Source organism: Astatotilapia calliptera, chromosome 10, assembly GCF_900246225.1.
Source record: "Astatotilapia calliptera chromosome 10, fAstCal1.2, whole genome shotgun sequence".
In the NCBI taxonomy this organism is placed as follows: domain Eukaryota; kingdom Metazoa; phylum Chordata; class Actinopteri; order Cichliformes; family Cichlidae; genus Astatotilapia; species Astatotilapia calliptera.
In genome coordinates, this window is record NC_039311.1 from 21981715 (window position 1) to 22558430 (window position 576716).

The 576716-nt window shown below is 38.8% G+C and overlaps 12 protein-coding genes across 31 annotated transcripts; 5 read left to right on the top strand and 7 right to left on the bottom strand.

The window, feature by feature from the left end:
* Positions 1 to 134305: 134305 nt before the first annotated feature.
* LOC113029981 (leukocyte cell-derived chemotaxin-2) lies at positions 134306 to 144094 on the top strand. Of its 2 annotated transcripts, XM_026180957.1 has the most exons (6): positions 134306 to 134527; positions 134778 to 134849; positions 140487 to 140792; positions 141229 to 141316; positions 141646 to 141791; positions 143779 to 144094. In XM_026180957.1, exons 1-6 carry the CDS (start codon positions 134521 to 134523, stop codon positions 143943 to 143945), a joined length of 786 nt encoding a protein of 261 aa, XP_026036742.1. In that variant the 5' UTR covers positions 134306 to 134520; the 3' UTR covers positions 143946 to 144094. The 2 variants fall into 2 exon arrangements, with proteins under 2 accessions (XP_026036742.1, XP_026036743.1); XM_026180958.1 differs by lacking the exons at positions 134306 to 134527; positions 134778 to 134849 and adding an exon at positions 139393 to 139423.
* A 1929-nt stretch (positions 144095 to 146023) lies between these two features.
* sh3pxd2b (SH3 and PX domains 2B) lies at positions 146024 to 179484 on the top strand. 4 transcript variants are annotated; one of them, XM_026183153.1, is made up of 15 exons: positions 146024 to 146473; positions 149187 to 149267; positions 156452 to 156527; positions 162610 to 162686; positions 166453 to 166544; positions 169268 to 169293; positions 169663 to 169698; positions 171635 to 171766; positions 172698 to 172799; positions 173558 to 173641; positions 175052 to 175169; positions 175370 to 175578; positions 175870 to 175916; positions 176032 to 176157; positions 176251 to 179484. In XM_026183153.1, exons 1-15 carry the CDS (start codon positions 146402 to 146404, stop codon positions 177772 to 177774), a joined length of 2802 nt encoding a protein of 933 aa, XP_026038938.1. In that variant the 5' UTR covers positions 146024 to 146401; the 3' UTR covers positions 177775 to 179484. The 4 variants fall into 4 exon arrangements, with proteins under 4 accessions (XP_026038938.1, XP_026038939.1, XP_026038940.1 ...); XM_026183154.1 differs by lacking the exon at positions 169663 to 169698; XM_026183155.1 differs by lacking the exon at positions 173558 to 173641 and having other exon boundaries at positions 146025 to 146473.
* Positions 179485 to 181547: 2063 nt separating this feature from the next.
* On the bottom strand, positions 181548 to 218910 carry stk10 (serine/threonine kinase 10). The gene is made up of 20 exons (XM_026183152.1): positions 218352 to 218910; positions 207242 to 207406; positions 202826 to 202874; positions 202078 to 202227; positions 199273 to 199345; positions 198267 to 198461; positions 197553 to 197634; positions 193238 to 193372; positions 190482 to 190835; positions 190011 to 190391; positions 186949 to 187073; positions 186065 to 186188; positions 184722 to 184901; positions 184403 to 184495; positions 183785 to 183914; positions 183529 to 183653; positions 183220 to 183408; positions 183013 to 183138; positions 182762 to 182875; positions 181548 to 182228 (listed from the first exon to the last, which is right to left on the bottom strand). The coding sequence occupies exons 1-20, from the start codon at positions 218508 to 218510 to the stop codon at positions 182088 to 182090; spliced, it is 3090 nt and encodes a 1029-aa protein (XP_026038937.1). The 5' UTR covers positions 218511 to 218910; the 3' UTR covers positions 181548 to 182087.
* Positions 218911 to 221008: 2098 nt separating this feature from the next.
* On the bottom strand, positions 221009 to 223340 carry cytl1 (cytokine like 1). Its single transcript, XM_026182706.1, has 4 exons — positions 223077 to 223340; positions 222800 to 222844; positions 222421 to 222567; positions 221009 to 221764 (listed from the first exon to the last, which is right to left on the bottom strand). The coding sequence occupies exons 1-4, from the start codon at positions 223227 to 223229 to the stop codon at positions 221720 to 221722; spliced, it is 390 nt and encodes a 129-aa protein (XP_026038491.1). The 5' UTR covers positions 223230 to 223340; the 3' UTR covers positions 221009 to 221719.
* Positions 223341 to 225632: 2292 nt separating this feature from the next.
* stk32a (serine/threonine kinase 32A) lies at positions 225633 to 293518 on the top strand. Of its 2 annotated transcripts, none has more exons than XM_026181893.1 (13): positions 225633 to 226266; positions 227223 to 227730; positions 232596 to 232651; positions 234526 to 234677; positions 247494 to 247667; positions 265710 to 265747; positions 272195 to 272284; positions 274977 to 275080; positions 277346 to 277462; positions 278528 to 278653; positions 280013 to 280141; positions 288197 to 288261; positions 290942 to 293518. In XM_026181893.1, the coding sequence occupies exons 2-13, from the start codon at positions 227679 to 227681 to the stop codon at positions 291057 to 291059; spliced, it is 1221 nt and encodes a 406-aa protein (XP_026037678.1). In that variant the 5' UTR covers positions 225633 to 226266; positions 227223 to 227678; the 3' UTR covers positions 291060 to 293518. The 2 variants fall into 2 exon arrangements, with proteins under 2 accessions (XP_026037678.1, XP_026037679.1); XM_026181894.1 differs by lacking the exon at positions 225633 to 226266 and adding an exon at positions 226998 to 227011.
* Positions 293519 to 296924: 3406 nt separating this feature from the next.
* dpysl3 (dihydropyrimidinase like 3) lies at positions 296925 to 340555 on the bottom strand. 3 transcript variants are annotated; one of them, XM_026181654.1, is made up of 14 exons: positions 340172 to 340555; positions 316208 to 316296; positions 314846 to 315030; positions 313320 to 313484; positions 313106 to 313167; positions 312064 to 312144; positions 309860 to 309928; positions 308642 to 308762; positions 307716 to 307872; positions 307160 to 307301; positions 306184 to 306354; positions 303038 to 303217; positions 301269 to 301422; positions 296925 to 297938 (listed from the first exon to the last, which is right to left on the bottom strand). In XM_026181654.1, the coding sequence occupies exons 1-14, from the start codon at positions 340535 to 340537 to the stop codon at positions 297844 to 297846; spliced, it is 2037 nt and encodes a 678-aa protein (XP_026037439.1). In that variant the 5' UTR covers positions 340538 to 340555; the 3' UTR covers positions 296925 to 297843. The 3 variants fall into 3 exon arrangements, with proteins under 3 accessions (XP_026037439.1, XP_026037437.1, XP_026037440.1); XM_026181652.1 differs by having other exon boundaries at positions 301251 to 301422; XM_026181655.1 differs by lacking the exon at positions 340172 to 340555 and adding an exon at positions 331230 to 331461 and having other exon boundaries at positions 301251 to 301422.
* Positions 340556 to 345646: 5091 nt separating this feature from the next.
* jakmip2 (janus kinase and microtubule interacting protein 2) lies at positions 345647 to 373746 on the bottom strand. 4 transcript variants are annotated; one of them, XM_026181553.1, is made up of 24 exons: positions 373228 to 373745; positions 361849 to 362096; positions 359907 to 360161; positions 359517 to 359759; positions 358063 to 358272; positions 357551 to 357649; positions 357253 to 357399; positions 357005 to 357145; positions 355375 to 355431; positions 354953 to 355075; positions 354589 to 354717; positions 353861 to 353944; positions 353677 to 353739; positions 353487 to 353585; positions 352353 to 352454; positions 352170 to 352223; positions 352021 to 352086; positions 351864 to 351932; positions 351264 to 351341; positions 351004 to 351054; positions 350428 to 350580; positions 350236 to 350301; positions 349844 to 349920; positions 348040 to 348101 (listed from the first exon to the last, which is right to left on the bottom strand). In XM_026181553.1, exons 2-23 carry the CDS (start codon positions 361975 to 361977, stop codon positions 349870 to 349872), a joined length of 2469 nt encoding a protein of 822 aa, XP_026037338.1. In that variant the 5' UTR covers positions 361978 to 362096; positions 373228 to 373745; the 3' UTR covers positions 348040 to 348101; positions 349844 to 349869. The 4 variants fall into 4 exon arrangements, with proteins under 4 accessions (XP_026037336.1, XP_026037337.1, XP_026037338.1 ...); XM_026181554.1 differs by lacking the exon at positions 348040 to 348101 and adding an exon at positions 348108 to 349702; XM_026181551.1 differs by lacking the exon at positions 349844 to 349920 and having other exon boundaries at positions 345647 to 348101; positions 373228 to 373746.
* Positions 373747 to 376377: 2631 nt separating this feature from the next.
* Positions 376378 to 396188, top strand: LOC113030279 (sodium- and chloride-dependent GABA transporter 2-like). 3 transcript variants are annotated; one of them, XM_026181557.1, is made up of 15 exons: positions 376378 to 376722; positions 376820 to 376954; positions 377550 to 377690; positions 378459 to 378540; positions 378842 to 378974; positions 384748 to 384882; positions 384983 to 385086; positions 385202 to 385326; positions 386242 to 386354; positions 386446 to 386580; positions 393335 to 393437; positions 393608 to 393708; positions 393833 to 394003; positions 394994 to 395069; positions 396101 to 396188. In XM_026181557.1, the coding sequence occupies exons 1-15, from the start codon at positions 376521 to 376523 to the stop codon at positions 396106 to 396108; spliced, it is 1764 nt and encodes a 587-aa protein (XP_026037342.1). In that variant the 5' UTR covers positions 376378 to 376520; the 3' UTR covers positions 396109 to 396188. The 3 variants fall into 3 exon arrangements, with proteins under 3 accessions (XP_026037342.1, XP_026037341.1, XP_026037343.1); XM_026181556.1 differs by lacking the exon at positions 396101 to 396188 and having other exon boundaries at positions 394994 to 395708; XM_026181558.1 differs by lacking the exon at positions 396101 to 396188 and having other exon boundaries at positions 376627 to 376722; positions 377639 to 377690; positions 394994 to 395708.
* A 1503-nt stretch (positions 396189 to 397691) lies between these two features.
* p4ha2 (procollagen-proline, 2-oxoglutarate 4-dioxygenase (proline 4-hydroxylase), alpha polypeptide 2) lies at positions 397692 to 423607 on the bottom strand. 3 transcript variants are annotated; one of them, XM_026183285.1, is made up of 15 exons: positions 423437 to 423607; positions 413049 to 413148; positions 411188 to 411284; positions 410881 to 411032; positions 409701 to 409838; positions 409233 to 409472; positions 407597 to 407793; positions 406665 to 406841; positions 406199 to 406269; positions 405702 to 405801; positions 403969 to 404022; positions 402352 to 402417; positions 399306 to 399374; positions 398833 to 398929; positions 397692 to 398229 (listed from the first exon to the last, which is right to left on the bottom strand). In XM_026183285.1, the coding sequence occupies exons 1-15, from the start codon at positions 423440 to 423442 to the stop codon at positions 398159 to 398161; spliced, it is 1635 nt and encodes a 544-aa protein (XP_026039070.1). In that variant the 5' UTR covers positions 423443 to 423607; the 3' UTR covers positions 397692 to 398158. The 3 variants fall into 3 exon arrangements, with proteins under 3 accessions (XP_026039070.1, XP_026039069.1, XP_026039068.1); XM_026183284.1 differs by lacking the exons at positions 402352 to 402417; positions 423437 to 423607 and adding exons at positions 402479 to 402538; positions 422866 to 423279; XM_026183283.1 differs by lacking the exon at positions 423437 to 423607 and adding an exon at positions 422866 to 423276.
* A 23931-nt stretch (positions 423608 to 447538) lies between these two features.
* Positions 447539 to 494246, top strand: pdlim4 (PDZ and LIM domain 4). Of its 2 annotated transcripts, none has more exons than XM_026183286.1 (7): positions 447539 to 447796; positions 458618 to 458769; positions 468578 to 468659; positions 481552 to 481817; positions 483728 to 483885; positions 490373 to 490511; positions 492004 to 494246. In XM_026183286.1, exons 1-7 carry the CDS (start codon positions 447704 to 447706, stop codon positions 492206 to 492208), a joined length of 1095 nt encoding a protein of 364 aa, XP_026039071.1. In that variant the 5' UTR covers positions 447539 to 447703; the 3' UTR covers positions 492209 to 494246. The 2 variants fall into 2 exon arrangements, with proteins under 2 accessions (XP_026039071.1, XP_026039072.1); XM_026183287.1 differs by lacking the exon at positions 447539 to 447796 and adding an exon at positions 458388 to 458437.
* Positions 494247 to 505128: 10882 nt separating this feature from the next.
* LOC113030833 (leucine-rich repeat extensin-like protein 3) lies at positions 505129 to 507178 on the bottom strand. 4 transcript variants are annotated; one of them, XM_026182567.1, is made up of 6 exons: positions 507042 to 507176; positions 506773 to 506832; positions 506618 to 506676; positions 506154 to 506509; positions 505494 to 505829; positions 505129 to 505409 (listed from the first exon to the last, which is right to left on the bottom strand). In XM_026182567.1, exons 2-6 carry the CDS (start codon positions 506785 to 506787, stop codon positions 505168 to 505170), a joined length of 1008 nt encoding a protein of 335 aa, XP_026038352.1. In that variant the 5' UTR covers positions 506788 to 506832; positions 507042 to 507176; the 3' UTR covers positions 505129 to 505167. The 4 variants fall into 4 exon arrangements, with proteins under 4 accessions (XP_026038352.1, XP_026038353.1, XP_026038351.1 ...); XM_026182568.1 differs by having other exon boundaries at positions 505129 to 505577; positions 507042 to 507178; XM_026182566.1 differs by having other exon boundaries at positions 505129 to 505845; positions 506170 to 506509.
* A 9946-nt stretch (positions 507179 to 517124) lies between these two features.
* On the bottom strand, positions 517125 to 525965 carry LOC113030660 (uncharacterized). Of its 2 annotated transcripts, XM_026182299.1 has the most exons (10): positions 525936 to 525965; positions 524709 to 524748; positions 524463 to 524523; positions 522841 to 522925; positions 522609 to 522666; positions 521952 to 522272; positions 521349 to 521615; positions 520732 to 520998; positions 520042 to 520173; positions 517125 to 517983 (listed from the first exon to the last, which is right to left on the bottom strand). In XM_026182299.1, exons 1-10 carry the CDS (start codon positions 525957 to 525959, stop codon positions 517883 to 517885), a joined length of 1356 nt encoding a protein of 451 aa, XP_026038084.1. In that variant the 5' UTR covers positions 525960 to 525965; the 3' UTR covers positions 517125 to 517882. The 2 variants fall into 2 exon arrangements, with proteins under 2 accessions (XP_026038084.1, XP_026038085.1); XM_026182300.1 differs by lacking the exon at positions 521349 to 521615.
* Between the last annotated feature and the right edge of the window lie 50751 nt (positions 525966 to 576716).

A 576716-nucleotide genomic window follows, 5' to 3' on the forward strand; every position in this document is an offset into this window, starting at 1 on the left:
ACAGAATCTGTTCCAGTTCTTTTTCTGCTTAGCCCAGGTAAGATTATTCTGACATTGGTTTAGGAATTGCTTGATATTAGGAATGCAATAGTTGTAGCCCATTTCCTGTACAAATCTGTGCATAGCGGCACTTGATGCACCTACCCATGAAATGATGATTCTTGACAATCTTCTGAAGCCTGTGGTCATCTGTGTTCCTCGTACCCCTGTTCCTAACACATCTTTCTCTTCCACTCAGCTTTCCTTTTATATACTTTATGTATTAAATCTGTGTTTATTCAGTTGTTGTCTGATACTAACCTGTGAGATAACTGACCAATTACTTTCACATTCCTTTTCCTTATCTAGAGTAAAGTAATGGTTAAATGTGTTTGTTGACTTTGCTTGAAAAGCTCTTTTCCCACCGTATCTATTGAGATAACCTTTTCCCATGAGAAAGGCAGAATAAGGTTGGTGGATTCAAGCTTTACTTTTGTTATTCTACTTTGTTAATTTATTTTCTCATATTATGTAACTTCATGAAACATCTTTAATTTCTCTGCCTCTGCTTCTCTTCTTCTGCATGTGTGTGTCCCTAGTTAATTAGGAGGAATATATGTTAATGGGACGCTGCTAGCAGACTAATTAAGATTCTGATTAGACTTAAGATACTGTCAGCCAGTCCCACTGTGTGTGCCCTTATGATTATGTGTGCTTATATGTGTGTCTTGCCTCTGGTTTACTTGTTGAGGAAATCACCCAAACTCTAACATGCATTTTGTCTATGGTTAGAAAATGAAACTAATTCTTAGCTCTTATGGTGACTCATACTTCATGAAAATATCCCATTTGATTATTTCTCTCAGACATAACATTAGCAGTAGATTTTTAAATAAGAGGGTACAAACTTCTAGTTTGGATTGCAGAATAGGCAGAATTTAAATCAGGAAGATACTGGACTTATTGTCAAGTCTGTGCGAAACATATTGATAAGAGACCAAAAAGTAATATGAAATATTAAATAAACCTGTATTTAAAAGTACTTATTTCAGGGGTTTTTTCCCCACTTTCACTTTATTGTCTACAAGTCATCAGTATCAGTTATGATATCGGTTTGGATATGTGGTGAGAGGGAAACATGAAGATGCAACCAGGAGATGTCCTTACTGAGTCATCAGAGCTGAACAGGTGATAGAGAAACAGGTTTACCTTTTAGGTGACATAAATGAGTTGAACCGAAAGTTATGAACTGTTTCTGAGAGGCAAATAACACCAGGATCCTTTGTAGCTGACGGCTGCTAACTGTGCAGGGGCGGGTCTCATTAACAGGGAAAGGGGGGCACAAAGAAATACTTTTCTTTCTTATTCTCATTTAAAATGTCCAGCTTTTAATAAATAGTTATCTGAATCTTACAACCAAAGTTTTTATCTGATATAAAATGTATATAAATCATACATATACCAACAAGTTGTATCAAACCAGAAATTTAATGAGCTGGATTTGTCTCGCATTAACTGGCTGGACACAGAGGACATCGAAATTCAGCTGATTGAACTGAAAAGCTCCACTCTGTGGGGGTCAAGGTTTGCAGAACTACAAACGCAGCTGGAATCCATAGCTGTGTGTGTTCATGGGGCTTGCATTTTCACCTGCTGGACATCACTACCTGACAAGTTTAACTGTCTTCAGAACATTGCAGAGGCCTTATTGACAGTATTTGGCTCTACATATCAGTGTGAGCAGATTTTCTCTCACACGAAGAGTGTGCTCAGGTAGCTTTCTGAATGCAGGACACTCAGAGACCTGTGTCTCTGAGTGGGAAACCAGAGATCACATTAACATGAGTATCCCTGTATTTAACAAACATGCCATATTGGTCCAGTTTTTTGTTTTTTTTATCATTGTTGTGAGGAGACCATAAATAGCACTTGCATTTTCTGTTGTACAGTGCATTTGCAGTTATGGAGTTCATGTTATGGATAAAATGTGTCCTTTTTTTTTGTTTCAAAATAGTGGAAAACTATTCGCTGATAGCTGCCAACATCTGCGAACAAATATAATTCTATAAAGTTGTTCTATATAGTGTGTAACTGTTGATATAAAGCATTATTAAATGTATTGCTAGTGCAATTCTATGGCACATTGACTTCTGAGGAAATTTTAGATGGCACTCATCATCAGAAAGGTTGCCGACCCCTGGTCTAAATAATCTAGAAAAATATTAGCAATACCTTAAGGGACAGCAGTGACCCAAAAATGTCTGATCTTAATCCTTTATTGATACAGTACATGCATTAGTGGACTTCGATGTGTACTAATGTGAGAAACACATTGGTTGAATTAAAAGAATTACACATCAGATAATAAGGTGGTGTCATTAGGTATCATCATGAAAGCACACTCTTTTCTCCTTATGTACAAACAGGTTGTTGGATGAAGAAAAACAAACGTACAGATCTGCTACAACCACTGATGTCCATTTGTGGGACATTTAGAACTGCAATAATTTGTCTACTTTGGGAGTAGAAAACACATTTTCTTAATGCATTGCTTTGGTCTTAGAATGAGCGTAATCTATTGTAAGAAACTGTTTTAAAATTCTGGGCTAAAAGCCAGATTTTCCCACAAATTGAAAAAAATGTTCTAGCTATAGTTATCATTCCATTCAACAGTGATTTAAAAAAAATGTACTGGCAGCTAATCAACAAAATGCATATGTTCCAACTTTGTGTAGTAATGTCTTTTGTTTTCTTAGATGAATACATTAAGCTCTTTAATTAATTATTCTCTTTTGTGCAGTCTATTCAGAAATATGTTTAATATAGGTTGGATAAACACATATATAGTAAAAGCAATTTTGCTATGCATCTACATCAGGAATCTGTAGATAATTAAAGAAATTTTGATAAAGCATTCATTAAGTGAGCAAAACACAAAGTGAGTGTAGATAAAAATGTCACGTTGCTGTCACAAAGCCCAAGATTCAAAAAGCAAATCTGCTGAATACGAGTGTGCACAGTTTTTCTAGATTTTCAACAATAAAACAATTTTCAGACATTCCCAGTGTAAATTCTGTAATCATTTTAAATCTTCTAACGAGGCCATGTGTTCACATAGCATAGACACAAACAACTGCAGTTCGGTTTCTTTTTAACACTACTCAGGATATGGAGTTAAGGTCATACTGACTGTCACTAGGTGGCTACCGTCTTGTGCTTTTTAACAGCGTCACTTCTCACTTCACGCTCACAGAAAAATCACCAGTGAGGAAAACTGCTTTTTCTACACCTTAATATCAATAGCAGTTCTCATCGGGTATATTTTCCTGATTCAAATGTCATATAAAGCCAACTGATGAATGTAGGCATTTAGTATATTCTATTATGAATGAATATCACATACCAGCAAAGACCCAGAAGGATTAGATAGATACAGTACATAGAAATATGCATCCACATACAAACACATTTACAAACCAAATACATGACTCTTTATTGTCTTGGTCATCCATATTTGGTTATGAATATTATTTATGTTCTCACTTTTGTTTGATGTTAGACATTTTTAATGCTTTTAAAAAACAGAATGTCTCATTTAGTCTCTTTTGACAGTGACTTGGTTGATCAGCATACATCAAGATATAGCAAAGGTTCTTACAAATGTGTTGCTACATGTGCAATGTTGGGTGCTTGAAAAAGACGACGACTGGACTTCTTTAAACATTGTCCTTAATGTTGTTATAAACTCCCTGAGATAAAAGTCAATTTTGGGGCTGCTTAAGTTTAAAGAAGTCTACTCGCCTTCTTTTTCAAGCTCCAAAGACTACAATTAGCTGCATGCCTGAAAAACTACAGATGAAATTTACCTATGGAGTATATGGATGGCAGATTGAAATGTGCATTGAATAAGGCTGCAAGAAAAGAAAACAGCAAGAAAATCATGAGGAAGATGGAGCTCCCTAGAGGGAGAGAAAATGGACCAAAAGAGCAGGCTTTATACCCTTGGCTACTTCTACCTCGCTGCTATTTTTCTGACAATACCAGCTGCCCTCAGAGGTATAGCAAAGGGGGTAGCAGGAAGTAAGAAGGGTACACGCAATATGTAGGACAAATGGGATAGTGTAGTAACACAAATACTGTAAATATTTTTACGTGTTTCACAATTTCCTTTTTGTGTATGTATTTTACGTTTCCGTGCCCAGACATTTACAGGTGTATTCAACGCATCATGTATGGTCTATATGACAACGTAAATTAGACAATGATGGCCCCCAGGAAATGTTTCTTGGTAAAGATCCAAAGGTGACCAAAAATAGACCAGATGGAAAATGATATATCAACCAGACTCTCCTCCCTCCACTCCTGTCCTGCCATTTTCTAAAGTCAAGATTAGTGATGTCATAACTTGTGTACAGTATAAAAGCCCACTGAACACTTAGAAAATGACTTATTTCTTTTAACATGGCCTCTACTTCCTGGGAGTAGCATGAGAAGAGGAAGAGAGGCTCTTTGAATACCACACCATGAGATGCTTACACCAGGTGGAACCCACAGGGTGCCCTAGCTGTGCAGAAATGTTGTACAATTATGTGTTAATTTGCCCATGTGGATAGGAAAGACGAGTGAAGGAAGACTGGACTGTCTGTCAGTGCCAAGAAAATGGTACATTAGCTACATTAGCCCTAAATTACATGGCTGAATATATCTGAAATAGCTCCACTTCCACTTAAAAGCACTAACATCCTTTCTGTTACACAACATTAGTAGCATTAAATAAGGCCAGTTTAGCAACATTATTTAAATTTTAAAAGAAATTCAGACAGAAGTTTCTCTGTGCCACCCTTGAACAAAAATGTTTTTGATTCCTTGTGGTTAGCGAGTTTAATGAACAAATCCACTTGAATAGGATAATCTGTAAATGAAGACACAATGCATGAATCCTTGTTTGTCCCTAATCTTCCAAAGCACTTGATGCTATTAAAAGGACCGGCAATTGTATTTATAAAATCACTTTTCTCTGCCAGGAATATTATTTCAATACGTTATTCCGTGTGTCTTTAATTAATTTCACTGTGGAAAGATCCAGAGGAATAAAAAAAGCTATGGAACAGAAATGGTTGCATGGGAGAACAGACCCGCAATCTCTTTACATTAGCAGGGATTAAGAACGTGAAAGCATAATACATAAAGTATATTGCTTTCATGGGCAAATTATTTTCAATATAATTTCCAGTTTCATGTGTTGCATTCATTTTTATTGGCTATGTCTATGAAAAATTTCTGAAGCCAAAAAAATCTATTCCAATAAACGAAGTACTGAATAAGCTCAGAATTTATACTAATATGATGGTGAGAAATTGAAAAAATAGTACTCATGTTTTCTTAAGAACTGAAAAATGTCCAAGTGTATTTCCATAAGGATTTTGGCACCATTCTACTAATCCATATGCAAATACATAGAGATTACCCATTTTATCTTTAACAATAAAGAAATTCTAAATGGCAAAACAGATTAATTGCATAACACTGAATAAACAATTTGTCCACCCAACCTGTGTTACAAGATAAATCCCAGTATCAGTTGCATTAGGATGGGCTGCATATAATCCATGTTTGCATCAATGACCTTAATTTATATAATGGGAGAAAAGGGATAAATATAGAATAAAAGTCAGAAAAAGTGAAGGACAAAAATGTAACTGAAAACAACAAATAAGAACTAGAGTAGGACATATAGAGAAATTAAAACTGACTGATGTGTCATTTTAATTTGCAATGAACTACATTACCCTGCTTCACTCTCTCTTCCATCATAGTTTTATTGTAATAAAAAGTAGGAGCTGACGTCAAAACAACAAACAAAAGGAGCCAATCTCGAGGATTTAACAAATTTACCTTCTCAAAAGAAACAGACCAAATGACAGCAACGTGCCTCCCTAACTAAGAAAAAACATGAGAAAACTACAATCAACAAAAAGGCAGTCCACCCCTACTTAAGTGAACAGCGCTGGGCAAGTAACAAAAGGCCTGCTGGTTGGAATGAGCCGAGGATAAATGACTGGCCGTCCATGGCGGTGTCATCATATAAGCTGTCTACAGGTAGCTAGCCAATCCGTATGAGCCGCCCTCTGGAGCCACCAATCACGGAAAGGCACCTACACACTGAGATTTGCATATAACACAACATTACAACAGCAGTCGCAACACAAAGTTTAAACATTTTAACACTTAAATTAAAGAATTTAGCTCTCAGTTTTCTTAGTGAAAAAAACCTAGACAAATAAACAAAGACCTGAACAAGGTGGCTAACATTAGGAATTTAAGGGATTATATAGGTTTTGGTTTCAAAAACATGTTACCCTGCTACCATAGGGTTACTTGTACTATATGTCCTTGCACAAGGGATTAAATATCTTCTTAGCATTAAAATGCACTGGACTGTTTTAGTTATTCTCAACAGACCCATTCAGTGCCTACATTGAGCAGTTGAGTGCATTTTGATTTTTGAACTTCATGCAGAATATTATTTGGAAGCTATGCTACTTGTTAGCATAATTGTGGACCCATGAATAAGTAATAAAAATATAAGACCACAGTTTTTCTTTTATTTGAAGAATAATGTGTACTCAATAGACCACCAACATTAATGTGCTCTCTGCCACACTGGCTTGCAAAGAAGGGGAATTGAATTACCTGTCCAGAGTGTACCCTGCCTCTCACCCTATAGTAGCTGGGAAGAGAATGGCTGGATGGATTTCTAACAGCTGATATAACATACCCCTTATTAATTCTAAAAATGTCCCATTTTGTTGCTAAATAGAAGTTTAAAAGTAATTAATTGAAGTGTTGCATATAAATCATAGATATTAGAGGTAGGAAAATTGAACAATTTCAAAATAAAGCATAACCTTTACTGATGACCCCAAACTGTAAAATTATGTTGCCAATTCTTACACCATAGTTTTCATACAGTTACCAAGCTTCAGTATTGTTAAGTTGTATCTGTTCTAGGAGTCTGGATGCATGTGATATTGTATGTGAATTCTAATGTGCTTCATCTAAAGCATCTAGCCTTATTTTTGTGTGTTGTTTTACTGAAACCATGTGGCTGTGCACGATGAGTCATTCACTTGCTCAGTTAGCCAGCCCCTCTTGGCTCCTCCTGAAGGCCATTTGGTTAGTAGATGTGTGGCCATTTAAACTGGCCAGTGCTGAAATGGCACCACAGCACAGACGGTGCCTGGTGAGTACCTGCTCTTAGCTCATTATTGGCAGCAGTCTCATGTTGGCATTGCTTCTTTGCTGATTCTCAGCATGTCTGCAAGCAATAACCAAGCATTATTGGTTATTGCACATCTATATGGAGAAAAGGGCCTCAGCTGGAGAGGTTGCAAAGTTCACATAGGTTTGTACCTGTATCGAAGTCAAATAAATTAGTTTATTAATTAAACTATGGTAATATTATGTTTCTCAAGAGCTTATAACGAATAACACACAACTAGTTTTGTTTATTGTTTACAAGCTAACAAGGAGTGTGTTAATGAATTTTGCTGGGAGTTTTTTTTTCCCCTGTAGCTTCAATCAAGCTTTCTGCTCCTGTGTCAATATTACAATCCCCAAATCAATTTTGAACAGTAGATGTAGGGTGCTGACACTGGCCTGTTGTGTTAATTGATGTGCTAACAAATGGCAACACACCAGAGTTGATTTAATAAGGCTATCTCTATTTGCAGCGTTATAGAAAAACACAGGGGGAGAAATTAGGGCTGCAAAAGAACAGAGACCAAAGATATGATTATAACTCATATTTTTTTGCAAATAGAAAACAGTCCTTTTTCCCTGGTTATGAAGCCACAGATTCCATAAAACATAATTTTCTTTGCATATTTACGTTATTATTTTGTTTGTTTTATAAAAAAGAAAGTCTATATGAGATATATGTCTACATACATCTCAGGTTTTCCACCATGAAATAGGTGCTGTGAAGAGAAATTAACTAAATGTAAACTGTGATGAGGCCCATTTGGTCCCAATGTACACAAAAGGTTTTAAAACTAAAACCTCAAAAATGTCTACTTCACAAAAGACATTTGAGGTAAACTAAAGAGTTGGAGACTAAAGGGCACAACAAGGGGTAAGTTGCAACACAATACAAAAAGCATGCAAAATAAGAGGCTGTTTTAAGAACTGTAAATTCTAGAGCTTCTTGGTAAACACTTAAGCGTCATTGTCCACAAACACCTACATTCATCACTCCATCAGTTCATGCAGAGATTGGAATAAGGCATTCTCCTTTTCTGCCCCATCTTCATGGAACATGTTGCAAAAGGATTTGAAGCTTTCTCAATTGATTTCACTTGCAGACTTCAAAATACATACAAATGTTTTTGTGAAATCGTCTCTGGGAAGTTGTTTTTGTTTTTAATATGACTATGTACATTAGTTTTTGTTTTGTTTTGTTTTTTTGTTTTTAAATTAATAATTATTTAATTTTAATATGACATTTTAATATTTTTGTCTGGAACAGGTTTCTCTTGCAAATGAGACATTGGGTCTCAATGGGACTACCTGTATAAATAAGGGGTAAATTAAAAAAAAAAACACCAGTTTTTACTTTGGAAGTGTCAATTTTCAATAATTTTCAGTTTCGGTTTCAAACGATCTCTGGTCCTCATTCAGTGCTCTTCAGACAATATTGTTTCAGTTTCTTCAGTTGGACTTTCTCCTGCTTTTTTGCCTCAGCAATGCAGGATCCTCTCTTACAACACAAATGCTTTCTCAGCTTCACCTTACATAGAGATATGGGGGTCTGGCAGTATGCAGATAGTATACAGATTGTACAGGTCTGTTGGGTTAGATTGATTCTGACTGACACATGCACAATAGTAAGAATAAAATACGGTAATTCATGAACCCAGTGGTATTTTCATGCACATGTATTTTCTAGTTAATGGGTGAATACAAATGAATGAAGCCCGTTCTCATAAAAGCAAATTTAGCCACTAGCATATTTCCATCTGAATTCATTGGATAGGTACACACAGTGAATAAGCTATAAAATGCAAACACTCCAATAAGCAAAATGCAAAGAGGAAGACAATGAAAAGGTACCATCTGAAATTGAACAATGTTGACAAGTTTTTCTTTTTGCAAAAGGAAAAAACATTAAAATATACTGATGATTTCAACTTGGTAGGGAGCTAATTTCATACGTTAATACCTCAAAGGCCCTGCAAGAAATATGTTAAACAGTAAACACTAAAACACAAAGTTGTCAGTGAAGCTCTGTTCAGAGGAAACAAAAGGGCAAAATCAGGCTCTCACAGCAATGATTCCAGCAATGGTTTCGTAGTACTTTGCAAGTAAGTAAAGTAAATGAAATCAAATCTGTCTATATTCTAATATTTAAAGATCAGTGTATTGTTTTTTGTGTATTCTCTGTTTAAATGTTATGAAACAGTACAGCAGCAGGAGCTGTAAACTATCAATACTCAAAGCTTTGATTTCTGTAACAGGACTGCTGTTACTTTATTCACAATAACAGCTTAACATTTTCAAGAGAAGCTTATAAAGCATGTGCTGTGACAAATGCAGATGGAAAAACAATAAACGAAATTGAAGAACTACCGTGAATTATTTCATGTGTCCCAAAACATAAGGAATAATGAAAAAACAACAACAACAACAACAAAAAACCAATCCCTCTCTCCTTGACTCATTCTCCAATTTTAGCGTCTTGCTTGAATTGTAACACTGTGTTGGCAATATTCTATTTGTTCCTTGGGGTGTCATGGGAATCTGAAACGAGATGTCGGGAAAAAGTCTTTCAACAAGGAGTCTTACATGGAGTAAACCCCTTGTGTGGATTGTCAGAAAATTGAATCAGAGCCCACATTGATGTGTTAGCATTACTGAAAAATTTCTAAAGCGCTGTGCATTTCTAGTAGGATTTAAAATGCAAAAGGGACATTGCTGCAGTTCTCAGAGGGCCGAGGTAGAGAACTACTTAAGGGATTTTTGGTTTTTAATGGAATCTGTCAACATACATCCCAGATTGGCTAGTATGTAAGCAATATCAGCCTTATTCACTTCTGTGCTTCCTGTAAGTATCTGTTGTTTATTGTACCATATCAGTTTTACTCCAAAGCTGTAAAATGTCGATGGGGTATTGTCGTTACCCCATTGGCCGGGCGGGAAGCGTGGACAATTGAGTTGTGTAAGTGAATACAATAAATGAGTCGACATAAGACTTTCAAGTTAATACAATAGATGCATCTACTAAAACTCTGGGTTGAGTTCAAATCCTGGTGACCTGAACGAATATCATAGGTGCATCTACTAGGAGCCTGACGGGTAGCACTGCCAGCTTCCAATATTTTTATACAAAAGAATGATGCTTTGATGTTGATGTTTTAGCAATGAAAATAGGCTTTTTTATTTTAAAAAAATAACTATTAATAAGAGCTTATTAACTCCAGTTAATAGCAGATAATAAAATAACGTGCTTGACATCACACCTTTATATTGTATCAATCCATTTCATTCATATAACGTTCATTTAATGCTTTTTCAGAGTTACATGATGCTATTATTCTCACCCTCTCAAGAACTGACTTTGAAAGAAAAGCACAAGATGTCATAACGTTTGTGAAGTAATTGACAAATTCCTGCTTTTGGCTCTTTGGTTCCTCAGCATGAAACAAATCTCTTTACTGTTGAGACTTTTACAACAGTTAGATGTAATGTTATTCCCAGTAGATGAGCAAAAACCTCTAAAAAAAATAACATTGAAATGAATTATTTATAATGTGAAGAAACCACTTACCTCATGGGACTTTGTGTGACTCTTTCTCAACATAAATGAGAAGGAAATGGCTTTAGATTTAAATAACCTCAGGCCTTTTTTTTTTTTGGTGTAATTGCCAGAAGCCTTGATGAAACAAAAAGGAGATGTAGCACCCCACAGTTTAATTGTGTAAACTTCTCCAACTGATCATTGGATGGCCACGGAGCATCAATTCCAAAAAACCGACGTAGTCCTTTCAGTCAAATAAAAGACTGAAAATAAGATACATAGCAACCTTAATTATTTGTAGAGTCACAGAGGTCACCAAAGTAATCTGAAACAAATTAAAGTCACTGTTGTTGTCCTTGCATCTCAAAAGAAGGTGAATTTAAAATATTCTAGCCCTAATGAGACTTGCCCTGCAGTCCTTCCTCTTCATTGGCATGTCTTATAGGATTTCTTGTAGTTGAGAAATCCAATTTGAGATGAAATTTTACAACTGTTCTCTTGAGAGATAATCACATTGTTGATAAACAATTGTACTGCTGTTAAAGCCATGTTTTTATGGACTATATTTAAAGACGGAATGTCTTGGTGTGACTTTGTAGCCCTTTTGTTTTTTTAATTTTGATTTAACCATCTTGCTGAAGAGAGGGTGATGATAAATTACTAGTTAGTACAGCAAAATAAAAAAAATAAAAAACATTCATCTATTTTCTTTGGCGCTTATACAGCAAAAACGTGAAGTGTTTACATTGTTCCATAACATAAATCTACTTATTTTTATGTATGCATATTTCAAAGGACCATGGACTGGCAAGGCTTGAATTCATCATCGGGGGACAAATTAGCCAATAAGTAAAAAGCTAGTCTGGAAAGTAATTATAACATGTAACCCACTATTTTATGCTGAGTGTTGAAAGAGTATCCAATAGACAATGCAACCTCAAGGAAAAAAAGAGGGTGGGAAACATGTCCTAGGCACGGTTTAATTAAGGTACATGTGATGGGAAATTCATCAATCTCTTACAGAAACCCAAACATGTTACTATGATTAATTAGTGAGGTTTTGCCTTTTAGTAATTGGATTGTTAGCCTTTTCCAATAGGGAAATGTTTGCTACATTACTTAGAAGTAGGCACACTCTAACAAACTGCTGTGGTGCATTGGGATGTTTTCAATAATATAAACCACCATAATAATATGCTATACTGTGGAATCTTGGGCATTCTAAAAATAGTAAACAGTCTCTAAAATTTCATCTTTTATTTCCACCAGACTGAGTATAGTGATTGAAGTGAAACAAGGATCAATGCTGTATTTATTAACACCAATTTAAAAAAACAAAACTGATCTAACGCATCCACTGAGAATACTGATACTGAGAATACTGATACTGAGAATACTGATATATGACATTAGGCAAGTGTACGCAAACATATATTTGTGTACAGTAAGTTATATTTTGTAATTATTAAATACATACATACAAAAAAATGTGTTATTTTAACAATGTGCTTTATTTTGAAAAAACAGAACAAAACAAAACATTAGGACACATTTAAACTGCTCGTCTGTGGTCCCTAAATATCATTTAATTACTTCTTTCCCAGTTGTCATGACACTAGTTCATTTTACCAAGAGGCTGTAATCAATAACACTCCCTAGCCAAACAATAAATTTGCTTTCAGATGGTGAATGCCAATAACAACTCACTATCAGTCCCATGAAAATGTAACCCCCTTTCCTGATTTGCATATTTGTCACATTTAAATGCTTCAAATCATCACAAGTATAATATTAGACAAAGATAACCTGAGTAAACAGAAAATACTTTTTTTTCTTGATGATTTCATCCATTAAGGGGGGAAGCTTTCCAAACCTACCTTGCCTTATGTGAAAAATTGATTCCATCACTTGATAGAGCCTGTCTTACAAAGTGAATTAGGCTGAAATACCTCAAAAACCAGTACATAATTCTCTAATCTAAAGAGAAACATGAAACATGATCTAAGGAAACAGGTGAGAAACAAGACATCTATCAGTCTGGAAAGGGCCATAATACAATTTCTAAGGCTTTTGGATGAGATGAGCGCCATTATCCACAGTTGGAAAAAAGATACCTGGAAGTATGGTGAACCTGGTGAACCAAGAGTGATTGAGAGCTTATTCAGAAGGCCATAAAAAACCTAGATCATCTAAAAAACTGCAAGGCTTACTTGTCTCCATTAAGGTTTGTGTTCATGATTCAGCAATAATCTTTATTTATTCCAGACTTAAAGTCCACAATTTAAAACAAAAATTAAACAAATCACATAACTAACAAAAAAAACACAACAAAAAAATCAAATAAAAGCTACACCAAAATCACCTTCCCACAAAGACATAACAACACCAGTGTTTCCACAATGAACCGATAACTTGTGGTCCTAAACCTTTTATCTGTCTCGTTCTCAAAGTGCTCAGCCTGAAAACTAATTTATATAAGAGGATACTCAGTTGTAAATATGTTATCCTACACTGGCTATAAATGTCACCATTGTCTTACATTTGATCTGCAATACGATATCCATGGTATTTGACCTTGTTACAGGCAGTAAGATTGTTTAACAATTTCAACTTTGATCTGAAACACACAGGCAAGTCATTGTCTGAATTGTTCAAGAAAAACAAAATGACAATTGTAGAGTTGCCTAGTCAAAGTCTGTGTCCAAAATGCTTTGGTATAACCTTAAACAAATAAGTAAATAACATTCCTCCACAATAAAGCATAAATTATTCATTACAGTTATAACAAAAGTTTGATGGCAGTACATGATGGCAAGGGTGGTAAAGCCAAAAAGGTTGTGGATAGCTCTTTTCCCTTAATAAATGAGATAATGATATAAAACTGAATTTTGTATTTAAGCAGGCTATCTAAAATTTAAATTTGTTTGCTGATCTTAAAAAAAAGCTGAGAAATCAGAAAAAAGTTAAAACTTTTTCGTGGCGCTGTACGTTGCTGCTCTGAACCTGTCAGGGTGCTGGATTGTTGATGCAGCATTTTGAATGTCTTTCGTATTTTTGACTCCTTTTTGCTGTTTGGGGAAATGTTTAAGTTCTATTGTTTACAGTTGGTATGGAGTTTAGTCTTGGTTAGGTTCTAAGTTTAGTTAGTCTTATGATCTGTGTTTTCTTGTCAATGTGTCATTCCCTGTTTCCTGCGTGAGTCTGTCATGTCCTCTGTGTTTGTCTCTTAAATTACAGCCGTGTTTCCCTCTGTCTTGTCTCCCTTTCTGGTTTACATATTCCCCTCATGATATCATTCCGTGTCTCCCCTGTCTGCATCTTAGTGTTTCCTGTTTTACTTTGACAGTGTCGCGTCCTGTGTTTAGTGTGTTTAGTTTTGCTTCCTCTGTGTCGTTAGGTCAACTCCTTCCAGTTGTTCCCTGTGTGTTTCCAGTTTCCCTAATTCCCCTCTTCTGATTATATTGTGACTGTTTTCCTCTGTCCTTTGATTGGCTCTCTGTGTTTCTTGCATCATGGTCCAGTTCCCTCGTTCATGTCTTATGTTCTGGTTTCCTTGTGTTTTAGCTTAGCTTCAGTTTGCCCGGTTTAGTTAGTCAAGTCTCAGTCTCTCATTTTGCCTTTTATTTGTAGTTATTTGTTCCAGCCTTCGATAAACAGCTTGCTTCCTGTTCAACTTCACTCGCTTGTAAATGTCTGCATTTGGGACCTCCTCCTCTCTTCACATTCTCTGCCATTGCACTTCATTGTCAACCTTTCATTTACTGAGTTACTGGTACTTGAGGAGGTATTAGTGGTTTAGTGTGCACTTGCATCACTACATTCCTTTACACTTACATACTTAATGCAAATAAGCAACTGTACGGGAGTTGTTGTTGACTGTTCTGACCTAACCTAAACAGCATACTGTATGTAAGTGAGTTTGAGACACATGCACTGCTCTTTCATGCCACCACAGCTACACTTGAAAGAAACACTTAAGCAGAGTTTAGTGCTGAGTTAAGTACCCTTGGAGCAAAATTAGTATTTCCATCACAACGCTACCTAGAAAATAAAAGCATAAAAAAGACAGGGAAATGTATCTAGCAAGTGAAGAAGTCATGGATTATTAAAGAGGTTAGACATGAGAGGGAATGCTTTAAAGGAAAATGTTAGAAGAAGGAAGTGGTGGAGATGCAAGCTGTGAGGACATTTGTTTATGGAATGGGTGAGTATGTTTGGAGGACCAGCTGGAAGTAGAGATGGGACTTGCTTCTCTCAAGCTTTGCCAGCTGGTGCACCTGTTTCAACTCAGGACTGGTGGAGACTCATTCACTTACTGACATGTATTAATGTCAAGTGAACTTGTCTTCTGGCAGGAAAATTGACACACACGTGGAATAGTAGTTAAGATAGTCAAAACCAGTGTGTGTGTTTGTGTGTGTGCAAAAAAAAAATGTCACTCATCGCTTACTCATCACTCATTTGTTTGAGAGTGAATCATTAGCCTGGACTACAAGGCAATCACAGCATAATTCTGTTTTCCTAGCATGTTCTCTGAAGAAGAAAAGAAATCGGAAAAGTGATTTTAATGATTTGACAGTTATAATTACATGCCATGCTTGGCTCCGGTAATAGCAGGTTGTTGTAAATATTTTGTTGCCATATTGGTTTTCATTGTGTATAATGTTGATTTTATAAGATTACAGACTTAACAAAGATGCCAAGTTTATTACTGTTTTTGCCTTTAATTATTATATGCATGAATTAGTTAAACCATAAAGGAGTATAATGCTGCATAGGCATGCATTCATTTGTGCCTTTGTGCCCAGCTTTACAGATTTTAAATGCATAACTAGTGTGTAGGGGTTTTTCATGTATGTCCTAGTGGTGAAGATAGTTATTATGTTGCTTAACACATGAAATCACACTGTACTGTATGATATTACTTTTACCTATTATTATTATTACCATTATTATTGAATATAACCCTATCATCATTCTGGAGTCAAACAGGATAGCATATGAGCTATCCTGTTTATTTCGAAAAAAAAAACCCCCAGACATAATCCTTTTAGACCTTGTTTCATTACCCATGATATCAAGAAAGTTCTATCTAAATTACTTTAATAAGCCACATCTAGGTAATATCTTAATGGAGAGAAGGAGAAAGTGATAGTCTGATGATGGTGAGACTGTTCCCTGTCCATTCAATTTATCATTCCTGGCAATCTGTGATGTAAGTCTAGCCTATGCAAATTGTTGTGTAGAGACAAATGTTCTTCACTGTCTCTGTGTCTGTCTCTCTCACTTTATCTCTGTCACTCACTCACTAACGTACACGTACACACACACACACACACAGGGACGTATAATTTAACTTGACCAAACACCGTCACCCTTTTTATCCAATAAAGGGCTATGACAGCAACTTTATCTCGGCCTGCTGGTTCCTCACTGATGGTTTTCTTTTTTTGACAGCTTTAATGAGATTAGAAAGAAGCCAGAACCACAGAGACATGTAACGCCTTTAATGAGATGGAATGAAACTCAGCTAAACTATTCATCAACTGGGATTGTGTTAGGTGTACCCATGCAACCAGCCATGCGCGCACACACACACACACACATACACGTGCAAACATGTACAAAATCTAAGAGTGCTTCCTAGCCTCCTTTGACTCAACACGACAGCCCTCCAAATTAAAGCAGTCGCGACTTGGTGTTGTACGCATTACCGGAAAACACTAGATTCCACTGCTTTGACTTCCTGAGATGAGTCATACCCTAGGGGGATTTATCTTACTGGCTAGATAGAAGACAGAAGGTATAATCTATTTAGATATCTCAGCATTTATCTTCCCTTCCCCATTGCTTCCATTTTATCATTATGGTATGTACGGTAGATTTTCCATCAAAAAACAAAACAAAACATAAAAAAGACGCTGTCAAAATTGCGTTAAATGAGCCCTGCAATAGCAATTGTTTTGGATAAGAATGAATTCTCTTGCTGACTAAATGATCTATTTAGGTGTAGTCATTTCCATCTTTCACATCTGAAAGAGACTTACGAATTGTGATTATCATTAGTATCATCACTATTATTATCTTAAAGTTTGTCTGGCATGAAGATTGTATTATAACTGTAGTATGCAGTAGCTATCATAAATGAGTTCGAGGAAGCGATATATTTAAATCCTTACTGTGACTATTCCTACTTGTAGTGCTACTTATCCTTACAGACCAGGCAAGTACACTTAACTGGCATTTCAGTGTATCTTAAGCAAAATATTTAACGAACCAAATCAATCCTGCTATGATATCTTTGACTATATGTCCTCCTGAAAGTTTTCCTTGTAATACGAATCATGATTTCTTTACACTCACTTTCCGTCAAATTAATTTCACAATAGAGTTGTTAAAATAAAATGTGTGGGTTAGCAGCCCTGACTGCCATGTATGTCATCTCTATGATAGGCCCCTGGGCAGGCATTTTTTTAGATTCTTGCCGCCACATTGTACCTGAGCAAACACACTATCTCACATTCTCTCACTCTCTGTCGGTCTCTTTCTCTCACACATACTGAAAGTGCAAAAATAAAATCATATGGCAATAATCATATCAATAACATCCTTCTAGTTTGTGATCAGTACCATAGAAAGCAAATGCAGCATTTGGGAATGGACACTGTTATTTCAGCTTATGCTATAAGCCAGTGTTTCCCAACCACTATGTGCTGCGAGAAATGATCAGGTGTGCCGTGGAAGATTATCTGGTTCCACCTGATTGGTGCTCTAAGCGACCGGCGTAATGGGCAGAACAATTATATTCTCTTCTACTAGAGGGCAGTACAACTACCTGCTCTAATTAAATGGGTTACCAACTGCCAGTAAAACAGAAGAAGACAGAAGAAATTACATAATAGTCATGCTGTGAGAAGAGGCAGCACTTAATAGCAATAGATAAATATTTGAAAAGAAAAAGCATTCAATCTGACGTGGTCCTGGAGAAATTTCCGACCCAGATGAAGGCCCTAGCATGAGTAGTGGTCAGAAGAAAGCAAAAAAAGTATACTGGGGACCAGAGATGGGCAGTAACGCGTTACTGTAATCCGATTACTTTTTTCAAGTAACGAGTAAAGTAAGTGATTACTATTACAAAAAAGATAATTACATTACCGTTACTTTTCCGTAAGCATGCTGCGTTACTGCGTTACTAAAACTGTGATTCTTTTGTGAGTGTCTCATGACAATGATGTAAACGAGTGCGACATTTGTGGCAATAGCTGTGTCCAGATCAAGAACTGATAATATATCGAGTGTGGGAGAGAGTATGAGCGTGCAGCATTTAAAGCGTGGAAGTACTGACCTTACTTTGAGTTTGATTCTGTAAAAAGTGACAAAAACATTAGCGTCCGCTGTTCACTGCGTGGGAAGAAAACTTCTTTTTACAGCAAAAAAAACCCTTAACTTCCAAGCAAGCACCGAGTGCGCTACCACAGAATGTGAAATTCACGGAGACACTCGCGTATTTTTCCACTGACTGCTGCGGCACACCTGCACCAGGGCAAACCTCCACCTACCCCACTCCCGCTATACAGGTGAAAATAGAGCAACAGGACCGCTAGTCTTTGATTTTATTTATTTTCTGCTGTGTTTCACTTGTATTTATTTGAAAGACTGAGTGTAAACACAAAAAAATATTTTATTTTATGTGCAGGAATGTGCAGAAAATAGGTTTAAATGTTAAACAAATTTCTTCCGGTGAGTGAATGTTGCATATAATTTAATGTTTGTTTGATGCATAATAAGTGATGCATAATAAGTAGTAAGTAAAATAAGTAATCAGTAAAGTAACAGGATTACTTTTTGGGGGAAGTAATCAGTAATTAGTTACTGATTACTTTTTTCAAGTAACTTGGCCAACACTGCTGGGGACAAACCGAGACAATTCCGCTATACCTGGTGCTTTTTGTGACATTTTTGTTTGGTGGTGTGCCGTGTGATTCTTCTAATGTGAAATATGTGCCATGGCTCGAAAAGGCTGGGAAACACTGCTATAAACCTACTCCATCTTCTTCAACTAGGTTACCACAAGACTAAAGTAAATTTAACCTAGCTAAAGTAACCGAAATATAATAATGTTTGTAACCATGGTCGGACAGAAGTCATCACAGGTTCACTAAAGAAGTGGACATCGCTAAACATCAGCACTCTGAGAAGATGCAGCAGCAGATCTCAGAGAATGACTCGGCCTCTGTGTGGAAAGGTTTTAGGAATATCACAAACTACAAGCCTAAAACCCCCCACTCCACTGATGACTTGCTCTTAGCCAACACCCTTAACGACTTCTACTGCCGTTTTGACGAGCCATCAGGCAGCCTTCACACCTCCAACGGCCCCAACAATAGAGACACTTTGGACACTAATTCCCCCACCTCTCCCCCCTCCATAGAGCCATCACCACCTTCAAACCGTTCACCTACAACACCCCCCTCCTCACCCCACACAAAAGAGGATTTCACACCACCTCCTCCCACCACAACTCTTCATATTCATGAAGCAGATGTGAGGAAGCAGTTTAAGAGTCTGAATGCTCGGAAAGCTCCCGGCCCAGACGGTGTGTCTCCTGCCACCCTCAGACACTGTGCAAACGAGCTGGCCCCAGTGTTTTCTGGCATTTTCAACTCCTCACTGCAGGCATGTCATGTGCCTGCCTGCTTCAAGTCCTGCACCATAATCCCTGTCCCCAAGAAACCTAGGATCACTGGACTAAATGACTACAGACCCGTGGCTCTGACATCTGTGGTCATGAAGTCTTTTGAGCGCCTAGTTCTCTCCCATCTCAGGACCCTCACGGCCCCCCTCCTGGACCCCCTGCAGTTTGCATATAGAGCCAACAGGTCTGTAGACGACGCCATCAACATGGCCCTACACTTCATCCTGCAGCATCTGGACTCCCCAGGAACCTACGCCAGGATCCTGTTTGTGGACTTCAGCTCTGCCTTCAACACCATCCTTCCAGACCATCTCCGAGACAAGCTTTCCCAGATGAATGTGCCTGATCCCATCTGCCGGTGGATCACTGACTTCCTGACGGACAGGAAGCAGCATGTGAGGCTGGGAAAGAATGTCTCGGACTCCCGGACCATCAGCACCGGCTCCCCTCAGGGCTGTGTTCTTTCTCCTCTGCTCTTCTCCCTGTACACCAACTGCTGCACCTCCACCCACCAGTCTGTCAAGCTAATCAAGTTTGCAGATGACACCACCGTTATTGGACTCATCTCGGACGGGGACGAGTCTGCCTACAGGAGGGAGGTTGAACGTCTGGTGTCCTGGTGCAGCCACAACAACCTGGTGCTGAATGCCCAGAAGACAGTGGAGATTATTGTGGACTTCAGGAAGCACACAGCCCCACTCCCCCCCATCATCCTGACTGACACCCCCATCACCTCTGTGGACTCATTCCGCTTCCTGGGTACCACCATCACCCAGGACCTGAAGTGGGAGCCCACCATCACCTCCGTCATCAAGAAAGCCCAGCAGAGGATGTACTTCCTGAGGCAGCTGAAGAAATTCAACCTGCCAACACGGACGATGATGCAGTTCTACACTGCAATCATCGAGTCCATCCTCACCTCCTCCATCACCGTGTGGTACGCTGGAGCCACTATCAGGGACAAACAGAGACTGCAGCGTGTTGTGCACTCTGCTGAGAAGGTGATTGGCTGCAGACTCCCATCTTTGCAGGACCTGTACACCTCCAGGACATTGCGGCGTGCAGCTCGGATCTCAGCTGACCCTTCTCACCCTGGACACAGTCTGTTTGACCTGCTCCCCTCAGGCAGGAGGCTCCGGTCCATTCGCACCAGAACCTCTCGCCATAAGAACAGTTTCTTCCCCTCTGCTGTTGGACACATGAACAATAACCATATGACTGTACCCATCACTAACACATGACCCTACGCTGTGTCACTGCATCATTCCATGTTTGGCACTGATCACCACACCTGCACTCATGTATATATCTTTCAACGTAGCACTCTTAATTCTTATTCTCATGTATATATCTCATGTATATCTCATGCACATATCTTTCCACGTAGCACTTTTAATTCTTATCCCTACTTTTATTTTTTTCCATGTCTATTTAAGTGCTATTTATGACACTATGTTTGCACTGAAGCACCGCAGCAATTTCCTAATGTTGTAAACCTGCTCAACATTTGGCAATAAACCCCATTCTGATTCTGATTCTGATCCTGTTCACTTCTCTCCACCCTGTGTTAAGCACCACTTTTTTTTGCTTTGGCATGTTAAGCTTTATTTAAGGTCACTGTGCTAATGAACTGCTCTATAAGACACTTGTTTGCATAGATGAGGTCAACGGGTTGGTGGACAAATTTTAATATATTTTTTGTATTATTTATATATTTATAGGCTTTGGTTTAAAACCATGGCTTAAATATATGAAATATATAGCTGAGTCCCTCCTTCCTTCTAAGCCCTGTTTCAGTGATCCAGCTGCCCTCTCAAAAGATACATATTTCTGTATATGTTATGTTTATATACAACTCTGCAAAGCAGCCAAAGCGCTTTTGTTGCAGACCCATTTAAGACACAGTGTGATGAATTTCATTGAAACATTTCTTTTACCATTTAGCACATGATATATAGAGTCAAATGCTTTAAATGTAGAATCTGTGTACACAGTTTTCATTGTTTCTCTTTATATATTTGAATCCGTTTTCTCCAGCTGCAAATAAGCAATTTTCTGAAGCTGTAAGCACTGGCATTCTCCACGTGTGGGCAACTGTGAGTAAGAAGCTAATGAGCAAAATGGTCAATGAGACTTGAAAGGGACAGATGGAGTGACTGAGTGAGAGAATGGCAGATGGAATGACTGAGAGTGGGAGAATGATGACAATGAAGCCAAGGATTTGTGAGAGGAGTTGAATGATTTGTATGGGTGCATACATAGACATGTGGGTTTGATGTGTCAGAGGTGGGGGTGGGTTGTCCTATCAATGTCTAATTGTCTTTGTCTTAAATTGCAATTCCTCTGGTCTGCCAGTGGCCCCATTAAGATGACCTTCAGTTGCTAATGGAAGGGGAATGGGAAAAATGTTGCCCATGATGAGGGCACAGAGGAGCTAAAGAGTGTGTGTGTGTGTGTGTGTGTGTGTGTGTGTGTGTGTGTGTGTGTGTGTGTGTGTGTGTGTGTGTGTGTGTGTGTGTGTGTGTGCGTGTGAGAGAGATCAAGGTAATTTTGTTTATTTTGAGAGAAGATAAAATGAATAATAGCAAAATTGGTAAGTAAAGTCAAGAGAAAGGATAAAACGCCTCCAACCGTCCATAGTTTGATATTTGAAGCTGTTGGTAACTGAGGAAAATGAAAAGGCTTTTCATTGATGGGATAGATGGGGCTGGTGGTGGTGGGTGGGTGGGGGGGTATAAGAGTAAGGCACCTGAGGCCTGAGATAATATGATGATAAACAGTCCCGAAGGAAAAACCCTTTCCGCCCAGTCATTTCTGGATGTAAAAAAATACAATTAAACCTACATTGAAATGAAAAAGCATACATAACGCACTCTGTATCCTGCCTAACCTCTCTAGATAGCGGTCACATGTTTGCTTGTTTTCTCAACAAGTACACAAAGAACAAGGTGTGACTCCCTCGTGCGTCAGTACCATTCATTGAACACGCGCACTATTCTCTGCATCCCTTTGAAACACAAATCCATTTCTGATTACATGTCCACCAATTTAATGAGTCATGTTTCTGAAGGGCACGTAAAGTTGACTAATTTTCATCCTCCAATCAGAGGAGATGGGCTTTGCTTTTGATTGTTTTTGAGTATGGCTGATACACGAGAATTACGGACCTGAGCAAACTAGGACAAAATCAAATCTAGATAACTGCAGCACAGGCAAAAGTGCACACACACATATACACAAACACACACACCTTTTCTCAGAGATACAAACGTGGCTTTATTTTTACAGTCAATTGGCTGGCATTGTCCTTAGTAAAGAGTTATATTTCTTAAACAGAATCAATCATGTTACGAGACAATTAGAAGCCCAGACAAAAACGCACTTTTCTTGTTTGTTACTCTGTCCCTCTTTGTCACTGTGCTTCTCTGCCATTGCCTTTCTATTCAGGGAACATTTTAGAGGCAAAACACCCTGCAAGTCACACTCCAAAGTCAAAGATCTATAAACAGAGAACAGTGTCACCTGGTGGTTTATTCTCAATTTATTAAAAACAGTGCGTGGTGAATAATTGATACACGACAATACCCATTGCTGGACTGACTCACTTTGGTTATTTTAGCTGTTAAATTAGATATATCTTTAAAGCCTTTACAGCCAGATTTATGACCCGGGATCATGATCCGGAAATAGTGGAAGTGTCACATTAAAGCCTTGACATTTCTATTTTGTCACGAACAAATTCTGATTATTTAGATAGGTGTTAATATAATGGTCATTTGGATAGTTTGTGTATTTTCATAACAGTATTTCTAAAAAGGTTGTATAAAACACTTAAGTGTTTTTTTCTACAACATTCACAGAAAATCCCATCATGCATTAATCCTTACTTGGATTCACAAGGTTGTAAATGCAGAACACATTTGAATGTTTGAACCAATCAACTCAGGAACAATTTCAAGAATTGAGACTTGGACAATCTTTTCTTCTTTTGTGTTATCATGTGGTTGCCATGGTGTTTGTCTTTTGGAGCAGACCAACAGATTCATTTTAGTATCTCAGTCACATCCTCATTTTTTTTTTTAAAGTTTTCCTCCTCCCTTTCCTTATCGCTCACCTCTTCAGAAGCACATGCAGTATGAACACCAACTGCTGTTTGCATGACAAGGCTGATAAGGAAAGATACTGTTCAGAGTTTCAGACCATGATATTAAATTGCCCTTTTCAGTGGTTTGCCGTTTTTCACAGTTGTGTGACTCTGTGAGACAGTGTACGTGATTTCTGAAGTTAAGCCCACCATGGACCTGATAATTACATAAATTTGTGTTTTTATTTATTTTTTCAGCATGTCTCAAGTACATGGATGCACACTTAAACCCACACACGTGTACGCCTGTGGTGTCAAGGTTTTATGAAGCATCAAGTGCCTTGCTTCATTGGGCAGATTGTCCCCAGAAAACTGTAAGACTGAAATCCCAAAGGTCAACTGCACTATGCATAAACAGACATGAACCACTGGCCCGGATGTTTTCAGCGCACGCGAGGCAGCTCACAGATAAACATAAATCAGAAACGGTGCCAGTCAGAACTTTTAAGCCTTTGAGCACCATCTGGTTCTGAGCCTATCCAAGAGGAGCAAATCCCACCAGGTTAGGAAGGACAGGAGGATGAACAAGAAAGGGAGAGATGTATGAGCACGCATGGATGGATGTGTGTGGATGGCGAGTAAAAATTACAGCAGGAATGAAATGTGAAACGTACTCAAAGTAAGAAAGTAAAACATAGTCATTTTTATACTGAGCCATTATTACAACCATTTTCAGGCTGAAGCAAAGTGGATAAATGAATGGATGAACAATTAAAGTCAGAACTTCCCCAAATGACGCATTACTGGGGGAAACACATTATTATGTTGTTTAAATACTTCAATGTGAAGGCTTCAGTCTCTAAAATGAAATAAAAAAAAACAATAAAAAGCCTCAATACACTGCCCAAGACACTGGAAAAGACTCAAGGAAAATAAATATTATGCTTTTTGCAAGTGTAAATACAGTCAGCAGCATAAAGACTAACCAGCCAGAAGGAAATATACTGGAAGGGACAATAAAAATTTCAATACCAGCAACAAGCAGCTGAGCCATGATGCCGCAGTGACTTTTATCTTGGACTGCTATTATAGCACAAAGAGAACTCATGGCAAGCTACAAATTCATTGATTACTTCAAAGATCTGAATAAGTGCATCACCCACCAACAACAACACCTGGAGGAACAGTCAGTAATGCAACTGTTTACTACACTTGCATGACCTACATTTTTGTGAGTGCAACAACAAATAAATGAAATTTATTTATTGACCTCTTTTTCTGATACAACTTTATGTTGAAGTGATTTACTTTAGCAGTAAAGCATGATAGAACTTAATTGTATGTTGCTATATGATTTATGAACTATACTTACAGGATGCATAACTACAAATTACGTTTAAAAGGGGGAAAAAATTCCAGATTCGAAACATAAAGCCTCAGTGGCTACAGTAGTTGCTTCATCCATGAATATATAGAGGGAAATAGTGAAGCAAAAAATAAATAAAATGTGTGGCTTCATAGTGGAGGAAAACTCATGTGATTGAAATTCATGATCCTACGCCATTAAGCCACTAAATCTCACTCTCTCTGGAGAATTTCTTGCTCTTGATATGGCTTTATCTCCACGGCCTGAATCAAATATGTCATCAACTGTTTTCTAAATCATGAAATCAAAGTTAAAAGGAGGCGCAAGTCTAGTTTTCTCCCAGGATACTTGAATTATAGTAGCTGAAAGGTTGCTATGGATTTTTTGCCAAATCATGATAAATATATAAACTTACTACTGCTTCCTAATGCAGAACAGCCTTGTTAAAAGGACCCATTATACCATGTTAATCATCAATGTAAACTTACCTATTGATGCAAAAGAACAAAAGTCATTTTCTGTACTTCAGAAAACATTACCTAGATAGGTTGGGAACAACAGCAAAAGAAAGCCAATAGCTGTACGCTAATTAGTGACTATTGTACTGTTGAAACCTATCCACAATTTCATTATATCAAGTCCCACAACCACTGCAGTTCACTTCCTGTTCTACTACTGCTGATTTTCACTGGCAAAATCAGCAGTATGTAAACCATAAGAAAAAAAGGAAGCTACTCCTTTAACACTTTGTCAGACCTTTTCAGCAATTATACCCAGATCTTTATGCATTTAGATCCATCTCAGGCAAATAAATACATGCTTAATTGGTTTGAAATTAAATGTTTGAGTTAGATGTTTGAGAAATTAGATGTTTGAGAATTTTCCACTTTTTACTTGAAACAGACCTAGGTTTTTTTTCATTGTTCATACAGAACATCAAGATCCCCTCAGTCAACATTGCTGTACTGAGTTTAGTTTGATCAGTAGGTATAATTCGGCCTATTAGTCCATTTCCATACTTGCATACATGTATAAATATGATATACAATTAATTATAACAGTTGGTTTATTTTGCTTTGTTTTTCCAAAATAAAAGACTTACTTCCAGTGCAACATCATCTACTTCAAACTCCACCACTCATTTTTGTGCTATGTGAGAATTCTCTGAATCATATGCTATGTGGCTTTCAGGAGTTTCTTTAGCAATGGTATAAATAGTAATACACAGTAGATGATTACTTTGATAAAACTGCCTGTGCAGGCTAACAATTTTTATGAGTCTCCTGAGACCTATTATCTTGCTGTAATTACTATTGAAAAGACTAAGGGAACTATTTGTCCCTTTGGTAAGTATTAATCATACTTCTTCATGCCTGTGGGCTGCACAGCTCTGCTGCTTGATAAATTGTATCACTGAAAAAGTGGGACTTTACCACTGAATAGAGATAATACATTACTGTTTGCACTCAGGTTCATCCATGAGCTCATCCCCATCTTGAATCATTGTGTCAGGGCTCTGTGTGCAGGCGGATGGTGAGGAGGATCCAAATGTGAGACTCTGAGACTCTGGAATTGAATTGAGACTGAATTGAAACTCAAAAACCTCAGCTTTATTGCTGGTACGAAAACAAAACATGAAGTGAACATGGAATATGGCGAACCGAAACACACAGGCATAATCTGATGGTACAACGCGACACTGACACAGAGAAACACAGGGCTTAAATACACAGACAGCAGTAATCAAGGGATGAGAGACAGGAGGGGAACACACCTGGGAGAAATCACAGCTGACGAGACAGGGGAAACGTAAACTGAGCACACTCACATACGACACAGACCTTCACAATAAAACAGGAAACTCAGACACATGGAACCAGACAAGACATTGAACTAAACAGACAGATTCACAAACAGACGGGGTGACACCATAGACAGACAGATACAGACGCAGACCGAATATAACACGTAGAACTCAAACAATAATAATAATCATGATAATAAATTGGAAAATGATAATAATAAACTTAAAGCGCTGGGTCACCGACCCAGGACCATGACACATTGTTATTGTTACTCATTGATTAAAAATTGCGATGTGTGGGCCATGAACTTTTCAGCTTCCGAAGTGGGTTGAGACAGAAAAACTTTGAACTACTGCCACAGACAAATTTTTAAAAAATTGTTCTTGAAAACCAACTTGTGAGTTACACAACTAAGAGACACCAACAGTGAAGCTCAGTCACCAGTTTAGGATTAGAAATCATTAAGTTCTGGTTATAGTTATAGATACTGAATATTTAGAGAGACACTAAGCTATTCAAGGCTTTAAAGACGATGTAGGTGGATGTAGCCGTTTTCTGTAATTGCCTCTTTATGTGGCAGAATCATTTTCATAGTCTTGAATTGAGCAAGCACTCATTATTAGGCCACATGTTGTATTAAATATTGGTGTTTGCATATGTATATTTGTCAAGGACAAAGAAAGGAGACCTTTTGATGTTTGTCTTGTTATTGCTCTGTGTGTGATTGTGTGGTGTTTGTGTTGTTCTATAACTGAGTAACACATGAAACTGGCAAAAGAGAGCGGCAGAAAAAGAAAAAAAGGATTTTGCACATTTTAACATTCGGCAGCAGCCCTCGGTTGGCACCTTCAAATATTTGCACGAACAGGGCTGTTGGTGCACTCTTCTCTGTGTGCATTTATCTGTGACTCCAATCGTCTTCCTGTGTGTTTGTCTAACAGTGTGCGCTCACCCACACTTGTAGTGATCTGCACTGGAGCCAACAAGCAGGCATTCTCACTGCACCCAGCATTTGTCTATTGAGGTCAGCTGTCCTCGTAACCTACCAACGCTGCAAATGCAGCAAATAGAACCTGACGCTGGTAAGTAGTCCTCCCCACACTTTGTGCAGGTGGCCCTGTAATCAGCTGTCCTGGCTTTTAAATGGGGCTGACTGTTCAAGCACTTTAAAATACACAGGGCAACAGAATTCCAATTGCTTTTTTGATCTATGTGTGGCTGGCAATAACAATCCAGTTTCATTGATTATCATCCTCTTTTTGTGGTTTTGTTCCTTCAGTACATGCACATAAGGTTGGCAGGTTATTAATATGAACGACTCAAGAAACCCTTCAATGTACTAAAAGAGATCCGTTTTCATCACAGCTACATAAAAAAAGACCGGAAATTCAAAACCTATTTTCTCAGCTGCCAAGGCATAAGTAAAAGACATCTGTTTGTGTCAAACAGGTGGCAGTGATCCTTTGAGCCACTCACCATCGTCTTTAGAAAAAGCTTACTGTATGCTCTATGGCACAGTCTCACGCTTGAATCAGATTGATTGTGTCATAGTCAATGTCATGCCCAGTTTCCCTTTCTAGACACAGGAGTTTTCACTTTGAGGCTAGCTGAAAGGAAATGCCCACACATTTTAGCCCTTTTTGAATGGTTGTCAGTTGTACTGCATCAGGGGTGAAATTGTCTAACATGACATCAAAACAACATGACAAAAAGGGCCAAAGACTAAACATGTCCTGCTCTGTCATATAGACGTAATACTTTACCATCACTGCTCTCCTGCTTCTCTTGTTTTTAGTTAAATTCTCTTCTGGGTCTTTGTATTAATGTCCTAAAGGATGTACCCGTTTATGCTAAATCATTGTATATGAGTTAAATCACATCCACATTTCATCCACTGAGAATGGATAAAACTGTTTTTTATCATCTCCCTAAATGAGAGCTTACAAGATTCATATTTACTCAAAATATTTAGTCAATAGTATTGTTTTCACACTATGAAAAGAATTAAGAAAAAAAAGCCTTTATGAAATGCTGAGACAGTTGTACCCACCAACCCCCCCCCCCCCTTTTTTTTTTAAATAAAAAAGTGTGGTGGTCCCTTATTAAATTGTAATCCCATGACCTACTGACCTGAACTGTATGTTTTGTGCTGACTTCCTTCTATGTACAGTATGTAGTAAAGTAGCAGAGTGAAACATGTTTAAGATACACAAAGATACAATTAATTACTTTCCTTTCAAATTGCAAAACTGACTTAACAAAGTAGTGCTTTTTTTTCACTTTTCTGTCCGCTTTAGGCAGTGCGTGAATAATGCAGTGGATAATAATTTCCATAGTTTATACTTAATTTTTATCATTATAATTGTGATGAACTGTGTGATCCAAATGATCACTTAAATTGTCCTTGCGTAATTGTTATTTGTGTGAGTGTTGATATGGATCAGAAAGTCTTTAATGCTTTTTAATGCTAAGAATCATCTTTGGAAGCTGCAGAATACAAATAAGGTCATTTTAAATCATTTGGATGCATAATTTCACTTAATCTTACCATTATTGCAAGGCAGCTATTTTGCTTACTAGTAATTTTGTTGTTTTGTGTTACTGCACTTATAATTTTGAGCCCCGAGAGCAAAGAACGGTGCACATCAACAGACATCTTCAAAAAGATGCCGAAAATTCTGGGAGTCATTTTTAAGTTATTGCAAAACAAATTTTCTTTAGCTCATTTTCACTGCAGTCTACCTCTGTATATCACTGTCAGCTGCACTGACACTCTACAAGCAGGTTGCTCAAAGTGGCACCATTGGAACATTTATGTAGCCCTTAAACATAAGAAGTAAGCTGTACAGTTAATGCACATGTCATACTATAGCATTGGAGAATGACTGAGCACAAGGTTAAACATTCCTAACATCGACAAGTACACCTGGTGTCATAAAGGTTCAGAGCCACCCAACTGAAACACCCAAACTGTTTGATGTGTGGATTTTACATATGCATCCATATCCATACATATGCAATAATACTAAGTGCAATAATCCTTTCTGTCATCGTTGTATTTTTACTCAGTTGTATATAGTATTTGTATTTGTATTCTATTTTTATCTTATTGTATATTTATTTTATTTTATTCTACTGTATATAGTATTTTATTTTATTCTATTCTGTACAGTTGTGTACTGTATTTATTCTTATTGTATTCTAATTTTTGCCTCATAACTTTTGCACTGTCCACTTCCTGCTGTGACAAAACAAATTTCCCACGTGTGGGACTAATAAAGGTTATCTTATCTTATCTTATCTTTACACGTGGAGGAAAACAAGTTTTGGGAAGCTTTGATTATTCCTTACCTGCACGTTTGTGAGTGACCAAATTATATAAGAATAAATAGAAGAATAAAAAGAACTTGTGCATACATTCATACAACGCATGTGGTTGATGATGTGCATCATACATTGCCTTTTTACATTTCTATTTCTCATCCATAAGAATTGCTGATATGAGGAATCACATCCCTGCAGCCAGCAATGGTGCTTCTGTGAGCAGCTGGTCTCTTTCAAGAAAACAGATATGGGCTCAAAATGTGGTCATAAATATTTTGTACTTGTAAAAAAGATTTGTATGTGTAAAAAGAATTTGTGTGTTCACATCGGACGCAGGATGTGCTGCTAATGCTAACTGCTAACTAAAAGCAAAGGATCCAGAATTTGTTGTGCTGGCTGCTGGGCTCTGTGGGTTTTTGCAGCAGCTCTACCTGTACTAGATGCACCTGCTCCTTGTCTTTTCTATCTCTGACTTTATGTCCTCTACAAGAGTTTGTTTTTTTTGCTGGTTCTTCAAATGTTCAATAAAAACATGTATGCTAATTCATAACGAAGAAAGCTTTGTAATGAAGACTGTCATTTCCAAAACACTGCCCGCCCCCGCCCCGCGGTCCGCAGCGCTGTTGAAAAGGCTGTGGAAGTCCCTGTATTAAACACGTAGTCCTGTGACACAAAAATCACCAAACTCGGACGACCACAGACTGTTTTCCTTCGTGGTGATGAAGGAAAACGCTGGGTTGGCATGTAAAAGGGCATTTATTCCCTTCAAAGACCTGCAGTTCAAAAAAAGCGCCCCTCCAACAGCCAAACCCATCTGTTCTCTGATTGGATTGTTACACATTACATCACCAATCAGATGAAAGGAAGAAAAATAGGGTCAAAATTCGTAGTTGTAACTTGCAGGGGTTTTTTGGCTAAGTCCACACACAAATCTTTTTTACACACACACAAATCTTTTTTACACATACAAATCTTTTTTACGCAAACACAAATCTTTTTTACGCACACACAAATCTTTTTTACACACACAAATCTTTTTTACGCACACACAAATTATTTTTACACATACAAATCTTTTTTACGCACACACAAATCTTTTTTACACATACAAATCTTTTTTTACGCACACACAAATCTTTTTTACACATACAAATCTTTTTTACAAGTACAAAATATTTATGACCACATTTTGAGCCCATAAACAGACACACATACACACTTACAAGCACACAGATACATGTGCATGTTTACAGATGCACACACCCACCCACACACACCATGACAGTAGTATTTTATTAAGTGCCATACTCTTGTCGATCCTACGTGCTGCACAATAATATTCAACATTTAGTATTTACTGTTATATTCACATAGATCAACGCGATGATGTTGTTCATATCTATGATCTTTCAACTGACAGACATGCAAAACACTTATTTACTCTCAGTACAGTCAAAGTGCATGACTAACCCATCATATCATATGAGGTGTACTCTGTAATAAAAGACTGTTGTATTTTTTTAACACTTTGGCCAGGTCTCAGTTCATTCTATCATGGTCCTCGGTCTTCAATCCAGTGTTTAGAGTTTTGTTGTGGACTCCTGATTTTTTTTCTTTTGCTTTAAGAAATTATTTAAGTTCAAGCTTTGTACTGATTAGCAGTGTTGGGCAAGTTACTTTGAAAAAGTAATTAATTATAGTTACTGGTTACTTCTTCAAAAAAAGTAACTGAGTTAGTAACTGAGTTACAATATTCTAAAAGTAATTAATTACTTGAAAAGTAACTATTGCGTTATAAAAAAAATGTTTAACCCTCTGGGGTCCAGGGTATAATTGGCCTTTATTAACTACTTTTGATTTTCCCTCTACATTTCACCTTTAAAACTATTTCCTTTGCCTTGTTTGGTATCATCCTTTTCAGCACAACCTCACGTGTCTGAATTTACAGTTATGTTTTCATTTTGACATACTGTATTAACACAATTGATCTAACATCAGACAAAAAACATAAAATCCGAGTAAAAAAGGTTATATTTTTTGCTGTAACAACCACAAACATGTTTATTGAATCATATTTCATAACTTTAAATGCAAATATAAATTGTCAATTTTAAAATCCTATGTACAAGTTTTGCAAACAACAAAGTTATTTGCAGCCATTTACCTTTTACCTTTTTTTAAAATAACCATTTCAAACTATTTATATAACAATCAGCTGTTCTGCATTCAGTAAGATGCCACATAAATTATTTGTGCCACTCCAAAAAAATAATTTCTGTCCACTATAAAGGAGAACATCACAGCCTGATACCTGCAGGTCTGACAGCAGCAGGTGTATCACTGCTCCTGTTTTCATTCAGCAGTCGCCTCATTGTTTTGACACTAGAGATGGACCGATCCGATATTACGTATCGGTATCGGTCCGATACTGACCTAAATTACTGGATCGGATATCGGAGAAAAATAAAAAATGTAATCCGATCCATTAAATATCACGAAAGCACCTCGCAAAACTTGCAACACGCCGTAACTCACCTCAGAACGTATGCATCACGTGATAGAGCAGCTGTGGCATGCAGGACCTGTCAGTGGTCTGGATAGCATGTGGAGCTTCGCTAGCAACCTGGCGTTTCATCTCCGACAAAGTTATCCCCGAGAGAAGTAAAGCAAGTGTGTAAGTCCATCGCTGAATGTTTGTAAAGCATTCCGTTAAGCTTAACAAGCGACTGCCTCTCGCTCTCCGGCTGCTACTTCAATCATGAAACTGCTTAAATCAGCTGATCGGCTTTTCTGTCGCGAGTCGTTTGTTTTTGGTCCACTTTGCGCCAGAAAGAGCAAACCAGCGGCTGAACAACAGCAGCACGTTTAAGCTTGATAAGCTGTTGTTAGAATTTATTTAATATTACTTTCTACTCGAGGATCTTTTTCTACGTAGCTGACGCTGGTAACTGTGCAGGGGCGGATCTAGCAAAGTTTAGCCAGGGGGGCCGATAGGGCATTAACTGGGAAAAGGGGGCACAAAGACATACTTTTCTTTCTTATTCTCATTTAAAATGTCTAGCTTTTAATAAATAATTATCTGACACCCAAAGTTTTAATTTGATGTAAAATGAATAGAAGTCAATTACTGTACATAGTGACTATTAAGTCTAATATATATACCCTAGTAAGCTATAGTACTTTTTACTTTGGGAAGGTACCATCTGTGCAGTCTGCAATTTTGTTGAAGAAAGATGTTGAATCTATTTAATATTTCTTGAAAAATAATTGATTTCTGTGCATTTTTTTCACACTGCATCAAATTAAGGTTGATTACGTCGATTAAGCATCATGAGGTGGAGCGTGAGGGGTGGTTCCCTATTTTTTATTTATTTATTTTTGTTGTTGCTGGGAGTTGGAACCCTATTAGTTAGGTTGCTTAATATTTACGCTAAGTACTCTTTAAAATACCAGAATAGGGAGGATGGTGTAAGTCTAAGTTTATTAGATTGATCAGTATTGCTGAACTATGAAATATTTTTTTTGTATACAGGTATAACAGAATAGCTTTAGTGTAGTTGTTTTAAACTTGAGTATGAACTTGCAGACTTGCAAAATGCATTTGACACACAACACAAAACTATCCACAACACTACACACAAACTACACAAGACAACACATTAACTGCACACTCCAAACACGCTAAACTTCACAAATCTCTCACATCTCAAAACTCGCTCTCTCTCTTTTTCTGCTGTCTTCCTGTCTCTCACTCTCTCTCCGTCACGCCTAAAACTTCCCTGTCTTCCTAAACAACCAAATGTCATGTTACCACATCATTTTTTTTGATTGGTCGACATGGTGCATTTTTCCACCAACACGAAAGGGCTGCTTTTGTTTTGTTTTTTTTTGTTTTTTTGGTCATAAGCAGAGAGTGCTTGCTAGCACTGTCCTTGGACGTTAAATGTGACGAAACTATTGAGGAAAAAACGCCGCGTATATATTGTCTATCATGACTCTGGTTTTACATGGCCTATCAACACAATTTGAAAAACTGGTATATATCAGCTTATTGCTTTGTAATCTTGAAGTAGTCATGTGATTGGCTTACCACGACTACTTTGTTCTTCCTCAGTCAAACAGCAGCACACATGCGATTGTTTTGCTCCAGGTGTTGTGCCAAAAAGTGATCGTCTGCCAGCAAATGATTGCCGTCCGCGGGAGCGCTTAAAGCTGTAGCACCCAGATTACTTATGTAGACAGCTACTTCCATGCAACTGATATAAGAAGCGGTAAGGTGAAGACAGCTTCAACCGTCTGTTTGTTAAAAAATAGTAACGCGACCGCACCGCATTTTCTTGTTAGTAACGGCGTTGTAACGATGGGAATAGTAATTAGTTAGATTACTCGTTACTGAAAAAAGTAATGCTGTTACTTGTAATGCTGTTATTCCCATCACTGCTCATTAGTCCTGAATTTAGTTCTTCCTCTACACTTCTAGAGTGGCTTCTCCTGTCTATCCTTCTCTATGCTAGTCCACTAAAGTTGTCCCATTTCATGACAATTACGGTGACTGGAAACAAAGTTCCACGGTGCCACAGGCTCAGAGATGTAAAAAGACAAATCTATTAATGGGTTTTACAGCTTAATAGGCATGAAAACAACACGTACAAACCTTTAACTGCTTGTAAATGAATGTAAAGTAATATAATCCAACTGTAAGCAGTGATACAATATAACCCTGAATTCCCTTTACTTCATTTAATACATCTGGAGGCCCACAAACGTTGGAAAAAATGATAACAAATACTATGGATGACAACATGGAAAAGAATTTACAACAGCACTATGCTAAAACAACATTTTTTGCATCTGGTATTCTTCTGTCAAGTTCCGCAAGTGATTTATAGATTTTTACTTCATGGTTTATGCACAAGCATACACAGCAGTTCATGGCAATGTTATGCTTCTCTAGCGACCTCATTGCCGTTTGTCACTATGGCTCTCTACAATGATTTTAAGAGACAGCTTTATGCTCCTTGTATCAGTATAGGATTGTAATACACTTGAATCTGAGATTGCAATCTTCAGTGCTCCGCAATACATAAACAATTTAATTCATGAACTGTGTTTGGGGTTTTTTAAGTCTAAAATTATTCTGTACTCTGGAAATCTACAGGCTGTTCATGTGTACTATAAATCTTCTATTAAATGTATCATAAACTGAAATCCAAAGTGTCTCTGAATGCTGACAGGGGGAAAGCTCCCAATTCTTTTCTCCCACCTCCTGACCTCTTTCTCTTTCTCAACCAAACACACAGACATACAGAAGCACAGTCATGCTATGTTCACATCTTACTACATCTAAGGATAATTCAATTTTAAACCTTGCACATCACTGAACTGAACTTTTATTACAACAGACAGGACACTGCTGGAATTAACTGCTCCAGCCAGTCATGTTGCAAGAACATAGCAGCCAGAGTAAGATGACATAAAGAATGGAAGGAGAAAAATTAAAAAGACTGCTAAACAGGACTATGGTCTCATATGTTACCCACTTCCAACATCAGCATGAAACACAAAGCTGTGAGTAAAACTACATATACAGACGTCAACTATTATACAAAAGTGCCTGGTATAATAATGCTAGATGAGGATTAGTCTATTATAGTTTACTTGGGAGTTGGGGGCTTTGATAACTGGAGATGCTCAGCTCTACTAAATTTAGTTTCTGCCTACGGTCATATTTTTTAAATAAGCTGAAATCCACAAACTACAGATAACAATGACAATACCTTATGATAAGTGAATAAATAATTTAGGAGAAATAAACTTTTAACCTGCTAATCACATGAACTAAGAAGAACACATCATTAAAACATTTTTGATAAAACATGCTTGGTAACTAACTAAAAAATCTTGCTTGACACCACCAAGTATTCAGAACTCTGACTTGCCCTTCACACAAATAACTGAGGAAAGACTTATAAAGAAAAGGCTAATGCTGAGTTTTTAGCAAGTACTTCAGTAGTTTTTTTGCTGACAGAAGATGTCTTCAAAACAAAAATAAATGATGAGTGATCATTTTATTTTAGGTACATTTCAAAACACTCAAGGTCACATTACACAGAATGTTAAAAGCAATAAGAATTAAAAAAAAAAAACAAAAAAAAAACTATCAAGTCAGCAGCCAGGTTAAAAAGAAAGTGAAGAGAGAGTGTCAGTGTCACAGATGTCTGGTGGGAGGGAATTGCAGAGGCAAGTAGTGGAGCTCTAGACCAGATGCCTTCCCTCTCCACAGATGACTACCACAGCCTCCTGCAGAAGATTGCAGTACTGGAGACAAAAAATTCATCGCTTAGAAGTAAACGTGGAGGTAAATGGACTGTGTGGAAATGAAACAACCTTGCCTTTGATTCAAAACAATGGCGATGAGCAAGCTAGTACACAGCTAAGGAGCACAGATAACATGACCAAGAAAGTAGACTCTGTGCATTATTATAAATCCTCAAGTGATAATCCCCCCTTAGACTGTCTTGGTGCAAAACCAAGACATAAATCATGTCTCCTGGAAGGGGGAGGACGTATCACGGGCAGAGCACAGCGAGCTGAAATCTCTGAAACCGACTGGCCTTCACTTCCTACGAGACAGAGAAGCTCTTCTACCCCTGTATACGGGAGGAAACAGGACTGGACAACCGTGAATAGGAAGGATAACAACAAACCTCCAAAACAACTGAATGTGAAACTGCAGAACAGATTTGCTCCACTATCAAAGGACCCTGGATCTATATCGGACAACCATCCATCTAAAAGCAGCGAAATAAGGTCTGAAAATCTGTTGAAAAGTGAAAGGCCACAGGGAAAGCTAAAGGCTAGGCCTGAAACTCTGATTGTGGGTGACTCTGCCGTAAAGGATGTACAAAGGATGTGCGGTAAGAACACTAAAGTCCTCTGCTTTCCTAACGATATGGTCAACAACCTGAAGGAGAGAATTCTTCAAATTGCAGATGAATATCCAACTGTGACAAACATTGTTCTGCATACAGGGTCAAACCATGTGTCCAAACAACAGTCGGAGGTTCTGAAACGGGACTTTACTGGATTATTAAATACTGTAAACTCTCTGAATGCAGCTGTATTCATCAGTGGACCTGTACCGCCGGTCAGAGGAGGAGACGAGAGATTCAGCAGGTTGTTTACACTGAATAAATGGCTTATATCAGCATGTGCTGACCACTCAGTGCACTTTATCGACAACTTTAATATTTTTTGGGAACGCAGACATCTGTTCAAAGCAAATGGATTTAATTTTAACAAGTCAGGGGTGAAACTGTTCACCTCCAACTTGTTTTATTCCATACGTCATCCATCCGTGCTTGGTGCCAAGGCTGAGATAAACGAGGAGTTATCTCATAAAGAGGAACAAACAGTACTCCAAGAACAGACAAAGCCCAGCAGAAACCTTGAGGAGGAGCTCCATTTGCCCCCACCCGGGAAGAGCCTCAGAAAGGAGAGACATCCATGGCATCTGAGGAAGAGCCTCAGAAAGGAGAGACATCTAAGGCAAGAAGAGGGGTCCCTATTTGCCTCCAACTCTCTCAACAACACCAACGACCAGGACAAGGGACCACGACCTTCCCCAGTCCCCCAAACCCCTGACAGGCCATCACCCTCCTCCCCCTCCCTTTCTCCCTCCTCCCCACACCTGAAATTCACTGAGGAGATGATGGAGCGGGTCAATGCTGGGCTCAGATCTACCCCCCGTCCCAATCCCTTTTTGTCCCCCATAAACCCCCCACCAGAGCGGCCAAAGGTTCGCCATCGAGCCCCACCCTCAACAGAGCAATCGAAGTCACATTGCCCAGCCTCGCCCCCCTTAGTTCCTCTTCATGCCCTGTCTCCGCAGTCTGATGCGTGATGTGTGAAGGGTCCGGGCTGTGAGGATTATGGCAGTGATGACTTTTCCCAGGAGAAGCTGGGACCCTGTTTACTAGAAGGTTTTAAAATTTCTGTACTTTTAGGTGACAGGAGACATGTGGCCTGGTCAAAACACAGAGAGCTGCACTCTAAAAGATCTTTAAACATAGTAAACATACCTTGTGTGCCACAGACTGCTCCCAAACACGAGGGGACAAGTAATACCTCTAAAACACTTAAGTTGGCTTTATTAAACATTAGATCTCTAGCTGGGAAAACATTTTTAATTAATGATTTAATCACTGAGCACAGCCTTGATTTTATGTTTTTAACTGAAACTTGGTTGGACCAAAGTAACAGTGGAGCTGTTCTCATCGAGACGACCCCTCCTAACTACAGTTTTATCAGTGAGGTCAGGGCGAGCAGGAGAGGAGGAGGGGTTGCTGTCTTATTTAATGAATCATTTCAATGTAAGCAGCTATCTCCTGGAAGTTTTCAGTCTTTTGAATATGTGGCTTTACAGCTGAAGGCCCCATCCAAAGTTGTGTTTCTTAATGTTTACAGGCCTCCCAAATACTGCACAGACTTTTTTAGTGACCTCAGTGAACTGCTGTCTGTGATCTGTGTTGATTTTGACTGTGTAATTATTGCTGGGGATTTTAACATTCATGTGGACAACCCTCAGGACAAAGGGACTAAAGACCTGAGTAACACTCTGGGCAACTTTGGGCTGACTCAGCATGTAACAGAGGCCACACATAATAGAGGACACACTCTTGACCTACTGATCTCCAAAGGCCTGAGCATTTCAAAGGTTACTGTGTCTGATGTGGGACTGTCTGATCATTACTGTGTTTTCTTTGAAAGTAAAATCTCAGCCCACACAAATATATCAACAACAGTGATCACAAAACGGTGTATAACTGAACACAGTAGTGCAATTTTTAACCAGGTCTTCCCATTAACACCTGACCTGCCCAGAGGGTCAGTCAATGAGCTCGTCAATAGCTTCAATGCTAACATGTTAAATGTAATGGACACTATTGCTCCCATTAAGGTGAAGGTTATCTCTGGAAGGAAAAGTCTCCATGGAGAAACTCCACACTGGTGAAAAATGAAAAAAGAGAGTGTAGGAAAGCTGAGCGCAGATGGAGAAAAACAAACCTCCAGGTTCATTATGACATTTATAAAGAGAAACTTCACAATTATAATTTACAACTGAGGAATGCAAGGAGGTCCTACTTCTCTGACATCATCACTAAAAACAGCCATAATGCTCGGGTCTTATTTTCTACAGTTGACAGGCTAACAAACCCTCCTGTGTCAGTGGCAGCTGAACTTCATTCGACCATGGCCTGCAATGACTTTGCCAAATTCTTCACTGAAAAAATCCAAAAAATTAGACAAGCAATTGGTACATCAACAGCAGATCCAGGATATGTACTGTGTCCACCAAAAAACTGTTTAAACACCATGAAACAGTTTCAACCTATTAACAGCAAAGACCTGGAGGACATCTTAGGTCAACTGAACTCCTCCTCCTGCTGTTTAGATGTCCTGCCAACAAGTTTTTTCAAAAAGGTCTCAAAGACTTTAGAGTCAGACCTGTTACAGATCGTCAACTTTTCTTTATTATCAGGTGTGTTTCCAGAATCACTAAAAACTGCTGTAATCAAACCTATACTGAAAAAGGACAATCTTGACAAGACACAAATGAACAACTACAGGCCGATCTCAAATCTCCCGTTTTTAAGTAAGATCATTGAAAAAGCAGTTTCTCAACAGCTCAGTTACTTCTTAAAACAGAATAATTGCTACGATGCCTTCCAGTCAGGTTTTAGACAGAACCACAGCACTGAAACCGCTCTGACCAAAGTGTTTAATGACATATGTCTGAATACAGACAGTGGAAAAATGTCAGTCCTAGTTTTACTGGATCTCAGTGCAGCATTTGATACAGTTGACCACAACATATTACTCAAACGACTGGAGAACTGGACAGGTCTTTCAGGAACTGTACTAAACTGGTTCAAAACATACGTAGAAAACAGGAAATACTTTGTATCAATAGGTAACTTCACATCTGAGCAGACAAGTATCACATGTGGAGTTCCCCAAGGTTCCATCTTGGGACCCCCTCTGTTTAACATTTACATGCTCCCACTGGCACAGATTATAAACAACAACAAAATAAACTATCACAGCTATGCAGATGACACACAAATATATATCACAATGTCACCAGGAGACCGAGGCCCTGTACAGGCTCTTGGTAAATGCATTGAGGAAATCAATGACTGGTTGTGCCACAATTTTCTCCAGCTAAACAAAAACAAAACTGAGGTAATAGTCTTTGGCACCAAAGAAAAACGATTACAGGTCACCAGAGAACTTCAATCTATACATCTAAAAACCACAAACCAGGCGAGAAATTTGGGTGTAGTGATGGATGCAGACCTAAACTTAGAAAAACACATTAAGACAATAACAAAGTCAGCTTACTATCACCTCAAGAATATATCAAGGATAAAAGATCTGATGTCTCAACAGGACCTGGAAAAACTAGTCCATGCATTCATCTTTAGTAGGCTTGATTACTGTAACAGCATCTTTACAGGTCTACCTAAAAAATCAGTCAGACAACTACAGCTCATTCAGAACTCTGCTGCTCGAGTCCTCACTAAGACCAAAAAAGTGGACCACATCAGTCCAGCTCTGAGGTCCTTACACTGGCTGCCTGTCCGTCAGAGGATAGACTTTAAAGTTCTGATGCTGGCCTATAAAGCTCTGAATGGTTTAGGACCAAAATACATCAATGACCTCCTGACCCAGTATGAACCATCCAGATCCCTCAGGTCATCTGGATCCGGTCTTTTATCAGTTCCCAGAGTCAGAACCAGACACGGAGAAGCTGCATTCAGCTTTTATGCTCCTTATATCTGGAACAAACTCCCAGAAAGCCTCAGATCAGCTGAAACACTCAGTTTATTTAAATCCAGGTTGAAGACTCACCTGTTCTCAGCTGCATTTGAATAAAGCACCAAATCCACACTTTAAGCTTAAATTTCAAAACTTACATTTAACTACTGATTTTATCTACTGTTCTGATTTTATCTGTTTTGATTTTATATACTGTTGTTTGTTTGTTTGTTTGTTAATTAGTTAGTTAGTTTATTTGCTTGTTTTATTCAATTTTAAATCATGCTTTTTATTTGTTCTTGTTTCTAATGTCTCTGTAAAGCACTTTGAATCACCTTGTTGTTGAATTGTGCTATACAAATAAACTTGCCTTGCCTTGCCCAGGAGTGTCAAACATAAGGCCGGGGGGGGGGGGGGGGGGGGGTCAGAATCAGCCGGACAAAGACTCCAATGGAATTATACAAAGGAGGGCATAGATTTTGGTCTTTTAACTGTATTTTCACAGGTTTTACAGCCTTTAGCAGTAGTAACTGTCTAGGAATCAAACTTAAACATGGGCGACCGTGGCTCAGGGGGTTGGGAATCGCATCTGTAACCGGAAGGTCGCCGGTTCAATCCCTGGGCCCTCTGTCCTGGTCGTTGTGTCCTTGGGCAAGACACTTTACCCTACTTGCCTACTGGTGTTGGCCAGAGGGGCCGATGGCGCGATATGGCAGCCTCGCTTCTGTCAGTCTGCCCCAGGGCAGCTGTGGCTACAACCGTAGCTTGCCTCCACCAGTGTATGAATGTGAGAGTGAATGAATAGTGGTATTGTAAAGCGCTTTGGGTGCCTAGAAAAGCGCTATATAAATCCAATCCATTATTATTAAATAAAAGACTTGTGCTACTACCACTTGCCTCTGGCACCTCACATGGCATTGTTTTGCTCTTCACATGAATTTAACTTAATTTAATCTAATTAATTTCAAAATTAATCTATTTTTTTAATATAGACACTGTTCTCTTCTATTCTTGTAGATTTCTACAGCTCTATCTTTAATGTAGTTCACTTGCTAATGCAAACCAAAAGGAACAATGCATGAAAGATGTGATGTGAAATGTTATAAACACTGATAACTGCCTGCAAATTTATATGTTCTAGTTAAAATAAATATCATTGCAAAATTCAAAACCATGGTTTGCTAGCTGTTAGGACATTTGTGTCATTAAACATATGGACTTGTTATGGTTAAAAGAAACTCCTTATCCAGACTCTGTGGGTATGTGACTATCAGCTGTGTGTGCTTCAGCTCTCATTGGGACTGTTTGAGCTACAGAAACGCGGTGTCAGAATTAAATGTACAGTAGCTATAGACAAGGTGCAACTATCCTTGTCTTTTGTAAGTAGAGGTCATTCACTTGTTGTCCGCTGTTATTAGCTAAACCTTATGTTTAGTATTATTCCAAAAGTGAGCTGAAATCAACTAGCAAGCAGGTTCTTTGGCATACTAACACTGAGTAGGCTCACAGATCATATGTATTTGAGGGTTCTTTTTCTACACATTACATTTAAGATTCATTTCCCTTTTCAGGTCAATTAAAATGCACTCAGAGGGACAGAATTGCATTATACACATGTACATATATATGCATGACAATACACCTTTAGTGAATTAAGTTTTTTTGCTTGCAGTTTCCATTTCCATCTAATGCCATATAATTATTCAGAGGCTTTCCTGCATGCCCCATGTGCTCTTGTGCATTTGAGCGATTCAGAGAATAAATGATGGTATCAAATCACTTTGCAACAAGTAATACATTTAAATCAATCCTAACCTATTTGTAGGCCTGTGCATTATTCATAGCTGCAACCATTTTCAGTCTCTTTTGGAGGTACCACTTGGTTTTGCAGTAGATGTGCAATTGGTTTTGACATTTGTTTGCAGGTGTACGTGTGGAGTGTCTGAGTCTGTAGAGGGAGTTTAAATGGTTGTTCGTGTTTGAGCAGCTTTACAAAAACCTCACATGATAGAGAAAAAAAACACATTGTTGTTCCTGAATAGAGCATTACTGCATGGTTTCCACTTGGATTCAAAATTACTTTGCAGCAGAGCCATTGAACACTTCATAATGAAATAAAGCTTGTCGGCTAAATGAGAACAGCTTTCCAGATTTCCCTGCATCTTCCCATACCAAGAAACACAGTCACCACCTAATATTAATTAATTTATTCACTTGGTTTTTGAAAAGAGAATTTGTATTAACATAACAACGAGAACTTTCATTTACAAAGCAGATACTAAGAATACCAGAATAAACCCAAAGTCATTACTCTGTAATCAGAGGCTCTCTCAATCTGAGTTGCAGCTAATTTCACCATCATCAAGAGGAAATCAGTGAATCCCTGCTGCTAGCTCACTCATTGCTTTGGACAAATGTCAGCTAATTGCTAAATGCCATGTATATCAGTAAGTCTATTTCAGTCTTCATTTGAAAAATATTGTCTCAGTTTTACTAACTCGAGAATTCACAAGACTATGCAGACTGACAACAGAGCTTTAAGTGGCTCATATAAAACGAATAACTACAGCTAATAAAACTAAATGCCCTTTGTGTCATGTTGAGAGCAATTTTAAAATGATTCAGAATGTATATTCTGTGCATAGGGTCTTTACAATAATTACTGTGACAGAATAAAACTATAAAACTTCACTTTGAGTGCTAAGTTTTAAACCGCTTACATTTTCAGTGTGGGAAGACGTAAAGTTCTAACTCACAGAAGTTTTCACTACATTCCAAATGATTTCAGTTTCATTTATTGATCATCAAAAGTCCTTACAAGTTCAAAGAGAATTCATTTGTTGGGTTAAAAGGAAAACAAAATATAGAAAAGAAGACAAAAAGAAAGATGGTATAAAAACAGTGTACCTTCAGAAAGGTTTAGAAATGTGCTTTAAATATCACCACAGAAAATAAGTCCTATTAATAGCGCACTCAGTGTGCTTTGACCTTCTTTCCCATTTATGTTCTTGTGGGTTTTAAACGTTTACGCTATCCAGCCTCCCAAATGTAAAGGCAGTAAAAGCTTCCCTTAGATGAAATAAAATGTCATAGACTATAAACCTGTATAAACTAAGAGCCACTAAGTCACAATGGTATGGCATACCATTCCAAAAGGAAGCTGTGGGAAATTTCACATTACAGATGATTAATCCATCTTAGTCTCAACAATAAAATTGAGAATACAATGCAAAAACAAATAACATTTAAAAAAAAGTTATTCAGGACTTCAGAAACATTTTCTGTCTATAGGGACATACATAGTCCAAACATAAAAAACACACACAGATCTTGATCATTAGCCAATACTGTGTGAGCTGTACCCATGAAGGCTGGGAGCCTGTATGCCAGAGCAGTTTATTACCACTTTAGCTACTGAATGTGCTGACACTGACATGGAGGCTCCAAAGAGGGTTTCATTATCCCAACACTTCAGGGCAGCCTCCCTGAGCCAAATTTGCATTACTGCTATAGAACCTAGTGGATGACTGCAAAAATGTCCTTAGCAAAGTTATGCATAGCTATAGATATAATGTACGTAACAGCCCACTCCATTTTATAATTGCTAGTTCTGCTGCCTCCACTTGTTTCTGTTTTTCAGACACAGGCCTGCCATACCTGTTTCCCAACAGCAAATCATTCACTCAGCACAGATAGTGAATGTTTCCCTTTATTTACTGTCAGATTATCTCAGCAGTTTGTTGCGCTTTCTAGTATTTTCTTGTCTCTCATTTGGACCCCTGACATTTTTAGAGCACTCCGTCAGATTTGCTTGTTGAAATCTTTGGGCTGTTTTCAGATTGTGTCCCTTTAGTTAACTGTTTGCTTCCTGAACCATGTACCTGTGTTTGCCCCAAGCTTTGACCATTGGACATTGATTGCATCTGAATGTACTGTTTGATTCAGCCATTACAATATATCTTGCCAGCTATAGCAAATCCTGAACATACACTCTGCAGCCACTTTATTAGCTAAACCTTGCTGATGGTGGGCTGGACCTCCATTTTGCCTTCAGGACTGCTGTAATTCTTGTTCACATAGTTTAAACAAGGTGCTGGAAACGTTTGGAGATTTTTATTCATATTGATATGATAGCATTGCATAGATTCTGCAGATTTCAAGATTGCAAAATAATGACGCAAATTGCAATTCCGACACATCCTACGGTGCTCTATTGGAATGAAATATGGTGACCATGGAGGCCACTGAATATAATGAACTCATTTTCATGTTCGTTTGCATGTTATGCTCTTTGAAGCAACCGTCAGAAGATGGGTTCAGTGGGATCAACATGATCAGCAACAATATTTGGGTAGGCTATGGAATTTAAATAATTCTCTATTAGTACTAAGTGCCCCAAAGTGTGTCAAGAAAATGTTCCACCACCATCACCAGCAGCCTGAACCACTGATACAAGGCAGGATGGATGCTTTGATGTTGTTTATGCAAAACCTGACCCCGTACCACTCAAATCCTGCAGGAGAAATCAAGACTCGTCTGAACAGGAAAAGTTTTTTCCAGTCTTCTATTGCCCAATTTTGGTGCAGTCTGGCCAGTCTCGCCAGTTGACCTCTGGTATCAACAAGAAAGTCCCAGTATATCACCAGTTTGTCAAATGTTTAGGTGTAGATGAAAATAAAGTTATTACTGTTGCAGTTACTGAAGTTAAAAAGAAGCACATACAATAAGTACACTATATTTTCTTAATTGACATCAGTGTTTGGAATATTGCTTAAGATCCAGGTAACACTATTATTGCTAGGGGTTAATAAACAAACATTGATCTTTCTTATTACTAAATCACTCCACACATCAAGGGAAAACAGAGGACAGAAGCATGTCACAAATAAAAGGATGCTGTGGCAAAGTAAAATCTGTCTTCTGTTTCCATCACTGAAGGGATGCTGTAAGGCAGGTTAAGCCTTTGTGGGCTTTGTGTATATTGCTTCAATGTATTCCCATAAATAACTGAGTCAAGCAGTGAAAAAATTTATAGAGCCAGCGGGTAAAAGCTGGACTGTCACTAAAATTTTATAACCACCATTTTCATTTACTTTACTTACTTTGCCAATGTCTTGAAAGGCCGATTAGTGGCATACAGGTTTGTTGTTGTTGTTTTGTTTGTTTGTTTGTTTGTTTATTTCTTTTCCCAAAACTCAGAAAGGTTTACATACCTGAGCATGCAACCTAACTACTGATTTCACCAGTAATATGAGAGCTCAAGGGAACCATCAAACTATGTGCTATTAGCTAAAGAATCTCTGCCTGAGCTGTAGCAGTCTGCCCTCAAACCATTCAGCCATTCTGCAATTGACCTTCATTTCATGTGCCCATAGGTACTGTCTATAATCGCATGTTAATGGAGTGTTTCAGTGTCTGGGTCAGACATAAAGCTCACCTCCTATAGGTATTTGCATTGCCTCTATCCTAATCTCTCATAGTTACCTGAGTCATTATTAGATCAAGAGTTATTTATAGGATTACCTTGAGCCCATAAAAATCCATCAGCCACAACATTAAAACTAACAGGTCTTGTACTTTGGGGCTTGGACACAGGACCTCTGGGTGAATTGTGCTGTGTCTGTTACCAAGACACTCAAAGTGACACTGCCTTTAGGTCCATGGGATTATGGATTACAAAGTGAGGTCCGGGTAGATTAGAACTGTCCCAGTACATTGACAGTCAATCAATTTGTCAAAGTGATAAATTGATTACTGGTATTACTGACTTTTATATTTTGGTTGATTGGTGTTTTCTTCAATATATCTAACATACTTTCTTTTCAATTAAGCAAAAAGGTTTGGGGGTTTGTTGAAATTTGCTGACAATAGGGCTCAAGAGAAAAAAAATGTCTATAAAATAATACTTGTAGTCCCAGCATCAACCTTACATTGTAATATCAGTTAGTTATCTTTGTCAGAAATGGTCAGTGGAAGGGTAGCTGTTAAGAAGCCATTTTTAAGGGAGGCAAACAGTGGCAACAGGTCTTATTGGGTGATGAATCCAAGTTTAAAATTTTGGGTTCAAATCACCATGAGTGTTTTTGGAGGACTTCAGAACAGAGCAACAATGGTCTACAATTTGTAAAACATGGTGGAGACTCTGTCATGCATTGAAGCTGCATTTCAACCAGTGGTTTTAGGGATCAAAATCTATGGAATTATGAACACAGAAAAGTACAGTCAGATTCTGATCCACTACAGCAAAGTGTTTGATTGGCAATGGTCCCAAACACAGTGCCAGTATAGTAAAAGCATACCTGGATAGAAAAACACCCAATGGGACACTATCACTCATGAATTGCCCTCTCCAGAGCCCAGACCTCCGCATTATTGAAGCATTGGGGAACAGTGGGATCATCTTGACAGAGAACAGAACAAAAGGCAGCCACAGAGGAGCTTTGAATTTACTTCAAGAAGCCTGGAGAACAATTCCTGAAGAAAGACACGAAAGCTTGGTTAAAAATGTTGGGTGTCTCAAAACTTTTGCATAGTATTTTATGTGTCCAAGTACCTGTCTTGAATATAAGTGTGTCATAATCCTAGTATGGTATGGCAATTGTCTCACTTGTGTGACTCTTACCAGGTGTTCCCCTTTCTAACGCCTGTGAGGAAAAAGAGTTTTCACTACATCCCCAGGAACTATGATGATGCTGTGCTGCATGAGACAGGCTGCAGAAGCCCACTTAACACTTACAGCATGACATTACACTTAAGCTTAAATTCTCTCTAAAACCCATATTACCATGAACTAAGGAACACTTCAGACTACCATATTTTAGAGGGGTTTATCCCCTGACCCTGGCCTCTATTCAATCCCTTCAAGCTCTGTGTGTGCTATATTTAAACCAGCATGATGACTTTTGCCCTGAACTGTCCCATCAGGTTTCCAGACAGGGCAGCATCAGTGCGGGGGGGTGGGGGGGGGGTGTAAATGAGGCTGCAGAGCTCACTTTTAAGGACCAGATGGAGATGATCCTAAAGCAAGGCATTGGGGAACAGTACTGTCACAGTAAAGTCAGGCCAGACACCAGCTCTTATCTCTAATGTTGTTTTCACAGCTGGCTTAGCATATCTTAGCTTCTTGGCTAACGGAGCATACAACTTTTTAATTCGTAGCATATTCATCTTTCTCCAGATATACTAGTTTCCAATCAAGTGTTCATAAATTAATGCAATTTTTTCCCTTTTTATTTTATTTTGAAAGCAGAATATTTACTATAAGAGGAAGTAGGCTCTCTTTAATTAATGCATTTATTACTTTCACAGTTAGAATCACATTAACCTAAACCATACTAAATTCTTTTCACTTTTGAGCATTTCAACATTTCTTAATATTCACAAATTAAATGTCATTTTGTTTTCCTTTATATTACTTATCTCCAGTGTCTTCTGATTATATATCTCAACACTACTTCCCCATCTATCTTCACAGATTAAATCATCACTCACCTGCCACACCTATTAAAACACTGCAGTATATTCATCTAGTACCTTGGCTGTGTGCAGGCAGGCAGAGAGAAAGGACCCAAAATGCAGGACTCACAGAGGCAAAGGTGAACTTTAAATAAACAGCTTTATTGCAGGTTGCAGACTGAACAGCAGACTAGCAAAACTGGGGAGAAATAAACTAACGGACAGGTAAACAGACCACACACAATAATTCGAGAGTACAACATGACAGAAAGTAAAGGAAAACACAGGGCTTATATACACAGGGGAGTAGTCAGGGACTGGGAAACGGGGGAGAGACAGCTGGGAGAAATTAGGCTAACGGGACAGGGGAAGTAAAACTGAATACACTGACATAAGATGTGAACCTTCAAAGTAAAATAGGACACAAGAAACAAAACAGAAAGACGTAAACTTGACACTGAACTAAACCTAGAATAATAATGTCCATTTATACTACTCTGATCTTTTATGATGGCAAACCCAACCACTGCAGCTACCAATTGATTTTCAGCTCTGTTACAGCTCTTTCAGATCTGCCAGCCTTATTCTAGCCAACAATCTGTCACACCTTCAGTGGACTTTCACCTCTGCCAATCAAATCCAGCTTTCTGAGAGCCTTCTCTGCCTCTTTCTTGCATTAAAATAAACTTCCCACATTAGCTCTGCTTATTTGACTTTAGAGACGTAACCCTCTGGGGTCACGCTGGCATGTCCAAATACAATGACTGATTTAAGATGACATAGCGACAAGATCTAGTCACATTGAAAGTGTGGACTTCAAACTATATACAAGCTTTTAAATTGTGTTTATAGGCCACACAAAATCAGAGTCATGATAAAAAATATACCCAATTTTTTTTTCTGAATACTATCACCACATTTAGTGCTGGAAGAAATGGTAAAAACATAGTTTTCTAAGGCAGCGCTAGCAAGCACTCTCTGCTTGTGAGCAACCCCCCAAAAAAGACACAGCAAACATACCTGCTACACAGCATATAATTGTTGTCACCCAACAATTATATGGCAACCACAGTTGGCAAAATTCCAGACATTCTGTACTTAATTAGAAGTACAAATACTACTGTTAAAAATTATCCAATAAAAGTTAAAGAACTTATTCAACTTCTTTACTCACATACCAGTTAAACAGTACAGGTTCTTAAATGTACTGAAAATAAGAAAGTAAAAAGTAGCTCTTTGGAGGCTGTTCCTATTTTTGTGCAAAGCTAACTGAACCTTGTGCTATACTAACATAATGCCAAAATAATATCAGTTGAAGGGAATACAAACTGTAGTCTAAGTTTTTTAAAATTGTATCTATACTCAGCTTGAATCTGAAGAAAAAGACGCAAAATAAAAAAAACATATATCTATCTCTAAACAGGAAAATGTGTACAGTCAGGGGTTAAAGTAGATTCAGCGAGTGGGGGAAACCCTAAAATTGGGTTCGCTGTGGGAAAAAGAATCATAACTCACAACAATTTCTATTGAGAGCTCCTGTGATCAGCAGCTCTTTGGGGATTTACACAGCTGAATTCAGCAAGATGTGAGCAGATGTTTCAGGAGTTGTCCTGGCTGATTTCCATCCTCTACACCAACAGTACACTGTTTATGCCGTTTTTATACTAGACAGTATAGTTAGTTGTAAGTTGCAGTAAGTTGGTGTGAAGGTGGAATTTTGTGAATGGATCTCTACTGGCTTCATATTAATCTCTGCTACACTTGATGTAACCTAAATCTGATTATGAAACCACAGCCACCGTGCACCAGTCACACACACTGTTCTTTACTTTAAATCTGTCACAGTACAGCAAACTAACCTGTTTATCCTGCACTAACCTGCTTCTCTTCTGTCCTGTCTTTCTTATCTTTCTCCACCTTTAGTTAGCAACCACTGTGCGACAAACTGCACACAAAAGGTTTGCGTGTTTACTGATGTTCATTGACCCGATAGAAACAATGCATTTGAAATTACATGACACTTAAAAAAAGTCACTCCCTTTATGCTCGCTCATCTTCAGTAGGGCTAGCTAGATGCTGAAGCACCACAACCACAACTTATAAACACCTGCAGTCATTTTGGTATTGTGGCAAAAAACCCCAACAAAAACAGAAAACACAACCCATTTTTAACCGCTGACTTTAGCACATATCATCTCTTTTATGCGACATTCTCTGGTAACTGATAAACGAACAGGACTGCATGTCATACTGTGTTACTGTTTAGGTTTGATGTTTGGAGGCTGGCAGTGATGGAATAATAACTCCCTCCAAAAGCGTTAAAGCCAAAGTAACGAGCCTGATTTGAAAATGTAAGAAGTAGAAAGTACAGATATTTGTTTAAAAAATGTAGAAAGTAAAAAGTAGTCAGAAAAAAGCTACTTAAGTAAAGTAACAAAGTATTGTACTTACTTACTACTCTGATTTTGTGTGTGTGATTTTAGGTCAATTGTATTAAAAAGGCATGTCAAAATAGAGTAAATAAAATAACTGTAAATTCAGACATATGAGGTTGACCTGACTAGACAGACATGGAGAAATATAACGGAGAAGCAAAAGGAGAAATATAAAGGTACATTTTTTAATTATGCCCTAGACCCCAGAGGGTTAACTTAACTGTGATTGCTGTTTTTGAAAAAAAAAATGTTTAAATTAAGTTTTCATATTGTATTTTCTTGTTGTGTAGTTACTATCACAGCTGTGGAGGACACACTAACTTAAAACTGTTTCCAACGTAGAACCTGGGCAAAGTCAAGCTCTGTTCATTTTACTCTGCAGTGCCACTTACATTCTGAATTTAAAGAACTGGTTATCGCCTGTGTCATAGTCACTTGCAGATAGCACTTGGACAACAGTCAAGTCCAAACAGTCACACTGAATATCAATACAAAAAATATCTGCACATAGCCTTGCACCAAATCAAAATTTGCATCACTCAGACCCAAGTAAATCCACACATTCTCATGGAAGCAGAAACTCCATCTGTAATGGACCGTTGGCTTTTTATTGGGTTTCATTGAGTTTCTGGTTGTTAATGAGAGTTTCTAGTTTGCTTTTCGTTATTCTAGAGCTTTAGTTTCAATTACTTTTGTAGATTGAGCTTTGTCGTTGTTTCTGTGATTATTCTTGTAATATTATTTTTCCTTAGCATTGTTATTCTGTTTTCAGTTCATACAAATTCTGGTATTTATTAGTCCAGCCTTCTTAGTGTTTTCTTGTTGTCAAGTCTCTGTCTCTGTATTGCATATTTCCAAGTTCAGTTACTTCCTGTTTTATTTTATGTGTGTGTGTGTGTGTGTGTGTGTGTACAGGTAAGTCCTGTCTCTCTTGTCCCTATAGTCCGATTGTCACTTTGTCTTCTTCGTGAGGCCTTTAGAATTTTGAAACTTTTGAAAACAGCCTTAATAAAAGGCCATAAAAAGCCTTCTTTTGTCTCCTTTTACCTGAAACTCTTGCATTTGAGTCATTTTTCCTGGACCCCTCCAAGCAGTTGTATAACTTTCAAGAGAGGGTTAGTGTTCCACATGTCTGTGAAGGTTCTCAGTCATCCTGGTCATCGTAGTCAAAGGAGCTTGCAAAGAAAAGAGTCTGGACTTCTTTAGGTTACTTGAAGACGTTTCACCTCTCATCCGAGAAGATTCTTCAGTTCTAAGGTCAAATGGTGGAGAGCCCCAGCTATAAACCTAGTGGGAGTATCCCCCCACAGAGGGACAAAAGGACCCCCTGATGATCCTCTAATCGCCTGAGCCAAGGTGTGAAACTGGGTGTGGGTCCCAATCAGCCAGAGTTTCGGGTGAGTTCATTGTGAAACCTGGCCCCACCTTATCACGCGAATTCCTGAGATCAGATGGCCCAGGATGTGAGTGGGCGTTAAGGCGTCTGGGAAGGGATCTCAAAACTGGATTATAGATGGCAGAGAGTTGGTGTCGTAAACCACCGCCTCTGTTCAAAGATGGTCGCTCACAGTGGACATAGATGGCTTCTGTGTCCACTGTGTTCCACATGTTGCTATTACTTTTTATAACACAAATACAAATATATTCTGGTTTAAATTACACTCACAACCATATTCAAAGTTTCATATGCGATTTTGCCAAGCTTTAAGAGTTTCAGCTCTATAATGCACCCACTCAAATAACAAGAACGAGCTCAATATTACACCTTATATTTGGAAAATACTATTAACACACACAGTTTTCTGCAAAACTGAGTTGGTCTGTGCAGGATACCTTCAGGCACAGTATTAAGATGTAGGTCACCGTCATATTCTAATGCATTCAGAACCCAATATACAATCACGTTGGTACATGCAATAAAATGCTTGAAAATGAACTGCATTCTTCAATAAGCAGAACACAGTCTGTTGCAGCACCAGTGTATTTTGTGTGTGTGTGTGTCTGTGGGAGAATGCGGCACAGCATTGGTGTATTGTTATAGTTAGTAATTTTTCATTAGGTGGTGTTCCTATCTGCACCATGCTGCATACCCTGTGGAATGTTTACCTGTGGTCCCTAATTTACTGCACGTGATTCTACTGTAAGTGCACGTGCAGATTTCAATTTTGCCGCTTTGAAGAAAAAAAAAGTTTAGTCAGCAGTTTGATGATATTGTGTCAGTAACTTCTCTTTAAGTGTAGGTTGATGGTTCATTTTAAAACATTAAGCTCTGTCTTAGGTGGGAGGTGAAATGGTCAAGAAATATTTATCATAAAGTTAAAGGATTGCACTGTTTCATATGGTTGTAAACAGCCTTTCTAAGATTGATCTGTGGGTCAAATCTGTGGTTTTTATATGTGCGTGTTTTCTGTCCCTTTTAGTAGAGATCAGCACTCCCCCCTGCTGGATACTTGGCAGATCTGCTGAAACTTAAATGTGTCCTTTGAAGCCTCTCAAAGGATTGCAGGAGCAGAAGGAAATATATGCAGAAAAAAATATATATGTGAACACCCTCTATCTGGATGAGATGTTTTCTTGAGTAGTTTAAAAATTACAATTGGAAAAAATCTTGTAAACAGTAAAACATTTCTGAAAAATGCTCCACTTGTCCTGGTGAAAACATACTGCTGGCTTGGTGCAGTGTAAGGCAGAAATTGAGGCTTCATAACTAGGGCAATTACAAACATTTAAAGGGCTATTACCAAGCTGACCTCTGTGGTAATAATCATCAAGAAAATGCATTAAAAGATTTCAATGACATACTGTCCTCTGCTGAAGGCTTATGGAAACAGAAAGAGTCTCTTAGTATTCCACTTGAGACACTTTACCACCATATTGCAATTTCCTGTTTGAGTCTTATCTGGAGCAACCTGAAACTGCACTCCAGCGAAGCCTCACATAGCTCCCTCTGCTCACCTACTGCTATTCCATCTCTGGCTCTATTTCTCACTATTTTTTCCTTCCATTTTTGCTCTTTTATGCCTTCACTCTCACTTTCACCCTCTCGCCCTGCCTGCCTGTACAATGTCATGATTAGTATGCTACGAATCAGTAAAGCTTTACGTGGATATCAGTCACTCAGGCAACCAGTCAGCAGTTTCACTGTCAGTCAGGAGGTTGATCAGTTTAGTCCCTCACCTCACACTGTTGTTGAATTACTCATTCAATTTCTGGGTTGATCGCTCAACCACTTAGTCATCTTTTTTTTTTCTTCCTATTCCTGTTCTTTCATTATTGTTGTGTTTCTATATTTTTGTTGTTGCTGCTCCTGCTGTTGTTGTCTTTGCTCACCTGTTGTTTATGCGTGATCTATATAGAAATAGATGTATTAGAAGGAACATGTAGTTCTCTCTTTTTTTTTCTTTTTGGTCTTTTGTTGTTCTCCTCCCAGCATTATAGGGCTGGCTTAGATTCAGAACAGCCAAAACTGGATGTGTGAACAATTGCTCAGTTCTCTGTGAGATAGAAACAACCGCAATATTTCAGTGGGAGGCATTTTTTTGTCTGGCAGAAACAATTATGGCTTGTGCATTTTACATCTGGAAAGATTTAGAACACGATGCTCACAGCCAGCTGTTGCAAGATAAATTTATACTGTGAAGTGTTGACCTAGAGAACAGCATGACTTTTTTTCTTATTTGTTCTTATTCCACATTTGAGCAGATGTTTGACAGTTGATTTGAGGTTATAAGATTCATAAACGCAAAGCTTGTCACCACAGCAACGACCATAGTCCACTCAGTTCATGTTTTTACACTTTTATGAGCTTTGACGATGACTTTTTGCATATTAAACACTAACATTTGCTTTGTTGTTTTTTGAGAACATTGGAAATAAATACAGAGTGGCAGGTGCAGCAAAAGACTGATGCCCTGTTTCTACCATGATTACATTCTGTTCAGGCATTGTTGCAGGGAGAAGGAGGAAGATCAAGCTTCGGCCACAGAATATGAATTTTATATCTGCAATGCAGCCAAGAGGTACACTCTTGTGTAACAGCACGCCTTGCCAATGGACAATAAAGATCATTGGTTTTTGTAATGAAATGTACATTATGAATTGGACCTCTCTGGTTTGATATTCACTGATCCTGTGGTAAAGCATTGCTTCTGTTTCTGCATTTAAATATTATAGAATAAAAGCTTCTACTTCTAACATAATCATTATTTTGAAAGGGTGTATGAATATTACTTATATAAAGATCAATGTAACAAAAAATTGGGTGAAATGGGGGAAACCGTGAATTTATATGGTTACATTGTAAATGATAAAGTTCAACCTTGTTGTAATGAAATATTCATGGACTATTGCCAGTGGGCTATAATAGATGAAAGGTCATTAAAGTCCACCCAACAGCAGGGTGATGGATGAGTGGACAGTTCTTGATAGGTGCTTTCTTTTGGCAAGTCATCAAAAAGGTTTTACAAAGTCAAAAAAAATCAAGGGGTTAATTAAAGTGGTGAACTCTTAATTGAAGTAAAGTTCATTACACCGGAGAGAAATTTGCAGAAATTGTGAACGTACAATATGCATTATTTAACAATTAACGGAAGACAAGATTTATTGTCTTCCAAAAAATATTTCATGTTGAGAAATTAATGGGTCAACTTTCCTTAATGTTTCTTTACGGCACAGCTCTGTACAAACACTTACTGAAATTTCTCAAAACAAAAAAAATTAATTGGATCTTAATGGTAAGTGCCAACAAAACAAAAACAAACAGATTTGTGTGTTCTAAAAAAAAAGTGCGTTCTAAATTAACCCTACGGTGACAAGCCCTTACCAAACCTTTGGGACTTTTTCTGGCTCAGAATTCAAGTTCTGTCTCCTTATAATAACACTTCACTTCAGCACTTTAGCCTCAAGGCATGTAAACAGCCCATCACATTATAGTGTTTTTTCTTTATTTTTTGTTGCATTTGTCACAACGCTTTGTCTTCTACTACAGTTGGAAAAGTTTGTTTCAGCAATGTTTATCTTGGTGGTTAGTGCATCTTTAAGAAATTTAGTGTGTTTTAAGTATAAAATAAATGACAAAAGCAATTTTATTTATATAGCACTTTGCAATACATGCAAACTCAATGTGCTTAACAAAGAAGACAAAAATATACTCATCAGGATTGGTAAAAAACATTTTCTGACTTGCCTTTTTGCGGTAATAAGCGTTGCATACCATATGAAAAGCACATCTACTATCTTTGCTTAAAGTTGAAAACCGGAGATCTTCATGTGAGCTATCTTTGGAACTTTAATTATTATTAAAGAAATTAACATCCTTATCAAATACATTGTGTGAATTGGCGTTGATGTGAAACTTAGGAATTACAATATATTTATCTAAGTAGAATTGGTACCAAACGTAAAGTTGCATTTTAATGTGTTTTTAGGCAGACAATTGAATGTAATGATTGATTTTGGATATTGGATTGACCTCCTCAGGTGGATTCTTTCGATAAAGAAGAGAACAGTGGCTATACTTTGATTCATTACTTGCAGTAACTACTCACAGCTTGCGACTGAAGGTGAGGGTAGGTTTATCAATCAACAAGTAAACTGACTTCTTCACTTTTATGCTCTGGTCTTTCTGCACCACAATCACGAGTACAGTATGTGCACCACTGCAGAGGCTGCACCAATCTGCCGGTCAATTTCTAGCTTCACTACCTCCCTCAATCATGAACAAGATCCTCAAGATACTTGAACTTTAACTCTTAAGGTAGGAACTCCTCCTCAACATGAAGTAGTCTATCCTCACTTTTTCAACTCAGAACACTGGCCTCAGTCTTGGAGGTGCTGATTCTCATTCCAGCTGCTTCACACTCAGTTGCAAACCAGCCCAGTGTGAGCTGGGGTCTCATCTCTCTGAATGACCACCCGATATGACACCCTTTGCCCCATAGCGCATAAAAATTCTGTCTATGAAAGTTATGAACAGAATTGGTGACAAGAGGCAATCCCGGGGTGTGACACCCATCGGGAGTGAGTCAGACACTGAGCAGTTTCACTTAAGTTCACATTTCCAATCTTCACCTGGACAATAAAGCACCAAAGGTGTCAAAGAATAGGTAATGACTTAAGGCCAGTATAACATTTTGTTGCCTGAAGCAATATAGCAATAAAACAGCTTAAGGATTATTGTATGAGAAAAAAACTCAGACAAGGTTACACAATAGAAACAAAAATGGATGAACAAAATGAAAACATTCACAAACTCAGTGTCAAAATAAATCCTTCAGTTATACAGGATGTACATCCGAACCTTAAACATTTATAGTGGCCCACTCATTAACAGCGCTGACCTTCCTGATGCAAAACATTAGGTTTCATTATTGGGTAAACCAAATCAGGCTGGTGTCAAATGTGAAAATACATTTTCAGTACTGATAAGCCTCAGGGAAATGTAAACTGGAGGTGCTTTGCAATAGAACACAATCACTGGGGGGGGGGGGTTCATTATGCTGTATTTGTACGTTTTGAATGCTCACCCATTCGTGTCCAACATGAGCAAAAACAAGCAAAAACTGTATGTTGTGATAATTATCCTCAGGCTTCAAAATATCAAACCATAAATGGTTCTCTTGTTCTCTTGTTTCCTGTCAAGCCAGTGGGAGTGAGAAAAGAGGAAAAAAGAGTCCGGAGGGGGAAGTGGAGGGGCTGATTCAACATGCACCTACACACTCAGACCATCCACCTCAGACAATATCCGTAATCTGCATAACAATGTAATTATAATCTGCCTGAGTCTCTCCTCTGCAGTTCCTTGAGTTTCTTGCTGCAGCACCAAATCTGCCTGCAACTCCTTTGGCAAAGGACTGGCTAGCTAATCAGGTGAAGTGAATGATGACCACATTTTGTAGTCCAGTCTGCCTTTAAAGAATTAATCATAAAATAATTGGATTGAAAATTAGGGAGACGTTGTTTTTATATTCCATTACCCTGGAGTGGATTTCTCATCACTGTGTGTGCGTGCCTCTTTATTTACATACTTTGTGCTTTTTCTTTCTGCCCCAAGGCTTTTAGAGAATATGTTGAGTGAGGAAAAACGGATAACAAAAAAGCAGAAGAGAGAGAGAGAAAAGAGTAAAGAGGAGGAGTTTGGTAAATCAGATTGACTTAATCTTGTATAAAGGGGGCCGGTGTCCTCAAAGGGTAAATTGATCCAGTCACTGTGATGAATAGATTCAATTAATTCACCCAGTGTGGGACAGGGGTGAATACATGTATTAGGGGACACCCCCTCCGTTGGCTAATTTCTCAAACATCATCTTTCACCTCTTCATGTCAAGAAATCATTTACTGTCACTTTCTCCTTCCTCTGACTTTGTTTCTTTCCAAATATCCCACATTAACACTGAAAGAGATAAAGACACAATTAATTTGGGAAGCCACATTTCAGATTAGTTCTTCTATTATTCAATTGTAAAAGAGTCCTTGCTGATGGTAAAATGGGACAATAGGAAGCATGTATGGAAAAAATGTAGTAATAAAATTGCAGTTTTTGTTCAGTTTTGTTAAGACTTATTGTGCACTTTGCGACTTTTGCAGAGTACAATATAAAACTACACATATGCCCCAAAAAGATGATGAAATTCCATGCACAACTTACTGGAAAACTGGAACAGATTAGATTCTCCAAAGTTAAGCTGAACTTCTCCAACTTTTACAGAACTTTTAGCTGCATCATATGGTCCTCCTTAGCAGATGGAGTGAGCTCAGACGTCATAGATCTCTTGACACATTTCCGTTCCAGCATAGTCAAGCCATATGTTTAGTAAGTTCCCCAAAAATTATGACTTCACAAATTAAATTTCTAAAGACGCTAGCTACGCCATAGTGGTGGAACTATGGACTCGGAATCCGCTCCTTTTGGGAGTTGTCATTAGGCTGGTGCTTGTGTGTATATTTCCTGATGACTGAGATATATAATACAAACAATGTGCTTATAGCTGTTCATAAATCTGGCGTAGACTGTACATTTTTGCTTTTGTGCATACACAGGCTTTTACTGAATCTATAAAGTTTTATGCTTCTGCTCCCAGGAGTCCAGCCAAAGCTTTCAATACTCTGAGCACTTAGTGAATTGCACTAGAGTAATTTACACTGGACTAATATGATATTCTGCACATCTCTACATTCTAAGAAACCCCTTTATATCTCTTTCTTCCTATTTCTCATTGTACTCAGCTTCACTGTATTACTTTTTCATCACTTTAAATTGGATGTCCCAGAATAATAGTGACCCTGTCCATTATTAATACACTGAATCCATCATGGCAGGAAGAAGCAGGGTTTGGTTTCTCTGGACAGGCACCATCTGCAACTATGTGAGAGTGTTCCTCTTTAGTGATTGCTAATAAGAACAATCTACTGTACTTCACAAACAACACAGTTCACACAGAAGAGACGGACACATACAGACACAGTACATAATCCATCATTCACGCTACCTCCCCCCCATTGCTTGGTAGTCATAGGGAAAGTAAATCCACCAACCTCACTTGCTACTGATACAAAGTATTTAGGAAACTAAATCCTTTGATCCCAACATATTTATGTCTTTTTATATTTGTGTGTTTAAACTGTAGCTGCATCAAAATTCAACTAGGAATCAATTACCATGGTGCTCATTGGCTAATCATTAGTCCTCTTTCTGTGTTAACAGGACAAGTTGCTTTTTCAAAATCCAATGTTTCATGTCACCACGTGTGTGTGTGTGTGAGAGAGAGAGAGAGTGTAAGAAAGAGAAAGAGAGAGGGTGAAAGTATGTGTGCTTTTGTCACGAAATGTATCTGAAAATGAGGGCGGGAAGCTGCAGTAACCCATTCATAGCTCCCGGTCTCCAGGCGCACAAGAACCGCACAGTACTCGGCACAGTACTCCCTGCTGAACCCTAGAACCCTGCTGGACAAGAACACTGCTGGACAAGGGTGCAGGACCACATTGCATATATATAGTTCTGCAGCAGAGTTGTCTTTTCAATAGGTGCATAGGTTTGAGGCCATTTGGATCAACCTTTGTCCTGTATATTGTGTTCTATAGAGAATTTTAAGGGTACAGATATTTAAAAATTTTGTTACCGAAGTAGGTATTTCTAGATTCAATTGACTGGAACGAATTTTTCCTAGATAATAGATTTCCATTGCTGATATTAAAGAAATTTATTGTTGCTGATTCTCTATTTTGACACAAGGCATTTAAATGAAATAAACCTTCCACTATATAACATGTACTAGATTTTTTCTTCCCTTTCTCATGCCACAATGAAAAATGATGATTTTCTTTTTCTGGCAAATATCTGGATTGTTCCAAATGGTACAGTGACCCTGAGAGGCCAAATAGACTGCAACTTAAGAAAACACCATAAGAAAAACAAAAATAAATAAATAATTAAATTAATACCAATTAATTGGTTCTTTAGGTTTTTTCATAATAGAAACTCATATTTCATGTAAAAGCATTTTGCATTACCTTAAAAAAAACCTTACAATGATAATGTGTATGTTTGGAGGATTTTGAAATTCCTTTCAAAGCTTCCTTCTTATATTTTTAGATCAAAGTAGTTCTCTGGTTGAGTTTTATGGTGTTTGTCTTCATTAGCTTTACTTTGACACTTTCTGGTACTTTCCAGCCACCCATCTTACCAAATACCTTGTTAACTGTTGTTTGGAAATCGAATAACAGTGGAGCGTGGGTTTAATATTTCTTTCCTAAGTAGCCTGAGGTTATGTTCATTTTTACAGGAAAAAGTGAGTGCTGCAGTTTTGCAATAAGCAAATCAAGCTTTAAAACTTATGGGATCATGGGTAATGCACAATGACCCTACCACACAGGCTGAAGAGTAGGCATCCATACCACTAATACATTTGAGTTTCATGTATTTAAGATATTTACGTTTTCATGACAATAAAGAAACCAAATTAAAAGTTTAGTAGCACAAAAACTTTAAACTTTAATTTATTTAAACTTTAATTTATTAAACAATCTTAAAAACCTTACAAAAACAACCAAATTTCAGTAAAAACAGAGTCAAATACATTTGTGCTAAAGCTGGGATTTTAAAGAATTGTCAATGCAGTCATTTGGAAAAATGTGTTAAAGAAGGTTTGCTCACACGAGCATTGGCTTCAGCACCTCACATGTCTCTATCAGGATTTAGTGTCAGTGTTAGTCAAATTTTCTACAACTAACCAGGGGATTTCACAGGACTCTCTTCAGCCCCGTGAGAATGAAGTACACCCCATGATGTATTAGCTTTTAGAACCACCTTAACATCAATAACGTATCATAAATGGGTTCAGTATGACTTTATCAGTCAGTCAAAATGTGTAGGAATTTTGGCCCATCTTTCTTTAAGTCATTTATCCTTAGTTCTTTTTTTTAATCATTCTGTTACAGATTTTGCCATTTTTTGATGTGCTTTGTATACCCCATTTTGCCACACTTGTGATCACTGGCAATTTCACCATTTGGTATTTGGTATATAGAGAGGTTCATGGTCAACTAAGTGGAAACATCTCTGCTTTGGTCTTATCATTCCAAAGGGCCATGTTCTAGAAGTCGTATGGTTTGTTCAGATGTAACTTTGCAAATTTAAGCCATGCTTGACAGAAGGCAACCCTTGGCGTTTTTACACTTTCTCTAACCATTGCACAGTCTAATCTTGGGGTGAATTTACTGGAAAAGTGTACTTCTGAGCATACTGACAATTATTGTGAATTTTCACTGTCGAATAATGGGCTTCAAATTATTTGGAAAAGACTCCAGATAGATCATCGATGATGTCTTTGCCCCTTGGCATTGTGTTAACACACAAATTAATGCCACAGATCATCAAACTGCTGAAATTACTGCTTTTATAGCAGTGATCACACTAGCTGCCACATAATCAGATGCTGCATTTGATTAGCAGTATGCGACTGGTACTTAGCCTCTTAATTCCTTGCAGCAGTAAGGGTTTATTTAGTGTATCACAAGACTGTATGCAGTCATGTGAAAACTTTACTTTTCACATGACTGTATATACCTGACAGCTAATATACACCTCTGGGCTATGTGGCTTTCCACACACCTAGCTAAAAACAGCCATTGATATGTCTTAGGGTACACAGTGCAGAGTAACGCTTGATCAGTAGTGTTTACTGTACACAAAGACCTTTGTTTCCTGATGGTAATCTTTAAAGCAGTGCCTCCTGTTACCTCTTGGAAAAAATGTTCTCTTAAGGAATTTTGTTCTCCTTCCAGTGGCCTTAAATTACAATGTAAAAAGGATACACATTTCTACATTTTTTTACATTTTGTTCTGATAATTGGTTATCTGAATTATTCCAACAAAGTAGAGGGGGTAGAATCTGCAGTTAGAGCACAAGCAGGTTGATAAGTTGTGAGCTGAGGATTTTATTCAGATTCATAAGGTACAGTAGTAATACTACAAGATTAAAATTATAGTCTTGTATGGCCAAGTGTTCTCTCATGCAAGCACATCAGTCAAGAGACTCCACTGTCTATTGCAAGTTGGTACCTACATATTATCCTATAGAATTTGTTCTCTAATACGCAATATATCTACTTTTCTGAGTGTGCTGACCTCCCATTAAGATGAACACAGGTCTTTGGCCTTTAGCCTTAAAGGGAAAATCACATTCCTGTCTTACTAAGTCAAATAGGATTCACTAGCCTTCACAGACACCAATGAGAGACGCTTGAGTAGAAGCCAAAGGTCAGCTACAGAATCAGGTCATCATGTTGTGAAATGACTTCAAGAGCATGACTGCAGATATCTAAACCAAGTGCAAAGATTAAATTTATCACAATTTCGCTATTCTAGTGTAACTCATTCACTACATATACAACATGAGTCACTGAAAGCCAGGGATTTCGTGAAAGCAGCTTGGGGAGTTGTAGCACTGCATTTTAAGGTACTTCTGTATTGGCATAAGCCTTAGTGTAATATTTGAGGTGTACATTAGTTAGTTAAGAATTTTCATGGCATCAAACTTTTATTTTAAGTTGACCTGAACGTTTGCTGACTTGTTTCCTAACAAAGTATATAAGCTAACTGTTGTAAGAGACAACCTGCAACACAGTGTTGTTGGAAATATGAACAAATTCTGTAGATAGAGGATGTTTGCAACCAGTCATTGTACTTGTATTAAACCCAAAACTAAATCCAGGATTTAGAAAAACAATAAAGCTGTAATCATGAATGACATTCAGCATTTTGTCCTGTCTATATCTTCTCATCTGCATCATTTGTTGCTGTAACAATGATGGGGGGGGGGGGGGGGGGGGGGGTTGTTTGTTTGTTGGGTTTTTTTTATGTTCTTACACCAGTTACAGAGGGTCCTTTGGGGAATTGGTGACCTAGAAATTGAGATTCTGTCAAATGGCTGCAAAGCAATTTTCAGCTGGGTTTAGTGATGTCAGTTTAGTCTCTAGTGTGTTACAGTCCACGTGCAAGTGTAACAGAATGTCATTGTACATTATTGTGTATTTTTTCAATGAAGATTTACTTCTCATCTGAGCACAATAATAAGGGCACCACTAAGGTATCAATTTACTTAATAATAAACATATATTTGTTTAAAACTAAGAAATAAGTTCAGAAGAAAGGAAAATGACTGCTGTGTGAGGCAAAAGGATGTCTGTCTTTTCATGTACCAAATAGCTATGCTTTATATAAGCTATGAACAAAAGACAAGTAAAATAAAGACAACACAATATATACTACAAAATACTTGATCATTTATGAAGCTCATAATTATGTAATTCCTTTTTAATATACCATTGTTATGACTGAACTTGGCTTCATTAAAAATCTGCAAATATCAGAGCTAGCTATCGCATAAGGTTTCAGGAAATTATTATGACAAAGATGGTTTCACAAAAAGAGAACGTCTTCTCTTGTGTGGCTCATTGGAGAAAATGTCATAAATAACTGCAAGAAAAATTAGACCAGTGTCTTTATTCTCTGTATATTTCTTACATTTTACCCACTGGTTCTTCTTTCTGTCTTAAAATTTCCACAAAATACTGATATAAAACACAAAATGCAAAAAACAGAAAAGCATAAGCATAAGAAAAAGGATAATAATAAGTCCAGGTTATAAAAAAGGGGTCGAACTGTTTTCCCTGGTGTATAATACACAATGTGCATCCTCTTTAATGAAGGACACCCTAGATACGCCACTAAATAAATATAATTCTTTCCCTGACCAGACTCCATGACATGTTGGTCAGTCACAGGAGCTCGTTCAGTGAGAGACTGAGATTACCGAAAAGCACCACTGAACGACACAGGAAATCATTCCTGCCTGTGGCCATCTCCCTGTACAACGCATCCACTTAACACACTGTTTGCTGCTACAACTACACATGTTTCTTTTCCAAATATTTATTTATGAGTGACTTATGTATGTATGTATGTATATATATGTATATATTGTACTATTCTTAGTTAGTGTATTGTCTGTCTTGTCTTAATGTTGGTTTAAAATGGAGCACTGTAACAAAAAATAATTTCCCCCAGGGATCAATAAAGTATTCTGATTCTGATTCTGATTATCCTGGTCAAATTATATAAAATCATACCCAAGATAAAGGTAGCCAATACATGTTCATATCAGGAGTTCTGTTCATATCATCTGCATTTGTCACACAGAGCGCTTAATTAAGCTCAGGTGGGCTTCTGCTTCGCTTTGTCAGTCAAGATAAACTCTTGTACATACTTCACTACCCTACACTGCACTCAAACCAAACAGTAGCTAGTACACCTTAAAGACCAATACCATGTAGATATCCATCTGTCTTAAAGGATTGTCAAATTAAATCAGCCAATTATAGAGTCTTGAAGTCAAAATAACACTTTTTCCAGGTCTTACTTGACATCACTGGACAGAAGTTGATGGCTCACAGAGGACAGTATAGACATGGTCCCTACAATAAGATAAGAAATACTTTTTTCTCCCATATTTGGGCATTTCCTTTGCCACAGTAGTTGGAATGATAATAATAATTATTACTGTATTATTATTAGGACAAGTGATACTAATAATAATACTTTTTGTCTAGGCTGGCAATAGTAAGCAGAGTAATAGCACATTAGGAATATTAAAAGCAGAAATAAGTTATTTTTCTAGATTATTTGGTCTTGCTTTTGGGTTATTTATTCATTTGACTGTTTTATATTGTATATCTGTATTTGTAACATGTAGCAGTGTAGCAACTTATGTTAAACTTCAAAGTGTTTCATTGACACTTTGACTGCGGAAAATTGGCCTGTATCTTTCTCCCTTTGTCTTTTTTTTACAAGCTATAGCAAATATGATACAAATATATGCAAATATATTAGTTTGCATATTAATTAATTTATTATTTAGTTGTCACAAAGTTTATGAAAAACTCTTTAAATTTAAAACAGTTATTTCATGGTTCAGGATTTAAAGGGTTAACACCTGTCTGAAAAGCCTTTGAATATAATAGCAAAAATGAACAGGTGAATAGAAGTGCATTGTAGAACAAAGGCATTAAGATGTGATAGCTTTGCATCTGCAGGACAGATAGTGTCTGACACTTAAAAGGCAGTTGTGAAAGCTGTCAAATACATTCACGGTCTGGTGTCATTTCTGACATTGTATCTCCAGAGAAGCCTTTTGCTTCAGGATACGATGCTGTTTGTGTTACTTAATTTAGATTTAGAGAGAGAAGTAAGACTAGCAAAATACAAGTAAAAGGTATAAAGAATTGCTGTTGTTTTATTAAGGTCACACAGTTTTAGAATAGAAAATGGTAAAAGGGAAAGGTGTTTTCAAAGTGTGCCCATTATAATGTATGGCTGTTGCAGTAGTAAAGGTTCGTAATACCTTAACCCACCCGACATGTCACCAACCCACAATAGCATGAATAATTTAACCACTTGAACACAACTTAAACCTTCTCCTGTTGTAAGACTTAACCAGCGTCACATTTCTTTTTTTTTTTTTTTTGTTTCAACAACTTCATGAAATATATACAGTTATGTGTTCTGTGCCAGCTCTGTTCTAGGATGCCCTCTGGACCCAGTGGAAGTGGTGAGTGACAGGAGAATGGTGGCTAAGCTGTCATCCCTGTTGGACAACATCTCCCACCCCATGCAGGAGATTCTGACAGCACTGAGCAGCTCCTTCAGTGGCAGGTTGTGGCACCCACGGTGTGGGACGGAGAGATTTCGCAGGTCATTCCTCCCCACTGCTGTCAGACTCCACAGCAAAAACTTCAACTGATCAAACTCACACATGTGCAATAAGACTAAGTGCAATACTCTTTTCTGACAAAGTTGTATTTTTACTCAGTTGTATATAGAATTTTTATTCTATTTTAATCCTATTGTATATTTTATTCTATTTTATTCTACTGTATATAGTATTTTATTTTATTCTATTCTGTGAAGTTGTGTATTGTATTTATTATTATTATTATATTCTAATTTTTGCTATATAACTTTTGCACTGTCCACTTCCTGCTGTGACAAAAAAAATTTCCCACGTGTGGGACTAATAAAGGTTATCTTATCTTTTCTTATCTTTCTTTTCTACCTACACTGTCTTTTTACAGTATAATAAAGTACTGAGTTCACAGGAAGCCAAAATCAGAGCTGCAATAACATTGCATCAGTTCAAGGAATGATTAATAACAGAAAGGTTATTACTTACACAAACTGAACATTAATAGAGGAAATGGAAGCAGGATCAAAAACCACATTGGATTCAGGCTTTCACTCCTAAACTAATAAAATTAACCAATGCAACCAGCACTTTAAGTTGCACGTTGGATGCCCTTGCCAACCAACGTACCAAATTCATTCATTCATTGTATTAAGTAATTCAATTCAGTTCAGTTTAATTTATAAAATAAAATGTTGTCTGTGTGTGTGTGTGTGTGTGTGTGTGTGTGTGTGTGTGTGTGTGTGTGTGTGTGTGTGTGTGTGTGTGTGTACTTGTATGACACATTATTATGCCACAACTTTGAGGCTACCAGTCCCATAACAGTCAACGTACAATTAGCATTACAGAATTATACTTCAATTACGTGATTCCATTCTGCAGATGTATAAGTAGCTAATCACTTGATTTTTATTGCCTATAAACACTTGGTTCATTCTGTGATTAGAACTGATTTGATGAGGTTCAGATGAATAAACCATATCCACCTATGTCGCAGTGTGAGCCAGTAATCAGCAGCACCATAAAGCAGAGCAAGATGTGTACAGAATAAACTTTATACCCTTAGGCGTGCCTTCAAAACATGTCTGTGTTTATTCTATATATGGCAGCAACACTAAGGCCTTTAGCAAAATTGTGCTTGAACGTGTCATATTTCCTGACAAGCTTGCCAACATCTTTTGCATGCAATGACTGCCATTGTTACACATCGCCTACTCTGCAATGTCATCTGTTCCCAAAGTGACATTCATGTCACATATATGGCTATTTCACATGCACCTTACATGTACTTTTTAAGTGTATCTTTCTGTGAATATAAGGTTACCAAAACCTAGCTTGTCCAAGTGTTAACAGGTGTGAAAAATATCACTCCTCCATACCTCATGCCCAGTGTTGGGACTAACGCGTTATTAAGTAACGCGTTACAGTAACTACGTTATTATTGTGGTACGGAGCCCCGCAGGGGACATGGGAGAAAAAAAAATTAAGACGGACTTTTGCGAGATCTCGCAAAACTATCTCGGGATCTCGCAAAACTTTTGCGAGATCTCGCAAAACAAACTCGGGATCTCGCAAAAGTTTTAGCCGCATTCTTCTCGTTAGCTCGAAGCTAACGGGAGGTCGAGACCCACTACAGCCGGAAGGAACACCGCTTTCCCGGCACATCGTGCCTCGACCTCCCGGTCAGCTTCGAGCCGGCGTCCGAAGAATGCGGCTAAAAGTTTTGCGAGATCCCGAGTTTGTTTTGCGAGATCTCGCAAAACTTTTGCGAGATCCCGAGTTTGTTTTGCGAGATCTTGCAAAACATTTGCGAGATCCCGAGTTCGTTTGCGAGATCTCGCAAAAGTCCGTCTTAATTTTTTTTTCTCCCATGTCCCCTGCGGGGCTCCGTATTGTGGTAACGAGCACGGTAACTAGTTATTATGCCAAAACCGGGAACGCGTTACTCGTTACTGGGATTTAGATAGGCTCGTTATTCGTTACTTTATGTGGTGGCTATCACGGAGCTTCCACAGATTCAATAACATTAGCAAGTGGTGGAAGCCAGCAGGTGGATGAAGGAAAAGGGAGGCAGGAGGAGAGACCCGAAGCGGCCGCTGGTCCGAGTGTCAGGTGAACTGAACTTCAGGTAAGAAGTTATAACCTGCAGTCCATCTGGGTCAGATATGAACCAAGTTTAGGTGGAGTTTATTTTCGTTATGCTGACTTTTTCGTACTGCATGCTAGCTAGCATGACGGAGTTTCTATACAGCTGGGTGGGTGCTATGATACTGATGTTGAACTTTATTTTGTTCATAAGGTTAATTATTAGAGTTGCCAACCGTCCAGTAAAAAACAGAATCGTCTCGTATTCAGAGAAAATATTACGCGTTTCGTATTGAGGTGAAAAGGAACGGTTTGTCCCGGATTTCAGCTACAATGAAAAAGACACAAAGCTGGAGTTATTCTGTGTTTCCGCTGCACAGCTCAGCTGCCTCTTCTTCTCTCATTCTCTGCCCCTTCCTCTCCTGTTTCTACTTCAATCATGAAACTGATCAATGATCAGCTGATCGGCTTTTCTCTCTTGTTTATTTATCGCCCACTTCGCGCCAGAAAGAGGAAACCAGCGGATGTCGCGGTAAACAACAGCAGCACTTTTAAGCTTGTAACAACCCTTTTGGGTTATAGCACCCCTAGGGGGGGTTGCCCTACTATTGTAGTAGCTATGGGAGTCTCCTAGGGGGTGTGTGAGTTGTTAGCGGCAGCCATTACATGCTGCTCGTGTTCTGTTCTCAGGATAGACCTCACCGTTGTAACGGCCTGGCACCGGCGACTACCGATCCCCGCACATGTATGTACGGACAGTGTAGAGCCGTGGAGACCTGGCTTGTATGGTCTTATGTTGCTGACAAGGAATAAAGGTCTGTTGTTTAATTTAACTGACTGGCTCCGTGTTATCCGGCTAACCTCCACACCACATGCCCGCTGGACCGGCTAGCCGCTCCTTCCTCGCCAGACTGCTGTTACAAAGTGGCGCCCGAACATTGTTCTCTGGATCTTCATCGTCATCCGGACCGACAGACGGTGGGCTCGGATGTTTTTCCCGTGTTTTTCGACGATCGACACGTCGGCTGAGATGGCGTGTTTTTTTTTCTCTTCGTCTGGCTGTATTTGCCGGGCCAATAGAACCCCGTGAAGGAGCCGACTCCCCACGATTTCAGCGATATTTGCAGGCACGGAAGAGCGCCGACCCATCGCTTGAGACGCTCGCCTGCCGAGGGAGAGTACTCCGTGAGTAACTGTACGGTCCGTCGGACCGCCAACTCAGTGCTGTTGGACCGTTACGACATCGGCGGCGCTAAAGCTAAGGCTAATGCTGCAGTGACTTTGACTCAGTGTTTATTCAGAAGGACGTGTTGTTTTGTGTCAAGCATTGAAGCATCAGAGTGTGCATGGACGCTCTCGGTCTGACTGATATATGCGCTTAGGTACTGTGTGTGAACGCTCTTTTCACTTCGCCATAACTTTTGTGGGAGCGAGTTGTTTCCACACTTTTAAAATGGCATCCCACGCAGACACGAGGAGTGAGGAAGATGGCTGCGACCCGGATGCTGAGGCGCCTGGCCTGACAAAGTACATCATCCCTCACTCTACACCTCTTTACCTCAACCTTGAAGTGGTAAACTTGAAAGGGGAGGTCAAGAAGCCACGAGTTTGCTTACAGGCTTCGCTGGAGCTGCAGAAGAGCCTGCTGAAGTGTTTGGATCAGGGAGCTACGGGAGAGCCGGGAGAGCGGCCATCTCCCCAACGAACCCCGCCGGTGCCCCGTAATGACCGCTGGTTGGACGGGTACCAGGTGGACTAACTGTTATCATACGGACAATCTTGAGGTTGACTAAGGGTTGGTTTCATGCAAGATGTATGTGATGTAATTATTCTGTTCGCAAGGGATGATTACTTGTTCTGTTCCACTGAACCCTCGTCGCCACAGCCCGTGAGAGGCTTTTGGTTTGGTTTTCTGTTGTACTGATTTAAGCAGCGGGATGTGTTGTACTTTTGACTGTTTTTCCCTTGTCTAGGACCATCTCCAGAGGATGACTAGCCAGTAACACTGCATGTTCTGTATTGTTTGCTTCAATCACTGATTGTGTTTATTGACTGTACCAATGCCGTAAGGGTGTACCTCCACAACCTGCTTACTACCTAAAGTAGCTTTGTATAGTGAAAGGGGTAGTGGGAGGAGGGTCACCTGGGGTCCGGCTGAGGACAGCCTCCTAATTGCCGGGGGGGTGATGTAACAACCCTTTTGGGTTATAGCACCCCTAGGGGGGGTTGCCCTACTATTGTAGTAGCTATGGGAGTCTCCTAGGGGGTGTGTGAGTTGTTAGCGGCAGCCATTACATGCTGCTCGTGTTCTGTTCTCAGGATAGACCTCACCGTTGTAACGGCCTGGCACTGGCGACTACCGATCCCCGCACATGTATGTACGGACAGTGTAGAGCCGTGGAGACCTGGCTTGTATGGTCTTATGTTGCTGACAAGGAATAAAGGTCTGTTGTTTAATAAGAAATCAGGGAGGTCAACCCAAAATGGTAATGACCACTCAACAAAGAAAGCAACAATAAGGTTTCAACAGAAAGAGACAGCAACGCTGCTAACAAACAATATCCAGGCAGGCCACACAAACTAATGAAGGCCGCCATCACTCATGGGCAATCACTGCTCAGTTAAGCACTACTCACACACCAGAGCCACACACCAGAAGGCTGGTCACACGCAGCAGGCTGTTCCACACCTAAGTCAGTAGCCCACTCTGACCAGCACAGAGGGAAAACCACCAGAAACCTCTCCTTCCTCCTCCACACTGCTCTTCTCCAGCTTATATCACCCCTGAGGGTAATTGGTTGTAACGAGAGCAGATGAGCAGCAGGTGTGACCTAAAGGAGAGGGCAGGGGCAGAGAGAGACAAGGGGAGGGGCCAGAACGAAGGAGGAGGAGAGAGAGAAGACAACACCACGCCCACACACTCCCACAGCCTCCCAGGATGTAACAATTTCTTTATTTCTGTTTCAAATAATTAGATCCCCAAATAAAGTTGTTATTTTGTTGGTGAAGGAAGCTAACACACAAACTATAACAATTACACAATGAAGCCGGGTTTGAGCTATATTTGAAAAAAGACCCCAAAATGTTTAAATTTAAACTCTTATTGTAATTTACCTTATTTTCTGTAGTCTACCCATCTCTTACTTTCACATATCTAAATACACACCTGTCTATTTTCAATTCTCTGTGCCCACATGTTGTTGACTCGCTTAAGATATTCCAAAATACTAAGACACTGAGGAGAAATTGGAGTCTAAATTAAACATTCTGTAATGGGTGCAAGGGCGTGATTTCTCAAGACACTCGTCTCTATGTTTTACAACAACAATCTGAAAATACTTTTAAATTAAATTTAGATGCAGATCTGGTAAACTTATCTGGATTTGAGGCATGAGCAGTGTTGGGTAAGTTACTTTAAATTAGTAACTTAGTTACATTACTAGTTACTTCTATCAAAAGCAACTCAGTAACTTCAAGTTACTCGTTACTTTCAGAGTAACTAGTTACTAGGGAAAGTAATTTTGCTTTTACTCAGAATTCACTTGTTAATGTGTTGCTTCCGTAACTGGATACCCAGCAAGATTGCCAGTCTTCTAGCTTGCTTACTTGCCACAAGTGCACTGTGCCACCTACCAATAGAAAGGAAAAAATAATGTGCACATTTCCATGAGAGAAATCCCACACCTGATTCAATCTTAGCCTGCTTTTTACATCCAACACAAAAACTGCAGTCGTGGTGCTTTCGATTGTATTCAGAACTCGGAAATTCTGCCTTATGAATAGGAAGATGTAGGTAACACCAGACTGCAGATGAGCTGCATACAGAGCTGGACTGGGACAAAAAAATCGTCCCGGGCATTTTGACTAGAGACCGGCCCACCATTATAGGAAAAATCATAAAGCCTTTGAATGAAAATAAACACTGTTGTGACAGTGATGTGCACTGTTTTGATGGTATATATGCATCAATCTATCAATCGTTTGTTATAAGATTCAGATAATTGTTTTTTAAAAGCTAGACATTTTAAATGAGAATAAGAAAGTATTTCCTTGTGCCCCCCTTTCCCTTTTAATGCCCTACATGGACCCCTGGCAACACTTTGCTAGACCCGCTCCTGCACAGTTACCAGCTGTCAGCTACTTAGAAAAGGATCCTGGTGTTATTTATCTCTCAGAAACAGTTCATAACTTCCCTTCAACTCATTCATGTCACCTAAAAGGTAAACCTGTTTCTCCATCACAGCTCTGATGATTCAGTAAGGACATCTCCTGGTTTCATCTTCATGTTTCCCTCTCATCACATAACCAAACCGACATCCTGACCAGCAGGTTTACAGCTGTCGCTCCAGCAAACATCAGCTGATACTAGAAAGTAATATTAAATAAATTCTAACAACAGCTGATCAAGCTTGTAACAGCAGTCTGGCGAGGAAGGAGCGGCTAGCCGGTCCAGCGGGCATGTGGTGTGGAGGTTAGCCGGATAACAAGGAGCCAGTCAGTTAAATTAAAGCAGCGGTGCTGTCTCCTTTTGTTGTTGCCATTTATATGATTATTGAGGTGTTTGCCTACAATAAAGATCTATTTTATGTTAAATACCTCTGCCTGGCGTTCTTTTCATTCCACCTGGATCTCCTAGACTTTTATGTGGGGACGTAACAGAAATACAGACAGACAGACAGACAGAGTATTCTGTTAGATCATTCTCTTTTATGGTTAAAGATGCAAAATCTAATAAATAAATACATTCTTAAAAAGAATTGTAACATTTACCTCAAAAAGCACCAGCTTATTCACAGCTCAGCAGGGTGCCAAAGTGCTGAATATTACATTTTAATTGGTATTTGGAAATGTTAGTGAATGCTGTCTTTTCTGTAACTACAGTTCATAAGCTGCATGACACCTTTGAAATTTTCCCTGAAAGATACCCAGTCCTCTAAAATCAATTTTATTGATACTAATTTCCAAAAGTTAAAGCTCAAGGAGTTATCAGCATTATTATTCCTGTTTACAGGAACAGCTTTACAGAAGCTATGATTGTTTTTTTTTTTCCTTGATTGTGATGCATTCCTCTTTATGCTCTTAGTTTTTACATTTACATTTAGAGGCCAACCCCTTGCACATGTGATTAAAGAGTTAGGTAAAACAAAATTGCAACATACACAATTGGTTTTGGCTTTATTATTTATATGCATAGATCTGTAGCTGATTGCATTTCACAGCATGGCCAATGTTGCTGCATTGTTTCATATTGTTGCCTTGGATAAGCTTAAGCATTGTCTCTGCATATGAGATGATACGGGAAAGTCTCTGACCGCATGCTTTGAGAAAATCTGACAACTGTTTGTTTCCCTAGCCCAGACTCCCATGGACTAGTACTCACTCCTGAATCTCCTGCCATGCAGCCATTTCATGCTCTTCCAGTATCTGAAAGCAAACCTAGAAACTTGGAAAGCTGAGTTGATATGTAATGTCTTTATTCCAAAAAAAGAAAAATCATGTCATTTTAATCTATTTTACAACAGAAGTTGCAGTATAGAAGTTTCAGATTAAAGAGTTCAATGCTACATATTATGATTCCCCACTTTCCTGTAATTTTTATTGAGAAATCTATAACCCACAGAGGGAAGAGATGGACAAGTCAGCAAAACATTAGCCTGAAACCACTGCCATTTTAAGTAGCTTAGAAACGTAACAATTTTATATCACGTTGTAATGTATCCCAAAAATATAAAAAAAGTTTTGCTTTTACAAAACCTTTCCTAAAACCTAAGTAATTTTTGTGTCTTGTGTTTTGACAAGTTGTGCCGCTGGGTATGAGTGTTCTGGAAAAAAATGTGAGTGGACCACAATGCAACATGTAGAGGCTCTAATGATTAAAGTGATGGTCAGTAATGTTCTTTATTGAATGATACAATAATGAAAATGAACAACTGCTGATTTAAGCCGTCAAATTCATGTTGACACTGATATAAGTTGACAATTGAAATTAAAATAAAAAAGAGGCACACAATGTTTTTTTTTTATCTGTTTTCAAGTTGTGAATGTAGTAATTTTTCCCAAACAATTATTAAGTGCACATACTTCATGACATTCGTAACAAAACACGCCATTTGAAAAACATTCAGGGTGTTATGATGCTTCTAATGGTGGATAGGTCTCCTTTTAACTTTGTACAACTGCATGAGAACTCAAGGAGATGCCACATCGAAGTATGGTGGAGGTCAGATCTTTCTGTTTATAACTCATGTAAATTAAATACTGAATAGGATGTTTAGGTTTGTAGGGAAATGCATATTGGCGTTTTCCAGTTTAAAGACATAGAGATAACTGGATATATTTAGAGTGAGCATAGTGTATATAGAAACTGCAGGTAAAGATGTGTAAGGAAGGGATAGGGAGGGAGACAGTCGATCAGGCTACTTTATATTTTAGTTCATTTTCTATTTACAGAGATGGATTATCAGTAGGTCAAACCTCAATTTTTTAGATGGTTGTAGTGAGTCCCAATCAATCCACTAAAATGTTGCGAGCAGTTTCATTTTGGGAACAATGGATTGTGGGAGGAGAAGAAAGATAGTGGGAGTGCTGTGATGGAGATTAATGTTAAAGCAGACTAATGGACCGTCTGTCTAAGCACTTAGAATGGACAAACTATGTTTTCAGCCCATAGAAGCTGCTTGAGTTTGCAGAGAGGCAGCAGGCTGCAATGAGGTTGTACATAGAATTTATTAGAGTGTGTCTTGGCAAAACGCCTCATTTCCCAAAGCCTCCCCAGCTTGTGATCTGCATTTTAATTGTTTCTGCATTTACATTAAGATCTGCAGCTTAGCTCCCTGATTGTGCAACATTGTGACCTTGATGATGTCCATCAGGTTTCGTTTCTCCTCTTACTTCATTTTCTACACCATCACTTCTTACATGACTCACTATGTGAGTGACAGACAGGGTCTGTAATTTGTATTTGCTAATACCAATACTGTGGTGACACAGACAGTATGTGAAATCTAACTTATACCACAAACATTTATTAGTCTCCAGAAACTCAACAGAGTTAGTACGTACAGTAATGTGCAAGTCTTTACTCAGTTCTCATTTTATATATATATATATATATGGGGTCTATCACACCAGGCAAGACCCCAGGTGCAGGCTGTGTAAAGATGCCCCTGAGACAATCCAGCACATAACAGCAGATAACAGCAGGGTGCAAGATGCTAGCAGGCAAGGCATACATGGAACGCCATAACCAAGTGGCCGGCATAGTGTACAGGAACATCTGTGCCGAGTATAACCTGGAAGTCCCGAGGTCAAAATGGGAGATGCCCCCAAGGGTGGTGGAGAATGACCGAGCTAAGATCCTGTGGGACTTCCAGATACAGACGGACAAAATGGTGGTGGCTAACCAACCGGACATAGTGGTGGTAGACAAACAGAAGAAGACGGCCGTAGTGATCGATGTAGCGGTTCCGAATGACAGCAATATCAGGAAGAAGGAACACGAGAAGCTGGAGAAATACCAAGGGCTCAGAGAAGAGCTTGAGAGGATGTGGAGGGTGAAGGTAACGGTGGTCCCCGTGGTAATCGGAGCACTAGGTGCGGTGACTCCCAAGCTAGGCGAGTGGCTCCAGCAGATCCCGGGAATAACATCGGAGATCTCTGTCCAGAAAAGCGCAGTCCTGGGAACAGCTAAGATACTGCGCAGGACCCTCAAGCTCCCAGGCCTCTGGTAGAGGACAACGAGCTTGAAGGATAAACCGCCCGCAGGGGCGTACTGGGTGTGTGTATATATTTATTAGGGGTGCAACAATACACAAATGTTTCAATAATACTTTTATGCTGTCTCTGAAGGGCAGTGGCACAGAGATTATGTGATATATATATATATATATATATATATATATATATATATATATATATATATATATATATTTATTAAGTCGCAACGATACACAAAATTCAAGGCTCGGTTCGATACTTTGGTGTCACGGTTCGATATTTTTTCGATACAAAAAAGTGTTCATGCCTTTTTAATTTGTCATTTATTAAAATTATAAATATATATTTTAACTCAAAAGTACAGTTTTTAAATTTAATGTTGCTGAAACAACAAAGTAATAAAAAAATAAATCTGATTGAGAAATCACTCATCTTTGGAAAAGAGAGTTTATTACAGAGAAATGGCTCTTTCCAAAATAAAAGCTATACTATACCCTTCTTCTGGGCTATATTCTCAGCAGCATATTAAACATATCAGGTCCCCATAAGGAGAATCATGTGCTAACGGCTGTTTAAATGACTCGGGTAAAGTTTGTAGCATGCGTGCTTGTTGTTTTTGTCTGCTTCCACTTGTCTTTGCACTAGGATGATGTCAGCATAAATGTGCAGTCATATTTGTTGTGTTCCCACTAGTGCTGTCAGCGTTAATCTCGTTAAAATGACATTAACGCCATAACGCGGCAAATCTCCACGTTAACAAGCTAACTGCGCTAACGCACTAGTTCCCACCAATTGAGCATTGCATGGCACATCCGACATACTGTTTTACTTTTGTCCATGACGCGCTTACCATCAGGGTCATACTTCACATGTAGGGTTGCCAACTCCCTGAAAAATAAATAAGGGACACCTCGTGGCCAGGGCCGGGCGGCCCAGTTGTCTTCACCCTTCCCAGTGTGGTGAATTTTCTAGCTCTTTTTTTGTGTGTGAAATTATTTTTTTAACCATTTGACTTGAAGTTGATTTAAGTAGATGCATATTCTATTCTTTGTGATATGAACACATGTGAAACAAATGATCATTTAGCCATTTATTTTTTAGCTCAAAATGACAACATTAACACAATAAAACAGGTCTCCTTCTTAAACAGAAGCCTGTCATGCTTAACTTTTGAGAATATAAGTAAATCTTTCTTTAAAAGAACTCTGTCCTGCTTAACTTAAAATAATAGAAAGAAAAACATTCTTGTAACAGTGCACATTTAGTGCATTTAGTACAATTGGCTTAATGCTAATCAGCTGCTCCTGTTTGTAAACCCGCTTGTTCCCATGATTACGCATCTTAACTCATCATCATTATTCATCTATGTATTACTTTTATGTATTAGTCATCAATTTGTTGTAATCATCTATCCTTACAGTTGTTTATTACACAAAATAAGTTATATTATCACACTTCTGGCCACATAGCGCTGATATTCACTGCACATGCCCATATTAACTTTTTCCAGCCAGGTGTTTTCCTTTTCCCATTTTTCCCTTTCTCTGAACAAACATTGCTGCTCTAACGCTGGGCTTACACTGTGCGGTTTTAGGCCCATTTTGAGCCGATTTTTGAGTGATCGGACCGATTTTGGCCTTCATCGTGCGTCGTGTAGTATACGTGGGGTAACGAGAAGCGATTAACACCTCACGACCAGCTCCCGATCATCAATCGCTCGTGAGGGTCTCACCACAGCCGCTCACACTGCTCGCGCGCAAACACGTAAACGTTGGTGTAAAAGACGGAGCAGCACGGCTGTGCAGCGTGTGATCTGGACACAAGCAATGGAGGCACACAACCGTGAAAATAGTTGGATTTACATTGCTGCTCAATCACAGCTGCCCGATCAATGTTTTTCATTAGCAATTTAGCAAAGTTGATGGTGGTGGTGTGTCTGTGTGAGTGAAAGACGGAGAGAGAGAGCGCGACAGATTTTCTGTTATAACCTTCATTTTATGGAGGCACAGTGTGAGCACTCAGGTCGCATCAGAGCATCGGGCGGTATAGTGTGAGACCCTGCATCGTGACCTACCAACTTCTAACCCCTGCGAGTCAATCGTGCAGTTTGAGCAGGAGCTGAATAACGTGACTGAAAAAATCGCACAGTGTTTGCCCAGCTTTAGGTGTACTGTCGTCCGAGACTTGCACCGCAGTGTCGGCGTTTGTTTCCCTGTTGGCCATGCTTCTTGTTGTGGTCATCTGTTGTCTTCCGGTATTTTCTCCGTAAGCGACCTTTCCTTGACCAATGAGATGAGCGGTAATCTGAATTGTCATACTCGTAAGTGTGCTGTCAGCTCATTGGTCACAAAGCAGGAGAGGGGCTGGGAATTATGTTTTCAAACAAACCGTTAATTCCATTAAAAGTTATAGACTACTTTTGATTCTCACTGTATTACGGGACAAAGTGCGTCCCTTATTAGCTCAATACGAGACGTGTACTTTTGTTTCGAAATACGGGACGATTCCGTATTTTAAGGGACGGTTGGCAACCCTATTCACATGAGAACTAAGATAGTTCCGAACGCCACATCTGAATGAGGGTGGGGGAGGTTCAATTTCGGGTAGCGTTGAGGCAGTTGCCATGTTGCAACGACCTCAGCTTCTGTCTTGCTGGCTTGCGCTGCGCTCAGTGGATCTGCACTCGACAGTGCAGCCTAGGCGGAGTAGTCGAACGCAGGCCCACTAAGCTCTCAACACAAACAGCATCCTCAGAAGAAAAGGTGATAAAAGTTGATAAAATAAATAAAAAATGTTGTATTGTTTGATATATATGCTTACCGAAACAAAAGCACTGTATTTTTAATTGCATTTTTAATTTGTCATTTATTAAAATTATAAATACATATTTTAACTCAAAAGTACAGTTTTTAAATTTAACCCTAACCCTTGTGCGTGTTTTTTATTTTGACAGCGAATGCGCACCTGCGGACCACTTATGTTAGATTTGTATTGTTGATTGTCATTTATGCTTAGAAACATTTACCCACATATGCTTAGAAGTGTATAACCATTTGTAGATTGAAAGAATGTCTCATCCTAGGAGGTCTGTAACAGCTCTGTGTAGCATGAAGGGGGAGTACGTTCACTCCCTCTACAGAGTGTTCCGGCGTAGATCACACCTCCTAGGAGAGGTCGTATCTTTTCTTATTGATTTATGGTATAGCAAGCACACGTATATCTGTTTAAGTATAAGAGCCTTTTGTTCAGATGGACCGCTAGACTCCTGGCACCAGCTTTGGGGAGTCTTCACAGGGTCACATCTGGACACCACACACACACACACACACACACACACAGTATTCTTTGTTCACATGTATGCCTATGTAAGATGTCATATGTTAATGACCCTATGCATATTCATGTAACCACAATAAAAGGAGTGCTATGGGGAGCCTGGCTGAGAGTCTGACGGAGGTCAAGTGGTGGAACGACACTCGGCTCCAGCCAGCTTTCCCTCATGCATGAGTAAAACCAGCCTGCTTGTGTCTTGCTTTGCAGTGTAACTATATTGTCTTCAACGTTCCAGCGGATAGGTACAAGCTACAAACCTATCAACTTATGTGCAGCCCTGGTTATTTAGCTCATCATATTGCAGCCACAGAAATTCTTTTGTCCATGAAACCATAAAGCTGCACTTTCTTTTTGCCTTATAGTCTGATTTGTCATAACTTCTCCGTTTTGTGGTAAGCTTTTCTTTGGCTGTCACTTCTTCACCCTGACCTGTCTTATTTGGCTCAGCAGAACTGAAATGCTTTTACACACTCACTCACATAAGCTCAGCGATTCTCTGCGCGATCAACCTCTCACATGTTTAAGCTTGCTGCGGGAGATTTCACTTCTCATGTTTGCATAGTAAGCTAACGATTAATAAGACGATGTCAGAGGAATTGGTGCACAAATTATCATCACTCACAGATCAGTGCTGTCGCTCTCTATACATAGTTCGCACGATTGCAAAGTGAAAGCAAAAAAACAAGCGCAAATTCAAACGCGACTTCAATATGTCACATATTGACAGTGGCTCACCGATGCCAATGACATAATTACCCAGCTACATTTCTGAAAGAATGCAAAAGCATTGACATATATTTTTCCTACAATAGCCCGACGGGCAGGGCAGAGATAGATTTTGGTAGCCCGACTGAAAAAATCGCTAGCTCCGGGACGTTGGGCTAGCGATATTGCGAGCCCTGTATCTGATTGAGGAATCACTCATCTTTGGAAAAGAGAGTTTATTACAGAGAAATGGCTCTTTCCAAAATAAAAGCTATACTATCCGCTTCTTCTGGGCTATATTCTCAGCAGCATAAGGAGAATCATGTGCTAACAGCTGTCTAAATGACTCGGCTAAAGTTAGTAGCATGCTTGCTTTTTTTTGTCTGCTTCCACTTGTCTTTGCACTAGGATGATGTCGGCGTAAATGTGCAGTCATATTCGTTGTGTTCCCACTAGTGCTTTCAGGTTAATCTCGTTGAAATGACCTTAACGCCACAACACGGCAAATCTCCGTTAACGAGCTACCGCCGATCGCTCCATGCATGGGGCTAGACGGCCAACACGTTAACGAGCTAACTGCGCTAACACACTAGTTCACACCAATGTAATTGAGCATTGCATGGCACATCCAACTTTAGTCCATGACTCGCTTACCTTCAGGGTCATACGTCACATGAAAACCAAAATAATTCCAAACGCCAGATCTGAATGAGGTTCAATTTGCCTGTTGCAAGGAGAGCTTAACTTCTGTCTTGCTAGCTTGCCCTGCGCTCTTCCTTCTGACTATGCTGTCTGTGTTGAGGGCTCAGTGGATCTGCGCAGGACAGTGCAGCCGAGGCGGAGTAGTCGAACGCAGATTCACTGAGCGCTCAACACAGACAGCATCGTCAGAAGGAAAATTGATAAATTAAATTACAAATGTTGTATTGTTCGATACATATGCGTACCGAACCGAAAGCACTGTATATATATATATGTGTGTATATATATATATATACATATATATATATACACACGTGTGTGTGTATATATATATATATATATATATATATATATATATATACATATACACATATATATATACATATATATATATATGTATATATGAAACCAACAGAAAATCAGCGGGAGTAATGAATCCAAATTTGAAAATGTTGGTTTAGATTGTTTTTAGTATGTGTGGAGGAGGTCAGGAGAGAGGTACAACATTGAGTGCCTGCAGCAGTCTGTAAGTCACAGTAGAGGCTCTGTCATAATCTGCATTTCAGCCAGTGGGATTGGTGATCAAAAATTATGATTGCAGAAAACTATTTCTGAAGAAACAAGATGTTTTGATAACTCATTTTCCTGATTGCTAAGCTAAAAGCTATTTCTCAGATAGCATTGAAAGTTCAGGCTGAAGAAGAATAAAGGTGGTCATACCAAACACTGACTTCCAAGCTTGTTAGAATTGTACAAACTCTGTTTTGTATTTACATGTAGGTTTGGACGTTTCAGTAAATCACTGCACTTTCCTATTTTCCGAGCAACATATAAAGAAACGAAGGGTGACTCAAGATTTTTGCACTGTACTGTAAATAAACAAACCAGTTGCTTTTGAAATTTTCCTTTGCACTTTGTCTTTTCTCTATATTTTTCCCATGTTTCAGTCAGCATCCACAATATCTAAAATGGATATGATTTTTACAGACCTCCAAAGACCCTGCAGTTAATACAATTACAGCAATATGTACACTACAAAGAGTAGGTAATATACAGCGGGGAAAATAAGTATTTGACACATCAGCATTTTTATCAGTAAGGGGATTTCCAAGTGGACTATTGACACAACATTTCCACCAGATGTTGCCATCAAGCCAAATATTGAAGTCATACAATCAAATCAGAACATATAAGTATACAAGTTAAACCATAATAAATAAAGTGAAATGACACAGGGAATAAGTATTGAACACACTTTATTCAATACTTTGTAGAAAAGCCTTTGTTGGTGATTACAGCTTCTAGACGCCTCTTGTATGGATAGACCAGTCGTCTGCATTGCTCAGGAGTGATTCTGGCCCATTCTTCCACACAAACGGTCTTTAAATCTTGAAGGTTCCTTGGGCCTCTTTTATGAACTTTAATCTTCAGTTCTCTCCATAGATTTTCTATGGGATTTAGGTCAGGTGATTGACTGGGCCATTCAAGCAACTTGATTTTCTTTCTTTGAAACCACTTCATTGTTTCCTTGGCCTTGTGTTTGGGATCATTGTCTTGCTGAAATGTCCACCCTCTTTTCATTTTTAGCTTCCTGGTAGATGGCAGCAGATTTTTATCCAGAATGTCCCGGTACATCTCTCCATTCATCCTGCCTTCAATAATATGAAGTCTGCCAGTACCCCTTGCTGAAAAGCAGCCCCAAACCATGATGCTTCCACCCCCAAACTTGACTGTTGGTATGGTGTTCTTGGGGTGGTGAGCAGTGCCATTTCTTCTCCAAACATGGTGTGTAGAATGACTGCCAAAAAGTTCAATTTTGCTTTCATCTGACCATACTATAGTCGTCCAATAATCCACAGGCTTCTCCAAATGCTGTTGCGCAAATTTTAACCGAGCCTTGACATGCTTTTTGTTCAGCAATGGAGTCTTGCGTGGTGAGCGTGCATGGATGCCATGGCGGTTCAGTGCATTGCTTATAGTTTTCTTTGAAACAACAGTACCTGCTGATGCAAGGTCTTCCTGAAGTTCTGTCCGAGTGGTTCTTGGCTCTTGGAGAACCCTCCTGATTATTCTTTGGACTCCTCGGACAGGGATCTTGCGTGGAGCACCTGATCGTGGCAGGTTTATGGTGAACTGATGCACTTTCCATTTCCGGATAATGGCCCCCACAGTGCTCACAGGAACATTCAGCATTCTGGAAATGCACCTATAACCATTCCCATCAAAATGCTTTTCAACGATAAGATTACGAAGATCTTGAGCGAGTTCTTTGCTTTTACTCATCATGAAGTCTTTCCTGTGTGCCTTCTGGGTAATGAGGAGCCTTTATAGGCCATCAATTAGGACTGAAGCAGCTGATATCAATTAGTACTGATAGGGGACAGGATTTCTCTATCAATACTGACAGATTTCAGGTGATCTCCTGGCTTTCTATGTCATTTTGCCCCTTGTTATCTCCATGTATTCAATACTTATTCCCTGTGTCATTTCACTTTATTTATTGTGGTTTAACTTGTATACTTATATGTTCTGATTTGTTTGTATGACGTCAATATTTGGCTTGATGGCAACATCTGGTGGAAATGTTGTGTCAATGGTCCACTTGGAAATCCCCTTACTGATAAAAATGCTGATGTGTCAAATACTTATTTTCCCCGCTGTATAGCATTTATGAGGGCTAAAAGCACATCTCTCTATTGACAAGTGAACTACACGAGTCCAGCACTGGAGAACTGAATGTATCTGAAGTCTCTTAGAAGGTGGTCTTTTTTGGCTTTCTTTTCTTTAAAGTAGAAATATGTCAATATGGTCTGCTGTTCAAAGACTAGTACGGTTTACTTTAAACATTAAACATGAACATGCAAAGGTAATATTTGAAAATACTTGCAGAGATACCACAGACAAATAAGAATGCTCTATGTCCTATTATCCTCCTATCTGGTCTAATCTCTGTGTGTCACGTTGCCATGGGGATCATAGCCAAGCTCTCTTGATCCCCTGTCAGGTAATGGAAATGTCTTTGGCATAAACACAGTCTAAGTGTGTTCTGAATGCAAAACCACCCATCTCACTCTCCAGCCATCAAACCTAGGGACAGGCAGTAACAGTGGTTGGCAAGCATCCATAAACTGACAGAGCAAATCAGAGCAGACCTCCTGATGTTATGGAGACAGCAGGAAAGTGACATTTAAATTCAGCTTATCGCTGACAATGAAACTCATTCAGATGTGTGCGAACGGTCTCACATGACGGGATGAAAAATCTAAAATGGCAGGAGGGCCATCGATGTTGCAACGTAATTAGGATTATCTTAGTGAAAAGGCACATCATCAGATTAGCATGTATTGTGTACATGATTTTCTTTTTTAAAGGCAGGCAAGATACAAAAATAGGTATTTTCTGTTCATAATTTCTTTGTTTTGTCATTAATCCTTAGTCAGATCTTACTAATAAAATGAATGAAACTGGCTGAAGATTAGAGGACTTGGAATACTATTTATGATTTACCCTGAGCACACACTTATTGGAAACAATTCTATTTATTATTTAATTAAAGTGGCAAACTCTACCTTACACATTTTTATTATCCTTTTTTTGTCTAAAAGTATGCAGGTGTCATTAATGAGTGGTGTCGATAGAAACAGTGAATATCATATCGACAGAATGAGAAAACTGGATGTCTGTCACGCATTTCATGCGGTCCTAACCTGATGGATCACTCATGACTTTATACTCACCAGTCACTTCATCAGTTACACCTTGTTAGGGGGTGGATTGGACCCGATCAGAACTCTGTTGAATTCTTCAACAAGGAGAGCACGAGAGATTTGTCAGCTGCAAATTCATAAAGCAAACCTCCTGTTCTACTGCGTCCTAATGGTGCTATATTACACTGAGATTAATTATTAAGGTCATTAGAGTATAGTGAACTCATTATCATGTTCAAGAAACCAGTCTGACACAATATGAGCTTTGTGATATTGTGCATTATCCTGCTGAAAGCAGCCATTAGAACATGTGATCACAAAGGCATGAACATAGCCAGCAATGGTACTCAAGGAAGCTGTAGCACTTAAACAATGCTCAGTTGGTACCAATAGGCTCAAAGTGGGCCAGAGAATATCCCCCACACAACTACATTGCCACCATCAGCCTGAACCATTCATACAAGGCTGGAATTAATCAAGCTTTCATATTTTTTACACCAAATTCTGACCCTGCTGTGTTGCAACACTGTGTTCCAATCTTTTGTTGTCCATTATTTTGGTGAGGCCAAAACACCTCATGTGTTTTAACTTGCAGATTAAGCTGGTGAGTGTATATTCTATGTATATACCTACTGAGTCACTGGGAATATTTTTTTGTGGCTGGCATTAATTTTATTTCTTCTTGTTTGTTAAGATGAAGAGGCCAGAACATCTTTCCTGAGAATCACCTGGATTAGCATTACAATGGCAAATGAACTAAGATGACTAATATTTTTCACAATCCAATCAAATGCTGCCATATTATGTAGCCTTTGCAGGCTGGATAGTAAAGTTTTTTGTTGTCTGTCAGTAGGATTAATCTGTTACTGACAGATATTAATCTCTTATCCATGAACTGAACTAAATATATTGATGTTTGTTTTCTACTTCTTACAGAAGAGAATTAGGTTGGTAAATAACAAGTCATACACCATTCAAGGGCAAAAACATTCTTTAGATATTGCTGTAAGATCTGTCATGCATTAAAAACTACTGTTTATTTTTATCTTTGGGTAATTTAAGTTCCTGTTGCTCACATCAAACTGTAGAGTCAATATGCAGCATTTCAGCTGACTACACAAGTTGCTGATTTTCTTCTTTCTTCTTTTCAGGAACTGATGACATGGTGCCATTGGATCAGAAGTTAAAAAGTATGCCATGCACTTGTTCACACTGGGCTGATTCACACTCGCGTAACTGTCATGCAGGTGTCACTGATGGCTCAGCACTCACACAATCATACACCATCAATCCAGGACCACTTTTAGTTGCCTGGGTCTGCAGTTGTCTGTGCGTAGGTCTTAATCACTCTCTTCTGCGGTGGAGATAGCACTGATATTAAAGTGACCTAAGTCACGCTGACCTTTCATATCTCTCATGCAGACCTCCACATGACCTTTTATGAGGAATACAGGATATGTCTCCCTCTTGGCAGCCAACTCTGGCAAGTAGAAGCAAGAGGAGGTCACACCAGGAGTACAACATGATGGAATTTGACCTTCAGATGCTTGTGAGTAAAGAAACAACAATAACAGAAGTTCCACATGTCCCTGTCTTCCTGTACTGCAATCTTTCCCCCACCATAATTCTAAAATAAAGATTAAAGAAAAGTTCTCCTGATATGCCTAAAATTGCTTTGGGGCATCTTTCTACCATAGCAATTATTTTTCCTATTAATTGGCATTATTATTAGTGCATTCTGTCAAATGTCAGAAATTACAGGAAAAAATTGCCCATCACAAGGCCCCAGGGTCTAAAACAACAAATTGCTAATGTTATCCCACAAACAGCCTAAAACCCAAAGGTATTCTATTCACAATTCACCAAGCATATTCACACCTTTCCGAAGGTTGCACATTACCTCAAGACAAACATAGCAAAACATTAACTGATTGTGAAAACTGTCAGGTACACTCACTTCCACTGTGGTTTGCCTCTTTAAATAGCTGTTAAATACGGACTGTCAGATATTTCTTTTTCACCTGGCCCTGGCACTTTGATAAGCTCTGTGCACGTTTCAATAAAGATTACAGCAAACCTTGACTACCTCAACCGTTACAAATTTTCATTGATTTTAATCTCCGCACATAACTATTAGGCATACACACTCAAGCGTGTGGGGAGGACTCAGGAGTGCCGTAACTTATTACCTTGAACAAGGCATGCATATGGATGAAAGAGTCTCATGTAAAAAGGCAATACAAAACTGCAAGAGCCTTGCAAACACTAAGATGAGGGGATCTGACAATGACAAGCAGCTAGAAAGAGGCGAGAGAAGCTTTAGAAAAAATTATTTTCACAAATCTCCTTGTTCCTGAGACACTTGTCTCATTCATGACCAGTGATAGTGTTTACCTTTTTTTTTCCAGTGGGATGAACAATGCAGCATTTTTGGGCTGGCATTGATTGACTCTGACAAGGAACTCTTATGGTGGTGAGCACTGATAAGGAGGTAAACACAGCAGGAGAAGACAGAGAAGAGAAAGATTAAGTCTGACACCCCTCCACACAATCCTTGCAATTTTTCATTAAATGTAATTGCGGTGTCTTTTCTGCAGCACACAAACACAAATTATTAATGAGCCAAAGTGTTGTGAGAAAAATGAACTAAAAATGTAGCAAAAGACAAAGCAATATACGGATGAAGGAATTTTACCATCCAGGCACAGTGACTGAATGGCAAATAGATGGCTCCGGGAATCAGAAACAGAGAAAGTGCAGGGACAGTGACGCTCATAGGTTGCCAACAGAATATGCAGAAAACTGCCAGTCAGTCTCATGGCTGCATGTCTCCTTTACCCTAAGGAAAGGTATTATTTATGAATGTCAGAGTTGTTTATGCACTGCAAAATAACACCCTGAGTGGGTCAAATGGAAACCTGTGGCATGGGAACCATCGCAATCTGTTTAAACTTCTGCCAAAGTCTGAGCTGACAAGTAATGTGAAGTGAGACGAACACTGTAAGCGAATCATATTAAGATACTTCAACATGGTGTTCTGCTCCTCTGGCTATATTAGATTTTTTTTTTACTCCAGATTGGTTGCTATGGAGCTGTGGTTCTTACATAAACGCCAATAAAATTGTAATACCATATTGATTTCTGGAAGACCATTCTATCCTGGTTTACTCATCTTTTCAAGGGGGCCAGGCCAGGGTCAGTAGCAGATTCATCAACACTTCCATCTTAAATGATCCATGTCTGCAGAAGTTCTTGTCAGAAAATTTATGATAATGAGATGCTGCTGAGCCGAAGGCACTATACTTACAGGCTGTGAATTTGAAATGGGATTTTTGCAATTGCCCCTGGAAATGGCAGCTCTGGTTGTTTTATTTTCCAAGATACATAATGCTCTTACAACAAAAAACACGAGAAGATTGTATTAACTTGCATTTACATATTCACAATAGCTTTAATTGTATTTTATCTGCATGTTTTGGCATTTGCCAGTTGGTCTTAAAATCCTTGACTTTTTTCAGCAGGTTTAAATTAATGCATTTGGACTCTCTACTTCCTGTTTTTGTTGTTTTACTTAGTGTTTCTACATATTATATTGATTATGTAAGATATAAAATAAGTGGTATGTCAGTCTGTGAAAAGAGTGAATGGAAACTGCTTCATGACATTAATGATTGTCTATCTCAGAATTATTAAATTGTTGTGTCCTTAGTTGTCAAGTTGAAATATGAAATATGTTAACACAACCTAGAAATGTAGGCTTTTACTAAAATAAGAGGTTCAAATGGTACCCCAGTATTGTATATGCAATCCTATGCTTTCAGTTACATACATGTATACAGAGACACAGAGGAGCATCTCATTTAGTGGACTGTTTTGCAGGTGCAGGCAAAGCAAAGCTTCAATTACTGTCAAAGCGGGCATCTTGATTATTCTATTACTGCAACACAGCATGAAACCTTTCACCAGTGTTCCTAATGGGCCACTTATTATCATGCAGTATGCTACCACCAGTTCAACTGGCCTGACTCTCAGTGCAGAGATGATTGCTGTGCTTTGTTGCACAGAATGACAATAAAATCTGTCCTTTCTGTTGTTTTTCCTTTTGGATAAACTGGTATTTATGATACAAGACACAGTGCAGAGGTTTGCTTATGTCCTCTTTTTGGTAAAATATTCTGTTAAATGAGATAACTTAGCTTTATATTTACTAAAGTCAGGTGTCTGTCAGATTTCTAAGTATGATTCAGATAAAACTAAAGGGATAGTTGACAATTTATACTACTAGATTTCCCATTTATGTGTTTGGATTTTGTTAGGAAAAAGCCTTGATTTTTTCCAAAAGAAGGCTGAACCTGGAAGCTTAAGAACGCTGCATTCTTAACAGCTACAGCCTTTTTGCTTTTGAATGTAGCTTCATCCTGCAATCCAAATGAATGCACTTTAGGTTAAATGGTGATTCTAAAATGGCTATGGGTGAGGTGTAAGGCAAAAAAGTGCTTAAGCACATAGAATAAAGTGCTGAATTAATATGTGTGAAAAGATGAATGCAATGCAGCACAATAAAAGCTATCTTTGACAGGCAGTCTGAAATTATGAGCCAATATGCCTATATTTAAATGCTTTCAAGACCTCGATATCACCTCAGGTCACCTTCAGCGTTATATCACAAGTTTAATGGTGTGATAAGCATTAGTACATACACGGTCATTAAACTTCTCTCCAGCTAAGTAAATAAAATGGGTGTGTTTTACTTGGCATACACAGTACAAGGTTAACGACACAAGATGTTGGCTTTAAAATATTCTCAACCGATCTGTTTTTGGTACCACATAACATCCACCATCTCTAGAAGCCGTGGCATTCCAATTGTTATTATTTTTTTCCCCAACAAGAGACTTTAACAGGAATTTATCAGTTCTCGTTAACATGCCACTGAACCATGCAATGGAGTCCAGAGAATACTTCAAAACATACAGATTATTCATCTCCATATGGTCTGCCAGTTTGGCCCTAGCAGTTGACCACAGGACAAGGGCTCTGTGGGTTAGCTCCCCTCAGTCCAGACATATGGCCTCACTGCCTCCACTGGCGCAGATGATACAAGAGCCGCTACCACCATCGAGCTCACCGCCATGTAACACCCACCCACAGTTGCACTGTCAGTGAGGTTTCTGACAGCATGGAAACGTCAGTTGTTTTTGAGCATTTTTGGCTCACGCCGTTTCTGTCATGTTTTCGTTTACTTGCCACAGGCATCAGCCCTGCAGCAGGTTGTGCAATTGGTGTGAAACACTGTATAATGGAGACACACTGAGGCACTGTATGGCTTCAACGTGAGCATCAGCATTCTGTTCAGGCCAGGAATTAAACTTTTGAGGAAGTTAAAAGTATTTTACTCATGCAATGTTCATTTTTTTCTCTTATTTTTTGTTGCCTACAAGTAGAATAAGACATGCACATTACATGACTTACTATAAATTGAAAACTTTGTAAATGCAGAGCTATTTTTCCTGCTTCTTCTAATTAATATTTAAAATATTTTCACTTAAGGTTCCTGCTAGTTGCTTTCAAAGAAAACCTGATATAAAATTCTTTAAAAAACACCACAGACATACAAAACAACACAACAGGTGTGTTTTTCATCTTATTGCAATTCATGAACATATGCTGACATTGACAGAAATTCAAAGGGAACCGCAAAGTTCTCTTTCTATTTTAAATATTGAAAACACAGCCAGATCATTGTCTGACAGGTCAATACAGCCACTCACATGCGCTCCATTATGCCCAAGTTGTTGTGCTGTAGCACACACTGTTCATAGAGAGGAAGCACTAAGGTAAAACAGCTATCTATCAGTAAACGCAAACATGCTGTGAGATGAGGCCTCAAGCTGTTCTCCTCATGTCAGTCATTGCTTCTAATTAGTGCGCATTTAGAGAATGTCCTGACATACTTTGGCTGAGCTCATGCTGTGTCTTTTGATAACAAACAGCCAGCGTTGATTGTGATGATAAAAAGAAACTTGACCCACAAGTGCCCTTCCCTCTGCTGAGCTAGCTCACACCTCAGCAGACTTCTGTTTGTGGAGGTAATGAGGAGGCTTCTCCAAAGACAATTAGTAAGTCTACAATAACAAGCTCAGTTTGTGCCACTGCTTAAATTCTAATTTATTTAATTAGTGTAAACTTTAATGAGTAATACCCAATTAACTCTTGAGCAGGATCAATAGAGTCGGTGAGTTATCAATATGATTAGCTTTTAACCTTTCTGTTTAGCGGTTAGGAAAACGTGAAGAAGGATCAATCACTATCACAATCAGGGTTATGTGAGCAATCAAATACAGTGGATTTCTCCAGTATGTTAATCCCTTCGCAAGTTTGCCAACAAAATGTGTTTGCCTGGGTCCATACCTTTCAGCCTGTCCCCTTCACTGAGTAAATTGATTGGTCTGTATTATGGCATTTCTTAATTAAAGAACAAATGGTCCAGTGGGTAGTATAAGTATAATGATTAGTACCATGAGCAAAATTGGAAAATGCTATAAAGCCCAGCCATGGGCCCTAAAAGACAAATTGGGAAACTGGTGAATAATGAATTGTTTTACTTTGGTCTGCTTTTAAAAAGAAATCCTGGACAAAAGCCAATACGCTGCCATGGATACGTTGCTCTCCAGAGACTGATTAGGTCAAAACAAAATTTTCTCCAACAGACAAATCTGATATCACAAAGTGGATTTTTGGCCAAAACCTTGAGAAAATCTGAGTAAAAATATTAAACAGCGAGTCAGAATTAAGTCTACGTCCAAAAGTAGTTCTGCCAGGTGAAAGTCATCAGATTTTATGGAAATACCTCAACACCATGTTTATATGGACATCTGCTGAGCTTATTAGTTGGTGGAGTAGGCTGCCTACTGTTGATACGGGTGCAAGTAATAACAAGTGATCATAGTGGAAACAGGTGTTCAGCCACAAGCATTAGTTTAAGCCATTTATTGCTATCACTTTTGCCATGATACACAAGAGATAAAAGTGGAGGGTTTTGCTAAACATGCGTACCATGCGTACATTAAAATATAGAGAATATAAATTTCTGTTGACTGGAAAACATTTTGGAATTAGTCCAAAAGTTTGTTTGTCTAGGAGGTTGAAAGCATTTGCAACCAAGAGTTGTTCGCAGACTTACAAACGGCAAATCGATTTTCTGATATATCTTAACAGCCTCCAATTAAGTTTAGAAATAAAACTTCACTTTAAAGTATCTGAATGAAGAAAAAAACCACCATTGATCTCCAGCAAAGCTGAAAAATCTCAAAAGTTGCATTCCTTTTTCCAAGAATGATTAAATAATTACAAGAGTTTATGAAGTTTAGTTATCATTTTTGTTAAATTTGCCAACCTTTAAGTCATTTAATTTGTTGAGGTTTTTGTCTGCAAGAGGTTCAAATTTCAGAGGTATTAAATGATGAAATCATTTTAAAAATTTAAGTCATTGTAGTTTCAGTTTGTTGCTGTTTATTTCATGTGCTCTCCATCTAATCATATGTATTCAATAAGAGAAAATACAAAGGACTGCATTTACACATATGCAAACCTATATAGAGAACCAAATAAGCTGGTTTCCATGGTTCCTCATTAAGTTGTTTACTCTCTACTCTTCATATATAACAGAAATTAGACCAGCATGCGATGATAGAAGCAAGAATGAGGTTTAAAACAACATAAGTCTTAAATAGGTTAACATGTGCCCTTCACTTTTTTATAGTTATTATGTTTCATTATTTTGATCTGTGTGAAATATTTTGTGTATTTTGGCAGCATCAAAACAGCCATCAGCCTATCACAAAGCAGCAGCTTAATGATTTTAGACATGTAGATATGGAGAACAGAACCTTGTGAAGTATAAATTGACCATCAGAAAAGAGGAGGAAGGTGAATCTGAACCCAGTGTGCTTGTTGGCGCCGAATGTCACTGGTTTGAGTTTTTCAGATACTTCTCATCTACTGGGATTTTCCCACACAACCATCTCTAGAGTTTACAGAGAGTGGAAACACTGAAAACACCCAGTGAGCAACAGTTCCCAGGCGAAAGTTGGATTGGTGATGCCGGAGGCCAGATGAGAATGGCCAGACTGCTTTGAACTGACTGAAAGGCAACAGTAACTCAAATAACTCGTTACAACTAAGTTATGCAGAAGAACATCTCTGAATGCAAAACCTTGAAGCAGATAGACTACAGCAGCAGAAGACCACACCGAGAGAAACTCAGTTATTATTGAGACTCTAGAGGCTCAATAAAATTGGACTATAGAAGATTGGACAAACGTTGCCTGAAAGCATTGATCTATTCTGCCTTGTATCAACAGTTCACACTGCTGGTGGTGCTTGTGTAGTGCTGTGGACGATATTTTTTTAGCACATTTTGGCCCATTAGCAACAGTTGAGCTTTGTTTAAACAGCATACCTGAGTATGGTTCCCCACCATGTACATGAGTTTACGACAACAGTGTACCCATCTTCTTATGGCTGCTTGTTCCAACAGCATAACGCGCCATGTCACAAAGTTCAAATCATCAGGTGACTTCAGTTTTTGTGATGGGGGAAGGAAAATGGTACGGTGGCCTGCAGCTTTTTGAGGAGCGGAGATATTTGCATATATTGTGAAAGGACAAGAGTATGATGGTAAGTGCATCTAGGGGAAACACAACTACATTATACTGTTAACAAGACTTCAGCTCTTTGCAAGCATCTGCACAGGCATGCTAAAACAAAGCTAGTGAAGACCCCAAAATAATATTAAAGCAGTGCGTGTACTGACCCCAGCTCAGCAGTCAGATCCTGTTCCTCAACAGGTGACAAAGGTAGTGATCACTGTAGCCTCCATTTCTATTGGTTCATGGTCCTTAAGAAAAATCACTGTGATGATCGCTTTGAAGTCTCTTTGGGCTGATTATCAACTTTCCTTCATGATTTTCATAAGTAAAGATCATATCTCATGTCCTCATCAGAACAGCAATTTGTGTTGGTGTGAGGAACTGTTTTTACAGAGTAACATGAAAACAATGCAGTAATTAAGTAACATACTACAATACTTTTAAGAAAAGTACTGTGTAAGACATTACACATACATAAAAAAACTGAAAGGTCAGCTTTGTAGGGTTGATGTAAACAACTCTATTACAGTGGTCTACACTATACCTCAACATACCAACGGACACATTAGTTCTCATGTAGCTGATTGACCAGAATTAAACTGAGATGAGGTCCATTCACATCCTGAACAGACCTCATCTCTTGAACTGAAGTGGCTGCAGTTCAAAAAAACATAACTAGCTTTCCTTGTTGTGCATGTATCACTTTGTCCTCCACCTGTTCCTATGCCCTAACACCAGACTACACTGGCACAGGTTCGGCATATACAAAAACACAATGTCATGTGCATGAACAAATACCTACATATTGTCAAACGCTCATTTAGACACATGCACACCTGCACACCCACACACACACTTTCCCCTTCCCAACCTCCAACAGCTGCGACAACAGGAGGTCAGAGGAGTAAAATAAATTAACAACATCTGCAGACTGCAGATTAATGGGAGAAATCAAGTGTAAATTAGGCATGGAGCTTATTCATCTGCTCATTCATGCACTGAAGAGTGAGTGTGTGCGAGAGAAAGTGTGAGATGCAAAGTCATGTCATGTAAGGACACATCCAATTCATTGCCTGGAATGTTTTCATCTGTTTACTTTGCAGACTTTAAAATGTGTTAAAGTCTTCTGATAATTTATTTCTTTTCTTAAACTGGATATTTTCCACTAATAGCTATTTAAATTGGATAAACTGAGAGTGTCCAGGGGTATAAAATTATGTGGTTTTGATCCAGTAAAGTGAGTACACGCTAAAATGGACAACTCTGGACAACTTTGATTTCTCACCACACTCTTAACTAAGCTGTCAGCTTACTCCAAAATGAGCTGTATTTTTTGTGAACACTGATGTCATCACCAATTACCACCGTCTGTTCATGCCATAAATGTAATCTTATGATCCCATCAGATTGTTTTATGATCATTACTTATGCAATTATTTATACAGACATAATAATAGCAGTAGAAAAAGTGATGTATCATCCTGGATCAACCTAGACTACATTCTGTTTACAATGACTACAGAATCTTCTGCTCTCCTTTCCCTCTGTGTGATAACAAGCCAAGCTTTTTGGCTTGACTGGCTGGCCTCTGGTTCACCTTTCTGTCTGGTGAGGCCTCAGTCAGGAAGGAAATTAAAGGGTTTGTAGATCTGGGAATACTGCTTTGAAGTTAGGGGAGGATGTGTGCTCCAAACCTTACTAAATGTGGGTCATGCTCAAAATACACTGTCCGTATTATGTAAGAACACAGAATAACAAGTAAACTATTTAGTCATACTAAAACTGTCAAAGTGCTTTACAAATCACTGATTAATTAAAAAATGTTTTTAAAAAAAAACAAAACAAAACAATCTGAAGCCAAATATTATGAGGAGTTGAGAAAATGTTAAAATTTGAATAAAATGAATAAAATAGGAAGTGCAAAACAAAAAACAACAACAACAACTCGGCTTACTTGAAAAGAACTGAAGACAAATTTTCTCAATTGTAATGGAATGCTAACTGTTAAATTCAACTGTTAAATGAATGTTCTTCCTTGTTGTGAAAGGCTCACCAAAACTGACTCGTGCCTGTCGTTCTTTTAATTCTTAATTCATTCTTCAATTACTTCTCATTAAGCTAGATGTAATGTAGATGTTTTGTTTGTAGATGAAGAAATAGACTGGACCCAAGAACACAATTCACTGCTATTAGACTCTGTGTAGTTAAACTAGAATCTGAAAATAAAACCAACAAACAAGGAAAGTTTCCCACTGGACAATTTAAAAACTAATTTAACAGTTATCTAGTAACACCAGGAAACACAAGATTATTTTAATGTCTGTTATTAAGCACTCCTTTAGAATTACAACTGAAAAGTATTTTTGTAAAATTATGTTATTATTATATGTAAAAAGAACTTAATACCAACATCTTAGGTCAAGTGTGCATATAAACATCATTAAAAAAAAACACATCAAGCTGTTACTGAGTGGCCAAGTGAAAGGGTAAATTAGTAGATATAATCATTAGTAAATACTAACACAAGAACACTGTGGAGTAACCAGTCACCAGCTGTCTGGGATACATATATATCTTGAAAGGTGCCAAATAAATAAGATTGTGCTTGCTTTTACTTGCAGTTGTAAGTTGTGTGTTTTTTTTTTTATCACGACTGACTGGTTTCAATAGATCATTTCTAAATATAGCATGACTGGACCAGTGGGGCTCTTTACCTTTTCCCTCTTGTTAGTAAATATTGATAATATTATCTTGATAACAAGTAGAGGTGAGAATAGATAAGAATTTGGGAATTCCATTATCAATATCACTTATCAGTTCAATTCCTTATCGATTCTCTTATCAATTCTTCTTGGGTTCTCATTGGCTAGGCTTTGAGAGTCACCATCATTATTGCTAAGCAGCATATCAAAGACATTACATTTGTGCAAATTAATTGCATGTTGCGTGATTAAGCATTTGTGCATATTGGAGGCATTTCCCCTTTTTGCTGTGATCTGTGTCGGGACGTTCCAACAGACTAACAATTCTCTACCAGAACCGATTCTCAATTCTCATTCCTAAATATGTTATTTATATACGTATGTTAAAAATAGCAATTTTTGTCTGTCAGTGTGTCTTGATAATGTATCCTACAAAAAAAACTGATTAAAACATTAAACTAAATTGGTGCCACAGTGCTATGAAATAAAACTGCAACTCATCTAATAAAATTAAACTGAAATTATAATTTCTGCCTTTCAAGCACCCACTTACATTTCTACGATCTCAAAAGACTTGGCAACTGCAACAGTGCAGTGACTCAGCCTCCATATTAAACCTTCACCATAAAGAATTTAAATCTGCTTCTCAAATCAGAAGTATTAACATACTGAAAAGACACAACTGTTATGCTCATATCAGGAAATTTAGCATCATATGTATGCAAATCCATCAGTACACTTGTAAAACTTGATTGAGTGTGCTCTGTCCCAGAGTATTGCATATCCAAATGCAGTCATTTGTCCAGTTTTATTGATTCTGCTGCGGCACCTAGAGTCTTTATTAGTTGGCATATAATTTTCCCCCTGGCTTGGCCTGTGAAAATGAGCTACAAGCTTAGCAATGGCCCATGGCCAGGCACCGCCTTCATGAAGAATAGGCAAGTAGCAAAGGGCCAAGCCATTACCATATCACAAATTGACTGTGTTTGACAAGATCATTTTAAACTGAACAATACCTTTTTTTCATCCCCCCAAAAAACATGGTAAAAATTTAGATCGGATGGCTGAATAGAAGGATTAATGACCAAACAAATGCTTTTTATTGTTTGCTTACTTATAATGTAGGAATGTGTAAGAAGCTTTAAATAGCAAAACTGTATATGCCTGCATTCAACTCAGCAGGTCAACCACCATGCTGGGCCAATTTGCGGCTTCCTTTATGACAGCTGTGATACGAGCATGGACACAAATCAGGCTGGAATCCTGTGGTGGAATCCAGCCTCTCTTCATCCACCCATGTCAGCATGATTCTGCACTTTAATACAATGTTTAGCAGACACTATACTATCATCATTAAATTGACTGGTGACAGGATATAAGCCAATATCCATTTCAATGATGTCCTAAAGCATGAAATGACTGGTAATAATTACTGCAGTAGGTCCTTAGAATGAAACAGGTAAAGGCCAAGCTAATTATATGGAGCCTGAACATATTGATCCAGTGGGACAAGCTTTTTAATCACTGGCCTCATGCTGATAAAGCGTACATGGCCACTGAAGTCGATCTGTCAATTACATTTCAGACCATATGCTCTACTTGGACTGGTTTCCTCCTGCAGCAGAAGTCTGCTTTTCAATGGATGTGGGTTCCATACATTGCACAGACTTGGGCTGAATGTCATCTTGATTTAAATCTCCTCTTTTTCATTGTAATGAAGAGTAGTTTTACAGCTTCCTCCTGTTTCATCCGCTAATGTGAATACTAGGGGGGAGTAGTGGGAAACTTTTGTCCTTCAAGCAGCAAGCTGAGAAGATTTAAATAATTTCACATGAAAATGCATGCAGAAGTGTTCCGCCTTCTTACTCAGTGCCTTGCTGACCTTTACTAAATTTGGTCTGCTATTGCTCTCTTTCTGACAGTTCTGCTCATTATTTGTCTTGCCTAACTTTGCCCTCATTTTTCAGTGCCATGCACTTTCAAATCAAGTTTCCTTTGAATGAATTGTTTGATGCTAATAAGCCATCAGAAGACTTTGATGAAAAGGAGGAACCTGAGTAACTTTGTATTCCCTCTGAGCACAAAACTAATTTCCTTTTAATTGATAGCTCTCAGCCTGAATGTCGCTCATTTAATAGTTTGATATATCTCTGTTATTTAAAAAAAGACTCATTTAAGATTTTATGTTGTGTCTGAGATATTATATAGCACACACAGACTTTAGATGATTATTTGCATAATACAAATTGGCTTATGTTTCATGATTTGATTTTCATTTTTCACCTATATTCAAATTCAAATTCAAATTTTATTTGTCACGTACACAGTCATACACAGTGCAATATGTAGTGAAATGCTTGGACAACTGCTCGTGACCTAAAGAAAACAAAAAAAGGAAAAGGCTATGAATAAGATAGGAAATAAATATGAAAAATTAAAAAGGGTAAATTTAACTAGGAAGGAATAAAATATAAATTAAGGTTAAAAATGAAATAACTGTACAACACAAATTAGAATGAAGGGTAAATTTAACTGGGAAAGAATAAGATAAAATATATAAATTAAAGTTGAAAATGTACAACAAAATACACAATATAGAACTATATAGGAATGTATATAGTATGTATGAAGAAATATAAATATAAATAAATATATACACAATAACAGCAGCTGTACAAGTATTAACCGGAAATGAAGAATATAGTGACCAGTGTTGTGCAATCCACATTATGTCTTGTGCAGTGCAAATATGCTTAAAGTGATTTAAGTGATGAAGTGAAAACAATGTCCAGAATGTCCAGTGTGTGTGTAAGAACTGTATGTGTGGGTCAGTACTGTGTGGTGGTGTGATTGAGAGACCGTATCGCCTGCGGGAAGAAGCTCCTCCTCAGTCTCTCTGTGTTGGTCTTCAGGGAGCGGAATCGCTTTCCTGACCTCAACAGAGAGAACAGTCTGTTGTTGGGATGGCTGAGGTCCTTCACGATCTTCCTGGCCTTGGTCCAGCACCGCCTGCTGTAGATTGAGTGCAGGTCAGGGAGCTCGGAGCGGATGGTGCGCTCAGCTGACCGCACAACCCTCTGTAGAGCTCGTCTGTCCTGCATGGTGCTGTTCCCGAACCAGGTTAGGATGTTTCCCGCCAGGATGCTCTCTATGGTGCACAAGTAAAAGTTCCTGAGCATATATGCATGTCTGAATGTTTCAGCTTTGTCATGTAAGACATGACCTTTTCAACAAACAATGTTTTCCTTGTTTCTTTTGGGGATGCTTTTACATTTAGTTTAATTAATGTGTTTACCATACATGACTATTTTAAGTGTCTTATGCAATCTCATTCTTCAGGCTGATGAAAGAGGTGATGATCAATAAGCAGCATTATACATTCATGCTAAAAAAAAAAAAAGAGCACTACAGATGTGCTGTTTGCTTTGAGTGTTGATGGAGAAGAATAGAGAAGGTCAGACTGACCTTCACAGTGTTTTTGTGGATTTAGAGAAAGTATATCACACGGTGCAAACAGACTAACTGTGATATTGCATAAGAAAAACAGTAGCGGAAGAGAAGTGTGTGAGGGTGGTACAGGACATGTATGAGGACAGCGGTGAGATGTACAGTAGGAGTAACAGATAGGTTCAAGGTCTGGATGGGATTAAATCAGGGATCTGCTCTGAGCCCCTTCTTGTTTGAGGTGGTGATGGACAGACTGTCAGATGAGGTCAGGTATGCAATCGTAATGAACTGTGATGTTAACAAACAACACTCTGATCTATAATGGGGGTAGAGAGCAGGTGGAAGACAACATGGAGAGGTGGAGGCATGCTCTGGAGAGAGGAGGAATGAAAGTCGGAATGAGAGGGGCGCAGGTGTAACGAGGAAGCCACCAGGAGCAGAAGTTTCAGTAAATCTAGAGGTGACCGGCCGTTTGCCCTGGCTGCACCAGAGTTGTGGAATAATCTTCCGATTGTGATCCGGGCATCCGATTCTATCCAATCTTTTAAATCACGGTTAAAAGCCTATTTGTTTAATCTCGCTTTTCCGGCTTGTTAATGCTCATACCTGATTCTTAGACTTACTCTACTTTTCTTTATACATATTTTTTATGGCTTGTGCTTTTACTATGTTTTTACTCGATATGCATTTTATACTACCCCTGTGTATTAGTGGCAATGACCTGTGAGTATATTTGATACTTTGCTGAGGCCTTATAATACTCATGTTACTTTTCTGTCTTTTATGTTAAGCACTTTGGTATACCGCTGATTTTTAAATGTGCTCTATAAATAAAGTTTGTTGTTGTCGTTGTTGTTGTTTTGAGGACAGAAGAATATGAAAACCTGGGGTTAACGATCCAAAGTGACACACAGTGACGAAGAGAGAGCAGGCAGTGTGAAGATGAGTACTGGGGTGATTTGTTACATAAGAGAGCAGCAAGAGCAAAAGGGATGGTTTACAAGATGGTAGTGAGATTTGCAATAATGGTTTGGAGATGGTGACACTGACAAAAAAAAAAAAAAAAAAGGAGGCAGAGCTGGAGGTGGCAGAATTGAAGGCATTAAAGCCCCTTTTCCATTAGTACCTACTCAGATTGACTCGGTACATTTCGCTATGGTTTTCAGGTTTTTTGGGGGGTTTTTTAACCATTAGGTCATAGTACCTGGTACTAGGTACTTTTTTTTTTAATTACAAGCGATATTAATTTCATACAATATGCTGCTGGTACTTTCTCCTATTAGATTAGTGGTGCCTCCTTTGTAAATGCAACGATCTGTGTCATGTGTTTTATCTGTTTGACTGAGTGCATATCAAACATGTCTGAGCATGCTGTAGAGTACCATATGTGAGTTTATTCAAGTGAAAGGGAAATTATATGCATATGTGCATGTCTAGGTGGACCCTGTGTCTCAGCAAGCCACTGGTACACTGGCTCCAGTCTCTGGCAGCTGTCTCTCTGTGTCCCTGTTTCCAGTGACAAGGTGGTTCCTTGTGTCATATCATCGTAATGCCTCAGTGCTCTGACACCAGTCTTCTGGCTCAGCTCTGCACACTGAGACTGGGTAGATCTCCCCAAAGAAGGAAAGCGTTCCAGAGATTTAAAAAAAAAAAAAAAAAAAAAGAGGAATGCCTATTTTCGCACCAGACCTGGGAGATGTTGAATGTGCATCTCCAGCTCTGCATGTGTGAATTTGCATGGTTGAATGTATGTGCTCTCTCCTGTATCATCCCTCCAGTATTTTGGCATAGCTGTCTCAGAAGCTCACTGCTCACAGTGGGATAAGCCAGAAAAGAAAGGAATTCACTTCTATTTCTATACTATCTTTCCCAAGGGCATACTGATATAATGAATACATCATTCTGTTATCTGGAGTGAGCAGTATACTTGCCAAATGATTTCAGGGAAGTTTCACATTAAAAAACATGTGCAGTCCTCCTTTTGTACACTTAAGTAGTTTATCTGTGGTCCTCTGAATTTCGGCTAAAGAGCAGCACTATGTCAAGGTCATCCTTACTGGTTGTGCGCATGTGCGCGTGATGAGACAAAAAGTCTTTCTGAAAGTGAAGTCATATCAAGGCTCATTTACTGATAAAACAACTGAGGGATTAGCTTATTCTTTGCTCAGACAAAGGTGTGACTTACACTTTCTCCCTCAACTTCCTATTAAAGTGTATCCAGGGAAGAAGGCATTATAGATTTACTGAATTTGCATGTGCATGTAATGTTCACTCCACTCCACATTCAAGGTTGTACGTCCCCTCAGAAAAAAAAGCAAAAGAAGAAAAATCATGATCCCAGCCCATACATTTTTTGGCTTTTTATTTGATATTCAATTTGAACACTTTAATTTTGCTCAGTGCCTCACACGATCAGAATACTGCAGCCTCTTCTTTACATGGTCAGTTTACTATGAAATTGTTTCTTTTTCTACCTCTCTAAACTTTTCTGCAAAATACAGAACTTATCTTGTGACACAGAATTTCTATTTACATACAAATTAAATTTTGATGAAAGCTTTTAAAAGTAAAATAGTCATCTGGTAGGGAGAAGGCAGTGGATGATGGGGTAAACCTCAGAGAAACTGGCCCTCTGGGAGGGAGAAGACTAGAGACTGGGACATCATGCAATTCATCAGTGACTGAGAATGCTGTGATCCGTAGCAGCCACCAGCATGCTAATGTTCTTCCCTTGACTGGATATGTCACTCTTTTTCCTGATGTTAGTGCATGAGGTGCTACCTTAATCTCATATAACAGATGTTTAGAGGACAGCTATAGAATTTAACTTTCTTTGTGGCATTGATAAACAAAGTTGTCACTTGAATCATCAAGGTTGCACGAGAGCTTATTCAAAAAAACAATTCTCACTATTTGGCTAATCACAACCTTTAGCTAGCTGAGATATAAAACACAGTAGTCTTAGAAATGGCAGTGTTTCACTCCACTAAGCTTAAATGCTAAGATTGTCATCGTCTGGGTTCAGTGTCTGCTTTGCTATCATGGCAAATTGGCCTTCGTGTTTTGGTCTCATCTATCTGCTCCTTGGCTCACCAGTCGTTCTTCTGGTTTCTCTCCCACCACGCAAGTGCTAAATACTCACCTGCCTTTTTTTTCTGCTCAGTACCCTGGAATTAGCAAAGCTCGGACATCTCACCTGCCTGCCCTCCTGCTAACACTTACCTCCAGATCACTGCAAAAGAGAGAAAAGGTCAGAAAACTTGGTTCACTCACTTCACCTCCCACCTTGACACACCTGGTTTCCCTCCACCCCGGAGTTTCCTGCTCTCTGCTTTCCAGGTAAGCATTATCTCAAGAAAAGACTTACCTTCCTTTCAGTATTCAATGCCTGACAATAACCCTCCTCTCCCTCTGCTGTAGCACCTGAAACGCTTATTTCCTGCGATGCCTTAATGATTAAGATTTGTGAGTTTAGTAAAGCCTTTTTGGCCTTCTAACAAAGATCCAAATGTTTCCTTGTAGAAGAAACACTAAAACCACTGATTTTTCAATTCAGAGACCTGACATGCACCAGCCTTTTCTCCCCGTTTCCCTTCCTTGAGAATGAACAGCCACTCTTCCACTGAGACCTTTTCTTATGAGGCTTTGGGGAATAGTAGATTGATGAAGAGCCAGGTGCATCTCTCAGGTCCTGTGTTCTTAAGGCTTGCTACTTCTACTTTTGCCCTCCACTTGTCCTGTTTCCTCAAATATTTAAGGACAGACTGCACATTATGCTGAGCAATATGTATTTGGTTAATAGCTCTTTAGAAATCACCTTGTTGGTTAAAAAATAAAATAAAATCATCAAACTGCAAATTTAGCTCAACAAATAGGGACAAATTATCTGTGCGCCTAAAGATGCCATTTAAAATTCTTATAGGGAGACACAACACTGGGTCATCCTTTGAGTTGGTTGCTTTCTCTATGCTAGAATTATTCATGGGTCAGTGTTAGGTGGCATAATAAACAAAGAAATGGTCAGGTACAAGGATTGCACTGGAAATTAGTGAAAAAGGAGGCAATGTCCAAAGAACACCTTCAATAGATCTTTAGAAAGTCTGAAGATCAACTGCTTTAAAAAGTCTGGTTTGAAAACTCACATTAATTAAACAGCTGAAACAAAGTAACCTTTTCTGGATTTTCTTTTCTTTACCGTGGAAGTATACTGTAGAGGAATTTTCACCAGATTGCTTATTTCCAGCTCTAGTCAAGTTCAGCCGAGGCTGACAAACTCAAATGTTACACAAGACATTACATGCTGAACACTGTGATTATAAACTGCTTGAAGAGCACTTGAAACTGTCCACACTTGACATCTGCCACTCTCCTATTTTGGTGTGATCCCGTTTCCCCCATGAGTACAAAAAGTAATCTTGTAATACATGCAAGTCTACATACACACCCATTTACACCCTTGTTTTCAGTGTAGTCATGCCTTGTGAGTGCTCAAGAAAAACAATGAAACATTTTCAATGTGTTTCTTGTCACCTGATCCAGTTCCACTGCTACTTGAAGCTTTTCCTTAAACCAAGCTGAATCTGCTCTTCTTACCTACTTACACGACTTAAGATCTCTTGAGATGCCAGTTAGATAAAGCTGAAGTCTCTAAATGCATTTCCATGTCAAATGAGTCCCTGCACAGTCTTTCCTCTCAAGACCCTCTTGAATTAAAGAACTTATTCAAATCAAACTATACACAACATTGAGTAACATTCACAGACGCTAGTGCTAGTTTATTGCAATTACTGTCATGTTTCGGCTGTGTGCAGGCAGGAGAAGGACACAAACGCAAAAATCACCACACAGGAATTAAACCCAAAAACCTGCTTTATTGCAGAATGGCAAAATATAACAAAGCTAAACTGGGACATGGATAACTAACACACAGGGAAACACAGCCATGAGGGAGAGCGCAAGACTGACAAAAAGAAACACAGGGCTGAAATATACTGAGGGATAACGAGGGAATGAGACACAGAAGGAGAGCACAGCTGGGAGTAATCAGGCTGGACGAGACAAGGGAAGCAAAACTAGAAACACTGACATGAGACACGGACCTTCAAAGTAAAACAGGAAACACACTGACTGAACTCTAGACATGTAAACTTAACAGCAACTGGGGAGACAGAACATAGGAGCCTGAAACATGGTACAGAAAGGCACAGTAGACACAACATGGAACACAGGGAAGCCATATTACAAAACCTAAGAAATAAACCTATGATAACCATAACTGAAACCTAGGGAAATAACAAACACAGTACAACAAAGGACTCAAAACATAAACCATAATATAAAAACACAAGAACTCAAAAAGCTGGGTCAGAAAGACCCAGAACCGTGACAATTACACTTGTTGGGTTAAAGAGCCGGTGTGGGCTGGGTCATGGGCCAGTGGTTAACCCAGGGGTGGGCAATCTCAGTCCACGAGGACCGGTGTCCCTGCAGGTTTTAGATGTGTCCTCGAACCAACACAGCTGATTTAAATGGTTAAATTAGCTCCTCAACATGTCCTGAAGTTCTCCAGAGGCCTGGTAACGAACTAATCATGTGATTCAGGTGTGTTGGCCCAAGGGGAGATCTAAAACCTGCAGGGACACCGGCCCTCGTGGACTGAGATTGCCCACTCCTGGGTTAACCCCACAGCAAGCTACTTCCTGGTTTGATTCTCCAGGTTGGCTTGGGCATATCTGTTTGGAGATTAAAAAGTCTCACTGTGCATGTATGTTTTTTTCTCTTTTTACTCTGGTTTACTCCCACAATTAAAACACATGCATGTTAGGCTAATTCTAAATTGGCCATGTATTTGAGGTAAAATGTGTATAAATGTATGTGTGTGGTTAAATGTGACTTGTAATCTAAAGAATAAGTGTTTTTAAGACTAGAGAATTGCTGTATAAATGCAAGTGTGTTTTACTTTGATTTCGATTAGAATTTTTTGTGACTGCATGTTCCAAATTGGTATTCTATTCAAGTCTAGGTAAGACATTCAAAATGCAGAGGGCGAACACAGGGCAGGATTTATGAGAATTTGCCACATTTTGCATCACTCGTTTACTCAAATGCTTGGCAATTATGTGACTAGTAGGAGCGTTATAAAACAGTGCAAGTGTTTTTGCCTAGAGCAACAAATCCTACACATTTCATTGAGATTCTGCACAGATGATGGTATTATTGCTTTTTTGCGTATGACTAATCAGCGTAAACAAAGCAACACAACACAGAATGCACCATGCTGAGAACTTTGTGCAGAAAATAAATATGCAAACATGAGAATTAATAACAGTTTACCAATTTTTAGACTAATCAAACAAAATATCAGCTTCATTTTTTTTAATTTCTGCAAAAGGAATCAACTTTATTTGCTAAGGACCACAATGTTCAGTACAAACATTTATTGGCTTGGATACATTTTTTACTTAATTTGACGTAAATCATTGATTGAGTGAATACAGGAATAGATCCCCTTAATTACCGTAGGGTAAATGTATGAACTCTTACTTTTTGGCCAACTTATCGTGACTGTATGAAACATATGGCATGTAACTTTTTACCAAAAGATTTTAATAAATAGTAGCCTTGAAATTGATAGGTTTCTCATCTAATAAGGTCATACATAAGCTACAGCATGACCTTATCCATGTGTTATTCGTGCCCACACCTTAACAAACCCAGATGTCTACCTTATTCAGTTGTATGGATCTAGAGTAAATAAGAAGGGAGGGGGGTAATCAGATTGTTCAGCTTTTCCTATTAAGTGATAAGAAGGCCATCTACTGACAGGTCTGCATTTTCAGAGACTTCCCATTGACAAATAAAACATGGTAAATCCAATTTCTCTTGACTGAATTGTTCTTCATCAAAGGCAGCCCAGAGGTGAGGGCTATATAGTAGAATGTCTAATGACGTGTGGACCCAATCAGTCCATTTCTGCATCTGCTTTTCTCAACAAACTAAATAGAGTGGGGCTTTCATTTCCCATCTGCACTCAACGTATTGTGTTAACATCTCAAGAAAATAAAGGAATTACAAGTAAACTCACTGTGAAACTGCATGCGCTATATGTATATGCGCCGAAAAGTGCTATATAAATGCAATCCATTATTATTATTATGTACAGGAAATACAAAAACTGAATTACTTACATGGCACAAACTGGGACTCGGTCAGTTAGAGGGGAAATAAATATCCAAGGTAGAGCCACCATTCCTCTTGCACTTCCTTTGGACAAGACATTTTCTGAAGACATCAACAAATACTCTCCATACAGAGTTAAAAAATATTCTGGCCCTGAGTGAAGTTCAGTGGATAGAGGGCGTCGTCTCTTGTTTTGGGATTTTATTAGCATTTTAGCTTGAGTTGGACAGTATACATGTCGTTTCTCCAGTTCTGCTGCACTTTCCAACCATTCATTCGTCCATCCATCCAGTTTCTTCCACTTATCCATCTCCAGATTGTGTGGGGCCTGAATGACCCAGAATCACAACAAAGCATGTCATAGGCATGCCGGCCCACTGTGTACATTTTACACTTTGCCTCTCCAAAGCGTGAAATGTATGGATGCAGAAGTTACATTAAGCTGGAGTACCAGCAGTGGGGGATTTCAAGCCAACATGCAAATAATCATTGTATTCTGACACCAGATTGCTCTATGAAAAACTGTCAACGTTGGGCATGTGTACAGTTTTATCAGTTTACTGAACTGGGTATTACGCAGTGTTCAGCAATACCAAGCATGAACAAAATATGCCGTGCATTTGGAATATGCAATAACAAAAGAAATCATTAACAATTTAGTAGTGAAAGCCAATACCTCGGAAGTACACTGTTTGTTTCTATTCAGAGGATTTATTCATAAAATGATTTTAGCAATCTGTCAAAACAAAGTTTATGAGTGAGTACATAACAGTGAGCATACAAGTATGTTACAAGATTAGTAACACTGAACATCATTCCACATGCCCTAACTTTCCTGTTGCTCTTGAATACCACAATGTTATGCTCCAAACTCCTCATACACATGTCTAGACACCAGACATGTGTACAGATATTCTGGCATATGGCCTGGGTTGGAATTGGTCCCCATACATGTGATCAGTGTAGCAGTTGACAATCTGACGGGGATCTTGACCATGCCAGGACATTTTTCCAATTAAATGCTTAAATGCTGGATACTTTGCTTTTCTTAACTGGACTGAAAGTATAGCTTTATTTGTAATCTACAAACAGCAGATTAAAGACGTACAAGAATAAATCATAGGAATTAACCAAATGGGCCTTGTATTTTATTGGGCATTAGCTAGCACCATGCAAAAATACATACAAAGGTTTTCTATAGTTTTTTCTTCTATGCTTTTTTACTGATTTTTATGTTTGTTGTCCTTTAGTGGACATACTGAATTTAAGGTGTGCAGCATTGACAGTGTTCAAAATTATTAATGATAAATAGGATGCTAAGAATACAGCTGTGGCTTTGCAGGCAGCAGATGTGACTTGACTTTGGGCTGAAGGACTCATCCTTGAATTTAAGGTCACTAGCCCCTGTTGGTCTGTCGGCCTTAATCGCCTTCCACATTAGCATGTTGGCACTGCTGGAGCTCGATCGCCAGCCCACGCTCCTTATGCGTTCTGGCCCTTGTTCAATCACACATGTCAGATTCAAACCAACTTTAAATTAGTTGTCTTACAAGTGGAGGAGAAGCACACCAACCCTGCTTAATCAGTGTTATAAGTGAGAACATTGGTAATTGATCGATTCCTTATTCTCTCATTACAGGCTTTTCTATGGGGGAGAAAGTAGAGCTACATCAGCTAGAGATAGGTATATCCATTACAGCCACACTTTGCACAATTTTCACTTAATTTTCTTCAGAACTTAATTTAGTCTTTCTGGTGTAATTGTCTGTCTTTAAATTGCATCCATATGGGTGGTCTCAATTTAAAAGGTGTGACTTTGTGCAACCAACAGAAATTAAGCTAGAAAGTGATATGTGTATAATGGAATTAAGTCTCCCTAGGGTCTTGGGCTATGCATTTTGTGACATGTAACTTATTTTGAGAGTTTCTTGAGAATTCATTTGCAAATGCTGTTTTATACCTCCACACATTACTTGGCATTGATTTTGACAGTCTCAATGTATTTTAGCCCCCATATGGCTGTCTCACCATCTGCTGCATTCCAGCTCTCTAATTCAGCCTACATACATCCACCTGTCAAACGTGCACAGGCTTAGACAGGCTTCCTAATTCATTCACATATGGTTTAATTCCTTCTAAATTATTTTTAAGATAGTGTGGAGAAATTAAGCCATTGCACTAATGCAATGGCTACATTAAATACTACATGTTACATGTATGTTGTTATGTTTTGCTTTAATTTGGGGTCTTAGAAAGAAATTCTCCACACTATGCTCACGTCTGTGCACACGCTGAACGGTATGCAATTGCATGTTTCAGCGTGTAATATAGGGCACACTTTGTGTGTTTTAATGAATGTTTTACATGATTACGTATCCTTGTGTTGTATTAAAATTTTCACTAATAAGCTATAGTTCCTGTCATACCAATAATGATCCAAAAACAATGTCTCAGTTTCTTTTCTATAAGCATGACTGAGTTTGTGTTTGCAAAGTGCCACCAACAAAATACACACAAAACATATTTATGCAATGCACATTCTTATACGTGAAAATTAATCTGAATAATTTGGTTCAAATACTTTTTGAACATTTAACATTCAGCATACTTTAACCACATGGTTGAGATGAACGTCAAGCATTGCATCTCCTCTTTGACCTCTCAGACAAGAGTAGAGTTTAGTCAACTTCAAATAAAATAATGTATAATTATTATTTTAGATTTGCAGAGTTCGAGGAGTTTTAAAACCAGCTGTTTTTTTTTAAATAAGTTCAGAGTATAAATTTAGATCTGTGTGGAATAGATTAGAAATGTGTGCAGACTGCACAGAAGGTATTGTTAAATCCTACTGTCAAAAGATTACCAATTTAAAAAAAACAGACTGCAGATGAAGTGTATACAGAGGGGTAAGCAGCCAGTTATGAATGCAGTACTGACAGATATTTAAAGGTATTAAAAGTTTTATGTGCTTCAGTAAAACTTTGGATTGTACATATGTACAGACAAAAGGCAGAAATTCAGCTCTTATATTATTATTTTTTTATTTAGGAAAAGTAAGATTCAACAAGAACTAATTCTTGCAACCTGGCAATAATGGATAAAATCTGTATGTGTTAATGTGGTTTTCTTACCACTTATTTCTGTCTAGAGCAGGGGTGTCAAACATAAGGCTTGGGGGCCATAATCAGCCTGGCAAAGCCTGTCTGCCCCAGTGGATAGCTTTGGAAAACATGAAGGACGGCATAAATCTCTGGGCCTAACTGCACCAAAGTAGCTAAGTAATAGATGTTAAATGACTGAAAGGTCTGTGTTTTTCACTGTCTACTATACAAATAGTGGTTTAAAAAAAAGTAAATTTTCATAAATACGAGAGACTGGGCAGTGAGCTACCAGAACTTCTTTTGTAATTTTACATATTCATCATGTAGAAAAACAGAGAAGTGCTGTTGAAATTGCACTTTTATTTCTTATATTAAGATAACCCAGGAATTAAATGTGCAGTTAAACATCTTTACCCTGACACAAAGTGGACTTTCACTAATCCTGCCCACTCAAAATTAAAGTGTATGTGGCCCTCAATGTAAAATGAGTTCGACATCCCTGATCTAGTGTACTTGTTTACTCCGTAATCGCAAAGATTTTATCACTGTGTTCATAGCAGAGATTCATTTAAATGTCAATGAGGACATCCTGTGACAGTAAAACATAAATGGCCAATAATAATGTTCAATGGCGTGCACTTTTCCTTGAATGCTTACAACATGCAGGGTGTGCTAAAGTCTAGAGCTCAGTGTGTGTGATTAAAGTTAACTGTCAGGCTCTGATATAATAAGCAATGTCAATATGGGATGCATGGAAGCATCAATGTTCCCTGTAGAGAACCAATTAGATGGAAGCCTTGGGAATGCTCGGAGCCATACGTTGGCTTGCCAGCATGTAACAGGCCAAACTTGGGAGGCGGGGCTTTTACTTTCAACACACACACACAAGAACACACACAGTCACAATGCACAAACACTTGGAGAGAAAATGCCCATGTACGCAATGCACACACAGATATATATAAAAATAATAATTTGCATACACAAATTGCCATTTTTAATCCAGCTGCTTTCAAATAGCAATTTGAAATGAATCACATCTGCGCGATGTTCTTCTCATCTCTATATATTTTTGATGTTTGGAAGGTGCTTCTAAGGTCAAGAGCACTCAAGAAACAAAGTATTCAGTCTACAGTTGTGTTAGAAGCTGGAATCTAAATGAAGGCTGGAGAAAAAGGAAATTAATCAAACTAAGCTTGCTTTATTTTCCTCAGTACTCGGTATTTCCTCTTGAAAAGCTCAAAGTTCAATGTTACAGGAATACTTTGTATGCACTATGCCTTACAACAAAACAAACATTAACTGTTCAGTATGGCAAACATTTGTTGGGGGTACTTGTGTTTCATCATACTGTTTGATTAAATATGTGGCCATCAGCACTGGCTTCAATCACACACAGGTCCACAAAGCCACATAAGTTACCACCAATCTGTGCTTCAAACAATCCATTCAAAGGATCGATCACAGGTTTCTCTGTTTTTCTCTTAAGTTCCCCACGATTTAACACCACTTAGCTCAGTTTTGTAGATGTACACACATGTTAAAAGACATTACACAGCATTGTCTTTCATGCAGTTGATTTGTCGTGGGCTGGTAATTAGTCAAGCAGGTGGGAAGTCGTTAAGGAACAGACGCTCTGTTCTCACCAGAGGGAAAAAAGCAGGAGCAAAAGAAGATGCTGATGTATGATAGATAGATAGATAGATAGATAGATAGATAGATAGATAGATGTTTTGGAAACTGCATTTATTGAGAAACTATCAAGACAGTGGTAAGTGCTTTTTTGTAATCTAAAAATAAACATAGCTGTTCAGGACAAAATGAATGTGAAGAGCATAATCATCTCGTGCAACAGAATTCAGCCCGGGGACCAGTCATATTTTTTTCATGATTACCTAATCTGGGATGGCCTTTCAAGGAAACCCATGCTACACTTGTCCAAGGTTTACTTACTAAATATAACACATCTTACTTACCCATGGATTTAAATATTCATAGATTTTGAGGGCAACATGGAGACATCAGAACAAGTTGTAAATAACATCTTTTGTATTTTTTATGGAAAACACAGAACAGAATGAGTATTTTCTTTTTGCATTGGAAAACTGCTGTGATGGGGTTATTAAGAGCAGTGGCAATGAACTAAATGATAAAAAACAAAACGGCTACAATAAAGCACACAAAGTTAGAAACACAGATTTTCTACCTCAGGGTAGATTTATAGCCCTCTGTAGAGGGCATGGGGCTGTGTGCTGCCAGGATATGGAGACTGGCTTGCTTAGCCTGACATAAGCAACATAGATGGCTGGTTGAACCTTCACAGGACCAGCAGTGAATCCTTCTTAGAGCTGCACGCCCTATAGAGCCTGCAGCTGATAGCCATGAGCCAGCACTGAATGTGAATCAGTTTACCTCACTGACATTTCCTTCCTGTGCAACATGCTGCAGGCACTAAGGGAGATAACGCTAACTCACATTGATCCTCCATTTCAGCTCTTTTGTTCGCTGATTACTGGTGAGGCTTGTGGCCACAGGCTGTTCCAATGCAGAGGCCCAATGTCAGGTCTGACTTAGAGCAAGGCAACAAAAACATATTATGCACAGGGTTTCTCATATATGCCTGAGCATAGTTAATATCTAATGTTGCTCTAGACATGAAGGAGGCTGAAGGCAATTTGCCACTGAGGTTCCATGAATCACCATTATACACAGAACTTTGCATGAGCATTGTCAGATGCCATTGTCATATGTCTCCCAAAATGGCCAGCAGTGAATAAGATCTTGCACTGGGATACAGCTGAATAGAAAGGTCATACAGAGAAACGCAAAAAGCTCATAGATGTTATAGTCTTTCACTTACACCGAAAAGAAAATACTTCTGTTGGCTGGACTATATTATTATTTATGAAGAGTATATTTAGATTTTGCTGTTAAAAGGAGATTGCACAGGTGTGCTATGAAGAAGGGTGCTGTTCACGTTAATGATGTTGATTTATTTGAGGGAGCAATGTGAGATCCGTCTTTGCTCTCTTTGTATTTAATTGCAGTACTTTCTCAGACTGAACAATAACCATTTCAAATGTTAATGACCTCTGAAATGGTCCAACCACAGCCATTCTTACATTTTGAAGACAGTGAGGAATAAGAGGTTGATGTATTAGGGTGATTTAGTTCAGCTTTGTGTCTCTTTTAGGTCTTCCTACAGTTACCAAAATGGGAACATTTTAAAGCATTTTTAACCATGAAAAACAAGAAATGACCAACATATTAAGAGTCTTAACTGATAAAACTCAAGTCAAAGCATTTTTGACTTGAGTCCAATATCACAAATTTGCCTGTTTGACAGTTTCTAAAGCCTTTAGCTTCATATCGTGTCACAGCAGGCTGTTTTAAACAACCAAATAAACCTTTTTATCTGCCCAGCAACAGTAGCAGAGGCAGAAACCAGCTGATGGGCAAATGGGCAAATGTGCTAATGTGTGGCCGTAGAGTTGTTCACTTCAGTTTGATGTTTTTTGAAATCGAAACAGATTTTACACGAAGATAAATAATGGCAGATTAATACCAATATTGCTCAAGCCTGTTGGATGTGTAAGACAAGCTAACTAACTAATATTTTCACAGTAATCAATCAATTAAATGATTGCCTGTATTCATTTCTTTGTGTAGCCTCTACGTGACCAACAAACTTTATGAGCTCATCAAATTTGTTAAAAAAGATATTAGGAACAAAATATGTCAATAAAATTAGGTTTCTCTTAGCATTACTACATTTCAAGTTCCCCTAAACCAAGAACAGAGCAAAATATTTGAGAAGGTGATTATGTCTCTCTCTTTTCTGCCTTGGGAATCAAATAGGACACAAGGAGATTTAGCTAGAGGGGAATTTAATCTTCCAGAGAATGCTCTCAAACTATCGCTTAACTCGCTTTAGGGTCAGACGAGGAGATGGGACCTGTGAATTGAATTTTGCCATTGCTTGTTTTTCTAGGCAGGACAGTTGAATGTCATGTTGCTCAGAGCTGTGTTTTCACTTCATCGTCCCCGAGCTTTCAGAAAAACACTTTGCTGATGAAGCAGGTGATACTCTCTGATACCTCAAAACAAATCCAACATCAGTTTTCCATTACACTGAATAGAATTCATGAATAAATGTTTTTCAATCTGCAAACTATTTTTGTAATACCCGTCTCCAGCCTATGTCCGTGACACACCAAGAGAAAATAATTATAATGGCTCAAAAGAAAGTGAGAAAAATCTTTAATTGAGCAAAAGTGCTCTTACATTAGTGCAATTAAACTTCTGGTATAAAAAATAAAAATACTTTAGTAAAGTACAGGGTACTTTTGGTGACTTTCTCAGCACTGCTAATAGCAGGCATTCTTGCCGTACCAATACCCAGAAAAATATCAGTACATATTATGATACCACAGGGAAGCATTTGACCTGCGAGAACAGACATAATGGTGAAGAATGAAAGTTCAAATTTGTTCATTTTTAACAATTTTGTTAAAATTGTTCATTTTCAATCAATATTCCCAATTATAAATTAAATTCAGCAAAATAAATATTTAATATTAAGTTTGGAGGTTTTACATATTTTGGAAATTAAAGTTGCGTAAAACATGAAAGGCAGAATTTAATGTAAGTCATTTCATTTCAGATTATTAAGGTAAAATATATTTTAGGACATACTTAATGAACAAGGGGTACAACAAGTGATGCTAACATCCAGGCATCCATGAAAACGGAATTTATGACATTTAACGGAGTTAGAAGTTAGCAGGAAGTTAGCTCGCTAGCTTCTATCTAAATATAATATAGCGTGTCCTGACTGCGGGGTTTTGGAAACAAATTAAAACGTACAGCTCTGTTATCACTTCCAGCATAAATGAAGACAGAAAACTAAACAGCAGCGACATTTGTAGGGTTACTGAAGTTGGGCTAGCTGGTATATAATGATGTGCTACGTGACCGCTAGCGACACAGCTATGTTAGCATAATATAAACAAGCTAACTTTTTTTCCACTCGATAAAAGTTATCGTGAGTGTTCTCGGTGGTCAGGAACAAATGTAATCGCATGGCAGGATGCTGTAAAAGGACCAAACTTCAGCCAGGAGAACAACTGAGATAATCCATCCACAATACGAGGTTAGTCATTCATATACTGCTGCATGGGCTGTGCTGTAGTTACTTCCTAAGGTTTTAAAAACTGAGCTTCAATTACCTACCAAAATAATGTAATTATTGTAAAAGAAGAACATTATGGAAAAGTTAAAAATAAACTTTGGATAAAGTGTTGTATTAATTATGCTAAAATTTAGAAGATGTAAAAAACAGCACTCACTGTGATAGATTGAACTGATCACTGCCTGCATTTTAAAACTGACCTCACAGCTGGCTGCAGTACAACAAAATAAGAAACACATCTGCCTGCACCATTGCTCTCGCCCACCAATCGCGCTGCTCTGCCTCGATCTGCAGCTCTTTACATCCTCAGCTGTGCTCTTTAGACCTGAAACCATCTGATTCAATTGCTTGGCTCCAGATTTCACTTCACCACACTATGGACACATAGTAGAAACTTCACCTATCGTTCCGTCACTGCTCTGCACAGCAAGCAACCCACCAGGACCCTCACGTGTCCGTTATCCTAGCTGGATCGTAGCTGCTAGCCGCTATGCTAATGATAGCAGATGGCTAAATTGCTAAATCTGGTAATTGTAAATAGTAAACAGTAAGGTTAATATTTATGATAATCGTTTAAAACTTCAGTGTTATTGAAACAATTTTACAAATTTTGCCTAAATTGTTTTGACTTCAGCTGTTAGTGAGGGGAGGAGCTGGGTCTGTGTGCAGTGATGCAGCAAAGCTGTGTGTCAGATGTAGTCGCTAATGCTACAAATGAGCATCTTAAAACCCTCATAAAAGTTTTGGAAAGTGTAAACGAAGAACCTTAGTACTGAACTGTGATTTTAAAAGTGAAAGGAACTCCACAGACGAATGTACAAATAATTAAATAAAACTTAAAGTGCCTACTAAATGTTTCAGAGGTGTGCTATAATAGCAGAAAACGAATAACTGAATAATTTCTACAGAAAAGCATCAGCAACTGTTTTGGTAATCACTTAATTGCCAGCTTACATCTGATATTTAAACCTTTTCCTCTGTGATCTTTCACAGCTTTTATCTGTTTTCTGTCTGTCTAGGCACAGCAGATTGAAGAGCAAATGATTAATCAAGAAAGTAAAGAACGGGCCTGTTAATATTCAGAATAACATTTAGCTGTATCTCTGATCAGCTAATCTCTGAGCTCAGTGAACTCTGGCAAATCTCACTGCTAAATTGTGATAAACTGAATAGACTGCGTACAGAGGTCAGACCAAGGTGAAAATCAGGTGCTTTATACATGCAGATAAATGCCAGCTATACATATGTATTAAGGCATAATGGGATCAATGTGGTAGTGGTGACAGTGCAAGTTTGATGACTGCTTGCTGTTTGAGAGATTTCACAGCAGCTGTATCCATAGCAACTGAGTGGTAAAGACTGCCTATCTTTCTGGTCCTTTTATGCAGCCTCACGGTGCTCTACCCTTTTAAATTCACATTGCCATGCCGGGCAGTCAACTTCAGCATAGTCTAAAATCATAGTCTGTCAACATTTAGGTTTAGGAAGTCATTCTCTATCATGCAGCCTTTTTTGTTTGTCTGGTTTCTCTTTTATGTTTACTTTGATGTCCATTCAAATCTTTTTGCCCATCATTTGTTCATTTGATATGCAGCCCACATCATTTAGAACCAAGCTCTGAGCACTTCATTGCGTGCCTCATTGCATACTGCAACACACAGTCCCATTGCTTGATCCCAATGCTTGTCAGCTACAAAACCTCAAGAGACTCTCCTGGGCCTTTGTTATATCCACCTTCTATGTCAGACGCAGCTCTCATCGCAATCTGTCTCTTAAGATGCGTCATGACAGCATCTTCTGTCTGCTCTGGACAATGTTCCCTGTGATGTGAGAGTGAAGGATGTGGAGAGGTGCCAGAATAAAGAAGTAGAGAGGAAGATGATGTGAGACAGCAGATACAGACAGACAGAGATGATGCTTTTGTGTGAGATCTCAGCCCTCTATCCATTAAAAAACGTGAAGTGGAAAAGTGGTGAACATCACAAAGGCTGTATGTGAGACCCGTACATGTCCATGCAGAAAGAAGTTTTTTGGGGAAAAAAGACATTTTTCATTCTCTTTGGGAGAGAAACCTTATGTTCTTTTTATTCCACCGAGGTTTCATTTGATGAAATTGGTGAGTTATTGGACTTACCATCACGTTATCAATCTTACTTTGCTGGTTAAAGCTTTTGGGCCCTACTCTCTCACAAGTGACAAGAATACATAAACACAACTTTGCCATAAAGACGGAAAGACTATAGCTTTCCAACGATAGTTACATAAATTGATTTATATTTTTTGTTACTACAACTTTGTAACTACTATAACTAAATTGCAGACAGAAACAGTAAATGTGAAGAAAGAAAATCCTGGATTGCTGTCTTATTTTACTATTTACTGGATCACACTACAATACCAAATAAAAGCAAAACATAAGTGTACAGATTTGTAGACCCAGCCACAGTGATCAGTTTGGTGATTAAAACTTTGAATAAATACACAATAATTACAATAAGTGGTTCTTATTTCACTTATACTGAGGCAGCAGCACAAATAATGGCCCGTAATTAAAGGGATAAGCCTGGGTCACAAAACTCTGAGATAGCCTGATCTGACACACTGTGCTGACTGACTACTGATTGACAATTAGTGTAATGCCAAATCCACATGTACATGGATATTTTTAAATGTGGATTTTCTCCTTTTTTTTAAAAAATTATTTTCCATGTGAACATACAGAGGTAAAAATTAATACTGACTTCAACTGAATTCAGCTAGCCAGGCAAAAGGCTACAATAACAAGATTCAATATGATATCAAAAAAAGAGATTAAGGCAGTCACCTCTCACATTGCTAAATGGGTGAAACTTTATAATAATCATAATCTAATAATCATAATCATCATTAATAAATAGCAAACTGTAAGTTAATGAACCTTTAGTTTTACTTTTGTCTGTTCTTAACAAACATTAAAATTATTAAACAATAAATATTAAAAAAAATATTACCATAAATGGTAAATATTGGCTTGAAATTAAGTCACGATGATCATCCATATAGTGTTCTTTGAAAACATGTTTCACTTTTTAGGGTGCTATATTTTTATTTTATTAGTTGTTAGTATTAATATTTATTTTCTTGAGTATTGAAATAGTAAAAATTGTTTGGGTTAAAATAGAATGGAGAGACCCTACTAGATGGCACTGCCCCTGGGATCACTGAGACACAAAAAACCCTCCACCACGGTAAGGATGCAATTGACTGAGGGGAGTAACTTTTCATTTAATAAAATTTATAAATGAAAAATTATACTAATTATCAGTAAAAAGTGTATACTGTTTTAGATCACTGATTAAAAACAAACAAACAAAAAAAAAAGATATATTCCAAATAAGTTGAGAAGTGTTTTTCTTCTTGCATATTATGTATGTCCATTCAGGGGCATTTCTCCTCACAGGTACAGAGAGCAGTACAGAGTAAACCTCTCTACAGAAAGCACTGTTACAAACATTGTGGATGATAAATACAGGATTACAGGATACATAAGATGAAATAGGAGCTATAGGGCAGATTTATAAACGCAGGATTATTGGGGGGAAAGGAGAAGGGTGACAGAAAGAGAAGAGATGTAAGACTTGGGGGGAGTGAAAAGAAGTGGATTCTTGTCAGAAAAGTAAGTAAAATAGTAAGAAAGAGAAAGTAAACAAATGGTAAGAGAAAAAAAGGGTCTAAAGATAAGTGATTAAGTTTAAACAAAAAAGAAAGGAAGGCAAAGATATTAGGAGACTGACATAACAAGATGTCGTAGTTACTGAAAGAAAGATCATGAGATTCATTTACACGTAAGCACACAATTGTGCATTGGTGCAAGCACTGATCGATTTGACACTGGACACTGGCTGACATGTCATCAGGGCTGTAAAGCTAAAATGACTTTCATCACTTGCTTGAGGACACTAAGCAAAGGTAACCGATTAACCTTGGACGTTTCTATGCACATAGAATTTGTGACCATTATTCTGCCCTTAAATACGTGTCTTTGTCATCTACATTGTCATGCGTGTAAATACTCATAAAAGAAAGAGGTGCTCTTACAAAATCTGAAAATTCCAATGAGACAAGTTTAAGGTGAGAAATTGGGTTTAGGCAGTAATGTTATACATATTTTTCAGTCTGAAAATTTTCCTTCAGGGTTCTTTCATGGTTACAACAAGCTCAACATGTCAACAGCTGAAAACCAGGTCAGAACAAAGTTCAGTCGATATCATAAAGGGAAAGTATGGTTAGCATGTTCCCTACAGTCCCAATGGAAGATAAGCCCCAGTGTTAGAGCTCACAAAATACATGCAGTCGATAAAAGTTAAATGTCAGTTTTAAAAGCCTGTGTCTAACCTTAGACTATGTGTCTTTCTGTGTCTATATCTGCTCATCTACCAGCGTATTCCTTTGTGTATGTGGGTGTGTGTGTGTCTTTTTTCCCTAGGATGTGTGAATGGACTTGTCATGTTCTAGGTAGCCTCAAGTGAGCAAGCCAAGACACGGGTCTTAGTTTTTCCTTTTTTATTTTTTATTTTTCTCTGTGATTCGCCCCAGTGGCTGGTGAAAAGGGTGACATGAGCTGTCACGATCCTTTCCATCACTGCACACACACCTCCAGAATATCTCAAACACAATCTAAGGAATATAAAGTCACAGACAGGGTCATCCTCACAACACAAGGATGTGTGTCTCAACATACAGACGTAACGTTCACACATTGGCAGGAGCTATGTGTTACGGTGTGTGAAGACATCAGCAGACAAATGCAGATACCGTACAGCCACATACAAGCCATTTGGGGCCACAGGTGACTGAGGGAGATAAAATTAGAACACAAGTAAAACGTAGACAGTGAGGCTGCTGACTGACAGTTGGTCGTCATTCTCAAGGTATTGAAAACTGTCATTTTGTCAAACCACTGGTGTCTCATTTCTATACAGATGATGTGTTATTTGGCACTTTGATTCACAGCAGTGGTGACACCAATTACGACCACTTCACTGCATATGGGTGGTTGGTCAGCACCTCTAGTGTCCCATTTGAATACACTGGGTAATCTTAAGCGTAATTTAACTAACACCCACCCCACTGTTGGGACCCAAGTCAGTTTGCTGAACTCTGATCTCAGCCTTCCTCACCAAGCATCAATCTATTAGCGAGGGCACCCATTAAATCCTTTAACTTTTTTATAGTATCTACCATGTCTTGATAGTTGTTGTTTTTTCTTCTTTATTAGACAAGCCACATCCTAGTGAACCCAGGAATCAGATCTGAATGGAACATCACCAGTTTTGTAAGCAACCCTTGAATGTAAAGCCCACTTTCATTTAATTCTACTGGTCTGACTAAACATAAGTCCATCTTGTTTCGACATTAATGAGTTCAGCAAGGCTCTCAGAAAGCCTGATGGCCTTACCTGATGTTTCTTAGCATTGCATTACCATTCAGAATGATGTATTTATAAATGCACGCATTGAGGGTAAACCTTTTTCACTTAAATTACTATGCCAAGTTGAACATTTACTATATTTGTTTATTGCAAGCAGTAAATGTACTGCTTGTTAGAAATAGTACAGATGTGTACTCTCTGTGGAGTCATTTTACTACATAGTTCAGAAAACGTGACATTCATTGACACAGCTTGATTGTGTTTTCAAATGTATAAAGGCCTCCTAAAGAACAGGCAGAAACAGTGTCTCAGAGAAAGAGGCTGGCTTATGCTGTTGTTGTGTATAATTAACTAGTTTGTGATTATTTTTCATTATTTATTGTGTGTGTGTGTGTGTGTGTGTGTGTGTGTGTGTGTGTGTGTGTGTGTGTGTGTGTGTGTGTGTGTTAGAGGCAGGTGTTTAAATTTAAAGTGAGAACAAATTAATCAAGAGTAAAAAAATAAATGGTCGTCCAGGAACTTCATTTGTGGTGTTTTCTTCCAAAGCCTTCACACTTCTCTTACATGCACAAATTATTTGCTCATCTGCTATTTTGACTTGCATGTTATCTTTTTTTCCTCCCATCCTCCTTCAGTGGCAGCAGCAGATGGCCGCCCCTCCCTGAGCCTGGTTCTGCTGGAGCTTTCTTCCTGTTAAAAGGGAGGTCTTCATTCCCAGTGTCGCCAAGTGCTTGCTCAAAGGGGGTTGTTTTATTGTGATTTGGTGTTACATGAGTAAAATTTAATGGAAATTAAGCATATCTATAATCTCCTAGCTTTTAAAGAGCAACAGACATGTGTAGAGATTAGTTATGACCAGTGATGGGAATAACAGCATTACAAGTAACGGCATTACTTTTTTCAGTAACGAGTAATCTAATTACTTTTTCTATCGTTACAATGCCGTTACTGTTACTAACAAGAAAACGCGGCATTTTTTGAAGAAGTAACTAGTAACTATAATTAATTACTTTTTCAAAGTAACTTGCCCAACACTGAGTAATCTCTACAGATTAGTTATGAATACCGCTAAGAGGTATTAAATCATTAACAGTTGCATCCATTTTCTGTGCTTTATGTGTACACTGTATGTATTTTACAGAGTTGGCATTAAAATATTTCAGTTATTTTTAAAGGAAATTGTCCTTTTAGTGCATGGAACTTGATTTGACCCCCTTTATACACCCAATATCACAGCAAAACATGTAATAGACACGTTGGTCCACCATGGCCATTTCACACTCTGCCTCTCCAAAACATGAAATGGACACGCATGCAGAAGTTGCATTTACCAGTTGGGGGAGATAATATATTTAAAACCACGATTGTCCTCACACAGTGTGCAAAAAACATATCTAGTACATTCCAGTGTCCTTGATTACTGGAAAGGATTACGTTAGGTGGCTATTTACGTGTAAATGTGTTAATAATGTCTGTTTAAACACTTTCCCGTGATTATTTTTATGTTGTCTTGAAATAAAATATCGCCCTCTGCTCTTACTGTAGATTACTGCAAATTTTGCATGCGTGTCTATATCCCACTTTGACTGTGTGTCTATTACATGTTTTGCCACGACACTAGGTTGTTTTATATATGATGATGAGGATTTTAAACCATCAGATTGATTCCATCTAGCATCTCTGATTAGTGAGTTTACAGGATAAAAAGTCTTATAAACTTGCTTTAATGAGATATTTGTTTCAAGTAAGAAATATTTGCATACACCTAACATTTGATGCAGCAAAGTGAATAGAAATTAAATAGCTTAAACAATACAAAATGATAACCGAAAACATTGAACTCAAATCCCCTTTCATGCACCGACACGTTTCCTCAGTGTCCTCTACTTTTCCTGCTTTTTACCTTTTTCAAACTTTTTTTTGTACCCTGAAATACATCCGAGGCACTCAGCTGTCATGCAGCTTGTTCTTTTGTGACTTTCAGGGTTTACTGCAAAGTTGCCAAGTCAGAAGGTACACACACTGTCAAACTTTACAACTTTAAATAGCACTTGTCCTTCTCAGCCTCCAAGTTTATTTACTTTAATGGAACAAAATTAAGAAATGCAGATAACATCCAACCTTTTGCAAAAAAAAAGGAGAAGCTGTGAACATTTTGTGTAAAGTATCTATATGTTATGATTACTCAAACAAAACAGTATACTAGAAACATAGAGCTTATGAAGATGTGGGTGTGTTGTGCTCAGAATCTTTTGTTTCATGCAGGTTGACAGACCCTTAGGGAGACTGAGCTCAAAAGTACTCCTCACAACCACAAAGGTACCAAAAATAGACACAGAACTGTTCCACCACTTTGGACAAAAGTTAAAAGTAACGGGCCCACCCCAAGATTGTGTTACAATTAAAACAGTCAAGTATCAGTCCAGTTTTGCCAGTTTTCTTTCATTTTTTCTTCTTCCAGGACCTCCCAGCAAATTACTTCACCCATGACAGAATGCATGTGAAATCTTTGCCAGTTTTTACCAATTAAAAAATGATATCATTTTTGCATGCATTTCAATTAACTTTCTGGGCATAGTGATACAAAGTGCAGGACTCCAACACAGAACATCTGTCCTGCTTTCCCCCACTGATGTCAGTATTGAATGCACTTGTAAGGGACCTCAGTGCCACAAAGACTCAGTAATGCCCTACTGAGGACAGTCCCTCTGCGGTCACATGGAAAAAGCAAGAACCCATTGTCAGTGCAAAGGAACTTTATAGCCCCAGATAAAGACGGAACATTGGCAGAATTCCAGCAACAAAAAAGCAGGAGATAGGGAAGCTGTAGAGGGAGTGTTTCATTTAGAAAGTAAGAAAGAAGGAAGGAAAGAAAGAAAGAGGGGGGAAAGGAAGCAAAATCTTACATGTCTTCTATCTTGAAGTAGGTCGCATACACAGTGCAACATTTGTCATAAGTGACAGCCCTATTAATCGTGGGAGGGGCAATATAAATGCCCAGTAGCTTTACTCTCCAGGTAGGTTGTCCCACTGGATGTCAGGGCTCCAACCTCTACCTGTGTTCTCTCCACCTTACTTCTCTTCTTGTCCTTGTTTGTTAAGCCAGTTGACACTAACTCGCCTAACCAGTGATAAAACAGTGTTGTGCCTACACATAACAGACAGCTTAGCAAAGAACCAGTTTTATTTTTAGGCACTTTGTCACTAGCAGCTATCACAAAAACACATAATTCGTTCCATGTCTTTAGATGACTGTGCAAAAAATGCCAAAGGGATATGGAACGTAAAGTTTAACAGGCAGGAAATAGTATTTTTGCATCAACAAGGTGATACCAACACACATGGATAGGCCTTTCCAGAGCCTTAACCTCAACTTTGTTGAAGCAGTGGGGGATCATTTTGACACCGAATGCATCAAAGAGAAGCCAACATCCAAGCAAGAGCTTTGGAATGTCTATTAAGAAGCCTGGAGACCTATTCCTGAAGATTACGTAAAGAAATTGCAAAAAGACTTGACTTACAGAGTTTACTTTCAATCTTGGTAGAATTGTAAATACCCTGTCTTTCCCTTAGATACTGTATTTCCACTGCACCTATTTCCCATTCTCCTAAATATAAAGAAATGAGGAGTGACTCAAGACTGTTATACACAGTACTGTATATGCAATTTATCTGTCAGCATTTTGCAATGTTAAAAGCTTGTATTTAAAAGTAATTCTGTCAAGGTAGCTTTTTGTTACTTTGACAGTTTACAAGATCGGCTTGAACGTGTGGAGGTTTTTCTGAAGTTTGCTCTTTGACTCAAGTCTGTCTCTGTTTAGTGGAGAAACTGATGCATCACATGTTAGCTTGGAGCAAGGACCAAAGGGCAAAGTAAATAGCATCCAGTAGAAGGACAGACGAAGAACTGTTGTGCCAGCTATAAATCACAAGTTATTGTGCTGAAAGTATATGTTGAGTGATACCCACAGAAGGTTATCCAATGGCCCTGTTCAAAACTGGAGGGGGATGTAACCCGCTTAGTTTCACAGTTTCTGCAACAGCATTTTACACTGTTACTATAAAGATCCAAACCACAACAATGCAATTTATTCTGTGATATAACACTTTTCACAACTCTCCCACTGCACACGTGCGTATGTAGGTGAACGTGCGAAGGGTTTGCCCATCAGTGCTGTTGATAGTGTTACATATTTCAGTCATATTCCTCTGTCATATATCTGGGTGTCTTTGAGACCCAAGATAAGGAGGGATTTATGAAGGGAGCCCTCTGCTAAGTCAAGGTGAACACTGAAGATATGAGCTTTCTCCATGTGAATATATGAGAGTGTGTGTTTGATTCAGTGTTTGCAGGAGGAGCTCAAATTTATGACAGAATCTGAATATGTGTGCACCATATGCATACATGTCTAGATGATGATGATGTCTGTGTTTGATTTGTTATTGTGTAGTTTATGGTGACATAGTATTCTAAACCATCTTTACTCTGTAAAATCCCATTGAAGGATTTGATACCTTAAGGTACCTGAAATCCATCTTTTCAGAATATCTCCATAATTATATTCTTACTTTTTTTTCCTTACCAACTTAATCCTTTTCACGGTCACCTCACGTAAAGCTTTTCCCTAAAAGCATTTGGCAGAAGGCAGAAAGATTCAAGTGTTTCCATGCTAATGGACCAAATTTTTGCATAACTTATCAGACGGAAGAGCACTCGTAATTTGCTCATTTAATTTATGGACATCGTTCCTATTGCTTATATTCTACTCATCCTTGAGGTTAAGGATGAGTAGAATATAAGTAACAGAGCTTTAGGTGCATGTGGTTTAAAACACATGCACAAAATAACCGAACATGATTGTTGTTTCCAAGCATGAAAAAGGAATCAGATTTTTAGTTATGTAATGGAGCAATGTCTATACCAGAGGAGAATCATTTCAATTAATAATACTCTCTGTCTGATGAATGATTATATTAATGAGGTATGGCCTTTTTTATTTTTAATTTCTTAGTAGTATGTAAAGGATCATTAAAGAGTTTGAGACTCACTAACTTTGTCATTTTATATAAATTAGTTTATAATTTGTTTGCCTTCAGACAACCTCAACTTCACCAGCTCACTGTAACATAAACATAAATAGATTCTTATAACTGACCCTGGATCAAAAAGCTCCAGAGAAAGATATAATACTCCAGGTCATCGCAGGTTCTACTCACACTGGTAGTAAGCTTTGATCATTTTGTTAGGGCTACTGGTTATCTGTGAATCTGTGAATGACATAATACCAAACGTGTTTTTCGTTTGTCCATTAGATGCGTGTCTTTCATGTTGAAAAAAATCCATAAAAATAGGATGAATTAAGTATTTATCATCTTATTTGTTTTCTTATTTTAAATACAGATCAAATGGGCTTTTAGAATCTTTTAGGTAGTCATTTTGTATTCAAAGCAATCAATGTTTCCCCAGTCTGGTAGCTCTTTTCATCAGCAAACCTTAATAAATCTGCTGCACACCACCTGGATATGAAACAAAGTTTGTCAAAAATTGTTGTACTTAATTGATGAATTATCCGTCCATCCATTTTCTTCAGCTTATCCAGGGCCAAGGAGCAGGGCCAGCACCCTAAGCAGAGAAGCCCAGACCTCCCTCTCTCTAGCAACCTCCTCCAGATTATCCATGGAAACACCAAGGTGTTTGAAGGCTAGCTGAGAGATATAATCTCTCCAGCGTGTCCTGGGTCTCCCTCAGGGCCTCCACCCAGTGGGATATGCCTGGAACACCTCACCCAGGAGGTGCTCAGGAAGCATCCTTGTCAGATTCCTGAGCCACCTCAACTGGCTCTTTTTGATGTGGAGGAGTAGCGGCTCTTCTCTGAGCTCCTCTCGGATGGGCAAAGTCTTCACTCTATATCTAAGGGAGAGGCTAGCCACCCTTCAGAGAACGCTCATTTCCACTGCTTGTATCTGCGATATTGCTCTCGGTCATTACCCAAAGATAGTGCCCATAGTTGAGGCTAGGGCCGTAGATTGACTGGTAAATCTCTCTTCACCATGACAGACACTGGTCGCATCACTGCAGCCGTGACAACAATCCCTATGTCGATCTCTTGCTCCCTTCTTCAAGACCCCCAGATACCTCAGTAAATCGCCTCCTTATCGTGGTAGAGTGGGTTGTCTGTCCCAGTGATCCCAGGGGTTATGTTGTTGGGAGTCTCCTGGCAAATTGGTCAGGGTGAGGGACCAGACAAAAAGTGATTCAAAAGATGCAGAAGAATCGAAAAATCTAGGGAGCAGTTCCCCATGCCAATGATAGGATTACCAGGGCTGGAGCCAGGCCTGTGGAGGGTGTCTGAGGGTGGTCGGGCCTCAGCCCGTGGGGCCTAGCTGCGCACAGCACAAAAAAGGCACACAGGCTCATCTTCCCGTAGAGATTTGGGGTTTTGTAGAGTTATGGTACACTTACAGGGTCATGTAGATGTTTCAAGTATTTTAATGATCGTATGTATTTACAATGTTTCAGTTTTGCCAGTTTTAGCAAAAGTCATATATTATGTGTTAGCAGTGAGGTAACTTTTGAAGGATAGCAGTGGAGACAATGGTGCAGGGGAAAGCAGTGTCTATGATGTATGTCACTCCTTACTGGGCGGCCCTCTAGCACAGCTACCCACTCACTGGCATCCTGCTGTCTGAAGAGGATCAGCCTGCACAGCACACAATGACTCCTGTCCCCTTTCATTTTGTTATTTCATTGAAAATTCTTTTTTTAAGTTTTGCTCAGAACTCTCAGAGCCCTTGTTTTTTTGTCACATAACTTTCTTGTCTTGTCATTTTGTTGTTGCTGTTGTTGCTTTTTACTGCCTCCTTTCTCTCAGACAGAAATTTACCTTTTACTTACATTCTTCAACACTCAGTCCCAGTCACAAGAGCCTCTCTGCATAGATATAAGATTATAGGATGTTTTGTGACATGCTTAGTCTGACATTAAAGCTAACCCTCCCCAAATAAGTATTTTTAGTAATAGTTTTTAACCACAGCAGTGGTTTGATTATTGTGCAGTGGGTGCACTGGGATGTTCCGACACCATGAGGGTAGAGGGTGTCGATGACCATCTACACATGAGTAAAGTTGGGTGTGTTCACCACTGTGTTCCCCTATTCTCCACATTCCTGTCTCTCTTAATTTCACAGTGTAACTATGGCAAAATAATAAAAATAAAATACAGATACAAATAAAGCTGTCTGGCTAAACTATATTAAGAGTGAGTCACTACTACAAAAATATCTTAATTATATAATCAAAATTATTTCCAAGATCAACACAGTAGCTTCTGGGCATTGGTGCTCCTATGATTTGCAATTACGAATGAACACGAATGACTGTTACCTTATTGTTGGGGTCAAATTTTACCCATTTTGACACTTGAAAATTATAAAAATGTTATTATTTCACCATGAAATTAAATAACCTTTCCTAAACTAATCCAAAACAGGATTAGTTTGATCAGGTTCTGTTGATCATGTATTAAATTGATTGATAAACAGATCTGGCCTGTATTTTTTTAGATTAGTTTTCAGTGTGACAGATGTGAAACTTTACCTGCCACGTTTATGTTTATTTTCATGGATCATTATGGTTATGTTTCCATGTCTTAGGTAAAACAGGACATGTTATTGTGCAATAGTCGATGGTTTTCTCTAGAAACATTAATTAAAGATTAATCATCTATTTGTTTCATATGTACTAAATAGATCTGTAGTTGAAAACTCAGATTCTTATTATGGTCTGGGTCACCACTTACCTAGACCATACTGCAAATGCATTGAATTGACTGATAATAACAGAAATCTGAATCTCTGAATCTTAAGATATGACATATGAATAGTTAATCAATCTGTAAATATAGCTAAACTTTGCATGTTTTAGCTGTTTAGTTGCACTTTACTCAAAATGTGAGGCAGCATATATCCCCAAAACTAAATCGCTATACCACTTTTATTAGAAGATTCTGTAGGGGTTTTTTCCCCAGTGTCCGTTTGTGAAAAATATTCAAACCATTTTTATTCGAGTGGCAAAATGCAATTTTCATCAGGAAATGGGGATAAGAAAAGAACACTGCCACCGTGGGAGTATAGTATAAATGGGTCTCCCACACATACTGAGCTTCTTCAACAATTTGGTCAATGCTTTCTGTGCTAAAAGGTACCCCTGTGCATTCCTGCATTCTTTAAACTATCTGGCTGTGGGGACACTACTTGTGTTAATAATGGTCATGCTTCCAGCCAATGATTATAGTTTTTAGGTCCTTTTTAAGCAATTGTAGCCTTGCTCTCTCCAATAGCTATCATCCTCACTTTTCCTTATTGCTTCTGTTTAATTATGAGCAGCCATACAGCCATGTAGCATAATTAAACAGAAAGATGCCTGCAAACAAGTGCAAAGTGCACATTGCATATGCCAACCACCAACAAAAACCTTCCCCACCACCACAAGAGCATATGGCGGCGTAATAACTGAATCTACACCATTTAATTCTCATGAGTGATGGAAATATGTTTTGCAAAAGTATCACATTTGCAGGAATTCAATTCATCTTTATGTATAGTCCCTCATGAAACTCAAAAGTAATTGAACATTCTCCAAAGAGATGACGACGTATGTGAAGAAAGCCATCATTAGGTTGAAAAATTAAATAAACGCGTTTGAAAAATAGCAGAAAAAAATAACTTCGGGAGAAGCAATTTCAGTTGAAGTACTGGTAGGCAAATTCAAGATCTCGGTCTTTTCTTTTTATATCTTTTTGAGTTAATGTGTGACTTCGGTTGTTTAAATTTGTGTTATCAGCCTGCTACTGTTAAGCATGGAAATTCCCTGAAAGCCTTAAAGTGATTATGGAAATCTTATTTTTACCACAGTCTATTGATTTGTCTGCTGACTCTCAATGGACTTTTCAATATATTTAAAACAATGACCAATCTAGAGCTGTGATGCAGCAGGTGGAAGTTTGACATTAGAATAAACTGTTAGATGTTCCTTTGAATGTTTTCTTGGATATTCTTCAGGCTTACAACATTAAACATTTACTCCTTCATTTACTTTATTCATTTATTTATAGCATGACGCTCTCTGTTCTCATGAAGTGCTACACAATCCCGTCACGTGGCGACTCTGATTAGATACAACTCCGTGCTGTGTTTATGTGTGTAAACGTGATTGTGAACATTTCATCTGACTTACTACTTAACCTCCTTCAAGATAAGTCAGTACGTTTGTCTAAATTGACCCACCAGCTTTCCCAGTCCTTGTTTGTAATTATGTGGACAGTGACAAGAGGAAAAAGAGGCACTGAAAACTGTAACAACAAATCAAGCCAAGGTGATTATTAGCAAGCAACACAAAAGTTTTCTTTTTTTTCTCTGTTTAGGTTCTCTCTCTCTTGCACACATTTTCTGTTTATCTCTCTCTCCCGATCTCTTTCTGTGCTTCTATCAAGTTAGATACTGTTTGAATGATCACGTTCCCTGGCATGAGAGTGCTATGTAATTAACCTATGAGATTCTTGCTTTTGCAACGTGCTTCCTGCCTGCCTCAGTGGCCTAGTCTGGTGGATTATTACTGCCATCTTCTGGGGGGGAAAGTATTTAATATGAATATCCCTGCAGCAAACAGAAAAATGTGACAGAGGAAGGAGCTGACAAGTTTTTTTCTGAGATCATGGATAGCCGAGTCAAAAGAGACCAACAGGTAACTATGCAAAATGCAGTTTCTGTCCCTCTCTGTCCTATATCGCTACAGAAGCAACTACAGCCTGAGAAAATTTGATGGGGCCACCATGAAAAAAAGAAAGAAATTCACCAGTTCTTGAATGTAACCACGAGCCCCTAAAATCAAACATTTATACACACATCTATTACAAATAAAATAAAAGGCATCAGCTGGTTTCAGTTATTTACTTATTCAGCAAAAAGACAAAACCAATAATGAACCAATCCCGCTAACACATACTGTAAGCCACTGCTCTTCTATAGACTTTAGCAGCTGGATAAAAATAGCACATCAGTTAGCTTTACTCAGTTGTAGCTATAGATTCATAATAATCACTCTTCTTTCTCGTGGTTCTTGAAGCTGCTTAAAATACATCTCCTCACCTTGCTCATCAAGATGAGATATTCTATTTCAGCTGCAAACTGAACATCATGGGCAGGTAGACCCAAATAAAACAAAGCCTTTTGCAGGTTTATGTCACTCCACCTGCATCTCTTTAAGCATTTACTGCATGAGCCCAACAACACATTTTTCCATAGATTTTTTGTTTTTCACTGATACATGATGGGACGGCTTTCTTAATATCACATCTCTCTTTTAAAACAGAGTATTATCCCAACAGGGTTTCAGTGTATAATATTCACAGACACACATTGTCTTGCAACCATCATATCTGTGAAATGGTTTATGTTGCAACTTGGGGATACAATAGTACTTTTTTTCCCTTTGCCCTGTTACACAGGTGTATTAGTATCAATTTCTCTCTAATTATGTGTGCAGTAGGAGCCTACTAATGCTAATTATACACTGAAGCTACATTAAAGGAGTTTTATCTTGGAAGCGTGATGTAAAAATACTGTAATTATAGATAATGTGGGCGTAATTAGGTACCTCTTAATGAACAGACTTCAAGTGAGATGTTGTTTAGATGAGAGCAGGCATTAGATAGGAACTTACTTGAAATGTATTGTCCTCACTTACACAAATCAATTTCACCTATGCAAGTTTGGAACAACAATATTGGACGTGAAAATAAGGGTTATCTGGGCTGTCTGCTCATCAATGCAACCTCACAGAGCAGGCTAATCGACCCAGTGGCTTCTCTGTCTGTGTCTGCCACATTTAACACCTGGGATCTGCTTTCTCATAAACACAATATGTTTCTCAATTTCTTTTTGAAATAGAATTTCTAAGTACTGCTAAGTGCCGAACACGAAATTTGTGAGGGTTGTGTGATTGCTCTTCCTGCATGGCTGTTTTCAGCCGGTGCAAGTCTTGGAAAGTTTTATATAAAAGGAGAGACCCTGAATCAAACTCTCTCTAAGAAATCTCTCCTTTTTTTAGTCCCCAGCTGGGATCAGATAATGAGAGACTGACTTCCAGGTTTTTTTTGCTCTCTCTTCATTCATTTTTTTCCTACTCGGCCCCATCTTGTGCTGCCTACCTTTGCCTTCTTCCCGATCAAAGCAAAGGGATGTGATTCAGACATCTTTCTTGCTGTGCCTGATATTCTCTCCCTCCTCCGCAATGATCTATCAATCACAGAACCGTGTCTTGATGCATACGTCGCTGGACGTGGCCTGTGAGACGTCCATCCTCTTGGCCTATCACATTCTGTTGTTGTGTCCACTCATGCACAGTTCAAAGGCTCCAGTCTGAGCCTTTGAGCTTTCCCTTCCTCGCCAGTGAGCTAGTTTTACTTTGTCATCTGTGACTTCAACTTTTCTGTCCTTCACATCTTTTATTTGCTGTGTCACGGGCTGTGTTAGTTCTCTGAGAATGAAGGTTTTGAAGCAACATGAAGTAAATTTAGGTGTCAACTGACTATTTGTTTCAGCACAAGTGCTACTACATGGCTACCTTTTGGTAAATTTTTACTTCACCAGACAGCTTCATTAGAAAATAAAGAGACAGACAGACGCTGGTGAGTTTTTAAAGAGTCTATGGCTCCTTCCACTGTACTTTGATAAGATTTTTGCAACCATATGGTGTAGTGTAGTGTCCCACAGGCTCTGTGCATACACCGCATTATATGATTACATTTGTAGAATAACACTGCAACCATATGATGTAAGGACGCACCTTTGAGGTAGCCGAGGCTTAAGATTTCAGTCACATTCAGTCTCTTGCTCCATTGTCTCACTGCTTGTTACGGCTTGTGAAAATTCACAAGACAGATGAAAAACATAGATGGACATCTGTATATGCTGAAATGTCCTGTCTGGCTAAATGCTGTTGGTTTGTTCCCTACAGATATGGGCAGACTTCAGTTCAATGCCCTTTCAAACATAGGAAATGCTTTTAATAGAACAAATTATTAAGACTTTGGTGCCCCCTGTCTGCTGCCACCAGCACCATCAAGTTTATCCCACACCCTACAGCGCTCTGTTTGTCTGCTCAGGCTGGCTAAATACCCGCTCCCCAAGTCCCATGAATATGTTTACAAATCGACAGAGCCAAGTTGGTGTGACTGGGCCGCTGTGTTGCGAAAGCTGATTTAGACCCTCAAAGCTGTTCCAGGCCATAAACAGACCACAGAGTCTTTTCACAAGCCTGCTTTTGTGAGATGTTCTTTCTACCTAAGCAGCAAAGAGGTGCTAAAGAAATCAAATGAAAGAGTAAGAGTCAGGCTCATGCACATTAACCGCTCACCGTGTAAAAGGTAAAATATTGCTGCATTCTTTTAGTACTTTGTCTGCCAACACTTCTCAGTTGCAGTGCCTTCAACCTTCACAGGGAATAGCCTGGCTGTATGCTTTTTCTTTACAGATGACAGCGGCCTGAATGTCATTTGATGCAGGCCTGGCAGCGTGCTGAAGGGAACTGGAGGGAGAGGGAGGGAGGGTCAGGAGAATTAGAATGTATTTCAGGTCTAAAGCAAGTGCTGCATTGCTGCAACTCGTATCTCAGGGATGGAGGGAGTTCTAGGGGGAGGCGAGCGGAGGAGAGAACGTGGGGAGGAGGGGGAGGAGAAGGGTTTTGCAGCGAACTGTTGCTAGGAAACACTTGTGGCATCTCTTCTCTGTCTCCTTGAAATGCCAGAACTAACTGACAGAGAAGCAGGAGTGAAATGTCAGTTCTGTCCTCCCAGGAGTTTGAAGAATGTGATACATGTTTTTATTTAAGCAGCCATGTTTATCAAAGGGTTTTCACTGAGTCAACACCAGCCTTTCTTTCATGTTTGAGATGCAGATAGGCTAGCTGGAATTTCTGCTGCTTCATTCTCATTTTCTATTTGCCCAGTCGACTGTCTTTGCTATTTCTCTCACTTCCCTGTGTTTTTTTTCACTTGTTCCCTCCCTCACTCGCTCAGTCTTGAGCACTACCACTTCAGCTCTAATTATTCTCTCCTTTTCTGTTCCCTTGTCTTTTATTAGTCTCCCTAATTCCCTCTCTTCTTTTTCAAATTCCAAGCCATATGGTCTATCAGTGTAATCCTCTGCCCAGATATTTGATTATCAAAGCTGTCTGGCTGCAAAAGGCTCAACTCTTTACCGGCTGCTATTGAATCCATTCCTCTGCTCTCAGTAAATTGTAAATTCAGAGAGAGCAACCAGCTGACCACAATACATCAGTAGAGAAAAATACACTTGGACGTACATACAGAGATATAGCCCTTCATTTTTGAAATTAATTTTGATTGGTTGCTGCAACGAAAGAACCACACATTTATCTCTGTGACTCATTTAAACAGATGTTTGAGTTGTACATCTGTTAACTCAATTACTAATTATTTATTATGAATCAACTCTAAATTCATCACAGCAAGGCCTATTCTGAGGGCTTTTATTAGTTTTTGTAAGTGCAGTAACCACATTTTGGGCATTCCCAGTTACTCAAGACAGAACACTTAGCTCCTTTCTTTGGCTAGAATACAATGTGTGTAACCTCAATTAAACCCTTTTTTCTCATCTCTGGCTTTCCCATTCTCTATTCTGCACAAAGCAATGTCTAAAATAGCCTACATTCACGTGTTTATCCATCCATCATTCATCCATGTACGTCTTTTTCACTCTCCCGGAGGGAGAGGAAGAAATTCATCATTGATATACTTCCATTGCCTCGCGGAGGCAAATTATGCAATGAAAGATGCCAGTCTCACGGTATGAATATAATAATTTTTCTTTCTCCTTTTTTTCTTTTTTCTTCGTTGTTGTTGTCTCATTAAGCTTGACACAACAGTCAAGCACCTGCTGACTGCACCACATATACTAATGAGTTTATTGGAGGGGAGTAATTGGAGCCATGCTAGGAGTCAGAGTTCAGTGCAACTATGCATAACCTAATAGTGCCAGCGGTTGTTCCCACTACTGTGAAATTGGCAAAACAGTATAAACTTTATTTCTTGGAGACAATAAAAAGAACTTTAAAACAACATTTTTTAAATATTATAAGCATTTCATTGTTATATCACCTGTTGTATATTTAGATTAGCCATAACAGCTGGTGCTTTTCCCAAGTTACTATTTACTGTCTAATACATAAAATGAGTTTTTAACTGAAAGTTCTCAAGTAGATTTAATGTTTACTGAAGCCAAGCTGTGTGTGTGTGTGTGTGTGTGTGTGTGTGTGTGTGTGTGTGTGTGTGTGTGTGTGTGTGTGTGTGTGTGTGTGTGTCCTAATCTTTAGCTTTTAGTGTAGCAGTAGAAAGTAAGTAAACTTGAGCTTTTTGAGCCAGTAAAAGGGTATGCTTTCTAGCAGCCAATGTCAATATTGACAGTTGGGGGATGTCCTGTGGCTCAGGCGTGTAGCTTCCACAGCAGGCTGGTTTTCCAACAGTCCCTTCTTTGTGTTCCTTCCCACTGAGCTGGGAGCCACTCTTCAGCATCTGCACATGACTGGTAAGTCTAGTTCAATTTTCTATCTCTAAAAAGTCTCAGTATTATTCCATCATTTCCGTGTGTTCCTTTGAGATTTGAGACAGATTTCCTAGTATTATATTTTTAAAAAACCAAAACCCAAGCTATATTTTTAACTTTTTTTATTGAAGGATTTAGCCAGATAGTTGATATTGATACAAAGATTACATTTATCGGACACTTGTTTGATTAGATTAAAAACATTTTCTGTTGTTCATTCATCATTCTACAGAGTTTTTTTTTTCTGACCTGATGATGGGAAGACTGTTTAGGATCTGTGTCATATCTGCGCTCTTATTATGCTGTACGTAAGTCACTTTTGTATAAAATTGCCACCTGCAAAATGCACATTATTCTAGCGTGCATCATAGTGTATGGAATATGTCTGGGATATATTAGTAATTGTATTAAGTAGATCATACAGAAATGGACACGTGCATTCCCACAAAATACTTGAATCCACATGCTAAAAGTATGCATTAGGGTACATAGGACACAAATTTTCATTCAGCAGTGTAATAAGATTCCCATTATGGAAACAATAAATGGTGCATAAACATCTGCTTGGCCCTGCAAATTACCATGAACTGAGCCCTATTAGGAGACTGTAAACTCCTGTAAACATGAACCTTGGGGGGTTCGAGCCTATTGCCAGAGAGACTATGAGTTGGCGCAAGTGGATGACACATTTAAAGCATGACTGAGTGCTTAATGCAACATTACATCATTGCATCTAACTAAAAAGCTTAAGGCACAGTAACTCTGGGGGATTGCTGAGCGACATGAAAATGAGACAGCCATCTTTCTACTGAGATGAAAATGATTCGTGCACCACAGTGGACACAACCCTGCAGTTCCATGAGAGGTATCCAGTCAAGTGGAGTTAATGGAAATGTGCTTGCCAATCAGTGCTGTGTCTGTCTTTGCATGTGTTCATCTCTTCAGGTTAACTGTTAGTACCTTAACTGTTAACAGCCTAACACTGCAGCTGCTTTAAAATGTAGTAGAAGCCTGGCAATACATAAACAAACATTTAGTAAAACTGCAGCAAACCTTTAATGCTATCTAATTTTGCTGAGGCAAAAGGCGCACTTGCACATGTCAAAAAAATTTGGTCTTTTCTAATTTAGTTCACATGCTGAGGAAAATTGCTTTTCCATGCCACAGCCACAACCATTCTGCCCACTCATTAAGGCCTTCTAGTGATAAGCATCTTCTTTCAATCACTGAGCCCAATGTGTGTTCTTGTGCCAGGGCAGTGTGATTGAAATATTTTATGTGCTTCTGAGGTTAATGAAGAACAAAGACTCATGCCTGGGCAGGATAATTAGTATGCTGTCAGAATTAAACATACTATGAATAACTGAACTATGACTCTGTCTGTCTATATAGACAAGTAACACCATTCAACCCTGAAAAAAGGCGTCCTACAGTGTGTTAAGACTTACTTGGTGACTTTATTAACTAATCAAGAAAATGCAAGAAAAGTTTTTCCCTTAATACCTAAAAACTGCAATTTTGAAGGTGATCCTTTTAAAATAGTGTTTTTTTGTGGGGTCATTTTGAAGCAAACATCTATGTGAAGTATGACAGAATGTAACTGGTATCCCTAATATCTAAATCTAGTTGTAATATAAATAAACAGTCCAGTGAAAAAGTATTTATCCCCCTTCATGATTTCTTCTTTTTTTGCCATAGTTGTCACTCTTATGTGTTTCGTATCATCAAGCAAATTTTAATATTAGACAAAGGTACAAAACAGTGGATTGGACCGAACAGGTTTGAGCTGTGAAGTGATGTGAAAGACATTGTGGATTTAATCTGGGCAGTAGTCAGATGGGACTACAGGTGGGACCGAGGGTGAATGGGAGTCTGAAGAAGAGGGGAAGGTGGGGAGCTGGAGGACTTATTTCCCGCTAAGCATTCCCTAAGAGAGACTTTATTTCCCAAGCCAAGGAACTGATGATGCAAATAAGTGGAAGGATGGTTTTATTCTCTGAGGTGGAATCAGAGGTGGAGAATTAATGGGACATTGTGTCAGGCTTTAAATTATGGGAGCCAGGTCTGTAAGTGATGGTTAGGCTGAATCTGGTAAAAAGCAAAAGTTTAGATGTTTGGTGGTCTGAAGGTAATGGGGGTTGTCATGGTCGGTAAATACAACAAAGAGATGCTCAGCTTGCTCCATCCAGTGTCTCCGTTCTTTGAGGACTAACTTGATGGCCAGCAGTTCATGGGCGCCAACAATGCACTGAGTGAATTTTGCCATTTTTCTGTTGAAATAAGACAACTCCTACCTCAGAATCTGACGCGTCCACTTCCACAATGAACTGCTGAGATGGGTCTGGTTGAATAAGAACAAGGCCATGGCAAAGAGTTTCACTGGAAGGCAAACTTTGGAGAAGTCAGTAATAGACAAGGAGGTTTTCCTTAGGTCATGGATAGAGTGGCAACATTCAAAAAGCATTAGAGCTCTTCTCTCCATTAACATACAGCTTCTCCAGAAGGCATTGGAGGAGCTGCTGGACTTACAGTGTTCTGAGATGGACTTTAAAAATCAAATTGTCATCCAGGTAAACAAGAATAAAACAAAGAAAATCACATTTCAGAAAGTCACAGAGAATGTCATTGACAAGCATTTGGAAAACAGTAGGACCATTGGTAAGACCAAAGGGCATTACCAGGTATAAGAAGTGTCACAGGTGAGTACTGAAGGCTGTTTTCCTTAATGCACAACAGACAGTGTTGGGAAGGTTACTTTTAAAATGTATTCCGTTACAGAATACATGCCCCAAAATGTATTCTGTAACGTATTCCGTTACGTTACTCAATGAGAGTAACGTATTCTGAATACTTTGGATTACTTAATATATTATCGTGCTTTTTACAACAACGTGAATGTACTATTGCTGTGTGATTTATTACTATTACTGAAGGTCCGCGACTCCGAACTGTAGTAAAGGGACCTCTGACTAATACGGCGGGGTCCCTGTCGGCTCATAGCCGAAAAATAGCTTTACTTTGTTGTGTGGGTCAATTTTTCTTGCGAGAGACAGAGAGAGGCGTTGAAAGACTGCTCCAACGGAACTTATTGTTTTCGGAGGAAAACACGAACACGGTGTACAGTCGAGTCTTAATAGCTTACTTACAACTGGGCTCGTCAGGCACTCTTCTTGGCTGCAGTGGTTATTATTATATTTACATGCTTCCAGCTCCCGTTTTTCCTCGACGACAACTCGTACCTTTCCACTCGCCTTTTTCTCCCTCCTCGCGCTCACAGACACATAACGTGTATGGCAGTCCATTCTCCCTGCAACACGGACTATACTGCCCATGATGCTACATTCTTTAGAGCTATGCTTGTAGCATTCTGCCTGTTAGCTTAGCACAACAACAACAACGAAAAGGCGCTCTCTCACCCAGGAAACACACAGTCGCAGAAAGAGAGAGAGAGCGTCGCCCTGTAACCATGGCAACCGTAACGCTGCCGCCTGGAACGAAAGAACGTAGCTGTCAAACAAAACCCAAACAGTCCTGACCCGCGACAAAATGAAACAGGAAAGTACCGCAGTGTAATCCATTTATTTCAACAAAGTAACTGTATTCTGAATACCACCTTTTTAAACGGTAACTGTAACGGAATACAGTTACTCATATTTTGTATTCTAAATACGTAACGGCGGTACATGTATTCCGTTACTCCCCAACACTGACAACAGATGTTATGCATTATGGAGATCCAGCTTGGAAAAAAAAACTGTAGCCCACTGCAGGAGTTCAAAGGCAGATAAAAGGAGCAGTAATGGTACTTATTTTGTGCAAATCTCTGAAATCAATGCAAGAATGGAGAGTTTTCTCTTTCTTCTCGACAAAGAGGAAGCATGCGCCAAAAGGAGAAGAAGACGGATGAATACTTCCATCTACAAGAGAGTCCATGATGTACTTTTCCATTGCTTCACATTCTAGTTTAGTTAAACTGTAGAGTCAACTAGTGGGCAGTGAGGCTTCTGGAAGTAAATCTGTAAAACAATCAAAAGGATGGTGAGGAGGGAGAAAGAAAGCTGGATCGATCCCCACCGCAGGGAAAAGGGTAACACCACCTGGGTCTGGGTGCAATTCCCCCCTCCAGGGGCAAGGGTACCTAGACCCGGTTTGTAGAGTACGCTTGGGGAGTGTGATCGTGTGTACAGCGTCTCTTTATGTCTGTCTCCACGTTGGTTGAGTGTGGAGTGAGTGCATATGAGAGCATGAGGGTGGGAATGGATGTTTGTGTCTGTGTGTGCCTGTATGTCTGTGTCTATATGTCAGGTTGGGTATCAGACGCCACCTCTCTGGGGACACCTCAGGCCCTCCAAGGTTTGGAGGCCTATCTCCACCCACCACCACTTCCCCTGCCGGTGGCGGACTCCCTCAGGTGTCGGTGTGTTGGTGGTTCTTTGTGTCTGGGGGTGGGCGTCCGGGTACACACCGGCTCACTCCTTGGCGGCCGCTTGTCGGGGCCTGGGGCCTGGGGCTCGGTCGGGCCCCCTTTGGAGGTGGGGTGCCCCCGGCCTCTCGGCCTGGGGCTCGGTCACTCAGGCACAGCTGGGGGCCGGCGGAGCTCACGGGCGCGTCACTGCAACTCCCCCTGACTTCTGCTCCGCGGCTGCTGGGCGAGCCCTCATCTGGGACTCTCCTCAGCTCTTACTGGAACAGTGGCACGGCTGCCCCTCTGTTGGTCTTCCATGGTCTCTTGTGTTCTGGGGGCCTCTGGATGTCTGGAGTTTTGATCTCCTCCATACCCGCTTCACACCCTGGAGGACGGGGCTGTGGCCCCCCACACTCCCTAGCAGATCATTACATGGAGAAACCTTTGGAATGCAAGCATGCTGATCCACACAGGTATGCACACATGGGTATTCACAGACGCGGACTAAAGCTTTCTTGGCTGTAAGACATGCATGCGCTCAAAGCACACTGTGCGCTGTCTATCTTGCGTGCTGCACAATATCGTTTATTATTTAGTAAATATTGATATCTATGACTAGCTAGTTTATTGTGATGGTGCTTTGTTTTCTCTATTATTATGTTGCTCTTTGTTGTTTGCTGTCTCCTCTGTTTGTTTTTTTTGTTGTTTGTTTTTTTTTTTTCTCCATACAGGTGACCCAGGAGTTCTTTTTTTTTTTCTCTCTCTTCCCCCCCCTTCTCACCGTCTCTTCTCCCCTTTGGTTTTCTTTCTTTCTCTCCCCCTCTTTCTCTCATTCATTCCCCCTGTCCTATTTATTAAAAAAAAAAAAAAAAAAAAGGCAAAGGATGAACTGAAGCTCTGCCATCACGTAATGTCGCATACTGCTGTTTCTGATGTCATTTAGAAAAAAAAACAAAAAAAACAAAAAAAACTGTAGAGTCAACTAGTGGGCAGTGAGGCTTCTGGAAGTAAATCTGTAAAACAATCAAAAGGATGGTGAGGAGGGAGAAAGAAAGCTGGATCGTTTCCGAACACTTCTGCTAAATCATGGTACACTTCAGGAACAGATTATAGGTTAGGTGGTTCAGACTGAGGAGAGAGATTTGGAGGTGAGGCATACTTTAGGCAGTTTTGGTGACACCGTGGACTCCAGCTTGAGATACTTTGCAGCCCCGGTCTATATTGCAATTATGAGTTTTGAGCGACTCTGAATTGGATAAGCAGATGCAAATGGATGTAGCAAAAATGCAAAAAAAAAAAAAAGTAGAAATCAGGAAGGGAGCATATACTTTTTCACAGACTGTAAGTGGTATTAACTGAACAGAAAGAAAATCTGCTGCTTCATATTCCAAATACTGCATAACTCATTCCAAATATCAGTCTCAGAAAAGTTTGATTTAATCCTTCAACCTGGAAATTTTCTAGCCATTCTCTTTTTTAATCCTTTCTCCATTACACTCTTAACTCTAACTCTCATTTCATTTCATCTCTCCCAAGATGTGGTGTTAAGTGGCGCTTTAGAACATGGAGAGAGAAAAAAGGAACAAATTCAAAGCCCTGACAAGAACAGCAGCAGACTCAAGGTGAAGGGAAATTTCACAAGTTCTAATGACAGGAGGCCAAAGGCTGTGACTCCAGGAAAGAAAGTCAAATCAGGAAGCAAGAGAGTGTTCATGGGACCTAGAAGTGACATCAGCTGCACTAGATTGGGAGGCATCTGCCAGCCAGTCCGTTACATCTGCCAAGACCGATACCTCAAAGACAAGTGTTCAGGGGCCAAGACGCGCCAGTGCTGCATGCCAGGTATGATAGAAATATGCATCTGCCCATATCGAAATGTTACAATAACACAAACCTCCTGCAAATTTCTTCAGATGGTCACAAACACACAGCTCATTCTTTTTTTCTGCCAAGAAGGAATTAAAATGGATTTGCAGAGTTTTTTTCAAGTCTGACTCATGAAAACGTTATTGTGGGAGTGAGGCTGTATGTGTGGGTAACACAAAACTGATGGAGAAGACATCAGTAAATGACATTTGAATAGTGCCTTTCTGCTGTAATTGGCCTTATTTCCACATGAATAGAGCATGAGTCACAGTCAGTGGATGTTAAAACATATTTTTAAAAATATCGTCTTTATGCTTGGCCTTTTGGCGTGCAGTGCTGCAGCTTTTAATATGGTGCCTATTTTGGAAGGAGAAGTATTATCTAACCTATTTCATTTTACCTCTCTCTGTAGTCCAAGCCTGGAGCATGCTTTGTGCCGGTCACCACAACAGAGTGAGGGCTTGTGATGCGTACGGCTGTGGAGCTTTTAACTCCCAAAGGTGACTAATCCTGATCAGATCTTTATCTCAGAGCCCACAGAGGATTACTCATACTGCAACATGCAGACGCTGACACTGCCCCATGTCTAGTTTTGTATAGTATCCAAGCCTGATCCCTACAATGACAAAGCACATTTTTACCAAACCACTTGGAATTAATGATGAGTGAAGCTTTGTCTGGGTAGAAGGCTGACTTTCTGTAGACAAAGATGATGTCCAAATAACTAATCAGACATTTTTGTTCTGGCCAGATTAAGATGACTAATTGAATCTAGCCTTTTCTGATGGCAAACTAATGCCAGTCTCCTCTGTCACATGTCTTTTTACAGAGGTAATGGCCTTTATAAAGCAGTGGACCTTGTATGTGATGACTATTCGATCATCAACACAATATTTTCAGGCTCTCTGGCCGGTCCAGTGAGTCGGAAAGACCCAGCTGGTTATCAGTTTGATGGAGTCAAACTCCTCAGTGATGGTAAGAGGGACAAGATGCTAGCACAATACCTGAAAGTTAGCAAAGCAAGGAAAATTACAGTGTTTTTAAAACTGTAGATGTGAGTCTCAATCAAAATAAACAGGACAAAGACTTTGCAGGTCTTTACCGATTCCTGTACCAGATAAAGACCTATTTCAGTAGATATTTAGCACATCATTAGGATGAATCAGTGACTGCATGAATAGCTGTACCCAAACATACGTCAAATCATCCAGTACTTGTCTAAATATTTCAGTTGGAACCAAAGTGGCAGACCAGTCAAATGGCCTACCAGAATATCATTCAAAGACCCATGTTGTTAGTATGGCCATAAGTCGGTGTGCAAGTCTGTTTCAATTTCTAAAAAATTCAATTTAGAAGTCCATTGAGATATTTTTATAACTGAAAATAAGCATAAACCAGGTTTAATTAAATCCTTGTAACCTTGTAGTGTTGCCTGTGAATTCCTTTAATCTACTGTATAGTTCCATGGCTAGGGCAAAGGCGAGGCCATGCTATTATGGTAGAGGCATTGCATGAGAATGAAAAGGAATGATTTAAAGGGATTAGTTAAGGTGCTGAAACGCGAGCGGAGACTGCATTGACCTCCTGATAGCCCCTAAGATCGGGGTCTATGTGAAACCCCACTAAAGGCTGTTCATGAGTAATGACCCCCCATAAGGGCCATCATTAGAGAAAAAAGGGAATGCATCTGTGTATGTGCCTAAAATACCCATGTATTCCTTTGCGGTGTATACCTATTTGTATGTGTATATGTGCTCATGCGTGGTAATGTGTTTTGAGACCATCCTGAGCTGATAAGGTGCTGGAATGATGAGTAAACATCATTAGTCCTCATTCTGCCTCTCACCTTATAATTGAAGTGTATTATCAGAAGAACACATGTACTGTCAGCTCCTTTCATCTCCGGGTAAAGCACAGACATGATTAGACATCACAGAGACACATTACCTCACCGTGATGCCCACATTAATGCTGAGACACTGATCATTAAGTGCTTTTAAGATTTAATGATGTTGGTGAGTTTGCTGTAGAACTACTTTTAGGTTGTTTGTTTCTAGGTTGGCAGCCGGCTTGTTTAGGTGGATGGTAAAGGCGAGATCTAAGGTTTTTTTTAGGGTCTTGAGCCTGCATTTGTAACATTTGTAAACGCTGGAAGAGGATTTTAGCTGCACAAGTGAACTATTCATATGCCAACGATAAAGTGAATGCTAAACCCACCTTACCACAGCTATATCCTTCAGCCAAACTAGGGAAATAAGCTAACAGGGTAAAACCACAAGTTGAAAGTCTTGGAGTTTCAGGCACGAGCTTATTACCAAGCCAACCTTCTTCCATCTTGGGAATATTGCCAAAATCCACCCTTTGCTCAGTCCGAAAAACTTGTTCATGCACTCATCTCTTTTAGTTCGGATTACTACAATGCACTTTTTTTCTGGTCTGCAACTTAATCAGAATTCTGTTGCAAGCTTAGTAACTAAAATGCATAACAGAGGGCACTAGTTTTATTAGAGCTACACTGGCTTCCCAATTCTACAGACTTGATTTAAAAATGCTCTCACTTATATAAAATCAAAAAGCCAGACTCACACTCTTATCCCCCACACCCATCTGTCAGATATCCAATACTCCTCACAGAGAAAAACTGGAAATACAGCCATTTTGCTCTCAATTTCTGGATCAGACTGCTGGAAAACATTAAGGAAGCAAACTCTACAAATAACTAGAGTTAACAAGCTCAAAATGAGGCCGTCACATTCATACAGAGCATTTTCCTCATCAGTTTCATATGATTTACATGTGATTGATAGCAAGTTATAAAACAGTAAACTCAAACTCTTTGGTGTGTAGTCAATAAGCTGAGTTAGCTTAAGTCATTGATTTGTCTGAGCATTTTTTTAAGGGTGATATTAAGGAATTAATGCCCACAAAATAATTGATTTATATTTGTTTTGGTCCCATTTAGTACACTGCGTGAAGATCTTCAACATCCGTCCTTATCGTTACTCCGGCCCGGTAACTCAAGGAGAGGCCTTGGGCTATTTACTGCCACTGCAAGAACAGTTCCCTGGCATCACATCACACCTGGAGCTGCAAATGTGTGATGGTACTGATCCTTCACCCTTCATATAAACCTTTATTTCCATGTGTTATACAACTGAGGCACCATGCGTCCTTGTCTTTTTTACGTGGTGCATGCCCCTGCACATAAAATCCCTAATGCTAATAAGAATTTATATAGACTTATTTGCTTTCCGATTTCTTACTATGAGCAACTTTTACTTGGCTACTCTGACACTTTTTGTAAGTGTTAATTCTTCTTATTCTCTATTATAGCCATAAAAAAATGTTGGTCTGTATTTTTACAATAACTTAACAAAGATGCATTGTATTGTTTTTCTTACAATAACACTTATTTAAAACACATTTCTACAAACTTGTGATGACCAGCGTTACTATACTTGATAACTGTCTGTCTCCATTTCTCAGTTTTTACAACCATTTAAATTTTTTGTAATACTTTATATCGAATACAAACAAAAGGATGTTTTCTAAAAAGTTACGAGTCATATGTTTAACATTTTCCTTCTCCTTTTCTGTGAAAAATGTCCCATCTCACATCCCATCACTCATAACCGTGACTTTATTTTTCAACAATGGAATAAATATAAAGTTTCATTTCTTCTTTTGTCTGAAGTGCTTTCTATTTCAAAGTTAAAAATGAGGCTGTCAAATATTTTCCCCATCTTAAAAATAGCAAGTTTATTCAACACAAACTTTATTCAATTTTTTTAAATTATATTACCAATATCTTCCATCATATTCATCTGATATCTACAGATGGGGAGATTTCCACATGTACAGTACTAATGTAATGAGTATGGCACGCCAAAAGATGGAGCTATTTTAAAACAAACCTGACACTGGCCCTCAGCAGTCATCCTGGTGACATATCAGCAAAGAAATGTTGACCGTAACTGCAAGTATTCTGAGTTTGTACAAATCTAAATACTAAACAATAAACCATAGAGTGATAGTGTTGTGTTACCAGGATGGAAAAATAAATATTAACACATTTCCAGTTTACTAATCACATCATCTTATGACTAATAATCACATCGAGACACAGGATATCACTTCATGTTTTAAAGTCTGATGTGTGCGTGTTAAGGCATTTCCCACTAACATATGACTCATTCAAGCATTTAAGAGTTTCTACCTTTGCATTAACAACTTGTTGGTGATTTCCAAAGAGCAGTTAAAACATGGCCTCCCCATGTTTTACACCTTCTCTGTACCTGCTGACAAGGATTTCATACAAAAGTGTTCAGTTTAGGTTCATAATGCCATAAGGCCTGCTACCACTGGTTTTCAGAGTAATTCTTGTGTTATTTGGCATCCCTCAGCCTTTTCTCCCCCGGTGCTCTTTCTCACCCTTCCACTGAGATCATTTCTTGTGAGACCTCTGCAGACAGTAGATGTATCAAGTGAGGGCCGGATGGATTTCCCACGACCTGTGTCAGGTCTTTTATGGATTTCTTTCTTTTTCCCCCCCTGTTTCCTAAAGACATAACTTTCAGACACTCAAGTCTAGATATTTCTAGGCCTAACACTTCAATTTTGTGTTATCTTTGGCAATTTTCAGAGATTTAACTAAAGAAATGGAAGAAAATTATGTTTTGCTAGTAACTAAGTGTCTTAAAAATACAATTTAAAACTGCTTTTTTTTTTTTGGGGGGGGGGGGGGTTGCTAAGTTTAGTGTTATATATAGACAGCACTGGTTCATCCCAAGAGTGCCTATCTCTTTGATGATTGACTCAAGACTTTTGCACAGCACTGTATATCTGAACGATGTCCTCTGTAGTTTGTAGTTAGCATATGAGTTGAAAAGTAAGCTCAGACTCAAGCCATCTGATTCAGACATCTGCAGCTCAGCTGTACGCACAGTGAGACAACATCCACTCTTAACTGTCATTTAAATTGCATCAGTGTTATTATATTGCTAATGGAGAGCGGTTGGTCGCAAAGAAGGCGAACATTCAAAGTTGCGACAGAGAATTGAAATAAATAGAATTCCAATTTAGTGAGAAATGGGCAAAGTTCGCTCTCCTTAAGTGCTCTTGAGCACGCAGTTTTTGAGTGCTCTCATATTGATTAAAGCCTAACATCTAGCTCTAAGTGTGCAGACTGAAGCCCGAGTGTTCCTGCAGACTGTGGTTTTGCTCTGAAGCTGGAGGGTTGGTCCACGAAGCGTCCCAGTTGCTCAAATGGGAGTAGGCGAGCTGGGATAGGCTGGGAGTTTGGTCGGGGCAGTCAGCGGGTCGGGACAAGGCATGAGAAAGGGGGGGAAAGGAAGAACCGATTATTAACTTCTGGCTTGCGAGAGTCTGAATGTTGGACAGGAAATTTTGACGTGGGCAGCTTTACGGGGAGAAAAAAAGGCGTTTGTTCAGATCGATCCCAGCCATTCGGATGACAAAGAAGCGTCGCAGTGTAAACTTTTTCAGCCGGGTGTGATCGCTCGAAAAAAAACCCGACAGGGATATCTGCTTTTTTTTCAACGGATCCGTAAAAAGAAGGGGACATCATGCCACGGCGCACCGTGCAAGAAGTAACTGTTCAAGATGTCCAGAAGCGGAGGAATCCGAACAAACACTACGTAAGCCTTTTGTGTAATTACCACAACCGTGTGATTTGTTGCGTGAAATGTGCAACAGATCGCGGATATTCCGCAGTCTCCCCCTTTGTCCTGTTGGGAAAAGTAAAAAACAAAGAGAGTGTCAAATTACAGCTGACCAAATCAGCCGAAACGGTCAAGCAGACTTTATTAGAATATGATTTCTGAAAACTTCAGGTCATGCTCAGACTATTTAAATCTGTTGGGATCTTTATTCTTAAGACCAGTAACGACCGACATCAAGATTTACGCTGTTATATTTCAGCAACCTGTACAGTGACCCAAAGTCAAAAGCTCTTGTGTTGTTATCGTTTTTCAGATTGTTTTTGACCTAATAAAATGCTCATTTAAAAAAGACGTGAGGATATCATTAAGAAGCATTCGAGTGGCCGACTCACGTGACCTATGACCCCTTTTCTCAGTGTGCATTTTTTTTAAGTGACTCCCAGAATCACATGCATGTGACCGTAGCCATTGCAGCACCTTACCACTGAAGCCTGCAATGGTGGAAGAGCCCAAGAAACATAATATACAGTCAGCCCAGTCCCCTAACTATCCACACTGGCTAGTTGCCACTGGTAACCAGGAAGTAGGCTATGACTAACATTGTAGGCTATGACAAGTAGGCTATGACTGTGTCAGATATTGTCATTTTTTTTTATTACTATTTTTAAAAATATATATATTTTTAGTTTAGAGAGTTGTGTGTTTCTTTTCCAGTCAACAGTTGGCGAAAGGGAGGGAAAGAAGACGAAGAACTTGGGAATAATTTTCTTTTCTTAATAACCAGACCTTGTGTGGGAGACGAGAATGTCATCAGGACAAAGCCTCTTTTTTTCATAGACAGTAGAGCTTTTATTAGTGACTAGTGAGAGCTAAATGTGGGTGTATTTGCCTGCAATCCTGCACTTAGTATAAAGTCACACATATGACATCACTTGGTGTAGTTGGCCAGAGAAAGAGAGAGAGTCGCAGCCAAGGCCTTAGCAGGTGTTTGTGTTAGTTCCGTGTACATGTTGTGTCACTGTGTGTGTGTGTGTACTTGTATGCATCCATATGGGTGTGCAAATTTAAACCGGGGGCTGAAGGACCAGCAGACCTTGTACCGCTGTGAGTGTTAGTGGTCAAGGGCGCAGAGTTCTTGTGGTCCTGTGTCTTCTCCATCTGTTCGTTCAGTCTCTGGTGTACTGTTATTTTATGCCTTTTCTCTCTTACACAGATCTCAAGGTTCCGGGAAATTTAAAGTCTCAGGTCTGAACATGTAGCTTGAATAGCAAAAAGCTGCGTAAGGCTTGTCTGCTCACCAGAGTTCAGTATATCCTATAGAATTTCTAACACAAAGCTCTAATTCTTAAGAGATATCTGCAAATATCTAATGGCTGAAGTTTTTTTTTTGAACTTGGAACTTTAATTAGGAGGGTTAGTTATGTTTTTTTGTATCAGCTCCTGTTTCCTATGAGTTGTTGCAAATTAGTTTGGATAACAAATATTTCTTAATTAGTTTTATCTGCAGCAAGGACACAACAGGATATCTTTGCACTGATTAGTTTTTCTTCTCATTGATGAGTAATTTAATTCTAGTAGTTGGTCAGACAGAACCTGAACTAGTCTTTTTGGGGAATCTTCTTTTGTTTAATGAAGATGGCCTTGCTGCTTGTCTGTATAGCTCCCGTAGTTGATCAGTCCATCGTAATATCGGATTCGAGTCCACCGAAAAAAGAGAATGAGGCCTGAAAGGGTCTGGGATTGGGGCCAGCAGCATTTAGCCAAACACAGCAAGCCGCAAGGGTGTTTCCAATCACCTCCCTGCGTCTCCCCTTTCATTCTTTAAAGAACCAAATCAAAATCTGCTGCTGTCCCCAAACTCTTGACATTATTTAAAGTGCATTATGATTTACTGTTTTAGATATATGTCTGATTGAAGTTGCAGCTGCACCTACACAGTCAACCTCTTTTTATCTAACCTAGTGCTGCCCATGTTAGAAAGGTAGCACAAACATTGTGGGTTTTTTATGATTATTATTATTATTATTTCACTCTTCTGCATGTATACAATTATGACAAACAATTATGTTTTCTACAGCAGGAAGTGATGTAACTGCACTAGGAAGTGAAATCATCTGATATCCTTGTTCTTTTCATGTGAACGGATGATGACATTGGGGGCTTTTCATTAGCATGACTCCTGACTTCCCGCACTCAAGTCTGTCTTAGCTCCTCCCAGCTATGGCATGTGGTAGATGTGATGGAGGAAAGGAGAAGTTGGTGGTTTCAGGGTGTTTTAAGTGGAGCAATTTGCTCATAATGGATGGAAGTGTGGCATTTAAATGTCACGACACAAGACTGGAGACTTCTGTGTAGGATGCACCTGTGTTTCCTTTTGCAAGGTTTCTCTGAAAGCCTCCTCTTTCTTTATCTCCTTGAGGTGCATTTAAGGGACCGGAGAGCAATTCTTGGGTCGCTGGAGGCAGTGGGATGTGGGGAAGCATATGTTACAGTAATGAAAACCACTCAGTGACAGCTGCGTGATGCTGCCAGAGAAATGGGATGTCTGCTATATGCAGCCCTCTCTAGGATTCATAACACTCCCAAATAATGGTAGTGACTGAAGAGTGATGCCCCAAGGGCTTTAGTTTTTCACAATAATAGCTGTGCATTAGTTTCAATGTTATTTTCCTTTATTTTGCTTTGCCAGGTTTACATCATCAAAGTGTCCTGGAGCGATGGCAGTACAGAAGCCATTTACAGACGCTACAGCAAGTTCTTTGACCTGCAGGTGAGTGAGCCACTAACTGTGTGCGTGTGTGTCGTCATTTTTGAGTTTCTTTTAATAGTTTTAAATGTGTTCTTTCACTTTTGTCGTTTTGGGGGACTTTTTTTTTTGTTTTGTGCTAGCGGACAAGTGCACAGGGCAGGAAAGGCATGGAAGCACTGTCTCAGTCATACAAGACTAGTACTTGTAGCCAGCCTCTCCCTGCTCCACCCTTATAACCCTGGTAATTATATTGTGCGAGACGAGTCGGAAAATTCCAGTGAAGTTAATAGAGGACAGTGATGAATGCGACTGTGGCACTGATGACCACAGAAATGTCTGAATCATTCTCAGACGTCATGGTGATGGTGCACGCTGCACAATGAGGGAGTCTTATTAGTATCCTAGTTTCCTTTTGTCTTTTTGAAGGTAATGGATCTGAGGGAGGTGGTGGTGGTGGTGGTGGGGGGGTGGCGGCCCTGGCTGCATCAGACACCAGAACATGGACTCCAGGAAATTCAGAAAGGCAATTACTTTTAATGAGCATGTAGTCAATTTCGAAAAGGCGTACTGTCGGCCCTAATTGGATTAAATTCCTTTTAATTGATTAAGATGGTCAATGCATGGGTAATGAAGTACAGAACTATAGTGCCTCACTGAGTTTTCTGAGGCTGCGTGTGTAGCATTTAACATATGGATGTGAAGTATTCATTTCATTCATTTGACTTGACCCCTAGTAAAGCTGCTAATAGAACCATTATCCATTAATTTTGTTTAATCCATACCACCTTTCTGTTGTTGACACAGTATAAAAGCATGGATAAATATGAGCATAATATTACAGATAATGTCGAAAGGCTGCTCTTTAAACATCATCTGTATTGTATAAATGACTGTATATATGTTAGTTGCATTACAGTTGTGTAATTGGTCAACTACTACACACAACAGGCAACACTTTATTTATAACTCAGACTGTATCAGATCAGTGTTTTAGAATAAGAGCGTATAAGATGTGTTATACATAACAGATAATGGCTCATCTTTTGTATCTCTGTATGGTTTGGTACTAATATATAAAAGCCACATTAAAGTTTTGGCATTTCTTGGAGACAAGTAGAAAATTGTAATACTCTGAATATCATCAGTGTCACTATAAGTTTTATATGCAAATAAAGAGTCACCAAGTGCAACTGCAATGGGTGATTCCAGCTTTTTAAAGTCACCATGCAGCATTTATTCCAAGTTTTCTTTGACCAAGTTTAAACTGTACATTTTGTCCACAGCTGCATCAGGTTACATGACCTGCTGTCATGCTCCATTTTATTGGGCTGACAGTTTTTTTTATACAAATAAAATAAAAAGAAAAAAAGAAAAATGAGCTGCAGAATATTTCAATTTCTCTACCATCTGTTATAATTGCATTACTCTTTAATTACACCCCCAAAACACTAGTTGGTAGTGGTATTATTGGGATGCTGTGTGGAGTATCTTAGTGTAATTCTCAGTGTTACAATGCTGACTAAGCTAACCTTGTTGAAGTCGAATAGCTGAAATTACTATAACACAAAAAGAGAGCAGATTTGGAACAAGCTGGGTTTATACATGGTGGCAGTGCTATGAAAACAGCAGATGGTTGCCCCAGCAGATTACTCACTGCTGTGCAAGTGTCAGCATTAGCAACATTAGGAAGCCAATCAGTCCCAGCCCATCACATATTAACATGCATTGTGTTTTAAGGAAGAAAGGTCTCTGTGGGTATTAGTATGCTTTATATTGATTTCCATGATCACACGGTGTCGGTGTATTTGTATCAACTAAAGCAATCACACTAGCTGTTGTCTGCATTGCAGCGTCATGTTGCATAGCTGGAGAGGTGCATGTCAAGCTGCAGGACATGTTAATTAGATTTCCTTGAAATTGAATATATCCAGTGACCAGTTGTGGCTAATCAGCTGGCTTATTCCGATCACTAGCACACTGATACATCCCCCATGTGTCTGATATATTTTTATATTATGTTATCATTTTTCTGTAATCTGTCTAACAGGTTCCTTCATAATGTCTTTCATTATGTGGCTTTGGCTTGTCTTGTAATGCAGATATTAATACATCTCTGGTCATTCCACAGCCTTAGTGTTATGCAGGAAGTGCTAGTCACCACATCCTGTCAACATAACTGCCCTAAGCAGCTGATTCTCTTTCTGCAAACACAGCAGCATGTGCTTTTTGTGTGGCTGGCACAGACTTTGTTGATTTTGCTTCACTAAGGGCTGAAACAAGATATAAAAGCAGTTTTCTCTATTATAAATGTAAGTCTTTTGATGCATGCGCAAAATCAACAATAGCAAGGCTGTTATTTACATATTGAAAATAAAGAACAAATCTTAGGATTAACCATGCAGCAGTAACAAAATAGCAAGTATTTCTTGTTCCTGGCATTCTATCTTTGATCTGACAGATCAATAGCTCATTTCTCTAAGGAAGAGAATAGCTGAGCAAGAGCCAGATGTTCTTGTCACTGAGGATATTTCTGCTACTTTTTTTTTTTGCACCATCTAGAAATGGAGAATTTTTCTGTTTAATTAACAGCTTTTTTTAATAGATTTTTAACCGTGTTCTCATCAGACAGATTCATCATACTCACAGTTTAAAAACATCAGCTGGGCTGTGACTTAAGCTATATTTACATTGAAAATTGTTACTCAGAGAAAATTAGAAGCCACAGAAAGCCTTTTTTTTTTTTTCACATACAGTAAACATCCTCTGTCTGGGTAACAAACACTGAGCATGTGCAAACAGCTACTCACTGAACAGACAGAGGTGTGCCTCCGACAGGAGAGAAAGGCACTTGTGCTGTTTTTGAGATTTTTTTTCCTCAGAAAAACAAGAGGGTAAAGTTGTTCCAAAAGTTAGTAGTTGGCAGTTGTTCCAGAAGTGAGAGGAAGGCCAGAAACGTCAAAAACATGTTTAAAACTAAAAATTCTGTTTATTCTCTTTAAAATCATGAATTGACCTAAATTCAGTCCAATTATAAGAAGCTTAACATTCAACCACGAAACTTAATGTTTGTGTTCGGGAATGCAAGTAAAGAACTTATAACGCATCTTAATCATAAATAACAATGTGCTTTACGCTTGTTTCTCCGCTTTTTGTAAAACATTACATTTGAAAATGTACAGATAATAACAGTTATTATGTTTTAGCATTAAACAAAACATTAAGCAAAACATCACTTAGAGTGTACTGTCTTGATCTTTGTCAGTTATTGTGTCTGTGTGTGTCTTTGTGGAAAATATCATCCTGGATACACAATACAGTTTAGGGGCTTTTTTGTCTGTCTGTGGATACGTTTTTGTCAACATGATAGTGTCACAGCCATACAAGACACAATCTTGAAACATGACACATCTGCAGCTGAGCTCATGATCAGAGGGGGTGGGGGCACTGGGCCTGGTGTGAGCCCATCCCATGGTGGCTTCTAGTTTCTCTCTTTCTTTTTTTTTTCAGTGCATTCATCCTAGCAGCTTTTCAGTTTGCTTCCATGTCACAAAGAACAGTTTCCATTCTGCACACGTGTCCATCGAGCTCTACAGGCTTCCTGCATTCCCGCTCGCCTTGGATAGTGGATATATTTCTACTTTAAAGCTTAAGGGGGGAAGAAAAAGAAAACATTATTTGCTTATTCAGAGTTGCACAGCTGTCACATATTTTCCATCTGCAGTAATAAACTCAGCTTCTTGAAACGGGGGTTGGGGGGGGGGGCAGATTATTTGACTTTGTAATATGAAGTTGCCTCTTGCATTCATTTCACAAAGCAGCAACAATGTGATCATTTCTGTGTACTGTAACTATGGCGATATTTTTAATGTCCTCAACAGTTCATTTGAAAGAAGTAAACTGATGACCTGAGAGAATGAGATGGCTAAAACGAAAGAAGAAAAGTTTCATAAAAATGCTGAACTGAGTGTATCAGGATTATCTTGGGTAGATGAAAATAGACAGTTTTCATGTATATAGTCTATATAATCTTCCGGGATTCAGCTAAATGAATGCTAACAAAGCTATACCAAATGTTATCATATTTGTTAGCTTCATTATGTTCTTGTGCAGATTCATCATTCTTGAGAATGGGAGAGGTTTCTTTAGCAGCATGGCACAGATCTCCAGAAAGTGAAGCTTTGAAATGGGAGCTCTACTCTGAACTTTCACCCCCTGGCTTCTTGTCCACGTTGTTGTCTGCGAAATCACTATCTTTGTTCAGGATTACTCATTTTTGAAAAATGGCCTATTGTTAACTGCTGAAGAGATGACGAGCACAATTGAAACCATTTATTTTTCCCATGTCGTGCATGTTTTCACTTTATGCATTCGAGAAACTGAGGGATCAGAAACCAACAGATCCTCTGAAAATTGGTATTGCTGTAAATTATGAATGTTTATAAGGCATTATCTGAAATTTGTTACAATTTTTTTTTAAATGAGACACATCATGGTGAACATTGCATTGATACTGCACATACCTTCTATTTTGCCCATTGCCATCTTGATGTTTTTGACAAGCAAGACGAGGATCTGAATGTGAAGCTGCATGTTCATTGAGTCAGTCACAAGTGATAGGAAGCAGAAGTTACAATCCTTTATATTGCTTATGGCTGAGAGTGCTAACAGTAGCCAGAGCAGGTCTGCTGGGTAAACTAAGCCATCACACATAGTTACTGCATAGTCATTACCCCAAGCATCTTTTTCTGCATTAGAGAACAAGTGTTTATCCGTTGGGATTCTTCATTCTTCATTTGCCAAGTTACTGTGTTAATATGCTTTCATCTAATTACTTAGTATTAATTAGTCAGTGTTAGAGCTAATTACTATCGCATAATACCGTGGTTAACTTAAATACTTAAAAAAAACACCAACAGGTTAAAGAACTCCACAAATGTGAATGGTAACAGTATGTTGCCATGAGAACAGTTTCCCCACAAAGGGTTAAAAAATGGTTTCAGGCTTAATTATGCAGTGAACTGAGTCAGAGAATGTCAGGACTATTGAGACAGGCAAAGAGAGCAACAATTGTTCATGGACCTTTTTCATGCTCAACAGTCTGGAGCTTCTTAGGTCTTTATTTGGTTTTTGATTAAATACTGGTGATGTGGTTTAAAGGGACATAGACAAGACAAATTACAGTCCCTTGAAACATTATGTGACTGTAAATCTGCAAGCAAATGCTGGATGAAATAACAGTGTTTAAAAGATTGCAGGATCATAATAGCCTGGGAATGTAGCATGTAGACAATGTAGAGTTCTGTTCAACTGAGACCTCAGAGCACTTGTGATGCTTGCAGCCGTTACTGGTGTGTTAGTTTACTATTAATATTATTATTATTATTAACAGGGAGTCTGATTTAATAGCTTAAGAGGAAGCCTGTTACACAGTGGTCTGGATCTTGCAAGATATATTGGCATGATTGTCTGATCTGAGGGGTTCGGGTGCAGAATAAGCCATTAAGACTTTGGAGCTACAAAGTGGGGCCATTTCATCTAATGATTTACAAGTAATCAATGAAAACTTAAATGCGTCTGTGTTGTGAATGGGACGGCAGTGTAATTCTGCTAGGACTGGAGTAATGCGTTATCTGTCTTGCTGGCTGCATTTAACTGAAATCCGTTAAATACATCAGTTAGGCACGTATGCAGTGAGTGGCAATAATCAGCAAACAGGAGAAAATGGTGCGGGGTTATGGATAGGATGTTCAAGTATGTCATTGAAGAGTATTGGTCTGACCTTGGAAATATTTCTAATCTGTACCAAAATGAACGTAAGATATGTTGTTTGGAGTCAAAGTGTAGACCAAGAGAGTCAAACTGTATTCAGTGTTTCCATTAAAGAGTTTCTTTACAGAATGTTTGCAGGATTTTTCCTTAAATTGTGGAGAATCATAATATTTTCTAAACACCTTTTATCAGGTGAAGAAGCACATAGATTTGGTTGGGGGTATTTTAGATTTTGAAATGAACTTTTAAGTAAATAAATGAATATATTCATTGTATTCCGAGTGCAGTGGAACAGGCACAGAAATAAAGTGCCTAATGTAGAATTTTGGACTTGCATATGTTTATCTATACAATACTAACACATGACTGAGATAAACTCCATAGCACATAACTGAAAAAACCACATTTTAGAAAGTTAAAACCATATGCAGCTTTCCTCTCCTCTGCCTGAGCCTGTCATCCTCACCCCTGTCGAGGATGGATATTTGATGTTGAGTGCATGATGTAAATGGTGTGTTGAAGAGATGACTTGACTCGCTCCATATGCCTTTTCTTGTTTGACTGCCTCTGATTACAGAGCAGATACAAGTCTTAGAGTAGACACAGGGACTGGGGCGTGTCTGCACTCGCAGTCAGACACATGGGAACAATTACAGTGTGTGGGGTACTGGCTCCTCTCTGTTTCTCTGTCTCCTTCCCTCACTCTGTCTCTTTTGTCTATGTCAGGCCATCTTTTTGTTTATACAATCCTACTCAAGGTGGTACTGATTCACCGACTAAGCATCTGACTATTTGTCTTGTGATGCATTTCAAGAAAGTACGGAACTCCAGTAACTTGCTTGACTCATGTTCTCTTACTATTCCTGCTTTTGTAGATGAAAGGGATCATTTTTCGGTTCCTTTTATTCGTTTTCATCATATAAAATACAGATTTAGCTTTATTGAGTAAATTAGTTAAATTGCTGTAGCACAGTATTTTGATTTGTAATTAAGCTTGTATTTTATGAACCAGTTTTTGGATTGACCTTCTTGTGATTTCAGGTTTTAACTTAAGGAGAAAAAAAAGCTATAAGAATAGGCTGAGTTTCAGTAAGGTAAATATAAGACTGTTGAACTTCTTCGCTGCCACTGCTTTCTAGCCTTTTAAAAATCATGGCAAAGGAAATGTTCCACTATGTCAGCGGTGGTGCTCCTTAGCTACAGCTACAGCAACATGTGAAGTAGAGGGGGGAAAACCATACCATCTGCTCAGTACATTTATAATTATTGGCAGATCTGCATTTATTGGCCAAATTCCTTGTTGGAACTGCTGATTTGTTAAAAAAAAATCATCAGTTTCTCTTAACCACCCTCAGCTGTCCTGTGTATGTATCCTGCGTGTGTGAGAATGTAAAAACCTTACATGCTAATAACTTTGATTAATCATCGCGTTTCAGATGGAATTGCTGGACAAATTCCCAGTGGAGGGAGGCCAGAAAGACCCTAAGCGCCGGATCATTCCATTCCTGCCAGGTAAGAGTTGAACACACAGTCCCTCAATGACCAATCACAGAAAAAAAAGAAATGGCACATAACTGGGCATTATTAGGAATAAATGGAGAATACACCATTTTTACAGGCCATCCCAATTAAACTTACCTGATTTAAATTTGTCTAATCTTCCCTTCAAGGCTGTCTTCTGAAGGCCTTGTGATCCACTTCTAGTGCTATTTTTAGAGTCCTTCCTGAAAATCCCATCATGACCACTTATTTTGGGTGCTCTGTGACTTCGTCATGGACCTCAAATGTGTGCAGACAGCAAAAATTTACTTTCATTCAGCAGTTTTCAGTTGAAAGGCCCACGTTTCCCAAACCACAGTGTATCAGGAAACCAGGGTCATGCTCATCATTTTGTTTGACATTCACTGGTTGTGCAGCGTGAATTTGTCCCTTTGTGTAAAGCTGAAGGTGTCGAGCTCTACTTCAATGTCCCGAGGCGTCCTTAGTCCATTAGTTTTCCATTTATGTCCTGACGAGTCTGGTCACGCAAACCTGTGTCAGTTCCTACCGGCCCTACTCAACCAGATTTGCTTCCCTGTCACTTTCTCCATAAAATCAAAATCACATTTAAGGATCGCTGTCTTGACATACTGACAGAGATTCAGCATGCAACACAGAGGTAAAGTGCAAAGGCACAGAATGAGATGTCCATAAAGTGATTGAGGGAAAAATCGGCCAGAATTAAATCAACAAAGTTTAGATTTTTAAGGGCTGATTCACACAGAGCGATTTAACCACAGCTCATGTGCTTATAATACGGAAAGGTTTTTGAACTCCTGTGTCGTGTCCTTGCTGCAGTGTCACGTCCTTGTATTATGTGTGCTCCCTTTGATCCTTCAACCAAACACACTGGGCAGCAATGACTTACTGATGATGACCTTTAAATGAACTGGAGGAAAGCCGAGTTAATCTTTTACACGTGCGCTTAGAAACCAACTAGAACAACCTGAAGCAAAGGTGTTGGGCATAAGCATATTGTTTCTGCCACTAAGCAAGAATATTTTAATGCATGTACTTTTTAAGCATTGGACTAAACCACATTATCTCAGCAAATGGCCTAAAGACACATTATACCATCTATGTGAATCAGTGCTGGAGCCTTTTAGAGAAACAGACTATTTGCCAGTGTTGCATGTATTTTTAACAGAAATCTGAATGTTATACTCCATATTCATTATGATAATCCCAACTCAGCTCCATCATTCTCCTGGCTGAATCATCATTGAGAGAACTGGCTAAAATATCTTCTTTTTAGTTTTCACTATTTTTTTTTCTCAAATACAAATGGCAACAAAGTTTGTTTTGAAAAGGGGGCTTTGGGTGTACTTGACCAACTTTTGAGATCCTGCTGAAAGTAATCCTTTATGAAAGGAAGAAAATCCTTAATGTCAACCCCACCCACATCTCCCCCACCAGGCTTGGGATGTGTGGGGGTTAGGGTTTTTTTTTTTTTTTCTTTAAATGCCCATGCAAGTCTGGAACTCATTGAGAGAATGCTCATACAAAAACACACACGCATTCACCCCATTTGATGAAATCTAAGTAGGAAAGGAAGGAGAGGGAGATTTTTTTTTTTTTTTAAAGATTGCTTTTCATACCATCCTTTTTACATCTAAGCACTGCATACTGATGCATTAAACATCTACATTGAACTCTGAGCGTGTGCTTCCTGTTTTTATTGCCTGAATAAATTTAGTGCCGCTGAGGATGGCACTAAAGTGCTGCTGCTTTGGTGCTGCTAAGGCACCACAAGTAAAGGTCTGATTGGACTCATGGACATTTGCATGGGACGTCCTCTAGGAATGCTGCTGTGAAGCTGTTTGCATGCTATATGAAGGTTTTTATCCTGAGTGGCTGAATACATGGAGATTCAAATGAAGGCCCATTACTAGCATCAGATCGGACCTCTGTCTGAGAGGGATCCCAAGCAAACAGTCTTCTGAACTGCACAGTATTCATTGACAGCCAAGGGGAAATAAACCCTAAAACATTCACTTACAAAGCAAAAGTCTGGAAAAAAGACGGGGGCCAATCTCACAAGGTACGGAAGTGGTTTTCCCTTTCTGGTTTGGTTTGTTCAAGGCCCCAAGTTGTTTTTACTCCTTGGTATCTCTGCATCAGCAAAGTGGTTTGTCAGTAAGAGTACACACTGTAGAACTTGTGCTTTCTTCTCTTTGACAAGCATTGACAGCATTTTTACTCTGAGGTCAGATTTTGGCCTTTGGAAGGAATATGTTAGAAGTCCAATAAATACATAACTTTATGTATTTTTCATTTACGAAGTCAACTCTTTATCTTTAGATAGATGGTGCCATCTTGGTTTTGTAGATTGATTAATAAATGACATAAAGATAAAATGATACATTTGATGTGTTAATCCCACCATTCAGAGTCAGGTTGAAAAATAGTGAAAATAGTGAAAACCTGTGGAGGAATGTGCACCTGTGTAGTAATTACAACATAGGCGCAAATCAGTATTTCTTCTTATACTCCGTACACGCCTAGACGTTGTGTTATTTAAAACCTTAGTGGCCAAGTCATTTTGTACAAGCCCGATTTAATTACAAAACAAAAATAAGTCACAGAAATATCCTCAGTTTTCTTAGCAACTAAAGTGATATAAGCCATGTCCAAGCAAAGTCCAGAAAATTTCCATGTAGTATGAAAACACGTGGATTTAGAACATTTTCTTTCACGCCGTTGGTGTGCATAGGTAGAGAATAGTATTTATTTTTTAAAAATTAAAAATATATGCCTTTTTGCTGCTTACTTAATTTATTTTTTCCTCAAGACCGACCCTATTTTTACTAAGTCCCGACTGAATACCGGTATATGCACGTGTCAAGTAAAATCCGAATACGGTCTCGAGTACACAGTTTTGTCACAAGATCCCAAGTCCTTTTGTGTTTTGTGAAAGTATAAGCAGCTCAAAATCTCCCCAAAAAGGCTAATTGGGTTGGTGAATGTAGTCATTAAGATGTGAGGGATTCTGAGAACAGCTTTCTTTGGGTGAGGTAACAATAACCTCTCTATGTATGGCCATCTTAGCCTGCCTTTTTTCTCCATCTAGTTTGCTCAGTTTTCCCAGGAAACAAAAGCTGTTTGATACTTTTGGTCACTACTGACTCTGAGATTTGCCAAAATGTCCACCGTGCCTCAGCCATGGCTCCAGGGTAGCAGCATTCCACCCTGCCCAAATAAGCCCTTTTCATCGGCTGCATCCATGAGCTGCCGTGCATACAAAGTAGGCAGTGTTGAGTCAGTGCTTCTCTCCTGACCCCAGAGAGCTTTGGAAAACCTTCAAGAACACTTTCTTCTTGAGGAGTGATGAGGGGAGGAGAAGAAGAAAGAGACAGAAATAGAGAAGGAGAAGTGTGTCTGAGGGTTGACTTTCAAATCTCTTTAGTTTTTCAGTGCTGTCCCGACAGCGTCCCCTCGACTGCTCTGGCAAGAGCTTGCCAATGCCATAGAGATTTGGAATGTCTTCTCTAATTCTTCTTCTAGTTAATCTCACTTGTAACAGTCTCCCTTATGTAGTATGATCTTGTTGTCCTTTGCAGTGTGGTAAAATATTAAAGTCTACTGTTAATCAGACCACGCTCGTTGACACTAGATTTCATGTCTTTATTTATTGTTGCAATGCATTTATCTGCAGTATGGGAAACAGTAGTAGCATAATAGTTAACAGCCTTGGTAAACAAACATTATGGATGCATTGCTTATTGTACACATTTTTAAACTCTGCCCAAACACTTGAACCTGTGGGATTCACCGAGAGAGATGAACACACCATTTTTAATGTAGACTAAAACTTACAACTGACCGTTGGCATTACAGCAAAAAAAATTGCCAAAGTTACTATGCTGTGGCTATCTATTAATTATGTACAGCTTCCATACTGTCCTCATGGGCATGAATGTCGTGACAAATTTAGGATTTTTAATGAATTCTCTGAACTGTTCTTTCTTCAGAGTGGAATGATTTTACAACAAAAATTGGGTGGACAAGCTTGTGTTTATTTTGGACTTTCTCTAATCCACACAGGGTCAGAAAGAAACGTATATGCTCAAATATATACATACATTCACTTAAATCTTTTTAAAAAGTGGTACTATTCTACAATGTCTTTTAACTTGACTAGACCAACTAATTGTTAGTGATCTTGACTGACTATAGCTTGTAGCTTGTCTATGCCAACATAAAAAGGATTTCTTTGGCAGCACTCATTGGATTGACCAATGCTCACTACAATGGGGAAAGTCCAAGGAACTCTGTGAAGATCTAAGAAGAAATTGGAAAGTTCTAAACAACTGCGGATTCCAAGATCATCAGTCAAATCATTCAAACAATTATACATAAATACAAGGTATTTGGATATACAGTATTACCACTTTGCCAGGGTTGGGAAGGAGACCCAGGCTGTCTCTGATGAGAGGAAATTGGTTGGGATGTTTCAGAACAACTGAGGAACCACCAAGACTCAAGCCTGTTATGAACAAGAAACTGTTGGACAACCAATTTTCAATGAAATTCAAATTCACTGACAGAGGCGAGGCTGCCGGACACTGGCGCCACCGGGCCCTCTGACCACCACCAGTAGGCAACAGGTGAAGTGTCTTGCCCAAGGACACATCTGGTAATCATACCAAATCACAACAACAGTCGCCTAAAGACGCTTTAAATTGTAAGGTAAAGTTAAAGTAAAGAGCCTACAATCATACAGAGAAAACCCCAACAATCAGACGAACCCCCCTTTACTTATTATTCCCTGATGGTTAAATTAATATCCACACAAATCAATTTTCCTTTTAACTGACATCATCCGCAGGTTGTTTTTTTTGTTTTTTTTTATATTATAGTAAGCTTCACTGTCTTACTTTTGAGCTTCCTTTTATTGTGTTATTTATACAATATCCTGGGGGGGTTTCCCATTTGTTTTGTCTACCACCTGAGTCAGCTTGTAGGTTGTAGTGAGAGCAGGGATAGTTTGGTAGGGTGTGGAGGTTGTTTCTTTGAACGTTGGGTGTTGGTAGTTTTCTGTAAAATGTGCAAGATCTACTTTTTGTTTGGTGTGAAGTCACCACAAATATCTACTCCAGTCAGCAGTATACACTTGTACAACCTTTTATACTTCTGTCTCACCTTGGCCCTTCCTTTCATTATTACTTCTTTTCTTGAATGCTTCAGATTCACAGAACAAAGAGAAAAGTATTAGCATAAACAGTTTTAAGCTGTGTGGGTTAAAGAAGCAGCCACTTTTTTTTGTAACAATAGAGCTTTTATATATGGATGGATGGATGATGTGTCAGCAAGTCTGTTTCAAAAGCAAACACCAGGACTCCTTGATGGCGGTAATATTGTAATCTGTCACCTGCATTTAGGATCTCATTACATACACAACCTTTTGCCCTGCTATACTGTATTTTTTAATTAATATGTCTCAGTGTGTCTATTGTCAAATGAGAACGAAGAAAATATTCACTCTTAAGTTTTTCACATGCCTTTGAATAGAAAAGAGGGCTATTTGTAGCCCTTTCTTGTTATTGTTATGGTGAACTAGCTTGCCCGTGCCTGTGGTAATGCGTGCCTAGCGATAAGAATAAGGGAGCAGTGTTTAAACTGTCAAACGGGCACTCTTTGCCTGTCCTAAATCATTTATTAACTTGGAAAGGCCAGCTATTCACCCACCTCCTTAGCCTCCTCATTGTGCTGTCACTGTTATTGATGATGCGACTGTGTTGTGTCTGCATGCTAATTCACTAACTACATTTTGGGAAAAGCCACGGTTTTCACTGTCCTTCAGTCTACCTGCAAGTTTTTCTTTTAAGTCACTACTTAAAGAAATCAATCAAGGTTTTGTTTGGGTGGGGGTTTTTTTTGTTTTTGTTTGTTTCGTTTTTCAATATAGCTTTTGTGTATTTTATATGAACACTTGCTGTGGAAAAGATTAGAATTATTATTTTTTTCTAAGGTATATGCACATGTTAACTTGACGTATGTAAAGGTAGGTTGCAGTATTTAAGTTCCTAAATCTGATTTTCCTTGTTTGTTCCAGGAAAGATTCTGTTTAGGAGGAGCCACATCAGGGATGTGGCAATGAAAAGGCTAAGACCTATTAATGAATACTGCAGGGTGAGTATTCATTATGCAATTCTCTACTTATGCTAAGCATCAACATATATACGTTATAAAATGCATTTGTCAAGAGAAAAGAAACCACAATCTGTGTACATTACATCACAGCTAGCTGGGTTCCCCCCCCGTTTTTTTTTCCCCATCACATTCAGGCCCATTTTTAGTCGTCCAAACACATGCTTATATTAAGTAAAGTCAAGCTTGTAGTCAAACTACAGCATTTGCATAACAGAAAGATTTATACGTTCACTTTGTTGCAGCTTTATGAATAATGCTGCTGCCCTTGCGATCTAAATTGGCACTGTGCGGTGTGTGGCATGCTAAACATCCCGGAGCAAGTCTTTGTGACCGCAGGCATCCACTCTGCCGATGTGTTCTAAAAGGTCCCCAGGTGCTCTGTTGTAGACTCTGACCTTCCTGCAAAAAGAAACACGCCAAAGGAGAATTTTTCTCAAGGGATAGATGTGTATAAGGGGGGAAAAAAGTTTCTATGTAGCTAAATGAGAAGAGAATGTTGTTACACCACACAAAATGTAGGCCTTATGACCCCCTAGAGCAAGACCAGGGTGCAAGCATGCTGTAATGTATGTATGTGTGTGTGTGTGTGTGTGTGTGTGTGTGTGTGTGTGTGGTGTCTGTTTTGTCATTTTGAAATACCGCAGCTCATTCCATAAGTGAAAAAAAGGATGATGCAAAACTTGTGCCTTGTCCAACCCATTACATTGCTTTTTACCAGAGAGATTATTATTCACTTAACCTCAAGAAAAGGAAAATCATGCAACTCTACATTCTCAAGCTCCACTGCAGATGAGGTTAAACCGTATAACTGCCAACAGCTAGCAAGTAATTGCTTCATTTCAACAGGAACGCAACCACCACAGCCTATATAAAATAATCATGATTGATGCTCATCTTTTTAGCCTCTGAAGTAAAGTCGAATAGCAGTTTAAAGATTTTCATCTTTCTCAGTGAGGTGCTTTTTTATGGATACATATCTACAAGGCAGATATCTTCTGGAGTTGTGGTGGTTGCCACAGGCAAAGCATTTTCCCGTTGCTGAGCTAGCTCCAGTCAGCATATCCACACAACCACGGGCTATGTTTTTGTTAAATTTTACAGGCGTGACTTGGGGCTTTAAAACATGCACAAACATTTCCTTATGTCTCTCTCTACGAAGGAAACTTTGCTTCTGACTTAGCCTGTACTCGCGCTTTTACGATTTTCAGCTGCCTTATATTTTAATTGCTTTACTTCTCTTACTCCATCAAGACCCTTGTGAAACCATTACGGAAAAAAAATTGCTTCCTAAGGTGGAACTGACTGGTCACTTCTTCACCAGTAAAAACGGCAATTCTTCAGGCCTGAGAGTAAAGCTTTTATGTATGATGAACAATGCAGAGGACCGAAGGGGCTCTGTGTCATCAGGGGTTAAAGGAATGTGCAGCTGGTAGGCAACATCTTTAACCACTTATGTGAACAATAAAGGTAGGGGAGGAAAGGGTAGAGTTGCTGGTTCATGTCTGAGGGTGTGGGTGTTTTATGGGAACGGCTGAGACAATTTCAGTGGAATTGCCACAGTCAAATTTGAAGTTGTGCAAATGTATGAAAAGCCATAAAATATACCTGCTTAGCATTATTGGTTTAAGGATGCCTGCCTTTAAAATGTTTCAGTGCATATAAGCTTTGCTAAAGTTATGTTTAAAGACAGAAGGGAAGCAGAGTGAGACTTAATGTGGTCCAGGAGTGACTGTGGCTCAGGAGGTAGAGAAGGGCATCTACTAACTGGAAGGTTGATGGTCCAATCCCCAGCTGCTCCAGTCTGCATGCCCAAAGGGTCCTTGGGTAATTGCTCTTGATGCGTTCATCAGAGTGTGAATGTTAGCAACACTGACTTGCAGTGAAAAGCACTAAATAAGAGTCAGTCCCTTTACCATATTGCTTTTAAATTCAAGCAATATGGTATCTGTGTCCAACACATTTGTTAGTGATTTAAAACATCCATCAGTCCTTTGGCAGTATCATACATGTCAGAGCTAAGCACTGCCAGCGAAGAAGTTATCGCAGTAGCGGTAAAAACAAGTCAAAACTTTACTGGAGGATCAAAAATGGCATTTCATCCACCCCCACATGTAGTCAGATTGACAAGGTACAACTTTGTTGTTCTTACAGAAGAGCTGAGTCATCTCTTCTGTTGTACAGCTGAGGCTTTGTACTGACTCATTTCAAATTTCCCTGGTTATGAAACCTTGTTTTTCATATTGGGAAGCAAAGTTGGATGAAAGGTTGGATTAAAAAAATAGAAAAAAAGAGATCACTGGGAAGGTCAAATAGCTGATAAAAAACAATCACATAAAACGTCTCTTTAGAGATTTATTTAGACCTCGCTTATACTGTGGAACAGTACAAAAATCACTTATGCAGATAACATGAGCATCAAGATTTTTTTTTAACATATGGCTAAGATGCCCTTTATTCTAATTAAACATTCACTATATGTATGTACATGTGAGAGCATACTATACACTGACCCACACTGCCACAGTGTATTGTACCTTCTGAGAGGTTGGTCTTGCATTTCCATTATATATTTTTCCTTGGAGAATACACACAAACACGCACAGACAGACACACACACGCGTGCAATTACGTTAATGCTGCCTTCTATAAAGAACACCCATAAAGTCCATTTGCCGTAATGTACCCTGAGCCTCCCTCTTGTCTCCTCCCTGGGGAGAATTGTAATGAGCGGTCAAGCCACATGCTCACACGTGGATGGAAATAAATCTAAGGATTGCATCCTCTGCAGCAGGCAGAGATTTTGCACTCTGACCTCAGTTACGGCTCAACATCCTGGGCTGCATGACTAAACGTTGTGTGGGTCCTCTGAAAGTCTTAACAACACAAGATTTTTTTTGAAGCCTAATAGTTTCGAAGCCTAATATTTACCATGAATCAGCAAACAGGAATGAGGACACAAATCTCATCTTTTCTTTAACACAAACATATGACAAGGAAAACATAGTGCATGGGACAAGGACACTCTGGTTACGTCTTTGGCTTCCATTCCACATCCGTCAGTCCTGACGTTACATCAGCACGTGTCAGAGAGTCCAGGAGCTAGGCTGTGCTTCCTGGAAGGACAAAGCTGAAACACTTAGGAGTATTAAAATTAGAGGTAGAGACCAGAAGAGGAATCTTGATGGGTAGCACTGAGCTGATCTTGCCAGCAAATGGAGGAGTTGCATATTTTTTTCATAGCTAAGAGGGATAGTCTCCACAAGGTCATTGATGGGAGTTGTTTTTTTTCTTCTGGTTTGCCACATCAAGCTGGTGAGGTGATTATTCGTTCTCCTGCTCCCCCTTTAGAGGGTTGATTGAGAGCAAGTGGAAAACAGCCAGATAAAAAAATTAATAGCTGCGCATGAGTAATGACTAATAAAGAAAACTGAATGTGGATGTTTGTCTTTTATCTGTTGTCAGGACTCATCTCTCTGCTGCCGGTGATCCTAAAAAGAGGAATAAAGATTTTACCAAAAAATAAAGAATGGAAGATTGTGATTTTGGGATTTTTTTAATACAGCTTTTGTTCTTTCTATTGGAAACCAAGCGTTGCATGGTAAAATAAGTATGAGAACAGACATAAAAACTTGAGGCCAGGTCAAATGAACACCGTTTTTATCCTCTGGTTGACCTCCCTGTGCACTGAAGTGATTATGCGTGTCAGTTTGTGTGTTTAAGTTTCCTGAAATCTTTGTGCACGCAGGCCCTCATTCAGCTGCCAGTCTACATCTCCCAGTGCGAGGAGGTCAGAGTGTTTTTTGAGACCAGACCTGAAGACCTCAACCCACCCAAGGAGTGAGAAGCACACATGTACCCAAACACACCCTCACATATCTCCTTAACTATTAAAAACCCTTCCTCTTGTATACAATGGTAAATCATTGTTCCACTGGCTCATGGTATGCCATGTCCTGCGAGATCTGCTGGTAATGAACATTCATTATACTCTCTAATGAATATGATTTCATACTCCCGCTCAGCCTTCTGTTGGGGTTTTCTAGCAGAAACACACTTAATAGGTCCTGTTTTTAAAGCTGAGCTTGCATTTTTGCTGGAGCGGAGTGCGGACACCAGCCTCTACACAGCTGAGTCCACATAGTTTCTTGATAATCTCACTCTCAACACATTAGCGCAATATCCAGCACTAAAAGTAACGCAACTGTGTCGTTATTAAGCTTACATTTAGGACTGTAGGGGTTATGGATGGCTGCCTTCAGCCAAACCGTAGACCCTAGAGATGTTTTATTTAATTAATAAATTTTGCTAACAGCTGCAGAAAGGCAGCGTAGTCATGTCCTCTCCGTCGAAACATCTTGACGTGTGTTGTCAGCTGTTAGGAAATCCACTAGATAAGGCCTGTGACTATATTTATGTATAAACCTATCACATCCTGATGTTTTATAAATGCCATAATGCCATTCAGGAGTGGCATGCACTGAGTGAGCAGCTGGGGGTTCACGCCCAAGGACAATTAACAGGACAAGAAGCTGTTATGAAGATTGAATGTGAAATGAGCTCCTGCAACAGCCTGCCATGTTGTCATATATAATGCGGACAGATTTAATCTTCCTTTGAAGTCTGCTGTGTGCTGCCGTCAAGTACTTTACTGGGGCCAGGCTTTAGGAAGACTGCTTGATTATATTTACTTCACTCTTTTGACAAGATGAGCCACTTTCAGTATAAAATGTGATGAACGTTAGCTAAATAACTGGAATTTAAAACAGCCCTAACTTGTGTGTACGTACTCTTACTTTAAATAGTGAATTCAAGTAAATTTGTGGGGGGAAAAGATCTCTCCCAAAACTGGAATTATCACAAGGATTTGGGTGTTATTTTCCACATGCAGCCCCTCTGTATGAAGAGTTTGCATTTGTGTTCTCTGATATTGGAAAACTTTTCACTCTATTGGTGGTATCAGGATAGCAGATCATGGCAACTGTAAGCTGATACCAAACAAAAAGTGTGTCTAAAAGTTTCCGAAGCCTGTCGGTGGAATATGAATCTATATTTATAAGTTATGACACCCAGTCCGCACTCTTGTTTGTTCTCACACATCTCCACATCTTTTTTTCCCCCTTTCTTACCTCGGGGAAGGTTGCCAAGGACCCATACTTCCCTACTCCTCATACAAAGCCCCAAGCATGTATCAGTAGAGACGGGGGAGAGAGAGGGAGATGTGATTCCTTGAGGCAGATGAATATAGGAAGGACCTTGGTTTGTCTTTATTGAAATTGGATTACTGCTTTCTGCTAGTGCAGCCTGTTGCTTGGCTGACTGACAACAAGGCTGCTGTACAGCAACTGTAGGAGAAGATTTATCATGGCCTATAAATCTACTGCAACGAGTAAGACATGTTATACTTTCTTCTTAAGAGCAGCAGAGAGGAGAGGAAAGGAGAGGAGAGGACAGGAGAACTCAATTGTAAAGAGGAAGTAGATGGTCAGTGAGTAAAAAGGAAGAAAGAAGTACAGAAGAGGAAGTGTTGCAAGAAGAAGGCAAGGAAAAGGAAAGAAAATGCAAGGAAGATCGTTATAGAAAAAAAGGACGTCATATAACCTAATCCAGAGAGAAGATTAGGCACAGGGAGGGATGGAGCGATTTTCTGTGAGCAGTTGTTTACTGTAAAGTTTAGTTTGAGGTTTCAAAACTTCTTCACCTTTATTCTCTGTATGAAAACAAAGTATACACATGCAGTGCACGCGCAGATTCATGTGTTGTAGTCCATTTAGTCGGTCGCCCTGAGTATTTCTTATTATAATACCCTAATTGGCAAGCTTGGAGGTAAACATTCACAGAGATGAGGTCTCTGCAATTAACAGTTCTATCAATCCAATAATCCTTTATGTGGCTGAGAGCATTGATGTTGATGCAGAGAAATGGACACAGAGTGGCTGCCAAGGAAAACAATCAAGGGAGATAAAGCAGTAGGTTGAGCAGACGTGGAAGATGTGAGATGGAAAAAAGGAAGGCACTGGTAGGCTATAAAGTAAGGGTGCGACGTTTAGATAACGAGGGACAAACAGAGCAAATGCTGAGCATTAGCCACCAGTGACTTTTTGAGGCATCTGGCCATTGAATCAGTTCCTGACTCTTGCTGTGGAGTGATGGTCTATTTATCTGGATAATGTCTAAACCAGACACAGCAGATGCTGTATTGAATTTAACATCAGCCCGGATTTTCGGGATCAGCTATCTCAAAGCTTTTTATTCACATTAGCCTGCGTTGCAGACATGGATCTGTTTTCTCCTGCGTGACAGTTTGTAGATCTGATGGGTAAAGAGCCTTTCTTTTTCTCTTGTATTTAATTCCTCCAGCAGTACACGTGTTAAATGATAGTGAGATTAAGTAGAAATGAATAATTGGGGATGCTGTTCTATTGCTGTTGATGTTTGTTTTTAAGTTATTTAAGTGGGACCTTCATGAGTTTGTGAATTATGTTAAATATTATTAGTATGCTGGTTCCATTCCATTTTGGTATGTATGGTGTGGTCATGTAATGTTTTCTTTTCTTTAACAGGGAACCCATTGGGAAGAAGAAATCAGGTGAGATAGCTTTGATTGTGTATTTGAAATGAAAGGTAGGTTAGTTAATCATGAGAATCTTGGCTTTTCTCTGATAAACTATGTATTGAAAGGAATAAAAGCAAGTCTTCAGTAATTACCTCTGTGTCATATGATAGGACGTTATCTCCATCTAGTGGTCACAGGTTGAACAAACCAAAACAATGACTTTATTAGAAGACATTCCTTCTATACTGATGTTACAGTACTGTTGAACCAAGAAACAAACATTGTCCTTCTCTGTTCCTCTTTATATATACTCTGTATCCCCTCAGTTCATCTTTTATTCTTAATTTTGCATCCATGTTATCTTTTTCAGTTTTCTTCTCCATTCATTTTCCTTTCCCTCAGGGTTTGTGGAGAGAGCAACTACTTTCCTAAAGCGAGGTAGTAAACACACTGTCATGCTTGGTCGTGCTGTGTGTGTAACCCCAGTGGGTCGTTAGTGGCCCGTCCCCCCTCTCCTTCCCTGGCCTGGGCAGGTGGGATGTGGCTCTGTTGAGGCTTGGGGCTTGCATTGGTTCTGTTAATGATAAATTGTTGGTGATTGACTTTTGGAACTGGTGTGGGTCATATCTCAGCTCTATTTATATATGTTGTGTTGGTACAGGGTAGTAAAGTTATGCTCTACTATGAATGCATGACCCTGTATAGTAAGCTTGGTTATGCTAACAGCAATACATTGAATCAGGGAGTTAGAAATAGAAAAATTATATTTTAATCACTAGATTTAAAGATGCACTGAAATGTAAAGGATCGAAGAAGTTGATATTATAAAGGAATCCTTTAAAATTTATACCAGTATGTTTCAGGATGCCATTGTCATTAATTAAGAAATTACAATTAATAAATTTGTCATTTACATTTTTAAATATGGCTCTGTTTCAAATATATCAAATATTATGTTTAAGGTGAGCTAATTACGCTAACCGACTTAAATTGGTTTAGCTAGTGGCGCCATAGTGTAGTGATTTACAAATTTGCCAGAGATCTTTGGTTTGATCCTGGGAGGAAAAAAAAAGGTTTGAGGTTTTGTTTGGAAAGGCATCTGGAGTAAAAAATGTGGAACTCAAACACACAATGACTAAGGGAATAGTTGAAAATAGCTTGTGTTAAAAATGACTAGTGTTCCTCCAGTTCTGCTTTAGAGAAATTTGCATTACTAATATTCAAATCTTTAACTAGCATAATGGAGAAATTGCAGATTAAGCAGTACTAAATTTGGCTTTAATCAGATTATTTTCTTAGCTAGCTGCTGCTCACTGAAGGAGGCTAATGTTAACGTATTTTTAAGCTGCCCGATCAAGAAAATCTATTTTGTAATTACTGTACATACTTAATGTTATTATTATTTTGTTATTTTAAATCTGAACTTTTTGTGTGCCATAAACGCATTACTTTAGAATGTGTTTGATAGCACCTTCAGTGATTAGCATGCTGCAATTTATGCTAATGTCCCTTCATCGTGCATTTTATCAGTCAGCCAAGTTTTAGTGTGTGCATTTTTACACAACAAACGTCAATAGAAAAAGCAGAGTTGTTAGAGTTTTTATTTATACATTTTTTTAACAGTGATTATATTGTGAGCCCTCGTTTGTTACTTTATTTTTTTAGTGATGTAGCGCTAACATTGGTGGTGGGTCTTAATGATGCTGGTTTGTTTCTATAGACATGTCACAGTCATGGTGAGAAATAAATTAACCATCTACGCTTTTCAATCCATCCCCTTCACTCCCATTCTCCAAATCTTCCTTTATTTCTCTCTCAGCTCGTTGTTTCTCCTCACGCTCCTTTCCAATCACGTACACTGCCTCCTCCGTCTGGACTCTGAGGGAATCTCAGTAATGTACATAAGCCCCCTCTAACAAAAAAACTTTTTACTTAATAGCTTTTGCACAAATTGCGACCTTGGAATTATTCTTGGCATTTCATCAAAAGGCAGTTTTTTTTCCTCCCACTTAGCCTAAAATTGAATTCTGGCTGTTTTGTAAAGGCCTGCTTAAATTGGGTTTTAGTGAAGTTATTCAAAGCCCATATAAAGTCTGACATTTTAAAAGGTCATATTACATTTGGTCAATGAAATGCAAAACCTTTAAAGGTCAATACCTTAAACCCACACTGATGCAATCTTATAATTCCAAGTTCATGGACAGTCCTTTGATATTATGCACATATGAACAGAGCTCTTCAGCGAAGAACAAAAGATATTGAGTGGAGGCTTTTCTCGCATTATTGAGATTTCATTCGTGACTCCCCTAAGAAAGATCAAAGAAGATGTGCTAAACTTCTGTTATGATTTTTTTTTTTATTCTTCCCTTAATAGGAGACTCCTCCTCAGCAGACCCTCTTGTACTCGACCAGTATGTGGCAGTAACAGACTATGAGAAGCAGGAGAGCTCTGAGATAAGCCTGCATGTGGGGCAGGTGGTGGAGGTCATTGAGAAAAATGAGTCTGGCAAGTTTCATACAGAATTAGAACATATATTCTGTACATTTCTCTGATGTTTTCATTGTGGCAGATTGCTGCTTTCACTGTTCAGCTAACCTGTTACGTTAAGTGTTGATGTGGAACTATGCAATTACTTGAAACATTATGGGGGTTTGTGGGATTGTTGCTACTGCTGGACTTGGTCTGTTGCCAGCTATTAAGGTTGAGTTAAATAGGTTTGCTAAAAATACTCAAGAGAAATAGCAGTTGATATATTAATAAAAATATATATTTTAAAAACCTCAGAGTATGCCAGTAATGTCATCTTGTTTTGTAAATCATAGCTATTTATTAACTTTTTAAATTAATTAATCAAATTACTAAAACAAATAGTCATTCAAATATCGGAATATCCGCAATGGTAACATGTACACCCAAGAACAGCGGTCCCCAACCTTTTTTGCGCCACGGACCGGTTTATGTCCGACAATATTTTTACGGACTGGCTTTTAAGATATCACGGATAAATACAACAAAATAAAACCAGTACTGGTACCAAAAAAAGATTTATTCATAACATACAGGAAAAGAACCAGGGAAGCCAAGTTAAGGATAAAAACATTTAAAAAATAACGATAAAAACCCCGAAAACCATAAATTTCACACCCGAGCCTCAACTCTCTCGTACCAAACAACGCCTGGGGGTTGGGGACCGCTGCCCAAGAAGATTAATAGTAATGCATAATAAAAGAATAATTGTAATACATCACATAAACTATAGGTTACGCATGCTTAAAAAAAAAAAGCAACATATGGTGGTGCTTTGCAACAATCCCAGCAACAAGTCAAATATCAGTCGTGCGTTTTACTGACGCATATAATCCCTTAACTGAATAAGCATTGCATGAGGTGCAGTATCTTGTATATCAGTTTTGTTTTGTTTTTCCTGCCTGTTTAGGGTGGTGGTTTGTGAGTTCAGAAGATGCTCAGGGCTGGGTCCCTGCCACCTGCCTTGAGGCCCAGGATGACCCTGATGACTTCAGTCTTCCAGGAGAAGAAGGTACATCAAGCTTTACATTTGGGTGCTACTGTTTAGATTCAATGTTACCACAAGGAAAGGTTTAGGGTGCAGTGCAGAAGTGCAGAATACACCACGTCAGAGGCACATCTTTTGTTACACACCGTTTAACTCCTGTAACTCACTCAGTACTCTGTTGATGGTTAATAAGCAAACCTATTTTGTCAGACTGACTTTTGAGTTGAAGACTGTTGCTGCTAAGACTCTGTGTGTGTTTTGCATTCTAGAGAATTGGCAAAAGAAAATCCAAAAGGATCAGTAGAAAAACATTACAATTTCATTGCCAAAGCCCTGGTAAGGATATGCTAAAGAAAGGAATATTGTACAGTAAATGACAGGATCTCAAAATAGGGTGCTCTGCCAATATGCAAATTATAGATCTTAAAAGCCTGAGATGTATGAGGTGGCTGGCTGCCCTATCAAAGTCTGGAGAGTTTGTTTGATTCAAACATTCACAGATTTTATTCCGTAAGAGAACAATACAAAATCAACAAACAGCATTATGCTAATCAGCATTCAATTTAAAATGCCACATTAATAAGAAAAATTTTAAAACACCCCAGAGATCCCTATTAACCATTAGATGAAGGAACTATTTGTCAGTTCAAGTAAATAAAAATACCAATTATTTCCCCATAGATCCATCAATACCGAAAGTGTTTTAGGATGAAAATATCCTCCAGATTGCATTTGTAATGTTCACTTCCTATTTTGCCCCAATTACTGTGCTGGGATGTCAGTGCCACGGAGATTCTGGTCACTGCCAAGGCATATGGGTCGTCGCAGAACTTTAGGGGATCTATTCAGCACAGGCTTTGGGCAAGGTGGAGCGCACGCCTTTCTTTTCCCCCTATAATGAATGTGTGTGTGTGTGTGTGTGTGTGTGTGTGTGTGTGTGTGTGTGTGTGTGTGTGTGTGTGTGTGTGTGTGTGTGTACACACACGCATATAAAACTGTGTGCATGTTTGTCCATGTGTGCGCATGAAGAAATGTTGCATGAGTGACCTCAGCATGTAAATAAATCCTCGCATGCAAAGTGAACTGCATATTTGTGTATAAATGTATTTGTTATAAATAATATATATGATAAAAATATATATTTATTTATATATCAAATAAATGACTAGAACAATTTAACCAGCATTAATAAACGCGTGATTGTTCACTGTGTGTAGTATGTAATAGTAGTAGAAATGGTGTTGACAATAGACAAGGCTGTGTTTGATGTTGTAACAAGTTTGTCCTGTGTGTGCGTTTTTGTGTCTTACATTTTCACTCCACAAGATGTTGCTCAAGCCTTGCCTCACTAGATAAGTTATAACAGGTAAAACTAATGTGTGCCTATAGCAACCACAGTATCTCATCTGAAATCTCAATATTAAATTGCTGAGCAGTTTCTGTTAATCAGAAAGAAGTTCCTGTCGTTTTTGCCCTAACAAGAATCTTTGCCAACTTTGTGGGGAAAAAAAGGATGATAGTCTGTGTCTGGTGTTTTTGAAGTTTTGGTCAGAAGCAAAATTCCTCATTTCCTTCTGTGTTCAGTCTTAAAAAGAGAAGGTTTAATTTAAAGTCTGTTGAGGAAAAAGTTGGTCTCAAAAGGCAGCTCAACATCCAACCACCCAGTGCTTGCTTCTGCGTAAATATGTGAAGTTAGAGCTTGTTGTGCCAGTCGTTAGCAGTGGCACAACAAGCTCCACTTTCAGCTTTGTTGGCAGTGTGTCACTGGCAACACACTTTTACTTGGAGATCACACCCATTAACCTATGTCAACTGCCAGTACTGCCATTAGAGGCGAGTGGGAATAACAAAGATGGCATTCACTCCTATTAAATCCTTTTGAACGCTTTATTTTATTTTAGACTGGTTGCATTATTACTTGAATTAATTTTTTTAAAATGCTGTAACTTTTACTGTCATCTTTGATTCAGTTTCACATTGAGAAAAGTTTAAAAAAAAACAAAAAAAAAACAGATCCAGGTAATGGAAATCCCAGACAGTCGACTCTTTTCCAGTCACTTGGTTAAGTGACAAAATGTTTCATCCACTGAAAACGCTGCATCCAGATGACCAGAATCAGCTCTCTGGGGATAAATACTTTAGGCCATAGTAGTTTAAGTGTGTCATTATGTGCTATACGTACCCAGCCTACATTATGCGTTTATTTGTGGCACCCTAACTGTGAACTGATAACGTGTTCTGATACACGTAACAATATTTCCTTTTTCCACGTTCAGAAGAGAAGTATTCAGTGATTTACCCGTACTCGGCCAGAGACCAGGATGAGATCGACCTGGAGAAAGGCATGATTGTTGAGGTTATTCAGAAGAACTTGGAAGGCTGGTGGAAGATCAGGTAGCAACAGCCACATTTTTGTAATACAGTGCAATATGTTCAAATACTTCTTAGTACATTGTTGATAATGGTGGTAATAGGAATGAAAATGCTAATGCATGTTACTGTACAGACTGCAGGAAGGTCCAATTTTTTTGTTTTCGTCCAGCTTTATGTTCATTATATATCAGCCACTAACTGTCCATCTCTCCTCCATTTAGGTACCAAGGCCGTGAGGGCTGGGCCCCAGCGTCCTACCTGAAGAAGGCTGACATGCAGAAGCAGTCAGCAGGCGCTCCTCCTCATGCCAGTACAAATGACCTAGATGGGCTTTCTAAACAAATCCAGCAAAACAACGCCGCTAGAGAAAACCGAGAGAATAGCCAGAAGGAAAACAGGCTCTCAGTTTTCTCTGAGAACAACAAAATCAGTAAGTGAATTTAACAAAACAGTGCCTCTGAGATTTAGTTTTAAAATATTAAAGCAACCAAAGCATGCAAAAGCTTTGCAAAGATAAGCTTGCACACAAGTGACTAAAACCTTTTTTCTGGCAAAGCAACAATGTGCCAAATAATACAGTTTTAGCTAATGACAGTCAAAATATTTATTGTGCCAGTGGAGAAAACCTGAATGGAGACGTGTAACAATTTCCCAGAACACATATTGCTAGTTTTCAGTTGGGCTGCGAGCTACTAGTGTGATTTTGTTTTGTTTTTTGCAGAAGTGGGATCAAGACACAGACCTCCTCCACGCAGAGATCTCACCATTGTAAGAATATACCCAGTGGTGATTCTGTATATCTGAAGATAGCTTTCAGTGGCTTAATAAATAAATAAGGTTTTCACCAGTGCAACCTTTATGTGTGCCCTCTCACATCCCACAGCCACGTGGTACAAACTTACCCAAGCCACCCGTCGCTCCCCAAGTTGAGGAAGAGTTCTACACCATAGCAGACTTTCAGACCACCATCCCTGATGGAATCAGCTTCCAAGCTGGAGTCAAAGTTGAGGTGGGTTAGACACGGCCTAAAGTTTTGCTCCTCTGAATTAAGGAAAATGGTTTTTCACTAACATTTGGTTTAAACTACATTGATACATTCTAGGTGATTGAAAAGAATGCAAGTGGTTGGTGGTACATCCAGATCGATGACAAAGAAGGCTGGGCACCTGCCACTTTTATTGACAAGTACAAGAAGACCAGCAATGCCTTGCGACCCAATTTCCTCGCCCCGTTGCCCAATGAGATGGAGAAGCTGAGGCTGGAGGATGGTGGTTGTTCGAATGTTTCAGGTACAGATGACAACTGGTCCAAGCCTTTACCAGATGAGCCAAATGCAGCCTCTGAGTCCTCTACGCGCCCTAAGCTCAGAGATTGGAAGTCCAATGCCAGCAAGGGGCCCTCTTTCTCTGGGCCTTTGCCCCCAGCCCCAACTGCACCTCCCGCTGAGGAGAAACCTGCTCTGCCGCCTCGAAGAGAGTCTATTAATAAGAGCTTTGAATTGGAGGTAGCAGAGAAATCGAGGTCAGATAACTCCAAACCTTTGCCTCCAAAACCCCCAGCTCCTGGGGTCATCGTGCCACTGGTTACACCTAAACCTCCCCCCTTCAAATCAGACAAACCCCCAGAGACCAAGAAAGATGAAAAGAGCAAAGCTCTTCACCTTCGAAATGAGATGGGTCTTGAATGTGGCCACAAGATCTCTGCCAAAGAGGTGAAGAAGTTTAATCTGAAACCTGTGCCTAAACAGCCACCAAAACCCAAGCCAGAATCACAGGAGGAGAAAACCGAGGCACCGGGCCCAGCTGTGTTTATGAAGGCAAAGCCAGTGGTCCGACCTAAACCCGTTACAGCTGCCAAGCCAGATCCCCCAGGGGAGAACAAAGTAGACATCACCAACTTGAGAAGCAAGTTGAGACCATCTAAGCCGGCAGATGCTAGCTCAACAGAGGTGAACCATCAGAATGACGCCTCGCCAGCAGTAAATAGTTCCCACACAAGTTCACCCCCTAGCTCTCCTCCAGTGAGCATCCCACCTCTGAATAACGGTAAGTATTCTAATGAGCCAAAACTTCCACCAAAACACATCAGTGGTCATGGCCAGGAGAGCTCATCGCCTCTTGCAAAACCAGCAGTGCCTCCCCACAAGGAACCCCCTCAGAGACCGCCGGCCACGGTTCCAAAAAGACCACCCCCTCCAAAGAAAACTGATCCATCAAGTCCAACTGAACTTAAATCTCCACCAACTCTTAAAGAAACCCAGGACGTTCCCAAGGCTGGACCACCACAGCTCAGCAGACCACCTCCCCCAAAACCCAAAGGGTTTCAGGCACCAGCAAGCAAAGAGAAGGAAGAGCCCAAGGTGAATAAAGTCCCAATTCCTCCAAAGCCCCAGCTGAAGCCTGGGCCACCCAAGGATAGGCTTCCACCTTTACTCAAGGAGCCCAGCAAGGATGAGCTGTATCTTGCTGTGGCAGACTTTGAAGGGGATGAGCAAACATCCAGCTTCAAGGTGGGCACAGTGTTTGAGGTTCTGGAAAAAAACAGCAGTGGCTGGTGGTTCTGTAAAAACGTAGGAGAAGAAGTCGAGAGCTGGATCCCCTCGAATTACCTGAGCAAGAAACCTTAGGAAGTAAATGTGCTTGCACACATCGCCATATGAACATATAAGTAACTTAATGATCTAAATGAACAAGATCTCACTAATTTCTTGCTACTTAGCCTGTTTTTTTTTGGTTTTTTTAATTTATAGGTACATTTTTTTTATTGACACATTTTGTTTTGTTTCATTTTTATACAAATATTTTACCTACCAACTGAACCAGCAATAACACATGACCTTGTTGGGTTTTGTAATGTTTACTTTTTTTGTTTTATGTCAACTATATATGAAATCTTAGGTTAAAAAAAAAAAAAAGTATCTTGCCTTTGCTGCCGTATGTTAGTCACCGTGTCAGTCTCGCCATTTCTCGGGCTAGAAACTAGAAGAGCAGTAAATGTATCTACACCCTTGCCTTTTAATATATGGTGCCTCAATATTATATGCGAAGTGCTTCAGCGCTTATTAAATGGTATGCAATGGTAGACATAGTCCTTGTTGGAGTCTTGGAGTCATTTTACTATAAAATCAAGAATCGCATTATACATTGCAAGAGTACAGAGTAGACGTTTAAATTAACTCACTGGGGGAGTTCATTGACTACATCTGAACTTTCAAGCGCTAATAGTTGGTTATCTCTTTGCCCAGTGCTGTTTGTTACCTTGGAGACGTGCATATTAGCGTTTCCGTGTTGTATTGCTTTTATTCTGACTGCATAATTAATGTTGCAACGAATTGTAACAGATGTGCACTTTCAGTCATTTCAGCTGAAGTTTAAGGTTTGCACACACTGAAAGAAAGGGGAGAATGCCACGGTGCATTTAGTTTTATAAGCCATTTTCAGACTGCTTTCTTTATTTGTGTTATCCTCACTGTAGCAAAGAGGCTATATTATCCAAACTGAGAAGGCAAGAAGGGTCTATATATCAAAGTATTTTAACATAACTGTTCTCAGAGCCATCAGTGGGATTTGCAAAATGTGAACGGCAGAGCACATCTGCCTATCTGACATAGCAATTGAATACCTACAGTCATTTGTGCAATGATTTACAGTATTGTAAATGTACAATCTGTTCGTAACCGAAGTGTGGTGCTCCGATAACAAAGTATGACCGTTGTATAAGAATAATGTTTTACATTGACGCTTGACTGGTCTCAAGTATGGTCGGTGAAACAAATTATTTTTTATTGTACAGAAATGAGTCATATCTTAACTATTGTCACTTTTTTTTGATGTTCCATCTATTTTATCCCCCTCTGTGCTGATCAAAGGGTTAGAAGAAGAAAGTTTCAAGAAGGTATTTGGTTGTTGATTTGGTTGATGATAGGATTTAAGTAATTAAGGAAAGGTTTGGGGAAACAACTGGCTGGTAATCTAACAATTGGTCCATATCTCAAGTGTTTACAAAGTACCAATTGTCTGACACTAAAAAAATAAATCTGTTCATAGTTATGAAGATAATTAGACAAGGCTGCGAGCTTTATAACACTAATTCTGTTCTGCTTGTAGTTGCTATAATGTTATACCATCTTCCAATCATACCAAAGTATGTTACCAACTTTAAAAAAAAAAAAATCCTAAAGTGAAATCCTAAAGGGAAAGGACAGAAGTACAATGCAAGGCAAGTGTATAGGGGTTATTTCAGTATTGTAAACTGTTTACCTTTTTGCTATGTGTTTTCATTACAGTGTATCTGCTTTTGCTTTAAGTCAATAAAAGTTTTGTGATTTTTCACTTCAGATGCCCCACTGCTTCCACTCAGTGTTTAGCGTTTGATTTATTTGGGTTGTAGTTCCTTCAGAACTGCTTAAATTCTTCATTGCACAAATTCTCAGAGATTTTGATCTGTGTCGACATGGTAACATCAGTCATACTTCAGATTTGTCAGCTTCACATCTGTGATGTGAATCTCCCATCGCAAAATGCCATCTACTGATTTGAGATCTGGTGATTGTCGAGGGATTTTCCTGTTCAAGAAACCCTCACCACTGTCAGACAGTATGGATCCATGATTTTGTGGTGTTTAGACCAAGTTTTGTAGCATAATTGAGACTCCTTACAGCAGACAATGTTCCTTCAATCTTCTAAATCTGTGTGAATTGTAGCCTCAGTTTTCTGTTTTCAGCTGGTGTGCTCTTCTGCTGCAGTAACCTATTTGTTTCAAGGTTACATGTCTGAGCTACTGTTGCTCTATCAGCTCAAAGGAGTCTGGCCATTCTCTCACCTCTGGCATCAGCTGGGCATTTTCTCCCAGAGTACTGCCGCTCACTGGATATTGTCCTCTGTCCACTCTGTAAATGCTAGAGATGGTTGCATGGGAGATTATATGCTACCATGTGATTGGCTAATTAAACATTTGGATTTACAAGCAATTGAACATTTGTATCCAATGAAGTGCGTGGTGAGTGTAACAAACTGGAATGTTCTCGCTTCAGTTCCTCCAGCTTTAGCACTGCTGCAATGAATGACTGAATTTGCTATACTATCTAACATAAGTTACATGAAAAACATCCTGTATATAGTCACACTCCTGCGTTCTCCACAATACTTTTTTAATAACCTTTCCTTGTGTGTGTTTATATATAGAGGAGTTGACACTGGATTTTTAATCCCACAAATCTTTTTTTAACCAACTGTTTAAAAAAAAAAAAAAATTATATCATCTGACAGTCTTGATGCGTTTTCCAGTAGAACAGGTGGTATCATGTTACAAAGAATCTCCACAACAATCCAGCAATTATAAAATCTGCATTTATTTACAACAGTGGTTCCTTCTGAAAAAAAATTTATTCATACAGTCCCTCCACACAAATAATGTTATGTAAACTAAGGCAGAGAGTCAGAGATACAGAGCCAGTAAACGGTAAGAAAAGAATTGTAAATGTAAATACTTCTGATATAAGAGAGATTAAGCTGTACCTGATTGTGGACCTGATTCAGTGTAAATCTGCAGGCCAACTGCAGTTAGCTGATGCAAACTGCTCCAATAAAACCGCTCCTCACTCAAGAAATGATGATTTTGAGCTGCAAACTTTAAGTAGAAAATTAAACAGCTAGAGGCATCTTACAGCAGACTGAATTGTTGCATCCCCTTAAAATGATGTGAAGAACTATTGTGTAAAAACCTAAATTATTGCTATTGAATACCTAAAAATTATAAAATGGTTAAATCACTCTTAACCAAAGGCTTTTATTCACCTCCCAAAAAAAGTTAACATATATATTTTTGGGTTTAAGCTCTTCATGTTATTCTTGCTCTCAGTGCAAAGGAAGGCAAAGTTTAAGAAAAATAAACCTCTGTAAGCTTAGCAAAAACATATAATATTGCACATTGGTTAGCATTTACTGCATGTTGCATAACAATTCAAATTTAACTCCCCTCTATAACATCCTGAAAGAAAAACAAAACAAAAAAAAAAACCAAACAGCTCTGGCTTTGTCAGTTCCCATCCAGTGTGACTGATTTCTACAGTAATGATACAACAGAAAAAATAACTGAGCAATACTGAAAAAAAAACAACAAAACTTGAGTTCCCTTATTAGTTAACAACGAAATCTTAAAAGAAACCATTAAATTCAAAGATACATTGCATTCAGCCTTATCCCTCATTTAAAACAAAAAAGACACAAAATCATCACATCCTTCATTCCATGATTAAAAGACAAAGTAAATCAAAACTATATAGGGGTAAGCTGTATAATGTTCTTTGAGTAAAAATAAATAAAGGCAAACTTTGGCAGCAAAGGCAAAGTAAGGCACAGAGAACAGGAAATTAAAAAAAAAAAAAAAAAAAAGATTCAGTAAATCAAAACATTTCTAGAGGAGTTTTTGGTCTTATTTGAAAGATAACCTTGAAAAATTAAGGTAAGCAAGTACTCATTTACTAGGTCGTTAATATTTATAGCATTCCTTGTTATCGTGGAAAAAATGATCTCTGGCTGGGTGCTTTGGAAAAAAACAAAAAACCTGTTGCCTAATCATAAGGTGGTTTTTCTGAATATTTAATCATTAAAACAGATAATTTGGTATCTTCAGCTCACCCCAATAAATGGCCTTTGTATCACATTATTGAGAAATCTGAAGCATGCTTGAAAAGAAAAAGAAAGCAAACACTGTATGGGAGTAGATATTATGTCAGGGTGTCTAATGACGCACATCAGAACATGAATAAAAACATAAATATTTACTAAAACAATAAAGAAACCTAATGGAAGGATCAGTATTCTGCCATTACTGGTAAAGCAAGAGAAAAAAAAAGAAGGCCAGCAGGCAATGGTACCAGTGGGTGTGTATACATTAGTGGGCAGAAGATAATATTGTGTAATGTCACAGCATCTGTTCTCATGTGGTAGTCTCATCTTGATACGGCATAAATTTGGAGACTCTGTTGGGAGAACTGGGGTTTGGACAGTCGGAACTCTCACTCATCCTGAAGAAAGCCTCCTGCTCCCTTTTCCTGGCATTCAGTTCATCTTCAAGGGCCTGGGAATGTAAAATGCACAAGTTTACCTCACAAAGATGTAAACTTTTGCAATGTGAACAAAGTAGAAAACAGAGCACTAAAATCATGAATTATTTGATATATCAACGTTCCTGTTATATGATTGGGAAAGCAGTTATTACATTGTGTCTTGTACATTTAAGTACTTAACTACTACTTTGCTTATTGAATTGCATGGCTACAGCAAAATATGTTATAAGAATGAGCCTGGAACCAGAAAAGTGGAGCTCAGAATGAAAACACTCTCAAAACACCCGAGCAAAAATACCGTAACCATAAATGTTTTACAATTGTTTGCATTTATTACAACTTTAGTAAGAAAAAGGGCATTTTTTTATCTTTATCTCAATTCACACCGAGCACATTTCAGTGTGTTTTTGATGAAAATTCCCAGTAAGCCTGCTCTTAAAAATATAGAAATTACTATGATGATAGTATTTTGGGAGTATCTGAGCCACAAAATAGACTCCAATACATTTTTGTTTGTAAGAAATTGTGAGTGGAGACAACATACCTTCTTTTTGGGCTTCAGTTGTTCCCTCCAGTCCTTCATCATATAATTGTGTTGCTCATCCAACATTTTGAGCCTCTGAGTCTCATTCTCAATCAACAGGTGACATTTTTCATTCTGCAGCAGAAAATGTGCTTGTTAAGCAATGTGGGCTAGTTATTATGTTCATTAAGTGTCCTCTATATTCTTTGGAAAAAAAAAAACTACAAATAGATTTGTAATAAAAATGTTTTATTAAATTTGCCCTCACTCACCTGTAGCTGCAGCAGCTCTCTGATATTGCTTTCACACTGACCAGTCATCTCCCTCATCTGGTTCTCGTGCTTCTGCTGCTGATGCAGCCTCTCCGCCTTCTGCCGCTTCTCCTCCTGCTGAGAAAACTGGAGAGCCACGCATGGAGAAAGTTAATAAATAGTTAACTGAATGTGTGAATATGGAGTAAGAAAGCCCCTCTGTCTCACCAGTTTGATCTTCTCCTTGTCCTCTGCAGCACTGCCCGATGAGGTAATGCGAAGGCTCTTTTTGAACATGGTCATTCGAGTCTTTGACTCACTGCGCTGAATCTTAGGCAGTCGGCTCTTCTCCAGCTGCTGGTTAGTTTTCAGGATCTCAACCATTCGCTGATTGTAACTCTGCATCTGTTCCTTTTCCTGCAGGAAAAAACAACAACACAGAATTGGTTAACTTGATTTTGTCATGTAATCATGATTTAGGTGTTACCAAGTTGTGTGTGCAAACTTATTGTGGCAAGATGATATCCACTAGTGTACCTTCTCATGCTTTTTGAGAAGCTGATGCCTCTGGAGGAAGTACTGATCTTTCATCTGCTGCTTCACCAACTGATGTTTCTCATAAAGGTTCTTCTGCTCCATGTCCCACATCGTATTTTCACGCTCTAATCAAATTTAAAAAGTTGACACTGAATGAAATCAAATGGTAACTACAGCAAGGATGGGATAAACACAAAATGAAGAAAACAAAGCTGAAATTGTTACTGTGATTCTGTTTGCTTTACGGATGTTGTACCTCTGATTAGGCTTTGCTTCTTGTTAAGACAATCCCTCTCCAGGTCTGCAATCTCTCTCTTGTTGTTGGAAATGATATTCCTCAGTGTGATGTGCAGATAGTTTTTCTGAGCTACAAGGAATTTCTCTTCCTAAACAAAGGAGAAGGAGGAGAAATTGAGGAGTGGGTGAATAATCAGACAAAAATCAGCAGTTTCATGCAGGTGCCGTTTCCCTTCAAACAATCTACACATGCCAATTACCAGAAGCCTGCAACCAACATAACTCAACTGAGAAGCATGCCATCAGTGTTTACATCTAGTCTATTTCCTGGTAGATGTATACTTCTATTTGCAGTGATAAAGTTGGTTAGTAGTTTGATAGCAAAAGAATAGTTCTTAGATATAGCAGCCATTTAACCAGGTTCATTGTTTCTGAAAAAGGAGCTTTCTCCAGTGCATTCAACATATTTTTTATGATCACGTCACAATTGTAAATATTTCCAAAACTGAGCAACTTGCACCACCAAAGCAATATAGACTGAAAAATAATACTAAATTTAAGAGTTTAAAAAAAATAAATTTGTTTTAACTGAGCTGTAATTATGCATCAAAATGGCACAAATGACCTAGCATCATACCTCTGACATCTTCATTTCTTGGAAGGAATTCATCTTCTGTTTTAAGGTTTCTTTACGCTGACTTCTGGGCAGCTTATCAACAGATTGTTTTACCTAAAAAGAAAATACACTTCAGTAATTAAACCTCAGACATCAGAACTTCAGAAAGGTATACAAAAATCAACACAGCTGTGCAGTCGCCGAGGTTGAGCACTGAAAGCTTCCTTTGACTTGCACCCTTTCTTTATGTCCTATTGAGATCAAGTGGGCTTAAATAAAGGCAAGAATATGTGAAATAATTACTGGTTATTTTGCTTAGGTGCACACACACACACTTTACCTCCTTTTTCTTTAGTTTTATTTGGTCCAGGAATTTGTGATAGTCTCGTTCCTGTTCTGCTTTGATACGCCTGGTTTCTTCTTTCAGTTTAACTTTGTGTTCTTCCTCCATTTTCTCAATTGCCTGCTTCTGGTTCCTCTCCAGATTCTCCAGCTCTGTATCAAAGTGCTTCTTCTTGGTCTAGGACACACCAACAGGCGATATGCACATTATAATTTTAGCTGATGGCAAACAAGGAAAATGTTCCTAGTTCAAAAGTTTATTGCAACTGAAACCATCCCGATTTCAGAGTGTTTTGCATATTTGTCACACTTACATGTTTCAGATCGTCAAACAAATTTTAATATTAGATAAAGATAAGCCAAGTAAATACAAAATGCAGGTTTTAAAGGATTTCATTCATTTATTAAGGGAGAAAAGTTATCCAAACCTGCCTGGTCCTGTGTGAAAAAGTAAAAAAGTAATTGCCCTTTGACCTTCTTAAATCATGATTAACTGTGATTAACCACATTTTTTGGAAAATACTCTGGAGTGACGAGACAAAAGGTTTGAGTTCCATTACATCTGGCATAAAACCAACAAAGCATTTTACATCCTACCAACAGTAATATATGATTATAGTGTGACGGTCTGGGGCCGTTTTGCTGCCTCAGGACTTGGAAGACTTGCTGTGGTAAACAGAACCAGAATGAATTCTGCCGTCTACCAAAACATCCTGAAGGAGCATGTGTGGCCATCTGTTTGTGACCTCAAACTGAAGCACACTTGGGTTCTGCAGCAGAACAATGATCCAAAACACACCAGCAAGTCCACTTCTGAATGGCTTAGGAAAAACAAAAAGCTTGTTTTTCTTGAAGACTTTGTTGTGGTCTTGTCAAATTTCTGGTCTGAATCCGATTGAGATGCTGTGGCACGACCTTTAAAAGGAGGTTCATGCTCAAAAACCGCAATGTGGCAAAATTACAACAATTCTGCAAAGGTGATTACTCCACAGTACTGTAAAAGACTCACTGCTAGTTATTGGAAATGCTTGATTTTTGTTGTTGATGCTAAGGGTGGCTCAACAGTTATTAGGTTTAGTAAACAATCACTTCCCCCCCCCCACACAGGGCCATGTAGGTTTGCATTTTTCCCCCTTAATAATAAAACACCTTCATTTAGAAACTTCATTTTGTGCTTTCATATGGTATATTTGTCTACTATTTAAATTTGTTTGATGACCTGAAACATTTAAGTGTGACAAAAATACATACGACCATAGAATTAATGCAACAACTGTCTGACTAAGTTTTAGCTAAAGACGAAAATGCTGTTGTTAAAGCTGTTAGAGTAATGTGACTCACATTCATCTCCTGGTCAAAACGTCTTTGTATTTGTTCCCTTTGTGTTTCGAGTTTGGCATTCAGAGCAGCCAGGGCTCGCTGCTCTTCCTTCTGCAACAGACGGAGCTCGCGCAGCTCCTGCCGCCTACAAAAAAAAACAAAACAAATGTATGTATGTATGTAGCTAAGGACACCTAAAATAAATGAAACTATGTCAGGTAAGATCTACTATAACTGGTAGCAAAATAACACAAGTGCTTAAATTACAGGTTAGAACTTTATCACAGGTTAGATCAGGCCACGGCAGCAGAAAAGTAATGAATAAGAGAGTAGAATAAATTGAGCTTACTTTATAATAAAAACAATGTTTATGCTGGCAGACCACTAACAACACTCTGAATGGTGCAAACCCAATGGAAGCAAAAGAAGATGCAATTTTTGTTCAGCACCGAGTTTCTGAAGATTATTTTCACCAAATTTAAACTAAGAATGATATCGAAATATTACTGCAGCTATAGGTGCAATATCATAGTCCCACCACTAGATGGCAGGAGTAAAACACAAGAACTCACTATGCTTCAGAGGAAGTACAGAAATCAGTTGTTTCAAATGCCAAATACAGATCACCTGAACTTTGACTTAACGAATAAGTAATTTCAGAAATTAAATTTTCCTCTCAGACCAGAGACCAAATTACACTTTTTCCAATAACAGTTCTAATCTCAAGGGACTAAATTCCCAAAGAGCAGGATGACTTAAATAGTAAGAACTAAAACATAAAACAAAAATAAATAAGTCCCAATCCAGTGTTCACTGTGTCCTGAGAACACAAGAGTCCATGCCTCTCATTTAGAGTGAATGAAAAACGGCTTAGCTACCAGGGAATAATAAGATCACCCACATACCTGAGGAATCTCATCTCCTCATCTTTCTTCTCATCGTCACTGATGATCTTGGAGGTGGTCACACTCACCTCCACACCGTCAACAACAAACTTTCTGGTCCGCCTCAGAGTCTTATCTGAAAAGTTCTGATAGGTAGACAAAAACACAGAAAAGCCTGGTTTTAAACTCAGAATTGAACCTTTTTTCATGTACTTTGAGTTTAAATGCTGTTTTTTTAGTAGTTAAAAGGTCAGTACTACCAGATTCTTTCACTTCCATAGCATAATTAGACTCTCGCAATAGACAGGTTTTCTTTTTGTGTGTGAAAAACAATTTGCAACTTTACTTGTAAAATCTCTGTGCTTATATCAGCCGCAATATAATTTAGTCACAGAGTTGTTTTGTGACTCTTGTGTACTGTGACTGTAAGGAACTACAAACACCCCAATATCGCCCCCCCCCCAAAAAAAATCTTCAGATCACTCACAGAAACTATTTTCATGCAAATTCCTACGAATTAACTTCAAATATTTCAAATGTGTCAAGGTTCATCTGTAGTGTAGTCTTTATCTGTTAAAGGAGAGGCTGAGTAAGTATGTATGACAGTGTGTATGTTTACATGGCACTAATATCCTGTATGGCAGGTTCTACTGTAACAAGAAGCAAGATGCTGATCCATTAGCATAATGGAGAGCGCCATGGAGGTAGTAACAACATCGTATACCAAATATGGCACCATGTGACTTGACTTCTCAACCTTCTTCAACAAGAATACTGGTTAAAGGCCTTCTTTATCCAGACTTGTGGATCTTCACATTGTCCGAAAGGACATTTCTAGACATTCACCCACAGAGCAGATGACCTTTTTCTTAGCCAACGAAGGTTTGTTCAAGTTTGCTCTAGCTCAAAAAGCACAAATCAGGCAGTTCAACCAAACAATGTGCGATGATGTAAACACACATTTCCTTTCAGTCAGTGCATGAGCCATAGCGTATTGTAATTGCAATGCAAAACTGTCACGGTTAACTGGAGCATGTGTAACTGAGAAGTTACGCCTTCTTTGTCCCCTGTCCAAGTCATCCTCCAGGGACAATATTTGCAAAATGATATGAAAGGGTTTACTCAGCAAACACTGGGAAGTTCTGAATGTCGTCACTTCCTGGTGTATAAATAGTTCATATATAATGAAGAGGAGATGAGACCAGAGAACTAAAGAGAGCGTGAACGCAAGACAGAAGGTATGAAGACAGTAAGAGAAAATCCCAATACTCTCAAAGTTATTTGTGCTTCAATTAAAATAAAAATGAATACAAAACTAAAACAAAAAGCTAATGACAGTTTTGCTTTCACTGTTACATAGTGAATAAGAAGTTATCGCAACTCTTCCTCTTGAGAGAATGATACAGATCTGCCTTGAAATTAAAAAAAAAAAAAGAATGATTTTATTACAAAAAGTAAATCAGAATTATTTTATGTAAACAATTAAGTTTGTTTTATCTTTTAATGTAACAGGGACTTTCTTGTTTGAAGTACTTGTCTTAGATGTAGGCGAGCAGTTTTTTTTTTGTTTGCTTTTTGTATTGTCGGCTTATTTCTGGTCTTTTCTCCATTTTGTTCGAAGAAAACAAAACAATTGGCTGAAGAGTTTAAAAAAGAAAAAAAAGAGTAAATATATTAGCACAAAAGGACCCTAGGAAGGTGTTCCCCACTCAGAGGGAATTATTTTGGTTTGCACAAACTGCTGTTCGCCATAACAAAGCTTCCCCATGAAGCCAACACAGCTGAGCAAACACGCTCCATATGAATCTGTGTGAGGCTCCTGTCATAGCTGGCAGCTACCGGATGCTAATGTTGCACTGCTCAGTACTGTTGAATCATTTTCTGCGTAACTGACACACTAACGATGACAATAAGTCTATGTGCTTGTGTGTTCTGGTGTGTTATTAATCGCACATTTACACCAAGATGAAAGGATATATATTCATCACTCTGCATTTCAGCTGTGGCGTTTATGTTTGAGTTCATCTGTGACTGTGCTGACTCCCTGTCACTCTTCATTCACACAAAAACAAAAAGAGTAAACAAACAAAAGAAAAAACACATGTAGCTCTCACACACACCCCATGGATTTATAAGTGCATGTGCACACTGATGTTTGCACTCATTCTCTCATGCAGAAACATAGAAATCATATTAAAAAAAACAACAAAAAAACCCCAAGAAAATAATAAAAAGAAAAAAGCTTATAGGCAGACTCGTCTGGTAAATAATCTATTATTTAAAAAAAAAAAAAAAACCCTGACATGTCGAACAGCCATGACTCCACACCCAGTTAATAGGATTTTAATCATGGTCAGTCCATAAGCCTCCAGAAGCAACTCACTGACAATGGGCTGCATAGAAATTTCCACTCACAATAGTGAATGCTGAACTGTGCCCACACAAAGGCCACCACTGGTCTAGATGAACTGAAAGTGTTGCATATTTGGCTTCTCTTTCCCAACGTCTAGCCTCCCAATCGTCTCACTTACAAGGACTGTCAGACATGGATTTGGTGATTCTTAAGCAGAGACAACCTAATATCCTTTTTCAAGCTGGTAAATCAAATAAATAGTCATTTTGGAGATGCCCCAATATGCTTTGTCACCAATTCAGTCCAAACTTGAGAAATAAATCCCAGCAAACCTCACAGTCAATAAAAAAAGTTACTTAAGTCCTCATGAATGTAAAACTTTGAGTTTCCCTAAGTGCAATGTGCGTGCAAACCTAATGGGAGACAGGCAATATTCTGTGTCAAACTCCCACACCCTAAAACGACACAATGCTGTTTCAGTTCCGCTATGAGTGCAAAGAAACACTTCTTTTTTTCCCCCCAGGAGGGGTTTTCCTACAGAGCTGCCCTCTGTACATCTTTAACACTTGAGCACTGGTTTTGCCATAAAGATATGTTCTGCAAAAACACTTTAGAGAATGAGGGATCTATCTTCTCTGACCATTCCTTTCTGGCATTTTAAAAAGTTTGAGTAAATGAATCATATGAAAATTCCTTTAAGTACAGAAAGCTTTGATCTGTGTTGGCTCACCCGTGCACTAATGGATGTGTTCTCCCTGTGGACAGACAAATCCATGCTCTCAGATGCCATGCTGCCTGAATAGGACAACTGCTCAATAATCCCTCCATTGAGATAAGATGAACCAGGATCAGCGTTTGGTCCCATTGGTTTCTTCTCAGGGGAATCCTCTATTAGGCTGCCGTTTGCTACCTGGGTGGGAGCAGAGGAAGATGCAGGCGAAGGTACAGGAATCGAAACACCACTTGAAGTTGGCAATTCTCCATTAGCTGGGATCTTGGGGACCTCTGGTTCTGTTGAACCTATAAAGTTTATCGTACATTCCTCAGATCTCTCAGATTCCATATCAAAGAGAGATGGTGGCTGTTCTGTCTCTGGGGTGTCTCCGGCAACCTAGAACAATGATTTTAGTATTAATACTAAAAATAAATAAATAATCCCACTTCATAAATATACACGAGCAGAACAACTTTCAAAAAATACCTTTTCCTCCTCAAGTGTGGGTGTACTCTTCCCATCCTCAATACCAGAGTCTGAGAAGGTAGTCTTGGTTGAGGACTCACTCTCAGATTTCTCAGACTCTGATTTCTCAAGGATTTCACCCATTTTGTCTCCCACCTCATCTGGATCTTTCTTATGGACATTCTGCCGTGGCAGGGGTACAGGGACTGCCATGGTGGAGCCTGGTTCTTCCTCTGTTGATGTATCTGGCTGGTTCAGCTTCCTGGGGAATGGTACTGGTGCAGGTGAAGAAGGTGTGGTAGGGCTTGGGGTGTCCGGGGGCTGGTCACCTTCCAAACTGGTCTGACTAGTCTGGCATGGCTCCTTGGCTGAGGACTAAAGGAACAGAGAAGTGCTGTTAGGCACTGGTGTGACAAAACATTTCATGTTCGTAAGACATTAAGTCATGGGTGGTCTCCAAAATGTTAATGTTTTCAACCTTTGCTTCTGGTCCAAACACTAATGGGGAAAAAAAACATTCAGGCCGTCCACCTTTTTGCTAAGTAACTTCAATCTTTGCTTTAGTATGAATGCAGTCATTCCTGTTTTATACTTGCACATTGCTACTTTTAAGTGTGGCTTAGATAGCCATCTAATCTGCAATGGCGAGGTAATAATTACAGAGGTGAAAAACCTGCGTAAGTCAGGACAGACTGCCAGGACCTGAGAGTTAATGGCATTATCATTATCATTGCTATTATGAAAATCTTGATGCGAAATAATTCAGTGTGCACTCTTTCATTTTTGCATACAGCAGTGCGTTAAATGTATTTTATTATGCAGACAAAGCTGCACTTTACGGTGTCAAAAGTATGTGAAACACCTGCAAATATGCTGCAAAACCAAAACCCAAGACTAACAATCTTAGATAAATTATATTACTGCAGTTAGCATGTACACAGGTAAGGGAATTACATCTCAGAAGCACCCTATCAAATCAGACTAGGAAAGAATTAACTGATTATGCAGCTCAAAGAAAGCAAAAAACAAAAACGCCAATCATTTAAATGATATAAATTAATTTTTTAAAAAAGAAAATTGCCATGCAACACTCATCAACATTAACCAGAAATAACGTAATGTTTATGTGCAAAAAGAAGATATTGCACAACTATGTATAACTGCACAGTCATATCTCAGACATGTGAGACAAGAATTCTACATATGTGCACATCTCTAATCAGCAGCTCTGTATCAGGAACAGTCTCTTCTCCCTCAGGTCAAAACAAAACAAAAACCTGTCTTGATGACTCACAGCTTCACTAATGTCTAAGCAAACATCACTTTCTCACTTTGTGAGATATATATAGAAAAAGAGAAACTGTCTGGTTACTGCTTGTTTCGAAGTCAGCAATTTGTTACTGTATGTGTGAAAATGTTCCTGCCTGCAAATGAGAGGGAGCTTTATTTGTGCTTTCTTAAAAGAGATAATAAAGTAACTAATGATTTTATCAAAAAAAACCAAACAAAAAAAACCAGCTGGCGTCATACACAGAGAAATAATAACACAAAGTAAGATTTTAAGCAAACCATCTCGTTCAAGTACCATGAAATGTGGACCAGTGTACTTTGGCAGCATTTTAAAGGGTGGTCACACAGATCATTGATTTGATTTAGTTACTTTATATAAAGATAGCTGATTCATCACACCTGCTTTTAAATAACTTTCCTTTCAATGATTAATGTACAACAAGGTGCATAAAGAAGACCTCCTACAGAAAGCTATTTCAAATACCTGTCCAGGTAAGACACTGTTCAATTGTCTAGATGAGAGTGTTTACTGTTCCACCATTTTCCACCAATTTGCACCATCAGTATACTAGAGTCACCCAAATAAAATAAAATAAAATAAAATAAAAAGACCCTTGAATGCCACAACATGTACAATAAGGAAGTACAATGTAAAAGGCCATTTGTCTTCATAGAGAAAGGACAAAAATGTATGAAAACATTTGTCTGATTACAGCATTTGTAAGAGTATTTCAAGGATCCTATAAAGACCTGCTATTGCTATGTAGAAATCCCCATGTTTTTGATTAAGGGCCAGAGTATCTTGGCTGAACAATAAGCAACCTAAAATAATTTACTCCTTTAGGGATTATGAGGCAATAGCTGTTTCTACAGGCCAAAAGCAGCACCTATATTTAACCATGTGCGGGTGTGGGTGAATGCCTGTTTTCCGTCTTCTGTTCCTTTGTTTGTGCTCAGGGTAGGCAGCAAACTGCACTTTCATCCTATGTTTCTGTCTAATCTCCAGTTCTCTGTGAATTCATGAATGACTTCAGTGGAATAAACCATCAATCCTTCTGCAGAAAGGCTATATTTAGCAAAATATGCTTTAAGAGGAGGTCAACGAGTCAGGACTACAAACGTGAGGCTCGGTGGTTAAGAAGGAACCTACGTGCTGGGGAACACATGCAGGTAAATGCATGCCTTTTTGTCATTATGTGTGCAAGTTGCAACTTAATTACACAGTCTGGACACTGAAATTAAGGGTAATTTCCATCTCACTGTGTGGTCTGACAGGAAAATGAGGAACGTCACAGAAATGCATTTACTTGTAAAGTCAATACCACTTCTACGTCAAAAGGCATCCATTTTCTGTGCCATTATTATGTTTTTAATTTAAATCACAACATTAATAAATTAAACCAATTGAATGGAAGAGCATGGACTGCCCACTCTTGTTTTCGAAACACCAAAATAAAAAGGACAATGATAATGAACAGGTTTGGTACCACAGTAAGGTCCATGCCCTCGTCTTCCTCTCCTTCCTCTCTATTGTCTTCAATTTCCTCCATGACTTCAGCCTTGACCTCAGCCACCAGCTCTCTCAGCGGACGGTTGGTCGTCACCGATTTCACAAAAGGGTGCTGTAGATAGGAGAAGAGACAGTTATTAAGGCTGATCAGAAATTTATTTTAGGGATAAATACTATAAACACTACGCATTTAGTTATTGCCTAAGAGTGAGGCTGACTAAAAGGCTTACAACCATGAAGCAATATTTGCACAAAACACAAGAACAGTATTTTCCACAGGTTTAAATAATTAGCAGATGACACCATTCTGCAACATCTCAACTTTCAATGATATCAATTTCTTTTCAAATAATCTGTAAAACTTTAAAATACAAAATGATGGATCAAGTGAAATAAAATTCTGGTGCTTAAAAACGATACACTAAATGGAACCGGAGTAGAAGACAAGACAACATACTTTCACTGCTGGGAAACTCTATCTGACACCTGCCAGTTCCTGCGCAGCATTAACAATGGGAACATCACAATACAACTCTCCACTTGAGGCAACAGTTTATTCTAACAGAATGCACCTAAAATAGCAACCAGTCTTCAACTCTACTATGTCTAAAAAGAAAATGCATGTTTCCCCGTGCTTCAAGTAAGGCAATAAGAACGCTGTAACAGGAATATAAAAAAGGCAAATTAAAAGTTGAGTGCTGCAAGGATAAAAAGCTGATCATCTATTATTTAGATGCTTTGCACTCCTGTGTAATTTAACTGGAACAGCTGACAAAGGGGAAAAGTCTGCAAGGGGTGCTGGACCATGAAGTGTGTAGAAGTCAGTGTGTGTTGTGAGCCTCCACAGTTGTAGGTTCAGGAGCTTGCTTGTCCTTGAGGACAGCATTACGCTTGAGTTTTAAGCTTCTCCAATGACAAATAACAGTCAGCTATTGCCTAATGAGATGTACACAAATGAGTGCCATTTGACTATTTGTGAGGCAAAATATGAATGCATGGATAAGTTGTATGCTTAAATGCATAGTGTCTACATTTGGATGTCATGATTCTTTCTATGTCAGCCCATTTTATGGCATCAATTGACAACATGAGCAACATAAGATAGAGTTTTTAAATCTCAAACTATTGCTGCACAGCCAGCCCTTTTTGATTTAGTGATTTTTGTAAGAAGAACATCAACATGACTGATGCAGCAACGCTGGTTAATTAAAGACAAACTTCAACTGAAATGGCTCCGATTTCAGCAACCACACGGCCACATCCTCTGTAATCAGCCAACAGATTTATCTTAAAGCCATGTAAACCTGTGGCGTAAACAAGGTCACATGAACATATGGTGATGGCAGTGAATGCTTCAATAATAATTCAGTTTGTCATGTTTGGTAGAGGCAGTGCTGCAATAAATGCATGTTTAAAAGTGAAAGGAGCTAAAATAAACTCAACTTCTGTTTCCACTATCTCAATTCGAAAATTGCAGAGAGAGGCTTTTTGGAAGTAAAATTTCAGACATGTTTTAGATTTACATTAAGCCTAAGCAAGGTGAAACATTTGAGAAAAGAGTTTTAATGTGAGAAGCACTACAATAGAATTACTCCAATTCTGAGAGAAAATAAGGCATCTTATTCTTTTGACATGTTACACATCCAACAAGGTATTTAAGGCTGGGAACTGGCAACTAATTTCATAATCAACTCATGGTTGTTGCTTTCTAATTAAATTAGAGAACTATGAGAAATGTCCAGTTACAAATTCATGAAACCCACAGAAATATCAAAACATCTTTATATCAACTGCTTTAACTAAGAATCCAAAATTTCTGATTTAAAAATGTTTCTCAAATGTTAACAAAATCAAAACTAACTTATAAAGCCATAAAAATGACTTGAAATAAATTCCATTATGTCAATTATCTAATCATTGTTGCTTTAGTAAAGCTCTTTATTTCATTTGAATGCCTACTGAAGATTATAAAAGATATTTTTCTCCCATTGCCATAGAACTTATATGAGGAATGAGTATGAGTAGCTAGTAACTAAAAAAGTAGGAGTAACTGTAGCGTCAAGCACCTACAGCAGTAAACCTCTGAGAAATCTGCTTTAAGCTGTATAATCCAATAAATTATACCAGACCTCCCATACTCCAGGTAAACACATCCTCACTGAGGCAAAACACAGGGCAAAAAGACTAAGTGTTAGCACTGGTGCCTTGTTACACAGATATAGATGTGTATCAGTGGATATATGCACCATTTTATAGGTTTCGCATTGCTTTAGACAGAGAGGGGGGAGATTTGGTGCGCATGGCTTTGTATAAAGATTAAATGTGCACAATATGGACCATTAGGTGACTAGAAGAGAAACCTGCAAAAAGGTCAGGTGTACATGCACAGGAATAAAAATAAAGTGTATGCTTTTGTCCCTCCATCTTTATGGACAGTTTTAGATCTTGAATGATGTAAATTTAACTAGTTATAAAATTTTCATTTTTGAAGGAGGGTTTGGCAGTTAAGACGGTTTTTAGGGTTAGGACTTTAATAAGTTAAGTTAGGGGTAAGAATTTTACTGGGCAAGGTGCAATTGTGGTACTCAACTGACTTGACTTTTATTAACCCAAATTTAGTACTTTAGGACAGATTTCTGTCTCAAAGAAGTTGTTTGCAGAATTAGAAGATTACACTTTTGCTTAAGATATACTCTATGAAGTTTAGACAACCAAGATTAACTCAAAGTTCAAAATGTGCTACATTGTTCTACTTCAGAAATGTTTATATGCTTTCCAGGGCAGCTCTGCCAAAAACACCATAAAAACCCTGCACATGAGAAACTATGGGAGGAGACGCTGGATTCAATATAATACTAGTCATCCAGACGGTCTCCCGGCCAGCCACACACCCACAGTGACTGATACTGTGTCATGTTTTTTTGTATACATTCCTTACAGCCGCATATGTGGGACAGACGCAGAGTAATTATGGCAAAAAAAGGGAAGAGGTTAAAAAGATGTTTATAACCAATTCTTGTTTCCTGTGAAAAGCTTAGTGACAAAGACTTTGCAAAGCTTTATTTTTATATCCCTTATTTAGTCTATCCAGCACCAGGGATATTTTTTCTGACTTTTTTATTCACCTGTATTTTTCCACATCTGCTCACTTCACCCTAAAGCCTGTAACATATCTGACGGTAACTGCCGGCAAAGTGACATGATGCAACATCCATCACAAAGCCTCAATCTGACCACGCCCACAAGTGCCTACAGCTGTTAGGAGGCAGTGGACATGATAAACATCTAAAACTTGCAGCACAGCACCAAAAACTGGGCCGCGCCTGTCTCTTTCCCTCCCCACTAGAGAACACATGGAGAATTCCCTGCAGGCCTGACTAGGGTTTTCATCTTTGCCTCGCTCTAATTGGCCAAAGGTGGCAAACTCAAGTTAATCCTGGCACACCATTGGCTGAGAGCAGGAATGTAAATAGCTGGCAGCTCCTCAGCTATGGGATGCAGACAGGAAACTGTGGCTCTGAATTTTAATAGACATTGCTCTTGTTCTGTAATCCACACCCTGCTCATGGCTTTGCTCATTCTACTGGCTCTGAAATCTAGAGTCTGATTGAAGCTCGTCTTTAGATATTTGCATTTCATTGCCACAACTTAGAATTACCATATGATGATGCCTTTAATAATCAAACAGCTGCTTAGAACCATGTCTGCCCAGGATCATATGTATAGTGAAGTCTATAAAAGGCATCAAATAAGCTTGCTGACGAATACAAAATATGGTCAGAATCTGAATTCTGTTTCTGAGATGAATAATGTCGAAAACATTTTTGTAGGGTAATATTTTTTTTTGAGGGTAGGGTGGGGGCATTCGCGAAGAGGCCAAAGCTTCTTATTTCTTTTGTCCTTCCCATCTAAACCTTCAAGGATATTTTATGATAGTGTCTTTATTCAGGATCCTTTACCATTACATTTTGGCTACTGCACATTTTCTACCTAATAATTTTTCACTTTTACACTATCAATTTCTTATAAAGCGTTTCATTTTCACCTGCATGCCTGTGCCCGCCATGGAACACCAACCTGGCACAGATCACTGTATTCAGGTCTTAAAATAGAAGATTAAACTGATCTGTGTGTGTGTGTGTGTGTGTGTGTGTGTGTGTGTGTGTGTGTGTGTGTGTGTGTGTGTGTGTGTGTGTACAAGACAAAGACAGAGTATGATGTTCCATTGTATGTCAAAGTGCAGCACTGTATAATATTCACTACTATTCAGTTACACACAGCATCAAGCCTACCTCCAACATTTGAGCTGCAGTTGGGCGAGTCTCTGGGTTTTTATCCAAACATTTCCGCAGGAAGTCATTAAATGCCTGTGACCTTGAGTAAATAAAAGAGAAAAGAAGTAGTGAAGTGAAGAAACAGTTAAAACAAAAAAATAATTTTAAGTAACATTTCCAACCATTTTAGACCATCTTTGTACGCAGCTTTGTTGTGCAAAAAAAAAAAAAAAAAAAAGAAAAGAAAGAAAAAAAAAAAAAGGTCTCAGCAGGAACAATGAATCAGCGGCCCTTTCTAAATCTCCCTCTACCTGATAACTTCACTTTCACAGTAATAAATTCACTGCTACAGCGCATTTAATCTCATTAAAGAAAAGGTAGAAAAAAAATTACAGTTTGGCACTCATTTAAGTGCAGCCTCTGCTGGAAAATGGTTGGCATGTGGAAAAAGGGAAGGACAATTTGATGCATGACTGTCTAGAGCAGATTACAGTATACCAAGTGTGCAAAGTACTTGGAAGTGATTGAAATTAAATGACTTGTTGAAATCTAGACAGGGAAATAAAAGTCCCCGTTGACTCCACTTGCCATTTTCTATCGTGTAGCTTATGAATCATGGAGGTAGGTTTCAAACTCCCCACTTTCTGGTTAACAAATTCCTCTTCGCAGCCTGTACATATTATGCTAGACAGTTGCAGGCCAAATGTGCAACAGCTGAATTCAGATTCTCACCATTTCTTTGGCTGCTCCAGGCTAGGAGGCTCAGACTTTGCGATCTTTAATAGCACCCTCATGGGATTGAGCTCGTGGTGTGGGGGTTCAATCTGCGCAAGCTCGATCAGAGTGATTCCCAAAGACCAGATGTCGGCCTTGTAGTCATATGGTGCATCCTTCATTGTCTCACACATGACCACCTCTGGAGCCATCCTGAGACAGATAAATAAGGTTAAACATTAAAGATTGTGGCATGCAAACTCCTCCACAAACGCATCACATGGTTCAGCACATAAATACTCTGTTGACTAAAAACATGCAGCTCCCCATGGGTTAAAAAAATAAATAAATAAAAAAATAAATAAAATAACAAGTAAAGAATCTAAAATAACCATCAAGATGTAATTAAGTAATAACACATACATAAATGTAATATAAATAAGATACAAATTTTGACTAAGTGTAGTCAAAAAAGTAGCATTTTAGATTAAGTTTTTTTTCCCTGATCCGATCAGGACTGTACACAGTTATGATTTAATTGAGCTGGGATGGTGGGGATGAATGATAACCTGTTCTAGTAAATGTTTAACTGTCATATTGGTATAAAGGAAGGCTCAATGGAACAAGGTTCGCTGGGAATCATTTCTAATTTGGAGGAGCACTATTTGACAAGAATGAAGGATTGCAATGAATACTGACTGTATGCACAGTATCATTTTCTCTCAGGTATTAAGTGCTGTGAGCAGTCAAAAAGGGTTGACCCACTAATTTTAAAGTTCATAGATGATATCTTCACAAGTGCTATGTATATGAATTATATTAAAGTAAACATTTAATATAGTTGTTTTGCATAACAGTAATAGATTTACAGATAATGTTGCAAATCAGGGAGCAGGATTGTTATATGATAATATGGGATTTAGAAAAAGTAGAGTGTAATTTATATAGTCATTGAAGGCATTGAATGTAGCGTACTAAGCCAACCCCCCGCCCCCAGTGTTGCTGACTGAAACTGTAAACTTACCAGTATGGTGTTCCAATGAAAGAATCTCTTCTTTGCAACGTTTTGGTATTTTTTGCAGACACACCAAAGTCAGCTGCATGAAAAAAAGAAAAACGAAAAGAAAAGTCACGTGATGGAGGAAAGACGTTCACTAGCATTTCACAGAAGGAAGGAATGAAACCAATTCAAAAACTTCCGGCTTTTTTTTTTTTTTTTTCCACAACCACGCCCATGAGGTAGACAAATACTTTTTAGCTTGTAAAGCCATCCTGACTGTGTGATCTTTGGAGTTACAAATCCAGAAACAGTAAATTTATAGCAGTCCTATTTCCTTAAAAAAGTTGCCAGATTTCCAGATTACAGGGGTCTTGTTTTCACTTTAGTTTTTTCCTCCCGCCTGTCAGAAGGAATATCATGTGTACCATGCCGGGGTTAGAGAAGTGCTTGGCAGTAGCGCTTAGATTTTGCACACAAGGCAGCAGGGTCACATCTTCAATTACAAACTGGCATGTTCTATTATGGGTTCTTAAATGACTTTTGGTTTTGTAGACTACAATTCAAAATCTTTGGCTTCACTGTCAAATGCATCACTTGAAACAGTCTGAGCTTTTGCAGCAAGGATTTCTACATCTCAGAGACATTGAAATTAAGCAGTCCTTTTATTTTACATTGAATAAGAGTTAACACTATGTTTTTGGTAAAAACAACACAAAACAGATTAAATAGTTGTTCATTACCTACAACAGGGCTCTCATTATGTTCTACACTTCCAGGAACTAGTGCACAATAGCAGGTTTTAGCAGGAGTCCCAAAAGAACAGAAGTAATGTTAGTGGCAACCTCTATGCTTTTATCTTTTACCACTTCAATTATGCCCATTAGTCAGAGTTTATACTCATCAAATTCGAGGGTCTAAGTGTCAGATGCTGCTTGCTGCCTCTTGAAGCCAATTTCTGAGTTTTTCCTTTGTTCCCGCTGCCGCATGTCTACTACATTAGGGTCCAAGATTAACATCACTAATTCAGTATTCGACAAAATATGTAATATGCTCATCTTCCATTACAGTGCTGAACAATGTTTTCTTTGCATAACATTTTGATAGCAAAATGAAGTAGACCATTGACTTTAGAATTTATTATGACCCAAATAATTATTACATGAGATCACATTGACCTTTAAACGTCAAATTCTAATCAGTTGATCCCTGGGTCTAAGCCTATTTTAAAGACACGTCTCAAGGATTTCCTGATGAGAATAAAATTACAAAATTGTGATGGGAGACAGATGTAATCACTGACTCACAAGCCCTCACTGTTCACAGGTTATCATCATCATCAAAAACTGAATTGAAATCCACTGAGAACGACAAATGTGACGTTGTGTTTGAGAAAAATCTGTGTGAAGGTCATCACTGTAGCAAGTCACTTTAAATTCTGACCAGTACTGTAGGGAGTTGTAGCGATTCTTGTGAATTGACGGACAAACGATGGATACAACAACATGGCATAACCGGATTGGCAAATCGTATAGGCTAAAAATAATGTTTCCTTCATGACGATAGCAGGAAGGCATGATACCTCTGATCCAATATTCATTTGCTTTTGTTTTTATCGTTACCTGGATACAGCAACAGGAATTATGAGCAATTTTTTTTTGCCATCATCAACAATTCTTGGCACTGGTCACAACTGCTGTAAATAAGTTCGTAAAAATCATTAAAGACTTTTTTTAATCCAAAAAAGAACTGCATGAATGCTTCATGAAGATCAGACATTTTAGCTGACCTCAAAGATAGTTTAATTGCTGTCTTGTTTGAATTAACATGTATTTAGATAAGTTTGAAGACCGTAAATGAGTCCATGTCATGACATAATGGGTTTACAGAGGCAACTCCCAGTGATTATAGGCAACTGTGGTGGAGCTGGAGAAGAATGTAAGCAGGAAAGATTCTTGGCATGCAGCTTAATGAGCACACTTTTTGACAAAAATGTGTCATATGAATTTCTTTTTTTTTGGTCTTAGCTCAGTAAAAATGATCAGAGAGTCAATCAGAGTAAAGAAGGTAAAACATCACGCCACAAACAGTTATCTAAAGTTTCATATCTGAGGATCCTAAATGTTATGCAATCATTTAGACAATTCAGCACTTGCTTACCTGGCACTTAGACAAAGCACTGCACTAGAACACAACACTTCAATCTAAAACAAACTAGAGTGTGGATCCAACTTTTGTCGTCCAGCCATAAAATTTGAAGAATGTGAGGAACGCTTCAAAAAGCCAATAAATGAATAAAAATATGCAATGTTCTCAGATCACAGTTTTCCCACACAGTGCTTGCGATTCGCTGACAGCAGCAAAGGAGGAGTGCAGGACCTCTTACTGTGCATGTTATGTGTGGCATGCATTTATGTCAAAGAAACAATGAACCTAAAGATTAGCCAAGACCCCAGAAATAACCTTCAATAATCAATGTGAATGATACATTAATCTGGGAATTAGTCCCACAATAATTAATTTAGCAGTAAAATGCAACAGTTGAAATTCACAAATGTTTTTTAAGAGGTTAAAAAACCGCTCGAGTCAAATAAGAAAAGCAACCAATACTTTGTATTAGTCTGTACTATATTTTCTGCCTGAATATCAAATAAAATCTCAGTTTTCAAAACAGTACTGCAGTTTTCTGACTGTTCATACAAATGTGGTTGCAAAAACAAAACATCATTTTGTCCACCTTGATGCCTCTATAATAAAAAAAATGATCAATGCATTACACTCTGCTAGAAATGAAAAACCTGAACATCACAACATCTAAAACTAAACACTTACCCAGTTTGATGTCACCATCCAGCATTAGGAGGATGTTACCAGCCTTCAGGTCTCTGTGGATGATCTTCAATCCATGGAGGTAGTCTAGCGCCTCCAACATCTGGCGACAAACTACCTGAATCTGGGGCTCTGTCAGCCCCCGATCCAACTCTGATATGGGCAGGAGAGGAGGAGAGGTTAGAGCAACAGAGACGGAACACTGCATCCTTGTAATTCATACAATCATGGCAAAATAAAGAGTACAGAGCTACCGTGTGAGCTCCATGAGAAAAAAAAAAACAACACTAAACCCACCATAGCAGATCAGGTAGTATTACCCGATAAGTAATCCCAGATTAGAAAAACCTTCACACATCCAAGATAATCCTGCCCTGTAGACTTCGTTTCATCTCTGTCTGTGTTTGGTTAGCTGCAGATGGGGTGCAGGCAGTTACGAGGATGTGGATTACCCAGTGAAAACACCAGGGGGATTTCCCACACAGGAGGACTCCACTATGTCTGACTGTTTCAAGGCTTCAAGGTCAAATTAATAAAGCTGTAGTATGATGCTGTTTTTCAGGATTTTCTGCCTGATAAATTTGAGATTTTTAAATACATATACGGTCATGAAAGCTAAGAACTAATTTTGACTTAAAAAAAAAATTTAAAAAGACAAAAAAATAAAAAACACTCTCTGAGGTTTGGAAACCAACTGTTGTTGTAAAGGAAAAAGATTTTTAAATGAAAATACAGAGACAGAATGGCCTACCTAGCATGGCGGCATCCACAGCGCCTCCAGGGCAGAACTCAATCATGATCTGGGGGGGGGAAGAGAAACTGGTGTTAAACTTAACCCAGGAATTATAAGTAATAAAACTGAAAGCTGAAAAACAGTCAGTGAAAGTCTGTGTTTCATGAGTTTGAACTTAGCTGTTGATGAAGCTTTTAATGTGTCTGTGATAGCAGAGACATCAATATACTTTAAGATGAAGGATTTTCAGTGGGACATAAAAGCAGAAAATCTAAATTTATATCAGAAGTGTGTCCTTCCTGTTAAATTATGTCATCACTACCTGTAGAGGAAAAACTGCCAAACACACATCAGTTCAGCAGTAAAGTAAAAGAAAAGGCAGATGGAGGAGGTAAAAACTGAAGAGGTTTCCTAAATGGAGTCTTATTAGCCATGTCCTCAAACACACCTATTAGAAAACCATAGTAAGATTGAACTTCTTTCACAGCACATACTTCATTTATAATTATGTTTTGATTCCAAAATTGAACTCTTGGTACTACGAAGCATACCTGCTGTGTGATCTCATTTTATTTTTTACAATCATCAGTCTTTCTTGCTATGACAACACTGCCAAAGCATCAGCCAGGCGCTGGACAAGGCGTGGAGTTTCAGCCCAGACAAACCCGCACAATGAACGACAAATACCAAAAGGTGAAACCACACCATTGCACGTCTGACGGTATGAAACTATGCATACCTCTGTGTACACGCGGTCACGTGAAGGCGCACATACTTTGCAAAGAATCAGAATATGAGGGCTGCCATTCTTGGCATTGAACACCAGGTGGAACAATGCTCTTCTGTCACGCTGACAAACTTCATTAGTTTGGGCTCTGCCATGTGTCATCAGCGATCTTCCATTTTGCTTAGTCTGTTTAAAAGTTAGTCTCATATCAGATTTTTAGTTTTTTTAAATAAACAGCTGAAAGACTGTCTGGCCTGTGTATGACGCATGTTTCCAGCTTTTATATCTTTGAACTAGATCGAAGTTTTACCACGTGTTTAAGTTGTTTTACAGTAGCTAAAAACCTGTTTTAAGATTCCACTGTTTGATCAACAAAGAAGAAACAGAAATCTAACATAGGTCAGGTTTAGCATTTTATTCTTCAAGTAAGAAGATTATTAAGGAAAAAGAGTTTCGCACACACTTCAAAAATTAACATTTCCTGTTGATATGCATCCTTCCACCATTATGATCTGTAAAAGTTAAATAAGAACAGAATGTATTATTTTAAAATGTGTACCAACTGATGTGCAGTTTCTTCCCATCAATATTATCAGTATATATACACTCTGAAAATATTTTGTTTATTCTACATATTCTCAACACTACAGAGGGTGGTTAATCACACCTTTTATTACAAACCACATCCCTGTTCCTGCTCACCACTGCCCATTTTTTTCACTTCTGTTTAAAAACCACTCTCCAAGTTAAACGAACTGCACTTTAGTGGTAGCACAAAGCGCTGGCCAAACTAAACAGCTGTACATTACTCGGCTGTGACAGAGGCAACTGGTTTGTGTAGTCATCAGTGTGTCTGCAGCAAAGATTTGTTCTCGCTGCGTGAAAGAATCTTGGATGATGTGTGATGCTGTGGGTAAAGAATGCGCTCCAACTGGTCAAGCTGCATGATATTCATAACCACTGTGGGCTGAACACACACATACACTCAGTGTCCCTGTGTATTTGAGTCAGAGTGAGACTTTAAAAAAAAAAACAAAAAAAAAACAAAAACAATAACCCAGTGTACTTCATCCCCTGTTTAAAGATATATCTCACATTTTACTCTAAAGGGGTGATTTTTTATCTTCAAGTGTCTTAAAAAGCATTAGGACAATTTATGAGTGTCTTTTTCTTCCGAGTACAGCTGGACACAACTTGATAAAGTCTACAAACCCCTAAAAGCTTTAAAATAAATGGAGCAGGCTTAGCTGACACCGCAGTGTTCCTCCAGTTCGCCACTCTGTACCTTCACAGTGATTTCTTACCTCAATTTAACAGACGGCAAAGGAAAGTAAAAGGCTATTTGCCAGCAAAAAAAATGTTATACAATCGAGGATAACTAAACCTTCAAAAACGCAGGCAAGGTGGTGTAAAAAAAACAAAACAAAAAAAAAAACCCAAAAACCCTTAGAAAGTCTTCTTTCTTTGTCAAACTGTACAGCGCTTGACTAGAGTAATGCACTTACAATTTCTCACTGTATCTAGGACTAGGTACTGTTCAATGACCTATTTAAGATTATATATAATATTATGAATTCAATATAATCCAGGCCTACAGACTGTGGGTGATCTTGATTTCCTCAACTTAGCCATAAGCCTGTCTTAATGGGCAAAACTTGAAGAGTGTAGTGGCATTTAGGCTGCACCCGGTCCACACACACAAAAAAAAAAAAAAAAAAGACTTGACCCATTACCCACTTTAAGCCTACCTCATGAGTTTCTGACCACTGACACATTTGACAGCGCCAAGTTGCACATGCCTAAAGTAACACAGATTTTTGTAGTATTAGACCGTTTAGACATAGAGCACTCATTAGGGGGAAAAAAAAAGAAAAAAAGAAAATTTGCATAGCTAACTATGAGTAATACTAAGGGATAATGTACTTTTACATGCTAAATGATATGAAATATTCTCTTAGCTGTTTAAATCCTCTCTTCTCCTGCGTCTTTCTTTGCCTCTCCCTGTTTGTTCTTCTCGGTGCTGACATCAGCAATCCCATCTCCACGTTAAAGGCCCTGTTTTTCTCACGCTGTGGGCCAGACTGCCTTGCTAACCTCCAGACCAGATTGGAACAAACAGCCTCTCACTGTCTTCTCTCTTTGTGGTAGAAAGCAGAGCGGGTGGGTCGTCACTGGAATGCACTGACTTACACTGCCCAGTCCACCCAATTGGAGGTAACCAGGGCCTGACCACCAGTAACTACTGGGCTAATTGTTGTGCTTACAGCAATGAGGTGTAGAAACTTTTCCAGATTGTGCTCTTGTAAAGACTAATTACAGACAACCAGTTGTCACTTCAGTGACAATCTTTAACACAGATACTTTACATACATTTTAAAAACATTTCCAATACTTTTAAGACACTGAGTGTAATTATGTGTTAGACAGAGAAACACATTAGTTACTGGAGACAGCTCAGAATTCACATGACAAACAAGGCCTGTTACTCTGAAGCCACAAAACACAGGAAACATGTGGTCTGAAAGCAACGGGCAGAGAGGTATGTACATTTAACTTATCAAGCTAACCTAACAGTTGCACAGGGTCCAGCTTTGACTCATGGGCAATGTTCAACCCCCTCCACATTTTATTTAGGTCAACTACTAAATTCATTGTTGGTTTAATGCATGTATGCAATAAAGCATAATTACATTGTGTTTAGCAATTTTTAGTACATTAATTCTTTATTAAAACATGAGTTTGGCTTTGTTGCGTTACACCTCTGGTAAAGTTTTGACTGATCAGCAGTTCATTAAGTGTTAACTTGAATTTTAATAGCTTACGAGTTCTGTCATGCTTGATTTAAGGCTTACAATTCTAATGCTTAATAATTAACTGAAAACTAACAGAAGAGTCACAAACATGCCAAACTAAACATCTACATTTTGCACTTCTAGTAACCGCAATAATCTTTATCTTTAGCTTTAACACTGCCTTGTAATTCCTCAAATATTTAAAATCATGCCCCGACGTGAGGTCACCATTTGTCTTGGCCAGATAGAGTGGGAGATTACAGAGGGAGTTGAAAAGTTTACACTTGACCCAGTGTATGTGTGAGAAGAAGGAATGATTCAAGAGCAGGGGAAACATAGCTGAGATTAATCCTCATTCTTGTAGTATCATCAGGGTCATTTCTGATGCATTATGTCAGCCAGGGGTTCTTCTGTCATTCCTATTTAGGCAATAGACTCTTCTTATCACTATTTTTACAACAAATCTTGCATACGGAGGAGAAATATACTCAAGATAAAACTGTTGCAATAAAAACAGTTGTCACAGAGTGAAACGGAACATCCCACCAGCCGTTCAACATGCACAGTGAAAATATTTGTTTTGACCCTCTTCACTGACTGTTGAGGTTTGTGTGTCATGGCTTTTTTGGGTCCTGGTTATGAGTGGTTTTGAGAGGAAGACGACTGAAGTTCCTTTAGTGCATTATGCACCAATCTAATTTCAGCCTAAAATCATTGAAAAAGGTCGAATTTATTTAATTGCTTTGTTTTGTTTTTCTCCATCCAGATCATGTTAAAATGTGTAAAGATAGTGTGTCAGTGTTTGTGGTTAACCTCTTTGACAATGTTCAGCCAAAGAAAAATAAAACAAAGAGCCAGAGGGCAGCAAGTCTGTGGTTTGTCTGATTTGCTCATTCAGATTTCAGCATTACCTACCCAGAGTTTATTCTCATAATAGAAAGCATCAAGCAGCTTGACAATGTAGCGGTGGTCACATTTAGCCAAGATGTCAATCTCGACTATGTAATCTTCCAACTCTTCCTCAGATTTGGTCTCGATCACTTTGGCAGCAGCCAGAACTCCTGTCTCCTTGTTTCTGGCCTGTGAAAGGAAAACAGATCAATGTTAAATGAAACATGCATGAGTAATGGCAGACCTTTTTTTTTAACTCAGTTTCCTCCCGTTTTTGTGCTCAAAGACTTTCAAAGCAAAAGTAACCAACCCTGTGAATTTAAGTGTTTCAGGTCTCCAGAGAGACCAATTTTTATCATTTAGTTATACAGAAAACATCAACAGTGCGGGAGGTTATTGCCAACATTTAATTTTTCATGGCCCATATAACAGGGAAAAATAAATAAATACACAGTATGACCAATGTTAAGATTAAGGGCCACATTTACAGTTCAAAGGCCCCCTTTTTGTTTGAAAATCTACAGTTGGTGATTAACTAAAGAGGTGCAGTGTCATGGCGTAGTCAGAGGTATTTTTCCAGCTAGCCATAATTAATACAAAATGTGTTGGTAGATGATTCTGTACATTTTCCACAGTACTTAAAATCATACAAATGTGAATTTTGCAACGTGCAATTTACAGTAAAATGTGCTAGGGGCGCATCTCATTTTGAGCCTCATGTGACTGTGATAGTTTCCCGTAAGAGTGGTAATTTATTTGGAATGTCAGGCGGTGAAATTATCAAAATGAGCTCATAATTGACAAAGATGGATGGCTCAAAGCTCGGAGCTCGGTGCTAAAGCATTAGCTCCGTCCTTAAATGAGTCTCTCAATGAGTTCTCACTCTGAGTTTCTAGAGACAGAACAATGCCTGAGATTAGGCACACAGCACAGGAACATCTAATGATAAATGAGGTTTGGCTTGGACGGTCTCAGTCGTTGTGTCCTTGGGCAAGACACTTCACCCGTTGCCTACTGGTGGTGGTCAGAGGGCCCGGTGGCGCCAGTGTCCGGCAGCCTCGCCTCTGTCAGTGGGGCCCAGGGTGGCTGTGGCTACAATGTAGCTTGCTATCACCAGTGTGTGAATGTGTGTGTGAATGGGTGGATGACTGGATGTGTAAAGCGCTTTGGGGTCCTTAGGGACTAGAAAAGCGCTATACAAATACAGGCCATTTACCATTTTTATAACCCTCCTTTGGATAAATGCTGGACTCCACCTGAGTTGTCAGTTTTATGCAGAGATAAGATGAGATGCTCCACAGCGAATTCTAACAGTAGAGTTTCTTATATCAAAAACATATTGATTCTCCTTCTCCAGTTGCCTCTCTTTTATTTGAATTACATTTTCCAGAGAGAAACACATGTGTAAAACCTGAGCATACACTATATTATCTTACTCACTACCTTGTCAAGTCTGCTCATTTTTGGCAAAACTAATTTGCTCTGCTCTTGGTAGACTGCATTAATAATCTTTTTAAATGAACTAGCTGCATTTATAAATTAGTACGTAACTTTCCACTCCCATCAATGCACTGGGGAATCATGGTAACATGCCCTGCATAGTTTATCTGGCACCAAGAGTCTCAAGTCTTAGTTTGTTCAAAAGAGATAACTTTGATCACAATCTGTGCTGGACTTTATTGTCCATGCTGTAGCCAAACGGAAGAAGACACTCCAAGATCCACACGACAGCAATTAAAATGCTGACTAACATTTACAGGCAAAACTGGAAAGGAAGCTCCACACCCTCCCCTGAGCAACTGAAGAGTCAGAGGAACTGAAAAGAAGAAAATGCCACTTTAGCCAAACCCATCACACGCATAGACAAAGAATTCCTCATCGCTCTGAGTGGTAAAGAGAAGAAAATAAAGCAACAAAACATTCAAACGGTAGAGTGACTCAAACAGCATCAAACACATGACGCTCTCTCGTGTATGAGGCAGGCTTTTTTCAATGTGTTTCTACAGTCAGAAGTAAATATTCACTCCAATCATTGTTAGTGTTCAACTGGAGACAAATGAAGACTTAAAGTGAAGTCAACAACAAATAGCTAAAGGCGGGGTCATCTGCTACACCTCATTTAAACCTGCCCTAAAAAAATATCAATTCAATTTCTTTGCTGTAAAAATCTAATATCTAGGAAGTGATGGTTTCATCACGATCATGAATGTTGTCTGATTAATATGGTCAATGCATGTGCATATAATGAGCACAAGTGTTTGATTTTATGACTAAATAAGGAAAAAACAAAGAAAAAGAAACAACTGCCTATCCTGGTGAAATCTGGACCCTGTTGTGGTCTACATCCACCCAGTGGCCTGCAGAAACAGACTATATTAAGTCTGGTATCTGAATCCTTCATGGTTTACAGAGGCTGTGGGAAAACATCTGAACAAACACATGAGGTTCACAGCGACACATCCTCATCGCAGTACTCCTTGGACTATGCGCGTTTACCTAACAGAGCTCCGGAGAAGTTAAACTTTCACCAGCAGATTAACCTAAAGTGTGACTCAACAGGATGCGATCTCTTGCCATCAAACAATCAGTCTGTTAACAAGTCTCAACAGTAAACACAGACACCAAACTCTTGCAACTGCTTTGCTAACATTACAGCTCTCTGCAATAGCGCTGTATCAGCTTCAACAAAGTCACCATCTGGGGTCAGATTTCCAAAGAAATGCATGTTTTGACAAGCTAACAATTCCAACTACATGTCTGTGGAAAGCACATCTGACACACACAGTCAACACTGTGTGGGTAACCTTATTTTTAGTACAACAGATTTATTTTTTTTAAGTTCTTAACTTCCTTGTACAAAATGAAACTCTCCAGACACTTAAGAAATTCGAAACAAGATATTTTATTCTCATTTAGTACAATTCTTCCTTGTCAGACCTGCCTTCCTTGTTAAGTAAAAGGTAACTTGAATTCCAGAAGGTTTATTGGAGTTCTAGTTACTAGTAGAGTGTAAAGTAAAATGATTCAGAGAAAGGTTAAACTTACACACTCCTTAAGCATTTTTTTAATCCATCTAGTCCAACTATTACCCATGTTGGGATATTTAAAATTCCAATATTTCCTTTTTTCAGATATTTGCAACTTCCCTGTTGGTAACACAAATGGAATATGTGTTTGGAATATCCCAACACACAACAATATCGCAAACACGACAACAGGGTAGACAAGAACAGTCGGGCAAAGCATAACCGAGTGAGCAAATAGCTAAACATGACAAATGTTAGGGGAGTCGGTGGAGTTTTTATGTGTTTGAAAGAAAAAGAATACAAATATTGACGAATACATTGAAACATTTAATGTTTAAGTCGAATATCTATATCAATCGTTTAATTAAAAAATAAAATCATACATCAGACAGACTCTGCTCAGAAAGGCCCGTCTCTCATGCACACATGCGGGCATGCACGCACGCACATACACACCCCTTTACATCTCAGTGGGAGCAAGGCAGAGGAATGTGCCTCTGGGCTTCAGCTGGTTGGGGGTAGACTCAATGGGCAGACTGAGAGAAGTGAGTGTCCTGCAGTTATGTGGTCCTTTTTGTGTGGAGTGAGGAATGCATTACGTCAATGAGGATCCTCAAGCATGGTATATAAACACAAACGTGTTTATATATGCACCTTACCATCTGTATACATTCCACTAAAAGGAACAAACATCAAATCTCAAAGGACAAGCTGAATTTCTGGAAACTAGCACCACATCAGTGCACAAGTGTACGCAGTCATATGTGCACGTTTTGGTGTATAAATGGTAATGTGCTTATTGCACCCAACTAAAAAATTGAAAATGTTTTCCACCACATCATCCCATATAAGAAGGATTGTACCTTTTTTTTCACTTTATGCAAGAAATATGACAACATTTTCTAACTAGTAACAGTTTTCCAACTTGCAACTCCTACACAACTCATCTGTTATAGAGCAGATGACACACACACTGATATCAGCTGGCCCAGGGGCCACCTACAGCATTCTTAACATGTTCACTCATGACATAACTAAAGTTCCTCCACTTTTTAAAAAGCATACTCGGGCACCAGATGTTAAAGTTGAATAGGGAAAAATATCACGCTTTATTGAAAACATAAATATCTAATTTATTACATAACGACGGCACACCCACAACCCCTTAAGGAGAAGAAATATAGTCAACTTGATACTGTAGCCGTTGCCATCCCACGAGACAACACTGTTTCAAACCCGATGACTCTTTACTTCCTCTGACTCTACTCCAGAGGAGAACAAATGTCTTAGGCTTTGTTTTGGTCTGGTTTCCATGGTTTCTACCTAAAGAACTTGTTTCTTGTCTGTCCTCATGGTTCAAAGCTCTCTGTCCGTTTTACCATTTGCTCTTGTGGCATTTCAACAGACGGCCTAAGCATTTGTTCACTTTGAATTTTGTAAATTCTGAAAATATCTGATTAAACCACACATCAACTAACAGACTACAGAATGCTGAGTTATTAACCTGGACCACAGACTTATAATTTGGGCTGTTGGGCAATTAAATACTGCCATTATTTAATCTGCAGATTAATTTGGTCTATTAAAAACCAAAGAGTTGCCAAAAAATATTTCATTTACTCCAACATTGCATAACTCCAAAGATTGCAACAGAGTTACCATTTGTGAGCCTGTTGCTATCAAATTCTTAGCATTCAGATTAGAAAAATTATTATTTCCCTATCAAAATAGTTTCTGGCAACCTTTAGATCAATAATATCTCAGAGACTGTGAAAAGAAAACATTTCTTCTGCATCTTTTCATTTTCTTTATGTTTTTTTAATCAATCATCCACCAGCCTACTATCAGAGTGCCTCTGTACCCATCTTTCTGAAGGTGATTTAAGTCTCTCATATGGTTTTCAGTCTACTTAATGTAACACATGTGCAATAAACCCAGTCCATCCTCCTCACTTTGTACGCGAAGCTGTAAATATGAAATGTGTCTGCCAAACCTGCCTGACTTAGTTTTCCCATACTACTTTCTGAAGCTCCTGCTAGACAAAAGAATTAGAAAGGGGCAAGGACAGATGTTACTGTCCTGTGTGTCCACCTCCACACATACTGTAGGTACTGATAGACTAAGTAAACATAAACATACAAAAGCACACACTTCCAGTCTCCTGTGTTTGTGTGGCAGTCTTTTCAAAGTTAATCAGGACTGGAAGCAATAATGTTAAATATCCTGTGTTGACTAAAGTATTAATGATTAATGTGGATGTTTTGATTCAAAAGCACATGCCTGGATAATACAGCAGCTAAAACCCTAATCTCAACCTTAAAAATAAACTTAGATTAACGTTTTCATCATTTTTAAAATGTATCTTTGTTATTGTTAAGAATATTTAAAAAAAAACCTAATTAAGTGACATGTCAAGGGACGAGGTGACCTTATGTGACTGATTACACAGAGAACTTTCTCTGGGGTCACTCACCTACAGGCTGAACAGGCATTAAACACATACAGCTCCCTTCAGGAGAATGTGTGCACGGTAGACCTTTGTCCCTTTATAAACCTGTGAACCGCCTCGCCCCTACAGGCCCTTCCCACATGTCTGCGAGCAAGAATGTGGTTCTTAGCTCACATATATAACTCACACCTCTTATTGAGATGCAAAGTATGGCACAAGCAGCACATGTTAAACAGCTACATGTAGGATGTTGACTTATTTATCTCTTGTTCTGTGATGGCCGTCTCAAGTGCCAAGTGGAACATTTGAGTATTTCTGGTTAGTCAGGCAACAGTGTCAAAATCAAAGGTGTCATTACTGCTGGGGATACCTTTGACTCACTTTTTGTAGTCCTAATTTCCTTTTTATTGCCTCTGCCACCTTCACATTTCCAGTATGAATCAGTAAGAAAATGCTTCTAAAGTGGGCTTGACACTCGCTTAAAGGTGGGAAAGAAATGAGCTGATCAAAATAATTAAAGCTCGCCTGAGTCACCTTTTGCTATTGTTTGCGTACAGCAATTAGACCTTATAGGAAGTAGAAGTGACTGAATAGTGCATTTGCCTGGATTCATCCACCCAGTCAAGTCACCAGCTCTCCTATCTTCTTGGTAAAGGTTGTTGTTCGCAGCTTTTGAGAAGGGCCCAAGCCACTATCTTGGAGCCCCCCATCCCCAAGCTCCCTACACTTTAGGCCAAACTGACAAACCACTACAGAGTAATGGATTGTGTTTTTTGTGATAAAAAAAATAGAAAATACTGATTGGGTGTAAAGGTCAACAGTATAAATGGTTTATGTGGAAGTATGTTACCCAGTAAAGTATGAAAACTAATGTAGTCATCATCTTTTATTTACTGGATATGATGCATTCATGTGACATAGTAAAAATGTTCTTCCAAAAAAAAAAAAAAAAAAAAAAAAAAAAAGGCACAAGGAAGCATACCTATAACTCTCACATGACATATTTTTAACAGGAAAGGAAATTACTAATTTGCCACTGCTACTGTTTATTAGGTTTTTTAAGTTCCAAGACAGTAAAGGTGAATGATAAAAAGCCTTCAGTGTGGTTGTCACTGCTCCTAAGAGCAGAGCTTCTCTGGGTCTAATCTCAAGAAGAAAGTAAAGTAAGAGAAGAAGAAAAGTGACTAAAATGTTTCAAGGCTGCGTAGCCAGTGCTTACCTTTCACCTAGACATGTGAATGGCTCTGCAAACCCAATCATTATGGCTAACCCCTACCTTAAAAAAATAGATTAAAGACATGAATGTAGCTATGGCTCTATTGTGAAATACCAGAAGCTCTTACAGCGAAACGCATCAGTGAAGAACAAAGATTGTTTGACATATTTTCTTCTTTCAACGCCAGAGCATGACTCTTCCTCCTCTATCAAAACCACTGACTGTAAAGACAGCACAAATGTATGAATTTAGACTACTACTGGGACTACTGGGCAAAGGATACCTGACTGGAACAAATTTGTACAAAAACTGCCTAACAATGAAGCAATGAGCCTTTTCAGGATGTGAAAGTTGTGATCAACATTGCAACATGCCCCAAATTCAACCCCAAAGTCACAAAAACAAAGCAGGTCAGGGAGGCAGGAAGTTATAACATACAATACCACAGACAGCCTTGGAAGAAAACCTGTAACACTTAATTCTTTAATCAGTGATACACCGGCCTTCAAACCTTGACTTTCATGACAAAGGAGTCAAACTTCCTGAGTGCAGACTAGAAGAATTTAAAGCACACCACAAAACCAAGCTCGGGCAAGTACTGCATGATTACCAGATTAATCAGAAAAAGTGTACAAGTGACACAAATGTAGAAAATCTGATATAACTGAAAATTCTAAATCTTTCATTTTCTCGATTGCTAATGCTGTCCGAGTATGAACTCACACATATCAGAAATTATCATGTAGATCATTAACCTCAGACCTACAACTAGAAACACAGATCACGGCTTTTGTAAATGCCGATGACAATGTCATCACGAGGATAACAGGGACTCCAACCATTCTGAGCCCACACCCATCCAGCTGGGCTCTTATCAGTCACCGTGGGCCCAGCTGCTCCCTGAGATTAGACCCAGGGAAACCCTGCTCTCGGGAGCAGTGACGACAATGCCACTGAAGTCTTTTTAAACATTCGTCTTGGAGCCACTCTTGATAACTGTGAGCATTTCATATGAACCTTGCGGCTTTCCTTCACAAAAAGGAAGTTGCAACCTTTGCCCCCTCCTACTCACCATGTGAGTTTCTCTTTGACTTCACAGTAGATGGTAATCATATTTTAAGTGATTTTCTGCAAGTCTTACAAAAAAACTACATAGAAGAGAAATGTCTTGTTTTATGCCTTTAACCAGTCCAGGATTTCCCACAACATTTTGGCCCGGTGTATGACCACATTTCTCCAACCTAATGTGCATAAATAGAGTTTTTTAAAAGTTTCAAAGATGATCAGATCCGTTACATTAAGTACTGTGGCCTAAACACTTGGCCGACTACCGTACTCGTTTCGTTTTTGCAATAGTTGAGGCCACCTACACACTTTCTACTACACAACATCCAGGCTGAAGACACTGTCAGACCAACAGGGACAAGATTCACTGCGCTTTTCATCCCACAAAGGGAATTTGACAGCGCGTAACCTTAAAGCCTGTGTGTGTCTATGGAAACATTTCACTAGCAGCAGCAGGCTAGTGTGCTCAGTGGCACGTGGCTCATTAATTAGTGAGAAGGGCTATACAACTCAATTGTTTCATGCCTCACTTGCAGCCACAACACCTTCATACACAAGCGCAAGACTCCTTCCAACAAGTGCAAACACGCACAGAGCAAAGACATCATCCTATGACGTACTGAATCTGCAGGAAGTGGAATATGAAACTTGATTAGCCAGTGATGGTTTATAAAAAAAAAAAAAAAAAAAGCCTACAGGGAGACAGAAGTGTCACAGTGTTGTGGGTGTGTGCATTACATTGCGAAACAAACCAGCAAGTAAAAGACTGATAACAAGCATCAAAATCCAATTTAGCATTTAACTAGTGCTAATAAAATTTAACTGCAATTTGAATCTAAACGTAGCACTGATTGCACACAGATTTTTTTTTTGTGGTCAAAACTAACTTACTGACAAGTAAAATGTGCTCTAAGGTTAAAGATATGTTTGGCCCTCGAGTGATAAATGCAGTGTTAGAAACATCGGCTTTCCATTTAGCTGCTCTATAATCCCATTTAACTGCTGCTGGACAGTGATACTTTAACCTCATTAACAGAGCACCAGAAGGTGTAAACAACAGCATGTTTGAGTACATGTTTGTATCTGTAGCGTCCTGTGATACTCAGACTCATTAACAAAATGAATATTCTGCATTCAGGTAATTTATGCATCAAAGTATCAACCAACACAAGTGCACGCTTGTACTTATAGCACTTGGATGACAGATATTTGCACAATATTTTGACCCTCAATCTCCAGCAATAAAAAGTTAGAAACACAGGCTTAAGTTTTATAGACAGTCATATTTTTTTTCCTAGCAGCCTTTCAATAATGGAAAAGTACAGTTTCACCTACAGGGAAGAATATATTCGATAACTGGAGGAGTATATTGCATTTTATGAGATCCTTCTTTCACACTGTTCCTGGGTTACAGCCATGCACACACATAGATTGATTTGTCCTTAGCACTACCCTTAAGCCTGGGAGTTGTTATTCTCCTGCTGGTGACATTAACCTTTGGAGAATCAGCCTGTGTGGAGCACTTGGTACTCTCTAGCAAAACTGCACAATTACACAAATCTGTCCTCAATCTCAAAGACCGAAACAAAAACAAAAAAAGCTCTACAAGCAGCGGTGTCCGACAAATGAAATTTATACTTTCTTCTCCTGCTGCCCATTGCACATCAACAGCCATCTTTTTTGTGACTCCTGCCCTCCCCCAAACAGTTTGACAAGTAGATGATCTCACAAGTGACAGGACACAGAGCCTCCTTCCCTCACGCCTGCTCTATCAAATACTTCTAACATCTGAAAGCATGTACAATTCACCACACAAGGCCTTTCCCTCCCACAGATAGGCCAATTATTCTGAGGTTTGGGAGCAGCGAGAGGAAGCCGTCTCCTGATGCAGTCCCACAGTTTCCTCTCTTGGCCATCGTCTGCTCTTGCTCTGCCTCCCTCCACTCCATCTGACAGCTGCAGGTGTGGAGCTGTCCTCCTCCAACCAACTGAAGGAGGAGAAACAGGAACCCAGGCAAATATAGTGTGGAAGGGACATTACATTTTGTAAGCTTGCCAGTTGTCTAAGTAGCACTTAATCACACTAGATGTACCAGCCACTTTCATTTGGCTTTAGCTTTAAACACTTTGGAGCTGAAGTGGACTGTGTGTACTTCTGCACTTAGAAACCTGAGTAATCCTTAAAACCTGAGTAATAAACAGCAGCTTATTAAAGGTTTCTTCAGATTTAAAGAACCTTGTACCAGGTCCCTGCCTTAGCATCTCAGGAAGAAAACTCAAAGCACTGTGCGTTTTCATAGTATGCTTCACTGTTAAGATAAATTATGCAACTTCACTTCTAGCTATAACTTGATCGCCATGTTACTATTTTCTTTTCATTAAATTGCATCCGTGGCAATAGCTTTGCTGGAATAGTGAGCATTATGGTGCTCTTCACACCCATTTCCCCACATGTATGTAAACTTTCCAGTAAAAAAAAAGAAAAAAGAAAAGTCTAAACAAGGTGGGGTCCTCTGAAAAGACTGCGCTCTCTGTTCAGTGCAGAATTCTGCTTAAAGCATCACTTCTTCCACTGAGGCCCCTGATGTGTCAAAGACCTTCACTGTGCTCCACTGGGCTGTGTAGACACAGAAGGCCTGTGCCCCGCATTGCAGAGGGCAGTGAATGTCTTACAGAGCCAGATTAAATATCTCCACTGAGTCAAAGTGCTGATGGTGGTGGTGCTGCTGGTGGTGGTGCTAAGGTGCTTTCACTGTCCCTGCAGGCTGACTCAACAGTGGAGTCACATCATGGCATTTTTCTAAATCCTCCACATGGCATACATAATTTCAACTGCATTCACACAAGTTCTGAGAGGTCAGACCTGAGAGAGAAAAGAAGAGAGGTGCATCGAGGAGCCACACAGAAGTAGTAGTCACCCATGCTGATTCTAAATATTTAGCAAAACTTTCACATGACAGCCAAAGTTAATGTAATGACTGCATGGGTCTGTTTAACATAAGAACTCTTGACCAGCAACATAGTTCAGATATCTGTCATATTACAGCAATGCTGGGATGGTTCAGCACCCACAGGTGAATGGAACTAGTCCACACCCAAAGGATGCAAGGCTTTAAAGTGTGTGACAGGTGGGGGAAAAATACACAGAAACACCCATTTGAAATGAAACTGGTATAAAGTATATATTAGGACGTTTACTACATTTTGTCAGAGTAAACTTAAGTAACTTTTTGATATTCAAGGAAGTTTTCATAAGCACAAACAGGCAACTTATCAACATTTCGAGAGGACTACTTCATTTGAGGACAAATGGGGTTCTTGGGGTTCTACAGCATTGTCAGACAACAGGTGCCTCGTGTCTTTTGAGAACACACTTACCTTGTAGACCTTTCCAAAAGCACCGTCGCCCAGCTCGCCAATAATTTCCCAAATGTCGTTGGGATTGACGTCCCGATTGACGTGCTCGTACTGTTTGGCTTTCTTTTTCATATCCATGGTGGGTAGACGAAATAGTTTACTGAATCTACCGAACGCCATTATTAACAATGTACTAACTTCAACTTTAAAAAGAAAAAAATATATTTAAAAAAAAAAAAAACTGTCAACAGTCTTGAGCACGAGAGCACTAGGCACGCAGAAACGTGCAGTCCGCTAAAAAGAAAGTCTTATCTACCAATTTACAGCGTCACTTTCAGCGTCCTTGAGAGAAGAAAAAGAGAACTGGGCTGGTTCACAAAAAAAGAAGAAAAAGTTAATCTATTCCGTCCATTTCAGCCCGTGGGCTCTGTCGTGGAAACTTGGCGTAATCCAATTAACAGGCTGTGGTTAAGTGCTGGGCGCGCGGTGACCACCTGCTGCTACGAAGACACGATGGAATTGCTGCTCGCCTGTCTGGCTGGGCAACTTGTTGATTCAAAATAGCCCCACCTCGTTTCTGAACAGCGCTCGCGCTGCCGACATGGAAATGTAGTTCCTTGGGTAGAACGAGTCGGTTGATATACAGCGTCGAGGCGGTAAAACAGGACTTCATGTCCGGGTTGATGCTCGGCGTGCTCTCTGACAGCGGCGGCGTCTCCTTCAACTTCAACAGCTGTGCTGTATACCAAAGTATAACCCCTGTAAGAACATTTAGACTGCATGCATGAAGTTAGGACACCATTATATACAGATTTTGTCTTCTCGTTCTCCTGTTTAGGTGTTCTGTTTGCTTTTTAAAAATATATCATTAAAGGGCAAAAAAGAAAACAAATTTGGGTGATTTTTTATTACAGCTCGTTTACAGTTTTTAAAGCTCATTAATCAATATCAAAAAGAAAATGCACTGGTTTCTTCTTACTTTCGTTTGTATTTCCTTTTAAGCTACATGCTGGTTAAACTTCACTCAACTGAAAAAGCAAGGCCACACCGCCCTCTAGTGGGAAAGTCATTGTTTTTCTGCGTAGTATGTGGGAAATTTGACGTCGGGAGAATGAAGAAAATGATGGTAATGGTAATGGTAAATGGCCTGCATTTGTATAGCGCTTTTCTAGTCCATAGGACCCCAAAGCGCTTTACACTACATTCAGTCATTCACCCATTCACACATGATGGACATATTATCAAGGAGACTTGTCGTCAATCCTGATATTTGTATAAATGCGTAATTATATAAGTGGTGTCCGTGGGGCCCTTTCCCAAAAGAAAAATAATGTAATTTATTATTATTTCAACCTCTAATTCACTAATTCACTGCCATTATCTCATTTTCTCTGAAGATCCTATCACCTGACACATTTTCCATGACTTCACATTATCGTGTGAAAGACAATGTTTACAACATGGTAGTGTGAACTGTTATAATGTAAGCTTGGAGACGGTGGCACTGATAAAAAGAGAAGAGGTGGACTTGGAGGTGGCAATCTGACACACAGCCAGCCGTCCACATCAAACAGAATATCAGGGAGGTTATCTATGTTTCTGAAAATGACCTTCCATGACAACTGAGTAAGATTGTTTTAAAGATTATTGTATGAGTATTGTAAAATTTCTTTGAGTGTTGAAATATCGGTGAGAAATAAAACAAGCAATATATATAAAAACGTGTAAACATGCATGGAAATGCAATATTTAAGGCAAAAACAGAGTGTGTATAATTCTAACAAGCTTAAAAGTCAGTATTTTATTCATGAACTCTCTTAGCCAGACTTTCTACTAATTTCTTTAAATGGTCTTCAGGATTAGTTCTCCATGCTTCTCGCAGGACATTCAAAGCTCTTCCTTGGATATTGGCTCTCTTCTGCTCTGTTCTCTGTCCCACACAGCTTCAATAATGTTCAGGCTTGGGCTTTGGGGAGACCAATCCATGACTGATGTGTGTACCATTGTGTGTTTTCCCATCCATGTATGCTTTTACTGCAATGGCAGTGCATTTGGAATCATGTTGAAAAATTAAACCTCTCTTGAAACCTAGTCATCTTCTTTTTTATTTGCATGGCTAGAGACATAAGGAGAATACATTTTTGGACAACTCAACTGATTTAACTTCTATTCTTAGGAAGCCAGCTTGCATCTTCTTCTTTCAGCGGCTCCCTTTAGGGGTTGCCACAGCAGATCATCTGCCTCTATCTCGCCCTGTCCCATCCTCTTCTGTCACACCAACCCTCTGAATGTCCTAGAATACCAGCTTGTATATTAGGTACAAGAAAATGTGTCTTATACTTAAAAGTATAAGAACTAAATCACCAGTTCTGAATAAATCAGCTTGTTTCACACAGTAGATAAAACAGAGGGATGTTTGTTTCAAAAATGTAATGACTTATGAAGTGAAAAAGACCGGTGCACTGTCTTACTGGGGCACAAATGATATTTTCCTGCTATGGCAAATGAAAATGACGGTTGCAGATACCTCACAATCCTTACTGTTGCGTGTCATGTGTTCCAGTTTTGACTGTATTTAAAACATGTAAGGCACAAAAGAATTACTGTGATATTTCCATCGTAAGATGCAATAAAGCTTACTGCTGGATCATGCTGGAGCTTACTTTTAATACCAAACCTTATATTGTGTTGCAAAGTCCATTTTACACATTGGGAACATATAAAAGCAGAACAGTCACACCTCAGCGTCAATTTAGTAGCTTGTTTGTGGCTATTACAGATGTTTTTAAAGACGACAAAAGCAAGATAGAAGTGTCTTGGCTGACAGATCTTTTACTTGTCTGTTACTGTTACTTAAGCGCTGCCCTAATACAGTCAGTATGACCTCCACTATGCACTATGCAATATGCTTATCTGGCACCCTGTGTGTGAAAAAACCCCTGCAAGAAATATAATGAATGCTGTCTTTTATCACATTTGGCAGATCAAAGGTACTCAGAAGGCTCAGTTTTAATTTGCTTCCATAGGGGTTTAACTCATTAGTCAGCATTAAAAGTTTTTGCATACTTATTCAAACAACTGTCTATCAACCAAACATGTGACTCTATTCATTCTATAAGAAGCCTGTGTAATATTAAAAAAAATAATGCATCTTATTCTGTAAAATATTTTGCTTTATCATCTAGTTGGTAATAAATGTCATTACAAAGAGAATGCATGCTTATAACATCAGAATCACAATATGGTTTACTGAGGTGATCTCATACTCATGTCTTCCAGGTTTTTTTTTTTTCTGTCATTACTTGAAGAAATAAAGAATGTCCACTGAGACTCTCGCTGTCTATCAACGTTCTCGGTGAGCAGCTTGAAATATTTCAGCATCCAGGATGTCAGCGCTCCAGGGCAGAGCAGTCAAAGGCTGTGAACACCAAGTCCTATGAAAACAAAACACACCATGGGACACCGGTGAGGGAGGTGTGAACATTTTAGCAGTGACTTGTTTTTCACTTGATAAATAATGTTTGTATATGCTTTATGTAAGCCACAGCAGAAGGTTACCTTTCTCTCTAATGTAAGTGAATTTACTCTGACCCTTCTCTGAGGCATTGTGGCCTCGGCTAGACGGGCAGATCAGTCATGTCAGGACACCAGTAGCAGACCCAGATGGGTCTGACATCACAGATCAGGTGAGTGGGATCAAATGCTCACAGAGCACAGAAGGTTATTCATAATCTGCATCATAAACCCTGCTTAATCCTGCGAAATCACCAAGTGAGTGACCCAGTAAACAGCAGTTAGTTTGAATGCATCTCATCACTGTTAGCCTGTTTTCAGTTTATGAAACTATATCAGGTGCATGGGTGAGTTAAAACGCAGCTCAGTGACTACATATTCAATAAAAATCTGGTTTAATCAGAGCTATACGTTTGATCTTAACTATGAATTGTAATTTACTTTATGACGTTTCTAGAGTTTCCAGGCGAAAATGCACTACACCACACTTAAGTCCCACAAGATGGGATGTTAATATCTGATATATGATTGAGTATGGCACAGTTTACACTTATTTAGACAGCTTGTCTTGTCTTACCCCGTGGCATCTCTCTGACATGATGATGAAGAGCTGTCGCATAGTGACACCCAGCTTCCTTACGTCTCTGGTGTAAGCACAGCGGCGTTGTCGCAGGCCCTCCACCATTTGGAGGTAGGTGCTCATTTTGTACATCACACAACCATTCTGTCATGAGTAACAATTAGTGTCCCTGCGCATGATTTACTGCAGCTAAAGTTTGGAGTCAAAATACCACATAAGTGAGCGTCAAAAATGCAGGGACGGCCAGATTACTCAAAACAATGTGTGTAGATCATCGACAGAACGGAGAGCGCAGAAAACATTTTCTTTTCGGAATGTTATATGGCAAAAATCATGCCATTTTATTATTCTTTTTTAATAATAAAGACATACTTACATGAACATCAATGTAGAGATTTGGCATGTGTGCCATGCAGTAACTCTGGATGAAAAGAATGACAGCTATCAAGTCTCACAGATTTTACAACCTTTCCTGACTTTCCATGATTTCTTTGAAATTATGTTTCTCGTGTCACTAAAGCCAGCTGAAATAATATACAATTATGTATGTAAAGTACAGAATCTTTATTATTTACAAGTTTTTAAACAGTTAGAATAGTTATAAAATACCACTTAAGTGTAAAGTAAAATAAAAAATTACCAAGCTGACTTACAGTCTCTGGGTCCCTTTTCAAATCTGCTGCCCACTGGGTGAGGTCCCGGGCCATGCTCAGCACCTTAGTATAGCATGTTGGAGGGTAGAAAGGGTAGCTCAATATCAGCGGCATCAAAGATGAGATAAACAACACGTGTTTAAAGATCGCCATGACTCACTGACACCTTGTGTACCAGCAGAGCTTTGGTTTGGTTGTGTGACCAACGCTCACATGGAGCCACGTATGCATCTGGATGGATTTTAACACACCCTTTGTTTACTCCAAAATAACTGTGAAGGAATGACAGGGGAAGATCCTTTGTGATGCAATAACGCAGATTTGCATGCATTGTGTGCATTTGAGTTCAGCATCGATTCTCCTCTTCTAATGGATACAAATTTAAAATAAAGTAAAAGATACAACTTTGAAGTTGTATCTGCATTACTGCTCAGTAGCTAGAAAATATTTTTTTTTATTGTTATATATGAATCTTTAGAAACAGTGTTTTTTTTCACTGACAGTGATAACTGTTGGGAAATGAACTACAGATTCTGATTATGTGTAGCATTTGGTAAGTGTTCTCTCCACCACAGATGATACATTTTCATACACTTTTTTATGTCAACAATTTTTATTTGTATAATACATACAAACTGTGAAGCTAACTGCACACTATGAATTTTCCAACTCAGCATAGAGTACTTTTCGCATTAAATTGGCGCATGTCTTAGTCTGTATATATGTTTTTAATATCTTCTATGCAGGAGGAGAGGAGTCCAGATAGTTTAGATGTTGAATATCCCAATGAAGGCATTGAATTAGTTTTCCATTAATGGCTGGAGCATCAGCTTCACAATGATTTTTACTAATTGCCTGATCAGAACTAAACTAAAATACCAAATAAACAAATGAATAAGTAAAGAAGAAACATAGCAAACTCTTCTTTAACAAGCTAATGTAAGAGCTAGTGATGGACTTAAAAAAATCACTATATATTACTGGTTACTTTAGAAAAAAAAGCATTTGTTTATGAATATGGGAACAAGTGGTTGTTAATGTCATGTGTGGTCATACCAAATAGCTTCACTGCAACAACTATCAATTTTCAGAATGTAAAGCAGATGAGTTGTACACTTTTTTTAAAGCTGGCATTTTCTCCCCCCCTTTCTCACTGTCCCTCTCCCCTTCTGTTTTTCCTTTCCTTCCTCTTTCTTTCTCCCTTTCCTATCTCTCACTCATGTCTGTCCCGTCTGTAACATCTGAAAATAAAATATAATAAATAATAAAAACAAAGATCGACCAAATGGACCAATACGGCAATGCCACGATGATCCATTTGGCAAAGTAAATCCATTGGGTATCCTTGTTGGTCTTCAGACAACAATTCTGATGGCTAAAGAACCAAATGGGACAGGCGGAAAAAAAAAAAAAAAAAAAAAAAAGCTGGCATATAACAGTTACTTAGCCTAGCCTTGCCAACTACCCTTGCTGTATAAAGTTTGACTGCAGTTAGGCAACAATCTCATTTTTATCCATTAGATGGGGCTAATTTCACAGACTTGTAGGCTCTATAGTTTCTGCATAAAAGTTCTGCAAAAAAAAAAAAAAAAAATCACCACTCCTCTATTCAAATCTGTATCCAGTATAAATGGGCATAACAATGACAGCTTCCCTTTTCCAAATAAAAATCTCCCATTTTCACTTACAAAACTGGGAAAACAGGGACGCATTTTATGACCTCAGGCATGTTATGTAGCTTGACTTCATCTCTGCCCCTGTGTGATCTGAGCCTGCCGTTATTCATCACATCTAAAAAACATGTAAACTTCCCAATGCTGTCAAATGCCCAATAAGGGACTGGCCTGGTTTTGAATGATATCTGCTCCCACTTCATAGCGTGGGGCGATCTTGTCAGTAAGATGGATGACCAACTCTGAGCATCTTAGCATGACGGGCATAAAGAGGAAGTGCAATGTAAGCATGTCTTGCATGCCCCAGTCCCACTACTCAGCCATTCTCCTCTCGACCTTGGCTTGCTCAATTAGCAGGGGGAGGCAGGAAATAGTGCAGTCCTGACTATGGATGGATGTGTTTTACAGTTAGTAGTTAATGGCTGCAAATGTTAATATATAATCAGTGGCTGCACTAAAGAACTATGGCCAAAAGGAAATCCAACTGCATTGCAGTAAGCAACATACTTCACATATTTAATGAAGATCATCATCTACATCATCATGTATAGGTAAAGATGTAGGTCTCTGCATAATTATATATTATAAAATGTGGAAAGACTGTCACTACCTATGTGTCTGTTCTCACAGGTAGGCAATAAGAAAACTTATAACGCTTTTGACTATTCAAGAATATGAACTCTGTATTGATAGCTGGCATGAAACAATACAATAAAGTACACTAAGATCTGCACAGACTCAGAATGGAACACTAGAGGGACATTATACATGGAGAATTATGGACGCTAATTACTATTTCCATATAATTTTAAAAGCTATTATGGTGCAGCAGGCTCAGCTGGACTATAAAGAGACTTTCACCTGGGGCACCTGGTGGAAACAGTTCTGGTGCCAAGAAGTGGTTACAACTTCTTGTCAACACAGTATGAACACTGACTCCATGGTGGCAACTATAGGGAAATGAGCAATATGAGGCAATTTCAAAGTGATGGTCTATACAGTAAGAGAAGATCAGCATTGGGTGAGTTTTAATAGCTGAGCGGGGGGGGGACTGAATGGGAAATCTGATTTTTCTCAATGTGGAATTTCACTAGAGAAGTATTAATGACTAAGGATTCGTGGAAAAAAACCGAGGGAAACCTCAGCCCCCACTACAGCAGCCCACGAAACGTGCCTCTCCCAAGGCGCACGCGGGTGGCCAGCTCTTGAACAGGAGGTCAGCCGCTCATCAGTGTAAGCAGCCCAGTAGCAGCAACCCCCCCCCGCCGCCAAAATATCTGTGTTTCGTCGGCTCTGTCGTCTGTCCTGTTGTCCTCCAGAAGCACAGCGCAGGATTTCGCATTGTCGGCACATCCCGCAAGTCACGTCTTCCCGTGTGGTACCATTTGTTTCCCGTGGCAGATGTCCCGGTGCGTCGTCGTCCGAACACGGGACTACAAGTGATGCTTTGAGCAGCACTGTTGCTCTTCACCTCTCTGCAGCAAAGCGGACTAGAAATGGTCCTATGCTCAACTAAGGTAGGTAGGTGCCCACGGCTGTCCTGCATGGAAGCGTGGGGATACTTTATATTCAGCGCATGCTTTCCTATTTGATCAGATAAGGGCTCCCGGCACAATGTCCTCTGCGGGGTGCTCAGCACTGCGGCTTCCCGCACTACTTTTTTGAATATTTCATATTTACCCAAGAGGGACATTCACCTTCGCGGTGGTGACCTTATCACGCAGTCTCAGGATGACATTCATTAACGGGCTTCCCCAAAGGACTGCATGCAGGCAGTTTACCTACATATCACATTTTAGACCCTCGTTCTTCCTGAAGATACTGACAGGCACTAAAGCGTGACATTAAAGGATTTAATGGAAAACCACTGAAATATGATACGATGTGTTAGGAAATTATCATGCCATTTAATCACTTCAAGTCACTTCTTTGCAACTCATAATTGCATTGTGCATAACTGTTCTGTAAAAACTGAATTTTTCTTTTCTTTTCTTTCTGGAAAAAAAAAATAGAGAAACTTTTGAAATCTCCTGTCCTAAAAAGGCATCTGAATGGCTTCCATTCACAGTACATAACACCACCCTAAATCAAGCCTGCAGCTTTTTTGCTCTTAATGGAAAAAACCTTACCATTCATCACACTTGCACTGTTCTGTGGGATGTGCTTATGATTAAAATATATAAATTCAATTATTGATAAATGATGGGAAAAGTAAAGGAGGAAGGAATGAAGGGGTAGGAAGTGGAAAAGAGATCTGGATATGTAAGAAATGCAAATAGCAGTTATTTTTTTTACCTCTTTCACTAACTAAGTAAATTTCCTAATCAAGCCTCAGTGAGTTGTTTATGTACTGCTGCTATTAAAGTTTGTTTATTGGTATCTTTAAAGTCTGCTGCCTCTTCCCCCTCTTCCTCTCTGTCCCGCCTTCTCTCACTCCGATGGCGGTGTCATGTTTGCCTGCCTTCCTGCACAGGTTAGACTCTCAGTCATCAGAGGGTCAGAGGCAGAGGCACATCACCCACCCGCCTCCTGGCTTGGACGAGCTGCCCGTCTGCCTGCAGTCGCCTGAACAGCAGCGAAGACAGACAGGGAACGTACGCTGTAGTTGTGCTGCCTGTGTGTGTGTGTCTGTGTGTTTATGTGTGCGTGTCAGCACTTCAGTGCCTTTAGTGTTTTCCCCAAGTCTTTCACTCTCTGTGGGCGCGTGTATGGATCCAGTGATGTGTGGTTGTGTCGAGGTGGGCAGTTAAGAGGAAGACGGGACCTATTCAAGTCAGCAAAACGCAATCGAGCACGTGAGGCTGTCTGTGTGTATGTGTGTGTGTTTGGGGCCAGTTGTTGACCAGGCTATGAGTGAGTCTCAGAGGGAGAGCTGTTCGGTGCTGAGTTGAGTTGAGCACAACAGGAAAAATCCACAAGAGAAGCAACCATGGGGCTTGGCCAGTCCAGCAAGGCTCCAGTCACAGAAGACACAGATGAGGGTGAGTATTAAACCTTTAAAATAGTTCTTGTTTCACTTCTTTTCTACTTTTAGTGTCTTTACTTTGAGATTAACATCTAAACGAAACCAAAGACAGCAAAGGATGGGAGCAGGATTCACCACCACTGAGTGATTGGCTTAACCCGTCTTTTCTTCAGCTTTTTTTGATGTGCAAAGATGTTTCCATCCTCTTTCCAAGATTAAGAGCACTTACAGTTAATGCATAGAAGTGTAACATGCTGATTAGGTCTGCAGCCACTCCTCATCAGTAAGGAAAAAGAGGAATACCTCTTGATATACAACTGTTTAGCTTTAATATGACCACAACAGTGTATATATTTTTTGCAAATATTCTTATAGTTAGGCGTACAGGAGAGAAAAACAAAAGCTGTTTACTGAATGCCAAAGACATTCATCAAAACTCATCTGTTTTTTTCTTTAATTCTTTATTCTTTACATCTATCATTATTGATCACCCAAGTCTTGCATGGTTAGGAATTGTTTTTCTTTTTCAGGCTGATTGCAGTCAAGGGAGCCTTTGATAGGACTAGTACTTTAACTCGGAAGCTCCTGGTTTGAATAAATTTTCTTTTTCTTTGTGTCCTGAGTAGATAATAGTCTGTGATGTTATTGATCTGAGTCAGTCTCGGAAATTAATTCCACTCTGGCGGAACCCCAAGGCCTTCAAAAAAGTCTGTGTTACATGAGTCAGTAATTTAGTCAGAAGTGGAGTGGTTTTTCCAGGTTTTCTTACCTTCTTCTCTATATCCAGTATATCAGGTGATGTGATATATTTGTGTCTTTTTATAAAGTTGCAGACTAAGGCTGCATTTAGCCAAAGGTTTAAGCCAGGGCAGGATGCTACTCTACTCTCCTAATTATCATTAGAATTTTAGAAACATAGCTATTATGCGACCAACCAGAGTCCGATTTTTCACTCTGGCCCACACTCTCTAATGAAATCTGTTGTTTTCTCTTTTTCAATCGAGGCAACCTTTATCAAAGATCAAGTAATTATTCATGGTTAACCCTGATGCTTAGTCATCTCGTGTGCTATTCTGGAAATGTCATTCATATCGGAGCTCCTCTGAACTCTCGAGTTAATGCCATAGTGTACCTTCTTTGACACTTCTCTTTCTCACAAATAAAGCGTGGGTTATGAAGCGCCTTGAGGCGACTTTTGTTGTGATTTGGCGCTATATAAATAAAATTGAATTGAATTGAATTGATTTCACTGAGAGAGGGTGAATATAAAACACATTGTTGAGAAACATTGTTTTGATTTTTTTTAATAGCCCTGCATCCTCGAAAAAAAGTCATCCCGTCACTGATGAAAGTCCCGTGAGCGACAGGAAGAGATAGGTGTCCCTTACTTTACTTTTGTATCCCCTCATTGCTCTATACTGTCTAGATTACCTAAGATACCTGAAACCCAGTGTAATTAGGGGAACAAGGGGGATACTAAAGAAGGCGAGGAAAGATTATTGGAGAGACAGAAAAGTGAGAGACTGCTCCACATACAATGGTACAAGTTGGGTTTTTTTGGGGGTTTTTTTTGCATGGCTTAAAGGTAGGGCAAGCACGACTTCCAAAATTATTCAACCTCCTAACCTGCCAAGAATCTCCACTTCTAATCTTTTCTTTTGACAATTGTTGGTGGTCCGCATGTTAATAATGTGCTCGCTGCTTTGAGTAGCAATAAAGATGCAAATTGAAGTATCGCTTCATGCTTCAGAAGCGTCAAAGGTCACTGTGAGGTGATACCAGTCGCAAACCAGTTTGTTTGTAAAGTCAACATTTATAAATGGTCATATTTCAAAATCTTAGACTATCATTGTGTGTCAGATAAAAAAATAATGTGTTGATTCTCTATACATTACACCTGTATATAAAGAGATAAATGATTTCTCGTTTATTCTGTTGTTAGCCATAAGGGAGCTAACAGTAGTTTGGAGCTTCTAACACTGCCAACAAATATCAGGCCCAAGGCTTCCTGTTGTGTCTGTTGCCACTGTTTGCACATGCAGCTAATTTACATTTAAAAACCTATTAAAAAACTAAATAGTTGCTAGATAACAGCCGATCGTTTCAAAAGTGCACTTAAATAGATGCAATCTGTTGTTTGCTCTCAGTTCATGCAGCTGAAGCCTGGTCAAACATGATTGGTCAGTGCAGCCCAGACTGCAAACGGAAACCAGAAACCTTCTACTTATCTACAGGTTATTTATACTCACATGCAGAGATTTATGGAGATTAGTAACTGACACAAATGAATGTGAGATTGCGCGCTTAAGCTAAATACGCAGCTATGCAAATATAGATATATTTCAGTTTGTGCCATTTTCATGTGCATCCCCTTTCTTTTTCCACACTCAACCGCAAATGCATTTAAAGCAATAGTAAGAAAACGTAGAAAAAAATAGACATAAACTAAACACAAACATTTTTTAAATGTATTTGTTGCTCATTGATAAATCCGACCCTGTAATCAATTTATCTGTGGAATAATCTGTTTTCTGGGCTGGCGTCAGTGCATATTTTCTAGCTTACACTCAACCCATATTAGGTGATTTACACAGAGGTGTGTGCATGAAGGTGAACTCTGTCAAGACACGTTTATCTCCCCTGGGGAATGATGGGTGTGCTTCATGTGTCCCTTATGACACGTGCACGTGCTACCTTGTGCAATAGTATATTGATGAGTCCTGTTTACACCTTCCCGTACTTTAGTGAGATTAGAGCAGACTGACCAGCTGATTCTGTTTCAGTTGTCAGAGCAACTGTTCTAGAAAAGGATGATATTTGAAATGTTCCCAGCCTGGGCAAACTCGGACCGAGTAAGAAAGAGTACGTACCAGTCATGCTGAGAGTGTGAGAGACTGTGCGAGGCTCAAACTGACCAAGCGTGATTATTTCAATCCAAACTGATAAGCACATGTCAGTCAGATTCAAATTGACTAGCAGATGAGTGCCAGAGTCAGTCACATGACTTCCTCAGCTAGTTTAAGTCATGGAAACACTGTCAATTTGCCAATTCCACTCATATGCAGACTTGAATCATTACATGCTCTGTTACTCATGTGTCCATCACATTAAACCATTCAAAGCACTGCTAGTAAATTATGAGTCTCCACCTTGCTCTCACAGCCTCTCTTTCTGTGTCTGCCTTTGTCTCTATCGCTCAATCTCTTGCTCTCTCTGTAGTCTGTCTGCTTCCAACCACGATCACAGCTGTCTTTATAAAAAACTAAATAAAAAAATAAACAAAAAGCATAAGCTCAGCAGAAAAAAATGACTATGTTTACTAAAAGTGTGGCTCTATATGATGAGTTCATGCAAGTGCATCAGTATATTGGCTGCTACAAGCATGCATGTGCATCACAAAGCAGACCTCATATGGAATAGGTTGTGTAAACACTCCAGTGCCGATAGTATGAGACGAGGATGTGCCAGATATACGTGACTAACAGAGCATAACATTAACTGTCACATCCAATACATCTAGTGACTGCAGGCTGAGTGAGTGCGTGTACGCACGGTACACTGCTGCAAAAGAGGCAGGTAATGTTTTAGGTCAGCGCTATATGTCAAAAAGCAAGCGTGTTTTTGATAATGATTGTGAATGCAGCCGATAATTCACGTGCGCGTGCCTCTTCCCTCTGTCTGTGTGTGAGTGTGTGACCACGCTCGCGCACAGACAGATGAGTGGAAAGAGTGGGCAGCAGCTGTTCCATCCTCGGGGAAACAGCGGAGAGGGAAAACCTTCTGTCCTGGTTGTCATGACAGCAAGAAACAAACATCCCCATCCGGTTCCAATTGGCGATAAATGTTGCTGATAAATGGATACTGAGATATGGAGTTAAGCTGCGGTTCAGGTTGCGTCTGTCTTTGTGTGTGGGTGAGACACAGGGAGCGAGGGAAGGACGCAAAAGCTGGCAGCAAAGAAGCAGAGCTACTGAAATGCTTAGGTTGTCTGAAATGGGTGTTTAGGAACAGACATCATATCAGACATCTTTGTGGCTGAAGGTTATTTCATTTCTCTGTCACATTAGAAACCTGCGACTTCTGGTTGCCCGGGAGACCTCCATCTGTTTCAGCATGACTGGTGCATTGTTCTAAAATGAGCTTAAAGCAAACCTCACAGTGAACCTACTGTAACTGGTGTGACACATGCAGGTTTTTGCATTTATAATACATCAGTGACCTAGTTTTAAAGGATGCACACTTGTAATTTCACTTCCTAAAGGTTTGTATCTGCCCCTAAGTTATTTGCAAGTAGTTCACTTTTAGTCCTCTAGGAGCAAATTCATGAAGCTTTCTCAAGCACAGTTCTTATCATGTTTACTAGCCCACCTATCATGAAAACAACAAAACAGAAATGCTTTAGAAATCTGCCAAAAACAAGCTTTGAATTTTTTTTTATAAAACAACAAATTTGGAAAATTCTGGATAACTACAAATATATTTTAGTATTAAAAATAACATTTTAATTTAAGAGTGTTCGCATACTTGTGGCTTAACCTTATAAATAAAAAAAGTTATTTTGGTAATTGTCAATACTGTAAATTTAGGGTATAAACCTTACAGGTTGTGATCCAATGACTTTCATGAACACAGCTCTGTAACCGAGGATACAATGTCATGCCACGGACTCACTTTGATAGTGAATGAGTAAAAACAACACAGGTGTCTAACTCAGGTGTCTTAGCTGAAGAATTACTGGGGTGATTTAAAGAAATCCCCTGTCACAAATCTATAACACCATCTTGTTACAGTTACATACATAATATTTTAGGTCTTAATTTCTGTTTTAGTTTTGTGTTGATTCTAAGAAACTGTTTTTTTTCTCCTTGTTTATGCCAACAGTTAATTTCGACCATTTCCAGATCTTAAGGGCAATAGGAAAAGGGAGCTTCGGAAAGGTAAGTTTCTTTTCATAAGAAATTAGATGGAATATAAACCCAGATTAGCTGGAAACAACAGTAAAACACACACACACACACACACACACACACACACACACACACACACACACACACACACACACACACACACACACACACACACCTTGTTCTGGAGTTGCACTATCTGTCTTTGTTTTGTTTTCTAGCAATTTTTGCACACTTGCACTTTATGTTGTCCTGTGTTGATTGTCTGTTATATGTACCGCCATGGTCTTGGAGGAGCGTCTCGCTTCACTGTGCACTGTACCACTGCACATGGTTGAAATGACAATAAAGCCACTTGACTTGACTTGACTCAACTTGACAATGCACACTTCCAGAAGACTGGTGTTGCTTAAGATGTCGCCCAGCCAATAATTTGAGAGAAAACTGCAACAACAAATATATAATGGAACTATAAAACTATCAATTTTATGGTTGGATTATTGAAATGTAAAAAATCAGTCACAAAATGAAAAAAAAAAATAGTTATTACATATAAAACTAAGTCTGTGTTTGTTGTGACAGCATGTAGGCAAACCTCTCAGGTTGTTCCTAAGTTCCATGTAATCCTAGAGCTGCAGCCACTGATTAATGTCATGGCTTATTAATTTGCTAATTTTCTACATTATTCACTGTGAAATTAATGGCCATTTTAATTCCCTAAAGCCAAAGTAGATGGATGTTTTTTGACCAATAGTCCATCCAGTTTACCGTCAGATTATCTGATAGAATCTGCACAATGTAGAGGCTGAAATGAGGAAAATTTGATGTTTTGCTTACAAACTGATAATAAAACTAATAATGAATTCTCAGTATGGTCCCCATTTTTCTTTCAGCAAATCAACCACTTGTTTGAGTTCTGCACAGAGCACAGCATGTTGTCGTAAATAAAACCACACCCCGAGACGTGGTAAAAGTTTTAACAGCAGCACCATGTTAAGCCAAGTGCTGCATAGTAATTCACATCAGCACCTACAGTACATGTAAGCACATATAGAGATGCAGGCACTCCCATGCACATGCAATAACCTTCACACACAACAGAGACCCGCACAATATCGACACTGTGTCCAGTGACAGATAAGCAGTCTAATCACAGTAGATGGCAAGCTGTTCAATGGGAGGAGTGATGTGATCAGGGTTTGGCTGATTAACTGTGCCAGCTGGTCCGCAGATCACTCTCTTAGCAGCAATCACTGGCTTATTGACGCTTGTAGCTCAGACAAACATGACAACAAAAAAGTGTAGTGTTATTACAACTTTACATGTTAATAAAAATGCATGTGTTTCCCTGTTTGAGTCGTCATATACCGTCTGTATGCATTTGATACACAACAGCAGCTTTTCACATCGTAATGGGTTGTTATATTCCGCTGTTTCTTTTTGCTGGATCATATAATTAATGCTATTTATTTGAGAAAACTGACTGCATTCCCCACTGACACACACTAGCAATTCTAATGAGTGCTAACCTGATGTTTCCCATCTCTAAAATGCTAAATATGCTGGTGTGAAAAGTTAAACATCTTAAGAGGGGATTAAATTCTTGATCACTGCCTTAAAGACAAATCTTTTCCTCCCCAACTTTCCATCCAACCTTTTTTGGTAGACTGTGTTTCTGGTTATTGCAGAAGTGTTTCAAATGGTCCACCTCTTCCTTTGTTGGTGGAAAAAAAGTTTTTAGATAAGTATGGATGAATGATGGAAACATAAGTCATACTGTAAATTTGTTAGTCTGAGTATTTTTAAAAACAGAATGCTGTTTTTTGATTCATATCACAAATAATGAATTAATAATCAACAGGAATTTACCTTACGCCATGTTGTCACATGTGATCTTGTCACTTAAGGTCTGCATTGTGCAGAAGAAAGATACCAAGAAGATGTATGCCATGAAGTACATGAACAAGTTAAAATGCGTGGAGCGGAACGAAGTGAGGAACGTCCTCAAAGAACTCCAGATCATGCAGAACCTTGAACATCCTTTCCTGGTCAACTTTTGGTAAGTCATCATGCTGTAATAAGTGCAGTTGTGGTCAGAAGTTTGCATGCACTCATTATGGGCAATGTCATTGTAATAAGCATGCATCAGCATACATCCTTAATGACTTTGAACAATAAGAATTGGGCGCACAAGTTTAAATTCATTTTGGATTTTCTCTAAGTCACATCGATACACTTTACTTTTATTACGTGATGCTTAAGGTTCTGCAGTGTCTTTTAACTTGTCAGGGCCGATTACAACTGGTAGTTGCTCTTTGCTAGCATAAAAAGGATTTGTTTGACAGCACTCATTGGATTGACCAATGCACAGAACAATGACAATGTCCAAGGAACTCAGTGAAGATTTATCTATATTTTATATTTAATCAAGTTGGGAAGGTATTTTAACTGGAGCTTTTTCCAAATGAGTGCCGATTCCAAGACTGAGCGCAGATGGGTGTTTCAACAGGACAATGATCTCAAATACACAAGTGGATAAAGCATTCTTATATTAAGCTTACAGACTTTTTCCAAAGCTCCGACCTGAACCCTGTTGAAAATTTGGGAATTATACTTAAAGCTGAGTCCATGCCAGGAACCTGAGCAGTTTAAATGCTGAAAGAATAGTGGTCAAATATCCAGGCAGAGTTCTGCCAGACACTTGTTGAAGGCTACCAAAACATCTAGTCAGGATGCAACATTCTAAAGGTGTTCTAACCAAATAAGAGTGGAGGTGCATGTATATATTTTGAGCCTGTATACATACTTTTGATCCAATGTGGATAAGAAAAATGATTTCAAACTCGTGCATCCAATTCGTCCTGCTTAAAGTCGGTAAAGATGCATGCTGTACAATCATTCCACCCTGGTAGAAGAACATTTCAAAGGCATCATTAAAAACCCCAAATTACCATGACATTCATGCCCATGATTAGTGGATATAAACTTCTGTAAACAACTGTATTTAGATGTTTGGTTGGGTCTTTCTTTCATTCTGTATGTGTGTCTGATAGATTCATGAATGCATGAATGAATCTTCCCAGGGTCATTTCTGTCAGAGATTTTGGGGACTCTGACAGAAATGTGTTGTTTTTTTTTTAAATTCTGGCTCAGAGTGTATTGAATTTAGCACTAAGTGACTTTAGCAGAATACTGCTGAATTCATTAAATATGTACACAAAAGGCTGCTGTGAAATTATGAATGCTTTCCATTTCAGCAGCTGATCTCAAAGGCTTGTGTTTCACACTGGTTATTGCCATCAACTATAAATGCCCCGTCGTTGGTTTAGTAATGCATTCCTTCTCACTTATTTATTTTATATGGTGACTGGATCCTATCAAATCAGTAAATGCGCAGACCCAATGAAAGAGTGTGATCAATTAAACAAAACAACAAAAACAAACCCTTTTTACACAGTCTTGGAGTGAGCCTGCAGATTCATCCAGAAAGCTGTTGACCACTGAAGAACAGCAAATGTATCTCCTCTCTTGGCAGCTTCCCACTTGCCTCACCGCATCTCGGTTTGAGGAAATCTTTTACTCGACAACTGTACAAGCTCATTCAAACTGGGAATGCTAATCTAGGATGACTCATCAGGTACCTTTAACCAGCCATTCGTCATAATATTGAGCACCAAGAATCGTACTGAAGATGCCTGATAAGTATAGCTTGTTAAGTTTTCTTCTGAAAGGCGTCATTAATTCTTGATAAGCACTCCCACACTGCAACGTTTGAAAGGAAGCCACCCTGGTCTTCTGTCAAGCTGAGAGGCAGAAAGATGTCTTTCCAAAGACGAAGAAAAACAGCAACAACACACACAGTCTGTTTTTTAAAGATTGAAAGATAGTTGTTTGTTCAGTTCTGTTACAATGATAGTGATGATTATTATTATTATCATTTCCTCTTACATATTTTTTTGATTTTAAGGTATGTCCTTCTGAACACTTGTGAGGTATCAGGTATTTTGTTTTCTACTCTTTATCCATTGTGTCACTTTTATATAATTGATTGCTAGTTTGACAAAATTAATGCTTAATTTTTAATTACCTATATGATGGAAATAAAACCTACTTTGGTGAGAATGAATAACAAGTCATTTAAGCACATTTTTTCAAAAAAGGAGAGGAGGAGAGGATAGATGGACACATGAAAACAGAAAAAGAAAAGAAGACACAGGCAGAGTGCAGTGCAGTCTGTGCAGTGTACGGACTCATCAGACAAACAATACCAGTGCTTGCTTTCTTGCTTGATTGCATGCTGTGTTGGATGAAAAAAAAAAAAGGAAGTTAATGCTGTTGGCAGTGTAAGCCCCTCAGGGTGGGGGTGATATCCTCTAGAGATGTGCTTGGGTCAGCGCTATGCCCACTCTCTTTCTCTCCCTCTCTCCCTCCCTCTCTCTCTCTCTCTTTCATGTTGAGTTGGCATAAGTTATGATTGTCCTGAGGTAAGTGCTCAAGGTCAGAGAGAGGGAGAGATTACCTGCAAGCGTATGAACTGCACTGAGCCAGTTAGATGCAGAAAGCTGCCTCCTGGCTGTCCTCTCCTCTTCCTCTTTTCAGTCACCTCTTACGTGTCTTCTCTCACCTCTCCTATTTCACTCCCTCACCACCTGCTATACTTCCTTTTTGCTCCTCTTGCTGCCACTGCACTTGCGACTGGGCATTGCCTCAGAATGTCTGGAAACTGGGCAGCCAAACAGCAATGCATTTGAGAGACAGGAGTGAAAACAAAGCTATTTATGCCATGTTATGCATTTAAAATGTAAAAAGTATTGGTTTTGATCGCACCACAAACAGTAAAGCAGCCAGTTGGGCATGAAAGTCATACATTGTGGTGTCAACCACTCGTTGGCATTACAATCCTTTGACTAAAAGGGAAGGGATACTGTACAGTCATGCTGCGAGGAACACAGAGAGGCTGCAAGTTTCAGCTTTTAGGCTTGCTGCCTGTTTAACTGTGGATTTAGCATTCGATTTGTTTGTTGACGAGGGTATAACACAGAGGAAGAACTTTTTTCAAAGAGCTTGTTTGTTGCTTAGTGTATTGGAAATGTTGAGCACTGGTTGCGCACTCGTTTTGTTTGTGAGCAACACTAGCCTCAAGCAGAGAAAGTCAGTCATGCAGTAATTTTGACTGTTGTGGGCTTACTTTAGTACTTCAGAAGTCTCCATAATGACATCTAGGGCTGATCCAATATCCCCGCAATAATACTGGTATCATTTTATCAAAACGTCATATCGCTGTATCATTGCTATAGCAATGCTAATTCGCACAACAATGAGACCAGCCCAGGCATGTCTGAGAGCCAGAGCGGCCTCTGATGGCAGTTTAGTTGCTAAGAAGGGAGCTACTTCAATAACCTCCAGCAAACCACATTATGCTGCAAAATATGCAAGAAAATTGTTCCAGCTACAGGTGCAAACAACAAACTTGTTTCACCACTTGAGGCAAGAACACACACTAATGAGTACAGTCAGCCTACGAAGGAGGAGATACTAGCACTAGTTATACTCCATATGACAGAAAGGGCAAACAGTAGGTGGAAAATACTGCTGTGGTTACGTGGTGGAAAAACAAGGCTTCAGGCAGCTGGTTAAAAAGCTCAAACTAAAATGTAACATCCCAGGCATAGATAATATTTTTCAGTTTTATTAAATGACAATATCGTGCAGACTCCTGAAGAGTTACAAGGTTAGGCTACTGTACTTTAGATATTGAAGTGTTTGTCGGTGATGTTACAATTCCTTAAAATTTCCAGGGAAACAGGCTAGGCCTTAGGCTGTGTCACTGGAGATAATGTTGTTGTTTCTCCTGCTGGCACCTCGTTTCAATTACGAACTGTGTCATCAGTGACAGAAGCTCATGGGAAAGAAGAAAGGAAAATGCTCTTCATTTACTTACACTTACACCTGTAAGTTGCCTGCATCAATAAAATGTTATTACAAATTTAATACCTTGATATAAAGTTTGACCTCTAATTGACATTGCTAAATTCTGGAACCAATACCTTCATGATATAACATGCCAATTATAAAAAAAATAGTTGTATAACAGTCAAAGGCAGAAAGAAAGAAGCACATTAGCAAAAGTCTGAGACATTGTGAAGTAAAAGCTTCATTTGCTTTAGGGAGTCCCTCTTTTGCATTATGTAATCTTACTAATGCACTAGATTTCTATGCAGAAAAAGGCATCATTCATCATTTCTCATTCATGTGCATCTTTGTTCTCAGAAGCCACGATGTCCTCCCACACACACACAGAAAAAGGCAAAAAAGAGGACTATTCATCTAAGAATCCTTATATAAAAGGTTCCGCAAACCAGACACATTGTATTCTGCAGAACTACAGTCTGCTTAGAAACAGGATGCATTTTAGAAGATTGGCACAACCAAAGAAAAGCCCAGCTCCAGACTCGAATATCACGATTACTGTAACGAGGCCTTCTTGAACGTCAGGTACAAACAGTATCCTTGTGTATCTGCGAAATTTGTGTGTGAAATCCTCAATTTACTTTTAACACTGCAGCCATCGCTGAATGCTTGAAGGCAACATGTCAGCACGTCAATTATTTGGTCTTCAGTCAAGGTGACCTGAATCAGAAAATATGATAATCAAACACGGTTGCTGATTCCCTGAAGACTCAAGCACACAAGTAGGAAAACCTGCTGATAAAAAAATGCAAAAAAAGTTAGTTGATTAATATTTTTATCATTTGCTAAATTATTGAAGTAGTATTTCTTATTGCTTGTTTAAGTGTAATAGTTTATATATTTGAGGGCAAGAATTTAGCAATGCACTTCTTTTTTTAGACGCAGACTGATGGAAGCTGTCAGTCACAGGGAGGTGTTGGAAGATTGGGTGGGAGGAAGGTCGGAGGGCTGTCGGCATCGATCCGGCATGTCTCAGTCTGAGCGGTTGACTCTCTCTGCCCATTTCAAACAAGGTGTGGTGGTCAGATTAGGCGTGTGTGCATCTGTATAGTATTTATGTCTGATCACTATAATTGCATTACTCTGTGGTGAACAACAAAGTCCTGATTAGGCATTTTATCACTGAGATTCACTGGTGTGGTTGTTATGCTGCGGGCATTCAATAGATAAATGTTAATGAGCAAAAATCACTCAGCAGTTTAGAGGGAGTTTTAGTTCATTAACTTCACAAAAGGTGTATGGAAGATGGATTACTGCAAAGACCAAAAGTCTGTCGTAAGTGCTTCAATATTAAATTTAGTGTTAGAAATACAAGTGAGGCAGTGGCTATATTATTTTCCTTTTATTATTTAAGTATGTACTAGATGAGAGTTTCATTCAATACCGTATAGAAATTCAACTCAGTTTTATTTATATGGCTCTGATTCAACACAAAGTCATCTCAGGGCGCTTTATATTGTGATGAAAATATAAGGCCTTTGGAAACTGCAGCATATTCAGTATTATTTCATTAACTGTGTAGCCTTACATGTCATAACTGTTACCTTTGACAGAGGGAAAAGGGAGTCTTTTTGTAAGGACACGTTACCATTAGGTTGTGAGCCCCTGTGGTTTCTTCCATTACTAAAATGGCCCGGGGTGTCTTTGCTTCTAAAAGCTCCATGGCGGATGCTCTCCCATCGGACCGGCTGCCTGAAAGCCACCAAAGGGTCACATTGAAATGCATGTGTGGCACAGTAGAGCTAGGTACAGAAAGAAAGAATATTATGGAGGTGGGAGCGGTTAAAAGACAAGCTGAGGAAACAGAGAGAGCTAGCGCGCCACAGAGACACCAGGCTCGATGCCAGGAAAGCGAATGAAAAGTTTTTCACAGTTTCAACGTAATGCACAGGTGCTAATCTGCAGCCTGATGACTCTTGGCTTCTGTCAGCCCACAACTGTGGTTGAAGCATCAACAGCGTTATTTGCTTGTGGATGTCTGTTCTTTCTGCAGGTGCAACGGCAAATGGAGACGGGACTCCCATTACTGGCTGATTATTTTCCATTTCATTCTTGTACAGCTTTTCATCTTCATGCCATTATGTTGTTTATGTCATCCATTATTAACAAGTTTTGTGAAACTTTATCTGTCTAGCTGCTATTAATCTAGGATACAACAAAAAATGTGTTCAGAAAAGAAAAAGCAAACAACTACAGCTGTGATTGGAATACCACTTTTAAAAACAAGGTTATTTAGAAAGGGGGGTTCTCTAAGTTGCTAGGGTTGTTTTCGTTTACATACAGTGATCAGCGCAATGCACAGTTTTAATATGAGACAGCGTCAGTGGTAACTCAGGTAGCTTCTGTGACCCAGACTCTACCTGTGGCAAACAACATAATCAGTGCCATTTCTAATTCATTTTGACAGCAGTGGCAGCAGGTCACTAAAGACTTCATTCATATTCAACTGCCTTCCAAGTACCAGCTCCCCATGGTCAGAGAGCGACTGAGAGGGAGAGCACATTCACAAGCACCGTTTCTTTCTTTCTTTTTTGAAGAGAGTGCTGAAATAGCTGAATTATAGAGCTGTATTAATACTAAGTCAGTCGTCTCCAGATCAATGTTGATTATTATCAACTATCATTAAAAAACAAAATACTTAATGCACTCTAATCGCAGCGCAAAAACCACAACCATAAAAACAGATAGGTCTGTGTGAGTGTACGATGGTTTGTCTCTTTTATGTGGAAGTCTTTGGCAAGTCAGTCACTCCTCCATTTCCACCCCCCCCCCCCATCCCCACCCCCCCATTTATGGCTAAGCCCTTTCAGTTTTTACCACCTTGTCTCTTTGACGGAAATCCTAGTGGGACAGGAAAACATGGAAACCTCAGCCAAGCGTGAGAGTTGGTTTTCTACTCGATTAAACTGGTTTCACGGACGGCTCTAGAGTGATATCGATTAACTTGATGGCCTCGCTGCCCTGAAGCCAACACAAAGTTGTGAACTCATCAAGTAGTTGAACAAGTAATACATTGAACTTTCATATTAACGTATGTGTTATTACAATACATCGTTATACTGACCATTGATAATCTACCAACCAACTGAACCCATCCCTCAAAAAACTCTTGTATTTCTTTTTTCCTTTAACAAATGACAGGAACATTTAAATCCTGTAATGCAGGTAAAGTGAGAGCGCCATCCACAGTTTGATTTTGAAACATTTAAAAAAAAATTATGCTCACACACTGCTTTATTAGCTACACCTTAGTCCTTCTGTTACCTGCTTTAATTCTTCATGGCCTCGATTCTGGAAGGTGCCGGTAACATTGCTGCAGATTTTTAGCTGCACATCCATGATGCAAATCTCCTGCTCTACCACATCCCAAAGGTTCTCTGCTGGGTTGAGATCTGGTGACTGATGCCGTATGAGTACAGTGAACTCATTGTAATGTTCAATATCCAGTTTGAGATGATTTGAGCTTTGAAACATGGTGCATTGTACTGCTAGACGCAACAGAAGATTAGCACACTGTGGTCATAAATGGAGGCACATGTTCACCAACAATATTCAGGTAGGCTGTGGTGTTTAAATGATGCTCAGTTGGTAGTAAGGGGGCTAAGCATTTATCCCCCACACCATAACCCCAATGCCAACATCCTGAATACAAGATACAAGGCAGCATGGATCAATGCTCTCATTTTGTTTTTATGCCAAATTCTGACACTGCTGTTCAAATGTTGAAGCAGAAACTAAGAATGACCAGAATATGCAACAATCTAATTTTCAGTTGTCCAGTTTTCCTTTGACGAGTAGTTATTTGAGTTATTGTTGCCTTCCTATCACCTCACTGCAATCTCATCCAGAGATCTATGCTCATTGGATATTTTCTCTTTTTTGGACCATTCTCTGTAAAACCCACAGATGGTTTTTCATGAAAATTCCAGTAGATCAGCAATTTCTGAAATACTCAGACTGGCCCATCTGGCACCAGCAGCCATGCCACATTCAAAGTTGCTTAAGTCACCTTTCTTCCCCATTCGCATGTTTGCTTTGAACTTTTGCAGGTGATCTTGACCATATCTGCATGCCTAAATGCATATGGTATCTGGCATGTAATTGGTAATTAATGAACTATTTGGATGTATAATGAATTAAATGCAAAGAATAGGAATGTCCAATATTTGTGACCCTTTTTTCTCATATTTGTATTTTAGCCTATTAAAATATACCTAAATCGACACAAACAGAAATCCATAAGATTGGCTCATGATATCTCTAGTATACATGACATAAAATAAATAATTATTAAATAGTTAGTAGTAATGAATAAATTAGCAAGAAGCACATTTAATTCAGATGTAAAGATCAATTCCCCTGTCTTAAAAAAAGTTGCTGAACTCAGCACATTAGAAGAAATCATCTCTTTGTATACATATTAAACAAGTAACTCCTTTTCTTGCTTTGTGGCCAAGAAAAATGAGCAATTAATGTCCCGTTTGTGTCTCCTAAATACTTGTGACAGAGTCCTGTTGTATTCTTTACCTCCTTAAATTGGCTCAGTTAGAGGTATTTACACTCCATGTGTGTGTGACAGAAAGAGAAAAACACTAAGGTAGAATAAGAGAGAAGGGATGAGAGAAACAGGAGACCGCAAGAGAGCAAATGAGAAGCAAAGACAGTCAATCAAACGATTAGTAGATGGAGTAAAAATAGAGTCCATCCGACAATCACTAAAAGTTATCTGGCGCACACTTTAAACAAAAAAAGGCCTATTTTTCCTATCTTGGTTTGGAGTCTTTGGCAAGATTTTCAGATTTTCAGTCATCAGTATTTCACACATTTTCAGCATCGCATTTAAAAATTTGCATACTTGTTCCTGCTATTTAACTCCTTACAGTTTATTTTTCTATAATTCTTCTGTAATTGAAGTACGCAGTAACAGGATAGCACCTAGACTGGCATATCCAAATGTGTGGTTCATTAGTTCTTCACATATCTTTGTAAACAGAACTAGAGCAATATAATTAGCTAGAACATTTTTACTCTCCCTGAACACAGTTGGAGTTGTGTCATCCGAAAAAACTACAAATCCTGCATCAAAGTCAAGCAATGCAGAGAGTGTGGTGTTAATATGATGCGGGTTTGATGTGTGTCTCTTCCTTCTGTGCCAGACTTAAGCGTCATATCGTTTTCCAACTCACTCTTCCTTTCTTTCATCTTTATGCACACACACAAGCATACATGCCAAACCACTCTGTCACTCTAGTTATAGCTGCTGAAACTTTTCTTTTCCAGAATAAAATCTTGGTAGACTCCTGTTAAAGGTCCTCTTTTCTGAATACATTTTTATTCTCATTGTCCCAGCACAGCTTTTGTACAATGCGTCATTATTCATTATGACCAGTTTTATTCTTCATCGCAACCTGAACTCTGTTAGACAAGCTTCTCTGTAATTTCTTTAAGACATCGTTCTTTAGAGTTTTTGAAGGACTTTCAAAGTACTTCTTTGACGTTTGGGTGCCTTTTGTTCTATTCTGTGCCGAGATGACCCCCCACATTATTGAAGTCCAGGCTCTAGGGAGACCAATCCATGACTGATTGCGTTCCATTGTGTGTTTTTCCATCCAGCTATGCTTTTACTACATTGGCAATTTGTTTGACATCGTTGTTATGCTGAAAAATGAAGCTGTTAACAAAGAGATACTTTCCAGATGACATTATTGTTGGATTAAAATCTGATGCGTTTCTGCCTTCGTAGTTCCATCAGTCTTAAAACTATGACAGAGCATCCACTGTGTTTTACAGATGGCTTTAAACACTTGCTGTTGTACCTCTTGCCAATTTCAAATATGGGTTTTTCACTCCATAAGAACTGTTGCACTGATTTTCACTAAAATTCTTCTGTAATATGATGTGTGTCAGCCTTTCCTACATCTACACACACTGAGACTTTCTGATGAGGCTTTTATTTTCTTATTCATAAGGACATGACTTCCAGATTCTGTTAATCTGCTGTAGATTTGTTTTGGCTTGACACATTTTTAAGGATATCTTGCACACCATACTGAGATATGACAGGTTTTTGGCATAGATCTCTTTTGGAATCACCTCGTTGGTGCAAAAATAACATATTTTGCCTGATTCAATGTAGTTGACTTTTGGGTAAATAGGATATCCTAAAGAGAGTCAGAAATAGGATTATCTTTAGGATAAATATTTATTGTTGCATATAAATATATGCATCTCCAGGATGTCCATGCCACAGATAGTATTTCCAAACTCGGAGGCTGCGGCAATCAGATGTTGAGTGGTCTCAGCATTATCTGAGCCGTAGTAGACAGTTTGGAGTCAGCTTAATCAATCTCCATCCATCCAGTTTAGAAAAGCTTCACCTTCAGGGTGTTCACCAATACAGCCAAAAAAAGACATCCTTGGTCATTACACTTTGACTTTTAGCCAAGATGATCCTTTTCTGCCGGCAATAACAGAAATGCTCTTTTCAAAGATGCAACAATTTCAGCTGTAGGCTGTTTGCATCCGATTAAATCCACATTTCAATCGAGTGTAGCAGCAGATCTGATATTTTATGCAAGATATGAACGTGGAAATGTAGGACACTGTGTTGCCAACTGTATGCAGAACAAAACCCTAGGCGAGCTTTGGAAAAAAAAGCAGGCATCTGCGATTTTTTTATACAATTTTTGCATAAATTAGTCGTGGGTGAGAAACTAATTAAGTCATTGTTTAAATGGAGTGAACAAAAAGTGCATCCCCGGTGAGAAGCTCAGCATGTAAAATCAATTATTTGTGCAACAGCTACTCAAAGTGCAACGCAGCGGACTTCTCGCTGAGACAGGCTGGCTGTGCATGCTGGAGCTTCAGGGATGAGCAGACTGATGACCGCAGTCACACTCAGCGCATTCTTCACAGATTAACACCAATACAGGACTATATATAGGCAAATATTAACTACCGTGTACTGTAAAAACTGTAAAAACTATGCAAAATTGAGCCCACGGAAAATTTAAGAGGAAACAAGAATAGTTAGCAAGCTATTCATGATACAATGTCATGTGGAGACAACTAAAAAGGAACATTTTTTATCCTTGCCATACAAGTGTAAGGATGATAGTGGCTCACATTATATTTTTAAATCGAGTGATGATGTACTTAAGTATATCTCAGGTGTATTTATATGTAATTTGAAGGCTTTGTGCAGCACTTTGGTCTTTATAAACGGAAGAAGATGGATGGATGGAATGATAGTTATTAAGACTGACTGACAGGTTATTATGATTAATAATTATGACCCAAACAAATAAGGTTGTAAAAGTAGACATTGTCCAATGTCTATTTTCTGTAAACTGTCATCTTAGAGGAGAATTTTGCATTTCAGCCTGGATTTTCCCATTGTTATTGTCATGGTTGGCTGTGTGGCAGGCAGGCAAGCAGGAGTGGTGGATCCAAAATGCAGGACTCAGACACAGAAGTTCAACTTAAAGCGCAGCTTTATTGCTGGGAAAACCTCTTACTAAACTAAACTCACCAAAGGACAAACAAAAACGCTGGTGGACAAAACACTGAAGCAGAAATACTGAACTGGAAACAAAACACTGGTAACACGGAGGCAAAACACACACAGCTTGTTGAGGGTACGACGCAACACTGACTCAGAGAAACACAGGGACTAAATACACTGGGAAGTAACGAGGAGAATGAGACACAGAAGGAGGGCACAGCTGGGGGAAATTAGAACTGACGAGACAAGCAAAGCAGGACACATTCACATAAGACACGGACCAAAGTAAAACAGGAAGGATCACACAGAGACGCGAACTTGACACAGTGGAGACAGCAACTAAGAAACACAGAGACATAAACCATAAGGCAGAGGACTCTAAGAACCGAGAGGCACAGAGGGGAACTCAAACATGCAGACACAGACTTACACAGAACAGAGGGGACATAGAGAAACATGAAGGGCAAGGGATCGAAACTAGAAACCATAGAAACTCACACCAAGTACAATAATACAAAAATCACAATGAACTAAAACGCTGGGTCAGGAGACCCAGGACCCTGACAGTTATGGCTTTTCAGTCAATCCAATAAACCCCATTCATGTAACATTTGTGCAACATAACATTTTCCTAAACATACCTGTACCCATGGAGCCACATGGATGGGGGAAACACCTGGAATTCTTCTTTAAGCTGTACAAAAGTGCTCAACCAAGAGTGTTGTTTTAGCTGTCTCACATGCCTCCTGTGTAGCCACTTCTGTGGGATTTTCTCATTTCTCTGAGCCTTAAAAGTGTCATAACGACCTAGACCAAAGCATTCAGTTTACAGTAAGATTAGGGAACTGATCAGGGAACCATCCCAAACATCACCTGAGAGCAGTGAAAAGGGGAAAAGGCAAGAGAGAGGAAGGGAGAGAACAAAAACCCCCAACCCTGACAGAAGGTTAATGAACTTTGCCACAGGCGTCACGTAGACAGCATTTTCTGCAATGTGAAAGACTGTGATGAGTGTTTTTCTTTAGGCCTGGACTTAGAGGAGCACCTGTCCTCTGAGAGTATGCAAGGCTTCCGAGGTTGTTTTTAATAGAGATCATGTTGTTAAAACCCCGAAAGGTTTTGCTGAACTCTTTGTTCTTGTCAAACTTTTTATACTAAGGTGTTACACACTATCTTAAAAAGGTTGATTTGCCTGAGGTGCACAAACCTGGCATGAGTTCAATTTGCGCTTGTTATCTTATTTTTTTGCTGATGGGTTTATCACCCCTTGATTCCCTAGTTCTTTTCCCTCCTCCTCTTACATGTCTCCTCAGTTTTTATTTCTTTCTCCAGTTTTCTTTGCCATTTCCCTGACTCTTTGTTACCATGTCACTCTTCTTTGTGACTTATCTTTCTTTATAGGTATTCCTTCCAAGATGAGGAGGACATGTTTATGGTGGTGGATCTGCTTCTGGGCGGAGACCTGCGCTACCACCTCCAGCAGAATGTGCACTTCTCAGAGAGCACTGTCAAACTCTACATCTGTGAATTGGCTCTGGCTCTGGGATATCTCCGCGCCAAGCGCATCATACACAGGTAAGAGGTGTTTCTATAAACTGACATTTTTATAACTCAATATATAGTTTTTTGTAATTACCTTTAATGATACAGTTAAGGGTTTGTTGCCCTCTGTCTCTTTAAAAATAACAGGACGGAAATAGTCTTCAGCACGCGTCCTCCTTATGCTTCCTGCCTCATTTTTCACCAGAGCTTGGGCATTGCGTACTCCTCTTTTCTCCTTGGCTGTTTTCATCCACATAGTTTTCTAATACTGCTCCACCACAGGGCAAGGTCAAGATGTCTTGACATTAAGGTCATCCCTGACACAACAGTTTACCCTCTGCCAGAGACTACGGCCATTATCAAATGCGCCAGTTCCATCTACAGTGGGGCAAAAAAGTATTTAGTCAGCCACCGATTGTGCAAGTTCCCCCACCTAAAATGATGACAGAGGTCAGTAATTTGCACCAGAGGTACACTTCAACTGTGAGAGACAGAATGTGAAAAAAAAATCCATGAATCCACATGGTAGGATTTGTAAAGAATTTATTCGTAAATCAGGGTGGAAAATAAGTATTTGGTCAATAACAAAAATACAACTCAATACTTACATAACCTTTGTTGGCAATAACAGAGGTCAAACGTTTACTATAGGTCTTTACCAGGTTTGCACACACAGTAGCTGGTATTTTGGCCCATTCCTCCATGCAGATCTTCTCGAGAGCAGTGATGTTTTGGGGCTGTCGCCGAGCAACACGGACTTTCAACTCCCGCCACAGATTTTCTATGGGGTTGAGGTCTGGAGACTGGCTAGGCCACTCCAGGACTTTCAAATGCTTCTTACGGAGCCACTCCTTTGTTGCCCGGGCGGTGTGTTTTGGATCATTGTCACGTTGGAAGACCCAGCCTCGTTTCATCTTCAAAGTTCTCACTGATGGAAGGAGGTTTTGGCTCAAAATCTCACGATACATGGCCCCATTCATTCTGTCCTTAACACGGATCAGTCGTCCTGTCCCCTTGGCAGAAAAACAGCCCCATAGCATGATGTTTCCACCCCCATGCTTCACAGTAGGTATGGTGTTCTTGGGATGCAACTCAGTATTCTTCTTCCTCCAAACACGACGAGTTGAGTTTATACCAAAAAGTTCTACTTTGGTTTCATCTGACCACATGACATTCTCCCAATCCTCTGCTGTATCATCCATGTGCTCTCTGGCAAACTTCAGACGGGCCTGGACATGCACTGGCTTCAGCAGCGGAACACGTCTGGCACTGCGGGATTTGATTCCCTGCCGTTGTAGTGTGTTACTGATGGTGACCTTTGTTACTTTGGTCCCAGCTCTCTGCAGGTCATTCACCAGGTCCCCCCGTGTGGTTCTGGGCTCTTTGCTCACCGTTCTCATGATCATTTTGACCCCACGGGATGAGATCTTGCGTGGAGCCCCAGATCGAGGGAGATTATCAGTGGTCTTGTATGTCTTCTATTTTCTGATGATTGCTCCCACAGTTGATTTTTTTCACACCAAGCTGCTTGCCTATTGTAGATTCACTCTTCCCAGTCTGGTGCAGGTCTACAATACTTTTCCTGGTGTCCTTCGAAAGCTCTTTGGTCTTGGCCATGGCGGAGTTTGGAGTCTGACTGTTTGAGGCTGTGGACAGGTGTCTTTTATACAGATGATGAGTTCAAACAGGTGCCATTCATACAGGTAACGAGTGGGGGACAGAAAAGCTTCTTACAGAAGACGTTACAGGTCTGTGAGAGCCAGAGATTTTCCTTGTTTGAGGTGACCAAATACTTATTTTCCACCCTGATTTACGAATAAATTCTTTACAAATCCTACCATGTGGATTCATGGATTTTTTTTTCACATTCTGTCTCTCACAGTTGAAGTGTACCTCTGGTGCAAATTACTGACCTCTGTCATCATTTTAAGTGGGGGAACTTGCACAATCGGTGGCTGACTAAATACTTTTTTGCCCCACTGTATGTTGCTGTGTTGATGCCTTACTTAATTTTCAAAATGCAAGTCAAGTGCTTTTCAGGCAGAAATATCTGCTGTTATGGCAAAACCACAACTCAGAGAGCCAATAAAAGTGTGCCTACTGCCAAATGTTATTATTTTAAGTTGCTGAATAACTCAAAGTGCATGAGATGTTCCATTATTGGCTAACGTTTGCTGCCAAAATACATTAAGTACATTGAGTGTGCAAAATGTTAAAAAAAAACTGCCTTACTCGTGACATAGTAACAGACAACAATACAGCAACCCTGTATCATACAAAGAACTCTCTTCATTTACCCGGTTTATGCTTTACAGGATAGTTTTTGTACATTTTATGAATTAGCAGTCCATGAAAATTAGCTATTAATAATGATGTTCACTGAAGCAATGTAATGTCTGTATTCAGAACACCACTTACTGGGAATCCACATTACCTGAGTTAATTCCCACTGACTCAGGCCTCTGTTTAGTGTTTCTGTCCTGAGAACAAGCTGTCTTCCAAAGCGGACCTTAAGGAAGGCAGCCAGACCCACTGTCTACACCAGATTGATGGAAAAATTTCCCATATAAAAACGGTTTTGATGATGGCTCAGCAGAATAAATCATCTTTTACCATTTTTCATTCATTGATTTTAGAGGGCACGACAGGTTTTAGATTGCGTGTCGATGGGCACACTTGATGAAATCCAGACACTACTGACTGACAGCAAAAACAGTTGATAAAATGCTTTCTGTGTATATTGGTCTTTAAAATTACTCCTCCACTCTGATGTCTGAGCAAAGACACAAACATAGGAAAAAGACCTTCTCAGATCATGACTAATAGGAAACATCACTGTAACAGAGAACACTAATTTATCAACACCCCCAGATAACAAATTACACCATTTAACGTTAAGCAGGCTACTTGCTCTTGTCCACGCTCTTAAACCTCCACAGGAAAGAGAGGAGGAGAAATAAGTGGGACGGATTAATAATTTGCTTATTCATTCAGCCCATTGAGGGTATGAATATTTAAATTATGTTTTCTATTTCAGTCCTGGAGAGGACAGACTTGCCAGTTGATGCGCAGGTGTTGGGGGCGTTTGTTTAGATGGAATCAACATCTTTTCAATCTGCATTCATTAGCTTCAAATAGGAAGAGGAGCTGAAAGTAACTCTCGGCTCATCTGTATGGAAATTGAATATATAATTTCCTCACTCAGACGTGGACGCGCTGACTTGGGTTCGCCGAGCGAATGCGTTTCAGTGGACGTTTGTGTGTGTATGCACCTGTCTATATGGGTATAAATACGAGACATACAGATTCTCTTTCCGTTGGTCTTTAATGATTTTGATGATAATTAGGGGAGCAGTGATGATAATGGCATTAATCACATGCAACACGATCACATGTTAATTATGTCATTTACAAGTTTGATCATGCCAGAGGTAAAATACGCATGGCATTAGCTTCTTCCATATGATGGCTGGATATCAGCATACGGTACTGATGCTTCTACACACACGTGTGTATTTATATCGTTGTGGGGACATCTCATTAACATAATGCTTTCCCTGGCCGCTTACCCTAACCCTAACCATCAAAAATGAATGCCTAACCCTGATCCTTACCCTAAACCTAACCATAACCTAATTGTAACCCTGACACTAAAACCACATTTTGAGTCTCAAAAATGCCTTCAAACTCGTGGGGTCCCCACGAGGGCTGTTTGTCCCCACAGGTATAGTAAACTACCAATTTTTGGTCCCCAGGAAGATGTTAATACCCGTGCACACACACACACATACATACACAAACCCCTTTACTATTACATATATTATTTAAGTTATTAGTTGGTAGAACATTAAAATTTCTCGGATTGTGTCTAGTTTGAGTTTGTGTTGCAGCTCGTATGAGCAAATATATTGTATGTTGTTATAATGTTGCTGGAACGACACAATTCTACTACAACAGCAAAAAGCACTGGACACCAAGCAGAGCTCTTTGTTTGATCTCGTGCACGAGGGAGAGAACTGTGACGAGCGCCGTTCCTTCCGCTCGAACCCCAGTCACTCTCGTCTGTTCCCTCGTAACACTGCTGTAAACAAAGAGTACCTTGTCTGTGTGTATGTATAGATGTGTGTGTGTGTGTGGTCAAGATGTGACCCTGTGAAGACTCCCCAAAGCTGGTGCTAGGAGTCCAGCGGTCCACCTAAACAAAGGGCTCTTATACTTAAATAGATACAGAGTAGGTGTCCTCCTATACCATAAATCAGTAAGAGAAGGTACGACCTCTCTCATGACCTTAAGATATGTCTGTATGCCAGAGTGCTCTGGGAGGCACACAGAGTCTTTGCAGACTGCTAAGGATCAGACCTCTATCTTTATGCAATCAATTATAAAAATCTAAGCATATATGAGAATATATTTCTAAGCATAAATGACAATCCAACAATATAAACCTAACATATTTATGTTTGTTTTTTGAATCCGCAGCCAGTCAGATGCTTTCCAGATTGTAATGCATGGTGGATGAAAATCTGACAGTACTTTTATGTATTCATAATTCCATCCATTTTGAAAAGATCTCCAACACTACATGCTGAAAGACAGAGCCAACACCGTTTTACTGTTCCACTCGCTGTTAGATTTCTCTCCTGACCTCCTCTGTTATTATTACACTAATAATAATCACTAGTGAACGAAAATTTTCTAATTTGGATTCATGACTCCATATGATCTTCAGTCCAGTTCCTGTGCAATTTGGCATACCTCAGTCTTTACTTCCTCTTTCCCTTCCTCAAAAATGGCTTCTTGACAGCCGCCCTTCCACTGACAGCATTTCTGATGAACCTTTGATGAACCGTACATGGATAAAGAGCCAATGCATCTCTCAGGTCCCGTGTCAGATCTCTGCTGTGATATTTTACTGCTTTTTTCTTAAGATCTACCATAAATAGGCCTGGCAATTTGCCTTCCACTTGTTTTCTTACATTTTTTGAGGACAAACCGCACACACTGTTTATGATGCTAGCTCCTCGGGGATCACTTTGTTACAAAAATACAATGTGATCCCTGTAAAACGATGTTATCTTGGGCATTTTTCAAACTCAACTAAAGAAATGAGAAGAAATTATATGGGTTTTTTTTTTTACATCAGGCTACTAGAAATGAAGATACCATTTAAAATGAATTATTTGCTAAGATGTCCGCTATGTGTAAACACAACACTGGTTCATCCATTGAGTTTGGACCTTTTTTTATGCTTGAATGATTCATAGGTCAGTGTTAAGTGGCTTAACAAGCAACAAAAAAAAATCCCCTCGCTTTGAAAGACCTTCATAACTAGAGAACTATTGATCAAGAATTACAAGAAATTACAAGAAAGTCTGATTCCTTAGAAGCTGAATAATGACATTATATTGATAACTAGATAATGGGAGGTGGCTCGAGGCTTTTGCATAGTGTATGTAGGTTTTGGTGTGGTTTGAGATCAGGGTAAATGTCTTTTATGCAGTTATGTCCCAGTTATATTCTGGGTACCATAATAACGAGACAACAATGGCAACATCAGCAGACATATCTATGTAATTTTCAATAATGAGTCCTTGCACGGTATAGTTTGCTGCTATATGGAAACAGGAACGGTCCCATGGGAACATTCAATCTTAGCAACAGTCTTTCAGCTCATCCTGTAAGGAGGGAAATTAGTTCAGTGTCATCAAGGGACAATAGAGCAACCTCTGAGCATGAAACACAAAGTGGAAATATGTTTAATGGAAAATAATATTACCTTAAAATAGACTTTGTAAGTTTGGTATTGCATATGCTATTACAGTACAGAGGTACAGGTGTTGAACAGGTTTTTAGACATGGAGCCATAAAACAGATTTGTACAATAAAATGAAGATGACACAGCTTATTCAAGTATGAGTGCTTTAAATTTCATTTGTCAGATATACCAATTCTACATTCTAGATGGTCAGATCTTGCACTACTACATCACATCCTTTAGACATTAAACTGAAGCGGGAACTGTACCCAACTACCTGATACCTTTTACTTCTACCTTTTACTCCTTTATTTTGTTTTTAGTTCAGTATCACATAAAGCAGTTAAGGGTATTTTTGCAGTTAAACAACAAAAACTCTCTACACACCTAGGCTTGTTGGAATATGTGTGTATCCATACTATGACTAGTTCAAAAGCACATATATAGTATATACATAGTGCTTAATGTGTTTATTAAGTCACCTGTCATAAAAACAAGCAAGCAAAAATATTTTTGAAATATGTCCAAAAAATTATTTAAAGCAAAAGCTTATTCAATTTAAATTTTTATGCCATACTTTTTGCATTTTAATTAAAAAACTAAATAATGGGATTTACTAGTCTATAGGCTTTATGGGCCATTAATATTTCTCATTTTCTGGTTCTCCTATATCTTGTAAACCTAATTCTGCATTGCTTACTGTTTAACATAAATCTCTGTGGGAAGTCTGAATTATTTACATTAGACTGAGTCTCAATTATATGACATCTTCAGAGACTTGACAAATCCTTCCAAACAAGTGGAAAGATAAATGGCAAGAATGCGGTGGGGGACGTGTGTGTATTTGTTTGTCCGTGTGTGTGTGTGTTCTGTGGTTGTTTACCTCATCCCATCCTCTTTGACGTCAACAACAATTATCTGTGCATCCTCGGGTGCATTTCAGTGTTTCTTGGAATCCTCATAATGGAAAAACTTACATGTTGTCAACCAGTCTGTGCTCTTAACGAGTCAATATGTTGCAGTCAGGAAACAGACTGCCCATTAAAGTCGTTAAAGGATTAATCGTTTGGCTTTTTTAAAAATGCCTTTTAGGACTCCCCTGAGTTAAGTTTTTAAAGTGCATTTATTGGGGTTTTAGCCTTTATTGTGTTAGGATAGTGGAGAGAAGACAGGAAAGCCCACAAGGGAAAGCATGCAGGCCAGATTCAAACCAGGCCTCTGCTTTAACACTATGGGTCACCTACTCAACTCAGTAAGTTAAACCCGAGCTACATGCAAGTTTAGTAAATAGTTACTTGACATTCAAATGAGGCATTAAGTTCAAAGGTTCTTCAGATGCTCCTTTATTTTGAAAGGGTCCCCACATGAGGCAGAACCACATGTTTGATTTGACAGAGATTTGGGATCGGCACTAGGCTTACACTAGCTTGTGACCCCTTGAAGCTGGGTTTGTGTCTCATCTCAGTCTCAACTGGGGGACTTTTTGTGTGTTAACCACTACAGCGTGGAGCCACAGCTGTGCCAAAGTTGCTGAAAATTACAAGCAGTGCATGAAAACAAGCACTTATATGGTAGAACTTTAATAATATGCTATAGCACTGATTGCTGCTGCAGTGCATGCAATTATGGATTCTTTTATTAAAGTTGTCTTCATTTGCTATCTGCACTGCTTTTTTAATGTACTGAGAGATAGCAATGTGACGAACTCTGACTGAGTGAGACTGGTAGTGCAGTACATTCATCTTAAGCAACTGTAGTTGATGTTCTCTTTTCCATTTCCATCATCTTACAGCATCCGAATGTTGAAGCTTCACAAGGACACTGTTCACTTTTCTATTAAGCTTACTACAAAACTCTGTCTGTCACACCTAATCACATCTCCTCATTTCAAGGCAAAAGTCTAAATTGCATATACTTGCATCATCAGATAGGCGTGGAGCTTTTGATCAGATTGCCTAATGGCAGCCAGACTGATATAGAATGTGATGATTTATTAGCTAAGCTTGAGCCAGAACCCCACCAGGGTACCAGCTAGCTGCATTTTGAGTTTGCTGCTCACCACAATGGCAACGAGGTGCTGGACAGTGGCTTTGACAATGCGCGGTTTATTAAAGGATGAACAGGAGGGTTTGTATTCAGGCCAGCATGCGTTTGCTGCTATGCCAATTGGCCAGGATGGCAGCAGAGGTTCATGGACTCAGTTAAAGGGGTATATTTGAGTGATTTTTGGGCTGTAGTCAGTTGGTCACCACCACATTTTTTTTCATCAGCCACTTCAGTTGCCCATTGTGTCCTCATGATAGCTACAGTGCACTAGAGTGCTGGGGGGATTCTAATTGTTTTGGAGAAAGATCCAAACTACAATATTGGTACATTTCGTTTGACCAAGTCACTTTTTAACTTGCAATAAGATTAACATTTTATGACATGAAACATTTTTGCTCCTTCTAATCCGGGAGGAGCACCTTTCTTTCAGACAATCTGTGCAAGGGGAAGGAGCATCTCTCACTTGCTGTGCAGCACGCTGGAGGATTGTGCTTAGTGAAAATGGTGGAAACAACTAAATTTTCAAAAGTGTGGCTATACTTAAATATAATCAATGCTGACATTACAACAAGAAATCTGCACGTACATTACATCCTGCAATGCATGTATGGAAAAATTCATACAGGTATGTACCTTGGCTCCATCTGATGCTTTCATGGATATGCCTGGTAAAGCTGTAAGGACCATTAATATACAGATGATTTCTGTCATTCATATAGATAACTTTAAAGTTAACAATACAGTGCTCTAAGACTAATAATACAAAGTAACCAGTAATACAAAGTCTAATTGCTTTAATATAAACAATTTCTTATTAAAAGGCCTTGACAAATATTAAATTGGTCTTACATTGTTATTATGTTGTATTGTTTCCTGTGGGATAGACCTTTGTTCTTGTCCAAAAAGTATTTTAAAAAGCTTCAAACTAAACTAGAGATGCAATGATCAACCAGACAGGAATTGATATTGGCAGATTTTTAAGCATTCTTGGCCCTGACCCGCTGGTTAGCCTCATGTATAACCAGTTGCTAGCTGATCGCTTTCATGCATGCACAACATCCACACAGTACTGCCGTTAAGTAGACACAAACACACACACTTGTAGCCACATGCTATGTTGTTAGCGTGAAAGCTCTTCCCTCTGAGTTAAGATGAACACCACAAACGAGATTGTAAGAACAAACTTAATCAAATACTTAAATTGCTTTCATTCAGCTGAACACAAACATTTGAAAGAAGCCAACAAAGGTTAAGTGGCTAAAACTATCCAGAACTTAGAGTCAGCCACCAGCCAGCAGCCTCAGAAACAGCCTCAGTATGAGCATAAGCATAGGTAACTATCAGACCAAGTGACATGAAACATCTTCTGGACCTAAAAACTAAGTCAAAAGAGTCAAAAGATGCTGAAAAAACTGACAGATCCCATTGTTTGCTGTTGCCTCTGTGTGGAAACTAACCAGTCTATTTATTGACATTACTATTTCTTATTAAATGAACTGAAGCATACTGAGACCCAGCTGTTGCAGCAGCAACCCTATTTCAGCTAAAGAGGCTCTGCCTTTGCAAGCTCTGATCTCTTCCCCTCATCTCCTCTTTGAGCCTCTCTCTCACATGTATACACACATGCAGTACACTCTACCTTTCCCTCATAATCTCTTTCATTATTGCTGCCTTTTTTCACCTCTTGTGCCATTTCCTCTTCCAACTTCCTACTGTATTTCTTATCCATGCTCTACTCTTGTACATCCTCGTTCTTTGTTTCTTCTTGTGGATGGTCTCTTTCTTTCTCAGAGGGATTGGCACAAACATAGCTGTGCTTCAAATAATTTATTTGCTCTTTCCGCCCTCTTCTCCTCAAGAGACCTTTTGCTAAGCTGCCGAAAGGGAATATGATCTTAATTCACCTATCTGCTTAAGTGAAGGTGAAAGGAAGTGGGTCTTCTTGTGCTCTAAAAAAAGGATAAAACATAGTAAATTGTATGCATGGTTGCAGACAAAGTCATTACTCTTACTCTCCATCAGCTGTTTGAAATGGGGAGCATTTGTCAGGTCTTCAAGTGAAGTATCCTTTATTCATGGAGCGTGTTAATGTTTTATTTCCCAGCAGATGAAGAAAAAGAAAAAAAAACAGGAGGGAGGGAAGAGAGGGAGAGGAAAATTATATGCTCATATTTCATAAATGGAGATTAAAGTGCCAGCTGGTACTAGCTTTCCTGATTTCCACCAAAAAAAAAACCAACAACCCAAAAACAATAACAACAAAAAAAAAAAAACGGTGAATTGAGCGTTATCTTTTTCGAAAATCTCCTTCAGCTCAGCCTCAGCTCACAGTAACAGATTAAAGGATGGGAGGAGGTTTGTGCTGTGAACACGATAGACTGTTTACAAGCAAGTCTGTTCCAAAAAGATCACTAATTGGCTGTTTGTGTATTTAATTCACAAGTGTTCTGTAGAATTTAAAAAAAAATAGAAGGAGGAAGGAGAAAGCAGCACATTCAGGAAATCTGAGGCAGACTGAGAGACAAGAAGAAGGTGATGAAAGACAAAGAAAAGAGGCAGAGAGAGAGAAAAAGATGACATTATTTTTCTTTTGCAACAATCTCTGAATGTTTCTGACTCTGTGAATTATTCATCACCAGTAATTGTGATGTGAGTTTTTAGCGCTGACTGGCTGCTTCTCGTGTCTGCTCGCCGCTCTCCCAGAGTCCGGGAACTCGTCATGGCCAACTTTGTTAACCGGGTAACAGTCGGCATTTATTGTTGAATAAAGAATGAACGTCTCTCTTCTCAACTGTTGGTGCACGCCAAATATTGTTTACACATGTGGATAAACTAGAGCACAGACACACACACACACGCACACCTGTCTCTTTCTCGCACTTGTCAGAGCTGCTTGCCGTTAACAGGAAGACGAAAGGGTGGATGAGAGATGCAGCAGTTTGTTGGATTGGAGCAGTTAGTCTCTGTGGATCAAGTTGGGCTTTCAATTCACGTTCAAAGGCAGCGGCTGTCTGACTCGCTCTTCAGTTGCTGGTGGGCGTGGGTGCTGAGAACTGAGGGATTCTGACACTGTGTGAATCTGTGGTCGCGTGCATATTTCTGCACACAAACTGTGCATATCTGTGTTCATGTGTGTATTGCTTGTTGGGCGAGTGTGGGATGTAGCTGAGCTGAGGGCTTTCTGGGGCTTCCAGAGCTCCTCCACTCTCCTTTGTGACAGAGGGGGAGCGGCACGAGCTCATACAGCTCCCCGCTTTTATTCCAGAGGGGAGAAGCTACTAAAGCGGCCGAGCCATGAAAGAGCCTGTTATTAAACTGCTAGCAGAAAACTAGTACCGCCAATTTCGCTGTAGAAGCTATGAATCGCTTTCTTTTTAACGTGGAAAACAGCAAGATTTAAAGGTTTCATAGCAACAAATTTTGCATTTTGTTCAAAGTTTAACAAAAAACTAAAAGGAAAAGTCATGATGCCAGGGCTGGGTGTGTAGTGATTTTAAGGTTTTGCCCCTTAAAATAGTGATTTTCATTATTTCACGTTAAATGGACTAACCGACTGTTAAATAATCAAGAAGATAATGGTCAAGTTAAATTGTAACAATGTATTTGCTATGTGGCTTTAAATGTTTGATTTGGCTTCATTCTTTAGATCTTCCTGCAAATTAACAATACAATAAATACAACAATGAAGTCATAGTCACAGGATGTGCGTGTGGGCTAATTTTAGACCGACTGCTTAGTGTTTTTGTCATCGCATGTGGCAGATTGTTTGCCACTTTTACCGCAACATGTCAGAACAAGTCTGGCTTTCTTCCCCTAAAATCCCCCCAGGAGCCCTTACTGCTTCACAGTTCACATGTAAGCAGGTGTGCTTCTGTCTTGTTGGTTTCGGCATGTGTATTATTACATGTGCTTTTTTAATGGTCTGACCTGTGTGTGGGTGTGAGTGTGCGCACAAGCCTCTGTTCTCAGGTGTGTTGGCCTGGTCGAGTATCAGCGTGGTGTCGTATGACCGGGTACAGGGCTCAGTTACTCCTATGCCTCTCATAGCATGCTGTAATGAGGCCATTAGATCCTGCTAATAGCTTGTAGGGTCAGTCAACTGAGAGAAAAGCTAAGGGGATCAGCTTTCCCTGGCCCTTCATCAAATTCCTCACTCAAAGGAGCCCAAAATTTTGGTCACTTTTTCTGTTTCACACTTTATCCCTTTAATCCTACTTGTTTAATTTGCTCTTTGTTCCTTTCTTACTTCATTTTCCCCTAGCTTCCTATATTTCTTCCTATTTCTTATTCATACCACACTCTCTCATTCGTCCTTTGCTTCATTTTCTCTGTTTATCCATACAGAATATCAATGATCTATGCATTCTGTGTTTTCTTAAATCGCCACTGTTCCTGCTGTTTCTCCAGATTTAATACTCTAGCTCTTTAATTGCATGCCTCATTTTTTTTTTTAGCTTTTATGACTTAAACACTCTTTTAGTGTGGCTATTAGACCTCAAACTATTTCTTCAAATTTAGCACTTTTATCCCCTATATTTAAATTTGTATACAGGACTTTAGATATAAACTTAATATCTCTGTGCAGAGCGTCACAGCTGTCAAACTATATGTAAACTGTCATGATACATGCTTTACTTTTTACTTTGGCTGAGAGAATTTATTTAAAAAACATCTTGTTCATATAAGCAACAATTCTGCAGTACTCCAGCAGTGACAAACAATGGCTGATGATTACAAGTTTTTATCTCACAGTTTAGTGGTTGTCAGTGCAAGAACGAAATATATTAGTTTTTTCCCCCCCTGCAATTTCCATTATAGAAAGGAAAGGAAACAACTATAGCTCTTTCATCCCTTTTGCTGTGGATTAAGGTGTAACTTAACCAAGCAGTCCAGTCGTCACACAGTCCTGGTGTGGCTAAGGCTAAAACAGACACATGTGTTTTTTAGCACTAATAGGTGCTGCATTGCAGTTATCCTGGCTAATGCACACCTGACAAACAGCTAGCTGAAATGACCGGGTGAGATGTCTCATGTCCTCTGCAATGAAATTGGATTTTAGGCCATAGTGACCAGATACCTCACATCCAGATCACTGGAAACAAAATAATGGGAATTATTTTTCAAAATCCCAAGAATACTCAATGGGCTTCCACTACTCCAACTGTGATTATGTGGTCATAAAAACAAGGTAAACGGCAGAGTAAACATTCTCTGATTTAGTGCTGAGTCAAGGAAAAATAAAACTGTGAATACTAACACTGCTTTTTCCCCTAGACAACATTAGTGCAGAGCCGTCTGACCTCCTTTTGATTATGTGTGATTGAATTTATGTCAGCTGCTGTGAAAGAAAACTAGCATTTAATTCATGGGTCTTTCAACTGAATGCAAATTAGAATTGGTCAATGGGTTTTTTAATCCCTAGGTTTATAAAAATATTGGCACTTCTTTTGCAAAAGCACTTTTATAAAGGGTTCAGCCCAACCAGTGTGTGGGACAATTCATTCTTTTGTTATATTTTAAACAAGAATATGTTATGTTATTAGCTTAGTTCCCTTTAGCTTGTCTAAAACTGTGACTTGAAGGTGAGTTGAAGAGTTTTAAGTAATCAGCAGAAATCCCTGTAATTGCAACTGTAGCTGGATGGATGGGTGGATTCTATGGATCATGTGAGTTTTTGAAAATACAATGGGAATATTTTCAAGTCAAAACTTGCTGTTTGCTTGCTCATTTATGTCGACTGCCAAAAGACAAAGTCATTCGTGGTCATCATGGTCATCACCTCTATCTCAGCAGCTCGGCTTTTACCATGCACCAACTCCTAATGAGACTTGCCGCTTTGCTTTATCTCTTAAGCCAGGTGTGTCGGCCCCTGCTGCTTCCTGTGGCATCACAATGACAGCTTGGACTTTAGCAGTAAAAGATGCTCCCTTGTTCTCACTTGCAGTGTGCTTTTTTAGCGGCGACACATGCCCCTCCTCTCCCCCTCAGTGCCAGCCTTTGAGGCAAATGTCAGCTAATTAAGGGTTACACGGTCGACCTTTCTTACCCCCGCCTGGGCCTGTGCCACTCGATCTGCCAGAGAGCCAAGTCTAATGCTACAGGTTCTCCTTGTCTCCAAGAGTGTTCAACACACACAGACACAAATGCACACAAAGCCACACAGAGAGCCCAGGTCAGTGTGGCCTTTGATATGCTAAGTCCTGCTGTGCTCCTATATGCAAAAGACATAATTAGATGAGACACTAGGGATGGGTATCGAAAACCGGTTCTTGTTGAGAACCGATTCCCACTGTTTCAATTCCTTGGAATTGTTTGCCATTTTTGCAAACGATTCCCTTATCGATTCCAGTTGCCCCGAATGACGTCACCACGTTGCGGAGCGTCATTTACCTGGCAGGAAACACGGCGCGTAAGCGGCTCAAACGCTCAAAAGTTTACGAGAACGGATGACAACAGGCCAACTTGCAATACTTGCATAGTAGATACTTAATTTAAGGGAGGAAACACTACGAATATGCAAAAGCATTTGTTCACAAAACACGTGATGACCTTAAATGAATGTCATGTTTTTAATTCCGCTCCGGACTCGTGAATCTCAACGCAGCAGCAGCGGTAACGTTTGCACGTCCTCTCCCGTTAATGCGGCAGGTAAATCATCAACTAACAGTGCATATTATGTTAGCGCGATCTGCCTTATTACAAAACCTGCCAGTCTGGCTCAGATGCTGGCAGTTCTCGCTGCAGTCTACCGGTAGCGTCTCCTTTCAGGCCAGGATAGACGAATGTCACCGAGCAGTGACTAAGTTTGTGGTAAAAGGCTTGAACCATTTGCCACAGCAGATGCCCCCAATTTTAGGTAAGTGAATGTGTTTAATTGTAGGCAGGGACATTACTGGATATTCTTGTGTAATTGCTACAGAATAATTTATGTTATGCTTTGTTATTGCTACAGAAGAATATTTATTTTATTATTTTACATTTACAATTTTTTTTCCTGGGGACCCGGTGACACCCCATTGAAGAGCTGTAGGCTGTGGATCTCTTAAGATCTCACTGTTGGGTTTGTAAGGCCATGTTACTCCTAAATTTCTATCTTGTTCAAAGAGAAGATATAAAACAAAGTTCTAAGCTAATCGACCTTAGTGTTCTCCTTTTTTAAAAAGAATCGATAAGAGAATAGATAAAGAATCGAATCGTTAAACAGAATCGAAAATGGAATCGGAATCGTGAAAATCTTATCAATACCCATCCCTATGAGACACCCACTAAAAGTGAGGATGCGCAACCCAATATGTGTAAGGTATTATTCAAACACTGATAAAACTTCATTTAGCATGGACTACTACTATACTGTTTCTGTCTCACATTATGAAATAAACCCATAGCCTGATTACAGATCACATTTTTACATGAAAAACACTCAGGTCAATTGATTGTGTTATCATGATCCGATTTAATGCAAACACAATATGCTCCTCTTAGATGTCTTCATTCAGTAAAGTTGATGTCAGAACGAATGCTGCTAGATCATCAAGCAACAGTGGAACATTTGAGGAGGGCTCTGAATATTGAATATCATTGCTCCAGTTCAAAGCATTTTAGAGCAGTGGTGATATGTTCCAGAGACAAGAGAACAGAGTGAAGTTGAGAACACAATGTACCCTTCCAGTCTTTGAATCCAGTCTGCAGCCACACCGGCACATCAGTCTCACACAGGGAGGATGGTAATTAGCAGAATATGACACTGTGCGCCACTTTTAAGTTTGTGCTTTTGTGTGTGCCTGAAGAGTTTTAGGTTTCAGTGTGTTTGCTAGAAGGCACCAAGGTGAAAAGGTGAAATGCAAAGAAGTGTGTAAGCACATAGGATATTAGGAGTAGTCCCAGTGGAGCAGACAGAGTCATGGTATGGAAAAGACAGATGACGGTGTCAAATACAGATAAATGAAAACAAGGAAAACTGGAGAATAACGATGCTTTGAACTTTAAAAATGGCCAGGAGGGAAATCATTGGACACTGAACTGTTCTTTGAAGTTGCTGATTGTCATCAGGGATCTTGGTATTGTTGCAGATGCTTTTGTCACTATAACAGTTTGGGAATCAGCAGTCAGTGTTTCTCTGTTCAAATTAATTTTCACCCTGACAGTTAACTTCCTGTAGTTCTATGGATTCTTTTTTTTTTAGTACACGTTACCGGTACTGAGTCCTCTTGTTTTCAATGAAGAGGAGAAAAGAACACACTATATTAAAAACATAAAACTAAAAATAGGAACAAAATCTCCTAGCAAAAATAATCTGTGTGATAAATGAATATTTTTTTCCAGTTAAAAAATAAAATAATAAGATAAATAAAATGTAACGAAATTGAAACTTTCACTGGAAGCAGATTCTTTCTTTCTTTTTATGTGCTTTATTTTATTTTTTGCTCATTAAATAATCTTTTAAATGCTTTGAATACCTCATAAGAGTAGAATAGGGCTATTTATATTTAAATTACAATTTAGATCTAATTCCACAAACATACATTGCTTCAGCAGGACAGTGAGGTGTTACTGTGGTGCTTCTTGATGATAAACATCCACCAGCCACTGTTGATTACACTTGTTAAGCTGCTTATTAACACAAATGTCTCATCGCTTGGCAGCAATTAAGTTTATCTGGGCATATAGAAATGTTTAAGACGACCTGCTGAGGTTCAAAGCGGGCTTCAGAATCGGGAAGAAAGGTGATTTAAGTGACTTTGAACACGGCATGTTTGTTTGTATTAGACAGGTTGGTGTTTTCCCACACAACCTTCTATAGTGTGTACAGAGAATATCTGAAAAAGAGAAAAATATCCAGCGAGCCACAGTTCTCTGACTGAAAATGCCTTGTTGATTCCAGAAGTCAGAGGAGATTGGCTAGACTGCTTCAAGCTAACAGGAAGGCTCAAATAGCCACTTGTTAAACCAAGGTATGAAGAATCTGTGAGCACACAGGTCAAACCTTGTAGCAGTTGGACAAGAGCACACTGAGCATCACTCCTGTCAACTAAGAAAATAATTCTGAGGCCACAGTTCACATAGGATCACCAGAATTGGACAATAGGTGATTGGAAAAACGGTGAGGAGTCTCGTGATCAGATCTCAGTTCAGTATGCCATCTTGGATGGGAGGTTTGCCTCATGGATGGCAAATTTGCAGCAACTCCATAGTCCAGTACTAATCAGCTATAAAGTGCCTAGTAAGTGCACGTTGGGTTAAAAAACATGTAAAAATGTCGCCCCCCCCCCCCCCCCCCCCCAAAAAAAAAACCAAAAAACAAAAAACGTGGTAGAAAATAGGAGAAAAACAAGGACATGGTGCGGAGAAGCTGTGACTTTTGAAAGGGTCTCGGCCCACACCTGCCACTCTTCTCAGGTTTCAGGTTTCTGCTCCCACAGTTTAACCTGACGCCCCCGTTCTCTCATAAATGGTTAAGATTCATTTGTGTTCATCACACAGCGAATGTAAGAGATCACCATTTTAAAGTTTCCTTATTAAATATTGTTTTTTGCTTAAGTGAAATGATTCAAAAGAACTGCATGCCAGTCAGCTGTACATTCACCTCCTTTTTTAAGCAGATATAAGGCCTTTTTAGGATAAAGAAGAGAAGAATTAAGTAATTAATATGAGTAATCTCAGCTCCTTGGCAGAGATGACAGTGCCACCTACAGAAACTCAAACGTCACCAGCAGCAAATAAGACATCAGAGTACCACCCACGCTGTTTTATTCACAGGTGAACTGCGGGAATTGCTATGCACACCAGAGCCTTGTGCGCTTATCACAGTGGATGACGCAACACACCAACGTTTCAGATTTCACAGATTACTACTTTAAAGAAGACGTTATCACACAATTCCCCTGATTGCACTAAAATGACAACAGCTTCAAAGTTATAGCCTTAGTTGGATAAAATGTTTAATGTGAATGTGAAAGCGTTCTTATAATTGTGATTTTGATGCATTTGAAACTCGTAAGCTTTCATTCTCCTGTTTGGATCTCGAGCATCATAGTCATTTTCTAAGGTGTCTGTTCAACAAGTAATCAGTACTTTGATCCACTGTTTATTTAAGAAACACTGTTTTTTTTTTTTATAATTTTGATTATTTTGGGGTTTGAAAATCCCAATCATGCTTCTTCTACAAATTGTGCTGCATATCTGCACAATCACTTTGTGATTTACAAACACAAATCTGATTCCGATTTGTGATATCCAAAGATTAATTTTACTGTATTCTCTGTGTCCCTTTTCAGAGACATCAAACCTGACAACATACTACTAGATGAACATGGTAAGATGCCCTGTTTCTTTATATTTTTTTATTAATTAATTAATTTCAGTGTCAGTGAATGAAATTTCCATCAAAAAGACTCACCGTTAAAAATTCAACACTTCAACTGCATCTAACTAAGAATTTCACCCAACTTCTAACCTCTGGGTTGCACAATTGCACAGATCAAAGTAGCTGCAATGCACAGAGACAGCTTTCACATTTACTGACTAGATAGGTCTTGCAACACAAAGCAGCACAAAGCGGGAAAAGGCCTCTTACCAGAGAAGGCCTGCACAAGTGAAATCTTATGTTTTGTCCAAACTGTCAGTTTGAGTTGGCTGAAGCTGTGTGACATTTAAGCAAAGCTTTTTTTCTTTCTCTCTGAACCATGGGATGAAATAAAATGGAGCGATGTAACGGGGAGTGGAAAACAAGGTTATATTCATCATGTCTTCTCCATGTGCGAAAAGAGAAACTTAGAATTCTTGTGTGTGTGTCAGAAGGATGGAATTATTGATAGAGTTTCATAACAGGTTTTAGTGTCAGCTCTCGATTCAGTAAGTAGACGATGTTTTATTATTCTGTATTCTTCACTGTGAAGAAAAGAATGGGAATTGTTCTTATGTAAGAACGGCAAAAATAAGCTTGAATTCCAAATGTTGTTATACGAGGGAAGACTCAGTCATGACACTATGACACACAGTCGCTTAAAGTTCAGGGATTTAATCTAGAAGCATAAGTAGATAGCTGCGAAAGAGTCCGGAGACAACATTTCAAATGCAGCATCGTCCAGGTGGATGTTATTGTGAGGTATATTCTTGACAAATGGGTTGCATAGTTGTGGATTGTGAGAACAGGTCCTACTAAAGGATATCAGGCTCTGGTGCCAACTTAGTGGATTTTTTCATCTGACACTTTGGTCAGATAATTCACCTGCTGAAGGCCAGTTTGTTGGGCTCTGGTAGTGCTCCTCCTGTTCCTCGTACAAAAAAGCAGATTCTGATCCTGCTGCTGGGTTGATGGTAAATGGCCTGTATTTGTATAGCGCTTTACTAGTCCCTAAGGACCCCAAAGCACTTTACACATTCAGTCATCAACCCATTCACACACAGGTGATGGCAAGCTACCACAGCCGCCCTGGGGCACACTGACGGAGGCGAGGCTGCCGGACATTGGCGCCACCGGGCCCTCTGACTACCACCAGCAGGCAACGGGTGAAGTGTCTTGCCCAAGAACACAATGACCGAGACTGTCGGAGCCAAGACTCGAACCGGCAACCTTCCAATTACAAGACAAACTGCCAACTCTCGAGCCACGATCACACGATGGCCTTTTGTGGCCCTGTCCAGCTCTCTATGTTTGAAAGCACCCATCTTTATATCTTCACCACTTTTTAAACTGTCCTTAGAGACACAACAAACCTTCTTGTGAAGAATGTGATGGGTGTGCAATTTTGAAAGATTTGGACTATCTGTGCAACCTGAACGGGCTACAGGTACCACTCGTACACAAGTAAAAACATGGCATTATTAACAAAAAACGATCTTATTTATGCATTAATTATATTTTTATTATTATATCATATTTATTTGCACTTGTCTTTTAAGGTCATGCTAGTTTGTTTGTCATATTCCTGTTTTCTCTGTTTCACCGTGTTACAATTGATGCAAATGCATCAATTGCTCTGCAGTAGGTTTTAAATCTAACTTAACAGGGACACGACTTTTAAGGTGTTTTTGTTGGTTATTATAGCAAAGGCCGTCTAGCAGTGCACTGCTGATATTTAAATCAGTGCATAACTAATTCACTAACTAGACTGGAGAATTATTTCCTTTGTTTTAAAAAGCCGCCTCACATCAAAGTGTCTGTTTTGTTCATATACTGCAGTGTAGTGCACACATGCACAGACACACACCCCTAAACTCCTTAGATATCAGAGGGCATGGGGCAGCTGCTCAAGAGAGCCAAAGGGATATGTGGGATGGCAGCCCTGCTGTCACAACAGGCAGACAAAGAAAGACAGACAGAGAAAGAGCGTGAGGCGAGGATACGACACAAAGGAGGAAAGTGATGAACACACATTTCTGAAAAGATTTATCAAAGGAGAAAAAATGCAACAGACAGACAGAGATGCATAAGGAAAGAACAGAGATAAAAGCGAAAAGCAGAGAGAAAGAGCATTTGAGGGAGGGGGGGGAGGCAGCATTGACAGCTCCTGCCTAATTTCCACAGGACAACAGACGTTCACTTGTGGTTCCTGCCTGTATGTGTGTGTGTCCTTTAAAACTCACTAAGCACTTCTCTCCTCGTCATGCATTCTGCCCACACTCTTGTTTTTTTGTCCCTGCATAGACCTTTAGTTTACCTCTTCACTGAAGTCTAAAGCAGCATGAGGTGTCAGAGGGGGGTAGCAAGCTGTTTGCTTCTGCATTTTGAAAGCTGGAATTGACCTGTGCTCCTGTATCCCTCTGGGAGCTGCTTCATATAGAGAAAAACAATTTACTCGTGCACATGTGACGTTGCTTTGTTAAACAGCATAGCGCTTAGGATGCTGAGTGAAGCTCCAGGAGGGCCAGGTCTATTTTATCCTCTGTGAGATTATATGCACCTTTCCTACGAAAACGAACACACAGCACATTAAAAGAATATTGTGATTGAAACCACGGGTCTCTTCTCCACGACTTAACAAACACTGATAATTGCATCTGCATACGTATGGCACGTCAGCTCACATCTGACTCATAAAAGGTAGCATGCGATCGTTCTGTTTTAGAGAAAGCAGGGAGCTTTCAAGCTAACACACACCTGCAAGCTAAAATAGTAATGACTTCCATGTGTGTGTCAACTAGCAATTTTCACAGCATGAAAAACTATCACTTGAAATTGAAATTGGTGTTCTGGAATACTGGCTTTTACCTTAATGAGGAACATTAATGATTAGTATGCTTGAGGTTACTTTAACAGTCTCTACATGTGTTGAGTGAAGGCAAAGCATGTCTTCATTAAAACAATTAGATATGCTTTATTTTTTCATTATTTCACCATTATGATTTGACAGCTCAAGTGCTTCTTGTTCATTGTGGTATTATGTGGCATAAATCAGATTGCACAACAGCGTTTCGGCACACGCGGGGATTTGAAAGGTGGAAAAGGTGGCACCTGATTGCAGAGTTTACACACACTGCGGTGAGACAACCCGACACCAATGTCACAAACAAAGATTATTACACTAGCGAGATACTGACTGAGAAAAGCTTATTTCAGCAGACTTCAATCCATGGTCTTTGTTTTGGCATTACCTCAACAACAGCTCACAGATCAAAAAGATTATGAATATTAACACATTAATTCCAAATATTTCTGATGCAGAACAAAATCCTTTTTGGCTCAAATGCTTTCAGTGTAATAATATTAATATAAAAAAGACTGAAACCAGGCACCAGTGCTGATTTAGTTGAGGCTCTAGTTTTATTAGGAAAAAAGAGAGATGCACTGTGTTATGCTGTTTAAATAACACTTAAGAATAAACTGTAGGGGTAGTTTTCTTTCAGTCCTCAGATGGGCATTGCAACTGAAAAGAGTCATTGGTTAAAAGTGTATTAATGAAGAAATCTCTGGTTGCTTACATCTCACATGTAGTGCACAATTTGCTGGATGATGTCACTTTTTGGGAAAAATTCAGACTTTATGCTGTATGGCCCTGCAGTAAGTGTTAATACATATAACTGTGGCTACAAAAATGGATCCAAGAAATTGATTTGGGTGCATGTTGTGAGGTATTGGTAATGAAAGCCATACTAAAAATAGAAGAGCTATGCAGCAGCAGGATATGGCCTAAGCAAAGCTTGACAGTTGTCGTGGTAATCCCATAAAACACATTAGATAACTAAGCCACCAGGCCTCCTGCTGAACCATTGTTCAGTGGCCACTTAAACACTCACAAGCAGGGACAGTGGGAATGGTACTTTAAAATAAAAAGAATCACCCAGGGATCCACTTAAGCTGAACTCATAATGCACCCCACGAGTCAAGAGCCGCTACTTTATTAAATCCATCCACTGTAACTGGCAAGTATTCCATGGATGCCCAACTGTTGTGACGCACCTCTTATGAGGTATTCAAAGCAATTCATTAAAATCCTGCCGCTTAACAAGATCAACAATAGGGAGTTGATTGGTGATTTGAGAAAAAAAAGGTACTCATACAAATACACACTCCACTGTTAAATCAATGTATACTACATTGCCAAGTGTATTCACTTATTCATCCCAATCATTAAATTCAGCAGTTCCAACCACTTTCATGGCCACGGGTGTATAAGATCAACTACTGAGGCATGCAGACGGCTTCTACAAATATTTGTGAAAGAATGGGTCACTCTCAGGAGCTCAGTGAATTGTAGCATGGTACCGTGACATGATGCCACCTGTGCAACAAGTCCAGTCGTGAAATTTCCTTGCTGCTAAATATTCCACAGTCAGCGGTTAGCGGTATTATAGCAAAGGGAGTGAGAGCAACAGCAACTCAGCCACCAAGTGTTAGGCCACATAAAATCATGGAGAAAGTCAGCGGATGCTGCGGGACACACAGGTCACCAGCTTTCTGCAGAGTCACTCACTAAAGACCTCCGAACTTCGTACAGCTTTCAAATTAACTCACTCACTCATCATGGAATTGGTTTCCATGTCTGAGCACCTGCATCCAAGCCTTACAACATCAAGCGCAATGCAAAAAAGTCTAACGCAGCAGTGTAAGTGTAAGCAGTGGAGACGTGTTTTCTGGAGTGACAAATCATGCTTTTCCTTCTGGAAGCCTAATGGACGAGTCTGGGTTTGGCAACTGCCAGGGGAATGGTAATTGTTTGACTGCAGGGTGCCAAGTGTAAAGTTTGGTGGAGGGGTGATTATGGTGTAGGGTTGTTTTTTAGGAGTTGGGCTCACCCCAGTTTGGGGATGGTCCCTTCCTGTTCCAACATGGCTGTGCACCAGTGCACAAAGCAAGGTTCATAAAAACATGGATAAGCAAGTTTGGTGTGGGAGAACATGACTAGACTGCACAGAGTCCTCATCTCAGTCTGATAGAACGCCTTTGGGATGAATCAGAGTGGAGACTGCAGGCCAGGCCTTCTCACCATCATCAGTTTATGACTGATATTAAACCCTATGGATTGAGAACAAGATGTCAATCAAGTTCAAATGCATGTGATGGCAGACGAGTGAATACTTGGCAATGTAGTGTATGTGAAGTGGGGTAAGCTGAGCTCTTTGAGGTTCCTGGGTTTTTCTATATCACAGAGAACTTGTCATTGTCATCGCACTTCTCCATTGTTGTAAACAAAGCTCAGAAAAGACTGTAGTTAAGACAGGAAACGTAGAAAGCGAAAGTCCTTCGCCAAGTTATTGTAAACATCTGCAGGAGAAGGATCTAAATCCCCAAACTCGTGCATAGCTCAAAGCTAGAAGGCTCTGCATCTTTTGATTAATGCTATTAACACAGTAATATCAGTGAGGTGTCTGCATAGTGCCAAAACAATGTCATCCACAGCCTGTTCACCCTGCTGCCACCATCGTCCCTGTTGATCGAGAAGTTTCTGCTAATTCTTTCCTCAGGCTATGAGACTGAGCTGAATTCATTCTCCACATTTCATCACTTATAATATGCAGCATTTTGAGGACAGCTGTCTTTTTCTTCTCACTCCTGCGGTCTAAATTTCCTGTCTAAATCTGTCTCCTGTAAAGCAAAAACAGATGAAAACATAGAGAGATAATTTCTAACTGCTGATCTATTTTAGGTATACAGGGGTCTTGGACTTTTCCAAGCTGTGCTAGGGTGAGAGGTGTGGTATACCATGGACAGTTTGCCTGTCCACCACAGGTTTAACAAAGAGACACATACAACCACAAATACTCACATTCATACCCACAGCCAAATTAGGGACACCACTTGCCCTAACATGCAGACTTACAAACATGCAGACATACAGAACGGCCACATCCGTCCTCAAGCTTCAAATCAGGAACCTTCTTTCTGGGAGGTGACGGTGCTAACCACCATGATACTCACAGGAAAATAGGCGGAAACACAAAGAAAAACAATAAAGCCTTACTCGTACTCAAGCATCATTTGAGTGTCAACTGCTGTTTAAGCTCTGCTACACAGCTGTCACAGTGATCCAACTTCATTAACAGAGCTCCTTTGATAATAACAGAAAACCAAATATTCGTCCATGTGCTTTAGAAAAGTCACACACCAGTACCTGAAAATACTTCAGACTGCAAAAAAGCAGCAAAAGAAATGGGAATTAATAGAAAAATACATGTTAAACTTCTTGGTTTTATAACACACTATATCAGTATCTGTGTGCATGGCAAACCCTGCAGTATGTGTTATATTGCAATGCAATATGACACAGGTCAGTTGTCAAGAATGAGACATTTGAGGTAACAAAATCTCTCTGTTCTTTAGGGCACGTCCATCTAACAGACTTCAACATCGCAGCCATTGTAAAAGACGACCTCAAAGCAACATCCATTGCTGGAACCAAACCATACATGGGTAAGAAAATGACATTTTGACAAGAAAAGGCTACTGGAATTGAAACGGTTTGAAACTCTGCCCTTTAATCTTAAGAAATCAACACAATAAATCTTCCTCAGCTTTCGGTGAAGTGGACTTCCACCGCTGGATGTTCCAAAGGCTGCTTCAATTTTCAGTTAGAAAAAGAATTGTGCAAATGCTGTTGCAGGGTCGGCTCTGAGATTGAGGCGGTAGTTTTAAAAAGAACAAAAACTCTTTAGTTTCAAAAATATTTAAATTATACTTTCATAAAATATTTAAATACACATGAAAAAGAGATGAAAGATGGATAGTTCACAGAGCTTGACTGAGTGAATTTACATCTGTCACTTTAATAAATTATTAATAAAAACTACATCCAATAAATAAAACTTTATTTTAAGGTGAACTTTGGATGTTAAAGCTACATTTGTATTTTTTGATGGGACCAAAAAAACCCCCAAAAATATTTGTAGTTAATATATATGTAAATATATATGTAGTGCATTATTGAGTCTTTATTGCATACTGTAAGAATCATATAATAAAATTAAATAAAGGACTTGCTTTCACTTGTTTCCAGCACATCTTCAGTTTTGTCCTTATCGTGAGTCTTAAATGAGACTTATGTGGATTCAGCTCCAAAGAGATCAGATAGGTTGAATAGGATTTGAGGCCAGTATGAATGATGACCATGCATTTGGATGTGTTTGCGTGCATGCTTAAAGGGGACATGTGAATTGTGAGCTTTTTTGTTTTCTTTTTCCCTTAAAAATTGTGCATTCAGGTTAGAAAATGACCTTGGAACAATGTGCGACCAGACTCCAGGTGAATTCTCTACAGTATAATAGATAATTCATGGCTGCTCTGGGGAAAAAAAGAACCCTTTCTCCCCTTCTCTAAGAACCTTTAGTAGATAAGCTACACTTTTTCCATTTCAGCAAGAAGGCAGAGCAAACCTAAAGGAGAGGTGGGGGATTTGTGTGAGAGCCTGCATGTTTCTGAGTATAGTTCCTCACAGTCGTGCGTGTAATATAGATAAAGATCCGCAGACGAAACGGTAAGAGATTAGCCACAGAAGGCTTTTCTACTGACTATTTAAAATCACAGATGACTAGATGATTCGCTTCCACAGAAGAATAAAAAAAGCAGTTTTATTTGTTTAATTGGATGTTTTTCTTAATCTGTTATTCATTACAGAGATAATCTGATATAATATAGTTCAAAGAGCATGTCAAAATATTTATTTTACCCCTGGGAAAAAGAATGAAATTGATGCTTTCCATCACTGAACCCTAAAAAAAATACTCAACAGAAAATGACTTAATCTCTTTTGTGCACAAGCAACCAAGGCACCGTGTACTAGACAACTTAAATGACATGTACAGATGTTACGCCTGTGGGTATGTTGATACAGATGCTACGCCTGTTTTAAATTAGTCTTTAATTAAGTTACCTAACCTGAACCCTCTGAGAAAAAAGACCAGGAATCATTATTTTATCTGCAAGAGAATATTGACCTAAAGATTGGTAATTGTGTAAAAAAAAAAAAAAAGTAACAAATAAATACATCCAAGTATATAATTTACTGAACTCATTATTATTATTAAAGAAAAAGTAAAGAAAGAAAGAAAGAAGACCACTGTTTGAGATCGAGTACAAAAGTGCTACCATGCAAAGAATTGTTAGCCTAGCAAGAGTGAAATACCTTTCCCAGTATATATGTTCTTAAGTATATAGGCTAAAAAAGATTTACATTACATTTTCTTAATTATTAGATGCTACTACAATAAACTGATTACTTTCAAAGTCACTTCTGTTTGAGTAGGTTAAAATGACTTGTTTTTTATTGTTACCATTTTACCCACCAAGTAGGCTGTTGTAGCACTCTGACTTCTTGCATTAAAATGAATAGTCTTGGAACAAAAGGTGCTCTGTGTCTTCCAAACACATTGACCCTACGATCCAACGTCAGAGTCTCGACTCATCACGTGAATCAGGCACTGATCCGACACCTCAAACAGCTGGGGAACGAGAAGCTCAAAACAAGAGCCCATAGCAGAATAGGCTGTTTGACATTGGCAGAAACGATTTGGGACAAAAGGTTTTCATGGTGGTAACTCTGCTGGTCAACCCACAAAATGCATTATTTAAGGCAGGGGTGGGCAATTCCAGGCCTCAAGGGCCAGTGTCCTGCAGGTTTTAGACATTTCCTTGATCTAACGCAGCTGATTTAAATGGCTAAATGACCTCCTCAACATGTCTTGAAGTTCTCCAGAGGCCTGGTAATGAGCTAATCATTTGATTCAGCTGTATTGACCCAGGGTGATATCTAAAACCTGCAGGACACCGGCCCTTGAGGCTTGGAGTTCCCCACCCCTAAAAAAGGGGAAATAAACAGGCTTTCCAATGGTAGAAGATTTATTGCCAATAAGCATTGTCACAGCAATGAAAATGATCAACCAAATCTTTTTTGTGCTAAGTTTATTTATCAAACAATTCAAGTACAGATGAAAAAAAATGCTACAATATCCCTGGCCTCCCCCTATTTCATGTCTGGAGGAATCCTACAGTTAAAATAAACCCATCCAAACAGCCCGAGAGAAGGGAATGAAAAAACATTAATAACACAAGATGTCATAAAGTGTTATAATGCATTATTTATGTTGTACAATATTTTTTTGTCCATCAGCGCCTGAGCTCTTTCAGTCCTTTGAGGGGTCCCACCCCGGCTACTCCTTCTCTGTTGACTGGTGGTCACTGGGGATTACGGCCTATGAGCTACTAAGAGGACAGGTAATTTAGACACATACGGAGTACACCACAATGTCTACATCACAGATTACTTCTGTGCGGTCTGACACACTTAGCTGCATTCAATAATGCATAGGACGCTGAGTGCTAGAAAAATCCTGTTAGTAGGAGTTTAGACAGCCTCTACAAAACAAAAGGAAGATGAAGTTATAATTGAATCTTATGTTTAAGCTGACCTTACTGGGATAGATGTTTAATCGTTTAGTCGTGGTGCGAGACCAATCGCTGCAGAAGAGTGAGAAAATCGAATCGGAGTTATTCAGAGAGCCATATAATTGGAATTGATTTTCAAAATGATATTTATTTATCTTGTGCACTTCCCACCTGGAGAGTTTAGTTCTGATGTCATGGAAGCAAACACAGGACATGATCTTTTTCCTCGGTCCTCCTACTCCATTAGGCTGAGTATTATTAGAGCAGTGTGTTTGTTGCGGACTCAAATCCAACTGCAGCTGCATAATTTCTTCTCATATTTTAGGAGAATTACATAAACTACAGTAACCTCCCTCTGCAATGACAAGGATTCTAAGTCTTTGAAACTTATGGGAAACTGTCATGAACTTTTACTGAAATTTTCTCTTCTCACACATCTATGTATCTTTAACTGTTCAAAGTTATTAGATCTCGTCAATGTTATGGATTTTTTGGGACTTGACACCTCTTTTTAGTAAGGTCTCACTATTCCCAGGAGGCCTGAAAGGGTCAGGTATGATGGAGTCTTTTTTAGAACACTATGACCTGACCGTCTTCTGTTTGGTGTCATCAGTTTGTCTCTGTAGAGGCTTCAAGGACAGTCCAGGTGCTTCTTGACAGTGTAGAAACTCACTCTGTTCTCTTATCTGGAGCACTGGAACAGGAGGGGGTATAGGAAAACACCCTTTGGAAGGATAAACTGCCTTCCTTCCTTCATACCAGCTGCAACATATAATAATAATAATAATAATAATGGATTGGATTTATATAGCGCTTTTCAAGGCACCCAAAGCGCTTTACAATACCACTATTCATTCACTCTCACATTCATACACTGGTGGAGGCAAGCTACAGTTGCCTCCACCAGGCAACTGTAGCTTGTGTGCTTCTATCGCTTCTTCTCGATATGAAGTGTGTCCGTGATAAGTGCATCTATATTTTATACTTTATATTTGAGTCTTCTGTAAGATTATTTCTGCATGAGGAAAATCTGTTCTCACAATATTTCCAGAACAATCACTTTCCACTCCCCTTTATATAAAAAAAAGCATTCTGTCCTCTTTCTGACCTTAGAGCTGCGTCTTCACTCGGCTGTAATATCTTCTTTCTAACCCTTCCATTACCTTCTCTGAATTTTTTGTCCTTTATCTGACCTCAAAAAGTGACATATTCTTTCTGCCTTCATCATCCCACAAAGCTGTGTCCTCTGCTTTTGCAACCATCACTTATTCAGCAGATTATTAATACCTAGAAATGACATAGCTTCACTTCTCTAGTCTTTGGGTAGTTCCTTTAGTTATCTCCCCTACTTTCTTTTATTCCTCTCTCTGTACATCACCTTTACCAAGACAATATATTTTCACCTCTTCCCTCTGTCTCCTCTGGGTTTTAACACGTTTTTCATTTGACTGACGCGCTCGAACATCATCCATAAAGCAAAAGTCAGTTTCTGGGTGTTGAAAACTGGTCTGTTGGATGTGACAAAATTATTTGCCTGTTATGTACTTTCAGGTATCTTTTCAACTTCCATTCTCTCTCTTAAACTCCTGCCACTTTTTAATTATAATATATTACTCATAATATTGTAATAATTGAATTCAATCTTAACTTTCCCCCTGGGTTTGACCATTGGTTGAATGCTGAGAGTGCTAAATAGGTCACAGTTACTTAGCCTGTATTTCTCCAGCCTCAATTTTTTGCTAACTAGTAGCTGAGCAGTAGTAAATTTTGAAGACTGACACACAAACCTTAGCACTGCAGCCAGTGCATTTAATAAAAAAAATGCAGATTTTTCTTTGAAAGCACATGGCCTCCGGTTCCAGTTTGTAAAAGTACAGGTGATCACAGCAATCAGCTAGGGACCAAAGTAATCACAAGGAGGTTTTTGCCAATCAGTTTGGCAATACACATTTTTCCCCCGTGACGGTGGTTGCTGGTCTCGAGGCCTCTGTGACTGGAGCTTTAGCAATTGATTTCCCAGTGACAGTCTCAGGTTGTCATGTCAGTAACACCATATCCCCTCACCTGTCTTTTTCTCTACTTTCCTTATTTCAGAGGCCATATGTGATGAAATCTAGTACACCAGCCAATGAGATCCTGCAAACATTTCACAAGGTCCATCCTAGTTACCCAGCAGCCTGGTCTTTGGAGATGAAGTCTCTTCTCAGAAAGGTAAATAAGCAGCAAGTGCATAATAAACAGCAACATAAACAAATTATATTGTTCATGCCTTTGTTTTTCCTGGTACTCTTATTGTCAGTGGGTGTCTTTGCTATTTTGTATGACATACGCTATTTTGAATTTTTCTCCAGTGTGGGAAATCTTTGTCTCCTCTGGGAAGACCATTATCCATATCTGACACCAGCACACTGAGGCTACAGAATCTTAATTAGGAGGTCACTTTCATTGCTACAGCCTCACTTGAATGCAGCACAACTTTAGAATTATAATGGAGTAGAATCAGTATTCAAACATTTAAATTAGTGATGTAGGTGAATGACAGTGTTAACTGTTAGCGGTTACTTGCATACATAAATCAATAAGGTACTATTCCAGAACAAATGCTAAAGCTGAAAATGTAGAGAGACACAGAAAAACAGACACAGGGAAGCTTATACTTCAGTATGTGTGAATAAACACTAAATACCAGCCTAAAATTAGAATAGTCTACGTGTTATTCAGTATGTCATTCAGCTGTCAAACGTGTCTTCGTCTTGTTGTAATGCTTAAAAGATGCACGGCTGTTGTAGGATTTGGCTTTTATCTTGGCAGCGATCCACTGCAGTCAAACTGTTGCATTGCTTCGTGCTCAGACTCCTCGAAGCTCATTGGCATTCCAGTTGCATGTGTATATGTGTATGAGGGAGTGAGCAGGAGAGTATAGAGAGAGATGAAAGAGATGTAAAGAATGTGAAAATGCCAGGGAAGAATTTCAGGCCCACAAATTTGTCCTTCATCTTTTATCCTTCACAAACCACTGCGTTATCCCATCACCATTAGCTTTCTATATGAGTTTCATTTTTTTCCTCCTCCTTTTGTTTCCGCCCTCTTCCTCAAGCTCCCTCCGCATGTCCCTTCTCCAGTACTTCCAACCCCCTTTGTCCCTGTATCCTCATTCTCAGACACATCCTTAAAGGCAAACGTGTGCTCATGTCTCAGTGAGACTCTCCTCCTAACTTTTCAGCCATGCCTCCCCGTGGACAGTTGTTCTTACTTTAATCCTTTTGTCGCTTTCAGTTGCTGTGCATAGATGTCCAGAAACGCATTTCCTGTCTAGCAGAGCTACAGGATCTGGACTACATGTCAGACGTCAACTGGGATGCTGTGCTCAGCAAGCAGGTCCCTCCAGGTTTTATTCCAAATGTGAGTATCAGACATAAACTCAGCACTGTGGCAGTGTAGTGCGCAGCAAAATGCTCACATCTGAATGTTTATTTTTCTGCTGTATTACATTTAAATGACACAAATACAACATTGCTGTAAATCAAGGTAAGGAGCACCTAAACAAACATATACCACACTTTAAATAATCCATCCACAGAAGTCTTAAATGACCTTAAAGCTTATTTAGAGTATCATGACACAAGTTTGTTTTTTAACGTATTAGATTATAAATACCAAAGGTTTTTCTGCCATATTTTTCCCATACTTATTTCCATACCAGTATTTCAGATATTTACCCTAAAGCGGGTAGTGAAAAATAAAGATGAAGCCACTGTTCAGTTAATCTTTTGTACCCTGTCTGTAAACACTGCCCCCTGCTGTTTAAGTTGGCCCAACTACTTATTGTAGATATCCAGGCAGAGTGTGCAGATGCAGAACAACAGAAAGAGTCTTAGACACAACTGAAAGCAGCTAAAGAAGCTAAAATGTGTATCTACCAGCAGCCATATAGTCAATGAGTCATTGTGGCAAAGTGGATAAAGCTAATAATGTCATTAGACAGGGAGTCAAGCTGCTTGGCTGACAAGCTCATGTAGTATCTTCTGTAATGTCAGGTTCTTCCAAGCGTTACAAAAGTTACAGCTGGTGATTGAAGGGTGTAAATGAGAATCTGCAAGTCCAAAGTAAATTTGACAGGCTCACAGAAGAGCTTTTAGAAAGAAAAGAAAACCTGTACAATAATGTGATGATCAAATAACTTTAAAAGTCTCCTAAAAGGTGACAGTAACTGTTAATGCTTTGCTCCAGAATGGAATAAATAGAGATTAATGACTGTTGGAAGTAAACAGTTAACTAAATGACTTTATCTAGTTTCAGTCTATAGCAGAGCAGAGCAGCTGGTATCCCCAGCGGTCAGGCTACCACAGCAGAGGAAAGGCACAGAGGATCGATGGGGAATTGACAGTGTCTTTCTGTTTAATTATAGGCACATGCACAGTCTTTAATCCCTTCCACACTATTAATGTTTGAACACTGAGGGAAAACTCAGCCCTTATGTTTTGTTTCCTAACTTTATAGCACTCAGCGTCTTACCTTGCTTCAGTTTGTTTTTTTATCACATATTACTGTGTTCTGAAGCGCTGTTGAACATTTCATTGTCAGATATTTAGTGGTACCAAACATTTATTGATGCAAAATTCTAAATTTTCCTCATCACGTTTCTAATACAACACGGAAACCTGCATTGCCATTTGTTTTTTGTCTTGTTTTTTGACACCAAAATAGCCACGTCTATGCCTTTGATTATATGTCTTTCTTTATATGAATATGTCACTGTAGAGGCGAAGGCTAAACTGTGACCCCACATTTGAGCTAGAGGAAATGATCCTGGAGTCCAAACCACTTCACAAGAAGAAGAAAAGACTTGCTAGAAAAACCAAGGAGCATGGCTCTGATGGCTCTCCGCAGGTAAGGCCATAAATTTATACATTTAGATCATATTTACATTCTGTTATGTTAGGGTAGTTAACATATGTTTGATATTGATGATCGATAATGCATTTTTTACAACTGTGTTTATCTTAGGAAACTAACATTTCACTTAATGTTTTTGGTTTAGAATATTTTTCTCTCATTATTTTCATTAATGAGGAATGAAGAAAAAGACTGGAAGGTAAAAGGTCAAGTGAGATATGGGAGAACATACCCACACAATTTTTTCATGACGACAGTATGAACTCAGAAAGATCAAACTAGAATAAGATGCATATAAATTGTACAGGAATGTGTGTTGGATATGTTTATACTTTACCACACAACAGAAAAATATCAGATACGTCACACCTACAGTTGGCACACACACTTCAAAAAAAGGCCCACGATCTAACCTGTTGCATGCACGCATACAGCCAATGCCAAAGTTGCAAAGTTTGCCTCGACTCTGACCCTTTGGCACAGAGGAACAATTTATGGAATTCTTTTTTTTAATAGAAGTGAAGCAATCTGTGTGGTCTAGACTCTAGAGCACACTCTTTGCCAGTTTGCAATAAGAAGTCTGAGCTGGCTCAAAGTGCACCATGTTTTATGAAAGCTGACAGCTGCTTGTGGAGGCTTGTCTAAGTGTATATATCAGTAATAGCTCACTGTGTGGCCAAACAACATTTCTAAACACTTGATCCATTTTGTCAGAGAGTATGTCACCTGTTCTAAAGAAATAATAATAGCAGACTTTCAAAGAAATGTTTCTTCTGTCTAAGCGAAGGCTAAACGGAAGCAACTTTTGAGTCATTCTAGTAGTATTTAGGCAAAATGAAATGTAAGATGGCTACGTCAGAGCGCTAGTGACTCCCAACAAAGGTATCTTTGGGTTACACGGAACAATTAGCCGTAAAAACAGAAACTGCATTTTAGTTTTAAAGGACTGATATTGGAGCCAATTTTAAGGAAGTAAAGAAGCTAACTAAATGGTGTGGATTAGTAGCAGATGTGGACGTATATGTAGAAAAAATAAGATGATAGGGTGATTAAATAAATAAATTAAACATAATAGATAAGTACTTGAAATTAGTAGCCAAATGTGGGGATTAAAAATCTGGGATGTGTTTACCAAAATGAATGGCTAGCAGTTGAGGTGTTAGCCAACAGTATGGATTATGTATTAGCTGTTACAACAACCAGGTAAAATTAAAATTGTTAGCTAAAAACAATAGATAAACTGTTGTTTGGTAACTGAGTGCAATGGAATAAATAACTCTTTCATAGAAATGGATATTTCTATGTGTAGTTAGTTGTTAACTCTGCACGATTCTGCTCAGATCAGCTGATTGATCCGAGCAGAATCAACCACATCTTTCTCACATCTTTCCTTTCCTTTATTTATTTTAAGTTATTGGCTGCTAAAAATGCTGATACAGAAAGATCGGCAAATAGCTAATATCCCACTCTGCCTACTTTATTAGATAGTAAGTAAGGAATGAATGATTGAAGTGATCATTTATGTGAGCACATTACACGAGAAAGATTGGAAAGCATTACTTTAGCCCACTGTGACGTTTGTGCCATAATGTCACTGAACAGTGGGGTATTTGTCTTCCCTTTTAAATTGCTTTTCAAATACCAAACAGATTTTTTCTTTTATAAATGTTGTGTACAGAAAGCACAGGTCTTCCTGCTATTTCCCATGTAGACCCATTTCAAGTTTTCCCATCTTATATCTATTCAGGGATTCTATTTGCATGCAGTTTTTGATGTTTGGAGCCTATTCAATATGATGTGGCCAAACATCCTTTTCTGGAATCATATTTTGCAGTGTGTGCTAGCTGTCAGGCTGAATACTCACTTTACTGGCTATAAATATCAGTTTGTGTTTGTGCAGTGCTTTACCATATCCATTTACGCAGGGCTACTGGGGCCACTTGTGATGGATGCTTATAAGAGACAGACAAAAAAAGATTGTGAGTGTTTGATATATGTGTGTATGTGTGTGTAAGAGAGAGGGTCTGAAGCACAGCAGATCAATATTGCATGAAGAAAACTACCCTAATGCCTGTTCCAGCCTCTTACTCATTACCTTAAAGCCATCTGTATTCTTTTTTTTTTATGTTCCTCCTCTCCTCTTCTCCTTTCCAACCTTTGCTTTTCTCTCCTTTCCGCTGTATCCCAGCACAAAGATATCTATATGTCACTATAACATTTTCTTGTACAGAAAGTGTCCCGTTCCTCATCAATTTTTCTGGTTGAACTTTTATCTTTTTGCCTCCCTCTTCCTTTCATTGCTCTCATAATGTAGCATGGAATTAGCTCCGTTAAACCACTGATAATATACAGCAGAAAATTGGACTGCTGTGAGAACAAAATTAATTGTCACACTGAAACTTGCAGACACACACACACACACACACACACCTCGCCTAATCATAGGTGCCATTCAAGTTTATTGCATGCGTGAGATAAAGTGGAAACTTGACATATAGAATTAATTTGTATAATGTGTTCAGGGCTGGAGCTGTTTTTGCTACTCAGTATGTTCTCATTGTTTCTCCAGGCTGCTGTTACTATGTGTGCATCAAGTTGTAATTTTATGTTTGCTAGGCTAGGTTTTATTATAGGTGACATTGGTGACGTTATTTTCACAATGCCATGAAAGTTTTAAAATATGAAATGGGTGAAATCATCTTCTATCTGATTCTCAGCATATTGCAATCACAGGAGGTTTCTAGTATGTTTGAATTGCCTGATCTGGTGACAATAAGTTGACGTTTACCATAATAGTCTAGTGATTGTATTGGGTGCAACATTTTTGCTTGTTGTAGAGTTTTTACTGCAGTGGTTATGATGATTAACTTTATATTGAGAAATGACTATATGAAGATTACTGGGTTAATGTTGAATAAGTCGTTAAAATGAACATGCAGAGAATTATCACCTACAGTATTGTGCAAAAGTTCTAAGCCATCCCTCATTTCCTTATATGTCTGTGTGTCAGTTTACATATTACAACAAAGAGCAATAAGAAGCATTAATAAGACAAGCAGACAAACACAAGCTATATGTTTAATAACTGGCTGTAAGAACTTGTAGTAAATACTACAGTATCATAGTCAATGGAGTAAAGCTGTGTGATAACTGCACAGAGGAAATTAAAACCTGTTTGTTGCTGTATACTGTACATTCATACAACTCTATAAAAACAAAACTATTATAGCCCCTTTTCCATCAGTTTCTACTCGGATCGACTCACCATGACGCACCTCGGATCGACTGATTTTCCATTACGATCGAGTACCACCTAATGTGTGTGGTCGTTCGTCCTGCTGCTCGGTCGACCTGATGCTTGGTCTGTGGCTTTTCGTCAGACTCAGGGACCATGGCTTTGATTTTTGGTATCAATTTCCCTTGTTGCTGGGTTTCAAAATTGGCAGTTTTTATTTTCGTGAACGACATGCTCTCGTGACTCACCGAGTGACACCACTGACCAGCCAATAGGTGGCATGAAGTCTGATGACGTCACATTTTAGTACCTGCTCGGATCGCTTGGAACCCCAGCGGCGCAGGTACCATTTTAGTACCTGGTACCAGATACTATCAACTAATGGAAACTCTGAAAACCGTGGCTAACCATACTGAGTCCTAATTAGTAATAATTGGGTACTAATGGAAAATGGGCTTCTCATTCTGCTCATCTGGATACTACTATTGTTCTTTATTATTGTTCTGTGCATGTATCTGTAGCTAATGAGAATGTAGGCATTTAGTTTGTAGATTTTTGTTTAAGATCTCTACCTACTCCCTTTCAGACTTAAAACATTCATTTACACCATTATGAGTTTGTGTATGTCTGATTCCAATCTCACTTGTTTTACTTTATTTTATGATTTTGTTCAAATCTATTCTTCCAAGGAACCAAACCTTGGAAGAATAGACCAATTTTTTTTAAATTGGTCTTGAGAAGCAGTGCTCCAGGCTTTCTGAAGCTCTTTCAAAGTTCTTTTCTTTGGACATTGATGCTTTTTCACTCATTTTCAGTCCGGTCCTTGTATCCGACCATTTTCAGAGGAATTTTCGACTTAAGTCATTTGCGCCATGTTTTTGGTTTTGGTTCAGTCTCACCACTCGTTGATAATTTTTGTTTACATCCATTTTCAAAAAGTGGCTAAAACCTACCACACACAGCAAAACAGCAGTTAAAGAAAATGAGATATAGCTTGATGAAAATGCCATCAAATATGTAAATAGCAGGTAGTTGGTAGTGACCAATAATAAGGCTAAAAAGAGAGTGAATGCTTGATTAAAACGTTACTGCTAAAACTGTAAATATAGTAAAAGTACATCCATTATTTTCAATGCAAATTTCAAAATAAACAGCAGTTTTTGGGTGGGGCATTGGCAGTGAGTTGGAAATAAGGCACTAAAAGGTGCAATCAGCGCCATGTTTCAGTATCACGGAGTCCCATGGAGAGAAACAGAGAGATGGGAAAGGCTGTCTTCAGGCTGACATTAAGGTTTTCACAGGATAGAAAACAATTTTTGTTCTTTGGGTACAGAAACAAAGTATAGTACAGTGACAAAATCTATATGTGGTTGAATGAAGTTTTTTTCTTTAAGTAAGAAAAAGTGAAGAACAGATTTTTTTTCAATGATCTCTTTCAAATATTTCCTCTCTTTTAATTATAGCTTAAAAAATAGAATGTCTGGTTGTTCTGAGTAAACAAAAGCTTCATAGAAGTAGTGTAAAACCAGTTAATTAGCACTGATGTCAGATAAATTGATGGATCATTGGAATAGAGAGAGAGCTGCATGTGCATCTGAGGAAGCAACTCTGTGTGTGCCACTGATTAAAAATGCAGAGTCAGAACTTGGCTTTGGTTTAGGTCTGAGGGAATATCATCAGGAGAAGTCAAACACATGCAATTTAAGAAGTACTACTTGTACAGCAGATATTTCTACACTCAGCAGTTGAATCTGAGCTGAAGATTTTTACTGTTTAAATTATGGTTAAAGCATTCCTTCGATCCATATTTCATTATTCACCACTAACTTCACTATTATGTCACATACAGTTCCCAAATTACAGCATATCAATCTTCTCAAATGGCTGTGATTCTATATGCCATTTATGTGTCAGGCAATCTACATATTTTAATACTATTGCTCATTACCAGTCACAACAAACATCAGCCTCAGCCTTAGCAATGGACCTTGAGAAATGTTCCTGTTAGGCTTTCATCCAACAGAGCACTCCCTGTTGGTTTGTCTCATTAAATGGAAAGTTTAATCTACCATTTGGAGCAATTAGCTTCTGAACTGTCTTTTTAAAAGCATTAAATAAAGAAAGGAAGGAAGAGACAAAGAGGAGAGAAGAAGTAGTGAAATGTCAACGGTTAAAGCAAGGCCAGAGCCTTCTTCTGGCAGATTCCTTTCTGACCTTCTCATTCCTTGTCTCCATCAATTTATACATCTGCCCATATTGTACAGTTACAGAGGAATGAATCAATTTACATCTAACCCCTCGATTTTTGAATCGAGGGTTAGATGTTCTAACCCTCGTGATTGAATAAATGCATGAATAACAATTTCCAGTGCAGAGCCTGACACACTGGAACTCAATTTGTCAATATTTTTTAAGTGATGAAAGCAAGATCTAGGACAGGATTCAAGCTGTGAGCATCCAAAATAGAAGCTGAAACAAAAGTTACCGAAACATTTCTGATAGAAGATGTAGCTAATGCTGCAAAGGCAAACGAGAGCTTAGGTACAAATCTGTAAGGGGCACAAGCAAGGACTGTTCCTACAAATTTTAGTAGAGTCTGAGTACCTCTGCAAAGTCTGTAGCTTAGAAACGTCTTGGGGCTTAAAAGAGATATATAGCTGAATGTTGTCTGCATAGAAATGATAAGAACTATGCTTAAAAGTGCTCAGAGTGTGTTCAGTTCAGTTCAGTTCATTTTTATTTCAAACATTTCAAACATGTGCCTTCACAATCATTACAAAATATCATTCCATTATTTGTTTGAAAAGGAGTAGGCTGAAGTATTTACTTATTTGTCCCTACCCCCTCAAGTTTTACCTCTCATTCATTTAAATTTTTTTTGTCTTAAATTAAACAAACAACATATGAAACATATGAAACATATGAAGTAAAACAAAAGGTATCTAATATATCAAAAAAAGTAAAGGCCCCAAAACAGAAAACATGTGGCACAGAGACAAGGCTAGACAAGAGGAGGATGTCCTATACTTAGAAGCTGCTAAAGAAAAAAGCAAAACATGACGATCAACAGTGTGTAAATGTCAAATTGTCCAATCATAACAGTTCCTTCTGGGTTCATCATAGATGTCTATAGTTGTTTAACTTCTTATTGCTGTCACTGTTCTTGAACAGGTCAATACTGATTATCAGCACCCTGTGGATTGGCGTGACGTGGATGTATTAAGTCAAATTTGGATTTTATAAATAAATTAATAATAAATGTTCTTCACAGCTTTACAACAGGAGATCACATGGAAAAGACCAGGAGGTACCACAAAAGTCAAAAGTGTGAATCAGGCCCTGGAAATATATTTTGACATAAAAAAAAAATAAGCTCACAAAAAATGTATTCAGTCAAGTCTGACCGGCGGTACCCTAAGGAGGAGCTCCATGACTTTACAGCAGTGCGTTTTTTGTTCAAGCTCCCTCTGCAACTTGAACGGAAACTATATGTCCTATCATGGGTTATATCAGTACAGACAATGTTGGACAAAGGTTTTTCTTTCTTTTTTTCATGGGTCCTGTCATGCCTTTAGATCTTAGATGTGAAGCATCATTATGACACTGTTAGAAAGAAAACAATATCTTTCTTCATGCCTCATCATGTCTGTTATGTATCAGATCTATAACTCATGCCTGACAAATAATGTGTAACACTGCGTCCCCCCACTCTGAGTGTCTGCCTGTTTGTTTCTTTGTCCTTTTTTTGTCTGTATCGCTCACACAAAAGCACACCCTGTTCTGACAGTCTCTGTCTGGGTGGTTGTGTCAGTATCTTTTGGGTTCATGCAAATCTGCCGTTTTTCTTTTCTGATACTGCACTGAAAGTGTCCCTTCACTAAAACTCAGAGGCTCGCTTGCAGTCAAGATGTATACTAATCATAGGGCTGTTTTATCCTTCTCTCTCTCAGGCATGCTTGCAAAATCACAAAATCCACTCCCAACTTTTTCTGCTCCTCCTTTCCTCCAGCTTTGCCTCTCCTCTCTCTACTCTCCAGTCTGTCTTCCTGCCCTAAATTAGTTGATGGCTTTCGGATGCCAGTTGCTCCCCCCCTACTGTGACAGCACCTGTACAGAACCTCTCTGCTAGGCTGTGTGAGTGACAGCTTTGGCAGGAAGTAAGCCATTTCGAAGTGTAGAGGGCCAATCTAACTGAGCTTGAGGGGGAAGCACCACATGCCCATACATGCATGTGCAACTTTGAGTATGATTCTTTTTACTAAGGATGAGGCCTTAAGACACCCTAAAAATTAAACAGTTTAGGAAATTCAATAAAGGTTTGAAGCAGGGGCAGCTTTATTACACTTAATTTAGGGTTATTACATATTCAGTTTTTCTCTATTTTTCTCTCTTGTGTTGTATCTCCTAGTCTCTCTTTAGTGCCCACACACAATGAATACAGTGTGATAATGATGATGTATTTCTGTGATCTCTCCTCATTGCCTCCTAGGGAAAGTGAGAAAGCACCTGTCTCCTTGTCTTGGCATTAGAGTAGTCTAACATCATTAAGTGGGCCAAATATGTCCCGAGTAGGCCTGCATTAAGCAGGTTCAGACATGCAGTCTTATAAGTTGGGTGAATTTTTTCAACTGGCACTTTTTGGACAATTCAAACAATTTGCGCTGTACTGTGCACCAGCACATATTACAAATCCAAGTCACCAAGACAAGAAGAATAACCATGATTAATGGCTGGATGTGATTTTATTGTTGCTTCTTCACAACTGCCAGTAGTGAGTCACAGCTGATTTTTTTTTACATTTGTCTCTCCCCCAGAATGGGCAGCTGCAGCAGCGTTTGGATAATGTCCAGAGAGACTTCATTGTCTTCAACAGAGAAAAGTAAGAGCCTATTCTTTCTTCACCAGCTAATACTGCCTTCTCATGGAATAAATAGCACTGTAGCTTTCAGTAAATGAAAAATGAGAAACAATGACTCAAAATGAAGGTAACACTGTAAATACTATGCCTTTTCACCATCATTAGTAATAATAATAACAACAATAATAATAATGATTGTTTGGTTTGCTGGATATGCGGTTTAATAAATATTCTAGCTGTAACCAGGAATAATAGAATAATCCTTGCTGCTTGGTGGAAGCATAAAGGAAGGTATTAAAAAAATTAACAACTGGTAAAGGCTGCCCAGTACTGAATATATCCTGTATATCAGAAGTTTCTGGAAGTAATAAGAGATATGATTCACCACCATAATTTGCATAAGGAAATGTTCAGGCAGGTGCAATGTTGACTCACGCAGTGGCATATTCTACAAGAACATAAAATAATTTCATGATTATTTCAGTCTATCTAAATCATTTATCAAACCTTATTATCCCAAGCCAAGCCAATAGTACACAGAAAAGGCATAAAAACAGATATTAGAGGCTATGAAATTGTTGCTTTGAGGAAATTAGTTTGACTCAATTTGTTGTAAAATAAAATGGTAATTTAGTCTTCAGCTAGCTTAACCTGAAAGTGTAAATATTTATACTTTATTTCATGAACTTCTATATTCATTATATGAAATTAAATGATATGTAGTATTATCAACATACAAATAACAAATTAAACAGTTGGAAAGCTGGAAAAAGACAACAATAGAAAAAAACCTAAAAGCTTAATTTAGAAAATATATTTTAGTATTATTTCAAAGTGCCATTGTTATTTTACAGGATTTAAGGTATGACTTAGATTACTTATGGACTTTTTGGCAGTATAATGTATGCTTAATGATGTATACAGTCCTGTGAACGGGTTCTATTAGGGTGTAGATCATCCCTCCAGTAAAGCTTTCTGTGCTCCTAAAACAAGTTGAAGTTGTCTATAAAAGTCAACTCATAGATGCCACAGAGTGAGGAGAGTCAGGTGTGCAAGCTCAGCAGGCAGCTGGAATAACCGACTCCACGGCTCAGAGTAGAAACTAGAGATGAAAAGCTCACTCTTCTTTACAATGTTGCTTCAGGTCATTAAAGTTTGCAGGCATTCTTTTATGCACAGTTCTCTTGATTTCTTGACACAACTTATCAAGTGGATCGAGGTCTTGACTTTGGCCCATTGTGCCACCTTACTTTTTTTCTTTTCAGCCATTCTTTTGTAGATTTGCTGCTGTTCTTGTGATCATTGTCCTATCACATGACCCAGTTTGGAGTTTTAATCAGACATATGTCCTCATATTATATTCTAAAATGTCTACATATAGACTCTACTGTTTATGTATAGAGTGGCATTCATGGTGGATTCAATGAATGGCTGAAAAACAGATCCAAATCATCATCCCTCCAACACCATGCTTGACTTTTGGCATAATATGTTTGCCATTTGGTCTGGGTGGGCGACCGTTGTTCAGCGGGTTGGAAAGCTCATCTTGTAACTGGAAAGTTGCTGGTTCGATCCCCAGCTGTTTTGGTCGTTGTGTCCTTGGGCAAGACACTTCACCTACCGCCTACTGATGATGGCCATTGGGGCTGATGGTGCGATATGGCATCCTCGCTTCTGTCAGTCGGTCCCAGGGCAGCTGTGGCTACAACTGTAGCTTGCCTCCACCAGTGTGTGAATGAATAGTGGAATTGTAAAGCGCTATATAAATGCAATCCATTATTATTGTTTGTTCGATGCAGCTTTGCAAACCTAAATCGAATTGCTGTGTTGTTTTTAGAGAGAATAAGATTCCTACTGGGAACACTTCTGAACAAACCTTGTTCTTGTTCTTTTCATGCTAACCAAGGCTTGTAGAGTCTCTCATGTAGCTATTGGCTTTTTGGGAATTTTTCTGAGTATTGTGGTCTGATCTTATAGTGAAATTGCTGGGACGTCCATGCCTGAGATTGGCGAGAATCTTCAATGTTCTTTACTTGTGAATAACCTTTCTCACTTGACTTCAAATTGGGTGGAAATGGCTTATAATGGTTCCTAGGTTGGTGGGTAGCAACAGCTCCTTCTTTAAGGTCATTGTGTTACATTTTGTGACTACCAAACTGCTAAAAGCTCTGCTTTTACAGAGGTGTTCACACTTGTTGGTGATTAGCTAATCAAGTGCATTTGATTAGCAGCGTCTGCTTGCTACCTACCCTCTTAATTCCTATGGACGCTAATCTAAAAATTGATGCTCCTGTAAAAACATCAATTTTTAGACTAGTGTACAAGGAGACCAAATTTTAAGGTAACAAATAGCTAAAATTTTGGTTGATGAGGTAGGAGAAAAGGTCAGTAGGTTTAGCTTTAAAAGAACAATTACTGTAAAATAGGACCAGCTACATGTTTTTGCCATCACAGGGAATAATATCTGTACCACCAGCTGATACATGTTTCCCTCTTAAGTATCCATTTAAAAAAAAATCATAAAATGCCAGGCTAGCAATTACAGGTTGAATGTCAAGCTAAAATGATCCAATTTCAGTGCAATTAGTTACTAAGTCATTGCATGGAAGATGAAAAGATGTGTTATTGTTAACTTTTACAGTATTCTTGCAGAATATAGCAACAGACTTTATATCTACTCAAATAAATCTTTCATCAACAGGTCAAGAAAAGCAGTGGCGGACACCGAGTCCTCTGAATTGTCCACAAGTGAGAAGAACAAGGCAATAGAAGATGGACAGAACAACAATATCGAGCCAGCTGCCTACTTATCAGGATAGATCTCATGATGCGAGATCCCTGCTTACTCCCTCATCACTTGCACCTGCCCACGGCTTATATCTATCTGCAATTTGCACCCAGACACATATTATTCTATGAGCACAGGCACTCGAAACTGGCCTTCAGTGTTCCTGCACCACTTTGTTATCCACAACACAAATGCGCCACAGTATGCACTTGTGCATCTCTGTTCACTCACAAAAAATTAATTACGAAGAACTCCAGAACTGCAGGAGTGAAATGGACTCCTGGAGCAGCAGCCATGCCCGAGCGAGGCATTTTTCCTGTCACCAAGAAGAATGGCTCTCAGCAGAGTGTCACTCATATAATGTTCCCTTACATCCATCTGGTGCTCTAATATCTGCTCAGCCTCTACTCCGAGCAGTTGCTGAGGTGAAATGGTAGTCACTTCCCTGCCTGACAAAGCCACATCTGATCAGCTGGTCAACCATGGCCAAAAGCTATATGTGCTGCTGCTGCTTGGATGGGAGACTTTTTAGTCCGTGGTGGTTATGTAAGTGTAACATGGTTCACCAGTGCTACATAAAAAATGACAACAAGACGGAATTAGACCGACAACATAGCAGGTGGGCAGCAGGTGTTGAAGAACACTGAGGATGACGCCATTGTACAGTGTGCTCTATTTACGGTAATATCGGGACATGAGCATGACAATAGGAGTGCAAAACATTAAAACTGAACAACTTTGAAACATAAAACAAGATATTTGATTTAACACAGCAAACACTAGTTCCTCTAAGAAAAAATTCTATGTAGCTAAATTGTAGAACTGAGCACGAATGGCTCATTTTATCAGAGCAGCAGGTACATGTTGGTAGTGGTCATGTTGCATAGCTTTGCCAGTTAACAAAGATGATAGGATTTTAGCATTTGGTTTGAAGTCCCAGTTCCAATCAACAGCAGATATAAGCAAAGCATCCCATATGTTTCCTTGACTTGCTTATGAGTCATGATGTGTATTTAAAATGCAGCTACCAAACTAGCTTTTTCTCTCAACCTTGGATGTTTATATGGAGCTTTTACGTTTCATGCTGACTTTAATCAGTGTGTCCTGATGGAAATCTTCATCAAAACGCTGACATTTTGGACTAACCTTTGCTTCAATCTGCAAATGACAAACTGGGTCTCCACAAAAAGGTTCACTGCGATGAAAACATAGAAAAAAGCTAGAGGGTAGATGTTATATGTTCTGCACTGAACCTCGCTTTGCACATGCTTCTTCATAAAGTGTAGCATTTATGCACAGAGAAACAAAAAAAAATAAAGATCTTATGCTGTGAGTGAATATTTATCTCCTTAGGGTGGTTTTCTAGATGATAATTAAGCTGACTCCTAGACTGCATTCATTTTTCAGTTATTGTCTGCACTCATGTCTGTTTTTGTATTTTTTACTTATGTTCTTCCTGTTTTGTGTTGGATACAACCAAATGCATATGTGCCACCAGATAAGTCTGCAAATTTGTAATCGCTCTTAATTGCTCCCATAAAAAACTGAATCCATTTGCAATCTGTCGCTGCATCAACACATTTGTGCAGCTGCTACAACACTGATATAAAATTTGGCAGCATCCAAATGAATACAAGGCGTGAAAACACCCTTCTTTCGTTCAGTAAGATTTGCCATAGACTTGTTCAATATTATATCCGAAAACCACACCTGCCTCTGAGGTTTGCAGAGGGGTGCCTTAGACCATAGATATGGCACACAGCTGGTTCCCATAGCTATATGTGCATGTTTTAAAAACCTGAGCTCTTTTCACAATCTGTAAGTCAATGTGATTTATACTAATCCCACTGTGCCACTCTATTGACCTTGAGCTTGTCTAGCTGCAGTATCACTCAATCCTTTCAAGTCTATGATCTCTTGTAATTACATTTAAAATGTAGTTTAATCTCTAATTGAATGACTCTTGGCACTTTTCTACTGAAGACAGGTGCAATGTTTTTCAAATTACTTTTGTGGTGTCGTTGTTGTTGTCATAGATGTGATTTTAGAAATTCAAAGGTGGGTTTCTGTAAAAGGTGTCTGTATATTATAAGGTGGGATAGTTCAGTAGATGGAATAATCCTGGATACACGTCAAGCAAACAGTATTTCAATTTGATCTTATACGGGTATCAAAATGTTGGAATTATTGCCTCAATGTGGCACATTTGCCACCTTCAGAAACCAAAAGAAAAACAACAACCCCAAAACAAAACTCAATGGCAAATGGTACTTGACCCAGGTAATATAATTTCTCAACAAAACATATGTGTTAGAAGAAAAAGAAGAAGAATTTATTCTGAGAATACACTTGTTCCACACATGTGAATCTCACCCCTCTTACGGTTTTGTTGTCCTTCAGTTGTCACTGTGTGTTTATTGTAATTAAATGTGTTGGAGTTGCAAACTGTTAAGGTGTGCCTTAAATAATAACTTTCTTTTTCTGAACCAACCTGACTGTCCTTGTGCTTTATTCCATTAAAAAAAAGAAAAGAAGTTTGATTCGGAGATTACTCTGCTCCAGTCTAAAGATAATGCTGCCCCCTAGTGGTAACTGACTACAGGTACAGTGAGTCTTGGATTGGAAACCTATGGTTAATGTGCAAAAAGGAGAAAGTTGAAAACATTTTTGGTATCACATGTGGAGAAATCAAAACCAAGCTAATGTATATTGAAAAACCTGCTTCAGTGGCCATTGTTTACTGTCAGTGCGACACTAGGCTAAATTGGCAGTGGATAAGTGTCTCAGGGAATTCCTTTAATGCAGTCAGTATCAAACAAACTCAAAGCATTTCCTGTCCCTTCTCTCACCCACATGCATCTACAAATACAGACCTGAGACCTGAGACCAGCCCTTCCCTAGGTTATCTCGAAGGCACAGTCCAATCTCTCCTCCATAGAAACCAGAGCTGAGGCAGCACTTTCCACATAAATGGCTGATCTGAGTTGGTGGGGATGGGACTCTCAGCTGATAAATACTTCCCCAATCTGCTGGACATCAAACAGATATAATCAGCAAACCTCAGCTTGATGATCTCTCTGCTTATCAAGAAGGTAAGGGAATCGCTGCCAGTTTGTTAGTGCGTGTGCAAAAATGAGAAAATGTCCACTGTGTTTGATAATAAAGGTGATTTATTACTTATAATCTATAATTTTCCAAGGCAAATAAGAGCGCATTAACGCTCTCAACTATTAATACATTTCCAATAACACTTAAAGTACAGGAAATAATAATACTACACAGTCAAACCCCTTATTTTATTACTACTGCATGACTGGCATCAGCACTACTTCACCAAGTGGGAAATGAAAGGACTGGATGAGTCTCACAGGCTCATCTGAAACAATCTGAACTCCGTAAGTTAAATGTAAATGTTAAGGGAAGGAGAGATATTCATAACTCGTCCTGTTACAGCGTTGTTTGTTTACATCAAGTGTATTTGCAGTTTTTGTGCATGTCTGAAGATGCTTGACAAATTTCTGGAGAGTATTCTGATAATGATGTGAAATCAAATCACAGTGTGCACTTACAGCCACCACGCACACTTCTGTTTAGATTGCGGTTGCAGACTCATTGCTCCGTCTGCTTTTCCCCATCATCACAGTGATGTCATGAGACATTTACTCACTACCTAACAATCCAAGAGGGACCTCGCAGAAGTTTTACTGCTGGACCATAAAACTGAGGGCATGTGTATGTAGCCCCCGCTATGAAAGACCTATGAGAGACTATGGACACTTTGTCCAGCCAAAGTAGTCAGATTTCATTCTTTTTTCTCTGTCGTGGAAGCACATGTAATTTTATTATGTTATTTTCTTAACCTTTGTTTAAACAAAATGCCAACATTGCCTGGCATCCTGAGACTTAACTATGATTAAATTTCACTCGAGGTGTGAGTGGTACACCTTTCTGTACTGCTGGACCTGCACACTGTCATTCTTACAGTCCCTTCCTTGCTGCAGCGCTGACAGTATGTTTGCTGAAGTTTTACTGCAATGATTATGCTAATTCTATTGTTGACAGTAATAAGGTGTTTAATGCATAATAAGCTGCTTCACATTTCCAAGGCAGTGGAAAACCTTTTAGGATTTCAGGATAGAGAAATACTGAAATCCTGCACAAACTGTGCCACAGCTATGTTTCCATACCAGTAGCTGCAGGAGGCTGAGTTTTCCATAATGAGCAAATACATGACACATGCAAATAGTTAAGACAAAAGCAGACACAGTTCTGACACTTTGACTGAGAAACCTGGATAACAGGCATCTGGCACTAATAAACTTTGCTCTTAGAATAAATGTTTTAAACCATGAACCTTCCTGGAAGTGCTTCTGTATTATTAGAGTGCTGACCATTCTTGCTAAATCATGAACACTGAGCCTAACAGAGGCAGATGAGGCTTTTTTTGCTTAATAAACAAAATCAGATTTCAAAATAAGTTTTGTATTTACTCAGGTTATCTTAATCTACTACTAACTTACTTCAGCACAGCACTGTAGATCTTGCACATGTGTAGAGATGTCAGAAGTTCTTCGATCATCCCCGGAGATATGCAGGCCAATAAAGCAGAAACTGTGGCCACATAAAGATGTTTATGCAGAGGTATAGTGCTGCAGGGCTCTAATCACTATTTATTGGGAAGTGAGTCATGGCAACTTTTCACAAAATACATAAGAATGACCTAACACGCGAAGTGCATATACCATGATGGTGCCAGAACATTTGTCCAAACAACATCCAGAATTAAAAAGTAATTATGGATGCAAAACAGATGTGAAGTGAAAGAAGCAAAGTTAATCAAAGTAGATCATTTTTATAGTGTAGCGTACAACTTTCATTTGCTGCTAGAGCATTTGTTGTAATATTTTCAATTATATATTTGCTTCAAACGATTGTTTGTTTGTTTTTAAATTTACATTTTATGCAAAATGCCAACTTTTTTGGAAACAGGGTTGTAAAAAAACTGCCTTGAAGCCTTCCCTGCTTTACACACTCAAACTAGTCTATTAAATATTTCCATACATCTTGATGTTAAATAATTAATATTATAAAATAAAACAAGTCAGCCAATAAGTTGCAACTCATGTTTATTCTGGAAACAAATCATACGTCCAAAGCACACTGTATTTTTGACCTGCCATCTCTGGGTTTCGATACAACAGTAAAAAAGAAACAACATAAAAACAGTAACAAAGGTTGTCAAAGTAACATAAATACAACAAACCACCTGCCAGATTAAAAAAAACACAATCGTCTTCCCCTCTCCCCCCACAATGGGCCAACAACAGAATACAAAGCTTACCTTACTGCACTGCAATCCTCTGCCTTATCAAGAAACAGCAAAGACATGAAAAAAACACAAACGCCCCCCAACACAATCACATCCAGAGTATTTAGGTAAACTGAACTGGGCTCAGTTATATTCGTGCTGATGTTAAATGTGCTGCATTAGAGGGCTATGCTGTGATGACAGAGGGAATGACGGGCTTCCCCTTGTCCTAGTCTTGAATGAAAAAAATAAAGCCAGAGCTAAAGTGTTATCATAAAGCAGGTTTGTTATACTTCATCAATTCATTGCATCAGTCTTTTTTGTTGCCCTCAGTTGCAAAGCTCTTCAGTTAAAGTCGTAGTTACAAGGGACCGTTACATTTATTTTTAATTCGTGTGATCATCCTTTCATAATCTTTTTCCCCTCCCTTTATCCTTTTCCAGATGATTCAGGATTGCAGAAACAGCCAGTAAGTTAGAAGCAAATGCAAAGGACGGTTTCTCGCAAAGCTCTTTTTTTCTAGTGACGATGGAATGCAGGAAACAAAAAACTCATATAAACGTTTTTTTGGGATTAAGAAAAAAATCTGGAAAAAAAAATGTTTCTAATAATTCTTCTTTCTATTCTTTTGTTTTCACATAATCTTTCCCAAACAGATTTGTCCATATTCCTTTTTTTTTAAACATCAATAATCAGTACAGTACATCATGGGGATGGTAGTCACCAAAAAGCAAAGAGGAGGAGTGCAGCAGTATCATGGATCACGTCACCCATATTAATGTGGCCCATGCAGCTCCATGCCCGACAGCACTCCTGCCCTCAGATTCGATAACTACCTTTAACTTGGTCCAGGAAACCCAAACAAGCTGCAACAACATCATCCACAAAGCTACATCACATCTACCATATGTACAATGCCACCTAGAGCTAACCAAACATACTGCAAGATAATACATGGCTACCGTGGAATCTAGTGTTATGTTTTGCTGACTATGGAGCAAGCAGGCTACTGAAAAGGGGTGACATTGAAAGCCGAACAGGATGAACGAACGATAGCGTCATTCTGAGACATGTGGTATCCGTTTTCCTTTGCGAACAGGGTTTGTTTTTTTGTTTTGTTTTTGTGTGATTATACTGAGTTTTCCTGATGTTTTCACATTGCCAAAGTACCAGATAACTATTCCACATAGATGAGTAATGAGACTTAGATCAGTCATGTGAATTTGGTGGAAATTTCACACTTTCAGTAAAAAAAAAAAAAAAAATCCCAAAACACAACCATCTATATACTTGACGCTGGTTCACATTCCAGAGGAAAAGGGATACTTTTCTCATATGAGCATAGTAGCATTGTGACAGGTAAGGCATGAGGATTCAGTGTTTTGCTTTTTTCTTTTGTTTGTTTTTGTAACTTTGAAATAATCGTGGTCCTCTGCATCTCCTCCCCCCTCCCCTCTTCAATCCTGCACTCTGGCTGTTGTCATTTTCTTTCTGCGTGTCCTGCTGTTTAACTGAGAGATGTGATGTTGGAACGACCACCAGGGGGCACTACGATGCGCCTTCCAGCAGGCCTGATGGGGATGTCATCAGGGGTGGGAGGACCTGCAAAGAGAGAGATGGACAAGATAAAGAGACCAAAGATATCGGCTGGGGGGTGGGGGCAGAAAGCAGAGTCAAAGAGTACAAAAAGAAGACATCTGCAGGGTTTCTCTGAGAAATGAACACAGATTTCTAATTAAATCCAATCAAATTCCTATAAATTACTTGTGCTTGCATGGAAAACACTGGCAAGCAATTTAGATATGGGAGGAACATACATTTACAAATTTAGTTATGCACTGATAATCTCAAGTGCATGTTCATGAAATTAATGGTAAAGTGTCAATTACATATGTCTTTGTGTAGTCTACTGTTTACTTTAAAACCCCAATTTTTCTTAAAGCTGTGAAAATAGGTAATAGGGTAAATATTTATCATACAGTCATGAGTAAAATGTTCTTTTACCATGTAAGATCTAGAGCATTTGGCCTATTATATGTTTGTTTAATCTCAACGTCATAATCCTATGAAATACTACGCTATTGGTGATGTCTCAGGAATGTATAAAAGTTATATGATTACTGTATTAAAATAAAAAATAAAATATCCCACAACAGGATTAAAATCTCACCAGACCCCTCATTTGAACCCCAAATCAGTTCTCCAGTGTAAAAAAAGTAAGCCCCTAGCATAAAGTGTTACAAAGATATATAATCATCTAATATTTTGCCCCTTCATATCTGATTGGTTAGGCTTTATGGAACTAAATTAATTTCTTAGGGTGACTGGGTTGAATTTAAGCTCTAACAATGTTAAACCATATCAAATGAGTGTAACTCGATCAGATATACAAAGCAGTCGGAGCGCCTCTGCCCTTGTACAAATTAGGTTATGCTGTGTCGTTTTGTTGAGATGAAAGTAACATAACAAAACCACCGAGATAGTCTTGTATGTTGGGACTACAGTAATGTGAAAACATGTGACAGATTAAATAAATCAGAGAACTGATGGTGGGATTTACTCCCTTTTGCCCTCCACTGGAAACCAGTAGCAGCATTTGTCAATCCTGTCAGACAGGACAGCTTTCATGTCATCACGGCACACAAATAATTGCCATGATGCACTCACGTTATTACTTTCCCAACACTAGAGGGCTTCTTGAAACACATCATTATCTATGACATATGGTATGTATCACTGAAGTGACAGGGGGATGCAAATGTGAGTAGACCTACTGCTGTACGAGGACTGTGAAACATTAACAAAAGATGCTTAAGTCTGACATAAAGAATGGTGTTTCCAAATGATAAGTCAGGTTGCCTGGTCTAACTAATGATCAGTGCGTGTATAAATGGAAAGTGGAATGATGTCAGACTATGATACACTGTGTCTAAGCAAACAATCCTTCCCAACTTCTTCCAGACAAGCAAATGTACTCTGCAGGCAACTAACAAGGAAAACTATAACAGATCAGACTCAGTGAGAGAGCATGCACACGAAGGCACATACAATTATACAGCAAACTTACTTAATGTTAATATTTCAAAGCCTGGGAAAGTAGGAGCAGTCTTACTCCCCTCTTAAATCATGTACTCAAATTTAGAAATTCTTTCCAGTGGAGGTCATTGTCTTTTTTCATCTCTGAGTTCAAACACTTGCAAAGACAGGTTGCTTAATACAGTAAATGCCAAACTTCATTAAGTACAGTTGTTTATCCAAATGAGTTATCAGCTTTTAAAAATGATCCATATATTTGTAACGACTTCCAAAGACTACAGTGAACCCAGCTGTGGTCTCTCCAGGTTAACCAGAGTTGCTCTCACTGATGTAATGCTACACATGGACACGTTTAGTCAGTCAGGGAGGACAGAATCAGCTACGGTCGCTCTGTTTGATTGTAAAACAGCGCAAACACTGAGTGGCTTGGGATTTTAACACGCGTATGAAGCGTCACTGCTTGGTAGCTTGACAAAGTGCATTTCTCACATTTGTTTACTTGAAGCTAATCTAGTGCTGCCCTGACAAATGGGCACAATCATACTGTCACTCAGCAGCCCAGCAAAATTTAACAGATGTCAAACGTGAATGTTATTGTGAGCTCTCACATTATAGTATCTTAACAAATCAGGTCCAGATGACTGCAAATGCTGTACTTTTTAAAGCTTGAAACGTAGGTTCAAATGTGGTGAAAACTTCATTTCCTGCAGCTTTCTAAAAATCTTTTCAAAGTATTTTCTTTTATGCTACCTTGTTAAATGTATTTGTTGGCTTTTTGCCTTTATTTAACGGACACATTTTAAGAGAGACAGAAAAGAGGATGAGAGAGAGAACGACAGAGAGGAATTACAGGAGGTAAAGGACCCGGAGCAAAACTAAAAAACTAAATTAAGAATATAAAAAACAGACACAAATCTTAACACATATCCTGGCTTTGCAAAGCCTACAACAGTTCATGTTGCTAAAATATTAAGAGGGCTTGAATTCTATTAGAGAGGCTGTATTACTGTAGTTGATGTTAATGTCAACATGTGTTATCTTTGCCAATATCCATAGATTCGTATAAAGAAATTGCTGACAGATACAATTTAAAAATGTCTGTTTGTTAAGTTATCTGCTATGTGCAAACACAACACAGGTTCATCCCTCGAGTTAGGTGACTTATTTATGCTTGAATGAGTCATAGGTCAGCGTTAAGTGGTTTAATATAAACATTCCTCTGAAAATAGTCAGGTACGAGAACTAGACTGGAAATGAGTGAAAACTATGAAAGACCTTTGAAATAAAAATGACGAAACTGTCTTGCTTCTTGGGAGCAAAATATAAAGTTATATAAAGTGGATCAAGACTTTTGCACATATTTTAAACGCTTTTAACATTAAAGGCGTGCTTAATCCAGGGTCATGTTTACTTTACATCAAACAACATTAAAGTGAAAACTTTTACTGACTGTGTTAGAAATTTAATTTAATAGAGTCTTCAATCAGACTCAAAAGAATTCAAGCAACTGCCTTAATGAAATGCACAAACAAACAGCTCTTTTTGGAGCATTATGTACTGCAAGCAAATGCATGCCATACTGTGCAAATTGCAATGCATGAAACGAGATAATAAGACATTATTGGGTTACTCTCCAGTCAGCCAAGGACTTTTAATAAATCATTGACAAAACGCAAAGACATGATGAGAATCACACGACTGTTATCTGACTTCATATAATGAATTAGTAACTGAGTTAAAATAGAAGAGGATGAGGGTGGTTTAGCTGATGACCATGGATGCTCCTCTAATGTTTGTACGTACAGTATGTGGACAGATACGTGGAAGAAATGACTGGGTAACACAGGGATTGTTGTTCTATTAAAAAAGTGGTCTCACCGCATGGTGCAGGGTTACCTGCTAGACTAAATCCAGACTGGTGCAGGTTTCTGACAGGCTGTTTGGTTGGGGAAGTACGGGCCGAGGCCGAGGGGGTACCGCCACGGGACATGGAGAATTCAGAAACTGGCCCATCGTACATTCCCCTGGGCACTGCCCTCAGAACAGCCAACTACAGGACAAACAGAAAGAGCAGAGATGGTGAAAAGAAACATAAAGTATGGCAGCATGTAGAAACAGAACCAACATGCAGGTACTAGGAGAAACATTATGGCATTTTGCTGTGCAACAAAAGGTTAAACGCAACTAGCTTCACACATGTTTAGCATTACATGGCTGTCTGTATAACTGTTTGTGTGTCTAAATTATATATGCATCTTTTCCTGCCAAGAGTCAGCTCCAGATTTACAAATCCACACAAACATACACAGAAACACGCAAACTGAAACACAAACACACACAATCAAGCCCTTCTCGAGGTTATAGAACAGAAGAGTCACCAAAATACAGTTATGTATTCATAAGCTTTCAAATCAAGTTGAAACTATTAGCTGACTGTGAAAAGCCATTGTCTGTATGTCTGTCAGTGGCGTGACTCAGTGGAATCTTGGAAGCTCGGTCAACACTTAAAAAGAGACATCTGTGAATGAAGAAAAGCATAACAGTAACTGCTACCAAGACAAACAGCACACTGTTACTACAGCTCCATTTTTTCATCAGCAGCCAGCTGTGAATTAAGAAACTGTTGGGCTATGAGATTTCTCGGGCCGTAAGAAAGATGGCAAGAGAGCAGTAAGCAGGGGCTGCTTTAAGTATAAGCTGCTATACATCACATGGTTAAATGGGCCCATTTCTCACACTTTGAACAGATGAGTAATACTTTAGGGTGGGTGTCTAATGAAATAGTGCTACTTGACTACAGTAGCTTTCTGGGTTTGGCCCTGACTGCACATTAACATTTAATTTACCTTTAGTTTGGGTTCTCTAAGTTTCTACATGTATATATTTTTCTATTCGGATATTTTCACAAGTTCTCCTTGATTTCCCACCTATTCAGGAAATAAATATGGACAATATGTTTTACACCTTACTGCCAACTGATACCACTCCCATGTCTGTATGCTGAGTATGAAGCATCAAGCATGTATAGCTTAGCATAAAAACAAACTCCCTATGTATCAAGAAAGCATCAAGTTCTCTCCAACCTCAGCTACTCAGTGGCTCTTGCTGTAATCAAAGCCACCTTCCTAAATGTCTTTTAAAATCGAGAGTCTAAAGTTAAAATGCAAGTTTAATAGTATGAGTAATCCTCTTAGCGTGTGCGGTAGGTCTCTCTAAAAGTGTTATCCAAATCCAAAGTCAATGTATCTTTATTAATCCGAGATGACAAAGCCATGACCACCCTCAGTGTATGGACCTTACAGCGTGTAAGCACAGTCAGTGCCCTGTGGCTGAACCTTGGAGGGTGATGTCAGAGTTATTATATCTCCCCCACATCCCACTTCATTGCCTCCTCCATGGCTGCCCTCTTTTCTCCCCGCCATCCTTACTTCCATTTCACCCTAGACTCTCCTTTCCTTTAGGTACATCCTAGAAGGCCTTAAAGTCCTTCACTGAGTTGTTTTCCCCATTTCCTTTGTATTCTATGGTTTTCTAGTTATGTTATTGTTATTCTGGCAATCTAACAGTGCTGTAACGGAGTTCATGTTGTTCAGTTCAAGTTTTATACACTAACTATATTACCACATGTAAAATGTAGGCTTTAAAAGAAGAATAACTGCACTTACCTGCTTCCTGGCTTTAATACGCTTATAGGCAAAGTCAGGGAAGGGAGAGCAGGGAATGAAGCGGCCCACTCCGGAGGTGGCGTGAAGGTTTCCATCTTCCAAAACGATCTTACCCTGGCAAATCACCACTAGTGGGGCGCCACGCAGCTCCATGCCCTCAAAGATATTGTATTCAGCAGCCTAAAAGCACACATATGATATTGTCAAAGATTGTTGCAGCGGCAAAGAAACTAGTGTTTATTAGATAAAGTTTCCTATTAGTTATATGCTAAATGTACTCTTCAATGACTGAGGAGAAGAGGTTAAAACTTAACTCTCTTTCTCGAATTCGTTATCATTCATCACCTAGTTCTTTACACTTGTCTGTTTGGCATGTACAAACAGCTGCCCTCATCCAGCTGGGCTCAGATGCCTTCATAGTACTTTGTAGTATCACCGCCCTTCCCTTCTTCTGGCTCCGTATGCTCTTTCACTTTTCTTTCTAATGCTCTTTCCAGTTGTCCACTTCTTAATGTTTTCACTCCCTTGCCTTCTCTTGCTTGATTTCTGTAATCCTTTGCATTTTTTAACCATGTTGTGCTGTTCATCCTCCTCCATTTTTCCTTGTGCCAACTTCCTTTTTTTTTGTATGTATGTGTAATCTCTGATGGTCCCCTCCCCTCATTCCATTGTTGCTTATTTCCTCTGCACACGGCCCTGTTTTCTACTGCCATCCAAATTCAGGCCAGAACAGGACATAACTAAGACTCGCTGCATGCCAAACATGATGTCATGACTAATCTGAGCGGGCTCTCAGTGTCCAACAGTAATGCTGCCTGTTCTTCTCTATGTATCCAAATACCCTTATGCACGTCTATGTATTTTATGTTGACAACAACAAGCAATCAAAACCAGATGTGGGTTTACTGATAACACACTGAGATATAACACAGTTCAGGGAAAGCATTCCCCAACACAGTACGCTGGTAAGCAGGTCAGCTCCCGTTTGATTTTGCTGCCCATTAAGGCAAGACACTTGAAGACAATAGGATACAATGTAGACTACTTAGCTTACATTTAGACAATCTAATGAAATGTGTGCTTATGTATATTAATGTCCAGTAGACTAGTTGTCTTTGAATAAGCACTTGAACGTGTGTTTTGGAAACTTTTTTTCTCTGTAGTCTGAAAGAAAGCATGTCGCTGAAGAAAAACAGGCCCCACATTTAAAAATTGATCAGGGCACGAAAAAACAATTGTTTTGCCTGCAATGGTTCTCCTTAAGAGAGATTTATTTGAAGTGGGAGCTGCTGTGATTCTGGTCATCTGCTTCTCTCTGTGGTTTTACAGCTGGAAGGACGACTAGGAGGAAAGGAAAGGGGTGACATCATTATGCAAGAACCCATGGATCCTCGGTGGATGTACTCCACATTTAGAGAAGGCATATTATTAGTCCACTTCTCTCTGTTTCACGTCTTGTTCCTCCATCTGGAGACAGCGCCATAGTCTCGTCTTCCAATAAAAACAAATGTCATCGAGCCTTTAAGCAAGACAAACTGAAATCTACACGTTTCAATTCATCATTCCTGCGATCAATTTAGATATTACTAGCTTTTCAGCTAATGCATACTCTCCCTGCTCGTGGACAGTGTTTATGCAAAAGCAGGATTTGTCCTAGGCTGCTGAAGCCGTAATTTCCTGTGCGGACACTTCCTCTGCTGCTGAGCGGCCCGAGAGGAATCTTTAACATCTGTGTAATGGCAGAAACCTCATTACTCATATATACCGTGCGTACTGTACACATAGTGTGTATGTGCGGAGCACAATGTGTGCGAGGCCCTCGGCTTAAACTGTAAGAGTGTACAACAGGATGCAGTTTCACATTTCTAATGTAATTTCACTTTCAGTATCGAACTCTGAACTCATAACTACACACAAAGACGCTCAGATTTCGAATGGCCTTAAGTGCAGTTTAAAAGGGTTATTCATTTACATTCTGCTGACCTTTTTACACTCGTTTCCACCCGCTCTCTTAGGAAAATGTGACAAAACATTTCTTTAATGTGAAAAAAAAAACCCAAGTGCTAACCTATAATATTATACATAAGTCAGTGCATTGGGAAGCAGGAGGAAATGGTGTGCACTATCACCTCTGGTCCAGGCTGCATATTGTGTGAGATGTTTCCCATGAAATCAAAAATACATTTCAACCAAAGTTGCTTTCTACTTATGAGACGTGCAGCTCGCCAACAAGCAGTGTATACAGATGTCCAAAATCTCCAAGGTTTTATGAAACCAGCTGAAATATTAGTGTTTACAGTAACAGAATCTCATACAATGAGAGCCATTCTTTAAACCCACTTTTCCAATTATTCATGTATTTTGGAGGATCTGTGCAAGTGAAAGTGATATAGAGGAAGGAAATACCTCTTGATTATACAGCACATACATTCTCTGTGGATTAACTTCAGTTCTGCTGAACTAGACATTTTGGCAGCATTTGCATCATTGTTTGTTTGCTGTTTGTCTGATTTTGTTGAATAAGCACGGCATAAATCTTTTTTTTTTTTTAATAAATAACTGCTTCATCATTATTAAGGAGTTTTGAATGTATTGAGTCTCAGCATTGAGACCTGGTCTTGTGGTGAGCCCAGTGTGGAGTGGAATTAGTGAAGATCCACTGAGAATTCATTTCCGTTCCGAGGTACTCAGACCTCTCTGGAAGCTGCTCAAAAATGTGCTTTTTTTCCCCTCCCTAACTTACTCCCAGTCTCCCTTTCTCCCTCTCTCTTCCTCAGTCTCTCTTTTTCTTTGCCTCTTGCACACAGATGCAGACACTTACCTCCGATCGTACATTCTACTTGTCTGTCCCCCCGCCCAAAAATACATCTCACCCTTTAAAGCACAATTTTTCTTTTTTTCTTATTTTAAAAAATACCAGATGTTTTGGGGGGTTTTTTTGTAACACAGCTGTTATATTTAACCAACTAAATCAAATAAGGTTTTTGTGAGAACTTGTGAAGCATTACAGTGCCTATGGTTTTACAGCATAAATGTAAAACAAGTAGAAAGGGAAGCAAAAAAAGTAAAAAAAAAAAAAAAAAAAAAAAAAAAAGAGCCAGGACCTGCGAATTGAATTTAACTGATACTTTGGTCTGAGTACATACTGAGTTGTGTGTCTTGGCAGTGATGGTGCGAATGGCGTCTGTGTCCCAGATGACCAGATCGGCATCAGAGCCCACAGCAATCCGACCCTTACGAGGGTACAGGTTCAGGATCTTGGCTGCGTTAGTGCTGGTGACGCCCACAAACATGTTCTCATCCATCTTACCTGTAGTCTGAGAGCAAAACAAGCACAATGCACGAGCAAATATTACTGGAAATGTTGAGACTGTATCCATTATCCATATATTAGCATTATGGAGCACACCCTACAGCATGTAGTCCTACTACTGAAGACACATTATTCAATTAGCTGAATGGTGTATTTGTAGTATTAATGTAAATGCATGGAGGACGTTTTTAAACTTTGAGAAAATATCCATAAAAACAGTTTCAGATGATGCATTTTTCTTACATTTAAATCTCTCAACATAAGATACTATGTGTAAGTGAAGGTTCAATATTTTAGCATTAAACTATGAAGCTGTCATTAATGGGGGATTTCTTAGAAGATGAGTGGAAGCAGGGAAAACAGCTAACCTTTGTCAACCTTTTAAAAATAGGCCTACTGACAGTCGGTCCAAGTTTGGTGTGAGCCAGGATTCTAAGTACTTGTGCTGAGGAAATGTATTGAGTTTTATGTTTAAAAGCCTACCCAAATTTCAGAGCCAGCAATGCACTTTACGGCAAAGCTAAACAAGGCTGCATGTTAATTATACGGACACAGTGATATAGAGAAAAAAATAAGGCTAGAGTGCTGTTTAAAGGGGAAAAACAGACATGGATGGACATGTAAAAGAGGCACAGAGAGTGACATAGTGGAGCTGCTGAGTGAAACACAACAGGTGACTGCTAAAACAAAGCTAAGGGACATAAAGTTGCTGATGTTCCTCTGGGAAAATCGTAAAAATAAAATGAATCAAGATAAAAATAAAAAATAAACGTCACCATGCGCCTCTATCAGTATGTGATTGTCCTCACCACAGCTTTGTCCCAAATGAGAGCCATCCTCTCCTCCACTCCATTGACACCTTCTGGGATCTGGGTGAAGTCATCCTTGCCAATGGCCTTCTGGGCCACGCTGAAGGTGCAGTGAGCGCTGCCAGTCACACTCAGGTCTCCACTGGGAGGAGAAGAGGCATACTGAAGGTATTACACCAGGACAGTAAAGTCTGTGTACAGCATTAAAGTTCTGTAAACATAAGTAAATATGCTTCTACTTCAGCAGGAGAAGCAAAACAAAACAGAAGGGGGACTGAAAGTAAAGAAGTATGCAGCGTGCCAGAGTTTGTCCTTCCAGTGTAAACCATTACTAATGTTTCCTGTTTCCACATGAAGCAGTAACTCACTTACCAGATGAAGTCCATTTCTTGCACAACAATTGCTGATTCTTCATAAGAAACACAAACTTTGGATGTATCTAAATCTAAAATCTAAACTTTAATAGCTATAATTTTACAACACAGTGGTGTTCATGGCACTTACAAACAACAACGTTTCTGCACATGCAAAATGAAGTTGCAAAGGGGATGTGTACCTGGACAGGAGTGTGTTCAGATAGTCTGGAGTGGTAGGATCGGGGCTAAGAGGAGGTGATGTTACAAAAGAAGCTGCTTTGGCCCAATTCTTGCTCCAGTAATGTGTCCCATCAGTGCCCAGACTGGCTGTGATTGGCTCCCCAAACACAACATTTCCTGGGAAAAGAAAATCAGTCAAAACTTTGTTAGACGTCAACAAAGTGCCAAGTGTGAGGGTATCCATTTGCATAATCATCAATTGCGTTAGTGCACCTTTATTTTTATTTTGTCAGCAGTTTAGTCTCGCTAAAAGCTTTGGCAATTCATGTGAAAGTTTCCAGCAGGGGAACCATGCCAGCATTGGCAATGCACAAATTCCACTTGCTCAGTTGCAGCTGAGGTTGTTCTCTTTCATGCACGGTTTGAGTCCTGTCACTAACACGTGTGCTCTTATGCTTCTTCATAGTCCCTTGCACTAACATACATTATTATTTCCTGGTTTTCATATAACAGCTCGGGAATGGAGCCAAACAAATGTGTCAAGCTCATAAATGCTCCTAATGGATTCACCTGAGTGCAGAGAAGGCTATCTGAGGTCAGCAATCTGGTGTGTTAAAACCTCATTTGGCTTTCCACCAAAGACATTCAAACACATATTGTTCTTCTCTTCTTGTTTTCATTACATTCTCAAAAATTGTTAATTTCACAATCCATCTACGCCAGGCAGGCTCTTGGTTCACATCTGTTCTATCCTCTAAGGAAAAGTGTGTGTGACAGCTCAACCACAGAAAAGACCTGAACAACAAAGCTGAATGTTACTCTAAGAGTGGGATATTTTTTTCATTATACCAAACAGAGACAACTCAGCGTGCACATTTCTAGTCTTGGAAAACACAGAAAAAGAAAAAAAAACATATAAAGGCCCAGGACAAATTCTGCTTTTTACCTTTTTTCCGGGCCTGTGAGATGATGTCAGCAGCACTCTTGCTCATGACCCGTGTCACGTAGAGCGGACAGTTGGTTTGGCTGGCGATGGTGATGGCACGAAATACCGCCTCTGCCTCCAGCTACAGACGAAAGAGCACAATGCGGTTGACTCGGGAATGTTTTTCCCATTAAGATTTTGTCAAACAAACTTCAAATATCACGACCACAGCAAATTATACATTTTTGGAGCTGTATCATTTGAATAATTTGTTTTGAACCCGAACGACAAGGAGAAGCTTATAATTTTAAAACTGGGAAAGTCAAGGATTGTTTCAGTTATATTGTGTTTGAGTAGTTAAATTTAATGCGATCAGCAAACAAATGTTTAAAAGAAACTTAAGTGAGGTCAGACTAACACCCAGTACTTGCAGATTTTCTAAGGTGGGAGGCTTTAAAAGCAAACATATTGGACACATTTTAGACACATGTCCACAACGAAAAGCACCTGGTGTTTTATTGTGATTATTGCATTTCTGAAATCTTCATCTCCATATTTGCAAATGCTGGCTAACGAGAACTAAAAATGACTTTAAATACAAAATTCTACAAAGGTTTCAAGTAGAAACGTCACTGCCTCCATATGATGGAAACACTGTTTTCTTTGAGTCCAGAGGTTCAGTCTGGCTTCAATGACCACTGGATTAGTACTGAATAAGATAGTGTACACTAATAGAGAAATACTTGTCTGACTTTGCCTGCTTAAGAAAATCATGTTACCAATTTCTAGATTCTTAAGACTCCACTCAGCTACTTGACATTATGATACTGGTGGGACAGGAACCCTCTGCAGCAGCACAGAATGGAAAATCCCAGACAAGTCGTTGAGCTGAAAGTGTGGCTTTGATTTTTGTTGTTTGCTGAAGAAACATTCACAGCAAAAACTGGATGGAACAAGAGACTTTTTTTTCACCCAGTGTCTCAAATGTATCTGAAACCACATGTGTGTAACAGGAACAACGTGTGTGTCTGAGGACCAGTCCAAAAATGTCACTGTGCAGAATGTGATTCTTTACATGTACAACCATGTTTGTACTGTTTGCACAAAAAAATGATAAATTATAACATGGCTAATTTATTTGAATACTTTTTTAGGACAGTCCCTTTCAAAATGCTTGCACATGCAAATGATGCATAGTAGCTAATATTTAATATAGTGTATGATGTGTGAATGTTAGACCTCTTCTGGCCTGCTCAGCACATGCCCCTCTGGTCCAGTGATACCCATCTGCAGCATCCGGGCCTGCTCCTGTTCAACACACATGCAAAAAGTCAACTGTTAGCTGCTCAGTTTATAGACATAATGTACAGTATGTAGAACTTTCTGGGAGGTCTTCATCAGTCTACAAACTTCAGAATGATAAACCGTTTCTGATTAGTTCTGCGTGTGTTAAGTACACGAACAGCAGTTTTAACATGTGGGTCTGTGCACGGCTCAGAGCAAGGAAAATTTCACTTTCAGAACATCACCTAAAAGCAAAAACTCTGCTTTCAGGTTAGTTTTCTTAGGCATTCGTTTGTACCTTTCCTTGCATAGTGTCATTTAGAGCGACTGTCTGTGAGTTGAAAATGTATTACGGTGACATGCTTCTGCAAATAAGGCTTTAAGCGAGCATCTCATACCAGTGGAAAATCAGTAATACTCTGTCTTAGAAGCCTACGATTGGTCAGGCAGCTAAAATTAAAGACTGAGACTATATCAGCCAAAGGCAAGACAACTTGTACTGTAACTGAAGAAACTAGTGGCATTCCTGTGGTCAGTGCTCCCCTCAGCTATCTGAGGAGAAAAACTTTGTTGCAAGGAGCAGGACCTGTTGATGACAGACACGGAAAATCTAGACATGTCTACAAATGAGAGGAATCCCAGCTGTGTTACTACACGAAACAAATTTGTGGCTCTGATCAACATTGCTGCGCTGAGACTGTTCCCCTTCCCCAAACTCACACAGAAGAGGCTGCCTGGCTGCCTACATTGGGCAAGCAAAAGCAGTTACAACCTAAGTTTTTCAAGGTGCATTTCTAATACTTATGCTGCCTTCAGGAGATGCTCATGAAGTTGTTACAATAAATGGCCCTATGGCTAAATATGTTTGGAAAAGTTTAGAAATCTAGCATTGCTGATCTCGCTCCAAGGAAACATAGAGTCAGGAAAAAGTTATAGGATATGGGAATTATGGAAGTTGCAAACCCTTTCAGGAAAAAAGTAACTGAACTTTCAGTACATGAGCTTTGAGAGGGGAGTTTATCTCAAACTGGCATTTATTGGCCATTTGAAGATGAGAAGCTGTCCTTTGGCATTTGTTTCTATGCTTTTCCATGGCTGTTGTTATAACAGAGAGCTTCCCAAGCTAGCTGAGAAGTGGGGTGGGGTCCAGCCAAAAGACCAAAACACTCACCTAGGAGGGACACTAGTCAGATACCTAATCCACCTTAACAGAGATTTTTTAATGCAGAGTAAGAAGAAAGACTGAACTCTTCTAAGGATGTGTCCAGACACCCATGGGAGAAAGCTAATTTCTGCCACTTGTAACAGCAATATTATATTAATATTCTTTTGGCCATTGTTCACAACTCATTGCCAAATATGAAGAAGACCCTGCCCCAACCTGGACTAGTGAATCAGGTTGTAAAGCATATCCTCAGGTTCAGAGTTGCTACTTCTCCCCCTGCAGCTTTGCACTTGGCCACAAACATCTCCAGTGTATGCTTAAGGTTGAAGCCAGTAGAACCACATCATCTGCAAAAGCAAAGATGTGACCCACCCCTTGGGTGCATCTAGAACTTTGAGTAATAAAAGCTTGAACATAATCAGGGGCGGCTCTGGCAGCAAATCTAAACAAGACACCTCTATCTTAGGTGGTCTAAAGTACAGTACATGACATAATCAAGTGTTCAGACATGTTGGTCTTACAGATGGAAATCAGACTTCCAAGTTAAAGTTGCAAACTGGATAGGAGAGCTGGGAATTGCGATGAATCAGATCCAACACGCACCCGCATACACACACAGTGACAGAATCCAGGCATGGTCTGGAGCTCTGACTAATACCAGCCCTCTCGATCCATCACCTATTACGGTTGATTCACTTTCATTTGTCCACAAAACGGCACAGCCCTGTATAAACTACACCCACACATTACAGTCCTACAGGAAACAGTCTCCCTCTCATCAGTGACAGTGTGTTTAGTCTCTAAGTAGTGGAGATGCACTGTGATAAGACTAGAAAAGTGAACTGAAGTGAACTAAACTGAAATAAATCATACTAAACAAAAACATATCACAGAGTTGGACCGGGCACAAAAGTTCAGAAAAAAAGAAAAATGAGGCAGTGAGGAAGCAATGGAGAAGAAAGGTGTCTGTTAGTGCACTCGTTTCCATTGTTACCTCAGCGATGATCTCGCCATTTTCAGCGTGGACCTGAGCGATGCCTCCCCGCTCTGCCAAGAAGGTAAAGACCTCATAGAGCTGGATGAGAAAGATAGAAAGATTGAAATTACAGTGGCACTTCTTTTATATTTCAAATCCTGCCTCACTGTTTACTCAAAGAAAGGGCACTCCTTTTTAACTCAGAGGTCACCCATAAGCCACAATTTAAAAGAAGCCCACAATTTACATGATGTCTACTCCGACACGCTGCAATTATTGTGTGTGGTCTCCAGAAATGGTGAGAGTCATGTGGATGAACTGCAGTTGTTGTTATGTTGCTGTGCCACAGTTCCTTAGCGAGCTGCATGACATCAGTTTTTCAGGCTGGACTATTTCAGTTGAAACATGTGCTCCTTTGACCAACCAAATTAGGTACGGCTGTATGAGAAACAGAGTCCTGCCTCACACCCTCTGGCTTTCCACTGTTTTTTGAGTCCTTATAAAATCGCAGTACGCATAAATCAAAGGCTGTGAACAATAATTACGTAGTCCTTTTTTAGACACTTTGTCACCATTGGAGCCAAGTCACGGCCATTTCTTTTTTGCATGTTGACTGTGAAGTTACAGGAAGTTGGCAATGACTCATTTTACATTGACTGCAACTGGGAGTTTGTGACACGGTGAAATAATAATAAAGGCCATGAAGTGAGCCCTTTTCTAATGTATGATGAATTGAGGACAAAAGCAACAGTCCTCAACAATTCAGTGCAAAACTAATATTAGGCCTTCGGTAACTTAAAATAGCTTTCAGAATTAAAAAGTTGCAGCTGTGTCTCTTCAAAGGCACCATCTCGTCGCTGAGCCGAGTTGGAAAGATAGCAACACCAAAGCAAATTTTGCACTGAGCCTGGCATTTTTCAAAACTGTTGATTTTTCTCCCATCCCTGCACATCAAACATGTGGGGAAAGATGACTGCTGAGAACAAAAAGAGTTTTAACACAGCTATTAAAACAGCAAAACCTGGTCTTTAAAGTGTGTGCTACATTTAAGGCGCTCTACCTCACTGTTGCTCATCTGGTAGTAGTCCTTGTACGCCATGTACACCTGGAATGAGTTCACTCCTGCAAAAACAGTAAGTCAACATGAGAGAAAGATAAAATGTGAAACGTTTTATGTAAAGTTTAATTTCTTTAACTACTTTTAAACAAAATCTCCCAAAGCACTCCACCCCCCCTCACCCACGAAGCTCTTATAGCACGCCATCAAGACCCACCCTTTTCCTTGATGAGATTATCCACCTCCTGCTTTACGCTGTCATTCCAGTGGGTGATGTCCACATGGAGAGAGTAGTCGCAGCAGGCTTTCTCATCAGCCCACTGCCTCCACTGGTCATGGGCCTCTATCAGACTGGTATCAGGTTCTGACATCACATGGTCCACTGAAGAATAAAGGAAGACAAGTATTATCAGACAGAAAGAAGATGAATGCAAAAAGCGAAATGACAGATGAAGTGGCAAAGAGTTGACACAAGTGGGGTGGGCATAGTCACACGTAAGGAAACAAAGAGAGGGCAGCGTCAGGATCTGTCTGCTGGTGCTTTTACTTTCTCCCTGCATTGTTTATCTTGCATAATCAGCTGTCTGTCTGAATTCCTGCAGTGCTCAGCCAGTGGGAAATAACCTTGTCAGATGTCACATTGCATTTTGTACATCTCTATCTGGGTACAGGTGTCCTTGCACAAAAATTGAGCGACTTTACCTACTTTTATATTTTCTGTGTAGCCACGATCACATTTTTTATTAATAGGAATGGTGCACATTTCGATGCAAGTTCTTAAATGCATCATGAATGCTTTGCATGGATGCTGCTTGCATAAGCACAAGCACATATAATTACATACATAATGTGTATATTTGCATGGTTTTCTGTGCAGATTGAAAAGCACACAGTACGAGTTTGTGTTTCTGTTTGTGGACACAACAGGATCACAGTGCACAAAATATCCTGCTACATCTAACTCAGCTCTAATAAAATAAGGCCTCCTGCTGCCTTGCCACCTGACTGCCTTCTTTATCTTATTAAAGAAAACCCAATCTGCTTATGTTAATAGGATATAGCTGAAAACAGCAGTCGCATACATACACACAGACACACACACACACAAAACAATGGCAAACGCTCAGTGTCCACACTTTTTTTGTTCACCATCTCTCAACACAACCTCATTGGCTAGTTAAGACAGACATGTACGATATAAAAAAATAAAAAACACACAAGCAGACAGCAGAGTACACATTTCCACTTGGAATATAATCCCTCTATGAATGGAGCTCATGAATAGAGCTTACTACAGTAGCACGCCTGTTAGTGGCTTTGTCTGTTTGAAAACAGGGCCAACAGGCAGCAGAGGAGCAGTCAGCCCAAAAGAAGTTCTAATGAAACTGCAGCATCTACCAACTGTGACAGCATCTCATCCCTAACCTACATGAAGTTCACAAATCCACAAAAGAAAAGGCTGTAGTCAAACCAGACATGGGAGTACGACACTGATGCCCTATTTCTTTGGGAGTAGTGTTTCACTCTATAACCCCCACCAGTCATCGCCCCCTACGCTCAGTCTTTTGTATGGTCCTCTTTCGTAGTGGGACCAAAACCTTTTCCCATGCCTCCCTTTCTCTTTTCCTCTGTCTGGCGTTCAGCCATCCCTCCCCTCACTGCATTTTCTTTTTAGCTTTTTTTCTGAAAAAGCTTTACTATTATCAGCTTCACTGCGTGGGTGACCTTTCCTGCAGCTCTTACCGATCATGGTTGTCCCACCAGCAAGAGCGGCCTTTGATCCCTGGGCAAAGTCATCCACAGTTGTGGTTCCACGGTACGGCATCTGGAAGTGGGTGTGGATGTCGATACCACCAGGGATCACCATCTTCCCGTTGGCCTCAATGGTTTTCACACCACCAGGCACAATCAGATTGTCACCAATCTGCCTGTCAAGTGAAGATGATGTTATCGTAACTATATTAAAACCTGTCCATAAATGTACACAAACATAATATAAGTATTACTTCCCCTTTTTGATTATTTATCAAAGCTGAGATGCCAATTATTCAAATTCAGGGAACCAAATTATTCCAGAAAGGAAGACAACATAGTAAAAGGCAAAAAAACGTTTAATGCGTATAAATCTAAAGCAGAAAAAAAACTAACTGAAACAAAGTCAACCTAGCCTGAAGCAGGACAATGTCACCATCCCAACACATTAACATTTCGCTTCTGCTAAAAAGTATTTTTATAGAAGACACAAGTTAGACAGGCAGGCAGAAGCCAGAGTCTCTGTGAGTTTGCCAACAGTCCAATAGTGCCGCCGGCATGTGGGTGTTTATCATGCAACACCAGTCTTTCTGTGGGCTCCTCTCTCTGAGCTGCCTCACTTAGGGGCAACAGGGACAACTGGGAATTCAAGTGGCAACAGAACAACGGGGAAAGCGAGTGAGACAGTTCCACTGTCCTACCCCAGCCCGGTCAAGAACAGCTGTTATCAGTTTAACTGTTACCGCAACAAGTTCAGATTGTTAGCTTCATTCATTCAGTCTGCATTCATGTCGTAATTCTTAAATTGTTTCAGATTTCCTCATCAGTGTTTTGGAGGAAGTGTTTATAAGACTGCTATTCATTATGTAGCTGGTGTTCACTTAGACTGTAATATCTGCTCTTCACTTAAACTTTAAAACTATCATTGCAAGTGGAGCAACCAGTTTTTAACCACTACTGTCTTAGGATCAAATAGCATTCAAAAACTAACAATCTAATCATGATTAAACTCTTGAAGATAATCTTTAAGGCCCAAGGTGCTCTTTTCACATTTTTTAATACTGTTTTACCCTGGTATAGATAATTATTTCAAAAGAAGCCCTTTGATTTTGAATTTCTTCAAGAACTTTAGAATTATCTGTGTTTCAGAGTTTTAGAAAAGTAAAATATTTGAATTTCTACAGCAGCACTATGCACCTTCAGGGGAGAGAAGGATTTAAATATAAAGGGGACAAGTAAGATACCACATAGCCCAGATAGAAAATAGTTGATGAGGTGAACTATAAGTGGAGGGACGAAACCAAATGGGAAGAGGTGTGAGCAGAGCAGAAAAGAGGACAGTGGAATACTTACTTAATGAGGCCATCCTCCATGTAGATATCGGCATGGAAGGACTGATCATCATTAACAATCCTTCCGCCTTTGATCAGAAGCCTGTCGCTCTGTAGAGAAAGAGATGGGCAGAGTGGAGGGAAAAGGAGGGAGGGTGGGGTTGGAGGGGATGAAATACGATAACAATTATGATTCTATGCAACGTTGTGCCAAGAAAATTTGTTTAGACATAGTAAATCATCCTCTACTGGAAATTTACTTGCCTAAGTCACAATATTACTGTACAAGAATTAGAACTGTACTCTGTTTGTCTGTAGTGAGATTATCTCCTTATTTCTTTCCACCCACAGGATATGAACAATGTTTCATTCATGGCTGCTAGAGAGGGGTACATGTGGTGGCCGTGTCACAAGCAAACACATCTCATATAGCATAACTATATGGACCACCCAGTAAGTCTGCGTGCCCAGAAAAACAAGCAAGATTTGGGAGGAAATGTCTTCATTTATTTGATGAACATCAACTAGTGTCAACTCATTACCCACTTTTCAGATGGCAGATGATTACATGACATTCAATATCTGGATCATGTCAGATCTGTGACAAAATACTGGTTGCACTGATACATAAACTGACTATGGACCCATATATATGTGAAGAGCTCTGGGTACAGAGTATTATAACCTCCTGCATCCACACATGGGGACATTACATCCTGGCTTTGTTTGCATCACACACTTCATTCTACTTGTGTTGTGCTGTAAAATAAACCTAATGTCCCCTTGTGAGCATGTTCTCACAAGGGGACATGCATGTAACAAAGTATGTAAAAAGAATTCACACATAGCTAGAAAAAAGTAAAAAGGCTCCCCAAACAACAGCTCTGGTGTCAGGAGGTTAAACAGCATCCTTCAGTCTTTTGCTCCTTTACTTGAAAGGGGGTCCAGTAAATCACCATAATCTGCAGACCTTTCCCTTCTTTTAAAATGAAAATTTCTCCAGACAGGGATGTCATCTGGGAGGCTGATGTCGTTGAAGCTCAAGCCGCTTTTAAGGTCATGGATTAACATCGTAACCACATTTATCCAGATTCTGTTACGCAATAATTTTAACCGTCAATGTTTTTTTTCTCAGCGTAATCATTTTATCCAATAGACCGAATGCGATCACCAACTGATCACTCAATCATTTCATAAAGCAGACAATTTCTGATCTGTGTTACAAAATAATGCAAATATTATATAATCCCTACAGTGTTAACGAACATGTTCCAAAGTAAAACTAAAAAAGCAACACTAAGTCTGAGGAGCCTTTTGCCAACACCTTTTGATGTTTTGTGGCCTGATTTGGGTGTTGTCATGACGCCACACAGTCAGACAAGAACAATTTGCTGCTGCACCATGGGCCGACTCTAGCAGGCCATTGCCATGGCAACAGGTTGACGAGAGGGAGAGAAGCAAGAGAGGAGAGACAGGGTGCGCCTGGTTTCGCTGATATGCTGGCTTTGCTGACTGGTTGAATGTACAATTGACTGTACAACAGGGTTAAGGGTTTACAGACGTGCCCTTGCTCACAAAATGAGCAAGGGCAAGATATCTTCTTCATACAGGACTTGCTCAATAAAACAAATATGATGTAAGTAATTGAACATATTAATGCCTTAGGAAATTTAGCCTTGGATAACCTTATCACAATGACTTCATGACAAAGCTTTTTTCCCTTCACTTCATTCCACCACCCCAATCTTCTCCTTATATGTGGAGCTCTACACTTATGATTTAACAATAGGGTTCAAAGGTATATTTATTTGGGAGAATCCATTCTCCTGTCCGCTTCCTCATTGCTGCTATAAATGGTCAGTTTCTTAAAGTATGTCTGAGTTAAATTACCCAGTGAATTTCAGGCACAATCAACAAATATTTGCACTTATCTGCTTCACAAATTTTAAAAAACTGCTTTAATTATCAGGATATAGGTTTAATTCTTTTCTGTTTAGAACTGTTTTTAGGACAAAACAAGGCTTCTGCACATGTCATCCTCAGGTGTTGGAGCTTGTGATGTGAGACTTGTGACATTTTTTCGAATAGATGACAAATAAAATAATCAATACTGAAAAATTTGTTGCGACCTGCAGTATTTAACTTCCGTGTAACCTTCACGAGATAATTAGTTATTTTATTTTTTATATTTATTAATTTTTTACTAAAATGGATTAGTAATCGAATTAGTTCTTTTAAAAAAGCATCGACATTACACTGAAAACCAAAAAATATAGCCTTATTTATATACCCAGTCTCTAAAACCGCAAGACTTGGTCTTTCCTTGGTCTGCTATGAGGAACACACCATATTTTCCCATCAGCAGATGTGTGCAACAATTTACAGCCCCTGGCCGTGGACCCAGAGTTTCATCATTATAATAAACTGCAGCAATTCCTTTGAACATAACAACAGGAAAAATAAAAGTATTATCGTGTACATAGCTCGAATATCTGCTGAGCTAAAAGACACACAATGTGGCTATTCATGAGTTGTGTGGTAGTGATTGCACATATTAGGTGGTGGTGGTGGTAGTGATGGACTAGTGCGAACCAGAACCCAGAGTCTTCCCAAGCAACCACACCCTGAAGCAACACATTACAACACACAGTCATCAACTCCTGGAACACCACACTAGCATAGATCATGCTGCAAAGCTCAATGCCTTCATTAGCTTAGAGAGAACGCCTTCCAAAGAGTGCTCTGTCATAATAATTTAACATGACAACATTACTGAATGTGAATAGGGAGTGCACACAGACAACTTTCATAGCATTCCAGTAAAGGAAACAGACGATAAATTTGTCAGTTAATCAAAAAAAGGTACAAAAGATGCCCAATGTTGTAAAACTATTGTAACAAAATCAGCCTTTGCATGTGACTAAATGGTATTTTCCTCATCGTTTTTTGACATTCTTTGACAGATCAACAACCTAAGATGACCATAACCCAGAAAAGATTTTTCAGTTATTGTTATAATGACAGCTCCTGATGAATTTGATGTTAACCAAGTTAATGATCAATTGTTGCGGCTCTACAGCTGTCAGTTTAAATGGTGGTGAAAAGCAGCTTGTAATGAGTCAAAGGAAAAATACATTAGTTGCAGCTGCCCACAAAAAATTAATGCCACCAAATCTGATTCTGCAAAATCTGAAATCTGATCTTGTCTCCTGGTCATGACTTATGGTGTTAAATATGAGACATTAGTTTTTGTAAAATGTTGTGATGTATCAATGAAGTTGACCTCTGATTTTTGTAGATTAAAAAAATTATTTTGTGGTCTCAGTAGCTTTGACATTCGCCCACTCAGTTCTAATCAGTTCATCCTTGAGTCCCATGCCAGACTCAAAGAAAATCCCTCAAGGATTCAAAAGCTACTGGACTACCTCGGATCTCTAAAATTGGAAGTTTTTTTGTTTTTCTTTTTTAATCACTCGGAACATATGGTTAAGAGTCACTGCTGTTTCATTAACATGAATAAGAATCACTAATATAAATATTATTGAATTAATAGTCAGATAGAGACCTGCTTACATCAGCAGCATCAGACAAGAAGAGGTTTTACCTGATTTATAATACTGCAGTGATGGGTGTGCCATCATGCATGGGTGACTTACTGAAGTGCTTACACCCCCTCCCCTGTCCTCTCTCTCTGGCACGCACACAAACACACACACTCATTTTACCCTTTTCAATTTCTGGCCACTGGCTGATGACAACATGCAGGAGACCGCAATCACTTAACAATCAATAGCTTTCCATTTCCGTTACAACCCAGTAACTGGCCATTGCTGAATTGCTCAGGACTGCATTTCACATTAGATTCTTTTTACACTCAGCGGAAACTAAGATGCTGAAACGCTTCATGCCAGCAGCTCATGTCATCGGTGCAATATCTAACAAGACAGATATTTTTAAAAAGCAAAAAGCATGCCCAAAAAATTGTTTCAATAATAATACAAACCATGAACTAGACGCAGAATGCGTGGCCAAACTGTCAAGCCTTTTTAAAGACACATAATAAAAACAACGCGTTTTCCACTGACATTTCTTCATCACACTTCATTAACAGAAACTCAGACTCAACATTTACTGTGGCTTTTACATCAATTCTGTGACAAACAGCCACAAACTGTGACAGTAACCATTTCATCTGACCACAAACAGCAATGTTGCTCATGTTATTATAACAAATATATGTCATGTGACATCATGGCGGGTGAGATTGTTAAAGAATAGATATGGAATATTTCAAAATGTGTTTTCTACATCACATTCATGATTATCAAAACAACATACAAGAAAGAAAATTGTAAGTAGTGAGTGAAGGGAGATAGCTCATCACCTCATTTCTGAAATTCTTAGTCCAACTTTTGTCTGTTAGTCTGTCTATACCACAAGACAAATGTGGTTTTGTAATAGTGACACTGGTGGATTCCAACCCTCTGTGCTATCCTGTGGTTACGGGAATAAACCAAAACATTTGTTACATCTTTAACGAGACAGTACTGTCCACATAATGAACTCATGCCACAGCTGTTACTTTTTGCTGCAGCTTCGACAAGAACTATTAAATATCATTCAGTGGCTAATGTGGTATTCACGAGTCCTGAGTCTAAGATTGGACTGCATAACCACAGCGGGCTTAAGATGGTGGATTCAGTGCACGGCTAATAACATGCTTTGACAGTCTTGATGCAAAAAGGAGAGTAAAGACAGCTTAATGAGGTCCTAAGACAAAGAAGACCTCATAATTTTACTTTTTTCTCTAACTTTGTTGAGCAAAGTTGCCTGTGCTCACACATAGCTGGAGAAAGGTGCTGTAGACTAGTCATTGTGGATTTTCTATAATAGCCATTGATTTAAGTTTCGAAAATACAATGTCTGGCTACTGTTTTGAATTAACTTCTTCTCTTACGGGATCATTCGACTGGTGAGGGACCAGAATTTCCAGGTTGACAACATTCTTGACCCAGACTGGTTACTGGTGGGTTAGCCTCCCATGTGTCCAATTATGAGCTGGTCCCTTTCATACATGCGCAACGCACGCACAGGGTTGGAAGCAAACAGTCATCTACACATCATTTACAGCCACATGCCAACGTAGGCTATCATTAGGAAGCTATTCAGTACAAGTAAATGTTTCTGAGAACAAGCATAATAAGACACTTAAAATGCCTACACGGATATTTTTAAAGAAGCTAACAAAGGCAAAATGGCTAACACTGAAGCTAGCTAAAGCTCAGAGCCAGGTAGAAGCAAACAGCTTCGGAAAGAGCTTCAGTATGAGCAGACAAAGGTTGAGAGCAATTACGAGGAAAACTAAGGTGTGTGAAAAAGAGAAAAGGGCCCTGTTGTCTGCTGAAGTTATAAACATAATGGAAAATGTAAGTAATTGGTATTTGTTTTGTTATATAAATCTGTTAAACCTTCTTTTATCTGGTACGGCAAAATATGCCAGCTATAGAAACTATTTTTTAGTTAATTATTTGTACTTCATTCCTCTTTTGTAAAGTTTCATTGTCATTTCTTTTATTATGAAAATAAAAATGTCATAATAAAAATATATTTTTTGTTTGCATAAACGTAATTTCTCAATATGTACCATACTGGAGTTTACAGAAAACTGGGAAACAGAGCATTTTATCCATATCAGTGCTAAAATAAATAATTTAGTCACTAAGCTGTTTCCTGACTGAGTCAATGGTCATACTGAGACAAAACCACGTCTTCAAGCCACTTAAAGAAATCCAGACGCTTTTCTTTCCAAGCTCCTTAGACTTCTAAAAATCTAATGACATAAGAAGAAAATGTTTATTTTACCTTAGAAGGGTGATAAATGCTATTCTGGTTTTTTGGGGGGATTTTTTTTTTTGGGGGGGGGGGGGGGGGGGGGTTGTGGGATTTGGCTCTTCAGAATATGCACAAGAGACATGAACGATGTTGATCTTGATCTTGACTTGCTCTTCCCAGGGTCACTAACTATGTCCTCATTTGTCAATCCCATAACTATTGCAGCACCGACTCTTTGAAATGGAAAGGTCTCCCTGGGTTGGCAGTAAATAGTAGCCACTATTAGAAATTACACATTTGCAAGGACTACTCCATGCAGCCGATTCAGTACTCAAAGTGTACCAGTTGTTTTCCTTCCAGTTTTTTTTTACAGTTACTATTTATGAAAGTCAGTACACCAGTATAAGTATATACTGCACTGTACTTGCATTGTTATATATAAATATAAAAAAAACACCCAGCACGCCCCTACGGGCGGTTTATCCTTCAAGCTCGGGTCCTCTACCAGAGGCCTGGGAGCTTGAGGGTCCTGCGCAGTATCTTAGCTGTTCCCAGGACTGCGCTCTTCTGGACAGAGATCTCCGATGTTATTCCCGGGATCTGCTGGAGCCACTCGCCTAGCTTGGGAGTCACCACACCTAGTGCTCCGATTACCACGGGGACCACCGTTACCTTCACCCTCCACATCCTCTCGAGCTCTTCTCTGAGCCCTTGGTATTTTTCCAGCTTCTCGTGTTCCTTCTTCCTGATATTGCTGTCATTCGGAACCGCTACATCGATCACTACGGCCGTCTTCTTCTGTTTGTCTACCACCACTATGTCCGGTTGGTTAGCCACCACCATTTTGTCCGTCTGTATCTGGAAGTCCCACAGGATCTTAGCTCGGTCATTCTCCACCACCCTTGGGGGCATCTCCCATTTTGACCTCGGGACTTCCAGGTTATACTCGGCACAGATGTTCCTGTACACTATGCCGGCCACTTGGTTATGGCGTTCCATGTATGCCTTGCCTGCTAGCATCTTGCACCCTGCTGTTATGTGCTGGATTGTCTCTGGGGCATCTTTACACAGCCTGCACCTGGGGTCTTGCCTGGTGTGATAGACCCCAGCCTCTATGGATCTTGTACTCAGAGCTTGTTCTTGTGCTGCCATGATTAGTGCCTCTGTGCTGTCTTTCAGTCCAGCTTTGTCCAGCCACTGGTAGGATTTCTGGATATCAGCCACCTCCTCTATCTGCCGGTGGTACATACCGTGCAGGGGCCTGTCCTTCCATGATGGTTCCTCGTCTCCCTCCTCTTTCTTGGGTTTCTGCTGCCTGAGGTATTCACTGAGCACTCGGTCAGTTGGGGCCATCTTCCCAATGTATTCTTGGATGTTCGTTGTCTCATCCTGGACTGTGGTGCTGACACTCACCAGTCCCCGGCCCCCTTCCTTCCGCTTAGCGTACAGCCTCAGGGTGCTGGACTTGGGGTGAAACCCTCCATGCATGGTAAGGAGCTTTCTTGTCTTTATGTCAGTGGCTTCTATCTCCTCCTTTGGCCAGCCTATTACCCCAGCAGGGTACCTGATCACGGGCAGGGCGTAGGTGTTGATGGCCCGGATCTTGTTCTTACCATTCAGCTGACTCCTCAGGACTTGCCTGACCCTCTGCAGGTACTTGGTGGTTGCAGCCTTTCTAGCGGCCTCTTCATGGTTCCCATTTGCCTGCGGGATCCCCAGGTACTTGTAACTGTCCTCTATGTCTGCAATGTTGCCTTCTGGTAGTTCAATCCCCTCAGTTCTGACTACCTTCCCTCTCTTTGTTACCACTTCTCCAGTCCGAACGACATTCCAATGTCATTGCTGTATAGCCTGGTAGTGTGGATCAGTGAATCGATGTCTCGTTCACTCTTGGCATACAGCTTGATGTCATCCATGTACAGGAGGTGGCTGACAACTGCTCCATTCCGTAGTCGGTATCCGTAGCCAGTCTTGTTAATGATCTCACTGAGGGGGTTCAGGCCTATGCAGAACAGCAGTGGGGACAGAGCATCTCCTTGGTAGATCCCGCACTTGATGGTGACTTGTGCTATGGGCTTGGAGTTGGCCTCTAGTGTTGTACGCCACATTCCCATTGAGTTCCTGATGAAGGCTCTTAGGGTCCCATTGATCTTGTACAATTCTAGGCATTCCAGTATCCAGCTGTGGGGCATTGAGTCATAGGCCTTCTTGTAATCAATCCAGGCAGTGCACAGGTTGGTCAGTCTGGTCTTGCAGTCTCGGCTGACTGTTCTGTCTACCAGTAGCTGGTGTTTTGCGCCTCTGGTATTCTTGCCAATTCCTTTCTGTGTCCCACTCATGTATTGACCCATGTGCCTGTTCATCTTAGCCGATATGATGCCTGACAGGAGCTTCCATGTAGTACTGAGGCAGGTTATTGGTCGGTAGTTGGAGGGGACCGGTCCCTTCTTGGGGTCCTTGGGGATCAGGACCGTCCGACCTTCGGTTAGCCATTCCGGGTGTCTCTCGTTAACTAGCAGCTGGTTCATTTGTGCTGCCAGACGCTCGTGGAGTGCAGTCAGCTTCTTTAGCCAGTAGGCGTGAACCATGTCGGGCCCTGGTGCTGTCCAACTCTTCATACTGGAGACCCTTTCTTGGATATCTGCCACTGTGATGGTTACTGGACCCTGTTCAGGGAGGTCGCTGTGGTCTGCCCTCAGATCCACTAGCCACTGAGCATTGCCGTTATGGGTTGCGTCCTTCTCCCATATGCTCTTCCAGTATTGCTCCGTCTCCAGCCTTGGTGGTGCTGTTCTCTTATTGTTCCCTTGCCACTGAGAGTACACCTTTGCTGGTTCTGTGGAGAACAGCTGGTTTATTCTCCTGCCTTCTATCTCTCTGGTGTACCTCCTCAAGCGGCTGGCCAAGGCTGTGAGTCTTTGCTTGGCAGTTTCCAAGGCCTCAGGTATGGACAGCTTGCTGTATTTCTTATGCACCTTCTTTGTCGCACCTTTCTGCAACTCCGTTAGTTGGCTAACCTCCCTCCGTGCTACTTTGATCTTGCCCTCTAGCCTCCTTCTCCATGGAGGGTACTGCCCCTTGTGGCTGTTCAACTTGTAGCCAAGCATCTCACTGATCACTGCTGCCGTATTGTAGATCAGCTTGTTAGTGTCGGTAATCGTGGTTGTAGGTATTGTCCGTAGTGCTGCATTAACATCATCTAGCAGACCTTCTGAGGGTACTTCACGTAATCTTGGTAACCGGCTACGGGGGATCCAGGTTTCAAGCTTGGCCTTGCAGGTGCCAAAAAACATAAATCATTAAAAAAATTCAGCATCAAATCAGCAGAGCTTAAATTACATTTGTCTTAAAAAATAATACATTACAAAAGCTTTCAGATGATTCAGTTTATTTCCTGAATGTGGCATTGAAACAGCTTGAAATGAAGAAATAATATTTTATACATATAGTTTTATTGGAAGATTTTCTGGATATGATAAAATTTATAATTAATACACTGTGTTTCCCTGCGGGTGACAATCTAAGCACAATTTTTACCAGAAACTTATGCCCACTCTATGAAGTGCGCATGACCTATTCTCAAAGCTTTGGCACTGATTAAACTGCTGTCTTAATCACTAATTTAGGCCAGCTGGTGGATTAGCGTTAACACAAGAATCATGCAAACATTACAACTATCTAAAGTCGCTCTCACAAGTAGTATTCTCAGCTCAAACAAATGTAGAGGCTGTTAATGCCTTTCTTTAAACTAAGCTGATGAAATTATGCTAGAAATCTGAATTATAAGGAAATGTGTTCCTTCCACCTGCTTTTTTTCTTTTGATACACTTCAGTCAGTAGTGAGATCTTTTGTCTGCTACAGATACAACTTCTTACAAGTGCTGATCTGTTATATTTCTGGAAGCAAAACACTGTGAAGTTCAGATGGAAAGAAATCCAAACAAACTTGTCATTCAGCTCTTAACAAAGAACAAAGTGCCAAAAATAAAACGCCTATTACTGCACGGGAAGCTGTCATTTTCTGTTACACAAGCCGGCAGTAATAAAAAATAGACGGCAGGATGTTGTTCTTACTACTATGCTGACATCGACACACACGTTTTTTCCACTTTCACCGGACTGGAGGGAGAAGCGCTCATAAAGTGGGATGCAAAGTACTAATATCTCCTTCATGGTGCTTAATGAAAGGGAACGGTCCTGGAAAACTCGAGTGCGACAAAATAGGTCAAAGGGGGTGAGGAGGAGGAGGACATTAGAGGAGACCTCCATTAGCTGTGGCAGAGATCCTCGTGTCTGTAAGGAGGGGGGCATGGGGAGGCAGGCGGGGACCAGTGGAAGAGGGAAGTCATCTTGAATCTGCACCAGTGCCTCTGCTGCAGCCCTGTTGCCTAGCAGTCAAAAATATTTACTGTTCAGCAAAAAGTGTGCAGCATTTTTTTTCACATTCTGGAGAAGTGAAAACAATGAGACTTATCCATCTAAATTAATCGCAGGGGCCCCTGCCAGTTAAGGTCTGGAATGTTGATCTTGTGATAGGCTGGAGTAGTGTAACCGTGCAACAATCTGGATCTGATTGGGTCAGACAGGTTGAATTTTTAACTCTCTCAGTCAAGAAGTTTGAGAAATGCCTGTTTGTGCGCATGTGTGTCAAAACACATCCCCGCAATGACAAACCGAAGAAGGGCTGTATTTTCCTGCCATCACAACTGTATGTTTGTTTCCATGGTGAGTTGCGCGGCAATGTCTGGGTGGCCGTGGGGTATTTTGTTTGCACTGAAGCCCACTTTGCTGCAGTCTGCATGGTGACGGTACAGTCTGGTGTGGCAGGGAGCTGATTTGTGGAGCGTCGACAGGGTGAACGGGTTTCACCCACAGATGCTCACTCCAGCTGGAGGGGATTACGGATGACATGTAACCGCCTGGAACAACACTGTGGCTGCTGTGAGTGGGTATAAGGAATAAAAGGGACCACACCTAGAAAAGTGACAGGGCAGATCTAAAACCCAAACGAAATGAAAATGCTGTAATAGAATGGACAGGCTTGGAAATAAGGAGTCGGTGTCAGGAAGGAGGCTTAGAAATAGGTAGAGCGTTTAAGGTCCTCCTGTGTAAGAATTAATAGCGGCTTTCACACACGAACTTCAGACAGTTTCTAGGGAATCAGGTTAAGAGGCAGCACACACTACATCCACTCACCACTAAAGAATGTACCAGACAATACAATATTCACACACCAGCATACTCCAGCATCGACAACATCAAATGGACCTCTGTTGAAGTACAGATGTGAAAACAGCTTACAAACGCAATGATTCCATGGCATCAAAACTCTATGAAGAGTTGTTTGTCCAGTTACAGAGTTAAAGGCCTGTAACTGGACAAACAACCTAATCATCTGATTCAGGTGTGTTGACCCAGGGTGATATCTAAAACCTGCAGGACACCGGCCCTTGAGGCCTGGAGTTGGACACTCCTGGCTTACAGTGAAAAAAAAGGTTATTTTAATGCAACAGATGCCAACCTCTGGGGCAGCAATGGGGCAGAATCACCTTTTAAATCTAAACATAGTGATATGATATGCACACAAGTAGTTCTCTGGTGTCTGTGTAGCCCCCATTACTAATTAACCAACCAACTAACCAAAAGCTAACTACGCCAAGCATAATAAATTGCTATTCATTATATTTCCATTTTTTATTGCTTGTGTATATAGTAGATCTTCCATGTAATTAGCAAAGCCTGTTGTTTCCTGTTGTTTGGGGCCATAACTGCATTTCGATCGTACACTCTGTATAAAACGTGGATGTACTCCACGGTCATGGCTCCTTTTGTTGGGGAAGTTCTGTGTTGAAGCCGCAGCCTGAACATTTCGGCTGTGGCCATCTTGTTTTTTTGAAACCAGATGGAAACTGACTGGTCATACAGTAGCAATTTGTCAATTACAAGGTAGCCATGCCTTGATGCATAACCTGCTTTATCATCAAATAAATTTAGTTTCAGCTGCTCTCTTACTCACAAGGAGTCACAAAGCAGATAGGTCTGCATGGTTGATTTGGTAGATTTTTAAACCAGATGCAACCCCAAAAGGATTTGAAGTGGACTCTTTCACTTGTTGGGAAATATGTAAACCACTACACTGCGGAGCCACTTAATGTCTATTAACATGATGCGATTTTAATAAGACTTGAAACTAGTTTAAGAACATAAACTCATTAGGAAAGGCCAGTGGCTCATGTGAGCAATGGGCTCATTTCCTCATAAACTTCTATACAGTATGACCTCATTTTGTAACTCAAGAGTTCGCCCCTTGCTGGCTATAACAAAGAATTCAAGTTCCTCTATACTGGCTTTAGCTCTCAGACAAGAAGGCTATGGCCATCTTTTATATACATGTTTATGGTTTAGATACAGAAAAGACAAAGACAACAGTGCTTCTGTTATTTATTTGAAAAACATCCATTACTTGTAACAAGAGGTTCTTGCTTTAGTCTGCTTTACTGAAACAACGTGACACTTTCAATTCTCCTGGCTTGTCTGCGTCTGAATAAACCAATAATGCAAGTATTGTGTGTTTGCATTTCTAAGAAGCTGATCAAATGGTTGGAGGGGAACTACTACTACCATAAACTCCAAATCAAACAACAACATGTGTTGTTAGTCCATACATTGTTGAACATAAAATACATTTCTCATAAAGTTATTGGAGGTGGGACTCACCAGACCCCCGACGATATGATACTATCACAATATTTCACTCACGATACAATATTATTGCAGTTTTTGACATTTGGTGATAAGCTCAGTATTGCAATAGTATTGCAATAACATCTACTGCAATTTATCACCTTTTTTCAACTGCAAATGATGTCCTCAAAATAAAAATTTGTCAATATCGGTTTTATCCAATAACATAAAGTTATCGACGTCGTTTTTGGGGGGAGGGGTTTTTTTGCTCCAAAATGACACTGTCAAGCAACACTGTCACTAAAACCTGCAATAAATGTTGCCATAAGATGGAATCAGTCTGCCATGAATCTGATATCAGTCTGCAATTGAATAAGATCAAGTGGAAATTTTATACTCTGTCAAGCTAAGTGTGTCCAGGGTCGTTTCAGCCAATTTATGGTAAGTTTGCTCGACTAACCTTGTCTCGGGATGACGGTGCAGAAGACGAGCCCTCTTGGCCCAGGGTCATCGCTTGTTGTTAGTCTAATATATTTTCAAGTATTTGTTATTTATTCATTCATTAATATCAATATTATCAATATTTTTATACAATATCGCCACACAAAATATTCCAATATGCCAAACTGTTTTTCCCCTACATCCTTAGAGGCTATGGTTATAACTTGGATGTAGGAAAGAACGTAGTACACCCTACCTTGTCAACTGGACGCAAACAGATTTGGGAGCAATCCACTCAGTGGTTGACCCAGACATTGTTTCAAATCACTTTTCAAAAGCACTTAAATATTGTTGGAATAGTCACCCATATGTTGAGATCAAACTATAATTAAATTCATAAAACAGTGAAAAGTGTGGTTGCTTACATCATAAATTACTCCCCTTCAACTGAAACTGCATGAAGCAGCTTTAGGACGTCCATGAAAAACTTGTATTGTGGTACTTTCTGTCAGTCTGTGTTAATGTGCCGCTTACAGCTGGAGCTCTTCTAAATCCACAAAAAAGCAAGCTCAGTAACCAAATATGATATATCTTGAGGCAATCAACCAGCATAGCTTACTCATGTTACTTTGGCTGGTGATCTGCTAAATGCTTTCTGTTACTTTATTGCTGCATGTGTGTGTATTTTTGACACAATTAGCATTCCCTTTGTATTTTTAAAACCCCCAAACCTACAAAACATCCTTTACCTTAGCGGTTATCGTCATTCAAATTGGCAGCACTTCTAGTGACTGTTAAACATGCCTTCACTATTTTCATAGATTTTCATATATTATCGACATCTCCTAATTTTACAGTAATAATGTAATTGTGTACAATTAGCTGAGGAGATAAGAAAAAAGCAAAGTCTCCCACATCTGAGCAACACACCCCGAACTGCAGCCTGAGCTTCAACAATGAGTGCTGGAAAACAGGCGTTTCAGATGCTCACACACAGAAAGAAAAAAAAGGAGAGGGAGAGGTTCCTCTGCAGTTGTAACACACACCAACACCCAGCTGGCTGGCTGTGTAACACCAGTCTGCCCTGAATTCAACCCCCCACCCCGCTCCACCCTGAATGCTCTGAGCCGACCCTGAATCTTTCTCCTTGTGGTGATGCAGAAATACAAGCACCCCTTCACAAGGCCAGCTTATCACAGATGGGCGTGTATTTACCCCACCTCTCTTCTCCCCCTGTCCCTCTCACTCTCTGCTGCTGCACCAGCCTGAAAGACAAACCCTGTCTATGATTTCCGAGGCCCCCCTATGAAATCACAGAGAGGGCTTTTTTTCCTGCAATAAAACAATTAAGGGCTTCAGGCGAAACAATGAGTTCATGTATAATAAGTGACCATTATTTTTAGGACCCCCTCCCCCCTCCTTTTTCAGTCATTTGCAAGCGTCCAGGGCATTGTGACCAGAATGTGCATTGATACTTTTATGTATGTCATGAAATCACTGTGCACCAAAATGGCAAGAAGGGTATTCGAAAAATGAGATCAACATTACTGTTCAAAATCCTCCCATGAACAAGACCGGCTGGGCCTTAAAAAGCCCCACAAGGGTTGGACACGTTCTTCTAATATCTTTACGCTGTAAATCTAGGTGGAGTGTAGGGGAATAAATCTAATTAACTGCATTATTCTAAATATATAAGAATGAGTTACATATTTTAAATCACCATAAAGTCTCCGTTATGCACGGTGATTTTTTTTAATGGGCGAGCCGGTATCCGTTCTGCACAACGGCATGGATCGCTTCAACAAAGAGGATGCAGGACACCTTTAAGAAAACGCCTTATCTCCCTGCCTGACTGTCACTATGGTAGCCAGACATGCCATATCATTGCGCGCATTGTTCCAGCGGCTTCCTGCAGTCGGCTCTGACAATAGAAAGAGCATTTTCATGTTGCTCTGAGCTTGCATCGGTGTATGTGACAAAGATCCATCGCAGCGGCGCAAAAAAACGCTGAAACCTTCTGCAGTGATTTGAAGCAGCAGCCATCAAAGTTCCTGCAGCCAGTGAAGGAGAAATAACTCTTTACTCACTGTGATCTTTGGGATGTTCTTTTTTCCTTGATAAGACATCTTCTGTTCGATTCCACCTTTTCTTTTTTTTTAAAAAAATACCGAGCTTTTAAAAGCGATATTCCTCCGTTTATGGATGCTGCAGCGGCCCTCGCCTGGATGGGAGCTTCAAGGAATAGTCGCCCCTCTTGTCAGTGCGATGTGGAGTGGCTCGCAGAGTGCTATAGGAGCGTCTGTGGTCCAGGCACACGGCCCCTCCCTCAGTATGTTCAGTTTGGAAAGCGTGATGTCACAATCTTTCCACCGGAGGGCGCAGTGGAGAAGCTGGTGAACAGCCTCCAGCAGGCATCCTCTTCTTTGCGTTACACTGCTGTCACACGTTGTTTTTTTGTTTTTGTTTTTTGTTTTTTACATAAAGTGTGCTGCGTATCCAATATCTGTCATCACTGACCTATCCGAGAGAAATAGCAAAGTCCTTGAAGCAGCTGGTTTTGAGGCGCACTAGTTTGTGGTGTAGTCTGCGCCTGTGTGTTTACGGCTGAAGTCACTGAGGTCTGATTGATTAGGGGAAAATTGGCAGAACTAAGAGGAAACAAAGGAACATGGGATAGAAATCACCATCGTTATTATAAACAATATGTAATGGAAAGATTTACTCATTTTAAACATGTCCACTGACTTCACTGCCGTGTGTTAATCATACATATTGGATGTTTAAAATTTTGCCAGTCTGCTAAATAGATTTATTGGCAAGAAAAAAAAATATTCCCTTTGAAATTGTAGATTTATATCAGTCATAACCAGGAGGTTGTGTGTTTTGTTTTGCGGGACACAGAAGAGCAAAATGGTGTGGCAGCTGTCACAGAGCTTGCCCGTAACATTGCACACACACACACACTCTTTCTCTCTCTCTCTGCATGTTCCCACCCAGCCATGTGTCTCCATTGTTTGAACCTAAAGTGGGTCCCTCTTCGCTCTGCCACTCCCCTCCTCAGCTCTAATGCAGCCATAATGAGATCCTGAGAGTGACATGCATGTAGAAGCAGGTGCGTGACAAAGGGTGTGCCTATTTGTGTGTCTATAATACACTAGCAACTTAAAATATGTATATATATATATATATATCATACTTTCATTTGCTTCATTTTGTCTTTTTTTTTTAAATATTGCTTTACAGAGTAATGTAGGAAGGTTTTACAGCACAGTTCTACCCAATTGTTGTACAAAAATAAGGGTTTAAATCTTTCTTCTTTTTTTTTTTGCTACAAGCAGACACAGGGCCTTCATCCTGGCATGTCCTTTCATGGCAGTGAGGCAGAAAGGCATTACCTCAGCATTTCCAGGACTTGGAGAATGCATCAGCGCTACACACTCAAGTTTGCAGGATTGCTACCTCTGCAGACCACATTAACCGGCTGACACTGACAGACAGACAGGGTGCAGACAGATCAGGGATGCAGAAAAGTCTCTGTCAGGTCATCAAGCCTGTTGGAGCACATTTCACACCACAGTGAATGGAGTGAGAAGCTTCCAGTTCACTACCCAACAATCATATAAAATTATATTATCAGTTTACACACAAGCACAATCATGCTGACCACCTCAGCCACTATGTGATCTCTTCATATAGACGACATTGGCGAATTGAAGAAGACTAAATGATCTGGAGTTGTTTTGTGGTAGTGGGACAATTCTGAAAATGCGGGGGGAGGATAAAGCAAATAGGCTACGCAGAACGCAGAATTAAACCTCCTAAAATTTTGCTTAACTCTAAACATTTAAGGCTCTATCAATGCTCAGTCTTGACCGATATGAAGACATATGAAGCAGCATTCTTCTTAGTGTTTATTTTTGGTCCCTTTTATGATTCATTCTCCCAAAACACTGAATATATTTATGATACAAAAGCATCTCTTTACTGCACCCAATATAATTAGAGTTATTTTTCAGACTTAACCAGAGGGAGGCACAGACATCCTCTGTTTCTATCTGCTGATTATAAAGACTAAACTGAGTGTTATATGCAACATTAGTAGAGTGCTTATTTCATTTGCTCCTAGAGTATCTCTGTGACAGCTTAAAGAAGCATGTGTGTGCATGTTTTAATTTAGACAAGTCTACATGTCAGTGTATATGTATAGTTTTATGCTTTCTGAATACATGTGTCAATGTGACTTCCACCCTGCAGGACATCACAAAAAAAAAAAAAGAAGATGGGGTTGGGGCCATTTCCTCTCTCTCTGGACATCTGGTTAGCCAGTCTCCATTATTCACTCCACTGCAGCAGCTCACAGGACTAATTAGCCCACCAGACAGGAGGAAAACCAGTAAAATCTATAATTATGATTGTTATTGTTCAGTATTACTACAGCGAACAGGGAACAACACAGGAACACATAGTGAGCAGTTCAGTTCACCATAGCCACAAAACAACGAATGATATTGAGAGTTTGCATGACAATGTCAATAATATCATGACTTACTGTAGTTCAAATCAAAGTGAACCAGGTGTAATCAGATAGGAAGGAGGGGTAACAACATTTGTCATAAAAATACAAACGGGCAGCTTTTCCACTCGTCATTTGTTTGCCAGACAAAGATGCTGTTAAGTTTTACTGGCACGCTAAATGTACCAGTTAATAACAAAGGGATAAACACATCCTGCCTTCCCTGTGTCCTCTAACAATTTCCAAACCAGGGGGGGGGGGAAACAAAAACACAACCTTACTCTATTGTCTGCTGGTTTCTGCTGAATCATCTGGTCCCCTGAAAGCAGCAATATTGCAGTTCAGTATCAGGCCACATGAGGGAAAAATGCCATCTGCCACGCTGAAGAAATCTATGTTTATTTTTTTACAGTATTTTAAGACAATTAAAGGCGGGAATGATTCAGAAGGCGGGAATCAAATATATCATAAGGATAATGTGAAGATTTAAATGCAGATAAATGTAGAGTGCAGCAGCTTAGTCTCAAACTGTCTGAGACTGAATGAATAACAGCACTAGAACCACAGAGGTGTAAACAAAAAAGGGAACACCATTTAACTGCAACGGTGGGGGGAAAAAGCATGTAGAAAACCTGTACTCAAAGAGATACAGCTCCACAGCTTCAGTCAGTTTACTTGCATTACTCACACAAAGGTCTGTCAGTCTACTGCTTTGTTGCTGAGTCTCTGTTAAATGAAAGTTGGATAAGAGTGCAGATCTGCCTGTGCAGCAGAAACAACAGCAGGCAGTCATATTTTAATTAGTGACCAATCTGAAGATGAAGGACTTGCATCATCAAGAAAGGCAATCTGTGTCAGAGAGTTTTGTAGTTTTAAAGTTTTTAAAGTGTAAACTGACAATCCCATTGTTTTCCAATCTTTGTAGGAAATATTAGCAGCCAGAACTTCCCCACATTCTCTTAAATGCTGTGTAGCACATAACAGCAAACCTTAAAGCTGAAATTCAGCTCAAACATACTATGCGGGGATCATTTTAAAATGTTTACCAAGGTGTGCTACTAATTTCATTCTAGAGTTGACATCACCATAATGACTTTTATTAGATTCCATTTGTCTGTAATCTATGACATCTTGCTCTATATTAACTTATTGTGTAATCTGCTTAACTCTTTCCTGGTCTTTTTAAAATCTGTTTTCTCCGTCCGTGCTTCAAAGAAGTACTCTTGTGTGCCAATAAATGACCACATTCTGGTGATGAAATGGCAAAATGGTAATCACACCACTTTGTCTAGTCCAGTGATTCTACTGCTCTCAGCCAAAATTGTGTGTGTGTGTATTGAACAAGAGCCAGAGAGCGAGACATGAATCATCATCTTTTGGTGCCTAGAGTGTACTGCTCTAAGCCAGTGTCAATTAAGAGTGGATGAAGTGAATTTTTAGAATAGTTGCTAGGTCACACATACAAATATTATCATCAGTTCTTGTCCCACACTTATGTTATGGCAAAAAGCAGTACTCATACATTTAGAGCCCCGATGGATTGACTTTATCCAATGTATTTTTTTTTTACAAAAAAGTAGCATTACAAGTATCATTTTCTTTCCTTGAATGTAGAATATGGAAACACTTCAGAAACAACCTTTTTAAAAAAAATAAATAAATTGTACTCTCTAATAGCACAGTTAGAGAGTAACTCTAATTAAATTCCAATTAGGGGTACAAGGAGTTCATGAAGTATGTGAAAAGCTTATCTCAAGTAATCTGCCAAAGACAAAATTCAAATTTATTAATTGAGTGCGACCAAAGCAGAAATGTTAAACAAAAAAGGAATAATTACAAATATAAAAAAAGCAATAAAAGAGCCAGCTTAAATTACAACAGCTGATTTTTTTTATTTAGTAGCACAGATAAAGAGTTCAAATAGACAATAAATAGCTTACGTGAAGAAAACTAATAAGTAGGAAGTAATAGCTAAGAGTCAATGGTAAGCTGAAAGTAGTACAGAAATTAGTAAAATAACTTGAATTAATTTGTTAAGAGGTTAAGTAATAAAAAAAAATAAACTAATTGCTGAAAAATTTATTTCCACTTTTGGGTAGTTAAGCGTAAAGTATAACTATATAAAATGAGTTTAGAAAATTCCATCTGTGCTGTTGTGTTGTCTGGTCTACTGGGTTGATTCAGATAAATGGGTTGTGAACCACTAATATAAAGTAATTATTACCTTTACTTAGCACTGGATTCTTTCCGTGGTGCTTTTGTTTGTGTCTCTCTCTCCATGGTGCTGAAAGACTTGTGTCATTTTTAATCACACATAACAGACACAAACGTACCTTTTCTCAATATCAAAAATTAAAATGCAAATATTTAAACGGTATAGAGTTTCCCAAATAATTTGTAAGGACTTTAAGCATAATGGAAAAGGTATCAAAGATGTTCAAGTGTAACATAAGTATAAGTATTATTAAGTATAAATATAAGAAGCGTTAAGTATTAAAGGAGTATTTCACCAGACTAAGACACAGAAAACATTATTCATTTAGATACTGGTTCTTTTGTGGCGATCCAATAGAATATGGATGCTTATTGCTAGCACACACTACCTTTATAATATATATATATATATATATATATATATATATATATATATATATATATAATTTTGGGAATATAAAGCATATTTAATCTAAACAAGGCTCTTAATTGCTTTCTCTGCAGTTACACCTGTTAGTAAACCATACAGTTGTTCCCAGTAACACTCCTACATTTGGTAAAATATCAATATCATCATCACTATCATAAATGGCCTGTATTTGTATAGCGCTTTTCTAGTCCCTAAGGACCCCAAAGCGCTTTACACATCCAGTCATCCACCCATTCACACACTGGTGATGGCAAGCTACTTTGTAGCCACAGCCACCCTGGGGCGCACTGACAGAGGCGAGGCTGCCGGACACTGCCGCCACCGGGCCCTCTGACCACCACCAGTAGGCAACGGGTGAAGTGTCTTGCCCAAGGACACAACGACCGAGACTGTCCAAGCCAGGGCTTGAACCAGAAACCTCCCGATTACAAGGCGAACTCCCAACTCTTGAGCCATGATCGCCCCATCATCATCATAGTAAGCAGTTCTGTGGGGTTTTTTTTTTAAAAACAGGACTTATGTCTTTAGTGGCACAAGCCTGTAGTGATATGATATGATAAAAATTGTAATTTCTCCAGCTTTGAGGCTTTCCAGTCATTCTCCTTTTTTTCTCTCTCTGTCTTCTACTTTATCATACAAACCTAGTTCTGAATATGATGCGTAAAATGTAAGTAAAAACAGAATGCAATGATCTGCTAATGTCGTACACTCACGATTTATTCAGAATAGTACACAAAAAACATATCTTACGGTTACTTTGTAACCTTGGTGAGTGGAGTGGAGTGAGAGACTATCTCTTCCAGCATGGGGTCCTGGTGACCTCAGGCCTCAGCTGAAGCCACAGACATAGCGCACACATGCAGGGGAAAGCTGAAGGACGTACAGCCAAGGCAAGTGGTGCAAGATGCTGATGGTCCCCAAGGTGAGGTAGGCCATCAATGTCAGGGACTGGTTTGCAACCACTGACCTGAAGGACACCTACTTCCAGATTCCTATCTGGCAGAAGCACGGTCGGTTCCTGAAGTTCAGATTCGAGGACAAGGTGTTCGAATTCTGAATCCTCCCCTTCAGCATCTCTCTTGCATCCCAAACCTTCATGCAGTGCATGGACGCTGTCCTGGCTCCTATTAGGCTCAGGGGCCGCAGGGTCCTGAACTATTCAGACAACTGGCTGGTCTGTGCCACATCAGTAGAACAATACCGCAGCCATGTAGCTCTGTGTAGCATGTTCTGGCTATGGGGTTGTGCCTGAATCTGAAAAGGAGCAGGCAGCAGCCTTTAATAGTCACAACATTTCTGGGCATATCCCTGGACTCCATCAGGGACTCCATGTCCCTCACTGTGGAGCGAGAGCAGGCCTTCAGGGTGTTCCTAAACCAATTCAGGTTACACTCACAGGTTAGCTGGGGGCTATCTCCACCTGATGGGCCACATGGCTCCCATGGTGTAGGTGGTTCTGTTAGTGCTCCTAAACATGAGACCTCTCCAACGGCACCTGCTGAGCCTGGGTCTGCTCGCAGCAGTCCCACAAGACAACACTGGTAGTCTCTTGAGGGCTCCACCAAGCTCTCTGTTTGTGGAGAGACTTGTCCAACATGGAGTAGGGCCAAGCGGTAGATCTACTTCACAGTTAGTCTAGTTAGTCTTCACAGATGCCTTGTGCAGTCGACGAGGACTGTGGGGTCAACAGCCACTGGACTGGCTTTTGGGTGTCCCAGCACATAAATGTACTGGAGTTGCAGGTTGTTGTCCTTGGCATTACAGTAGTTTCGGCCTCAACTGGGTATCACGGTATCCTCTGCAGCTACCAGGCTATAGCGGTAGGCTCACCCCACTCACTGACTCCCTGATTGCTGGCATGGTGGCAGCGATCAGGCCCGTTTGCATTGGTCACTCAGAACTTAGCGATGCCGACTCCTCTTTAGTTTCCCAGTTCTTGAGGGGAGCCCAGCGGCTTACAGTTTGCAGGCCTGGGTACCCAGTTCCACCCAGTTCCTTGGCACCTTTTAGCGTCCTCATTTTGAACCACCATGTAGGTCTAGAAGGGTCAGTGAGCTCCATGCTCTGTTGGGCCATAGGGATTGCTGTGGGTGGTTGCCGGACTGGAAAGGGGTGGTCCTCTTGCCCATCCCTGCATTCTTGCCAAAGGCATTGACCCAATCCTACCCATCACAGTCGGTTGAGCTATGAACAGCTCTCAGTGACGGCTTGGAGCAGTTGACGGCTCAGTGCCAGGCTCAATTTGCCCTGTCCGTACTTTGGTGGTGTATGCTAGGTGTACCAAGCTGATTAGGAGAACAGACCAACTGTTTGTTGGTTTCCACTAGGTTTCAAAGTAAACATGGGCAGAAGTAAACAGGGGAGGTTCACAGAGGTTCACGAATCTTCTAAAAATATTGCCTCTACGAGTTGTGAAATGATTTCAGAATAATGCTCCTCAACACACAAACAGACTTTGATTTTCACATCATCTAATATCATAATCACAGTAAAAGAATCCAGAGAAATCTCTGTATGCAAGAGACAAGGTAAAAAAAATTATATTGGATCACTGTGATCTTCGGCCTTGGCAGGTGTGATTCTGACATGGAAATCACTGCACGGGCTGAGGAATATCCCTATCTGTGAAAAAAGTTCACTGTGCCATCCACAAATGCAGGTTAAAGCTCTGTCATGCAAAGAAGAAGCCATATGTGAAGATGCTCTAGAAACACCATCATCATCTCTGGATGATGATACAATGGGCTGATGCAAAGTGGAAAACTGTTCTGTGGCCAGCCAAATGGATATTATTTTTGTGAAACATGGATGCTACATACTACAGAAGAGGCTTGTTATCAGCACTGAATTAAAAACCCTGCTGTTCTGATGGTATGATGGATGTGTCAGTGCATGTGGAACTGGTAGGTGGTACATCTGAAAAGGCACCATCAGTGCTGAAAGGTATATACAGATGGTTTCTTTTCCAGGGAAGGTCCTGTATATTACAGCTAAACAATGCTGAACTGCATCCTACAGCTATGGAAATGGCATAACTTTAATACTCGAGGAGTCTAGGTAATGAATTGGCCTGCATGCAGTCCAGACCAATTTAAACATTTGGAGCAAATATAAGACAGAGATAAGACTGTTGAGCAGCTAAAATGGGATAACACTCCTCTCATGAAAGTCCAGCAGCTGGTCTCCTCAGTACCCATACATTTATGGACTTTTGTTAAAAGTAGAGGGGATGCTACACGGTGGTAAGTAGTTTGTATTGCACAATTTCTCAGTTAAAACAAAAGTTAATGAATGTTGGATGGATAGTGGGCTGTTTCCCAGACACAGCTGATTGTTTCTTGGTAAAATCTTACAAATGAATATTTTTTACTAAGAAATAATGCTAAGTCATAAAATCCTAATGCCATTTATTTCATGATTGTTTTACGTTCTGTGGCTTGTTCTATGCACTTCAACACCAAGGTTATTTCTCCAAACAAAATAGTGTCTTTAATTACATAGTGATGTGGCATAATGGCACATTCAGTCAACAGAATTATGGATAACTCAGCTTCTTATACTCTTTGTAGATTGTAAGGACTGGACAGTTTTTGACTTCCTATTTCAGTTTTTGCTCTCATGGCATGTCATTGTGATTATTCAGTGACAAACTTGAAAACTCAACTAAAGGACACAGCGAGTTCTATAATATGGACTCTTATAATGGAAACAATTTTATCATTTTCATTTAAGCATAATTAAAAAAAAAAAAAATTCAGGGTAGCTGCAGAGAACTTGTAGGAAAAACAGTGACACACAGTGGAAGCCACCTCTGTCATTTATGCTGAAACAGTTTGTTGCAAAAAAAAAAAAAAAAAAGTTAGTCTCTTTACCTTCTCATCTTCCAGGTTCTGCAATATTTCTTTTCCGCCGCTGGTTCCGATCTTCATCTGAGGGGAGCCTTTGCGTTCTTGCTTGTCTGCTGTGGGACTTTCCACAGCAGGGGAGCTCTTACTGTCACTCGCCGGGCTCTTCGCTTCCAGACCGGTTAGCCGTTTGGTGCTCCGCGGGGTGCGGGATCCCCTTTGCCCGACGCTAAGGGCATCAAAGTCTATCGTTTTACTCTCGAACGCGTCCTCAATGCTGCAAAACAAGCCTCCGTGTTTCTGCCTGGGCACCTGGTCGGCCGTGCCGGGCCGGGCGAGATAAACCGGCAGGTCGTCCCCTGATTTCTCCCAGTTTCTCCTGCGCTCTGCCATAGTGGAGCCCTGCACAAGTGGCCGAGAAAGACGGGGAAACTAGTACTGAAGTGCTGTGTATCTCTTTGTGTGTGTGTGTGTGTGTGTGTGTGTGTGTGTGTGTGTGTGTGTGTGTGTGTGTGTGTGTGTGTGTGTGTGTGTGTGTGTGTGTGTGTGTTGAGCAGACAGTCAGGCAGGAAGGAGTTGAATTAAAGCCAAAGGTGGTACTGCAGTGGCTCCTGATGCATAGGTAATATATGTGTATTTGATTCATCTTAAATTTTACAATGAAATCAAGCACACTCATGGTTGTGGCTTAAGACTAATGGAAGGCTTTGTTTCTCTGAGTTTATAGTATAACACTGAAAAGAGAACGAAAGAGATCGGGACACATTTGGTTAAAGAGAACACTCGCCATATTTATGCACACATACGTATTATGTCTGTAAAGGTAAGAATTAACCTAATAATCAAAATATAATTCCTTCTAGCTGATGCACTGATACTTAGATTAACTTGAGCGGACACAGGTGTGCGCCTAGCAGGTATTACAGGTGTCCTGAAAGACGTCCACTTTGGCGCTGTCCGTTCAGCACTTGCGCGCTTAAACAACTCCCAGCGAGATCATGCTGATGTTTCTTCAAGTGCTTGTCTGGCCCCCTCACCGGCGACACCTCAGGGTGCTTAGAATACTTAGGCCAGCACAAACGAGACAAGATCGTGTCAGCAGCGCGGCAGACGCGCAGCTTTCAGGCGGCAGGTCTGCTGAGTCGAGAGGGCGAACGAGGGAAGCAGGAGTCAAAGAAGTCAGTAAACAGGAACGTAATTATGTAACGGCCAAATATCTACATGTTCCACAAATCTCCATGGGGTCAAATTTAGGACACTGGTTCCGTTAGGACTTTGTAGTATATTGATAACTGTGCCTCGTGTAAGTCTCATGAATAACATATGTCAGAGTAAAACAGCCTTCTAATAAAAAGTGGACAGAATAATGACAGTTTGGTATTTTATTTTATCCTGGTACAGCATGGGGGTGACTTTGGCTTCACAGAGAGGTGAAAGGACTGGTGAAAACTTTCATCAAGTGGATTAGAAATAACACCGACCTGCCTAACCTGTGTGTGTGCGCGCGCGCGTGTGTGTGTGTGTGTGTGTGTGTGTGTGTGTAAAAGAGAGAGGTGAAGAAAAGAGCTCTTAGACTCCACAAATCTGAAAAAGACTTTCAAGGTCAGTCACACTGTGGGCTACAGTGAAGTCCAACAAGCCACGTCCTCAGGTCTCATCTAACAGGTTGTCATCAGTGAATTAAAGCCGTGGCTGTTTTCAGCCAAAGGGCCACTTCACTGGGGCAGCATCTGAAATTTCCAGGAGCTCCTGATAAAGAAACCGACTAAGGGCACAACAGACAAAATCAAACTCAAATGACTCAAGTGACCAAGCCTGAAAAATGAAAATGAGAAAATGTAATTGTGTGTTTATTTGTTTGAGTTGTTACCAAGGCAGCCTCTATTTTTGTGTGTGGATTAAAACCACAGGAGAAGATTTTATCTGTATAAACAGATAACAGACTAGTCAAAAGGTTTCACATTGGATAATTTACAACAGGGAAAAGTCTGCCTGCAGGGATGTGCAGACATGACCATCTTTTCTTTTTTTGCATGGAAACATGAAGAAACACAATCCTACAAATACAAAAGCATATCTAACACACTGCATGATCATAGAATGCACAGGAGAAAGAGGAAAATAATGATCAAGCACGATGCTTTTAAAAGATAGCAGAGTGTCTTTTTTTTTCAGTGTACTGAAGCAAAATTAAACACAAGTAGCACTATTCTCTGCTGAGTTCCACTGTGGCAGTTTCCGTGGCTCTTTTGGCATCTAATGCAGTAACTTGACAAGGCAGAAGAAATTTCCCCTCACATGAATGTGATTAAAGCGTCAAGGTTTGCAGAGATGCCAAGAGCCTGCTAAAATTCCCTGTCTTGTGTTTCCTCCAGTATCTTACTCGGTTTAGACGGTGAATAATGCTGATGGAAGAGAGACAAATGACTAACAGCGTTCCTTGGAGTTTCAACCTTGTAACAAATTTGTGTTTTGGCCGGCCACACATTCATAAGCTGACACCGACCGCTTTGAGAATTAAACATAATGTGAGAGAACAAGGACAACGCTCTGAGGCCAGCGCAGAGTGTGTTTGTCTTTAAGTGTTCCCTGTGGTGTGGGGCATCAGCAGACTGACTGGGAGGCAACAGAGCCGTCAGCACGCAGTGTCTGGCTTTCAGTGTGTCACTGATGTTGTCATAGCTGCAAACCATAAAAACAAAACATTCAGTCGGTTGTTTACTTTACTGTCACTGTCAAAGAAAATTCCCCGTGATCACGAGCCCAATGAAAGACATTGTGTTACTTCCACACATTCTGAATTTCCTGCACAAACCCATATTTGGCACTAAGTCAATAAGTTCACAAACTAACATCATTCTGAATTAATGTGGCTTTTAAAGTAATGACTGCATCACTGGAGCAGAGCAGGAGACTCACTCAGTCATGATAGTAAACGTGGATGTAAGGTAAGCCAGCACCATACAACAATGGCCTTTATTCTGCTAGTGGGTTAAGTGCATGCTCATTCGGGCATGATTGAAGCATGGCAGGTAGGACAGAGTTTGGCAAATTCACGCCCAGTGGTCTTCATGGATTTGGCACAAGAGGCCTTACGGCGACTTAGACCTTTGAAGAAGTAGGTAAGTGGGCCACAGTTCCACAGATAAGTCGACAGGGCTCAATTCAAATGGTACACAAAAACACATAAAATCTCACATTCCACCACAGGTAGGTTTCTGGTTTGAGTTTGATTTAAAAAAGATCAAATATTCACTGTCAAGTTGTCTTGGTTATGTAGCAGCCATGCACGTCTGTTAAATCATGGGATTTTTTTTTCCTGCCACAAAATGTCATTCCTACGGCATTATTAGAACAGCAGCCTAAAATCAGAAGCAGCAGTAAACCATCAGCATTATACATCAACTTATATAAATGCCTACTGGCCTGATGTAGCCAAATAAAAAGGAATGGCAGCCCAGGGTACTGCAGAAGCTCACATCTCGGCTGTTTTTCTTGTTTTCACTTTGCTTGTGAATTTACCCAAAAATTGCTGAATTGTGCAAATCTAAATCTATAGTTTCAAAAAGTGAAAGCAAAAGGTTGAGGTGACAATCTCACAGAAGTATGAACTATAATAATAATAACAACAACAACAGATTGCATTTTTATATAGCGCTTTTCTTGACCCCTCAAAGTGCTTAACAATACCACTATTCATTCACTCTCACATTCATACACTGGTGATGGCAAGCTACAGTTGTAGCCACAGCTGCCCTGGGGCAAACTGACAGAGGCGAGGCTGCCATATTGTGCCATCGGCCCCTCTGGTCAACACCAGTAGGTGGTAGGTGAAGTGTCTTGCCCAAGGACACAACGGCCGAGACTGCCCGAGCCGGGGCTCGAACCGGCAACCTTCCGATTACAAGACGAACTGCCAACTCTTTGAGCCACGATCGCCCCGATTGCCCCTTAGCAGTCCTGACTATGAAGTCAGGACTGCTAAGCAGCTGGGGACACCAGGCCAGGCAGCTGCATCCGCCTGGAATGGTTTGGCTGCTGACCAGCTGCGGCCGAAATGAGGTTAAAGAGCCTCCCAGGATGGATGTGTCAGACTTTTCAATCTTGTATCCCTAACAGTCAGGCCGGCTTCTTAGCACATGAACAACACTGAAGTGTTCGTGCTATCTGTAGTTTGACTTTTAAACAACCCACTCTTCCGACTTGTGTCAAATGTGCTAAAAAGGTTTGTGCTGGTAAAGCATTTATTGTGCAGAAGAAGCAGTTTTCATCTGCACCCAGCAAACGTGTCATCAAGGATTACGCTAGAAGGATAATTATCCGTCCATCCATCCAAACTTCCTCAACACAGTATCTCTTTGATGGCAAAAGTGACATTGTGACAAAACATACTTTTGGCAATAACTATTAATGGCAATATTTCACTTTTAAAAGTTTAGTCACATGAACTGATGCAGTGATGATAGGTTATACTATGTCACTATTTGACTATGATATCTTATAGCTTTTTTAAAGTAGCCACAGACTGTGACCATACAGTTGGTAGGATTCATAGTTAGTAACACTAACATCTGGGGACACCTATAACAGGTTCATATGATTTACCACATAAATCACATGAACCTGAACAGATCTGATTTCAACTGCAATTTGAGTGATTAGCAGAGGCATACAAGCACAAAGGGGAGTTTCATTTAACTTATTTAGTAGTGTTTTCCCCCTCTTTTATTCAGTTATAGGAGACAGTTGTTCAGTCAGACGATACACTAAATATAAAAGTGACCTCTGTGTAAGCGGTGAAAGGAGGACAGATAAAAGTGCTTTCATGACAGATGTACTTTGGCAGAACAAAGCCTGGCTCAGCCTCTGTTCTCATCAGGATTGTCAAGAACAGCCATGACTCCAATTTTTCTTTTTTAAAGCAGACTCCTAACCTGGACTGACTCTTCTCTTTGTACCATACAGCTTAGAATAAGCTTAGAGTATGAAAAGCCTACTATTTAGTAAACTAATGAGGAAACTGGAAAGCTGAAGCCTTCAGTGTCATCTTCTTTAAAGTAAGCAAATGACTCAGCAATGCTCAACCAGACTTTTTACCCTTTAATATTAAGCAACTTAGAGAAGCGCCAGTAAACACGATATTTCTGTCAAGGATTTCTGTCCGTTTTTGAGCGGTACATGCTCGGAGAACAAAGATGTGAGTAAGCCACCCACCAGCTACAGCTCAAAGCCTATGCTCTCTTTTTATGAAGGGGAAGGAAATCTTGTTACAAACAAAACCAGTGTGAGAAAAAGATGTTTGACACGATGATACGGGGAGATATAGAAATTACTGACTTTGGAAATAGTATGTAAAAAAACATCTTTTGCTAAACACTTAAATATTTGAAATACATAATAAAACAACAACTAATTGAGCGTGACAAAAGCAGATTACGTGTCATTAAAAAAGGAGTTTAAAAAAAAAGCAACTGTTTTGCAGAAAGAAGACAAATTAGTCTTCAAGGTCATAGGCCATATTTTTTTATTTAATCTTTTTTTGTTTTTTACAGCATTACGTTTTTCTGTTTATCAAATAATCTAAATGAAATTAGGAGGGATTATATATTCTCCTTGGAAGACAGACAGAAGAAGGAGAAAAGAAAATCTCTGTAAAATAAAAATAAAAATGAATACACATTACATGTAATGTCACACATTACATTCTCGTAATGTATATTTGTGAGATACATAAATGACCCGAAAAAGAAAAAATAGATTAAACATGGAAATACAGGCAGAAAAAGGGGGGAAAGTGCATTTAAGGCAACTGCTGTTGAGTTTGCACAATATTTTCAGTCGCCCCCCTCGATAAGTTAAAGTGAATGTACTGGGCTGTAGTTACTGTCCGATGTGTAATGAGAGCCAATGAGAAGGTACCCTCGGCCTTACAATAGGTGATTCAGTGGCAGATACAGTAGCTCGGGTAAAAAGGGGAGCAGGCAGAGTATTAGTAGTAAATATTTTAGGGACTGGGCAGAGTCAGCTTAGCGGGAGAGAAGTGAAGCAGGTGTTGTGTTGCATCCACTTTCTCCTGTTTCCTTTTGGGGGAAGTGGACACCTAAGTGGCCAGCAGAGTTTAGCAAAACAGGGCCATTAGTATCAAAGATGTTTTGGTTAGTAGAAAAAGAAGAGACCTGCAGTTTTCTTGGGATAAAGGAAGGTCTGATGTTGTAGTGTTGTTTTATAATTTTTTCCTTTCATCCTTACAAAATTCAGAGTATGGAGTGAAATTTTGCCCAACAAATACGGACAACATGACTGTTACATGTTGTTTTGTGACCAGAGCTCATCGGAAACCAGTCTGAAATATTTACAAGTTTGGTAAAAGGTCATGTTTCTTTAAAGGGCAAATTGGGAAAGTTGCACAGGTCGACAGCAGCACCCCCTGCTGGCCAGCTGGAGCAACACGATATAGACAGTAGAACAACAAATCCAATACACGGTATGTGATAAAGGATGGGGGGGGGGGAAGGAAAGGGGTGGCAAATATTTATATTATTCCACATTCATATTAAAATTATTTTTTTCATTTATAATTTTCAAGGAAACAATGTTCATCTTTGCAGCCATCACCACAATAAAACAGAGCAATTTACACCCTTGTCAAGTCATTTCTAAACTGCCAAGTACATCAACTGTTCAAGCTGCATCAGAGAATAAACAAAAGTTTCCACTATTCACAGAAAAAAGGGGAGACTACATGAAATTATTCAGACACATGTACATATTAACAATGTATATATTACAATACAGAATGGGGATGTTTTCTCTTGGGCTGTCAGTGGTAGGAGCTGTAAAAGAAAAACAGAAAGGAGGGGAAAAAAAGACAACCAGGGGGTAAAGCTTTTACAGTCTGCTGGCTTTTGAGAAAAAATGAAGATGCAGTTTGACAATCCGTATGTTCTCCTGTACAGATCCAGGCTGAGTGGAGCTGAGTGGATCCAAGTGTGGCATTTCTCCCAAAATCTATTTTCACCTTCCTTCACTCGAGTCTGTTATGTGTGTCCAGTGAAGACATGTCAACCTGAGTGTCCCGTATCTCCCATTAGTGTCTGTACACACCAGCTTCTGCAGTGTAGCTGTGTCCTTTTGCAGACGTGACCTCTGGAGAGTGCAAGCAGTGTGTAAGCACCATTCTCTGAACAGCAATGTCAGGGCAGTTGGTTGAAGAAACCAGGTCCCGAAAGTTCCTTGTTATAATCTGACCTGAGACCAGCACTGTTTAAATGGCCTCTGCGTGCGTAAGGCCCTGAGTTGGCTCGCTTCAGTTCACCGGGTGGTTGCATTCAAGAACTTCTTTTCAGGTTTGAACGCCAAAAGAACAGAGGGGGGAAAAGAAGAGCGGCCTGTGGTTTGTTTTCCTTGTTGTTTATGAGCTCTCTGTCTGTTTATATTCCCACTGGGGCTAAATGTTGGTCAGTGATATATTATTACCCTGCATGGCAGAGAGAACATATCCCAGGCTTTGGTTTTTAAATTGTCAAAGCATGTGTTTGCAACTGTGTGTGTGTGTGTGTGTGTGTGTGTGTGTGTGTGTGTGTGTGTGTGTGTGTGTGTGTGTGTGTGTGTGTGTGTACATGTCTGAATGCACTATATCTGTTTTCCCAATTGCCTGCCATTCGTTGCAGTCTGTATTCTCAGCTGCTTGGAGAGATATTTAATGTCCTAAAAATATCATCCTGGGCAGCAGGATGAGAACCAACCTCACCCGGTTAAAAAACAATATTAATAATAATAATAATAATAATAATAAATCTGAAGTGTGATCCGACCAGCACACAATACATCCAGCTATACCGACAGCAGTCACTGATGTTATGACACGAGCAGCCACTGCTACACACACCGTTTCACACTTGTCCAGAAAATAAATAACACTGCAGTCACAAACAAGATCCCCAAGCTGACATACCACCTGAGAGAAAGAGAGAGAGAAGTCATGAAAGATTAGATTAGAACACACAAAACGTGCAGCATGTGGCACATTTTTATCATCTTTAGATATCGGTATGCTCAGTCAGTAGCAGTAGAGTAGCCCCTATGTCAAAAGATTATAATCTCTGTACTCAGCTGTCACTCATGAGAATATTAGAATTTTACTACTATTTGTTTTTGCTTTACAGTCTACGACTAAACTCACTGGCCACTTTATTAGGTATGCGTTTCTAGAGCTGCACTGTGGTCATAAAAGGATGGATATGGTAAGCAGCGATATTTAGGGAGACTGTTGTGTTGAAACAATCCTCAGTTCGTACTACAAATCAGAAAGAGTGTCAAGAAAATATCCCCCTCATCATTACATCAAACAGCAGCAGCCTGTACTGTTGATATAACGCAGCATGGTATGGTTTCAAGTTGTTTACGCCAAATTTTGACCCGGACATCCAAATGTTGCAGCAGAAATCGAGTCTCATCAGATCAGGCAATCTTCTACTGTCTACGTTTGCTGAGAACGTGCAAGATGTAGCCTCAGTTTCCTGTTCTTAGCTGACAATAGTGGCATCTAGTGTGGTCTTCTGTTGCTTCGAAGTCCCTTAAATCACCTTTTTTCAGCATGCTGATGCTTGATTTGATCGTCAGCGTGCCGTCTTGAACATGTCTACAAACCTAAATGCAATAAGTTGCTGCCATGGGATTGGAACTAGTAACATATAAGGAGTTGTTTGTATCTAAACTATGTGTGACGTGTAAAGTACCAAAATAACACCTATATGAGACACATTTTTAGCTTCTAATGTTAGAGATTCTGCAGCTGGTTTTGGGCTGTGCAGGGCTCTCTCTTCCAGAAGATGATTGAATAAAGAATTATAAATGTTTTGACCACTCCTGAGTCGGGTTTTCTCTGTTCTATCATGGGGATCAAAGAATCGGGTTTAAGATAAGTCACTTGTGTTAATGAGTGATTGAAGAGGTGTGCCTAATAAAGCGGCCATTGAGTGTTCTTCCCAGTATTCTTTCCAGTCAAAGTGCTTTTGCTTGCTTTTACACCTCTTGTAAACCACCTGTAAAATTTCTAACCTTCCACGCACAAACAGCTGAGCAGCAGAGAACAAACCAGAGCAAAAAGGTTAGTGAACACTGGACTTGTTATCTTCAGCTAGATGGGAACATGAATTTTTTTCTCCATATATTGTTTTTACATCAGCCATAATAAATTATTTGGTAACTTTAGTTTTAGTCTATAAAAACACAAATTGCTGGGTGAAAAACAATCATCTAGAACAATTTCACAAACCTCAAAGGGTTTCTGCAATGCAGGTATAAACAATGGTAATAACCAAAGAGTTGACAATGAAGAAATATATAATGGATAGAAAGGTGCTCATGGTATCTGCTACCAAGACGGTAAAAATAGAATGTAAACATGGAGCGAAACACAGAAAACATGGAAAAAAATATCACGAAACTGTAACAAAACTGCATAGGTGGAAAGATGATGAGAGTACAAAGAAAAAGTAATGACAGATGAAGGAAGGTGGGAGAGTGTGCAGACCAGGGTCAAATCTTTTCTTGATTCTGAAAGACACAGAGCCACCCAGTGGTCAATTTGTAAAACTGTTTGAGGTTTATGGCTTTCCTCAGTAAAATATTTAACCAAGGTCAAAAAGAGGGATGGCAGTGATTTGAATTTTCTACCGAAAGCCTAACAGGACTCACCTCTGCTACAGGACACGCCAAAGACTTCAAGGCCAAAGGATAAAGGCAAGAGAAAAGAACAAGAACAGAAACAGAAACTATAGGAAGAAAGAAAGATGAAGGAGGGACAAAGGAAGAGAAGAAGAGAATTAGAGGAACACTTGAGACATGTTAGTCACAGAAGGGACAGGAACAGAGGTTCACTGTGCAGCGGGCGTGGCTCATTGTGAATTATGAAATCATATTTATGAATATCACATGATTTGAGACTGATTCCCTTTTTATCTTTTCTTCTAAACTATCAAAATTCAATTAGCGTTCCTTTATGAGTGTAAAGCCAAGCTGCTGATCATGAGAAATGAGATATTTCTGCATCCAATTGTTTTCACATTAGGCCATCAAACACATCCTACCTTTTCCTCCAGGTCTTTAATCTGCCTCCTCTGGATTTCTGTCTTATCTTCAAGATCACGAATTCTCTGCAATTATTTAGAGAGGGGAAAAAAATAATAACAATACCAGTATAAAGCATGTGACCTACAAACCTACTTCCACGCAAAGCTCTACTGTATCATCAGCAGCCACATTTACAGACAGCAACAGACCTGATGGGCCTGGTGCAGAAGTTCCATCCTCTCCTGGAGGATCTGGCAGTCGTACTCTCGACTCTTCCTCAGCATCTGCCTCCTCAGCTTCTCCACCGCCGTCCGCAGCTCGTCCCTCTGAAGCTCATCCAGAGGCTCGCCGTACTTTATCACCTGGTGAAAAGAAGACAGACGTGAAGCACAAATACTGGATTGTGATTGATCTGAAAGACTCCTTACACCTCCAGTGTTACTGCTCTTTATCAGCTGAGGCTTTATCAAATCATAAGAATCCTTGAGGGCTTGTAGAAGCCTTTTCTGTTTCTTTATCTCTGTTAATAATCTCACACCAGTCATTCGTTTACCAAGAACTAGCTGTGCCAACAGCTTCGATGATCCAAATTATTTGGGAGGAATTTGGCATTTCTTATCTTAATTAGATAAACCTCACCCACTGTATCAGATGACTGTGGTGACATTTCAAAAGATGGGTGAGACTCAACAAAGCTACAACTGTTTTTGTTTTCTTTAGCCTTTTTTTGGTAAAAATGTATGGCTGTACGGCAATGCATAAATGCATGATGGCAAATCAAAGACCTTGTCTTGCTGCAGGGCGTTGTATAAGGTTGCTTCCAACTCCTGGATTTGCTGTGAAGAGAAGCAATGTAGAAAAGTGTTGTTAGTTAAGTTTGTAAGAACTTATTCACTTTTCTTCAAACGGCTACACGCCTAACAATACTGTCATGATTCTAATCATAAGATTATGTGTCACCTTGGGAACTGAAATTTAGACCCCAAATAAAACGAGGCACTGTTTTCTCAGCCCCAGATGTACAAGAGACAAAAAACACACCCACCATGTATGCCTGATCCAGGGCCTGTTTTCTGTAGTCCAGCTCCTCTTCCAGATATCCTTTCTGTTTGCAAAACATCTCCTGTACACATGGAGCATATTAGGACCAGTGTTTAGCAGAGAAAGAAGTGATAACATAAACTTAAACCACTTCCTAACATGTGGTTTAACTGTTTGAAACTATAAGATATGGATCTGTGAAGAAAACCCAACATCAATGACAGATTTTTTGTTTGTTCGGTTTACTAGTCATAACTTCCAGGAAGGATCTGGGTACAACGTGGAATATTCAATAAACCATCGTCATTATTTCTCTTTTTTCCTTTCCTATCTATTCTTTTTTTTTCTTTTTTTTTAACTGAGCCCAGTGCCACTAAGTAACATTTAACGCCTCCCTGTTAAAGTGTCACGGTGCAAGTCTAGAACTTAATGTGCAGCAGGCACATGGTGCTTCAAATACTGGTTATGGAGACTCTTTGGGTATGATGTGACTTTATCCAAGGAATGTTAATTAAATGTCTTAAAGGCAGAAGGTTAAGCAGAAGAATCAGTCATATCACAAATGATAATCATGAAACAAAGTCTGCCCCTTGTTGTGTCCCACCATCTCTATCTCCAGGTCCATCATCTTCTGGTGCAGTGCTGCCTCTGTCCCCTCAATCTGTTGAATCCACTGGAAAATAACAAGCAACAAAATATGATTTATTAAACAACAGAACAATCTGATGTTAATTTAAACACAATGTAGCTTCCAGCCTTACCTTTTCCGCAAGTGACAAAACAGTGCTAGCCTGAATAATAGCCACTTGCTCCTCATTCCTTAAGTTCTGCACAAAAAAGACATTTAAACCTTAATAATGTAAATGTTTTAGCGACGGAAAATGAAATGTTAAGTTCCGTATGAATTTACCCCGTTGTCTCCGAGGATATCCAGCAGTTTGATGAGATCTGGTATGCATACATCCTGTGGAAAGAAGACAATAAAGCTGATTAGGGCGTAAATACATATAAATTCCTTTAATATTTAATCTTTGCTGTTTTTAGCTACTTAACGATAAACTATGATAAAGCATCAGCCCGTCTCACTGCGCACCTTAACTCCTTCCTTCATACAGTAGATCTGCAGTGCACTGACTCCCTCAGAGAAAGGATGCATTCTCAAATGGTTGAATGGAGGAGACCTCCTCTCGCGCTCCTAAAACAGCAAAAAGAAACCCACTTTTTATTATGCAAAAAGTCTTCTGAAAGCCTCCTATGAATTATAACAGCATTATAACATAATCTCTATCATAGGAGCCTAAAATTAATATTTAAATCAGGAGAGAAAAAAACAGGACGAGTGACAGTCTTACCCGGAGTTCTAATGATGGATTATATCAGTCCCTATCAGTTTCTCTTTGCATGCTTGAGTTTTAGTACGCAGCACTGTCTTTGTTCAGCTACAAAGTTTCTAACTTGGTTCACAAGTTCATTGCAAACGCTGTCATCTGACTAGTGACATGCCAAACCTGACAGCAGCGCTGGAGGTTTTTAGTTTAAACCGAGGCTGAATCACTTTGATGTTGCCAGAGGTGAAATCAGGTGAATGTGCACGGCACGTCCGAGCAAGAACTTTTCCTCTGTGTTCACTAGGTGGCAGTTAAAGCCTTGGTAAGGTGCTGTCAGTCACTGCACCAGAGCGAAGCCAGAACACAGAAACTGCTGTCAGCTGGTTATCGAGCTTGGAAATCAGAGACTCTTGGAGCCATTCCAAGACACGAGGCATGCACCCTGTTAAACAACGATTCTGCTCTTCTCCACAGTCCTCGAGTTAAAGCAGGGATTGTGTTGTGTTGTTCTTTTAAAACCTCACTGTGTTCAACTCAAAGTTTACCTTGTACTTTTACGAAACGATATAATCCCCAGCCTTCAGAAAAAATTCGATAATTTCGGACACCACTTCTTTTCCCCTGTAAAGTGGCTACAGTCTCTCCTGATTTGCCATGAAATATTTCACTGTGGTTTAATTCACTTTAATAAAATCTATGAAATGTAAAACCAATGTGGCTGCTTTAATCACCAGAGTGTTGTTTGTGTAATAATTACACTAAAATCACTTTTTCTCAGCTCTTGGGAAAGCAAAACGTTTTTAACTCAGTAAAAAACACACAAGTTATTTAGGCTCACCTGATTATTAGGCGCACAGACAACCCTTATCTTACTTGGTAGAAAACCCTTTGTGACGTACCTCTAGCTCCAGTATCCTAAACTCTAACAGTTCATTTTGATCTTTGGAGTCTTGAAGCTCCTGCTGCAGCCGATTACAGTCTGACTCCAACTTTTCCACCTGGGTGCCACAAAGGATCAGAATGAATGTGTCTGTTTTCATTTCCACTATTTCATTGTTCACTGATTATCGAAAAAAATGTGAGTCCAACCTTTTCTAACAACTCCTGATTCCTTCTTAGGAACAGCTGCTTCTCTTCAACCCATTTGGAGTCCTGATTAGTGGAAAGGTACACATCATTTCATATATTTATTAAACAAATATGGTTATTTTTTCCAATCCCTTCATGCACACATGCAAACACCTTCATTCATACGTGTGTTTACGCATCCTACCTGTCCCTTCAGGGTTAGTTCCTTCTCCAAGTCCTCTATCTTGGCTTTATACCTGAGAACCTCTGCTTGGAGCTGTTCGTGAGCCTGAACCAGGAGCAAAACAGATATTCATTAGAATTTTTTACAAATCTTGCAAGATTTTAATTTTTGTCTGACATTCACTTCTGACTGCACTCAGGCTCTATAATGGGATCTGTTTAAGCCACACCTAAAACTCTCACAAATGTTGTTTTGGTTTTTTGAGGGGTTTTTTGCAGCATTTCAACCCAACATACGACGTACATAATGTCGCTATATGCAGACATTAAAAGAGAACGACTGAAAAGTCTAAAAGAATGTTTTGTGTCCTGGTCAAGCATGGGACATTACCCAATCAATGACGGCAGCTGAACTAATTAAAAAGTACGTCTGACATCCACATGATGTGGCCACGCTCAAAATGACTCTTTTACAGCCTCATACGATAGAATAAATGTCAAAAAATGATTTTATAAATCGTGTGTTTAGATGAATACTTCAGACTAGTGGTAATAAAATTCTCAATAACTGAATTTCTCACTGCTAAGGCAGACAGACGTAACCTTGAATGAACCGTGTTGTACCTCCAACTTAAATAATCCTCGGGGGGGACATTAGAATTTTTGGGGGATTGTAACTTTACAGTTTCAGACCAGATCAGAGGTTTCCAGACTGAGCAGTAACTAGTTAATTAATCTTTATACATGTACCTTAGCTTCGATTTCAGCATCCAGTAGGCCTCCTTTCTGTTCCTGCAGCAGGGCGTAAGCTCGCTGTAAGGCCTGGTATTCCCTGGTGAGCTGACGGAAACGTAGCTCTGACTCCTCGTTGGCTAGACTCTTGATTGATACACACAGGAAAAAGATCAAAGGTTATGATTCTAGGAGACAGCATCATTATACTGATACATCTGATGAGCTAACATTACCCAGCTGGTATGACTGAACAAATTTGATGTTGATAGCAGAAGTTTAAAAAGTAAAAACACAATTGAAGGCCCTGATGTGAATATAAATGAGATTACTGAGATTAATGCTAGACTATCTTTTGGATATGATAAATATAAGCTCATACATCATCCAGGTCTTCCTCAGGAGTAGCAGGAGTTCTGTCCATTCGAAATGAAGCCACTGAGGATGTCTCTGAGTCCATAGACTCTTCATCATACCCAAAGAAAGTATCAACCACGATATGCCTCTGCAGAAAATAAATACCAAAATCTTTCACGATAGAGCAATCAATACACTTTTTTTTCCTTTTGGTGCTTCACATTTAACAAAAAGCCATGTTTTGTGTTAAATACTGTCAATTTTTAGTTTTGTTTCTTGCATTATTAACAGGTCGAGTTTCTCCTTGCACTCATTTGTTTAACTACAGTTTACACTCTTATTGAAACAATCCGCTCAAACAGGACTGACTTCCATACTGTTTTTTAATGCACACTTTCTACACACACTTTAAATTAAGCAGCCATTAACAAATTGAATTTATCCTACCTTTATTGGCCTTGAACTTCTTTTATGCCGTTTCTTTCTTAGGAGTTTTTCTCGGTCCTGGAAAATCAGACAGATGAACAACACACTTTAACAATACGACTAAAGACACAGTTACTTTCTTTGATTTTCTTTCTTTAGGTTACATGATCAAATTTATAGAAGCAGCAAAATTACAAGAGCTACCCCATAGCAAAAATGCTATAGGTGTGCAAAAGTCATGAGCCACCCCTCAATTCTTTATATTTGTTTCCAAGGAAACAAAAAGTGGTCTAGAGCAATAGTTCTCCAGGCTTTCTGAATATCTGTGAATGTTTACACACTGGTTTTTAACTTAATTTCAGTCCAGTACTAATTATTTTCAGAGAAACATTTTGTTTGTTTGTTTAAACACGTAACACTGACCTAAGAATCATCCAAGCATAAAAAAGGAACCTAACTCAATAGACAAACCAGTGGTGCATTTCTTTAGTTGGATATAATAAAAAATGATGACGATAACACAGTTTGATATGTTTCAAGGTGATTCTCAAAGAGCTATTAGCAAAAAACCTAACATATCTCGCATGGTGTACCGACCGTGTATCCTTGAAAGAAATTAGGCAGCTGAACAAGTGAAGGACAAAAGAAGAAGTGGCAGGGCTAAAAAGGTTCCTGCAACAATATGTGAAAGTCATGACCTTTGAGAAACAGATCCATCAAAGACCTGACACCGGATCTGAGATCCAGCTAGTCCTTCAGTTGATCCATCAAGCCTCATCAGAGACGGTCTCAGTGGAGTAGCAGCTGTTTCCTTCTTAAGGAAGGGAAAGAGAAATTCCATCAATTTTGATTAAAAATTGGTGGAATTATATAACTTGAAAAGTATCATCCATATTTTTATTTACCACACAATACCACCTGGAAAGGCTCAGACTGGCAAGAGCTTCATTTTATTTTCAGCATGATGACGATCCCAAACACACTACCAGTGCAGTAAAAGCACATTTAGATAGAAATGTTGGCTTCCCCAGAGTCCGGACCTCAACATTACTCCAGCAGTGTGGCATCATTTTAACAGGTGAAGCAACAAAAGGCAGCCAAATCCATAAGAGATTTGGGGTGTCCTTCAAAAAGCCTGGAGAACTATTCCTGAAGACAAAATGATGGGTGGCTCGAGACTTTTGCAAAGTAGTGTACTACAGATGTAAACAACACATATGTGGTTTTAGAATATGTGTGATTGAAATACCATCAAAATGGATGATTGTAGACAAAAAACTCATCTGAAATTCCTGCTATGGGTCATATTTAGCAAACCCAAACATATAAACTGGGATATGCTCTATACTGTGCTTGATTTTCTAGTTTTCTAGTAAGGATAGTCATGGCAATACATTTTCACAAGATTAACAAGCATTACACCAATTTTCAGCAAACTATGTCCTGTTTGGAGCAGGTCCCTACTGTGGGTCATCTTGACCATGATGTCATAATAGCTCATTATCCTCTGAAATTACTTCCTTTTCATCTGAATCTATCTGACCTAAGCAGAAAGATTCCGTGTTGTATCAGGACTGTGTCAAAATGTCAGAGCATCACGGCAACAACATGGCTTACTTGATAAATTACTGAAACACTATAAGAAACATACTCTTGTCAGTTCATCAATCATGCTTTGCTGCTCCAAGACTTGAAGCTTGAGAAAGGCTATTTCCTGGTCATCATGGGCTTGGTCCAGGTCATTGAGAGACTTTAGCTTCTTCAGTGGAGGATGAGAGTTTATCCGCTCCTTCTGCAGATCCACAAAAAACACAGAGAAGTGTCCACTGAGATCACACTATTCAAGTGTAAGTCAGCGTGCGTATATACAGAATGAGGCTACTGATACTTTGTGCAGACCATCTCAAGGTTTTCTTTCATCAGGCTCTTCAGCTTCTCCTCCAGCTTCTGGATCGTCTGGGTCAAATCGTCATTCCTCTTACTCAGCAGCTTGTTCTTGTCCAGCAGGGGCTTACACTGCTTCTCTGACTCTCGAACACGTTTCAGCTAGTGAGGGGAAAAAAAATCATAAATTTAATTTAAATGGTGATTAAGGAAGACCCGTAAGAAAAGAGATGACAACGAAACAGCAGCTGGGAACTTTCAAGGAAAAGCAGAAACATTAAAAATGAATTAAGTTTCTTGAATTTCATCGTACCAGTTCATTCCTCTCATCCCCCAGCAGCGAGTTGCGGTCCTCCAGCTTGCGTATAGTCGCATTGAGTTCAGCCATACGCCTCTGGTTTCTCCTCATGTCCTGAAACAAACAAAATGCAATCCTTTATCATTTGACCAATCAAGTCACAAGGGAAGTGTGAAGAATACGTGATGTAATGGACTGCAAAACAGAACAGTCCATCCTGTCTTGTAGTGGTTTTGTTTTGCACTGATTAAAATTAAATTATAGCTTGGAGCTGATTCATGTGCGGACCGCCCCTCTCTTATAGTCTTTTATAGTTTGGCACTTACAGAAATGCCTGAGTGTGTACATGACATGGTTTCCATTTTGACTATTAGACTTTTAAAACAATCTAAACCAAGTGCGCACTCAAGTGCTTCAGCAAAAGTATTGAAGTGAATTCAAGAAGTAAGACAGTTTCTTTTAAATTAGCAGTTTAATATTATTTGTTTTAATTCCCTGAGCTGCTTCTCGATGGTTTCTCTACTTACTGGGCTGCCACAGTGCTCCGCACCATCTCCAGCTCTGCCTGGGATTTCTCTTTTCGGGCTTCCCAGGCCACACTCAGCCTCCTTAACAAGGAATAACTGTTCATCCAGGGCATCCTTCTGAAGCTGCAGCTTCTGTAAGTAACCCGATGTCGATTCCAGTTCTTTTTCCAGAGCGAAAATGGTGCGGTCCTTACCTTTGATTTCGTCCACCTGTGGTGTGGGAGAAGGAAATGGAAAAATCATTAAGTAATGGCTGAAAGGAAGGCGTTTTATTTCCGATGCTATCCGAATTGTTCCCATCACTCTTTATGACATTATGATCAGAATTAGGGTTTTAAATGTTAGAACAGAAAGTTTAATATGATTTTTGTTTGTATTTTCTTTTAATGTATTTCTAAAAAACTAACAAACAACTGTAAAGAAACCAGACCGACTTACACAAGTAGAGAGGAACAACAGACCCATAAATAGTTGACCCTAACCATGTTATGCTTGAACCATGAAGCAATTATGAGAAATTTTTTTGAAAGTGCAGTGTTTATTGAGCCTTCTGATTAAATTTTAAAATGACATAAATGTAATATAAAATTGAATATATGACGTTTAATTTGTATTATGTTTGCTACATCTGGCATTGTCGTGCAACCTATCACTTAAAGGATGTATTCCACAAATTATTTTGCAATTATTTTGTTATTTTCAGGGCTTGATCAGTATTTTTAAAGCTTGTTTTAAAGGTGTGAAAAGATTTTATGCAGATATTTTAATATCATGTTGTTGTTGTTTTTTTTATTGGCTAAATAAAAGCTAATTTTAGGCATTTCGACTGACCGATAAATTACAAAGACTGCCTTGATAGCAATTTGGAAGGAAATTTGCAGCATTAGATGTGTCCATAATTAAACTCTCTCAGCACCAGGTTTCTACGTTATGCAGGTTACAAATGAAAATGTTTTCCCTGCTGCTCTTTTGTTCTTACATAGGTTGCATTAAACACAAATGTAGCTCATTTAATTAGATAGAAATCTACCCCATTCTTCTCTATGCAACTCGCACTAAAGTGCGGACTACTGTATACTCTGTTGTAGACACAGGCTAGCTAGAGAAACTATTCAAGTAATGATTCCTGTTAAAATTCTTTGAATACTTCTCGAAGTCTCGTGAGAGAGTGAATCCATTATAGAGTTGTGTCTACTAAAGCTCAAACAATAAAAGATTTTAAAGAGTATACCAACACTTATTTTTGGTGATTTAAAAATCTGTTTTTTTTTTCTTTCAAACACATAAAACATAAATAGATTTCCCTAACATTTTTTATGTGTAGTTATTTATGAGTCCTAAGGTCACAGATTCATGGACGCAGAAATTTTGACATGCTCATTATTCATATGTTGAAGATACATGTGAAACCTGTTTCTAGTTTTATGGTGTTTATTTGCAGTGACTGTTCATACCAGTCTGCGGATGTCTTTCTCACAGTCCCATTTGATCTTAGAGATCTGCTCCTGGTGCTGCTGGTGCTCCACCCGCAGGTCCCCAGCCTTCATCTTGTCAGCCTGGATCATGTTGCTGAGAGCCTCGTCAGTCTGCTTTTTAGTAGACTTCAGCTCTGCTATCTCTTGCAGGAGTTTAACTCTCTCCTGGTCAAAGAAACGACGTGCGTCCTCCTTGGCTTCAAGAGTCAGTGCTGTGCGTACCTGAAAAAGTGAAGGCAGAAAGAAAAAGGTTGACTAGGTTGATAAGAGTTTTATTTATTTATTCTTTTTACATTTTTCTGAAACACAAGTAAGTGTAGGGTGGAATGAAAATCTTAAAATCTGTTTAACGGACATCTTTAAACTCACCTTCTCTCCACTGCCATCACGCATGGCATTCAGTGCTGCTTTCAGCCTCTGGTTTTCCTGGTCTTTGATTTTAGCATGGCGGGCCAGTTCTTGCTCGTGCTGCCGTGTCAGGTTTTCCCTGAGAGCCTGGAGCTCCTTTTGCTTTTCCTCATGCCACTTTGCCCGCTGCTCTGTTAGCATGGCAGTATGACGGTGCTGCTCCTGCTCTCGCACCCGCTTCACCTCTTGCACCTTGTCTCGCTCCAGTTTGCTCACCTTTAGAGGAACACGGAAGGAAGGGTTTGGTTATTTTTCATAAATACATACTATAAAAATTTCTCAAGCTGTCAGTGATGGTTCTGAACATTTTAACATTTAAACTTTATTAAGGTTTTAAAAATACTGTATTTACACAGAAAGTGGTCCAAGAGATAATAGTCCAGATATATATATACACTCAACAAAAATATAAATGCAACACCTTTGTTACTGCTCCCATTCCCCATGGGATGGACGTAGAGACCTAAAATTCATTCCAGATACACAATAACCATCCCTCCCAAACAGTGGTCACAAATCAGTCCAAATGTGTGGTAGTGGGCACATCTGCTATATTGAGATAATCCATCCCACCTCACAGGTGTGCCACATCAGGATGCTGATCTGACATCATGAGTAGTGCACAGGTGTACCTCAGACTGCCCACAACAAAAGGCCACCCTGGAATGTGCAGTTTTGTCTCACAGCAAAATGCCACAGATGCCACAAGCAATGAGGGAGCGTGCAATTGGCATGCTGACAGCAGGAATGTCAACCAGATCTGTCGCCCATGCATTGAATGTTCATTTCTCAACCATAAGCCGTCTCCACAGGCGTTTCAGAGAATATGGCAGCACATCCAACCGGCCTCACAACCGCAGACCTCGTGTAACCACACCAGCCCAGGACCTCCACATCCAGCAGGTTCACCTCCAAGATCGTCTGAGACCAGCCACCCAGACAGCTGCTGGAACAATTGGTTTGCACAACCAAACAATTTCTGCACAAACTGTCAGAAACCGTCTCTGGGACGCTCAACTGCATGCCCGTCGTCCTCATCGGGGTCTTGACCTGACTCCAGCTCGTCGCCGTAACAGACTTGTGTGGGCAAATGCTCACATTCGATGGCGTCTGGCACGTTGGAGAGGTGTGCGCTTCACGGATGAATCATGGTTCACATTGTTCAGGGCAGACGGCAGCTGAGAATGTCCCAGTTCTTGCATGGCCAGCATACTCACCGGACATGTCACCCATTGAGCATGTTCGGGATGTGCTTGACCGGCGTATACGACAGCGTGTACCAGTTCCCACGAATATCCAACAACCTCGCACAGCCATTGAAGTGGAGTGGACCAACATTCCACAGGCCACAATTGACAATCTGATAGACTCCATGCGACGATGTGTTGCACTGCATGAGGCAAATGGTGGTCACACCAGATACTGACCGGTTCTGGGTCCCCAGACCCCCAATAGCGCAAAAAACTGCACATTCCAGGGTGGCCTTTTGTTGTGGGCAGTCTGAGGTACACCTGTGCACTACTCATGATGTCAGATCAGCATCCTGATGTGGCACACCTGTGAGGTGGGATGGATTATCTCAATATGGCAGATGTGCCCACTACCACACATTTGGACTGATTTGTGACCACTGTTTGGGAGGGATGGTTATATTGTGTATCTGGAATGAATTTTAGGTCTCTACGTCCATCCCATGGGGAATGGGAGCAAAAACAAAAGTGTTGCGTTTATATTTTTGTTCAGTGTACATACTATAAAAATTTCTCAAGCTGTCAGTGATGGTTCTGAACGTTTTAACATTTAAACTTTATTAAGGTTTTAAAAATACTGTATTTACACAGAAAGTGGTCCAAGAGATAATAGTCCAGATATATATATATGTATATGAGATGTAGTACAGTACCTTGCATTTTTCTTGGTGCAGCTCTATCTGAATGTCAGTCAACTTGGACCTGAGATCTTCATTAGCTGCCTGTAAGGCAGAAATAAGGGCTTCGGGCTTCTCGCCCTTCGTACGCCCTTTCTTAGCCATTGATTCAAGAACTAGAGAGGCTGTTCTAATGCTTTCATTGAGACTTCATATAAGCGTTCCGAGGTGCTCCCAAGGTTTCCAGTTCCTCCTCTTCCTCATTCTCCTATTAGACACAAGGGCTTGGGGTAGGAGGAGAGACAAAAGAGTGACAGAGTTAGACAAAGCAAGTCCAGATTTACTTTAAACAGAGTATGATTAAGATTCTTGTACTTTGAAATAATAAATTCCTGGAAACATAGCAACAAAACTGATGTTTTGCCCCGTCAGACTTCAGACAAGCAAACCAAAAGGTATGAAACCACTGTAGGAATCACCGATTAGGGGAAATACAGTGTTTTAGCAAGCTTGTCCTGCTACACTGTATAAGCCCAGATAAAAAACACTGGTCTCACCCAGGATTAGGACAACCATGCATTGTTAACATCGCAAGAGCACATGGAAGAGAGACAAGGGTGGAGGTGTTAATGCTAGGCTATAACCTAGCTAAAACCTAGCCCTAACGCTAAGCTCCTCAAACCAATTTCCACCACCAGCTTGTTGGCTAACGAAGGCTATTTCATTTTTAGGTAATTATATAAAAATGATGAATGAAGTCTAATCTTATCTAATGTAATCTGAAATATGTAACTGAAAAATACAGTAACAAACTTGGGAATAGTGCATATTTGGGCTAAATGTTCATGCCAGTTAACAGGCTCAAAATGAAAACATGCACTACCTTAGTTTGGTAGAAAAGACAACATGCTCCAATTATTAAACGTCAGTATAAATGGTAAAAATATAAATACACTACAGTTTTGTTGGGCTTTTCAAGTATGATTGACCACTTGGGACTTTTTACCGTATCTATCTATCTGTATATATATGTTATCTGTTCAACATGCAGACACCACTGATACAGTTTTAAAACTACCAGCGTAGTAATTAGTGGTCAACCTCTACTTTCTGAGTAACAGTTACCCAAAAAGTCATGGACCTACTAAATTCATTAGGACTCCCCTTGGGGAGACCAGCTTTCTTGCAGTTTGGCCACATGCAGTTGAGAAGTTGTGGAATTAAAATGGTAATCCTTCAAAGCCACACTGCTAGCATGGCATAAAAAATGGAGATAAGGGTTTTTTGAAGAATTTAGTTCTAATTTGTTAATATTCAGATCTCCCAGCAACCCATTTAAGGTTAGGGATTAGGCTAATATTAGCCTCATGTTTATGGAATTTTGCACTTGGCTTACCTAAATGGAAAAGCTCATAATTATGACAATATTAACTCGGTTACTTTCTGATTTATTTGTTTGAAACCTCCTGTGAGCAGTTTCCTCTGCACTTATACAGATTTATCTCAGGAGCCCCTGCCTTTTTGCTTTCAAAACCATGTGAGACACCTTGTCCCGTCCATTAACTGGGACCTGTGAAAGGAAAGCCAGAGTTGGTCCCTGTTTTTTTTCCTCACTTTGTGGCATAAAGCAGTTTGATGCCACTTCCTAAAAGTATTTTGTTCTCAGCCTTATAGAATCTGTTATATTCAATATTTTTTTATGCCTGTAAATTCCGCATGTCCATAAAAAAGTTACATAAAACCTTTTAGAACTGTAGTTCTTTGTGACTGTTGCTCGGTCAGCTTCTTTCATGTGCATTCGATTTCTTGTTTGACTACAACTGTTACATGCCTAATTATAGTCACGCAAGAAATTATAGTCACTCATTAACATAACAAAAAAGCAGTAAACACAATGCACACAATAGAAACATCCTCATAATTTTTTACTATCAGTATGATGACCTACACATGCATGATGTTATGGTAAATCCCTAAGGTCATACAGATCCAGTGTGTCACAAGAAGCTTTGCCTAGACAGAAAGAAGCCAATAATGACAATTTCTGTGGCAAGAGATTTTCATTTGAGAAATTTTGCGGTGTAAATAAAACCTGAACAAGCAAGTAGGAAGTGAAATTGTCCTGATCATATTGGCTTATTATCAAACCAAAGTGGTTTTGGAACAGATGGTTGTCTGGATATGCCGAGTCAGTGGTAATCCTTCCTGCCCCACAATCTGACTTCTGTTTGTGCACAGCCTGAGGTCATCTGAAAGCCAACGACCTGCTAAAAGCCACAGATAGACTTGTGCAGCAAATATAGGACATTTGGGCTAAAATAAGACTACGAGAGACTTGTCCTATCAGTTTACTGAACCCAGTCTATTTTCACACATTCACACACTAGTCTGGGGTAAAATAATGCTCAGTTCATTTCAATATTATTTATATAGGACCAAATCACAACAACAGTCACCTCAAGAAGCTAAGGTCACCTAAAGATGGTAATGCAGGCCTACCGCACTTACTGCATCTGCGTGTAAGATGTACAGTAAGGCTTCAATGTCTTGCTCAGTGGTAGAGAAAAATAAATGGCAAACTCATGAGCCAAAAGGACAGCTTTTAGCTCATATATATGTTGCTTTACTGATTAAAACAGACATTGTTCTTATGGCAATCAAATTAATTACACAAGAAGGTAAATATAGGCTTTACCTTGACCAATCTGTCTAAAAAAAATAATAGATAAATAATAAATACTCAAATTACCATCTGGAGTTGCAGTCTAAAGATTACAGGTTTGGTGCCTTTTTTAATGTATTATGCATATGCTAACATGAAATATGTTAATTATGAAAAACAGAGTATGATGTATTGCGTGTGACTGTGTGTACAACACACATGTTGTATTTAATATTAGTCATAAAAATGTATTCTGCTGAAATTTTTAACTTTACTTTTAATACCTTATGAAGAACACAGAAATAGATAGTCCCTTGATGATTTGGATGATGAAGGTTAGCCATTACTAGGCTCTTGTAATGGCTGTGCTGCTAAAATTCTTCTTAAATGGCATATATATACATATAAATATGACTATCAGCTATTCGTGACTTTGCCTGTTCTATGCAGATTCAACCAAAGGTTTATAGATTAAACTGTTTCTAAACTCTTTGGAAACATTGTTACAAGGTCACTGTTTTAACACATTTGTAGAGACGTGCAGACTGTTTTCCTCTAATACACTACCCACAAAATGTTCATATGAAAGTGAAAAAGACTGTGCATTGTCACAATGACTCACAAGGAACTGGACTACGTCCCTCATAATCTGAAGTGGAATGACATAACATTGCTTAACAGATTTGACGATGCAGATTAGAGATGAAGTAATCATCACGTTTAGTCCACACGGGCTCCTTATTTTGCAGTTAGTTTACAGTGCGGCTTTTCAGAAGTACTGCTGACGTTATTAAGCATCACTTCAGGAGGCTGTCCAAAGTAACACTAATGAAGTAGCAACAAGTAGCAACTTCAAAAATGATTTGCAATAAGAGTGCAGGACAGTTATGTCATGTACATTACCATTTTAACACCACTGTCTGTAATCTATGAACGAATTTGAAAATGTTTGCAGAGGAAACTTGAGCTTACTCGAGTTTGCATCTTCAGTAGATTTCTAAGTATGATGTGAAAGTATAACCAGATTTGCACCCTTAAACATGAAATATTTCAACAGATATTTTTCCTGCCAATTCAATTGTATATATATATATATTTGTTTTCTTAATATTTAATTAATTAGATCGACTATTATGAAATAATTAAATATTTGGCCATATTAACAAGTCCCTATAACAATTTTTCCAGAGCCACAAGTGATGTGAAAAACACTTTTTGGAGGATTTATGTAGTTTTCATGTTGTTTTGAAGGCAAACCGGGTTGTTTCTTCACCCATCGCGTGTGTTTTTGAACACAGAAAAAGCAAATGTTGACTGGAAAATATACATTTGATATAAGTTTACATTGGTGTATTGTACACAAGTTTTTATAATATGGAAAATACTAAGGCAGTTGAGGTACTCTACATTTACAGGAACACTTCCTGTTTCTTTGATATTCATAATGTTGTTATACAATGTACAACACTCTCCTTTGTGGCATGAGTGCAATACCCATATATGAAAACTCTAATAATAGTAATGCTGATAATTCATTGACAAGTCATCTTATTTCATTTTGGTTAAACTGACTAGACCATCATCATGCAAAGCCAACCGCCTCACCATGACTACTAATACTGTATTAACCTACAAACCATCCACAGAAGCCAGATACTGTTCTGGAGGAGTAGGCTAGATATGTATTTGCGATAAGCCTAAGTCAATCTGATTGCAGTTACGTTCCCCAGCAGGGAAATGATCTGTTGGCTAGCCAAATTAACATTATTCACCCACACAGAGGCATTATAGGTCCCACTGCTCAGTGCAACACAAGTACCCACTTTTTAACCTTACAGGCTTCTACTTCTAGTTTTCACTTTCAGTATCAGGCATCTTTGGTGACTCTCAACAAGATTTTTAGGGAAGGATTGTGATTCATATTTCCTTGCTTGTTAACAAATAGCAAAAAAATACTTCAGAGCTGTCATTTGTGATCTATATTTCCCTCAGGAACAGCCAAGTAATATTCTTACTCAGCACTGTCCTCTTTTCCAATGAGAGCCAGTTTAATATTTAAACATGGGGTTTTATAGCGGGAAGCCTTGCATATAAAGTAAGGAATTTTTTGGAAGCTGCTAAATGGCAGGTAATGGACAATTTAAGCTAGTCTGAGAGGCATCTCTCAGATATATTTTAGTATTATATTATGATAAAATTATAATGCTGTGATTGGGGATCATCATCATAAAAACTGTAGCTCACTAGAACACTAAACTCTAAACCTATATCTTATATTTGGACAAAGCTGACTGGTTACAAGCCATTTAGCAAATTATTCATGTTTCATTTGCATAAAAAGTTTAAATAGATTCAAATGAGGAAATAAATAAAACAATAAAGGATGCTAAGACAACACAAGACTCTTTTGTAAAGAGACAAATTTCAACCCTAATACTGCAAAAAATGACAACTTGCTATATTTTTAAAAAGTGCAATATACACTCAACATACTTCACACAACACAATCACTCAAAATCTTTACAACAATATTAGCAATCAACATCACACAAGACTAAGAAACTATATAAAAGAAAATCTTAGAGTATCAGTACCTTATACAAGCTTCCTGGTAGCCGTCGAAACTAACTGTAAGAAACCCGACAGCTACAGCAGCCTCTTGGATAAGAAATGACATAACTGGGTAACACTTTATGGACTCACAGACTAAGACAAGTTAATGAAAATGCATCTTTCATGCCAAGAAGGGTTTAGGGAACCAAATCTTTCAAACTCTGTTGACAGTATTCCTCTAAGAACTAGTGAGCACTCAGCAGATCAAGAAGATCAAGCATCCATCACAGCAGCATCACTTGAATAATACATTTTTAACTATAGAGATTTAACCATTATCTCTAAAATGTATAGCTCATGTGAGCAAACCAGGATGCTAATGCTATGAGATCAAATATATGTGGTGACCATACCTCTTTAATCCACAAAGACCACTATTTTATGCATTTGTGACCAATCACGTTCACCTTCAATTCAGTGCTGATATTTAAAACATGTTTCTTGGACTGCTGTCTATGTTCCCAGTGTTTATACCGTATACAAGGATATCTTTATAGGTCAGTACTGCATGGTAAGCAATCGACTTGAGTTATGTGGAGATGACAGGCAAAGAGATGCCAACCAAGTATAAAAAAACCTTTAAAAAAAAAATACTCAACAGCAATTTCTCCAACAATTAAATGGTCCATAATTCTAATTCAACAATTGTTTAATTGCACTTGAACAAAGATGGACATTTATTTATTTATTGTCAGTTGATTATTTTGAAGTTTTTAACAGGGTCTTAAATATTGTTGATATAATAAACATAAATGCATAATATCAATTAGAAATCCAACTTACCAAAATATTTTGTCTCACAGACAGATAGCAAAAGCAATTATTTTGTGTCATGGTACTACTGTACACCTGACAAGCAGAGGGTAAAGTGAGATTTGGCAGGCGTGAAAAGATTGTGTGTAGCAGTGTATGGGGAAAAGAACCACCTAGAAATAAGTCACAGTAATTTTCCTTGTGAGATTTGTTATGTACAGGCTGTCATCGGCTGACCAGATTCTCTGCTCTTTGTGGATTTAGTCAACTGAATTCAAACAAATAAGCAAGGTTACACGAGCTACCGTGGCTGCTTTCCAACACCTAGACAGCATAAAGCTAGTGCAAAAGGAAGGATTTGGCAAGTGAATCTAATCAGTGTCATCACCTTAAATTTAAAGTGATGTCTGCAATCCTAGATGTAACCTAACACTGAACATGAACACCACAGCCACTCTGCATCCAGCATATAGTGGTGCATTACTGGAAACTTCACCGCAGTCTTTCAAGCTAGTGACTTCAGCCTGCTCTAAACGACACCCTCTGAAAAACACAAAGTTCTTATACTTCACTTTGTTTGGAATGACTTTCACAGTATAAAAAAAAGAAATTTGCAACATTATGTTTCGATCCAAACACTACAGAATCAATTAGGACATTATAAGAAGCTTTAAAATTCCAGTTTTTCAAATGTCCTTGCAGTTTCTACCTTTGAAAAATCTCTTATCTTTCTCGCCTTTCCTCACTTTCTTACATCTTTCTCCATCCCTGAAAATGTCACAGATGTTGTAATGTAATGGATTTCTTTTTCCACTCCCTGAAAAATAAACCGACTGTACGTCTACCTAGCAGACACGCTGTGGCAAGCTACATTAAAACATGTTTTTGTGTTTGGTGATATTTGCTTTTTTATTTTTTATTTTTTTATTACCTCACTGAAGAAAAACTCCTTTTACTGTATTATGCATAAATCCCCCTATCAGGTTTAGTTGCTCTTTAACTGAAGGTGCCAGAATGCCATTAATAACTATTAGCCCAAAATCCACTTTCCTTTTGGTATAATTTTCATCAATTCCTGAGAGAGAAAAAAAATCTACATCTCTAGTGTCTAAGTGCTTAACTATGGTTTCGAGTTAGTTGATATTTTTGTCGGCTATTCAGTCCTAAAAAAGTTCCAGGTGAGCTTGAAGCTTCACTAAGAAATGCATGTAAAACAGGAAAAAGTCACAGCTGTACTGAGTGACTGCTACTGCCTTTTGAAGCTGTATGGTAAATGTGACATCTTAAAGACTTCTGGTATTCATTTCGAGGCAGATTTTAGATCACCTAAAATAATAATATTGTAACTGTCCAATTTCTAATCCAATACTGAGAAACAATGTGTTGATCTAAATGTTAATGCAATTTGTTGCTGAGCAAGCAGAACAACAACCTTATCTGAGCTTTTCAATGATAGTAGGGGTCAGAAGCTTCAAACAGAGTTCATTAGAGTGTCACGACTAAGCCATGAAGTCAATACACTACAAAATACATTAGAATACACAGAACAGAGAGCTAAAATGTGAAAAAGCTCTAAGGAACTGCACAGCTGGACAATGACCTAGGAGTTTTAAAGTGTGATGGCATCATTCACATTATAAAATGTCCCTAAGTTAGGCTTCAACAACCACTGGTCAAACACACTAAAAACAAAACCATGTAAGTGGAACACGTTTTGTAGTAATAGTACTGTGATGACTGGGAGATATGATTGGTAAGTCTTAACTAAAACCATCCATGCTCACAGTAACTGATTTTTTTAATATGAAAAAAACAGCTAAGAATGAAAAAGAACTGATTTTCTCTTTGCACTCTGAATGAGTGTATGTGCATGTATCATGGTGTTGGTGTATCAATGTGAGCTTGTGTGCATTAAATACTACGACACGAAGCACACTGGCACCATGACCCACTTTTGACTCCTCAGACATTAAATTTGGTTGTTAGCGCTGGATTTTCCAGCAGACTATCAGAGGGAGCATTAGAAATACGAGCCGCAGCTTCAGTGTGACTGAAAATAGAGTTAAAACACAGAAATGATTGATGGTCACAAGGACGCATTTTTGCATTGTTTGAACAATTGCTAGTGATTTAATGTTAACCTGGACTACATGCTGATTCTGCATATAGCAGTGTGTGTTACAGTTTTGCCAAATGCATTTAAATTAATGGCAGCTAATTCACTGCCATTGATTTTATGTATCATAAAGAGATTACATACAATCTTTGCTCCAAAACGGGACCCTACTGATTTCTGCAAACATTTATTTATACAGTATGTGGTAAACAGTGGTCAAGCTTGAAGATGACTGAAATAACCCCTTTATATGTAAACTTACTCTTGTGGTAAGGGCATGTAAAACACCTTATCTTTTTCAGAAAACAGGCGTCAGCACTACTTGTAGGACTATACCTTTTACAGTAAGCTTTTTTTAAGTAAGCTTTAAGCTTTTTACAGATGCTAGAATTCTGTGGATAACATTCTGAAAAGGTTCATTTTCCCCATATCGGGATTTTCTCAAAGCCTAGCCAAGCATTTTTTCCCTAACCCTGTCCAAACAGTCACATGGTTGGAAGTCTTTTGTTTAATATGTGCCACCACCAAGCCTTCCACCTATTGATGTGGATTTTTACACTGCTTTACTATGAACACTAGTAGTGCAAAACTGAAAACATACATGCCAGCCACTTTTTAGGTACACATTGCTAGTACCAGATTGGATCACAGTTTCATGCAGAAAATATCCCATTAGCGTCACACCACTAGCAGCAACCTGAACTGTTGAGGATGAATGGATGCATGCTTTTATTTTGTTTACATCAAATTCAAACATTCGACAGTTGCAGCAGGAATCGAGACTGATCTGACCAGGCAACGTTATTTCCAATCTTCTATGGTCCAATTTTGATGAGCACATATGGGTTGTAGCCTCAGTTTGCTGTTCTTAGCTGACAGAAGCAGCACCTGGTGTGGTCTTCTGCACCCACAACCCATCTGCTTCAAGGTCCAAGGTATTACATGTTCAGAAATGCTCTTCTGCATACCTTGGCTGCAACAAGTGTTTATTTGAGCTATAGTTGCCTTTGTTATTAGCTCTGTCTGGCCATTCTCCTCTCTAACTTCTGGTTCAGAGAACTGTGAATCTGATAATTCAACTGTCTGGACCATGTCTACATGCAGGTACAATGTGTTTCTTGTATACATAATTCTCTGCCAAATTCAAAGCACACAGGAATAAATACCCTACTGTATGTTCAGTCATTCAATATGATTCATAAATGTCACAATCCACCTAACAGTTATCACTTAAGGCTCACAGATATGATATGATATGTGTAATATGATTTTGTAAACACAGACTGAACACTGTTGGCAGCTCGTGTTCCAGATGTGAAGCAGAAATCCAACCTCCTCCCTAATACCAGACCTAGACGCACAGACTGATCTCTTTAGCACTGTTATGTCCACGTGTTTGTGACTGCTCAACCAACTGTCACTTTCAGCTTTATCTTTCTGTCATGTTCTTTTTTCAGCAAACACAATCTTGCATTTCAGGACTATTTTTGATTTAGTTAATCCCCATTATGCAACCCTCTCAGTAAAAGTTAGCCAGACCAATGCCAGTATTGCCCCAACATCGAGGGGCAAACTAAGTTTAATCAGTCTGGTATAGAGCTGTGACATAACCTGGTTCAACGTGCCATCACTTTGGCTGAAGTGAAGAAGAACTGTTCTTCTTGTTTTCGGATTACATTTCAGTCCTGACCAAAAGATGCTTTCTAATCCATTTGCCTGAGGTCAAAATACCAACCCTGTGTATAAGCAGAGCTCTGCTAATGCTGGAAATAGTGCAGGAAATGGATCTAAATGACTATGGTGTACATCTGCTCCATGTTTAAAATACTTGGTTTTCTTTTCATTTTTTTATTTAATAATTCATATTTAAACAAATTAAAGTTGAAAAAGTAAATATAATTCTAAAACAATAGTTTATTAATAAGAGTAGGAAATAAGGTGTATCTTGCAAGATTAACAAATTGAAAAATACATTTGTTGAAACAGGAAACAGAGATGGTGGTTTGCATTGTTGTTATTGCAAATTTTAATTTGTAATTTTTCCTGTATACCTGGCTAAATGTCCACAGACATTATAACATCTACAATATGGCTGTAATATGTAGTGATGGCTTGCAATTATAGTATGGCATTAGCATTGACTGTTATGTTAAAGCTGCAAGCTTTAGTAGTTGTTCAGGACGATAAATTCCTCTTTATACCCAAAGTAATCCTTGATGATGCATGGATAAGAACTGAAAATAGGATTCTAGACTTAATGATACAGGGATATATATAACTTCCTCACCTCTGCTCAGCTGGTTCTGACAACAGCAACATATTTAACATATTTATAAAGCATTATTATTAGTAATAAGCCCACAGGCCCAACCAAAGAAAAAAAGGTCTTATCTCATTTTTTTCGTGTTTTTGCCATCTCCTTTTGCCACATTTTGCAATTGGTGTTTTGTATTGGATGACTCTTGCATTTATAAAGCAATCTATAAACAATTAGCTTGTGGTCAGTTATTAGCCTGCATCTGCCCTGGCCATGAAACAATACTGTGACAAACACCTTCCCAGCTGGGGTGATGTCTGTTAAATCAGGCCAGTGTAACACCCCGAGGCAGTTGTAGGCTACAGACTCTGAGCCTCAATCTGGAGGCCTTGCCAACCCACTGTGGACTAGCATCCTCTTGCAGCATCACTGCAGCATCCTTTCCTTTTACGACACGGCCAGCAATGTGTAACGATCTGTCAAGCAGAAGAAGAAGGGAAAAAACAGAACTCACGTCCAGAAAAACCACACGTGCCTAATAATTATAGAAAAGGATGCTTATCTGTCTTTACCAAGAGGCACAAGCAACACCACCTGGGATCCACACAGCACAACAATCACGGCTACGAAAAGCTCGAAATATGCTCGATGTAGCGTGAGCATCCGGCTCTGCATGGCGAGGAAAATCCGGACTCAGGCTCCATCCTCGTCATCTTTAAAGGGTTTGCTGGTGTAGGCCGAGCTCTGCCACTTCCGACAGGCAGGCTAGATCTCTGCTGCCGGCTAAATAAGACACGCTTTAGGGTTTTATGCCACAGAACGCGATGGTGGCCTCTCCTCGCTCCAGTAGAGGTGAGATTAAAAAAACAAAACCAGTTTATATCTCTCGCTTCGCTTCTGGGCTGATCAATGTGAGTCAAGCCAACAGGCCCGCTAGTCTCAGGAACTCCCAGTTCAGACGGTGATAAACCTCAACTACAGCAGCCACACTGCCGACAGATTTCATCGCCTTACCTCACAACAGATTCCCATCCAATGTGAAGACCTAACGGGTGAGAAACCACATCCATGGCATGCTTCCGTTACTAACTAAGAGAAACACAATCGCCTGCTATGATCTCTGCATCAGCAGCAGCCCCGTACAATGAAGTGATGGCCGGTGGTGATGATGCTGGGAGCCCCGCCCTCCTGTCAGCGTAGCCAGAATGAGCTCACTGATTTTCAGCCCAGCCGGCTCCAGTACCGCTGCAGTCCACCAGTGCAACAGCACTGCTGTACAAAACCTGCAGCTTTTCTTTGCCTTTAATTTTTTCCCCCAGTAGTTTGTTTTCCCGTATTTGCCAGATGACATACAACGCTTAGTTAAATTACATGCACGTCTTAAACACACAAATATCTGTATGACTTCTAATTTTCTGCTTCTAAACTCAGTCAAAACGGAGGTTATTGCACTCAGCCCTAAAAATCTTAGAAGCATGGTGTCTAACCAGTCTAGATGCCATTACCTTGACCTCCAGGAACACTCTAATTAAACTTTGAGACATTTTTGATGTTCAGTTTGCATATTAAACAAATGTGCAGAACCAAAGTTTAATTTAATATCCTTCTCTTCAGTTACCAGGTCTTGAATAATCACACATCATTATATTTTAAAAACCTCATAGTACCTTATTGTTCTAAGTTCTTTGCTCTCAGACTGCTGACTTACTTGTGGTTCCTATAGTTTCTCAGTGTTGAGTTTGCAGCAGAGCCTTCAGCTTTCAGGCCCGTCTTCGGTGAAATCAGCTTGCAGTTTGGATTCAGGACACAGACACCTCCTTTACTTTTAAGATAAGGCTTAAAACTTTCCTTTTTGATAAAGCTTATAGTTAGGGCTGGATCCAGTGACACTGAATCGTCCCTAAGTTATGCTGTCGTAGACTTAGACTGCTGGGGGCTTAGAGTTTCTTCTTCGTTCATCTGTTTTTCACCTAGTGAATATTTTTTAACTCTTTTTTTTATAGTTTGTCCTTTCTCCAGTCTCCCTCTGCTCTGTTCTTTTCCCCTTCATCCCCAACCCAGCGTGCCAAATGGCTACCCCTCCCTGAATCTACTTCTTGATTTCTTCCTGTTAAAAGGGAGTTTTTCCTTCCCACTGTCACCAAGTGCTTCAACATCTGTATTGACTGATATTTAGGGGTTCTCTCTAACATATTGGGATCTTTAACCTATTATATAAAAAGGTAACAGTTGAGGTGACAGCTGGTTTTACTTGTCACTATATAAATAAAACTGAATTAAATGAACTGACATTTTGCAAAAGTTCACATTTGGGGTGCTTCAGTGTCATCTTTCTGCCTTTGTATCATTTTCAGATCCTTGGTATTGAGTATTAGCGCAGTTTAAAGAGTAAGACAACTTATCTCGATCAGAAACTGCCAACACATGATAATTCATGATAAATAATTATAATGCATAACAAATAATTCTGCCCTGCCTTAAACAGTGAATTAATTTTAAGGAGGCAAAGTTCTGAGGCTTATTGCTTTAGAGTGTTGCCCAAGCTTTTCTTCTGTTTGCAGGAGTAAACAGGAGTAGTTGCTGTCAGGGTCCTGGGACTGGGCGACCCAGGATCTCTGAGCAGTTATGAATTATATTATTATTATTATCATTATTATATGTATTTTGGTGTTGCTTCCCTTCTCTGTGCTTGTGTGTGTATATATGTGTGTGTGGCTGAGCACCCGTTTATAGGCGGCGTCAGGCCTGGAGGGTGTGGTCCTGCAAGGGGACTGGCCACACCCGAAGCCACACACCTGCTGCTGATCAGGCCTCGTCGGGGGAGCTACTTAAGAGAGTCTTGGAGCTCCCACCGACGCGGGATCATTGCATGAGACTCCACGTTAGTCGTCCTGTTACCGAGTTAGTGTGTGTATGCCCGCAAGTTGTATGTGTCCTGACGGCTGCGTCTTTTGTTTCCCGCAGGAGGAGCGTGGAAGACACGGGAGCAGCGAGCACCGGGGGGTGCTGACACGGGAGCGGAGAGCACAGAAACACGGACTATTCACGGGGAGACACGACACGGGAGTCTGGGAGAACACGGGGATTTATTGCTACGTTGTTTTTCACTTTGTAAATAAACACTGCCTATACATAGAGCACCGCGCCTGGGTCCTCCTTCCCCACTCCTTCCACGGTGTGCCATGCCATACCGTGACAGTTGCTTATTTTCTCTACAATAAATAAATAATGTGAAGATGCCTGTTAAAGTTCAAGGGCATGTCTATATCTTTACATTACTTTATTTATTAGTCAAACCAATAAAAATAAGCAGAAAATTAAATGCATATTATTCTCAGTGTGACATTTGGACTTTTTTGTTTTAAAGAGAGCTGTGTGGTACGAAAAATAATGTTATAAATAATGCCACCTAAAGGTCGATCTAAGAATTGTGCGTAATTGCCTGTTGTTATGCACAATTCTTAGGTCCGTTAGGAACTATTGGCTGGACGTCGATTTTCTTATACAGAAAAACAAGACATTTAATGTTTAACTAAATTAATATGATAAATGTCGCTAGACTCTTCAGCTGTCTGAATCAATTTTTGACATTTTTTTTGAGTCAAAACAGTTTTAAAGGTCTTCTCTGAGTTCGAGATCCAAGTAAAGCTAAAAACCTGTTGTTTTTTCTGCATTTATTTGTTTACCGTACTATGAGTTAAGATATATGAGGCTATATAAAATAATAAATAAATAAATAACCTCCTGAGAACCAGTCTATTCATTTATATCCTCTGTAATGGACATTTGTTTTTTTGTCTTTATCTTTCGACTTATTTGAGCTACCCTATAAGTCCATAAATACTAAATAGAGGAAATCCCGGGATTTCCATTGGTATCTGATTTTGTGTCTTTTATCTCCAAAGAGGAAGGAAATAACAAAAGAAAAGGTTTAATTGAGAAGATTCTTTTTTCCTTTATTCTCAGAAGGATGAATAATGTGTTGAAATGTTCAGTACCCCAGGCTTTGTTTTGCTGTCGGTGTCGGATGAATTAAGGCGGAGCAGTAGACCCCATCACAAGCTTCTTTCATCACTCTTTCCCCCCTGCACCCCAGAAAACACACATTTCTCTGCAGCTTAAGTAGGCGAGTACCCCTCTCAGCCAACACAAGTCACAGTAACAGGGCCAGCGTATCAGTGCCGTTGCCACATCAGTGGCATCTTTAGCTTCATATTCGTGTGATCAACCCCGTGTGAGTTTTAGTCCAGTGCGCGGGGAACTTTACACAGAAACAAAGGAAATCTGGCACCAAGTAAACTATTTAAATGGGGGAACAGATGACCACAAACGGCAAGAATGGCACCTCCACAGCTTGTGTGCCAAACAGTCACCCAGAGAAGGCTGAAGAGGTGGAAGGAAGGGGGCACTGGGGAACCAAAGCCGAGTTCATATTGACTGTGATGGGTGCGATCATTGGACCCGGGAATGTGTGGAGGTTCCCCTACCTGTGCTACAGAAACGGAGGAGGTGGGTGAAAGAAACGCTCTTAGTCGTCAAGCACATTTTGTCCACCAGTATTTTTTTCCTCCGTGCGTTAGAACGAAAAATTCCGCCTTTCTTACAGGTGTGTTTTTCATCCCATACATCTTGTTCATATTCACGTGCGGGATCCCCCTCTTTTTCCTTGAGACTGCCTTGGGACAGTACACTAGCCAGGGGGGAATTACTTGCTGGAGAAGGATTTGTCCGCTCTTTCAAGGTAATTAAAATAAACTCCCCCAAATTTTTCTCCGAAATGTCAGTCATACTTTATATATATTCAGTGAGTCCTTATATTTACCAACGGGCTTGTATCCTAGTCTATTTTTTATGCGTGCTCGATTATTCCCCTAGAAACAGAGCTGAGACCGCCTCCGTGTCCAAAAATGGTCTCGGTCCAACAACAAACAGTGTTGAGGCAAGGTGCCAGAGGGAAGTTGTTTACACTTCCAGTAGGAAAGTAATCACTGCTACTGGAAGAGGAAGAATGATAAATTATTTATGCTCATGTAAAAGATTATTACACGCATGATTGTTAAGTGTAAGAACCACATGAATGCATTTCATAAATATGTTGGTTACGTTCCATTTATATTCCTGCTTCATTGCACAACGACCTTATTTATATAATTAGACCTCTGCAAAGAGAAAGTGTTTACACAGTGTTTCGACTGACATTGCACTTGTATATAGCTTACGTCTGCGGTGTTTCCTTTGCGCACCTCTTAGCTCTTAGACTTTAGGTGCTGTGCAAGAACAGAACAGTTTCAATAATTGGCCATTACCAATTTTATTTATGTGTTTGTTCATTTTAGGCATGGGCTATGCCAGTCACTTAATCATCGCATTCAGTGCAACATCTTATATTATAATCTTGGCATGGGCGTTCTTTTACCTGTTCCAGTCTTTCAGTGGGGATTTGCCTTGGGCCACATGTGGACACTACTGGAACACAGGTACTACAGTACTGGTATATTCTAAAAAGCAGTGACTATTGTATGCATTGCTTGTTGTGTGCTGTAATAGTTTTGAATATAGAATATATGAAATATAATTTGAAGGCAACACCTTTGACACTGTAAATGGGCATTTTTACTTTGCTGATGTTTTATTTCCACATCAGTCCAGCTCTGAGGTCCTTACACTGGCTGCCTGTCCGTCAGAGGATAGACTTTAAAGTTCTGATGCTGGCCTATAAAGCTCTGAATGGTTTAGGACCAAAATACATCAATGACCTCCTGACCCAGTATGAACCTTCCAGATCCCTCAGGTCATCTGGATCCGGTCTTTTATCAGTTCCCAGAGTCAGAACCAGACACGGAGAAGCTGCATTCAGCTTTTATGCTCCTTATATCTGGAACAAACTCCCAGAAAGCCTCAGATCAGCTGAAACACTCAGTTTATTTAAATCCAGGTTGAAGACTCACCTGTTCTCAGCTGCATTTGAATAAAGCACCAAATCCACACTTTAAGCTTAAATTTCAAAACTTACATTTAACTACTGATTTTATCTACTGTTCTGATTTTATCTGTTTTGATTTTATATACTGTTGTTTGTTTGTTTGTTTGTTAATTAGTTAGTTTATTTGCTTGTTTTAATCAATTTTAAATCATGCTTTTTATTTGTTCTTGTTTCTAATGTCTCTGTAAAGCACTTTGAATCACCTTGTTGTTGAATTGTGCTATACAAATAAACTTGCCTTGCCTTGCCTTCCCTATACCAGACTCATGCTTGGACTTAAGCCATCTGAATCTGAGTATGACGTCCAGACTGAACACTACTCTTCCTGTTGTGGAGTTCTGGCAGTAAGCATATAGTCAACTCACACAAGTTAAACAGAATGCTCCCCCCTCCTCCCCTTTTTCACTCCCCTCCCTCACTTGTCTCGTTCCCTCTCTCCTCCTTTCTTTATGATCATTTTCAGATGTTTTCTTTTAACTCTCCACTTCCTCCCACACTTTTTTTTCCCTCATTCGTCAGTCATCCAATCTAGCACTCAGTTTTCCTCCCTCCCAATTTCCACATGTCCTTCCCTTTCACCTGCCATTCATTTGTGGTCTCCTGGTCTCCCTCTCACCCACATTACTGCTCCCTTCATTTGACCAGGCGTCGGGTTTTAAAGGTCTCTGGTGGTATTGAGGAAGTTGGGGGCTTGCGATGGGAACTGGTCCTTTGTCTCATCCTCAGCTGGATTATCTGCTACTTTTGTGTTTGGAAGGGTATCAAGTCGACAGGAAAGGTTAGTAATTTAAAAACTGAACATCTTATTTTTTTTTTAAAATTTTTTCCTTTAAAAAAAACAAACAAGAAAAGTTGTAATAGTATATCATAAAACCATTCTAAAAAGATTTTAAAAGTCCTGATAGTGTGGCCTTGTGAAAGAATGTACATTAAAAAAAATAACAGAGGATTTAATCTAGAGCCTTGTGGAACACCGTGCTTGTTGACAGCAAACAAGCAACAAAAAACAGTGACTCAGTACAAAAATCCAAGATGTCTGAATTAGCAATAAAAGAGCCTTTATTAAAAATCTAATCAATTTTTATTAGAGGGTTGCAGAATGTATGTATTTCCACATAAAATATGTATACATCATTGGGTTGTTTTATATTTGAAGGCTAAACCAAGGTTATTAGAGCTAATGTTACCGGCACCAGACCTAGGGGAATCTGGACCGGCAGCAAGCGGCACACAGGCTAGAGAGCACTGCGTAGCCAAATATGAGCAAACTGTGGATTAATAGAGAGGACACTGAAGTTAGCGTCTTGCTCAGGCCGGAGCTCATTTATTTCTGCACATATACACAATACAAATCACACTAGACCATGCATTCTTCCCATAAAATAACAGAGTTCATAAACAAAAATAAAGTTACAAAAAGCATTCTCTCAAAAGCAAAATAAACACAAACTAATTCAAAATGACTTTACATACTCACAACTTAAACAAAACACTCACAGTTAAAGCATAACAACATACCAAAATAACCCATCTCACATTCACACAACCTTTCCCCACATTCGCGCCATATACGCTATTACTTTTGAACATGGCGTCCCTTGAACGCAACACAACATGGCGGCAGACGACTGCAAACGTTGTTTCACCAACAAAAAGCTTTCCCCTTAATACATGTACTCAGTACTGCTTGGCTAACACTAAAACAACCACTACAACACATTTTCGGAAGTCGCAGGTTGCCACTGTCATAGCATATACTTATAGTGCTACGTAGCATTATAGCATTATGCCGATGATACACTAATACTCATTACAACGAAATACCACAAAACAACATCATCACTCTCATCTCAAAATATAGCCGAACAGTTGTTACTCAACTTACATGACATTTAGAACCAGTTCGGTAACATAAAAGTTTGTTTGTCAGTACCTGTGGATTAATAGAGAGGACACTGAAGTTAGCGTCTTGCTCAGGCCGGAGCTCATTTATTTCTGAGCTGCGCATGCGCAGAGCCGATAGCTAGAGTCTCTCTGGTAGTTCCACAGCAGTGCAAGAGCACCATCTACTGGCATAATGAAATATAACCAATATAACAACACATAACAATGTCAAAATAAGTCACAATAATAAACAAAAAATAAGGGGGTAATTGGTTTTCTTACAAAAATAAACATGTAGCTTTTTTCAACCTGCTACACTAACTCAAACTAAACTAAAAACTAACATGAGGCAGCTTAGTTAAATAAAATAAAAATAAATACTAGGCTTTTGAAAAAAAAAAAAAAAGAAAACAAAGTAAAATGTTTTGTGAAATTGGAAATAGAAATATAATAAAATATTGAGGGACTCACTTTTAGTATTTGTTCATTTTAAAATTTCAAACTAGCATAATAAGGATTTGATGTGCGTTTTTATTGAGACTTTGGATGTCTAAGACTGACTTTCTGAAATCTTGCTTGTGACCTATGCTTTCTATATAATCTTAAAAAGACTAAAACTAACACTAAACAAATACAAATAAACTGAAACAAACAGAACATTTTCAACATTTTCAAACAATAAAGACTAAACTGAAATCATCAAACCCATTCTAAAAACCAAATAAAAGGCAAGGCAAGGCAAGTTTATTTGTATAGCACAATTCAACAACAAGGTGATTCAAAGTGCTTTACAGAGACATTAGAAACAAGAACAAATAAAAAGCATGATTTAAAATTGATTAAAACAAGCAAATAAACTAACTAACTAATTAACAAACAACCAAACAACAGTATATAAAATCAAAACAGATAAAATCAGAACAATAGATAAAATCAGTAGTTAAATGTAAGTTTTGAAATTTAAGCTTAAAAGTGTGGATTTGGTGCTTTATTCAAATGCAGCTGAGAACAGGTGAGTCTTCAACCTGGATTTAAATAAACTGAGTGTTTCAGCTGATCTGAGGCTTTCTGGGAGTTTGTTCCAGATATAAGGAGCATAAAAGCTGAATGCAGCTTCTCCGTGTCTGGTTCTGACTCTGGGAACTGATAAAAGACCGGATCCAGATGACCTGAGGGATCTGGAAGGTTCATACTGGGTCAGGAGGTCATTGATGTATTTTGGTCCTAAACCATTCACAGCTTTATAGACCAGCATCAGGACTTTAAAGTCTATCCTCTGACGGACAGGCAGCCAGTGTAAAGACCTCAGAGCTGGACTGATGTGGTCCACTTTTTTGGTCTTAGTGAGGACTCGAGCAGCAGAGTTCTGAATGAGCTGTAGTTGTCTGACTGATTTTTTAGGTAGACCTGTAAAGATGCTGTTACAGTAATCAAGCCTACTAAAGATGAATGCGTGGACTAGTTTTTCCAGGTCCTGTTGAGACATCAGATCTTTTATCCTTGAAATGCTATATATAAAAAAAAAAATAGAAAATGCAAAACTATAATAACTCTGTGCTAAATGGGTATTGTGTTAGCTTGGGTAAAACTCCAACATCAGAAAAGCATAGTTTTATTCTCTGTTTTACTCATGCTTTAACATCTGGTCAAATTACACAGTAAGTATCAGCTGTATAATTGGCAATTAGAACCATTGATTCATGTATTTTTGAAGACATTTTCACATAGTTATAAAGCAAATAACTGCACTGTTGCACTGTTAAGACACTAACACAGGAGGTACAAGCAACCATTGAAAAAAATTTTTTTTTTCTTCTGATTGTTGAAACTTTTGGCTAGTGGCTGCTGTAGCTTGCATGGTGCACGGGGTGAGTATTGCCCCATGACACAAACTGACGTCTGCAAACTCACATCCTACAATTCTCTATGTTAATGCATGCATTAGAAACACTAGAATAAAGGCACACAAACACAGTAGCTACTGGAGGGCACAGCACATTAAGTCAGTGTGTCATTACCCAGTCTTACATACCCATGCTTGATCAGGACTTGTTTTCATATTTTGATCTATACTGCTACCCCGTTATCCACATTTTTTCAATGTACAGTACAATTTGATAAATGTTGCTCAATAGGAGTTGCTCAGTATACATGATACAGCAGGGAAAAGCACTTTGCACATTCATCCAAAATTGAATGTGACAGATGTGACATCTGCAGCTGTTTCCTAACCCACTTATATGTCCAAGCACTGGTCCGTCTCCTGCTCCCAGTTTTCCTGTATACCTGTATTATAAGTGTCATTACTGCCTGATGTAATTGTCTGTCATAGCTACCCATCTCATGCCATTTATCTTGAATTTTGTTGCTAGCAATGCTTGTTGTGACATGTGCTGTTGTCCTTTTTTATGAAGAAGATGAAGGAAGTCTTTTTCTGGCTACATAAATGAATATACTCAGTCTCCAAATAGTCAAATGAATGTTCTTTGTTCTTTTAGGACACTGCTGAACATGCAGCAGCTATGTCTCCATCCTCTATTCAGTTTACATTTCAGATGCTTGCATGAAAACCATCTATGAACTCATTTGAATTAATCTGATACTGAAGTGTATGGTTTTCAAACTTGTCATTCATGAAATTTATGAGTAAAGGGGACAAGATTCAATGTTACAGTGGGGCAAAAAAGTATTTAGTCAGCCACCGATTGTGCAAGTTCCCCCACTTAAAATGATGACAGAGGTCAGTAATTTGCACCAGAGGTACACTTCAACTGTGAGAGACAGAATGTGAAAAAAAAATCCATGAATCCACATGGTAGGATTTGTAAAGAATTTATTCGTAAATCAGGGTGGAAAATAAGTATTTGGTCAATAACAAAAATACAACTCAATACTTTGTAACATAACCTTTGTTGGCAATAACAGAGGTCAAACGTTTACTATAGGTCTTTACCAGGTTTGCACACACAGTAGCTGGTATTTTGGCCCATTCCTCCATGCAGATCTTCTGGAGAGCAGTGATGTTTTGGGGCTGTCGCCGAGCAACACGGACTTTCAACTCCCGCCACAGATTTTCTATGGGGTTGAGGTCTGGAGACTGGCTAGGCCACTCCAGGACTTTCAAATGCTTCTTACGGAGCCACTCCTTTGTTGCCCGGGCGGTGTGTTTTGGATCATTGTCATGTTGGAAGACCCAGCCTCGTTTCATTTTCAAAGTTCTCACTGATGGAAGGAGGTTTTGGCTCAAAATCTCACGATACATGGCCCCATTCATTCTGTCCTTAACACGGATCAGTCGTCCTGTCCCCTTGGCAGAAAAACAGCCCCATAGCATGATGTTTCCACCCCCATGCTTCACAGTAGGTATGGTGTTCTTGGGATGCAACTCAGTATTCTTCGTCCTCCAAACACGACGAGTTGAGTTTATACCAAAAAGTTCTACTTTGGTTTCATCTGACCACATGACATTCTCCCAATCCTCTGCTGTATCATCCATGTGCTCTCTGGCAAACGTCAGACGGGCCTGGACATGCACTGGCTTCAGCAGCGGAACACGTCTGGCACTGCGGGATTTGATTCCCTGCCGTTGTAGTGTGTTACTGATGGTGACCTTTGTTACTTTGGTCCCAGCTCTCTGCAGGTCATTCACCAGGTCCCCCCGTGTGGTTCTGGGATCTTTGCTCACCGTTCTCATGATCATTTTGACCCCACGGGATGAGATCTTGCGTGGAGCCCCAGATCGAGGGAGATTATCAGTGGTCTTGTATGTCTTCCATTTTCTGATGATTGCTCCCACAGTTGATTTTTTCACACCATGGCGGAGTTTGGAGTCTGACTGTTTGAGGCTGTGGACAGGTGTCTTTTATACAGATGATGAGTTCAAACAGGTGCCATTCATACAGGTAACGAGTGGGGGACAGAAAAGCGTCTTACAGAAGACGTTACAGGTCTGTGAGAGCCAGAGATTTTCCATGTTTGAGGTGACCAAATACTTATTTTCCACCCTAATTTACGAATAAATTCTTTACAAATCCTACCATGTGAATTCATGGATTTTCTTTTCACATTCTGTCTCTCACAGTTGAAGTGTACCTCTGGTGCAAATTACTGACCTCTGTCATCATTTTAAGTGGGGGAACTTGCACAATTGGTGGCTGACTAAATACTTTTTTGCCCCACTGTATGTGTGCAGTGTGTGACAGGTTTCTTATTGTAAGATCTAAATGGTGCAAAATCGATACAAAGCATAACTTGGCTGGGGTCAGTTGAAGTTTCTTTCAACTTTCCAAAGAACAGTTTTGGCAAAGTATTTAGTAAGCTTTACACCATGTTTTAAAGCACTGATTAGTAATATCAGAAGAGCAGCTATAAAGAAAAGCTGTTGGTGTGATTTTTATCATTTCAAAAGGTAAGTAATATTCACGTTTAAGCTAAACATTACACTGGAAGTTATAGTGATCTGATTAACGTTGTGGGAACTGTTTATTTCAAGAGTAATACACCCAAGATGCTACTAATGTGCCACACCAAAGCTGGATTTAGGAAAGCAAGCGTGCAATACAGTAAAACTAAAGAAAAAAATATGAATAAAATAATGAAATGACAGGTCAAAACAAACTATAACTTTCTTTACCATCTCTTTTCTCTGTTTTTTTTTTTTTTTTCAGGCAGCCTACTTTACAGCAACCTTCCCCTATGTCATGCTATTTGTTTTGCTTATACGTGGTGTTACCCTCCCAGGGGCAAAGGATGGGATCATTTATTACCTCTACCCTGACATTTCTCGCCTGTTAGATGCCCAGGTAAAGAAAATAGAGACCCGAGATCAAAAAAGCTAGATGTTTTACAGTGACATTCATGCACTACAGACACACACACGATGATTTTGTTTGACCTTTCCAGGTGTGGATGGATGCTGGCACTCAAATCTTCTTCTCTTATGCCATTGGCCTTGGTTTCCTCACTTCTCTTGGGAGTTATAACACTTACAACAACAACTGTTATAAGTAAGTCCAGTACTAACTGTCATAAAGATCATTATGATCATCTTTTAAGTTGAGCATCAGCATCTACAACATCTGTGTCTAAGTATTTCTACTTACCATATTCATTTTATTGCAGGGACTGTTTCTACTTGTGTCTGCTGAACAGTGCCACGAGCATTGTGGCAGGCTTTGCCATTTTCTCTGTGTTGGGTTTCATGACATATGAACAAGGAGTGGATATTTCTGAAGTAGCAGAATCAGGCATGTACTGTCTCGCTTCAGTTCAACTATATACTGGACATGAGAGTGGCAGTTTCATACATTTTCTTTGAGGCTTTCTGGTGTTGTAAAAATATTCAGGAAACCTGCATGGCAGCAAACTTTTCACCCTTTGGGAAGATCTTGTGATTCTTCTTTTCTTTCTTTCAATCATAAGAAGCTTTCTGGCAGAGCTCATATGTTGCTCTGCCATTTTATTTCTCTTTTGATATTTTGGCTTAAACTTGAATCATCTTAGTTAAGGTGAGTCTGATTAAAGCTAACCAGTGGATACTAGGAATGCAGAGGATAAAGTTGGCAACCCTGTATTATTATCAGCAGATAATAATACAGGGTTGCCAACTTTCAGGCCTTTTGGGAAGGTGGCTAATAGTTGAGGCATGTAACTATATTTATTATAGGCAATTAATTGGTATTAATTCATTTTTGGTATATATATATATATATATATATATATATATATATATATATATATATATATATATATATATAAGTAATAATCTGGCTCATCAAACCTTAAAATTTTTCTTTTTGAGGGAATCAGTAAGACAATAATGCCAAATTAGTTTCCACAGCTAGTACACCAGTATGGCTAGGCAATAAAAGTCTATGACGCTAGAAACATGGTTGAGCAGCTGAACTAAAATAACAAGCAAAAACAGGAACTTTAAATGGATTGTACTGCAGACCACAAGGCAAACTGCTGTGGCTGACAAAACAATAACAACAAAAAAGGATGTTTTTGTAAAGAAATTGATGGATCCCTTGGCCTCTCCTTTAGCACCATAATAGAGATAAAAGCAATAAGACAGTATACTGAAGTATCCACACATAACGATTCCTGTCTGTGTCCTATAATTTACATCTTTGATCTGTCTTTACATTATTTGTTTGTAGGTCCAGGGTTGGCATTCATTGTTTACCCCCGTGCTGTAGCCATGATGCCAGTGCCCCAAGTGTGGTCGGTGTGTTTCTTCCTCATGATCATTCTGCTTGGGTTGGATAGTCAGGTACTAATCCACGTTAGAGTATGCATGAATGAAGAAATGGAATACTATGTGACTAATGAACAAACCGTGTGTTGCAATTGGTTCCTTACAGTTTGTTGGTCTGGAGTGTGTGATGACATCACTGGTTGATCTTTTTCCTTGCCTGCATCAAGGCTATAGACGTGAGCTGCTTCTGCTGGCTGTATGCTGTACCTGCTGTTTGCTGGGACTCTCCTTGGTCACTGAGGTACGTATTCAGTACAGACGGAGCTACACGATAAGAAAACATTAAGGACGTTTTTGATACTGTTTGACCGATATAGCTCTTAATGTGATTTGTAGTGAGACTGAAAGAACTATGTAAGGTATGTAGTCAACTACTAACTAAACCTTAGTTATTGACACTACATGTTTTAGTGTACAGGTAAAATCAAGGGAAGTGGCCTCTACTGGAGCACATTTAAAAAATAGGGATGAAACAGTGGGGTTAAATCCATGTATTCTGGGGGGCTAAGACAGATCTAATGAAAAATAAACGAACAGAATAAACTTATACTATAAATCTTATATCTAAACATTTAGTTTTACCTAAAAATGAGACCGCTATGGTGTGCTAACTAGAATACAGTTCATATTTAGGATTTTTTTCCCCAAGGATCCAATTTCCAAGTATGGAAAAATTCTTTTACATAGCAAGAACACGTATGTGCTCCAGATGTGAGTTTGATCAATTTTGGTTTTGGTGTAACACTATAACCCGCAACTGAAATCCTTTACTCTTGTCACTGTGCAAAACAAGTATTGCATGTTGCATTCTTGCTCTTTTATCTCCAGGATTACTGCTACTGTGGTGTATACTTTATGAATGATGCCTTTGAGTTGGGGGAGTTGTATCTGGGGATTGCGTGGGTTGCATTTGGCCACGGTTTCCATGCTAAGTAGAGCGGATGCAGCTGTCATGACTGGTGGTTGGGTATCACTTACCTTTGTAACACTGCCTTTTTATACTGGTTCCAACTTAGTATCTTAGCATGGTTCCCACTGCACTAGAGCCTCTATAGCTCCAGCTGTGACTGACGCTTCCTTCTTTTGACGTTCCAGCTCTAGAAAACAGCTGCATTTTAATTGTGTATTTGGGTCTTCTGCTCATCTAAGGTTTTTGAATATGTTGCTGTAGCTTCTCAGTACTTGCTCATATGTGTCTTGTTCTAGTAATGCACTTTAATCAGCATGTCCTGCTTGCCTGACATTCAATGCAAAGATTGTGGTTTGACGCTACAGCAATATTTCTCTTGCTCATGTTTCAGTGTAAGCTTGTGCATTAATCAATGCTTTGTTGTGTTCTTTAAATGAATTAATGGCTTTGCTGTAATATTTAACCTATTTAACACAAGCTAAAGTTAAATTTAAGGTGACAGTTAAATATATATGGCTGACATACATATGGTTTTTAATTATTTTAACTGGCAAAATAATATACACAAAATTTTGTGATTGGATACCATTTAATTATTGAAGTTCCAACCAAGATATAATAATTTATTTGATTCCAAATTACTATTAATAAGAAAAGACAAATTTAAGTTTATTTACCCCATATCAGTCACCTGAAGTAAAATAAAATTCACAATAATGCACCTCGATTGAATTTTCAAGTTTTAACACTTTCAAAATATCTATGTGGTTATTTTATTAAGGTTAAAATCATGTGCACTTAATTAACTAATTATCAGCAAGTGTGACCACGTCTATAATAGTGGATGTTTTGGCAGTTTGCTGGTCTGGAGCACTCAGGTGAGTGTTAACACTATGCCATGCTATTCTGGGAGTGGACATTTTTAAGATTAGGCCATACAATGCCCGGGAAAAAAAAACTCTAAGCCTCAGTTAGCATGTTGAAGTTTATAATAGAAAAAAAAAACTGAATAAGTAGGGCTTGCCTGGAAGGCTTACTAAGAGAAAACATTTTTTCCTCTAAAAAGAGTATGACAGATTCGGTTTAGCTTTGCAAAGCGGCATCTGAAGAAACCACAAGTATGCTGGAACAATGTCCTTTGGACAGACAAGATCAACGTGGAGATGATTAGCCATAATGCACAGAGTCACAGATGTCAAGCAACTCGTGAAGTTTACATTACTTGCTGGAGGAGGGGTGATGAATCAGGCTTGCTATGCAGCTTGCAGTCATTGAGCAGAACATGCCGTAGTATTTTAGAGTCAAATGTGAGACCAACTTGAAACTAAAGCTTGGCTGAAACTGGGCCGTGCAACAGGATAATGATTCCAAGCACAACAACAAATCCAAAACAGAATGGCTGACAAAGAAAAATAAAAATCAAGACGCTGCAATGGCCCAGACCTCAAACAGACTGAAATGCTGCAGTGGAGCCTTAACAGAGCTATGCATAAATAAATTGTTGTAGGGAAGACTTGGCTAAAGTTTCTCAGAATCAGAATATTTTATTAGTCATTGGGGAAGACTGGGCTAAAATTCTTCCACAATGACATTAGAAACCAATAAAGAAGTTATTGCTGCGAAAGGGGGTTTTATAAGGTGTTATATCATGGAGGTGCAGGCTTTTGGATTGAGAACTCATAACAAGCCAGATGATTCATTTCTTCTTTAGCCTGGAGCATGTGGTGTCTGTGTGTTCCAAAAATGTCAATTCATGACCACAGAGCAGTTTTTTACTCCATGTCCATGTTGAATGAGCTCTGGCACAGAGATACTGTAAGAGCAGTGTTTCTGGATTGTGTCCACATAAGGCTTTTTCTTTGCCTTCATCTGCATTTGTGGGTGACGTGGCAGACAATGATTTCTGGAAGTGATCCTGAGACTAGTAGTGCAGTGATTTCCATGACAGAATCATGCCTGTTTTTAATGAAGTGCTGTTTGAGAGCTTAGGGATCTCAGGCATCTAATATTAAGAATCAGCCTTGTCCATATTCAGTCTTGTTGACAGACAACATGTTATGTACACATAGATGATAAGTTGTTTACAGTCTTCACAATTTTACAATTTACAATTTGAAATTGTGAGATGGAACGGTTGGAAAAGTGAAGATGAAGTCACCTGTGTCCCAAATTTTCTTGTTGAATCGCTGCATATTGGAGAAGTGAAAATGTTTTTTAGCTGGAGGATCCGGTCTTTTAGAATCAGAATCAGAATACTTTATTAATCCCGAAGGAAATTATGGGTTACAGCAGGCAGCATGCTAATGGCGGATCCGCACTTACAAAGGAACCTTTATAAGTGTAGGGCAACTAAACTGGCCAAACGGAGCTCCAACACAAGCATAATGTAATTAGAGTACCATACCTGGAATGAATGTAGAAAAACATTAAAAGAGATGTCTTTTATCTCAAAAATCTCTTTAAAAACACCACAGAAGAGAAGTTTCTATGATGAAGCACAATGCAAAATCTGGTAGTTAAAACCACCAGCTTTACTAGATATATATATATATATTAGGAAATCAGAGTGTCATTACAGTTAGTTTGTATATATGTATATATGTATATATGTATATATGTATACATATATATATATATATATATATATATATATATATATTACCACGGTGGTCCCCGTGGTAATCGGAGCACTAGGTGCGGTGACTCCCAAGCTAGGCGAGTGGCTCCAGCAGATCCCGGGAATAACATCGGAGATCTCTGTCCAGAAGAGCGCAGTCCTGGGAACAGCTAAGATACTGCGCAGGACCCTCAAGCTCCCAGGCCTCTGGTAGAGGACCCGAGCTTGAAGGATAAACCGCCCGCAGGGGCGTGCTGGGTGTATTATTTATTTATTTTTATATATATATATATATATATATATATATATAATAGGGTGCAACGATACTCGTATCGATATTGAACCGTTCGATACAGTGCTTTCGGTTTGGTACGCATATGTATCAAACAATACAAAATTTTTAATTTATTTTATCAAGTTTCCTTCTGCTGTCTGTGTTGAGCGCTCAGTGGATCTGTGCTCGACAGTGCAACCTAGGCGGAGTAGTTGAACACAGATTCACTGAGCGCAGCGCAAGCTAGCGAGACAGAAGTTGCAACATGGAAAATTGAACCTCCCCCACCCTCATTCAGATCTGGGGCCCGTTCTTCGTACGTCGTTTACTACATCCAAGATCAAATGACACATCCAAGACCAAATCATCGCGCTAACCGTGAGCTCGCTAATCCGGTTCTCCGAACACACCTGCTGTTGACGATTAGTACAGCTGGATGAAGTAATGTGAGATCACTGGGTGTCGTAAAAGGGGCTACCCATCGATAGTAGAAACATTGATCAGCAACCCTCTGATTGGTCGGCGAAAATGTCGAAGTAGCGCGCTCGGTATTTTTCGGCAGCAGAGCAAGAACTCTTGAGTGAGGGATTTCAGGAGTTTCAGAGTTTAATCAGAACACAAGGGAACACTGCAAAGGCTGCAAAAGCAAGGAGAGAGGGCTGGCAGAAAGTTGCTGACAAATTAAACTCGTAAGTGATTTAATAATAACAATAATAATGGATTGGATTTATATAGCGCTTTTCAAGGCACCCAAAGCACTTTACAATGCCACTATTCAGTCACTCTCACATTCACACACTGGTGGAGGCAGCTACGGTTGTAGCCACAGCTGCCCTGGGACAGACTGACAGAAGCGAGGCTGCCATATCGCACCATCGGCCCCTCTGGCCAACACCAGTAGGCGGTAGGGTAGATTTATTATATTACACTATATTATCCAATATTATATTACATTATATTATATTATGTTATATTATATCCCCTTACACATTAGAGCCACAACAGGACCCACTAGAACATGGGAACAAGTAAAAGTGAAATATAGGAATATTCTACAGAATGGTAATATTTATCACTTATATTGCTTTTCGTCTCTTGAAAAGAGACCCTGAAATAATCTGTTTGTTTGTTCATAACAGCAACCAAGAAAAGGGCAGAGCAAAAAAAAAAGACAGGTTGTGGTCCTGCACCCCCTCGTCAACAAGTTGGTTAAGTGAATAATACCCTCACGGGAATATTGATATCTCTCAATGAGCACACTGTCGCGCTGAGCTAAAGGATCCTGTCTATCCCGCAATATACGCTGAATTCTGAGGACTCTCCTTATCAATCTTGCACCTTCCGCAATGGGCGGCTCGCGTATACGGACAGGACATGGCTGCGACAGGCTTCCCAAATCCACCTTCGCTTTTATAGCCGTGGTCTCTCATCTTGATTACACAAAGTAATTTGCAATTACTACTCTGAAATATGACTTACATCTGTAATAATAGTACATTTCCCTTTTTTAGGAAATGACCTGTATGTATCTGTGTGAAATCAATAGAAGGATCAAGTGCTGCATTATCTTTAGTTACATTGATGTTATTTATTTATGGTGAAACAGTGGTGGAATATCGCTGTTGCTTTCGTATAAATGAAGCGGACATACCTGCGTGGCCGCGATCTAATCCTGTTTGCATAAAGTAAACCTGCTCGGGAGCAGGTTTACGCTTACGGCTCTGTTGCTATGGCAGCAAGTCCCGGATGAGCTTCGGGGAACCGAACGATCCAAGATCACGCGAAATCGTCAACAATCTAATCCAGCTAACTTACTTAGCGAGGTACGAAGAACGGGCCCCTGGCCTTTGGAACTATTTTGGTTTTCATGTGAAGTATGACCCTGAAGGTAAGCGCGTCATGGACTAAAGTAAAACAGTATGTCGGATGTGCCACACAATGCTCAATTACATGGGTGGGAACTAGTGGTTAGCGCATTTAGCTCGTTAACGTGTTGGCCGTCCAGCCCCACACATGGGGCGATCCGCGGTAGCTCGTTAATGGAGATTTGCCGTGTTGTGGCGTAAACATCACTCCAGATTAACGCTGACAGCACTAGTGGGAACACAACAAATATGACTGCACATTTACTCCGACATCATCCTAGTGCAAAGACAAGTGGAAACAGACAAAAACAACAAGCACGCATGCTACAAACTTTACCCGAGTCATTTAGACAGCCGTTAGCACATGATTCTCCTTATGGGGACCTGATATGTTTAATAATATGCTGCTGAGAATATAGCCCAGAAGAAGCGTATAGTATAGCTTTTATTTTGGAAAGAGCCATTTCTCTGTAATAAACTCTCTTTTCCAAAGATGAGTGATTTCTCGATCAGATAGATTTATTTTTTTCTTACTTTTTTGTTTCAGCAACATTAAATTTAAAAACTGCACTTTTGAGTTAAAATATATATTTATAATTTTAATAAATGACAAATTAAAAAAGCATGAACACTTTTTTGTATCGAAAAAATATCGAACTGTGACACCAAAGTATCGAACCGAACCGTGAATTTTGTGTATCATTGCACCCCTAATATATAACTGTAATGACGCTCTGATTTCCTAAATTTTAACAGAAAGAAAAAGACACTGATCAGAAGAGATTTCGTTTGATAAGGTGGATTTCAAGATTCTGGCAAAAGGCCTATAATAGTTACCCTTTTCTTGGAAAACACTTTTAATTTTAAAAACTTTGCACTGCAAAAGTTTTTAGATAACAGATCTGAGATCACTCTGGTTAAGTCTCAAAATGGCAAAGACATAATTAGGCAACATACACGGGAGCTACAACAACTTACTGTTTTCTGGTGTAATATACAATTTTACAGTATTACCATGGCAACCACAATTAGAATAAACATCAGAATTTTTATATAATTTTTATAAGTTTGCATCTAATTGGTATAAAACCATCAAACTGCTTTAGTAAATTTTTAATTACTCTATTAAAATGTAAATTGCTCCAGTAAACCCTAAGGAAAAAAAATGCATTATAAAGTCATGCCAAGGGACATGACCAAGCATGCTTGTGTCAACTGTTGTGAGTGAGACTGAGTATGTCTGTGATTAGCTTTATTTCCTAACTTTCTTTTTATCATTGGATTTGAACGACTGTGTATTATTCCCCCTGTCCTTTTTTGTTTTTTTAGGGAGGAATGTATCTGCTCCAGCTGTTAGATCATCATGTCTGTAGTGGCACCACTCTGCTGCTTCTCTCTTTTTGCCAGTCTGTGAGCATTGGCTGGGTGTATGGTAAGTCAGACAAATAGCCAACCAATTACAGACTGTGTTGTGACAAAAAAAAAGACGCTGCTCAGATTCAGAACAATTTTCATTGAGACAAAGACCAGCGTCTGCTTGTTTGGTATAGATTAGTTTGAAATAAATGGTTGGTCTTTCTAATAGCTCTCTTTTACCTAAAGGTGCTGATCGTTTTTATGGTAACATCTCAGACATGATTGGCTATCGTCCACACCCATTCATGAAGTACTGTTGGCGCTACATCACTCCTTTCACCTGTTTTGTAAGTCATGTCATATAATAATGTGTAATTTGTGTTTCCTTTTCCACAGTTTTGGCACTGCAGAGTATTCACACTTTTCAGTTTCACACTGAAGAATAATCCACTTTGTCTTATTTCATCACAGGGCACCTTTATCTTCTCCATTGTCAGATATTCCCCGCTGAAGTTCAGTAGCACTTATGTTTATCCACTCTGGGCCAACATCTTGGGCTGGTTCATTGCCACAGTCTCCCTCTCCCTCATTCCACTGTTTCTATTATATAAAATAATCCAGGGAAAGGGCACTCTTCGACAGGTGAGCCTTTTTTATCTCAAAAATTGTGGAATCAGTATGAGATGGCTTATATTTGATGGGGAAGGGATTCACTTTTAAGAACCATCACTGACAAAGAAAAACAATAACTTATGACATACATTGAGCATTCACTGTTTTTATTGTTTATCTATGCTTAGTTATTTTGGTGTATTAATAGACAGAATAGTTTTTATCAATGGGAAAAGCTGTTAAATGTATGAAAATGCAGTTAAAAGTCCAAAACCTATGACCCTGTTCACATTTTCCAAAGCAGTCCAGTCTGAGTTGGAGACTTTGGTTGGCTGATTCTGGCCCCTGGGTCTGAGAAAAGTGTTTGGATTTTCCCGCATTGTTAAATTCAGTGTTTGAACATTTTTAAAGAGTTTTGGGGGATGAATGACGTAATTGAATGTAGTTGTGCTTTTTTTTTGTTTAAATCTGGGCAATTATATAGAAACAGAGGTCTTAACCTGGGTATGTTCAAGAATTGTTAAATACAACTTGGACTGCATACACTGAATCCCTGCCTTTCACCAGGAGTATCAGCAGGAGATCTCAAATCATCTTACATAAGAATGGGTTTATGGAAAACACTTTTAGAATTAATACATGGAAAACAATGTATCTAGACTCTTTTTTTCTGTTTAATTAGCGAGCCTTACTCCACCATAATGTGACCGTGGCCTCTGAGTTTCATGTTAAGTCAGTTCTGTTCTACTGCTGCAAATACTTATCAGCACACTAAACGTATTTCACCTTTTTTGTGTTTTTATTACATCTTCATGAAATGTCAAATTATAATATTGTAATACTGAATTGTTCTTTTACAGGAAAACTGAATGCAATTCTTTCATTGGTTGTAAAGTTTCAAGATTGTATTTAATTGTGCCTCATATCTTCCAAAAATGTTAATCAAAAATCTATTTAAAGATGGCTTTTTTTAAATCCTCAAAACAATTACAATCTACAATTTATCCTTTCTTTCCTCAGCGTTTCTTAGAGCTCTGCCAGCCTGTAGATGAACCGCTGTTTGATCAAAACCTCCATCTTGCTTTGGGACGAGATGGTACAGCAGACCACACAGACCTCGCTCCTTTATCATGCAATGGGGAAAACACTCAATGAACACAATAACATAACGGACATTGTAAATTACTCTCTGCTCTTCTGAGCTTTTATCCATCTAATGAAACTTAAAGAGTGCTTTGAAAAGAACAAACATGCCCTGAAATTTTTACCTACAGCTTTCACATTTGTACCTTACCTTAGTTTACCTTTATCTAATTATATTTCATCTTTAAGCTTTAATATCTTCAATAGCAATAAACATATATTATCAAAATATATTAGAACAAGCTTATATACTGTTTATATAGTTTGTCTTAAGCGAGCTGAATAATAGAACTGCACACACACACACACACACACACACATATATAATTTTAAGCTGCGTTACCATTTCATATGAATAAATAAATCCCATGTAGTGATGGGATCAAAATGCTGGCATTCTGATCCATGAGAAGGCAACTCTGTAGTCAGTACTACATTATTCCATGACTAAAGTACTCATGTAGTACCCATCTGTAAACTCAGGCGTAGTTTTGAACTCATCTGTTAATTCTTGTAACTGTATCTAGACCGTTTACCAAATCTGTCCAGACAATTGTTACTATTAATTCAATTATTATTTTTTATTATTTTGTATCGGTATTGTTTGTTTTGCTTAGTCACTTTGTTCATTTCATTTCAGTTTCAAATATTTAAAAGTGTTTGCTTCTTCATTTTTTCCATAACATGGAGGGTTTTGTATTAAATTCAGAATGTGATTTGCAATAATGACGTCCCAGTCTCAAAAAACACATTCTTCTTGTGGTGTTGTGTTGATAATTTTGACCAAAGGGACAGACTAAAGCTGAAGAAATTTTCTGTATATTATTATTTTAGCTTAGATTCAATACGATATGAAAAGTGGAAAAAGCAGCCAAAATCTACAGAAAGGCTGAAGACCACTTAAAAATTCTACAAGAATATTTTGCTCCTTGTAGGGTAGGTAACTGTATTGATCTGACAATGGAAATTGTTGTGTTACCGCAGCAATATAAAGAATAGGAAGCAAATGAAGAAATGAGGAGTGGCTTCCAACGTACTGTAAGTATTTCTGTTTCGCAATTTCTTGAATGAAAAAATTAACCCTAAATATTTTTTTGTGCAATAAAGCAGATTATTTAATTATTTTATTAAAGAGAAAGAGAAAATAAATATTTTCCACTTAGTGAACCAAACTATAATTTATATATATATATATAATTACAAAGTGTGTGTCTGTTGGTAAAATAAGTGTTGGACACGTCACCAGTTTTCAAAGTAAATATATTTCTAAAGGTGCTATTGACACGAAATTATCACTAGGTGCCAGTAACAACTCATCCAATCTACACATGCAAAGAAATAAAAACATAGAGGTCTATAAATTAAGTTATGTGTAATAAAAAAGTACTGAACTCACTTCGTGAAATGTATTTTCAAAAGCCTTTGTTGGTGATGATGTCTTCAAGATCCTGTATTGAGAAACTTGTCTCATGCATTCCCCCAAATGGATTTTGGTCCATTCTTCCACACAAACTATTTATACTTTTTTCCACTCCTGCACACTGGGCGTGGACCACCCATAATTTTGTTGTACATATAAAATGACAATAAAGGGCTACTCTATTCTATTCTAAATCCTGACTGTTCTGTGGATTCAGGTGACTGGCCAGCTTCCACCAGCTTTAATTCCTTCTCTGAAACCAAATGAGAGTTTCCTTGGGTGTGTTTGGTGAACTGATGTTCTTTTCACTTCCAGGATTATGGCCCCAACAGTGCTCACTGGAACCTTCAGTAGCTGAGAAATTAACCAATAACCAACACCATCAGTATGTTTTGCTACCATGAGGGTGCCAAGGTCTTGAGAGAACTCACTGGTTTAACCCATCATTAGATGCTTCTTGTGTGTGAAACATTGGTAATTTTCATAGCCCATCAGTTGGACTGAACCAGCTGATAATGATTTACACTGAGTGGCAGGATTGCTTTCTAATGCATGGATTAGATGGATTATTACTGACATCTGGTGAGAATCTAGTGAGAATTCCATGTCAAAAGCACCTTTTGAAATATACATTTACTTAGAAAACTGGTGATGTGTTCAATACTTTATTTCTATATATAAATTCCCGACTCATCTCTGTAGGCAGTCATTACCCTTTAAGCTCAGGTTCTCTACCCAAGGCCTGGGAAGTTGAGGGTCCTGCACTGTATCTTTGCTGTTCGTAGGACTGCGCTCTTCTGGACAGAGATCTCGAGTGGTCCAGTTATCCCTGAAACCACTTCTCTGGTGAGCCTGGTGAATGAAAGAGATGGGCTGGGGCTAGAGGTGCCCAACGTACAAATCTTATAGATCACTATTTTGAAACGCATCATGGCCTCCACACGCTGCATATCCTGCCTTCTTGGATGACCTGATCATCCACTGTGACACCTGGGTGGAGCATGTGCACTAGGTGGCCACGGTCCTGAGGCCGGCAAGAATCACGGCCAACCTATGCAGATTTTAAAGCAATTCTTAATTTAAACACTATAAAATATATAGGTGAAGTACATATACTGGAAAAAGCACCCAAAAAAATCGTACATAAAATACAGCTTTGTGTTTTTTCAGTGTTTATTTGTTAATTCCATTTCAGGACACAGTTTCTCATTCTTAATTTAAATTGCCCATTTAATGATGTGTGGGTGGCATGACCATGCACAACAAAGTTCTGAGTTATTTTTCAGTTTAAAAACAAAACAAAACAAAAAAAACCCCAAATACAAACAAACAAAACCAAAAAATCTCAAACTTCCCACTCAGACTTGTAAAAATCATCTTCTGGGACTGGATGATAAACAGAGCAGTGGACACACAGACTGGACTGACCAGCAAGTGAGCGGGTGAGTCAGTTCAGAAAATGCAATCCATGTATAGAACAAACAAACAAACACACAAAGCACACACAAACAAAAAACAAAGAAAGAAACAAAAAAAAGCAACATTTTACAACTTCAACCTAAAGCGCTCTATCTATGCAAGATAGCATGGGTGCTGTGTAGTTTCAGTCCACAAAGTCAGTTTCAGTCCACTTCTGTCAGGCCACAGGGTCTTCTGAACTCTTGACCTCGCTCATGAATCCACTTATTTGAGACTGATAAAAAGACAAGACAAATAAAATTAACCAAGTAAAGCAGCTTGAACATGCTGTCTAATAGCTTTTGACATTTTAAATCATATGAACACTTACTTTTTTGTAAATAAGCTTGCACATCTCAAGTACCTAAAGTAAACCACATTTAAGCCTGCTGGATTCTTCTCTTATTTATAATTAATTCAATATTTATACTTGTACAAATGGAAAAGCTAGAAATGATAAAATGTTATTTTTACATTGTATTAGGGAATTAGTTTTGCTTATTATAGTGCTGTTTTATCATTATTAGTTTCATTTCCTCTCTAATGCTGCCTCATGTTTTGCAATAACATCTTGAATTGTGAACCTGTTAATTCACATACTTGAAGTGATAGTGGTTGCAGAGTAGAGCACTTAAAAATTCTGTACAAACCAAAGCACACACCAGGACCAACTGGATTAAATATTAGATATCAAATATTTTATTTATTGTGCAGCTGTAATTGTCATTGACCTCCTGTTTTCTGTTTTCTTGTCTTTATGTTTAATGAGAACGTGGCCGTTTCCAAACCTATTTGATGAATCACAAATGTGGCTTTATAAATCTGAACTACAGCTTACCCCATTTGCTTCCTACTAGGACAGGACAGGCTGCATGTCTGGTCCTATAGTCTCCCTCGCCACTCCTGAACAAATTATACCAGAACACTGATGTTCCCTGTGGAAAAATAATTAGAAGGCAAATATGACGATAAAGTTGAGTGTCCAGTAAATAGGAGGTTTAAAAGTACTTGGAGTAAAAATGGCTTACAGCTCATGGTAGGGTAAAAAGTCAAGGGCACCAAAATAATTCTGGACTTGAATTAGCTTTAAAAATATATATATATATATAAAATCTTTTTTGTGTTTGTTCAGCTGTCTTTGTGAGATCGTGACTATTTCTGATTTTGTTAAAAAACAGTTTAACTATAAAGTAAACGCTAATAGCCTGAGGATAGCAGTAGTATAAAATAAAAAGACAATACAAAGGGAATAATAATGCAGGTCTTCACACAAGCTCGCTCACAATCAAAGAAACATAAAAATATCATCACCTTTCTTGGCCAGATTACTGCTCCAAAGTCAGGGAAGACTGTGGCACCTCCTGCCTCAACATCACTCATCTGAAAAAAGACAAGATCATTTATAATCACTAGTGGTCACTGGCTTCTCGTAAGACGCTATTCCATATTACGCCATGTCTCAATAAGCAGAGGTGCGGACTCGAGTCACATGACTTGGACTCGAGTCAGACTTGAGTCATTAATTTTATGACTTTAGACTTGACTTGAAAAAATGTTCTAAGACTTGTGACTTGACTTGGACTTTTACACCAATGACCTGGCACTTGAATCGGACTTGAACCGGTTTACTTGAAAAGACTTGATATTTCACCCCAAATATAAAATTTAACATGCATATTATATAGAAAGTGTGCACCATTAATTCAATTCATTGATTCATTTATTCAAACCACACTCTGTATGTATGTGTGCGTGAGCTGTAGCACAGCCAATCAAATTAAACAGATAAAAAAAAAAAAAAATGCTCACAAATGCTGCAAGGAGTTATTTTTTTCAGGTACATAAACTATGAAGTAGTCAACAAAAAACCGAATTGCAATATGCAAAACATGCAAGAAGAGAATCACAGACAGAGATGGAACAACTTCCAACTTTCTCCGACAGTTGAAGTTGCATAAAGAACGGTAGGTGGTGCTTCTCTCTTGCTACGATGAGATCATGACTTCATCTAACAAGCAAATCTTGTCCAGGCTATGTTGGTGATACAGTTTTTTTTAATGTGTATGATATTTTTGTCATGCGATTTTAAAGCCGGCCCTACAAGCGCATCCAAGAATAACATGCACCTTATCTCAGAACTGTCGGTGAAAATTATTCTTGGAGCTAAGTTTAATTGAGCTGCATTTTATAGAGGTGCAATTTCACAATTTGTGTATATTTTCTAAGTTCACTATTTCGTCATGTGTTGAGAAAAACACAGATTTTAAAATTATATGGTCTAATATTTACAGTTAGCATATAACTGCAACATTCCTTTTTCGTTTTTTTTTTTTTTTTTTTTTAAAGACTCGAAAGGACTTGAAATTCAAAGTTTCAGACTTGTTACTTTACTCGGACTTTTACACCAGTGACTTGAGACTCGACTCTGACTTGCCTGACATTACTTGAGACTTGACTTGTGACTTGAGGATAAAGACTTGAGACTTACTTGAGACTTGCAAAACAATGATTTGGTCCCACCTCTGTCAATAAGTTACGTAAAAAATAAAAAGTGTGATTGTTCATGTTGTGAAGTTCTTCCCTCAATGCTGTTTTCTTTCATCCTTAAACTTGTTTACCAATTGTTACCAATTTACGGTATAGATTAGGGCTGGGCGATATGGCCTAAAATTCATATCGCGATATAATTTGAAGCATGTGCAGTAACGATATATATCGTGATATATTCTTTTCTTCTGTATAACGTATTTTCCACACTATAAGGCACACTTAAAATCCTTTAATTTTCTCAAAAATTGAGAGTGTTCCTTATGTATGAATTCTGGTTGTGCTTACTGACCTCGAACCGATTTGGGCTAGGAGAAATCTGTTAAAAAAATGTTTTAGTACAACTTTGGTAAGCTGCACTGCTTGATGGATTGTCAGAGCATTACGGCTGCTGTAGTGAGGAGCTTCAGAGTAATCTGGGTCCAAAACTCCGTCCGCTTCAGGTCCCAAAGTCAAACGAACACTGAGAGTTAAAAATGGTCTAAATTCTTTAATCTTTAATAAAATCATCAACGATGCTGCTTTACCAGGTGTAACAAGTAAGTTTAACATCCAGGCATCCATGAAAACAGAAGTTATTAAATTTAACGGAGTTAGAAGTTAACAGGAAGTTAGCTCGCTAGTTTCCACCTAAACATGACACCATGTTCTGGCTGAGAGATTTTTGAAACTAATTAAAACGTACAGCTCTGCTACCACTTCCAACATAAATGAAGACAGAAAACTAAACAGCAGTGGCGTTTGCAGGGTTACTGAAGTTGGACTACCTGGTATATAATGTTGTGCTACGTGATTGCTAGCGACACAGCTATGTTAGCATAATATTAGCACAGTGAAGCTGGAGGATGAACGTCAACTTTTTTTCCACTCGATAAAAGTTAACGTGAGGGATTCTGGTGGTTAGGGACAAATGCAATCGCATAGCAGGATGCTATACACGGGCCAAACTTCAATCAGGAGAACAACTGAGATTATTCATCCACAGTACAAGGTTAGTTATTAATATACTGCGACAACATGGGAATAGAGCAGCTGCGAGAGAATTCAACATTAATGAATCAATGTTACGGAAGTGGAGGAAGCACAGTTTTTGGCTTTCCCCATATTTCAAAAGTGCTTCATCTCTTTGCTATGATTGTCGGCATAATTTGCAGATGATAATGGTTGTAGCCGCTGCGATGCTTTTGACCAAAACAGGCGCAGCTTGATGACATCATCAACGTGCGCTATCGCGATAGAGCGGTATAGTCAAAATCTCTACCGTTGGCCAAATTTATATCGTTTCTATCGTATATCGTTTATATCGCCCACCCCATGTACATGTATGATGTATGAATTTAAACCGTGAACGGAGGTGGGGTGCAGCAATCCATACACTACATGCTCTACATCATTCAAAATTCAAATCTTGTCTCATAGACAGCTCAGTGTTAGCAAAGGCAAAAGAAAAAACAAAAAAACAAAACAAGGTTCTTTGTCGGCCTGTTAATGGCGCACGGATAACAAAACTCTCTACAATATGTACCAGAACTGATTGACAGGTAAACATAATTTTGCTATGTATTGATATTATTCAGTATTATTGCCAAAGAAATGTTACAACCTTTTGCACTAATTCTTGATTGTGAACTTAAAAATTCTGACAACACACTGCAGGTGAATTAATGTATGAAAGTCAATCAATCCAAGTCCAACATTGAGCCAGAGCTTTTGCTTATGCCCATGAAGCCGGAATGAAACGATGGAGAGTGGATGCCAGGAGACGGCCACCACTGCCTTCAATCAGCAGCGAACAGATACGTATACTTACGTAGTTTAAATAAGTCGCCAAACGATTTCCAGTGCCTAATCTTTTGAAAGCATCTGGCTCATCTTTCTATAAAGATAAAATTTAAGAGTGAAGATACATAATAACAAACTGCACACACATTACTTACGTAGTTTAGGAAGGTAGCAAGTCTATTTCCATCGACGTGGAGGTTGCTGTCAAAAGGACGCTGCAACAGATGTTTATTTAACCGATCACCAAATAGACTCAAAATTAGAGCCTGCCATTAAGGGCACAAACTACATTCAAATAAAATTTATTATTTATCTGTTATTTGTCAGATGTTTATGTTTTTTGCTTTAATTTGAGTTCAAGACAACTTTTTATATATTTATTGCATTGTGTCTTCAAGTGAATAGAAGAGAATCACTCTTATTATTTAGCGCATTATTACCCTCAACTACATAATTGGAAAAATAAAAAGGTATATATGCATATGGTAGGGTTGCAACTATACTCGTATTGATATTGAACCGTTCGATACAGTGCTTTCGGTTCGGTACGCATATGTATTGAACAATACAAAATTTATTTTATCAACTTTTCTTTTGACGATGCTGTCTGTGTTGAGCGCTTAGTGGATCTGCGTTCGACTACTCCGCCTAGGCTGCACTGCCAAGCGCAGATCCACTGAGCGCAGCGCAAGCTAGCAAGACAGAAGCTAAGCTCGTTGCAACATGGCAAATTTAACCTCCCCCCCCCACCCTCATTCAGATCTGGCCTTTGGAACTATTTTGGTCTTCATGTGAAGTATGACCCTGAAGGTAAGCGCATCATGGACTAAAGTAAAACAGTATGTCGGATGTGCCACGCAATGCTCAATTACATGGGTGGGAACTACTGTGTTAGAGCAGTTTGCTCGTTAACGTGTTGACGCTGTCCAGCCCCACGCACGGGGCGATCCGCGGTAGCTCTTTAACGGAGATTTGCCGTGTTGTGGCGTTAACATCATTTCAGATTAACGCTGACAGCACTAGTGGGAACACAATGAATATGACTGCACATTTATACTGACATCATCCTAGTGCAAAGACAAGTGGAAACAGACAAAAACAACAAGCACGCATGCTACAAACTTTACCCGAGTCATTTAGAAGAAGAAGCGTATAGTATAGCTTTTATTTTGGAAAGAGCCATTTCTCTGTAATAAACTCTCTTTTCCAAAGATGAGGGATTTCTCGATCAGATAGATTTATTATTTTATCCCTTTGTTGTTTCAGCAACATTAAATAAAAAAAAAAAAAAACTGTAGGTTTGAGTTAAAATATATATTTATAATTTTAAATAAATGACAAATTAAAAAAGCATGAACATTTTTTTGTTTCGAAAAAATATCGAACCGTGACACCAAAGTATCAAACCGAACCGAACCGTGAATTTTGTGTATCGTTGCACCCCTAGTATATGGATATATATATACACACACACATATATACACACACACACTCATGTATTAGTCATTCTGTAACGCAAGTAATTCTGTTCACAAGTAAGACATATTTAAGTTAAGCTTTGGAATGTGGGAAGCATGCCAAGACAAACCACAGCAGTTTTCACATCCACAGTGCACACAAACTTTCACCTAAAAAGTGAACTTACCCTGGAGAAGTCAAAATGTGGCTCATACTGTCCTCCCACGCCATAGTTTGCAACCTGGTCAGCCAATGACAAAAATGACCCTTAGATAGAGGTGATAAATAAACTCTCCTGTCCACTGAAAACTGAATTATTAACTCATGCTGTTGCTCTGTGTATCATTGAACTTGTGCAAAACAACTAAGCTACACTACATAAGACTACAAATCCAGAAGCCACAAATCTCAGTAATGGCAAAAATAATTAATTGATAAAGGGAAATCTTCCCAGCTAATTCTGCATCATTATTTCTAACAGACTTTTGAAAAAAATTATTTATATCTCATCTTTTAACATTGCAAACTCCTTTACAATACTTTTAGTGAGTGAGAAACTTTTATTCATGCAACCTTGTCAAAGGTTGTCTTTATTTTTTACTTGATTCATTTGTTTGGTTATATTCACATTATGTGCCAGAGGGTTTTTTATTATTGTTTGTTTGTATTTAAAGCCATGTAAAGGTTATTATTAATTCATAATATTTATAGCTTGTATAAATATGAATTTTACTTTTAAAAGTACACGTCTTGTGTGTGAAGCTGTTGCATGTTTTCAGTATCGGTTTGATGGTTTCATGAGTAAGCTCTGACCACTGTCCTCTAGTGAATTTGGCACTTCAATCAGAATTGCTATACCTCCCTTAGAAACTATGAAAACAGAAAATATCCAACTTATGGAATAGCGATGGTTTGGATTCGTCTAATCGTCTAAAGACACTCTTAAATAAACCAGATCAAATCACGTAAAAGTAACAGCATCATTATTTTTTCTTCCATTATTTAAGAGTTAGTATTTAATTTACAAGTTTAAAATAAAGTACAGTAAGTATATGTAAAATGTATGAGCAACTCAAAAGGAACCCCATAGAGTGAGCCCACAGGCTGCTGTGAGATAAAGCAGATGTACAATGTAAACATGGTCAAAGCTGTAAGTGATTATCTGGGGTTAATGCCTCGATTTGGCAAAGTCACCAGTCTTAGTGGAACCTTTAGGAGTACAGTTATCTCTGATTTCATATGGGACTGCACACTGATATGAAAAACTATATGATGAGATAAGAACATCTGAACTGGATAGGCATGCTTACCTGTTCCTCTTGAAAGAAAGTGACATTTCATTATAAAATTACTTCATATTATTCATCTGTGATTAATTTTCTGCACATGGGGACAACTAATCGCGCCCATCCACATATTACATGCAGTCACTTTAAGGCTCGCAGAAACTAAATGCTCCTGTGTGTGTAGAATTGGAGTAAATGTAAAAACTAGCTCTCAAAGAGACAGAGATGTTAGAAATAAAAGACATAACCGAAGTCTCCCGTTGGACTATTTCTTTGTAGTTTCGATAATCTCGGTTTCAGCTGGAAAAATGGATCCAAAGAAGTGATGGTGCACAGGCACATCTGAAGTGAAGACTTAATTATTTAGAGGCTATTCATATATCATTAACTCTACTTTGGGTTATTGAAATCTGGTTAAGAGAAATGCTGTAATTTAAAAAATAAATAAATAAACAAAACAAACAAAACAAAAATATATTCTGTCAAGTGAATGCACCAATCATTCATCTATTGAAGTTAAAGGGTAAAAACAGTATTTTTAAGTGTCTGAGTAGGATTTTTGACTTACTGAGTCAACACTCACTAGTTACACAGGTTAGGCTAAATATCAAATGTGTGAAATAAACTCCATTACCTGCAATAACTCTGCAGTTTCTACTGTGAGACCGGTGATGTCTTCTATTCTCTGATTGACTCTGTCAATGACGGGGTCCTCCTCTCCTTCTAACCACGCACTGAATAAACAAACAAGTATTAAATGTGGCCCACACACACACACTTAAAAACAATTCGCAATTTAGAGAAACAAGACAGGATATACAACAAATGATGATACAGTTTTATTCTGACCTTGTTGTATAAAGTACTCTGAGTACACGAGTAGAGTAGAAAAGCACTATATAAGAACCAGTCCATTTAGTGAAGCTATTAAGATTTTGTCCTATTAAAATATGTTTGGACCATCAGCATCATTCACTTGACACATGCAGTATCGCTGGTTCAAGACCAGCAAGAGACCCAAATCCAGCCTCAGGAGGATACAAGCTACTGTATTCCTGGAATCCGTCATAACTAAAGAAACTAAAAACAACAAAACAAAACCAAAGGATCCTTTTTTCCTGGATGCGTTACCTTTTCGAGACTCTGTAGTTGGCTGTGGTCAGGACACCTGTTTTGGGATCACGGACAGTGGCTCTTGCAAGCTTGAAAAAAATAAATAAAACATAAGAACAGAAAGAAATAAAACATTAAACAGAAGAGTTAATCCAACCATTCCAGTTCTACGTTGTGGTACCACTCTTCTCATCCCCTCTTAACTGTTAATCTTAAATACTTTACAACTATTTCTTATTTATATATGCCGAGCAATAAAAGTTGTTTGTTTTTTTTAAAGTCCACGTTCTGCTCTGTACAGCTTAGCCTGAATGAGTTTTTAAACACAAAGAACGTGCACTCGATCAGCAGCTGTAAGAAGGTAATGTTCAAAAGCTTTCCTCCTGTGCATTAGTCTCATTAACCTTTAAAGTAATTAAATATTTTAATGGTGGTCAGCAAGAAAATATTCTGTTTCCATTTTATTAAATGCTTCTTGTCTTACCCTGGGTTTTGCCAGTTCTTTGATCTTCTCAACCTCCTCATCTGACAACGAATCCAGGTAGCGCACAATGTGGGGGCTGTCCCACTCGTCCTCTTCTTTAACAGGCTTCAGCAGAAGACGAGGGTTTCTTTTCCCGTCATGGTAGCGACAAAACAAACGGCTCCTCCTCGCTTCAGTCTAGTAAAAATAACAAAGAAAATTTTTAATTTTGCCATTCTTTTCAATTTTATAACTAACTTTAATGGAAACAACGTGCAGTGCCATGCATTTATAATGTAGCCTCATAGTAGCACAGGTATCTGAGCTTGGTAGCAGGGTTGACTGACCTCTTCATCATTTTAAGCGTCTAAACTTAAATAGACTACAGAACTATCTCTGTTGTAAATGACTCTGTACTCCGTGCGTGTGGTTTTTCCTGTGTTCCTGTTTGTTTATACAGAGAGCGGCCTAATTTTGTTGTTTAAAGCAAGAGTTGTAGCTTAGGTACCAAAAGGGTTACTAAATCATACACTAGTAAAAACACTAATGGAATCCAGTTTCTTTTGATTCAGCCTGCTGACAATAAACACATCTAATTATGCAATAGGTTTCCAGTTGTTGTCTATAAAAGTTTCTGTGCTCTTATTGTGCACAAATAATCACCATGTTTGGACAATTATACTTTAATCCTCCTTTATAGTTTGGTTATAGTTTGCACATAGAAAAATCTGCAACAGAGTCAAAATTAGTTTCTTATGTATTGCTTTTCAGGATTAAATACATCTTAAATCAGGGCTGACGTTTTTGGCTTGGCTAGTGCTGATTTTACATAGCATCAGAAAAACAGCCTAACAATGAATGTCCATAAAAATCAATGAAAACACATAAATATTCAATTTAGGATTTGGTTTCACAAAATAGCGACTCAAAATAGAGTCTGCAGGATGACTCGCCATTTGGATCCCCTCTCCTCTGCACAGAGCCTCATAGGACTCTCTCTCAGGGAGATGGTCTTTGGGTCTACTGTAGGTTCCCAGCTGAATGGGCTCCTCAGATGGAGGCTGGTAGTCTTGGTTCATCTCACGGAGCTGCTTCATCAGTAGCTGCTCAAAATAACGGAGGTTTCCTCCTGCCCTCTGGTGGCTGGGATCTGTCAATACAACAAAAGTGATTAGCAGAGGTAGAAGAACGTGATGATATGAAACACTTTGGAGCCGTATCCCGTGTGTGCTAATAACACATTTCAAACAGTAGTCATAGTAGGTAGACACTGAAAACAAACAAACAAACAAATAAATAACCCTGAAATCTGGCTGTTTTCTATTTTATTTTGTTAAGACTTTGTGATATAACTGCATTTACTCATTTGCCAGCAACAGAACAATTATGAGTATTTTTAACTTCAAATTTTTTTAATCTTGAAGATTTTCTTAGTGAATACAACACTAAGAAAACCTACTATTATCAAAAAACTTCTCCTTTGTGTCTTCTTCTTGTTATTTGTTGTTGAGTTACTAAAGTAACTGAGTTAAATAATGGAAAAAGTGCACCCTCTTGTGGAATTTGCAGGTAGTGCCTCTTCATTGAAGCCTAATTAATTTAGCAGCAAAGTCAGCTCATTTACAGAAACAAAGAAACTTTAAGTGTATTTTAGTTATTGTTTATCCTACATGTTGATTTTGTTGTGGTTCTTCTAGGGTGTTAATGTGTTTGCAGTTTGCTGGGTGTAGTTTTACACAGGACTGTAAGCATGTGCGCTTACAGCATTACACATTTAGTTAGGAAATTTCCAGAATGACTACAACCTCAGGATCTCCTGATAGAATTAATATTACTGCAGGTTATGAGACAGTGAGAATATCATGTTTCTCTCCTCCATTTCAGATGTGCTGTCTTGTATATAAATAGCCAGGTATGTGCTGGAAAATGTCCGAGAAATGTGTTTTCATGCTGTACATTTGCGTCCCACTTTTACGGGCGAGTCACATACTGGAGTATTTCTGTATGAGGTGCTATTTGCAGGATATTTTTGCCGCACTTGATGGCATACCGTTTCACCTCTACAACAGCTCGATTCATTTCACTTGACAAGTAAACAAGTATACCACAACTTAAAAATGCAGCTGTAGCCTGTGACCTATAGCTGTCAGAGCCTGTGATACAGAGGCTAAAATAACAGTTTAAACCCACAGGCCACTTTTTTTTTCTCGAATGGACAACTCCCAGCTACTGTGGTGAGCACAGAGCACCACAACAGTCAGAGAGGAGAGTGAACTGTAGTAACTAGTGAAACCAGAAGAAAGCAAACTATTAATTACAGCACAGTAGAGAAATTGAGTTGTAGAAGAAGGTGTAATTAGAAACAAATGAAAAAGACTTAAATCTTTAAACATATTTACATAAAACATTTGATCTAAACATGTGTCCCATGAACTCCATTCATCCAGTTTTTATATTTACAAGGAAGACTACATCTCTGTCCGACTCAGGCTGGAAATAGAGTGTGTGTGTGTGTGTGTGTGTGTGTGTGTGTGTGTGTGTGTGTGTAATGAGCGTTGGTGTGCAGGAAGAACGCTTCATTTGTCTTACCAATAGCTACAAGCCGTCGCGTCAATTCAATGGCTCGAGGGAGGTCACCCATTTGGTAAACAGAGTAGCTGAGGTAGTCCAAAATGTCTGCCTTGGAAACCACAGCTTCCTCGCCATCGTCCAGCTGTTTCAAGGCCTGCTGCAGCCACAGCACGGCATGGTAATAGTCTGCATCGTTGTAAGCTGTCTTTCCCATGTCGAAGCAGTCATCCACGGTCAGTACAGCATTCGAGTGCACACCTGATGGAAACCACTCAGTAAGACTAAATGACTGAACAAAATGTACTTAAGACATACCACTTTTTTTTAAATGTGCACCATTTATTAAGTTATTAATAAATAACATAATAATTATTAAGTTATTTATTAACTTAATATTAATTACTTTTCCATGACATGCTTAAGTTACTCTGCCCTTTGTGATATTTTCATGCTTTTTTATATTCAACACACACACTTCTTGCTTACCTGGCAGCTTTCCTTTGGAGAAGGCTTCAGAATCCAGTTGGTACGTGTCCTGCAGGCGCATCAACGCCTTGGCTGCACCCGTCTCATCTTCCTCGTCTGGGAAATATTGTCTGTGTACGGACATGTTGGAGACGAACCCTGGACAGAAAGTGAGAATGTCTTTCTGTACATCTCATTTGCATGTATCACATGACACTCACAACACTCACATATAATTCAAATTTGGGTCATTTTTAACTTGTTGGTACTTAATCGTTTACTTACACATGCAGAACAGCAACATCATATTGATCTAGATGTACCAGCTCTAAAGGTGTAGCTGGAATGTGTCTTCGCCTTTTTAGTCAGTCTCTGTGTGTTTGCGTTTCTTCACAGACTGTACTACACAATAGCATCACAACCGTGCAATACACAGTTACTGAATTCTGTACACATATGCTAAGTTTATCTGCCTTACACAGATATGGTCCTGTGTCTAAACACGTACACACTTTCAGGTCCAAGTGCACAGAGACAAAGACACACACACTCTTCATTGCCAAAATATGCAGATATGAAGAACAGCTGCAGCTAAAACATGACAAGCTCTGTTCTTGATCACAGCATGTGGACAAAGCAGCACAGTAAACATTTCCACTCCCCAGCAAAAGCTGCATTCATTCTCCTCACATCCATTCTGGAGCTTATATTTGCTCTGTGCTGCTTGCCTTTTGGTTATGCTGAGAGATATATATTACTGTATATATTGTGTCATGGTGACAATACATAGAATAGGTGAATACGTGTTGCCAGGTAGAGTGGTTTGATTAGTCAGTAAAATTACAAAAAACTAGAAAAGTTTTTCCTGTTGGGTTTTGCTTTAAAAGCCATTAAAAGAATGCTATTGATTTGGGATTAATAAAGGGTAACATACAGATTTGGCCAAGAAAACATACACTGAGGTATTTCTCTATATTTTGCAACATGCAATAAGTAAAGTGGCAAATGAACTGCTCTAGACACAGAGGTAGGCACTATTTAAAAAACATTTCCCCTTTGTCTGATTGTAGCATGCACGTGATGATCTGCAAGATCTCACAGACCACACAGAAAACATCCTAATTTTTCCAAGCAGAGTTCAAATCAGGGCACTTCACGAGTGCTCCTTTAGTAAAATACTGCTTTGGAGATATATCCTTACCATCAGCGGGATTCTGAAGTACCAGGCTCTCCAGTTCAGACCACTCAGTGTTGAGTCTCTTCATCAGTTTATAGGCATTCACTGGGTGAGCCAGGTAGCCTTCTGGGTCAGCGGTGGACACTCGGGTCAGGGCATCAAGTTTATTGGCCCAGCTAAGAAACGGATACAGGGTGATTCTACTACACATTTTATAGAGAGACAATACACTTCATATCAACTTACCCTATAAATGTGAGAACGGATTAAAGGAAAAGTAACACACATAAACAGACTAATATGGGGTGATATCTGAGAGTTCAGAATGTACCTTTTTACAGCGGCCAGCTTGGACTCCTCTGCTTTGATGTACTCCCTCAGAGACTGAACCAGCTCCTTTTCTGTGTAGATCAGGTCTGTCATTTGGCCTGTAGGCACACACACAGATATGAAGGTAAATTAGACGTTTCACTGAGGATAAAGTCAACATCAGCTTGTTTATTATTACAATTTCAAGCAATTTGCAGGTTTAGTGTTTCTGAGACAAAATGACTCATTTCACATTAAAACTCCATCAAGCGATACTTGATGACATGTCGGTGCAGCGCTTAGCCTGCTGATCAGACGGTCGAGAGACCTTTCTGTTTGTTCAGCATGTTCTCCATGTGGGATTTTCCTCTGGGCACTCTTGTTTGCTCCCACAATGAACACAGGGATATTAGGTTAATGGGTAAATAAATATTAGCTGTAAGACAGGCACATTGGTTAGACTGTATTATAAAAAGCTGTATTAGTGTGCGTGGAAATATGTGAATACGTGTTGTCAGGTACTTTGGTTTGAGGAGTCAGTAAAAAAAAAACCCAAAAAGCTATATAAATGTTTTTCTGTTGTATTTTGCTTTAAAAGCCAAAGAAAAAAATGAGTCTATTTCTGGTAACACTTTCTCCCCACCACTCCCCTCAGACTTAGGCTGAAAATAACTCTTCAGCCAAAAACTGCGGGGCTTTAATACTATAGAATTACTCAGCAAAATTACAGTTAAGCACCCACCCATGAGCCTTGGAAGAGATAGATGGGGTGTAGTGTGCTTAGTAAACATCCTCATTGGATTGCTTAGCTTAACAGAAGTTTTAAAAGACAGAGGATGACAAGTCTGCATTGTTTTTGCATGCAAACAGCATATCTGACCACCTAAGTGCATTAAATCAACAGAACAGCACATCAGTATACCTTTCCAAGCAATAAGAACTAACCAGTTGAGCGATGTGACACATATTGTATACAAAAAGCATTTTCTGTATGCCAGCAATGTCTCTGTGATTGCACAAATCAAGGGCATTGTGTAAGAAAAGCTTTTTTTCCCTTTTAAAGTGGTTCAAGAGATTAATTTCTACGGAAATCATGTTGAATATCTGAGCACTGATTTGAAAGAAAGAAAGAGGAATCTATGTACCACAACTATTTCTCTATAAAGTTATTATTAGTCCTCTTCTGGCCACATCCTCCATTTAATACAAAGTGAAAAGCACAGATGTACATTCTTGAGCAATTCAGCATCCTATTATTGTGGTCAAACGTGGCCGATTTGATTAAAAACAACACAGGTAATTAGTAAGGCATCAATCAAGATTGTTTTTTTTTTTTAAATCCAGAGTAGCACTGAGCTCTTGACCCGTGGGCTTGGTTTGATTAATCAATTGAATGAATGATTGACTATTCATGCAAGTCCTGTAAATGAGTCCCAAGTAATTCCAAACACCTGATGACAGATTAAAGGCTCACTCACCAGTGCTTTCTAGAGTTTCTGGATTCTAACACTAAATGTTTAAAGAACTGACAAAGTTTGCAAATCTGCTTGAGGATAATTGTTGGAACAGATACTAATATTTTATTTTCTATTTGTTCTCTTGACCTTTTATAGAACATATTCATTTTATTTTGATGCCTTCCAAAAGATGGGATTTTCCCCACAATTTTATTACCCATTGACTTATAATAGGACAAAAAGGAGGCAATACAGGTTAGCAGCAATGTCTGTCAAATTCTACCAGTCTCTCTCTCTCTCTCACACACAGGACACCGATCGGCCTGACTCATTTTTAAGAGTCAGGCCCAAGGACACTTCAGTATGTGAAGGAGGCAGCGACACTGTGATAAGTGGACTAGCTGCCCTGACAACCAGTAAACCTACCAATGGATGTAAAGATCTCTGCCCGTGTGGTCCGGCAGCAACACAGCAGGACCGAGGAGACAAAAAGCAGGACTTTGCTCATTCTGCCTTGTTCAGTAACCTGCAATTACATTAAAAAAAAAAACCATAATCACATCATGTCACAGTGGCACGCAAAATAAACTAGTTATGCTGAACATTATAAAGCATATAAAACGATTTTTTTATCCACCGTTTTCTATAAATCTCTATGAATAAAGTGTCTTTTTTGAAGTATTCCTCCTTAAAGCCGTTTAACACAATTTGTAAGCGTATCATATATAAAAAGTTTCAAACTTTCAGTTTGTGTTACACCAAGTCTGACTCTGTGTTTCCAGACTAAATTTGCAGATCGCCAAACAATTCTCAAAAGTTTCCAGCACGTTTCCTACAAATGAGTCATGGTCTATTGTTCCCAGTTCTCACTGAGAAGGGAAAAATAGGGGACACAGCTGTAACTGAACAGTATATTTTTAATATGTTTATGTGTGTAATTTTCTCATTTCTCTTTCCATCAGGGTCGCGCCAGGTCGGCATAAGTTCATTTTCAGTCTCCTGCTCTACAATTCAACATGACAACCAGAAAATTTATTTTGGAAATGAGCTCGTGCACTGAAGATAATCTTATGTACCTATTTACTTACTTACGTGCCTTGCTTTTAAAAATATAACCTACATTTCCATGCAATTAGATGCATTTGACACACTAAATAAAACACAATAAGGCACAAAACCTCAGTGTTTATTAATGGCAGACTTTGCCACAATGCATTAGTAGTGTTATGAGGATTAAGTATCGGAGCCAGCTACAGGGCTGAGCAGAAAAAGTAGAAGTAACATCAGTCCAAGACTGTAAAAAGCAACTGTGTGCTACTTTCTCCTTTCCTTCTGTTTTTAAAACATCACTTGGCACTGATGACTGTTTACTACAGTATGTTTAAAACGTACACATCTATAATTCTAACTGCAAGCACAGACACATTGATGTTTGAATAAATTTGAGTAAAGAAATAGCTTAATAACCTCCTGGAAAGAGAAACTATTTGACTGACACCTTCTGGGCAAATTCAGTGATTTTCTACAGTGACAATAAGAAAGCAACTTGATGTCCAAAAGGAACAAGTATAACAAATTTACAGGAAATAAATGTCAGTGTGTAAGCACCATATCTGTCTGCCAGTGATGGTGTGACGCAAACACAGGTGGAATGTGGCTCATATGTGACATCCTGATTCTTCTGATGGGGTAAACATCTGACACAGACATGCCGATGCTAATCTACAGCAGGCGCGACTGAAGAAAGGCTGTGAAATCTCCTTAACGTGTATAGGAAAGAACTATTTTTCCTCATCTTCTCTTTTAACATTTACAATTACAGCTATTACACTGGAATGTACCACAGAGGGTGTAACTTTGTAGCCAAATGATCAAAAGAATGATATGACTGGACCAAGATTCAGGAGAGACGAAGCAGCACACATTTAGCCGCACTGTTCATTTTGGGATTAAAAGAAAAAGTTACACGTTTTTGAAACACAGAAAAAAAAAAAAAACTTTCACTGTCTCTTCCTGAATGTATGAGAGCTTTAAATCAGTTCACAAAGAATGTGACTAAATTTGCATTGTATGCAGAATAAATATATTTGCATTTGAGTGACACGACTGACAAAAAGCACAAGCCTTATGCTGAGCTGACAGATGTATATTGGCTGAAAACCTTTATGCTGAACTCAGAAAGAAGGCTAAGACATTCTTTAATGCAACTTTGTGTGCATTACTAAGACTATATATATTAATAAATATATTCCTTGCAGTATAAATTCAGCTTCTTGTGTGTTACGTTTAAGCATTTTGAGTTGGCTTAAACACTGGCTAGATAATCATCCCCAAAGTCTCAAACTAAAAAGTAAACGATTGCTTCTCTCGCCTTGTAATTTACAGCCAGTATCATTGCTCAGCTCAAACAGAGTCTGGCCTGTTTCTGCAGGTGGCAACATTCCTGAAAAAGAGGACTGGTACACTTACTACTCGAGTGGTGTCGGGTTTTTCTAGAAAGTAAAATGAGGGGGAGAGGACAGGCTAGGATGTCCAGAGAGGTCCCGAGAGTGCAGGTATGCACAGCTGCACTTTGTACACAGGCCAAAGTTGTGTGCATGCATCTCAGACCGAGGTAGGTAGGAGAAAGCAGGCAGATCTTCAACATTTTGCCATTGCATTAAGGAGCATCAGTTTTAATGTTGAGCATTTGCAAAACTGGCCTGAACTCAATGATAATAGCCTAAAAGTATCTCTGCCAGTTCATACTGAGGTTGAGTTTGTTCAGACTTTCCTGCTTTACATGGAGGAGTGGCTCTGTAAGTGAGATAAGGAACCAAAGCAACACAGTCTCTGGCAAAGACATCAGGATGCAAGGTCTGCAGTGGGGCAGGGGTTCCTATTAGGAGCAAATGTTTGCACTTAGAGTAAAACGTTCAACTTCTGTGGTCATCTTGTTCTACTCTTCTATGGGACTTTACATACTTGAGAAAAACTAAACACAACAAGCATGGCTGGTCTATGCAACATCTGTCCGACTGGTGAAAACACTAAAATAAATTTGAGTTTTAAGAGGAAGAAGATTAAACATATCAATGTGCAAAGATAAAATATCTTTCATTTAATATATGTTTATATAAACATTTCATTTCTAAGAAATACAAACAAGGGGGAAAAAATTAAGCATTTATGACCTCGGGCTTGTGCAAAGAGGACAGAGCAGTCTGAATGATGCAATATTTCAACACTGCTGCAAAATACTTCTACCAAATTTTGTTTAGTTTTTCCCCTGAAGCCTAACCTTGAATCTGAATGGCTCATGTTTGCAGGACATATGCTCCATGACAGCACGGGTGGACATTCTAGCCAAAAGCCCATATGTTTGGATCACTTTAAAGGCAAAAAGTGCCACTTATTAATCTCTGCACCCTGTTTTTCACTCTGACTGTTGTGTGAATGTTGTGAATGTTTGTCCACTCACAGCTACTTCAAGTCTGGTACGCTAAATCTGTTATAACTCCAAGATGGAAAGTGTGTCCAATGAGCACCCCAACCATTTTGTAATCAGTCACACATTTAATTGGGTCACGCAAGGTAGATCACGTGTTGTTATTTATTTAATGATGACATCTGTACAATTCCTCTGGAAAATTATATTCCACAATGTTGAAAACAGTGACATCGCCCACCCAAACATAACAGAATAGTTTAAATAGAATTATGGATGAGGAAGAAAGAAGTTGAAGAGCCCAAAAGAAATTCATTTCTGAGTAGATTTTTGGCCCCAAACACCAAATTCCAGTGTTTGATAAACCTAGATGGGAGTAAATGCAGCTATCTTTGCATGTAAGCAAAAAAATGGAAGTTGCATGCCAGAAAACTAAAATCTGAAAAGAGAGAAGAAGAAAAAAAAGGCCTGGTACTTGCCAATTTTTTCCACTCTGGTGCACTAAGAAGAAAAGCAAGCAGTTGATGTTTAACAGATATTTTAACGACTGATGTAATCAGTAAATAGGATCAAACTCAACGGCCACACGCAGACATAGACACATAACCACGTCACATGCATGTTACACGGTGCACCGCATACAGCATCTGCACGTACCATACCCAGAACAGGTGAACGTGCCCAGGCAATCAATGGCCATCAGTCTTAAGACACAGAACTATCCTCCAGCAATGAACAAAAATTCCAGAGTCAACCTGGTGATCGTTGCTAATCTGTGCAGTTCAAATTACACTGTGGGCAGGAAAAAAAAAAAAGAGATTTCCCTCTTTAACACCCAGCTTAGGTTGGTTACGGTTTGTGTTTTTTAAGATCCTTACTGACAAAGTACTAACAATTTGCTCAATTCTTCAGGGCTTTTAGTATAAGCGGGCAACCCCTTCATTCATTTTCATCTATAGCCACTCGCACTTTGACTTTCACTTCCACTAAACGTCACAGGATGAGGTCAGCAAAGTGGAGCAATTTTGTGGTTTTGTGTGGTCAGCAAATCAATGGAAATACTACTTATGACACATCCCCTACTTTGATATGGAAAGAGAGCATTCCTCATCCAAGATCCCAATCATGTTCTGCTGACCATGGAAACATTATCCAGAGGAAAAGCATGGAAAACTACTGACTTCTACTGTGGTTTATATTAAGGCAAGTTTGCTGGAGCTCAATAATAACCCAAATCACCCTAATTTAATAAGTTATTAAATAAAACAAAATATATTTTATCTTTGCATTTATTTGGGGATTTTACCTACTTGACAGCAAGACAGTTGTAGCATTCAGTTTAGTTGAAAACAGTTGGATCAGGACAGTGGCTGCAGCTTATTTAGTAAGAGTCACCTGTCTTCTGGGTTTATGCAGCTGGCAGATGTATTTATTTGTTACCTTCCATTTTTACACACTCCCATAACAGCCAGAGACAATTATTTGCATTCTACCATGCATAAATCACTGCAGGGCATCACGCTACCAGGCCAGTGTATTTAGTGACGCTGTGCCATTTGTTAAGGGAGAACAAAGCCCTTTTTTGGAGCTATGCAAGAGCTAATCTTTTGAACCCAGTGAACAGTAGGCAGCCACAGTGAATTCACCCCCTTTAAAGGGAGTTAATTAGTGTGAATGCTTGAAAAGCATTCACAGTATTGTTATTCGAATCTTTATTATTAGTGTGAATGCTTGAAAAGCATTCACAGTATTGTTATTCGAATCTTTATTATTATTATTAGTGTGAATGCTTGAAAAGCATTCACAGTATTGTTATTCTAATCTTTATTATTATTATTTTTTCCTATTCCGTACGTTTTTCGCCGACTATCTCCTTCAAAACCGTTCAACTTAGAAAAACCATTCAAACACCATTAGATTCCTCTTCTTTTGGAATGGTGTGCTTCTATTTTTCTCATTTTTAACATTTATATTTTTAATTTTATTTAACTTTTTTCAACAAAAATTTCCCATGTATTTCAATGGGGAGACCCTTCAAATTCTCATTCAATTTACTCATTTTTAAACTCTTACTACTTCCACATACTTTGACATAGAGCCACCATTCAAACTTTAAAACGAAGACAAGATATTCAACTATTCAACTTGTATTTATCTTTTCAATATCTATTATACTTTTTCTTCAGTTCCAGTTTAAGTTTCATGATGTTTTTTCACCCATTTCAGAGTTTATAATGGGTGTGTATGGGACGGAATGTTGGGGCTAGAGTGAGACAGCTCAACTGCTAGAGTGAGAGGAGCAAAAAAATTAATCTTAAAATATTTTTTAAAACTGCTGCTGTGTCCGCAGCGTTTGCTCTACAGGTATGATTTTACCCTCAAAACGTAGCCATCGCTGTCCTCTTTCATCCAATGTGTTTACTATTGTCCTAGGTGTTATGGTTCTTTCGTAAATGTCACCAATGCACAGCCTCCTCCCTCCAACTCTTCCATAGACTCTAATGTTAAAATGGCTCAGAAGGTTCGTTTGAAAATCAGAAGAGCATGGTGTCTTTCCACTGTCACCACGTCCATATAATAAACTCCACAGACATGAAAACTGAGAATTTGGTAGACTAGACATTGCTGTCGCTCACGGTGAAAGAATTTTGTCAATACGACTTTTACTTTTCATTTGGGAACGATTTGTTTCGGCCTGACTTTTCTGTTCATTTTAAGCAGCAAAAGTGAGGTGCATGTCTGTGTGCGTGTGTATGGAGCCATTGGGTGCGGTCACTATAGCAACCAGGCTCACACCTGCCTGCTTAACGAGCTCTGCCTGCCACTGTACCAAGATTCATCTTAAACACTTCTCTTTCAACTGCTGCTGTGTCCACAGTGTTAAAGCCATCATTTTACCCTCAAAACGTCGCCATCGTTGTTCTTTTTCCAACATCTTGTCTTTCAAAGCTCAGAGATGTAAACTTTTTAAACTGTGTGGGTCCAAGTGGAGGGATCACATTTTAGTCATTCAGTGATTCAAAGAATATGACCTTTTAATATTCTTTCAGATGTTTTCTGACTCTAAATGTTCTTTTCTCATTTCTTAGGTTTTTCTAATTTACAATTAAAACATTTTCAGCTTTTTTCCAACTTCTTCTTCTGTGTAACCTTCAGCTTTTAGCAGTTCAGCACTTTTGTTTTCAGGTTAAATTCGGGTTTGTTTTTTTTATCTCATTCAAGATTTTTAACTTAAATTCAGTAATTAATTCATTTCAGTGCATACATTCAGATTCAAGCATTCACACTGCAGTTTCTTCAGAAAATGCACTTTCTAGTTATATTTTATTATTTTTCCGTACGTTTTTTGTAATCCTACTCCTTCAAAACCGTTCAACTTAGAAAAACCATTCAAACACCGTTAGATTCCTATTCTTTTGGACAACACTGCTTCTATTTTTCATATTTTTAACATTTATATTTTTAATTTTATTCAACTTTATTCAAGAAAAATTTATAATGTATTTCAATGGGGAGACCCTTCAAATCCTCATTCAACTTACTCATTTTTAAACTCTTACTACTTCCACATACATTGACATAGAGCCACCATTCAAACTTTAAAACGAAGACAAGACATTCAACTATTCAACTTGTATTTATCTTTTCAATATCTATTATACTTTTTCTTCAGTTCCAGTTTAAGTTTCATGATGTTTTTTCACCCGTTTCAGAGTTTATAATGGGTGTGTATGGGACGGAATGTTGGGGCTAGAGTGAGGCAGCTCAACTGCTAGAGTGAGAGGAGCAAAAAAATTAATCTTAAAATATTTTTTAAAACTGCTGCTGTGTCCGCAGCGTTTGCTCTACAGGTATGATTTTACCCTCAAAACGTAGCCATGGCTGTCCTCTTTCATCCAATGTGTTTACTATTGTACTAGGTGTTATGGTTCTTTCATAAATGTCACCAATGCACAGCCTCCTCCCTCCAACTCTTCCATAGACTCTAATGTTAAAATGGCTCAGAAGGTTCGTTTGAAAATCAGAAGAGCATGGTGTCTTTACACTGTCACCACGTCCATATAATAAGCTCCACAGGCATGAAAACTGAGAATTAGGTAGACTAGTCATTGCTGTCGCTCACGGTGAAAGAATTTTGTCAATACGACTTTTACTTTTCATTTGGGAGCGATTTGTTTCGGCCTGACTTTTCTGTTCATTTTAAGCAGCAAAAGTGAGGCGCATGTCTGTGTACGTGTGTATGGAGCCATTGGGTGCGGTCACTATAGCAACCAGGCTCACACCTGCCTGCTTAACGAGCTCTGCCTGCCACTGTGCCAAGATTCATCTTAAGCACTTCTCTTTCAACTGCTGCTGTGTCCACAGTGTTACAGCCATCATTTTACCCTCAAATTGTCGCCATTATTGTTCTCTTTCCAACACCGTATCTTTGAAAGCTCAGGCATTTAAACTTTTTAAACTGTGTGGATCAAAGTGGAGGGATCACATTTTAGTCATTCAGTGATTCAAAGAATATGACCTTTTAATATTCATTCAGATGTTTTCTGACTCTAAATGTTCTTTTCTCATTTCTTAGGGTTTTCTAATTTACATTTAAAACATTTTCAGTTTTTTTCCAACTTCTTCTTCTGTGTAACCTTCAGCTTTTAGCAGTTCAGCACCTTTGTTTTCAGGTTAAATTCGGTTTTTTTTTTTGTTTTGTTTTTTATCTCATTCAATATTTTTAACTCAAAATTCAGCAATTAATTCATTTCAGTGCATACATTCAGATTCAAGCATTCACACTGCAGTTTCTTCAGAAAATGCACTTTCTAGTTATTATTATATTTTATCTATTCCGTACGTTTTTTGTACTCCTACTCCTTCAAAACCGTTCAACTTAGAAAAACCATTCAAACACCATTAGATTCCTATTCTTTTGGACATGACTGCTTCTACTTTTCTCATTTTTAACATTTATATTTTTAATTTTATTCAACTTTATTCAACAAAAATTTCCCATGTATTTCAATGGGGAGACCCTTCAAATTCTCATTCAACTTACTCATTTTTAAACTCTTACTACTTCCACATACATTGACATAGAGCCACCATTCAAACTTTAAAACGAAGACAAGACATTCAACTATTCAACTTGTATTTATCTTTTCAATATCTATTATACTTTTTCTTCAGTTCCAGTTTAAGTTTCATGATGTTTTTTCACCCGTTTCAGAGTTTATAATGGGTGTGTATGGGACGGAATGTTGGGGCTAGAGTGAGGCAGCTCAACTGCTAGAGTGAGAGGAGCAAAAAAATTAATCTTAAAATCTTTTTTAAAACTGCTGCTGTGTCCGCAGCGTTTGCTCTACAGGTATGATTTTACCCTCAAAACGTAGCCATGGCTGTCCTCTTTCATCCAATGTGTTTACTATTGTACTAGGTGTTATGGTTCTTTCATAAATGTCACCAATGCACAGCCTCCTCCCTCCAACTCTTCCATAGACTCTAATGTTAAAATGGCTCAGAAGGTTCGTTTGAAAATCAGAAGAGCATGGTGTCTTTCCACTGTCACCACGTCCATATAATAAGCTCCACAGGCATGAAAACTGAGAATTAGGTAGACTAGACATTGCTGTCGCTCACGGTGAAAGAATTTTGTCAATACGACTTTTACTTTTCATTTGGGAACGATTTGTTTCGGCCTGACTTTTCTGTTCATTTTAAGCAGCAAAAGTGAGGCGCATGTCTGTGTACGTGTGTATGGAGCCATTGGGTGCGGTCACTATAGCAACCAGGCTCACACCTGCCTGCTTAACGAGCTCTGCCTGCCACTGTGCCAAGATTCATCTTAAGCACTTCTCTTTCAACTGCTGCTGTGTCCACAGTGTTACAGCCATCATTTTACCCTCAAATTGTCGCCATTATTGTTCTCTTTCCAACACCGTATCTTTCAAAGCTCAGGCATTTAAACTTTTTAAACTGTGTGGATCAAAGTGGAGGGATCACATTTGAGTCATTCAGTGATTCAAAGAATATGACCTTTTAATATTCATTCAGATGTTTTCTGACTCTAAATGTTCTTTTCTCATTTCTTAGGGTTTTCTAATTTACATTTAAAACATTTTCAGTTTTTTTCCAACTTCTTCTTCTGTGTAACCTTCAGCTTTTAGCAGTTCAGCACCTTTGCTTTCAGGTTAAATTCGTTTTTTTTTTTTTGGGTTTTTTTTTATCTCATTCAATATTTTTAACTCAAAATTCAGCAATTAATTCATTTCAGTGCATACATTCAGATTCAAGCATTCACACTGCAGTTTCTTCAGAAAATGCACTTTCTAGTTTATATTGCAATTACATATAACAGCCCTGTGTGACCTATTTCTACGAATCTAATGTGAGTATAATAAGCATTCAGCGGTTTTACATGATTTATTCGGATAACTAAAGTTATTTAAGTTTTGATAACTAACAATTTTTCGTAATTTTCAAAGACACATATATATCTGATAGCTGCACGTTCCTTAGTGTCGTAAATTGATCTTTTTTATTACTCTAACATTAGATGAAACTAATATTTTTGGATTTTGTATAAGTACTTTAACTGCCACTGCTATCCCATTCGTTTTACATGGTTATTTGGCATATTAAAAGCCAATAGCGATCAAAATAATCGTTAGTTGCAGAGCTAGAGGTGATTTGTTTGCGGTACATGAAATAGAAACAATGTAACTCCGCGAGGCTGGAATATGTGTCGATAACTGCTAACATCAGACCAATCTTACGCTGCTTACGTGTCTGCGTGAGAGCAGAAATTAGGTAAAGATGAGCAAAACTCACTCTTCCCCCGCGACCGAGTGTGCAGACCATCTCCAGAGTAGAGGAGCCGTCCCAGTGACGTCAGCCCGGGACGGCTGTTTCTAGAAATTCCCAACACTTCCCTTTTTTTGGTCCCGTAAATGTCCTGTAGTCCGTGCTGTGTAGAGATTTTAATTCACTGTGCCGAAAAAAGCTACACTTTCCGATTCAAAGTATGTGTGTTAGTGTGTGTAAAACACAGAATGTCATCCACGCGTGAGATGCTCGGTCACGAAGTTTCGCGCAAACTTTCAAAACTTTCTCCTTGTCCGCTGTGGAACATTTGCTACTCAGCTGTGTCTCGCATTATAATGTAACCGGGAATGAACACAAACCTCACTGAATAACATGTTGTGTTTTCTTTAACCTTGGGAACCTGATAGTCTGTACAATCTGGTGCACTAAAAAAACAACAGAAGCCTGTTGGACCCACGATTGACAACCATCCCAGCATGTTCGGGAGGCATGCGAGCTCAAGGACTCAGCCGTGATGTAATGCTACACAGCATTTTGTGCGATAGCTAATCCGAGACAGCATTTAATGTCAGCTTACCTTCATTCTCGTGGCTTTCAAACGGGATAGTCACGTTTGAGAATGTGGACGCAAATCCACTTGGCACCCAGGGGTTATGAAAAGTACGGAGAGGGGAGGAAAGCGCTGCCACGTACAGAACCTCCCGAAAGGCTCACCCTAATCCTTTGAATAGATGCGCAGAGACATTCCTGCGGCTTCTAAGCTGTAGGGTGGAGAATTGGCTCTTCTTATTTAGAAAGTAAGACCACAGTCTTATTTTTTAATAAAAAAAAATAGTGAGCGTGTATATACATATATGCGCATTTTTAACTTTACATGATTACGATTTTTTGTTTTATTTCAATCAGAATCAGAATCAGAAAGGGTTTTATTGCCAAATGTTGAGCGGGTTTACAACATTAGGAAATTGCTGCGGTCAATGTCATATTATATACAACTCCGTTTTATTTTACATTTTGCAATGGCAACTGTATTTATGTAGTCCATTTAATTACCTGCAAACTCAGTGTGCTCAGTACAGAAGAACATAAAAACCTGTGTAGGTTTAGAATAAAGGCTAAAGGCAACGATATATATATATATATATATATATATATATATATATATATATATATATATATATATATATGAGCAAAATAAAGTCAATAAAACCAAAAAACTCTTATTGAGCCTGTTTCAATTTAAAGAAAAAAAAAAGTTTTTTAGTTTGTTTTTAAATGCACATATGCAATTGTTCTCAGGTCAGCAGGCAGCTTGTTCCAAAGAAAAGGACCCCAGTAAGTGAAAGCACCCTCAGTACACTGAGATCTAATTCTAGGAACAGCTAAAGGATTTGCACCTGGTGACCTTTGAGGGCTGACTGGACTGTAAACAGTGAGCAAGTCAGAGATTCCCTGGGGGGCTTATGAACTACTAAAATGATTTTAAAGGTTCTGTATTGCACTTGGAGCCAATGAAGTGCCTTCAATGCTTGGTTTGTGCTCAACTTTCCACATATATGTAATGATTTTGGCTGCTGCATTTTGAATCAGCTAAAGTGTTGATGGTTTGGATAATTTTGCCTTAAAATAATCTAACCTTCTTGATGTGAATGCATGGACCACTTTCTCAGAGTCAGTTTGAGATAGAAATTTTCTAACCATGGATATGTCTTTTTAAGTGAGTGAAAGCAATTCTCGTAATTCTCGTATTGATGTAATTATCAAAAATGATCAAAACTGTGATCACTGTGCAGAATGATACCGAGTAATATGGCATTCAGTAGTTAATGTCATCAATGCAAATCATTAGTTTGTGAACAGAGGATAGCTCATCAGAGGAAAAAAATAAGTACAACTGTGTGTCATCTGCATAAGATTGGTAGGACATATTGTTATTCTTTATGGCAGTACTAAATAGGAGCATGTAAAGGTTAAACAGCAATGGAATAAGGACAGACCCTTGAGCCCCTAGTTAAATTTTGAGTTGTTCAAGTTGTAAATTGCCATTTGAAACATAAAAATTTCCACCCTTTAGATAAAATGAAAGCCAATCAAGAACCTGTTCTATTGAACCAACTGTGCCATGCAGCCTTTGAATTAAAATGTCAGGATAAACAGTGTTGAATTCAGGAGTGAGATCCAGAAAAGCTAAAATTCTTTGTGCGTCACTACTGATCTTTAGGTTATTGATAACATTGATGAGAAATTTAGAGGGTATGGTTTTGGAGGGGTTAAGTAGTTTGTTAGTGGATGAAACTACAAAAGCACAATTAGACTGGTTATTGTTAATGAACTGGAAGATGTAAGATTGTCTTGTTAATTTTATTTTACTGCAGTAAAGTGCATTTTTATGGCTAGATTATCCAGGTCATTTGTCACAATAATTCAGGGTTAAAAATACTGGCTTAGATATATACATACACGCCAACTAATATTTGGTAAAATGACCTTTTGTAAATTACACCTCAGTGCTTTTGGTAGCCATCAACAAGCTTCTGGCATAATTCCGGCTGGATATTTGACTGCTCACCTTAGCAGAATTGCTAGAGTTCATCTGAATTTGCTTCCAGGCACTGATCCAGCTTTTAAGTATGGTCCATATGTTTTCAATAGGGTTGACATCAAGACATTGGGAAGGCTATTCTGGAAGCTTAATGTTTGCCTGCTCTATCCATTCAAAAACTACCTTTGATGTGTGTTTTGGATCATTATCTTGTTGGAGCATCCAACTGTGCTCAATCTTTATCTCATCTTATAATAAAACTTTATTTGGCTTGTCCACATGGGTAGATGCAAACGTCAGTCGAGCTTGGAACAGGAGCTTCTTTCTTGGTTGATGTAAAGGTTCCTTCACTGGTGTTCCAGCAACAGAACTGAGAAATCATTAAAAGCCCCAAATTGCCATGACATTCATGCCCGTACTGTGGAAGTGTACAGTATGTGAACGTTTGACTAGCTGTAAATACAAAGGTCACCTCATCCAAAGTAACAGGGTAATGTTACACTAAAGAACTAAACACACATACTGAACATACTAAATAGTTGTGTTATACAACTGTCTCAAAATAAGAGCACCAAGATACGTCATCGACAACTGCACTTCAGTTCAAAGGACAGCAACAGTAACACCTGCATTCACAATTCACTGGAAGCTCCCCATGAAGGAAACATTTTTCAATGCTATATATATATATATATATATATATATATATATATATATATATATATATATATATATATATATATACATATATATGTATATATATATATATATATATATATATATATACATATATATGTATATATATATATATGAAGGAAAAGGAAATGAAGACATTTTCTTCCCCAAGGAATCCAATTACAATCAACTCTTTTAGAATATTTACGGTAATGTGATCCCTGCAATTCTGCACGTTTACAGTTGGGTCTGGGTTTCCACAGCTTGTTCGCTGGGTGGACTAAAAACCATCTGGAGTATTTTAGCACATTGCTTTTCAATTACCTGCTATTCTTGAAGTCTTTGCCTGTATTTTTCATTTTCCCTCGAACATTATGTTTGTGTATTATGTGCAAGAGAAATTCTCTTCAATAACATTTAATAGGCCTACCTTGTAATAAAACTTGTATAATTACAAGGCAAGCAATGGGATTGCAGAGGAATATACTGTAACACGTGGAAGACCTATGTGATGAAAGACTTGCTGAAATTGCAGCAGGCACTAGCACTAGTGTTGTTTCTGCAGTGAATAAGATGCTTTAATGTGCTTTGGCTGCTTGTATGAGAAAAATATAGCTTAGCTCAACTGTATCAGTGTAGTGTTTTTTTTAATACAATATACTACACTACAATGTGTAGATAGAAAGCAAAGCTACCTCTTTCTGCTATGTGACCTATTTTCTCCAGGTCTTCAACAAATCTTGTTTCTACACATCATGACTCATCATTACTCATACGAATAGGGTCTTTTAACCGAAGGAAGACAAAACTAACGTGTTCCGCATCCGTCTCTTTGTACTTTATGTAAAAAAAAAACCCCAAACAAACAGAGATTATTTTTAATTTCTACACAATTTCCACGGTAAAAACTGCAAAGAAGTGAAAAAAATCCAAACTGTTAACAGTTAACTTTTTAAAGTTGTGTTTTTTAACATTTAAATGTGAAGAAAGAATTACAGAGATGTGGTCTTAAATTAATGATTTTACAGCTTACATGTTTAATGACTTTAAGAAGCAAGAATTGGATACACATGTTTGAACTCGCCAAAATCTTTTAATAATGATGCTGAAGACTCTATGATGTCTTTTAGCTTCACAAGGCCAAAACCGATTAACTACTCATTAGTTGATTAGTTGATCATGATTGCATACATCTGGTTATTTTTCATCGGCAGCATAAAAAGGATTTGTTTGACAGCACTCATTGGATTGACCAATACTCAGAACAATGGGAAAGTCCAGTTGAATGGTGGTGGGTCGGAATTTGTATTTTTGGGGGGGTCGAGGGTTCAGAGGGAAGAGATGAATGCAGGTCTGAAATTCGTGTGTGTGAGAGCATGGAGTGAATTCAGCATCCTGACAGCCTGATGGACGAAGCTGTCTCTCAGTCTGCTAGGTGGTTCTAGCCTGGAGGCTCTTCAGTCTCCTTCCTGATGGCAGCAAACTGAAGAAGCTGTTGGACGGATGAGTGGAGTCCCCTGTAATGCAGAGGCGGGTGCAGTAGATGTCCTGGAGGGAGGGAAGAGAAGTACCCACGATCCTCTCCGTTGCTCTCACTACTCGTTGTAACTTTTTCCGGAAGGACCCAGTGCAGGAGCCATACTACCCAGTGATGGAGCTGGTGAGGATACTTTCAATGGTGCCTTTGTAAAAGGTGCTCATGATGGGGGTTGAGGCTCTTGCTCTCCTCAGTTTGCAGGGAAAGTAGAGTCACTGTTGGGCTTTGCTGACCAGTGATGCAGTGTTTTGGTTTTTTTGTTTTGACCAGGAGAGATCTTCTGAGATGTGCACACCCAGGAACTTGGTGCTGCTTACCCTCTCCACAGCAGCACCATTGATGGTTAGTGGGGCGTGCAGGGTCTCCTAAAGTCTATGATGATCTTCTTAGTCTTCTCCACATTCAGGTACAAGGTGTTGTTGCTGCACCACTCGGCCAGATGTTTAACTTCACTCCTGTAGTAGGTCTCATCGTTGTTGCTGATGTGACCTCCCACAGTTGTCTGCAAACTTTATGAAAAGGCTGAAGCTGTGTGATGGTGTGCAGTCGTGCATCAGCAGAGTGAAGAGAAGGGGGCTCAACACACATCCTTGGGGAGCCGCTGTATTCAGTGTTCTTGTGCTGGAAGTGTTGCTGCCAACCCGTACTGTCTGCTTTCTTCCTGTCAGGAAATCCAGCAGCCAGTTACACAGTGAGGTGCTGATCCCCATCAGATCCAGTTTGTGAATGAGTTGCTGGGGAATCACCACAAACTGAAATGGGATGACCAATAAAGCCTCTGCTCCAAAATCAGCACATTCAAGCATGACTGAAATTTGCAGCTGCCTTCATGGCTGTGCAGACCAACTTTTGGACAAAAGTTTTAGAGTCAAATGAGACAAAGATTAAACTATCGGGCCACAGTGACAAGAGTTTGGAGGCGTAAAGGTGAGGCTTTTAAATCTAAGAATACTTTAGCAGCTTTTAAGGATGGTGATAGTAGCTTCATGATCTTGGGCTGCCAGTGGTCCTGGTATATTGCAAAATGAGAAGAAGTAGAACTACATCCAAATTGAAGAGCTAGATGGTTGAAACTTGGACACAGTTCAAACAGGACAATGATCCCCAGCACCAGCCTCAACCCAGGTCTGACACCAACTAATTTAAAGAACTTTGCCAATTCTGCCAAAAAAGTTAGTCAAATACCCAATCCTGGCTTCTTAATAGCTACCAAAATCATCTGGGTGAGGTACCACTTGCTTCACAAGTTGGATTTATTTTTTTTAAGTCATTAAAGGTGTATGCTGTAAATCACTCCCTGGGAAGGAAAATGAGTGTGTGTAAACTTTCAACCTCAGCTTTTTAACAACATTGATGCACTGTTCACTAAGATCCACTTGGTGTCAGCAGTGTTCAGTGGATGGATAAACAAACCTGCTTTCACAGCCTCAGGCCCCTTCACCAAGTTATTTTCTGCCTGCATAGCAGGAATTAGTGCAGACTGTCTCCCAGAAACCCTTTATGCAAGATTCAAGAGTCAAAACTTTAATTGTTATTTTGTTTTCTTGTGCAAGCGTAATAATATTGCAGTCATGCCAGCCTCACATGCTGTGCTAACATTGAACAACAAACAGTGGCACATTTTGGAAAAAAAAAAAGTGTTAGTATTAAAAAAAAAGTAAAAAGTAATGAATAAGAAATATAAAATATATTAGACTATCATTGTCATTAAATGACACATGAGTTTGACTGTTTATGTTTTCATGCTAATACAGCCTTATCCGTTGCAACATATTTTGAATTCTTTGAAGGAGTAATGGTTAATTAGTTGAGCCAGTCACAGCTAGTAGAAATATCTAACCTGTGTCCTGGGCACAGGTTAAACAAGATTTGTGCAACCAATAAAACTGTTTTCTTGTTTGGTCAACAGGTGTTGGTCTTCAACTGCTTCGCATTGTGCTGGTTTTAGCACACAGAAGATGCTCTCTATTACATTTCCAATTAAAATACACATGAAACAGCTTATCTGACTGTTTACAGGATAATAATACAGATTGAAACTTGCCGATGACATAACAGGACTCTTTTATTGCTAGGAAATAATGACAGCAATTTCCCCATGCTGTCATGCTTCAGCAATGACAAACAAACCAGTCATTTTTATACCTCAACATACAGTTTGTTCCTGAAAAAAACAGACTGTGAAACTGATTCAGCAATTACACGAGAGGAAGTGAATGCTTGGCATGTCATATTGTCCAACAGAAACCCATCTGAGAGTATGAAGATTATGTCATTCCTTTTTGATTTACGTTCTTGAAGACACTATGTGGAAACATTTCCTCAAAATATGTTTTCTAGATCAATGCCAATGCCAATATGTCACCTGATGACAAAATAACCACAACAAGCCAATCATCTACTCTGATCTATTCATTTATTTGAGATCAAGGTTTTCCACATGTTTCTTAACATCAAAGTTCATCCTCTACTAGGCTCAAGCTGGTAAGTTGTGCATCAGAAAGGCCACAAGAAGCTCCCTTATTGTGTATGGGTGATTTAGAAAGGAAACACATTGAAAGAAAGCATAGCACTTGAGTGTGTGTGAGCTCTTTGTGTGTGCTGTACGCCTTATCTCTGGTACGTACGTGTGTGGCAGAGTGTTTGAAAGCGAACACACAGAGAGTAAGTTTTGGGTTTCAGCAGCTGCAATCACTCATCATCAGCAGAGTTCAAGAGCTCAACAGTGAACAATCCTGTAAGAAACAGAAAAAAAAGTGTCTTCCTTGTATTTTTTTCCTCTATCTGGTAATGAGATTTTTAAAAAAATTTTTTTACAACCAATGATGTCTGGCAAATCACTACCAATTTACATTAAAAAGCAGCATTGTGTGTACTTCAGCACAAAGTAATGACTCTGGACAGGTTGCAGTACCTGAGGATTGGATTACACAAGCTGTCTATCAACACAAACTAAATGAGCCCCCTCAGGACATGAGGGGTAATGCGTAAATGTCAAATAGTATTTGGAAGTAATCCCTAACATTTGTTTTTAGGAGCTAGGATTCCCAAATGGGTGGCGTTTGATACCAGATACCCTTAAAAAAAAAAATCACAGGAATCCATTGCAAAGTTGGCTTGACTGGTGTGTTATTGACAGCTTCTCTAACACAATGTGGACCTTTTTCCTCTTTGATACCCACTTATCTTGTCCAGGTCAGCAAAGGTCGCATGAGAGTTACACCCTGGACAGGCCTGGCTATCTGGCAGACAAACATAATTTTTACAACTATGGGTCATTTAAGGTCAAAAACAAGTCAGACCCATTAGGGGTGGGTGTCTTTTAACTGTGAAGACCATTCTGTCCAAGTCTGCAAATAATACCAATCAAAACAAAAAGTGGCCTCAAGGTGTTTTACTGAAAAGAACAGCAATAAATCAATAAAGGTTAAAGGGAGTGCCAGACTAAATACTGTTCAGCATGAGAATCAGTGATTAGTCAATAAAATACATCAGAAGAAGCAGTTAGAAGAACTCATATTAATTCAGACAACCCTAAATTAACCAATACACTTGAGGATAACAGGAAAAACTGGAAATAACCCTAGAAATTTGGGAATGGGCAGCATTCTGGTAAATCATACAAATAAAATGAAATAAAGGAACACTTTTTATTCATTGTATAGCATGAAGTCAGTTAAACTTCTGGTTTTTTTTTATAAGGTCAGTTAAGTAGCAGAGGAGGTTGTTAATCAGTTGTCAATTAGCTGCTTTTGTGTTAATGAAATCAACCCCAGAAAGTTTGGTGTGTCTCCCAGCACAGTCTCAAGAGTGTGGAGGAGATTACAGGAGACAGGCAGTTACTCTAGGAGAGCTGGAAGGGGCTGTAGAAGGTCCTTAACGCATCAGCAGGACGGATATCTGCTCCTTTGTGCAAGGAGGAACAGGATGAGCACCGTCAAAGCATAACAAAATGATATCCTGCAGGGCACTGGTGTAAACTTCTCTATCAAATAATCAGAAACGGATGGACCTTTACAGGCTAGGCAGCAGCACCCTGACTGTCATTGACTATCGGGATGACATCCTTGAACCCACTGTCTGACCTTATGCTGGTGCAGTGGGTCCTGCAAACCTGTGGTACTTTTACTTTTAACAATGATGTTCTAATTGCTGATTATCTATCTATCTATCTTTCAATAATACAAATTTAGGAATAATCCCGAGAAACCACAGAGGTCACACGTTAAACACACATAGTGTTTCGTTCCTGTATAACTTTCTGTACATTTGTGTTTCTGTCTTTCTCTGTCCTTCCCCCTCCTTTATTGTGGGTACTGTACAAGCACGTAAGTGGTTTGCCAGTGAGTGCACTGAAGCATATGCGTCAGCACACACCTCATTTGACTCCTCAAATCCTCCTGTTATGGAAGCATTATCTAACCATTCAGCATAACAGTGAATTACAACTTCACTAATATTGACACAGCTCTTTCTAATGAAAGAACAGGCAGCTTAGGCAGATGCACCAACAGGTTGTAACTTATTGTGAAATACAAGAGGAAGGGCACGTGGGTTAGGCCTTCCTTGACCTACCAGGCTCTAGTGGATAATTTATTTTAAAGAGACTTCCTTCAAGATGCATGTTATATGACTCAATATATATTGCACTGACATTAATGGGAAATTTGACTCAAACTTATATTTTGTTGGGAAAAATAAAAAGAGACCTTTTTAATGGCATGGATGTGCAATAAAACACATTAGCTCTTATTTTAATTGATCTTTTTATGGTTTTAGAAACCATAAAGAAAATATGGCTATAATTTTAATATTTAAAAAAATTAAACAATTTCAAATTTTACCAGTTGGCCAAATGAAGAGCAAACTTTTCCAAAGGCCAGAGGATATTTGCAGAGCAAGGCAACTACTTTTTAGAAGTATTTTAGGCTATTTAGCTAATCATTTATACTCAAAAGTAAGAAGAATGATCAACATTAAAATAACATAAAAAGTCTTTAACGCTCGGCTGCATCTATTTTTAGTATAAATCTTTCATGTAAACTGTATTTTTTGTGTGCCTAGGATCATGGTCTGGACCCACACTGTAAAGAAAACATGAAAAAAAAAAAAAAGAAATAAGCAAGAAAAAAGTCAAACAAAACAGATCATGTTTCTGCCAGTAAATAATCTGCTCCTTTTTTCATTAAAATAAAGTTTCTGTTAATGAAAAAAAATTATAAAAGTGAATTTGTGGTTAAAAAGCTTATATCCACAAAACATTACATGGTAAATTCTTCCATTTTAAAATGATGCACTGTTCTGTTATTTTATTTTTAATATTTAAATTCTTTTTACTGTGTAAGTTACTTTATTACATAAACAAAGCAGTCATCGTCTGGGGGAAGACCAAGTAAACCTTTACAAACATGACCCAAGAGGTTGTTTCTCCAGAGAGAACAACTCTTAGTCCACAGAGGGCCGTTGGTTGCACACTTAATACCGCACAAGGATTGGAAACCTCACTTCTGTCTGCTGTTTCATAAGTTCCCACAGCAATAAAAGACACAAATGAGAAAGGCAGATTAACAGACGCTGGCTGGCTCTTCTTTTTTTTTTTTTTTTAACTTTCCTTCTTGTACTGGTAGGTGACTGGTGTTCCATGACCCAGTTGGCTGTGTTGCCTCTCCTGTGTTTGAGTATTTGTTTCATTTGTTATTAACATGTTTATTGTCTTTATCTCATTTTTCAAGTTCCATTAATTTAAAAAAAGGATACATTACACTCAGAACGTGAGTAATATACAGTCTTACGAGATCATCTTTGTGGCTCAAGACTACACAATTAAACTTGACTCACAGCTTGGCATTTAAAATGTTCCGAGTGAACAAGGTGGTCAGATCATCTCCAATGTGTAAATTATGAGACCACTAAATCCACAAAAGCATAGTTTTGCATGACCCTGGATTTGTAGCACTGCTGCTGGCTGTCAGGTTATACTGACATCCAGAGCACTTTGTTCTCATTTAGAAAAGGGTGCTTGACTGGTAACAGCACAGAGAATCATAGAAAAATACACTCCCTCAAACATGTGCTCAAGTAATCAAGGAGCAGAGGGAGGATGGCAACCTTTCAAAGAGTAGCTTGCGCAGAGAGTAAGACAGCAGGCCCCTAGGTGTTCTTCAGATTTCATGCAAAACCAAACTGCTCACTTGAGTCCAAAAAACTGCGTGTGCCTAAAACTACAGCCAGTTGAAGAAAGTACGGCAGATTTCTGGGAGAATGACAGCGATAGAGTTAGGCAGAAGTGAAAGAGAAAGAAAAATGTTTGAATTGTCCCAATCAGATATCTCATTCAGCCAGTTATATTTAGGTACTTTCTAGTGTTTCTCTATGAATAAACCCTTAGAAGCAGAACTGAAATTATTGTGTCTGTCTGCAGTCCTGATTTTTTCTTTCTTTCAGAGTTTTAAACCAGGGCAGACATGATGTCACCAAAATCAGCAGAACCATCTGAAAGAGCTAACAACCCAGAGGGCAAACAGCGCACCTGTAAATGAGTTAGCTTTTCAACATAGAGAGAGTGGAGATTCAGTTATATCATTACATCTCACTAGAAGCCTGCAATGGACCTAAAGTGGCCCGAGTGTTGGGATCTAGCTATTGAGTGATTTCCAAAAATTTTCAGTCAGTGTGAGCATTTTCCATTTTTGCATTTATGTATGAAGCCCTTTTTTGGGGGGGGGGGGGGGTGAGGGGTCGTTTGGGAAATATATTTGACTTTACTGGAACTTACTTAAATTTTAAAGTTTTATCCCTCCCGGGGAATGGTGCAAAAAGAATGGGTTGTTACTCTTGGCAGGGGCTGATCCGCCACAATACCCAAAACTCAGCTGGCCCTTTTTACTCGTAAGTGCTGACTTTGACTGACAAAATGCTGACTTACTCATCAGAAAGGAAGCAGGTTCTGTACACTCTGCGTGTAAGCCGGAGAAACATCATTATTATCAGATTATAGGAAAAAAACGAATATGTATTTGGAAAATGTGAGCACTGGAGAGTGTTTTACTCTACACAATAAGTTTTTTGAACTACGGGAGGAAGATGGGGTAATGTTCACAAAATAACAATTTTTGTAATAGCACAACCTCATCTTATCTCATTTATCTATCCATTTTCTTGAGGTTTTATCTGATTCAGCGTTGCAGGCTGGCTGGAGCCTATCCCAGCTGCCACAGGGCAAAAAGCGTGGTTTGTTCCCATCTCCTGGAAAAATAAAGTTAGCTGTGCATGATCTTCAAGCATGAAGAAATTAAAATACATACATGAATTCTCTGTTTTCTTGATCCACCATGAAACGCTTTAACAATAACATTTTCTGAATGTATCCGATGTATCTGTACGGTCTTGCTCTTTCTTTTCTAGTAAGCCAAGCAGTTTTGTCTGAGACATAAATCAGTCAAACCCCAAATCTGTGCCATAAAACGTTTGTCTCACAGAGGGATAAACTTGTTGATGGACCCTGACAGGGGTATGCAGCATAAAAGAGAAGCAACACGCGATAGTCTGGAAGTCATTATGCAAAGGAGTTTAACTCTCCCTCTTTCAGTCTTCCTAAAGCCACCAAAGTCCCTGAAGCCCCCAGAAGACTATAAACAGGTTCTAAGAGCATTCTTCAGGGATGTCTGTTCAGCTCCCCCCTCATCTAAACAATTCACACATCCCGCAAACATGTGCGGAAGCTTTAAACATACACTTTTACCTGCATAGTGAATGAAACGTTTGCTATGGTACCTTGTAAATATATTGGAAGAGCTCCCTTTCCATTCTACAGCCTGGTTCAGCACAGGTAATGGATTAAGTGCAAAGAGATGAATGCAGATAAAGAAGCTTTTAGGACATAAACTGAAACAAAAGCAAGACTGGTTAATTTCCTGAGAGTTTGTGGGTATATGGCTTTAGATGTCTGTGCACTGTTTGGTCATCTCTTTCATGTTTCTTTCTCACTACCGCTATTTGGCATTCCTGCAAAGAGTTAGGCTAAAGTAGTCAAAAAAAGGGAAGAACACATATAGTAGGAAGGCTAGGAGGTACATTGTTTATGCAGTCACATTTATATCAACAATTTAGTTTCCAGGGTTTTAATCATAGACCACACAGATCCTTTCTTTTTGTTTTAGCGTGTTTTTGCCTGGATGTTTTTGGGAAGCCAGGCGGCTCATCTAAACAAGAACTCACTCAGTGTACCACTATGGTCTGCTTGTTAGTAGGTCTTGTTATTGTGTGTTTGTGTGTAGTGTGTGGGTGATGAAGGTGGGTTTTAAAAAGCAGCTGCTGACCAGTAGCTGTAATTCATCCCACAGACAAGCATTCCTCATAAACTACAGCACTGACTGGGCTGTTCCCCTCACTTACATGTTGAATGTATACATTTGTTAAAATATGAGTCATTAACTGGTCTTTTAGGGCATGCTCATTTTCCACAACGTGACCAGAAAAGGTTTAGCTAGAGTTCAGTCACAAAAGTTCAACAAAGGAACACTTTTATTCTGCACAACAAATTAAATACGTTATATCATGTATGTTTTATTCAAATATATATGTATGGCCAGTTGTTTAAATCAAAACAGATTTTTTCTCTCTTTTTTTGCCTTTGTAACAATTTAATTTTTACTCATTACACACTTTCTCTAGATTGTTAAGAGTCTGTGGAGGATTCTGCTTGAACTTACACTACTGTGCAAAAGCATTGAGCCACTCTCTCTTCTTTATATTTTTCTAGGAAACTGGGAAATAGGTACAAACACAAACTAACAGTAAATAAGGCAAAAACAGAGCTTAAAAAATAATATTTTGCATGGCCAACTTTATTCTTCAACACAGTCTGAACTCTCCTAAACAAATCGTAATTTTTTTGAATAGTCTTTGGGAATACTTCTCCGGTCTCCTTGAAGGAGTTTCAAATCTCTTCTTTTGATATTGCCAACCTTTTGTTCTGCTTTCTGTCAAGATCATCCCACACTGCTTCATTAATGTTGAGTTGGGAGACCAGTCCATGACTGATGGTGTTCCTATGTGTGTTTTTCTTTCCAGGTATGCTTTGACTGTACTGGCATGTGTTTGGAATCACTTTCATTGCTAATCAGATGCTTTCAAGAAGAAAAATCTAACTGTACTTTTCTGCATTTACAGTTCTATCTACTCATAGTGTTTTGCTTAATCTTGACCCTCTCTCCTGACGTCCTCTGTATATACTGACGATCATTTCAACCAAAATCATCACCCCATAAGACCCGTTGCTACTGAATTCTAGTCCAATTTCTGTGTATTTGGCAGACCTCAATGTTTTTTCCACGTTTCCCTTTACAGCCTCTTGACAGCTGCCCTTCCACTGACTCCATTTATGATCATGTTTCAGCGAAAAGTAGATGGATCACCTGAAGGCCAAGACCAGGCCCAGCATCTTTCATGTTCTGTGTCTCATCTTTGCTGGATTTTTGCTCCCGATTTCTTGTGGACATGATTTTTAGATGCTGTTGATCTGCTGCAGTTTTCTTTTTAGGTCTGTCATATCTTCTGCTATCCTCCATTTGCCCAGTTTCCTCAAAGTTTTTAAGGACACACTGCACACTATCCTAAAATATAATAGCTAATAGCTCTTACAGAATCACCTTTCTGGTGCAAAATATATATATAGTTTTATACCCAGCAGGACCAACTCCTCATAACACAGTCTCGAAAGAGGTAGAACAGGAACTGCTATAAATAACTGACTGTTGGTGTCAGTGCCTCGTGGGAAAAACAAATTGTGTGTGTGTGTGTGTGTGTGTGTGTGTGTGTGTGTGTGTGTGTGTGTGTGTGTGCGCGCGCAGATCTATCCATGTGAAAGTTGCTCCGGCATCCAGGTCTTGTTGTAAAGTCTACCATACAATTGCTTATCTGATATTCCTGACCCGACTTGCCGAGAAAAGTGGAGGCGTGTGTGTGCGCAGATTTGTTTGTGTGGGTGGTCACGCACTGTTGAGTTGCACTAGTGTTGTGATGAAATCAGACCCTGGTGTTTAGAAGCGCTCTGCTTGCTGAGTGGGCTGCTAGATCATTAACATCAAAAATATCAACTCCTACATAAAACTCGTCAAATGAGAATTACAGAGGACGTTTGGTTTAACCTTTAAAAGAAGGATGAATGTTTAAGGTGTCGAGGTTCCAGACTCATATTACAGTGTTGATCATTCATATACCACATTTCCAAGACAATGAACTGTCCAGTTTCTAAATGGAACTATAGCAGCCCTCGTGAGAAATCTTTGACAAGTGACTTCATAAAAGCTAAGCTGTATTCAGCTGCAACACAGGTGACACAGACTAAGCTCTCTCTCTATAGGAGTGTCTTCAGAGAGCTTATCTTTGATTCATGTTTTTCCTTTTCATCCTACTTTATAATGCGTACTCACTCAAATGTGCAATCCTATTTATCCCTATTATATATTCTTTATTTATATATGTGTATATGTATATATATGGTTTATTTATGCTTATATCCTTACTCTCATTCTCCTTATTGTATCTGTAACATGCAACTTCTGTCGGTGCTGTGCTACTGGAAACTGAATTTCCCGGCGGAACCCACCCGAGGGATTAATAAAGTTTCATCTAATCTAAAGAACATTTTCAGAATTATTACAAAACACTGTCTTAGGAATACAAACAGTCAAACCAATATCTCTTGTGCACAGTTAAAGAGTGAGTTTGGCATCATTCCCACCCGCACACCAAAATTTCCAATTCACTTCCACAGCTAACCAAGTGATTAAAGAGTGATTGGAGCTTTGAGGTTGTAAAATCTTTGTTTGTAAAATTTATTATCAGGGAACAAACAGCAGTAGAATGAAGCATATTTAAGATAAATCAGTAACTTTCTGTATTATTGAAACTTTACTATTGCACTGTTTAATGCTTAATAATACAAAGGTATATCTTTATTTTGAATTATAAAGTTATCATAAAGTAATTATAAAGATCCACACATGTACACACACTTTGCATCAGACAACTGTATCATTATTTGATTGCATTAATTTATGTTGATTATTTAATGAGTCAAAATGTTGTATGTAGTGTTATGTTATGCATTATATGTGTGTCATATATTCATCTTAGTATGCAGTTGGTATACATGCTCATATACAACATTAGAAGTCACGCTAAATATGTACATAGACAGACGGACAGTCAAAAAAGCAGGTTTGCCAGCTGGGATCAATAGCTCACTCTGCAGTATTGTCCTACTGGAAGTACAAACAAAGCCGTGAATGTGCTGAACTCCGTTGTCAACAGCTGGCACGTGCACACATGGAAAACATGTGTTTGTCTTTCCCAGATCAGAAACGTCCAGCACAGGACAAAGAAGGCATTGTTAGAGTGTTGATCGGGTCTAATATCTGCATGTGGGGCATTTGCTAATGATTCATTTAGAGCGGAACCAGGATCAGATGATTTAAAAGGCTAACTAGAGGCCCGGAGCAGAGTTTCCCTTCATTTAATTTATCTTTATCTCAACCAGCAGGGGTCTAGTTCCTGGTTTTAAGTGAATTTTACTTTGTTCCGGAGAAAGCCATCTTCCACATGGAACCACAACTGCATTCAATTATTTGTGTAGTAGATAAAATCTGACATTGAGATGCAAACTGTTTATCTCTGTAGGTAGTTTGTTTTCCTTAATGTCTTTTCAAGACTACTCAGATAAACTTTACTCATAAACTGGGGCTGGTTGTATAAACAGAACTCTGGTTTAAGTCTAATAAACAGCCAAACTACACACAAATATGTGTGAATTGACATTTACAGACAGCACGCATACTCCTGAAAATTAAAATTAAATTAAGTAGTGCTAGCTAAAATGTAAAAGTTTTTAACAGCACAAGGGAGAAAATGACTCTTTTTTTTTTTTTAAATGAGCCACAGCACAAATCATTTCTATGCAATGATGTGCTGCAACATTGTGATCTTGAAGGAAACCTCAAGGAAACCTCAAGAACCTTCTTTCGACATGACAGAGCACGCTTACTTCACTTCTGGTGAAAACCTACCTCCAGAAGACTTAAATGACCATTACTGAATGGCCTGCACAAAGCCCTGACTCGAATCTCATTGAAAATGTGAGGGGTGAATTTAAGACCAAGGCCCAGGCCTGAAGACCAATACAGGTGGAGGAGCTCAAAAGATCTGCCAAAGAAGAATGGGCTGGTATTATTCAGAGGAGACACGTGTGAGACTTGTTAAAAACTACAACAACAAACAGCTAAAAGGATACAAAATTGATTATTAGCATCAGGAGCGCTAATAATTTTGACTAATTTTGATTTTTGTGAAATAATTTGCTGTCGGGCTCAACTATACCAGCTGTGCTAACTGTGCACAGGAATTTATAGCACTGTCTGATGAGTAGTTTAGATTGGCTCATTTAGGTACAAAGAGTCGTCTTGGTGTCAATTTGTGTTTTTTTCTTTGTGACTTTGTAGGTAAGTTATCTGAAACTCATTTCAGTGGATAGTTGACTGTAAGCATATACATGTGTATGTTCATCAGATACTCTGTATGTGAGAAAAAGAAAGTCTGTGCCGTCCACATTTGCAAATCATCACTGAAAAAACAAAACAGTTCAATGAGTTGCCACATGATTCATGGACAGCTCCAATACAAATATAACAATGATTTGGATTAAAGTTATTTATTTACTGTCGAGCTAAGTAATAACAACATGATTAAAGAAGGGGAACAAAACTGTATGGAAAAATGCAAAATGGTCTGGTGTTTGCAAATGCTTAAAAAGGGTAACAATTTTTCCTCCTGTCTACATAAGGTAAACGCCCCCATCTCATCAAACTTTTCTAATAGCCAGCTTTAGTATCATCTAAAATCATGGTTATTGTTTTTCATCCAACTAAAACTAAACAATAACATAAACTAATCCACATGTGAACACCCCATTAACACGCTGCCATACTGTTAATATTTATGCTTGGTTTTGTAATAAGCTTAAAGTATCTGACTACCCACAATTAGTGGCTCAGGTCCTGATCTTCCATATTCCTTTGACTGCTTTACACCCAGCTGTTGCACCCCGCCTGTAAAGGAAAAAGCATGGAATTAGTTACCAAGAACTTTTCATTTGATTGTCAAATGCTGAGCAAGACAAATAAATGCTACAGGATTAGATATAAAGGAATCAAACTATTATACCGCAATACAAATATTATAATAAATGTTAGAATAAAACATTACAGAATTATAATTTATTGTTTAACTGAAAGGTCGTTTGTCAAACTTGGCCTCTCTTGCTTTCGTGCCAGCACATTGGCGGATGTACGATCCTTGTTCACTTGTAACTCAGAATTTTGGACAATCCTTTCAAAGATCCATTCGCATCTGTTTGTTATTTCCAACAACAGCAATGCACCAGATCAATTATTCATTGCCAGCATCTGGTCAGTGTGCATGTGTGTGTCCAGTAAATGTAGCCAGTTTGATGATGAATTACTTTGTAACATATCCTTTAACAACTTTCTCACGAGCTCGGCAAATTAAAACCTCAATACCGAAATGCTTTTCCAAAATGAAGTTGCATGAATTTGAGTTCAATCTGATATCCATCATATCACATTTTAGCAGCATTTTATATAAACGCTAACACCTGCTCACAATTAGCCTCTCAATCCGAACATATAGGGTTTAAAATTTTGATGTAGGAGTACTCGTGGAATAGGCATGTATGTACATCTTCAGATATAGGTAAACATAAATGTATTTTCTGTATGTTCATATCATCTTAGGTGTATAGGTCTGCAGCATTCTTTTGAGGCAGCCATGGGGCCACGGTGGTCTTTTGTTATAGCGTCATCTGTTTTTCATTTCTGACTCAGCAATATTGTTGCCACATGAATTAAGCTTCATGATTTCCTTGCAGCTTTTTGCTTCCCCATGAGGTGCTCCAGCACTGTACGTGTCACCATTGTTTCCAGCATTTGCCATTACAAAGCTCTAACCATTTTCAATGCAGGGACATACAGCTACCAAATGTGGTGTAATCTGAAAAGCAGGGTCAAACTTTTTCCCGTGAATGCTTTAAATCTGTTACCAATCAGGAGCTACATCTGCTGCAAGATTTGCTTGCAGGAATTTTTAAAATTGTGGTTTTTCTTTTAAAGCTTGCCTCATGAGATTCTGGTATTAAAATGATACATGCAGGATTTTTTTAATGAGTGCTAAGTAACTCCTAAAAAAACAGAGAACAAATCAAAGTAATGAATGCTGAAGAATATGGGGTGAAAGTAGAGGGCAGATAGTTAAGGGTTCCCTAAACAATGCGAAGACAAAGACAAGAAAAACCACCAAAAGAGAAAGAATACTCCTCCTCCTGTAGAAAGGAAAGGATAATATGGGTAACACGAACCGTCATTCACTGACAGTGATTGCTTTTATTTTTCTAGCTCTCATTCACCTTCTCCATGGTGGGAAGGGCTGGGTGTAGGTGACGTTTTTTTGGCAATCTTGGGGAAAAAAAGAACCCTCCAGCCTTTCAGTGTATGTAATTCAAGTGGTCTAACAGGAAACTAGACTCCTGCACCTCCCCCCCTAGGCACTTTATTCAGGGTATAGAAAATCGAGGCCATGACGTAAGATTTTGGCCACTCACAGAGCGTAAGATTTTGTGGCGCAATGGTTTAAACCAAGGACTTTCCCCTTGGGAGAGCTGAGCTTGAATTCAAAGTCAGCCTCGACTTATTAGGATGTGCCCTTGCTCATCTGGGGGGGAAAGGCCTATTATTAGCTTTGATTTTCACTTTGATCCACTTTTCTAACAAAATCTAACATTTGTTTTCATGTTAGCCCTGTTTGTTGTCCATCAGCTCCTGGGGAAAACATCTGGCTCTTTAGCCGCTAATTGCTCCACTATGTCCACCAGTTACATATTAACTGTCCTTTTACTGTGTGGTGTTGGGCAGGTTATGTTCTTTTGGTTTCTCAAGCTTTTCATTGCCAAAATCAGCTGTGCTGTGGATGCTGCATTTAGGAAAATAGTGAGATTGAGCCAAAGAGGAATAAAATAGTCCCTAGATTTAAAGAAAACAACTAATTTGGTTGATGATTTGTCTTATGCATGACTTGTCTCACATTACTTAAAGTCAGATCTTAGATTGAGTTATTATAATAGCTGCTAGTTGAGGACATAATATCAGATATCATTAATCCAACCTCTGGTTTTGTTGTGTTTTAAAGTTTAAATACAATTCACAGAGTTATTTTCTTTGGACATTCACACCAGTGAAAACATTCTAAGATGTGTTCTGTTAAAAAAACAACAATGATAAGAATAACAACACCTAGGGCAAAAAAAACCCTTGTTTACTAGATGTATTTATCACTTCAGAAGAACATATTTACTGGACATCTGTAGATATTTTCTGATAATAATCATAATTATTATGCTCTAACTATTAATAATGAAGGAGCTGTGTGATTGTGTAATAGCACAGATGACAAAAATCTCCCAGACTGCAGAGAAAAAAAAACAGGTGGAGGAAAACAGCTCATGATTGCATCACTGCTCATCTTACCTGCTTCCCCTCAGGTACTTCTTAGCTTTGTAAAGAAAATAAGAGAGTAAATAGATTTGCAGTGATTTGAAAAGGCTTCTTTGACTCTGCAGTGGGTACATCAAAATGATGACCATCCAGGGAGGAAAGAACAGAGAGATGGCAGGTCTTTGTAGTTTGACTCAGATTTACTGCAGACGGGCTTTGAAGAAGATGTCAGCCTGCTGATTTGCTCAATAAATCTACAGCCGTCTCGGCCTTTCTTGGTTTTTGGTTAGTCATCCTTTGATGTGCCCTTGATAGCAAGTAAAGAGCAGTCTGTGAATGCTGTTTGGTCAAACATTTCAGAATATCAGTACTCTGTTTACAAATGTATGGACATGTATTGGTGATAACCATGAATGGCTATCACCAATACATGGTTTGATTTTTTTTGTGAAACCAATGAGTACAATATCTTAGGAATACCTTGATTCAGATTTGCCATAAAATGATGGATGAACTGATTCAAACTCGGTGGTTCAAGGGTCAAAATTCAAGGTTGTTATCACTTCACAAAACACACTGTGGCCTTAACTAAAAAATTCTCTCATCATTATAATAAAGAAGCAGAAGGTTATTATGATCTCATATCTGCTCTTGTCTTTTGAACCTGTCATATAAGGTGAACCTGCAGGAAATACTGTCTGGCTCTAATATCCGCCTGGATTCAGGAATGAACTGGTCAGAATTTTGTTAAAAGCAGTATTTTGTAATTAGGTTTTGTTTTGACTCATTCTGACTTTTTGTTTCTACTTTTACTTTTTACTTTTAGTTTTCTTTTTAATTTGTTTCAGTCTGAGTTTAGAACTTTTGAAGTTTTACTGTATTTGGGGCATATGCCAGATGCAAGATTTAGGAAAATCAGTATAAATACTCCATTAAAAACACAGAAGTTCTTAAGAGCAGTTGACTTGCAGACTTATAGACATCCAAACTCTCAGTAAACATGTGAACAAAGCCTCATCAGGCAATTTAAGATGATACATTTTTACCAAATTACCATATAGTAAAACTATTTCCTGTATTTACAATTTTTAGTTTTTTTGTTTTTTCCATGTTGACAAACTCCAGACAGTTTTCAGATGTTTAAATTATTTATTTATCAGTTAACTGTAACTAAAAGTAAAGGTTCACAAAATGTGTTTATAGCTTTAACTCAAAATCCATATGTTATACAGTTACTAGGTCACTGTGACCTTAGATCTGTGCCTCTCCTGAGAATGTCAGACATTATTGTAGGAAATTGTGTGTGGGACAAATGTCTGACGGGACTCAATAATGAAGTAATTATTTTGACTAAGATGTTTGGCCTTAAATAATTTGCATGTTAGTTATGCTCAAAAGTTTCTTAAATAATTCTTTAAATCTCAATAGAATAATATATTCAAATGTTCTGTGAAACATAATAGCAATCAATCAAAATACCTTCCTTTTCTCAAGGAAGTCCAATGAATTCATGTTTCTTTAACGTTCCTCTCACGCGCTCTCACGCGTTCTCCTGTTCTCTCTTGTTAAAACAATCACACACCTTGCATCATTACGATCTGCATACATTCAGGTTTTCACAACTCTGTTACATCACAGCAGCTCATTGTGCAAAGTTTACACAGGCTTGCAGAAACAGTCACAAAATACCTGATGCTGAGCTGCATTTGTGCTGACATCAGTGCCACTTTGTTACACAGTAACCAGGATAGGCTGGTGTCTGATTCAAGGTGACTCAGATTTTCAGACAGAGCTCCACATGTCTACAGTTGTCTAAAACACACATTCCCAGGAATGTCTATGAGATCATCCCCTCTGCAGCAGAAAAATCATAGTCTAGCTCAGTGACTCACTTTGTAATTGGCTGGGGACATGAACGAATCAGAAAGTGGGGCAGAGAGGATACTAGTATATCCATTGACAGATGGGAGAGATCCTTTCCGCTAGTGAGGCATTCAAGTTACAGCATAACATCTTTTCTTGCTACTCTATGACACTCAGGCTACACAGAATTTTTTGGAGGACCCAGATAAGCAAGTTATTGGCTGGTCTTAGTTTTAGGTGCACGCACAGATTATCCTTCAACGACCTAAAGGCAAGGATATTTTGTGAACTTCCCCAAAAGCTGTTTTGTTTTGCCAGCAAATATCAACAGATGCCTACCTCAACCATATCAAATCAAACAGCTCTTGGATGGATTATCTTAAAAATCTTTTCCTTGGCATCAGATCCAAACATCAGTCTATCCAATATTTTGGTTAACATGTTACCTGTTAAGAATTTGGTTTTTAATAACTGTGAAAATTACAGTTACACTCTGATATGTTAAGCTCAAGCGTATCCTAATAGATAGCTTCTCACAGGTTTAGACATTTTAAACAGAGTTTCTAGACTGACTTGGTTATTGTGTATTTTTAAGCATGTATGTTCAAAGTAACTGAAAGATTATATGCATGAAAAAGCAAATCATTTACAGTAGCAATTACTTAGAGCAATGCTAACGTTAAACCTTGGTACAGTTATAACTATAATTTGTTGGACAAAGATACATTTTTGTTTGTTTGTGTCTCTGTGAACCAACACAGAAGATTTTAAATCAAAGATGTCTATATGTGATCAAAGAGCAGACTTTCAGCTTAAATTCGAGGGGTTTTATTTTTTAAAAAGTCCTTTAATTGTTAAGGAATTACAGCCATTTTTACACACACAGTGTCCTTTTCAGGGGCTCAAAATGAATTGGACAATTGACTGACAGCGTGACAGCACGACCAGGTGAGGCTCAATCCCTTTTTATTTCAATGGCAAATGAAGAAGACATAATATCAGAAGTTTATTGAAACTGCTGAATTTGCATTTTATAGCTTTTAATTTCAAGTGATGTCAATGCAAATTAGGGAGGCCATTAAAATATTACAAAGTAAACCTATCAGAGAAACAGCAAAATATTTAGGAGTGGTTAAATGAAATATGGTATATTTGTAAAAAGAATGATTGCAGTGACCAGCTCAGTAACACCAAAAGCCCCGAAAGGCCACAGAAGACAACCAAAGTGCATAATCCTATTCAAGTGGTTAAGAAAAACAACTTCATAACATCTAACCAAGTGAAGTGGAGGAGGTAGGCGAATTGTGGTCAAGGTGAACAATCATGAGACGCCCTCCTAAATGTAAATACAGAGAGTTTACAACGAGGTAGAAACCACTGTTTACACTCAAGAATAACAACACCAGATTAGACCAAGCCAGAAAACATATGAAAGAGTCTGCACAGTCTCTCTCTTTGTGTAAATGAAGCCCAGACCTTGTACCAGACTGATATAAAAGTTTGGAGGAGAGAAACAGTCTGCCAAACATGGTGGAGACAATGTTACGGGCATGTGCATGTAAGGCATGCCTTCCTCTCCACTCAGATTCAGCCACATGCTGCACGACTGATCAGACGATGCTTCACAGTGTTAAAGGATAATGACGGAGAGCGTAAACGCAACCCAAAAATTTCTCAAGGCAAAGAAATGGGATATTCTTCAATGGTCAAGTCAGTCACCTGATCTCAACTCAGCAGAGCATGCTTTTAGTTATTAAATCCAAAACTGAATGCTGAGAGACCCACAAACAAGTAAAAGAAACAGTAAAGCCTTGGTAGGTTGTAGGATTCAGGTAGTCACAACGCAAAGACTGCAAATGAAGAAACTAAAACTAAGAATGAAAAACAATCCTTAAATTAAAAATGACGTTAGTTTGTTCAGTTAATCTGACAATTGGAGCCTGTGTATAAAAAGGGCTGTAATTCCTAAACAGTTAGTGGAAAATGTTTGTTAAACCCCCTAACTTGAAGCTGAAAGTTTGCACACATATTGACTGATTTAAAATCCTCTGTGGTGGGATACAGAGGCAATACAAAATGTGTCTTTGTCCAACAAATTATGCCTTAAACTAGTGTACTAAGAATGGCATGTATAACTGTAACTCATACAAATGGAAAAGAGTCCCTACTAAAGAAGCAGTTGAGAACAGAAAGTGGCAGATGAATAAAGACTTACCTTTTGTTACTTTCATTGAGGTAGAGGGAGTAGAAGTGAATGAATGACAAGTCAAACACATTTAGCTGATAATGGCATGCACACTATATTCACCCCATTAACATTTGCACAAACACTGCCTCGTATGTGACATATCACCACTGGAAGTCTCCACACGCAGCAGCCACGACACCCAGCATCGTCCCCTCCCACTCTCTCTGCTATGGACCGGGCGAAGGCGGGCACGGCAGCCCGTCGTCCTACGTCAGAAGCGGCTTTGTTATTTAAACCTGAATCAAGCGAAGAGGAAAGTTTTCAGAGCCGGGGCAGCGTTGCCTAGCAGCTAGGCATAGGACTGTGGCTAGTTCACGTTCCCTGTTTTCATCCGTATATCGAGGAACCACGGACACTTCCCCGTCTCAGCCTGCCTGTCATTTATCTGATATTCTCTCACAGTCTTTTTGGCAATCATGACCCAGACCGTGACACTCAAGGGACCCTCACCGTGGGGTTTTCGGCTGGTTGGAGGACGGGATTTCAGCACCCCGTTAACTGTCTCCAGGGTAGGTAGTAATTTTGTCGTCTCTTGCGTCTGCGTGTTTATCCATTCATTGAGCTGTGGGAACAGACAGGGGATATTTGGCTGCTTTAAGTGAAGTAGGAAAATAAATAAATAAATATATATAAACTGAGTCAGGTTGGAAGTTGCTCAATGAATTAATCTTAACAGGTCTCAGAGGTCTGCTAGCCCTAACGCCAGTGTATAAACGGGAGCTTTACTCTCAAAGCAGACAGATGGGGGCGTCTAATTTCTGGCAGCTGAAATTGCCAGTACGGTTTAGTGAGTCATTGCAGTTGGCCGAACAACACTTATCGACGTTCAAAATCATCAGTCTCAACATAAACAGAACGACACAACACAGGGATATATTTATATAGTTTAGAAAAAGTGTTTTATAATTTGAATGAAACTAAGGCTAACTAATGCTAGTGAACCTATCCTTCATAGTAATATAAACTCTGTGACTTAAATACTTAATACTTATAAATAATTATAAACTATTCTACATTTGGATAACCTGGCAACAACTCAACTGGTTTTAGTTTTTTTTTTTTCTTTTATTAACTTTTTTTTTTTTTTTTAAAGAAATGGCATTTGTGTTAGTTTTAAAATATATAATATTACACTATATTAATAAATCTTAATTAATCACTATTAATATTATTTATGGTAGTACCAGAACCAGTAGATGTATTGTTGATAGTAATCACAAAACCTCCTGAACTTTCCTGACCTTCACAATATGGGTCAGGAGTCAGTGTGCTGGCAGTTTGATCTGGCAGTAGCCAAAGGTTCTTCTCGGCCAGGATAAACACAGCCCGGTCCTGCTGCAGGCCTTACAGAAGGGACGGAGGGGAGGCGCTGACATTTGTTTTTCATCAGAGCTCATTGGTGTTGCTGAGGGATTCCAGGTGTTGTGCTCAGCTGTACCACCAGGCCTAAAACTACCCTTTAACTACAGACCTGCAGCACCTCAGACAAGAGGTTCACCTTTTAGATTTATGACGGCTGATAAACAACTTTGAGAGAAGAAGATGAACTCCCGAAGGTGACCCAAAGCGCTCTTTTTAAACCTAATAAAATATTATGTTTTTAAAAAAAAAGTTGTAATACAATGATGTGGCATGCTTCGACTCAGAGGGTGTCGTAAAACCTCGAGAGGTTTACTTGCTAACTTGACGCTTTTGACTCTGCAAACAACCTTAAAAGGTAGTTGAACTCTGCAGCTTAAACAAAAAATAGACATCAATCATGATATCAGCCTATATATCAAATATATAATATCTTCAGGAATCATCAAGTTTACTGTCTCTTTGTCTCTTTTCAAACTAGTGTAGTGGCCAAGGCAATAATTGTTTTGGGAAGAATGAGAGTTAACAAGCCTGTTGCAACCTCCTTGAGTTGTTTAGAATATTTCAATGGCATCTCAGGCTTTCCGATGCATGCCTAACTTCTTAAATAATTTGTTCAGCAAGCAAGTTGTGGTTTCAGGGTAATTAATCACACAATTTCTCACCAGATTAATCTGTGCGTGTATATGTGGGTGCCAGTGTTAAAAGCATGGCATGCATTGTGAAAGAGTTTCATAACTCTGCGGTGATGGCATCAGTAAAATTAATTGCAGGTTATATTTTACAGAAAGAGATGGCAATAAAAAACTGTGCTCACATGGAAGAGCTGCAGCAACAGCAATAGGGGATTTTTGAGTAACTCCAAAAACTTGGCTTGATATTTAGACAAGGAAGCAGCTGCTGAGATGTAAGCATATTTAGCCAAATATGTAATATCAGAGGCCTAAATACAAAGTGATTTGGCTGAAAGTCTCGTCATTACACTGCCACTTAAAGACCTTTATTTGCTTCTTGCCGGTCATTACAAACTCCTTCAATGTCCAATTGACACTGGCTTTAAACATAAGGAAAAAAAAGTGTTTTAATAACAGAACTTGATCCTTCAAATTCAGAGTGATGTAAAAACCAGAAAATATGTGACACTGATTCTCTGGTGCGGAAGTGTGTGAAGTGATTTATTGTTGCTGAAGTGCAGGAGTATCTCGTAAACCTGCAGTTCATCACATACTTGTTGCATTCTTGCTGTACGGTGCATGCCCAAGACAGCAGTTTGAATGCACTGAATGGTGACGCAGAAAGAGTTATAGAGGAAGAGCATGTTTGTGTGTGTCAGAGAAAGATACTTCATGTAGTACAGTAACTAGAATGCCTCCTCAGAGGGTATTTAAGCACCATGTAAGCATTACACAGGCTGGACTATTCAGATAGTTCTTAGTATGTTGGCTTATCCAAGAAAAGAAGAGAAGGCCGAAGATGAGAACTAAATATTAGGAGTTTTTGAGTGTTAGATTACTTTACACAGCCCTCCCCTCATCTAATGTCTTTCAGCAAGCATAAAAGTGAATGTCATGCAACACCTGCACACTGAAAGTTGTAAATACCAGAAAGCAAGTTATGATGGCAGCAGCTGGGTCTTTGCGTAAGGTGATAATCTTCCTGGATAAGCTGATTAGTCCCCTGCCAGCCCTTTAGGACTTCAGCTCGTTAATGGGATATGTTTATTTGACACTAGAAACATTTGCCCAGATGGCATGTGTAGGCATGGTGGGTCTGGTTGTCAAATGGCTTGGTGTGGATGAGAGACATTAAATAGCTGAAAAAAAACATTCCTTGATATCTCTGTAGAAGCATTTAAAGAGAACATGTTGAATGTGAAAGCTGTGATATTAGCCATTTTGTTAAAGTTACTTCCAGACAGAAGGTGATGCAGGACACTTGTCAGATTTGCCAGCTGGAAAACAGTCACCTTCCTGGACAGGAATTCACAACTGAGCGTTGGGTGAATAATGATCCAAGCAGTGCACAGTGTCTCTGCGTTCCTTCTTTTTCGCTCAACCTGCTGCATGGCCTCTGCAAGATGAAGTTTTCAGACAAGTCACAGTAGGGATTTAGTTTTTGTTTATGAATGTAAAGGCCAGTTATTCACACATCAAATTCTTCTTTTAGTTGTCACAAAAATACAGATCTCCAAGTTAAGACTCTTTAATCTTCTAATGTCTAAGCCTTTATAGGTTAAAGTTAGGCAACCATAACCCTAATCCAGCCTTAAACTCTATTTTTGGAAAAAGGCAAAGTTTGTGATCATTATTTGTTCCTGACTGGGATAAGATTATAATACCAATAAAAATGACATATTCTGACTGTCAAAGATGGGTTAGAGTTGGTGTTAAATCATAGTCCACTCGCAGGAAAACTAATATGAACTGCAGCTAGTCACTTTCTGTCTTTGTGGCTGGTGTTTGCAGGACTTTACAAGATAAGGAGCACAAAGAGAAAATCAGTTATACCATGCGTCATTGCTCACGTTCTGCAACACTATCACAATCCTTTAATCAGCTGTTTTTCATGGAATATGATCGAGTACATCTTTAGTCTCAGTGGACTAAATGACTCAACCAAGTCATGTCATCCCACAATTGTTATTCTGCTTGTATTAGGACACTGGAATTACTGAAAATGAATTAAGAGCAAATGCAATTTCGGTGCATTGCAGGTATATATCACAGAACCTCAACACCACTGTACATCTGTCATATAGCAGAGACAGGATATTCAACCTACAGCCACATGGGTTATTTCTCAGACACTGCTGTGTATAATAATCAGCTTCAAGTTGCTGTCTGGGAGCCTTTTTTTTCTCTCTAGGCTAGAATTACAGATGCTGCATTTCCACAACAAACTGAGCAAAATATAACAGATGGGTACCCTTGAAGAACTTCCTGTTGTCAGTGAAGCTGCTGAGCTCTTGAAACAGTACAGGGCAGAGGGAACAATGAAAGTCCTTGGGTGGTTTCTAAGTTTTTCCTGTTCATCTGGTTATCTGATGTATGAAAGTGGATTTCAGTGATTGTTGTTATTATGATATCCATGCTGCAGTTAGACTTCAAGTGTTCTCTAGGGGGAAAGAATTGGGCGACTGCTCATATTCTCAGAAAACATGTTTGTTTCAGTATATTTGCTGCGAAACTTGCAAAAGAATCTTCTGGTGGTCTCATGATCTTGTACAACATGTTCAAGCATCACATGGTGAAAGGAAATTTCAGGGAAAGCACAGCACATGTGCAAAAAAAAACAGAAGACAAAACAGTCAGTTATTCTGCTAATCTGATTACAAATCAGATTGACTGGAACATCTCTGCCATTCTAGATGCACTTGAATGCAACTGTAATTACTTCAACAGGGCACTCCCATTTACTTGGGTTCTCATTTATGTCTGACCTTGCATCTTTAATCATCAACTTCAGTGTTGCTTATTGGTCTTGGCAGATTGAGCCTCTTTGTTTGAGCGTGAATAACACAAACCAGTTGGAGCCTCACACTCCAGGCGATGTATTGGGTTTTCAAGGTCATAACCATGGTTCTTATCTCAGGTCCAACAAGAAAACAAAGGCCTGAGACATTGCCAGAAAATTATTCTCTCTGTTGCTAAGATGTGCAACTCGGCGCTCCCACCCAGCTCAAAGTCTCTCTGTGGACTTTATACACGAGTACAACATCTGAAAATGACAGGCTCTTCTCATTTAAGTGTCGATCTTGTGATTTGCAGGTGAGGAGACATTTAGATAGAAAGCTCTGGTTGAAACTTCCCAGAATAAACAACTGTTGCTTTAGCAGTTTTTAAATAGCTGTAATTCATTGTGAGTCACATCTTAATTACACAGCTTTTTAAAAGTTGGTGGAACAATACAGCAGTCTTGTGTAAACTATTGTCTGTGTACTAGCTCTCTGATCAGTAATCCTGTAGGTTCCTGTAGGCCACCACTCCTTATTATCTGTGAATCTTTATTCTACTTCTTTATTCTACTACCTGGTCTGAAAAGACTTGTGATTGGCCCAAGTAAGTTTTCCAAAGACTGAACTTGAATGAGAATATGATAAAAGGGTATTATTTGTGACACCCACTCACTCCAAACAGTTTTGCGTACTGCAGCTTTAAGTATCACTGCAGAGCAAATAGGAACTTTTCAGGAACTAAGACAAACACCAAAGGACATTTTAAAGTCCCTGTGTTACCTTGAAAAAACAAAATACAAAAATAACGTATAACCTGTCAGATTACTTCATCGTGAAGATGATGTCACACTTGAATGAGTTTTGATGCAGCACATGCAGCGCATAATGTGCAAACACACATAATCAAACATTTACACATTTACTCTTTTCTTTCCTGTGTTCTCAGCCTCGTTGCTTCTCTCGAGTACACGTCCACAGCGAAACCGCACTCCAGCATACTCACCAAACCTCAGCGTGCCACATGATGACTCTGTGTGACATGAGGCTGTCATTTGCTAACCGCTGTATCTGTTAGCATTTAACTGTGTCACTGTTTGTGGAGTAGCTTCTTACGGGAATGGGGATGAATGTTTGGATTGCCTAATAACCAGTTGCTAAAGTTTCTTTATGCACTGTTGATGCTTCCCTGCCATCATGACTGCCTGTCTTATGCTTGAACACCTTAAGTGACCTTGCCGCAATAACAAGTGCCAGGTTTCTCTCTACTTGACATATATCGTACCACTCTTTTTAGGTTAAATCTAAGTTCTTCTTTACAGATGATAAATAAAAACATACTGAGGAAAAAAAAATACGATGACTTGATTGTGATTCAATCAAATAGCAATTTGATGTATTTCCAGTTCACTCACTACCTGGGTAGTGGGCAATGTTCCCTCTAAGCTGCGCACGTGCGCAATTGCGCACTGCTGGCACGGTCTCTGCGCACAGAAAATCTGTGTTGCGCACAAAAGAAAAAAATCTAACCTGCATTGAAATTAAAATGAATACTTTAACAATTCTGTTTTGCAGTGTTAGTCAGTAAGTGACTGGCTGCTCCAGTATGGGATTAGAACGATGCCACCTTATCCCATAGTCCAGCCAATAATGCGATTCACATTCGTATACGCAGCTAATCAACGTCGTTGACAGGCTATGACAGCGTCCTTATGTGCCGACACCAGTGTTTTAACTAGCAAAGCTGCGTGGCTGATGTGGAGTGAAGCCACGTTAATGACAACGTGTACAACCATCGGAGATGTGAGCAGGACAGACGGAACTGACGTCAGTAAATTGTGTTGATTGGCCACGTAAAACCAGAGTTGTGATTTAAAAAAAAAAAAAAAATGCAATGTTTGGTTTTCTTCCTGAATACTGTCGTTGTTTATATTTACTGCGGAATAAACGGTAAAAACTGCGTTTTATAAGAAAAAAGGCTCGAAAGCGCTCTCCGCCTGTGAGCAAAAACAAACTCCACCCCCCCTCTCCCTTTCCTCCAAAAAAGTACCATGTCAACCAATCAAAAAATGATATGGCAACGTGGCATCTAGTTGTTAAGAAACGGGGGGAAGTTTTAGGAGTGACGGCGGTGTTTTGAGATGTGAGAGATTTGCGACTTTTAGCGCAAATCTTGTGTAGTTAGTGTGTAGTGTAGTTTTGTTGTGTGTGTCAGAACAATGAGGCGACTGCTGAATGTTACAGGAGTGATACATCTCCTGTTGTCAGGCCTGCAGGTATCAGGCTGTTGTTCTCCTTTATCTCATAGTGGACAGAAATAATTTTTTGGAGTGGCACAAATAATTTGTGTGGCATCAAATTTGACGCAGAACAGCTGATTGTTCTGTAAATAGTTTGAAATGTTTATTTAAAAATGCGTTGGCTGCATTTTAAAAAAAAAAAAATAGCTGCAAAAAACTTTGTTGTTTGGCAAACTGAGTTACTTTTTTGAAGAAGTAACTATATAATTAATTGCCCAGCATTGGTCATTATATACTGTATTTTGCAGACAGAGAGCTACAGGACTTCCAATAGTGTTACCATACTACACAGGTCAATGACTAGATTTTTTTTTTTTTTAAATTTTCATTGTTAGTGGGCTAAAGTAGTTAATTAAAAGTAGTCTAACATAAATGTAAATGCTGTAATTTGATTATTTTAATAAACCATGTAACTTGGATGTATTAGATGCTGGCGTGACCACAGTGCCCACGTCTGATGTCGCTCACAGTGGTCCATGGGATCGCTCAGGGAGTTTGTGTGTTTGCTCAGACACATGAAAAATTAGAGGGAACATTGGTAGTGGGTAACCATGCATCATTAACAGCCCCACGCAGGAAGGGTTTTGTTAAGATAATGCAGATTTTTGTAGACTTGGTTTTAGCACTAGCCTCATTGCAGCAACATATGTCAAAGTAATCCATTGAGGTCATAACAGTTTTTTCTTAGCTCAGCTTTCCCCTTTAAGGATGATAGCATTGTAGATAACTCATGTGACTGTGACATTATTCTCTACCAGAAAGGTTCTAACAGTTGGTTAGTGTTATGGTTTCTTTCTAAATGTAACCAAGTGGTTTTGTTGCCTGTAAGTTACAAACCTGTGAAAGAAAAGGAAAAATTATAATAAAAAAGAAGTCCTGATCATGTTATGTCAACACTGATTTTTTGGTCTCACTTGCAATATAAACCTCAGTCTCCTGGGTGAATATCCTGCATTTGATCCATATGTCACACACTCCACTTCCTAATGGCTTCACCCAACTTTCTAAAGCCTATATGACCGTTAATTGATACATTTAGCATAATCTACGGAAACTAAACTCTAGCAGCCAGAAAAACAACACGATTGCTGTTGTTTTTAATTAAATCCTTAGATATCTGTGGGACAGGAAAGTAGGTTTACTGGGTGAAAGTTAGATTTGAATTCACACCGAATGATATAAAGCCTCTAAGTCAGGTCATTTTGTTTAAATGTCTTTTCTCCCCCTCCAGATTGTACAGGAAACCCCGTTTCATTGTTGACAACAAATTTAGTCACATCATTTTTGAGGAGATTGATGCTTTTCATCCTTGAGTTACATTTTTTTATTATTATTTTTGCCAACATATGAAGCAATAGGAAATGGATCACCTAACTTGTGGTATGCTGTTGTGAGTAAAAAGACCACAATGATATGACATAGATAAACAAAATATCCATTTGTTATTTAAAAGCTGTTTCGCAATCGTGTAAACTTTAACGCTCTGTAGATCTAAGTAATTACATCACACACAGAGTTAATATAGCACATTATGCGTATGCGTGAACTGTGTAGCTCTACATCATCCTTACATTTCCTTGCAGATGGGAATCTTTTTCTGTTAGTCACTCCATAGTCATGCTATTGTGGTGCTTGGCATACTACTATATGTATTTGTTTTTAGGTGTACTAGTAAATGTATTGGAATAATTCGCTATGCTGCATGGCCTGACGCTGAGGTGATCTTACTCTGTTGCTATTGCATGTCCTTCATTCCACTTTGACACAATCCAGACATAAAGCAAAGACACACACAGACATCTGACATGCATTCTCACAGGGGAGGTTGTGCTAAATGACAGGGGCAAACTGTAACCTCCAGTTAGTGTCTGTGAAAACAGGCACTGACAAACAAGAATCCACTATGTTTCCAACTCCAAGAAAAGCTTTGTTTGTGCCTCTGCTCCTTTGAAAGGATCTATCTTGAATTTACAGAACTTAGATTACACTTGCTCAGTTGTTTATGCCAGGCTTCTACAAGAAGCAGCTTATAAACAGTGCAAGCTTAGGTGGGTTTGCATTTCCCAGGGACTCACCGAAACACACAAACCTACTCATACTCCCCACAGTTTACCGGAACTGAGTCAGGGACATTGGGCGGTCAGAGGCTGTAAATTAGGAATTCCACATTTGAACCACACGACTCAGCTATTAGTGCTTCGTGGAGCGTGAACTTGTATGCCTTTGCTCTTGAAAGGCTCCTCCCAGTTAGTGAGTCTGCTTCTCTTTTACATGCAACTGTCTTTGGATTCTGTTTATTTTTCCAGACTTTCAACCAATCATATCTTTATTTAGCTTTAATTAGATTACTGAAAAGTGCTTGTGAAAATGTGTTAGATCATGGTTTTTCAGCCTCCAGAGACAGTATATCTTAAGGTTTAGCTGTCATTGCAGTAGACATTATAAGAGGGTGTGGAGTTCGGCAGAGAGTAGTCTGGTATGAAGATGAATGAGCTCAAAGAGTGATGCACTTACCAGCTCGCATGATGAAACAAAGATTAGTCACAGACCCTTGATGTACAGGAGTAATAACAGGATGCTCTCCAAAACCATCAGTTTCCTTATCTTCTTATCCTGATAAATGAAAAGCAGGTTTCTGCTTTTTAGGTTGCCTCATAATTTCTTTAGGATAATAGGGCTAGCAGGCTAGTGTGCAGTCATGCGCTGTAGCTTTTTTCTTTTAGTTAATTTAGAGGAAACAGACCATTTCTCCACCCCCCCACCACCCCAGGGACCAATCTTTTGGTTTAAGAGAAATAATGATTTCAGTCAACCAAGATTTTGATTGGTTGAGTACAGCCCTTGTGACCAACTGGAAAAAGCAAGTCCAGATGATATAAAAATGTAACATATTATTGCTTAATATTCCCCCCAAAATGGTGCAACTACACAAATCATCATCGAGCTGCAGGAATCTCACATTTAATGGCTGGGAAAATACAGACAAACTAATAGCCATGCAGGTCACTGTTCACAGCACATTACACATGCAAAAAAGACTAGAGACATGATGACAACTGTTCACTTTGCATCATGATTTTTGTTTCACTGCTATAAAAGACTTTTTTTGCTCTGCAGCCTGCCAGATGACAGCGACTTGTTTTACTGCGGAGGAAATAAGCTGCAGTTTCTTCTTATTAATGTCAGACAAAACCATATGATCAGTCAGAGGCACATGTTTGTGTATGTGTAATAATGCAAAATTGATATCACATGTGACTGCCCTCCCCCTTACTCTCCGTTGGGGCTCAAATATCCACTGGCCAGGAGAGTTTTTCGGAAAGAGAGATCACAGAGAAGAACCTGCTCTCTCTAACTCTTGAAAGAAAATCCACATTAAAGAGGTGGGGACATGCTGTGCAGAAATAAAAAAAGACAAAAGGAAATGCATTAATTATATAAAGAACTTATTGCACAGATGCCTGGAAACGAGTCTAACATTACACAGATACATTGTTGTTCAAGGTTCATGTGCATGCCTGGTTCAAAAGTAACATACTCCCCAGACTTGAAACTTCACTGTTTCAACTTGAGCTGATTATAAAATTACACATGCATAGCCTCAGTGAGGTATTGGAAATTTCTTTTTTTTTTTTTTTTTTTGGCAAAAGCTACAACCATTAGGTTAGTTAATGTAGCATACACCGAATTATCTGCTTATTGGCCTGCTGTTTAACCATTCTACACATATGAAAAAAGGGGGAATAAAGAACCAAATCAAATACTCTTAGCCATTTGTTTCATCTTGTGCACATAGATGGTTATATTGCATGGATGGTGCTACATAACTGGAGTTCATTAAATTCCCCCAACCCACACACACGGCATAGCAACTTTTCTGATGAAAACCCCTGATATGGATTTACTGAATTTGAAAAGACCGGGTATATAAAGTGTTACCCTTCCTTCCAGGTATTTCACCACCTTTAAAAGTGAGAAGACGATTCACCTGGGTCATTGTTGAAGGCTTTTGACAGTGTAAACCTGGAGTGCTGCCCCAGGTGCTGTGACATAAATCAAAGACTGGCTTCTCTGTGATGACGCTCCCAGGCTAATTCTCTTTTTCTCACCAACATTTTGAAACCACTTATAATGGCTCTTTATTTTCTCTTTTCTTTTCTTGGGTGTGCTTGGATTGTTGTGTGTGTCTGTGCATATCCGGTATGTGTGAATATTGTTAGGTGACACCTGGCAGCAAGGCAGCCCAAGGTGACCTGTGTCCAGGCGACACCATTCTGGCTATCAACGGTGACGCGACAGAACACATGACTCACATGGAGGCTCAGAACAAGATCAAAACCTGCACTCAGCAGCTTACGCTCAGCATCAGCAGGTATGGAAACATGAGACTACCCTCACTGGAAAACTGGTGTGTTTAAACCATAAATTGACCTGTAATCACACTCTTTCAGTTGAGGGAATGGTTATATTTAGCGCCGCAAAACATTGCAGAAAAGAAAAGAAAGCGAATCTTTGAAGAAACACTATGTACACAGCTGTTGTACCAGCTGAATAGTAGTTTACTATTAGCCAGCTAGCTGTGTGGCATCTGTGAGTTGTATTCATGTGACACACTGTAGATTAACCATATTTTCCATGAAGGGTGACCTCACTGGAATTTTAAGGTTCAGAATAATTGGATATCAGGAAATGCTGAGCTTTCTAATCAGTCGTCAGCTTATGAGTTTTGCTCTGAGGCTCATTAAGAAAATTGAGTTGAAAACCTTGACAGATTTTTTTTTTTTTTTTTTTTTTTTTTTTTTTTTTGTATGACTCGGGTCATTTATTGCCTCTCATCCAGAAAAACATGTTGGTGATTCGTCTGTTCTGCCTGGCACCGTCGAGTTACAGTGACAAGTGACGAGTTTACAAGAGTTAAAATGATCGAGTCACTTCACCTACAAAGCGCTGTCAAAATCAATGAGGCTTGTACATACAGTGAGTCAAACTGTAGTCAAATGGTATTCCCGGGTCGATATTGTGCATTGGTGCGCTTCATGAGTTGGAAAATGATCATCGTTTTCGACCTGGTATGTGAAGATGTATGAACTGACCTCAAGTGAAGGTCAGGAACAACAAGTTTCTGTCAACATAGCAGAAAAAAGATCATCCATCTAAACATTTAATGAAGGAGTGGGGTGGGAGACGGGTAGGTCAGGGGTGGTTGGAGGTTAAAACCAAGGAAAATCTGAAATGTCAGTCACTTCCCACATTTCTGTTAGATGGTTGCTTTGGGTTGCCAGAGTACTGGAAAGTGCAGAGCGAATCTGGCAATCTCTAAATCCCATCCCCTCAGATGGAGAACACTGTGTGGTTTCAGCCTCAGTTACAAGTGACAACTGCCAACTGGTGCTTCAGCGTTCTCCTTTTAGGGCAGAAGACAACGCAGTCTCTCTCCCTCTCTTTCCCTTTGTCTGGTTAGAAACATGATGGTTACTCGCAGATTGGAGTGTGAACAAGAATTATTTCTGAAGTAGTAAGACCCATCAGATCAAAAAAGACACAAAGGAACTCTAAATTCAGATTTTTTTTGTTCTGTTTCTGTATTTGTGTTTTACAGTATCCACTCTAGCATAACAACTCCTCCTCCACCCCCACAGCCTGTAGTAGGAACCATCTACCCATATATCAAGCTGAGCAACTGAGCGTTAAGTGGTTTGTCCACAAAGGGATTGTAAATTTATTTGAGGATACATGAAATAGCATACTGCACAAAGACTAACAGAGATCATCTGTAGGTGTGGGAGCAAAAACAGGCCACTCTCGCTGTTTTACTGGCACCCTAATGTTCCTAAATTCAGCTTAAACTTGCCCTAAAGTAGCCAAACGTGTTTAACAAATTAAGGAAGTAAGAAGTAATTTAGTCATTTAGCTTGATAAACAGCAGGAGCATTTGAGAGTGATGACTGAGACCCAGCATAAGGAAGAATAGATTCTATTAGTTGAATCTTTGCCTCATGCTCCTTCTTTTTTCTGTTTGTTTTACCACATTGGCCCAGCTACAGGATGTTTACAGTGGCTATCAAATTTTAGGTGTCATTTTTTTGTGGCAGTAAATAAGAGAATTTTTTTTTTTTTTTTTTTTTTTTTGTACACATTCCCAATGTTTTGTAGAATGCATTTAGCCATAATTTAAATAGGTGTAGTGCTTAAACATTGTAATGGGTTGGATTGAGGTTAAAATTATTTGAAATGAATGTGTCGCATTGTCGTTTTAAGAGTATCAGAATCAATTTAACTTAAATTCAGTTTAGTTTTGTAGATCTATTATAAAAGCAAAAGGTTTGAGCGACAAGATTTTTTTTTTTTGTTTGACTGTTTTTAACTAACTTACTTTTAAACTAAACCCACAAGTGAACCACAAGATACAGCCATGTTTGCTCATCATTCCTCCTTAATACCCCTTTGAACTGATAAGATAGCATTTGGACTCAGAGCAATATAATAAGAGGCTGGACGAGACTAGCTGCTGGAATGTGACCTTTGTGCTGTTATTGGTTAAATAATTACAATGTAAGCTGCACTTTGGTGAACAGGAGGAGGGCAAAGCAAGTATGAGAGATAGGCATGCACCCTTGGCTGCGGTGCACAGAGCTGAAATGAGCTGCTGGTGAAGTGGAGGCATTAGGGGTTCCAGCAGAAGAACAAATACTGTAAAAAATCATGTGAAAGTTTAGGATTGTGAGATAGAGACTTGATAAGAGACGAGAAGCGGTGTTAAAAGTTAAGATTGCTGGAAAAGATAGTGAGAATTAGAAAAACAGAAAGAGACGATGCAACAATAAGCTTGGAGGTTAAAGCCAAAAAGAAGAGCAGTGAATCAGTGAGAACAAGAGAGAACTGCCTCTACGCTTCCAAGGATGCTGTTTGACAACCAGTACTTTTTGCTTCATGTATTTCTGGTAAACGCAGTTTAAACGCAGTTTAGCTCAGAGAACCTAAAACCAGAATTATACTTCCGATTTTTTTTCTTTTGTTCTTTTCATCTGAGAGAATGACACTGCAATCAGTTATTTAGTTGGCAATTCTTTTTTTTCTTTTTCTTTATTTTTATCTTTATCTGAAAGCTGTCATTTCCCACCATGCATTTCTCTACTGGTAGGTTAAAAAGGTGGCTCTCGTGGTGGTCCACAATATCATTCAACTGCTTCATGAAGCTGCAGTTTCAATACAAGATGAGGGGCTCATTGGAGAGGTAGCTGATTATTATTATTACGTTATTCATTTCCCTCAAAGTAGACCTATAATTGCATGAATTATTCATGTGTGCTGAGCTTGTGCATCACCACTGTTTCCCATGAAAAATTTTGTAAAAGGCGTCATGTTAATAAGCAGCATCTGTCACTATGGCAACAAACAAAATAGCCATGCCTTTAAAAAAATAAACCAAAAAAATCAACAGGCAAAAATGAGAGATTTTGCCAAAACTACTAAGAAACCAATCAAAGTAAACAATACAGAACAAATCACAAATACTGGACTGAAAAAATTCCCAGATTTAGTGAGCTATAAAAATCAGCCACATGGTAGCCTGTTTTCTGGCTGGTGAAGAAGGTCAAAGTGGTTAGTCAAAATGTATCCTTCAATGGGGGTGTAATGTTCATATGTAAAAGATGTCTGTCATTTATTGCAAGAGATTTGAAATATGGACCTTTTCTGTTTATTGGAAACACTCCTCAGTTGTGGGCTACAGAAATAACTAGGGATTATTTAATTGTAACCATTCATTTTGGAGTCAATAGCTGCAAATGGGAGTGACTCAAAGAACCCATGCTGACTCACTAGAAAATAATATTTTTTAGAGGACAGCAATTCTTAGCCCTCATTAAAAGACTTCTCCATAAAATACTCCAAACAGTCACGAGAAACAGGAGACCTGTAATTTTGTGCTGCTGCCGATGGACAAATATATGAGTCTACACGTCTGCTGTGAACCAAAATTACAGTACGCCGCGCTGATCTGAGCTTGAGGTCTCGTGTAACACAAGAACGTTTCCTTCTAATGTGTTCACGTTTATAACTTTCTTAACCCCCATTTATCACAATTTCTATTATGGAGCCTTTTTAAAAGCACTCAGCTTCAGGGAGTTTCTTGGTAGGTGCCTCTGGGGACTCAGAAAAGCTAAATAAGATTTAAAGGGTGATTATAGAAAAGAGATTAGAAGCTCTGGTTGTGCAGAATTTCTTTACAGTTTGTGGTAAATTAAATGTTTGAATTTGTGCTTTTATCTTGATTAATATCTACTTTTAATGCAGATAGTAATTTGATATATATAGATATATCTATCTAAGTTTCCCTTAAGTATAACTAAATGTGCTACAGGTAACCTTGGACATCTCCTGATTTCATTTAGTGTCATTATCATGTAATTCTTAATGTCAACTAATGCTTTTGCATTTACCTCGGAAGTCAAATGAGTTGGGAGTGGCATTACTTCTGAGTTGAGCTTGTTAGAGTAATAAGACTCAGAAAAGCAGAAAAAAGCAGGGTGAGTTTTCCTTCTTGGCAAGGTAGAACCATTCATATATCACTAGCAATACAGCACAATGGGTTTTTTGCACACAAATGTAGCATGTTCATGGCTAGAACCTGGTCAGTGCATTGCATACAGCTTGTTTAGCGAATCACAAATATGCAATACTGGCAATACTGATGAAAAGTTTGTCAGTTTTGTGATGATTTACGTTCACAGCTGCCACTTTCGATTGTTAAGACGGGATTGCTGAGGTTACTCCGACTTTCCAAGTTGGAAATCCAACTTGAAGGGGGGTTTCAGTTGAAAATCTTGACAAATAAAAGCAAGCCATGCAAATTTTATAGCTTAGTTGTGTTTTAGCCTTTCAGCACTGATATATTTATCAGTTACTTTGGGCTAAACCATCAACTCTTGCATGTTAACAGGTTTAACCGTGCTTCACTGTGGTTTTACTGGCATAGTCTACATTATTTTCTCTTCATACAGCAAGTGGGTGCTGCAGCTCTGTTCTCTTAGAAAGGATGTGTTCTTAAAAAACAAAATTTTATGTAGATTTTAACATATGTGTAAAAATTAATTTCAAAAGAGTTTCACTTGTGGCTGCTTGTCTGTATATTCCAAGGGTGTCAAGTACTACAGTTTGGTCAAACCTGCTCATGTCATAAATATGCACTTGGTTCATGGTACTAGTTACTTAGTTTCTCATTCTTAAAGAATTCTTGTAAGAGACTCCTTAAAATGGCTACTGGTTAAGTGTAACTTTCGAGCATACAAGATTAATGTTTTAAAGTGGCAGATTTAAACCCAGACCTTACTTTGCCTGGATGGTGGTGGAAAGCACCGGCTCAGACAAATCTCTCACTGTTGTCGAGCTGCATCAAGATGATTGCCATGAAGGCTGTAGCAAGCGGATGTTTTACATAATTTTCATACTTATCGAAACTTTCATTCACCTCCCATATTCTGGATGTGTCCACATTTATTACATCACTGCAATATTTTACTGAGATGTTTTGAGCCATCTACCCACTGAAGAAAAGAATTACACTGCATTGGAATGTAGCCTAAAATGAATGTGTGCTCTTGTGTGTATTTCTGGCATCATATTGGAAGAACTATCAGTTAAACAGGAGGAAAGATTATTGAGATTGAATGAAGTGGACAAAGTGGTGAGAAGAAAAAAGAACAGAGGGAAAATTAGGAATTTAAAAAAAGGTAATACGTGGACGAGGAAGCAAGGAAGGTAATTCGAGGTCAACACTTACACACAGCTTTCCATTTTCCAGCAGGCCTGTCAACGCTCTGCTGTGAGGCAAAACACCCTTGCAAGTTTTTCTCAGTTCCTTGTGTTCATATGGAGTCGTGTCATCTCAGGGTAGAGGAAAAATGGCTTATATCGCCTCCACAGACACGCAGTGTCCAAGTTCATGTAACGTCAGAGGACCTGGCTGACTCATGAGGCCCATTTTGGAGTTTGTCATGTCTGCTTTGACCAGACATAAATAGAATCTGCGAATACATGAACCAGCTGTGGAAGAAAGCTTCTCCTGGAAAAATGAGCATGAGAAAATCATGCTCATTCTTCTTCTAACCTCTCCACGTCTTACCATCCTTGTCCATGACCTCTTGTTACCATGCTGTTATCTCCCTCTCCAAACCTAAATCCCATTCAACTAAACCACTTTTCTTTTTATTTCTTCACTTTGGTTTTTCCTTCTCTGTCGCTTCCACGGAGCCGCCTTCTCCCTGCAGTTTCCCTCTTTTTGCCAGAGCTTATTGGAGAGAACACTTTCTCTTCAGATGCCTGGGAGACAGATGATGGTGGTTGGGATTTGTGTTTTCCACTATTGGTCAGGCTATTCGGAAAGAGTCATGCTGGGATGGCAAGTTAAATGTGCTGAAAAATGAGTCATGATTCCTGGGCTGCACGTGTAATTCTTGTTTTGCTATTGTAAAACATCTGAAATATATATGGCCTGTTGCACTTATTTTGAACTGTCAGTGTTAGAAATGGGTCCGGGTGCAAAGAAAAGTTGCACCACTGATGGTTTAGACCTTTAAAAGTCAGTTCTTCCAAATAACATAAAAGCAGCATTTCCAAATGTGTATATAGTTTCAGCTCGTTCATCTCTGGGGTTTGGCTTCCACTTCCAACAATTGTGGTCAATTCAGTTTCACTTGTGACAGAAAAGTTGCAGCACCAGCTGAAAGAAAAATATCCTGGTTACTGAGAAAATACTTTATACAGAGAATCATAAATACATTATGTTGATCTTCTTTTTATTGACATAGCTGCAGAAAATTCCAGGGCCAAGTTACAAAGGGTTTTTTTTTTTTAATCTTGTCAATACTTTGGTTCGCATACACTTGTCAGAAAAAGAGTTGTAGCGAGTGATGGTTGATTAAATAGGTCCAGGATTCACTTACTGGGTTTTTAAAAGCTTACAGGCACACTAGACATGCACCATCAATGACTTCCACTCATGCTTTGATGCTTTTGGATGTGGTTAGACATGCAATGGTGTCATATAAGGCTATGATTAGGGGAATAAGATGGGTAACGCATGTAGTATGAGTGCATATCTCAGCCCTACAGATGCAATTAGATGTGTATATATATGTAATTCTGATCATGATCTGAAGAGTAAAACCAAAACAAGAAAGAGTATTTGAATTCAAACAGAGAAATCAGGCAGAGAAAAGACAGAGAGTGAGGTCCCTTTGGTGTAGAATTTGCCTCTTGCTTCTCACTTTGACTTAATGACCCGTGATTCACAGATGAAGAATTATGCACAAGGCTGCATGGGACCAAAGAAGCACAGGACTCCAGCAGGGACAAAAACAAAAAGAAACCTCCAAAGGAACCAACTTGTCTACACCCCTCCACTACCAGGGCTGTTTTCTCCTGTTTCTTCATCTCATCATTCCTCTCACACTCTCCAAAGGTCTCCTTTTTTGTGGTTACAACTGTAACATCAGTGGAGTTTGGGAGACTGTGTTGCACAAGAGGTCGAAGGGACGATTGTTCCTCCCTTTCCCCCTCTTCCATTGATCTTGTCGGCGCACAGATGGAGATTTTTTTGAAGTGTCCCTTTGAGATCTGCCAATGAGACCTCTAAAGCTGCACTTTAGACAGTTATTGCCTCGTCTTAAATGCTACAGAAACAACCCCCACTTAAGTACGGGCAGGTCCAGTGATGACCAAAACAACTTAAAATTGTCCTTTTTCAGATGGCTTTGATAATGGAGTAAGACTCTAAGTGAACCCTGAAATGATCAGTTATCAGCCTTGTCTTAATTTGAGGGTTTGCAGCCGTCTGCCCCATGCTCCTTTTTGAACATTGTGGTCATGTGCAGCCAAAGTAAACTCATCTGCTGTTCCAAGATCCAGATCTCTCCAATCAGGAAATTAAACCTGGCAGGGGGAGGTCAGGCAAGGGAAAATATGATCATAGGAAAATCATTGTGATGACTTTTTTTTTTTTTTTTTTTTCTGGTTTCTGTGTGTTTCCATTTCCGCCTTTCTTTCATTTTTTTTCTCTTTCACTTTTATCTCTTTTTATCATGAATTTTTATCTAACATCTAAATCTTCATTTTTAGGGGGATTTCATGGGTTTCATGTTTTCTTTTTAAATTCTAATCCTATGAAAATAAATCCATGGGATCTAAAAATTCTTTGCCTTTGTATTGAAGTTGATATATTAGAGGTAGGAGTATTCACCCCTATGCTTTGACATCATGGTGCTGTTGTGACGATGAGTTTATTTCAAAGAATATTTCCAGACACATTTTACTATCCAGGCCTGGATCAGACAGACGCATGCGCACAATCAAGTGGAAAGTTAGAGTTAGAGAGACAATCGACTAATTAATGAATGTTTAGCAGAAGTTTTTTGGATGTAGGATCCTCATGGCCCTGGGTAATCTGGGTGTCCTCATCACATCACACTTGTTTGCAACAGATTGTGTGGCTATTTTTTTTTATATTACATAACATACATTATGTTGAATTTGACATTGCCAAAATTGTTTCCAGACGACAAAACGACAGCTGTGGCACAGTTTTGTTTCAAGTGCAGTGCATATTTTTTAACTAGATGGTTACATGATTTTGACATCCCTCTTCAGAGTGACCTCCTAGTATAATGACCACTGTCTGCCTCTCATACTTTCCACTTACGCCTCTGCATTCAAAACTGTTAAGATGTATGTTCGGTAAATTCCTTGTCTTTGGTTTTCACCAAATACCAATTTAAATGGGCCACTTCAGACTGAACTCCTTTCAATAGGGTGTTTGTATGGTAGCCATCGCAACCAAACATTCTGGATACATGAAGGCTTTCAATTTCTGAAACGTGGAGGAATTGGCGGAGGAGGGGGGTGCAGGGTTCATCCTACGCAGTAGCGCTTGTCCATCTGCAGACACTCGGCGCCTTATAAGAGCGTCCTTGATAGCAACACCTCCATGGTTCATATCTGAAGCACTGGCTCAGCTCATACATTGATGTGCCAGCTGCCAGCCCAATGACCTCACCTCTTTAGACGTCAACCCTCCCCCATGTGGGGGTCAACAATGCATTCATGCACTCGCACTACTTCTGTTAATGGTTTTTATGTCTTTGCAGATGAATAGGAAAGTGAAGAAAAGCACACACACACACACTGCTGTCCTTCAGCGTCATGTCCGGGTGTTTTCCCACTTGACGGCCAACACTATAGCAACAAAAGCCAGATGAACCAAAGAATTCCCCTTGATTCTTTTATGTGACCGGAAAACTTCCTCTAGTTGAATGTGAAACTTGAAAGTTAAATAGCATTCCTAGTGAACCATTACTAATGCCGTTGGAAATGAATAGCACCAGTTTATCAGCTGGAAAGATAAGTTACACGCCCTTATTTTCACCAGGGTATTTTATTTTGGGTCTTTCAAAAAAAGAAAAATTGCTCTGTGCCCCTGCTTACCGTGTGCTTTCATAGAGGCTCATTCAGCAGTGCTATAAGTAATGTGTTTTATCATTGCTGTCAGACTGTAAGTCCTTTTACTTTTATGTAAGAATATGCAACTGGAGTCAATTACTGACAATCTAAACATGAGAGGGGTAAGCCTCAGATTCCAGTAATTCAGCTATCGCTACTTATGACAAATCCACAGCCCAAGATACAATGTGCTCTTCTAGTGATAGTTCAAACAGTGGATTTATGATATAATGATGATGACATTATCTTGGTATCAGTGGGAGGAAAGTAGCTTCATCCCATTAAAAATGTGAAAGCTGCCAACTATACATAAAAATCCACATATACATGCATGTTCATGCCCAGACTTTACCTTGAGTACTGTGAGTGTTTTGGCACAGAGGCATCTTGCACTGCTAATATTCAGTAACAGTTATGGGATTTTGCGTGATCCTAAAGCTGACATCTTTCCCATTTTACATCAGTTCTAAAACGATTAGAGCATACAGACTACTTTCATTTTTCTGGGTTCATTTTCAGACATTCACAAATACTTTATAGGTTCCTTGGGGGGAAAAATAAAAAGATGTCAGCAAAGAAAAATCCATACTCTCAGCAGAAATCATTGCTTCAGCTTGGGTGTCAGATGGCATTGGATTTATCTGAGACTCTCTTTTTTTCTCTCTCTCATGGGTATTGTCTTTCAGATCAGGATCGGGAGACAGAGTGTGGTCACCAACAGTTAGTGAAGATGGCAAGACAAGCCCTTACATGGAGCCCGACTCACAGGTAACCACTGTTTACAGTGGATTTCCCCAAGCACAAGTCACATGCATTTCTTAAGATTTGAATTCACATGAGGTGGGATGCGGTCAGGTTTCTCGTTGAATTTGTCATGCTGCCAACCAGAGCGATGGCTATAACTGCATCATGACTTTGAAGTACAGTTTCCTGGGTGTGAGACGCAATTCTCCTCAGTGACAGAATCCATGGAAACAGGCACAACAATCAATCTTGAAATTGCATGTGTGCTATCATTCACATGATTATAAATGAGATAATGCATCCCACTGTTCACTGGAATAGTTTTGAAATAGTATCTTGATTGTTCTCCAAATGTATGAGCTGCCAAAAGGACATTCAAGGCATGATGAACTCTAGCAGATGATCTTTTCCAAGTTTTCCATTGCTGGCAGGCTAGCAGGTTTCTGAGCATGGAGGAAACAGGAGGTGTGTGAGTGTGTGCGCACATAAGCTGTGAGTATGGATATTGTGGGACTGAGGCAGACAGACAATGGGAATATTGTGCTTCGGATATGTGAGAGATGTCCATTCGTCAAGTATTGTGTTGTTGTATTTATGGAGTTGCGATTGATCTGTCTCAGCCCTTGTTGTGGCAGCATATCCGTGCTTAAAAGGGTGGGACAGGCATACAAAGAGTCGAAGTGAAATCTATCTGCCCCCTCATGATGGAGTGTCTCGTTTATTACAAAAAAAGTGTTGTTTTTTTGGGTAAGAGCCAGTAGTTACGGATGCAATTTATCAGCTTGGGTTTTGGTTCTATTCTAATTTCTTTATCTAGGATTTTGATAGTTTATTGGAAATAGACTTTCCAAAAGGCTGGTTTGCTTGGTAAGTCTAACCTAAAACCGAATTAAATAATTTCTCAGTTACATTTCCTAATGTGTTAAATGTTTTCGGTGAGTGACCGTTCTGGACTGCAGGCGGGCCAATGAAACGCCCAGACTGTTTTACTAATGAGCCACATTGTTGGAATACACCCAGAATTTGGTTTGGCATTCTCTTGCTCAAATAAGCAGTCTTTCCTTGAAGATGTTGCCTGAATGGCAGGGCATGTTGCCCTATGCCATATGTGCTTTCACAAATGTGATCATGCACCTCCATACTATCATGAATGAGGCTTTAGAACTGCACTGATACGCTAATTTTTCTAACATTTTAATTGTTGATTTTAATTTGTCACCAAAGAACAATTTTCCACTTTAATTCCATCCATCTTGAAAGATCTGAGATAAGGCAACTCAGAAGGTTTTATATGTATGGTGTTAGTCAGAACCTCCCTGACATCACGTTGGAGCGCACCCTCCTACTCAAAGTGTCATAGCTTTTAATCCAAACCATTATATTCAACTCAAGCAAGTAGTTTTAATGCCTTAAACTAACCAAATAAAAACTCCATACTGAATCAAAGCACTCCCATGCAGGATACAAAAGTTCAAAAAGAAAACTCCCACATGGAAAAATGATGCTGCAATACTTGATACTGCAAAGGAAAGAAGTCATCCAGCTGAATCAGAGCAAGTCATACTGGCTTCAGAAAAAGTTGGCTGATGTTTGAAAGCACAGCCTAATATGGTAAATGGACTGGTTCTTATTAGAGATGGCACGATACCACTTTTTTATGTCCGATACCGATACCGATATCATAAATTTGGATATCTGCCGATACCGATATGAATCCGATATAGTGTTTTTTAATCAACAAAACTGTTTTTTAAAATATCTTGCTGCATTTTGCAAGTCTGCAAGTTCATACTAAAGTTTAAAACAACAACTACACTAAAGCTATTCTGTTATACCTGTATACAAAAAAAATATTTCATAGTTCAGCAATACTGATCAATCTAATAAACTTAGACCTACACCATCCTCCCTATTCTGGTATTTTAAAGAGTACTTAGCGTAAATATTAAGCAACCTAACTAATAGGGTTCCAACTCCCAGCAACAACAAACATAAATAAATAAAAAATAAGGAACCACCCCTCACGCGCCACCTCATGATGCTTAATCGACGTAATCAACCTTAATTTGATGCAGTGTGAAAAAAAAAATGCATAGAAATCAATTATTTTTCAAGAAATATTAAATAGATTCAACATCTTTCTTCAACAAAATTGCAGACTGCACAGATGGTACCTTCCCAAAGTAAAAAGTACTATAGCTTACTAGGGTGTATATATTAGACTTAATAGTCACTATATACAGTAATTGACTTCTATTCATTTTACATCAAATTAAAACTTTGGGTGTCAGATAATTATTTATTAAAAGCTCGACATTTTAAATGAGAATAAGAAAGAAAAGTATGTCTTTGTGCCCCCTTTTCCCTGTTAATGCCCTATCGGCCCCCCTGGCTAAACTTTGCTAGATCCGCCCCTGCACAGTTACCAGCGTCAGCTACGTAGAAAAAGATCCTGGTGTAGAAAGAAATATTAAATAAATTCTAACAACAGCTTATCAAGCTTAAACGTTCTGCTGTTGTTCAGCCGCTGGTTTCCTCTTTCTGGTGCAAAGTGGGCCAAAAACAAACAAGAGAGACGGACTCGCGACAGAAAAGCCGATCAGCTGATCATTTAAGCAGTTTCACGATTGAAGTAGCAGCCGGAGAGCGAGAGGCAGTCGCTTGTTAAGCTTAACGTGGGAATGCTTTACAAACATTCAGAGATGGACTTACACACTTGCTTTACTTCTCTCGGGATAACTTTGTCGGAGATGAAATGCCAGGTTGCTAGCGAAGCTCCACATGCTATCCAGACCACCGACAGGTCCGGCATGCCACAGCTGCTCTATCACGTGATGCATACTGCTCCGACTGCTAACGTTCTGAGGTGAGTTACGGCGTGTTGCAAGTTTTGCGAGGTGCTTTCGTGATATTTAATGGATCGGATTACATTTTTTATTTTTCTCCGATATCCGATCCAGTAATTTAGGTCAGTATCGGACCGATACCGATACGTAATATCGGATCGGTCCATCTCTAGTTCTTATATAGCGCTTTTCTACTCATCTGAGCACTCAAAGCGCTTTACACAACTTGTGCATTCACCCATTCACACAGCACATCTTTCTAAGTGCTTCATAGCTAACATTCACACACATTCATACTCCGATGGATGCATCGGAGAGCAATTTGGGGTTAGTATCTTGCCCAAGGATATTTGGCATGTAGACTAGGGGAAGCCAGGAATCGAACCACCAACCTTCCGATCAGTGGATGACCTGCTCTACCACCTGAGGCTTTAAGATATCTTAGAAAAGCATTAGGTCCATATTGTCCTTGTGTCTACATTCTGTTATTTTGTATATCTGAAAAACTAACCAGAGATTGTGGCTTGTTGTACATTTAAATTCATAGACAGATCAAATTTCATGTTTTCAGCACCACAGGTAGAACTCTATGGCAACCTTTTAACAGTGTGGCTATTAGCTCAGGTCTTGCTATGATTAAAATAAGAAAATACGAAGTTGGAGTGAGAGGAACCAACAGCTACAGGAATTTCTACAAACACAGACATGAATGACAGGAGGGCTTTGCGTGAGGGTAATATGAGAGCGGCAAATCTGTCTTCCTCATGCTTTTTCTCTCTGTTTATCTCTTCTCTCCATCTCTCTTTACATCTTTTCCAGTCCTTCTTTTCTTCCTTACTGAAGTCTAAAAATGTTCTCTGGCATCTCATTTTATGAAGTAAACGCGGACAGCTGGAAACCTCCAAGTGAGGGCCACGTTATTGTCACGCTCAGGTGGAACCTTCTGTGCTTTACAAGAGGAAACATCCACTCCCTAGAGTCACATAAAGAACTCACTCTTTCTTTGTTTCCTTCTTTCTGTATTCTGATTCAGTTTGCCCACGTGACATTGCTGATTGTTCACAAGATACTTTAGAAACAGTGTATATACCACTCTTTCTGTCCTGACAGATCCAGCTTCTGTGACGTGATGCTTGAGCTAGTGTGGACAGCAAGCTGAAAGTCACTGTTTCAGATTGTGTTGCTTAAGGCTTGAAGCAGTGAATCCATCATTCAAAACCTACCTTACAGCATGACACTTAACTTGCAGCATATTTTATGCTGAAGCAGTATGTTTTGGGGTGAAAAATGAAACCAAAGAAGAACACTTAGGCTCACATATTGTAATAAAAAAAAAAAAGAAAGAAAAATCACCACATGCCTCAGTTAACTAAGAATGTTTCAAAAGAAGCGCTATAACTTTAACCCAGTTAAGTTCACCAAATCCAGTGATGGCATCCTTCAGGCCTTTTGAAATTGAACATTTTCCTTTTCATTCATGAACTCCTTGACCAACTGGCTTTGTTGGAAACTCCAGTCCCACCAGTGGGAATTTTCTGCTGAGCAGGAAGTGACACATGGAAGGAATGAAGTGTTTCCTTTCACCTTGGGAACACGGGAGATTGTCATAAAAGTCGGTGTGCAAATGATGTATTTTTGGATATGCGCTAAGCAAGCATATGACTTAATACTGTTGTATGATGGGACTGTTTTGGGAATTTTGGAGGGTTTCTTTTACTAGTTTCAGTGGGACAGGGGAGTGTTTCCAGGGAGTGCTCATGTCTTTGCAAGAGTGTCTACAAACTACCGGATACCATACACAACTTCCTGAAATAGAAATGATTGTGATAAAGAGTGGAGAGAAAGATAAAGCAGTGATGAGGTAACTGTCATAACAGAAGAAATAACACGAGTAACTATGACAACCAGTTTTTACCTAAGCTTTTACTGTACAGTTCTGGGAAGGTTAGTGAACTATAATCAGATATTTGGCACAACTTCCAAATTTCATGCAAAACAAAAGGATTAATATAATAATCTGGATACAAATCAAGCTCCATACATGGAAAAAGTAATAAAAAATACCTTTTTAATTCATCTTCAGGGTGCCAGAAGAATCTCAGTCCTCCATGTCAAGGTAGTCTTAAGTGCTTTACAATATTTCACTTCTCATCCAAGAGGCTTCTTCAATTCTAAAAGCTAACCAAGTGCCAGATATTTTATACCCTATACCCTCACTATCAAAAGCCTACCAGCACTTTAGCCAAGATGTCTTATAGCATCTTTTTTTCTTGTCAGAAACCCATAAATCTCTAATTAACATTATTTCCTGCCCCAGATCTTGATAGCCCAGAACCACTTTGATTATTTCTTCTTCATGTACAATATTGAGTACAAAAGTACTCAGGTACAGGGCACCAATTTAGCTCTGAATGTTTGTTTGAGCAGGCACCTATATGCCCTGTGGCTAAAATTGAGCACTTAGGTTTGAGTCCAGCCTCCTGTCTAGTCTTCACTCCTGAACTATTAAATAAAGACAAAAAACCCCCACTATAAATCTAAAATAAATATTGCCACACATTGCAGCCAGAGGAGGTGCTCGACCATGGAAACCTGTACCATGAAGCTCCTGGAGCATGGTGTTGGTGCTGATGTTAATGCCAGAGGAGATTTTGAACCCTGCAGTTTATGAGTCAGCGGAGAGTTGGCGACTTTTATGCACCATCTGTCTCAGCACTTGGCGACCACGCTCTGTAACTTTATGTGGGCTGCCATTTCGTGGCTGAGTTGCTGTGGTTGCTAAATGCTTCCACTTTGCAATGGTACCATTTACAGCTGATCATGAAATATCTAGGAGAGAAGAAATTTCACAAACTGGTTGCAATGATGGCATCCGCTTAAAATCAGCGACCTCTTAAGAACGACCCATATTTCACATGTGTTTGTACAGGGAGACTGCGTAGCTGGAGACTTTATTTTGTCCACCTGTGGCAATTGGACTAAAAACACCTGAATTCAGAGTAAACAGTCCATCCAATATCCAATGTATCTTCAGTAGTGCAGGTATTTATTGTCTGGCTCAAGCCCAGCTTTACTTTTAATCCAACTGAACTGAAGACAATTTGATTTGATGGCAAGTAAGATAATTAATGAAGCCAAATTTGATGTAAAAGCAATATAATAACAGATTTACATACAAAAATTCAATCACCTTTTCCAAAAGAAAAAATGCCTCTTGTAAATGGTTATCTAACCGTACGTCTGAATTTTAGCACTTGATTGCCAGTTTTACTGTTGGAATGGTTTAGTGGAGGAGTAATGCAATACCATGGGTTACTGACATTTTGGGTTTTCAAAATTCCATGCCTTAAATTACACAGTGGCAGCTTCAAGTAGGTGGGAATGGCTCGCACTCAATGTTCGTCTAACAGTATTATTTGGCAGGGCAGTATGTAAATGCCATTCATGGCAACTGGCCTATTATTATAGCGATGGCTATTGTGGCTGAGTGCTGTGGCCCTGTGGAAAGAATGAGGCTCCACAATGCGGAAGCTGAGAGGTCTGGATCACACGTCACTCGAGCTTCCAGTCTCAGCCCAGGAGCTGGCTGCTGAAATTGAAGTCTCCAAGTTAACATTAACAGTGGCTGACAGATAGAGACCTTGTATGACTAATTCCTTCTTGGTTTGGATCTGATTTTACTCTTAAAACAAAAGTATATGAATATTTTTTTTTTCTAATGAATGGCACAAGGCTACTGTTCTCCAATTAAGAAGCATTAAGAACAATTTGCCTTTTTAAAAACCCAAATATAGTTTAAATGTTAAACTCTTCACATTTGTACTCCGGTAAAACAGATGGTGAGCTACTAGATTGATATATTTTGTTAACACAAAGTAGATTGGCATTTACCGCATAAACATTCTGATTGTGTTTTAACAACATGGAGTTATTACTTGATTTCAGCTATTCTCATGAGTTACCAAAGCATGTTGAATGGGTCAGGTTTTACTTGATCCCCTGTCGGAAAAACTCAGATCAGCAGACCAGTAAAGCATTAAGAGAAAGTCATTTTAGCAGCTCTACAGGCATTTTAGATGTCAGACCTGTGACCCCACCTATTTGGTTGTTTGTGTTCACTAATCAACCAGTCATCCCCAGAAATGTCAAATCAGCCTCCAGGTTTTCTTAATGGAGCCTTTCCTGCCCCGCTTGGCTGCCATCATATTGAGGGAGTGAAGTCGTTAAGCCCTCTTTGCTTATGGTCCAGAGAGACTGCAGGAGTCTGGGCTCATTCATATTTAGAAAATTGAAACTGTATCAACTTTGTCAGGGAATAGAGCAACGTACCTGTGTGTGTTTATTTTTAGTTTTTCAATTTTCTGCTGCTTTTTCAAGGCCTCAAACTGATATCAGGATAAGTACGTAGCTTTTATATTGAGGTCATTTGATGAACTTTGATCTGTAATTAGTTAGCCATGAAAAGTACTAAACTCCAAATGGCAACCAAAATGAGCAAAACAATCAACAGTGATAAACCTGTTGGTCCTTTTTTTTAAATTAGTTTGATCATGTGATCATATGAAGTCCAAAAATAACATCTTTTAAAATAACATCAACTATTTTAATGATTAAAAAACAAACAAACAAACCAAGTATATCTTCTGTAAAGCATTTTGTTGTATGGAACAAGTCTCTTACAGCTTACTGCCTTCACAGCTGCCTGCGCGTTACGCAACAAAGTTAGTTTCCTTACTTAAATCATTTGACTTTCTCTACGAGATAAACTTATTCCAAACCAAATAGTAATGTTCCCCTAAATGCTCACATTTGAAATAAGCTGATATTTCTGTCATGCATTACAATGCTAAAGATAGCTACTTCATAACAAATTTAATTTCAACCCAGTGTGCACTGCACAGAAGTTAACGTGGACATGACATTATCTCAATAGTTTAATTTAATAGCACAAAATTGGTAAAAAAAATAAAATAATAAATCACATTTTTGTGATTAGAGCCTTACATTCCACCATCTTTTAAAATCTTTCTCCATGCTCTCCCACTCACCTCCTGCTCCCTGATACCTCCTCTCGGGCTTGCCTTCCTCCCCTCCCAGTGAGGCACCCACAACCAGGACAAGGGAGCCATTAAAGGGCTGGTTTGTGTCTGACTAGTGGTGCAGAGCGCCATGTGAAAAGCTTAATTTTAAATGTCCAGGGGGATTAAACCTTGCAGGAGGGAAGCAGTACGCCTGTGTGTGTGTGTGTGTGTGTGTGTGTGTGTGTGTGTGTGTGTGTGTGTGTGTGTGTGTGTGTGTGTGTTATCAGGAATTTGAGCATGTGTGACTGGCCTCGGCCCTCAGTTAAAGACATATGATTTCAATTAAGGCCCACAACCTTTTTCTCTTCCTCGACCCATCCCCCTCTCGTGTGTCTACCACTTTCTAGCTAATATATGGTTGGGACAGGAGGTAAAACCTCTATCATCTCCCATTCAGTTTCTTATTAATCACAGTAACTTTTAATAGCAGTAACAAATAGCAGAACCCAGCAGTGTTCTGCTATCTTTATGCTTTCTTTACTTTTTTGGCACATATGCTCTTACATGGCCAGCCTTCCTGAAGCATTAGCCATGCTTGGTTACCACTGAAAAACAGGTCAGTAAAATCAGATGGCACCCTAAATTTATGAGCATACAGCGATAGATGATATTGGTTCTTACAAATAGTTACTGCTATTTGTTCCTTATCTGCATTCTGTGTTCCTGTGATTTCTCTTCCTCTTAGGCAAGAGGAATGTAGTCAAGCCTTAGGAGAAAGTGTGGCTACTCTCAAGAGAGAAAAATTTCATTCAGTAAATGTATGTTGTTGAGGTCTAAAGATGAAGAAGAAAGTTGCTCATATTAATTTTAAATTGTTATGACTATATTTGAAAAGTAAGAATGGAGAATGAGCAGAACTGGGGTGATTAGGCATTCAGAAGATTAATGCAGCTATCACTTTAAGGCAAAATCTCCATTAAACCTCTAGTACACCTTTGAAATAGAAGAATAAATCGCTGTAATGGGGAAGTTGGCTTAAATCTGATATTTGTAATAAAAATGAAAATCAAGGCACTATACTTTTAGAGCAACATGAAAGCACTAAAAGGTTCTGAATGTTACCAAACTGGCATTTTTATAAGGCAAGTCCCAGATGTGCAGCCTTATAAATCTACCATCCATCCAAAGGAAATATCTGTGTAACAGACGTGCACAACCAGAGAGGAAAGAGTGTTATGAGGAGAACAAAAAAAGACAAAAGGAATGGCTGGAGTATGTGGTTCAGTTCCCTTTGAAACAAAAGGAAGCAGACCATATCATACAGGGTGTTAGGGTGAAAATGGGTAAATCTGTACTTGCTTCTGACAAGAAAGAAATCTAACTAAACAAGACTTTTTAAGAACTTTGGCATTGGTTTTACTCATTTCTTTTCACCGCGGAAATGTTATGACCCATGTGGGACTGGTTTTAAGTTTCTGATCCCCCTTTTCACTGAGATAGTATTCTCTTGGAAATTATACATCTTAGCTTGATACTGAGCTGGACAAAACCAGCTCATTTTACATCCACACATTTGCATGATGTCAAGAGTTTCGGGCATCTGTTAAGATGTCTCCTGGGCACCTCCCTTTGGAGTTTTTCTGGGCACACCCAACTGGGAGGAGACCCCAGGGTAGAGTCACAACCTGCATGAGAGATTATATATCTCATCTGTCCTATTTATTAATGTTTGGAATGGATTATACACACCTTCTGGCCTATTACTAGGTGTGCTGTGCTTAATTTGAAGATAATTATAGGGGTGGCGATGACTGACAATGGGTCTTTAATGGGCTGATACCATTTGAAGAAGGTGATTCTTTTAATCTCCAGTATTGTTATTTTGTGTCAAAATGCAGTGCACGAAGCACGCACCATGCAACTCGACTGTTGATAATTTCTGATAATTAAAAGATATTTGCTAACTCCATATTCACATTTTTTCGGAACATTAGATTTGCCGATTTTGACTCAGTTGGCTTTATCAGAATTTGCAGTCGTACTTCCCAAAACCTGTTACGTTCTCAGATGTGAAAAAGCAGTTGAGTATTTCTTGTCCTTAGGCCAGAGGTTGTTTTGTGCTGCACAGATTACTTATCTGTGACAAGATTGATATCTGAAGTCAGTTAAATATCCATCTATCCATCTATCCATCTCATCTCATCTGTGTCATAACTGTAATGCCTTTACTGTCATTCTACTGCAGGGGCATGTAACGTAATACACTCTCAGGGATTTTCCTTTACGTTTTTTGTTTTTTAATTTCCTGAATCACCTACATGAATGAGCTTGCTTGTTGAAAGTTATTGTTCTGATTTTTATCTACAGATTTAGCCCCTGAATAAATATGAGAAATGAATAATGAGTGCTAAAAAAGACATGTAGCAACAGTGACTTCTGAAGAACTTCACCTTCGTAGCGCTTGGTATGTTCTTAAGGAACAGTAAGTTCTCGAAGGGTTGAAATAAAAAGAAAGCCGGCAGTAAATCATCGTATTGGAAATTAAAAAGAAAACCTGTCAAAGTGGAAGGAAGGAAGTGATTCGAGCAGCCGTGTGATACTGTAAACCATTAAACAATATTTGCAGTCATCGAAACCAGTGTTATGACTATATTTTTAGCTGACCTCTCTCTTGCCATACTGTAAATAGAACTGAGTGTAAGTACTGCAAATAGTAATTTTTTTTCCAAGGGAGTCTTCATTTTTGTCAGAAATACAGAACCTTTGGAGAAAGTGTGTTACTGTACCCCCGCACCCCCATTCCTTTTGGATGACGATGGGGCTTGCAGCACTGTACATTTCTGATTGGTTGAGTGTCAACAAGGGTTTATCTATATCATGGTCATTCCTCAGATGACCTCGTAAAAATGGTTTGCTCACCATAAGTTTAGCCTTTTTTGTGTTTTGAAATCCCTTTGCTTTCAGTTGACTGTTTACCAGCAGCCACATTATTTAAGTAATAAAGTATGGTAAAGAGCACAAGTGTAGGACTCTTCTCCATGCTTACTTGCACTGTCGCCTGTCTGTTGACAGTCATCTCTACCTACTGGATTGGACTGGTCTACGGTTAGGGTTAGGGTTTGAGCACTTCAAAAATGATGTGGAGTTTGCCTCCTCTTCGCAGTTTTTTTTAGACCACTGTGGATAGACAGACAACCAACGATCTGAAGGAACCTTTTAGTTTGAGCTAAGGCGAATGAGGGTAACTTTGATTAAATTCCCATGAAGTCCCCCATCTGTACAAACAGGGCTAAAGATAACGACTGGAATCTGGTTTGGCTATTCCACTCAGTGGTAAGAATCAGGCTTCGGCTTGTCTCGTTTGCTTGAAGAGAGAGCCGCAGAGAACTGGGTGTTTCTGACATCCTGACCAAAGAGGGTTTGGCTCTCGGTTTCTAAGAGTGCTGAATCTCCTGTCTGCTTGTCTCAACTTTACCATGAATGGCTATCTGCTAGCACTTTGCCCAGAGAGTTACTGTGAGAGTTATATTTGTCTTTATTGTCCATGGTTGTTGGGGGAGTCAGATGAGATGTTTTAAATTTCTTGAAAGTCATCAGTCTTGACTGCAGGAGGGAATGACGAAGTGTTTTTCCAAGACCAGGATGTGGGGTTGTTGGTGTTGAAGAGGCGCTATGAAGTAGTAATTAAAGTGTGTGTGTGTGTGTGTGTGTGTGTGTGTGTGTGTGTGTGTGTGTGTGTGTGTGTGTGTGTGTGTGTGTGTGTGTGTGTGTGTGTGTGTGTGTGTGTGTGTGTGTGTGTGTGGTCCAGGCGAGGGCAGAGAACAGGATGACATCCAGCAGGACCCTTCTGTTGAAATGACAGGTGTCCTGTCTGCAGAGGCGGTGAACCTCCACCACCTGTGGCTAAGGCCCTTTAAACTAGGCCAGACATAGCCACACATACACTTGCACGCACTCAAACTCCTTCTAGTGTCTCACACTCAACAATGATCTGACTGTCTCCCTTACTGGTGCATTGCTTAACTTGTAAACAAGTCATTTTATTCTTAGCTGAAATGTGTATAGTCTAAATTCATGCGTATGCGTGGGCCTCGTCTTTAGTAATTCAAGCTTGCTATTTAGCTCTCATATTCAAAGCACTAAAACACCATGAGAAGTGGTGACATCATTGCAAATGTTGAAATAAAACCTTATCTGTAAAGTTCACTGTCTGATATGGATGAGCCAAGCTGGCAGTGGGTGTTATCACTGAAGCGTGCTGATAAACACAGAGTGTCTCACTGTTGTCAGTGTTGTGTTGGTGCAAATTCATGATAAGGCCGTTGACCCAGCCATAAACACACTTACTGCGCATACAGTGGTGTAATTGTAGATTGTAATTGTCTCTGCATCTGCCCTGCATTAGTCCGGCACATTCTTCCAAACACGTTGAACACAGAAATTATATGGCAAGAGTCTAGAAAGTCTGCTGCAGCATGTCAGAAAGATAATAATTTAATCTTCTGCAGTATCTCAGCTCTGTCATCAACCATGAAGGCTTCAGCTCACAGAAGTAGCCAAAAAGCAGTACTTAAAATACACAAGTTAATCTGTTTTGACAGAAACATCTGCAGGAAATCTAATGCGAGCTCCTTCTTAATAAGCCTTGGTATTAAACAGGGAACAACACAAATGAAGTGGAAAAAGTTTTTCATTTAAACCTCATTGCTGCAAAGCCTCATTCGCAAACAACTGTTCATTTTCTCTCTGACGACTTGTGGTTTTCTAGTCAGGACACCACCGGGTTTGTTTTCTCTTTCATGTTCTCTTTTTATTCTCATTTCCTGAACCAGAACATAATGTTGTATGAGCTATAAAAGCTCATTATCCTTTTTTCCTTCCTTATTACATTAGCAATTCTCCCTTAATGTAGGAAACTTACCAAAGAATCAAAGTTTCTCTGTAACTGCATACATTTTCAACCATAAAATTGTGATGTTTTCCTGTGATGCTGGCATCTGCTCTTCCTGTTTGGTAAACGTGTCTCCTCTTTTCTTTCCTTGGTTTTAGAATTTTCGTCCGATCACTAGCGGATATGCCAGTTACACCCGTAAACCTTCATATACCGCTGAACCCCAGTCACCTCAGGTTCCTCAGCCCGCTAACCTGAATAACGGACACTCCAGACCCAACAACGGACACAGCTATGGGTATGGCAATGGAACCGGGCACTCTCAGTACAACAACCCTGCAGGACTATATGCTCACAATGGAAGCAATGGGGACAGATCACTGCCGAGCAAGATGGGAGGTCTCAGCATCAGTGCCACACACAGGTGAGACAGCAATACCGTGTGCTTTCCAGGACTGTAAATCATAAGCATCCAGCCACACCTTACTTGCACTTTTGACAGGTTAATCTACAGTTACTGTAGCGCTTGTTATTTTCAAATATTTACCCTCCTCTTTAAAAGAAATGCAGAAGCAACACCAGTTTTTATTCTGAATGTTCTAAAATCCAATAAGTATAAGTAAATAAGTATTAAAAAAAATCTTCAAATATAGTTTAAAGTCTATTATTTTAATGCAACAACATTTTCTTTTACTTATCTTGTGCACTTATCCCAAGTTTCTGGTTACTTCGCTAGCTAGAAATCCAATTTGTTGTTGTGTTTACCTTAACAAAAAAAAAAGAAATCAATGAACCACGTGTATGTAATAGCTGTTTATATCAGATTTCAAAATATCCCCCTCATGAGTTTTCATGGACCTTTTTACACACATATCTGTGGGAAAATCACACGAGGAAATAGCTTTACCTTTCCCTCCACTGCTTCTAAAAACAATCATCCTATCTATTATTAAAGCCTCACCAGTTTCCTTGCAGGTCCCTGTGCAGACACTTAACACAGAGACACAGAAACAAACACACTGGATGTCTTTTGATACAGCTGCACAGATAGCCTTGTGGACTGTAAAAGGCATTTGCTGTCTTGTATCCCCTCAAGTGGGCAATAAATGTGCATGTTCAGTCTCCCAGTGAAGATGCTTTTGAGCACTCCTAGACACAGCCCCCACATACGCACACAAAGTTGCACTCAAGTGTTTTAACACTATCTTTGTTGCCTGCTGTCAGTCAGTTTCTCTTACACACGTATTACACAATTCTGTCTGCTCTCGCTTTCTCTCAATCACTCTCACTTTCATGACAGCTCAGGCTTTTCCTCTCAGACACACAGTCAGACTCCTGAAAGGGCATCTGGAGACAGACTTGTATTTAAGTGTGTCTGGACTTGCACACATCTGTCAGCAGTCCTAGTCATCTTCCAGAAGTTAGAATGTTTAAACTTTTCCAAATGAAGGGAAGCACTGGGAATAATTTGATAGATGACATAAGGAATAGAAGTATAATACAAAGCTGTTTTGATTAAGACTTCATGCGTTGAGACAGAAATACAAAAAAATGATGCACCGATGCGCTCTATATATGCAGTTTTAATTAGAAAAGAAAAATACTGTAGTTCTTCCTTACTCTTTCTCCTTACCTCATATGGCTGCAGCCATCTGAAACTTTTATTCCTCCCTTGGTCCCAAAACACATTTTGACATTACAAAAATATGAAGTGGCTATATTTGACATCTGCTTAAAAACAAAAATAGTATTCCCAGGATTCACAACTTTGTCCTTTTAGGGAATACTTATTGTTTTTGTTTTTTTTTTTTTGTTTTTTTGTTTTATCCTCTTATTTAGAAGATGGAATCTCCATATCTGTAAATTTAAGCCAAAGCAGTAGTGGCCTGGGGAAAATCAAGAAAAATGCTACTTCTCACTTCATTTGTCACCTCAATAAACAGCAATCTGTTATTTCAGCTTGTTTTTTTTATTGTACATTCTCTTCTGATGTTGCATTCCGAAAAAAAAAAAAATTATTAGGGTATAATTTCATTATTGGATAACTTATAAATAAATTATAAGTGTGTAGTATCCTTGTTTTTTTTTTTTTCATCCGATTCCTTACCTTACTCATTATGTTTGGTTTCAAAGAGAAATCATGCTAATGCACCATGCAGAGGGCTTCAAAACAAAAGCCAACAAAACAGTAGGTGACGTCATGGTGGCGATGTCCTATTTTTATGTATAGTCTACAGTCTTGATGGATCACTAAAATAAATTTATGTTTCATGTCTTGTCACGGTTGAATTTAAAATGGGTTATACTGAATATTGGTTTCATTGAATCTTTCAGCCCAGAGCCTCCCATACAGTCTCCTGTGAGCCGTAACGGATTTGACATGGAGTCAGACGTCTACAAGATGCTGCAGGACTATGAGGAACCTGTCTCAGAACCCAAACAGTCTGGCTCCTTCAAATACCTCCAGGGAATCCTGGAGGCTGAGGATGGAGGTATGGATTCATGTGTTTGCATATTTGTGTGTCTGCTTATCATGTGTGCAAAAATTAGGCAGAAAAAAGCATGTGAGAGTTCACTCACTGAACCTTTTAAACTTTATTTGGAGAGATCACCCATTGCTGCTAAAGATTCTTGTTGACATTATTGCACCAATTAACTTTATTGTGAAAGTAAAGTCATTTTATCTTGCTGAGTAACCATTTTGCCCACTAAATTTCCAAAAATAGCCCAAGCAATTCAGTTAGACTTGTTGTTCAACACTTCAAAGCAAAAAAACTATACATATATATTGCTTTTAAAAGCTTGAAAAAGAGTAGATAATTTTATGTTAGAGAAGAAATTAAGCTTTAAAACTGCCAGTTTTAAATTTGTTTTAAGTTATAAGTTTGTGTATATTTTCTCTATTTATGACAAGCTGTCATAAAGAAACCAAACAAACAACACTATATTTATACTTTACAACAATGATAATATCAGCTGTCAGAATAATTGTCGGTGCCACATACCAAACAGGTATAATGCACAAAGTATCTGCACATCTGCACAAATATAAATGTAAACGGTGGAAATTTCTGAGTAACTATTTCCTCTAATGCAGATGAGTCTTGTGATTCCAGTTAAAGGGACTTCTTGCACAGGCATTCGTTCACTGACTGTTATGAACTCCTCTGTCTAAGTAGCATAGTTTTCCTTTTATAGAAATACACAGACAGCAAGGTTAGGGGACAGATAGGAAGACATGGGGAGGAAAGCGAGATAGAAAGTAAAAAACAAAAACAAAACAAACACAAGACAAAGGAAGCAGGAGAAAGATTAAGTGTTTTAAATAGCTTGCATGCAGATTGGCAGGGGGAGTTTTTGTAGGGCAATTTACTGCAAAAACAACTTTACAAAGGACAATAAAGTGAGAAATATGGTTTTCCCGTCTGCCTTCTGACCGCCTGGAATTCCAGCTTTTAAGAAGGGAGTCATATGATGCTGACAGCAGCAGGGAAAAGCTAATCCCTGGAACTAAAACCTTCTCTTCACGTTCCATGTTTACTGTTAACGCAGCGCAAGCCCGTTGGTATGTTCAAACACAAATAGCATGGGCCTCAGAGAAAATGATCTGTCACCAGTGACTAAAGATTTTCTAAACCTCAGATACTAACATTGACACATCTTTAAAAAAAAAAAAAAAAAGTCCTTTAACCCTAATTGCATGTAAAACAAACCAAAAAAACCCCAAAAAACACTATATAAACTTCTCCACTGCTATAAAAAGGCTCTAATGAGTAAGTACGTAATCTTTGTAATGCTAATTCTTACTCAAATATCCGTCCCCCATCCAAAGAGGGTATACAAACTGACAATACATATACTACATACTGACTATACTTACTATTACATCAGCTTTTGATATACGCCAGTTATCCAAGATTTGGGAAATTTATTTGTTATCACAGTTAATATATTAGTAGTAGTAGTAGTAGTGTTGTTATTGTTTTTGTTATAGTAAATATATATGTACATAAATAAATAATTGTATTTTTTCAGGATCTACAAATCAAAACAGAAATTAAAATGGCAATGAAACGTTAAAATAAAAGAACAAACAATTCTCTGCTAATCAGATGTGCTGGGTTGTAGAGAGTTATTGCTTGAGGTAAGTATGGAGTATTATTTAATTGTTATGTTAATATTTTTATTCAACAAACTGAAAAAAATCTGTATGGATATAGATTTCAATTCATTTGTACCATGAAAATGTCTTCTGTTTGGGTTTTTTGGGGGGTTTTTTTTGTGTTTTTCATCAAATGTAACTCCATGTTTACTACACAAGATTACATAACTCACAACTGCTGCCTTTAATGTGCAGGGTAAATGATGTTGAGGGCCGTGTTCTAACCAAAACAGGATCATTTCCACCTAAGTAGTTTTTGGTGCCTGAATTTATACAGGAAGTGTAATCAAATAAGAATGAAAAAGTAAGCTAATGAGCAAAACACAAAACTCCTGAATGAGACACAAACCTCTTTTAGCTGGCGTGCAAACTCGTGACTTATTCATTTGCCAATCCTCCAACTTCCAAATGTGGACGTTTTTAATCTTTAAAAGAAGATTATCTCACCTTAATGCCAGGGCTAGCACAAAAGGGCACCAAATCCGAAGTAAAACTTATCAGGACAGCAGTATGCACTGCATATTTACTACAAATAAAACACAAAATAGTTTTTAAAAAAAATCAAGTCTCTGAACTGGCATTATATAATGTTTAAGAGTTTTAGATAATTTAGAGTAGCATGATTTAAAGGTTTTCTTTCCCTGTAGAATACTCCGTTGTCTGGTTATTACATCTCAGGATCAGCCTTTGATGTGAGAGCTGACAGGATAATTAACAGCACAGGGAACAATGTAAACTTCTTCTGTGGGGAGACCTGGATCAGAGCCAAACCAGACTGTTTTCATAATTTGTCACTTCTTATAGCAGTTAAAGCAATAAGATGCTAACAACAGATGAAAGAGGTTGGATGAAAATGCAGATTTTAGGACTGATGGATTAAAGAGATTAAAGGGACCTCTTTTGTCTGCTCTCATCTGCCTTTCAGCTTGAGTGACTGACAGGTTGATTGACAGACTAAATCCTCGATGAAACAGAGACTCTAAGTTTCATCAAGCTATCTGTGCCTTTGTTGATTCAAAAGCTACCTGTGTTAGAGAATTAAATCCTTCTCCAGATGCTGCTTGTTTCCATTTCTTTTTTTTATTGTGAAACAAGTAAAAAAAAATACTGCATTTGAATGAATGTCTTAAATTGCTGGAGGTGGTTCCTTTTTGGAGGCTAAAGCCAGTGTAGAGGTCGTGTTGACTTTTAAGGGCTTTTAAAGTTAAAGCAAACAAAAGTGTCAGTTTACCAAGAATTCCACAGAGTCTTCCATGGTTTGGTTGCAATGTGGATGGAGCGGTGGTGTGACTGTTAAATAGGAAAGTTGGGGTGTTTTAGGAAATACTGCAACAACATTACACTTGAGTACATATCCTGTTTTCCACAAGAGGACATTGTTTTAGCAGCAAGGAAACATACAAACACAAAGATGTGAAATGTGAAAAGGTAAAAGCAAGGAAAACAGCAACATGAAGAATTAAAGATAAGAACACTCAAATGCTAAGCTGTGCCACAAACCAAAATTCAATCTGCACTGTTGCAGATTGAATTTTATAATTTTCACCTTTACTGCTGATCGTTTGAGGCAAATTTTGAAGGAACACAGACCGGGGAGTGTTTTGTTTCTTTAACAGTTGGAAAAAGAAATAAACACAGTGCCAGTGACCCCTGAAAAATACTCCAGACTCAAATGTTGTTTGTTTAAAGAAATTTCCAAGATGGGTTCAGGCTGTGTCCTTTCTCAGAAAAGACCTCTAAAGAGCACATCAATCAGCAGGACTGTTTTACTTTCAAAGTATAACATTCATCACATTTCTGATTGCCTCTTGGGTTACACCACTAATACTTTTACTTAACATGTGGGATATTTAAAGGATCTCTCCAAAATGGGGGTGAAAGAGAAGCAAAATGCATCTAAAAAAGAGGGTTTCTAGGTGTCTAACATGTGATTCTAGCAGTGTGAAGCGATTTCACGGTGATGTGACATGAAAAAAGACGTAATTGATATTTGGTGTTAACAGCCCGTTGTAATTTGTTATGCTTCTGTCAGTTGGCTTACATTTAATTATACTTTTTTTTTTTTCATCTGCATGTGTGGCCCCATATTAAAAACAGCAAATCTTTCTAAAACATTTCATCAGATCTTTCTCGTCATATTTTTCTTGGCATTATTTTTGACAGATTATTTTTGATAGAATCCTTCCTTTTAAACATCTTGGATGGAACCAAACCAACACAACACATGTTTCAGGAACAAATCAAGATGTCCTTGAAGAGTTGTAGAAACAGTACCTCTCAGTAGCTGTCGAAAACGACACTGATTCCCACTGCCTTAAATTCTGTGAAGCTTCGCACTCTGCGTTTGACATGGATGGTGGGCACAAGTGTGCCTGTCTGTTTTACAGTGCGTCTGCTTGACATTAGTCACAGATTATAGTGTGAATGTTACATGGGGTGAGATATGTGCTGCAAATGGACAACTTGTCACTGTCGATCAAACGATACATTCGTGTGTTTGGCAGCAAAATATAGCAGGCCTGTGTGGAATGGCTTTTTTTTCTTTTTTTTTTAGGTAAAGCAAGAGCTGAAAAGCCCCCTTTTGCACTTATTTATGACTGTGGTACAAAAAATGCATTAGCTTTCCCGTTTGTTAGAAAGTCATGGTTCCATTAGAGTGCCTTAATGGGCAACTGAGGCATTCATCCCAGAAATAACATGGTCTGATAATATCATCTCTTAAACACACTATGGAGCAGTCAGAGGCTAACTGACACTGAGGGACAGAAATCACTTTGAGGAAGGTGCCAGATGTACGGTAATTACACTGTGGTTACTGGTAGTCATAGGTGGCCTGTTTGGCTGAACGGCCTCTGCTGGCACATCATCAGCAAAGGGAAGTCATGTAGTGGCTGTGCTCTACTGATTTACTCGGCTGCGCTTGGATGCATTGTACTGGCTCCAGATACCCACTATAAAATATCCCCTTTAATGCGTTCCAGTCAGGCATGACTAAATACCTGATTGTCTTAGAATTCACTTCTAATAAGAAATGACAACCATGGGAAGGTAGTAACACGCATCTACCACAGTACCACCATTTAAACAACCTAAAATCTGTTTTAAAAAATCATAACATAAATTAGCATTAAGCTTTATCTTGAAAGAAGACAATTCAAAGCATGCATCCATGGAAGATTTCTGAATCTCAGTATTTTTTAATATCAATACCAATTATGCCAGAGCTGCCCTAAATGACTGTATTGTTGATTAACAAAAAATATTTTATTATGTTTCTTTACTTATTCACCAGCGTGCAAATGCTCTTTGATCAAAATAATATTTTTTTTTTAATGCTAAAATATAATTATTGTGATTGTCCATGATTCTTAAAATTCACTGTTTTACAGTATTTACTTGCACTCCTGAACAGGAAAAGTAGTTTTAGTAGTTAAAAATGTTGTTCTTAAATAACTTTTTTTGTATAAAAAGACAAATTCAGTTTGTTACTTGCATAATAAATAACAGTAATTTTAAACAATTTTTAACAGTATTTTTAGAAAGATTTGCAGGTTTTGTTTTTTCTGTAACAGATGGTTTGATAAATTTGTTAAGCCGTTTGTAAGCAGTATGATGAATCTCTTTACAAACCATTTTGCGTCTTTCACATGCGTCGTGTGATTGTAGCATATCGATGTGATGTGATGAGGTTCCATGAGGTACTTTCCTTGCTTGGTGTCGAGCCAGGCTGACTGATGCATTCCTCCCAGCAAAGGCACTACAGAATGTGACACTTGAATAGGGATCACGGGAAGGTGCCAGAGACACAGAAGAGGCACACAAAATGGAAAGAAAAGAAGGAATTCTGTGAATGTGATTTAAGGAGAACAGACAAGCAGAGCCCATATTAGGAAAAAAAAAAAAACATAGAAAAACTGGCAAATGTTCCTATCAGTAAGTCTTGTAGGATTACTGTGTACATCGGTACTACAGTTTTTGCAGTTTCAATAGAACGAGGCTGAAGAAGAGCAAGAATGTTACTGTTATTTTTTAATTAAAGCTTTACCATGACTTGTCCCCTGGTTCCTGCAACCATGAACCAGGAGTTCAGGGCAGTTGCTGGGTCTTTCCTGTTTGGTTAATGCAGTGAATGTTGTTCATTTCAGTGTTAAAGTGTAATAATATTAGTTGGATGTTTTGCTTGAAGTCCTCACTTGCATGTACTTGGACAAACCAGCAGAAACATCTTCATATCCAACAGACACTATGTGTATTTCATATGTGTTGCTAATAATATAATAACACAACCATTGATTAGTAACAGTGTGCTTGTTGTGCTAACAGCTGAGAAAAAGAAACCATCTCAGTCACACTTCTTCCAAGTGTATCTCACAAAGGCGCTTGAGAGTCACACAAAGTGAAAAATGGTTGAGTGGTGAACAGAAACTACAGACAACTCATGTAGCATTCCCTTTCAGGAACCTATGTGACTTTTCACCTTCATTTAACAGAGTAGCGCTAACTTAACTTTAATTGAGAGAAATATGGAGACATACAGTCTGAAGAGATAAAAAAGATGGCAACTGGACTTTCTTAAACTTGAACTTGAAAAAGAAAGCGATTGAACTTCTTTAAGCTCCCAAAACTACCATGACCTGAATGAGTGAGAACCTACAAACACATGGAGACATATATAAAATACGCTTACCAGAGGGATACAGAGGAAGTGTTGTGATATCTCAGTGTCTAGAATCCCTGGAGCATGATGTACTTGCCTTTTTTTTTTTTTTTTTTTTTTTTTCCAAGTATGTCTCTTAACGACATATCGTTTTTCATAGGTGTGTCACCAACGGAGAGAATGAGAAACTTAAAGTCTCCCGTCAGATCTCCAATCCCCAAGTTGGGAAGCCCCATCCCCAGCCCTATGTCTGGTCTTCAGAAACTACCCCAGTGCACACGGTGCTGTAACGGTATTGTGTAAGTATTGTGCAAATTCTGACTTGTATATCCTAAGATGACAATAATATGTAAATAATGGGGTCATATTGGCGAGGGACTCTTTGGGCTGTGTGTAATATAAAAACATGTGCATAAAATATAAAAAAATGTACTTTTACATTTCAAGAAGCCATAAAAGTGATTAACTTGAAAATTTGCTGCGGTACAGTACAGACAAAATAAACATGACATTGGAGATATAATCGATTTTCTGTTGAAATGCTTGTGAGGGTCAGCAGGAAGTTATACATCTCCCACTTATTTTATCATTCTGTCTGCTGCCATAAAGTTTAAGAGTATGCGAGGTGAGTCAAGGTTCTTCCCCCGATTTTGAAAACAAAGAAGTGATCTTTCACTGGTCGACATGCACAGACAGGCCTTTCAATAAGTCCTCAGAAAGCTCTGCTCACATTTATCATTTTAATGATTAAACCAAGCCATCCTCCACACCCTTTCCCATGCACACATTCTTCATACACGTATTGTGAATTGAACACACCTTTTGACAAACTAACCACATACACCGGTAATCCCCTCTCTAAAAAAGCAGCGGAGGTTAAAGAAATGTTAAAAAAAATGATGTCATAAGCTTATTTTCAGTGTTAACAAGAGAACATTGTGGAAGCTTGTGCAGTATAATACGGCTGCTGTGACCTAAAGGCTTTTTACAGTCTTTAAAGATGTATTGAACACTGTGTCAGGAGTTTATCCTGCGAGTCATGCGGCCACTTTGGAAAAGCAAAGCACCAAGTTTATGATTTAATGGTTGTTGGCCCCAATCTCAAGGCCAGACAGGAAAATCTAATTGGAAACTATGAATGAACAACGTCCCTAACACTCTTGTCACCGTGCAGCTGACCAAAGTTCTTCTAAATTCACTGGTGCCAGTAAGTAGCCATGCAGCGGAATAAATGTGTACTGTTTAACAGCGTGTAACCTTTCTGCCACCTGAAGCTGACACACGACATGTGATGAGCTGTATTCAAATGCTTGCATAGGTACAGTGGCTATAAAGTATAATTCCTGATTTGCATAGATAATGCAACATTTGATGAACAACTGTGAGTCATTCATTTTTGCTTAAAGTCTACTGTGATGAGGACATCTTTTTTTTAAACTGGCCTTCAAAAAGTCAGACAGCCTTTAAAGGAAAACTGCATTTTGCAATTTGCTTATCTGTCCAGTTTCCGATCACGTTTTTATGTATTCATATCTTCCTCTATTGCTAAAAAGGTGAAATATAAGCCTTGAACACAGTGTGCACTCTTATTTATCACATTAATAAATGTTAAAGAGCAGGACTGAATAACAGGCTTAACCAAACTACGTAATCAGTGTTTATCATGATCCAGTAGAAGCTGCAGTAATATTTGCAGTAATTCACTTCTGCAGCTGCAGGATTTTATAACTTGTTACATTTATTTACAGTATAGTAAACTCTTTTTTTGTCCTCTTTTGTCTCTACATGTAGTGGCACCATCGTGAAGGCCCGGGACAAGCTCTACCATCCTGACTGCTTCATTTGCGACGACTGCAGCATCAACCTAAAGCAGAGAGGCTACTTCTTTATCGAAGACAATCTGTACTGCGAGACCCACGCAAAGGCCCGCGTCCAGCCTCCCGAGGGCTACGATGTTGTTGCTGTGTACCCCAACTCCAAGGTGGAGCTGGTCTGAGATAAAAGAGGGGGGGCTATACTGTAATACAACTGGTAACCAAAATATTGTAGAATGCGGCTACTGAGTTTACTCGCCTAAACTAATCAGGGTCTGTCAAGCAGGAATGCTTATCTTGGGTCAGTTTTGACTTTAGGAGAGTGAAATTTGCAGTTGAGTGATCCCAGATCAGTGCTTCCACACTGACAGACTTGATGAATGCTTTTTATATTGAGCATATCGAAATCTGTTGACAGAATACAGCTTTGGTAAGATAAGCATCGCAAATCTCCAGACTATTAAAAGGTTAGCGTTGTATGTTATAGTATTTAAACTGGCAGCCCTAAGCTCGAAACACATGGCAAAACTCATAAGAAAACAGATATGACTACTCTTGCTTTTTTACTGATCAGGTTATTACAAACGTAATCTCCCACTTAAGCCTTACACTAACTTTAAGACACCATGTGCATTATCACAAAATATTTTTGAGCTGATTTGCTGGGATGTGATGTGATGAGCTGTGCCGAGGATGTGGTTATTAGCTTTGAGGACTAATTTTCACAGTTCTCTTCTCACCACATAATATTCCAAGTCCTGTAAGGTATTCTGATATATTGTTCAAGTCCTGGTTATGGGTTAAAAGGCTTTTTTTTTCTCCTTCGCTATAATTCAATAATATACTTATTTTTGGATGGATTTTAGCATTTCTAACTCACATTTATGCAATTTACCTTTTCTGTTGCAAAACCGGGGAACATTTCTGTTTAGTTTCCACGTTTTTCTTCTGCTCACTTGTCAGTTATGCAAACAAAATAAGCAATAGTTCACTTGAAGCATATCTCTAACAATGTCTGGAATGTGTCAGTATGTTTTGGTGACTGGGTTTGCTGAACCTCTGCTTGTAATAAATGCCTCCGTTTGCAGCTATGCAAGCACCACCTTCTGAAAGGTAAACAAATCCCTGCTGGAAACATCCTGAAAACTCTGTGAGAAACTCTAGAACTTGTTGGGAGTCAACTTCAAAAAATGATTCCCCCCAGATGTGAAGAAATGCGACTTAAATGCTAAAGTAAATTAGTTGAATGCAGTGCATCCATTTGGACATTTTAAGCGGGTGTGATGCACATCTGCGAATACAGTGTAGGTAGGTGGTGCTTCTGGCTTATGCACCTGACTACGAGAGGAATTTCACTTCTCACACTGAAGAATTCCTGTTCACAAGAGCACAGAGTTCACTGGGCGCTGAGCCTTCAGGTTGACATCAGAATTCTCTCCACCTCTCATGACAGCTTTTAAAAACGATTGTGTGCATTTGAGACTGGAGACATAGCCACAGAAATCTGTTAGGACCGTGTAAACTGGGACTTCACAACCTACAACATGTGGGAACAATACTCACTTTATTTCTTTCTTCATTTTTTTTGTGACCCCACTATATACTGTAAATTCACACAGTTACTTTTTGGAAGAGAGCAAAAGACAGAAGTTCCCGCAGTGGCTTCAGATTTCTACAGCCAAGCCCTTAAGGCTAATGAAATATATTTCTACGTTTCCTCAGAGGGAAGGGGGGGAAATAAATTTAGGGACTGAGGTAGGGTGAGAAAGAGAAATGAGGGGACGACATGTATTTTGTTTTCTTGACAGAAAAACTTTCTGTAAGAAACGTGTAGCAATCAGTCTTAGCTTATTGTGAAATAATGTAATGTGTGGTGGAGTCAACGTGGTGCAGAGGAGCGATGATGTCCTTAATTTTAGAAATATTGCTAACAAAAATACTTCTGTAATTTTGAAATGGGAATAAATTTTTGCATCGCTGATTTCCATTCTGTTTTCCAGATAGTAGCAGTGATGTTTAGCTGCTGGTATCTACCCAAGCTAGTTACGTGTAAATTATGAGAAAAATATATTGCTACCACATTGTGTCTTTGGTATTGTACATATTTGTTTCATTGTGATTGCTTTAACACACAGTATAGATCATGTCACTTGCGTGCCTTCGCAAACCCTGTGTCTAGTCTTTAAATAATTTCTGAGACACGAATCCTCTCCTTGTATTTAACTTATTGTTCTACCAACACATGTTTTTGTTCTGGATCTTCTTATTTGCTCTTTTTTTTTTTTTCTAGGTTCTAAATAAAATGAAAAGTGCTTTATGATGGCATGATCTTTCACATTCTTTCCTGGGCTTAACTGCTGGATTTTACCACAAAAATGTACAAAAACACAAGAGACTCAATTTGTCTTAATTTTACACCCTAGCTCTGGCATGGTCCTTTCTTCATATTGCATGTTAGACCACAAGACCGCAATATGTGTGCTTTCTAACCAAGACCACATTACAAAACCCTTAAATGGAATAAAAAGAAGAAGAAAGTATTGATTTAGAAAGGCACTTTTACTTTTGTGTGATTTTCTGAGAAATTTGGTAAGAGAAGCAACTTCTTAATATAATTTCAAATGGATATTTTGCAAGGATGAACTACACTTGCTGACTGGACACACCTAAGAGGATATTTCCTGTGGTTATATGCCTAGTTCGTTGCTTTAGTAAGCCTCCATCATTGACACCTAATATGAATAGCATTGGTCATTTCATTACAGTGCTGATACTGCAGAGAAACTTTGGCTGTTAGCATTCATGTGGAAAATACTTTCTCAAAACCCTCCTAAATCCCCAACAGGTGCCTGACTGTGTCCTGTGTCCATAGCTCAGTGGTCAATTTTGGTGTCATAAGGGAGACCTACAGAATGTAAGGCAGGTGGTTCTAATGTTGCGGCTGATCAGTGTACTTGAAGCACAAGCATGTAGCTAAACAGATTAATGAAGCCCCTTTATATGTATACATAATGGCTCCCAGGGTGCCTCAAGCAGCTGAAGACAGACAGTGATGAGGAACGGGAAGCAGAACTATCATGGAAGACCAACCCCTCATGGGGTATACCATAAACAAATAGGGGAAGTGATGGACATCAAGAGATCCTATCCCTGGGTAGAAAAAGGGCAGTAGAGCGGATCTGAACATGTCACAAAAACAGACCTTAACCAGCATATCCATACAGGCAGAGATCTACCACAGCCAGCAGGACCCCAGTTGCAGACTGTGCAAAAGTGCCCAGAGAATGTCAACACATAGTAGGATGAAAGTTGGGACGGCGTACACTTTAAAGCACAACCAAGTGGGACAGGAACATTTGTGCCACATATGGACTAAAAGTCCCCAAGTCCCAATAGGAGACATCAATAAAGGTCAGTGAGAACAACACAGTTCTAAACAGACAAGCTGATGATGGCCAACAAACCAGACACTGGTGGTTGACAAAGAGCAGAAGATCACAGTTGGGATAGCTGTGGCAATACCATTAGACAGCAATGTGAGAAAATAGTCCCAGGGCTGAAGGAACAGCTGGAGCAGATCTGGAAGTCCAAAGTGGTCCCAGTGGTAGGAACATTAGGAACCCCCAAACAATGAGAGTGGATCCAGTAGATTCCAGGTACAACAACAGGGGTCTCCACCCAGCAGAATAAGAACAGCTAAAACCTAATATATGTGTATAATATATATATTATATATATATAATTGGTTATTAGAATTAGTTAAACTTCAGTAAGTGAAAGAGAAATCAATATTTGAAGGACAGTACGAATCTAAAAGAATGATAGAAGGTGAAGCAAAGGGCTAAGTTCACTCCTACTTCACAGCTGCTAATGCTTCAGACACCCGTAACACTCATGTTTACTTTATCCTTATCTTTTTTTATTTTACTACTATACTACAAATATACTATACAAATATATTTGTGCCACTGCAAGGGTTCAGACACAGAGAAATTTATGAAATAAAAATTAAAATGACCTCAATTTTGGTGCAGATTCCCTTCACACTAAAAAACTTCCCAGACCCACACAGTGAGGTGGAATGAAAACAGGCAGTGAGATATACAGCTGTTGCGTGCTAAGAGTTCTGCTTCAGCAATAAACATTCTTAAAGATAAACATTTCAAGTTGCTCAGAAACACAGCTTGCTTTGCTCTGCAGGCTGCAGCATCGCAAACTAAGCAACTAAGACTGTGAAAGCTGACTAAGTAATTTTATTACTTACCAGATCAGCAATCTAGCCAGTGTCGGCCAAGTTTATTGTGTTGAACTTCATGGAAAACGCTTCCACATACAGTATAGACATCTCACAATAAGTTTATGGATAAATCAGAATAGACTCGGTGTACTTTTTTATGGTGGAACAATAAATCAGAGTTTAATGACACGCCCAATGCAATATATTTAATCCTTGGCTGCAATAGTTAGGGGCTATGTCATTCTGGAGCCCTCTGGTAGAAGTACTTGCTTGACAGCTCTTTCTGTATATATAGAGAAGCTAATCATTATGCAGGATCTACGTCATACATCAAGTTGCCAATTTTCATTCTTTACTCGTTCTCATATAGATCCATTCTACCCTGTTGTTTTCTATACTATGTTAGAGATATCAATGAATTTCCATCACACGCTTACCTACAGATGATTAGGTTTTACATTAGGTTTCAGAAAGTTAATAATACAGTGCATCCTTTGTGTTTACAGACAACATCTGTTTGCTTTATCTTCTCTTTTATAATCTGTGCACTTCATTCCCTTTTTATTGAGCACAGTGTTCATTCCAGGTTTGTGCTCCACAAATATGACTCTGTTGCTTGTGCCAGCCAGGATTTGCAGAGTCTCTCTGGACGAGTACCCAAGCTGCATTTGGCTTTAAGTGACTGCACATGCAGCAGAACAGCATTCTAGCCATTCCTTTTCACAGAGAAACTGAAGATGTTCCATAATTCAAAAACGCATACAAAGAGCACACAATAACTTAATTTATTAAAGTTTGGCTTTGGTGGAAGACTAGAGTGTGATGAAGGAGTCGGTAACTTTATGAAAACACATGCACTTTGGTGTCTAATAAAGCACTCAAAGCTTTGTTACTGAAGCTGATGCAGCGATATTAAGACACATGACTGTTTTTGCACTGCAACAGAAAGGTTTACTGTTGACCACTTTAAAACGTGAGGAGAACTTTACAGTCAGAGCTGGGACTCTGCAGCATTTCTTTTATTTTGATGTCCGACCACTTGCTGGCCACATTGCACACGTTGCGTTACTGTCTGTATAGCGCACACAATTCTTTTAGAAGAAAATCTGCTGCTCTGTGAAAAAGCAGTTTTTACACCAGTTTCTAGACTTCCATGTTTGTTTGCACAAAGTAATTACAAGTAACTTGCAAACTTCTTTGAATGTAGTTGTTTTAATTCAGACTTGGAGAAAACTGTGTGCCTCAGTATGGATAGACTTCAGGACCAATTTTGTTACTCATGAAGGTATTTGAGGGTTTTTTTTTTTTTTTAATAGGGTATAAAAAGAATAGAAGGATAGTAGTGATAAAAATCTTCACAAAAGCATGAAAAAGCCACACAGTTTGTGTACACCCATGGTTTGTTTGCAGAGATTCTTGTGCATGGAAGCCTCTCAATCCTCTTAATGTTTAAGTTGGCCCTGAAAAGATATTGAAGCTTGGATTACGCTTTGCTTTGATTCTCATTAAAAGGGGATTTAGAAAGAGACAGTCACTGATCTTGAGACAGCAACACCATGACCTCACTGTCACTTAGCTACTAGATGAGAAATAAGTCTGGACTTCACACTCAAGTGAGACTGAAAAGATCCTCCTGAACCAAACCTCAGGAGGATCTTTTCAGTCATACAGCTTAGCAAAATAATGTAAACTGTTTTGATAGCTCTTAGTAAAACGTGGTAGAAAGTAACCAAGTAACACATGCTTCACTTTTGAACACTTGTTTTTTTTCACATGAACTCACTCAAATAAAAAAGTTTGGCATGTGTTTCATGGATGTTTCTGATTTGAAATAGATTAAATGTATCAAGTTTGGTCATTTGTGTAGCCTTTGTCAGATGTACCTTATGTGCTCTCTGACTTATAGTTACTTAAGCTAAATTGCCTAATCATATGTCACCCCGCCCTGAACTAAACTGCTTATACTGAACTGAGCTAACACTTCACATTTAAACAAAACAAGAGTGACAAATTAATTTTGCAGCAAAGAAACATAAGGTACTTGGAAATCGTGTCAACAGCATGTCATTTGTGTTTAAAGATTTGGACTAACTTGACTGGAGGGTAACAGAATCCACAGTGTACCGCAAACAGATGACATAAGGTGGCATTCGAAGACAGATCGGGAATTAGCCGATATTGGTTCATAGTGTTAAAGATATGCAGGCCATATGCTACATGTAACGAATACCCTGTGAGGTTTTTGTTTATTCTGAAGAATATAAATGGCCAGAGGAGCTGTCATGCAGTTGCCAAGAGGGCTTTGCTAGAAGATCTTTTGTTTTTCAGAAAAGTGCAAAAATATCTGCCCTGTTGAGTCTGTTTAAAAAAAAAGTGAACATAAAAAGCAAACAGATGGCTCTATGTTTTGGATACTCTCACCAAAACCTGACTCTGGATGAGGTGTATTTACGACAGATGGAGGCAGTGGATCGGTTTCCACATCAAGAGTCTTTCTTCATTAAAAGAGAGTCGGGGATTTTTTCAGATATCAGGATTGCCTAAATTTGTATTTTGTCTTCTGACTTTTTTTTATGGATGAAACTAAGCTGAAACCATCACTTGCAATCCAAAAATGTCACATTAACGTGTGTTAAAATGAGCTGTATACATGTGAATTTAGCAATAACTGTCTTGTGATAGACTGGTATGCAATGATATTCATCAGATTCTACTTAATTTCAGACTGGTTCAAGGTGCATACAGCCTCTCACTTTATTTGTTTAATCTTTTGATCACTTGCCATGCTTGCAGTGTGATTGCATCTTTTTTTCTTATCCCTCTGAGTTAAAAAGACAAAGATGCTTTCAGGTTACATACTGGTCCATGCCATCAATGTATCAGGGATTTCATATTTCGAACGAAATGTGAGAATATGAATTTCAAAAATCAAGAAAAAAAAAAAAAGAATTATAAATAAAAACTATGAACAAAAGACTGCACAAAGGGGTGATTGGCAATGATATGGGTGGAAAGGGCAAGTCTGAGCAGAGATGGAAGAGAGACAAAGTAGATACACAAGTTCAGCAACTCAAAATAATACATCACGTACCTGAGAAGGTAGACTAGAAAAAAAATGGAAATCTGATGAATGGATCAAGGTGAATGTGGTAAAATGAGGTCATCCAGCCTCGCAAGAATCCTTATCTATTTAGAAAAAAAATCTTATAATAGTGTACTCTGTGCCTCATTTGACTTGGAATAAATTTGCATTCACTCTATCATCCCCCCCCAAAAAATGGCTTTATTTCCCAAAAGACAATTTTGGAGATATGGCTGTATTGTATCTTCATAAAAAGAAGAACTTTTAGTACAACATATGGTTACGTTTTGACTATAGGAGTCAATCAAACAATGATATTCATCCGATTTTACTTAATTTCAAAACTTTTTTTCCTTAACCAGAAACAGGAGCCTTTGGGCAATATTTCTATAAAGACTGACAAAAAAATGTTTTTTCAAAGTTAAAGGCCACACTGTGAACAGCTTATCGAAGAATTACACTGAGAAACTCCAAAACCACCCGCTCTCACACACTGAGTTTACTCCATTCCAATGCCAATGACTGGGATTGTGTAATTATAGTTGTGCTAATATGACATAATGTTTGATAGATCCACAGATGTGCAGAGGTTTTCTGCAGACTGCCTTGATGAAACCAATGAGTTAGACCATGTCGCTAACAAACATGAGCTCATCCCCACGTTCAGACTTATGACTCAAACTTACCACAAAGTTTGATTCATGTGCATTCAAGAGTGAATATTTCATGCCGGACTTCCAGTTCACTTCAGCACATTAAATAAAGATTTGCAGTGGGAAACTCTATTAACCTACTGGGAATAATGTGTATGAGACTCACAAAAAGATACGGACAGAAATGGAACTAATTAACTTGATGAGCTTTCTCATTTGCAATATGATAAAACAAATATAAAGACATGTTTTAACCTTGTTACCTGAAGTCAGTAAGGAATCTTTTGGTGAAAGAATAAAAATCGCCAGGTTTTCCAGCTATTATTGCATTGCCAATGTGGGCCCTGCCCTGAGGAGCTGGCAGCCACCCAGGCAAAAGAATGGCATTAATATTGATTAGTTTCAGGACAAAGGTTAATGTTACCTCATCTAAATGTTATTTGGAGGTCATCCTACATAGGGAGCACAGCCCTCAAAACTTCATTTTAATGTTCTCTGGTGAAAGGTTACAATGGACACACAATGGATGCAATGTAACTGAAGGGAAAGAGGGTTCATGTGGAACTCTTCTGTAAACTAGGATATTTGTGATACTAGATGAGAAGAGTACTAAAAGATGGGTATTGTCCAGTGCACGGGTAGAGAAGCTCACAGGAAAGATACATTAAAAGACATTTGCTGTGAAAAAAAGATCTAAAGATTTTATATGAATAATCCTGCAAAAAATACACAGGTGTAATAAATTGTACAGTTCCCACTTTAATGCCTACCATGAAAGTGGCACAAAGTTTTACTACAACTGCCGACCAGTTTCATCCTTGGTTATAAATGTACTGAGTGTGAATGGGAAAAGGATCTGTTGCCCAGATGCACTGAAGCGCTCTGCTGACTGATTGATGCCCTAAAGAAGAAGAACAGAAACACACAGCATATTGCTGCCTTTTCTTTTCAAGTCATATTCACTTCAAAGGTGATTTATACATCAAACACAACATTACGTTACCAGAGGGAAGATTTATGTGCAGGATTTCTTGAACTAACTCGAGTTATTGAATAAAGTGGTATCCATTAAAGTAGGCCGAGGAGCAGCACACAGAATATACTGTAGCGCTGTAGAAGCCTTTCCAAATACACCCCCATTGCTCTAAGATTGGTATTCACTGTTCACCTGCTGGTGAAGGGGTTCAGCTCTCCCCAGTTGGGCTATCAATATCTCAGGTTTCTGTCATCAGGGTCTTTGGACACATGGGCACACATGGGTGAGGTGTGGTCTGCAGCTCCACAACAGGGAAGAGATAGTGTGCTGGGGTTGGGGGCACTGCCAAGGATGCTGGCAGGACACCTGGGATCGATCAACTAATCGTGCTTTCCCTGTTTTTACTGGCCTGCTGGGACCAGAGAAGAGGTGAGAACTGAGCCAGAGGCAATATGGCTGAAAAGCTGCAAAGCACAAGTATGCTGTCATCGCCCTGAGCTTCCTAGTTTTCACCAGCTAGATAGCAAGACAAGCGAGATAAGGTATTTTTCTTTTTTGTGTTTTTGAAGAATGGCCTCTGACCTTCTATTTGACGATTGTTAAACTGAAATCATATAAAATATTGTAATAGCTAACTAACATTGTAAACTAGCTTGATACACGCTTACAGCAAGCTTGCAAAATAACACGTTCATACTCAATTAAATGTACAAATTATCATACCATTTTAAACAAAAGAAAGAGACAACAAAGCAACAACATTTTAAGGTCCATATCCGCTTAGAACAATAATACTTCGCCATTACGTTCAGCCATGTCGGAATTTTCGCTTTCTCTATTTTGCTTTTTTCAAAGTAATCAAACAATAATACAAAGCAGCCAGTAGAGGGAGCTCTCGGGCAGTTTACGAAACTGTAACTTCTAAAACAACAAGCGTGAATTATTGCTGAAAAAAATATCCACCTACACCTACCCAGCATTGTATGTGTGTGTTGTACTGGGGTCCAGCTGCTCAACCAATTCAGGTTTCCAGGGCCCAGAGTCCAACATTTTTCCAATCATTCTTCATATGTGGTACAAGTAACCTGGCTATTTAGATGTGATCATCTGCAAACAAAAAAACAAAAACACCAACAACAAAAAAAGATGTGACCATCTGCAGCAGTCAAAGAGAAAAAACAAGAGAGAGAGAGAAAATAAGCACTAATTTCAAGACCATGCTCTTTCCTAAAAGCCAACATTAGTCCTATTACCAAGAATTATACCATAATTATTATACCGCCACATTTCTCATCCACAATCATCATGTCAAGCTTTGCCTCAAGTCATCTTATATAACCAAAAACAATCAACAGCTGACAACAATAATAGAAATTAAAATGCTTCAAATAGCCTCCCTCCAACAATGATGTTGTAATTTTGCAGCAGACACTAAGAAATTTGGTTTGTGATGTTATAGAATAAGAGAGCATGCTAAAACTAGACAACAAAGTATGAAAATAGCCCAATTAAACCCTGTGACCCTTAAACACAACATAACAGTGCATGGATGTGAGCGATCAGCTCAACCCAGCTCAGAAATGTAGTTAATTGTAAGCACATGCATTCCTCGTCGACAGACCCAACAAACTTGCATCAAGGACAATGTTAGATACCCAAAACACTTACGTTTAATACTTGCCTTGACAAAAATACAGATCTCCCCATCTCAATTTTTCATTTAATAAAGTACCTATAAGGTAAGTGGATCAATTTAAGTTAACTTTGCGCCCATGAATGAAGTAATGAAATTTAATGGTTGAATTGGGCTTGTATGGTGTCCCATCACACATCTGACACAGTGACTTGGTGCAGACACAGGCCAACAAGCTGCCTGCCAGCCGCTGGGCAGCCAAATGAGAGCGCTTGTTTGCTTGGCATCTCCATGGTTTCCATGGTCAGAAAGGAGGTCTTTGTGTGTATTTGTGTGTGTGTGTGAGTGAGTGAGTGAGTGAGTGAGTGAGATTGATAGTGTACAAAATGACTGAAACTGGATTTGGGGCCTATATTCATATCACGCATGTATATAAGCATGTACATGTGTTTTGTTTCTCCTGTGTGCATTTGCAAGTCTGTGCATGCACTGTGCTTGTGTGGGCTTATCCAACTGACTATTTCATCTGGCCTACTGTGCCAACGATTTGGAACATGGGTTCAAGCGCTGGTTCATTACTGTGAAATTCCAGATGACACTTTCTGGAAGGGTCTGCTTGTGCACTAAAACAGGGTTCCATTTTTGGACAGAGATTACACTGGATTTATTGTGTTCCACACTGGCATGAATGCTTACTTGACCAGTTAATTAATTTGCTATTCAGGATGGATAGTGACCACGAAAAGTTATCAAAGCTGCAAAGCTGTGCAGTGTTTCTGACAAACTTAAAGCAACCTTATTTCACTGAGTATTTCCCTAAAGCTATTTTTGTATAATTCATTTAATTCAGTTATATTTTAGATTTGAATCTTGAAGTAGCTTTAGCTGTGTGTCTCATTGTGTTTACTTACTTCATTAACTAAGGAGGCTTTGTTTGAAGATAAGAGCCTTCATTGTTTGACTGACCCTGAGAATTTGACTGAGACTAAGCAGGCCCAGCTGCTGCTTATTCCAAAAATGAATGAGTTCACATTAATTACACTGCTCAGAGACCTTGACCTTCCTTTATCCTATTCCCAGCTGAAAAGAAACCAACAGCTACTGGGTTCTAAATGGGAAATGGGAGGAGGGCTGGAAAAGGTTTGGTCTGTTTTGATTGGTGGAAAAGTTTTGGATAAAGAAGACAGATGGCATGAGGAAACCTTGCCACAGTTCATAAGGTTCAACTTGTGGTAACAGACACGCAGAAAGGATCTGATAATATCTGCTGACCGGTTTCTGCACCTTGGCCTCTGATGGTCCTTATATGGAACGGTCCAATCAGCAGACAAAGTTTGTTGCCAGGTGACCATGAAAACAAAATAATGTTCCTTTTTAATGCCCTGGAGGGAAGGTTTACTAATGCATTAGCTATTGTTTAAACAGCAGACAGAACATGTTATTAATGAACGTTTTCTCCCTGTCATAAACACACATTCAAGTCCAGTTCTTTCATTATGGCAGTCCTGGGCATATTCATGAATCATGAAGGGTTAAATGAGACTCATGTCTAATCTAATTCTAATTCTAATCTAATTCATCATATTTTAGTCTAAATGTAGTGTGATTTAGTGTTTAGTGAGTCACATTTTTAAAAATTTAAAAACTTCATCACTGGTGACCATCAGAACACTGTTCTTTTGTTTTGTTGTAGAGTAGAAAGAAGTCACTTTGTAAGACCTTCTTGGACTTCAGGGGCACTAAAATAACTACAGGTGTGAAAAGATGATGTTTGAACTTTAAAAAATGGAATTGAGACAAAGTGATGCTTTAATAATTGAATACATGTAAAATATTTAGAAATAGGGTAGTCCTGTATACTAATGCTCAGTCTGTGTTCCACTCTCACATCTGGCTGCCTGCCAGGCATATACAGTAAAATCTTGATCCTGAATAGAGGATAAAAGGTGCAGCTGTGGGAGCAGCAGGCAGTCAGACAAAAGTAAATGGAGTCATTCTCCAAATCAAGGCCAACTCGTTGGTCTGCTGCAGTTGTAACCCAATTATTCCCAGGCCACATGTTTTCAAAGAAGGGGTGTAAGGCAGAGGGGAAAGCCCTCCTTTTTTCTCCTGCAGTCACCCCATAAAACACAGAGGGTAGAGAAGCAAGGAGAGAAAGTTGGGACATCTTAAACATTATTCCACATGACCTAAGGAAAAAGTCGGTATCCGATATTGTCTGTGGGTAAATGCTGGCATGTAGTCATTTTTTCCCATCTGTGCACTCCACTAATGCCTGCTTTATTTAAGTGGTTCATGTTGAGGTAACTTGTTAATGAGTATCTGGTAGAAATGGATTTATTCCTTGTTCAGATGTAGCTATATACTCTACTGAGAATAAGCATATTTAATAATAATGTGAATGGATCTTCAAAATAGACATCTAAATAGCTCATGGAGAAAATGAGTAGAAAAAGTTTATCAGCAATAATGCTGTTTGAATAATTATAACCATCATAAGTAACCAAATCATCTCAACATGTATTTGCTCAAAAATTATTTTATTACAACAAACACATCTTTAATCATCCAGACAAAGGAAAGCAACAGTAGATAAGTTGAGGCATCTCTTCTCTGAAAGGTGTGGAAATTCATAAAGTGGACGTGGTGAAACATCAAGAGCGGTTACACCAGGAGGCTTTTCTGTGGGACACATGAAAAAGGCCACTTCATCGTCCAGGGAAGAACGGTCATATTTTAGATCTGGATGCAGGACCTTATGAGTGTCCTTTGACTGAGGCCAGGCATCAGCAGGTGGAGGACTTGGTGGCAGTGGAACCTCATGAGGCAGTGGGCTGATACACCTTGAATCACTGTATTCAGAAAACACAGGGGACAGTGGAGGACTTGGTGGCAGTGGAACCTCATGAGGCAGTGGGCTGATACACCTTGAATCACTGTATTCAGAAAACACAGGGGACAGTGGAGGACTTGGAGGCAGTGGAACCTCATGAGGCAGTGGGCTGATACACCTTGAATCACTGTATTCAGAAAACACAGGGGACGGTGGAGGACTTGGAGGCAGTGGAACCTCATGAGGCAGTGGGCTGATACACCTTGAATCACTGTATTCAGAAAACACAGGGGACGGTGGAGGACTTGGAGGCAGTGGAACCTCATGAGGCAGTGGGCTGATACACCTTGAATCACTGTATTCAGAAAACACAGGGGACGGTGGAGGACTTGGAGGCAGTGGAACCTCATGAGGCAGTGGGCTGATACACCTTGAATCACTGTATTCAGCAAACACAGGGGACGGTGGAGGACTTGGAAGCAGTGGAATATTAGCCAGGAGGCTGAGAGGCATCAAATCAGACCTCTTGTGTTTTAGAGAAAGAGGTGAAGCGTATTTCTTTTCAAACGGTGGAGGACGTGGAAGCAGTGGAACATCATGAAGCGTCAGCCTGATGAGCTTAAGCATTAACTCTTCCTCTTCATCACCTACAGACCACACTGTTGAACTTGGATTCTTTCCACTGGGACCAAAAGCTTCAACAGGTGGAGGACTTGGAGGCAGTGGAACCTCATGAGGCAGTGGGCTGATACACCTTGAATCACTGTATTCAGCAAACACAGGGGACAGTGGAGGACTTGGAAGCAGCGGAATATTAGCCAGGAGGCTGAGAGGCATCAAATAAGACCTCTCGTGTTCAAGGGAACGAAGGGAAGCATACTTCTTTTCAGAAGGTGGAGGACGCGGAGGCAATGGAACATCATAAGGCAGCCCGCTGATACACTTTTGATCAGTATTGTCATCATTTACAGGGGATGATGGAGGACTTGGAGGCAGGGGAAGATCCCACGTCATCAGCCTCATACGTTTAGGAGGCGGTAAGATCCCCACATCCTGGAAGCAGTACTTGCTGCACACATAACAAGAAAAGTCAGCAGCTGATTATTTTTGCAACATATGATGGAAACAGATGTTTTAATGTCCTTTTTTTTTTTTTTTTATTGTAAAGCAAACATACCTGTCACTGCTGACATCTGAGCTGCTTTGTGAGTTAAACCTCTTAAGATGTGGATTTTCCTTTAAAAAGTTAAATATTATTATTGTTGTTGTATTTTTCATTAAGAATTCACATGATTTAATGTTTAGAAACAGACACAGTGAAGAGTAACTTACCACAGCTCGAGCCATTTTAGGCGTCTGTCAGGAGAAAGATCCACGCAGGATTTGGTTTCTCTGTGTAACATTACAGGACAGTTGTCATACATTTTCAAGTCAGTTTCAACAATGTATATCCAATCAAACTGTATCATTACAGCATTGTTTAGGTGATTAAATACAAAAGAAATGAAGATAAAAACAGGAACAGCTGGCAATCAAGGTAAAACAACCTTATGATCAGGTCTTAATCATTATTGTTTAAAAGTAAATCTTTCAATCCTTACTTCAGTGACTTGTTTGTCTGTGCTTGCTGTCAGTCGTGGTTTTGTGTCAAATAGTTGTAGTTTTTGAACAAAGTTTGCAAAGACTCCAATGTTGTGTCTGTTCAGAACCAGTGTAATGAGGAGACTGAGTGCAGGTTTGGAATTGTCAGTTACAGAAGAATGCAGCAATGTTTGAATTTGAATTTGTTATTCTTATTGTTTTAACAACAATAACTACCAGGATCATGCCATAGCAACACAGTGATGCCCAATCAAATGTCAGATACAAGGGATCTGACATTACACATCCAACAGGACAGTAAAGCAATGGGCATCAATGCAACAAGTCAGGCCTTAAAAAATACCTGAGTTATATAACAGCACACTGACAGTGTCTCATAAACATGATATTCACTTCAATTTAATTTTAATTAGATGGGCAGATCTGTCCAGAGCAATATCCCAGCAATTTAACTGACTTGATGCTATACTCTGATCAGGAAGTGATTTTTTTTTCTTTTTTAAATTAAATAATCTTTCATTTAAAAACATAATAATTTTTGAGCAGTGTATTTAAATTCCTAATAATAATGTAATTTCAAAAAATTACATTATTATTTAATTTTTGCATTTTTGATTATTTTTTCTCCTTCAGTACTGTTTTCATATTTCACTTTGCTCTCACTCATGCTTGGTTATATTTATGTGCATGTCATCTGTATATGGTAAAGTGCTTTGTTACGTCCTACAGAGCAGGAGCTTTTCTGGGGGCCTGTCTTCTCCTGTTTTTTTGCTTATTTGTTGGCTTGTTTTGTTTTTTTCTATAAGCTACAGTCCAATTAGCCGGTCTTGAATCAGTGGAAGCTTGAGAAGTGACAAAACCCCATCCTTCACCTCTGTCTCAGCCAGTGGAAGCTGGTAGAAATCATGCTGGACGTTAGCGAGAACGAGAACCCCCCAATGCATTGCAATGTTTTGCTTATCCTCAGAAAATGTCTTTGGAAAAAGTAAATAAAAAATCTTCTAATTCAATCTTCTAATCCTTTTCCATGGCAGATATGTTGAATTCTCAGTCAACAGGTACAAAGAATTTAAGGGAGATGCTGATTTTTTGCAGACTAGGTCCCTTCATGGAATGTACAGATGAGTGTGAATGAAATATAATAGTTTTGTAAATTGTATTTTACATTTAAACACATGAAAAAACAGAAAAGTACTGAGGGATACTCTGATATACATGAGAAGTGAGAAAATGTACGTGTATTGAAGAAAATGAAAAACTATATTAAGAAAACCTGGACAAAACAAAGAAATGAACAACCAAAAAAAAAGAGAGTGCTGGCTCAATATAGACAAGATGACTTAACATCTGGGGAATAAAAGGATGTGGTTTCAACTGTAGTGTTCTGTGGTGTAAATAATGATGTGAGAGTGAGTTTGAAGAAATTATGTACGCTAAATTTTCACCCATTAAACTCTGCCGTCCTGTCCATTTTCTTTCTCAGTTACTTCCTTCAACCCGACAAGTGACAGATGACAGTTTTCCTTCATGAACTTGAAAGAAAAAAAAATGTGGTAAATATTTTACTCCACTGGAAAAAAAAAACTGACATGAAGAGCTGTCACTGATGGTTGATGCCATTTAAGCCTTTAAAAAAATAGTTATCAACTAGAATATCTATTTTTTACAGGAACAGCACACTTTACCCAAATGTATTTAAGGCCATGTTGCACTAAAGATGGAAAAAACAGGCAAATGTAAAACACACTGTTAGTTTATCATTACTGTTTGTATCTAATATGAAACCTTCACACTGTTAGTTAATAGAAATGCTTTTGGCCCCATCATGTGGTCAGTGCTGATCACTGCATTAAATGCAAATCAAGCTTCGTCTTGTCTCAGAATCAGAATCAGAAAGGGTTTTATTGCCAAATGTTGAGCGGGTTTACAACATTAGGAAATTGCTGCGGTGCTTCAGTGCAAACATACTGTTATAAATTAAGCTTAAATAGACATGAAAATAAAAATGAGAATAAGAATTAAAAGTGCTAAGTAGATAGATAGATATATACATGATATATACATGAGTGCAGGTGGTGATCAGTGCCAAACATGGAATGATGCAGTGAACACAGCGTAGGGTCATGTGTTAGTGGTGGGAACAGTCATACGGTTATTGTTCGTGTGTCCAACAGCAGAGGGGAAGAAACTGTTCTTATGGCGAGCGGTTCTGGTGCGAATGGACCGGAGCCTCCTGCCTGAGGGGAGCAGGTCAAACAGACTGTGTCCAGGGTGAGAAGGGTCCAGATGCTGCAGGATGAAGTGTAGGGCCATGTTGATGGCGTCATCTACAGACCTGTTGGCTCTGTATGCAAACCGCAGGGGGTCCAGGAGGGGGGCCGTGAGGGTCTTGAGATAGGAGAGAACCAGGCGCTCAAAAGACTTCATGACCACAGATGTCAGAGCCACGGGTCTGTAGTCATTTAGTCCAGTGATCCTAGGTTTCTTGGGGACAGGGATTATGGTAGAGGACTTGAAGCAGGCAGGCACATGACATGCCTGCAGTGAGGAGTTGAAAATGCCAGAAAACACTGGGGCCAGCTCGTTTGCACAGTGTCTGAGGGTGGCAGGAGACACACCGTCTGGGCCGGGAGCTTTTCGAGCACTGTTCTTTCCCTGTACTAGCCAACATTACAGATTGTCACAGACCAATTGATAATGATAAAGTAATACAAATAAAGAAAATGTAAAAAAAGAAAGAAAAATCAACTTGTGCATTAAGTAAAATGCAGCATTATTTCTCTTATCTGTTATGCTTGCTTTTGTTGTAATAACGTTTATGGATAAAACAACCAACAAACATTCCTATCAGTGCTGCATTTGTGTCACATAAAATATTTTAATTAAAATGTTACTTAGTCAATTAGAGTTCTTTCTACAATGAAACAGGATAATGTGTAAATTCATTGCCAGCTACCTCGTGTGCCCTTCATGTTTTTCTTATTGTTGCTTCATAAGAATGAGTGAGCATTTATTATTATGGATCATCTACTATGATTTGTAATAATGAACAAACAAGCCATTGTTATGCATGATACCGATTCTGTAGTTGCACACTGACCTCTGTGCAGCTACAGCAGTGGTGGTTTAGCAGCTCAGTGAAAACAGGATATAGTTTGTGGTTTCTAAGGTCACATTGTGAAGAGTAGCTGTGATGCTTGAGGCACGGCTCACATTTCCTAAACAAAACACAATGTAAGCAAAGCACCAACACTGCTGACCAGAGCCTTGTTTTAATATCCAAGGATATCTCATATGAACTATATTTTATCATACACATCAAAACATACACTACCAAGCAAAATTGTAAAACATTATTAAAAGAATAAAAATTATAAATGTGCAGACTTGTAAATAAGTAATAATGTATGGGCAGACGCAGCATGGTGGCGTGGTGGTTCGCACTGTTTCCTCCAAATAAGAAAGCCCTCAGACTGACTCCCTCATCTGGCTGTGGCCTTTGTGTGAGTGATGTTTTCTTCATATACAATTTTGGAGTAAAAAATGTTATTTACAGCAACATCTGAAAGAAGTAACAACAGAAATGTAAATGTGGTGTCGTCACATCGTGTTAATGATGCATTAAAAGCTTGTAAAAACAGTCCAAGTGTTAAAGTATCATACCGCACAGTAGTGATGTAACAGAAATAATTCATCAAACATAATTTTCCTGCTTTACTATATTACTTTCTTTAATGTTTAATATACTGTATATGTGCATACATACTGATTTGACAAAGTTTTTGTTAATTTTCAGAATTCAGAGAGACAAATAAAGACATGAGATAACATCTCTTACCTTTATTAACAGTAAAAAGTAAAGTGAGAAGTAGAGCGGCAACACTTGTTAGTACAACCACAATCACCACAGAAACTGGAGAATTTGTACCTAGAAAAATCAAATATGAATGCTTTAAGAGTTGAGATCATGTAAATGCTGGATGGTACATAAAGAGTTACAACAATTCGCTGTACTAGATTTGTCCTTGCTTTTAATACAGCAGACTGTTAAATTTCTGAAAGCCAACCTATCCATACAGGTGGAAGCTATAGATAAAAACTTTTTATATTTCCATGAAATACAAACCTGTACAGCTTATAAGGTGGATGACGGTTTGTTCTCTGCTTATATTGTTTTGAACGATACACATCAGCTTTCCCATCAGTTCACCATGTACGCTGATGGTAACATTTGAAATGCTGTGGTTTTCTGCAATCTTGGGTTGGGTTTTTATCAACAGGTTATCATCTAAAAGCAAGATGAACTCTACTTCATCTCCTTCAGAGGAAAAACTGACTGTCTTTTGTTCTGGTGACAAACAGACCTGAGATACAGCAGGTTTTGACACAAGAGCTGAAAGACAAATATAGTCAGCAGTGTCAGTTGCAATATAACATTCACTGACAGCACTGCAAACTGTAAGGCCTATGTACACCTAAATGAGAGATACATGTAGATACTAGGTATTATGTATGTGTCTGAAAAAATACAATAAATAACCAGCAATACTGCATGAAAGAATATATATCAAGATCCATTATGAATATAATCCAGGAAGTTTGTTCATATAGGTCTCCACAAAATGTATTTAAAAAATGCAGATTGCAAATTTTGCAAAATCTTCAGACATTTTGCTCAACAAAATGACAAAATAAATATAGCGTGTTTTTCAATTTTGAAGATATTTTCTTTCTTAACTTTTAATTTGATAAAATACATTAAAGAACACTACCTGCACAGCTTGTAAGGTGGATGATTGTTTGTTCTCTGCTGACAATGTTTTGAGCAACACATGTCAGGTTTCCCATCAGCTGACCAGGTAAGTTGATGGTAACATTTGAAACGCTGTTGTTTTCTGTACTGTTGGCTGTAGGCTGTATCAACAAGTTATCATCCAAAAACAAGGTGAACTCTACTTCATCTCCTTCAGAGGAGCAGCTGACTGTCATCTGTTTGCGTGACAAACACACCTGAGATACAGCTGGTTCTGACACAGGAGCTGAAAGACAAACATATAGTCACTTACAGAGGCAGTACCAGTTGCAACACAAGATCAACTGCCAGATCATCTCTTGCTATATAATCTTTATAAGTGCGTACACATGTGTTTGAAATGTGTGCACAAAAATCAATATTTGACAACTCATATAATGTACAGCCACCAGCAATAACAATGATCAGCATAATCTGAAAACTCTGTTCATGTACGTATTTGCAAAAACTGTCTAACAAACTACAGGTTTTGAATTTTGGACCTGACACACACTGCTTAACACCTTCATCCTTTTTCAAGATGAATAAAATGTATTTTTCTTTTTTTTAATTTCTGGTTTTAGATCTGTAACACATTTTGTTTTTATGTTACTGCACATAAATTTGAAGAGAATATGTTTTTAGTCTTACCTAGTATATGTAGATGGATGTTAACTGTGTGCAATAACACACCGTCAGTAGAACTGTGTGTTTCCATGCTGTACTCTCCAGAGTCATGTTTTGTTGCTTTTTCGAGCTTCAATGTACCATTTGGGAAAAATATAGTACGATTCTTGTATTTTTCATTGAGACTAATTAATGTATCACTTATTAAGGTTAAAAATTTTTCTGTACTCTTTTTCAAGCTTGTCTTCACATGTGGTTTAGTAGGTATGTAAAAAACGAGTGGTTCTCCTAAAACTCCAAAACACGTCTGGGGTCCAGGTTCAGTTAGATTGCATTCTGAAGACCCTGGTAAGAAAATGAATAAATAAAGACATGCAAAAATAGAAATTAATAATGTTATTTGTTTAATAAATAGAAATTGCTGTATATAAAACATTTGTGTTTATCATTATTGACAAAACTTATATCCCTAAAAACACCAGACCACATATTAAATAATAAGCTAAAATGACAAAAATTCCATTATTCCATTGTTTAATAAAATTGTTTTATGAATGACTTCAAAATATGCGCTTAGTTTATTAAAAGGTTGATGCGTACTTTGTCCCACAGCAGTCACTGCCAAAGCTACTGTGATCACGTAGATCGAAATCATTTTCTGTTGAGACAGAATCAGAATATCAGAAACAACAAAGACATTTATTATTTCGTGTTGTGCATGTGTAGTGTACAGCCAAATTCAGTTGTATCTAGAAATAGACACTTTAATAAACACTTCACTTGGATAATATAGATTATGTGTGTATGGATTATCTACATAGTAGATCAACAGGAGTTTATACATGCATATAGGCCAACTGTTTACATGCCATGACAACAGTCAAAGAAGTCACTCACCACATTTAAAATATGTCTCTTTTGCAGTTTGTTGCCTGTGAATTCCTCACTGGCACCTGGGTGATACGCTCTTGTGTTTTTCAGTTGTGCGGCGAGAATGATGGAAGAAGTTATTTGCATTGAGTATTAATGAAGCTTATGCGTAATAAGGAAGATCTGTAACTATACATCTGTCTACTACCTGAGTGTTCACTGGCTAGTATTTGCTTTTCACCACTTCCACTTTGTCACGCTATCAAGCTCATTGCTGACATCACTGGTCTGTACCAATAATCTCTCTGCCCTCCATCTTTAAGCCAATCAGCCTCCAGTCTACGTGTTTTAAATCTCACTCCATATTTGTCATACTCCCTTCCAGACTCCTTTACTCAAAACACTTCCTCCCAATCTTCGCCTCTTTCACGTTACTCAGAGCTCTATCCAAGCTCAGAGGAGTCGTGCGTAATTCCTATGACACTGGGAATTCATTTATAATTGGCAATCAGAGTCAAATTGCCAATTGAACTATGTTGATCAAAAGAATCATGTTGAATTCATTGTTAGAATCTCTCTTTACTTAACTAAAGTACTAGAAGTACTAGACTTATTGTGAATGCAGTTACTGAGCATTACATTGATTTCAATTGATATTTATGTTGATTTAACAATATGCTTTGCTATACCCTTTCTCTCATATTATTAAAAAATGTTCATTCTTATTTTTTGTGTACTTTTCATTTACATGTACCAGGACAAGGAGCCACAATAACCTGAGCAATAGATGAGAACTGGATGTAAAAAATGCAGATAAACCACTTAATTCTTAATATCCGATTAGCCTGTAGTGCTCGCTATGAACAGCTGGTGGTGCATGCCAACATTTGTGTGTGTGTGTCACGTGCGGCTGGACCAGACAAATTGACACTAAGAGTCCTGAAAGCCTCCAGAGTTTTTCAACTCTTCAACAGCAAGTACAACTAAATCATCCCTTGTTATATCAGTTCCTCAAAAAAGAAACACAATCACAACAAATTACTTCAGAGTTGCAGCGTTTGGTGATTCTCAGGTCCATAAAGGCTGCTCTGACCTTATACAGTTTGAACCAAACACCAAAACAGATTCGTGGATGAAGCAGTGGCCCTGGTGTGTAGCTCTGCATTGACACTATGAACATACTATGTGCACTTTCTTATTTATCATGGAAATGTGTAACTATCTATCACTATAGCTCCCTGTTATATTCTGAACTGTCCAGATACTCCTTTTCCAAGTTGTGTTAAGAATATTATTTTGAGGATTTTTTATTTGTTTGTTTGTTCTTTTAAAACAAAGATATAGCACTAGATACTTATGTAAACCCCTAAAAGTTGAATATCATATCATTTATCTCATCAAGTATGTCTGTCTGTGCCTGCCTGACACAAACTGCACTGAGTAGCGGATGTCTTAAAATAGGCTTAACTTACTGTTGATGCCACGACCTGGTGCTATATACTAAAGAACAGCGTGGCAGACAGCCTGAACCTGTGCTCTTTATCTCAGGATTAATGTCAACTGTTTATTTTATGTTTTTAGTTTTTCTATATCGTGCAATGTACATTTATCACTATAGTCTGCATTACAAACATTTATGAAAAGAAGCAAAAGGAAGTATCAGTTAAACCAGTTAACACCCTGGTGTGAAAACCACATTAGTTTAACCTTCCTGCCTTCTTGGGACCTTTTTGTGCCACTGCTATGTGTTAAATGACTGCCATTTCCACTGTGTTCAGTGGAATATAACCAAACTTGCCACAGGATAGTTTTTACCTGTCAATGTTAATATTCCAGTGTGAATTCCTTAAATCAGCCTAAAATGGCTGAGCAGCAGAAATCCCCACACCCATCACCCTGGGGACCATTTTCTGCCCATTGACTTCCATTATAAACGCTATTTTTCAACCCCAAATTATCATCATATGATTTTATTTTTTCTTCTTTTCTTGGATGTCAATGAAGACTCAGGGCCTTGAAGTTTTAATTTTTAAATTGCAAAAAAAATGCAAAAAAAATAATGGCAGGTCAAAATGTATGTTGGTGCCAATCTTTGGTCCATCTAAAGGCCTACTTATAATGACAATCACATATTACTTCAACTGGTTTTTTGTGGAAATATTTAGTTTCGTTTTTTGGTTTTTGGGGCTTATAACACAGGGCGCTCATGTAATAACACTGGGATTTGAAGGGTTAAAACAACGAAAATATAATTAAAACTTTACATGAATATTTCAGGGAGAAGTAGTTTTACAAGGTTGGCTAATTTAAAGTGGAATAAAATATGGATATATGGTCTTTTTATGGCGTGGCTGAGAATGGTCCCTAGGGTGATGGGTGTGAGTTTTTTAAAGGATGGCAGGAGGGTTAAAGTCACAACTCTTTCCTTTTTCAGTTTCTCTGCTACAGACACACTAATGTCTGAATGTTCTGAAGTACTGCGTGGCAGACAGCACGAACTGGATTTATGTCAAGAGATAAAGAAAAGTCTGTTCACACACATTTATGTATAAACATTTGAGTGAAGCAAAACTCATATGTAAAACTGAGAGCCAGTATAATGAATGGGCAAGTTGCAACTGATGGCTTGTCTTTATTCTCAGCAGTTTCAGAAAAACATTCATTGTCTTATAAATAACACCTTTCTGTGCACATAGTTACAGATTTGTCTCCACGTTTACAAATCAAACTTTTAAATCTTAGTGAATTTCACAAGATCTTGCAGATCACGTGCTCTGCATTTTATTGCTTTTAGTTAACTGTAAAAACTTTGGCTCCACCATGTGATGAGTGCTGATACTATGCGTTTTTACATTTACTACTAAAGGCTACAGCTTTTACTAGATCATCACAAGAATTATCACTAATCACCAACTAATACACGTAAAGGAATGCAAGGTTATTACAGCGTTGTCCCTTTCTACATTATGCTTGGCTTAAACGTAATGGTTTGTATGGCTGAGATACATACAGAGAATAAATGTAACACTTTGAGACAGATTTATGTAAAACATGAGGAGAGCACAGATTTTATTGTACTATTGTACAAATATTACTGGAAATCTAAATGTTGGTCAACAAGCTTCAAAGCATTTATTATCATTGCATTTGAAAATACAACAAAATTTTAATTGCATCACCAGGTTGCCGACCAAACGCACACAGTTATACGTGTCTCACAAAGTCCACTTACTGACTTTTTCATACATGTCAAGCATATAACATAAATTATTGATGGATTTATGTCACCTTACACAATATACTGAAACTATATTAAAATACTGCTTAGAAGAACTGCCTGCAGGGGAGTTTGTGCCCTTCATGTTTTTGTATTGCTTGATGTCTCTGTTGGTTCTCAGTCATCCAAAACACAAGCCGAGCAACAAAGCATATGCTGTGCAGTACAGAGAGCTCTACATTGGAGAAGCTGCATAGCCACTCGACAAATACGTGACACAACATAGAAGAGCCACCACGACAGGTCAAGACTCAGCTGTACCTCTGCACCTAAAGGACAAAGTCACTCTTTCAGGGATACCAATGTTCATATTTTGGACTGAAAAGACAGATGGTTGGTTTGAAAGAGGAGCTAAATAGACCATCTATGTCCACTGTGAACGGCCACCTTTGAACAGAGTGAGCAGCTTATGACACCAACTGTCAGCTACCCACAATGCAGTCCTGAGATCCCTCAATAGGTCACATGATAGGGTAAAGGTCTTACAGTGGTTTCATCCAAAACCTCTGATGGTAATGGCCCACGCCTTTTTACACACTATGGCTAATGTCATGTCGCAGATGATTAATAGTGGGTCAATGATCACCTCCTAAGGGATAGCCCCTACTAGGGACTGGGACTTTCCACCTGATGAGAGGTAAAACGTCTTCAAAAAAATTGATCTCTTAATTCTCTACTATGATCAACAGCTGTGAACAAACAAGCCAGTGTTTTATGCATTATACAGTTTTTTCCCCTTTCTCACTGACAACTGTGAAGCTTAGGTAATGTCACATGGTTTAGAGGTTTAGCAGCTCAGTGAAAACAGGATATAGTTTGTGGTTTTAATGTCATGACAACACAGGAAAAAGTAGCCCTGATGTTTTTATCTCAAACAAAATGAACAGCCCACGTCTGCTTAACACAACACAAGGAAAGCACCATCACTGATCAAAGCCTTTTATTTAATCTCCAAGGTTAAATGTTGGTTAGAACCTTTACAAGGTTGATGTAGTTTATTTAAATTATGTCAAATAAAATGTAGTTCAAATATAAAGCATTTATAAATAAGTATAAATAAGTATTTCATGTATATCAAATGCCTTCTAAATAACTTTCCCCCCCTTTATGTTTCCTTCAAAATTAATAATCCAGTGAGTACTTGTTAAATATGTTTACCTTCACGTTCACTGCAAAGATGGAATTGCTAAAGTGCCATAGTTTTATTAGACAGTTGACTGAAAGTCAACATGTTAGGGTTTAGGTTTCAGAATGTCAGACTGTTTAGGAGAATGTTAACTTTCATCTTGATTTGAAATAGGTGGTGTTTCTCTTGATTCTCTTGCAAGCTGCTTCAGTCTAATATCTGAGTAGACAACGTCCTCTTCAGCTTCATCTGAAAGAAGTAGAAACAGAAAACTGTGTCTTGTGTAATCAAAAGACGCTGATGTTGTACATTGAAAACAAGAAAGTTTTCACAAAGATTCACAATGACACAATATTTGTATTTTTTGCTCTGTACATCACCACAGTGGATTTCAAATAAAACAAATACGTGTGATTGAAGGAAAGACTTCAGTTTTAATTAGCTTTAATTCAAGGCTTAAAAAAATAGACCCTCAATTTCAGAGGCTCAAAACTGGATATTTAGACAATTGATTAACAAGCTGCATTAAGGCCAAGTTCTGTTTCCTTTTTATTTCCTGAAAAATGAAGCCGACATCATATCTAAAATCATACAAAAGCTCTAAATTTGTAATTGAAGCTTTTTGCTGTACATTTTAAATGTGAGTATAAGGAAGAGTGCCCAAAAAGTAAAGTACCTTTCGGGGTGGAAATGGACAACATAACAAGTTCATTACAAGCTGCAAACCAATAGTTACACTCCAGCAGAGTAAGGTGAGGCTTGATCTAAAAAGAGCCTGCACATTTCTGAAATAAATTTTCTGGACAGATGAAACCAATATTAACTTGTATCAGAAGGGAGGAGAAAAGTATGGAAAAGGAGTGAAATCGCTCATGAGCCCAAGGATACCAGACTGTATTACTAGGTGAAAGTAATGTTATGTGTACAAACTACACCCTTTTTGGCTCCTACCCCAAAGCACACTGTGGGGTAGGAGCACGTGCTGCACAATAATGTTTAATATTTAGTATTTACTGTCATATTCCCATATATCATTGTGATGTTATTTATTCTATTACTCTTGTTTACTTCTGCTTGTTTTCTTTTTTCTTTCTCAACAGGTGATCCAGGTGATCGATATATGCATTTTCTTTTTCTGCCCATTCTGTTGGTTTTTGTTTTTTGCCCTTCTCCCCCGTCCCTCTTCTCAGCTGTTTCTCTTTCCCTCTTTCTTTCCCCCAGCCAAGTCTGTCCCGTATTCAGCAAGTGAAAATAAAATAAACAATAAAAGGTGAATCAAATAGACCATTACAGCAAGGCTGGGATGGTCAACTTGGTAAAGTAAATCCGTTGGGCATCTTTCTTTGCCTTTAGACAATAATTCTGATGGCAAAAGAGCCAAACGGGACAGGCAAAAAAAAGAAAAAAAAGAAAAAGAAAAAAAAGAAAAGAAAGTAATGTTATGGGCAAATGGGTCAATCATGCTTGCTGATGATGTGACTGCTGATAGAAGTAGAATGATCATGAAGCAACCCCATCTCTGCCGGGATTCAACTATTAAATACATAATTAAATTGATAAGCTGCAAACTAGCAACACGTGGCTTGTGGCAACACAAGGAAAGAAAAAGTAGCATTGTAAGCTCTATGGGTTGTAGGCAGTCATACTGCAAGATTGAATTAGATCATGTTAGTTTCTCCAGTAAAATTTTATTCCTTTGAAAACTGGAGACTGAAATAAAAAAAATACTGGTGGTGGCCAGTGTTACCCTCAGTGTCCACGTAGAAAAAAGCCTATCATATCACTTTCAAAATCCCACGTCGCTTTGTTCTCACAAGCACATTCACAAGATTTTCAGAAAACTTGATCTCTGATTTTGAGGTCTATTTCACTGAGATTCGAACTCACCCAAGATTTTTTGTAGATATGACTTTAATTAACTTTTGATACATTTGCTACGTTTCTTTATTCTCAAATTATCACATTCACAAACTTGGGTGTCCCGCCTGCCCATCTGCTTAACAGGGTGAAGACAATAACCCATCAGCCTTTTACAAATGAGGGGTAAATATTACTAAATATTTAATGAAAAACTTTTATAAAATTCTTTGAATTAAAGGTGAAAGTCAGCATTTCAATCACATATTGACTGTTTGGGTTGAAATCAATTGTGGTCCTGTACAGAAGTTGCTACAACGCTACAAAAATATCCTTTTGTCCAACAAATTATTGCCACTAACTGTTTTATAACAATTTAGCATATACTTCTGTGTGGTGATCATTGAGACAAAATTGATAAAGACAACACATTTAATATAAAAATCTTACCTTCATTAACAGTCATAATGCCAGTTGTGTTTTTGAATTTCCGGATACCAAGAAACACAGCCAGAATGAGTAGAATGGCAACAGCGCTTACTACCACAGCCACAGTCACAATGCAGTGGTCAGAAATATTACCTAGAAATTAAAACCATTAAGAAGAAATTACTGAAATAATGTAAATATAGTTTACTGGGCTACAATGTTCAATTCAATTCAATAAAACTTTATTGATCCCGAAGGTTGACCCCAAAGGAAATTGGGTTAAGGCTGCCGACCTTTGCCAGGGCCATCTTACCCTTCCGACCATACATACATTACACTACATCACATGGGGAAGACAGGTCAGAGGGGTATAACAATGCAAAATGCACAACATGAGGAAAGACAAGGAGAAAAAAGAACCCCAGACTGCGCTCCAACAGGGAGATCAGTTTGAGAACAGAAAAAACACCTCAGACATGAGAAGCCAAGCAGGAAAGATAAGGGAGAGGGAGAAGGAGAAAGTGCGACCGGCTCCGTCAAGAGCCAAGAGTCTTCAAGTCATACGTACTTCCAATTTATGCTTCAGCATTTAAAATAAATAAAATAAATCATTTAAAATGAGAAAAACTCCTATAAATACCTATACTAAATAAAATAATAAAATAAATCACTATTTAAATATAACAGAACGTAATATTTTTTTTATATTACCTGTGCAGCTTATAAGGTGGATGATGGTTTGTTCTCTGCTTATATTGTTTTGGACGATACACATCAGCTTTCCCAGCAGCTGACCATGTAAACTGATAGAAACATTTGAAATGTTGCGGTTTTCTGCAATGCTAGGTTGGGTTTTTATCAACAAGTTATCATCCAAAAACAAGGTGAACTCTACTTCATCTCCTTCAGAGGAGCAGCTGACTGTCATCTGTTGTGGTGACAAACACATCTGCAAAACAGCTGGTTCTGACACAGGAGCTGAAAGACAAACATATAGTCAACATATAGTCACATATGGATGCAATACAAACTGCAATTTAACATCCACTGTCAGCTCTGCAGTGGTCGATATCTACAGACACTCTGTTTCTCTTTGTACCTGCTAAATTATTATTGTTAAAAAAAACTGCATCTTGCAATTTTTGTGATCTTTGGGAGAGTTTGTCAACATAGATATTTTTTTAAAACAAAATCCTAAAACAGATCTATACTGCTTTTAAAAAAAAAAACAACTTACAAGTTAGTAATGTTTTTGATTATCCAAAGATATATTTTAGCTTTACAACACATTTAACATGTTCATTTCTGTTACATATATTTCACACTACCTGTGCAGCTTGTAAGGTGGGTGATAGTTTGTTTTCTGCTGGCATTGTTTTGAGCAACACATGTCAGGTTTCCCATTAGCTGACCAGGTAAGTTGATGGTAACATTTGAAACGCTGTTGTTTTCTGTACTGTTGGCTGTAGTCTGTATCAACAACTTATCATCCAAAGACAAAATGAGCTCTACTTCATCTCCTTCAGAGAAACAGCTGACTGTCATCTGTTTTGGTGACAAACACATCTGCATAACAGCTGGTTCTGACACAGGAGCTGAAAAAAACAAACATATAGTCACATATAGACACAGTATCAACTGCAATATGACATTCACTGCTACTCTAAGGAGTGTAAATACATATCAATACAGGCTTTATGTAAGTGCTTACTCATAGCTTACTTATATAAAATGTGTGCATAAAATGAATGATAATTTGATAACTCTCTTATAATATATAACCAGCAATACGAACAACGATAAATACAAACTGTTCATGTAACTACCTGCTTTTTAAATTTCCAGTTTTAGCATTTTTTTTAGCACATTTTGACATGTACATTGTTATTACACAGATGTTATTCAATAAGTCAATAAGTTGTTGGTCTTACCGAGTATATGTAGATGGATGTTAACTGTGTGCAATAACACACCGTCAGTAGAACTGTGTGTTTCCATGCTGTACTCTCCAGAGTCATTTTTTGTTGCTTTTTCGAGTTTCAATGTTCCATTTGGGAAAAATATAGTACGATTCTTGTATTTTTCATTGAGACTAATTAATGTATCATTTATTAAGGTTAAAATTTTTTCTGTACTCTTTTTCAAGCTTGTCTTCATATGTGGTTTAGTAGGTATGTAAAAAACGAGTGGTTCTCCTAAAACTCCAAAACACGTCTGGGGTCCAGGTTCAGTTAGATTGCATTCTGAAGACCCTGGTAAGAAAATGAATAAATAATTTTATACAAAGAGGGAAATTAATAACTATCATTTATTTGCACTAAATAAATGAAAACCATAAACTTTGTATCTATGTAACCAATTAATTGTTACTGACAAAATTCATGTGTATGAAACTTGAGTAATACTATTAATGGCACCGTTATCTGATGTACAGCACTATATCAAACAGAAATGTTCTCTCACCAGACTAAACAATAAATCATCTAAGTAATAACAAATAATAAGATAAAACATTAAAATGTTTAATGTGGATTAACAATATGGATTCATTTTGTTCTTCTAGGTACTGTTTACTGGCTGAAGCGTACCTTGTGGCACAGCGGTCATTGCTGGAGTTGCGATGATGATGTAGATCAAAATCATCTTCTGTTTGGACAGAATCAGATTATTTTGCATGTGTAGTGTACTATCAAATGTGTGAATTATCTACACAATGAATCAATAGAAACTGTTCTTACTTTGGAAAATAATGCGACAACTACTGACATACTAGACATTTTTTCCTTTTTAACTAATGTCGCCATGACAACAGTCACTCACCATATTTAAAATAAGATGTCTTCTTACTCTCTGGCATGTGAATTCACCACTGGCACCTGGATGGTATATTTCTGGTCTTTTTTCCCTTTCATGAAGAAAATGGAGGAAGACATTATTTGCCTTCATCACAACCAGAGCACGAGACTCACTGTAAATATAAAATCATTTGGTACACTACATTACTCTGTTTGGGTCGGGGGACCCGATCCTTGGGGTGGACCAATTTTTTGTGTGTGGGGTTTAAAAGCCACCAAGGCACGGTGTTTAGAAAAAATGCGTCTCAGCTGTTCTGATGCTCCTGACACATACGGGATCACTATGGGTTTTTGCTTAGGCAGCAGTTGTCCTTCTCTCCTGGATTGGCTAGAGCTTTCTTTAGGTGTCTTACCAGCTTTGACAAATGTCCAGGTGGGATGACCACATTTACTAAGGGCCTTCTTGATGTGATGTTCTTCTGCCTCCCTGGCCGCTGTGTCTGTGGGGATGGTGTTGGCTCTATGTTGTAGCGTCCTGATGACACCCACTTTATGCTCCAGTGGATGATGAGAGTCAAACCTTAAATACTGATCCGTATGCGTAGGTTTACGGTACACATCAGCTTTTAGATGTCCCCCATTACTGATGGAAATCTCACAGTCTAAGAAGGCTAACCTGCCAATTTTCATATCCTCCCTGGTGAATTTGATGTGTCGGTCCACCGAGTTAATGTTATCCATGAATTGTGGTATGTCCTGGGACATTCCAGGGTAGGATACCAAAGCCCTCTTTTCCACTTCTTCCATGTACAAATTGGCCACGATGGGTGAAACTGGGGAACCCATGACCCACCCATGTTTCTGCCTGTAGTACTGACCCTTGTATGTGAAATAGGTGGAATTAAGATACAGTTCCAAAAGCAAACACACTTGGTCGAAGCTGAGAGTGGCAATGACCTCCCAGTGGAAATTTCCTTCAGTGGTGCCGGTTTCAGTCATTATGCTAATGTACTGTTTATAAGATTGGGGCAACCTACAGTCAGCTGAGACTAAAGAAGTCACTTGGATGAGTGACAAACGTTTCTCCCACTGAAAACACTACGTCCAGATGAACAGAATCAACTTTTGGGGATTTACTTACTTGGATGATTGAGCATGCATCAAGACGATGTACGACGTTTAGTTAAAGTTCTGTGTGCATATGTGTGGGTTGTACCTGTATGTCAGATATTTTCTAAAAATACCATTTTTTTGTTGGAAGCACTCACAGTATAAGACTTCCCATTACTTTAACAAGTCTAGTAACTCTCATTTTAATTGTTATATTAATTGTTATATGGCTGATCAAACAAATTATAACTATCAATGAATATTTTGCAGCAATAATTACATGTGAAAACAGTTTTCAAATTGCTACTTTAAGCTTAAATTTTACTGTTGTCGTCAACACATCAGCACTATTTATGACATATTTGTCTGAACTGTGGACACCAAAGCTATGGTGACCAATCAAAAGGGTTTCATAACATTTTTTGTGTTATCTAGTATTTTTTACAATCATAATCAATCAATCAATGTTTACATTTTTTAGATTGTTTTTATAGTACAGTAATTTCACCGATTAGAATTAAGTTTAGCATTACTTACCAGCAACTGCAGTTCTTCTCTGTGGCGGCAGTTATGACGGGCTTTGGGCTGCTGTGTTTGTCTTGTGGTTTGGACAGAAATGAGTAAGCATGTATTTAAAGTCATGTTAGTCTTACTCAAGCAATTAAGTGTCTCATTATACTTGTCTTTACTTATACAAACATGTAAATGCAGTAGTTAGACAAATTAGAGTATCACTAGTCATGTTTGAGCTGCTATGTGGATGGAAAGAGTATCTTTACTTACAGTTACTAAGTGTAGCCCAGAAAATCATCTCGGGGTTAAACTGTTGATAATAGAAGAGAATCTTTTAAGGTGTGTTTTGCAATATATGCAAAAAGACAGCATTGAGGGTTCCTTTAAATCATGGAAATGTCCCATTATATTACTATAGCATCACAAAAGTTTAGATAAGTTAATTCATCAAGACACCCAACACAGATAATCCCATGTTCTACTCTCACTAGACTGACTGTGATACCGCATGCTTCTCTGAATCTCTGTAAACATACCAATGAAGCACTATATGCCTTTAAAAGGATTTTATTCTCACGTCCTGTGAACTCATCAACATGGTCTACAGCAAGTATCGGTTGACACCCTAATGTGGGATGCTAAAACTATGTTAGGTTAAAACCACAGCTCTTTCCATTTTAAATTTGTTGCAGATGCACTGACTGATTGAAGTTTATATTTAAAGATACAAAGAAAGTACACCCACACAAAGTGTGAGAGAGAGGGGTACAATATCATATAAACTGCAGGGAGAGAAATGTGATTATAATATATTAAGGTTAGTTAAATGATCTGGTATAAAAGTAATAGAATAATGTTCGTGTATTAAGAGTGGTTTATACTTTGGAGACATTACTTCACAAAGACACAGTGAAGCTCCTTCTGATCGTCTCTATACTTGTCCATCAACACCCTGAAAACAAACACTGTATCAGTAGCACTCTTTCTTGGCATTAAGCTATACTGCTGCTCACTCGTCACTTTCTCTCTTATTAACCTAGCTTCAACACTTTCCTTTCTCTTCATGGTATGGCTCATCCACTGTAAATCACTCATGTTCGTAAAAACTAGTACCAGTGCAATTCCCCATTCCTCAGCCATCTCACTCTCCAAGACTGAGTTAAAATAAATCAAGTTAAAAAGCCAACTCTATTTTTTTTTTTAATCTATCTTAGACAGACAGATAGATGGTGATGTAGTTTTATGATAAGCCAAAGCCAGCTTGGCTCAAAACTAACTCAAATTATCTCCAACACACTGCTGTAAGGTTACTATTAGTTTCAGGTGCATCACTCTGGTGCTGAACCCACCAGTTAGCTCATTTCTGTCACTTGGTGTATGGGTTTGATAGCTGAAGCATAAACCGAGCTAGCATAGTTGTTGTATTAACAATAACATTTCAGTTTTTACAAAGCTACACTATACTTAGATTAAAAAATGACATAAACATGTACTTACAGCATACATGTGTAGTCTCTCCATGTAAGTCTGCTTTATATGTATACAACTAGCACTTGCAGTATACTAGGCAGCTGGTGGCTAAAATCACTGGTACTGGCGCCACCTGGTGGTGAGCCTGTAATGCTTCATCCCAGGGTTAATATTAACAGACAGTCTGTTAAAAGAAGCTGTAACTCAGGAGTTTTCGGTCTTTTCAGTGCTTTGAGAAGAACACATGTCAGTTGTAAATCATTCATTTCTATGCATGCATCAGAGTCAACACATTTACGTTTATATTTGAGAACATTTTACACATTTACAAAGCTTTCACAAATCTCTGTTTAAATTTCGATATTTGTTTACACATTTACAAATCTGATCTCTCACATATGGTTGTAAATAGGAAAACATGGATTGAGGTACAAATATACAACTATCCACTCAAATTTACAAAACAATTACTGCAGTAATAGCCTTTACAATCACAATTAAACAAGATCTTGCAGGTGTTCTGCATTTTATTGCACTGGATCCATCACCACCTGGTATGGCAACAGCACTGCCTACAACTTCAAAGCTCTCCAGAGAGTGGAGCAAAGATACAGTAATTGGAGGTGAGCTTCCCTCCCTCCAGCACATCTACAGGAAGCGGTGCCTGAGGAAAGCGGGGAGGATCCTCAAAGACTCCAGTCACCCCAGTCACACACTGTTCAAACTACTTCAGTCCAGCAGGATGTATGATAGTGTCCGGTCCTGAACCAGCAGACTGAGGGACAGCTTTTTCTATCAGGGCATCAGACTGCTCAACATTGACCACTAACATAGACACTTCACTGTCACTTACCGAAACTTCGACACTTATGCACTCCATATTGCACATAAATGCCATTTCTTTTGCACAATATTCATACTGCTGACTTCTCTATATGTTATATATATATAAAAACACCCAGCACGCCCCTGCGGGCGGTTTATCCTTCAAGCTCAGGTCCTCTACCAGAGGCCTGGGAGATTGAGGGTCCTGCACAGTATCTTAGCTGTTCCCAGGACTGCGCTCTTCTGGACAGAGATCTCCGATGTTATTCCCGGGATCTGCTGGAGCCACTCGCCTAGCTTGGGAGTCACCGCACCTAGTGCTCCGATTACCACGGGGACCACCGTTACCTTCAAGGACCATGACATGTTGCTTGTGAAGCTTTGACACAAGAATTTCTCTCGCATGTGCTGTACCAGTGTGCCAATAATGTGTTGTGACAATAAAAGTGATTTGATTTGATTATAAAAGAAAACAATAATTCTTACACTCTTGTCTCTTTCCACTTTATGTCTGGCTTTGGTTTATAGTTTGTACTGCAAAACACAGAAAATAAATGCAACATTTTGAGAATGTTGGGATTAATACTGGGATTAATAAAGTATGCTGATTGAGAAGGAATTGTGTGGAACACGAGGAAAACACGTTTTATTATACTTTCAAAATGTCACATGACCACAAAACATGACATATAATACTGAGACTCTAAGCTGCAGGCAAAAAGCTGTATGCACTGAGAATACATGACTAAAATAACAAACTGTAACAGGAGAAGTATTTCTAGAGTGAGCCTTTCATGTTTTTTGTATTGTTACATAGAATAAGTGGGCATTTTGATATCTGCTATGATTCCTAATAGTAATATCAGGCCAGTGTTACGCAAGATACATGTATAGTATACACTTTCTCAGCGTGTGCTGTGCAACTAAGTTGGGTTTCATTGTTTTACAGTCATGACAGACACAGTGAATATTAGCTAAAATGTTTAAGCTATGAGATGATGGTTGATGCTTGACTCAGCTGTTGTCTTAGAGAGGCACAGCTCACCTTTGCTGTTATTTGCTATATATACAAAGAAGAGCACAAGAAACACACAAACACTAATGACCACAGCTTTTTAAATCTCCAGTGTTATATGTAAGATGTTGGTGAGAGCTTCTAACTGAAACTGCTAACTTGGCATGAACAGGTTTAAGACTGGTGCTAGGTCAGAATGTATTAGGGGAAAGCTAACTTGCATCTTGATTTGAACGTGGTGTTGCTTTTCTTGTACGCTGTTTCACTTTAACATCTGAGTAGATGATGTCATCTTCAGCATCATCTGAAAGACATAGAAACAGAAATTGATTTTTAGGTAGTCAAAAGATTTTACAATTATATATGAAAGACTTGTAACAATAATGTTAGGATACTGTCAGATTCAGGTAGTTTGTGCTATGTGCACCACTGCAATGGATTTTGAAAGAAACAACCAAAATATGATTGAATTCCAGACTTAGGGAATTTAACAAAAGTGTTGCATTAGCTGTTTATGAGTTGGATCTATTGAACCCTGATGTTAGATTGCATCCCAAAGACCCAAATTGATGCAGACCATCAAAACTTTAGGAGAACTTTAGAAGTCAGTAAACTGGTACATTCTTTTAAAAAAGGATTTCACTGGCTGGCTCAGCAATGCCATTCTTCTTCTTCCCATGCAAACCTCCACCTCAGAGGCTCTTTGAGATCCCTCATGTAATCCCACCCCCACCTTGACCTCCTTCCTCACACTACACTACTGTCTCACTGTCTTCATACATGTCCTGCACCACCCTCATATAGTTCTTGGACACTCTTTTTTCTCATATAGTGCCCTGTTTTCTCTTCTCCACCCAGGCACAGTGCAACTCCTTCTGGCCTTCTCTATACTTCTCTATCAAAACTGTCTCATTAACATATGACTCTCTCATCCCTCCTTAACCTAATGTTAAAAAAACCTTCCCACAGCTTCAGGGAATGGTTCAGTCTGTTTTGCAAGTATCTTCCCTGTATCTTGTATCATATCTTCACAGGTATGTAATCTGGAGTTCAACGCTTCCGTACAGATCCTTTGCACTTCCTTCTTCACTATCTTCACTCCATTTGAGGCCTTCCTCTCTGAAGATGGTCCTTAAAATACTCACTGTAACTTACTGCACATCCTTTCCAGCTCATTTTTTTTTAAAATAACAAGTCAATACAAGGCACTTCCTCCTTCTTCAGTATCCAGCCTCACATACACGTCAGTTTAACCCTTTTTCCTTTGTCACCTCTCTCTTCGCTGTACACTAGATGCCAAGTGCTCCTGACCTTTTGACTTTTTCTTTCCCAGCCTTGTACTTTCTGGTGCTTACTCATTCCAACACCAAATCTCCTTGTCTTCTTCCCTCTGTTCATTAATTAAACCAAATACCATCTTGGCAGTCTTCTTCACCACCACAGACTGTATTTCAATCACATATTGATTACTTTATTTAAAATACATTGTTGTGGTATACAGAGACAAAACAACAAAAACTGTGTCTTTGGGCAACAAGCCATGGCTCTAACTGTAAGGTGAATAACTTACTTAACTAGATGAATTTCATATTTTCCAAAATTATTTTCAGGAATGTCGAGACACCTGCATTGTTTTATATTAATTTGGGAAGTGATTGTGTAATTTTAGTGTGGTACTCAATGAGACTGAACTGACAAAGGCAGTAGAGTTAATTTAACATGTACAGCAAATCTTACCTTCATTAACAGTCATGATACCAGTTGTGTTTTTGAAATGCCGAGTACCAAAGAACATAGCCAAAATAAGCAGAATGGCAACACCTCCTACTACAGCCACAGTCACAATGCAGAGGGAAGACTTAGTACCTAGAAAATAAAATCATTAAGAAGAATATATTGAGATAATACATTCTTGTAGATGAAGATATAGTTTAAAGGGCTACAATTACCTCAAGTCACACATACAGTTAGGTCCATATATATTTGGACATTGACACAAGTTTTGTTTTTTTACCTGTTTACTAAAACACTTCCAATTAGAGTTATATGATGGACATAGACAGAATTTGTAGACACTCAGCTTGTATTTGAGGTTATCCACATACAAATTGGATGGAAGGTTTAAGAGTTTCAGCTCCTTAACATGTACCACCTTTTTTTAAAAGGGACCAAAAGTAATTGGACAACTGACTCGAAGATTATTTCTTGGGCAAGTGTGGGCAATTCCTTCGTTATGTCATTATCAATTAAGAAGATAAAAGGACTGAAGTTGATCTGAGGTGTGGTACTTGCATTTGGAAGATTTCACTGTAAACAGACAACAAAATAAGCTCTCCATGCAGCTCAAAAGCTGCCAGCTGAGAAAAGAGAAAAAAAAACATCCAAGAAATCACTACAGAGGCAAAATCTACAGTTTGGCAGATTTGTTCAACCCACTGAATTAAAGCTGAAAGTCTGCACTTTAACTGCATCAGAGCTGTTTAATTTAAAATTCATTGTGGGGTTAGGGTTTACTTCTATTTATGCTTCAAACTCTAAAACCTCTTTAGCAATGATATTTATTATTATTATTAGTAGTAGTAGTAGTAGTAAACACTAAACAAAAGAACTTAAAAAAAACAACAACTGTAATACCTGAACAGCCTGTAAGATGAATGGTGGTTTGTTCTCTGCTGACATTGTTTTGGACAATCATACACATCAGCTTTCCCATCAGTTGCCCATGTAAGCTCATGGTAGCATTTGAAATGCTCTGTTTTTCTGGACTATTTGCTCGTGTCTGTATCAGCACGTTAGTGTCCAAAGAGAAAATGAACTCCAGGTCATATTGTTCAGAGGAGCAGCTGACTGTCAGGCGGTCTGGTGACAACACAAACACACAGTCACATATAGATGCAACAACAATTATAATATGTCATTGACAGCTCTACAACCTGTTATCTGTTTCTAAAGCCTTTATATACATACTTATGTTTGAAATATGTATGAATATGAACAATAATTTGATTTGATTATAATTGGAAGTCTTTTATAATATATAACTGCCAATTATAATAAAATAAAATAACATGTATTAAATACTATAATTATAATCCTGAAACTCGTATGTACCTGCAAAACTGACTAAAAAAAACCTGCAGGTTTTGAATTTTGTGACCTTTCAGACATAAAGTCCTCAGTTTGAAAAAGTTATTTTTCCCTCTGTTTTTAGCTTCATAACACATTCTGACATTTACTTTAGTATTGCACATACGTTATTTGAAGACAGTGATTGTTTGGTTTTACCTAGTATAGCCAGATAGATGTGAACTGTGTGCAATAACACACCATCAGTAGAATTGTATTGTTCCATCGTGTACTCTCCAGAGTCATTTTTTGTTGCTTTTGTTAGATTGAATATTCCATTTCCAAAGAATGTACGACTCTTGAAGTTTTCATTTATATTAACTAATGAATTCTTTTTTAATCTTAAAATGACATCTTTATTCTTTGTCAAGCTTGTCCTTGTATACGGAATAGTAGGTAAGTAAAAAATGAGTGGTTCTCCTAAAAATCCAAAACACGTCGGGGGTCGAGGTTCAGTTAGATTGCATTTCAATAACCCTAATGAGAAAATTAAGAAAAGGAGAAATTAACCATTGTCATTCATTTTTACAACAGTGAAAACCATATACTTTGAATATTATACATTTCAAATGGTTTATTTTTACAGTTACTAACACATCTCATATCCCTGAAATGACTTGTTAATGACTATTTCAATGCAACAACTAATGAAACCATTATCTAATGTAATGTTATACAGCATTTATATATATATATATATATATATATATATATATATATATATATATATATATATAGTTATGTATGCTTTTATGACATCAGACCACACAATGAATAATACAATCAAATATTTAAATGCTTTTGTGAATTAATTGAAAAGCTGTATGAATTTTTTATCTACATAAATAATTGAAGCGTACCTTGTGCCACAGCAATGATTGCTGGAGCTGTGACAATCATGTAGATCAAAATCATTTTCTGTTGAGATACAATTAGAATATTGTTTCTACTGCACATATGACATAACACAACTAATATGTGTTTCCAAAATAGAAGGAAAGAACATGAGGACATAAGAAGTTGTAAAAAGATTTCTTGCATGAATTTTCAAGGTTGTTTTTTTATTAAATATATTTTAGAATTCTTTGTTGTTTTTTCGAAGTACAGTTGTTTCACTACATTTCTTGAGACATAAGTTTAGCACAACTGACCTGCAACAGAAGTCCTTCTCTGTGGCAGCAGGGTGGGACAAGCTATGGTGTTTTGGTTTGGACAGAAATAAGTAAGCATCTATTTAAAGTCACTGATGTCATATTAAGGCACTTAGTGTTGTATCATATTTTTTTCTGTACTTGTACAAATATGTACATATACTGTAGTAGCTGGCTAATTTAGAGCTATACATTTTTTAAATATGCATTTTCAAGCTGCTGTATTGAGTACAAGTATAGAGGCACAGAAATTATCTCCAGATTAAACTGTTAATAATAATTCACAGGAAAGACTGTTCAACGGTATGTTTTACAGTACGTACAAAGCAAGATCTGATATCCTGTGTTAGTATTGTTCCTACGTCTTCATAACAAGATTGGTCCAAGATCAGCATTGCAACTGACCAGTGCTGTCAGTGTTGTCTGAGCATTTATTTAGCATTATATAATGCTGCTCCTCCAAACAATATAAATCTGTCTGTCTGACATTGCAGGCTAAAAAGTCAGAATGGTCCACAAAGTCTGGATCTTTGTAGACATACCATTAAATTACTTATCCATTTTTCTTTTTCATTTACGCTCTTGCAATGTAGATGATGTCAACATACACCGCATTATGAGAGTTTGTGAAAAGAGTTAACTCCTTAATGTGGGATGTTAAAACCAGATTACGCTAAAACCACAGCGCTTTCTATTTTAAGTGTCTCAGCTGAAGATACACTAACTGACTCGTGTATATTTTAAGACACAAAGAAAGAACAAAAAAGAAAAGTAAAAGAAGTAAAACTTGAGAGAAAAAGCTCTGGTAGTTCAGGGAGTTCTTATAAATTTGCATACCATGTCAGTAGAGTGGGGCTGGAGTCTTTGCGGTCTGATTTTGGCCCCAGGCCCAAGTTCCAGTTTGGGACTTTGGCCCCATCATGTGGCTAGTACGGATCATTACATTATTTGCAATTCAACTCTTGTGTTTCACATCAAGGGTTTTTACAATCAGGCAGTCCTGCCTGTGCCCCTGAACAATAACAGTTAACTACACATTGTTAAGTTGTCTTGCTGCAATTGAAGAATTAAAACAAAACAAATGCTGTGTGTGTAACAGTGCAACAAAACGTTACCTGTACTTTTACTAACTGCTTAAGTAGTGATGGTTTTTAGCCGCTAGCTAACTGGGTAAGGGTGTCATGAGTCTGTAGCTCTGCCCACCATTTTGGGGAACATATTTTGTTTTAAAGTAAGTTACAGGGCTTTTCTCCTGCCTTTCTGGTGGGCTTGTATTTCACTTAAACTATCTAATATGCATATCCACATAATCATGGATTGTTATAATTATGATGTTAAAAAAACCCCACACACTGTATTTTAAAGGAAAATAGCTTACAAAACAGATTATATTCGATTTACCTTTTAAATATGACAAAAATGCTGATTTTACAGTTGCGAAATTATTGTATCACTAGAGTTAAAACATTTAATAAGCTTTCTGCCTTGCTCTGTATCTCACTGTACAACTAAATACTGACAATAAAGGCATTCCATTCTATTCTATGATGCAAACCTTTCTCCATAGTATATACAGTATTTTGGAGAAGTTATAAAATTTCACTGTGTGTGTGTGTGTGTGTCTGTGTGCGCATGTTTTATGTGTATAGATTCTTTTCTTACATTCCTACCCTACCATGACAACCCCTTTCTTTTGCCTTTCTAATATTCCGGTTTCAGTTTAGTTCCCACAGTTTTTTTCATCTACCATATGGACTTTTTAAATGTCTACAGTCAACACAGCCCTGTCCTCCAGCACTTTGTACCCCATCAGGTGCATTGCACTGTCCCCACCTGGTGACAGTGATATGATTTGATATGATTTACTTCAAAAATCTGTTACAATTACTGCTAAAGGTTACAGATGTTTTAGGCAGGTGCCTAGTTTAGTTTAAATAACTAAACTAGGCACCTGCACCCTTGTCATTTTATTGATTTGAATACTTTTAGCACTAATTATTGGAACACAAAATTTGTTTGGTAAGCTCATTGACCCTTGACCTACATACACAGGTAAATCCAAACATGAGAAAGGTTATTTAAGGTGGCCAATTGCAAGTGTTTCTCCTATTTGTATCTTTTCTGAAGAGTGGCAACATGGGAGCTTCAAAAAAACTCTAAAATGACCTGAAAACAAAGTTTTTTCAAGATCACGGTTTAGGGGAAGGATACAAAAAGCTATCTCTGAGATTTCAGCTGTCAGTTTCCACTGTGAGGAACATAGTGAGGAAATGGAAGACGACAGGCACAGTTCTAGTTAAAGCCCAAAGTGGCAGGTCAAGAAAAATACTCAACCCACAGACCAGCTCATAATCTACAACATAATCTTACTGCAGATGGTGTCACTGTGCATCGTTCAACTATTCAGCGCACTTTGCAGAAGGAGATGCTGTATGGGAGACTAATGCAGAAGAAGCCTTTTCTGCACACATGCCACAAACAGAGTCGCTTGAGGTGTGATTAAGCACATTTGGACAAGCCAGCTTCATTTTGAAATAAGGTGCTGTGGACTGATGAAACTAAAATTGAGTTATTTGGACATAACAACAGACAGTATGCATTCTAAGAAAAACACACGCTACCCACAGTAAAATGTGGTGACAGTTCCATCATGCTGTGGGGCTGTGTGGCCAGTGCAGGTACTGGGAATCTTGTTAAAGTTGAAGGTTCATGGATTCCAGTCAATATCAGGAGATTCTTGAGAACAATGTTCAAGAATCACTGACCAAGTTGAAGTTGCTCTGGGGCTGGATATTTCAACAAGACAAGTACCCTAAGCACTGGCATTCATGTGGAGCAACAAAACACCCTTATGTTTGAACCTGTTCACTTTGGCCAAACTGTTGTTTTCTGCAGTCCAGTAAGGGAACACCATTCGGGTTCAGATCAGGTGGTCCTAATCATGCCTCTCCATGTCTCACTGTCGTTGTCCACGTGAGTGTTGAAGTCCCCCAGTAAGAGTATCCAGGTGCAGCACCCTTGAGCACCCCTCCCAAGAACTCCAAGAAGGCTGAGTATTCTGAACTGTTAACTGCCATAGGTCTAGGCTGCTGGGGGATTCTTATGATGTGCTGAGTGTTTCTTCTTAAGTCACCTTTTTAACTCACATTTTCACTCCAAACGCTCATGGCAGATAGCCGCCCCTCCCTGAAGCCTGGTTCTGCTGGAGGTTTCTTCCTGTTAAAAGGAAGCTTTGGGGTTTTCTCTGATTTCTTTCTATTATTGTAGGATATTTACCTTACCATATAAAGTGCCTTAAGGCAACTGTTGTTGTGATTTGGCACTATATAAATTATATATAAAAACTTACCGGTAAATGAATTGAACTGAATAAGTGCATGTGGCACCAGGACACCCTAGGTCACAGGTTGTTGCTCGATTTTTTTAATCGTATCCATGATCTACGACCATATGTTCTGGACACTTGGGTAAAGAGAAGGGGTGAGCAATTGTGAGATTATAATATTATCGTATGCCATGTTATGCCCCTAATTAAGGATTGTGAAGCTATTATGTAGTTTTAGTTTGCATTATTCTCCTGAATTAGAAAAAGGTGATAACGATTACATTTGTTAAACTGATTTGCATTACATTAGACTGCTGATTTATTGTGAATGAATGATATTGTTTTATGATGCATTATACTGCTGAGTTATAAGAAATACTGTTTTCAGAGAGTCAGGACCCTGTTTTTTCTGATAGTAGAGGAGCCAGAGCACATTCCACGGGAGCTTCACTCCCGCCGTTGTTAAAGGCAGACAAAATAGGGAGTCAACGCCATAAGTCAGGCTCGCTAGGAGTTAGGAAAATGTGAATGTTTAGGCTTTTACGACTAGGTGGGTCAACAGTGGCTATAAGAGTTTGAGTAATGCTCCACCATTTGGAGATCGATGCTGTCTGTGTGCAATGTTCATCTCCCCACGCGTGTGTTCATTAAAATCATTGTTTGACCGAAGCTCTTCTGGACCATTATTGTTTTTGTGCTCACCCTCAATATCTGAACCCGTAACACTGTCAACTGATCAACACCTGGTGGTGAGTTGAATCAGGTGGTGGGGTAGGATGCTAAATAGTGAGGGTATGCTGTGAACCTGTAGTAGAGGCCCTGGTTCGCAAGAGCTTCAACTTCCATTTCCAGCAGAGCTTCTGATTTGACCATGTTCAGCAACTCTATTGCGGAGGCTGCTGCACTGAGCTGTGGCTGCAATGTGGCTGGCCTACTGGGTGAGGTTTTCCAGGTATGCCCCATCAGGAGGAGGCCCTGGGGCAGATCCAGGACATGCTGGAGAGATTATATCTCTGAGCTGGCCTGGGAACCTCTCGGTGTTCCCCCAGATTAGCTGGAGGAGGTGGCTTGGTTGAAGGAGGTCTGGGCTTCCCTGCTTAGGCTACTGCCCCCATGACCTGGGCCATATTAACCAGAAGAAAATGCATGGATATTCTGTATCCCTTTGTGTTTATGTTATTTCCATCATTTATAAAGAATAAGTGTGTTACATATTAGATGATTATATAAAGGTTTATTTAGCAAGCCTAAACCTGATGGTAACCTTTCAAACAATGGATTTCTCAGCTGTCCAGTTGCTCATTGATTGGTCTTTGCTTTGTATCAGAAAGTGATTGTCCAGAGTCAAAATTAATTGTACTTCATCCCCCTCAGAGAAGCAGCTGACATTCATCTGTTCTGGTGGCCAGCATGTTTGAGACAGTGCTGGCTTTGACACTGGAGCTGAAAGATTTATATAAAAGATGCTGAATAAATAAATAAATAAATAAAACAAGTTCCTGAGGAACTATTCTTTTTTTAAATCAGAAAAACAATGAGAATTATTTAATAATTTAAGTTGTCTCTTAGCTATTTACATTGTTATTAAATCCTGTTAAATGTAAAACCATTAATTTGTTTGTCTTATTCTTGAATTTTTATTCAATTTTCCACTTTTCTGTTTAAATATTAATTCACAGTACATTGTACATGCATGTTTTCAATACTTCTAAAACAACAAAATAATTATTTTTAACCTAATAATTAATTATTTTACAAATTATTCTTCAGTAGTAACTGCAAGTACGCTGCTGTAGTTGCTGATACATTTTAAAGCTTAGACATCATTAGGTTTCATTCCTGAAATTTGTTTATCTTAAGTCATACTTTTTGACCTTTTTTACAATGTGTGCATTCTGTGTTTTGTTAATAGCATAACCTAAAAAAAAACCTGAGCTAGAACAAAATATTGATTTTAAAAAATAAACAAGCAAATAAATAAATAAATATATAATAAGTTACTGTGTACTTTTAAATATACTTTAACATTTTTCAGCAATCTTCCATAAGGATCGAATTCCTCTAAGAGCTAATATCCTGAGTGTTTCTTCATAGCTTTACCTAACTTAAGTGTTCTGTTGTTTATGCTTTGTGACTGATCCGCAAATTCCTTATTTAATTTTATTTTCCCCTGATGATTTGTGGTTAAAATCCTGTGTTTGTCATCCTTCATGATTAAAAGTGAAGAGTTAGCTTTGAATGGCAGATGAAAAATTAGCAGCTGTCCTGCAGCTCCGACACAATGATGGTTTCCAGGAGATTTTTCAAAAAAGGCATACAATTGAATCTAAAAGCAACAAAAAAGAAATTTTTAATATTTTTTAAAACGTTTACACCAACTGGAAAACATTATTCATTATATTAAATTATTTTCCATCCCATCCATTTTCTTTGGCTTGTATAATTCAGGGTAGCAGTGAGGACAGGAGCCTACTTCAGGTGCCAAGGGGCAAGATACATCCTTAATTTTCTATATATAAAAAACAAAATTCATGTAAATTTAAAATTAAAGTTTCTCCAAGATGATTTCTATCTTTACTGTAATTTATATTTTAAAAGTCAATGTTTTAAATTTTATTTTTATTAGTGCAAATGATTGCCTTCTGCCGCAGTCTCAATCAGTGTGTCTTTATTGAAACCCAGGTAATATATCTTACTTTACAGTGAATACCTTTTGCCAAAGCCGTTGTTGTCAGAACTGCAATACTCATGTAGAAGGAATTCATTGTTTCTATTAGGGGTGGGCGATATAAACAATATACGACAGAAACCATATAAATTTGGCCAACGATAGAGATTTTGACTATACCGCTCTACCGCAATAGCGCATGTTGATGATGTCATCAAGCTGCGCCTGTTTTGGTCGAAAGCATTGCAGCGGCTACTAGTGATGTGCGATACCACTGATTTCCTTTCCGATCCGATACCAAGTAATATTCAGGGTGGTATCGACGATACTGATCCGATACCTGTTGGGGGAAAACTCTGTAAAAGACCCAGGAGAAATAAAGACACAATGAGACAAAGTTACTTTCTTTATCAAACGTGTACACGGGTGAGCTGCCAAGAACAACTCACACCATGCACAGTGGCTTGGTAATTTTTATAGGAAAGACAGTGAGAACAGGATAAGAAAATACAAAACAAATAAAATAAACAACTCCATATGTGGCGCTAGTCTCGTCAGCAGAGAGCTGGGAGAAGGCTGTGAGAGATAAAACAATCTAAAACAATATGTCCCAAAACAGTATGTCTTTGCTGAGAAAGTCTAAAAAGATAATTGTAAACTAATCTAACCATAGGCAAAGGGCAGACAAAAGGCATCTTTGTACATTTAAAAGAAGGTAAAGAAACATAGAACCATTTTTCCTGTAACAATACCGATACTTTGTACAAAACGGATTTTATTTATTGTATCTCAAATTATAGCGTCATAATGATTACAGGACATCAGAATACCTTCTTCTTATCACTTAATAATGCAGAGTTCATCATATAGAAATAAAAAAACTAAAGTTGTGTGCTATTTGAACACCTTGCCTGCCTGGAGGACTAAAGGACTCCGTGAGAGACTCTCACCCTAGCAGCACCTGTCCCTCTCCTCCTCTTCAGTTCGCCTCAACATACGCTCGTCATATTTTGTGATATGATTTACTCTGAGGTGTTTGACAAGGTTAGTGATGTTGCCACAACCATACATGCCAACCCTCCCGATTTTTCCGGGAGAATCCCACCTTTCTCCAGATTTTCCACCCGGACAACAAAGTTGAAAAACCATATCGCAGAATTCATAGCGCGGCCCAGCCAATTCCAGTTTCCAACAATGACGGCAGCGACTTAGTTTTAATATCACTCTTATTTCTCTTTCTGGGTCGCAAAAAAACTTTTAACATATTTTCAGGTGAGAATGTAGCTGTGTAAACTTCAAATATCTGAGCCGACCGACACATCGTCTTCAAACCCCCGCGGTCTTTCACCACTCGGGTTAAACATGATGTACAAGTCACTTTGATAACTTAAAAATGTTCTTGTTTGGCTTTTTCAGTGTTTTATTTGTTCGTGAGTAAATCGGTTTGGCTGAGATTAAAGTTATTAGATTAGATTAAATTAAATTAAACTTTATTATTCCCTCGGGAGGGTTCCTCCGGGGTTTTCACACAGCTGAATAAACGTCAAACAGAAAACTGATTAAACAGAAGAGTTTACGTCAGTGTCCGGTTATATTTTAGACAGCAAGGAGCAGACGGCAGAGTTTCACTCCACCGAGGGAGCTCGTGACGTACTACCCGGCTTTCTTTAGACCGCGAAGGCCGGTCCTCAGGTGGAAGCAGCCTCTGAATTTGGACATCCCCGCTGTTTCCGGGCCGGCCAATAATAACGGTGACATTTAACGTATTTTATCCGATAAATAAACCCTGTAAAATATATTTATCCGCCCAAACAGCCCTTTTGAATGTCTCCCTAATTCTGAGGTCTCAAGGTTGGCAAGTATGGCCACAACACCTCACTTTTTTTGCCACATTTATTGCAAACCACGGCTCAGCTGTTTGTGGAGGTAAAATACATCCGCACAATTACGCTCAGCCATTGTTGTGAGTGCGCACGCCAAGGGGCTGCGAGACATTTATACAGCCGTATTTCGCACATGACTATGAAAGGCGGAAGAGGAAGTAGTTCCTTTGAATGTAGGCAATCCGAATGTTATAGTTTCTTTCCACTGTGTTCCTGTTAATGATAAACTACAAATTTACTCTAAATTACTAAAATATCGATATTTTAATGTGAGAATCGATTCTAGAACATAAATGATTGGTATCGGAGGAATCGATATTTCAGGATCGATCCGCACATCACTAGCGGCTACAACCATTATCATCTGCAAATGATTGCGTGCGACAGTCATAGCAAAGAGATGAAGCACTTTTGAAATATGGGGAAAGCCAAAAACTGCGCTTCCTCCACTTCCGTAACATTGATTCATTAATGTTGAATTCTCTATTCCCATGTTGTTGCAGTATATTAATAACTAACCTCATATTGTGGATGAATAATCTTAGTTGTTCTCCTTATTGAAGTTTGGCCCATGTATAGCATTCGGCTATGCGATTGCATTTGTCCCTAACCACCAGAATCCCTCACGTTAACTTTTATCGAGTGGAAAAAAAGTTGGCGTTCATCCTCCAGCTTCACTGTGCTAATGTTATGCAACATTGCTGTGTCACTAGCAATCACGTAGCACAACATTATATACCAGGTAGTCCAACTTCAGTAACCCTGCAAACGTCACTGCTGTTTAGTTTTCTGTCTTCATTTATGTTGGAAGTGGTAGCAGAGCTGTACGTTTGAATTAGTTTCAAAAATCTCTCAGTCAGAACATGGTATGTCATGTTTAGGTGGAAACTAGCGAGCTAACTTCCTGTTAACTTCTAACTCCATTAAATTTAATAAATTCTGTTTTCATGGATGCCTGGATGTTAAACTTAATTGTTACACCTGGTAAAGCAGCAACGCTAATGATTTTATTATAGATGAAAGAATTTAGACCGTTTTTAACTCTCAGTGTTCATTTGACTTCAATTATACCGCGATATGGATTTTAGGCCATATCGCCCAGCCCTAGTTTCTATAACACAGCAGTAAAAATTTGTTTACTGGTAGTAATTCTCTTACTTTGAAGTCTAGTTCTTAAGTTTTTTTCATGTGCCTTGGTGTTTAGCACAGTCTTCATGTCTTTTGTTTTGTTCCCCCAGTCAGTTGTGTCTCATGTCATTCCTGCCCCTGTGGCCGTGTTCTAGTTCGAGTTTTGTGAACATTTTGAGTTTTGAGAACATGAGATATGTGGTGTGCAGTAAGAGCTCATTTCCTGTTATTGAACTGTGTTCTCAGAATTGTGGTGGACATATGCTTAAAGCACTTTTTCCATGTCTTGTATGGTATACCAAACTCTGTTAAGACTCTAACAGGAAGTTTAAAATAAGACATAAGAACCAAACATGCACTAGTGTGTTTAGACCACAACTTTTTCCATTCTAACAGTCTCTGCTTCAGGCAAGTAACGACTAGGATGTTTATTTTTATCTACAAAGATACAATAAAACAGAGAGACACACTAATATACTGAAAGGGAAAGAGATTTTTTTAATGTAGTCATTATTTATATATATATATATATATATATAGCTGTAAATAAATGTGTGTGTTGTCAATGTGTATGACAAAGTACACAAACTTGCCATTTTCCTAAAAGGAGCTACTTTAAACACAGAACATACTGTATCGTGCAATGTGGTTACCTTTGTCTCCATCTTGAGTTTAAAAATGATCAGGGTCTTTCAGTTTGTCCTCTTCTAACATGTTCCTCACAGCAATAACAAAATTGTTTTTTGGTTATCATTCATGTTAGTCCTTTTGATTGCTGAATCTTTGAGTAATTAGGATAACTCAATAATGAAAAAAAAAACTAATAACAAATAATAATAACAAATAATCAATAACAAAAAAATGTACACAAGCAAAAAAATTCATCCATTCATCTTCTTCATGGCTGATCCACTTCAGAGTCAACGTCAGTGCTGGAACCTATCCCAGCTGATTCTCCTGAGTTGATTTTGTTTAATTTGTTAGGACTTATCACTCTAACATCTGTGTAGATAATGTCACTGTCAACATCATCTGTGGAGGGAAAAATATACAAAAAAGTGTATTGTGTTTTGGAGGAAGCTATATTGTTTTAAAAGTCTTTTTTTTTTCAAGCAATGTGTAAGTATTTCACTTACCCTCATCAACAGTTGTTGGTCTTGTTTTTTTACAAAACTGTTTTACAGCCAAACTCAAAGCCACAACGATAAAGAGCGTGATGACAGTTGCTATCACAGCCACTGTCAAGGTTTTAACAGAATCTGAAATTAAAAAGCAAATGTCAGACAATATTGAATATCTTGACAAAATGAAAGATACCAAAATGCTTCTCAGATATTTATTTATATTTTATTCCATTGCTCCATCCACCTGATGTTGAATATACAGTAAGATCATAGGGCATGTAAAAGGTAAATGGCCTGTATTTGTATAGCGCTTTACTAGTCCCTAGGAACCCCAAAGCGCTTTACACATCCAGTCATCCACCCATTCACAAACACATTCACACAGGTGATGGCAAGCTACATTGTAGCCACAGCTGCCCTGGGGCGCACTGACAGAGGCGAGGCTGCCGGACACTGGCGCCACCAGTAGGCAAGTATGTATAGTATGTAAATAATTTGTAACCACAAGAATTCATAAGTGACATCCAATACCACAATTTGAAGACACTGAGGCTGAAATGTAATCTGTTTTTGTCATAACCACCTGTGTGGCAGGCAGAGGTTGTCCAGCAAATTGCAGGACTTAAATACAAAAGGATGAACTAAAGGGGGCAGCTTTTTTGCTGTAACACCAAAAACTCAGGAACACTAAATACAAGTAAACAAAACTGAAACAGGAAAATAAGAACTTGGAACTTGGAGCTAAGAGTAACCAGAAATAATGAAGTACCTCGGGGAAACACACAGCAACTAGGGTGACGCAACAAAGAGCAGAGGAAGACAGTGGGCCTAAATACACACCGTATCACAAGGCCATGGGAAAGACTAGGGAACACAGCTGGAACTAATACAATACACTGAGACGTACACTGTATAAATATCAGAAACAGAATGACCGAGGGACACGACTTGAAAACAGATGAATAAAAATGGAGACAAAACTATACATGATAGAAAACACAGAGAAGCAAAAATCAGTAACACAGGAGATACAAACTCAAGACCAGGCAACTGGGCGTGAAAGGGAACTTACTAAAAGAACAAGTGACTTTTTTTTTCTTCTTTTTTTTTTTTTACTATTTAATTTGTAAAAATGTGTATACACACACACACACACACACACACACACACACACACACGTAGGAAAATATTTAGTATACACATCCAGAAATGCATACACTATTATATATTGTACATATATTTATTAGTTTCAGGTTGGCCATTCTTATATTTTGCTCATTTGTGTTATTGTGTTTGCACATCTCTGTTGCTTGTGGGGCTCGCACACAAGAATTTCACTCGCATGTGCTGTGCCAGTGTGCCTGCACATGTGATGTGACAATAAAAGTGATTTGATTTGATTTGATTTGATTTGAAGTGACTAAGAACCAGAAATACAAGTGATTAAACGAGGAAACTGAAAAAAAAAGACTAAGAAACAATTTCTATCATCATAAGAACAAAAGGTCAAAAAGTCCAAAAAAACATAAATGCTGGGTTACAGACCCAGCACAATGACAATTTTATCACATATATATTTAAATTCCTTTAAAGTAAAATATGTAATGATATATCAGAAAATATTATTGAAATGGTAAGCAATAGATTTTAAAATACTCTACCTTTGCAGGCTGCCAGGTGAATAACTGTTTCATTTCTGCTAATATTATTCCAAACTTGGCAACTAAGGTTTCCAATCTGCTTCACATGTAAGTCAACAGTAAGATATGAAAACTGGGATGTCCCGATGTATGGAGATTGGTTGTTGTCTTTGCTTTGTGTAAGTATCTGACCATCCAAATTCAAAATGAATTGTACTCCATCTCCTTCAGAGAAGCAGCTGATCTTCATATGTTCTGATGACAAGCATTTCTGAGACAGGCCTGGCTTTGACACTGGAGCTAGAAGAGACGAAAAAAAGGACAAAGAAAAAAGAAAAGAAATATAGGTAACAAATTTCAGAGTAAGCATTCGTTTTTGTTTGTCTAGGTAATTTATATCTGTTTGAGAGCTATATACTTTTAAATCCCATCAGATATGATATGTTACTGTATTTGGTCCAATTCAGCCTTTGTCAGGATTCGGCATGGGAATCGAGAACTCATTCTTGTAGAGAACCGGTTCCCAGTACTCAAATTCCTTGGAATGTCTGTTAATCTGAATTATTGGTTCCAGTTGCACTTGTGCTTCAGTCAGCTGATTTCAGTTTTTGTGTGGAGGAGGAAAATAGCGGTGCAGTCTACAGCGGGTATATCTAGAGTGAAATCTGAGTGAAATGCTGACCCCAGCCCAGCCAGACCCTGAACTTCAACAAATAACAAACTGATGAGCATTTAGGCTGCACTCTGTTCATACCTCTTCATGTTTTTAAAGTAGAATCACTGTGCTCTGAAGTCTTTTTGTACTGGTTTTCATTTTTGCGTTGTGATTTTGGCTTTATATGAAGAAGTATTAGCGCCACATTAAGAACATTTTTTTTGGATCATTTTGAAAAAAAAAGTCAAAATTCATATAATAATGTAAAAAGTCAAACAGTAAAGTGTTTTGTGTAATATGTGTAATTATTACTTTTTTGAGTAATGACCCCAACACTGATCGCAAAAAGACAACATGGACAAACATTTGACCAACAGCATGCAATTAATTTGTACAAATGTAATATATTTGACAAGCTGCTTAGTGATGGTGGTCACTCACAAAGTGGCGCCAATGAGAACGCAATGAGAATCTATAGGGAATCAAATCCATAACTGATAATAATAATGCAATCCAAATCGCTAAGCCTTAAACAGATTATACCTCAAGATATTCTTGTTTGCCAAGTCATAAAATAAATTAAACTGTTTGTTTTTTAACTGAAGTACATATTTGTGACCTGAACATCTTCATTAATATTAAAAAAGGTAAGTTCACTGAATTTGTCGACAGTAACGAAACAGCACATTTTGCTTGACTTAATCAAACTTTTCTTTAAAAAAAGTTTTTTAATTTTCTTGACTGAGAGCAAATGCATACTAGTAGAGTTTATGTATTTATGCATTTTTGCATCTGCAAGCAAACGTACCAAAACATTCTTGCATTTGCAGATTTAAAGGTTAAAAATTAAAATTAATTATTAGCCCTAACACCCAGTGAGCTTATGGCATGGCTAGTTGACTATCATCCTTCTACAATATTGGTGAGAATTGAATCAAACTTGCTCATAGTGATTACCTAATCTGCCTTTTAGTGAAATTTGCCCAAAACTACCACCTAAGTAGACACCAAATTGTCCTCTATGTCAAAATCAGATTTGTCATTTTACAGATAATAACTTTGATGAACTGTGAGCTACTCCATCACTGGCATTCTGGTTCTAAATTGTTAATCAGTGTTAACTTTCCAATTTACAGTCCATCATCAAACACAAGCACATTGCTGCAGTTCCTAAAATTAACTAAAATTCATACAACTTATGAAAGATGTCTATTTAAGGCTGAAATATTGTCTATTACATGTCTAACATTTATTATGATTTTTAAGTAATACTCAGACATGTTTTTAATTTACTAGGTTTGCAATGTGTGCATTTATAAATCTTTTAATAAAACATAACAGTTTGTATATCTTAACATTAAACATAATTTTGAGTTTAAAACAAAACAAACAAACAAACAAAAAAACAACTTACCTTGTATTTTTAGATATACATTCATTTTTTTCAGTAACTTTCCATCATGATCATGTTCTTCCAACTGGTAATGTCCAGAATGTTTCTTCGAGGCTTCACCTACTTTGAGTATTACAGTGTCTATGCTGTCTGATTGATTTACATATTCCTTATCTAATGTAACTTTCCCTTGATTGCTTATTTTCAAAATCCTGTGTTTGTCATCCTTCGTGGTTACAATCGAAGTACCACGTTTATATGACAGATGAAAAATTACCGGCTGTCCTGTAGCGCCAAAACAAGTTGCAGAAGATTCAGAGAAAATGCATTCACCTGAACCTAAAAGAAAAAAACAAACATATTATGTAAAATATATATTGAAATGAAACCAAATATATAAATAAAATAAAACTGACAAATTATATATTTTAATTTTAGGCTCATCCAGTATAATTACTACCTGCACTGTAAGTACTATAAGTAATCCTCAAATATAAATCTTTAACTATAATAAATAATTTTTTAATTATAGGTCATTCAATCAATATTTGTGTATTGAAAGCTGAGTACAACATACTATTAAACTGAGTACCTTTTGCCAGGGCTGTTGTTGCCAGAACTGCAATGCTAATGTAGATGATAATCATTGTTTCTGTAACACAGACGTCAACATTTTGAAACATGTCACACTATGTTTAAAGTTGTGCTCGCCCTAGTTTATTCAAACATTTACAAGGTTACATACAAAGCTCTTTTTGTATAAATGAAAAAAAGGTTAAATAATATCTAAAGAATAGCATACATGTGTGATTATTAATACTTTTGTGAAATAAAACTTTAAAGGCTCTATCTTGTTTTAATCAGTATCAACCTGCATAAATTCAAATTAAAAGCTTTCACTCACCATTTAAGGAGGGCATGTGTTCTATGTGGTAGTGTGAGACTGCACTGTGAATTTTTAATAGACTGAAGGTTGTCTTATGGTCATCCTCTTTGCTTCTAAAGAAAGCAGCTACTGCACCCACAGCTGTACAAACTGGTCTAGCTAGCAAGCAAGCAATTTATTTATATAGCACTTTCAGACAACTCCCAGCTGAAAACAAAGTGCTGTACAGTTGACGTGAGAAAAAACAACAACAATACATTAAATTAAATTTAAAAAATAAACTCTAATAATTGAAATTAAATTAAAACAATAAAATCAGTGCATTAGATTAAATTAAAAAGTAATATCAGGGTCAAACTGTGTCATAAAGGAATAAAAATGCATTCTATGACTTCGGTGCAGAGGCCTTTTGAACCAGCTGCAGACAAGAGAGAAGACACTAACTCCAAAATACAGTGTATTACAGTGCATTACAGTAATCCAAATGAGATGAAATAAAAGCATGAATTACACTTTCAAAATGCGGCCTGGATAAAATAGGTCTTACCTTTGCAAAGCGTCTTAAATGATAAAAACTGGACTTGACAGTAGCCCTAATTTGAGTGTCTAATTTAAAATCACTGTCCATCTTAAAACCCAATGATCAGCTGTGAATTGTTAGAAACCACATAATTTTCCATTTACAAAATTAATTTACAAAAATTGACAATCCCGATAATGTAATGTTTACTTTATTGCTCCCCATGGGGAAATTACTCTCTCTGAATTTAACAAAGTCACTCAGTGAAGCAGTGGGCAGCCACAAATCAGGTGCCCGGGGAGCAGTGTGTAAGGACGATATCTTGCTCAGGGGTACCTCAGGGTAGCTGTTCAGTGGATTTGATCTGATCATGTGGCAACGTGCTTCTTTGAGGGATAGCTCAGTAGGTAGCATCTACTGAGCTATCCCTCAAAGAAGCACGATGGCCCTGTGGTTACCACTGTTGCCGCACAGCAAGAATTTATATGCGTTCAATTCCACCACCAAGCTGGGGTCTTTCTGTGTGGAGTTTGCATGTTCTCCTCGTCTTTCCATGTATTCCCTCTGGGTACTCCGACTTCCTCCCACTGTCCAAAGACATGCAGCTTGTGGGGTTGGGTTAATTGATTAGTCTAAACTGCCCACAGGTGTGAATGCGGGAGTGACATGTGAGCACGAATGGTTGTCTGTCTCTGTGTGTTAGCCCTGTGACAGACTGGTGACCTGTCCACAGTGTACCCCACCTCTTGCTCTATGATAGCTGGGATAGGCTCCAGCACCCCCTGCAACTTTGAAAAGGATAAGTGAATAGATGGATGGATGGATGGATGGATGGAGGGATGAAATTAACAACCATTTTCCTTTTTTCATATTTGCACAGTGTATTCAGAAACTGGTGCATGTTAAGGGGATATTTAAAGGGATATTGTTAGGGTGTATGTTTTCTTCTTTTTAAGGTTTGGTATTTGTATATGATAACCATGTTATTCTTGGTGAATAGCTTGCCTCTTGATGCCACTGTTCTGACCATTATTTTATTAATTCCTAATGGTTGATAAAATGCCAGAAAAAAGTTTTAAAACCATCACTCATACAGTTGCTTGCCTTTTTAGAGACAACTAATATAATAACAAATTAAGCCAAGAGTGAGACTGACAGTTACAAACCACAGTTTCTTTCTTTTTCTGTCACTGTCTCATCTGTAGCATTAATGTGAAACTAACAGGCCCATAAGAAACTTGTCTAACCTCTGGCTTAAAATCAGTTAGACAGAACTTTGAAGACTTTAGCCAAGTACTTTACATTTGATCTCACAACAAAGCAGAATGGTGGAAACTTGGATTACTTTTGAGATTAATTTGGTCATTAAATAAAACAACAATAACAACAACTGCTACACACATTAGGTGAACCAACATTACTGTTTTTGATATTCTTGCACTGTAGCACTGCGTTATAAAATCAGAGGACAGATTTTCTATAGGTAATGTCTTTGGACAACAGTCCGAATTCATGGTTGTTTGGTTAACTCCAGATTCTAAATTGGGGCAAGGTCTGTGTATGTCTCTGTCTATCTGTTACTCTATTGTGATGGATATTCTTCATACCTCACTCTACACAATGTACAGTACTTTTTACTTTAGCTTATTTAGCTGAATGAACAAGATGGCGCCGAGTATGGCAGCCTTGTCGTGAGCTCCCCCAAGCAACAGCTTTTTTCTGTGTTTAATTTTACTTTTCCTTCATTTTTTCGCGAGTAGCACATGTCTCCTTGTGTACGACCGACAAACCTTACTGGACATAAAAGACAGTCTTTCTTATAACTTTCCGGAGTTCAAGTTTTGCAACACGGACGCTCCGTTTGCAGACCCCCCATTCATCTCACCTGAGACGCCTTTGTTCTCTGGCCCTGGAGGCCGCAAACGCCGACGCACAGGGAGATCTGCCGTTCTGGTTCGACTGAGACGGCGCACTAACAGACCACCGTTACCCAGTTTATTACTGGCTAATGTGCAGTCTCTGGAGAACAAGCTGTGCGAGCTTCGGGCACGGATCTCATTCCAGCGAGAGATGCGGGACTGCTGCGTGATCTGCCTCACAGAAACCTGGCTATCGGACAAGGTACCGGACTCCGCAATACAACTACCGGGGTTCTCCGTGCATCGCGCGGACAGGTCACAGGATCTTACTGGGAAAAGCAGAGGCGGTGGTGTGTGTTTCATGATCAACAACAGCTGGTGTGATTATGCGAACGTGCACCCGGTCAAATCCTTCTGCTCACCGGACCTGGAGTACCTGATGATTAAGTGCCGGCCATTCTGGCTACCGAGGGAATTTACAGCAGTGATTATTATGGCTGTTTACATTCCCCCACAAGCCGACACTGACCGAGCACTCAGGGAACTGTACAGCGCGATCAGCAGCGAGGAAACTCGGCTACTCGACCACTGCTACACCTCTTTCCGGGATGCGTACAAAGCCCTCCCCCGCGCCCCATTCGGCCAATCAGATCACCGCTCCATCCTGCTCCTGCCCGCCTACAGGCAGAAGCTGAAACAGGAAGCTCCAACCCGGAGGGCGGTGCACTGTTGGACGGACCAATCGGAGTCTGCGCTGCGGGACTGTTTTGATCACGCGGACTGGGAAATGTTTCACGTGGCTGCTAGAGACATTGATGAGTACACAGACTCAGTCTGCGGATTTATCAGGAAATGCGTGGAAGATGTCGTCCCATCAAGAACAGATAAATCCTTCCCAAATCAAAAACCCTGGATTAACGGAGATGTTCGGGCGGCAATGGCGGCACGGAGCACGGCCTTTGCCTCCGCGAACACATCGGACTACAAACACGCACATTACCAACTCCGGAAGACGATCAAAGCAGCCAAACGTGAGTACAGGGACAGGGTGGAGCAACAGTTTGACAACCCTCGGAGTATGTGGCAGGGACTAAACACGATCGCAGACTTTAGAGGGAAAACCAGCACACCGCAGACCACGGCCTCTCTGTGTGAGGATCTAAACGTATTCTACGCTAGATTCGACACAGCGAACACCATGAGACCGGACAGTGTGCGCACCGCGGATGACGTCAGTGGCGCACACTGTGTCTGAGGAGGATGTGCGGAGGTGCTTCAGGAAGGTGAACGCACGCAAAGCTACTGGTCCGGACGGGATTCCCGGCCGCGTCCTCAAGTCATGCGCGGCTCAGCTGGCTGGAGTGTTCACGCACATCTTCAACCTTTCCCTCTCTCTGTCTGTAGTCCCAGCCTGCTTCAAAATGGCCACCATCGTCCCTGTACCCAAATCCTCCACCATCTCCTCATTGAACGACTGGCGACCTGTAGCCCTGACCCCCATCGTAAGCAAATGCTTCGAGAAGCTGGTCAGGGACTTCATCTGCTCTGCACTACCCGACTCACTGGACCCTCTACAGTTCGCATACCGCCACAACAGGTCCACTGATGATGCCATAGCCCTGACACTACACACTGCCTTGTCACACCTGGAGAAGAGAGACACGTATGTGAGAATGCTGTTTGTAGATTACAGCTCAGCATTCAATACCATCGTTCCCTCGAAGCTGGACAGGAAACTGCAGGATCTAGGACTGAGCAGCTCCCTCTGGAGCTGGATCCTTAGCTTCCTGTCTGACAGACGCCAAGTGGTCAGACTGGGCAGCATCACCTCATCCCCCGTCACACTGAACACTGGTGCTCCACAGGGGTGTGTACTGAGCCCTCTCCTGTACTCAGGCCACTAACAACTCCAACATCATTGTGAAGTTTGCGGACGACACTACAGTGGTGGGTCTTATCACCAACAGTGATGAGACAGCTTACAGGGAGGAGGTCAGCACCCTGACCCACTGGTGTCAAGACAACCATCTCACCCTCAACGTCGCAAAGACAAAGGAGTTGATAGTGGACTTCCGGAGGTGCAGAGAAGTACACACCCCCATCACCATCAACGGCGCTGCTGTGGAGAGAGTGAGCAGCTTCCGGTTCCTTGGTGTACATCTGGCTGAGGATCTTACGTGGTCAGTACACACAAACAAAACAGTGAAGAAGGCGCAGCAGCGCCTCTTCTTTCTCAGGAGACTGAAAAGATTCGGCATGAGCCCCCCGCATCCTCAGGACCTTCTATCACTGTGCCATTGAGAGCATCCTCACTGGATGCATCACCACCTGGTATGGCAACAGCACCGCCTACAACTGCAAAGCTCTCCAGCGAGTAGTGCGGTGCTCTGAACGGATAATTGGAGGTGAGCTTCCCTCCCTCCAAGACATCTACAGGAAGCGGTGCCTGAGGAAAGCGAGGAGGATCATCAAGGACTCCAGTCACCCCAGCCATAAACTGTTCAGACTACTTCCATCAGGAAGGAGGTTCTGCAGCATCCGGTCCCGTACCAGCAGACTGAGAGACAGCTTCTTCCATCAGGCCATCAGACTGCTGAACACGTCATAGACACCTCAGCTTCACTACTGGAACTTTAACATTATGCACTCCATACTGTACAGTAACGCCACTATTTTGCACATGTCTCACTCTGTATATTTTATTTTATATATTTTATTTATTGTTTACTCTATTTAATTTGTAAAATATGTGTACACACACACACACACACACACACACACACACACACACACACACACACACACGTAGAAAAATATTTAGTATACACATCCAGAAATGCATATACTATTATATATTGTACATATATTTATTAGTTTCAGATGTAGCCATTCTTGTATTTTCCTTGTTTACATTATTGTATTTTGCACAACTCTGTTGCTTGTGAAGCTCGCACACAAGAATTTCACTCACATGTGCTGTACCAATGTACCTGCACATGTGATGTGACAATAAAAGTGATTTGATTTTTGATTTGATTTACATAAAAGCGTTATTTATTAGCTATTGCCATTTACTTTGCAAGCACACCAGGTGCCTTAAATTCAAGTTGGTCTCCAAACAGCTTAGTGAATATAGGTCCAAACAATGTTGTTGGCTCTAATTTTGAGAATTAAGAGTTTAAAAAATATAACAAAATATGGAATACTCTTTGTCATAAAATGGAAAATTTAAAAGTGCAAATTTAAAGCCTATCATATTTAATTGGAAATGCAACAAAGACAATATACCAAATGTTTGACTCGATCCCTGCATCCTTCAGTTAGCATGTTGTGGTATCTTTGAGCAAATACTGATCCCTAAGTTACAAATGATACCGTGCATCCATTGGGTTACATTGGATTTAGTGTGCGCGTGTGCATGTGTGTGTGTGTGTGTGTGTGTGTGTGTGTGTGTGTGTGAGAGAGAGAGAGAGAGAGAGAGGTAGAGAGAGAGAGAGAATGTTGTTTGGCTTTCCACTGACATGTTGCTTATTATTTTGTTTGTATTGTTTGCCTCATTACATTCATTACAAGTCAAAACACTCAAAATTGCTCAATCCTCTTTGTTTTGTACAGCTTTCATCAGTCTCTGGGTTCTTGCAGTTCTGCTTCAGTTTATCTCGTCTCTCAGGGTTTTCTGTAATTCTCTCCAATGATGACTATCATTACTTTTAAAAAGCAGCCTTGAAGCAAAAACTAAGGACAGAAAAAAATGTTAACATACACATTGAAGAATTGGCTGCAACTGAAAGTAATATAGTTGAGATGATAGTACGATGATAGTAGTTGCAGATATATTTGTGTTCCCTTGTACTACAAAGTCATTCTGGTGATGAGGTCATCCAGTCATGTTTGTTGGTCAAAGGGCAAACTGTCAGGTCTGCGTACCTGAAAAATGTTAAATGTTGCAATGAATATAATCATAATGGCTGGTACCCCAATCCCTGTAATCGCCTTCCAGTAAGAAATGGAGAGGAAAGATGAGAGAATGCAGTAGCAGAAAGCAGAAGAGGAGGTACAAGACAGCAAACCAGCGGCACCTGAACAGGTGCGCGTTATTTGTTTTTTCAGTTGTTTTTTGTTTTTTAGTGTCTGGTATGGGATACCACAGCAGGTTACCAATGAGGTTTAAGAAAAACAAATATATATCAAAAAAGACCACTGAAAGAATGTGGAAAAGGAGACCAATTAGAGGAAAAGCAGCAAACAACTAAAACCCGTGCAACTGAAATAACAAAGGGTATTTTTTCAGGAAAATGTGACACCAGTAGTTTCCTGTCGGACATTTCCTAACATGACCTCACTGAGGGTTTAGACTTAATTCTTTCCATTTTTTCAAATGTGAGGATCACACATTTAATTTTAACTTTCAGAATTTGCTTAAGGAGTAGCACACTGTGCCCAGGAATGCTCTTAAAAAGATCCTCTCTCAGGAGAACTGACATAAATTATTCAGTGTTTAACTGACAATGCTCAGTTATTCATGCTCAAGGGATTCAAACTAGGAAAATACTGTATGTCAGTTGCTGGATGGAAAATAATAAGCCAAAACACACAAAAAAGAAGATCAATGGCTCATACACATTTTTAGAACTACTTCTCTTAATCAAACCATCAATGGCAGATCTTTTGCAGTAAACAATAGACTGGTAAAACTGGAGCCTCTCAAGTGTATTGACTGAAACACAAAAGAAAAAGTGATGACAGAGAGAGAAAAAATGTAAAGGCAGCCTAATGTTATAGAAACAGGCCTGCAAATAATGATAAGCAGATGATAGGTGAACAGTTGAGAGCTGTTAGTTTTACAGAATATATGAGTTTATATGAGTAGTTTTAAAATGAGTGAACTATAATTAAAGACTGTCTGTTTGTTGAAGAATAGTAACCACATTCTCTTGTTAGTAATGGTAAAGGCGTTGTAAACAATATAGTAATTAGTAATTTGTTAGTTGCTACTGAAAAACGTAACGCCGTTAGTAACGCTGTTACTTGTAACTCTGTTATTCCCATCACTGGTTATGTATGGTTCTATGACATCAGACCTCACAATAAATAATACCTGCAGAAGTAGTCCTTCTCTGTGGCAGCAGGGCGGGACAAGCTATGGTGTTTTGGTTTGGACAGAAATGAGGAAGCATCTATTTAAAGTCACTGATGTCATATTAAGGCACTTAGTGCTGTATCATACTTTTCTTTACTTGTACAAATATGTACATATACTGTAGTAGCTGGCTAATTTAGACCTATACGTTTTTTAAATATGCATTTCCAAGCTGCTGTATTGAGTACAAGTATAGAGGCACCGAAAATCATCTCAGGATTAAACTGTTGATAATAATGTATAGGAAAGACTGTTCAAAGGTACGTTTTACACTACGTACAAAGCAAGATCTGATATCTTGTGTTAGTATTGTTCCTACGTCTTCATAACAAGATTGGTCCAAGATCAGCATTGCAACTGACCAGTGCTGTCAGTGTTGTCTGAGCATTTAATTTAGCATTATATAATAAATAATTAAAAACTATCACTAGAAAATCAACATGAAAACGTAACTTGATAACATGATTATTATATTGCATAAATTATTAAATAAACCAAAACAATTGAAATGCTTACTATTTGTTTCGGAAGACAGTTTTAAATAAACAAGACTATTTTTTTTCTTTTTCCCCACATTGCAAAGCTATGACATCACAACTTCATGATTTGTCAGTTGCAAAGTTGATCCCGGACCAGTGTTATAATGGTGATACAGGAACAAGTGTCCCATTATATCACTCTAAGATATAGGAATATGAATATATTACAATTTTTCATTTTAAAGATTTTGAAGAAAAACAACCCATGGGGTCATTTTTGACCCCATGTGTGCATCTAGGTGTTAAGACACAAAGAAAGAACAAAAAAGAAAAGTAAAAGAAGTAAAACTTGAGAGAAAAAGCTCTGGTAGTTCAGGGAGTTCTTATAAATTTGCACACCATGTCAGTAGAGTGGGACTGGAGTCTTTGCGGTCTGATTTTGGCCCCAGGCCCAAGTTCCAGTTTGGGACTTTGGCCCCATCATGTGGCTAGTACGGATCATTACATTATTTGCAATTCAACTCTTGTGTTTCACATCATCAAGGGTTTTTACAATCAGGCAGTCCTGCCTGTGCTCCTGAACAATAACAGTTAACTACACATTGTTAAGTTGTCTTGTTGCAACTGAAGAATTAAAACAAAACAAATGCTGTGTGTGTGTAACAGCGCAACAAAACGTTACCTGTACTTTTACTAACTGCTTAAGTAGTAATGGTTATTAGACGCTAACTAACTGGGTGAGGGTGCCGTGAGTCTGTAGCTCTGCCCACCATTTTGGGGAACATATTTTGTTTTAAAGTAAGTTACAGGGCTTTTCCCCTGCCTTTCTGGTGGGCTTGTATTTCACTTAACCCTCAGATGCGCCGGCGCGTCAAAATCACATGACCAATTTAAGACGACACAGCTACAAGATGCAGCGACTCAGAGTCCCCATTTCAACTTGGGTGAAACGCGTGGACGTCAAACTATATACCAGTTTTTAAATTGTGTCCTAGGCCACGTAAAACCTAGTAACTATAAACTATCTAATATGCATATCCACATAATTATGGATTGTTATAATTACGATATTAAAAAAACCCCACACACATGTATTTTAAAAGAAAATACATTAAGACACAGATTATGTTAGATTTATATTTCAAATATGACAAAAATGCTGCTTTTACAGTAGCAAAATTATTGTATCGCCAGAGTTTAAACATTTAATAAGCTTTCTGCCTTGCACAGTGGATATTCTGAAATACTGAATCATCATAAATAAATTATTTTATAGTTATTACTTATTGTTTATTGTTAGTGCTATAATAATAAAATAATAAGAATAAAAAAATAAGGGAAGGATTCTGGATCAGCAACATGATTTATACCTTCTCCGGTGTTCTCCAGTATTGCGGAGAAAATGGACCTCACAGTACGACTGCAGTACATTTTCCAGTTTCATAAACTACTCCTGCATTTGGGGAATACTGAATGAAATGAGAATATACACTTATTGTACCTTTTCACTTGTTGCTTTGCAGACTTTTACACTGAGAGTAACATCATGAAGTGTAAATGATGTTTTGAAACATCATATAAAAATTTCATATATTTATTATTCTACTGATACTGATAACAAAATCCTAAAAATATAACGACAAAGCATCAGCTGTCTGCCATGCAGTAAGACGTCTTTTCTGTAAAGTGCTTCTCAGAAAAGCAGTGAACATACCATTATAGTTTTTTTTTCTTCCATCCACTTGGTACACTCATCAACATAGTCAGTATTACCAAAGGTTTTTTTTTAAAGAAACAAACAGGAAGTTTCACATAAGACATGAAAACCAGAGTGTGTTCAAACCACAGCTTGTTCTATTCTCTGCTTAAGCCATAGTAACAACCTAGGGTGTTTATTTTCATCTACAAAGATGAAATACAGCAATGAGATACATTGACAGGATCAAAGAGAATGAGATGTGGCCACATATACAGAGTATTTAGCGTTTAAGTTCCTTAAGTGGTGGGAAGTAGCATTTTCACATTCATAAGAATTGCTGTCACTGGGGAGTTTAGTCATTTGCACAGGAGACAATAACTTTTAGGTTGAAAACAGTGCAATGTACAAGTCTGGTGACTACAGTAAAGAAAAAGACAAAAAAAAACTACAGGAAAATGCAGTAAAATCACAAAATTGAACAGTCATTGAGAATCATTACATAGCATCTAGGAAATAATAATAAAGAAATAAATGATCCTACACACCTTCAATAAAAACATCACTCATACTTCATTTTTAATGGCCATTGAATTAGAAACCAGGATCTAGGGTAAAGAAAATTATTTTCTCCCTTTTCCAAGTATTTAAAAAGTTCTAAAATAGTTTCAAACATTCAAATACAGGTTTAGTAAAAATGTCATATAGCTGCACAATTCAACGTAAATCGCAAAAACTCTCAAGTGCTATAACGTTAGCCCTAATATCAATTATATTGTGATTTTAAAAAGTGATCTTCTGTGTGTGTGTTTGTGTATGGTTGCTAAAATTTGAACTTTTTTTAATCAACTACAAAGCAAAATTCAACATTAAAGCAAAACAAATAAATAAAAAAAAAAAAAACCCAGGTTAGAACAATCATATATGACATAGTTTCCTGGAGTTCGATGCTGATTTTAGTATGTATTTACTGATCCATCCATCTATCTTAATAGCTGCTTATCCGCCTAAAGATCAAGTTCAGGGCTGGAACTTTTATCATGTTGATTTTTCTGCATTGGGTTTCAGTGCAGAAAATGCAGTTTCAATTGGCCTCTCTTATCACTCTAACATCTGTGTAGATAATTTCATCATCCAAATTACCTGTGGGAGAAAAGCAAGCAAAAAGAGTGTTTTGTGTTTTGAAGGAAACTATGTTCTTTAAATAATCGTTTTCCTGACTATATTTCCTATTTTATTTTTTCTTTATTTTATTTTACTTACCCTCATTAGCCTTTGCGGGACTTCTTTTTTTGCAAAACTTTTTTATAACCATACTCAAAATCACAATGACAAAGAGCATGATGACATTTGTGATCACAGCCACTGTCAAAGTTGTAACAGAACCTAGAATGCAAAAGCAAATGTCAAACAATATTGAATATCAGGACTCTGTTTGAAAGCTGACGTGTTTAATTTAATTTGCTTTAATACTTTAATTCAGCGGTCCCCAATCCCTGAGTCCGTGAGTCGTTTGGTACCGGGCCGCAAGAGTTGAGGCTCAGGTGTGAAATGTATGGTTTTCAGGGTTTTTATCGGTTTTCAGCATTATTTTGTTATTGTTTTTATCGTTAACTCGGTTTTTCTGGGTCTTTTCACGTGTGTTATGAATAAATCTTCTTTTTTTCGGTACCGGTACTAGTTTTATTTTGTTGTATTTATCCGCGACACCTTAAAGGCCGGTCCATAAAAATATTGTCGGGCATAAACCGGTCCGTGGCGCAAAAAAGGTTGGGGACCGCTGCTTTAATTTAACCTGTTTAAATTCCTTGAAAAGAAAGTGTGTAGTGATATGTCAAAAAATTTTATTAATCTGTTAACCAAATGTACTACCTTTGCAGGCTACCAGGTGAATAGTTGTTTCATCTCTGCTGACATTGTTCCAAACTCGACACATAAGGTTTCCTGTCAGCATCCCATGCAAGTTGATGGTAACCTTTGAAACAATGGATTTCTCAGCTGTCCAGTTGCTCATTGATTGGTCTTTGCTTTGTATCAGAAAGTGATTGTCCAGAGTCAAAATTAATTGTACATCTCCCTCAGAGAAGCAGCTGACATTCATCTGTTCTGGTGCCCAGCATGTTTGAGACAGTGTTGGCTTTGACACTGGAGCTGAAAGATTCGTAAGTAAGTAAGTAAGTAAGTAAGTAAGTAAGTAAGAAAGAAAGAAAGAAAGAAAGAAAGAAAGAAAGAAAGAAAGAAAGAAAGAAAGAAAGAAGAAAGAAAGAAAACATGTTCCAGAGGAACTATTCTTTTTTGTTAATCAGAAAAACAATGAGAATTATTTAATAATTTAAGTTGTCTCATAGCTAATTACATTATTATTAAATCCTGTTAAAATGTAAAACTATTAATTTGTTTTGTCATACTAGTTGAAAGTCTAAGATGAAAATTATAATGTAATCATGAATCCTGTTTGGTCAGTGTATCTTATTTTTGAATTTTTATTCAATTTTCCACTTTTCTGTTTAAATATTAATTCACAGTACATTGTACATGGATGTTTCAATATCTTCTGAAACAACAAAATAAATATTGCAAATCATTTGAAAGGTTAAAGTGGTAATCAGTAGTTTTAACCTAAAAATTAGTTATTTTTCAAATTATTCTTCAGTAGTAACTGCAAGTACGCTGCTGTAGTTGTTGATACAAATTAAAGCGTAGACATCATTAAGTTTCATTTCTGACATTTGTTTATCTTAAGTCATTCGCCACCAATACTTTTTCACCTTTTTTTGTTTTGTTTTTTTTTTACAATTTGTGCATTCAGTGTTTTGTTAATAACATAACCTAAAAAACCTGAGATTGAACAAAATCTTGATTTAAAAAAATAAATAAACAAATAAATAATAATAATGATAATAAACTTACCTTGTACTTTCAAATACACTTTCACATTTTTCAGTAATATTCCATGATGATCGAATTCCTCCAACACGTAATATCCTGAGTGTTTCTTCATAGCTTTACCTAACTTAAGCATTTCATTGCTTATGCTTTGTGACTGATCCGCATATTCCTCATTTAATTTTATTTTCCCCTGATATTTTTTTGATAAAATCCAGTGTTTGTCATCCTTCATGATTAAAAGTGAAGAGTTAGGTTTAAATGGCAGATGAAAAATTAGCAGCTGTCCTGCAGCTCCGAAACAATGATGACTTCCAGGAGATTCTGAAAAATGGCACACAATTGAATCTAAAACAACAAAAAAGAACACATTTTTAAAACATTTACACCGACTGGAAAACATTATTTATTATATTAATTTATTGCCTTTCACATCCGTTTTCTATGGCATGTATAATTCAGGGTAGCGGGGGAGGGGGGGGAGGAGGAGCCTATCTGAAGTACCACGGGGTGAGATACATCCTTAATTTCTTATATTAAAAAAAAATTCATGTAAATTTAACATTAAAGTTGGTCCAAGATGATTTCTATCTTTTGTTTTAAGTCAATTTTTTTGAATGTGCGAATGATTGCCTTCTGCGTTACTCTCTCATTCAGTGTGTCTTTATTGAAACCCAGGTAAAATATCTTACTTTACAGTAAATACCTTTTGCCAAAGCCGTTGTTGCCAGAACTGCAATACTCATGTAGAAGGAAATCATTGTTTCTATAACACAGCAGTAAAAAATTTGATTATAATAACGTATTACTTTTAATGCTAGAAGAAAATATATATAAGGTTAAAAGGTTATGTTTAGCTAATCTTACTCAAGTAATTGTGAGGCTAAGTTAAAAAAAATGCATTTGATAAAAAATAACACAATAGTAATAATCATAATATTCATAATAAATTAAAAAAGATATGGGCAATCAAAGTGAAATAGCATATATGGATTATTGATCCAAAATGCTAAATTAATTATCAGCTTACATAGATTCAAATTCCAGGCTGTCACTCACCACATTTAAAAGTTGGTCACGTATTGTTCGCTGCTGTGTAAGACTCAGTGACTGATTTTTCACTGGCAGAGGGTTGGTTTTATGGTCTTCCTTGCTGTTTGCCTTCTCTTATGATAAGAACGGAAGCAGTTATATTCAAACCCAGTTTACTAAGAACTCTATTCTTACTAAGAGCTCTGTTCTTCTACTTTACGTTCTGTAAACTATTTTGGTTAGTTCATCTTACATCTGGCAAGTATGCAATGTAACAAGTTAAAAGGCACAATAAGTTTATGTTCTCATTATTATTATTTAATTGTTAACAAAAAGATTTGGGAAGAATTACACTTACTTTACACTTTTTTTCTCTTTAAACGAGGCAACGTTTGCATGTACTGAAACGTAACTAAAGAGAGAAAACTGAAAATGAAACACATTTAAAATTTACATTCACAAATTTGTGTAAAAAGCAATTGAGATACAGCTATATTCAGCAACTTTATTTTACAAACATTTCTCCTTAAAAAATAGTTATTTACAGGTCAATGCATCAAAATATGGATAATTACTGATACAAACTAAAAATAAAAAATTAAACAAAGACAGAAATAATAAGAATTAAATTCCTTAATATCTTGATTGATCACTTGAGAACCTCGGTTTCTTGTTAAAATAAACAACAACTTTGCCGGAAAAGATGTTTTTCTTGCTAGGGGCATATTTATCTAAACACCCCATATACCTTTAAACACTGATGGTGAATTTCATTAATTCTTACAAATGTACTAAATTCTTTATATAAACAGATTTGAGATATGTATTTGCAGACTCATACACATGAGAACATTGAGCATTGTTCAGAGTGTGACAAATCTAATTACTTACACATGGACTGAGTTACGCATATACAGCTTTTAACTTATAAGTGCAGATATTGCAATTGTGCATACATTTATTGCCCATAATATCGTACAGACCATATGGTCTGTATTTTATTGCTTCTAATTACTTGTGAAAAGCATTGGCGCCATCATGTGGCAAGTGCTGATTACTGCATTATTTAGTCACTCAAAAGGCTTGCATGGAATGATAACACTAATTCTAGTTCACAAGTTTGATGTAAAGGTGAATAAATGATTTTAATGATTTTTTATCAGAAAACGGATTTGTTTATCAAGAATATAACAGGAATTATTATTCATCCCTGTCCTTACAGTATCCCTACCTGGCAGCTCCATATTCAAAATCCGTTGTCCAGTGTATCCAGCATCCCTCCTCCAATGCATCTCAAACTCACACCTTGTGTAATTTGTTTTATATATTCTAATCTTGTTCATCTTGTTCACTCCCAATGAAAATTCTTTAGCTTTGCTACCATTAGCCAGTCTTTTTGTCAGTGCCACCAATGAACTATCTCACTACCAACTTGTATTTTTACCCTGACATAAATCATGCTTGATACTCGTCTCCACCCACTCCAGCCTGCCTACAGTCTCTTCACCACTCGTGTACTGTCCAGTGCTTTGGTTGACTCCAGGTATTTAAACTCATCGACCCTCATGCACCCTGAACACCAAAGTCCACATAGACCTTGGACTCATCTGTCACTCCTACTGCACACCTTATCACTGTTTTGCTGTTCTCTTACATCTCCTGCACCACCATCACATACTTCTGACTTCCTCATCCAGTACCACAGTTCCTCTCATGGCACTCTGCCATTAGACAAAAAGGAAAAACACACACACACACATGAAGTAAGCTCTCAAAATATGTGAAAATCCCAGTGGGACCTTCATCAAATCAGTGAAACTGTACAGGAAAGAAGGTCAGAAATAAACTAGGGAGAAACAAAATGTAAAAAATGGACAAATTTGTCATTTGTTATGTAGCAGGTTTGTCAGAGAAACATTCTCCAATATAAATATGTATAAAAGCACTTTGAGTGGACAGTGTTTGAGGAGAAAAGCACAATTTAATGTAGGAACCAGATCATTTACCTTAGCAAATGATCCCAGGCCTGTGACTCCTGTCCTCTGTTATAAACTGCATCGACAACCCCACCACCACCACCACCACCATCTAAGCAGCTGGTGGGTTAAATCACCGGTACTGCTGCGACCTGGTGGTATGTTCTGTGTTAAATACTACTTGCTCTCTACAGCATGGTAGAGAGCACGGGTGTAGTAAAACTCATATTTACAGATTTCTCTACACATTTACATATTTGAAATTAGAGCTCCCTCCTACATGGTTCTGAATATACAGACATCGACTGAGGTACAAGTATACAGCTCTGCATTCATGTTTTAAACAAGAATGCTACAATAATAGCCTGTACATATATTTTTACAATATCTTGTAGATTAAGTAGTTAGCATTGTATTGCTTCTTGTCACACCCTCCATGTGCTGATCACTGTATTACTTGCAAGTCAAATGTATCTCTCATACCAAGTATTTTTACAGTTGCTTCTACAGGTTACATAAAGGTTAGATTATTCCAGAACAATCACTCATCACAAAACAATAGATGTAATGAAAAACAATTTTTCTTGTAGTAGAAGCAGAAGGACGTAAACTGACGTCTACATGGGCAAAGATTTTTGCGTGGTACAGAGATGAGATCATTTCAATGGCCAAGTCAGTATCTAAGTTGTCATGGTCCCCGTGTCTGCCCAGCTGACCCAGGTTGGCTACATATGTTTCTTGTTTTCCTTTCCCTCTCCTTCTCCTTCGCGCTCACCGTGTGTCGCCTGGGTGGAGCTCATCGCGGGCTCCCGCCCCTGGCCCTTGCACCTGTGAATCATCACGCACCTGTGGCTCATCTCTTCACCAGTGTCCACTACTTAAGGCAGTGGCTGGAAACATGTCATCGCTGGACTGTTGAGTAACCTCGGTAGTAAGTTTGTTTTTTCTCGCTGGATTAACCGCTTGTTCCTGTGTGCAGGATTGTCTTTCCCTTGGCGCCCTGGGCAAGCTGAGTTGCTGGTGTGTTGTGTTTTTGGAATTGTGTGACGATTTCCTTGTGTGTGAAGAGCCCCTGTTTCCAGACCTCCCCTCCCCTTACGCAGCAGGAAATTAGGGGGAAAGTCATGTATTTTTGCACAAAATCAAAATTCATATATTTTGTATATATTTGAACTTGTTTATTTTTAAAATTACTGACGTATACCTGACATAAATGATTTTTAAAGATTCTGTCAATTTAGCTTGAGTAGTAGTATTAATGACAGATTTATCTGTTGCAATGTTATACAGCACTGTATTAAATATACACATTTAGAAGATTTCTGACATCCGGCCTCGTAATAAATAATATGAAAAATGTTCAGATATCTTCTTTGACCATCTTTGACCACAAATTTCAGCCAGTTCTGCTGCAATCCTATGAGTAAACATAATAAAATACTTGATTTTAGTTCATAATGCTTTAAGGTCAAAGGGCAGAGTCACACAAATTAGGAAAAGTTTCCATTAGATCATCTTCAAGCATTTAAAAAATATTTTTTCAGAACATTATATGGCTTTACAATGACACAATGATGATGAATATAATGTACTTGACTAACATCTTAACAAGGCTGACATCAGCATAAAACATCAACATTTTAAAATAACCCCTGCCTGTTGTGGGGAGTTCTCTCAGTGCTATTGTACCTATTGGTTTAGCTTATTAGTTAAAGTTTTTAAATTCAATGTACTATGTACTTATCATTTCTGCCACTCTGCCCTCCCTCATGGACATTTTAATTCCCACAAGATATAAGGAAAAGGCCTGAGACTTCACCTTAAGCATCGCTGGTGACCACTCCCACCTTTCACCCTCCCTCTTCAGCTTCCCTGGGGGAAGGACAACATCTAGGCTCAGTCCAATAGACTGCTGAGTAGCTTTATCCACCAGGCAATTTGCACCATGGTCATACCTGTTGCTTTTGGTCATTTGCACTAATGTTCTTGTACATGTCACAAGCTGCTCTATTCATTTATTTTATTCATATCTTGCACATATCTTCTACACAGGTTTGATTTTTATACATCACCTAGAGCATTTTGATTCTCCTGTATGTCCTGTACATGTAGAAAATTGACAATAAAAGAATCGTTGAATCTTTATTACTCCTAAAAGTAACGTAAACAAGTACTTAAAGCATCTATATCATACACTCTTGCTTGCATTGTATCTGGACAGCGACCATCTTAAATCATGCTAAATATTATATGGATACTACCATGACACCTGGTGGTATATCTTGAGGTACAGCATAGCAGACACAAGCCTATGTCAGGATTAAGGATAATCTAGACTAATAGAAAACACTTTAGTTTTGCACTGTTGCTTTTGGTTACTTGTAAAGACGTTTTCCCCACCATGTGGTGAGTGCTGATCACTGCATTACTTGCAACTCAAATTGTCTCTCATACCAATTGTTTTTACAGTTTCTAAATGTTACCAGATATTCAAGATTATCACAGAACAATGAGTAATCACAAACTGATGAATGTAAAGGAAAACACTTATTTTCATTTACAAGTTTTATGGTAAGATTAGTCCAAATTTAGCACTTTCTACATTGTGACTATCTTTGTTCTTTGTTTGAAAGCTTTGTATAGCCAAACAGTTATTACTATATACAAGACAGTGCAAAAGATATGTGTCAAAGATTAGAACAGACTTTTTTATTATATTTCCAAAATGCCACATGATCACAAACCTTGACAAATGATTACTGAGCTATATGTATGTCATGATTTTAACAACATCTAAAGTATAGTATACCACTTTCTATTAACTTCTTTGTCATTTTGGCAGTATCATATGGTTTAGCAGGTCACTGAAAGCGGGATACAGTGGTTGTCACAACCGGATCCGTACCAGAAACCCGATCCGTACCGTACCGATCCGTCCCCCTTCTCTCAACAGAGAGCTTCCCCCGATTGAACAACAGCGCTGTAAAATAAGAAGAATGGCACCTAATTACAGACTTCAACAAAACAGAAGAAGAGAACATCTGCACATGCGCAGTAAGGATCGGGGAGTCCTGATCCATAACTAGCTTTTTATTTTTCATTTATGTCTACATTATATTGAAATGTTTCATTATTGCAAACATTTTAAGAGATATTTATTATTGTTAACATCTTAACAGATACTCTGACCCATAACTATCATAAAATGCTTCAAGCGGAAGTAGACGCCTTTCGCACATGTGTGGTACGGATCGGGTTTCCAGTACAGATCAGGTAGTGACAATGGTCCCTCGTTTATCGTTACATTCGAAAAATAACCCACAATAGGTGAAATCCGCGAAGTAGCCAACTTTTACAATTGTTATAGATGTTTTAGGCTGTAAAACCCCTCACTACATACACTTTATACACTTTTCTCAGACAGGCATGAACATTTTCACACTTTTCTTTCTTGTTTAAACACTCTCAAAGTTTAAACCTTCTTAGAAGAATAAGTCTAGTATTATAGAATTAAGCCAAAGGCACTTTGGTTTTGGTTTGCCTTTGACGGTGCAAAGCGTTTTGTCGACATTGTTGTGTTTGTTGGGGAGAAAACTTACAAACATACAGTACAGCACTTCAGAGTCACACTGCTAGGGATCGAAGATTTATGTAAATTTGACAACCTGAACGCATTCTGTACTGGACAGGAGACAGGGCACGAAATTGATTGACAATGGCCTACAGCCAATAAGGACGCAGAACACAATGCGCTGTTCAAAAAAGAAAAAAAAATACATGGAAAATTGCACAAAAAAAGGGGAGAAAAAAGGGATCACTGTATAGTTTGTGGATCTAAAAGTCGCGACAATCCACGCAGTGAAGATTACTGACCTAAAACAAGAACCACAACTCACATTTGCTGTGAGCACCCATACCCCAAATCACAAGCAAATCAGCAATTTGAGCACATGTATGAAAGTATTACTGACCAGTAAACTTTATTGAGTCTCCAAGATTAGACAGGTTTAGATTCTGGTCAAAATTCTAACAGAATTAAAGTTTATGATTCAGGTCAGTAGGTTAAAAGAAATGGGACAAAGATTATCACGGAAAACAGAGCACAATAAAGGCAGTCTTGCATTTAAACAGAGAGAGCATAATGCTGAGGCAAGGTCAGAAAAAATATTTGATGACAACATTCATTTGCGTGTTAATCGGATGCTGTTTTTCTTGCATGCTGTTTGACTCTAACATCTGAGTAGATGATATTGTCTTCACTATGATCTGAAAAATTTAAAAAACAAAAAAAGATGGTGAAATAAGGTAAATATTCCCACCGCACATATTTATGATTTGCAAAAGTATTTTTATGATTATCAAGTAAACTGATTTTTTTCTTTTTTTGTAAACTGAATGAAAAAAAATTAAGTGAAAATTAAGTGCGGTGTTTCTTTTACCTTTATTGACAGTCATGGGGTCAGTTTTCTTATTGAAATGCTTTACACCAAGAAAAACAGCCAAAACAAGAAGTAGAGTGCCAATGCTTCCTACCACAGCCACAGTCACAACAGTACCTAGAAAATATATAAATATATAAATATATTGTATATATTTAAAAGTTTTGTATATATTGTATGTTATTTAAGGGTTACATGACCTGAAGTCATAGTCTTTAGATATGTATTTAATATTGATACATCAGACTGCATATTTCCAGAACATTTTTTTCAGTAAAGGGAATGAAAACACACTCATACACAAGATAGCTATGACATAATTACAATAATCAAATTAATTTTTTTTTAGATTTTTTTTAAAATTGTGATATAAAATGGAATTAAATAATTTAATGTAATTAATTACCCGTGCAGCTTGTAATGAGGATGATCTTTTGGCGTCTGCTGACATTGTTTTGAACAATACATGCCAGTTTTCCCATCAGTTGAGCATGTAAGGTGACGGTAACCTTTGAAATGCTGTGTTTTTCTGTACTCTTAGTTGTGGTCTGTAACAATAGGTTATCGTCCAAAAACAACATAAACTCTACTTCATCTCCCTCAGAAGAGCAGCTGATTATCTTCTCTTCTGGTGACAAACACAACTGAGATGTAGCTGGCTCTAACACAGGAGCTGAAAGACATAGATATATTTGCAAATATAGTCATGCATGTAGATGCAGTGCTGTTTGAAATTCAAAAGATCCAGTGCCAGTCCTGCAAACTATCATCATTATGCTTGTGTAAGTTTTTTTTTTTCAGTTTGAAAGTGAAAATGGGAGTATGCAACTAAAAACACAACATTTTTATAAATAATTCAATTTAAGTTATTTATTTTTAAAGCAAACTTTATAATACAACCTGCGACTAAGGCATAACTACCCTGTGATTACTTGTAATTTCAGGTAACAAGTCAGGTAAAAATTAAAAGACTTTGATCATTTCTATTTATCTTTACACCACATTTCTAAAGGTGTACATTGCTGTTAAATGTTATTTGAAAAAAAAATAATTATTCAATCCTACCTTGTATATCCAGGTAGATGTTTTTGGTGTGCAATAATGAACCATTAGTAGAGCTGTGTATTTCCACCATATACTCTCCAGAGTCATTTTTTGTTGACTTGTTGATCTTAAATGTCCCATTTTTGAAGACTGTAATATGATTCTTGTATTTTTTATTTATTACATTTAATGAATAACTTGACAATGTTAAAATGTTACATGCATTCTTTTTCAAACTTATCTTTGTGTGTGTATTAGTAGGTAGGTAAAACATGAGCGGTTCGTCAAGTACTCCAAAACACTTTTGTGGTCCAGGTTGAGTTAAATTGCATTCCAAAGCTCCTAAAAGGGAAAAAAGAAGTGGGTTTTTTTGTTTTGTTTTTTTTTAAGTAAAAATCTTACATGTGATGTACCCTTATGAATACAGTAACTAATTAAGAATTCTAGAAAATAGTTGCTTCAAAACCCTGCCTCTCTGTGTCTAAGACAATTTACATCATATTATATAATGCAACACTGTAATAAAGTTAATAAATATTATTGTAAAATACTTGCTGTGAATCTTAATATCAAAATTATAAACATAGCAATTTTGTTCAACTCTATACAGCAATTGCTAAAATGTACCTTGCGCCAGAGCAGTCCACGCCAGAGCTGTGATGATCATGTATACCAAAATCATTTTCTGTGGTGATAGAATTAAAGTATTACCAACTGTTAACAGTGGACATAAATGGCCTCTTTTATTCCTCTTTTAAACCAAATATCTTCTCAGTCAAAATCTGAACACTGGCATCTTCAAAAGAGGGAACTTTATCCTTTAGGTGCAGATGTACAGCTCTGTATTGACCTTGCGAAGTAAACAACAAAATTCAGTTTTATTTTAAAATGAAGAAGAAAAAAATAAAAATAAATTTCATAAATGTTACACTCAGATAATATAGATATATGATGATTATCTATATAATTGGAAGACAGTTTTAGAGATACAAATATACATATTTAAAAAGGTTATACCTTTCAAAATTGTAAAAAAACAAAAAAATGTCACTCACCACATTTACAATACAGGCTCTTCTTTTGTAGTTCATCGATTGGCTTGTTTCTGGTCTTTTTGTCTTGTGTGGAGAGAATTGAGGAGGCAGTTACACTAGTACTGTAGTCATTATCGGGTCAAATACTAGGCTGCATGTAGTATTCAGAAACAACAGGTATATATTCTATGCTACCACCAGTACCTTTGGCAAATGCTTTTATTAAAAGCACAGCCTTTTCTTCCTTTTTTTGTATTCTTTTCCATCAAACCAAGAAGAAGAGCTAAAATATTCCAAACTACAGGCAGATTAGAATTAGAATCTGGAAAACACAAATATCCAGATGGCATAGTAAGATATGGTTGATATGTATATCAAAGATATCAAAGATACATACTCTTGTACATGGTTGTATTCTACTGGGCATTCAACATAAAATGTTTGCAGAGTGGCACATAAATAGCAAGATTTAACTTCAGATTAAAAAGATAATTTAGTAAACCTGTGCTGTCTTTTGCATTATTTCTTATTATCTCTTCTGTTTTGGATCATTTTAAAATTAAAAGTATCGTAGCTGTTGTGCATTTTTTTAAATCATAAGCGTAGGATTACTCACATGCACCTTCCTCTTAGTGGCAGCAGGATAGTTTGAGCAATCTACTCTATTTGTCTTGTGGTTTTCTTAGAATGTAGGAAGTATGTAGAATCATTGAACTACTCAGAAACTTGGGGCGTTATTTTATTTGTTCTCATTTTAACGACAATACAAGTTGCCAACTAAATATGTCATATATTAGTTGGATAAAGACTGCTGGTGTAAGTTAGAATAATTTTTCAAACTGTGTAGATGTTTGAGTTTAAAGTTCTAAGTATAAATTATGTGAGCTGTAATGTCCTTAATTTAATTCTACTATTAACTTTTCAGTTGCACTAACAACTTAAATTATAACAAAGAAAATGATCTGAGATGATTAAACTGAAGTGGAAAAGACTTTTTCTGTCGGGGAACCCATTCTCTTGAATAATTTCCCTGAGGAGATCAGATTGGTGAGCTCACGTTTATCCTTTCAATCGCTCTTAAAGGCATGTGTGTAGCCTTTTTCTTTGTCTCCATTATAGTTATTTCTCTTTAAAAAGTGTTTCACCACCTTCTCCAATAACTAACATTGTTTCACCTTTATCTCCTCCAAAATGTTTCTTATGGGGTTTTTTCTATCTTATCTTGAAAGGACTTTTTAACTTCAATAGCCCATCTTTTAAAAGTGCTACATAAATAAGTATTATTATTGTTAGTGTTGTTGCTGTTTTTGTTAAATTATTTAGTTGAATCAGAATTGCATTTATTGGCCAAGTAAACGATAATGTCTCTCAAGCACAACGATGTAAAACACGCAATATATAAGTGAGACAATGAACAATATACATAAACCACAATAAAAACAAACAATCGAAATCCTTATATAGAAAAAATACAGGATTACAAATATGAATACCACAGAATGTACATAAAGTGCAGTTGCAGTTTGGCAGTGTGAAGCAATGTGACAGTTCAACTATTCAGGAGGGAAATAGCAAGGTGTTTAGTATTTAAATTATTTAGTAGTATGCTCCACAGAATATGAAAGATTATTCATATTAAACTATTCATCCTTCATTTATGGAGAGTGTCCCAGGCGATCACTGTGTGAATGTGGAGAAGAGGAAGACAGGACCCAAATGCAGGACTCGCAGGCTGGTGTAGGATGTGGACAGGCAGGGTGACCAGAATTTAAAAGATAGACTAATGCTGACTGAAACACTAAATTGCTGGCTAACTGAACTGAAAAACACAAACGCGGATTAGGCGATGACAAGACAAGGAACTGAGGGAAACTGAGGGCTTAAATACAATGGATAACAATGATGATTAGACACAGGTAAGAACACAGCTGAACTGAATCTAACTAAAGACACACAGGAAACAGACATTCACATTACTCACACTCTCATTACACATACATATAGGATCTTGGGGGTGGGCACGATACACGGAATCCAAAGTACCATCAGGGTGTACACCCCACCCCTGGCGTCGTTGTCCACCTCTCAATGTTAAATACACGTAGACATTGAGGGCCAGCAGGAGGGACCATGCGCTTACCTGCTGCTCTCTGGCAGGTAGCTCCGCAGGGAAAAGGGTAACACCACCTGGGTCTGGGTGCAGTTCCCCCCCTCCAGGGGCAAGGGTACCTAGACCCGGGGCTTAGAGTACGCTTGGGGAGTGTGATCGTGTGTACAGCGTCTCTTTATGTCTGTCTCCACGTTGGTTGAGTGTGGAGTAAGTGCATATGAGAGCATGAGGGTGGGAATGGATGTTTGTATATGTGTGTGCCTGTATTTCTGTGTCTATATGTCAGGTTGGGTGTCAGGCGCCACCTCTCTGGGGACATCTTAGGCCCTCCAAGGTATGGAGGCCTATCTCCCCCTACCACCACTTCCCCTGCCAGTGGCGGACTCCCTCAGACATCGGTGCGTTGGTGGTTCTTTGTGTCTGGGGATGGGCGTCCAGGTACACACCGGCTCACTCCTTGGCGGCCGCTTATTGGGGCCTGGAGCCTGGGGCTTGCTCGGGCCACTTCGGAGGTGGGGTGCCCCCGGCCTCTCGGCCTGGGGCTCGGTCACTCAGGCACGGCTCACGGGCGCGTCACTGCAAAATTTAAAAAAAAGCTTGAAAAAGACTTTCATTAATTAAAGGCAATCTGTTTTTTTAATGTCATCAAGTGTGGACTGTATTTTTAAAACCTACATTAATGGTACAATCATGTATTTATTATTCAGACCAAAGTAGCAGTATAAATAATAGAATCTCAAAATATTACAATGAAGTATCTGCCCTCTGCCATGCAGTCAGACGTCTTTTCATGGTATTGATTTCTTTTTCATGCCCTGCATAGGACACTCAGCAACATAGTGTGAATTATCAAAGCTTGTTCGATGAAGCTAACAGGAAGTTTCACATTAGATATGAAAACCAAATGAACAATAGAGTGTATTTACACCACAAGTTGTTCCATTCTCACTGTCTCACTAGGTTGATTATTTTTATCTACAAAGATAAAATACAACACAGAGATACACTGATAAAATGGAAGAAAAACAAATGTAGTTACAGTACCCTCAGTTTGATTGAATTATTCCCCCAAAAAGTTTCAATACATATGTAGTGTTACACTATATTTTTGAACACTTACATATAGGACCGAAAACAGTGCTGTATGTATAACTGAAAACTAATTTTGTTTACTATATATGTATATTCCCTGAAATAAAATATGCAGTTATATGTCAGAAAACATTATTAATCTAGTAAACAAAATCTTGTAAAAACGTTACCTCTGCAGCCAGGTGCCAAAATTAGTACATAAAATTTGAAGTTAGCTTATGTTTATGGGAACATTTGAAACACTGGATTTCTCCACTGTCCAGTTGCTTGATGATTGGTTGTGATCTTTGCTTTGTATGAGAATTGAAACAAAATTAAATTATCTTTTACAGAAAAAAATGCTATCATTTTGATTTTTGTATCATTATTATTGAGTTTTGATGCAGCTCCTAACCCTACTCAAGTAAATTTAAATAAAGTCAGTATTTTTTTTAATTTACTTCTAAAAGTACTTTTATTGCACCATGTTCATTCACTCATGAGCTGCTGTAACATGGAGCAACTGGCTGAATTGCCACCTCAACATGCAGTCAAGTTCTATTGAGTCTAGCTAATGGCCTACTAATTTTATTCAGGTGTGTTGCAGCACGGACACATTTAAAGGTTTCAGTAAACCAGCCCTTGAGGACTGTAGTTTGACATCCCTGATGTAGAATCACCTTATTGCATGTGATCAGGTGGTTAAGACATTTAGACCTTCCAATAACCACTTTATTTCCCATTCCTGACATTTTCTTGCCAGTTATGATCCCACTGACAGTAGTTAAACACATGTTGGTGGTGAGGCTCATCCCTCAGGCCCTTGGTTATATAACGTGTGCGAGTAGCACCTGCAGTATGTCCATGGTGAGAAATTCCTAAATTAAATGAAGCCATATACTTATCAGGTGTTTACAGACCTTTACACTGACAGTCATCTCATTAACTGTGAATTATATTTTTAAAGCATACGTTAATGCACTGTGATACATTTATTGGTGATAGCAAAATCATGAAATTATAGTAACAGAACATGAGATATGTAGGGTGCAGTAAGAGCTCATTTCCTGTTATTGAACTGTGCTTCTCAGAATTGTGGTGGACATACGATTGAAGCACTTTTTTTTCCATGTCTTGTATGGTATACCAAACTTTGTTAAGACGCTAACAGGAAGTTTCAAATAAGACATAAGAATCAAACATGCGCTAGTGTGTTTAGACCACACCTTTTTCCATTCTAACAGTCTCTGCTTCAGACAAGTAACGACTAGGGTGTTTATTTTTATCTACAAAGATACAATAAAACAGTGAGACAGTAATCTAATGAAAGAGAAAGAGATGTGGTTACAGTACACGAAATTAGACTAATTAAAAAAAAATGTAGAGTTTACTTTTGAATATTACTTTTGAATATTACTTCCTTATGTGATGGACAGAAGCATTTTTTTTGCTTCTGTCCATATATACAGTGGGGCAAAAAAGTATTTAGTCAGCCACCGATTGTGCAAGTTCCCCCACTTAAAATGATGACAGAGGTCAGTAATTTGCACCAGAGGTACACTTCAACTGTGAGAGACAGAATGTGAAAAAAAAAATCCATGAATCCACATGGTAGGATTTGTAAAGAATTTATTCGTAAATTAGGGTGGAAAATAAGTATTTGGTCACCTCAAACAAGGAAAATCTCTGGCTCTCACAGACCTGTAACGTCTTCTGTAAGACGCTTTTCTGTCCCCCACTCGTTACCTGTATGAATGGCACCTGTTTGAACTCATCATCTGTACAAAAGACACCTGTCCACAGCCTCAAACAGTCAGACTCCAAACTCCGCCATGGCCAAGACCAAAGAGCTTTTGAAGGACACCAGGAAAAGTATTGTAGACCTGCACCAGACTGGGAAGAGTGAATCTACAATAGGCAAGCAGCTTGGTGTGAAAAAATCAACTGTGGGAGCAATCATCAGAAAATGGAAGACATACAAGACCACTGATAATCTCCCTCGATCTGGGGCTCCACGCAAGATCTCATCCTGTGGGGTCAAAATGATCATGAGAACGGTGAGCAAAGATCCCAGAACCACACGGGGGGACCTGGTGAATGACCTGCAGAGAGCTGGGACCAAAGTAACAAAGGTCACCATCAGTAACACACTACAACGGCAGGGAATCAAATCCCGCAGTGCCAGACGTGTTCCGCTGCTGAAGCCAGTGCATGTCCAGGCCCGTCTGAAGTTTGCCAGAGAGCACATGGATGATACAGCAGAGGATTGGGAGAATGTCATGTGGTCAGATGAAACCAAAGTAGAACTTTTTGGTATAAACTCAACTCGTCGTGTTTGGAGGAAGAAGAATACTGAGTTGCATCCCAAGAACACCATACCTACTGTGAAGCATGGGGGTGGAAACATCATGCTATGGGGCTGTTTTTCTGCCAAGGGGACAGGACGACTGATCCGTGTTAAGGACAGAATGAATGGGGCCATGTATCGTGAGATTTTGAGCCAAAACCTCCTTCCATCTGTGAGAACTTTGAAGATGAAACGAGGCTGGGTCTTCCAACATGACAATGATCCAAAACACACCGCCCGGGCAACAAAGGAGTGGCTCCGTAAGAAGCATTTGAAAGTCCTGGAGTGGCCTAGCCAGTCTCCAGACCTCAACCCCATAGAAAATCTGTGGCGGGAGTTGAAAGTCCGTGTTGCTCGGCGACAGCCCCAAAACATCACTGCTCTCGAGAAGATCTGCATGGAGGAATGGGCCAAAATACCAGCTACTGTGTGTGCAAACCTGGTAAAGACCTATAGTAAACGTTTGACCTCTGTTATTGCCAACAAAGGTTATGTTACAAAGTATTGAGTTGTATTTTTGTTATTGACCAAATACTTATTTTCCACCCTGATTTACGAATAAATTCTTTACAAATCCTACCATGTGGATTCATGGAATTTTTTTTTTCACATTCTGTCTCTCACAGTTGAAGTGTACCTCTGGTGCAAATTACTGACCTCTGTCATCATTTTAGGTGGGGGAACTTGCACAATCGGTGGCTGACTAAATACTTTTTTGCCCCACTGTATATATGGACAGATATATATATATCTGTCCATACATATATATATATATATATATATATATATATATATATAAACAACACCCAGCACGCCCCTGCGGGCGGTTTATCCTTCAAGCTCGGGTCCTCTACCAGAGGCCTGGGAGCTTGAGGGTCCTGCGCAGTATCTTAGCTGTTCCCAGGACTGCGCTCTTCTGGACAGAGATCTCCGATGTTGTTCCCGGGATCTGCTGGAGCCACTCGTCTATCTTGGGAGTCACCGCACCTAGTGCTCCGATTACCACGGGGACCACCGTTACCTTCACCCTCCACATCCTCTCGAGCTCTTCTCTGAGCCCTTGGTATTTCTCCAGCTTCTCGTGTTCCTTCTTCCTGATATTGCTGTCATTCGGAACCGCTACATCGATCACTACGGCCATCTTCTTCTGTTTGTCTACCACCACTATGTCCGGTTGGTTAGCCACCACCATTTTGTCCGTCTGTATCTGGAAGTCCCACAGGATCTTAGCTCGGTCATTCTCCACCACCCTTGGGGGCATCTCCCATTTTGACCTCGGGACTTCCAGGTTATACTCCGCACAGATGTTCCTGTACACTATGCCGGCCACTTGGTTATGGCGTTCCATGTATGCCTTGCCTACTAGCATCTTGCACCCTGCTGTTATGTGCTGGATTGTCTCTGGGGCATCTTTACACAGCCTGCACCTGGGGTCTTGCCTGGTGTGATAGACCCCAGCCTCTATGGATCTTGTGCTCAGAGCTTGTTCTTGTGCTGCCATGATTAGTGCCTCTGTGCTGTCTTTCAGTCCAGCTTTGTCCAGCCACTGGTAGGATTTCTGGATATCAGCCACCTCCTCTATCTGCCGGTGGTACATACCGTGCAGGGCTCTGTCCTTCCATGATGGTTCCTCGTCTCCCTCCTCTTTCTTGGGTTTCTGCTGCCTGAGGTATTCACTGAGCACTCGGTCAGTTGGGGCCATCTTCCCAATGTATTCTTGGATGTTCGTTGTCTCATCCTGGACTGTGGTGCTGACACTCACCAGTCCCCGGCCCCCTTCCTTCCGCTTAGCGTACAGCCTCAGGGTGCTGGACTTGGGGTGAAACCCTCCATGCATGGTAAGGAGCTTTCTTGTCTTTATGTCAGTGGCTTCTATCTCCTCCTTTGGCCAGCCTATTACCCCAGCAGGGTACCTGATCACGGGCAGGGCGTACGTGTTGATGGCCCGGATCTTGTTCTTACCATTCAGCTGACTCCTCAGGACTTGCCTGACCCTCTGCAGGTACTTGGTGGTTGCAGCTTTTCTAGCGGCCTCTTCATGGTTCCCATTCGCCTGCGGGATCCCCAAGTACTTGTAACTGTCCTCTATGTCTGCAATGTTGCCTTCTGGTAGTTCAATCCCCTCAGTTCTGACTACCTTCCCTCTCTTTGTTACCATCCGACTACACTTCTCCAGTCCGAACGACATTCCAATGTCATTGCTGTATAGCCTGGTAGTGTGGATCAGTGAATCGATGTCTCGTTCACTCTTGGCATACAGCTTGATGTCATCCATGTACAGGAGGTGGCTGACAACTGCTCCGTTCCGTAGTCGGTATCCGTAGCCAGTCTTCTTAATGATCTCACTGAGGGGGTT

Excerpts from the sequence above, each read along its gene's own strand:
- p4ha2 (XM_026183283.1), bottom strand. The coding sequence starts at position 422,895 with ATGGTCTGCACACTCGGTCGCGGGGGAAGA. Across the intron at positions 404,023-405,701 it reads AAACTGCAGAGTTATTGCAG|GTTGCAAACTATGGCGTGGG; the intron begins GTAATGGAGTTT and ends TTGGCTGACCAG. Across the intron at positions 402,418-403,968 it reads CACATTTTGACTTCTCCAGG|AAAGATGAGCCAGATGCTTT; the intron begins GTAAGTTCACTT and ends TTATCTTTATAG.
- stk10 (XM_026183152.1), bottom strand. The coding sequence starts at position 218,510 with ATGGCGTTCGGTAGATTCAGTAAACTATTTCGTCTACCCACCATGGAT. Across the intron at positions 183,915-184,402 it reads AAGAAATGAAGATGTCAGAG|GAAGAGAAATTCCTTGTAGC; the intron begins GTATGATGCTAG and ends TCCTTTGTTTAG. Across the intron at positions 182,876-183,012 it reads GAGAGCTGCTGCAGCTACAG|AATGAAAAATGTCACCTGTT; the intron begins GTGAGTGAGGGC and ends TTTCTGCTGCAG.
- stk32a (XM_026181893.1), top strand. The coding sequence starts at position 227,679 with ATGGGGCTTGGCCAGTCCAGCAAGGCTCCAGTCACAGAAGACACAGAT. Across the intron at positions 227,731-232,595 it reads CACAGAAGACACAGATGAGG|TTAATTTCGACCATTTCCAG; the intron begins GTGAGTATTAAA and ends TTATGCCAACAG. Across the intron at positions 277,463-278,527 it reads TGAAGTCTCTTCTCAGAAAG|TTGCTGTGCATAGATGTCCA; the intron begins GTAAATAAGCAG and ends TGTCGCTTTCAG.
- cytl1 (XM_026182706.1), bottom strand. The coding sequence starts at position 223,229 with ATGGCGATCTTTAAACACGTGTTGTTTATCTCATCTTTGATGCCGCTG. Across the intron at positions 222,845-223,076 it reads TGAAAAGGGACCCAGAGACT|AGTTACTGCATGGCACACAT; the intron begins GTAAGTCAGCTT and ends CTTTTCATCCAG. Across the intron at positions 221,765-222,420 it reads TGTCAGAGAGATGCCACGGG|GACTTGGTGTTCACAGCCTT; the intron begins GTAAGACAAGAC and ends TTGTTTTCATAG.
- pdlim4 (XM_026183286.1), top strand. The coding sequence starts at position 447,704 with ATGACCCAGACCGTGACACTCAAGGGACCCTCACCGTGGGGTTTTCGG. Across the intron at positions 481,818-483,727 it reads AGCATCAGTGCCACACACAG|CCCAGAGCCTCCCATACAGT; the intron begins GTGAGACAGCAA and ends TGAATCTTTCAG. Across the intron at positions 483,886-490,372 it reads CCTGGAGGCTGAGGATGGAG|GTGTGTCACCAACGGAGAGA; the intron begins GTATGGATTCAT and ends CGTTTTTCATAG.
- LOC113030833 (XM_026182566.1), bottom strand. Across the intron at positions 506,510-506,617 it reads TCAGATGTCAGCAGTGACAG|CAAGTACTGCTTCCAGGATG; the intron begins GTATGTTTGCTT and ends TTATGTGTGCAG. Across the intron at positions 505,846-506,169 it reads TCAGCCCACTGCCTCATGAG|GTTCCACTGCCTCCAAGTCC; the intron begins GTTCCACTGCCT and ends CTGCCTCATGAG.
- LOC113030279 (XM_026181556.1), top strand. The coding sequence starts at position 376,521 with ATGGGGGAACAGATGACCACAAACGGCAAGAATGGCACCTCCACAGCT. Across the intron at positions 384,883-384,982 it reads CTCGCCTGTTAGATGCCCAG|GTGTGGATGGATGCTGGCAC; the intron begins GTAAAGAAAATA and ends TGACCTTTCCAG. Across the intron at positions 386,581-393,334 it reads GACTCTCCTTGGTCACTGAG|GGAGGAATGTATCTGCTCCA; the intron begins GTACGTATTCAG and ends TTGTTTTTTTAG.
- jakmip2 (XM_026181551.1), bottom strand. The coding sequence starts at position 361,977 with ATGGCTAAGAAAGGGCGTACGAAGGGCGAGAAGCCCGAAGCCCTTATT. Across the intron at positions 352,455-353,486 it reads TTAGGATACTGGAGCTAGAG|GAGCGCGAGAGGAGGTCTCC; the intron begins GTACGTCACAAA and ends TTGCTGTTTTAG. Across the intron at positions 351,933-352,020 it reads TTTTGTCACTTGCGGAAAAG|TGGATTCAACAGATTGAGGG; the intron begins GTAAGGCTGGAA and ends GTTATTTTCCAG.
- sh3pxd2b (XM_026183153.1), top strand. The coding sequence starts at position 146,402 with ATGCCACGGCGCACCGTGCAAGAAGTAACTGTTCAAGATGTCCAGAAG. Across the intron at positions 166,545-169,267 it reads GACCTCAACCCACCCAAGGA|GGAACCCATTGGGAAGAAGA; the intron begins GTGAGAAGCACA and ends TTTCTTTAACAG. Across the intron at positions 175,579-175,869 it reads CTCTGAGAACAACAAAATCA|AAGTGGGATCAAGACACAGA; the intron begins GTAAGTGAATTT and ends TGTTTTTTGCAG.
- LOC113030660 (XM_026182299.1), bottom strand. The coding sequence starts at position 525,959 with ATGGAGAGACTACACATGTATGCT. Across the intron at positions 524,749-525,935 it reads AGAGACTACACATGTATGCT|TTTAACCCCGAGATGATTTT; the intron begins GTAAGTACATGT and ends TATTATCAACAG. Across the intron at positions 522,926-524,462 it reads GAGAAGAACTGCAGTTGCTG|GGAAAAAAGACCAGAAATAT; the intron begins GTAAGTAATGCT and ends TCTTCATGAAAG.
- dpysl3 (XM_026181652.1), bottom strand. The coding sequence starts at position 340,537 with ATGGCAGAGCGCAGGAGAAACTGGGAGAAATCAGGGGACGACCTGCCG. Across the intron at positions 309,929-312,063 it reads ATGGCGAGATCATCGCTGAG|GAGCAGGCCCGGATGCTGCA; the intron begins GTAACAATGGAA and ends TGTGTTGAACAG. Across the intron at positions 307,302-307,715 it reads CTGAACACACTCCTGTCCAG|TGGAGACCTGAGTGTGACTG; the intron begins GTACACATCCCC and ends TTCTCCTCCCAG.
- LOC113029981 (XM_026180957.1), top strand. Across the intron at positions 141,317-141,645 it reads GGAGCTTTTAACTCCCAAAG|AGGTAATGGCCTTTATAAAG; the intron begins GTGACTAATCCT and ends GTCTTTTTACAG. Across the intron at positions 141,792-143,778 it reads AGTCAAACTCCTCAGTGATG|TACACTGCGTGAAGATCTTC; the intron begins GTAAGAGGGACA and ends GGTCCCATTTAG.